The 491,042-nt window shown below is 46.4% G+C and overlaps 8 protein-coding genes across 19 annotated transcripts; 1 reads left to right on the top strand and 7 right to left on the bottom strand.

Annotated features, from left to right (window-relative positions):
- Window positions 1-22,691: 22,691 nt before the first annotated feature.
- Window positions 22,692-84,278, bottom strand: SNAP25 (synaptosome associated protein 25). 2 transcript variants are annotated; one of them, XM_064709834.1, is made up of 8 exons: window positions 83,975-84,278; window positions 51,417-51,551; window positions 50,746-50,787; window positions 42,559-42,607; window positions 34,542-34,659; window positions 30,422-30,547; window positions 28,201-28,345; window positions 22,692-24,014 (listed from the first exon to the last, which is right to left on the bottom strand). In XM_064709834.1, exons 2-8 carry the CDS (start codon window positions 51,486-51,488, stop codon window positions 23,946-23,948), a joined length of 621 nt encoding a protein of 206 aa, XP_064565904.1. In that variant the 5' UTR covers window positions 51,489-51,551; window positions 83,975-84,278; the 3' UTR covers window positions 22,692-23,945. The 2 variants fall into 2 exon arrangements, with proteins under 2 accessions (XP_064565904.1, XP_064565903.1); XM_064709833.1 differs by lacking the exon at window positions 34,542-34,659 and adding an exon at window positions 34,287-34,404 and having other exon boundaries at window positions 83,975-84,233.
- Window positions 84,279-89,512: 5,234 nt separating this feature from the next.
- On the top strand, window positions 89,513-298,919 carry PAK5 (p21 (RAC1) activated kinase 5). 4 transcript variants are annotated; one of them, XM_064709827.1, is made up of 11 exons: window positions 89,513-89,552; window positions 89,834-89,865; window positions 113,325-113,400; window positions 265,866-266,080; window positions 281,344-282,141; window positions 287,329-287,814; window positions 289,859-289,992; window positions 291,670-291,796; window positions 294,218-294,343; window positions 296,281-296,415; window positions 296,941-298,919. In XM_064709827.1, the coding sequence occupies exons 4-11, from the start codon at window positions 265,877-265,879 to the stop codon at window positions 297,094-297,096; spliced, it is 2,166 nt and encodes a 721-aa protein (XP_064565897.1). In that variant the 5' UTR covers window positions 89,513-89,552; window positions 89,834-89,865; window positions 113,325-113,400; window positions 265,866-265,876; the 3' UTR covers window positions 297,097-298,919. The 4 variants fall into 4 exon arrangements, with proteins under 4 accessions (XP_064565897.1, XP_064565898.1, XP_064565896.1 ...); XM_064709828.1 differs by lacking the exons at window positions 89,513-89,552; window positions 89,834-89,865 and adding an exon at window positions 93,856-93,993; XM_064709826.1 differs by lacking the exons at window positions 89,513-89,552; window positions 89,834-89,865; window positions 113,325-113,400 and adding an exon at window positions 147,804-147,857.
- LOC135445163 (tubulin tyrosine ligase 3-like) lies at window positions 125,470-130,539 on the bottom strand. The gene is made up of 11 exons (XM_064707199.1): window positions 130,530-130,539; window positions 129,066-129,412; window positions 128,601-128,954; window positions 128,330-128,458; window positions 128,137-128,251; window positions 127,933-128,040; window positions 127,533-127,698; window positions 127,313-127,461; window positions 126,995-127,241; window positions 126,481-126,913; window positions 125,470-126,408 (listed from the first exon to the last, which is right to left on the bottom strand). The coding sequence occupies exons 1-11, from the start codon at window positions 130,537-130,539 to the stop codon at window positions 125,470-125,472; spliced, it is 2,997 nt and encodes a 998-aa protein (XP_064563269.1).
- Window positions 130,798-146,734, bottom strand: ANKEF1 (ankyrin repeat and EF-hand domain containing 1). Its single transcript, XM_064709830.1, has 10 exons — window positions 146,539-146,734; window positions 141,491-141,877; window positions 140,856-141,055; window positions 139,779-139,928; window positions 139,190-139,313; window positions 137,569-138,364; window positions 134,806-135,032; window positions 133,420-133,595; window positions 132,097-132,234; window positions 130,798-131,053 (listed from the first exon to the last, which is right to left on the bottom strand). The coding sequence occupies exons 2-10, from the start codon at window positions 141,834-141,836 to the stop codon at window positions 130,928-130,930; spliced, it is 2,283 nt and encodes a 760-aa protein (XP_064565900.1). The 5' UTR covers window positions 141,837-141,877; window positions 146,539-146,734; the 3' UTR covers window positions 130,798-130,927.
- LOC135446190 (D-beta-hydroxybutyrate dehydrogenase, mitochondrial-like) lies at window positions 152,772-165,843 on the bottom strand. Its single transcript, XM_064709824.1, has 4 exons — window positions 165,506-165,843; window positions 159,110-159,262; window positions 156,270-156,400; window positions 152,772-153,773 (listed from the first exon to the last, which is right to left on the bottom strand). The coding sequence occupies exons 1-4, from the start codon at window positions 165,837-165,839 to the stop codon at window positions 153,426-153,428; spliced, it is 966 nt and encodes a 321-aa protein (XP_064565894.1). The 5' UTR covers window positions 165,840-165,843; the 3' UTR covers window positions 152,772-153,425.
- LOC135445060 (uncharacterized) lies at window positions 182,772-195,234 on the bottom strand. Its single transcript, XM_064707097.1, has 4 exons — window positions 194,763-195,234; window positions 185,213-185,338; window positions 184,112-184,218; window positions 182,772-183,095 (listed from the first exon to the last, which is right to left on the bottom strand). Exons 1-3 carry the CDS (start codon window positions 195,154-195,156, stop codon window positions 184,115-184,117), a joined length of 624 nt encoding a protein of 207 aa, XP_064563167.1. The 5' UTR covers window positions 195,157-195,234; the 3' UTR covers window positions 182,772-183,095; window positions 184,112-184,114.
- A 2,872-nt stretch (window positions 298,920-301,791) lies between the features above and the next one.
- Window positions 301,792-314,020, bottom strand: LAMP5 (lysosomal associated membrane protein family member 5). 2 transcript variants are annotated; one of them, XM_064709832.1, is made up of 7 exons: window positions 313,855-314,020; window positions 311,472-311,570; window positions 311,041-311,213; window positions 310,731-310,862; window positions 310,549-310,654; window positions 309,027-309,215; window positions 301,792-302,935 (listed from the first exon to the last, which is right to left on the bottom strand). In XM_064709832.1, exons 2-7 carry the CDS (start codon window positions 311,509-311,511, stop codon window positions 302,757-302,759), a joined length of 819 nt encoding a protein of 272 aa, XP_064565902.1. In that variant the 5' UTR covers window positions 311,512-311,570; window positions 313,855-314,020; the 3' UTR covers window positions 301,792-302,756. The 2 variants fall into 2 exon arrangements, with proteins under 2 accessions (XP_064565902.1, XP_064565901.1); XM_064709831.1 differs by lacking the exon at window positions 313,855-314,020 and having other exon boundaries at window positions 311,472-311,821.
- A 1,377-nt stretch (window positions 314,021-315,397) lies between these two features.
- PLCB4 (phospholipase C beta 4) lies at window positions 315,398-486,891 on the bottom strand. Of its 7 annotated transcripts, XM_064709817.1 has the most exons (40): window positions 486,745-486,891; window positions 467,148-467,207; window positions 422,681-422,748; window positions 391,291-391,391; window positions 389,085-389,165; window positions 388,725-388,784; window positions 387,310-387,453; window positions 379,715-379,794; window positions 379,118-379,171; window positions 374,222-374,303; window positions 373,422-373,522; window positions 372,750-372,807; window positions 368,004-368,112; window positions 366,383-366,593; window positions 365,691-365,784; window positions 364,992-365,071; window positions 364,469-364,553; window positions 362,485-362,575; window positions 361,246-361,341; window positions 360,098-360,195; window positions 358,373-358,408; window positions 355,705-355,846; window positions 354,965-355,049; window positions 354,374-354,498; window positions 352,426-352,477; window positions 350,069-350,171; window positions 348,303-348,467; window positions 345,461-345,665; window positions 341,742-341,830; window positions 341,201-341,351; window positions 338,455-338,504; window positions 338,269-338,334; window positions 337,809-337,924; window positions 333,919-333,994; window positions 328,324-328,499; window positions 323,704-323,805; window positions 322,562-322,619; window positions 322,013-322,099; window positions 319,950-319,986; window positions 315,398-317,202 (listed from the first exon to the last, which is right to left on the bottom strand). In XM_064709817.1, the coding sequence occupies exons 4-40, from the start codon at window positions 391,372-391,374 to the stop codon at window positions 317,114-317,116; spliced, it is 3,618 nt and encodes a 1,205-aa protein (XP_064565887.1). In that variant the 5' UTR covers window positions 391,375-391,391; window positions 422,681-422,748; window positions 467,148-467,207; window positions 486,745-486,891; the 3' UTR covers window positions 315,398-317,113. The 7 variants fall into 7 exon arrangements, with proteins under 7 accessions (XP_064565887.1, XP_064565888.1, XP_064565892.1 ...); XM_064709818.1 differs by lacking the exon at window positions 422,681-422,748; XM_064709822.1 differs by lacking the exon at window positions 319,950-319,986 and having other exon boundaries at window positions 486,745-486,890.
- Window positions 486,892-491,042: the final 4,151 nt, after the last annotated feature.

The raw sequence follows: 491,042 nt of genomic DNA, 5'->3' as shown, positions 1-491,042 counted from the left end.
AAAACCTCCCCTGCTACTGGCCCTAAAGACACTAGACTAGAAAGCAAGATTATTTCTGTATCATAGGTTACTTCTAGTTGCCTAAAACTATGTCTTGTGGGCATAAAGTCATCCAGAGCTACATCTGTCTGAATCTAGTGCCTGCAGAGAAAGGAAGGTAGTTGTTTTTACATCAGAGGAAGAAAAGAAAAGAAAATTATTATATTAAAATGCATTTTAGGGGGAAAAGGAATGGTTGTACCTCTGCAAAAATGCAGAGATGAGTTTCCATTTTGCTGACAGACATTTTGCTTGAAGTTTGGGGTAGTGAAAAGTGCTGCAGATAGTTATCTTTGTAACAGGTTAATATGAAATGTCTCTTGAATGTGCATACCACATACAATACAAGGATGACTTGCAATATTGGGAAACGGGGATTTATTTGCCATGATGCTTTGGTCATACCTAGCATTGCTGCAGGGTGCCAGGCAGGTGATATTAAAGGACTCAAAATAAAATACTTATCTATATTTACAGCTTCAGGTAGAGAATATTTGCCAGCCTAAGTGTGACTGTGTGTAGTGACTGGCAAAGCCAGCAGTAATTGTAAGGCACGAAATCAATTCCATAGCTGTAACAAATACAGTTTAAAAAACAGCCATGAAACACAGAGCAGAGTGGATTTGGAGCCACAGGCCAAGAGATTATTTCTCTATAGGGTGGAAAGAAAACACTCAATTTTATCATAATTGTGTAGTAAGGCTCCCTGAATAGAGAATTAGATTGATGTTTTCAGGTAGAAAAAGCATAGAGTTGTTTGGCAAGGCCATCCTGGTCATAACTGTGTGTGTAGTGGGAAGAATACCTGGACAAAAAATCAGTTTATTGAATATGTAAGTTTGAACTTCATTGGGTAAAGATGGGCAAACTCTGTTCCACATGCTTGTGATCATTAATCAATGATTGCACTTGTGGTCATCAATGTTTAATCATGAATTTAACCAATTCCTAGCCAGACATGCTCTCACTAGTTGTCACAGGAGCGAAAGACTGTCCCTGCCTGGTGCTCTGGCTATCAGGGAAGTTCCAGCTGAATGGATGTTTATCTCTGTTAGGGACAAGTCACTTAGCTGAGAACTTGTGCCATAATGGAACAGCCAGGAGCTGAAATGCTGTGCCTCAGCCTGTCCCTGGCAGAATGCTCGGGGACACGTTGGTAATGAGCAGAGCTGACGAGATTCCCTCAGCAGCAGGTTCTGGCGTGGTGAGTGTGAAGGTCTGCGGGGTTTGGGGGTTGTCAGGGCGAGGCAGGCCGTGCTCTGCCTGCCCAGCTTGGATGGAGAGCCTGGGGATGCTGCAGGGAAGCGCCTGCCTCGCAGAGAGCCCCAGGCAGATGGTGGGAGTGGGATCTGCTGCCTTCCCAGAGACTGCACAAGCACTCCCTGGTTTCTTTTGGCCCTGCACAGTGTGCCAGGATGTTGTTGTCATAGTGCTGAGTACTCAGCATATCTTGAAGGAGCTGGAGTTGATGAAATTCTGTCCTTTCCAAACAATAGTGTGCTTGTTTTTATTGTGATTGTTTGTGTTAAGCTTTTTTTTTGCCTCCTTTTCTTGAAATGGTGGGATTACAGTGACTTGTCAGGTAAGAAAGCATAAGAATCTGATTTTTATTCAAATTTTTAAAAAATGGAATATTCAAAATTTGGGCCAGATCCTAGAAATGTCTGTTTCTTTTTGGTTCTGGGATATGAAAAGGTGTCATTTTCCCATCACCATGTTGAAAATTTGGTCTGTTTCTTGACACTGTTTGAATACAGGAAGAACTAAGTCAGATACAGACCAAAAGGACCATTTTCTCTGCCCTCAAAAGATCCAAGTGATGATGAGACACAAGGTAAGCACACTCTCAGCTGAGATACAATTATCTTCATTCTCCACAGTGGCCTTTTAAGTGCTGAGGGAAGAACAGCAAGAACTCTCCTGGACAGCTCTTTTAGCTTCTGGCAATCAGCAATTTAGGGACTTCTGGGTCAGGCTGCATCTGGATTGTCAGTTTTAATGGGCACTCATAGGGTGATTTCTCAGTAATGCGTAAATGTGGGTGTCTTTAGGTTTGTCTTTATTTGAAGGAACTAAACTCTGGCTAAGAAGAAAAGAAGAGGACAAAACAGTGCTGAACTGAGATTTCAGATCATGGAGGAGCATGTCTAGGGCTGAGCATTTTTGTGTGAGTTTTAAGAGCAGTACCTAAAAGCCATGGTGAAGTACTGATGTGGCAAGATGAGATCCAAAAGTGTATATAAGGACTGTCTGTGAGCCCCTGGGTCACGCTTCAGTGGCAGAGTTTCAGTCTCTGTTTTTGTCAGAACAGTATGAGATCATGGAGGTCACTTTTGTCTGTGTTGGGGACAGAGCAGAGGGCTGAGCTGGAGAGCCAGAGAGATTTATTGCATGAAAGCAGGGAAAGAAAGATTAGCCTGTCCTGTTCTTGAGTTCTCTAGGTGTCGGTGTTTTGCCCGCCCAGGCTCAATGCCATCTCTTCAGAGCCCCCAGCATCAGATGGTAAGTCATAATACAAATTATTTAAGAATAAAAAAGAGATTTAGAGTTGAAGTTACCCAGGGCACTTACTTTGTAGTGGATGTGCTCCAGACTGGGGTTATTCTGCAATAGCAAGTATTTAAAGTGATTTATGTTCCTGATGTGTAGATGGTCCCATTGCTCTGAATGAACCAATGCAGTGAGTTACAAGCATGCCGTGTTGCATGGTACAAGCAGGCAAAACCCAGATTAAAAAATACAACTGCCAAGCATGGTGTAGGCTGGACAAATGACCTGTGGTGGAGTAGTGAGCTCTGTGCCAGGAGCAGCCTTGAGTCGTTCTTAATGGGAGTGCCAGTGGTAAGAGACCACAAGCTGAACCTGAGCCTTTTGAGAGGAAGAAATACATGTTTATTTCTGGGTTTTATTAAAAAAAAGGAAACAAAAATAATTCTTCAGTCAGAACTGTCTGCATATAAAAGAAGAGGGGCCCAGTGAGGCTCACTTAGGTAATCCCTACAACACAGCAAGGGTAGGGAGATGTGGCTTGCCATTGGGTTAGAAAAGGAAGCCTAATTTAGGATGCTGTAGGTCACAGCTTAGGTAGGAGGAGGTGGTATTTGATCTTTTGTCTCTTGAGTCCTAAACTCACATCGTGCCTACAGAGGGCCTGAATTTTTCTACTTTACATCCACGTCCTTATGAATTAAAGAGTGTGTGTTTGATCTGGGCGTTTGGGATTTGGCAGCTTTATATCATAGCTCTCCCATACCTGTGTGTGAAGTGAATACTGAAGTCCACGCTGCATTAAAGGTTGAAACCTTTGAGATGCCCTTGATATCGAGGATGAGAGATTCCATTCTTCTAGACTTAGCTTCTTTCGTGAATTGTTAGACTGGGGAAACCATTAGAGAGAAAATCTGTGCTTTTTGCTGAATTTATGCCTGGAGAAACTATGCAAATCAAAGAAAAGATTTGCTGCTCTGCTTTTCTTCCCTCTGCTATTTGTATCCTTTAACACTTCTGTCAACTGCAGATGGGCAATAAGTGAAGGACAGAGAAAGTGGCAGGTGTTCAATCCTTCCAAAGCCTATCTGGTTTTAGTAGAATAAATTTTTTAAAAAACTGAAAAATTTGGTTGTTATGATAAAGCTAATTCATCAATTACTCCACCTTGCTGCAATGCTGTCGTGGGACTACAGGCAGACTGCTGTGGCAAGGCAAGCACCTCAGTTCCAATCCTTCAGTTTAATTTGCACAAAGTGCTTGTAAAATTTGGAATGTTGGTAGAGTTGGGTTGCAAATGTACGTTTTACATTTCTCGTGGTACTGCACATACCTGTTTCCAGAGCAGCTTGGGCCTTAGTAGTGTTTCTCCCTTGATCCCAATGCACCAGTGAAACACTTCAGTATTGCTTATATTGGTAATATTAAATGTACAGAACACGGCTGTTGAACTTGGGTTCTCTAAATATTTTAGTTCTGGCTGGTGGGTGGGAATAGTGAGACCAAAGAGGTCAGCACCCCAGTGCTCTGGCCTGTCCCTGTGCTTTCATTGCTGAGCTCCAACAGTTTAACCCACAGCCCTTTAATGCACTGAAACAATACTGAGCAATGAACTGGGGGTTTAAGTAGCTCATTTGTAGATGTTTCAGTCCATTGTGTAGTGGGTGTGGGTCAGCTGTTCAACAGATGTCTTTGAGCCATTTTCCATGCCAGCAGTCAGCCTCTCCTCCGTCTTTCTAGTTATCCTCTTTGGAATAAACAATTCTGTTCTCAGGGAGCTTTTTTGCTTTGCTGGTTTGTTTTGGCCAAGGACTGTTTTTGGAAAAGAAGAGCCAGAGCAGTATAAAGTTGGTTTTAAGCAAACCATAATGACACTGTAATATTTTGCACTAATATTCAGCTGTTGGCTGTCTGTGTGGCACACAGTGCTCCAGGGAAGATCTAGCCTGGATAAACAAAGGGAGGTAAAGCTGGAGAGCTTGTCTTACTGAAAGCTGTTTATTTGGAGCTCTATTTATAACTGTTTTCTTTAATAAATACCTCTGTTTAGGAGGTACTGTTATGCCATATGTTTCAACAAATCTCATCTCAAGCAAGTCCTGATGGATGAAAAACATATTATGAAATGTCTAGCCTGTTGGGTTTTTTGCTGGAAAAGGTAAAAGTAATATATGAAGTCATGCACAGTGTATCCAGATGTTTTTCTGAGATGTACCCAAAAAGCATGGATTTCTGATGATTTTAAAAGCAGAGAAGATAGAAATACACTTCATTGGTCTGTCCAGTATGAATGCAAATAGCAATTTCCATAATGACAGTGCAGAATTAGTTCCATCTTTTTTTCCTGAGGTCAGGTGAATCTACTGCTTTTGGATGGCAGGTGCTATTTCTTTCACTCAAAGTTTTGTATCGAGGACAGGTTGGATGGGACTCTGAGCATCCTGGTTTAGTGGAAGATGCCTGTACCCGTGGCAGGGGAGGTGGAATCAGATGGTCTTTGAGGTCCCTTCCAACCCAAACCATTCTGTGAGTGTTCAATGCTTCTATCATATGCAGGACAATAATCCAGCCTTGGAGCAGTGCCATATAACATGCAGCATCCGACTACTCCTGGCTCAAGCAAATCACAAAATAGAATCAGGTTGGAGAGGGCTTAAAGCTCATCTGCTTCTGAGCCCCTTGCTATGGGCAGGCAGGGATGCCACCCACTCTATCAGGTTGCTCAAGAACCCCTTCCAACTCGGTCTGGAATGTTTTCAGGGGTGGGGTACATCCACAACTTTTTCTAGGCAGCCTGTTCCAGTGTCTCACCACCCTCACAGTAAAGGATTTCTTCCTAACATCTAATCTAAACCTATTCTCTGTCATTTGGAAGCTATTCCTCCTTGTCCTATCACTCCATGTCCTTGTCAAAAGTCCCTCTCCAGCTCTCTTGTAGTTGCCCTACAGGTACTGAAATGCCACTGTAAGGTCTGCTTGGAGCCTTCTCCAGTCTGGACAGCAACCCTCCTCATGTAACCCATTGTTTGTTCTCTGTGTTAAAATGTGTGTTTCCATAATTCCTCGCTTCGGCAGGTGCTTGTTACCGCGTTTCAACACTTCTGTATTTGCAGGCTGATCACAAAGGCAGTAGCTGGTCCTGGACTCTAAGTCATCTATAATGAGTCATTTTGACCTCCTGTATTTCACAGGTAAAGTGACTGTGACTTTACAGCCAAAGGGACACAATCTCCAGAAGGCTCCAGCCATTATCTTGGTAAAAGAAACAGCAGCATTCAGATATCTGCACTCCTCACAGCCTGGTTCAAAGCAAAAACCACCAGTCATCTCTGACAGTCATCCTGTGGTAGGCTTGTGGTTTTCTAACTGCTTCACACCCACTCACAGCTCCCTGGTGCTGTGACTCAGCTGCAGGAATGCTTCTGTGCCTGGCCTAGAGCTACACGTGTCACTGTGCTGTTGTCAATCCACATCCAGGCAGCGCTCTTGCTTCTGGCAGATTTTGGTTCCTTGGTGTGCCCTCTGAGCAGGGGCAGCGGGGAAGCTCTGCACAGACTCCTGCTCATCCTGAGCCTTCTGTGAAAGGGAAGGTGCTGGCTCTTTTGTCCTTGCTGATCTTCCTGTGTGCTCCAGCCTCTCTGCTGCCTGACAGCCTGTCTCTGCTGATTTTTCTCAGTTCCCTTGTGCCTAACAGAGCCAGAAACACATCGTTTCCTCTGGTAAAAAAATAAGCGCTGTGACTCCCCAGTTTCTTGCATGTTTTCTCTGTGTGCACTTCTCCTCTGCCAGTGGCGCTGCAGTGTCTTATCACTGCAGCTGATCCTGTGCTTGAGTGTCTTTGGTGTTTTTTATATCAGTGTATTGTGTCAGCAGAACTTCATTGGAAAAAGAAGAAAAGTGTCTTTATATTTTTCCTGGATAGTTTGTTCCATCAACTTTGTTAATTGAATGTGGGAATCTTGAGGACAGAATTGACAAAAGTCAACTATTCAATATGCTCTCAGAATTGAATGCTATAGTCAATAAACTGCTTGGTAAAAGAAAAAATTCTGGGGGAATATATATTTTGTTGCTGAAGTGTTCTTGTAATAAAAACATTGAAGTTTTGCACAGAGAAAAACATAAAGTAAAACAAAATAGCAAAGTCCTTTTTGTTGCTGCTGTTTTAGTAGCACAGAGCAAATGAATGTTTAACATGAAAGACAATATAGATAAGATTAAAGTAATCATTAACTAAACCACTTCACTGCAGGAACTTGATTGGATCCATTTGAGACTACTGCATTGTGATATCTGCCTCTTCAGCCTGTGGGCCTGGTTAAAATACAGTGGAGCACTACTCCATCACCCAAGGATATGAAGAAAGTAGGATTACTGCAGGGGTTTTGAGGAAAAGATCTGGTGCTCTGTAATTTGAGTGTTTAGACAGTTTGAGTGGGCTCATTAAATTAAAGGTTGCTTAATAAGAAAGAGCACTAAGTGGCTGCCTAAAATTACTATATAGCAGTTACAAGATTTTTAAAGAATATATTCTACAGGTGTATTTGAAGGTAATGGAAAGTTTTGGTATAATTCTGTTTAAAATTCAGGTAAGAAACTTGTGGAGAACAGAACTGTATGGAGCCAGAAGGAATATCAGATATTGCAGGACACAGAATTGCTTTTACCTTTCACAGGACTCCATAACGTGCTTGGTTTCAATGAGTTGATCAAGAGAGTTCCAGGCTTAGCCAGCCAAAACAAGGATGGGTTTGTTTGCTGGATACCAAAATAACTTCTGCTATTGACTTTTGTTGCATTATTCTATCTTAAAGTATTAAATATTTTAATACAGATATGATATAGATGCAGGGGGAATTCTCTGTTCAGACTGCTGTGCACAAAGACACAAAATTCCTTGGCTTGCATCCTCAGGAATACAAAAACATATGGGCAATCACAGAACAAATTACCAGGATTTCTGGCCCAAATTACCAGGATTTGCTGGAGAAATGAGTGTTGAGCATTCTTCAGTCTTTTATTTCTTCAAGTGGTTGCCAATGTTGCCTCTGCTTCCTATCCAGATTAATCCAACCTTTTGAAGTAAAATTTTCAAAAATGCTCCTTGTCAGTGATCTTCTGAATTTAGACATATTTTAAAATGCTGCCATTTCTTCTCTAAAATAACTAAGATGTTTTTTGTCTGTATTTTGGGACTTTGATAGTTCCCTTTTTGAACCCAAATCAGTGCCTTCCTTTTTTTCTCTCCTTACATTGCTCTGACCTCGTGAAAGACATCCAGAAGTACAGAAAGCCTGACCACATTCTTAGAGCTCTCTGAAGATCTGATTCTCTTCATCCCAGTAGTAGCTTGACTATTATTAGCTGTACTGATCTTTGTGCCTTGATGTTTTTGGGGAGCTGCTTCAAGTGGTGTTTGGTCTCTCTGCATTCTCAGATGCATTGTTGTTCCTAGGAAGGCCTCTGAACCACTGTAGTGGCAAACACAGCAGAAAGGTCCCAGAGAAATCGGATTAAAAGGGCAGTAGTGTGCAGGCAGCTTTGTTTAATGCACAGCAACATCTCTTTGGCTGTGATTGTAGAGCATGAACCACCAGAAGGCTGCTGAACATTGGACTGCTCTGAGAGTTCGGACAAAAGATGAACCCTGAGTCTCTGAGATCTGTGTCAGAAAACTGGAAAATCTGTGACTTTGGCTGACATACTTCTCTATTCTTTAAGAAAATTCCATTTTGGAATCAAACCACAACAAAAAATCATAGCTGCGGTACTCTGGTAAAATATAAAAAAAGAAAGCCTGATTGCTTAAATGATAGAAATTAATAGTAAAGGTCAAACTCAACATCAAAGAAGTAACAAGTGAATTAATTTTGATTCTTTCTTCTCAGTTAGGAGAGGTGCCTCCTTTTCAGTTGGACTGCTTTACTTTACCTGTGTTTCATCTTGCCCTGTCAGTCTTCACAACATCAGCCAAATGTGTTCTGGGAAGTTGTCCACTGCACTGACCTTCCTAATTGTTTGTTTTATTTTGCTTTCATATATGTGCTTGTATAAAAATGTACATAAATGTTGTTTGTGGGTTTTGGGGGTTTTTTTGCATGGACCTCTAGTCAAGAGAAGCAGTGGTCAGGAAATGTTAATCTTTGGTTGAGTACAAATCATGTCTACAGCAGAGAATCAAATTTGTTAATGTACTCAAAAATGTGATGTTTTTGACATATTTGGATCATAAGTAAGGTCTTCCTTTACTTGTGTGCTTGTGCAGCTAATAGAATTATAGAAAGGATATTGTATGTGCAACAGACTAAATGCAGGCATTGCACAGCAAGAAACCTGTCCCAAATTCCTGTTTTTCAGATAATCTCTAACCTTAGTTGCTAAAATACACATATATTCATGCCTATTTCCTGATCTTGAGTGTCCTCTGGGTTATTAGAGTGTACATAAAGAGCCACACAGTTGCATCTTTTGATGGCAGTTTTATTGTATATCTTTCTAGTGTATTCCTTATAAACCACGGTGCAAGTTTCCATTTTTTTTGCCTAGAAAGTCTGGAGTACTCATCTACTGCAGTGTTAATTAAGCAGGTGCAATGATTTAACTTGGCAGATGCACAGAATTTAAGATTTCTGTTTTGAGGCAATAGAAATAGGCATACCTATACTCCTACAAAAAATTCCATGAGCTTGGCTTCTTCCTGCAGTTACAAACACATGGAGTCCCAGTTTTCAGTTTAAAAAGAAAAAAAAACAAACAAACAAGTGCACTGATTGCAATGCAGAGAAGCTTGAAAATATGAATCTGACAGTTTCCAAGCAGGCAAAAAACTGTAACTATAAAACCAGTGGTTTGGTCTACCCTGTTATGAAGTGGGTGCACTGGAGTGGCATTAAAGGTCTGGCATGACTATGATTAGTTTTAAAGCTGTTAGACTCGTGTGTGCTGGGGGACTCAAGTGGGGAAATCACAATGAGTTTTGTCCTAATGAGGCATAAGAAGCGCATCTTCTCTCCCCCCGACATGTGAAGTGAGACCCAGCCCTGCTGTGGCTATTTGTGCTCCAGCTGCTCTGGGGTTTTCAATTATTTTTTACTTTTTTCCACTTCACACTTTCCAACCTCGCCATGTCCTCTGCAGCTTGAGGAATTGGACAAACTGCTTTCTTCTCCCCGTGGGCAGTGAGTCCAGTTCTTCCTGGAAGTGTGAGCCATAGAAAGCCCGAGGAGCAGGCTGTTCTCCTCCACTGTGGTGCTACATAAATAAGAACCGGGCTCCTGAGACCTCTGCCGTGTCTGCAGTGAGGGGACAGCTGACTGACTCGCAGCCAGAGCGGGAACTGGATCGTGTAGGGGGGTGGCTGAGGGCCCTGCTGCTCTGGCGGGGATGGCACATGCCATTGGTACCCTGATGCTGTCAGACAAGGTCTCTGGGTTGGTTAGGGCCTCAGCAATAACAGACACGCAGTCTTTCACGTTTTCTTCTGCACATGAGGAGGTTAAAAACAGAACGAGGAAGGAAAAGAGCCAGATCTCAGTAGCTATCCACTGTTAATCCTTGCTGCTTTTCCACATCATCTCTGTGGGAGAGAGCAAAACACAGGTACTCAAATCTGCATTGGGTTTTATGTCTCCTTTTTCTTTTGAGGGAGAAGTTGCTGGCTGTTGAAGGCAAAAATGGGTCATGTAGCTGCTGCATCTTAAAAATAAAATCTTTGGCACACTTCCCTGCCTGCAACATAGTGCACTGAATTTCAATGAAAATCACCCAAATATGCAGAGCTCAAAGGCAGCTCTGAATTCTGCAATAGAAAATGCTGCAGCGCACATTTCCAGGCAGCTTCCGTGCCATTTGATTTGCTTGTTCATAAATCTTTTCTCAATCAAAGTACTATTATTTTTTGCAGACAAATATCTAGGTTCTGAACTAAGCAGCGTTCATAATACTATTTCCTATTCCATGCTCATATAGGAGATGCTGGGTTCTTTGAAAATATAAAATACATTTTTCTGAAAACTGTCTATTTGAAAGGCAAAAACCAAATCCAAAACCTGTGGTTTAGAAGGAGCAGAAAATCTTTGTTGTCACAATTTATTGATACAGGCAGCTGTGAAGTCTTTGTCTTGCTCAGACTGCTGAACAATTTCCTTTGGATTTTTTTTTCTTTTTTTGCAGTGCTAGTGTCGAAATTGTCAAAGATGTGTGGTAGCAATATAGTATTATTGGATTACTGCTGTTAACCAGGAGGCTGTTAAGCAGCTGCTGTGTTGATGCTGGCATTCTTTTCCATGCTAGTTGGAAGCATTAGTTCATTACTGCCACATTACACTTCTAACATAGCACGGTGCAAAGTAGTGGGTATAAACTCACTGCAAAGCTTGTGTGATCATGTCTAAACCATCAGCTGGACTGGGATGAAATCTCCAGAGCTTCTCTTGGATATCTGTATTAACACGAAGGGCAATGGAGCAAAGAAAACATTTGTTTAAATTCTATATTCTTCTGAACAGCCTCAGGTTTTTTGGGCTGTTTTCCCTTCACAAACTGATCTTATCCAGAAGATGTGCAGTAGCAGTAAATTGTATAATCCCAAATAATAGAATGTGTGCACATGGCTGGCAGTGGAGGCCCTGGACCTCTTCTAGTGACTGAATGTAAGTGCTGAAAGGGCAGGTAAAAGTTGAATTCTGGTGTGATCAGTAAGTGAATTTCGTAGCGGAGGGAGCATATCCTTTCACAGGGAGGAATCTCTCCAGAAAGGCTAAAACTGTTTCAGTACCGTCCCCTGAAGCCCTGCCACTTGTGTGTGGCAAACACACAGCAAGTTCCACTTCCCCTGGCACTGGATAGTGCAGGAGCCTCACAGAAGAGGGGGATGGAGGTGGATGTGTGTCTGCTTTCCTCTGACAGTCCATTAACACATGATCAGTTCTGTGCCCTAGCCTAGACCTAGGCAGGGGCAGGCCTAAAGTGTAAAGCTTTACAAGAACTGGTAGCTGTGCTTTGGCAGGATCATTTATGAGATTGCTCAGGAATTAACATCTTGGTAGTGGTCAGCAACTGGGGAGGTCCCTGTGACCAGTCCATCTATCAAAACTGGCAGTAGAAGGAAAAAGGTCTTCTCTGAATGCTCAAATCACAAAGTTTTACCTGTCTGCACAGAGTATCCATCTGTGTTTGCCATTTTACCAAGTCACTGCAGACAAATTATTATATTGTGTATTTTTACATCAATTAGCACTTGCTCGTGAGAAATTTGCCTGTGGAAAGAAGTGTCTGATATCACTGGGCTGTGGGTCATCTTTTTCAAAATTAGCATTTTCATGTGTATTATCTAAAGGGGATGTTGACCACATTTCAATCTAAATTAATCTCATTTATATTTGTTTAGAAAATGTTAGATGTCCTACCTTTCCTTCTTCCCAGTGGTTAATTTTCCCATATTTATCCTTGCTGGCTTGTGACTGTCTCTGCGCTAGTTGTTTAATTGGCAGCTGGGTTCATTTAAGTTGATAGAAAACTGAACTCTGAGGGGAAGCATGTTATCAAAATGCAGAGGCTAATCCTATTAGGTGAAAGCAATTTTATTTAAATGGAAAATGATTAGACTGTATCTTCAGTATCTCTTCAGGAGTGGCTATAGCTGATTGCTGTTCCTGGAGGCTCCTATGGTGTTTTCTGAGTTGTGTGACTGTGAATGGAGAGGCAGAGGAAAAATGGGTTCCCCTAATTGTAAGTGGGGAACCCAGTCTTGCTTCCCATGCTGTAATCACTGTGTTATGTTATTTTAAATACCACTGCAAAAGCAGTAGAACACAATGCACATTAGGAAATATATGAAATCCCCAGTTTTTTGTCCTTCCCGAACTGAATCCACTCTGTTTTATTCCTGGCTGTGCCTGCAGCTGAAGTCATGTGGCCGTACATCTGCTGTACACTGACAGGCCCATTTTACATAATTCATTATGTGCAGCCACAATGCCCGCTGCTAATCCAGGCTAATCCAGCACTTTCCTGAAGAGCTGCATTACCAAGTGTTTCTTCAGCCTTTGCAGCTCAGCCCTGGACAGCTCTGGGTGTGCTGGACGCAGCCTGGAGCTCGCAGGAGGTCAGGCTGGGGAGTGCAGAGCCACCAGAGCCCATCACTCCCTGGTGTCTGCTGGGAGCCCTGGGCATGCTCCCGGTCCCTCTGTCAGGGCAGGCTGCAGCAGCTGCAGCACCAGGAGCTGATGTGCCCAGACAGGCAGAGCCCCTGCTCTGCACCGGTGCCTTCTAGGACAAATCCTGACGAGCCCGTGTCTGGGGGAGCGCAGGCTGAGGTGCCTGCTGCGTCCCTGTGTCGCTGCACAGCCAAATCTAAGGCCTAGCCAGAGCTCCCACTGGTTTCCTGATTGCAGACACTCCTGCAAATTGGAAATGCATAGTTTAAGGGTGGGGGAATTTTTGTTTGCTTTTTGAGGTTTCCTCATACCTGTGCTGTCAGGAGATGCCTCCTGGTGCTCTCCTGAGAGGCAATGCACACCTAACACCTGCTCCTGAAGCTGAGGGCTCAGCTGTACTCCAGCAGTAACTATTGAATTTCCAGCTGCAGCTTCAGAGACTCTTCTTTCACTGTTACAGACAGGTCTGAGCACCTCTTCCTTGAAAATTACAGACTTGAATGTGTTTTCTCTCCTAATTTACCCAAGGCCTTATTCCTGACTGAATTTTTCTTTTCTTCCTGTCCCTACTTTCCTGATATAGATTACATCCTGGCCCTGCCTGACAAAAAAAAAAAAAAAAAAAAAAGGAAAAAAATACTTGTAATTTTTCTATTTTGGCAAGTACAGATTTTCAGATGTTTTAGGTCTCAATTTTGTCTTGAGCCTGCTCTGATGGAGATGGCAGTGCTGTGAGGGCAGTGAGGCACTGGAACATTTTGCCCTGTGAGGCTGTGGATGCCCTGTCCCTGGAAGTATTGAAGGCTGCATGGGGCTCTCAGCACCTTGGAAGGTGTCCCTGCCCATGGCAGAGAAGTTGGAATGAGATGATTTTCAGGCCTCTTCCAACCAAACCAATCTGTGATCTTATGTCTCCAGAGTCAAGAGAACACAGCCTGGCTTAAAGCCATGCCATGCCATGCCATGGATAAGGATGTGCAGAAGCGATCCCTGCCCTACACTCTCTGCTGTCAGGAGCAGCTCCAGGTCCATTCAGGGCATTTTGGAATAGGATTTGGCTCAGAGCCATACAGATCTCCAGAAGGTGTTCCTTGTCCAGGCACCAAAGTTCCATGGAGCAAAACTAGATGGAGTATGCCTCAGTGATTTCTCAGTGTAGCTGTTAGTTACCCTTACGTCCATCTGGTTGTGATGTGCTGCAGCACGTGGGGCTCAACATCAGGAGCACACTGGCAGCCAGAGAGTCTGGGCAGCATTCAAACACTTTCTGCCACTTAAAATACACCAATTTTACTGGGGACGCTTGAGACGGGGAGGAATATTTTTCCCTCTTCTGAAGTATTTGTTCAAAGAGCAGCAACAACAAACAACCCAAGCCACAAGCCGTGGAATCATGACTTCATCTCCTCGGCTCTCTCCACGCTGTGCTGGGCAGAGGAGCAGTGGAGGCATTTGCAGATGCACAAATACACTTTTGGGACTTCTCCCTGCGGGAAACCATCACTTCACAGAGGAATGATTTAAACAGCTGTAGTTTGTCTTGACAGCATATTTTCTTTACTCTGAGCTGCAAAACAACCTCTTTACCAAAGTTACTCTCAGCTGTGCAAATCAGATTCTGCAGTATGTGCCTTTGCAGGTGTTGCCTGTTTCTTGAAGGAGATGGAGATTATTAAAAAAAAATGGAGGGATGCTGTGAAGAAAAAAAAAAATTTTCTGCCCAAAATTCCAAGATTTGAATTTAAAAAAAAATAATTCACCTAGAAACTGAGATAGAATTTACAGGGGCAAAAACTCCACAATAGTATTTGATCCAGAAACGCTGCTTTTTTGTTGCATAGAAGTTGCTGTGCAGGCCTTTTTGATGCATATACTGGATTTGGGGATTTGTTGGGCTCCTGGTTTTGTAAGGAGTTTGGTTGATATTGGTGATTTTTTGCTCGGTTGGTTGCTTGCTTTTATTCCCCATTCCTTCACCATCACTGCATTCCCACACTCTTTCCCCCCTTTTCTTCCTAAGGATAAATTGGTTTTTTATCCCACAGTACTTCCTATTACTTATGACTGCACCAACACAGCGTTAAATCCCCTGTCAACACTGGAATTCAGCTCAGACAAAAGAACGAGAACCAGGGCTGGTACTTTCAAGTTTTGAAATTACTTGACTTTGTTTCAGGCTTGTCTAAATAAACTATTGGGTTTGGGTTTTGTTTGTTTTAATAGAACAATGAAAATTCTTCATGGGGAAATACTTCCTTCAAGAAGAAAAATAGCTTGAAGGAATTAATTCCTTTAATGTAAAAACAGATTTAATGTTGCTGGTCATCCAAGTAAGTAGAAAGAGACTTTATGGAAAGTACCACCCCTGGCAGGGGCATAGAAATATCTATGAGGATACCAAGGATATTCTGTAAGAGATGGGCCAAACTCAAAGGCTATACCAAACCCAAGAGATGGAGTTCTTGTGCCGTCACTTCAGTATTCAATTCAGGCTGAAGTTCTGCCAGAAACTTCCAGAACAGATGGACAGGGCTAGGGTTAGAGAGCTGTCCCTTCCTCACCTGGCCTTCTGCCTTTTATTTTTTGCCTTGCCTCAATCATTACCCTTCTCAAGTTTGTGTAACTCACTGGCAGCAAGTCACTGTCCTTGCGTATCCCTCAACCTCTTGTACATGTCCACCATATTTAATTCTTGTAACCTGCGTGATGCGCTGCCTTTGTGTGCTTTGGGAATCACAACTTCATAAAAAGCTGATTGTATCACAGTGTTATACAACACTCTGAGTAGATTCCTAATCCTAGAGAGTTTTCCCAGGACAGTGACAGTCATTCAGAATTTTTCTTTGTGTGGACCTTCACCTTCTTTGCTTTTCAGATTAATTTTGCTCTTACCTGGACACTGCGTTGACTGAAGTAATGTGTCCTAGTTACTGGACTGAGTAATCCAATTTCTACTTCAAAATTGGAATTTCAGATTAATATCGAAACTGCCTAGTTTGCTGTGCTGGCTGAGTTTTGAATACTTGCCCAGCACAGTCCCTGTGAGAAGACTCGGGAAGCAGAGAACAAATATTCTGTTTAGCCCTCTGTCACAATTTCACACAATCCATTAAATGTCTCTTATTATCACCATCATCTTACACTTTGTGTACATGAGAAAGATTTTCTGTATTTCAAAGTACCTATGGAAATAATTTTTTAGTTTTGTTCAGGTGCTTCCTACTCCTCATGGTATTCACAGCTTCAGGAGTTTCTCTTAGGCAAGACGTGCAGAACTGAGCATTTCCAGGAAGTGCTTTACAGGGACCAGTAAGAGGCAGAGTGCACTTCAAATATTTTACAGTGGCTGAAATCCCACTCATCATTTCTCAGGTTTTCCTTACTGTTTTATCAGACTGGAACTCCAGATGACTAACAACAAGCTTGCTTGTTTTGGACAGTAAAATAAGGGATGAAAATCAAAGGTGGTACACAGCAATGATATAGTGTTATATATGTCACTCCTTCAATAATGAGCTCAATTCTCAGCAGCCATTCTCACTTCTAAAGCTCTGCAGAAACACTGTGTGTGTGTATGTGTGTGTGTTTGACCATAAATAGCAGGTGGATTTTTTTTGGCGTAGGATGGCTTGTATCACTGCAAAGTCTCGAGGCAGCCATGAAAAAAGAACTGTGTTCACTCAGGCTTCTGCCCTGTCAACACGTTCGCCAGCCAGACTCAACTCAGATGAACCTTTATGGTTAAGAGATGGCTGAAAGAAGATATTCCTATGCACTCCAGTTTGTCCCTCTGACGCAGGCACACTGACTCATGGGCAGACTCACCCACACTCAGTTCTTTGGCCAGGCTGCACCTTTGCCCCTTCCTGCTCGGGCTGAAGCCCCTGGGGCAGCAACGGGTTGTACGTGCCTGTAGCGGGGGGGGGCTGGCCCCACGAGCAGCCCGGGGGCACCGCTGGGACACAGGCACCGCTGGGACACAGGCCCCGCTGGGACACAGCACCGCTGGGACACAGCACCGCTGGGACACAGGCACCGCTGGGACACAGACACCGCTGGGACACAGGCCCCGCTGGGACATAGGCACCGCTGGGACACAGCATCGCTGGGACACAGCACCGCTGGGACACAGCACCGCTGGGAGACAGCACCGCTGGGACACAGGCCCCGCTGGGACACAGCACCGCTGGGACACAGACACCGCTGGGACACAGGCACTGCTGTGCAGAGCATTTGATGGGCAGGGAGAACATCTGGCTGGCACCTTTTGCGTAACAAGTCAGGCCCTTCCCTGCAATAAACTGCTACTGACTGAAGTTGAATTAAGGCTTTTTAGTTCTCCTGTTTCTCTTTAAGCAGGAATATTTTAAAGGAAATTAGAAGCAAATATTTTGAATCGGTTACTGAGATACTTTGGTAGAGTTTTCTCCCTCCCCCAGTTTGCTTTTCTTGGTTTATGTTTTACTATTGAGCGTAATCAGAAGTAATTAGAGAGTTATGTCATAATACAGTAATCTGCAATCTGTAGATTTCCAACTCAGTATCAAGTGAGACCCTGATCTTACTCAAGTCTTTACCCACTAAAGTAGCTGTCTGTGACCTTCTAGCGGGCAGTGTCCCTGTCCATGGCAGGGGAACAGAATTAGATGATATTTAAGGCCCCTTCCAACCCAAGCATACTATGATTCCGTGTTTACTGGTCTCTGCTATGCAGTCCCTGCTGTTTGCTCCCTGTGCCTTTAAACGAGGTCACTGCAGAGCAGAAGGATGTCACAGGGCTGTGCCTTGTGTTCCCTCTGCATCCTCACAGCCACAGCAGCCACTCCGCTTTGCACTGTGGGTTTTACTGTGTCCATTTTCGGCTTGGATTGCTCCTCCTCTGCACCCCCCTCTGGCCCCAGCCCCTTCCTCTTCTCCAGCTGTCTGACTCAGCAGTGCTTCTGGTGGGTGTTTAGGGCTTTAAAACTGAATTATGCATCAGTTGGAGGGCAAATAGACTTTCTTTTTAACCTCAAGGCTGAGAGAGTCAATGAATATGGGTTGACTTCTGAGGGCAAGGCTGTAGGGATTGCCTGAAAAAATAAGTAGTTCATTAAATTTTATGTTCCTGATTAATTTCTCCTCATATTCTAATTTTGTCCAAGATACAGAAATGTGAGGTGGGCACTGAAAATATGGCTTAAGATAAAGGCTTAAGGCTATATGTCAGAATTATAGCTTCTGTTTCTTCAAAATTAACTTATCAGCATGTATTTTCATGGAGTTTATAAATTCACTCTAAAGCAACCCAGGCTTTTGGGGTCCTCTCATCAGCTGGATTTATTATTGCTGATGTGGTGAAGTCTGGAAATCCAGTACAAGTTAGAACAGGTAATGTTTCCTACAAGCATTTTGCTCAAGTTTGTGTCCAGTTGGTTTTGATGCTCAAAGATCCCTTTAGCACAGTGAGATTTGTGCATGGTCATGCTTTGGAAGCCATATCAACCCCTCATGAAAGTGGAAATGAATTGGTTTGTTCCTTTTTAATGAGATTTTGATCAGAATTTGGATGGAGGACCTACTGTGTTGTAAGTAGAACTTACAGTTCCTGTATTTAAGGTAGCATTTAGCAAATTAATTTAGGACTGCCTATAGCAAAGTTTACTAAATAATTTCTGATATAGTGGGGGTTTTTAATATCAACTTGAGGTGTTCTGGATTTAGCTGAAATAAACTGGATAGTTATCCTAGGTGGAAGTGAGGGAAATCTACTTCCTCTACCTGCTTTAAAAAAAACCAGATTTTAAGTGCTTCAGTAAAGTAAAAAAAAAAAAAAGGCAAAACCCAAAACCAACCAACCAAAAAAAAAAACAACCCCTAAAGAAAACAAACAAACAAATCAACCAAACCTGTAGTCTTTGTAGCTTTAACAAATGAAATTTGTGGAAGAAGGGCAAGTGAACTGTGTTGCCTCTGTTAGGAAAGATTCTCCAGCTGTCTCAAGGAGAAGCACTCAGTACTTGTGCTGGGGACCAGAGATGTGAAATTTAGCCGCTGAAGGGGCTCTCATTTCTTGCCCTTCTGTGAAATATCTTCCCAGTGCTTGCCTGTCTGTACTCAGATATCCAACATCTTTGTTTACATCAGCGTGTGGAAACTTTTTAGACATTTTTGGACAGACTAGCTAAAAAGTTCCCCTGGCAGCACTCATTTTCTGGCTTCTGGGACTGTCAGGGCTGAGCCAAGGCTGCCTCACAGGTGTCCTCCAGTGTGACACTGGCGTGGTGTTCAGCTGTGGAGTGAAAAGCCAGGGCTGTTTGTTTCTCTGGAGCTTCTCCTGCTGAGATCATGGAGGAGAGAGCCTGAAAGCCCGGGGGTAAAAAACATGAAAGCAGAGGGATGAGGGGTGAGCAGAATGAGGGACAACAGTGGATTCAGCAGGTGGATTCAGCACCAGAAGAACAGGAAGGGAACAAGCAGCTGGGTGGGAGCTGGGGGAGCAGGAGGGGCTGGGCAGAGCCAAGAGAAGCCAAGGAGAAGAACAGAGGTGTGGGGAGCACTGGAGCAGGAGCGGTGGGGAGGGAGCTGTGGTTGGGAAGCATGGAGCAAAGGCAGTGCAAGGCCGGGAGCCAGCCACGGACCACTGCCCACAGCACTGCTTTGGCAAAGCAGGGAGGGAGCCCTGATCCCACAGCCACCCCTTCCCCCAGTCAGCCAGGAGCTGGGAAGCACACCAGGAGAAGCAGCCCCCTCCATCTGCTACCCACTGCTTGACCAAATTGGTTACCCATTATGAGCAGAATTAGCATGGGCAGCAGTGAACTTGGAATAGATCCCAACTGTGTGGGGAACAGCATGGTCCCACATAATGGTTTATTTTGAATTCCCTCACCACCATCTTGTGGGGTTTGGTTTGATTTTTTTGGGTTTTTTTTATGTTTTCTTTTTTCAAAGGGGGAGAGGGTATTTTGTATTTGTGAAATAACATTCAAAACTGTTTGGTATTTTAGAACACAAACATAATCTCTCTTAATACTGTTACAGAGGGATCCAACACTGGCAAAGTAAATGATATGGGACCTGCCCCCGACCCCATCCAACCAGCCCAACGCCCTAACGTCTCAGCAGGGTTTCTCTCCTCTGTCTGCATTTTCTTGTAGCTGTTTGCAGTTTTAAAAATACTCTGGGTTCCTCTAACTTCCAAATAAAATGGCTCAACAGACAGCAGTCACATCCTACACACCTACGCCCACAGGCGCACACAGCAGCCGTGCAGATCTTTAAGCTGTCTCTAACACACATAATTTTCCTTATTACCAAGTACTCATCTTTTCCCTTTCCAATGTCTTTAAAATAAAAAAGTCATATGTGCACATGTACACAGGAGAAGGAAGAAGGAGGGGGAGGAAAGTGTGTGGAATAGTTTATCTGTGTTCAGATCCCTTAAATAAAAGTCTTTGGTGATCTCTGCACATCCAGGTCCAGATCCACAGCCTGTGGAGGTTAGCAGCTAGTGTTGGCAAACAGAATATTTTGGAGAATAATTATCATCTCTATTTCTAGATTAAAAGTATATCTATAATAAGTGTGTCACATGGCACAGGCATCTCTCTCAGGGAGTGTTTTACATTTGCTGTGCTAACTCTGGCATATTTAGTTTTCTTCAGAAATGAAGGATGTATTTTGTCCATGTAAGCTAATATAATTTACATTTCCTGAAAACAAATTAAAATCAAACAATATTGATTTTAGTTATAGTTTTTTTAAATATATAGTACATCACCAAAATTTCAAGAATAATAGTTATTTTTCACTTTACCTTTGCATCAAATCCATTCATTTTTCATAACGTGCTCTGTCAAACCACAAGATGCTGAGTATTATCCATAGTTTCTTTTCTTGCATTGATGTCGCTTCATAAAGCTGTAACACTCTTGAGTTCGAAAGCTCTGCATTTGTGCTAGGGCTGGGGATCATTAACATCCTAAAAGCTTTAAGGTTTCTTAGAGGCGACTCACTTTGATTTTTACTTACCTTTTAAAATTTTCTTTCTCCCTGCTGAAATCAGGTCAGATATTTGATGAAGGTAATTTTTTTCTTTTTTTATGAGTTATTACACTACTTATGAATTTTTTTCTGTTGTTTTTATATTGCCATTTCTCACCTAGGCTAGGAAAGGAGGAGAATGATGAAGTGAAAGAAGTTCTTACGTACAGATTTTTAGAGCTCAACAGACATTGTCTTTTCGTTCAGCTTATCCATCTGAGTGGTTTATTCAGCTATGCCACTTGAGACTATTAAGTGCCCTTTTCCCTATGACCACCTCAAAACAACACCAACATGAGGATCTTGCCATTCTAGAAACCATTGGTGAAATGACATTTAAAGTCTAGAAATAAGAGATAGTTTATCAAGCTTTATGCCTTTCGATATGGCCATTTTATCCGAGGAGAGTTGTGATTCCAGCCCCTTGTCGTGTCCCTTTCCTCAAGCAGGAACCTCTGCCCTGTGCTTGTTCAGCCTCAGCGAGAGGCTGCAGTGCATCAGGGACCCAGGGGCCAACCAGAGGGAGAAAGGGGACAAAAAGGGAAATGCCACATTCCAGGCAGTGGAATTAAAACATCTGGGGTTTCCCTCCTGTTGAGTCAGCTTCTGCACCAGGGGTTTGGGGTGCACAAAACTCAGCAAACAAAAGCAGATTGTTGTAGTCACAAGCTACATGAGATCGAGCCTTTCCTTGCATTCTTTAAAGAATAATTAATCCTAGAAGAGTCAATTTCCAAAAATATCAGAGAAATTCAATAAGCATATTTACTGAAGTAATTTTCAGCCAGCTCATAGAAGACCCTGCATGCAGTGGAGGAGATTACAAAGACAGCTGCAATGAAACATTTCAACGTTTCTGTCCTTTATGCTTCCCATTTGGCAAAACGTTCCAGTAGTTTGGGTTTTGATCTTTGTTCCATGTGAAAACAGATGTCAAAACATGTTCCTTCACAGCAACAATTATATTTTTGATCAGCTTTAATGGCTTTTGGAAGTATGAGTCTCTTCCGATAGGGTACATTCTTGTCAAATACAAAAAATAATACCTCCATTTACATCTTCATTACTTTTTTATCTATTTCTCACCCTTTGCAAATATCCTTGTATTTGCATGTTCCCATTGTGAGGCATTTTCCTATATGATTATTGCCCTCCCCCAGTAGGCTTTGACATTGCAGAATGATTGTGCTGTCACAAATACTGGAATGCTTCAACAGACAGGATTAGAAATGGTCAGCAGATTAAAAGTGTTTGCTTGAAGTTTATTCTTTGGTTTGAAGTAGTGGAGGAAAATATTTGCATAAATGAATTTTTAATAGATACCAAAAATAAAATCTGCTAAAGAAAATGTAGCTTGTCTGAATTATCATGCAATTTTAATTCTGCAAGCATTTATGTTCTTTGTGTATTTTGACTTACGGCCATGTGAGATACATGAGTGAACTGTCACTCATGCAGAATTAATTCTAATTTGTCCATATAGGGGAAAAAACCCTGGGAAAATATGATAACGCTTTTCATTGGCAGCAAACCCTAGTTGTTGTTAGTCATTTGAGAAAATTATTGTTAACAGACTATCCAAATTCTGTAGGACAAAGCCTTCCTTGAAAAGAGGTGTATTAGCACATGACTAAATCCACTACAGGAATGGATTTTATCTACTAAGGAACTGTATCCTTCTGTACCATCACATTTATGTCATTTTTTTCTTTCCCTTGAACATGAGAAAAATATTTTGATTCAGTGTTTGGAAATCCAAGCCAGGTTATTTAAAATAACAGTCACTTGGAATGTACCAAGTGTAATTTTTAATGTAGTTACTTTTCTATGGTTTTTAAACCAAAATTTTTAGTTTCCCATGAAACACAATACAAAAGCAGCTTGTAAAGAGTCTTTAGACTTTGCACTTCCTCTCCCAGGCGATTTGCAAATAAGAAGTTGTCACTGACACGTAGGGCAACAAATGGATAAAGCAAGCATGGATTCTGAGATCTATAATTTTTAATAATCTTTAAACTAGCTACAAAATGTCAATCACTTCACAAACTGACAGGAGACATAAGGAATTTTCATATTACATGCTGTAAATTATATTTATCTCACAGTTTATCTAGAGTTCATTCATTTAGGTTTTTTAATTACTTTTAATTGTCAGCTACTAAACATCTCAGCGATTTGGTGTGCATAGCTCTAGGTAAGCAACAGAGAACTGTACTGATAACAAACCACATGGGGATAGCGACTAGTAAGAGAGAGCCTTATAAAAATTACATTTCTTTGCACCATTTCATATGGTAGTTGTTTCCTCCAAAAGATAGTCTTCAAAAGCAGCAGACAAACCCAATATATTACACTTATTTCTTTTTGTCTTTGACATATTTTCAGCCATGCTTTTATTTTGCTGGCAATGGCTAAATGGTGAGTGCCAAATCCCTCTTTTTTTTCATAATTAAAAAAATGATCATGATTAATAACTATATATATATATATCAACAAGAAAAAGTGGCACAACTGCAAACTTGCTGGTATAACATAGTCCCAAAAGAGTCCGAATACTGAGCATGCTTTTGTTGTCATTGTTGGTGTGCTACTGCCATGGGAAAATTCTTGTTTAAGTAGGAGTCTAAAAGTCTATTTATTCCTCATGCATAACTGCATAAATCACATCACTTTTTAGTGCAATGCTTGTTATAGTAATATAATTTCACATTGTCTAATCATGAAATCATAACAACAGATAATGGCAATGAAGAACTGAAGACAGCAGGTTTAAGTGCTTAAACGTCATGATACCCAAAGACAGGAGCATGGCAGTAGCTCTGTGGAATGTCACAGTTTTACAAGAACAATACTGTATATTTAAAGGTTAACAGCACGTTTAGCATTCCAACAGTGTTGTCATTCAGCAAACATCATTAAAAAAAGAGAAAAATGAGAAGGAAAAAAAAAGGAAAGGAATCCAAAACAGAAACAAGGAAAGGAAAGGAAGAACCCCAAAAAACATCATAGTGAGCTATAGCCATCAAATCAGCACTATGTACAACCTTTGGAAAGAAAGATATCTAGAAAAAAATAATTACAAGTATCATTTTTGGAAAGCTGACAAACTACACAGGACAACATTTACAATGGGGCTGATATGTGCATGTGTGCAAACCTAGTAGATAAATACCATGATAAAAGCATGAAGGTGCTGCCCTGCTGGACAGCATTAAAAGGAAATGCACTTCTCTGCATTTAACCGCTGCCCAGCATCTTTGTTGCACGCTGGTTGGCTTCATCAATCCTGGTTTTGTTGGAATCAGCCTGGGGAAACACAGAGGAAAGAGAGGGATGAGTAAAGGGGAGAAAGAGAGTATGAGAGAAAAAAAGAGTACCGGGAAGAATGACAGTGCTTTGTGGGTAGTTCCATGATTTTGGCTAGGTCACAGAAAAATGAAACTTGAAAATACTGGAGAACTGCTCTTTATAGTGGTATGAGGGACCCAAAAGAAGATTACAGATTTTCTGGTTTTACTTCATGTAGCCTTCAAACAGAGCTTTCTGTTTGTGGTCAGCTGCACTGAACTCCTGTAAATGCTGTGCCAGATCTGTAGCTGGTGCTGTCGATAGCACTGGTGGTACTGATGGTAATGGATGACAGCATGAGGACTGGTGGTGTGCATCTGCATTTTGCTGGGGAAAACTTTCAGAGCCCTCTGAGATTCAGTGGACCCAGACTGTGGTCTAACTTAAATCATCAGGTATTAGCCAAAATTAAAATTTTGGTCGGTGTAGAGACTCCCGGAGCAGAGAAGCTGGATTATCTGATGTAGGGAATGCTGGTAAAGATAAGTTTCTTTGAAAAGATCAGCCTGGATATCTTTGCTCTGCATGTGAAAGGAGGGGAATAGGTGAGAGGAATGCCAGCACTCCAAAGTTCACCAATGTGGTTGCAAGAGAGAGTAGCCTCTTTCATTGGGCAGCAGCATAAACAGTTGAGAAAAGGCAGGGATTCTACTGTGATTTGGAGCAATCAAACTGCAATTTAGTCCAGCATAGACTGAGCCATTACCTGCACTGTTTTCCCTGGGGTAACACCTGCCATGATTATAAAATGCCATTAATAAAATGGCAGCACCTGGGAGGTTGGGGAGTTCTCTCTGAGTGGGAAGACACTTGGGCCATGACTTTCTGTAGCTCTGCAGAAGTTCATTTTGGAGACTAAAGACACTGTTTTAGCTGAGAAAAACTGGCAAAACTCCACTCAACCCCATGTTGCCATGCCGACTTTTTTCTGGCAGAGGGACTAGATAGAAAATGGTTTCAATTTTTAAAACCAGACCTGTGGGAAAGGTGAGAATTGTGTTGCTGCTTTAAAAGCATAGGCTCCCATAGCAAACGCTTTCTGTGGTTTGATGGCTGCATTTTGTTAGTTTTGATGATTGTTCCCACATCTCTGGGGTGTGTCCAAATTGTACAGATTTATTTTAAATCTTCAATTTACAACGACAGAATGGTGAAGCAACTTTCCCACATGCATTTAAGAATCCTTTAAGAATATTTATGCTCATGTGCAATAAATCTTTCTGAAATGTCTTGACTTTTCTCAGTAATTGTTTTGGAAAATGCTATGTGTATTCTTAGTGCAGTAGCACGTGCCAGCTCCTCAACAAGCATAAATCAGCAAAACTACTCATTACAAGCCACACTCCTTTATTTTAGCCATGAGTTTGACCTTGTCTACCACAGCACAATTCTGCATGCTTTAGCCAAAAGGCCACCTAAAAAGTTAATGGGTTTGGAAGCAGTTGCCTTTGTCACGAAATGAGTGAATATTCATTGAACAGTGATGAAACATCGTGCTCCTGTGTCTGGTGGATGATGTTGCATTGGAGGCAGTGGGATTCTTTGTGCTGACCTTCCCACTTAGGTCAAGACAGAGTGATTTGAGACCCCTCTACTTTCCTCCCAGCCTCCTATTTATGGTAGATTTTAGGGGAAAGCCCTTTTGGTGATGGTGCTATTTGACCTACTCATCACACTGTCATTTTGGGTTTTGTCCCTTTCTCTCAGATCTGAGGAAAGGATAAAGAAAGCCTTTTATTCATTGCTGTCCTGGTTACTGTGGATAGATCAGATTACATGGCTGCATTATGAGGTTGCTCTGGTTTGGGTGCATGCATCCAGTATAACATAAATCCTTTAGGAGCATTTATGATGCATCCCAGGGTACTTTGGCTTAGCTTTGTGATGCACCCCAACTTTGCAAACTGTGCCAGCCAAGGGCACAGTTATGATCTTTCTAATGATCATAACTGACCCAAAGCACAGTGCTCCAGCTGGTCAGGAAAACAACCCTGGCATTGCTGTGAGGGGGATGAGGGTCTGTTGCCATATTTCATTGCAGACTGGGTGTGTATGCAACTGAGGTTTCACCGTTATCCAGCTAACCATTATTTCTGTCTTTTATAGAGGGTTTTACTAACACATTGTGTTCCTTTTTCTAGTACCTCATTACTGTATGTCCTTACTCTGAGAATTTTGGCTTATTTTTCACTAAGACTGAATATTGTCTTATTTTTGTGCTGCTCTCATGATGACTCCTCTGTGTACGATGCAAATCCATCTTTCACTAATGTGTCACTGTTCCTTAGCCAAGGGCCCTGGGTGATTTTATGAATGCATTAGCTGCCAATGTTATTTTGCCATTCCTGTACAAAATGCCAAAGTCTGTGAGAAGACCACAAAGCTGTGGAAGGCTGGTCCTTCAGCTCACTGCTCTCAGCATGCACTGTTAGAGGTTTGGCCCATGTGCTTTATGTGCACAGAGGGCCTGGTCAATGTTTTCAAAATTCAGATGTTTGCAAGCATGAGCTGGTAGGAGAACAGTAACTTGTTGGGCTTGCTGTATTTTGGGATAGGATCCTGCAGGCACGGGTAGAATGCCACTGATTTCCAAACACAGGGCACATCTTCTGCCACTGTGACATGAGCAGGGGAGGGGGGAACACAATAGTGCACGTCCTCATTGCTTTGAGAAAATAATGTATGTCATAGGCTTCCTAGTTAAAGTACTTATGGTGTAGGCTGTATAAACTCCCTGTCCCTCCTCAAAGTATAGAGTGATGTGCTGCTTTCTAGTTCTTTGCATATGAATAGCAGCAGTAAATCCTTTCCTCGATGACCCTCCTTTTCACAGAAATATGAAATGGTGCATAATGGCATCCCAGTAATACTGTGCATTTTCCAGCACAGTCAAACACATGCAGATTTATAAAGCAAGACTTTTGACCAACGCCAAGCCACGAGGAGGCTGCCTCTCTGTCAGAGATGATCTTCCCAGCCTTCAGACAATGTATACTTCACCCAGTTCTCTCTGGAATCTGCCTCCAGTAAGGAAAGCTCTTGGAGTGAATCCCTCAGTGCAGTATTTCCCTTAATTTTTATTACTAGGCTCTGATACAGTTAACTGACACAAAAAACAGGCATGGGCATTCTGCTTGTTTGAGGAGGCGTGCATGTGTAAGAAGGCTCAAGAGCACCAGCTCTACCACTTGAGGTCAGAATTAACTCTAAGCACCACATGTATGTCCTTGGGTTAGCTCCTCAGGTTGTGTAAATCTCAACGGAAGCGGAGCATTGTGTTGGTTTTACACCAGATGAAGATCTAGCCTCTTATGTCACTTCAGCCTGCCTGTGCCTGGAGCTCTGCCAGTACCAATGCAGATGGCCTGCAGATCTTGGGATCTCAGGATGGCAGTGAGCTCCCAGCCAGGCTTGGAGGGGGCCGCTCTCTGCTTCAGAAATCTGCAGTGCAGGTCTGGCACTGGAACAGTGCTCCCTGCCTTTTTACATGGTGATTCTGCAGAGCTAATGCTGAGCTTTTGTATTCTACTGGGGCTGTGTGGGGCCCAATTATGTATAAATATATATATGTGTATATATATGTGTATATATATATATACACACACACCCTCCTCCAAGAGAGCCGGTAGATCTCTGCCCTAATGTTGTTATTAGCAGCACAACAAAACTGGCTGCACTGCTACTATATGGCAAACATTTGGGATTTTGTTAAATCCCCATCCTTCTTTGAGGACTGGTCCTCCAAGCAGGTGATTAATCCTGAGCTGCTCATGGAGTTTCCGAGGAAGGAAAAGCCCAGGAGGATTTAAAACTTTCCAGGAAGAAGTGCAAGGGTAGTCAGATCCAAACCCCAAGGTTCAGCATAGCTCAGGGCACTTGTCCTTTTTCAGAGCTATTGAAGAAGGAGCCTTGATGTCTGCTAACGGGTCCCCTTGCAGCTGTGGGGCAAACTCAACAGCAAGGGTTCAACCCAGCCTGCACTGGAAATGCAAATTCACAGCAGTGTGCTCTGCTTTGGCCCAAGGATTTGGAGGGAGAAGAGAGGAGCTATTACTATCCCTTGTCCTTTCCAGGCCCATTTCTCCCCTTGGAGAAGGGAAAACAGAGCCCCTCTTGGGGTCCTCACAGAAAAGGCAGCTCTTACCTTCTCCATGATCCTGTCAATCTGGCGGTTCTGTGTGTCGATCTCGTTGCCCATGTCCAAGGCCATGTGACGTAAGTTGCCAATGATGCCGCTGACCTGCTCCAGGTTCTCATCCATTTCATTTTCCCGGGCATCATTTGTTACCCTGGGGAAAAAAACCCAATTCTTTAAAGCACAGACAGGAGACTCCCCCTAAAATCAGGATTCACCCAAAACCTCCACTGCATTCTCCATCGCTTGTCACCTGAGGAGCAGGCTGCTGTGCTCAGCTTTGAACAAAATAGATTCATGAGCAGATAACCAGAAAAATGTTACATGCTTATTTTTTGGGTATTGGGCTCAGTTGTCTGGGTTATCAGTGCTCTGTTTATACTGCTCGTGTCTCCTGTGGGTAGGGTGTTGCTGTCTCAGCTTGCCTGTACCACATGCTGCACCCCTCTGCAGTGATCATTCTTCCCAAAAAATGAAAGGGTGCTCCATTCACATTGTGTGTGGTTAGCATTCATGGGAGGTGCTGGTAGGTGATGGAATTACAGCGATAGCAGCTCCCCTCCTTGGGCTGCAGAGAGCTAATGAGCACTGTCCAGTCCTTGTATGCTTGGGGTCACAGAGATAGCGGGGAAGAGGTGCTTCAGCTGTGAAAATCCTGACCTAGCATCCTATTTCATTAACTGCATTTCTGGTGAAAGACAGAAGCAGCTTCTTTCAGATTTACTGGCTTTAGTAAAGATCATTTATCTCTCATTCTTAGCACCATCTTGTGCAGTTGCTTTTTGGAAGGAAAAGTTTGTGCCTGAGCCAAGGCCCAGTTCAGCTCTCCAGTGACTGAAGAGGCAGGTGGTGACTGATGCTGGGAAAAGCAAGGTCCATGGGTGCTGCTCAGAAAATTCCTACTTTGAGCCTCTTATGCAGTTTGTGTTCATGTAGGTGCCCAAAGGGTGCTCCAGGCTATTTGCAGAACAATCATGGTGCGGCATAACTTCCTTCACTGCTATTTATTATCATGCCCCAGCCTTCATTTTGGTGAAGCTGCCATCCAGAAATTTAAAAAAAAAGTGAATGGCAGACCCATCAAACTTAAATGGCAACCCATCCCACGCTCCAGATTGCATGACAGCATTGTTTCTATCACACTGATTTCCCTTTATCACAGCAGCCAAAGAAATAAGTGGATAATAGTTTTTGGAAAGATAATTACTTATTAAACTAGTGTCCTTAATCTTCAGAGATCAAAGCTTTGCCTACTGGTATGCTGATAGCATTGTCTGCTAAATACATACCCCATAAGCTCTGTAATCAGTAGGTACTTTGTGCTGGATCCCTGTGGGGCTGCCTTTAATGTAGCTGTGTGCATCAAACTGGCTTTGATTTGAGAGCTCAAGGATTCCCACTCTGTTCCTCCATAGCTGTGGCCTCCCAGCAGCTGAGGAATGGGACATCATTCCCCATGCAGTGAGGTTTTGAGGACACTCATGAGCAGGGAAGGGTGCACCTCTAGTTTAAAGGGCTCTTCAGGTTCTGAGCTTGGCTCGGTGCTTTGGCAGGAAGCCTGAGGCATTTTTGTTGTTGAAAAGAAAGGGAGGGCTGCTGGATGCTTTGGTACATCTTCTGGCAAGGATGGATAATGGGCAATACATGCCTTGAGACATAATGGCAATAAACTAGTATTTATCTGACACTTCATTTCTGAGGCATTTGACAAGTGTCATTAGTGAGACCTGTGATAAGGCCCCCAGGACAAGTGTTCACACAGGGAGCTGGAGTGCTGAGGACAATGCTGGCTAGCCATGGCTGTCTGCACCCTCACAGTGCTGCTGTGAAATAAATAAACAGACTTCATTTCTAGTTTATTATTACCCAAATCTGGGTGGTCTCAAAAAGAAAGGTTTGGGCTTATGTTTTCAAGCATCTTCTGGACCAAGCATGAGGACAAAGACCCTTCCTTCCAGGATTTCCAGCAAGGTCACCATCCTTTGCACTAGAGCTCAGGTGACCCTCAGTCCCAGGAGAAGTCCCTGGATGCAGTAAACCTTTAGGACGTGCCTTAGTCACCATCAACTTGAAACTGAGCACCACTTGGTGGAAAACCCTGGCTCCATCCCATTACCCAGCACCTCTGAAGGAGTTAATGAGCACCACAGAGCTCATCACCATATGGAAGCAATCTAAATATATCAGTGACAAGGAGAGCAGAGAGAAAACAGTGGATAAAAAGGCTCACCTGCGGATAAAGCCACCACTGATGGCCATCTGCTCCCGTTCATCTACGACACGTGCAGGCTGGCTGGCTACAACACCATCCTGATTATTGCCCCAGGCCTTTTTGTAAGCATCGCTTGATTTAAGCCTATGCGAGAAAGATGATGAGTAACAAAGCTCCAAGTGCACAGGGACAAACGCAAAACTCTTTACCTCTCCAAGCTAAAAGCTGAATCAAGCACATGAGTTTTCAGATAGAGGGCCATTGTTTGTATACCGATATATCATAACCCTGAATAAAAGGAGGGGGTGGGTTTTTTGCTTATTTTTTACTTTACTGCCACAACAGTGATGGTCAGAGGTTTAGTTTCCAATAGGGTGAATTGCAGTTGTCAGGTCTACAACATTGCACACAGGATTTTGGATGTTGACTTAGTTTCCAGAATGAAGGAAAATTAAAAAAAACAAAAGAAAAAAAGAAAAAAAAAAGGAAAAAGAAGAGAAGAAATACAGATAAGTAGAAAACATTGTTTCATTTCAGTGACACATATGTTTTGACATCAAACACAGAGGACGTACTGGCAGACAGACATAAAAACAGAACTGCCAAGTATAGTGTGTACATCACATCACAGCAACACACCCTCTTAGAGAAAAACAGATTTGGCTATAATTTAACTTTTTACTATGCAGAATATTTGGCTTCTGATGATATTTTTTCAATATGTTTGTGGCATAATAGGCATTAAAAGCCACTGACCTTTCCCAAGGTGATTTGGGGATGATTTTATCATAGGGTTCATTAGATTTTTCAAATAATATATCGGTACTTGAAAATAGTAATCATACATCGACAGTTGATGTACAAACCTTTGTCCACAGAGACAAAAAGTAAAATAGGCAGAAGTGAAATGAGTGCAGGAGAAAATAAAAGATACAAGCAATCTAGCATCAGAAAGGGAAATTTTTCTACGTTTTTCTTCATGCACCAGCTACAGGCATGAATAAGAAGTAAAGCATTCTCACTAAGCACAATTGCCCCAATAGTTCATCATACCCTCAATGCATCAGCAGTAACAGCCTTCACAATAAGCAAGACACAGGCAAAAAAGGATCATCACTTCCTTCAGGAGTTTTAAACCACAGGACTTCAAAAATGGCCTGGCAACTTGTTATATTTGTATTTTGTGGCAGTTACATTAACCTGCAGAGAGCCATTTTTGACTGAGCTGCCGTGGATAGAAAATTGAAATTCAGGCACCCCTAGAGTGGAAAATTGGCATGTGCAGCCTATTTAGGGCTGCTGTCATTGGGGTCAGCAGACAAGATTGAGCATTTAACAGGGGAATGTAAGGATTTGGGGTCCACAGGTATATGTTTGTGATTTTATTCTGGAAATGGGTCTGTTTCCAACAAAACCACTGGGAGCTGCAAATCTCTGTGGCTTCCCTGTTCCCTGGTCAGCCCCAATCAGTTCTATAAACAGCCCTGTGGCTTGGATTTTGGGGAAGGAACTGAACGTGCTTCTGGGAGATTTGGGAGAGGACATGACAAACCCATCTCTGGTGTCGTGTTCTCTCCATGCCCCCCAAAGCAGCTCAGTTTTAAATGAGTCTGAAGATGTGTTGTATGATCCAATATAGAATTAAAATATAGATTAAAAGAGGATCTTTCCTACTCATCTGTTCTGTTGCTTATTTCCTATTAAAGTTTGTGAAGACTTAAAAATATGATGGTTGGCTTGTTTCATTTTAGTTCTCTGAAACTATACTTCAGCTTTGGCATTTCTAAAATGCCTGAAAGTAATTATCTTGCTGCAGGTACATTTACAGGGTTTTGCCTGTTCTTTGGACCTATGCAACTTTGTCAGTGAGACAGTTTCTGTGTTTGAGGTAAATGACTTTATACACCCAGAATCTGATCTCTTGTGGACTTCCAATTAAAGTCAACAGGTGGAGCTTGGATCTGCTCATGATAATAGGAGTTGTCCTTTTGAATGCAACCTGGTAAAAGTTCCATGCTGTGGGCATTTTCGATCTCCTTAGAATGTAGGATCAAGCTTTACATATTTTTAAGGCTCAGAGAACTGTACTTTCACTGTATATCAGGGTAGAGTTACATGTGAAGTGGATAATCATTTTATAAATATATGCCATTAATCTCCTGCCAGCCACAAGAGCTTTAGGGGATCATGGTCGTTCTGATGCCCAGAACTGTATGGATTTCTCTCTCTCCCACACTCCACTCCTCAGAACATCACCTTATCTGTACCAGGGGGGTCCTGGCTGAGTGACTCAGGGAACAGTCTCTAAAAGCACTCTTCATCCATCCTCTGAGCATTGGTTAGCAATGCTGCTCTCTGAAATATAACTCCAGACTGATAGGGTCAGAATGGCTTGGAGAGGGGAAGAGGCCCCTTCACAAATTCATGTCCCCTCCATCTCCTGTGGAATCATTCTGTTCTTGCAGCATGACGCTGCAGCCATAGTGAAGTGCCAAATGTTTTAGTGCCACGTGCCAGGTGCTAATCCCACTGCTGTCACATGTCTGGCTGTCAGTTCTGAGCTTTTACAGCTCCTACAGTGTGGGAGATGTGAAGTTTCTGCTGCAGCTCTTGTGCACCAGCTCCTCTGGTGCAGGACAGCAAGGGCTACGGCCTGCCAGAGCTCACAGTGCTTGCAGAAGGGGTGTAAGCAGCCCTTCCCATTCCTCCTGCCCCCTCTCCCATTGCACAGCAAGGCTATAATCATTCTGGGCAAAATGTTTACCTCAAAAAAGTGTTCAGGGCTTGGTACACAGAAGTAAAATACCTGAGGCAGTATCTGCATTGTGTCCCAAGGGAATTAACTTCAAAATAAATGTGACTGATAAGGCAAAACCCTAGCCCTGCTCTTCTGATTTTTGGCAAATACCCCATGAACTCTATGACAGCTCTCTTTCTTTTTGGTCTTGATAACTGGGGAAGGATCAGGCTTTGGCTGTGAACAAATTTCACGTAGAAAGGGAATTAATTACTACAGCAACACTTCTCTCTGCTTTGTCTCCTGCATGATATGTGGCCAACCATTTAGGAATGTTTCACTGCAACCTAGTTTCATGCCTACTCACTGCATGCTGGATTTGCCATTCCTCAAGGACTTTGGGTTGGTCCCCAGTTTCCTACACCCACATAACCGCACATCACATTTTCATTTGGCATTTAAAACAAGCTTGGCATTACTTGGAGGACGGTTTCGTTCAAGTGTGATGGCATGCAAGCAAATTCAATGCATTTCAACATTTCTGCTTAGTGTACGTGCTACCCAAATGAAAGAAATTTGGCTTGTTGAGGTTTTGTCAATTTTTTTGCCTGTGGCAGGATGAAAACCATTTCAAGTTGGGTTCCAATCATGAAACGTCACATCTCTTTCAAGATCTCATCAAGGACTATTTCTGCTGAACAACAAAAAAAGCTCTGATTTTCATCCACAATTTGGAACAATGTTTAGTAAAACGTCTTCTGCATTTTTTCAGCTCCTTTGTTTATGAAACTTGTTTGTGAAAATATGTTTCAAAATTTAGAGTGTCCAGGAATAAGGTAGCCCCAAGTGTTTTTGTCCGCTGGAAAATGGACTCAGTACCACTCAGTACACTTTGTGTAAAATGTTGAAACTTTTACCATTAAAAGGTGTCAACAGTGAAGCTTTCACTGCAGTATGCCTGATTTTAATGCATCTACAGTAATTCCCAGTCAGTTGTCTATGCTATGAAATGAATGCATTTGTACCAGAATCGTTCTTTCTGCATGCCACATGCTCATCCTGTCCATGTGCCTAGCAAGGATGAGCTTCACAAGGCCTTTGGGATCAGCCTTAAGTGCTCAAAGAGATGAGGCAGGCAGCACCTACTTGTTACATGGACAGACACAAAGACCACAGAATTTTCCTAGGTCCGTCAAATTCTTTTCTGCTTCTTTCATGTCCTTATTGATTTGGTCCATTCCCTCTTCGATGCGTTCCAGTTGTTCTGATTAAACACAAGTATTTTATCCCCACAGAATGAAGCAGATGGAAAAGGACAAAGAAAAAAAAGACAAAAACTTCAGACATTCACTGTGACAAAAAACTGGACACCACATAGCAGAGCCGGTACCCAGTACCTACTTGTTACAAGGACATATGAAAAGGCCACAGCATTTCCCTAAATCTTTTAAATTTTTCTCGGCCTCCTTCATGTCTTGGTTGATATGGTTCATGCCTTCTTCAACACGATCGAGTTGTTCTGGTCAGGACAAAGGGATGACAGTGTGGAATGAATTGTATTTTTGTTTGTTTGATTTTGTCTTCAACAGAACATGAAAAATGACCATGTAGAACTGAGTTAATAATGACATTACAATGCATTAATCTGAGCTGATGCATTGCTGAAAGGATGTATGCTGCATTGGATGCTGAAGATTTTTTTTTATTAGTATGGGAAGAGTAAAACAAAGGAGAAATTTATTTGAAATATATTAATATAAACAAGATGTAATGATGTAGAAAGGAAGGGTTATAAAGTTCAAGGTCCAGAAACATAATACAATACATTAACTTACTAAGACACAGTGACATCCAGGAGAAAGAAAGATAGTGTTATTATTTTGCATTATGTATGTTAATATTAGAGAAAAGAAGTCCTTCCATGGAAAACGCTTCTGTTACTTACGCTTACAAGTGCCTCAGAATTAGGTGGGTTTGGGCAGCACAGCTGCTGTGGTAGTGAGTGAGAGAGCTGGTAGTTAGTGGGAGTGGTAAATGGAGCAAGCTGTTAGGGCTTGTGTCCAGGTACCCTTTGTTCCAGAGGCCAAGGAAACAGACCTGTCACTTTCACTGGTGCTAGATATTGATCTCTAGCCTGAGTGTGGCCTCAGGGCTGGTTTTCTTCCCCGTGTGGGTGCTGCAAATCAGGAGTAACCTCAGTGAGCAGGAACAACTGAAACCACTCTGGGATGCTCTCTGCGAGAGGGTCACCGGCTGTGGTGCTCCTTGTCTCTGGCCGCAAGGGACCTTATGGAAACAGGCATTGGGTGAACAGTCATGTCTTCAGTGGGGTCACTTCTGCTTTGCTCCAGGACAAGTTAAGAAGCACCAGGCCCAAAACCCAGCCAAATATAGACCCTAACTCTCTGCTGGCATTAAAACAAAATTTGGCATATTTCCACCTAAGGCTGATGGGTTTTCTTAGTGACTTGGTTTTCTAAGTAACTTGGTCTTAATGTGTTAATTTTTTTCACTTTTAAAGCTGGGAAAAATGTCCTAGAAGAACGGAATGCCATGACATAAAAGTATAGGAACAGGATTCTCCACTGAGGTAAACAGATATGGATCCAATTGGATCGAGTGTCTTGTGTGGAGTCTGCAGTAGGGACAGCATTTTACATGGGATTTACATTTTACACCATTTGTTCCCAAAGGATAGATTCAGATACTACCCAGAATCAAAAAGGTACTTGGAATGGCATTTCAATCCATTAAAAATTGTAACTGTACCTAACAAGGAAAAGTAAAGCAGTCCCAGTAAAATACAAACACGTCCCTAGTCCCCATATGGAATAGAAAAACACTGAATTAGACTGTAGAGGAAGGAACTAAGAGCACTGGTTATAGAAGGAATTTAATGTCATCCCTGATGTTAACTGAGTCCTCTCCAGAAAAATAAAAGAGGAAGAAAATTTTAGAAGAAAAATCATATGCATATTGATGTCAGTAAAAAGGTCCTCTTAACTTCATTGAGAACATAAAGATTCCTAATTTCTTACTCGGGTTTTTAATAACAATTGAGGTTTAGCTTTTCAAAGCTTTCTGGGGGGTTTAGATGACCATTTCCCATTAAAATTAATTTTATTTAATTAATTTTAATAGGAAACAGGGACCTTAGTCCTCGAGGGGCTAGAAAATCCTAGGCTAAATTATTCAAGCTTGAATAGTTCAAGTATTGAACTTGTACTCTTTGTTTAATTCTTGCATGACACTGGACTTTGAGAAGGAGAGGTGCCATGTCAGTATAGTGAGATTCATCTGCCTTTCTGCTGTCAGTTCTTATTCTCCTCAGCTGGATGGGCCTCTCTCCTGGTCCCATGGGAGTTATTGTTCCCAAATCCAAGGATATATTTAGAGGATCAGAGTCACTTGGCAGTGCCCTCTAAAGGGGCACACACTGTGTAAGAAAGGATTGGGAAACAGAGAAGGAAACCTGAGAGAGGGGCTGTACAAGATCAGCCAGGTAAACTGCTGAGCTGAGCCAGAAAAGCAAGGTTGGATTGTCTCAATGCACGTGTAATGCAGGCTTCAGCAGAAGCTTTGGTTGGTGTCTGTAGGCACAGATTGTCACTCTCATCAGAAATGTGAGTCTGTGGCAGAAGGGGACAGCCCTCCCTGTGCTCCTGCTCCGGGGCTGGGCAATGCTTGCTCTGGCTCTGGGGAGCAGCTGTGGCACTGTGAGCTGCCTTTGGTGCTGCTTCATGCAGCGGGATGGGATTTGCTGCACTTCTGTCTCAGGCTCCCAGCTCCTGCTTCCGAGTGCTGCAGAGCCCCTTGGCAGCTAAGGAACGGCTGGACCCACATGTGCATTTTGACTCTGGGGAACATGGCAGGCATTTGATCTTTCTTCCACTGATTTTCCTGCTAGTGCTTCTCTAACCTGGTCTGTCCAGTAGCAAAAGCCGGGTTCACCCTGCATGGGTCAGTCCTAGATCTGGTGCCACTGGTAGCTCTCAGTGGAAGCAATTCTCCTTGCCCAGATGCACATTCTCTAAATCCATGTATGTAACAGGTCCTTTTGAACTGTCTTTACCTGTTCTCTGTTCTGCCTCAATAAATGAGTGCTTATTGAACAGTATATTTGACATAACTCGAAGACTTCCGTTTTAACAGTCCTCATTAGAAGCTTGTCTTTATTTATCCTACCTCAGAATTTGTGTTTGATGCCTGGACTATTGCTGAATAGGAAAGGGAGCCACAACTCATTTATCTTCCATTAAAGGAAACCTCATCAGTATAAAAAAACCCCATGTCATATTTGCAGCCCAGAAGTCTAGACAGCTGGCTGCTAAAACCTAAAACCACTTGCTAGTTGTTAACGTCGTGGGCTGGATTGTTAACTGGTTTGAGTCAGCATAGTTATGCTGGCTTTGTGGTGCCATGCCAATTTATACCTGTCAAAGATCTGATCCCACAAGCAAGGAATTAGATTCATGAGTCTAACCACAATTATTGAGGCATAAATATTATAGTGGAATTAACTTAATGGGGTCACTCTGGATTTGTTTTGGTATAACTGCTATTAAACTGTGGCCCAGAATGAATCACTGCCGGTAGGAAATCAGAAGGCAATCGAGAGGTTAATTTAATGTCTGTTTCCATAGATCTTCCCTATTCCAATGTTCTGTGCTGTATTAAAGGTTTTAGGGAAGACAGTTTGTTGGCATACATTGCCATGAACCTACGCAAATTCACGCCTACAAGAGATAATGTCTTTTGTCTTCCATTTAGAGAAGCCCTTCAAGGTCAGAGTTTGAACATCTTTTGACAGTTTGTTGCAATATTATTTGAATAAGCTACACCTATATGTTTATGTATGATATATGATATATACCTAAGAGAAGTGATGTTGTCTGGAAGCAGAATACACATCAGAGGTATATTTCATTGTGATTTCCTTCATTTTTTTTCCCCTCTGGAAAATGCTGCAACTCTTTTTGTATCTTGATGTCCGAGAATATCACTTTCATTTCAAGGTAGTGACCATAAATCTTCTTCCAGATCTCACAGCAAACAAATGGCCTATCTTAAGGCACAAACAAATAGATTTTTACCTGTATCATTATACTTGTGAATTACTTCTGTAAGGTAACTGGGGGAACACAAGCTAGTCCTGTTAGTTTTATCATAGCATTGTGACCATTTGCCAGTGGGTCTTTGCCAGGATCTCCTGTACCATCCTGGCAATTCCCCATCCTGTGACTGATCTAGGGAAGTGTCTGGGGCAGGGAAGCTGTAGCAAGGGCATCTCTCAGCTGCTCCTGTGGTGTCTTGAGCAAAAAAAGCTGCAAAAGCATCTTACAGGGCATTGGTAGCAAGACCAGCACAGAGCAAGTGTGGTGTTGCTTCACTTTTGCATCCTCATCTATCATTTCTAATAAATATTCCTTTGCTGATGTCCAGGATCTGGGGCCTGTGCTTGAATGTCAGCTAATGCCTGTGGAGGCTGGAACTTGCCCCTTTGTCTGGAGTATTGTGCAGCAAGCAATTTCCCCCAAGGCCAATTTTAATAAGAAAAAAAGGAAGACAACACAAAGGATATCTTAAGAACACATGGCAATCATAATTGCATACAAGAGGGTTTAATTTGAGACTCAGCAGATTAACTATTTCCAATGCTAGGCCATCATTCCATTTTCCATGAAGGAGAATCATACTGGAGTGTGGCCTGTGGGACAGCCTTTTCAGAGATCTGAGCTCTGACCTAGCTGTGCTCTGGAAGGCACTGCTGGGCACAGGCACCCGTGGAACAAAGCTGGAGGGGAGAGCTGCGAGCCCACGTGGAGCTCTGCTAAAAATAACAGGAGACAAAGGCACAACCTGCTTTGTGGGGCTTCATCTGTCTTCTGTTCTGTGCTACGATTTCAGCATAATTAATACCATCTTCCCTGGGAAAACTGCAGTAGCCGTTAGCCCCTTTTATTTTGCTAATTAGCCATAACATACACAACTGCCAAACCCACAGCTCCTGCAAAAGCAGTGGAGGTCAGCTCTCATGTGTGCCAGTGCTTTTGTTTGTGGGACTGCCCAGTTATTTCCAAGTTTTATCTCCTTTATAAGCTTGATCTGGAGTAAGATCTGATAGGTAGATTAATCTGCTCCCCATGTTCCCCAGCAATGCTGTTTGTGCATTCATGGTGCAAGGAGAAAATTCCAATTGCATTGACATTTTCTTTGTCTCTTATCAAAGTTGTGGCTATTCCTCTGTCTTGTCTTGGATGAAAAATTACTGCGCTGCTGCTGTTGTTATTGGAAGAGTTTTCCCCCTGCACCTCATTTGGAATACAAGAACAAAATTTTCTGTAATAAACTGCATGAGGACATCACCACACAAAAAATGTCTTTGAAGGTTCAAATCATTAACCCTGCTATGATGTCCAGTGATGGGAGTTTCCTATGGATGAACAGAGTTACCAGCCTGGAACCTTTTCTGTGTTAACACTTCAGGTTTACCTTCATATCTTCACTTTGTACTATTACTTTCATTTCTACTGTTTGCTTTTACCCAAAATACATCCAGATATTAACATTTTTCTAAGTTAGCATGTTTTAAAGAGGCAGAGGAATTGCCATTGCTCAATAATCCTTTGCAGCATTTATTTTTCCATGTAAAATACAAGTATTTTAGTTTAAAGGGTTATATATATATTTATATTTATATGATTAATTAAGGGAGCTTTACTCAAGGCCAGATTAAAAAATGTAAGCATTATGGATGCACATGGTCTGGGAATGACTTTCTTAGTGATGGGAAAAAACCCAGCAAGGAAAATCTAAACTCCTGGCTCCTTCCTGTGGGCTCCCCAGGGGAAGAGCTGTGTTCAGCTGGTTTGGGTGACAATACCCGACCCAAAAAATGGTAACTTGGTGTTGCAGAGGGGCTACTCAGGTCCCCATTCTTCAGAGGACACTGGAAGAGCCTCTGGCTTTCATGGGAGTGCATCCTCTGTAACCTGCTGTGCAGCCAGCTGTGCTAAACCTTTGGGCAAGAGCAGCTATCCAGGCTGGCTTTGTTGTACAAATACCTGGCATTGGGAAATTACCTTGGCTTACTGCCTTTATGATCCCGGACACTTCTGCTCACTGATACCAGAAAATCAGTTCTGCTTTGCACCATTTGGGTTGAATTGGCTCAGAAAGGTTTTTCCATGTAAGGTCTGTTTAACTTCAAAACAAGCAATTTTGTAAGGAAACCTAGAAATAGAGCTTCCAGCAAGTGCAGAGATTAGATCTTCTGCCTGCCGCCCACTGGAAAGATCAATGTCATGTTTTCTGTATATATAACACCTAATAATCTTAAGTGACTTGTGCAGTCAGCTGCAAAGAGATCACATGGCAGTGTTAGCAAATGATTTCCTTAATCTGATAATCTGCTGAGACATGCGTGAGCTGCACACATTGCACTAATTACAGAGGGTTCAAAGTCATCATTAGTGTATTTTGCCCAGTAGTGCAAGTCCTTTATCACTAAAATGAAATAAAAAAAAATTAGCAATTATTACACCTACATATGGTTAAATGGAGAAAATTAAACATTTAGCATAGTACAAGGTTACAATATTTTCAGGGTTGGTAACATTATTTGGCTGTTTTCCTTGAGAAACCCACACTGTATAGTCATAAGCTAAATTTAGTGAACCACTTAAGGCATGACCATAACCAATTTAAAGAGGCTTCAAGACCTTCTGAGTCTTTGCTGGAGGTATTGACTAGCTGCATCTGTGATTGTACAACAAGCATTGCAGGTTTCACTCTCAATAAGGGTTTAATACTGAGCTCCCTGGACTCCAGGGAGATGAGTGTGTCCAGTCTCAGCTCCTTAGCTCTCTCACATTGTCCTTCCTGTCATGGCTACAGAGTGAATCACTCAGAAAACTTCTGAATACAGGGCTTTATCAATAGTAGAATTCCAAAATAATAATTAAAAACCCAACAAAATTCAGCATTAAAATAAAAAATAACTCCCTAGCAGTCTGTGGAAATAGAGCAGTTAGGGAACAGAAACATACATAGGAGCCACTAAAGTTTCTGGTACTCTGCCTGTGAATTACATTGCAAGACACACCTGGGTATTAACATACTTTCTTTGACAATATTTGTGATTTATTACAACCGTATAATCCACTGCTGAAACAAAACACATTATTTAGACAGGTGCCATATCTGTTTCAACATAAGTAATTTCTGATTTTCTGTATTTGGTGATAGTTTTTCTACTGCCATTATTTTTTGAAGACAACTATATGTTCTCTGTGATATTTTTCTTGTCAAGACAAATCGATGTGACAAAATTTGGTTAAATTTTTTTTCCCTAAATGAGGCATATGGAGGGAGAGCAATGAGATGTACATAGAAAAAAGCAAATAGAAGAAAAGACTTTCCATTTAGGTCCTGTTATTACTTTTCATTCATTATAATGTCAGAGAGGAGGGACATTAAAACTGGAAAGGTCCTGTTGTGCCCTGCAGTCCATTTCCCAAGAATTCCATACCCTGGCTTATTATCATTGTCCAGGTTTGATGAGTAACGCAGCATTGCCTCTGCAGAAGACATTTCCTAATAATAATTGTGTGTCCTGCCCCATAGTAAATAATAACAAGGGCCTTTGGGGGGCTGGTCTGATAGAGAGTAGCAGAAATTTCTGCTCTCTTGATTTATTGAAGACACCATTTTCCTGGGGCTGTGGGTCTACGGCAAATGAAGACTTATTAGTTTGATTGAGAGGGAGAGAAGGCTACCTTTTCTTTGTAATATTATGAAGGGAAAAAATGTAATTTCCTGGAATGTATTGAATATATCAGGCTCTGTCTTTGTCATTGTCATCCACAGACAGGTAGTGTAAGTCTGAACCTCCAATATGGACAATTGTAATGAGCTGATTGTGGAATACCTTTTAAGGTTTAAATTCTGTTATTCTCACTGCCTCACTACTGTACAAAATGTAACTGAATCTTACACAAACTAAACCCATTTACCTTCTCTTGGGATGCATTTGTTGCATGTCTTTCACTTGTGATTTAAGTGGGAAAATTACTTAGCACCTGCATAAATAATGCTGGATTTTACACCTACAGAGGCAAATCTTCTTGTCATGTAGCTGGATCTTGACCCAAAGCTTGCTGAAATCAAATGGTGATTTGGTTGAGTTGAGCCTGCAGCTCTCTTTGACATTAATGGAAAGCAGATGAAAAGAAGTACAGACTTTTAGGCAGCTGTTGTACATTTTTCTCTGCTGGAGAACAAAGCTAAAGGCAAAGAGGTTTTGGGGTTCTCATGCACAACCACACGTATTTTCTGTCCCTTGTTTCCAGGGTTGCACACAGTCAGTACAGCACTTTAGAAAGGGTTATACTTCCTTACTGAAGCAATCTGAACTTACCTCCTTGCTCATCCAACATAACCAAAGTCCTGATACCAGCATCTTTACTCTACATCCCAATAGTGGTAGCAAGGTAAGGAGAGAGAGGGGGAGAAGAGAGAGAGAGAGAAAGAGAGATCAGTGAGGGAACACTCAGTCCTTGGTATGGGACATAGGAAGACACAAGAAAAACAGTGAAAGGAATGACAAAGGGCTGATGGCACAGTCCAAAGGCTTTATGTGCCTGGACACTGTGTGAGGAGCTAGGTACTCTCCATTGTACCATCAGTCCTTCTGGATTCACTGGGATACCGAACTTCTGCAAAAAGCACAAAGCCATGGACCTTGAGATTAAAACAAGCACTTTACACAAGAGTAATCTCTAAAAAGAGAAGGCTCATCTCCAAGTCCAGGGAAGCAGGAGAGGGGAGGATGGGGGTGTTGATATTGTAGGTGGATGTGAATCTCACAGGAGAAATTCCCAGGGAAAACAGGTATGACACAAACGTTTGGGAAGGTGGCACAGTGGTTTGTGCACAGCTCTTGCTGCTGACAGAAGTCAGAAAGCTTACCTACTTAGGAAATCCAGTTTAAAGCAGGCTAATATTTAATAGGATTAAGCCATATTTTTTGGCTCAGTGATCTAATAGATATGGGTTTGAGCCAAGTTTTAATTCAGTCAACAGACACCTTTAGCATTAATGGACTTTGAATTGAGCTTGAAGGTAGGATTTTCAAAACACCTACACACTGAATCTGCCTCTGCTCCCGGAGCTTAGTGGGAATCTTACACTGCCTTTGCTGGATACAGGGCTGGAGCAAAGCTGAGCCAGGGGTAGGGCACCTCTCACAAGTATAATTTTTATTATGTGTTATCATCACTCTGGGATGTGATCAGGTGTCTCTGGTTCCTGGGTGCTGTGGTGCTCAGCTAAACCACACATCAAATTATCTCCTTTTTAATTACAAAGGGGAAACCAGCTCCATTATGCTTGGAGCAGTGATAACATCTGTGAATAATTAATGGCTTGAATGATCTCCTGACTGTTGCATGTCAATAACAGATGAAGTAAGTCCTCTGTGGCCTGACAGCTTGACAGCAGAGCTACCTGGACATGTGCAGCAGTAATTTACTTGTTGCCATGAACAGAAAGTGATCCATGCTCCTGTGAAACAGATAAAGGTGGTGGTGGTGTCGATTTTGCAGAGGGCAGGGAGATGCCCATGGTTGCACAGCTACATCAGGAACAGAAAACTAAACTCCTGACTGACCCTCTTGCTTTTCACCACTCCTGGAGGCAAGTCAAGGACCTCATGTTATCCTTCCTGCCAGCTGCCCTTCTCACTGCCCATCAGTTTTTGTGGGTGCAGTGAAGTGTCTGTGGCCATGAGCTGCCCTGCCCACGCTCACAGGGCCCTCCCAGGCTCCCACAGCCCACGCTGGCTCAGCCACAAGCCCAGCCCTGCCACACTCAGGGCTGTTTGCTTGGGCACCTGGTGCTGCCCTGCTGTGCTTCCAGAGGATCTGCTCGGCTCAAGAGGGACACGAGGTACCTCTGGCTGTGCCCTTCTCTGCCTCTCCCTGCACCCCCATTCATGTCTGCAATGTCTACATCACTGCAGAAACTGGAAAAGCATCAGATGTGTGCAGGCTGGTTTGCTGTCTCTTTGTAAAAAGTCCCTGTGTGAGTTGCCAGATGTCCAGAGAAGCCTCCTTCTTCCCCCAGGTCTGCTGCAGCCTGCTGCCCTTGGGTCAGCCATCTACCAGGAGCCCACTGCTGCTCTCTCTCCCTTCAAGTTCACTGTATTTACTTGAATCCCAGCCAGCCTTCATTTTTGCAGCCTTTTGAAACTTAGGGTGCGAGGCTTATCTTAGGTTTGCCAGTTTAGAATAAAGAAACCACCTTTAATGAGCTAATGTTTTCTGTGGGGCACTAAGCACCCTGTGTCTGCTAAGCACTGCCTGTACAATAGTTTTTATCGGATCTTTTTATACTCTTGGTAACCAGGGAATTCCCCCCTCCCCTCCCCCCCCCCAGATTTGTATGTATTTTAACAAACATGGAAACTCATGCAAACACTAGAAGGCTGCTTGGGTCCTGAGTCACCTTGTGTTTCAGTAAATAGGGTGCAGTCTGACATGAGACCTTTCCAAATACTAAGCTCCAAAAATTTTTGCTGAATCAAACATAGTTGGGCTAAGAAATATTTACTGCTCTTCAACCCTCTGACCTTATTTTCCTGCTGTGTTTAACATCTAAGCAAACCACCTTTACAGAGCTAAGATGTCCAGTGATCTGAACAAAACATGTGCTGGGAGATGAGCTCAGGAACTAGACCCTATGGTTTATATTTCACATCAAATCCTTACACAGAGCAAAAGAGGTGAAATTTTCTGTTCTTTACCCAATCATCAGCGCCATTTAATTTTATCAGGCAACATTGTATCTCTTCCAAACAGCCTGCCACAGCATTAACACAAATGTGAAAATATTAAAGGGTGTGCAATGAATAAACTTGTCTGCATCTGTGGTCTAATCCAAAGCATATTGAAGCTAATAAAGAGGTGGTGACTGAAAAGGATGAGATGTGATTCAGACATCAAGTGACAATCTCCTTCTGTTCCAAATTTCTATTAAGCATTAATTTACAGCTTTTCCCCAAAAAGAATTAAATGTGTAAAATCAATCAAAAAATAAATCATGTTTGTGCATTTAAAATAGGCCCAGACTTTTCTAAAAGCTCAGTATTTCCATTATGGCTAATATCTTAGACAACAGAAACCCAAACTTCTCTGTAAGACAGAACTATTCCAAAAATGTGTTCATCATCCAGATGTCTGAGCAGGAGAGAAGCACTCTGTGTCTGATCCCCAGGGACAACAGACTGAGGCATCTCTGGAAAGTACAAGACCTCAGTTAAAGAAATCTAGGGGAAGAAATGTGTCCCACAAGAGTGTTCAGGGGGCAAACACAGGCACGTGAGTCTCAGTGGAGCAGGTGCCACCTGAGCTGGCTGTGGGGACAGTGTGTGACAGGAGGTGATGAAAGCTCTACTGTCAAGTGCCAGTCCAGAAGGACAGGTTTCACAGCCTCTGCCTCTGAGTCCTTGGTACAGACTCACATCACCATGGCCCAGTGACTGTGCTTGGCTCTGGCTGCTCCTGAGGGTTCAGGAAGGATTCCCACACACATCCAGTGCTCCCCAATATCAGTGATGCCCTGTGTGGGAAGCCATGAATTCATAGAACTAGTGGGGTCCATCATGTTATGAAATCGTGTGCTCAATTCCCACCTTGCCCGGGATTAGAGTGTTTCTTCCCTCCTGTGCAGTGGAGGAATCTCTTCAGACCCTCCAGTCCTTGTAGAGGCAATCCTGTATTATTTTAGCAAAACAAGGGTTCTCAGAAAAGTGAAATGCTTAGGGTAGGTCAGGCCAGAGAGATGAGAAATGCATCTTTCACAGGACCCTAGAAAGTTCATAGAGCACACGCCATTTTCATCCAGCTCTTTAATCTGTAGCACCCATCTCTTTTGAGAACAACTTCTGACTCTCCTTGTCTTCTCATTGCACTTGAGAGGAGAATTTGGACTGCTGGATTTTGCCATGGCGCAGCCAAACTCTCACATTCTTGTCCTTTATAAGAAAATGGCACAGCAAGAATTGCTAATGTTGAGGCATTAAACTGGCAGCCCTGGATTTCCTCTGTTTATCCATAATGCAGGTATTCTGCAGATGGTAAAATATATAATATATAAAATAATTTTGCGCATGAGATAACCCTTCAGGGCAGGAGGTCAACACTTCTGACTTAAAAATGTATCACATTAGGTGAAACAGACTCCGTACATTTCAGGAAAGTTTACGTCCTTCAATCTTTCAGCCAGGCTCTAATGCTTGAATAAAAGCAAATGAACAAGCAGTACTGGTTTGGATTCTGCATCATTTATATGAAGCACATGCCCAGGTTCTCCATTTGGTCACTGGCAGAGCTATTAATCAAAGAACCAGAATATATGATTTTAAATCTTTGGGCTTAATACAACTCATAGATACTTTAGTCTGTCAGTGCTACAGTGAAGCCTGGTTAACAGCATTACTGGGAACCCTTTTGGAGGCTTTAATAGACATTATTCTTAGTCTTCTGTAACAGCTTTTTAAAAAATTTTGGTTGCTTTTGCTTTGGGTTTTTTGTTTGTTTGTTTGTTTGTTTGGGATTTTTTGTTAGGGTTTCACTGAAAGCATGTCAGCAACAAAACGTTCACTAAAATTTGCCCAGCACTTTGGAGGGGAATTGCATTGCTGTATCATTTCTTGTTATTGCTGCTACAGAACCTAATTTCCCAAGATGGAAATAAAAGTGAGAAGACAATTGGACTGACTTCTCAAAGGGCTCATCAGTCCCTCCAGAAACACAGTGTGTTGGGTCCTATCCTACCAAAGGCAGCTACTCAAATTTTGGTTTAGCCTGAGTGAAGATTTTCCTAATGCTGTAAGGGGATGCTGTATCAGATAGAGAATCCAAACTCTGGAAATCACTTTCCCTGCATTTCAGGAGGTATCCTGAAAGACAAATATACACTCTCAGTTATGTGAAGAACACATAAACTTCCACTTCGATGAAGAATTTTGCTTTAATCCAGAATTAGAGTTTGTTTTGAATAAATTAATACAGACAATTATGTACCAGGACAGGCTGACATTGCTAGCAGTTCCCACAGACACTAAAGAGAACTGTCAACACCCTAAAGACAAAAATGTGGTCAAAGAAACATTTTTTAGTCATCCGTAGCAATGAATTTGCTCAGCTCCTGCTCCAGGTTCCCTGTCACGCTGTTAACGCTCCGATGTCTCCCTGATTAAAGAGGCACACGCTGCTGCTCTGCCTGGTAAGGCACATCCCAGCCCACGTGAATCTGCTATCCCCCTGGCTAGCACACACCAAGGGGGCCAATCCTGCACTGGAGGAAGAGAGGCCAGAATTGTGGATCACATTCCCTCATGCCAGATATGTGCAATTACACTGGTTAAAACACTTTTCTCAGGAGAATGCTTCCACTAGTTCAGTACTTCCAATAGGTTTAATGATATCAAAGGTAAATTTCAAATCAGCTTTGACAAGGTTTGGGCCAAACTCTAAATTAATAGAGCACTTTTTCTTCTGTTTTTTTCAGACTAAGAGGCATTTGGCTGGGATAATAAATGTCAGGGCACCCTCACAGCTGGTAAATTGGCATTCTGTGTGTTCAGTATCCTGCATAGGGCAGCACCAGTAATCAAACATTTATAGCTCAGCATTTCACCTTCGATACTTCACTCTCATCTCACATGAGAGAAGACAGTGCTGTCTGGATTTAAATGTACAAAACAGCCCTTTTGTCTGTACAATCCTAAGTGCTTTCTTCTGAGCTTTTACCACTACTGATCTCATTATTTTTTCCTTGCTGCTTCATAGCTATAAAACATCCTTTTTTCCCCTATAGTACCACAACTGATTTTCCTTAAAGGCCATGATAGTGGCACTGGGAGATGGGAGCAAAATTCCAGCTTTTCTCCCTGCATGTGATATTCTGCATTGCATAATGTTGCCTCAGAGAAAAAAAAAGCTTGAACACAAAAAAGAAGGTCAGCTACAAACTCTATTTAGTCTCACTTGTTCTGCCTCACTTCATTTTTATTTTATGTTTTGGCCCAAACATTGCAGAGCATCATCACAAAATACAGGTATTGATAGCACTGAGTGGCTCAAAAGAGCGCTGGTCAGTGCAGATTAGCTGCACTGCCTGGACACAATGGGCACCATGGAGCAAACTGGGCTTTGGAATCTGCTATTCCAGTACGGAGCTGCCTTGGGGCAAAGCTGGGGCTGCTTTTGTAACACTTCTTGACTCCCTTCTTGTGCCAGAACTGGAAAAATCAGCTTCTTGCAAAGCTGGCTTATAAAACCAAGAAACAATGACATCCTTGATTTTCCTTGCCCATGTTCCCTGAGAACAGCATCGGGGCTTAGTCTCCAAACTCTGAATTGTCTTCTGGGGCAAGCAGGGCCTGTCCTCTGGGGACATGTCCCCAGGCTATGACCTGCAATTAGGTCTTAGATGGCTATGGGGCTTCCTTGGATGGACAGCACTCTCCTGGCTCAAGGATGGAGTCCAGTCAGTCTGTTTAATCCATACAAATGTACACAGTAATAATGCTTAAACATGGAGGCATCCTTTTCCTAAGAAAGGAAGAACAGATCTGCTGTGTCAAGACAACAGAGTGAAAAGAATTCTTTCTATTATTTTCTATCTCTGTCTACTAGACAGGTTCTGCTAAGTGAGGAAGCCTAATTGGATTTTGGAGGATTATTAAATCAGAGCAGTGCAAGTTCAATTTCAAATACTCTCGCCATTTGTCTTTTCGGTATAAAATCTCTCACTCCCTAAATGCTGCATTTTTTTAAAAAGCACCTAGGAAAAGAGACTGGAGTAATCAACCAGCTGTTTAGTCCTCAGAAGAATTTTAAAGGTCTCCTGTAGTCACATTAGTGAAAATAATATTCAGCTCATTTTAGAAGAACTCCCTTGACTACTCAGTGCTAGTTTTAGCAGCCTCTCTATTTGGGCAGGAAGATATTGTGGCATCTGAAAAAACGCCAGGTCCAGAGACACCGAGCTCTTCCAAAGAGTGCTATAAATTCATTGGTAAATTCAGCAGTCCCAGTTCTCCTCCCACTTTGCCATTTGCTGTGATTTAGTACTGAAATTCCAGTGGCATTCACAATATGCTGGTTCAATATGTTAGGAAGACTCAGGCAGCGCACAGGCCACACAGATATGGCTCAGGAGAGGCAGGGCTGATATTTACTGATGGCTTGGCCCCGAGCAAATCACTTCCCTTTCCTGCGCCTCTCCTTCCCACTCATCATCTGCCTTGTCTATTTAGATCCCAGGCGTTTTGGGGCAGCAGGCTCTCCTGCCTTGTGCTGTGGGGGTACTCATATGAGCCTCTCTTCCTTGCTGTTGAGTAGATTTCAGCAGGAGCTGCATCCAGCACAGAGCTGACGTCAGTGGTGGTTAGGAATGGCATGTCCAGGGAACTGAGCAGCAAAAAGGGACAGATTGCTCGTGAGACAAGAGAGTGTTTTGGCTGCAAGGGGCCCTGATCTAGAGTGTTTGTGGAGGAGAAGCGATGCTGACTATGCTCAGTGACCCATCTGTCTGTCTGTACATGGAAATTTAATTTTGTCTCCACTGGACTCCATTGATCTTCACAGTGGTGATTGATTTCAAGGCCATAAAGCCTACGGCTGGGGTTGTTCTTGTTCCTGAACCAGACCTGATGTAATTTTCTTCCCGTGTCTCTGCTGGAGACTCCTCTGGTTGTCAGGAGTACTGGGACTGTCAGTGCTGATGACCCTGATTAAAAATGTCACCAGCTCCAGCACCAGGGCTTGCATGGTGCCTGAAAATAATATGTCCTGTCAGGCAGCAGCAAAGTTTTCCATCACCTGATAGCTGAACACTCTAAACTAAACTGAGTTGAGATTTCCCAACTTCTCAACCCCTTTATTGTGGAGAAGGTGAAATACGGCCTGATTGAATTGTTTTTTTCCCTCCAGGCAGGTATTCGCTGTGAAGACCAAGCCACGATCCCCTTCCTTAGCACCATGGGAAATCAGAGAACTCCAAAGTGGTCAATCTAGGACATCTCATGAGCCTTGAAATCCTGATAAATATTTCAGAGATACACAAAGAAATAGCATTTAAATGCTGTGCTGACAAATGTTCTATAAATAGCTGCAAGTGTTTATGGAGAGGGAAGTATTTAAAGCAGACTGGGAAAATGGATCAAGGACCCTTCTCACCTTCCCCTCTTGCAGTGTTATGCCAAGGACGTGAGAGTGGTCCTGGCACAAGGCTCCCAGAGCTCTGCAGCAAACTCAGCCACTTGTCCCTGACTCCAGGTCACCTTCAGAGGCTGTTTCCTTCATTTATTTCCAGAATCCTCTCTCAATGCAGCCTCAGGTATGACCAAACCAGTGCCTTGGAAACCAGGGAACAATGTCTTGCACAGCCCTAGTGAGGGGTAGGGATGAGCAGGCACAGTGGCACGTAAAGCCATGGCCAGGCCCCAGCAATGCGAATTTAAACAAAGCCACTTCCAGTGTCAGGCTCTCCATCACTTCTGCTCGCAACGGAAGTGAAATGAAACGCAAGTCCTTACCTCTTCAACAAGCTGCAGCATTCGGCGGGTGCTCTCAAGGGACTGAAAAAAAATAGGAAAAAACACTGAGATTTGGCAAGTTACACTTTCCAGTGCTAATGTGCAGGCTCGTGCTGACAGGATGTTTTCCCTGCACTCTTTCCCTCCCCTCCAAATCAGGGCATCAGCTGGGCACTGGTGATCTCTCCATCTCCAGCTCTGTGGACAGCTAATGTAGCACACCTCGAGGCAGCTGCAGTCTCCCCTTGTTTCCCCTTGCTCACACACTGTGGCGGTGCTGCTCGGAACTACAGGTGTTCCACTTTAAAAATAACGTCTGTGGTTTTCAGCTATGACTCTTCAGAAACCTAATTGGTGATTTCTAACATTTAATAGGTTTGACAAATCGAAGGAATCCTCAGAAAATATTAAATTGCTGCCTTTTGCTCTGAGGACAGTCAAATTGATGCACAATCTAATACCTAAACCAAACTCATGATCAATAAATTCCCTAATCTGGACTGAGCACAACATTAAATTTTACCCCAGCTCATTTCATTTCCAATTCCGCTTTCAGTGCAAAGCTGATGGAAAAGAGCTCTAGAAATCCTTTGTGGGATGGGCTCCTATTTCTGGCTGTGTGTTTCACACCAAGCCCAGCCCCAGGTTCCCGGTTTAGCTACTGGTCTCACTTCATCAGCGAGCTGGTCGGCACGCCGCTGCATCTCTTCCAACTCATTGCGCATATCCGCGTCTTCCGCCATTTTAGCTGTGGGGGTGTTTGGGGACGCTGCGGATCAGGATTTGCACTCAGCTGCTTTGTGAGCCTGGAAGACAGCGAAAGGAAGAGAAACAGTGCAGTTAGGAGCCATGCTTAAACATCAGTCCCACAAAAGCACTTTTATTACATCCCTGTCCTCACCCAAAATCTCATTTGGCATAGCAATTCCTATGTAAAGAGCAAATCCTTCCTTTTGTCTTAGCCTTTCAAATGCAATTCATACAGAAGCTGGACACTCAGGAGATGCTATCTGCTGCCAGAAACAATCTTTAAACCCATTCATTCTTCTTTAGAATTGAAAGGCTTAATGTGAAGAAGGTCAAGGTCAAGCCTCTGCCCCTCACGTCCTATGTTTCAGCTGCATTGCTTGGAGGGCTGGATGCTCAGCTAACACATTTGTAATTAAAGTAAAGACTATGAAACTTTGCGTATTTTCATTGGCTAATGACTTATCCACCATGCTATAGCTCAGACTATGAAATAATATTTACAGCTAGACTGGGAGACGTCTACATTGGAGAACCCTTCATTTTGGGGGAAGTGACAGTAGGACCTAACTGGTATTTTCAACTTCTCCACAAAGTGGGTCAGATTCTGATTTTCGTTATCCCTCTTGATACAGAGGGACACCCCTGAGCTGGTCCTAACCAGAGGTCAGGACGCAGCCCATTAATCCTCAATTTGGTAGAGTTTCTTTTTTGTTACAAATTCAAGCTAGCTCTGATTAGTGAGCATGACTTGATTAAGAAAGGCGGGCCCTCCTACCATCTGTCAGGTCTTTATAACAACAACACTGGCTTATTTCTTTGCTTGATTCAAGCATGGCACATTGCAAATTACTGCTCACTGAATGTTAGATTTGTTCATTGCAGGAAAACCTAATTGCAGGTGCAGAGGAGGTGGGGAAGTTGTGGGAGACTGCAAGTAAACAGCCATAAAGCAGATGCCAACATGCTCAATTACAGAAAGAGGACAAAAGCAGCCCCTTTCAGCAAAGCTGCTCTAAAGAAGGCAGGATCCCGGGGGCTGTTTTCTGTCCTGTCTTTGCGATAAGTGCAGCCTTTATTAAACAAGATAAGTCAGGGCAGAGCTTGGCTCTAAAATTTTAGCAATAACAACTCTGTTAAAATAGAAGTTGCTACATATTGGAGATTAAACCATCCCTCTCTTTGATGGTGCTCTCCATAAGGACATCAGGAGTATGAGCAGGTATAGCTGGGCAGCAGGGATATTTCCTGGATCACACCCTGTTCGCTTAGAAAGATGTAAGGAAAGCAGATAGCTCCTTGCATTTCCTCTGCAGCTTCAGCAACAGATCTGCTGTTTTTCTTATCTGAGAGGGAATATGTGACCTTCATGCCTTCACATTAGCTGTGCCCTCACTCATGGTTGCTTTTCCTCTTTGAAGCTACAGCAGGAAGAAATCCATCTTGAGGAGTCAGCCCTGCAGCTATTGGCACGATATTCTACTTTCATCACTGCGCACATTGCCACATCCTTGTCAGAGGGAGGCTGGCATTTTGTGATGGGTCACACCATGTGTAGGAGCCTAAATGTCTGTTGCAGAAGGAGGCCACCTGGTCCTGCCAGCTGCATGGTCACAGCAGTGTGAAGGACCAAGCTTAGGCAACTCATCTGCAAGCCCAGCTGTGCAAGGGCAGAGCTTAATTTCATGGCTAATACTCAGGCTGGTATCGGACACTTCAAGGATGCTCACAAAGAGCAGGAAATGAGCTTTACAAAAGCATGGTGCACTTGGATATTTAGGAGGAAAAGATAAACCGGGAACTGGTCTCTCCTGAAGGGCATGTGAAGGTGTGGGGATACTCTCAAGGCCACCCCAACCTTCCCACTCCGCAGCTGTGCTGGTGGTGCCCTTCACAGCACTCAGCTCCAGTGAAACACTGCTCCTGGCCAGCAAATGGAGCATGCTCAGCCAGGATAAAAAGAAGTTATTTTGGTAAAGAGCCATGCTCCAAACTCCTGTCCCACTTGGCTGGCTCTAGCACTGGTCACTGCTTCACAAATTGTGGTTTTTCCCCAGACTGAGGCATAACCCAGAGCAGAAATATTTCTGGCATAGCCTCTCTACCAGAATACCAAGACTGAGTCTGTGGATCTAGTTTTTGAGCATCTGGTTAAAATATTCTCCTCTGCCTGGACCCCTGGCTACACTTGTGCTGGCAGAGGAGTAGCACTGAGCTGGAGCCTAAATCGGGACAATTTGTTTAGGGCTTTGGGACTGATCTAACTGGTAAATACGTATAGATGTTGATGGGCAGGAAAGTGGTTCTGCTCTGTGTCTCTTGGTATCATCTCACTAGCTGTAAAGTGGGAGGTGATGCATCAGTGAGAGGGTGGGATGCTAGCAGGGAATTTGGTTCATTTTCTAAGCATATCCAGTGTGAGCTGAATAATTACAGACCTGTAAGTGAGTGGAGGTGACATGAGGGCTTCTACTGACAACAGCAATTTATTTATTGACTGTTGGTCAGTCTCTGCAGATAAAAAAAAATCACAGCAAATTCCATTCTCTGGTAGATTCTAGCCTGACTTTTGATGTTTTCCTTACAATTTTTTTTCTTTTTTTTTGATCGTGAGCCCGTGGTGGTGCTGGGTGGTGCAAAATTAAAAGGAAACAAATGTGGAGAGACTTTTACAGAAGCACAGAATGGTTTGGGTTGGAAAGGTCCTTAAAGATCATTTCATACTGGCCCCCTGCCATGGACAGGGACACCTTTCACTAGACCAGGTTGCTCAGAGCTCCATCCAACCAGGCCTTGAACACTTCCAGGGATGGGGCATCCACAACTTCTCTGGACAACCTGTTCCAGTGACTCACCATCCTCAGAGTCAAGAATTTCTTCCTAACGTTTAATCTAAACCTACTACCTGTCAGTTTGAAGCCACTGTCCCTTGTCCTGTCACTCCATGCTCTTGTGGGGTTGTTTTAGGTACCCTTCTTGGTTTGTTAGAGCCATCAGTTGGCATCTTAGTGACAGACGTGTCTTATTTTGCATCAAGCTAAAAAAAGTGTCAGAGCTTGTAAGCAGAGAGATGTTGCGCAGCAAGTGATCAAACTTGACAGGCTTATTGAGATTGTTTGGTGTTTGTAAAGCACTTAGCACAGATTGAGAAATAGCAAAAAGCATTCTTCCAGACAAGTCATTTTACATCAAGTTTTAGTCATAAACAGAAGTGCCCCGCAGCTGTGCTGATTCAACTTTATTTAATAGAGAACCGTGCCCAAGAATCAATAAGGTTACTGATTTGCACACAGTGTGATAAACTACATATATTTTGTATATATGTATACATATATACAAAATATATGTAGTTTATCACACTGTGTGCAAATCAGTAAGGGAATGAGTTTAAATTTTTTTTCAGATTTTGCAATTTGTAATGTGGAATAGGACAGATTAGAGATAGGAGTTTCCTTGAAAACTCCTGTTTAGGCTGAAATGCCATTCCAGTGTCATGAATTTCCAACAACAAACCCTGTTATCAATAAAAATCCTGGTGAAAGAAGAATTATGTTTTAAAGGGAATTATTGCTCTGAGGTACAAAGTAACAGCTCTCCATCTATAGTGTTTCTTAGGCACACCTATAAAAAGCTGTTATTTAAAACTCCTGATGTTTTAAAACATTGAAAATTGACAATTGCAGGAATGGTCAAGGAAAGTTAAGCCATGATGAATTTGCTCTTACTGATACTAGACAGACTTTCAAAAGCATAAGTTCTGGCTCAGGCCCACTGAAACCTGCACTTCTTTAAGTAGAACAGAAACAGGCCTAAGATAATATCAAGAACTTAGGGTAATAAATTCCTTGCAGAATTTATTTTTGTTACTAGTTGATATTTTCCATTCTGTTCTCATTGAAGTTAATTTGAACCAAGTGTCAAAATCCTACAATTATCTTAGGAATCTCTAATATAACTGGAATAAACCCCCCAAAGTGTACTCAGTACTTTTAACTTAAACTACATTTTATTTTATCTACGGTCCCTGCAGAGATGACTAATCAGAAAACCAAAGTAAGGATGTAATATGTTAAGCTCTTTCAATCTAAAAATTTGATTTAAAAAAAAAAAGGTTGCTACAGAAGTTACAGACCCTACATTCACTCAATTTGTGTTTGTACTTTTGGTAATGCTTATACAAATTCAGCCTCAAAATTTAACGTGGACCTTGGTTTTTCCATTTCGGAAAAGGAAGTCCTCTGGGTTCACACACAAACATCCCCGGTGCTCTTTGAAAAGGAGAAAAAAGCCCAAACCCTGCTACAAAATACGGTGTACAGCATGTTCCAGGCTGCGCTCTGTGTCTCCTACACAATGCAAGCAACTGCAGGCACTTGGGTCATTTACATCCAACTCCCTGCAGACAGTCTCGTCCCTTACGCCAGGGCTCATACACAAGCACCACAGACAATGTTAGAGAGAAATATAGACTACCTAATGGAAAGGCACTGCCTATTATGCTTTGAATTCTGCGTCTGCTATCTCAGTAGTGCCAAGATGCAGTAAAGGATCCCTCAGCAAGAACGTTATATAATCTGTATGGAGTAATACTGAAGGCTCAGAGAGACCTACGTCTGTCCCCAGAGGAAGAGAGATACAGCGACTGACCTTTGAAAGCAAATATTTGCTTCACAGTGATATAAACACTTCAATGCAATAAATGCAGGAAAATGAAAATGCTGTAATTTACTGGGGTGAAGGCAACACAGCAATAAAACGTTCTTTTTTTAAGCACTCTCTCTGTTATTAAAGGACACATCTACTCTTCCCATAGATATTTGTAGCCAGAAGATGACTGCATTGGCGTATTTTACTAAAAACGTCAGAATTGGGCAATCCCACTCCTTGCGCCTCTTTCTTGTAGGACTGAAAGCATTACCACAGTGTTGCAGTGTTTATAGAACCACAGAAAACCCGAGGAGAGACTTTGAATCAAGTGTCTCAGGATGGATGTAGGGCCATTTAAGGGTGGAATTTGGGTTGCTGCTACTGTCTGGCTGTTGGTAGAAGAAGAAACACTGTCAAAGGGGGAGACAAAGGGGGTCATCCTTGCTCCCCAGTGTTTCCCCTCATTTGGCTTCCCAAGTGCCATCCAAAGGGTGTTCAGCCTCTGTGGTGTCAGGCACAAGACAGCGTTGGGGATACTTAGGATCCTTCTGTCACAGGACACATCCTTTATCCTGCTGGCCCTCCTCGACAACTGGCACTGCCCAGGGAGCTCTCTACAGCTCCCCTGGCCAGCGCATTGGCCATGTCATCCACCACCTTCACAGGCCTTCCCTAAGGGGCTGCTGGCAGCTGGCTTATAGGAAATGCTCTGGCATTAACCCCAAAGCCCAGGAACGGCCTGATAACACCAGCAGGGAATGACAGGACATGAAAAGTGTGAACCTGCTGCAAAGGCATGCTTAGGAACCATTCCCTGTGTGTGTTACTGACACCAGCAGCTCCCCCTGAAGCTGTGCTGAGGATGGAGTGTTGGAAGGCAGATCCCCACAGAAAGCCAGGAAAGTCACGTGTGTGCTGCCCACAGCCGGTGTGACAGGCAACAGCTGGTGAGAAACTGAGGGGAGTTGGGAATGGAGTTTTTATAGGTTGTGGGCTCTCAACAACAGCCCTCACAAGCTCCAGCTTCTCTGACTTCTGTCATCTCCATCTTCTTTGACACAGAGCTTACCAAAATTAATACTGTCTGTAACTAAACATGCCCTGCTTTTGCTCTTACTTTATTTTAACTGATCTGAAAGCACTTGGAGAGGAAATGAGATAATTTTGTAATGAAAAATCCTATTTAAACATTTGACACTGTGGCATAAAATGTAAGAATGAAAAATTAGTCGGAATTTTAATTTAGATTTAATTTTTAAATAGATTTGAAAGAAAGTCTTGTAGGAAGTCTGTTGTTCAATTCTCCAGCACCTATTGCATGGGTCCAATTTGTTTGCAAGATTTTTAGCAAAGTTCTCATTTCCAAAGAAACAACTTTTAAACATTTGTGGTAGAGATTAAACCAAAAAGCTGGAGCACTGTTTCTGTAGGGTCTGTCAGCCTTTACCCAAGGCACAGACACCTCATCTTTCTCCTGCTGCAGTCTCACAGCATTTTGCTGCAAGCCTTTGGGCCCACTTCCACAGCCCAGGCTGACAGAGTATAGGGATAGTAACAAATTTCACTCCAAATTCTTGCTTGATATTCAGCAAAGAGTAATGCCTACCAATGAGGGCTTGTCAGACAGTGACTTAGGACAAGACAGGCACTGAGATGTTGCAAATATGAATTCAGGAGAGACAGGTAATTCCTAGTTTGTTCCTGTCTTCCTGCATCACCTTCGGCAATCATTTTACTCTCGGGGCTTGCTTGCCTTGCCTTGCCTGCAGGCAGATCCCTGGAGCTGTGGGAGTTGCTGCAGGTGTTGGGTTTCCTGCTGCTGGCTCCATCCATCAGCACCGTGCAGGCGTCCTGGATACCCTCTGATGGGACTGCTTCTCCAAGTCTAACAACTGAATCTGCCTCCCATCCCCACAACACAGATAAAACCCTTCTCTTCCTTCCTATCTTGCCCTTGTTTTGTCCTACTTGAATTGCAGGTGTTCCAGGGCATGGACCAGCGCCTTGCCTGGGCTCCAGGGCACCTGGGACTTTGGGATAAACGCTGGTCATTGTGCAGCCACAGTGGCACCCCTGCCAGCCCCCCCAGTCCGAGGCAGGTGGGTGCTGTCCTGTCAGCTGGCAGACAACACGGCTGCTCCACCAGGCTCCTCCAACACCCACCTGCTGCTCCACCAGCTCCCAGCCACAAAAACACAACACCGTGCGAGAGACAGCCATTTTGTAACAATGTCACCTCCGAGCAATAGAAACTTGACTTTCTATCCATTTTACTTCACTGCTAAAAGAAAACAAACTCTCGATGTGTTATCTCCTTGCAGTCATTTTTGCACCTATATACCCACACATTTTTCCTTTCTTTTTTTTTTTTTTTCTTTCCCACAGAAACAGCAAAACATCCAAGGCAAAAATGGTTCTTCTGTTAATCTGGCAGAGCAACCAGGCAGAGAGGGGCAGGGTGAAGAAAGAAACCTTCTTAGGGGGAGTGGGCACCACATCTACTGGCAGCACCTGAGCAGGGACCTGAACAGAACAGGCTGCTGTGAATCAAATTCCCTGTTATTGCAGCTCCCTGTCTCATGTAGCATCATTTATAATTTAACAAGCTATGTCCTATGAATCACTAAGCTTATTGTGTTCCCACCAATTCTAAGTCCACATCCTCACTTCTCCAGTACCTGGAAAACATTTTACTTCTAGAACAAATTGATGCCCAGCTAGGAAACAGCAGCTTGTTCCTGTGCTGATGCTGTCCTGTGGTTTAAATATTTTCTCTTCCCTGCTCTCTCCTTCTCTCTCTCTGAGGTACAGAAACAGGACTTGTAACATTTCCCAGAATTTCTTATGATGTGAAAGATAAGATCTGTTAGTCCTTTCCTGGTAAGGCAGACTGTTTGTCATCCTACCAGCTCTTGGTTTTGCCAGTTCCATTTGAATTAGTCTTCTCTGGGAAAGGGTGGCTGACATTTCACAGGGTATTTTAAATGAGGGTATGGGCTTTGCTGAAAGGGCTTAGTGCTTCCCTGTCTTTTCAGGAGATGCCTGCTCCAAAATATCCTACAACCTCACTTGCCATTGGCATAGCTGGATCTTGATGGCTCAGAACAAGAAATCCAGGTATTAGAAGAGAGGATTAAAGAAAACATCTTGACTTGTGAAAAGCTGTGTGCATTCTGAGGCCAGAATCTTGGAGAAAAAACTAAGGGCAGCTGCCTAGCTGCAGGATGAGATTTCTGACTGTGTCAGGATTTCCAGTAGAATTCAAACCCTAAATCCATTCAGGTCTTCAGAATATTCACTGGCCATCACTGCAGCAACAATGAGCAGTCAGCCTCTCTTCCATTTGATTCCAACCTGGCTTTCTTTATACTGCTCCTAAGCCACTAAATCTGATTAATGGCCAATTTTAGAAGCTAGTGGTGAAAGTCACGCCCCGTTTCAAGTTGGGGGAAGTGTCATCACTGCCATTAGTGGGGTCAGAATTGCAGGTGGAGCTACGAGCCAGTGACAGTGGTTTTGGGAGAGGCCAGCAGTGTGGGGGGCAGCTGTGAGTGTGCAAACACCAAACATAAGTGCTTGCCATCTTAAATACTTTTCTGCCATATTTTTCTGGGGCTCTAACTTGCTCCCTTCTGCTTCTCTGAGATGGAATAGAAATATAAAATGGAAGTATTGCAAAATATTTATTGAGGGATTCAAGGCACAGCAAGGGATAAGAAAGCTGCTATTTTCCTGGGGCATTCCCACCAGGCTCCATGAGGCCTGCTGCATTTGCTGTTCCTAGGTTTGTAGAAAGAAACTGCTCCCTCTGCACAGTCTTCTCAAGAGAGCCAGAGCTCCTGGTCCAGCCTCCACTCCATATACACATCCAAACCTCTTCCAGATCTCCTGGCTTATGTTAACCGTCACGCTCAGCATTCCAGACCATAATGAGCTGTGGGTGAAGAGCCTCCTTCTGTGCCTCCAAACCAAGAGGAGCAGCCCCAGTGGCAACAGAGAAAGGGAGCTGAGCTTCTGCAAGAGAGCATTAAGTAGCAGTTGTTCGCAAGACCTTGCTCCACATTGCCTCAACCTTTCCTACGTCTCTCTGCCTCTGCAAAGTCAGCTCAAAACGTCAGAAGAGTTCCACGCTCTTGTATTACACACAGATCAAATCAATGGCAGCTAATGCAAACCAGCAGAGCTCATCCTCAAATTTCTCATCATGATCCAAGAAGGCAGCCTGACAACTGAAGAAAGACATTTTTAGGCTACATGCACGATGAAAAGAAAACCCACAAATTGAAGAAGGATTTTTTTAGGCTAAATGGATGATAGAAAGGAAACTTGCAAACTGGAGAAAGAATTTTTTTAGGCTAAATGGATGATGAAAAAGAAACCCACAAACTGCAAAAAGGTATTTTTAGGCTAAATGGATGATAGAAAGGAAACCCACGAGTATTACAGTAAGAAAAGGGAGCACACTTGCATTGGCCTGTCACAAAGCAGAGCTAATTTCTGCCACAGTCTTTGTAAGTCTGCAAGTCAGGAGAAAATTTTGTGGTAACTTTATTGAATTTGAAAGAGATTTTTTTAAAAGTTAATTGAAAATAATAATGAATAACTTCACAGCTAAAACAGATGTGAAGTTCTTCATTTGTATGTTAGAAATTGGTGCTATCCCATCTTCGCTAGTGCTGATACTCCTAGGACTGGATGAAACAAGCTGTGAGTTTAAGTAGCACATTTACAGGCTTAGTGTGGAATGGCTGCTGATTGTGACAGAAAGGGAAAATGTGGAAAAGATTGGCAGTGACACAGTTAACCTCGTCAGCTTTGATTTCAAAGTGATAGACAGGAATAAGGTGTTCCCCCGATGGTTTGTTTGTTACGGGCTGTCAGCACACTCAGCTGGCATTTCACTTCTTTCTGCATGGTTTGCAGTTTGCAAGATTTCTCTGCAGCCCAGGACTTACACCTACCCCTGCCCCTGAGCTGTGTAACACCAGTAAGAGCCTTCAACAGAAATGAAAAAAATTCAATTAATGTAGCTCTTGCGAAAAATAAACATTTTAATAGGCGAGCAAAATACACTGTGATCGTGAGGGCATCAGGAATGTAAATAGACAACATTTCCCCTCTTGACATGTATTCGTGGTAAACAAAGCTATTCATTATGTTTATAATACTCATCCTTCCATTTCTGCCTGGTGGTAAAAGCATTTCAAGCAGTGGGCTGATATATTTTTAGCAGAAATCTTCTTTAACTAAGTCGTCAGAGTCAAATCAGCAGCTGACAAAATATAAGCATTATGAAACTGGGCTGATGATGTTATTTGTAGAATTGGATTTTTAACGGAAGGATGATTTTTTTTCAGCTATGAGGGACAGCAAAAAAAGATATTTAAGAAATTATCTCATTGTGTTTGAGATTCTTGGTTACCACTGATTATTCATGTTCTGTCTACCCAGCCTTCTGCTTGTTCTATCATACCACATCTGAAGCAGGTAGCAAGAAGGAAGGGAACTTCCCAGCCCGGGCTGTTTTCCTTGTGCATGCAGCCATCTGTGGTGAGGGCACTGCCACGTCAAGATGCAGCACCATCAGAAAGTAGCAAAGGCACAAGAGGTTGCAGGCCTGAGTCAAAGCCCATCACCTCAGGGAACTGCTCTCCAAATGCGTCTCCTTCACCTCCCCACTATGGCCAGTGGGTTTTCTCTGGGGCAAAGGAGCTTTAAAAATGAACAAGCAAAACAAAAAGCAAAAGACTGACCTTTCTGAGGGTGCCCTGAGTATCCCCCAAGGATGTCTCGTGCTTTGCCATGGTCTTGGCTCAGGGCTCACTTTCTGCCACTTCCTACCCCTGGCTCCTCTCTCCTCTACTTTGCGTCATGGTCTCTGCTAGGAACTTAAACTATGGATGCAGGATTTAAAGCTGAAGGAGAGTTCATGAACTTTGAAAAGCTTACTTCCTTTCAAAAAAAGAAATAGCTACAGCCATGTTATAAAAAGAAAGGACCCTATTTAGTTTGTAACTACCCTCCTGCTCTGTTTGTACACAGGTGACACACAGATAGACGTGTGAGTACATAAAATGCAGCAGGCACAATTTAAGGACACAGCAGAGTATCTTTTTGTAAAGGAAGTTTATGTAACAAAAAGGGTTGGGTACCCAATTTTAAACCACTAAACCTTTTACAAGTTTAAATTTTGTTATTTCACGGCTCTTTTACAGAACCACTATACAGCTCATCTCCCTGAAGGGAAGCTGGATCCTTGACCAGTTCAGACCCATTCCCAAAATTCTGCAGTGCTGCAAATGCTGTTCAGAGAAGGGAGAAGATCTGGCTGCTTCCTTCACTGGGCCCAACTGGAAGATTAATTGGGAAAGTCCTTGGGTCATATCCACCATTCTCTACTGGTGGATACTTGTATCAAAACCAATAAATTGGCAACACCCCGGTAAGGTGGACACAGTGGATGCTTACAATGCACTTAGAGTTGTACAAGGCAGATATTGAAAGCATCGACATTTGGGGGCTGAGTAACAAGCTATATTAGCCACAGGAATGCATAATAGCAGCCCACAGGTATGCAAAACTTATTCACCTGTTTTCAAAGGCCACTGCTGCTTTCTGATTCACACCTACAACTAATTCCTGGCTGCTAGTCATTTTCCAGGAATCAGCAATACAAATTCGAAGAAGGCTGATTAGAAACCTCTCTTTTTTCAGAAGTCCATTTCAGCCTTCACAGGATGATGAGAAAAACCCCAGCGCACTCCTCATGGAAGATTACCCAGACTTGCAGGCGAGGATTTAGCTCTACTAATAAAAGAGCACAACTTCTACTCTTTTTTTTTCTTTCTCCTTTCTTTTTTTATTGACCAATCAATTCAACAACAGGCTTGATAGTGCCTCAAGGGCATCGCTTTCAGCCACGTGATCAGCAGATTAACGGAGAGGCTGCAAAATCCTTTCCGCTCAAACTGTTTTAACAGAGGATCAAAATCTTTCTCTCTGCATGGGGATTTTTATTTAGCCAGTTCTTTTTATTGAGTTTGCACATGTTTGTGAAGGAATTAAGGCCTGCAAGGGCATGCAAGATGGTCTGGTTTGGCTGCTAGCCTTTTCCTTTCAGTTTGTGTTTGGGAGTAGAAATTTTTTTGGTTCCTTAAGGGAATGTTGTCCCTTCCCTGGCCCTACACTTGCATCATTAACCCTCATCAACCCACAGATGCTGGCCCCAAAAGGAAGGAATTGAAAACATTTTGAAAGAGCCTCCCTTGTCCTTGCTGCAGTTCTTGTTCTCACTAAGGGGGATGGATATGTTGAAACAGGCTGAGATACTATCTGCAGGGGAAAGATTTGGGAAATTCAGGAGCTGGGTAAGTCCTGTGGGGTCACATGAGATTTATAGAGCTCTGCTGAACAATAAAACAGGAGATTAAATTTGATCACGAAAATAAAATAAACAACAATTAACTGTTTCTTAACTCAGCAGTCCGGCTCCTGGGAAGCAGCTGTTTGCACCATAGAGGTACATAGGGGCTCCTGCTGAATTCCTTAACATTCAGTGCCCAGATTCCTGAGCTACAAAGGTACAACTACTGCTGGTGGCAAGAGGGTGCATTCAGTGCTGTAGACATGAGGAAAACCGAATACAAAATACTCTGAAACAGAGCAGAAAACCAGGCTGCCTTATGTCCCTCTAAGACATAATGCACACTAGAGCTGCAGAGATGGAGGATCAAATGTGAAGGTCCTCACATAACATGGCCGAGAGTTTTTTGTGGCTCTAGCACAAAACCAGCCCCCTCACTCAGCTGCTGGATGATGAACCACAGCAGTGAGCTGGGACAAGAACAATTCACATACTAACAACAAAACCAGCAAGAATAAACTCAGCAAAAAAAAAAAAATAATAGCTGACATTTGACAGCAACCACAGTCTGGTCACAAACAAGTCACAGAATTCAGCACATAGAGGATTTTCCCAGAAGTGTGCCTGGATATTCCCACACTTCTGCTGTCAATATCCTACAGCTCCAGATTTCAAGCAGAGTGTGTGCACACAGCTGAGGGCAGAGGGATTTTGCCTCACTGCCTGGCAATGAAAGCTTTTATTTATCCAATTTTATTTGGATTTTAGTCCCTAAACCTTTTTCTGCCTTTGCTGGGACCCACATGAGGTGACTCTGGGTCTTTAAGACCAGAGACTTTATACAAAGCCGTGCCAAAATGAAGAAATAAATGATTACTTGCAGTGGATGAATAGTGACAGTCAATCTGATTCTTCTAAATATTTAAACAGTGCTTGGTTTGCATCAGAAAAACAGGATTTGCCTTCCAATCTCCCCACCTTCATAAGACTCTCATTTATTTAGATGCATCTGCATTCATTCACGTGAGCATCAGTCCAGAGTTTCTGGGTGTCACTGCTTTGCCAGCCCTCTGTAGGAGAGCCCAGCTTGGCCCGAGAGCCTTCAGCAGTGCTGCCCCCAGAGCATGGAGGGGACAGCTCACCCGGGCTGGGAGAGAGGCAGCACGGCTCACAGAGCTGTGACAAGGGCAGGAGTGAGGCAAGGACACGGGGCACAGCGTGTGGTGGCACCGAGCTGGCCCTGCACAGCCCGTGCACAGTGGAAATGTGTGAGCAGGAGGGACATCTTCCCCAAAGGTGTGTTCAGCAGCCCTAGGTGCCTTCTGGAGGTGTCCCACTGGGAGTTAGGGCTGGGATGCTCTGGAGCTTGTGAGTTCAGGCACCAGAAAATGCTCTGGCCCACAAGGTGTTTCTACATTCCTAAGTGGCCAAGCAGCCAGCGTTCAAGGGGAGGTGTCTCAAGTGCATGCTGCCCCCAAGGGCTTTGCTGCAGCTGTTCAGTAAATGTGTCTCTCCTCTGAGACCCACCAGTAGAGAGCCATCTTTTCAGGTTTGGGTAGAAGAGCTCTGGTCTTTCAGTATCAGCCAAATTCCCTTGATTTTTTCAGCTGATTTTAGTTTTGGAAAGCTTTCCCATCACTTCTACCCCTCCTGAAAATGTATGAGGGTTTTTAGAAATGGAAACATTTTGAAGACAAGAACAATACTTGCTAATGAAGTCATTTGTAAGTAAAATAAGTTCCAATCAAGAATATTGACGTGCTATACTATATATTTATAAATACTACTCCTGTAAGTAAAGACAGCAGGATAGGGCATGAACTTCATTTGAATGTAATCCAATTTAAATCTAAAGCAATCATTGTTTACTTGCGTATTTTATGTAATTTAAATTCCTGAAAAACCCATGGTTCTTTATTCTTGACCTAACAATAATGTGGGAACAATTCCCTGTCTAAAACAGAAATGGTTTTCTGTAAGCAACATTGCCCATTTCAGATATTTCAGACTGAACTGCTTTCACCATGCTGAAAATATTTTTCAATAAGTGAATAAAGGGAGGGAGATGATGCCTTCCTTCCTGAAGCCCCAGTAGCACATACAGCAGAAAATCGGTGTGGTGTAAGAGATCTTGGAGTGCAGCTGCTGCCTTCACACTTCACCCAAGGGTAGATTGGAAGCCACAGATTTAAATGAAGTTACTCTTGTAAGCTTTGAAAATTCATCTAATGAGCAGTTCTCAAGGACATAGAGTCTGGACCCATCTGGTAGACTAAAACCCCTTGTTCAAGCAAATAAAAAACCCCACCCATTGTTGAGGGAAAGGGGGAATATTTATGTCACATCAGTTAATGGCTAAAGAAAGCTTTGTGACTCTACTTGAGCTCCTGTGAGCTGGGGGCTCTGTGGCTGACAGCCCAGCTGCTGTCCAGCAGCAGAGTGCATGGGGCAGACAGCACATCTGCGGCCGCAGCCCCGGGCTCGCTGCTCTCCTGCTGAAACACCAGTGCTGGACTGAAAGGGCTGCGCCTCCAGCCGACCTTCAGCTGGAGAGAACAGGGCCAAGAGATTTATTTAAGGAGCCTCTGGGGGAACATGGTCTATTTTTAAAGAAAAAGAATCCATTTTGTGGGTTTATTACACTTTGGGCCTGGGTGGCTGCCAGAGAGAAGGGAGCGCTCCCCTCCTCAGAGGGATGCTGTGAGCCCTGATGTTTTCTGCCCGTCCTCACTGGGTTCCTGTGCTCCAGCAGCAGTGGGATGCCTTGCCCCCAATCCCCCATAAATCCTCCTTTCCCAGGGTGCCTCCTCCTTGCAACACCCCGGTTCCTGCAGAGCACAGGGCACTGCAGTGTTTGCGGCGAGCCCTGCTGGGGCTCCCTGCCAGGCTGCCATGGGATTTGAGGCTGCTGCTGCGTGTGCAGCTGCTGCAGTGTGTGCAGCCTTGTGCAGCGTGTGCAGCCTTGTGCAGCTGCTGCAGCGTGTGCAGCCTTGTGCAGCGTGTGCAGCCTTGTGCAGCGTGTGCAGCCTTGTGCAGCATGTGCAGCATGTGCAGCCTTGTGCAGTGTGTGCAGCCTTGTGCAGCGTGTGCAGCTGCTGCAGCATCCGGCGTCGAGCCCCGCCGAACCAGGGGGCAGCTTCAGGACGAGGGAGAAATGCAGTTTTTGGCGAGGCTCCGTGCTCTGCCCTGCGTTTGTGCAAGCCCAGGTGAAGGGATGCACCATGACAAGCTGACAGATTATCTATTTCCATCCCTTTGCCCTGGGTTCCCCATTCCAGCCCATGAGGCTGCCTTGAATCCAGGTTAAGTAATTCAGGAGAGCAGAGTCACAAAAAAGACTAATTAATTCCCCAGGTTTCATTAGACATTAAGGGTAATCACTGTCTGAAACTTCAGACAGGCCCTGGATGAACATGAACCATCATCAGTGCCCAGCAGACAGCTGCCAGCAGTCTGGGAAGCAAATTTAGCTCCCATCCGAATTTCAGGAACCCCAAAATACAGATCCTGATTTAAAACTTTGTCCTGGCATATGGAAATAACTGTAGCTGTAGCTGAAACTGACAAATTAATGGGAAATTAATTTTAGATTAATTCTGTATTTAAGGAAGAAAACCACCAGCTTGTGAGGGAGGGCTCTGAATGCCTCTTTTTCTCCACTGCTGAAAAGCAGTGAAGTGCCTTGGGCTGGGGGAGCTAAACTAGTGCTGAGTTCATTGAGGGAAGGATTTAAAATCTGTCTTTTCTGAGGACTTGCCCTAAGAGCCTGGAACAGGTCACTCTCTTTAATGAACCATAAAAATCCTTCTTCTTGTCAGGCAAAGGTGAGGAAGAAAACTCCTGCACAGATTTTCTCAGGGGCATTAATCTCTCTTCTACTGAAGCAATGGAATATTCCTTATTAAACCAGGGCAAGCGAAGTTTAACTTATAAGGCGAATTTCAAAGTAGCTCATATTGACTAAGTTGTCTGATTGCAGATATTTATTTGTAATGAAAAATCAATATTTATTCATATTTAAGAATCGTTCTCTGAAAGCAGAGCTTTCCCCTGCTGGTCAATATCAAGTAGAAGAAATCTCTCTGCTACTGAAACATGGCACTTCCTCTTCTACATCCCAAAATGAGTCCACTCTGTGCAGGCTGTTTCCATAATAACCTGTGCCATCTTCTTCTGAGGAATGTGAGATGGAAAACAATAGACTAACCCATGAATCTTGTTACGAGTTGATGAATGTCAGGAGTGATCGTCCACTGGGAAATTTCTCCCAGTAGTTTTATGTGTCTGAGCCACGTTAGTGAAACTTTTCATGACACAGGGATCCTAGTTCTTTGGCAAGCCTTGCTGCTTCAACCTCCTGTGACTTGAAAAATGAACAAGAATTTAAAAATCTACCCCAAAGCTTAATGAGGCTATTTTATTTCCAGGACATTTCAATAGGCCTTAAGCTGAGCACTAATACAAGCTCACAAATAATACAGGCTGCACAAATGCAACATTTTATGGCACAGACATGGAAAATGGAATAGAACCCACATATCTTCACCTCGTTGTGTCTCAGCGCAACAATAAAATTCATCTGCAGCTCATTCCTAGAATTAATAAACACGTTAAACTGCAGCGCTGGGAGCGTTAGGTCAGGAGCAAATTAATGTCATGGAGGCAGTGAAGCCTGACTAGGTGAGGCAAGTGCCATGTTTGGGCTGCTGAGAAGGCTCCTTCCTTCCTCCCTTCCACTGCTGATTAACTCCTGCCCGTGCTTAGCAGAGCAGCAATGTGCCTGTCCGGCTCCTGAGATTGTCAGCAGAGCCCTTAGGGCTCACTTAGTTACCAAACTCAAAAAACCCAAACCCAGGGTGTGTGCTTATCCCCATTTAAGCAGAGAAATGATGAGTTGTTAGGTGCTCTCCCTCCCCTTGCCTTCCCAGCACTGGGACTTGCCTGCTCCTCAGGACACGGAGGCCATAACCACTGAGGAGCATGGGGAGCCCCACACTGAAGGTATGTGGGCAGAGCACCACAGGTTCATGGCACCAGCAACTGCTCACAGAGAGCCAGGAATGAGAGTGGACACCTGCCCTCTGCCCCTCAGAGGTCATCCACCCCCAGGGTCAGGGCAGCCCCTAAACATGACCAAATCAAGTTACACAGAAGGCAGTCACAGAATGTGACCTTCCATGTGTCCCCAAAGTCACGTCCCAGCAAGTGCCTTGGCCATCTTCCCAGGATCACAGGTAGCCTCAGGCCCCTGGTGGCCCCATCCAAGGCCACTAGGGAACAGCAGCTCCTATCAGCATGTTTTCCTTTAGGACTCTCCAAGGCCCACAGGCAGAAGAGGCACAGAGTGTGGGCAAAGCCAGGGAAAGGAGAATTGTGCTCAGCTTTTCCCGCTGTTCTGGAGGGCAATTTTGTAGAGCCTGAGACTTGAGAAGGTGCCAGAGGGTGCCACAAGGGATCCATCACAAGTGTATGCCGTGGTAAAAACACAGAATTCGGTAGGACAACAGTGCTAAAATATTATTTCTCTAGCCATTTGTTGATTTAAAAGAGATTCTTCTTTCTGACCCATGGCACAGCACCTGCTATTCCAAACAATATAAGTTTCAAGGCCATGTATTTTGCTCAATGCTATTTCCAGAAGAGACAGGAACCTGCATCACCCACTGCCAGCCACAGCTTCCATATTGTCCCAGACATCTGATGCAACATCTCCAGAAATGGCTGGGCCATGAGAAGCCCAAACTGCTCTTCATCTGCTTCATCTTATCCAATTTCCCATTTCCATTACATTTCTGTCACCAAAGTTATGAGGCTGGGAAGGCTTTTTTACCATCTTCAAAGCACAAACAAAAAAACTTAGTCCCCTTCTCTCCCCAGTTCCGATTGTATGTCAGTATTTCTTGGCTCTGAAGTCTATAATCAGTGGAAGTGTGTTAGGGGGTTTGGGACTAAACAATAGAACAAATGTCATTCATCAGCAGAGACTCTTTGGCAGGAGTTGAACGAGGCTCGTGCCAGACAGAGACTGACACAAGTAAGCAAAGAAACAGTAAAAAGTTTCCCATTTCATTGGAAATATGAAATATGCTGATTTTATAAACTAATCAAATAGCTATCAAAATGCTTACTAAGAAGATTAAAACTCTTCATTTCTTACGTAAATGGAAGCTTTGCAGAAAATGAAAAAAAGAAGTACGTATTTATTTCTAAAAATTACTGTCATCTTTTTCAAAGCTTGGACAGAAATGATTCCTTTTCTTTCCTCCAGCAAATCAAAGTTCTGTTTTCACTGCCTGGGGATCTGACTACCTTGTCACACATTCTGCACACACACTTAGTCAGCCATCTACTAAATCAGAGGCAATAGGTTGTGTTACTTCTGGAGGGAAGGACTGTTCTCTCAGGGGTTGGAATAGGTACAAAATGCAAAACATTTCTAATCTAAAATACTAAATTTCCCCCCATATTTTGCATTTTGAAAAATGTCACATTTTACCATAGAATTGAAATGTCCTCATGTGAGAAATACTAATTAGTTTAAGCAGTAATGAAAGCATTTATCCAGAGTGAGGTGCTAGAATTCTGAAACAAATTCATTTCAACAGCATTGATTAAACAGTATTTCCATATTCTTTGCTGGCCTGATTTATTAAACAAACAATCTCTCAGTGACCCCTATGTCACAACTAGACCAGGACATCATTCAACAGGACACTGCAACACAGTAGGTGAATAAACTTTACTGGTATGTTAGTGAAAAACCTAATTAATAACAAACAGTAGTATTTGTGTTTACCAGAATAAATATTTACATGTTTGCATATGCAAAATTGGCAATATTGGCTTTCACAGTGACAACAAATATTCGCAGCTCTTTTTGTCAATGTATCTTTTTTTATTGATTACTAAAACCTCACCCTTTAGCAACCAACTGGCTTCCTCAGTTCATTATTAACCTTCATAAAGTTAATTCTTCACATGGCTTTACAACGTGCTTCCCATGAAAATGGCACTTGTCCTTTGCTTTTTTACGGGTTCTAGGCAGAAAACTTCAAGAAAAGTCAGAGATGTTTGCAGTAATGGCCAACTAAGCTGTCATCTGACCTAGAAATGGAACTTCTTGAATCACAAGCACAAGCGAGCGGTTTAATTTCCTATGACATCTGCAGTTACATCTGGACATTTCCCTTTAGTCCATCTGGATCTGGCAGTCCTGCAGTGTGCATCATTTGCCCAAAGAATGCCAGATTGCTGCTGACCCTCACAAGTCCACATGCATTTGTCTTCCAAGAGAGACAGGTCTTGGCAGTTCTGTTAAAAATTTTTAAATAATCACACATCTCTATCTCAACTCAAAATAATCCACTCCTGTTCTGAGATGGATCCCCTGCACCTTGTTTGTTGTGTCCCATCTCCCACAGAGTGACCATGAGTTTGTGAAAATGAGGCTGTCATCCAGAACAAAACCTTTTTATACCTCACTGTTCAAAGCCAGTTTCATGTCTTTTCCCCACACTCCAACATATGGTAGCACAGAAAAGGATTTTCTGAAATTCAGGTTGAACGTTCTTGTTCCAGCATTCCCAGGAAGTTGCTTAGAGTTTTCCACGTGTAATACTGTATTAGCCTTCCTGCAGTAACTATTTGTTCCTCTGTGTTACTTGTGGCAGGCCTGAACAGCCTGTCATCTTCCTTTAGGATGACTTTCAACAACGCTAAAGCATCTAGGAGGAACATTTTAATCCAGACAAGCTAAATCACTGTCCTAGATATTTTTCTTTGCTCGGTGTGATTCTCTGAGGGCTGCATCTCTTGTGACTGTTGCTGTGACAGTTGCTATTTCTGCAGAGGTGAATGTGATAGCTCAGCTGGGGAAATGGGATCAGCATACATCCAGCTGCAATTCTGCATTTTAATAGCCTCAAAACAAAGTTATTTCACATGTCTCTCTTGAGATTTCTGTGACAGATCTTGTGGATAAAGTTACAGGAAAAAATGCTTGCCAAAATAGCATTTTTTGAAATACTTAATTAGGAATATTCAGAGAGAGCAAATTCTGAATTTGAAGCACAAGCTTTTCACTGTTCCCACACCTTCTCACACCTGCAGCGCTTGGACACTCAGTAAGGGGGCAGGAAGCCCTTGGGACAACATGGAAGGAATGCAGTACAGGTTGAGCCTCAAGGTGTGCAGTGAGCTGTCTGAAGATCCAGAGATTTTTTTTCTGAAGAAAGACTCATCAAATAATTTCAGATGAAGAGGAAGCCAAGGAAATCAAAATTCGTGCTGAGCATTTCCAGAGCACAGAAAATGATGGGGATTTCACTATATAATTAGTTTTCTGCAAATTGCTCTCTGATTTCTTCAGGTGCGTCATCCCTCGGGCGTACCTCAGCCACGTGATGGCTGAGGTGCTGATGAGCCACTTTGCTCAGCCCTGCCTCTGTGCTGGACTGAAAGAACAGATGCAGCAGAGGTGAGTCAGCTCTGCTCTGCAGTGCTGGAGAGAGAACCTGACCACGTTCTGCTGGAGACAGGTGGTGACTCATAACAAAATAGCGCTTATGCTCAACTGATTCAGGGCTTGATGGAATACAACACACCCCTGCCTTGTACAAAGCACGGTGTGTTGGTGTGTGTGTAACTTTCTGCAGTGTCTCAGGCAGAATTCACTCACTGCTGGCTCTGAGATTCAGGGAGGGCTGCTGCTGTTGGTTTCTATGCAGTGTAAAGGAGCACAGCTGCAGCCCTGTTTCCTTGGGGGTGTAAAGAATGGTGTCCAAGGCTTGCTGAGCCTCTGTTGTGCACTGTGTGCTCCAGTTGCACACTGCACTTCCATGGAAAGGAGGAGCAGCTCCACAGCTTGTCCTCTGTATAATGCAGCTGTGTGTTATTGAAGAGTTTGAGCTCCAGATGTTTGCTTTGTGAACAGGCTCCTTTGTTACTGTGTCCAGAGATAGTTAAAAAGGGCCTAATTATGGCCAAACAGATCTTCCTCTTCCACTGAAATGTTTTGAGAAGTGCCTGTGTTAAAGAGCTGCTCTCTTAGTGTAAGAACTGCCCTTCTTTCAGTAACAACACCCTTAAACCTGGAGTATTCCTGACAAAACTCCCCATTGCTCTGGCAGTTAGTGCTGTCCCAGCTCAACAGCCTGTGATGGGTCAGCCCTGATTATGCCAAGTGCTCACCAAAGCCATAACTCAACAGGACAGGGAAGAGAAAATACAACAAAAGCCTTGTGGGTCAAGATAAGGACAGGGAGGTGATGCACCAATTTCTGTCATAGGCAAAACAAACCCAGCTTGGGAAAAGTTACTGAATTTATTACCAATCAAATCAGAGTATGACAGTGAGAAATAAACCCAAATCTTAGAACACCTTCCCCCCACCCCTCCCTCCTTCCTCAGCTCAACTTTAGTTCCAATTTGCTACCTTCTCCCTCCAGCAGGGAATGGGGACTGCAGTCAGTTCATCACACATTGCCTCTGCTGCTCCTTCCTCCTCAGAGGAGAATCCTCACACTCTTCCTGTGCTCCAGCCTGGGATTCCTTCCATGGGCGACAGTCCTCCATGAAATTCTGCAACTGGGTCCTTCCCATGGACTGTGTTTCTTCCTGATCTACTCCAGCATGGTCCCCTTCCCCAGGGTGCAGTCCTTCAGGAACAGGCTGCTCCAGCCTGGGGCCATTCCATGGCTGTGATCCTTCAGGAACAGGCTGCTCCAGCCTGGGGCCATTGATCCTTCAGAAACAGGCTGCTCCAGCCTGGGGCCATTCCATGGCTGTGATCCTTCAGGACAGGCTGCTCCAGCCTGGGGCCATTCCATGGCTGTGATCCTTCAGGAACAGGCTGCTCCAGCCTGGGGCCATTCCATGGATGTGATCCTTCAGGAACAGGCTGCTCCAGCCTGGGGCCATTGATCCTTCAGGAACAGGCTGCTCCAGCCTGGGGCCATTGATCCTTCAGGAACAGGCTGCTCCAGCCTGGGGCCATTCCATGGCTGTGATCCTTCAGGAACAGGCTGCTCCAGCATGAGTTCCCCACAGGATCAGAAGTCCTGCCAACAAACGTGCTCCAGTGTGGGATCCTCTCTCCCTGGGTCCACAGGTCCTGCCAGGAGCCTGCTCCAGTGCGAGCTTCCCATGAGGTCACAGCCTGTAAGGGCATCCCCCTGCTCTGGCATGGGTCTCCTCCATGGGCTGCAGGTGGATCTCTGCTGCCCTGGGAACCTCCATGGGCTGTACGGTCTGCACCACAGGCTGTGGGGGAATGTCTGTTCCAGCACCTGGAGCACCTCCTCCCCCTCCTTCACTGGCCTTGGTGTCTGCAGAGCTGTTCCTCCTACATTTCCTCACTCTCCCTCTGGCTGCAGTCACTCCTGCGCAGGCTGTCCCCCCTGTTGAATCTGTTATCCCAGAGGCACTGCCGCCATCGCTCACAGGCCCAGCCTTGGCCAGCAGCGGGTCCAGCTTGGAGCCAGCTGGCACCGGCTCCACTGAACCCAGGGGAAGGTTCTGGCACTTTCTCACTGAATTTGCCCCTTGTATCCCCCCCCAAACCTCGCCACACAATCCCAGCTCACAGCCACATTTCTGTGATTGCTCTGGTGAGCTCCCTGTCTGTGTGCCAGCTCAGGAGACCAGGCCCCACCATACTCCATGGCAGCTTGTCCTACTGGACAGCTTGTCCCGGGCAAAGCAGTACAATCCTCACCAGGAGACAGGATCTCCAAAATGGCCGTGACTGTTCCCTTCTCCCCCTGGCTGCAGCCCATAAAACCACTCCTCTGAGCACCTGCTTACAAGCACAGGCAGGAGGTTCACAAATCCCAGCTTGCAGTGGCATCTCCTCCCTTCTGAGGATCCCTTCCTTACAGTCTACCACTTCCATTCCCTCACATGTCTTCAGCTGGGAGGCAGCAACTTAACCCCCCATCTGGTGCTATTAATTTGCACTGATGACTTCATGTCTCTTCTGAAACAGGCTTCTATTTCTAACACACTTGAAAAGAGGGTCTTTTTTAGAATTTCTAGCAAGAGGAAAATGTCTGGTCTCTGCTTTGTGATATCACAAACGCTGCTTTGCTTTTCTTTTCAATATAAGTGCTGCAGAGCAAGTGCACATCTCCAGCACCGCAGTGAGTGGGTAGCAGTTGTTATCCTTCTGATCTGCTGTTTGTCTCTGAAACACCAACTACAGGAGACACTGCTCACAAATCCTATCATCCTGCTGCCCGTGTGTGCTATAAAACTGACACTAGGAGTAAGGATGCACCTCTCCACTTGCTCTGCATTGTGAAATGCAAAGATGGAACACGAGGTTGTGGCTGCTAAAGGGAGTGAGACTGTTTTATAACCTAACGCTTCAGGACACCTTTAAAATGACTCTATCAAAAACTTGAGGATTGACATTTACTTTTTAAGTCTAGGTAATTGTTAATGGTGTGCTCGTAGGGAAAGAACAGCAAGAAAGAGAATTAAACAAAAAGCCCATCTTGTACTTTCTCTTATTTGAGTCTGCTGGCCTTTGTGTTTTGTTGTTTTGGTTTTTTTTTTCGCATTTGTGTTTGTGCTTTATTGGGGTATTTTTCATTCCCCTAGTTATTCATTCTGGATTTTGTCCTCTTGTCCTATTCTTCATCCATATTGGTACAGTGGATCATTTTTTGGTTTAGATAAAGCAACTCTTCTAAGCCCAGGAACTGGCCTACTGTGTTTGACAATACTGGAGAGCGTGGTTAAATTTTGAAAGGTCTCTGACTTCCCTGCTGCAGGAAGGTGGTTGTTTTGAGAAACATATTCTGACTGCAGGCATGAATGGAAGAACTCTGTCTGGAGAACAGCTGAGTGTACACCACATTTCTTGGAAATGTCACTGCAAAAACAGAATACTAAAAGAAGGTAAAGAAACGGAAATCTTTAAACGGTGTTGGAGTCTCATTTTGTGCTTGAACATCTAATTTCCAGCATCATGGTGTCTGTCCTGGCCTTTGGAGCAGTGTTTTATCTCTTCACCTGCCAGTCTGAGGATTCTTTTAAAAGTTTTGTGAATAAAGTTCTAGGTGCAAGTAAAGGCTTTCTGCAGGCAAGGAAAGGACAGAAATATGGGATCCTTACTGGGAAAGAATGGAGCTCTTAAGAATTTGAACTCTAAAGAGGAAAGCAAGTTCCTTTATGTTACTCCATAAAGGAGTAGGGGTAACCATTGGAAAATCCCAGTATAGCAGCAGCAGAGCTGTTCATCAATCTAAATAGCAGTTTAATGACATTGCAGATAAATGCTTGCATCCACAATAAAGAATTTATTGGATTTCACTGTTCAATTAAAAAACATATATTGTCACATTCTTCACTGTGGGCAATTTCTGAAAGCAAAGCTGGAATATTGTACTGCTGGAGAAGCAGTTAAGACAGAGAAACGCTGCAGCCTGTGGGAGATTCTGTTTTATAAGGGGTTCAGTTCACTGATGGGTAACTTCTTCTGGCCTCTTACTCAATGACCCAGTCAAAGGAGAGGGAAGCGCTGGGGTCCTTGTAGCTGAGACAGAGTGAGCTCTTCATCTCCACCTGCGCTGTGTTCCTGTCTTCCTGCTCTTTCCCTGTAATCCCTCTGTGATCTGGGTTGCCCATTGCCTGTAAAGCCTTGTCTGTCCATACCAAGCCCCTGTCCTAAATGGGGCTGAAAAGGGTCTTTCTCTGCATCTCCTTCTCTTGAGAGGGTGGTTTCCCTCAGGTCATTTGGGGAACATGATGAGAGCAGACAGCTGAGGCTGCAGAAGTTGAGGTAGGACTTGGAGTTTGGGGAGGAGACCCCAAACTCCAAGAAAAATAAAAGACAGCGCAGCTATTGAGGCCTCCAGAGGATGAGACCTGCTGCTCGGCTCTTCTGTCACATGCTACCCTCTATCAGCCTGCTTAATACTCTAACCTTAAGTGCCCTGGGCATTAATCTGGAAATTGGGGACCTTTTGTGTGACGTTGGCAGCTCTCTCGCGTTCTTATTTGTCAACCTGTTAGAGTCACACACCTGTTCTTGTTTACCAGGCTTAGAAAATGATCCTCACAGCCTGCAAGTTGCTTCAGGAGCAGCTATTTTATACTATTTAAAACAGTTAATTAAGAAAAAGGGAACAAGACAACACAATGCTTTAAAAATGCCTTGCTAATATTGAAAATCTAAAGCCTGCAGATGGCCCTGCCGCATTACAAAGGCAGTCTAGAGCATTTTCAATTATACTTAGTGCATTCCTGGCGCCTCGAGGGGTTTTTCTCTTGACGTGCTCATCTCTAAAATAAACTAAACTGACAGCAAAGAACCATCCAAGCCTTTTTTTCCCTCCTCTCTTTTCTTCTGTTAAATAAGCAAACCTCGTAGGAACATCAGACTTGAGGAGACTCGCTGCCTCATCAAGTCCAGTCTCTTGTGACCACCACCAGCCACACCACACAATCCGTTTCTGCACTCATCCAGCACCATCTCAAACTCCTCTGCTGCTCTTGGCCTTTCTGCCTCTTGCCTCTGCCTTGGTACAATGAAAGACCTACATTTTCAGGAATTGCGAATTGCGTATCCCAAGAACAGGATTTTAATGGCAGAAAAGCGGCAGGAAATCCTTCAGTAAGCTCTGCAACCAGTACCTGTCTCCATAGAGCTGTGCAAATAAAACAAGCACTTCCCTGGGGAGAACTGCTTGTTGGAAGCTGCAGTGAATTCCAGTTTAATTGGGTTTGCATACCTTGGTTTGTTTCTTGAGGGCTTTTCACATCCTTGAGTGTCACTTAGGTGAATGCTCTCTGGAAAAGCAAATGTTTGGCTGAAATACTCAATTATTCACAGAACATAGCTGGGCTGCATGTTCAGCTGTCGTGTTACTGGTTTGGAATCGGTGCTGCTGAAGGGAGAGGGCTCAGTCCCTCTCTCCCCTGCAGCTCAGTGCAGCTCTGGAGGAACACAGGGCTCTGGCAAAGTCCTGGTCTTGTGTAATGCACGAGCAAACGCATCAGTGTTTCATCGTGTTTCATCCACCTTCTGCTCTGAGAGCGTGTTCTTCTCTCGCTATTGTCAATGCAACAGCAATAGTCGGGATTTACATGGCATCTTCCAGCCAAGCCCTTTACTAACCTGAAGGGAACAATCATGGGTAACACCCTGTCAAATTCTAGGTAAATGACAACCATCTTTGTTGGGAGAATGTTGCATTTAGAATTTAGGTCACCACCCTCAGGCAGTGGAAACTGCTATACCCTAATATTAATAAAAATATCTTTTCAAAGGTAAGGGGTACTTGTCTGATATCTGAAGCTAAGGGATGTAAATTAGAAGTTGTTTTAATCTCAGCTTTTTCTTCTATGAATGGAGGCAGGAGGCAATTCAGGCACTTGGCAAAGGTAACGTTTATTTAACGTGTGATACTTGCACCTGAATCTAGATATCCTACGTGCAGTCCTGGAGTTTTAATCCCCAACCCCCACAGCTGAAGTTCAGATGTTACTGAATATCTCCAGTCCAATTAATTGTCAGCACCTTCCTGCTGCTTTCTGCCCAACAAACAGAGAACAGGAATTGCTCCCTCACCGTGGCACTCGCTGCCAGGGGCACAGGCAGCCCTGAGCCTGCCCAGGCACCCTGTGCCCAGGGGGTGCACAGGGTGCCTGGCTGGTGCACAGGGTGCAGGCAGCAGCAACAGCAGTGCTGGGCTGCACCAAGCAGCAGCTCCCTGATGCCTGCAGAATGCAAGCTTGGCTAAATCCCTGCGAGGTAAATGCTGAGGAGCCTGAGGATGTGAATGGGACCAGACTGAACAAGAAATACTAGCTCAGGGAGGAGAAAGAGAACTTTAATTTCCATCTCAAGCATAGTGAAGCTAATTTTAGTACCTTTTATTTTAAAAAATGCTTAAATATGCATGGGAGACTTCTGTTCCTGTTTAAAAAAAGAATCAGTGAATGGTAACACTATTTTGACAGATGAGCTCTTTTGAAGAAGTATACTTTTGTTTCATGAAGTTTTTTAGAGTAGCTGGAGGAAATATATTTACCTCTGTAAGACAGATCAAGGAACAGGCATCTGCACAGTTCCACTGGGAGCTATAATTTCCAGGAGTGGGAAAAGGAACCAAAGGAGAGGTTGCCAAATCTTCCAAATAACTGTTTTATACAAAAGGAAAAATACAATTACTACTACTTCTATGACTGTGTTGCAATTCAGGAACAGAATTCCTCTCCTTTGGGTGGAGGGTAAATATAACAAATAAATACAGCATGATGAACACTGAGCTGGGAAATGATCAGTTTTAGTTTTCAATCTAAACTCCTAGTCTCTTTGACAGACAAGTGACAGTGAAAGTATTTGGAGATTTACTGGGATTTTCAGCAAGGGAATGCTATGAGAAAATGTGGGAGATGGAAGAGATCAATGCAGAATTACGAATGTGCCCTACCAAGGACTCTGCAGTGTCTTGGATGTGCAACTCCCTGATAGTTTGTAGGTTTTGAGGAAGAAATAGCAAATCTTGCATTAATTTCACAAATCACCTACATGAGGCATCCTTTTGTATTGTCTAGGATACAAATTTTAGTCATGAGCACTGCCATAGTCTATGATAACTCTCATTTTGCTCATGGATTCTACCTGTAAATGCTGGCACAAAAACTTGGTCATAACAAAAGCACAAGGAAAACTATAATTATAGTGAAAACATATAAGAACAGTTCCTCTTGTTCAGTTTTGGACACTTGTACAGGGAGACTTGGCTTTGCCTCTGTTCTTTCATATTGCAACTCTATGAATACAATGTCTCAGCCATTAAGAATATTGCCTTTTAAAAACTTGAGGAAGAAGCCTAATTTTCCTGTGCACTTAGTGGAATGCAGGAAAATTTCACCCTACTCCCCAGCCTGAAAGAAAAATTAATGGCTACAGCTAGGAATTTCTGACCTTTTTCTGCACACAACTGTGCCTTTAGGAAAAACTCAGCTGTGTCCTGGGTTTTACACCACATTCAAGTTCTGCTGGTGTTATGTACCAGCAGAGTGCAGCAGAACCCAGCCTGAAAGAGAGGCGTAACAGGCAGGATTCCTGCTCTGCTGCTCATCCCTGCTCCCTGGCAGCCCTGCTGAGGCAGCCTGGCCGGCAGGGTCTGCAACACTGACAGCAGGCTGGGAAAAAACAGGGATGGGCTTTGGGAGGGCAGCATCTCAAATGAGCTCTTTCTTTACAAGAGCTGCTCCAAATAGACCCGTTTCTCACTTAAAACACAAACAAGGAGTCCCAGCTTGAAAGATTATCGGCCTGTAGAGTAGCACAGCACTCAGTTGTGCCACTTCACACCCATTGACAATGGGGCCAAATAATAAGTTACACCCCATTCAAAAGGTGAAACAGAGCACTGTTAGCTCTAAAGGAAAATTAAAAAATCTCCTAAATAGCTAGACAGAGCACAGATTGGTCAGCACTAACATTCAGCTCTAAAAGGCCAGGAACAGCCATGATTAATTACTTAGTGTTTCCCTCTTCTCCTCCCTGTGCCTATAGTAGAATTCAACTTTCTCCAGTGAGAGAAACCATGTCTCTTATTATTTAAAAAAAAAAGAAAAGAAGAAAAAAAATGAAAAGGTTATAACACAATATTACATTCTCTTTAGAATCACTAGAGCTAGTATATTTCAGAGGGAATATGTACACAGAATTTGTTTCCCTTTGAAAAATCCAAACTGCTAAATATTCTTCTATAAGTCCCGCAGAATGATGTAGGAAAGTATTTTCCTTGATTCCAACTGACTTTGGATTAGACCTGCTGGAATAATCAAAATCAGAAGGTGACACTCATCACCCTTCACATCAGGGTCCTAATGCTCCTGATGTGTTTCTTTCATCCTGGTGATCTTTAGCAGGAATTAAAAGAGGATTGTAGGTGAGTACGAGGTGATGAGCAAATAGCAAGTGAACAAGATGAAAGATTCAAGAGCAAAGCTAAATTTCCTCCTAAAATAGCAGGGCAAGTGGTTCAGACACTTCCTCAAGGCCACTCAGATCCACTTTTGGGTCTTGCAGTGTCAGCCTTGGGGCTATTACAAAGCAAGAATGAACAATTTTGAACCTGTGCAGTTGACTTGTCTTTGTGCTTGGTGGAAAGTCCTAGAAAATGTAGTGGGATGTGGGACAGCATATTGAAAATCATGATCAGATAAGAGGCAGATTTTGCTGGTGGGTGTTTGTGTGTGTCTGAGCATTTGTGGAGGGAGTAACATAGCGGTGACAGACAAGAACTAGGAATATAACTTGTGTGTTTTGGAGAAAGTGCTTGTTGCAATACAGTGCAGGAAACTGAATCTGCAAGGTCAGTAGGCAAGAAAGCCAGAGTGTATTGTAACTAATGAAAAACAGACCGTTGGAGGTTCAGAAAGAAAAAGCTAAAAAATAAACTATTCTGCGACAACTTACAGCCTTGACAAACTATATCCAGCATTCCCAGGAGTAGATAGACAAGCCCTATGCCTGCTCCAAAGCCCAGCTTCCTAGAGGTAATCACGATTTGCCTGAGAAGTGCATCCTGCAGCAGCTCTCCAGCAACACATTATTCTTGTCTGCCTTAGACTCTAAAGCTCTGAAATGCTTGAGCAAGGCTGTTGTTACAGATTGCCTGGCACTGGCCCAGCCCAAAGGTGGCTGCACTGGTAGCAGGGCATGGAACTCCATAGACAGAAAAATGCACTCTGCCCAGTGAATGCTGCAAAGTCGGCCTGCATCTGTTGTGGTGTTACCCAGCCTAGAACCTGGAAATCTCTGAAATGAGTGCGTGTGTGCATATAAATATGTACAGATGAAAGTGCCCTCCTTATGTTATAAAACATTATGACAGAGATTTGGGGGGAAAAAATGCAAGAGAAAGAGTAACTGTGTGACAACAAGCCAAGGTAAAGGGAAAACAGTTTCTGTTCTTCGTTCCTGAGAGAAGAAATCATTAGCAAACTGAGCCCTACACCATGCCATACACTTTCTATTTTTCCCTGAGGGCTGCTACAAACGCAGCAGCTGTAGCCCTGTGACACACAGACGTACAAATCGCTGAAGTTGTTCCCACTGACAGGAAAAGTGTTTTGTTTCGTTACCTCGTGCAGTTAAAGCAGTGCAAGCACTAGGCAGAGACCGTGCTTTATTTGCCTCAACACTTTCATCTTGCCATTTGTTGCCATACCTAAAGCATAGGGAGAAAAATGAAAAGCTTTCCCTTGACCTGAAAAGCATCTCCCACCTCCAGTGCAATAAATCTGGGAAGTGGAGCTGCATCTCATTAGATGTATTTTGAGGGTTCACACTGCCTGGATTCTGCTGTTCTTTCTTTCACTGCCCCCATGAATTCAATGGACACACAGCCTGGTCCCGAGAGCTCTTGGAAATGCCACTCTCATTTTCTAGTTAGCTGTGGAAACAAAGTTAAGCTGCATTTATTTGGGGGTTGCTATCTAGCTACATTTGGTACTGTAACGTGCTGAATTTCTGCAACTCCTCTTGACTTCAGAGGCAGCCTCAAGCTTTTGCTTTTGTCAATCAGGCCTGCCTGCATCTTTGGTTTGGTCACTTCTGTTATCCTTTTGGCACCCATCCTAGGAGCCAAACTCTTCAGCAGTCACCTCCTGGCTGACCTGCTCTGCGCGAGTTGCAGCAATGGAAAACCACTGCTGCTTCTTCCTGGACTGGCTTCTTTGCAGGGATGTGCAGGTGGCTGGGGGCCCAGGAGAGAGCCCCTTCCCCAGCCATTCCCACCGGAGCACTCATCTCCCAGATGGCTCCATCCCTCCCCTTGCCGCCCGCAGGGAGGCTGCCCCACACCATCCTCGTGCTGATCAGTGGGGGAGCTGCTCCATGCCCAGAGCTAGGACCAGGAGGGGGTGTGGGACAGGCATGTCCTTGCAGATGCTGCGGCCGGGGCTGGAAGCAAACGGGTCTGGGTCCAGGGGCTGCTCTGCCACCCCCGGGCAGTGCCGCAGGCCAGCCCCCCATTTCCCCCCTGGCCCCCGTTCTTCAGCTGGGAACGAAACCAGCAATTATTCAGGCCAAGCACGTAAATCTGGCAGATCCCGCGGCTCCGGTTTGACGCAGCTACGCAGCGCAGTGTCTGGACACGCAGCCCAATCCCCCTTTCTCCCCTTGTTTATTCGCCCCGCAGGAAAAAAACCCAGCGAAGTTACCAACTTGGGACCGCAACGAGGCGTTCGGGCGGCTGGGGTGCCGGGGAGCGGACAGGACGGGCGGAGGGAGCGCCGGCGGCGCCGGGGGAGCCGGGGCCAGCAGCCGTGACGGGGCAGCCCGCGTTACATAAGGCGGCGGCTCCGCACCGCTCCGCAGCGCGGGGCCGGCGGGGGGCGGCGCGGGCCCGTGTCCCCGTGTCACGGCGCAGCGGCGCCCGCGGGCTCGGAGCGCGGCTGCGGGAACCCCGGGGGGCTGCCCGTGCTCCCTGCGGACAGCGCCCGGCGCGGGGGGACCCGCGGGCTGGGCGTTATGTAACCCCCGCTTCCCTGCACAGACACCGCTCAGGGAGAGAGGCCCAAATGCCGAGCGCCGATTAATTGCAGCAACTGATGTTATTTGCTTTTTGCTGTTGTTGTTGCTTGCTTGCTTTTTGTTTTTAAAATTTTATTTCTCTCTCTTGTCGCTCAGAGCTACAGAGCCATAACTGCGCTTGCCCGCGGTCCTGTCCTGGAATGAGGGAGCACCGCCGCTCGCCAGTCGGGAATCGCTTCCCAGTCCCGTGTCCGGGGGGGCAGCCCCGGGGCGGGGGGCGCGGAGCCGCAGGGCTCTGCAGCACGGCCGCCTCCGCTGCCGCGGCGCTGAACATGCACAGACACACAGACACAGACAGCTCGAACTCCCCAGTCCCGGCGCGGGCCCTGCGCTGTCCGCGGTGCTGAGCACACACACGGACACACAGACACACGTCCCTTCATCGTCTCGCTCGGGCCCGGCGCTGTCCGCCGTGCTGAGCACACACTCGGACACACGGTCAGACACACGGACACGGGCGCACGTCCCCTCCCGGCGCCGCTCGGGCCCCGCTGTCCGCGGTGCTGATGCTCCGCCGCAGCCCGGCGCGCTGCGGGCGCTGCAGTGCCCGGGGCGGCACAGCCCGGGCCGGCCCAGCAGCGCAGAGCGCCGCACACGCTTCTCCCCGCTCGGAGCCGGGAATGGCGCTGCTTCCCCTTCTCCTCCGACACTGCCTTCCCCGCCGGCCTCCTGCCGCCCGCACGGCCGAGAGGCACAGCCCGGCTGCCTCCCTGGCTCCAGCCGGCCATGAGGCTGGCGGCGAAATCACCCCCTTCTCCCTGCCTTTCTCTGTGCCCGCAGCAGCCAGAGGCTGGAGACAAAAAGCCGAACGGGTCCCACTTTAAATATGTGCTATTTCTCCATTTCATTACCGGCAATACGGCCCCCTCCCCCGCTGAGCCGGTGCCCGCGATGTGTGCCACCTTTACCTGGGCTGGCGGAGCGCGGCTCGGCGGGGTCGGTGGCTCGGTGCCGCAGCTGGATGGGAGGCAAGGACAGGAGGCTGCTGACCTCCGCGGGTCTCCTTCTTCAATGGATCGGGAGCCGTGCCCTCATCAAAGATGGCCGTCCGCTCCTACGTCAGCAGCTTTTAATAGCCCTCCCCGGCGGGGGGAGCGGGAGGGGGCAGAGCGGGCCGGGCGGGTTTGAGTCATCGCCGCCGCACCGCTCCCGCAGCCGGCCCGCCGCCTCCCGCCGCCGCCTCCCCGCGGCCGGGGTCGGGGCAGGGGGCTGGGGGCGGCTGCGGCCCGACCGCCCGGCCAGGGGGCAGGGACCCTCCCGCAGCAGCGATTTCCTCCGCCAAAGGGGTGGTCCGAAGAGGGTATCCCTCTGAAGTCCCCGGTACTCCATATATGGCCAATCTACGTGGGCTTCTATTTTTGTGTGAATTCTTCCTTCTCTCCCCTCTTTTTATTTCTCAGAACATCCTGCCAGGGGTCTGGGTATGTTAATCTGTTTATTCTCCCTCTCCTCCCTCCCCTCTCCCACGTCGGAGCAGCCAAACATGAGGAAATCCGTGGTTAAGGACATGTGTTGTAACTGATCATCTGAGGGACAGGTTCAAAAATGAGAGACAGAAATCAAAACCAAAGCCTGGACAAGTACATGAACACACACAGCACAGTGAACACATCCCACTGCTGCTGAGGAAGGAAACGGTAACTCAGTTCAAGGAAAGTGCCTGGCTTATTTATCATTAATTAATTAAAATATTCATTCCGACCGTACCTAATTTGGAGCACATGGAGTTGTCTCCAGCGTGATTTCTAATGGGGAAGAAATCCTTTCATTTCATACAAAACTATGTATGTTTGTAAAATTTATCTCTTAATGGGGATCTTAATGAACATTGGGGATTGCAGTCGAAGTGCGATGCTCTCTTTCGTAACCTCAGTCATCCTTTCCCTCTCACCCCACAAGCCTTGGCTTTCATTCATGGAACCATCCAGACCAGGAGATGATGCCTCCCTGTTCCCTGTCTGAGTCTCTCCCGCGAGCAGTGAGCGAGCTCTGGCTGGGTTAACTCTGACACCGTGCGTGCAGGCTTTTCTGAACAGCCTGCGGATGGCGGAGTCAAAACATCAGTTCCACACGAGGGTGGTTCCATCCTCATCCTCCCTTCTTGCCCCCCCCTCCCCCTTGCCAAGGGGAAGAAGACCGGAAGAGAGGGAAGGCTCTGCAGCTGTATTTTGGAGCGCGCTCATCCCGTGTTATGGTTGTATGGGCGTGGGGGAGGGACGGGACGGGAGGGGAGGGAGGCGCGGGGGAGAAGGAGAGAGAATTGCGGGTGATTCCTCCTCCTCTGCTCCGTAGTTCCCCACAGAAAAACGTGACTGTAGATCGTGCTTTGTGAGTCTCACCCTCTTCCTACGAAAATATGTCCTTCAGTCTCTTTTGAAAGGAAGCAGTCAAAAGTTTGCTAAATATACGAGAAGGAATTCTCAGTCGAGAGGGGCTTCCTGCTGCATTAGAGTATCTAATGAGCTGTGCACACGGAAACCGCAGGGAAGGAGAGAACCTGTCATGTTCCCGGGCTGTAAACACAGCCTGAGATTAACACTGCGCAGACACCCCCTCCAGGTGAGGGCTCCGGAGCAGCAGCCTGGCTGGGAAACGCATTTAGCGTCAGGAGCGGCGGTTTGGGCAAACAAAGCTCCGCAGGCCGGCTCCCGCAGGGGTTACCGTGCACAGCACCCGCGTCAGGTGAGCACTGCGGATGGCCAGAGGAGTCCCAGAGCGAGCCCTGCTCTGGAATCCAGGCTGCCCAACTTCCCGGCACACACGGAAAGTTAAAAAGGAATTCTCAGCCAGACAGCTCGGCTGATAGGTGCTCCAGAAACAAGGATGATTTTCAAGACAGCAGTACTAGTACTTATTAATAATTCATATTAACGGTAGATAAGGGAAGGAAAAGAGAGATTATAAACTGTTGTTTTGGCTAAGCCACCAGCACTGCAAAATGCTGGCTGGGTTTGGATTCAGCCCAATAATGCCTCGGAGAAGAATTTCAGTCCATTGGATACCAGCAGGGATGAATTTGGCTCTGTGCATCAAAAGCCAGGGACGAAAATGCAGTGAAGGCAAAAGAAAATGCAGCATAACTTGGGGAAAGAGATTTAAGGAATGGAAAAAGGAAGAGAAAGCAGAGAGGGAGTGGGAGGAGGATAAGAGGTAGTTTTCCAGTGAGAAAGCTGGGTTCAATTTAAGATTCATTTTCCAGCTCTGCTGCAGCAGAAATCACGGAGCTTAATAAAAAAACAAAGGGCAGAATCATTAAATAGATCACAAACATTGCCCAATAAGCTTAGAAGAAGCAGCCACCTTTCGTTCTGGAAACGAGGGAGGAAGGGATGGAGCCTGTGCTGTTCAGGAATGTGGCTGCCTCTATCCTGGGAGATGCAGAGGGGGGCAGGCTTTTGCACCGCAGCGCCGGGATTTCTGTCGCAATAAGTGCACTAAGCAATTCCAACTGATTCTTTAGCATCTTCTAAGGATAATTTGAAAAAAAAACAAAAAGAAAAAGCACATGGGGAGTTCATTGACTCTATCCGGTACTATTTGAGCAGTCGTTTCACACTGTGTACAGGGGATATGTGAGAAGAGAAGCCTATAAATGAAGTAGGAGGAGAGAGAAAACCGGAATTTGGTCTAAGAATGATTCAGCTCCTTCTTAATTATTCAGGCAACTATTCAGCAGGCTTAACAAGCAGTACCTGTGGGCACAGCCCATGAATAGTGAGGCAGGAGCATGCTCTCCTGCATGACAGCAGCAGGATGTGTGCTCCACATTACCGGCCAGGAGCCGGAGAAGGGCAGGACAGGCAGAGCCTGCAGCAGGTTAAGGGGGGAAAGAAGAGCCCCTGTTTGTCCATGGTTTGAGAGCTGTGGGCAGTGGGATCTTCCTGGCAGCTCACGGCACCACCTCCAGCCTCCAACTCACACCCCTGCATGCTGCAAAGCTGGGCTGTGGGGCAGCCAAGTGAGGGGAACACCAAAATGCTGACAGTGCCCACCAGATCCTGCATGTTATTTCCCGGGCTCTCTTAGAGGCAGTTGTAACACAGAGACTGCTTTGATTCTCTCCACCTTCCTCAGACGTTTCTTTTTTTTCCTTTCTCAGCAGAGAGGAAAATATTTATCCAAATGCTGCTCATCCTGGCCTCAAGTAAGTGGCTGGGAAAGAAACTGAACTAAGCATAGAGCAAACAAGAGAGGGAAAATGTACCTGCTTTGGCATTGAACGTTTCCAGCCTCTCCAATTTCTGCCTGCTCCCAGGCTGAGGTGCTGAGGCATACCCCAGTCTGATATCTGCAATAAGAACAGTCTGAGGATGGAGCCCTTTATGCAGAGCTCCTAATTGCCTTCTGTCATTCACTGCTCTTTATGTAACTCTGAATTTTGACCATCAACAGCACTTGCATCTCTGTGCCCCAGGCTGCTTCTGATTAAATTTGAGGGAATGGCTGGGCCTAATTTTCCCCTGCATGCTCAGGATCTCTAGATACACAGTTAGGCTGGGGGCTTTTTTAAGGAGCTGTCTGTGATCAGGTGCTCCAGTTTGGGCCAAGCCAAGATTTCTCTGAGGCTTATGCTCAAAAATAGAGAGATTTAAAATACAATTGTAACATAAACCCTTGGAGATGAGTCCCCACCGATTTCCTGATCACGCTTTTAGATGTGCTGAGCCAGATCCCCAAAGTTCCTGATTCCTGACTAGTTGTTTAAAGAGCAACCAGGACTTAAATATTTGGTGAGTCTGGGTTCCACTGCTGCCCCCCAGCTCCCCCTGCCTTGGCTGGGCCCTTCTCTCAGCTGTGCTATAACTGTGTCATTCCTGCAATGCCCAACTTCAGCATCTATTATCCTCTAGGCAAAACATAGTCACAGCTCTGAGGGTTGTCATCTGCTCTGGAGGTAGGACTGGTGTGAGGCCTCCAGAAACCTTGCCAAAGCTCAGCCCAGCTCAGCTTTCATGAGAGGAAAGCTCTGCCCAAGAAAGTCACAAAGGTATTGGACACAGAGGAAGGAGGACCACAGCCATTTAATCTATATTATACAGAGGAAAGAAGACATAGAAACAGCTTTCTCTGTGTTCCTATGACACAGACAGCAGATAAGGATTAAACTCCAATTTTTAATTTAAAACAATCCTGATTTAGTAAAATAAACTATAATTGGATTTTAATTCTCCTTCTGTGCATGTGACCTGAATTTGGGAACCATTTCAAAAACCTGCCTGAAAGCTAAATTAACAAAGGACAGAGGTCCCACAAAGCAGGGCACAGGCTTAACTGAGAGATATGAACTGCTGAGTGGTACTGCAGTCCCCTGTTTCTTTGGCCAACTTTTCTGTGAGCACAAAAACACAGCAGCAGACGCTGTATATTAGCACACAACGTCATTTACTTGCACTTCCCCATATGATTTTAGCCATATACGCTGACAACTAATCTTTAGGTGAGTGCAAATTAAAGTCCTGGTTTAATCCACACTTTTAACGGGGTTATGCTTTTGGGGGCTATTGCTTGTTTACAGGAAACACAGGCTATTTAAAACTGGGACTTTTGGAACTGAGAAGCGCAATTCTCTTTGTGTGCAGGCTTTGAAACCAGCAGAGCTGTGATGAGTTCAACAAGCTGAATTGTGAGTTTTAATAATCCACCCGGAGATGAGGGTATGGCTGGTCCTTCCTTTATGGTCATAATTGCCAACTGCACAAAGCATGTGCTTGTTGCACTCTTTATTGAATCATTTTTGAATGCTGTGAAGTGGTGCACGAGTACTAACTTCATTCCACTTGTGCCTGATTACATTGAGTGAGGTAAATGGGATTTAAGAAGGGAAATAGAAACCTCACTAATCTTGAAGGAAAATACAAAAATGTACAGCAAGCCAGAAGGCCCCCTTTCCCGCCAGCTACTGATTTCTGTCCATAGGACAGACAGCCCTGAGAGGCGCTGCAGAGGTGTTGGTTCAGGGCCACCAGCTGGTGGTGAAAGCCACAGCACTGAGGCTCTCCTGAAGATGTGGCCCTCAGCAGAGTGAGGGCTAGAGCTGCCTGCCAGACCGTGCCAGCAGGGTGACTCCTCCGGCTGTGGCACACGTCCTGCCACCTCTGGGCTCCTTCACAAGGAGAAACACTGCCCACTCCCCTGGCACGGACAAGGAGAAACACTGCCCACTCCCCTGGCATGGACAAGAGAAACACTGCCCACTCCCTAGCATGGACAAGAGAAACACTGCCCACTCCACTCCCTGGCATCCTGCTGTGTCTCCCAGCCCCACCTGAGGCAGCCTCAGCTATAATGCAAACCACCTGAGCTCCTTTTACCTGAATTGTTTGCACCTGGCCCTGATTTGCTCAGTCCCAACCAGGAGTGGCTGAGGCTCCACCCCTCCCTTGCACAGGTAAAAGGGCTGGGCAGAGGCTGCTGCTCTTTTGGTAGGAAACTTCCCTGGCACAAACTTTAACCCGGAGGAATGAGTCTGTAGCTGCAACAGGAGATGTAAGCACCAAGTTTTTCCCCTCCCTTGCTGTTTCCTCTCCTTAGAGTGCGTGGGAAGGTGTTGACTGTTAGTAGGTCTAGTTCCTGCTCTTCCTGTAAACTGGGTCATCACAATTTACCCTCCTACCTGCTGTAAGGATATGGGGTTTTTTCCTTCTCTACCCTTTGATATTATCCTTCTGCAACTCTCCCTCTCCTCCTTCTTTCCCTTCCCCCTGTTTCCTTCTCACTCTAAACAGAAGGAAAGTGGGTCACTTCATAATTGCTCTTCTCTATTTCAGAGAAACCCAGAGGCACAAAATGGAACAAACAGGTGAGTGTCACTAATTCAGGGGAGCTTTAAAGATATTTTCCTTTTAGATTCTCCTGGGCTTGCTTCACCTGCTCCTTTCCCTTTGCTTTCAAACTCCTGAGGTAACAACCAGTCCTACTGCCTGGTTGTGTAGGTAAAATTCAGGTTGAGACTAGGTGGCTTGGGATGCTGAAAGTAAGCACATTGAGCTTTTTGCTCTCCCTTTTATATGTTTCTTTACTTCAATGGAATAAAAAAAATCATGAAGGGGAAAAATTGTACTTAAATATGCCAAGGAGGGAGTGATTCAGTGTTGATGCAATACTTTGCAATAATCTTGGGCATCCATAGGAGTGATTCAGAAAAAAGAAAGGCTTTCTCACTCACTAAGTCTTTATCTGTGAGCTGCCTGCCGCATAACAGGATCTCAGATCATCCTGAGTCAGACAAAACAAGAGAGGTGCAGTCCAGTCAAGCATACAGGTTTTTATTAATGTAGGTGCAGTCCCAGGGACTCCTTTGCCCCCAGGGCCTGGTTTTGTCAGGGCCATTATCTGCTGCTTTCAGTGAAACACTTCATGTGGAGTGGGATCCTTCTCTGAGGAGAGAGCTGCAGTCTGCTCCCAGACTCCAGAGTTAGGACGCTCAGCAGCTGAGGCCTTTTATGGACAGGCACAACGTTTTGTCTTTGGTTTGGTTTGAGCTGCAGTGTTCACAGGTCCTAGGGCTGCACTGCTCACCCTCAGCTCTTACACAACATAGTTGATTAACATGGAGCATGTCAGACTAGCAGGCTTGCTGCTCCTTACAGAGCCCATGAGTGTTACTGTCCCTCACAAGGTTGCTGTTGTAGGGTTTCACTTTGGAATTTTGGGTGATACCTTTTGCTCCAATTTTCACTGTGCTGAGCAAGAGTCTGTTCTCTCACCTTGGCAAATTCTCCTGTTATTTGCTGTGCAGAGTGGAGGAAGAGACCAAGCTCTAGAAGAAGGGCGGAGATCTGGGTTTTTCTCCTAGCCTGGTTATTGAACAGCTGTCCTATTCTGGAAAAAGCCACTTCCATCTTGAATCTTGGTGTTTTGGGCTGAGCTACAAGAGCATCAGCCCCTCTATGAGCACTGTCTGGCACAGTCCTTGGTTTTTCAAAGAACATGCTGCTCTTTCCCTGTTGAAACTGGGGTTGAATGTGTCTCTGCCTCTCTTCCTGTTGCTTCTTCCTCCCTGTTAAGGATGTAAATATTTCCGCCTTCCCATATTGCTTGCTGTACATCTGTCCAGTGGGACTTGGTGCTGCCTCTGCAGTTTACCTCTCCAAAGAGAACCTGCAAAGCCAAGGGGCACCTGCCCAGAGAGGAGGTTTCTGTTTGTAGGTAAAGGGAAGGCAGGAGCTTGCTGATGTTTTTGGAGACTCATTTCTGTCACTAAGGGCTCTGGGGAAAGCCTGAGGTGTCTGTTTAATCTCTGCCCAGAAAGGGACTACATCACACAGGGAACCCACTGCAGGGGAAGAGGCAAGTGCTCCTCTGGGCTGTGGTGCCAGCTTTGTCACAGGATGTGCATCTGGAATAATTCAGGTGACTCAAAGGAGGCCAGGTCTCTTCTATGCAACCGGACTGAGCTTTATGATAGACCAGACAAACATGTAGCTTAAGGTGTTAACCCTTTCTGCTCCTCAGATTCCATATACATTGCAGCAGGTTCAAAATTGCTCCTGGCCGTGTTCCTCAGCCTTGTTTGAGGCAAAAAGGAGTCTAACGCACCTTGGCCTAATAGGAATACTCTCTGTGATGATTTATGGGTCAATGTCTTCATGTATCTCTGAAATGGGAGTAAAAACTGCCCTGCTAACTTCCTGAGAGTTATTTCAATTTCCCTTCCTAGTGTTCTGCAGGTAATCTATATCTTTTTAAGTTGATAAACTTGCTGAAAATTATGAATGAGGGAAACAAATCTGTCAAGAACTCCCCAGCTTCTGACTACTGAGTGTTGTTTTTTCTTCCTTAACTTACAAATGTTCATACAAATATTTTGAGAAACCAGTGCTGGTCTGAAGAAAAGTCTACTTCTCTCAGCCTAATTCTTGCCCTTGGTGTTTTTAAGCTGCTTTAAGGCGTGTTCTTTGACCTGCCTGCATATTTCTAAAATATGTGCAATTATGGCCTTCTCTTGAGTAATTAGTGAGCCTTGTTCTCTCATGAGGTATGTGCATAATATGAAGCTGAATAATGAATGTCAGTTTACTGCTGAATGCCCACTTTGGATGCAAGTACCCAGCACTGGAGTGTGACAGCCCCTGAGCACCTGCAGGGCTGTGAAGCCTGCTCCTGGTGTGCCAGGGGCTGCTGTGGGTCAGGCCTGGCTGTGCTGCCATGCTGAGGAGCTGCTTTCATGTTACCTGATCCAGGTGTGCTCTTGCAGTGTAGGAAGGTGGGAGGGAAGGACTGGAGAATGTGGAGACCCCATCCAAAATTTCCTGTGGGTTTTAACACAGGTCTGCAGGCAGCTTTGGGCTGAGGGATGATGTGCATTCCTGTTGAATCACTTATAAATAGTTCCCTAGAGATTCTCCCTTGTGCAGCAGAAATCCTCATTATTTGAAGAGTGTCTGAGCAACCCACCCACCAGTCAGACTGCAGCTCGTACTCTTGCCAAAAAAAGAGACCCTTTATTCAGAGGAGTCCCTCAGAGGCAGCCCAGAGCACAGCTGAGCACCCCCAGGTGAGGGTGAAGCCCCGCCGGGACCTCTGTTAGAGCCATTACAGCCCTCAGCAGGCTCAGCTGCCTCTGCAGATCTGTCAGTGCCCACAGCAGTGCTTCCTTTCTTCCTGTGGTTCTCAGAGCAGCCCTGTGGCATTTCGGTCTCTGACTTGTCAGAAATGCCTTTGAAAGATGTCCAGAGACTTGGTCTTACCCATGATCTGCCAGCACCTTGGCAAGGTGAAGGGATGGAGTTAAAGGATGATTAGAGAAATAATAATCTATTGTAATTGTTTATTATCGTGTTATTTTAGTGTGGCTGCTGCAGCTGAAACAATGTCATGTTCCTCATGGCCAGGATGATCCAGATAACAGGGAGATGAAAATAGTCCTTTGCCTCTGGCATTGTTTTTGCTGTTATGGTCTCAAGGGATGCTGGGGCTGGCTCTGCTGGGAGCTGGGCTCTTGGCTTGGCTGAGCAGAGGAGCTGGGGGCTCCTGGTGTCCTTCTGTGCAGGCAGTGTGAGGGAAATGGAGATGGTGTCCCCTCTGTGGTAGCTTCTGTCCCACCCAGCCTGGGCTCATGGTTTGCTATTTGACTCCCCAGGGAAGTGGGCACTGCACCAAGGCTGCCAGAGATCAAGGAGCATCTGGACTGTGGGGAGCCAGGAGCTGGGCTTTGGTCTTTGGGGGGTCCCTCCTAGCCCAGAACACCCTGTGGTTCTGTGATTTGGTTTGAATGTCCCTGTGCTCCTGTGAGTCACCTGGCACCTGATGGCTCACTGGGTGATGCTCTCTGTGTCAGCACTGGAGCCTCTCTGCACAAGGAGCCCTTTGGCTGATCTGACTCTCTGCACAAAAAGCCCACAATTGATCATGCTAAGGCAGAAATAGCTTTGTGCTGGAGCCAAGGTCCCTTCAAGATAGGAGTCCTTCCTCTGGGTGATTTTAGCAGCACTGAGCTTGTTGACAACCTCAGTACTTGAATTCGCTGGGAGTCCAGCCCCAAATACACGGTGCTCAAGGAAATTAAAAATAATCCCTTTGGAGCACATATTTGCTTTCTAGCTTTCAGCTACTTGAAAGCTGTGCTTCCAGCACTTACACCTCCAGCCACAGCTGGTAGAAAATGGACCAAAGATTGTTGCAGCACAGAGCTTGGCAGAGAAGGAGCTGCCCTGCTGGTGTCGGGGGAGTTGGATCATATGCTGCCTCCTAAGCTTTGGAGGCTCCTCCCAGGAATTTTCCATTTTTTCCCTGCTCCCCACACATGTGCCTCTGCCAGGAGCCAGAATGTGGCCCTGCATGGATAGGGCAGCATTGCTGTGCCCTCTTGTGTTGCTGCAGGGGCTATCCAGAACTTCCAGCTGTTACTGCTGTATTACATAGATGATCACTCATAACACAGCCTTATGCACACTGAAAGCTGGAGAAACTTCTGGGTGTGATAAAGGTACTGGAACTTTTCTCTTTCAATTGATCTGCTTGGTGACATTGTTTGGTTTTGCTGGGGGGAGGGCCAAGGCTCTGCACAATTTGTTGCTTTTTCCTTCCCCCATAACACAGATGATAACAGGCTGAAGGGGGGGAGCAGCCTGCATGAATTAATAGCTGGCATGACATTTCCTTGTGGAAATGTAGCTTACCTGTGGGAAGAGTCAGTCCTGGCTCTGTTTTCCTCCTGCATGTGGAGCTTGGGATGCTGCCATCCTGTGCACAAGTCCCACTGCTTATTTGGCAATAAGCAAGTGAGGCCTTGCCTGATACTGGGTATGAATCCACAGCAGGGAGGAATTCTCCCACACACTGCCAGGGAACAGATTTATTGCCACATATCCACACACGGTGCCGAATGCACCTAAGTCTCTTTTAATGTTCTATTTTAATTGCCTGTCTCAGCCAGCTGAGGATAAATCAGTCTGAAATTCACAGTGAGCATTTGGGGGTAGGGATCGAATGAGATTTTATTGATATTATTGCAAAAGGTCTTTTCTATCTTTTCTGGGTAAATGAATTCTGTTCTTTTGGTTGTATTAAAGCTCTCTCAGAGGCAATGTGCCAGCATCCCTCTCTGCACACTGAGCAGTCACCGTGCAGGCTGCTGCATCCCCAGGCAGCACAGTACTGCGTGCTGGCTGAGCCCTCAGCTCCACCTGCCTGCGCTGGGAATCAGGCTGCAGGGAGGGACTTGTGCTTCAAGCCTCTTGCTTGCTCTTTGCTTTTGGGGTTTTTTCCTTTAAACCCATTCTGTAGAGCTAAACTGCAGTTTTGCAGTGCTTGTGGGACAGCATCTGAGCAGTAACAAAAACCATGGTGTGGAACAGTTCTCCCTCTCTTTCAATGCAGGAGCAGTTGGCAGGCCGTAATCTGAATCTTAGCATTACAGTTCAGCTACAGAGTTTTATAACTTCCTTTCTTAAAAACATTCTGTCGAAATAATTTTTTTTCCTGGTATAGAGCCTTTTCCAAGAAGGGCTTTTGAGAGCGTTGTGTGCATCATAGCTTGAATATAACCCTGTCAATTATAAATTAACCTGACAGTAGTGCCTAAAGCAAGGCTAATCCCATCTTCTCTAGTGCTATATAACGTATATAATGATGAAGATACTCATGCCTCAATGAGTTTGTGGTCTAAAATAGGCAAGACTGGCAAAAGGCAGTAGAAAATAGCCATTTCTAATCTCTGCTTTCAGTAATTTTTCCCTGCATGCTGACAACTCCAAGATTGTGCAAGGTAATGGTTATGATTAATCCAAGACACCTGGGAGGTATTTAAATTTAAACTGATATGCTTCAGATCATAATTCAGACCCTGTCTGAGGAAGAAATTATTGATTTTGATCTTGATTTTTTTTTCTTTTTTGCTTGAGACAATCTTGTGGCTGCCTAACTGGGGAGATGATGGGGAGATAAAGCAGTGTGTGTCTCCTCATTGCAGACCCTGCTTGGCACCTGGGGCAGGGCTGCCACCACTGTGGCGTGGGTGGGTGTCCTGAGAGGGGCACCCATGGCAGGACAGTGCCTTGCAGGCACCAGGCAGGACCTGGGCAGGACCCTTGGGCCAGTGAGCATCAGCAGCTTAATGCAGCTGAGGGAAAAGAAGGGAGGACAACATCCAAGCCAGGCAGGATTGTTTGTAGGAAAAGCCCATGCTAACAAAGGCATGAGCTTCATTCACAGTTCTCAAAGCAATCTGCAAGAACCTGGTTTGGCAGGACAAACTGTGATTCACTTATGTAACTTTTTTTCCCCTAATCTTAGAATATTTGTCATTGTTAGGTGTGGCAATGAGCCTGTTTAGGTGCTGAGGAGTCAAACAATGTAAATGGACCCCTGAATTCTCAGGGGTTCCTGAGAGCAGCAAAGTACAAGCTGTTCCTGAAGGCTCCCTTCCTGGGGCAGTGAACAGGTCAGGCTCCAAACTGCCTCCATTCTCTGTGGAAACTGCAGGGCAATGGGAGCAAGGAGGTAAGGAGGGTCCAGTTCTGCTGCAATCAGCTTTGCAGGTGAATCTCCCCACATGTGGGTTACCTTTTGCCATCTGAGAAATTGTGATTAGATTTCTCTCTTGAGATCTTAAGCCATCGTTTCTATCATTCTGCATCTTGGCTGGAAGATTAAATACCTGATCATTGTGTGCAGTTGAAATTCAGAGCTCTGGTTTGGGGAATCCACCTGTGTACTGCAAAGTTTCCAATTTTGTTCTCTCAGGACTCCTGGTTATGATTCACTGGACACAGCAATTATTTTGTCTTTAATTTTTAAAAAGTTTGAGCTGGGATCTTAGTTCAATTTCTATTTTGTGCAGCAAAAGATGAGAGCTCTTGACATACCCCAAGATACTAAGAAATGTAAAAACGGTGGAGAACAGAAGTGTATCATAGAAAGTGAAATGTGAAAATTTTGGGTGGAGATGTGGCAGTATCCTACTGTCTTTCTGAGTAGGAAACTGGATGTTCACATCAGGTTGTTTTTCTACAGGAAAATCCTGAGGTCTGGGAGAGAGCAGGCAAAGCAGGAACATGCTCAGTTTTGTCTGCATAGCTTTCATTAGAAGTCAGGCAAAAAAAAAAAGGCATCTTGATATTGTGGGATCCTCAGATCTATAGAAAAACCAGCAAAGATGCATTCATGGAGGGGAGGAGTTTGGGGGAAGGGGTGTACTTGGGTTTTACTCCTCAAAGGTACAGCCAGGGATGGGTCAGAACAAATGGCTTGGCTTGATTATACAGTGGCACATTAAAAACCAGGTAGAAATCACTGCTTTGTTCTCTAGAGGAATGCAGTAACTCATGAGGGGACTTGTTTTCCATCTGGACTCACTACTTTTTTTATGGCAACCTGAGATTAAGGCCTCACCTTCCACCAGTCTAATGAACCTTTGAGACAGAAAAATCAGTGAGGAGAGGAATTCTCTGAGCTGCCTTATCAGAGAGCACAGGGCCAGGGACTGTCCTGCTTGGGCAGAAGTTGCCATTTCCTCCTTGAAAAGGAGAATTTGTACGGCAATGGTCTCATCTTGCCTAGCAGGGGGCTGGAGAGGTTCAAAGGATGTGCTTGTGCCGAGTTATTATGGCAGTTCCTCTCCTGTGAGACACAGTGTGGTTAAAAGGCAAAACATTGCATACTCTGCTACTTGTGGGTACTGCTGTTGTCTTTGTGTGTCATTTCCATGCAGGCTTTGAAGCCTGGTGCTTGCCAGGGCCCGTGGCACATGTCCTGCAGAGCTCCAGGGAAACGTGTGCAATGCAGCAGTGGTGGTTATGGGAGCACAGGTTGCTTGGTGGCAGCTTTGCTGCTTTCAGGTGGTGTGTTTTGCTCTTCCACGAGTCAGCTGGGAATATTATATTGAATATACCTTGAAGCCTGCCTCAGGGGGCTGACTGAGACATGAGACACAGGGGTGCTCTAATGAGAAATGATATAAACACCAGATAATGGGATAAAAATCCCAGGTGGAGGTGAGCTAAAAATTGTAACTTGCCCCATTATCTTCACTCCCAAGGCATGATTTATTTGATGGAAGAAGTCCAAGTGTGTTATATTTGCCATTCTTGGAGCACATGAGCCAAGACTGATTTGTTGACTTGTGTTAAGGGAAGGGACTGAGTTCAGCATAACTGGTGCTGTAGCAGCATGGCCTCACCAGCAGCAAAGCTTAGGGCAGAAGAAATAGGATTGTGTGTGCAACAGGGCCCTGCTGTCCCCATGCTTTTCAGAAAAACAAGTTCTTTTCAGAAGCCTAGTGAAAATAAATAGTGAAAGGGGTACTGAGATCAAGAAAAAATAATCTGTCCTGGCATTTCATCTAGGGATACTTGAAATATTGCAAGAATCTGGAATGCACTGGGGAAACGAGCCTGAAATGACAGGGCTCTGCAGGAGCTCTTCTGAGAGCTGGAGGAAGACACAGAGTTAAAAATAAAACAAAGCAAGGGAAGATGCTGCAGTAACTTAGCCCACTCTGTATTGCTTTTGTATAGGTGTGGGGGAGAAGGCATGCAGCAGCTGGCTGCTCCAGAAAACCTGTTTTTATTAAGTCAAGTTTCCAAAGCCAATCCAGTCAATATGGGGTGTAAAACCCTTAAGATCTCTTCTCCTGATGGTGGAGCCTGTATTTTTCATCCTTCCCTTCCCTTGCACCTCCTGCCACAACAGGAAGCAACCCAAGTGACTCTTCCTCCAGCATTGCTTTTCTAGGGACCTCCATGGTTCCCAGGGTACACAACATGGGAGAAACTAATTAGAGATCTGACCCTGAATGAATTCTTAATTGCAGTTTCCAACCCAGTGTGAAGGGGACTGATCTTATTATTGGCAGTTACTAACTGGTATTGGCACAGAATCACTCTTGAGTGCACTCTCTGGGGAAAATCCATCACAACAGCACCTATTTGTGTGCCTTCTGTTCTTGGCAGTTTTCTGTTGGCTCATGTTTGTCTCTGAGGCGCTCTTGGTGTACCCAGCAGAGGTGTCTGTGTTCCCTGGGGTCCAGCAGAGCAGCTCACATGGATTGCTCCAGTTGCAGAGCCCCTGGTCTGAGCAAACCCATTGCTTTGCTCCCTTTCAGGGCAAGAGAAGCTCTTTATTCCTTCAGGTGGTGTTAAGGCACAGAGTACTGGTGAGGGGTGGGATACAGACAGACTGCCTAGGAAAAGAATGAGCACCTTCCTGAGGGAGGGATGGTGCTGTTGGCTTCTTTGTCATTGCAGCCCTCTTGCTGAAGCACATCTTGGCCTCTAGGCCAGACCAAATCAGTCTGGAGAGCCAGCAGAGTGACAGTATCAATGTTTGACACCTGTCTCCTTCAGAGGACAGGAGTGATAAATCTGCAGCTTCATCTGGGTCTGAGGCATGGTGGGCCAGTGAGGCTGAGCTTTCCAACCATCTTGGAGCCTTAAATCTCTGGGACATTCCTGGCTCTGGGTTGGTAGAGGGTCTCACAATGGTGGTCTGTGTATGTGACTGCTGTCTCCTGAAGTTACCCGCATCCTGAGGAGCTGACTCTCCTGCAGGGAGCAGAGTGCCAAAGGCTGCTCTCATAGTAAATTCCTCAAGTGCCTACAGGGTGCTTTAGCAAAAGCAGCCTCATGCTGCTCCAAGTGATGGTTTGGGTGAAGCTCAGCAGTGCCCTACTGCTCACCTGGGCACAGGGAAAAGGGGAGTGTGGCAGGTGAGAGCACCTGTCTACAGCTGCCCTTAATAAAGAGTCTCCCTCTTGCCTTTTTAGTAGTGTTTGTCCTGTTCAGGGGGTGGCAGTGGATTTAGCAGTATTTTCCCTTCTTTTGCACTCTTACTTATCTCTGCCCATGTGTTGGAGCAGCTGTCCTGTAGGGTGGTGAGAAAGTTTGCAGGTAAATATTGATTATCTCTTTGTAGTAATTCAGCAGACAGCACTTTGCTTTTCACCTGCATTGTGTCCCTTCTCTCAAGTGGAGTAGTTCCTGAGGAGTATCCTTAGGAGAGAAATCCTTTCATATGTGAACAGAGCAGGCCTTTAAAATAGGTACAGAATCCCTGATAAAGGATCCCCAGAGCCCCAACCATTCTGCTGCCTTCATTAGTGCCTAAAAATCAGGGATGTTGTGTGGGGGAAAGAAATGAGGTGGGAGGCAGCTGATGAGAGGAGCAATGTACCCTGCTAACAAAACTCATCTGAACAGATACATCCAGCACCTCTGTGCCTCCTTTCACCTGCCTCATTCTGAGCAACCACATTAAGAAGGAAAAAAATATTTAAAGCTCTGCTAACCAGAGCCCCATGGGGAAACAAGATAACTATCAGCAGAGCTGGTGCTGCCATGGGTGCGAAGCGCCCACAGCAGCAGGATCAGCACATCCCTGCCTGGTGCAGCTTCCAGTGCTCCTCTGAACTCTCCTTCGATCCAGAGCTCTGTTCAGCAGTGGGCTTGGCTCATTCTGCTCTCCTGGTGCTGAGGGGCAGGTGTGTGCAGCTGAGGGGACCAAGAGCTCACCTTAGACCCCATGCATTGGGAGATGCTCCCTGTCCTTAGCGATTTCCTGATCCTCTCCACATGCAGCCCTTTCTCAGGAAGGAGCTGATCCTGTGGGACACTGAGGGCCACCAGGGCACTGACGTGCCAGGGTGTTTTTAGGCCAGGCCACTGCAGCCTCAGCCCTCTCCTTCCCCTTCCACCCTGTCAAAGTCAAGGCTGCTTTTCCTGCAGCACTGCCCTTCTGGCAGCCGTGGGTCTCTACTGCTTGCCATAACCTCAGTCTATCATCTGAGGATGCAGCAGTTAAATAACAGTCTGAGCTTCTGCAAAACAACTGTGGCAGTCCCTCAGGCCACCGAGGTTGCTGTTCCTCCCCCAGAGCCCCAGGGAGCAGAGGCAGTGACTGTGGGAAGGCTTCTGAGGACAGCAGGATAAAAGCAGCTCACACAGGGGCCAGCAGGCTCCAGCTGGGCTAAAACTGCCCCATCCTGCAGAAAATGCCAGCAGGGGCATGCATTTCTCCTGGCCCTTCCTGGTTTGCAAATTCATCCCGCTTGTGACAGAAAGGGGCATGAGGAGAAGAGCAGGGATCCCTTTCTGACTGAAAATCAGGCAAGATAGGGATAATCTTTTAACCTAAAACTCAGACTATTTCTAATAGTAGTGTTTTTTCCTCACCAGGATTCCTGCATCAGTCAGTTCTGTGCTGCTTTCAGAAGACATCTGCCTGGTGCTTGGGATGGAAGTTGCACTCTTTGCTCTCTGGGGATGGCTTCCCCTGGCTGGAGTATTGGTTCCTGCCTTCCCTAAGGGCCGCCTTTGCCTGCTGCTTGTTTTCCTCCCTGAATGCCTGTTCCCAAGGGAAAGTGCTGCTTTAGGGTCATGCTCCACTCCTGCTGAGCCCTGGTGAGGGCTGTCAGAGCCCTTCCCAAGATGGTGATGAGGACTGCAGGCAGTGCTCACCTGGGCTGTGCTTTGGGGCCCCCAGGAGCAGCAAAGCTCGTCTGTAAACTCCAGCACAACACGGGCTGTATGCTGAGGTAATCAGCATCCTTGATCTTCTCCTCTGAGACCCAGCAGTTAGCTTATTTGCACTCTGTTGTGGCAAAAATACAAAGAAAACAAATATGAAAGATTATTTAATGAACTCTGGAAATGAATAATGAATACATCATTTTAAGTGGTTCTTCAGGCTGCTACAGAGTGTTATCCTGAGATGTGAGAGCAGGAATCTTGGCTGATGCAGACAAGGACAGTCATTTGGTTCCTGAATGAGCAGCTCACAGGATGAATGGGACAGTTAATTGTTTCTTGAAGCAAACTTCCCAGACATCAGTGTGGCTAAGGAGGAGACTTGGCAGTGTGCTGAGCCTTAATTTTTAAACAGTGTGAAAGATGGGCTTGACTTACCTTTGCTTTGAGTTGGTGCAATGCCACTGACTTCAGTGGAGAATTTGTAGCCCTCACATTTCATCTGCCTGGCTATTTGTTGGCACAGCAATGAGAAATGAAACACCAAGCAAGGTTTTCCAGCAAGACTAGAATTTTCTGGAAGATCCCATGCTGACAGAAATGTAGAATATATGTCTGACTTAAATCGATTTGTTACATGTCTTGTGTTAAACACTTTCTTTGCTGTGATAGCCTGGTTTAGTCAGATCTGAAAACAAAGAAAGGTGTTTGAAACCTTCATCTATTGGGAGACTGGCTCACATTCCAAATAAGTTATACAACATTCTTTCCTAGACTGAAAACATTCAGGTTGGTCCTCAATTATTGCTTATAATTCCAAAGGGTTCTGGGACAGCTGTACATTCTGGGCTTTGTGTCCCTTGGAGTCCTTGGTGGATAGACTCATGATAGTGAAAACATTTTAGGGATGGATGACTCAAGAAGTTTCCTTTTTAGAGTCTCTTTAAAATAACTTCATTTGAATGAGAAAATCAGAAGGATTCTTTAAAAAAGCAAATGTGTATTTCAGTATGGTGTGAGTGTATGGATAAAAAAAGCCAATTTAAGAATTAACAATCCAGGAAAATTATTAGCAAAGGCTCTTCCCCATCTGCCCTCCATGGAACAGGCATTGCTCACATGGTGTGGGAGTAGGACCTCATGCAGGGCTCCCTGCCAAGCTCCCTGCGAGCCACATGTTAGCAGCAAGGGAGTGGCAAGTAAGCCCTTTGCTGAAGTATGATTGAGGTGAAGAAAGTTTAACTTTTATTTTCATGCTGGAGAGACTATTACAAACCACTCATCTCCTTGGTGTGCCACGTGGTGGGTTTTGTTGTGTGTGAGACACAGATGTGGTCCATAACCTTCCTTTCACATCAAAGGTTGGACCTTGCCTCAAGGTCAATTGTTAATTCTCAAGGTTAATTCTCTCTTCTCTTACAATTTGTTTTCCCCAGCCTAAAATTAAGGGTTACATTTGTGTATTGTTGCATGTAAAGACAGAAATTTGACTTTTAAAACATGGCAGACATCTCTTTGAAACTGGGAGCTAGATCCCTAAATATCTTTGGAAATCTGGAGCTGTGCACCAGATGGAGAATCAGCACTTAAAGAGTAATTTCATGAAGGAAGTGGAGTGAAATTATTTCCTTTAGCAAATAGTTTCACAGCATGAAGAAAGAAAGCAGAGCCAGCATCTTGCACAGGGAGATTATGCTTATTCTCCCCTTCTTCATGCCTCTTTCCTAGGGTTTTGGGGGCTTTTTGGTTTGGTTTTTTTTTTCCTCCTATGGATGCATCCAGGCCACATCATGGCACAATGCAATGTGCCAAAAGTAGGTATTGGTTACTCTCTAATTGGCACCAGTTGCAGGTCAGAGTGAGCACTTTGTGTCTCATGAAAGGCTGAACCCTTTTTATGTCCTGAAGTGATTTGAGAGTAGATATAAATGTCACAGACACACTGAACAAGAATTACTGGCCTGCAGAATTAATCCAAGATAATGTCAGAGGCTCTCTGAGGCAGGCTGACAATGTGGTGTGTGAGCCTTATGTAACTGGGTACATGTACCTGAGGTCATGTGCAAATGTAGGGGCTGCAACTGGGCTCTACACCCCAGGAAATGGGCAGGAAAATCCCATGTCAGAGTATCAAACACTGGCAGTGTCCCTGGTGGGGAAAAGCCAGTCCCTGGTCATCTCTGAAGACAACAGTGACCCTGCAGATTGTCAGGAATTAGTCCTGATCCAGACAGTCTAGGAGAGATCCCCAAAGTTTCCTTATCCTGGATACTGGGGACATGTGAGGTGTGCAAGCAAGATTTTTGCAGTGTCTGGGAGGAAAATGAAAATTTCTAGACAGGTGGAGCTCATCAGTTTGCAGAAAAACAGCTTCTGCTTAGAGATCAAACAACTGCCATATGGTGCTGTTTTTTCCTATAGCACAAACATATTTAGCTGTGCCAGGAGAAGTCTGGGGAACTGATTGTCAGTGGCCACACAGGATATGGCTAAACTTGGATCAAAACACTTCCAAAGCATGGAGCAGCTCTGGAGAAAGGAGCTGAATGGCAGCTGGGGGAGGCAGTGATGCAGTGGGTCACTTAGGGAAAGAGGGACTGCTCAGTTTCACCTCAGTTTTATTGTATGGAAACCTGGCTGGCTGCTGCAAAGATACGGTGTAAAACAAAGTGAAAAATTCTAAAACCCTTTATATGACTAGACTCCAAACTCTGAATCAACATTATTTCAGTTAAAAAAAAAATCTCACCAAACAAATAATTGCATGTTACTGCTTTCATTCTTGGCTATAAGATAAAATCTCATTAGTAGCTGCAATAATAGCACATCTAGGAGCAAAATTTGGCTTAAAATGCTTTCACTTTCACAACACCCACTTTTCATTTGAATGCTCAAAGTTGCTGCAAAACATTTTTGAAAATTAGCTATTAGCTACACACTGTAGTAATTTTTCTGGTGACAGCCATTGCACAGAACATCTACACTGCAATGAACTTTTTGCAGTACCTTAAATTTGCCTTATTATTGTCTATCAAGTGTTGTTATTGCTAAACTTGTTCCAGTGCTGACTCAGTTGATGAGCATAATTTTACCATGTAGGCAGCCCTAATTCGTGATGATCTGGGGCTTCACATAGCATCTAGAACCTTCCTCAAAAGCCATTTTGCAAGTGACTAAGACATTCATGAAAGACCTTAGAGCTGGAGGTTTGTGCTACAAATGCAAAGCAGCATTTATTATTTGGGCTTTACAAATGCAGTTTTAATTTTACCTTAATCAATACTTCATTAAAGTGGGTCATGTAGGAACTGTTTGTTTCTCTGGTCTCCCAAGCAGCTTTCTGTGTCACATTAGGAAAGAAAAAAATGGCATTCAAGACAGCCTGAAAAATATTTTTCTTTTCCTTGGCCTTCCCTTCCCCCTTGCAGGCTTTCTGCTCCAGTGGCTTGTGTTGTAGTCACACTATGCTTGGAGTGACTTGAGAGCATCCCTAATGCTGCATGCCCAGCACTGGAGGCAAATAAACTATTTGTGTGCAGCAATCTGTAAGCTGCACCTCAAGAACAATTTCCTTGTCTGCTGACTGACACCCAGGAAGGCTTAGGGAGGTTTGAGCAGGAGGGCAGTGGCAGAAGTAGGAAAGTTTCCTTGTCTTCCCCGGTGCAATGTATGCAAAGCAGCTGCAGGAGGGGTCAGTGGCAGTGGGATTCCCTGCCCATTGGCACGGTGGGTGCTGCTGCAGCCCCTGCCTTTGGCTGTGTGCCCCAGGGGCTGCAAGGGCAGCAGGGACTGCTTTTTCCTTTGCTTTCATTTCTGGGAGTTTTCTGTAACTCTTTGGATTTTAAGCTGAGTTTGTTGAATTCTTCTGTTCTTTCCCTCCCACTCCAGTATTTCACAGGAGGGGTTTTTTGCCCCCTGCCTTTTGTTAGACGACAAATTGCCCCTGCACCATTAGAGCTGTGGTTTGCTGTGCTCCTTGTACAAGATGGTTTCAGAGAGTGGAGGATTAGCTCAGACCTCTTGACTACTCTCCCCATACACCACTTCTGAGGCTTCAAGGCTCACTTGCTTTTTAGCAAATCAGAGTTGACACTGGCTGACTTCAATGCTGGTGGAAGTTTCCCTGCTGAATGGGGCTTGTGGATGGGCTCTTGGCAAGGGCTCCTGACTGCAGCTGCTAAAGCCTTATCTCTCTCTGTAAGGAGGTGCCAGAGTTGCCTCCAGTGGGTCCCTGGGGGCTCTTGCTGCAGTACCAAAAGCTTGTTTCATTGCAGGGAGGGGGCAAAGGCTGCAGAAGGCCAGTTCAGCGCACTGAGCTTACAGCTGGCTTGGCTGGGGGAATTGATGCCAGCGGTGTAATGTGTGAGCTGTAACCAGAGGTCTGGTGTCCCAGGCACCTCCAGTGAATGTGTGAGAATGGCACTACTATTACTGAGAATAAACTTACCCTGCATCCTATAAAATCCAGCAAAATGCTCTCAGATCTTATAAACACTCCAGTTCCACTGCTGACTGCTGCTTCTTGGGGCTGGCTTGAACTGCAGCCTAGGGAGGAGCCAAGAGGTGCAGGAGAGCCACTCTCCCAGAGTGCTCTGGCCTGGGGTGGAATTAACCTCTTTGTTCAGTGCAGAGGAAAAAAAATTCAAAGCAGGCCGGGGTTGACCTACATTTGATCCTTGCAATGTGCAAGTTCTGCTTCCTGCACTTTTTCTTGTGGTGACCTTTTGTTCCTAGGAGGTAAGAACTGCTTTGAGGCATTGCTGTATGTTTTGTACAGCAAAACTTTCCTTCCAACAGGAAAGGATAATTTGAAGATCACTATTTCTGTTACAGGAAATCCCAAAGTCAAATTAAAAAAAGGAAACGTGTTCTTGTGAAGTCTTCAAATATCATAGGATTGAATCTCTCTTTAGATTCTGACATTCTGGATGGGATGATTGCCACTGATCTCTCATATGCGCCGTGTGCTTTGGAAGGGGATGTTTTGCCAAAGTCTCTCGTCACCAAACCTCAGTGAGTGGGGAACAGAAATGTGGTCTGAGCCAGCAGGGTGAGGGCAGGGCCAGGGGGCGGGGTTTCCAAACTGACAGCTGAGGGAAGGATGGGCATTTTCATCTGCTTGTGGGAGAGGGGAGGGGGAAGGCACTGCTTGCTCAGAGGACAAGAGGTGATCCAGAGCAGCATGTGGCAGTCCAGGGCACAGCTGTGCCTGTGCTTTGCCCTGCTCCCTCCTGTCTGTTCCTGGGGGAACGAAGGCAGGGGTGAGGAAGGATGTGAGGAAAGCTGTGTGGAGCTGAGCAAGGCTTTGGGCCTTGAACAAAATATCTGCAGTTACAGAACTGGGACCCGAGCCTTAAAGGAACTGGGAGAGCCCCTCACAGGGCCCAAGTGATGGATGGCTCCCTTGCAGCCTCCTCACCTCTCCTCAGTGACCACTACCTCCCACTGCTTTGAGCCTTTGGCTGATGGAAATAAGAGCCTGGAAAGACTCTCCAAGGGGAGCACAGGCACCTGCCTGAGGCCAAGGCCTCTCCCAGCATCACTGCAGCACTGGTGGTGCTGTGTTAGGTTTACTCCAAGAGATGCTCAGTGCCTCTTCCATGGCCCACACAGGAGGAGGCACTGGCAGACTTTAAGGGATACTGGGATTTTTCAATGATGTTTTCACCAGACAGTGGCAAGGTGCTCACCTCCTGGGAGCCATCAATGAAGAAGGGCATTGGTGCTGCTGCCTCATTACGTATCAGTGTGTGTTTTGTTCTCTTTCTCCTGAGGAAGGGGCTGGAGAACGTGCATGTGAGGGTGGACAGGAGTGGCCCTTGCCAGCAGCCTCCGTGCTGCAAGGACAGTCCCCAGTGGCACAGAGTGCATGCCCTGCCTGCTGCATCATGCTGTGGGCAGACCTGACTTGTCCCAGCTGACACAGGGAAGACAAACACCATGTGCAGAGCCCAGGGTGTCTGCAGGCAGCCACATCTCCACAAGGCCCCATCTGTAGCAGGGCTCAGCCACAAAACCTGCCCTATTTTGCCCTGCTGGCTCCTGACAAGGCAGATGCTATCCGGTCACAAGTCATTGCAGGAGGGCACTTGGTGCCTTTGGGCTGGTTTGTCAGCCAGCACCTTCTCCCTTGTGTGCAGCTAGCCAGGTGAACTCAGCTGAGCAGTGCTGAATGCCTGGGGGCAGAGAGCAGCCTGACCTTAGCAGTGCATTCAGTGTCCCGTTCATCTGAAGGATGCTGAGGTTATGGAGGTTGGAGATGGAAAACAGTGTTTGCTAGAGCAGAACTTCAGCTCCTGCCTTGTTACCCCTCCTGCACATTGAAGTGAAGCTGTGACCAAGACCAGAGTGCAACTGGTCAGCTCCAGGTTTTGTTACAATGTTGAGTTCAGGTTATTTGTGCAGTCTCGCTTCTGCTGCATCCCAGCTTCTGAGAGCTGAACTGCTTCATGTCTTCTGTGTGCCGCTTTAAGAAAAAGAGAGAACTAGAAATCCATCTGTCCTGTTTTGTGGCATTGCATTTAAGAGCCACACAGGGCTGACACCTTTAGATTAGCTTTACTTTGCTTTGTGGACTAGTAGAGCAGTGAACTGTCAGGCCCTTACATGGCGGCCCTGTTTAGTTTTCCCTTCTCTCCATCATGCCTTGTGCTGTGCAAGATCCAGCTTTGCTTGGATCCTGCACAGTGCCCTTCCTGCGTCCAACTCCTGCTCACTTGTGAGCAGTCAGCACAATCTATTTGCTGTGGAATATAACCTGTCAGCAGATTTTTCTCCTTCCTCATGGAAAGGCTGAATCCAACACAGCGCTGCCACTGTACTCTGCATTATAAACTCTTCCAAGCAGGGATTTGCACTTTCAAAGCATCTTCCTCTGTCCCTCTCTAGTAGCCAGCACACAAGCAGAGATTTATGAATTTCCATCACCAAACAGTTTTGCAGAGCAGTTGGGCTTGCTGTCAAATGCTGTGGCTGTCCGTTGATGCTAATCATCCAGTGTGGAATATCAAGTGATGGCTCCAAAGGAACAGCAAGTCAGAGCCTCTGTTGGTATCAGCCCCTGCAATGCCTCTGAAGGCAGCACATCTCCAGCACTTCACACCGCACATGGTGTGTGCCAGCCTTTATCTGGCATCTCCAGCTCTAATAGGAACATACGCTTGGCTAAATTAAGAAGGAATATTTTTGTGCTTTAGTGTAAGCATACTAACAATTCCAGTTTATTTTAAGGATGTGTCTTAAAAGCATTAAGAGTGGCATAAAATAATAATATATGTGATTTACCACTGTGGAGACTGTCAAGTGTTGTCATGCTACTGGCGCTGTATTTAATACCCGGGCCGCCAAGAGGCATCGCTAATAGAATTTGCATTAATATACACAGCTTCTTTAAAAATTAATTACCCAAAGTAGAGCATCATGTACTGAGACTCTCAAACAGGAGAGAAACATTGAAGCAGCACTGAAATAAGCAGTCTCAGAGCTCCTTGGGAAGCCAAGGGCAGCTGGAAACATTGCCCCAGCCCTTCTCTCCTGCCCAGCACATCACGATGGGGATGCAGACACAAACTGACAGCAGGAAGCATTGCCATGGAAAATTCTGAAGGAAATCATAGATTTGGACTGGGCCCGGAGGCTGCTGTGCTGCTGCTGAAGGCGGCTGCTGTTGCAGCTGCAGAGAAATACAAGGAACCTGTTAAGTCAGGAAAAGGAAATGTGATCTTTCCCAATGTCTCCCCAGAGGCAGGGAGGTGCCAGCGCCCCACAACACGTGGGTCACACATTTGTATACTGGGGGGGGGGGGGTTGCATGGGTCAGAATGCCTGGCAGCACCAGTGAGGAAATGTCTGAGAACATTCATCAGCCCCTCTATTTTCCTTTTCTTCCATCAGCCTGCAAATGCAATGGCACATTGGGATGCTGCTCACTTGACTGTAATAAATTAGCAGCAGCCATTCAGTCTCCAGCCCCTCCAGTTTCTTCACGTGCTGGAAATGGCTAGAGATGAATTTTTGCTGCTCTACATGGAGGAGAAAAAACAAATGTTACCGGTCACATGTATTGATAGCTTTAGTCAGAAGCTGAACAAAGTTAATGGTATTTGTGAAAACACTTGGGTAGCTGTGTCCTTCTCCTCTTTTGTACTTTGGCTTTGCTGGGTTGTAAGTCTGAGCTCTGGTGTGGCCACAGGAGATCTGACCTCATTTCCCATGGACATCCTTTATATCAGCTGAGCGAGGGGCAGCAGGCCCAGGAATGCAGGTTGTGCCTGAGCCAGGCAGAGTTTCTTTCTCTCCAGTGAGCTTTTCACATTGCTGAGCTCTTTACAGCTTTTCTGCCAGGAATGTCCCACAAGTGCAGGTACTTTCCTTCGCTACTACCTGTAAGTGAATGCTCTGTCTCCAGCTCAGTTAAAATTATGAATGATTTCCAGCCTTCTCCTGTACTGTCCCTGGAAGGTAATTGTGAACTCTGGCCCTGCTCCCTGAGTGCAGGCAGTGCCATTGTTTCCATTGCAGTCCCAAGCCTCACTGGCCAATTTCAGGGCTCCTTACTCAGCAGTGGAAGCTCTCTCTGGGCTGGAATTTGCAAAGTGGCTGGGAGCAGCTACAAAACGTCCAATGCAGCTATTCCCTGTTATACTCATGGCAGAGCAAGGGAAATGAATGACTTTAGTGGCAGCCAGGCTGCTGTAGGTGAGTTATTGGATGTTAAATGATTTTCAAGCAGTGCAGCAGTGCTGCTTTTGCTGCAGCTTCTGTCCCCTCAGCATCTCCATCTGCCCGAGGCACGTGTTCAGTCTGGGCAAGGGAGATCAGGTGCAGAGGCTGCTGCAAGTTGGTGGTCAGGCTAAAATACAACTGAAGACCTTAAAGGGGCAGCTTTCAAGACAAATTCTTCAGTTTCTCTGAATCCTGGTCAGTACTTGTAGGCTCCTTGTCTCTTTATGGATGGAGAGGAAGGCCAGGTATAGTCTCTAAGAGCTGTTTTTGATTTAAAGGAGGATGTTACAGTGAGAACTGAGGTGCTTCATGAGTGCCTGTTTTTTTGATTCATCATTTCAGAGCAGTGTTTGGTGGTCTGGGTTACCTTCCCTCTCCAATCCCCAGGAAATCATGTTATTAATGACAAATGCTCAGGCTGCTGCTGGTGTCTGAGGGTTCACTGCACAGAGCAGGCTCAGGGGACAGGAATATCCCCACGGGATGGCTGAGGGGGTGGTTGGCAATGAGAAAGAGCCTACGCTTCATTCTGCAGCAAAATGAGACACAAATCAAATGCTTCCACTCCAAACAGGGAAACTCACGGGGCCCCTTTGCTGACCAGGGGTGCTGAGGGGCAGAAGGGGAAGGCAGAGCTGGGGGTGGGGGGGTGTCTTTGTCAAGGGATCCGTTGCTTTCCACTCAATGTAGGATGAACTGGGACATGATGAGAAGCCATCAAAAATGAGGGATATTGGACATGGGTTGAGCTGGACTCCAGCTCTCAAAGACAGGCTGAAGGCTCTGGAGTGGGTCCAAGGAGTGAGATGGGTCAAGAAGCTCTAAATCTAGGAAGTCATTGTTTGCACAACAGAATGAAAATGGGTATTTTCCCTTTCTTTCCCTGCCCACGCTGGTGGGAATTCCATTCTGGTGACTGCCCTGAGGGCCTCCCCCTGCCGTGCTGCTTCACCAGCACCCTGCAGCCAGCACTCCCGGGCAAAAGAGGATGGAGAAGGGCTTGCTCTCTGCTCCAGCACTGGGAACTGCGGATACAAACAGAGTCTGAGGCTGCTGCTCCCAGATGTTGGTGAGAGAAGTCCCCAGGTTCAGACTGTCCTGAGCTTCTTCCAAGGCTGAAATCCAGAAGTGCAGGATACAGTGCTGGGAACAGCAGGCAATCCCTGCCCTAGAGGCAGATGGAGCTGTCGAGATGTGCAGACAGGATTCTGGAGGTCTGCAGTGAATCAGGCAGCTGAAAACATTCAGCTATGCTGTGAGGGTGAAAGAGACTGCTGAGGCACTGGGGAGGCAGGGTGCTGTCTGTGTCAGAGGGAGCTGTCTGTGTCTCAGGACAGGCTGCACAGCCTCAGCTGCTCCCGGGAGCCACCGGGACGAGCTGTGCCTTGGGAAGGGCTCTGCGTGCCGAGCACAATTCCATGACAGCAGGGAGGGGATTTGTCTTGTTGTGCCTTGCTGCCTTGGATTTCCCCAGAAACAAAGTGAATCCCACAGGCATTTCCTCCTGACGTTTGGTTATTTGAAGAGATTCAGGAACTGTGTATTGAGGAGAAGGTTCCTGGGCAAGGCAGCTTCTGCTTCCTGGTGCTGCATCCTGAGACTGAGTCAGGAGCACCCTGGGAAAAACTGATCTGGTGCTCAGTGCTGCAGCTCCATGGTAGCCCACAGGGGTTTAAACCATCACAGGGTCTGGAGCAACAGCAAAGCAGGGTAGCAGAAGACTGGGGATGTAGCTAGAGAGGACAAAATTGTTGTTTTCCCCAGTTACTAGCAGCATCATTTCAGCCTCAGATTATTCCTGCTTCCAGCTCCAATGCTCAGCCAAAGTGTGGGACAGACCTGGCTTACTGACAGCCAGGAAGTGTGAATGCACACCAGCCATCCCCCTGTTTCTGGAGCAAAGCTGATGTTCCCAAGGAAGTCCCTGTTCTGGGGTGGTGAGGCCCCGTGCCTCAGGGCTGTTCCAGTATGTCAGGGATTTGGCAGCAGGAGAATGGTGGGCTTGATGGAGCAGGGGTGCACCCCCAAATTGTAACCTGGTCCTGTTTTGTTAAGGACAAAATGGTGGTTGAGTACTTTTTTTTAATATATTAATGTTAAGATGGAATTTGAGTATTTTTATTTTTATCCTTCTCTATTATTTTCCCCTCCAGCTCCTACTACTGCTCTGCTGCTCCTCAGCCAGGCAGCCGGGGGGCTGTGTGACCCTGGCTGTCCCAAGCCCTCCTGTCCTCAGGACATGGCTCTGCAGCTGGGACTAAATCCACGTGCTAGCCAAAACCCCAGCAACACTTTCCTTTGAATCAGTGTCTCTGAGGGAGCCTTCTCCAATATAACTTTGGAACTGTAAATGCTAGAGATATTTACCTTCTCTTTCAGGGCAGGGAGAGCGTTGGTCTTCCAGCGCAATATTTAATTCCTTGGCTGGGCTTAGCCTTTCTGGGCTCTGGGTTGTCAGCCAGGGGGGCAGGGGAGCTGTGCTGGGTTTCTGCTCGTTCCCACCGAGGTGTGTGAGGTATCACCCTCACGAGCAGATGGCTTTGGAGGAGTCTGTCTCCAAGGAGCTTTGCTGGCTCTGCATGTGGCAGAAGTCACAGTGCGGAAATCTTAGCAGCAGCATCACCCTGCAGATGTTATCCTCACTCACCACAGCTTCCTCCCTCCAGAAAGGCCTCTCTGGTTGCTGCTTGTAGCCTAGCATAGAAAGGGTCACCATGACAAGTGGGTCTCATGAGCACAGAGTTTGAATTGACATGCATTGACCCAGAAGCTCTTGTGGCTGCTTCAAGGGTGATGCTCCACAGCTCTCGTGCTCCCAGGCAGCCAGGGATTGTCCCAGCTGAGGGCAGGGCCACAGGAAAGGCATCTCTAGGTCTCTCATGGTCTTTTAAAAATGATCATCAATATGTTTCCATTTTCAATGCCAACACATTTTCAGAGGTTACTAAACAACACCTGGATCTCTGAAATTTGAATACAGTTTTTTATCTGAACCCAGGCATCTCTACATACTCTCCCCTTTCCTAGTTTACCATTAGAAATGTAGAATGCTTGGAGCACAAACTACAAACACCCCCAGGTTTTTAATTGTGGTTGAAAAGGCTATTTGCCTGTTTTGAAGGGTTAGTTTTCATTATTATTTGGAGCTGATTGCCTAAAGCAAAGCACAAAGTTTAGGTTTGGCCTGCCCACAGAACATTGTCACACTGATCCTTGATCAGCCTGGCATCCACAGGCTGGGTCACCCGTGCCTGTGACCTTCCCTGCCCTGTGTGGCGATGGAAGGTGGGTGAGGACACACTGCAGCGGATGATGGAGGCATTCAGGGACACTGCCAGCTTTCTCATCCTCTCCTGCTCCCGGGAAATATCTCCTGAAGCCAAAGGCTGCAGGAAGAAGGGCTCCGGGCGAGGCTGGGTGCTGCAGACACCACCCCAGGTGATTTACCTGCTCCTGCAGGCAGCCCCTGGCAGTGCCAGCAGTGAGTCAGGTTTCCTGCTCCTTAAATTTAGACTCGTCAGCCCTCACCTCTCCCTGCAGCTTTGTGAAGCACTTTGGCATCCAAGGTAGTTACAAAACAATGTCAAAGGTGTTAAAACGATTACCATTAAAATACTTCTCTTTTCTGCAGGAATGCCTTGGAATGCCACAGAGCTTTGGAAACTAGAAGAGTGTCTCTTGTGGACTTGGAGAAGTCTGCTAAAATGGTAGGATTTTCTTTCATTTTCAAATCATTATTGTAGGCAGCTAGGAAAAAGCCAATTCTGTATTCTACGTGATGAGATATTGATCTAACTTCTAATTCCCTCTAACCTGATTAAGGCCTTAAGAATTTCAACTATTGAAAAATACTAATTTTTTTCATGTAAATATCTTAGGCTACACTAGGGATGTTAAGCTTAAGTCTTTCCCTGAGAAATTCAAATAGCTCAGCCCGTGGGGATCATTCAACCCTACCAAAGGCTTTAACATATGTTTGTATGTAAATATAGTTTACATATATATTAAGCTTTTACATGTATATGTAAATGTAGATGATGTATGTGGTAGTTTGCAGCCAATCTCCAGAAGGGATTTTCTTGGTACTTTTTCAAGGTATGTAGTTGGGCAAACAGAGCCTGATCTAAGCCAGGCAGTGTGGAGATGTGTGTTATCCTTGGGATCACACCTTCAAAGGGAGGTGGAACTGGGGCATACAGGGGGTGGCTACAGAGGTGCACCTTCCCCTGTGGTACCATTCACTTCACTGCGCGTGCTGGAGAGGGTGTCAGTGCAGGAGGGTGGAAATCCAGGGCTCTGGAAAATGCTCATGGCACATATCCTTCCACTGCAAGGGAGGGTTGCAATTTCCAGCTAAAACTGCTGTGCTCTCATGGCTTGCCAAGTCCTTGAGTGTGGTTTGCCACACTCTGCCACCCACCCCAGCCTGGCACCTGCACCACGCTGGCCACAGGGGTGACTGGAGCTCCCACAGCTGAGCGTCCTTCTCCCCTCGTGCTGGGCACAAAGTAGGGACAGATCTTGGCAACTGCAGCAAGTGAGAGCAGGAGGGGCCAAACCTAACCAGCATGAATGGAGCTGGTCTGGTCCTGCAGATCACAGAGCTTTGGGAGCCACCCCCCCCTACTTAGGTGGGAGGCTTGAGCTTCCTTGGAAGCAGGAAGCCATGATCGTTCCACTGTGTGCTGGTGCTCTGGCCTTGGAGCATTGTGCTCCCTCGTGTCTGCAGAGCATGGTCAAAGCCAGGCTGGGAAAGAAGAGCTGTGGGTCTCCGTGGCTGTAGCACCTCACACCAGCAGTGATGGCTGGCTTTGCTGCTCCCTGTGCTTTGTGGAGCTGTGAGGATCAGAGCTCCTGAACTCCCCAGGAAAATGTTGTATGTGGTGTTTGGCTTTTCAGAAATACAGCCTGGTGGCAATTGCCAAACCTGCTTCCTCCTGTGTGCCAGCAGCCCCTGCTAACAGTGTGCAGGTTGGTGTTGACACACGCTCCAGGCACGTCCTGCTGCTCTGACCTGCAGCTGGGAACCCCACACACAGAGTGGGCTACACCAGTCAATCACACATCTGGATTATTTAAAGGGTTGGAACTGCAGCGTGCTCTCAGCTGCCTCACAGTGGCATTTGCATTTTGGCAGCACAAGTGCAGATTCTAATCCTGCCAACAAGAAATCTTTGTGGGTGCCCTGGCTGCATTCAGCAGTACAAGTTTCCTCGAGGCATTCCTGGTTGCAACAGTGAGATAATAAGTGATTGCTTTTTGAAAGTCACAAGGTTCTGGCTGACTTGTCTTTTCCCATGGAAAAATATTAGGATATATGATCTGGGTATGTGGTTGTAGCAATGGAGAAGCTCTTGACAGAAATAGAGAATCCTCCTGAGGACTTTTGCTCTCTGGCAGCTGAAAACTTATCTGCTGAGCTCCCTTTTGGGTAACTGAAGGAGACTCTGTGAGCAATGGGAATTCAAAACCCTGCCCAAGGACTGTGCTGAGCTCTTCATCTAGTGCAGGAATATTGCCTGTTTTAGTGAAGGAGGGCCAAAAAAGAAGGTAACTGTGGGGAGGAGGAGGCAGATGCAAGAGGGAGAAGCACACGGAGCTGGAAGTGATGTACAAAGTGATGTGGCAACACCACTTAGAGCAGAGGAGAAAACCAGCATGGTGCCTGTTTGGGAAGGGGCAGGCTTGGAGAGATGCAGAAAAGAGGTGAAACAAGGCAGGCCACACAGATTTCAGTTGATATGAGGCAGAGGGCATGAGGGATAAAGCAAAGCCAAAAGAAGGATGACAGCAGGTAGCAGAAACTGAGAGACTGTTTTCCAGCAAAAATGACAGCAGGGGAGAGGCCACTGTGCTTTTGCCATCCGGCTATACTAGAAATTCAGAGAGATGCTCATGGATACAATTTAACAGCCTTTTGGCTGACCTGAAATCTCCAGATTATTCATAGGCATCTTGAAATGCTGGGGCTGAGGTGCGGCAGGTTGGTTTTGTTAAAACACTCTCGCTCCTTGTACTGTCTTCACATCTGTGATATCTATGAGTAAAAATAATTCAGCACAAATGTAGTTTGTGTCTGTCTTTAAGAAATCAAAGTTGTTGTGATGCCCGGGGCTGTGACAGAGAGCGTTAGAGAGACACAGGCAGAAAGCTGCTGCCGTAGGGAGGCAAAAGGATCTGGAGTTAAATAAAGCAAGCAGCTCCAGCATCCCAGCTGCCCCAGCCCCTCTCCAGCGGGCCGGCGGGCAATGAGCGTGTGCTCCGACAGCCCTGTGATAGATTAATTAGCGCAGCACTAACGAGGAGCGCTGCCGGCGCGGTCCCAAGGCCAGCCTGTGAGAGCGGTCCGGCCGGGCTGGCTCGCACCGGGCTCCGGACGCTGCCGCAGTCCGGGCTGGGAGCTCCATCTCCCCTGGACAGACGGGCGGCCGGGAAGGGCTCCCCGAGCCCAGCTGTGAGCCAGCCCCAGCAGCGCTGAGCTCCCGGGAGCATTCCTGCAGCAGCAGCACACTGCTTTGAAAACCTGGGCAATAAACGTGAGGGAAAATGGATGCTCATTGTCAGCTTGTCTAGCTGAACTTTGGCCACACTGGGCGCTAGCCAGGAGACAGAAAATGCCTCCTGCTGGGTTATTAAAGAGGACCTTTAATTACCTCATTAAGGACTGGCCATTGTCTCCAAGTAAATGAAAATCCAAATCTGTCAGTGCAGCTCAGTGATGATTGTTTGCATCCTGAACAGCAAAGGGCCCAGAGGTGCTGTAGAGAGGCTCCAATGGCCACAAACTCTCCTTGTGGCATTTTCATGTCTCCTGTCTGCAGACACTGTCTGTCCAGTGTGGCTTTTTGAATGGGATTTGGAGTAAAACAAAAGTGTTTGAGTGAAAACCTGGTTTTTGGGTCTAGAACGGAGTACTGACCTCCTGCTTGGGTTTTGATTTGGGTTTCAAAGCAGTGGTAGGGTAGGATGATCTGTTTGGGGATGGCTTGCTGTTTCTGCTAGGATTAGGAAATGGAAAATCCTGCAGCATTGCCTCCCAACATACTGGGTTTAATTCAAATATGGGGGACCAGGGAGGCAAAGCACAGGCTTTGGGTTTGTGCTGTTTCATAGTGAACCACAAACTGGCAGCTTAGCTACTTGAAGGGAGACTTGCTTTTGTGACTGTGGCCAAATGACAACTGCATAAACAAAGCAGAAGTGCTGCTGAATGTTTTGATGTTGACGTGGGCTTCCTGAGACCTTTCCCTTCAGTGACTCAGGCCCTTGGTCCCTCGTGTGCTCAGACACATCCACACACAAAGGATGATCAGGCAGCCTGTTTCTGACACATTGGCTTGCTTTTTAATTTTTTTAATTATTAGTTGTTAATCCCACTGAGCCAAATGGTATAAATTTTACTGAAGGAGAAAATTGCTTGTTGCTATTCAAATACTGCAGCCTAGGACAGTCTTGGAGGGAGAAGGTACATTTACCTGCTATTAACCCACCTCCTCAGCTACACTCCAACACCACGGCCTGGACAAAGCACCTCTCTTTGCTCTGCAGCACAGTTATTTAAAATGACTCATTATGGATCAAAATAGGCATCAGCTCAGAGCAACCCTCCACTGCATAACCCATCACTTCCCTGGGACTGCAGAGCAGGACAGCACAGGGCAGCAGAGCTCACAAGGGCTGTTGAACTGGCCACAAGCCATAGAAGCAGCTATGAGGAGTAACCTACTTTAGGATCTACATTCACTGTTTACTTTTCACAGGGCTTATCAGAGAAAGCTGTTTCACCCTCTTAAGCATCACATGAGTTAAACACGACACTGGTGGTTGTGGTTTATGCTAGTTGCAAGCACCCCGTCCAAGGGGGTGACACAACAAGAAAGAAACAAGGTGATATCCCAGCTGTAATTTGGCCAGCAAATCCCCTGTGACCACAGCTCTCTGAGCAGCTGCGGGTGCCAGGATCCTCCTGCACAGCCACCACGGCCAGGAGGTACCGCAGGGCCGGTGTGAGTTCACCGGTAATGGCGGCAGGAGCCACCGAGTCTGTGAGGCAAAATCAATGGAGCAGGATCTAAAAGCTGTGCTCAATAACTCCTCAATAATCGTAAATCTCGTTACCAACAGCTCTCACGCTGCTTTACGGGGGAAAGGATGCCCTCTCTTTGCAGAGGCGGCAGTTCAAGCATGGAGGAAGGGAGCGCTCGTTCCTAGAGATGCAGCAGAGAAGCAGGGGCTGCGTTTCTGGGTCGGTGTGTTATCCACAGGGCTGCATTGCCTCCCTACCGTGGCCGAGTGAAGTGCCATAGGAAGAGCCTGCTGGCAGCTTGCAGCTCTCTGGCAGGGGCTGTAGGGAAGCATTTCCCTCTGGGCCCTGCGGAGCACTGAGCCGTGGCGATTGTCCAGGAGGATGCTGAGAGGCAGCCGAGGAGCAGGCTTGAAGCAGAGCTGTCTCTTCAGCCAGGAGCCTGCCTAATGGGGATTTCTCTCCTCTCAGCTGGTCTCAGCACATGCAGCAGAGGCAGAGCAGCCTGTGTGTGGTTTAAAAATCTGTTTTGCAGCAGGTGATGGGAACAGCGGAGCTCGGGAGAAAATGAAGCCTGTTGGAATATGCAGCAGTCTGGGTCCATCCCTGCTCACTTGCCACAGCGTTTTTTATCTCCATGAGAAAGGCAGCTTTGGTCTTAAATTATTTGGAAATTGCATCTGGCAGGGATCAGAGAATATCCTCCCCTGGGTTTTTCCCCAGAGCTGTGCACAGGTCTGGGCAAGACCCTCTGAGTGGTAGCCCTTCCCTGAGTTGGTGATGAAAAATTGATGCCTGATCTAAAGGTGGGGTTGTAAGCAGCAATGGATGGGGCAGGGCTAAGTTTCTCAGAATGGCTCCTGATTCACAGAGAAATTCAAGTGTCTTTAACCCTCATCCTAATTTGTTTTGTTTTGTTTTGTTTGTTTGTTTTAAATTTATACTGAAGTCTGTAAATTGATTAAACCAGTATTTACCTGACGTGAGGTAATAAGGATGAATTAGCTTCTCAGTGAATTCCCCGTGGTGTTATTAGACAAGAAATCCTTCACGGAGTGACTTAAAGAGTGTGTGTTGGGGACAAAGAAGAATCAAACCAGCTGTGCTAAGCTGGGGTTTTAATGAGGCTGAGAGTGAGATTTTGCTGCAAAGGACCTAGGCTTTGGTTCCTCGGGAGAGCTCTCCTCTGCCTCGGCCGCGCATCAGCAGAGGGCAGCAGAGATCGGCAAAAAAACTGCAGCGAAAGCCCTGCTGCAGTGCCAGGGACGGGGAGAAACCCCTCCTGGGAGGGATGGAGAGCAGCCTGCGGGGCTGGGTGCGTGTGCCCCGCTCCTGTCAGTGATGGAGAGCAGCCTGCGGGGCTGGCGCGTGTCCCCGCCAGCTGGGCACCGCCGGGCTCGGCCCTGCACCGCTGCTGCCCTTGGAGGAACGCAAACAGAGCTCTGTCCTCTGGCTGTGCTGCGCACCAGGCCTTGTCTCCTGCCAGCTGCTCCCACGGGGAAAATGTAGTGGACAAATAATCGCAAGGAAGGCGAAACGCAGCTCAGATTGACAGCGGTGCCCCAAGTGCTGCTCCGGGCTGGTAAGAAAATAGAGCGTGCAAAATGCTGGGTCCCTCTTGCTCAGCCGAGGCAAAAGCCTTGTGGGGGGATCTTTGCCCTGACAGTGACTTTTATTCATGGCATGTGGGCAAACCACCCCTGTGCCATCACCACCACCGCGCCCCAGCCCCAGGAGCAGACCCCAAACATGGGTGATGTCCTCACAAAGTAATTCAGCTCTATGGATGGGGGAACCTCCCCTAAACAGGACTGGTAGGGATCCAATTTTTTGTGGTATTGCATTTATTAGTATTAAATAGCTATTTAACTTGATGTGATTAGAAGCTCCAGTGGAAGGAAGGCACCAACATCTACCTTCCTTTGAAGTGAACCCCTCACTGAAGCAGAGCTGCCTGCTGAGGACTTGCAGGTAGATACTTGGCATATCTTTGAGGGATTAAATAGCCTAAAATATCCACCAGGCTGCTGACTGCTTTGGCACTGTGTCTTGCCTGTTTGGATGTGACTTTCAATTGAGCCTTTCACTTGTGCTGTAATTTTTTTTGGCTTAGTTTATTGCTTCCAGGCAAATTTCTGAATGTTGTCAGGACCCTGCGAAGAGAACCCAGCGAAACAGTACCGATGTCTCAGCTGCTGTAGTGTAAGCCTTTTGGAATTAGACGGCATTTTTTTACTACTAAAGCAAGGAGAATGGTCTTTTTGCATTGCTGTGCCATGATGGTGTTTGCCAGGGTGCCATCCTTCCTTCCCCTCCTTCCACACTCTTAGGAGGCCCTGGCAGTGCTCCTGATCAAAGCATGAAGGAGAAGCAGGAGATGAGGTGTGGTACTGAAGCTTGACCTGCCTAGTTGTTGTTTGTTATTCTAGTGCCCCTTTAACACAAGATTCGGGAGCTCCATACCTGAACTGGAGATAGGACCTCTTTACCACAGCTTCTTGCTGCAGCTGAGTTTGAGACTCAAAATGTCAGTGGCTGAGGATAAACCAAAGATAGGGTTGTGCAGTCTCTTAGGTGTGCTGTACATGGCACCAAGCCAGGCCCCAAGGCAGAGTGTGAGATAAACAAACTGGGTGGTGTGGGAGGTTGAATGGTATTTAGGACATCTCAGAAAACTCTTCTGAAGGTTCAGGCAGGATTTTAAATTTAGGGGTCTAGCAAGGATCTTGCTTTACCCTGCTCCCAGCACATGTGCAATGGCACCCCCAAGGCTCCCCAGTTAGCAGAGGACCAAAGCAAAAAGAGCTCCTCAGTGGGGATTTGCACCAAACCCATTCTTGTGTCACCGTTTGGAGAGATGCAGCCTCTCCTGAGCTCCTCAGTGGGGATTTGCACCAAACCCATTCTTGTGTCACCGTGTGGAGAGATGGAGCCTCTCCTGAGCTCCTCAGTGGGGATTTGCACCAAACCCACCCTCTCATGTCACCGTTTGGAGAGATGCAGCCTCTCCTGAGCTCCTGAGACTGCTGCCAGCACTCCCTGTAAACAGGCAGTAGTTTACATTCAGCCTTGCAGCTGAATGTTTGGTGCTGATGGGTCAGACTGGTCACGAGCAATTTTTTGTCTTCCCTGACTGGATAAGCATGCAAACAGAGTCAAGGAAACAGAACTGCCCAAAGCCCACAGATTTGCTGTTATTCATTCTAGTGAAAACTATTGATGCTAAGTCTCAAAAGTCTGTTAGAACAGAGATATTAAGCATTAAAGGATTTGGTTTTGGTTTTTTGTTTGTTTCTTTTTGAGGTTGTTTTTTGTTTGTTTGTTTGTTTTTAATTTACAAGCCTATCCTGAGCCTGACAGAAAATGGTCAGTTTAAAAGTTTTGATTACAAACCCCATGAAAAATTTATTTAAAATGACCATATTTCAGCAGTTTTCAGATCCTGCTGTGACTGCTGAAGGGTCACATAAGAATTGGTTTTTGCAAGCAGAGCAACACACATGTCTGAAACTCATTTTCACCGAATATTTTTACATTCAGGTAAAGTTTCCTCCCACACTGAAAGCACACTGCTCAAGCCTGGCCCAGCAAACTCATTTACAAAAAGATGTAAATCAGCGTTTCAAATGGGGATGGTGCCTGTCAGCACACACAGGTTTGACTGTCAGAGGTGGATATTCCTTGTTTACCAATAAATTCAAATCTCTTTCCCCAGGAAAGCTTTAAAGCTTTCAGAGGCACACGGTGACAGGAGCAAGCACTGAATGCTCAGGCTGGGAGGGGATGCCCAGCTGGGTACACCCTCACCTGGCTGGGACAGGGTGAGTGGTGGCGACAGGCCGAGAGCTCCAGCAAGCTCAGAGGGAGTGCTGCCAGGAGGCACCAGCCGCTGTCAAGGGGGGCTAAAAGGCAAAGGGCATGAAAGTCATGATGAAATGATTCTTTAGCTATTTCTTTTAAGTAATGGCTAGATTTGATTTCTTTTTTTCCTCCATAGAAGATGCCAGCTCACTCTGGCCCATCAGATAACAATTGCTGACAGGCATCCAGAATTAATAGGCAATCTGAAGCTACTTCTGGCTCTTGTGAATGTTTCTGTTGGTCCTGTGTAATGGCTGCACAGCTCAACAGCCATTCCCTGTAATGTGCCAGGCTTCTTCTGGCATCCTTAGTCAGCAGCTAGGAGCTGCATTGCACAAAACTAGCAGATTCCTGTTTATAGACTGTTGTCTGTGTTTCTACAGCTCCCCTGCCTTTGGGGGTCCCTGGCTCTGTTTCCCCTGTAAGCAGCACGCCACAGGCTGTAGCAGCTCCAGAGTGTTGGATTTCCCTGCAATCCCTGTGCCACAGGAGAGCTGTTGGGCTGTACAGGCACTGCTGCTCGTAGGAGAGGATTTATTCACCCCGTCCTTCTGCAACACCACACACAGCAAACACTCTGCCACTTTTTATTTCCCCCCCTGCCTTCTTCCAGGAGGTCCCCATGGCCTATAATGCCAACACACCATGATTTAGCCTTGCCCCAGTCAAGTTCATTTTGGGAGCAGGAAGTGAAGCCCTTATTTAGGGATGAGGGAATGCTCCTTCCTCCAGCCCATTTAAGTCAATACAATTCCTCTTACTGAGAGTCTTCCCCAATTTGATATTATAAATGAGGTGCTCCTTGGAGCTATGGCAAGAGATTTGTGGCAGTAGTAATGCTAAATTTAATTTCCTGGGATTCAGTCTCAAACAATTGATAAAGCTGGGTTATTCAGGAGCCATTCAAAAGTCCTAAGCTGTAAATGTATTTATTAGCTCCACTGTGCTTACAGCAGCCCGGGAATTCCACTTTGTGGAATTTCTGTTTTCCACTAGCGTATGAGCACAGATTACTGGGACTAGAACAATATTTGTGTTGCAAATTGCCTTCCAGAAAAACTCAAATGAATGGTAAATGTGTTGAAAATAGGGAGGAAAAAGTAGGTTCTTGTATTTCAGTCATAAATACATACTTGATAAAATATATGATAAAATTGGGGACAATGCATGTACTGATGTAGGATGCCTGTAAGATTAATGTGAGGACAGAGGTGAGAGGGATTTTTATCGCATAAATGTTATTTTGTGCCCTTCACTGAAACTGTTGTGGTACCAAAGCAATAACATGATGTCCTGTTTGCTAGCACGAGGTGACTGTGCTCACATCTTCCTCCTTGAACAGCCATGGCAGAGGCAGGCTGGGGAAACTCCAGGGAGGCTTGGGGAGCCTTGGGAACGAGGAGCTGCACAAAGGGACTCACTGTGCATGTTTGTGCTTGGGTAGGTGTGTGAGGGCTGCCTGGTGGGGCAGGGATGGAACAGGCAAGCGGGTGTGCAGGAATCCAGCAGGACATGAAGCACTCCCAGGCAGCAAGAGCAGCCAGCCCGAGGTGCTTCTGTTAGATTGAAACAATCCTTGGAGGCTTCACAAGTGCTTGAACCTCAAAGGCAAATCACAAAGTGTAGCTGAAGTTACATGACAGCTTGCCTGTGAACCAGCACCAGCATTCAACTCCTCTGGCCTTAGGTTGTGTACATGTGCAGAGTTCATCTTTTCTTTCCTTTGTTGTTGCTGCTCTCTGTCTGCTTAACTCTTCTGCACTGGTTTCCCCCTTTGATTTATTTTTTGCTTGTGTCACCCATCTCAAGAGACTGAGTCACAGCAGTAATCTGTTTGAACTCCTACCTGCAAATTTCCTCGTTCTCAGTACATTTTCTGGCACACAACTGATTCAGCTTCCCAGAAGGATCTGTCACTTGGGAGAGCAGAGCTTTCCTCTCTATTACATTACCAAGGTCTCTCTCTGTCTGACTACCCCTTGGCCCCCTTTAAAACCATCCACCAAATGATCACTCAGCCTTTCCATAACCACTCCATTGGCAGTTTCCTTCCCTCTCTCACAGCTTACTTCCAGCTCTGTGTTCAACACCCTTATTTCTGCTGATGTCATTTATGTTCTGGAGCTTCACCCTTTGACTCTCCTTGTGACACCTGCTCTCGCATCCCTAAAACCTTCCTGTGCTGCTGTCACTGCTTCATGGAAGAGACTCTCCTACTGCACTTCTGATGCACAAGGGGAGTCTAAATAAATACATCCTCACTGCCACCCTTGAGGACAGTCTTGAAAGATTCATCCTGACTCAGCCAAGCCCCTCTGTTTGCTCCACTTCTGCCTCTGGGCCACTGGCATCTGAATGAATTGATCAGTCATGCAAAAACGTTTTCTGACTGAGTGGTAGATATCTAAATGCCAGTTAAGTCAGCTCTTCTCCTTTCTTTGTGTGGAGAAACATGTGAAGAAGACTGGGAGAGTCTGCAGCCCGTTCTGGCTGGGATGAGAAGGCACGAGGATGATGCCAGTCAGGATTTCCTGGGGGAACAGAGGATGGTCCCCCCTCAGTACTTGCCCTGCCAATCAGCTTTTTCAGGGGCTAGTCGCCAACATGGGTACATGATCCAAACTGATGCAGGAGATGGCCCCTGCTGCTTGCCAGGTTTGATTTTCCCCTTGCATCCAGCTTCTCTTCCACTTGTTCCCAGTGGCCCTGATGACTGCAGCCAGCAGAAAATGGTCTGTGTGGGCCTCAACGCAGCAGGAGTTCCCCAGTGAGGAAGAACTCTCTTGCAGAGAGGAGGCCTGAGGAGCTGCCTCTAACAGCAGAGTGGCTGGCTCTCCCAGCTCCAGTCTCCACGTCAGAACTCTGCCAGAAGCACCAGCCTTTTTCTGCAGCTGATGTACCATGCACTGGTCACTTCTGCCCAGCCCTGAGCAGGGCAGGAGGGGCCCAGCCATCCTTGGGGACAGCAGCAGGCACAGGGCACAAGCACTGGGGAGCCACGGGATCCTGTGTGCTCTCTGCCAGCACAGGAGCTGCTCTGGCAGTGCCAGTTCCAGCTGTCAGGAGGAACTCACTCCACACACTGGAACAGGTCCCCAGAGACGCTAAGGAACGTCCCTCCCTGGAGACACTCAAGAACTGCCTGGACACCATCCTGCGCCGTGTGCTCTGGGATCACCTGCTGGAGCAGGGAGGTGGCACCAGATGACCCACTGTGGTCCCTTCCAGCCCCAGCCATTCTGGGATTCTGTAACAAGGTGGGCTACCTCGTCACAAAAGGAATCTGCAGGAGCTGGTGCTGCCCAGGGCCCCCTGCACTCCCCCCCACCACCTCCTTTCCTGTACACCTGAGCAGCCCCAGGAGGCCACAGGGGACCCCTGAGGACACCTGACTTCCCTTTGCCAGCCCTTTAATCCCCACGGGACTCCTCCTGCCATGCCCCGGGCGTGTCAGGGGGCACCAGCCCTGCCAGCACTCTGTGCCTGGCCACTTCCCAGGGCTGCAGCAGCGTCACTGCTGCCACAGCCCTGCCTGGCAGGGGCCACCTCAGGCAGGTCTCCCTGCCTCCTGTGCCTGTAGCCAGCAGAGGAGCTGCCCTGGCAGCCCCAGGTCCTGCCTGCAGCATCATCCCCAGCTGTGTCACATCTCCCACACACAGAAGGTCCCAGCCGGGCTCCTTTTCACGAAAGTCTATTAAAGCAGGCATGCAGGTTGAGGTGGCTACCGCAGCACAGCCCTGGGCTCCTGTTCCCGCTGGGTGCTGCTGTGTTAGCCACCCAGGACGGGCAGGGTGCTGTCACCTCGCGGGGTGTCTCTGTGTCCCAGGTCCCCTGCATGCCCTGGGGAGCTGCCGTTCTCCTGTTCCCGGCAGGGGCTGGGCTCCCGGTGCTGTCACAGTGCCGGCAGGCGCGCCGGCCTGGCAGGAAGCCCTACGGGCGTCGGTGCACAGCCCGGGGGCCGCCAGGGTCTGCTGGGCGCTGCCGGGGGCTGTGGCACGGGGCCCCGCACCGGGGGACGGCCACTGATCGGGGGCAGAGCTCTGTGGGGCCGGGTAGCCTGGGGCTGCCCACCCGGCTGACTGAGCCGGGGCAATCCCTGGCGCCCCGGGGGTCGCCTGGGCCTCCGGGGCGCTTCCTGGCGCGGTGACAACCTGTCCCGGGGACAGCTATTGGTCGGGGGCTGAGCTTCCTGGGGGCGCGCTAACTGAGCCTCAGCATCCTCGGCTTGCCCAGCCACGTGGAGGAGCTCCTGGTTCTTGGCAGAACCGCCCGGAGGTAGCCAGGGGCTCCTGGTCGCTCCCCGGGGCGGTGGCACAGGCCCCCTGTGCAGAGGACAGCTGCTGGCGGTCGGCTGCAAAGATGTCTGGGCTTGAGCTTCCTGGGGCTGCCCGACCACCACGTGAAGGAGCCACGGCAACTCCTGGTCTCCAGCAGAGTAGCCTGGGGGTTGCTGGGGGCTCCTGGTGGCTCCCTGGCTTGGTGGTCCTGGCACTCTATCCATGGAACAGCTACTCCTCAGGGGCTGAGCCTCCCCGGACTCCCCATCGAGGTGAAGGAGCCATGGCAGCTCCTGGCTCCCAGCAGAGCCGTGTGGGGCCCGTGGCAGTGCTGGAGGGTCAGATTTGGGCAGGCAGCAGCTGCCCTGCAGCACCATAGGAGGCAGCTTTTCCCGTGACGCCCTCGACCTGTGCACCTTGGCGGCTCTGTTCCCTGAGGGTGCAGACCTGGGGAGCCTGTCCTGGGATCGATGCTTCGCCGACTGGGGCTTCTTCAGGGAACAGCCCGTGACCATCAGCCTCAGCCCTGCAGTCAGACACGAGGACACGGCTGCCTGCAGGGGGACACAAGGGGCAGTGGGGGCTCAGGGTGCCTGGGGGGTGGCTGTCCCCGGTCCCCAGCCTACCTCCTTGTAGAGGAGCTCAAAGGCACCGATGGAGCAGGTGGGGTTGTCCTTGCGGTCGAGCACGAGGCGCAGCGTGTCCCGCTGGACGTTGGCGCACAGCTGGCGTGTCACCGCCGAGGAGGGGCTCATGGTGGGGCAGGAGTTGATCTCCAGCAGCCAGGGCTGGAGGTCCTCCCCGATGAGGAAGTCGGCCCCGAAGAGCTCAAAGCTGCCCTTGCGGGAGCCCACCTGGTCCCGGGCGCAGCGCAGGGCGTTCAGGATCGCCGCCTTCATGCCGGGCACCATCACCCGCTGCCAAGCGTTCGCCCGCCCCAGCCACGCCAGGTGGGCCTGGAACTGCTTGTTGGACCAGATCTTGTCGGGGGGCACGCGGGGGTCCGGCTGCCACGTTTTGTACCGCTTCTGGATGGAGACGTTGCAGAGGTGCCTGGCGCTGGGGCAGGGAGAGCGGGGCTGGGTCAGGGGGTGCTGGGGGGCTGGGCGGTGCCAGCTGGGGCTCGGGGGGGACACTCACGGCTCCAGGTGGCACAGGGAGAAGGGCCGGGAGCAGAAGCGCAGGTAGCAGTCTCGGTAGAACCAGACGGTCAGCGGCTTCCAGTCAGTCACCACGAACCACTGCCGGATGTCGAATTTGGTGTTGAAGATGGTGAGCGGCCGCTCCACGTACTTCTGCACCACCCACTCGCACACGCCCGCCGGGGTGCCCACGCAGCTCTGCGCCAGCTCCAGCACCTCCTCCAGCCGCGTCGCGCACACGATGCCTGGGCAACACAGGGACGGTGGCACCCCTTCTCGGCGGGGTGTGTGTGCCCCACGCCTCCCCCAGCCTTACCCCTGCCGCGGGATTTGGCGCTGGGCTTGACGATCCACACGTTGAGGCTGCCCTCTATGCCGAACTGTGGCAGCTTCTCCTCCAGGCGCTGCAGCAGCTCCTGGCACCGCTCCCGCTGCTCCATGTCCAGCTCCAGCCTGGCCCCCTCGCTGTGGGGGACACGGGGGGTCAGCGGCGGCCCCATCACTGTCCCCCCTGCCCCGTCCCGCTCAGCACCCACTGTGCCACACGGTAGTATTCCGGCAGGAAGCGGTCCCAGTCGATGCATGTCCGGCAGGGCGACGGGGTGCTCCTGTCGATGTCGTGGTGCCCCAGAACTCCCAGGTGCTGCTCACAGACCTCCAGGGCCTCCTCCAGCAGCTCGGGATACAGGGGCGAGCACGGCCCTGCTGCGGACAGCATGGGGTGAGATTCATGACTCCTACGCCAGCCTTGGGGCCGAACCACTGAGCCTTCCTGTGGGACGGATGCCTTTGGAGCTAGGGCAGGGGATGGAGCAAGGGACCCCAAGCCACAGACATGAGCAGATGCTCAGCCTCCAAGCTCAGCCCTCAGACACGCCCTGAACTCCCCGTTTCATCCCTCGCCTCCACCCCGCTCAGCCAGCTCCATGCACTCACCCGGCACCTCGTCGGGTTTTGAGGGCTGCTCTGTCCCCACCGGCCTGTCCCCGACCTTTTCCAGGGCCAATTTGAGAAGGCTGCGAGCTGCTGTCAGGCAAAAATCATCTGCAAGAGGGAAGCATCATCCCTAGCCAGTCCTGCACAGGACAAGGGAAGACTGGAGCATGAGGGGTGACAGGAGGGCAGCAGCCTCAGGCTCACCAATGAAGGCTTCCTTCTCGTCCTTGAACCCCAGCCGGTAGCACCGGGGGAAAAAGGTGTTGAAGTCGACTTGCTCGAACCAGGACAAGTTTTGCAGGCTTTGGCACAGCCCCTCCTGTTTGGAGAAGCTGGTCATTTCGTTCTGGACACCCGCACCCCTCGTGTGCCCTCCCTGAGGCCCCCGTGCTCCCACCTTGGTGCAAAGCGCGGCCAGCCGGGGATAGCGGTTCACCACCTCAATCCTCGCCAGCAGCTCCCGGTCAACGCTGCTCAGGCGAATGGTCCAGAGGAAGTTTGGCACCTGGTCCTGCACCAGGAAGGACTGCGGGAGAGAGCGGGCTGGGGTGAGCCAGGGAGCCCCCATCCTGCCCCAGCCCTGAGCCCCAGGCTGAGCCCTGCCTCTGAGGGTCCCAGGATGACGGGGGGAGCTGTGGCAGAGCTCAGCCCTAGCCCTCTTAGCTAACCATGAGGTCATGGATGTCTTCAGAGTCCTCACTGCACTGCTCCTTATCTTCGTTCTCGTCTTCATCTTCCCTTTCCCCCTCGTTCTCCTTATCGTGTGCTGTGCACCACGGGTGCTGCAGGGGCTCTGCGGTGCCCAGGGAAGGCTGTGCCCCGCTGGGCGGGTTCAGCACTGCCTCCCCCGGCTCATCACCGCCACCGCTTGCCCCCCTGTCCGGCTGCTGTTTGCTTTGGTCGGCAGGCTGCTGCTTCAGCTGCTTGTGATTGAGGGGCAGCTTCCTCTCCACCCAGCCCCGGGCACGCAGCAGCCGGCGGATGACGGGGTAGGGGCCGTGCACGGTGAAGATCTTCTTCTCCTGCGGGACAGCAGCCAGCTCAGCCTGCGCTCCGAGCCGGCTCTGCTGAGCCACAGGGGCACAAATGCCAGCATGTGCCATCTCGGGGCACTGTGGAACCGAACCCCTCACCTTAATGGCCTTCTCCACACGCAGCCTGGCCTTCCTGAGCCGCTCCGACTCAGCCGCGTACTGCTGGCCATCGTGGTAGCCGATGGTGGCAGCTGCCACCTGCCCTGTGAGGACAGCCCCGCCTGAGCCCGCTGTCCCCGTGTCCCCAGCCCCATGGGGTGGGCAGGGAGCGGGGGAACATGCTGACCTGTCTGCCTCTGCCTCACCACATCTGGGGATCCTGCCATGGCATTTCTGGACGTGCCAAGCCTTCTGCCAGCATCCCAGCTGCACTCCAGAGCCTCGGGACGCTGCGCTGTTCCCTTGTCCTTGGCCTGCTGGGCCAGGGGCAGCTGGGGTGTCAGCTGCTCAGGTACTGCCCCTGGCTGAGGGGCTGTGTGCCTGCAGGGCTGCTCTGTCACGCTGTCCCAGGCCAGCCTGATGGCGAGGGGAGCTGTGGGTGGCTCTGCCTCCTCCAGGCCAAGCAGGTTGTCCTATTCCCCCATCCCTTAGAGACTGCAGTGGGTGTCCTGCACAGGACACAGCTTCCTTATTCCATAGCCACCGTGATGCCACAATGCAGGGTGCTCAAAGCAGCCTCAATACACAGGTCCTGGTTCTCCCCTCTTTGTGAGGGACTTTAACCACCCTGACAGCTGGAGAGGTGACGCAGCAAAGTACAGACAGTCCAGGAGGTTCCTGGAAAGCTTTGATGATCCCTTCCTGACACAGGTAGTGAGGATCCCACTAGGAATGGTGTGCTGCTTGACCTTGCACTAAGAACCAGGAAAAGCCTCGTTGGACATGTGAAGGCTGTGAACTGTCCTAGGTAACATCCATGACAGAGCTCTGCCAGAAACACAGTTTTACCTTACAGTATAATTTCTGACTGCTGCTTGATTTTATTTTGATGGCTGCTGTTCAGCAAATTGCCCCTTTGCTTCTCCTTCTTTCAGAGATGCAGTTTCATTTACAATTGTTCACGGGCTCCTTGCCCACACTGCCTTCTATGACTTAACTGAAGCTCTACTATTTTTATTGTTTACAATCATCTGCAGCCAGCAGCAGTTTTATGCTGGCAGATAAAAATCACACACTGGTCACTCAGTGTTGTTTCACTGTGATTGCCCCCGAGGGATGTGTTACCAAGAACCTCAGTTAACTGGCTGCAGAGGTGGGTCACAATGTTAAACTGGCATCACAGACAGGCCCCTTGGCTCAGGTGCAGACCTGCTGGAACGTTTTTCTCCAGGAGAATGGAGAAAAATGGATTACAGATTATTATAGATTATCATCCTTTCAAGAAACCAGAAGGAAAACAAGATGCGCCTGTTAGGGTGGAAGCAGCTTCAGGTCTCACACGCACTTTAGAAAATGAATGGGAGAACATGATCAGGAAGCACATGAGGCACTGTGATAGTTCTGGCTGTAAACTCTCTGTGGCCTCTACAGACAACTCAGAACATTGCTGTCTTAGCTAATTACTGAATGCCATCTTCATATCTTCATATCTACATATCTAGAGTAGAAGGGGAATGTATCTTCCAGGAAGAAGTTTTGAGTTGGGGTGAAGAAAGCCTTAGAAAGCCACACCTTTGCAAAAGATGTGTGTCTCACAACAGTGGCTATTCCATGAAGTATACTGAGCCAGCTCCAAGACTTGGAATCACATGAGGATAAATCTTTTTCCAGACTAAGCCCTCAACAAAAGATTGTGTGTTAGCAACATAATCTATGGAAGAAAAACTTGATATGATTTTCTTTTATGGTAGCTGAGATTTATTTACTGAGCACTGCACGATTCCTTCCTTGCACAGGAGTAGCCTTTTACATCTTTGTCTCCTCAAAACACGTGCTGAAGCAGCTTTTTCCAGATGCTGTGCTTATTTCTCAAATTTTCTATTGAAGAGGGTTGTAAAATCTGCCATGTGACCACAAAGAGCAGCGCGTTCACTGAGCAATACTCGCTGTTCTGCAAGCTGCATTGCTGTGGCATCAGGGCTCCATATCTACAAAATAAAGGTTTGTGTAGTTAATGTGGATGGGCCTTTTGCAACAGAGGCACTAAGCAGATACTGAAAGAGAGGCATGTTCTAGCACTCCTTTCCACTGTGAGACATAGAAAAGAAGCAGTGTGGCCAGCCAGCAGAAGAGAGGTCAACAACGCGTGTGTGTACAAACAGAGCATTCTCTTGTTGTCACTTCCAATCTGTATCATGCCATGGACTCCGATTACAGATAATGTGGGAAAGAAGATCTTAAGGTAATTATTTAAAATTACTGACTCGGGCTCATGATCCTCAGAGTGGAAAATAGTAATTAGTTGTAGAGTCATCAGCTATGTAGCCTCAGTCCTTTGAGAGCATTGTAGAAACTAGGATAAATCAGGGTTAGGGAAATGATAAACAAACTCCAAACACAATTGCTCAGCCAGCAGTGACGTTCTTTTCCTTTTCAAGGAGGGAAAAAAAATACAAAAATTACCTCACTGTGATTATGTTGTTCTGTTTCTCAGTTATTTCTAAGCGTGTATGACAAGACCTGGACAGAAAAGTTGTATTTCCACTATTCCAACTCTAGGCAGCAAATATTTAGTGTGCTGTGATCCATCTAGTTAAGTAACTGTCACTGCCAAAAGTCATCATGTGATAACTAATCAACAGGGCAAGTTAGAAGTTGGCGCCCATGCTATGCAAATAGACTCCTATCTTTTAAAAGCAAGAGTATAAAAATACGTGTCATAAATGTAGTTTCATTTTTATTTTAAAGTGTGGTTCACTTTAATCCAATTTAAAAATCCGATAAGAGATTTTGATATATAAAACAAATATTTGATTTCCACAAATATATGTCATATATATATATATATTTGTGTCATTATAAATTATACATCCACAAACTCATTAATTTACTCTTGCTTGGTGGCAACCTCTCTACGTTGTGTCACATCATCTCTAAGCTAGATGAATGCTTGGATTGTTCTGGGCTTTGATCTCAGCATGAGATCTAAAGTCACCATGGAACTGCACCCCTGTTTTGCTGCTGTACGTACTTTCCTGGGTCTGAAGGAGATGTCATTTTTGTCTTCTCTCGGTGCCAAGGATTGCCAATAAGCAGAACTGTCCTTACGGGAACTCTTTGGCTTTTCAGGAACAGCTTCTTCCTCAGGTGGCGGAGATCCATCTGGAGACTGAAGGGGAAGAAGGTACCAATTTTACCAATACATCATGTTCACAAGCAAGGCATGCATCCTGCATCTTCTGATGCTCTGCTACAATGCTTACTGGGAGGGTATTTTCCTAAATCTCTTAAGAACCTGTTTCTGTCAAAGCTGATTTTTTAAAATCAAAAATTGCAAGGGCCACCCTTTCGAAAGGTAAAAGGCACCTCTCTTCCTTGGGCACTAAAACATTAACTGCTCTTTGTGACTCCCAAGACAGTCACCTTGTACCACAGGTGATCCCATCCTTTTCCAAGTGAGGAATGAACAGGCACCTAAGGTTGCCTTCCTCCTGCCTCTGAAAGTCCTGTGCTGTCCCTGACATTCAAAACCTTTGTGGAAGGGGATGCCAGCATTTAGCTACTGAGACACATTTACTGCACTGTCCAGGGCAGCTGAAGGACACCTCCAGCCACACAGATACAATTTCAGCTTCTCCCTAAATAGCAAGCTGGATGTGACTAAAAGTGCCACTGGTGAATCAGGAAGGTCTCATCCACAGGAGGAGAATCCAGATGCGGGCACGGAGGCTGGTGTCAGCTTGGGAATAGGGCAATGCTGAGCTGCTCAAGACTCCCAGAGGGTGCAGGAAAAGCATGAAGAAATAAAAGAGGCAAACATCAGTGTGGGATTTGAGAAACAAGACTTAGGTAAATAGTGGAAGAGGAAAGATATGGCATAAAATGGAAAATAGGAAGTTAGCAAGCCTGGTATTGTCTCAGCGAGTTCAACTAGGAGAATAAAAAACCTTTTAACCAGTTTGAAGGGTATTGCCCTTATCTTGTGAAAAAAGAGGTTCTCCCTTTAAGAAATTATGGTTACCAGTTGTTCAGTGTTTACCACAACAGAGCTGGATGAGCACATCCTTCAGGAGGAGGGAAAAAGAAAAGGAAATTTTTGTCTATGTCCGTTAGTGATACAGGACATCATTCTGATGTGTCTGTGGAAGACATGAAATTTGTCTAATTAGCAAGACGCATTTCAACCAATGAACAAGTTCTAATGCTCATAAGAACAGTATGAGCATCTGAAAATCCTCACTTTAACAAAGCTGTCCAAGTTACAGTGTTAGAGAGGAATGGGTAGCAAAGAATGAATGAAAGCAACTCCCTGCTAACTATTAGCAAATCAATCCTTTGTTACCATCTCTCATACCTCTGTTTTCACAGATTTCGGTGGCTCTGGTGGTTTTGGCTTCCCACCTTTGCTTTGCTTTGCTTGCTTTGCTTCTTCTTTTTCTCGTTCTTCTGCCAAAAATTTCAGTTGATTTTCAAGCAGTTCAATTATTGCAGCATCTTCAAATATTTCAGCAAGATCAAGAGCACTCCTTCCTGTATTTAAAAAAAAAAAATCTGTGTAAACCATGAAAATTAACTTTGGCACTGGTTTTTTGCAGCTGGACAATCAACTGAATTTAATATGGCCAGTATTTTATTACCCATCCCATATGCCAGCAGCGTGCCTGACATTGGTGTGAGGACCAGTGGTCATCAGCACTGCTTGCAGAAATAAGACCTGGCAGACACCAGCCCTAAAACTCATTTTACAGGAATATTGCAGGAATTCTTATCTTGCTTGCTTTGCTCTTAATGTTCTGCCATTTGCAGCTTAATACACTGGTCCACAGGTTGTCATTTTGATCTCTGAGAGCTGAGAGCATTTAGCACTAGGAGATGGTCTGCATTCCTGACCTTGTGCTGTGCTGGCAATCTCCTTCTCCCTCTGCTTGCTCTGTGGCTGGCAAGGGAAAGCCCCCTGATGGAAATGAACAGCTTCAGTGCTTAATGAAGGAAAAAATCTGTCCTGGTTCTTATGAGACTCTGGCTGTAAAGTATCTGTGAGACTGAACTGCTGTGTGAATCACAACTCCACATGATATAAGGAATAGGAATACACATCCCTTCTACAAGCAGGGTTTCACCACTAGGCATTTTGGCAAAGAAAGTCTCATTGTGTAGCAATGCTGCTTCCTATGTTAGAGCAAGAGCTTGAAAGATGATGCATGTGAACTTTTCAATTACTCTGGAGACAGAGGAAATAACTCTGAAGGAGGGATCTGCTGTGAGGAGGTAACTCTTCAGTATCAGCTCAGATTTGGTTTTCTGTTAAATATTTTTTTTCTCAGGAGTTATATCTGCATGTAGAGCAGCAAGGAAGTCTTTTAACCAGCGCTGCCTGTGCCTCAAAATAAATCACTTAAATGAGTGGCAGACTATGCTCTGAGCCACAGCTGAAATCCAATTTTCCCTCAAATAATAATAACTAGATAGAATGTTTTCATTAAAGCCACTTATAACTCTGTATGTATCTTGTGAGGAGTAACAGTCTCCTGAATTGAGTAATTATTCATGTTATTTCATTTTCTAGATATGCAAAGCCCAAGAAAGCCTTTTTTCAATAATTATTCCAGACTGGAGAAAACTAACTGAACCTATTCCTTCATCCTAATCCTGACAGCAACCCTAAACACAGAACAGTTCTCCCAGTGTTCCAGGTGTTTTAAATAGAGAATCCGCCTGTTTTGGAGACATTGCTATTTACCATTGCTGTTTAAAGCCTCGACGTCAGCACCTGCAGTGATTAAGAAATAGACCATGTCCAGCCTGCAGGCCTCAACGGCTCTCATCAGCGGGGTGGCCTCGCCTATGGACGGGGCATTGACGGCTGCTCCAGCCTTCACCAGCAGCTCCACGATGTCCAGGTGTCCGTTGTAGCAGGCATGGTGCAGAGGGGTCCACCGGAAGTTGTCTGTTGCATTCACATCAGCCCTGCACAGGGTAGGAGTGGCTGTGGCAGCTGGAGCTGTTGGGTGCCTGCAGGAACAGCCCCAGCTCCCCGGGCAATCAGCTGGAACTGCCCGCTGCAGTGGCATATTCAGTGTAAAGAGCTATTTTCATGTGGCTATTCTGAACCTGTTTCAGTCCCTGAACTTGGCATGGAATAGTAATTGTAAGTGTGCCTGGGTGCTGCTCATGTCTCCCCCTAAGCCATCAGTGTCCTTCACATGGAGCTTTTCATGGGTACAGCAAAAAGCACAGGCATTCAAACACCTTAGTCCTGTAAAAGGCTGCTTGTGCTCCAGCTTTACCGAGAATGGCAGAAAGCAGATTCAGGAACTCAAAAAGTTCCCTTCTGGGCCAAGAACAAGTGCTACAGGACATGTGGCAACACTGCAGAGCTTGCCTGCACGAGAGGGAAATGTTCACCTGTCCTTTTGGTGTTGCTGCCCTCTGCCTGCTCCATTCCTCTGCACTGGCTCCTCCCTTTGACAAACGAGTTACACAAGGTCTGCCTTGGGAGTCTGAGCACTGAAAAGCCATTCAGCTACTGTGCTGCTGGGCTAGGACCTGCTTCTGCTCCCAAATGAAACCTGGGATGCTCTGCAGAAATCAAGGGCTAGTTCACGGGAGGTCCCTGGATGAAACTGGGAGGAAAAGCATTACCAGCCCTAGAGGTCCTGAAGGGAGTTAGGGACACTGCCCCACTTACTTGGTGGACAAAAAGCTGCTGTCTTCCCAAAAAAAGAAGGAGGAAGGAAGAAAGAAGAAAAATTGTGAAGGAAGCTGCTTCCAGGGATAGCTGTTTGCTCTTCAGGTCAGATGATTGTCTAAATAAAAGCACAGATTCATCTGTTCTTCTTCCCTTGTTTAAATTTTTAATCTTTTTCAGAATTCTATCTTTGATGAGATCTTAGCACAGTAAATTCCCTGACCTACCACTATTATCTCTCTTATCTTTCAGTCACTAAGTGTTATGGTTTATTTGTAGGCAGTTTCCATTTGTTTAAATTCTCATTAAAATGAACTTCGGTTATTTCACTTTCTCTCTCAACGCAACCTCTTTGCCTGCACTCAGACTCTGTCTGCCCCTGAACCCTTTTTCCTAACTTCATCCTATCAAAAAGAAACCAGTCAGTGGGAACAGGGACAATGCAGCACTGATTTAAAAATTCCTTGGCATTTTCTGCCCATCAAGCACAGAATTTCCCATCAGACCAAATTTCATTTATTTCTAATTCTTTCTGAAGGAAGATAGAAAGTAGATACCACCAATTTAATTTTAAACATAATAAATGTTAACCATTTAGCTGGATAAATGTTTTGTTTTGTATTCAATATGGATTTGTGGTTCTGTACTGAAAAGGTTATATTATAAAAGGTATTTGAATGCCTGTGCTAAACTGCAAGCCCATGCTGCTGAGAGATGCAAACCTAAATGCTACTGATAACTTTCCATTTTCATTTCTGTCTATTGAAAAAAATCTCAAAACTGGTACTATTTATTCAAGCTAAGTTACTGTGTTTCTAGGTCTTATTGTTAAATAGGATGTGACTCCAGTGGTGTCTGCTGAGGCTTGGGAAAAGGAGTAGAGATTAATCTGGTGGATTAATTTGGTAGCTCCTACACCTTTATCTTCAGAAAACCTGAATATACACATTACTCAATTTTCCATATGCTCTAGGAATGTCAGTGTAATTACCAGCGTGTGGAAAGATCCATTTGCTGTTAGTCTTTGCAGGAACCAGAGCAATGACTACAGCCCCTTTCCCTGATATATTAATATTAACATGAATTCTATCTATGCATAGTAGAGAGAGAACAGAGTTAACGTAAATATCTTTGGAGAATGTTCATTTAAGCAATTATGTGAAGGACTGTAGGACCACAGCAGTGTGACAATAAGAGATTATGCTATTACACAAGTATGACTGAATCTTTTTGAAATTGCTTTCATTTTTAAGGTGTCATTGAGATTTTTCACAAGTGTGTCTGCAGGCTACAGAATTGCTGAAGCACTTCTAAAATGAGGAGCAGGCTAATTAGTAGCAGGGGCTTCTGATGTAAATCCTGCTGCTTCAGCCTGCCTCAGCTGCAGAGGAAAGTGGAGATTTAAACCAAGCATATGGAACAGGAAAGTCCAGGATTACCTCAATGATTTCAGTCAAGTCCTTCAAGTCAGATTTCCCCAAAATCATTTCCCAGTTTTGAGAGTTTGCTTGTGAGGATGTACTACTCGATGCACTACTACTTGGGTATGAACCCCTGCTGCTGACCAAATATCAACAGCCCAGACACCAAAAATTGCAGTCCTGGGGACAAACTTGGCTCTTGGTTGTTTTCATTTCCATGCTACTAAAATATGAAAAATAATAAACTTACCCCTGTGACTTGAGATCTTAGGGAAGTAACTTAAATGTTATGTAAGCAAAAAACAAACCGTAGCCTTTTGCATCCAAATATTCAGTGGACATTTATGCTTTTGAAAGCCTTCCCAAAATAGCAATTAAATTGAAATTATCTTACCCCTTTTCCAGAAGAAACTCCACAAGAACTATGTTGCCACTTGCACATGCAACCATCAAAGGTGTTTTGTAATATATATCTTTCATGTCTACTGGCACGCCCTGGTCGAAGGCTCTCTGCAGAGACACAAAGTCTCCTTCTCTGACCAGGTAGTTGATATCCATGAGGGTTTTACTGGGCTCCTCCATGTACCAGGCACGGTCATCGAACACGGGGTGGGCGGCGTGGAGGGCGCGTTTCAATCGCTGCTCCTCGGGGATGGTGGGGACAGCCTCCACCATGCAGGTAGGGAGGCCATCTTCCCTGAGGGGGCGTTCACTCTGGGGCACCACGCACACTGGCACAGGGAGGCCTTTCTTGCCTCTCCTTCTCGGTGGCTTCTTCTTCTTCTTTGGTTTGGGCCCAAAGGATGAGAGCAGAAAATTTTTCTGCAAGTATCTTGAGCCTTTAAAAAAATCATCCAGGCTGATCTTGTCAGAAGATACTTCATGCTTTCTAGCAAGAATTTCTATTTGTTCCTGATCCACGGTGCCCCAGTGCTTCCGAATGACTGCCATGAAATCCCTTTTGGATACTATCCCCTCGTCTTCCTCATCAATCTCAAACTCCTTGCGGATGGCTTCCTCGTGCTGCAGGGACCAGTCGTACACCTTCAGGTACCAGTCAAGGGTCTTATCTGGCTTCCTTGCGGCTTTTTCAGCTTTGCGCAGCACTGTTACTGCTGCTTTGAACCCACCGCCCTTGGCAACATCCCTTGCGGTCAGCTTTAACAAGTTGGTCCATGTAGGATCACAGCCTAGAAATATGGACACAGTATGGCTAATAATGCAGTGGAATTCCTACTTTTGTAATATAAGAAACTTGTAATACACAGGCAAGTCGTGGCGACGGCCTACAATTTTATATAAATAGCAGTGGTAGGTGGAACCACATCACTGATCCCAGGCTGGAAGGTCAGCCACATGTCCATTTTTTTTTTCCAAAGGGAGAAGCATTGAGCAGCCTGTATTTATTTATCCACCCATGAATATGTATAAAGAGAAGTTCAGTGGAAACTTTAAATTTTTACTTGAAGTGGTGAGCAAGGTTAAGAAGCAAACTAAGATTAAGGTGTCATTTATTTCTATATCCCAACATTACCATTTGGCAATGGATCACAAGAACAGGATGTGGGATTTTGCATGGTGCTCTTGGATCAAAGCTTGAAGTGCAATGATCATCTGATCAAGTCAGGAAAGGATCACAGCTGCTTCAAGGCATGTTTCGATACCCATGGGTATGAAGTTTTCCTCATGACTGCACAGAGATTTTTTTTTAAATGATCATCAAATCAAAAATGTATTTTCTATTGGAACTTTCAATACAATACATCTAAACCAACTAAACCCAGAACCACCTAATTCTGTCCAACACTAAGTTATACAACCTCCTGATGTTTCTGCTGCTTTCTTTGAGAACTGTTTTCTCATCCACATGAGGTATGAGCCTCTGTTAGGCCCTTCTGAATAAGATTTCCGCCACAGGATACCCAAATCCTTCAGAGATACCCAAATGAAATCTGTCCTTTAGCATAGAAATAGAATACAGATAATAGTTGTGAAGTAATTTAGTTTTCATGTACCTCTTTGTCCTATATACCTGCAGCAGTCTGTAAATCCTCCCTCTGCAGCATAATGAAGTGGTGTGTTACCACTCATAGCAACCAGTTTCAAGTCTGCACCATAACCTGAAATAATCGCCAGAATCTAGAAAAACAAACAGAGTCCCACCAAAAATCTTGTCTGTTCTTAACATGTGAAAATGTAAGATTGATTTACAAATAAATGCAATATATGACATTCCCATTCTAATAATGAAGTTCTCTCCCATGTCCAGCTGGTCAATGCACATATAACAATAATGTTTTCTATAGCATTATGCTTATTTAACTGATGAAACAGAAACCTTGTGTAATTGTAGACACCAAGGACAATCTTCTTGCCAGCTCACTGTGAACCCCTGTCTGGCCTATCACTGCTGGAATCCCTCTGATGCTTACAAAGAATCTGCTTTTGATTACTGATCATTATGCTTTGATCAGCTGAGATAACGGACTCAAACAAACCCCAACAAAAGCACACTCCAAAAACCCAAAGCAAAGCCCTGTAACAACAAAAGTCCCAGCCAGGTTTGGCTTTGCAGCAGTGCTTTCACAGCACAAATGTGATTACCTCAAGGAAGCCTCCTTTGGCCGCGAAGTGCGCAGCGCTGTGTCTGTCGAAGTCGAAGAGGTTCACGTTGGCTCCCCGCTGCAGCAGAGCCAGCACCACGTCTGCCGCGCCCTCGCGAGCCGCCTCCATCACCGCCGTGCGCCCCGTGGCCTGCGGCAGCACAGAGCGCTCGCACTGGGAGCCCCCAAAACACAGCCTCACAGGGACTGCAGGGCAGCCTTCAGAGCCTGCTCATACCAGGGCTGCCAGCAGAGAGCAGGCAGATGCCAGCAACTCAAGTACATTGAAGGCTTGAGTCCCTTCAATAATGCCCAATCAAGTGCTTAGTTAAGGAATCCTGCATTCTGTGGGTATCTTCTCATGTATATTTACAACTTCTAACTCAAAATACCACCTCAGATTACAAAAGCAGGAGCATGAGGAGCTATGGCTGGGGAAGACAAATCAACCAGTGAATTTCACTATGGTTCTGTGAAGAAAAGTTCACTCGATTACATTAATATTGTCTTTTCCTAGATAATAATGGATGTTTGCTTTGGATAACTCCAAGGGAAAGCCTGAGCTTCTTGATTTATCAACAGCACAGAGCTTCAGTCTTTCTGGTCTTTGTTAAATTAGGGAGCAAACAAATAAATGATTAGGATATACAAAAGAGAAGAAAGTTTCTCATGCCTTTTTCCTGCCTTGATTGCTCATCAGATTTTCCCTACCTTTTAGCGAATATTCACTAAAATAAGTTACCTTTTAATGAATACTATTTCAACTCTGAAAATCTAAGGACACATCAAGGCATATACAAATCAGCAGTGCTCCACTGAAGTACAGTGAACTGCAGCTCCTAACAGCTGATCCAGTTAACATGAAAGTTTGGGGAAATATTTGCACTCCAAACCTACAAAAATCAAAAAAAAATATTTAAATCCGTCTCCTCCAAAAAGGGTGGTACAGAAGAGGGGAAGAGGTATGGCCACATAGTTAAGCAATTTTCACTGCTTTATTATTTTAATGTGAGGATTTAAGGTCATGTACTCTGCTCTATACTCCTGTATCTGTTCTTAGTTACACAAAGGCTCATACCGGGTCTCTTGCATGGGGATCTGCTCCTTTCTCCAAGAAAATGAGGCACATATCTTTAACCTCATGAGCATTCTCACAGGCTTCTAGAAGCAGAGACCTCCCAGTCGTGGTACAGCTGTTGACATCTGCACCATAATCCAAGGCAATCTCCAGGCAGTGGGTATGGCGAACTGTAGGTACAAGGCAGTAAAACAAAACACCTGCAAAGGAAACCAGTGGGGGTTAGGGTGGAAAAGGAAATTACCAGAAGGGTTGTGAGGCTGTGAGCTTCACAGCTGACCAGTCTGCAACAGAGACCCCTTCACTGAGGGTGAAGCCATGCAAGAAAAGATTTCTACTTCAGAGACTTTACCTGAGGAGAAAGCCAGAGCTCAGTATGTCACAGGCCATGGGAGGAATGTGAGTCTCAATTATAAGTTACCTCTCAGCTCTCTGCTGGGGAGACATGATTTAAAGGCCTCGAATCTTCAGGAGGAATTATTTTCATTTTCATCAAAGCTGTAATGGCCAACAGCTTCTGTTGGGCTGTAAGGATAACCCTCAAGCACAGCTCCTCTCCACAGACAGACACATCACATGTAATAAGTGTGCCACAGAGTTAAGGGATTGCATTATGGTACCTCCTTCTCACTCACCTTTCCCTTCATTATCCCCAGCAGTCATGTCTGCTTTAGCTGTTGCTAGTAGTTCCAGAATGGCCTCAAAGCCCTGCTCAGCTGCCTTCATGGCTGGCGTGCACCCCATGTTGTCGTGGACGTTGGGGCTCGCTCCGTGCTCCAGCAGGAAGCGGCACATCTCAATGTCGTTCTTCATGGTGGCCACGTGCAAGGCACTGTATCCTTCCTTGGGCTCTGTGTAATTAATCAGATCTGGGAACCCCTTCTGGATCAGGTTTTCTATTTGCTTCTTGTCTTTCTCGTGAACACACTGTAGAAGTTTGTAGATCTGTAAGTTTAGAAGCCTCTTATCTACTGGTAGCATCCCAGGATAGGGACGATTTTCTTTTTTCAAGGAAATACTTTCTGCATGGACAAAAAAGAAAACATGTAATCTCACAGAGGACATTATAATGACCTGCCAGTACAATCAGGAATCAGACCATGTTCACAGCATGAAAATATCCACTTTACCTGGACAAAACATTAGGTTTTAACTAATTTATCTTTTACTGTGGGCAGCACATAGAGAGGCTATATAAACCCAAGTAGTACCTTACAAAATTTTTCTTTCTAGTCATCCAACTATTCTGAAGAGGTCTCATTCAAGGAGAAAATTAAGTTAAGAAGCTGTAGGCTAACTGCTCTCCATTCAAGGAACTGTTATAATCTACAATTACTTGGAAGCCTAAGGGGAGGCTGTTCATCTGTTGTTTTCAATGGGGGGAAAAAGTCACAAGACACTGTGTCCTCTTCACTTCCTGAAACATAAAATTGATACTAAAATTTTTATTAACATCACCTCACCAGAGGTGGGTTTTTTTCCTGGTAGCTGATGCATGAACTTCCTGCTAGGTTATGCAGATAAAAGAGTAAGTCAAATTTCTCTGCTGCAAAACCCTTGGAGGAAAAAAAATACAGACTGCAGGGCACTGGTCTGGGAAAAGGTTCTTCCATGTCCTGCATCACAAGCTTCTTGAAAAAAATTCAGTGCAGGAGTTTGCACTTGCCTCAATTCTGGATGTTTTCCAGTTTTTTTCTTTTAGGTTTTTTAGCCTCTTTTAGCTAGTCTCAGCTCTCATGGCTGGAGGGAAGGGTCAGGAAGGGTCAGACATTGTAGGGACCATTTCTGAAGCTTTCCTAAGTGGACAGGAGGCTTCCTAGCAGCTTCAGCAAACCTTTGGTCAGCCCGTCCTCCAGAACTCTTACAGGACATGCAACACAAAAATGTGAAGGAATACTTGGGATTTGGTTTGTTTGGGTTTCTTACTAATTGCAATGTAGTCTGTAAATGGGACCACTCAGCATCTGCCTGGCTACTCTGGGTGCTTTGTGGATGTCTGTGACAAGGGGAGATTGCAGAAGATGCAGAAAGATGCACGATTCCAACAGGCAGGACCTCCCATTCTGGGGAGGAAGCCTGAGGGAAAACTGCAGGAAAAAAAGAAAAAGTTGACTGAAGGTGAATCATGTTGGGAATGGTCAGAGAGGTAATTTTTGTACCATAGGTACAACTTGCCAGTTGTAGTTTCTGTAGCTATTGCCTCTCATTTCTTTGGAAGTTCTGTGTCCAGCCTGGTTTTGGAACAGAGATTGGGTCAACTGCTGGCAGATTTCTGAGCACTGTGCCTCTTGTTTTCCCTGCCAGACAAGGCCCTCAGCTCCCTCCCTGAGCACCCCACTGTGCTGGGTGAAGGTGCTGTTATTAGAAGCTGCTCCCTTGCAGAAGTGTTTAAGTGGGTACTAAAATGCAAAGATTTTCTCTCTGCAATGAAACCTGCTCTGAATAGATCAGCTGCTCTCAGATGTTCTCCATTTAAACATGGAATTACTTAAATCCTTTTCTGTTTAGGTCTCACATAACCCTCATTCTGATCATAAACAGGTATGTCCTTACATCAAACAATTAAATCTTCAGGTAGCAATAACTTAAATCTGTCACCTGTGGCTTGTTCATTCTCATCCCTACCATGTTGTTCTTCCTGTGACATTTTGTCCAGTGAGAGGGAAAAAATGCAGAGATTTTTATCCTGCTGACGGGAATTACACCTATAGCAACCTTGTAGTCCTGAAGCTCAGAGCTGAGAAATAAGGGTACTTCAGAGTAATGCCCTGCGAGAAGTGATCACTGGAGTCCCCACAGAGCCTGCCTTTTAGAGCCTGAAGAAATTTCTGAGCAAATCCTCAATACAGGAAGTTTTTTTTCTGGCTACTGAGCACAGGGAAAAGTTGTGATGCAAACTCTGCAGGGGCTGTGAGGAGGAGCAGCAGGAATGTTCTGCAGGGAAGGCTCTTACAGTACTTACACCACTGAAATTCAGCAAAAGAAAGATACTTAGATGGAACTGACAAGCTTAAATGTTCTTTTATGCTTTTGTTCCACTTCCCACCATCCTGCAGCAGTAAGGAACTTGGGTTTACTTCCATAAAACTTTCTTCCCACTGTTATTCATGATTTGCAACTGGATTTTTTTCCAGAACTTATTTTGGATGAAAACTTGCTTTTTCTTCCTTTCTTTCTCCCCCTGAAGCAGCAAACACTGAAGTGACATTCTCCTTGGACATAGGTTAGTAATGCCACAGAACATGAGCAGAAGTGCACTTGGTAAAAACCTGTTAGTAACTAATCTTTGATGAACAAATGTGAACAAATGGGTATAACATTCAATACGTATGGATTTGGATTTATTTCATGGATTATCTTGGAGATTCCTTGAGATACTTGCTCCCTATAACCTCTGCCCCATGCTGGACATGAGACTGATGGCACACCTTACACTTACTGCACACTTTCATTTTTGCTCACAGTGGAATGCACAATTGAGTACCATTTTAGTTCAGATCAGATTTTTTCTGGTGCTTTTGAGCTGCTTATCACAGTATTCTTTTAATATTTCACATGCAGCAATAAAATTATTTCCATGAGCAGAAGTGAAATTATTTTTATCGCAATAGTCAAGCCTGTTATCACAATTCAGCCACCACTGAGTCCTTACCCAGTTTAAAGTCTTTGCTTCAAAGCATTAAGAACCAACAATTTACATGAAAACAACCATAACATTTTAACTGTTACAGTTAATATTTCTTTGCAGCATTTTTTGAAAGTGACTTGATCAAGTTTTATTAGAAGCTTCTAAAGTAGCAGCATCAAAGAAACACAGGTGGGATAAGAAATTCTACCCAGGGTCATGTAAAGTTATAAACAAGGGAAAAAAGCTTCTAAAATGAAAACTGCAACATCTTTTCAATTTTCATTGTAAATGAGTAAATTGACTAGTGGTAAATACTAATAAATTTACTAGAAGTAAATGCTACCAACGCTGTGTATTTCATATATTTTTTTATCACTTCACCTATAATAGGTGGTTTAATGGAAAATGAGGGATTGTTATTGTGGCTTTGAGACAGCTGGCCTCCCTCATGAAGCTGTAACCACAAACCCCAAGCCTGTAGTGTTTGCTTAGCAGCAATTTTATCTGCGGACAAACATCAACAGACTCGCTACCTTCATTCTGCCAGCTTGTGTCATTGTTCTGATGGAGAGCATGAACTCATTTCAAATCCAGATTAATCCTTTTCTCAGTACACCTGGCATTAAGAAAATAATTTTAGTTGGATTCCTGTTTTCCCACAAAGCTTTCCAAGCTGTGATGGAGGTAAATTGATAGAGAGGGAACTTCTGGTGGCCACTGATCTCATTCCCTGTCTCCCAGTCAAAGCCTGCTGCCTGACTGCTGCTGGAAGCACTTGTGACTCTGCCTTAAAATCTTGCACAAGTTTTGTCAGTTTCAACATTTCCAGTTGAAAACATCCCTTTAATTATCTCTATTCACAAACCAGTAAACAAAATTTTCATGTGTTTTATCTTTAGTGGGAGAAAATAGCTGAGCGCTTTCTAAATTTAATCCCTTTGCATGCTGGGCACAGAGATAAGCACGAGCCCTATATGTCAGTATAAAAGGAACCAATATGGTAACAGTGCCATGCTATATTTACAGCTTTACGTGAATAATTGCACTGGATTTTTAGCTGTGACTAAGGCTTAATAGGAGTGATGCAGCAAAATCTTCCCAAAACCGAATTCCAGTTTATGAATAGCCTATAGTGCTGTGGTTTTTCGGTGTTAATTCTCCAATGGTGCCTTGCTTTGGGCTGAGGCATGGCTGAGCACAGTGATGGGCACTTAGGTTTGAACTGAGCAGGTTTCAATGTCGTGTGGAGATCTCAGCCCAGATCCAGTCCTGAGTGCTGTAAAGGCAGTTCCCAGGTTATGGCTGGGCTGGATCAAAAGGTGTGCATCCTTTTGTCTTCAGCATGCTTTGCAACTTCCAGTCACCCCAGTATCCATTGAAACTGGGGTGTAATGGAGCCCTGACTGCCCGCACCTGGATGGATCCCTGATTGCCTGCTCCTGGCAATCAGCTTAACGAGCAACACCTGCGGGACAGGGGCTGGGGGGTGGCTCCTCAGCCAGGAGTGCCGCTGGCCCCCAGGGAAGCTTCTGGAAGGCTGTGGAGCCGGGGAGTGGCTCCTCAGCCAGGAGCCCAGCCGTGCTCCAGGGAAGCTTCTGGAAGGCTGTGGAGTCGGGGGTGAGGTGCTGCTGCGCTCAGGAACAAGGTGAGCAGCAGCGGTTGGTTTATTTTCCCTGGACTGCGACTCAGAGGAGCGGGCGGCCTGTAGAGGAGACTGGCTTTAAGGGGAGTTAAAGTGCAGCTCCAGGGAAGCTGCTGGAAGGGGAGGATGCTGGAGAGCCGGTGATGACCCAAACGGTGTTCCCTGCCAAGGACGCGCCGCTCTGGCCGTGCGGACACCCCAACGGAGGTAAATGCCAGCGGCGAGAGGTGCAGGCCGTGAGGGGGGCGATGCACAGCGCGCCCGTGTCCGGCGAGGCTGCGCCCAACCCTCACAGCGCGCCCGCTCTGCCCCGGCCCTCCGCAGCGCCGGGAGCCGCCGGCTCGGCCCCGCCGCCCTCTCGCCTCCATGCCCAGCGGCGGCGACAGCGACCCTCGGCAGCCCGGGGCACTCACCTGAGGGGGAGGGCGCTGAGGGCTCGGGGGTCGCCGCCGAACCCTCGCCCGCCTCAGCGGCAGCATCCGGACCCTCGCCCGCCTTAGCGGCTGCAGCCGGATCCTCGGCGGCCGCTGCCGGTCCCTCAGCGGCAGCAGCCGGACCCTCGCCCGCCTTAGCGGCTGCAGCCGGACCCTCGGCGGTCGCTGCCGGTCCCTCAGCAGCAGCATCCGGACCCTCGCCCGCCTCAGCGGCAGCATCCGAACCCTCGCCCGCCTTAGCGGCCGCTGCCGGACCCTCGGCGGCCGCTGCCGGACCCTCGCCTTCCTCAGCGGCCGCCGCCGGACCCTCGGTGGCCTCAGCCGGACCCTCGCCCGCCTCAGCGGCCGCCGCCGGACTCTCAGCGGCCGCAGCCGGACCCTCGCCTTCCTCAGCGGCCGCAGCCGGACCGTCGCCCGCTTCAGCGGCCGCCATCGCCGTTGTGGCCGTCTCCTTGGCAACGGCGTCGGGCGGTTGAGAGCCGTGAGGCGGTACCGGATCCCCGCGGTGCCGCCGCGTCCTCTCGGTGCCCTCGGTGCCACAGGATCCCCTCGGTGCCACCGGATCCCCTCAGGGCCCCCGGCTCCCCTCAGCTCGGTGAGGAGCAGCGCCCCGCCGGGGGTGAGGCGGGCGCTCGGGAAGGACTTGGGTGTTGCGGGCTCTCTCTCCTTGAAGCTGGCTTACTCGCCAAGCCTCCTTTTCCTCCCCCGTGGGAAGAAGCAACGCTGTGCGGTTGTTCCGCCTCCAGACTTTTCTGGAGTTGCCAGAAAATGGAGTGGTGAGGTGCGCGTGTCCCCTAACGGCCCGGCCATTCCCATAGGGTCTGTGTAGCACGATAATGGAAATGGGATCGTTCACAGTCAGTTGGACAGAAAAACCTGTATTAACAGGAGAAAAATGCCAATGAATGGGGAAAAACCCTCAGAGCTTGTCAAGTGAAGTCTAAGTCATTGTAAAAGGCAGCAGCAGTAACCCTGGGACTGCCCGAGCTCTGTATCTCCTTTCCGTTCACTTCTTTTAGTGCCGAATTCCCAAATGCCACAGCCCAGCCCTCAGTGCTCCTGCCAGGCCCGGTAGTCATGTATGTATGGGATAACTGCAGCAACGCTGCCTGTCTTGTTCCTGGCCAAGCCTGGCAGCTGAATTGTTTGCAAATCACCTCTAGCATTAGGAAATAAATAAATAAAAAAAAAGAATTGTTTTTTGATGTGAAATTTCTTCTGCCAGGAAAGTGGTGACACAGCTGGATGCATGTCCAACAGCATGGAAAGGCGTTTGACGAAAGCCATGGGACTGTGTGGTGAGTCACAACAAGAGAAAACATTGTTTTAGCATAAAGTTTCATTATTTACCCTGCAATGAGTGCCATTCGTACAGCAGCTATTTGGTGTTAGCGCTCTGTGGTGTGAATTGGCTGGACTGGTAGTGATGCACTGTTGTGCCTTGGTGTATTGCTTTCCTTTTTGGAAAATATAGCATAGCAAAAACATAGGCCCTTCTCTTTCTCCTTGGCTGCACTAAATGGTTGATGCAGACATGGCACAGTAGAAGATGTTTCCCAGCCTGTTCTTTGTTAGATTTTTGCTGTTGTTGTTGCCGCAAATAAGTAGGCACATGCCTTGGCTAAAGGCCTGGGGTAAATTCTCCTTTTTCACTTTGTTGAGCAGCACACATTAAATTCCCATTAGAAAAGTGAGCACATGTATTTTGAAATTTAGTTCAATGTGGAAGTAACTGAATATCCTGTCTGAAACATCTGCATGCCTTTTCTCTGGAAGTTGTGGAAACACCATAACCAGACTATAACCACTCTGGGCACTTGGTATTCCACCCCAAATGTGAATGTGCATGTAACTGCATGTGTATATGTTTAGATTCTTATGCTTGATTTATTTTCTCATGGTGATCAGCTTTCCATGAGCATTTTGAGAGTGATAATGAGGATTCGGGATGCAAGAAGCAGCTCAGCATCATATTGGATGGTTCAAAGCAATGTGGTTTCAAGAGCAGAGGTGTTGCTCTCGAGTTAGGGTACTGCAACGTCTCCAAAATAAATAGGATTAAAATTCTCAGAGAAATTCAGAGTATTCCCTGCCTATAGAGATAAATAAAGCTCACCAGAGAAAATTGTTCCAAGGTCTGAAGCCTCAAGTTGCTGGGCCCTTTCTGGCTGAGAGAGCTCAGTTTTGGAGGAGTGGTGAGCCACTGCAGGAGTGCCAGTGGGATGGTGCTGGTAGGAAGTGACTGCAGTAAGGCAGTGGTAACTGGCTGCCCCGAGGAGGAAAGGTGTGAGGTGCCCCGGAGCTCCCAGAGGCAAAGGTGGGACACACAGCACAGCCCGAAGTGGGCCCCGTGTCCCCGTGCCCTGGCAGGGCCCCAGGTGCGCCGCCGCCGGGCGCCCACGGGAGGGCAGCGCTGCCGCAGCTCCGTGCGCCGCGAGTGAGGGCGGCCTTGGGGCTGCTCTGTCCTGGGTGCTGAAAGCAGCTCCCGTCCCGCCGGGACATCCCTCACAGCCAGCGGGGAGCTCCGCTGCCTTCGTGGTGCCCTGCACGAATGCAATCTGTGGAGCCCACGGCTCAGAGGTTTGGCCCACTGTGTCTGACAATGAGATCGCTGCTAAATCATGTCCAAATCAAGATTATTCCAAAGAACGTTCATTACTGACATTTATTACTGTTTCCCCCTTGTTTTATGTACTCTTAAGCATTAACCTCAATTGTTCCTGCAACATACATTCTTCCCCGTGATAGGTAAAGTCCCCATTACTGACATGCTCACTTTGCAGCTCCAAAATCATCTAATTGCACATGAAAATGTTTCACTGCTGAACGAGTGCTTCCAAATATTCAAAATACAAAGGCTGTGAAGTTTTGTTTGGTGCTAGCAGAAGGTGCCAGGCTGAGAGCACTGCTCAGTCCCTCCTGGAACATGTGGGACCATCCTCTGCCCTCCTCTGTTCCGCTGGCTGTCTCTGCGTGGTGCTGGGTTTCCTCTGTGGGTGCCAAAGCTGTCCCACAGCTGACCTCTGGAGGGAGGCTGTGCACCACAGGGGCTGCATGGCCCTGGAGTCCTGATGGCATCGGGGGAGCTGCGCTGGTGACAGCCTGGCTTCAGCTGCAAGGTGTGCTTGAGGATTGCCTGGCTTGTGCTTAAGCCTTTGCACTGGGGAAGTCATTATCACTGCTATTCATCTCTCTGGATTCTGATGCTACTGCAAAAAATCTGCTATGTGGTGCATTCCACCCAAAATCTCCTCATTCAGACCTGCCAGCTTGGGAGAATGACACAAATGTACACATTTGGCTAATTCTGAAGGTCCTCTTGGGAGCTGTGGTGGGGGCATTGCTCCAGCGGTGCCTTCTCAGAGAAGGGAAGTGGTCTGCTCCCTGAGACAGCCTTTGTGTCTCACAGCAGCACAGCCTCCTCAGGACTGTGCTGGCAGGTACCACCCGGCTCCTCCTCCTGAATTTCCTGGCATCTGCTCTGTTTCTGGTTTTGATGCTGCTGTATGAAGCTGTTGGTGTCACTCACAACAATGTACAGCTTATAAACTGGCTTAGGTTTTGCACTCTTCTTTATACTCTTTCTATAAGTGCTTTGTCAAAACCAACACTGACTCTTTCTACCAATTAATATGTACTCTTAGGAATAGGCCTTTTCATCAAGGAGAAAATCCATGAAATAACTGTTAGGTCCTTGATACTGTGTCCTTGGAGAAGAGACTTGGGAGGAAAGCTGAGTCTCTTTTGGTGTGGTTGTTTTCTAGGGAAAAAAATCCCAAATTGTCAGCAAGGCTTATCAAGACAAATAGTGACAAAAGCTGATGTGTTTTGCCAAGAAGTTCTCTGTTGAATGCAGCTCAGATCAATGCTACATAGAGAAACAGTCTCAGGAAAGGGTCTGCAGCAGGTTAACTGGGTTTTTGGAGAGGGGTGTTTCAGGTATGAGAGTAATGTCAATATAAGTTTGGTTGTGGGGTTTGGGGGGGGGTTTGTTTGGTTTTTTCTTTTATCTTTGTCCTAAATTTTTCCTAAAACTGTTTAATTTTTGGATGTCGTTAGTACAGATTTCTTGTACGCCCCTGCACTTCAACTTGACTTGAGGTAAAGGTGATTTCAGAGTTACTGAGGAAGAGGGCGGCGCTCCTCAGCCGGGGATGTGGCTCAGTAAGAAGGTTTGGAGGGGCAGTCCAGCAGCTCTGCGCTCCCAGCACGTGCTCCCCAGGGTGACTCTGGGATCCCCAGAGGCAGGGGAGCCCCAGGGCAGGGCGGGAGTTCACTGCAGAGCTGGCAGCTCTGGGAGTCCTCAGAGTTCAGCACTGGCTTGGTTAGCGAGGTTTGTTCACTAAAACCTTCAGTTACTGATCCTGCAGCTTCTGTACCCTGTGGCACTTGGGGAGGAGGGAATGCCGTGCCCCTTCCATCACCACTTCCTATGAGGGTCTCTTTGCTGCTCAGCCCAGGCATTCTGAAATTATTTCTGCTACTTATCTTCATGTTTACTTGTCTAACACTGTGGCTTGGAACACATAGAACTCAGTGGGAGGATTCCAGATGACTTCAGTGGGATGTTGTGTTAATAACAAACTCTGACTCTCTTTATTAGTTCTTTATCTGCAGATCATAATGCTAAATTATGGAAGGAATAAAGATGATAATTTTGTGGCTGGTTTTCAGTTAGCTTCCAAGCCGGTGGTTAGGTGGCAATGAAAATACAAACTGCCTTATTTGTCCCATGGGCTCTCACCCTGTCACTGTATCCTGTTTAAAATCCTATGCACTGCAAGTTCTCAGTTTTCAAGGTGAGGGAATAAATGTTCTGGAGTCTTTCTCGTCTTATGTTACATGAGGCTATTGAAATATTGATCACATGCTTCACCCCATACGCAGCAAATAAAGAACTTCCAGTTGGAAGCTATTTAGTGTCTGTGAGGCAGATCTGATGGTGCTGGCTCTCAGCAACTTAGTGCAGTAGCTTTTAGAAATGCCAACAGAAGGGAGACAGTGTAACGGGGCAGAGATCAGCACTTGTACCCTGGGCCTGATGGAGAAACCTCCGGGCTTCAGAGCTGCTCACGGAGGCTAGTGCTGCTTACTGCGAGGGAGGGAGGGCAGTCTGCACAAAGAACAGCTGAGGGCACGAAAGCAGTGCTCCAAAGCAGTGCAGGGCTGCTGAAATCCCTGAGGTCACGCAGGGGGAACTCCTAGACAAGAAATTGATTGGTTCAGTTGGAATAAGCCTCATTCCTGTTCCCTTGCTTGGCCTTGCTCAGTTGTGGTTAAATGAGGAGAGGGATGATAATCATCTGATTATCCTGCTATTGACAGTCTGGGGAACAGTTGGGAGCCCAGGCTTGTCCTCTTGCCAATGCCAGCTCCAGGGATGGGTTCAGCATTTGGAAAGAGAAATAGAATAGATTGTTCCACAATCTCTGACAGGTGCAGTGGCTGTTCCACTGCTGAGTGTACCAGGAGAGAGCCTGGAATTGTCACTCAGTTTTCTGATTCACACTGCCCAAATTACCAACCAGGAGAGAGCATAAACTTTCTCAGCAATTAATTAAATATGTTAGGAAAGATTTCCCAGGTACAGGGTGAAATTTGTGCCTCAGATGAGAAAGTTAACTGTGTCAACTTAGAGCTTAGATTTGATAAGAGAGACCTGGCATGGGGAAAGCTAATGCTCAGTTAATGCTGCTGCCCTGGATAGATCACTGCCACCACAGTTTATCCCAGCTCTTCTGGGTTCTTTTGGTCCCAGAGTTCTTGCATTTTGTGCCATACCATAACCAAGTCAAATTTAGAGCTGTATGTGTAAACCAGCAATCTTTGTCATGACAATCAGTACAAGAGTGTAAATGGAGCCACTGTGATCAATTACTCTCACAGACAATGTTACTAATGCTTCCCTCTCCTGTTAGCAGGTATTCTTGTCTTCAGACCTTATTCCTTGCACTAGCAGCCAAACCCGAGTCTGTTCTTTCTGAGCTCCAAGCACACTGATATGGCTCCTTGGTGTTCAGCTCTCTCACTACACTTCAGGTCAACACATTGATTAACCCAGACATTAAAGGATAGAGATTATTTAGGATTAAATACTCGTTTATAAATGGAATATGTAACTTGTTTTCTGAAGTCTGTGATGTGTCTGCTTTGTAAGATTTATCCAGAACACCTGAAAAAGGATTGAACTGCAGTTAGCCAGGACAGTGTTTTCATATTACAACTTTATTGTTCATAGAATCACAGAATGGTTTGGGTTGGAAGGGACCTTAGAGGTCATAAAATTCCAGCCCCCCTATTGTGGGCAGGAACACCTTTCACTAAACCAGACTGCTCAGAGCTTCAAGACTTCCTAACTTGCTACAGCCATTTAACTCCATTCAAAGTATTTGAGGTCCAGTGCTCATTTCTATGACTTTTCCATTAACCTCTTCCTATCACCCTGAATATATGGCTACTCAGGTTACTACAAGCAAGGGCTTTTGCTCTCTGCTGTAATGACTTCAGGTGTACAGCTGCGCTGTGGATGCACTCCATTTTGTCTGCATCATGGCTGTAACACAATAACCTGCTATTGCTTTAGAAAATGATGCATTAAATTTTCCAGGCAATAACTAAAGTGGCTTATGTGGATGGGATTTTTCCACAGGGAAGAGATAAAGTTACTTAAACAAATGCTTTAATTTTACACAGGTCCTGTATGTTTTTCTGTAGCAGTCAGTGACAGTTCTGACTAGGGAGACTCCCCAGAGTTTGTACTGGTTAATCGGAGTCACTGTACTGACACACGGGAGCATTCAGTCCAGCTCTGCCTTTTACATTTGATAAACTGCCTCACCTGAGTCAGGGAGCAGCACCACTGCAGGCTATGCAAGCTTTACCTTGCTCAGAGCATAAGACAGAACAGAATCCATCACAGCAGTCGGGAACAAAGCACACACCAACACCAGGGCCTTCTCCTTCAGCTTCGCCACCATGTACCGTGCCTTGGGCGCAGGAGATGTTAGAGCATCCACCATGGCGTCGACCACCTCATTGCCATTAGTGCTTCCCTCACTAAGGATGCTGTTGAAAAAGTTAGCCCGCTCTTGAACGTACTCCTTGTTGTAAACAGCCTTTTCCTCTTCGCTCAGCTCACTCCAGATCTCTTCGGCACTGAGCGGTGGCTGAATTTTTGTAGAGCGTGCATAATTTCCTGGCTGGATAATAGAGACCTGAGAGCGAGATGTAAAACTTACCAAGGTGCAATCAGTCACTGTGAATTCAATTAAATACTATAGTCAGTAACACAGACCAAAAGCTCTCCATAGACAGCCAGAAAATGCTGCTTTGTTGAAATTTTAACCCTGGAAACTTGACTGAAATCAAATGTATTCCTGTAAAATATTTAAGATTGCAGAGGTGCTTTATTCTGACTTCCTCATTTTGCTCTGATGTTAATTTTTTGTTTTGACTACTCAGCACACTCTCACAGAATGCAATAGAGCATCTTTGATTGCTGTACAATGCTTAACTGTATAAATGTTTTGACAATACTGAGACAAAGCATTTCAGTGTGACTTTGATGTCTCCAAAGTGGAATACTTTGGATTTTTCACTCAGTGGAGAACCTTGCCATTGATGATTTTTGACCCAATTTGGGACAAAAGGAGGTATCAAAGAAAATTATCAGGTGCTGGGGAAAGAAGTGCTGTTTTCCCCAAGAAGGTGTAATTAAAAGTAAACTAGGTAATGTCAGCAAAGAGCAGGGGAACAAAAGGTCCTGCTCTGCCTCTCGCTGAAGCCATGAGATTTCTGTAGATTTGTGCACATAGATTTAAATGAAAAGCACACAAGTCCTTTGCTCCTCCAAATTTTCTTTGTGTATTGCTGCTGTTCTTCTCCTTCTGAGTATTCCAGGGAGTTTTGGAGCGGGCTGAGCACTCACAGCACACATGCCGTTCTCAGTTAGCAGCAGCCTTGTTCAAACTATTTGTAGATATGCAACATTAAAAGCTCCGTGGCATTTGACTGACCTGATTTCTAAAGGCTGCAACACAAGGTGGGGAAAACCCATGCTGAGCTGTGTCAGAGACTTGGGGATCTGACAGGCATTCTCTGGGAGGTCTGTGGTGATGTAAAACCCTGACATCTCCACTCAGCCACCAGCCCAGCTGTATCAGCCCCTGCCCACTGGCCTGCAGGTGATGGATTCCCTGCTCTCAGGAGGACTGGGCTGCAGGTCCTGTGCACAGGGAGGAGGAAGGGATGCAGACAAACCCCAGCAGAGGCACGGTGTGCACAGCTGGAACAGCTTGGTGCTGCCTCAAGCACGTTTGTCACACAGCATCCTCGGGAGCCCTCCCTTCTGGTGCTGTTTAGAAGTGTGCTTGGTATCAGCTAAATAGTCAACTTCCCACATTTATTGTTAACAAAGGGGGTTTGGAAGCTTCCTTTTTTGGAGTTGGCTTGGAGGGAAGGAGAGATAGCTTGGTTTTTGCCCTTTCCACACTTTCTGTGGCCTTTCTACTGGCAGGCATCCACTTTGTTTCCTGTAGGCTGTCAGCTTGCCTGGGCAGAGTTCAGTGGGACAGAGCCACAGCTCCATCTGCTCCTTGCACCTCTGTGCAGCTTTCTCCTGAAAGGACAGACAGGACAACAGAGCACAGCAAAAAGGGACTGTGTGTTTTGTAGGCTCTGCACAGGGCAGGTTCTCAGGCAAGTGCCAGCCAGCATCTTCCATTCAGTTAGAAACAGAAAAACACCTCTCAAAGATACTCCAGAAATGCTGGTCAGCCTGGCTCACTCACTTATGTGCTGGGACTACTGCAGAGGTGGAACAGGAAAAGTCCCAAAACAACCAGAGTAGCTAACCTGTTAAACTAAGCCCTTCCATGCATTTGAGATTATCCTCGGCTAATCAGCAGAAATCCTTATCATGCTGTGTGGTATTAGGATGTGTAAAGTCATTTGTATTTTACAGCCCTCATATTTATCTGACAGGGGTAGCTAATAGATGCATAGCTGTAATATTTTCCAACACAAAGCATATGAACAATGCTGTAAGTCTGTGTACATAAACAGTACCCCAATGCAGACCTGGCAGGGAAGACTTTGAGTGTTTGAGAAAAGTGTTTCAGCGGTAGAGTGACTCCAAGCAAAAAGCCCAGTGAAGCTACTTAGGGATCTAAGCTTCAGGTTTGACTATTAGAGTTGCTTAGGGCACTAAGAGCACTCTTAGAGCCTCTTAGGTTAAGAGAATAAAACATAACTGCTCTGCACAATGCTGCCTCTTGCAGCATAGCTGTTCTCTCAAGAAGCAAGGAGTTGGTGTTGTAAGGGGAGAGAAGGAACCCCCCAGGCAAGTGACAAGTTCTGGCTGCACAGCACTCGGTGTCTGGCTCTTTGCAGCCACCCAGGGAACATCTGAGTTCCTCACTGCTGTGGGAGCTGGGCAGGCCTGTGTCAGGAACCTTCTCCACTGCAGAGATGTGGAAGTTTCAGTGCTGACACACAGACTGTTACCCAGCAGCTTCTCAGAACCAAAAACATCCCCCAGGACTGCTGTTCCCAGTGATTTCCAGCTGACTGATTAGCCACAGAGAAACCACCTCTTTCCAAAAGGAAGCTGCACTCATGAATGCAGTTCTGAGCTTTTATCTTTTTTACTTTGTTTCACATAACTCTTTACATCACTTACCTGGTTTCCAGGTTCTTGTTACATCACTTACCTGGACACCAAACTTCTTCATTTCCAGTCTTAAAGCATCACAAAATTTTTCAATAGCTGCCTTGGTCATAGAATAAATGCCATTTCCCAGAGTAAAATAGGCAATGATGCTGGACATGAAAACAATACGTCCTGGAGAGAAAACAGTGCAAATAACAAAACTTCACTCTCAGTCTTCAGCATGGAATTGATTTGCCTCAGTCTCTCATGCTGAGAATGTGGTGTTTAGCAGGAGACTGTTTTCCTGCACACTGTGCCACAACTGGGCAGTGTCAGTGTGCAGTCCCAGCACAGACGGGCATTCAGCTCTGCTGAGCAGGAAACTTCTCACAAAAATCTTCCACCTAGTGACAGATGTTGGACTAGACAAGTGTAACACATTCCCAGTGTGCTGCTTATTCCTTCTGAGCCTGAGAGGGGATGGAAAAGATGGAAACAAAGCAGTGCTCTAAAGACTGAAAAATAGTAATGAGACTGTGCTAGAAAGAAAAGGACTGCAGAGGAGAGGGGAGGTGATTTTCCCTGAGGTGCATTATATGGTTACTAATATCATTTTTTTCTGTGCTAATAATGTGTCTGCACTGAGGCCAGGTTCTGTTACTGTGCATATAAATTCCAGTGTACAGTGATAAGCTGTACAGTGATAAGCTTTACCAAGGAAATGTGATTTGCCAAATATGTGCAGGTTTACAATACCTCACAATGATTTCCCTGATCTGTGCTGCTTTCCCTCCTTTCTTACTCCTGCTGAGTGCAGGCATGCCATAAATAGCAGAGATTCCTCATGTGGGGCACTGGACTGTGGTTCATTTCCATTGTTTCCTTGTGAACTTCTGTCACACAGTCCTACGTGGGGTAAGGAATGGCTGGGTGTGGATACACAAACACCAGGGGTGAGAAAGGTGCTGTTGTCACTGACAGTGCAGAGAACACAGCTGCACCCCTGCTGCTGCCACAGATGCAGATCACAGCTGGGCCCCAGATCTCACCAAATGGAACAGGCCTGGGGGATATCAAAGGGTGTCACGGCAATGCAGTGAAACCTGTCATTCTGAATTAGGTTCCCTGCCTTCCTATACAGCATCCCAAATAAAGCTTATCTACAGTAAGAGGAATCTAACCACCAGCTTGCTGATCAAGATGCTCTATCAGCTGGCCTGGCCAGCTGGAAAAGATATGGGGAAATGTTGCCCCTCTCAGCGTAGAATGTTTAAGTCCTAGGCTGGAGGGCACGACCTCCCTTTACAGGTATGAGTACTTGTATGAGTAATTTTGAGTTGTTTCTTGGAATAGGTGCACATCCATGGCAGTAAGCAATGGGTGGGATGACCTCTGCCTCCTTTGTCCAGTAGCTGAGTGGATGGGGCTCACACCCAGGATGTGGGACACTTTGTTTAACTTCTCTTTGAAGTGCCTAAGGGAACTGAAACTCAGGTTCCCCAGGATTATGCTCCAATGTCTGTAGGTCAAGCTTTTCATGTGGAGAGGTCACTTCCTGCCCCCAAACACATAAGCTTTAGCTGTCCTGGCTGTTCCTGCAAGGAAAGCAACAGCAAATCCAGGATTCTTCCTAGAGTGCCTTGGCCTCCTCTCCTACATAGATGGTACTTGAGAATGGAGTGCAGGAGTTAACCATGGAAACACTGGCAGCCCTGGCAGATACAGAATGCTCCTTTGAGCCAAGGTGTGTGTGCAGCCCTCCAGACCCAAACCTTCTGAAGGCTTATGCATGTGCTTAATATTGCATGCACTGTTGGTCCCCTTTGCTTCAAAGTAACCTGTGCAGTTCACGGACTCAGAGAGTGCCTCTGGTGGATCAGCATCACAGAGTTCCAGCAGTAAGTAGGACATGACAGGGAAAAGAGATGTCTCCCTGTGTAATGGGCCACATAACACACTCACTGGGTACACACAATAGCACATTCTCCTACAAAAACACATCCAGCCTGCAGTATTTAAAGGTTTCTTTCTTCTTCTGTCAGAACATCATCTACCAAAGGCAGCCAAGCAGAAAGAAGCAGAATAGCCCAAAAAAGGGATGTTTTTATCTCACCAGCAGTTTGTGTAGCAGTGACACCTGGGGTTTCCAGGTGAAACCTGCCCCTTCCTGTGCTTGGTGCTGCACTCAGAGCACAAATCCTCACCCTAAAGAGCCAGAACAGACAAGGAAGAGGGGATCTTCCTCCCCAAACACAGATGGAGACAGGGAGGGGACAAATGCAAAGCACCCAAGGCATGCTGCCATGCTGCAGAGGGCTATTAAACATTTCCTTCTCCGAAAGAAGGATAAAGCCCACATGTAGGGAGGTTCATGCAAATACATTTATCCCACATGCACCTCTACATACTTGAAGTTTCCTGCCCAAGGTCACAGAGGCTCCGCAGAGCTGGAACTGGAAGCTGGGTGTCTCTAGTTCACCTCTGTAGGGTCATTCCTCCTCTCCTAATTGCCAAACAATAAAATTGTAAAGCCTAAATAATAAAATTAGGCAGCTTATGTAACTTTGTGTTTTCTGATGGCCAGTGTTTAAAAAGCCTTGCCTGGGCTTAATGATCTATGGTAAACATTCTTCCTCTTTTTTGAGTCAAACACTGAGAGAAATCCTGATTTATAAATACTTTTTTCCTATGTACTGCAAAGACAAAATCTTTAAAGATCTTTTTTCCCTTTATGGCTTTACCCTCTTTTCAGGATCAAGTTGCTCTTTCAGGCCACACAGAAGGAGGCTGTCATTTCAGTTCAATGAAAGACAATTAAAGTCTCTTTTATAGATGTTACATTACCCTGATTATAGTAAGCTAATTATTCTACAACTCTAAATAACAGTGGATTAGCATTACCCTTGTATTTCCTTAGAAGGGGAAGAAATGCCAGGGTTGTCCTGATGCTCCCAAGGAGATTCACATCTGCAAATTTTTCATATGTCTCCATAGGCAGCCAGCCTGTCTCACCAAATGTTGATATTCCTGCATTGTTGACAAGGCCCCAGAAACCTGTGGAAGAGAAATGACTCAGCAAACACCTTTAACTGCAAAGCAGCCTGTTAGATAACAAAGCATCACCACTGATTCAGAGCCTTGAGAGGAACTGTATGGTTGTGTAACATCCTTGTCTTTTCCACTTCAAAGGGCAGGCATGGTTTGTTTAGTGAAGGAATGCCACTGTGCCCATCATCTGGGCTAAATGGAATCACAGAATAGTTTGGGTTGGAAAAGCCCTTAAAGACCATCCAGTTCTACCCCTCTCCCATGGTCAGGGACACCTTTCCTATAAGTCTCAGTGATATTTAATAATTGCTCCCTCTACAGTTGTCTTAAGATATTTATGATTAACATGATCTGGGAGACTACATCTTACTGCCAATGTGGTGTACCATGATATTTTAATTACTTTAATCCCACTGTGTGCTATGAGCAGCTTTGTGAAAATTATATTAAGCAGTCTAAAGGCTAAGGGGTACTATTTTCAAAGTGCCTGACTAATTTAAGAGCCCAAGTCTTGCATCTTCTTCCAAGATTTGAGCTCTCATTTCTTCTGAAATCAGCCACAATCAGGTACATGGCTGCAACACTGGGTAAAGCAATCAAGCAGGGTCAGTGGCAGGGTCAGTATATTTAAAATTTTGTAGTTTTGAACGACATTTTTGCCCATGTAATGACAGGTTTTGGTGCTAAGGAGAGAGATGTCAGTGCTAACAAGCAGAAAGGTACTGGCAGTGAGGCTTGTTGTGCTCGAGCTCGGTGACAGGGAGCTGGAGTCCTTCAGCCCAAAGGCACAGCAGCACTGACAGTGCTGACAGTGCTCACATGGAATGCAGTGCTGCAGCAGGGAGCACTCCCAGTGCTAACAGTGCTCACATGGAATGCAGTGCTGCAGCAGGGAGCACTCCCAGCGCTGACAGTGCTCACATGGAATGCAGTGCTGGGGCAGGGAGCACTCCCAGCACTGACAGTGCTGACAGTGCTCACATGGAATGCAGTGCTGCAGCAGGGAGCACTCCCAGCGCTAACAGTGCTCACATGGAATGCAGTGCTGCAGCAGGGAGCACTCCAGCACAGTGCACTGGAATCAGTGCTGCAGGGGCCTCCAGCTAACATGCTCACATGGAATGCAGTGCTGGGGCAGGGAGCACTCCCAGCGCTAACAGTGCTCACATGGAATGCAGTGCTGCAGCAGGGAGCACTCCCAGCGCTGACAGTGCTCACATGGAATGCAGTGTTGCAGCAGGCAGCACTGGCAGGAGCAGCTCACTTCCCGCCCCAGTGCTGCTGGAGCCATGCTGGCTGGTGCCTGCCTGCACAGCCCCCAGCTGTGGATGGCCAGCAGAGCAGGAGTGACACAGTGCTTCTGGAAACACCTCTGTTCCTGTCCTCAGCCCTCACTGACAGCATCTCCAGGGTGACCAGGGCAGCCTGCCTGGCACTGGAACAGCTGCAATCACAGCTTCTTCTGCCAGCCTTGACAATTTTGCTCATGCATTTCTTTTAAGGAATCCTTGTAGGTGTCCAGGGCAAATAATTGTTATGTCATGCCTCCTACAGGACGTCCAAGCCTGGGTTTCTGGGGAGGCAGAGCAGGTTTTAGCACCTCTCTTCCTCTGGACACATGACTTTGGGGCAGGGGTGATGCTGACCCAGCTGCAGCCTCCTGTACCTGTGGCAGCAGAGTTATTCTCAGGGGAAGTATGATCACTTTAGTCGAGGCACTGCAGAAACCTTTGGGCTGAATCCCTTTCTTTCTGATCTCCTCTGACAATACTACTGCAATAATTTCACAGTATCTTGAAATACCCATTTCTCATGGGTCCTTCCAGAGCCCCACCAAGAAGTGCCAGTATCAGATTTCATTCAGAACAGTAGCTAGAGATGAAACAGAAAATTTTTTAAATTAGTTTGTAAAGCAGACCTCTGTAAACTTTTCTAACATATATATATATATATATACTACTTGTAATACCTAATGAAATTGGTCTTTAAGCAGAGAAAGAAACTGATTTCTTTTAGTTAATGTCTCATTTGCAGGGTAAAACACTCAAAATTAGGAATTTAGCACCCAGAACTTGATAACTCTATCCTCTAAGGAGCATCAATCACAATTCAGCAGCCTGTCAGCCAGCGATCCTGGACCCCTGTTACAACTTTAGTTGCAGACAGACTGCTGCCCCAGTAATGCAGCAGCTTCCTCTGGACTCACTTCTTTTCCATGGCCTCAAGTGTTAGCAGACAGAGGAGAGGAAATGAGCTTGAAAACTGGCCATGGAATTGGGCATCCTAGGCCTCCTTCTTCCTCCTGCCACTGCCTCCTTTTCTGTGTCTTTCCATCGTTCTCTGGCTTTATTTCTCCATCTCAAAATGGAACCCAGCCCCATGGGACTTATCTCCCCATAAAATGCTTCCAGATCAATGGCTTAGAGAGCCCTCTGCAGAAGCTAATTATCAATTATATTTTTGTACTTGCACATGATCTGCTCTGCAGATGGGCTGAGTGACTGCACACCCCATCTGTTTCTGCTCAAAGCTGGAGGTTTCTGTACTCAGGGTTATTTTTATATAACCTAACTCCAACACAACCCAAACTAAAGCCCAACATCACTGCAAAAGCTGCTTCCTGATATTTTCAGCTTTACCTTTTCTAATTAAAGTAATTTTGCTTCTGCCACTGCACCCTGTGCAGCACAGCAAGAACACTTGTTCCACATACCCCTGATTTCATCAGGCCTTCAGAAATACAGCCATTAATCTTTAGACAATTGATTTTCTTCCACTTTCTCTAAACTGTGAAATTCAGAATTTAGCTTGCAAGGTTTAAGTTTTCTCTCCAGCTATTTGCCTCATGTGCTTCAAAGCCTCTGGGTGGCTGCTGGTGAGGCCAGCCTGTGTATTTCTGGGAGCTCACAAAGTAATGGCTCCTTCCTTCTGTGTAGTGGCCAAATCAAAAGCCATGAGGAGAAAAAATGGCCTGACTTAAACTAAAACACAAAAAGACACTTTTGACCTGGTCAGCTCAAAACATAACTTGCCCTCAAGCAAAACATATTGTTTCTTAGAATATTTTGGCATTCCCAAATGGGAAATGCTCTGATATTTTCCAGAATGTTTCCTGCCACTTTGTATAGTTGAATCAATTTACAAAATTCTACCCCAGCAGCAAACAGTTCATTATTCCCTCATGCTATTTTCTAAGAATATTTCCTGCTTTCTGAGAAACAACCTGCCCAGCTCTGTATTCAGAGTACTTGAATGTGCTTTGGTCTTTCTTTCCTGAAATGTTTGTGGTGAAAACTAATGCTATAAGTGTGCATTCAAAACATATTGTAAATCTGCTTAGCCAAATGCAGCTCGGGTAGCCCAAAAATCGAGATGGAAATCCCGAAGGACAAGGCACAAGAACTAAACAGCTGAAGGAGAGCGATGCTGCATTTCCTCAGTGTCCCTGCAGAGCCACATTTGGAAAAAGCAGGTGATGTTTGGTGTGTCAGACTGTCAAAACAGAGCTCAGTCCAAACACAGCTCATGAAGAGAGGTGTTAGACTGTGCTACAGCAGGCAGGGAAAAAATAAACTGGGAAGCAGGACTGGGTGTCACAGAGATTGTCACTGATCTCTGTGTTGGGAACATGGATCCTGACAACAAAGATTAAAACATACAGCCATAGAGCTAAGAATCACATCAGGAAACTGAACTTTAGTCAAGCTTTCGGAGAACAGTAGCTCTCACATAAGTTCTCCAGTAATTTCTGCTTCACAACATGGTGACCAAAAGGGACATATCCGAAATCCTTATTTAGGCCCAAAAGACATCTGATTTTTTTCCCAGAAACTCTTAAAATCCTCTTCCTATTTAAGTTAGTGCAGCTGCAGGTTTGCAAAACATTTTGAAAATCAGGTTGTTTCTGTGTTGGTGCCAACACTCAGATAATACCTGAATTCTACCACACTCCGTCAATTCCAACAGGTATTCTTGGGATCACTGATCTTTGGAGTTTCTCCTCTAAGCCTGAGCCCAAATGAAAATGACAGGCTCTCTCCTGATAGATTCAGACCAATACTAAAGGAAACTAAGCAGTGCAGGGTGCTAGCAGGCCAGATGAGATTCCTGAGTTATATTTACATCCATTCATGAGTCACCATCCTTTGCTTGGAATATTATGCTGAAATTCTCTTCACTGTAAGGATAATCTATTTCTATAGGAAGTCTGGGCTAAAATATTGTACCATGTGTGAATTCCATGAATACAAAATCATAATTATGTGTAAGAGAGTACTTAATAACCTCTGAGTAGGAAGTGGGACTAAAACTAATATCCCTCTGTTCCAGCTAGCTAATGTTACCCACTCTTAGCAGGCAAGAAAAGGAAGACACATTCTGATTTGAAACAGAAGAAAATCAGAAAAATTCTGAGGCTTGCTGTAGAGCCTAATAGAATTGCAAATCACCATGCTGTGAAGTCCTGGTCTATTTCTCATTGGCTTTGGATTTGTACTTTTGTATAACAGAGGGAGAGAAGGTAATGAGGAGCTTCGGCTAGTTATGGTTACAGCATATAGGAGGTGTAGGGAGAACTGTATTTTATTCCTCATACTCTGATTTTCTTCTGATATTCTACACATTTTTGTGTACATTTCAGAATGAATAGTCTACTTATATTAGAAAGTCTTTTAGTCTTTTGTAAGTCTACTTATCCTGGGCCCAGGAAAAAGGCAGATTAAGGGGATTTAAAAGAAAGCATATCTGCCAAAAAGCCCTACTTGTTTGAGATGCATAGTCCGTGGAAAGGATGATACTATAATCATAAAGAATCTATGAAATTATTTATTCTTTGCTGCCTTTGCAGAATACCCTCAAAATCCTGCAGCAGCAGAGCTGCCCAGCCATGAAAAAGGTTTTGTAAAATGTGGGTGCTTGCCCAGCCCTTTGTGGCTGGTGTGAGGGCCCGAGTGCCAGCCCAGGAACAGCGCTGTGCCCACGCTGTGAGCCTGGTGCATCCCTCACCAGCCGTGCTGAGAGTGTGCAGGGGCCTGAACTGCTCTGGGGGCACACGCACAGTGTGTGAGCATGGGTCAGTGCTGAGCCTGCACTCCAGGGTCTATATGGCAGTCCCAGCACAACCACTGCAGGACTGTATAAACTGTCGGAATTGCAGGATAAATTATGTGAAACCCAGAGTTCCAAGTGACCTGGTGCCCAGGGAGCCTTTAAGGGCTTTTGGGAAACATTTGTGTTTATCTGCAGGTTAAGGAAAGGCCTGAGAGGGGCAGGCTCTGCCTCTTAATAAGATAAGGTCAAGATCAACCATAAATACATGTGCTTAATGAGCAATGTCTAGGCTCTTTCTTCTTTCATATCTCATTCCATGCCCTTCCCAATGAGCTAATGAGCCAGGCAAGCAAAGGCTTTGCATTTCCTTATCTCTCTGCGTGCCCCATTCTCCACTTTTATTCCCTGTATGAGCAGGAAGTGTTTGTGATTTGGAGGGAATCTCACTTCTGAGCTTGAGGAAATCTGCTCTGCACCAAGTGTATCCCAGAATTACACTGGCTAATTCCCACCCTGCAGTCCCACTGGGAAAGGAGGTAACTGTGGCCCCATCTCACCTGTGCTGTGTCACATGTGCTGGAGGGATTTAGGTTGTCTGCAATTATTCTGGAGCTAAGTCTATCCATTCCCCTGGGTGCACACTCCCTGCAGGCTGTATAATTGACACATTTCCCTTGCAGTAACCTCTCCAGGGACTAGCTTGACAAACCCCAAGTGGTTCCAAGAAGCAGCTGCTATAGTATGGCACGGCAGCTGCCCTCGCTGCATTTCTTGTATGTATTTCCTCTTTGACAAGTCATGTTCAGAAACGCATCAGTCCCATGGCTCGGATGCCTGCACAGCTGTTCTGCGCTCTCTGCCGCTCGTGCTTTCGGGTACCCGCAGAGGGGCTCGGGCACGCCCCACTCGGGGAGTTCCTGTCCCGCTGGAAAGGTGAAGCTCCCCGAACAGCGCACCCGCTTTACAGTGCCGGCACCTTCGGAGAGGCCCCGCTCCGTGTGCGCACCGTAGGGTTTTGGATAAAATCCCGCCGTCCTCACCAATAGCGGTGGGTGCCCGCAGCCCATGAGCGGCGGCGCTCGCTACCCTCGCTGGGCTGTGCAGCCCAGCCGGCCCTCTCGGGCACCTCCCGCCCGCAGCCCCGGGGGAACCGAGGCGCCGGTGCCCGAGGAGCCGCTCCCCGCCCGCGGCCGGGCTCACCTCGCTCGGGCAGGTGGCTGAGCACCAGCTCCTTGGCGGCGCGCACGTCGCGGGCGCGGGTCACATCGAGCCGCAGGACGCGCAGCCGGCCCGCGCCGCCCGCCTCCCGCTGCAGCCGCCGCGCCCCGTCCCCGCCGGGGCACAGGCAGCCCGCGAACACGGTGAAGCCCAGGCGGTGCAGGCGCAGCGCCAGCAGGTGCCCGAAGCCGCTGTCACAGCCCGTGATGAGCACGGCCCGCCCGGCCGGCTCCAGCCGCGCCGCCCCGCGCCGCCACAGCCGCGCTAGCGCCAGCGGCAGCAGGAGCAGGAGCAGGAGAGGGGCCGCTGCCCACATGCCGCCCGCGCCGCCACCGCCCCGTGTCCGGCAGCCAGGGAGGAAGGCAAAGCCGCGGGCAGCAGCGCCGCCCCGCCCGCATCCCCGCCCCGCCCCGCGCCCCGGCCCGCCCGGCCCCTCCGGGCTCCGCGCTGCGGAAACCTGGGTTCGGCAAGGCTCTCTGCCCACCGGGGCCTCCCCAGGTCTAGATCCCGACAGAAAGCGCAGCCAGGGAGCTGCGCCGGCGAAAGGGAGCTGGGCTAGGCCGAGATCCAGCGGCATGGACAGTTCAGCTTCCCTGCTCAGCTGACTTTGCACCGTCCCGCCGCCGCACACTGGCCGCAGGGCACAAATGAGAGCGGCCATGAGTGTTTCTAGATCGGCCAGGTGGGGATTTCTAAAACAGCCGTATTATTATGTTATAGTTGCTGTATCTTACGTTATATATTACGTGCCACCGTTACATTGATGTGGGGTTTTTATGACTCAGGTCTATGGCTGTTGTTATCTCAGGGGTGCCTACATTAGCCCATGGTGAAGGAAAATGTCTGTTTCTTGTAGGCTAAAGTGACAGTTATACATGGCTGGAAAAAAAGATCCCCGAGAGCTACGATTACAGGACAAATGTGATTAGGCAGTGTTTTCTCTGCCCTTTCTTTTATCTGAGCAACTCTCCAGGCACCTATTGAAAGCAAAACTATGTCGTATCTGCCTCCTCTGAGTAAAATGAAATGACTGAAAGAACCAGATGCCTTTATTAATTGTGAGTTAAAGTTGGCTTGTGAAAAGTACAAAGGGGGCAGTCATTCATTGATATTTACACAGCAGCAGACAAAACAGCAGGTCTTAACATACACAGAGAAGGTTCCAGATATTTACTTAAACTACATCCCTGTGGCTCTCTATTCAGCCCTGTTTATACTTAGTGAACAACCTGTATCTGGTGGTGGCAGACGGGTTTCTGAACTGGTGTTGCCCTGCTGTCCAGGAGTGTTCAGAAATTGCATGGTCCCTACAATCCAGCTGGGTTTTGTGTTTGCTTGGGGACACCTTTGCGCTGACACAGAGTTTTTAATGACATCGGAAGGAGAAAGGGAATAATTATTGTTTCATCTGCTTTTTTGGGGCCCAAGGCATTCCTGTGTTTTTACTCTCATTGGCTGCACCTCTGCCTAGGTTTATTTCAGCTTTAAATTGTTCAGTACTCTCTTCTGCACTGCTGAGCTCTCCATAGGCATTGCATAATAGGACTCAAAGCCTCAAGTGGCTTGGGAAAGCTTTGCTGCTGGGAGACAAAGTAGGACATGGAATGGTAAACCCCAAAGAAGATACCCAGATACTTGTCCTCAGTAGGATTTATTTGATCATGTTCCATCACACTGGGAGATGCTGCCCCTTTTTAGCCTTCAAAAGATCACTCAGTCTTCTGGGACTACATGAGTCACAAAGTCTTGTCTTTATGTTCACAAAATAATTATGCAACCCTCAAAATCATGAGAGCTGGTAACAGCCTGTCCTCCAGCCAGCTTCCCTGTCTGGTTCCCTCTGGCATAAAAAGACAGGGAGTGATTTCCAAATTCTCCTCCTCCATACCTCCTACCTACCTCTCATCCACGTCTGCCAGCCTCTCCTCTCAGCTTTTGTGTCCTGTTAATAACATAAGGATCACAGGCAGTGACAAAGCCATTCTTTTGAAGACTAAAAGGTGACCCAACTAACCTCTGAATTTATGCTGTCTCTGCTCAAAAAAAAAAAAAAAAAAAAAGGTGTTAAAAAGGTGGTGCACAAATGTGACACACTTCCAGCTGAGCACAGAAGCAATATGTTGTCAGAGCAATGCAGTCATTTAGGCTGAAAGTTATGGATTACAGCTGTGTCCTTCACACTTAAAAACAACTTCATGACTATCTAGTCCAGGAAGTGAGGCCACTTAGGTCTCCAGTGCAGCACATTTGCAGTAAAATTTATTTCTTGGAATGATTTTCCTCTGGTTTATAGTATTATATTCTAACTCAAATATTTACACATATGTGTACACACACATACACATGCTCACATGGTAGTGTGTACTTTGAATTTATGACTGCTTTGTCTAGTTTCTGACATCTTTCCCATCTTTAGGACTTAATTTTAAAAATGAAGTTTTTATCTCAATCTGTTCTACCTCTTATGCAATTCCAGTTAGTTGTGGTTTACCTGTAACAAGTCTAAGTAAAGACTTGGATTCCAAGGAAGTAGATGAGGAAATGGAAGACACTTAGAGACTGATACTGATGGGGATCAGGACAGTTCTGCTCCCAGAATATGCCCAAGGACCTTCAACTCTTCCTAAGAGCATTCCTGGCAACAGCAACCTCTGAAGCTTTTCCATCAAAGCTTAAAGCTTTATTCTGTGTCGCTGTAAGTTTTACAGTGTGAAATAACAATTTGCTCTGGGAAGGCATCATAATATCTTTTTTTGTTAATGGGTTGCCATGTTGTCCCTACCCTAAAAACACAAACTGCTTTTCTCAAGGACTGTCAAGTTTGTGTAAAGGACCGGGATAAAGGAGAGCTGGGATGGACCTGTGCTTATTTTGCCCATTCTCTTGTTGCTGTTGCCTCAGCCCTGTGCCCCTGCTGGCAGCCTCAGTGCACGCTGGAGCCGTGTCAGCATTTGCCATCTGCCGTGCCCGGGGGTGCCCGCTCTCAGCAGTGGGTGGGAGCACTAAGGTCTCTGATGTCTTTCTTACAGGCCCAACTCTCCAGCATGCTGGGGAAGCCATTATTAGTTTTGCATTCTAAAGCAAAGATGAAACCCTCATGTCCTTTGAGGTAACTGCAGAGCCATCCCTGGTCTCACATGAATCCCTTTCGGTGCAGACACCACTTTGTCAAAGCTTCAGAAAAATGCTGAGAATGTGACAGAGTGCCTCCTAAAAGTTCCAAATAGCCCAGCAAACAATAAATACAGACTCTTCTTTTTAACATTCTGATGCTTTTGGAGCTTTCATGATTTTAGGGTGCAGGATCAGGATTTTGGCTGTAACTCACAATTCCCAACAAGTGTGACTTCTCTTTGCCATCCATTGTGTCTTGTCAGCTCAGTCCCTCCCCCAGACCATGTAGCAATCCTCTTGCTATTGTACAGTAAATAGCATAGCAGGCTGCTGGTGAAAATTACGCTTATCTGACCATATAACCCCACAGAATTAATCTTGGCCCACCCATCTGGAAGTTCAGCAAATTGAGCTCCTACTTCTAAGGCTAACACACATGTGACACTGCTTGCTGCAACCCTCCAAAAAGCTGACATTGAATTTGCTTCTGCAGGCAAGCATTTCAGGACTGGGAAAAGCTGCTTTCCAGGAAGAAAATCAGAATATGGGTTTTGGTGCAGTTGGACAGGCACCAACAGTGTGAACAGAAAGGCTTGCAGTTTTTAGAGCTGGTGAGCTGCACATCCTCCTTTGGGATGCTGTGTCGTGGTGTCAGAGGAAAGGAGCCCATGGGAGGCTGTCATTGCTTGCAATTAGACAGGAGCAGTTGCATGTGGGCTGTGCATGGGGAATATCCAGCCTTTGAGGACTCAGCAGGATGTCTGATTGTGTATGATGGGATGAGCTCTATTAAAATCTTGCTGCATATTTTTAAAAAGCCTGGACTCAGTTGACAAAACAGATTTAGGATGCCATGTGTATTGCTCAGTGTGTCAAAAAAAGGGAGACTGCTTCTATTTAAAAAGCAAGGCAGGAATATCTCTATCCATGAAACATTTTCAAATACTTGTCACTGCATACGGTGTCCAGACTATTCCAGAGATTAAGTTGTCCATTTGTCAGAAGTTATTTTAGTAAATCCCTAGGATTAAGTCCTTTTTGGCAGTACTGGTGTAGCAACAAAGCAAAAGAGAGAGAGATGGAAAGAAAATTCTAGGAAAATTCACCATCTTCTGTAACCTGAAGTGACTGATCCTTTTTCCACTGGAACACCCCTGGCCCGGGGACAGATGGTTCAGCTGGAGCGTCCTTCTGCAGGGGCGGCATGGAAAGTGTAAGACACCTTCTACTTTCAAACAACACAATCCAAAACAAACAGAAAATTAAACACTGTTGTATCTCATTTCTGACTTGAAAGACAAATGTGGGATGATTCCGACTTCCAAAGGCTGCTGCAAAATGATCCCAAGGGAGTAAAAATGCTTGGGCTGCTTCTCCACACAGACTAATACTCACTCCTGTCATGGAAGGATTACCTCAGCACAGCAACCTGAGAACTTCGTTTGGAGGTGGAGGATAAGGATGAGGGCAGATCAAGTCTCCTTTGTCATGGTTTGAGCCTGGCACAGAGCCAGTGCCCCCCATGAAAATGCCTCACCCTGGTGTCTGCTGTGAGATGTGACCAGGAATAAGCAAAACAGGCTCCAACTTAAACATAAAGAACACTTTATTACCTAAACTACAGGAAAATAGGGAAAGACTATAAGGAAAAGGAAAAAAAAATTGAAAACCTTACAAAAACTACTTTCCCCCCTCCCCACTACCTGACTTTCCCAATCCGATACATTCTCCCAAATCATCAACTGCCCAGCCTTGGCCCCACACTTTTGTATACTCAAACTACAGTTCATGAAGAGGAAAGGAGTCCTTCTTGTTCCATAGGCTTCCCCTGGAAACACACTGAAACCTCGTGTGCTTCCCTGTCACTTCGGCACCGCCCGGAAAAAGTCCTTTTGCCGCTTGTGACATCTTCCTTCCATGCCCAGTGCTCTCACCACTGACGCATGGCCAGAGCTGCTTTTAGGGTTGTCTTTCAAGGATGCCTTGTCTCACTCCAAAAAGGCACAGTCTCTGCTTTGGGACATCTGTCCCCCCCATATTTTTCCAACCCCCTGGGGCCGGGGGGTCCTCACGAAGAACCCTCCTGGTTTTGAGCCACTGCTTCCCCCTAAATGCAGTCTCTGTGTCACAGGAACAACTGAGTCCATGGCTACAAGAAAAGTCCAGCCAAAAGGCCACTCCAAATCATCTCTCCCCATTCAATCATCTCCACGTTCTTCGGGCCAGGTCCTTGTCTCATCTCATCTCTTATCTCCCTTCTTATTCAGCTTCGAGGAGGATTAGCATTTTTGCAAGGCCCCAATCATGAAAGAAAGGGTTAAAAGTTTTCAGTCTCTGTCTATCTCAGAATGCTGGTACTCCCACAGGTGCTGCTGCTCCGCCGGCCAGGCTGCACTCTTCCCTCCCCTTTCTCCTCCCGGGCTGGCTGCTATCACATTCAGACGCCGGCTCTCCTCTCTCTCCCTCCTGGGGGGGGGAATGGCTGCCCGATGTCTCTTGGGGCTCCGCCACCCTTCCATCCTTGAGAGCTTTCTCACCCCCATCTCTGTCCAGGCCCCGGGCCTACCGCATGGCTGCCCCTCCCCCGCCCAGCAGCAAGGATGGACAGGGGAGGGTGATCTGACCTCTTCGAAGCGACGTCCCAAGAGAGAGTGCCAAGGGCAGTGCCCTGCTTTTTAACCCCTGTGTATTCTCGGAGGTGTGTCCAAACCCCACTGGCTACACCAGGTGCCAGTCTCAAACCCAAAACCTTCATTGGTTTGACCACAGCTTCCCAGAATTCCCACTCCTTCCTGGTCAAACCACCACACCTTCCTGGTGACCAGATTTGGAAAGTGCTGAAATCCAAATGGTCTCCTCCAGCACATACTGTCACCTTAGGCACACAGTGCATATACAGATTCATCGGGTAAATGGTTTTGAACCTGAGGATTACTGAAAAACGGGCACAACATTATGAAATTAGGATCTATCTGAAGATGAAAAGTCCTTGCACTGTCAGATTGTTGGGAAATTCCAAAGGTGTCAGAGTAGATACAAAATCAGTTCAATGGTGATAAACTGATCCAGCATTAGAAAAGCAGATTTTAAAAGAAGTCTACACAGGCCTTAAATATCCCACTCCAGATCTGCCCAGATTTAGCTTTTGGTAATTTAGATTAAAGCTGTAAAGGAAGTGCCTGAAGAAGCAGAGGACATATTTACATTGATTTGACTGCAGATTCTCACTGTGCAAGAGATAGAAATGTGAAATCTGACTCATACAAGGAGCTCCTACGAGTGACATAGCCAGCAGGGGTGCAGCTTCTGAGTACAAAGTGTGCCAATCTTGCTGGTTCCGACTAACATCCCACCGTGGCACCTGCAGATTTGCCTGTCAGAGCTCTTATTTTCACGGAAAATCTGTCCCACTAACCACGTTAGAGGCTGAACAACTTTATCATCTCTGCACTTGTACCATTTTCCCAAGCCAGGGACCCGAAGGGTTGCGGTTTCCTTGGATCATCGGTGCAGAATATTGACAGTAACGAGCTCTTTGCGCTTGGGAGTTGGTATTTCCAGGAAAAATCCTGTGCCAGTGGCTGCCCACGAGGTGGCAGCCTGTGCGGGGAAACTGCAGGAGCAGAGCATGGTCCGGAACCCTTTCCCCTCCCCTGCCCTGCCCTGCGGGAATGGTCCGGAGCCCTTTCCCCTGCCCTGCCCTGCGCCCCGGGGGCAGCAGCACCCTCTGCAGCAGGTGTGGGGCTCGGGCATGTGCCAGCCTTCCCCGCACCGCAGCACCCACGGGCAGCCAGCGCCCAGACAGCCCGGAGACAGCAGCCAGGCTCACGGTCTGGGGGAACAGCGGCAGAGTTCATCCCTGCAAACGCGGTCTGCAGGGGCGTGCACTGAAAGACACCCGGCAGCCTGGTGGCCAAAAGCACTTGGTGCTGATGAGCAGCGAGAGAGCTCCGAGTGTGCAGTGCAGTAAGTGTACATGAGCACAGGAGGGTGCTGCTCCTTCTTTTAGCACAAGGCAGCGTCTCCCTTCCCTGCTCCGTGGTGCCGTCAGCTCACAGGCCTCAGCAGGGTGGTGTGTGTTCATCCTGGACAGAGCCCGTGGTGATAGAGCTGCTGAAGAGCCCAGATCGCTGCCTGTTTCTAGAGTAAAGCGACATTCACGTGAAGGACAGGTTGTGCTTTGAGGTGACGACCAGCACAGCCAGCAGGCTGCTGGAAAAGCAGCCAGGTCTGTCATCCTGCAGAATGCTGGCACAGGGCAAGGGGTGGGTGATGTTACTGCCGTCCCCCTCCAGCTAAGGGTGTAAACCAGAGGTGGTTGACATTCCTGCTGCCCTTGTGTGCAGCTGTTCAAGGACAGCCCAGAAGATGGCACATCATTTGCCAGTTGGTCCGGGATGGAGGAGCCAGGAGCCAGGACACCCATTTCTACTGGAAATTACTCTGCAATTTTGTAGAGTATCATTTGCCTATCCTTAGCAGTGTATCAGCTGGTGGTGAGGGCACGAGGATGGGTAGGGAAGTGCAGGAGAAGTGGTCTGAGAGAACAGATCAAATCAGAAACAAATGTGACAGAGAATGACAGAGAATATGGTTTCCTTATTTACAAGTCTGAGTTGCCCTGTGTGTAGGACAAGAATAATACCTGCAGACCCTGATGCCCCCTCAAAAAGAAAAGTAAGCGCCCAAAGGATGGAAATATGTGAAGGTTTGCATTGTTAAAAATAGAAGTAGACCTTTTAAAAATAGAAGTCAAAAGCCAACTCCATTTTAGAGTTGAGGGGTGCAGAGGAGCTGTACCATAGACAGCAGAGAGGCTTTGAATAGAAGAAACAGATACTGAAATTTGCTGCTGAGCTCACTGATGCAATCTGAGGGTGACTCAAGAGAGCAGCTAACACTCACCCACATGCCTCTGATCCCAAACCTCCCTTCCATTATGCAACAGGAGTTAATCAATAGGTCTGGTTTCTTCCTGGAAAGCCCACAGAAAAGAAGACTGGGCTTTTCTGACACAGTTCCACCTCCAGCTGCCAGAAGCACTGTCCAGCCTGCCATCTCTGAACTTCTGCATGGGGTTACCTCCTTGTCCCTGCGCTGGGACAGCACAGACAGGCAGATTCTGTGCTCACAGGGGGAGCGCATGGCTGGCATGGATCCTCTGTGAGGACAACAGGATGGAAATGTGACTGTTTAGTGCCCCCTCATACAGGCCTACTTTTAGCAGAACATACAGCACCCATATATCCTGTTTTCCTGTACACCTGAGCTGAGCAGTTTCCCTGGCTTGGGATTCTTGCCTCCCCTAACACTTGCCTCATGGTAAGAAATTGCAGCTGCACCACTGCAGCAATGTGGGGGCTCACTTTTCCAGCCCAGGCAGAGTGCAGATCACTTGGACTGGCACCTTCCCAAGCATAATGTTCTGAAATGTCACTCTGCTCCTGGGCGAAGCTTGGCTTCTTCCCAGCTTGTCTCCTCCTTTGGCTTGCAGCATCTGTGCATCTTGCCCTCATTTCTTGGCATGCAGATGCCTGAAGGTGTAGAAGACAGTGCTCTTGTTAATGCTGGAAAGTGAAAATAGATGTATTTTAAATCCTGAAGGGATCTTGCCAGGGTGCATCTTGCCATCGTGCAAATGCCCATGAATGACCCCCAAATGCAAGGGAGGTGCTTTGGAGCAGCACAGGGCACGTTCAAGGCCCCCTGACAGCACTCTAAACTGGGTCATTTTTAATGCTCCTCACAGGGGACTCAAAGCATAGCTTTAAGCCTCTACATTTGGAACTTTGGATTTAAGGTTTTAATGATAAAACTGCATGTGGGTCTTGGCCATTCCCACTTCCTTTTTGATTTTGGCAGATTTCCAAGGGTGCCAGACAGTCAGGGGCCTGGAATTGACTCAGATTCAGACAATGTGGCCAGAGCAGCCCAGCTCTGTGATGGTGCTCCCCCCTCAAAGCAGCTTCCTTTCCAGCAGAGCCCATGGTGTTGCTCTGGCAGTGGACAGGGATGGCCACAGCTGTGTTCCAGACTGCTGAGAATCAAAGCCATTCCTGGAGCACTGGGAACATTTGGAGGCTGAGTTCTTATCTGGGTTGCTAAAGAATATCCTGTTTCTGAAAGCCCTGTGTGACACAGGGGCTGGTAAATAATGAATGTCAGGGTGCACAGCTGAGTGTTGGCACACGAAAGGAGCTGTGCTCGGAGCACCAACCTCTCTGCCTGGCAGCAGCAGGACACAGTTTACTACATTTGCTCAGCTGTTTTGCTGGTTTTTTTCCTTTAAGTTGATAATAGCTTTTCCTTTTCTGTCATTAAATAGCTTCTGATAAGAATTCATTTTCCCAAGGGAAACAGGAAAGACTTGGAAATCTGTGAAGAAAATGAGTAAAAAAAGCCTACCTCTAATGGTAATTGTGTGTTCTACTTTCCAAAGCATTTCATTTCCCCTCCTGAATTGTGATTTGACATCCAGAGGAAAGGGGGTGGATTAAACCAGGCTCGAGTTTGGACAGCGCAGCCTCAGAGCCAACATTGGTCCCAGGTCCTGCGAGGTTTTAATCCCAGGGTGGAAGAAATCAAAATCAGTTCCTGTGGCCATGGCAGGAGGGAAGAGCAAATCCCTGACAAAGGTCAGCAGAGACCCACAGGCAGCTCATGGAGCTGGCCTTGTGCAGCCCTGTTCCGATTAAACGCTCAGGAGCGCTCAGCATTACAGCAGAGTTTTGGCAGCACTGGCACGGCCAAGCAGGGCTGCTCTGCCCTGTTCTCCTGTTCCCTCTCACAAGCCCTTTTCTTCCTGCCTCTGTTGGCTGGTTGTGATAAAGGTGGCCCTGTCCCTCAGCAGGCGCCTCACCGGCAGTGCCAAGGGATGATTCCATGGTTCCCTGAGCGGGCTGGGGCTCATAGCACACCCACAGCAACAAAGCAGCAGCAGCAGGGAGCTCAGTACCTGCTTCAGTATTCCCATTACAGGTGTATTTGAAGGTGCTACGCTTCTGAAGCCACAAGGCATTCTTAATGGTCATTAAGTTATTCGGGTCAAGGGCTTTCTTGTGCAAGGACATGGAGGAAAAACCCCAGCTTACTATTGCACAACAGGGTTTTTAAGATATGCTGATCTCAATTCCATTGTTATTTTGTTGTTCCATAAAATTGTGTGTTAGGAATAGATTTATACTGGGCCAGTTCCTTGGAGTCTCAGATTGCCAAATCCTTTTCTCTTTTTTTTTATTTTTACCTCCATAAACGAATTTCTATAAAAATGATCCATTTGTAAGCAACCAGTGTATTCGATAACATTTCTCTCTGTGGTACATTTATGCTAGAAATGCAGAAATGAGAAACTCTGAAATGGCAGCATAGTGAGAGAGCTGTCTCCATTTGATTTCTTTCTAGCCTGAATTTTCATAACAGTTGCATTTGGATTTCAGTTATACCCTACACTGGCTGATGAATATTAAACAAGGTCTACAGACATTTCTTGGGTTTGCTTTTACAGAGATATATTTTTTGATGGTGCCCTTCTTGGTGCCCTCTATCTCACTATTTTATTGTTCCCAGGTTGTTCTGAGAGGCAAGTGACAGTGTGAGACAGGAGGAGAATGATTACATTTTTCAGGGAAATTATACAGAGAAGAAAATCAATAGTTAGATGCTCCCTGGGACTGCCTAAAACTTCTTTGAAGAATAATTAGCTTGCAAGAGAGCTCTGGTAGCTGGAATTCCTCCCCAATTCTGTATGCATAAGATAAATTTAGTCTGGAATAAGCAGTGTGTTTGAGGTCTCTTTGCTGATCTGGGGAAATGATTCATGTGGAGAGAATGAAGAGATTAGATAGAAGAGGTGTGGGAGAAAACCTGACTGGCCACATCCATCCTGGCTCGGAAGCCAGGAGCAAGCAGCAGCAGAAATGGGAAAGCCCAGAGAGCAGAAGTGGTGGGAGCTGGGGCTCAGCACGGGTGGTGCTGCAGGTGGCTCTGTGACAACGATCCACTGGGCTGGCAGGGCTGAGGCATTACCGGGGGAGTCCAGCCCGCCCCTCAGCTCTAAGGGCTTCCTTTGCTAAGCAGCAGCAGAGCAGGGGCTGTGTTTAAGCAAACTGCCTTTAGGACAGCTTTCCTGAGCTTGGAGGGGACGATGGGGAGCAGCAGAGGGAGGAGTGTGGGTGAGTGTGTGTGCTCTTTCCTTCTATTGCCACAGGAGCTGTAATTGCTCTGTGGGTTTGAGCTGGGCTGGGCAGAGCTGGGGGGCAGATCAGTCTGGCTCTCCAGAGCTGTCAGTGCTCTGTCTTTCAGAAGCACAAAAACACCCTTGGAGTGCACAGAAAGCTGCTGCAAGAGGTGTCAATAGCAGTGCATGACAGACTAAGTGACATCTAATCAATTCATTATCTCCCTTAAAGGAAGGACTAATAAGGCTGAAGAATGTGCTGGAGGCATAATGTAGGAGGTATTATGGGAGATCTGAGAAAAATCTAACCAAACAAGAGAGTGGAGCAGCACAGTAGTAAAAGAAGTCACCACAGGGGATTGGAGAATGATCTCCTAGGATGAATGAAAAGTCAATGTTCAGTATTTATTGCTATTTCCATTTTTAAAGTCATAAGCCCTGTACGAAAATACATCTCTGTTTTGCTTGGGTTTGGTGTGTTGGGTTTTGTTTGTTTGGATTTTTTATATGTATCTATCTTTAGGAGTTAAACAAACATCCAAGCACATGTGTGGCAATAAGCATGTGATTCAACCCTTCTACAGCCACAGATGTCTCTCCCTCCTAATTAAATGTGTGCTAAAAAGGTCTGTTGGAGCAAAGCCCAGTAGTGCAGGTTTGAGCTGCAGGTCCAAAAGTGCTGCTAGCAAGCAGATCTAGAATTATAGACCTGTCAGCTTAACTGTGGTTCCTGGGAAAACACTGGAACAAATCACCAAACTATTGGAGAGCACCTAGAAGAAATTGAGGGGATGACTAACAGGCAGCATGATTTTTTTTTTTTTTTTTGAGGCTCATACTCAAAGGTTTGAGTTCTGAAGCTGCTTCACATGTGCCTTTATAATGATTACATGGCTGAAAATATATTAATGCAAAACTGGTTGGCAAATTGATAGGGATCTATCTTTTGTTTACACCTGTGGAATGGCTGAGGCAAGAGAGCATGCAATTTAAACTTGCAGTTGGCAACGCTTCGGAAAGGCTGTGAGCACAGTGGGCAGGTTACAATTCAGTGTGGTGCTTGCAAGTGGACAGGTGCTAAGAACCCCATCCAAATCAGCTTGCCATGCAGCTGGGACAGTGCTTTGTCCCTCTGCTGATACAGATTTGTGTGTTGCAATAAACTCTTCATGTAGGTTATTCTCTAGTTATGACAGGGTTGGGACCAACAGCTCCAGTGTAGTTGACTTATCAATGAGGATGAAAGCTGTTGATGGCTCACAAACTGACCATCAATAAACAACAGCATGCTGTTACAGAAGAGGCACATGAAGGGTGAGCAGGACTGCTCCCCTGTGGCCAGGGCAATAATGCAGCAAGCAGGAGCATTTGCTTTTGCCTAGGGTACTTCCAAGCTGAGCTGGACTGGGTTGAGTGGGAAAAGGAAGGCAGGAAGACTGATCCAAGGTCCAAAAGGCTTGATTTGCTAGGGAAGGTGGAGGGGTCTCATCCTCAGGAGAGGGAGGCTGAGGGCAAGACTGTTTCTCCCCAAAACGCTGTCAGGCAATAATTTGGTGTTCCTGGCCCTGGCAGTTAAGACAAGAATCTTTGGGATAAATTGCTTCCAGGGAAAATCAGGGCACTTTGGTTTTAGTAACTAATCTGGTACTAAGGGAGTGTGAAGGACTGGAGCAGATTTCCTGGGAGAGATCTGTAACTCCTTCAAAATAAGCTGGACCCGCTCTCAGGAATGGCCTATGCTTGTCCTCCCCCAGCCAGGCCAGTGGACTAAATACTCTCTGGAAATTCATTCTAGACCTCTGGTTCTTCTAGGGCTGATTTACACCCATCTACCAGCATGAATTGAGGTTGATTTAACCAAATCAGAGCCATAATCCCATCCCAATGGAAAGGGAACCTTGTCTTCTCAGGAATGCAGCTTTAGTTGCCCAAGGTTTTCATTCTGGGAGTATTGAATGCGTAAGTGTAACTCACTTGAGTAACAAGTATTAAGTGTGTGAGTGCAGAGAAGAACAGGGTAGGAGGATGCTTGCAGCTACAAGGAAATCGCAATATCTAACCTGAAACCCACTTGATAATTAGTGTGTGAAGTCCAAGTTGTTGATTTTGTTGCACTCTGCCTCAGCCCTCAGTGATGGTTTTGGAGGCTGAGAGAGAGCAGCAATGTAGAGCAGGTTTCTGACAGCTCTCCAAGCGGCAGAAGTAGTACTACAAATAGGGAATAACCAAGGTAGCTGGACTTTTTGCTTTGCTTCATAAACAAGCTGCCAAGAAAGTGTTTCACTGAATTCTTCTCATTAGGAGAACTGGCTAACTGGGGAGCAACCAATGTCTAATGGGCTTGATCTCAGTTGCCTAAACCTAAGCTCTCAAAAATGTTACGGTTTCTTTGACAGAAATGTTCAAGTTCACATGTTGTGGCATGATCAGTCAGCAGCGTTATCCATAGCCTGTCTGGCATACCAGTGGCTCCTGGAACCCTGGATTAGGGCTCCAGAGCCTGTGGCTTTCTCTTTTCTCCAGGTCATACTCTGTAATGCTCCTATCAGTTTCACTGCCCTGTCTGTGCAGGGAGATTTCTCACATGCACTGGAAAAGAGGCAGAGGAGTGGGAGCCCTCTTCTGGAAAAGGATTCAGCCCCAGCAGTGGGTATTTGAGGTTTTGGTCGGTGTTTGAGGTTTGACCTGCTGGCCCTAGCCAAGAGAGAGTTGTTACTCAGTGTCTCCTTGGAGCTTGTCAGTGGGGAATGGTATTTCAGGCTCTGCCTTGGGCTGGCCTGTGACACAGTGCAGTGCAAAGTGCATCCAAGTGGCACAGGGGAAACTTGTCAGTTGTTCCTTATTAAAAAAAATATTTAAAAGGCTAAATTAACTCACCTACCCATAAGACATGCTGCTTGCAGTTGTGGTTTTTCATGCTTCTCAGAGCTGATACAACAGCATTGCCCATAGTTATTTTTTGGTGGGTTTTTTTTTCATCCCTAGGGAATGGCAAAATAAATTAGACACATTATAGCAAACTAATCTTGTGACTTCACATTTCGGAGTTGCTGTGCTGTGGAAGTGCAATCCAGGCTCTCTGCACAGATGCTGCCTGTGGCAGTCACTGTTCCAGTGCTGTTTGCTCACAGATGAGCAGCTGTAAATGGGCCAGGTTCCCTCTCGTGAGGCTGTGGGGACAGGCATTGGGATGGAGGGGTGCCCCCCTCCAGCCTGGCACTGGGGAAAGCTGCTCCTCAGGGAAATCTGCCACTTGGAGAGATTATTTCCCCCTGCCTTGCACTTGTCAGTGTGGAGATTGTCTCAGCTTATTTCAAAGTCAGTTTTAAGCCTTTTAAATGAGCTTTACACTGATACACCAATAGGGTGTTTATATCTGCTTTTGGCACTATCTATTTAGAGAGATGAAAGCAAAAGTTAACACCAACTTTCTCTCTCCCTGCCTAAAATCAAGGTAAAGGATTGTGAGGAAGGCCTGTGGCTCCTTAGAGCACATGCTGTGTCCTGTGGTATGACAGTAGTGACATCCCATAACTGACATGGTGCCAATTGCAAATACAGCTTCCCTAGGGCAGAGCTCAGCACAGCCTGTGTGGCACCTCCATGGGGCTGGTGCTGTGCCAGCCTGGGACAGTTCAGCCTCATCCTGCTCTGCCTCTGCTTCCATGCCTTGTGCACCCCTGCAGCCCTCCCTGTGAACTCTCCAGCCAGGGGCTGCTGCGGGGGGCAGTGTGTGACAGGCACAGAGCCGGGTGTGTGTGATCTGCAGAGCCCTGGCAGTGCTGGGCTGGCTGCAGGGCAGAGGCACGTGGGGCTGCACCTGCACGTCTGGTGCAGAGCCTTGGGCACGGCACCGTGAGATTATCCTGCTCGCACTGGGCAATTCCCACCTGTCCTGGGACCTGTCCCACCCACACTCTGTGGCTGGGGTACCCAGCACAGCCAGGACACACCGGGCAGGGCTGAGTTTAGGCACAGGAAATCCCACTCCTGCCTCTTGTTGTTGTTGCCAAAGTGAGTGGTAGAGATTCAGGTGGTACTAACCATGGCTTAAGGGTGTTGAGCTAATTGTAGAGACACTTGAGCATGGCAAGCATGGCAGAGGGTTCTGTATATGTTTCTATTGATTAAACCATTAACAAGAATAGCAAATCCCATTACACTAATCATTATTTTCCTTCCCTTCCTTCTCCTCCCTCTTTGTCCTCCTCTGGATGCAATAAACACATGGAGGGAAATTTCTCACCTCAGGCTGTCTGAAACAGCTCCCAGTATCCAGTGTGGAGGTGGGCACTACCTGCTCAGGTTTCCGTGGAGCTGTTTCTGTGTCTGAGCCCTGCTCAGAAGAGGAAAGTCAGGACAAAGTGTCCTCACAAACAGAGAGAGAGTGCCACTAGGGGAGTGACAGTGCTGCAGAGGATTCAACCCAAGGGGATGCTCTCTTACTATACTTACAGGCATGCAGACATCTATAAAGGAATAGATTAGTAGATTAGTTCTTAACATAATTTAAAGTGGTAAAAGGATGTGTTCATGTAACCAGCTTCCCTCTGGTTCTCCATCACCACTAACATTTAGGCTCTGTTGGGAAATAATTTTACAGTGTTGCCCAGGAAAATCTGTTCTATTTCAAGTCCAATTCTGTGCTTTCTTAGAAAGGTGCAAAAAATGGAAGTGTTGCAGTTGAGACTGAGGCAAAAGGACAGATCTTGGGTGATCCATTGTTTCTGTTCTGAGTTGCAGGACACGGGATTTGGTGCTAAAGCTATTTTTCTTTTAGCAGACTTTTATGCCCAATTACATTTTCATTAAATGGATCAAAGTGATCTATTGAAAAACATGTTGGAATTGTTGGATTTTTTCCTGAAAGCATTTATTAAAGCTTGGAATACTTTCATGATTTTCTGAATCTCTAATTTTAATGGCTGTATGCTTGGGGAGATGTGTCTAAAAAGATGTTGCCAGAATCTTTTGGCCAGGTTTGTAGGCTTGAGAAGCCAGTTGCTTTCATGTTTGTGTTACACGTTAGTAATGAAACATTCAGCACCATTGAAGGAGTTCAAATCCCTCATTGCCACTCAAATTAAAAGCATCTGGGCACTCAGATCCCTTAGTCAGCTTCAGCAGTCTGTAACTTCGGTGTTAGTTTGATATCGCTAATTTGTGTTAAACACACTTTTCAGTGCAGTTATATTATGATTTATCTCATGGTGCTATTGCCTCACTGTGATAATTTATGCTTGCACACAGTGGTTCCCTGTATCCCAGGGGACTGGAAAGCTTTATAAACAGACATAGGCCATTCCCAAGTCCTCGGGCCAGCAAAGCTTCCACTGAGGCCTTCAGGAGCTTTGCTCACATAATGCCTCTGATTTCAGACCCTGAGTACTGCGGGGTGCACAAGCAGGCACCGTCCTTTGCTTGAAGGTCACGTTGGGAGAGAAGCAGGAGCCATGCAGCAGCCCACACATGTCCCCTGCCGTATTTTGGAGGAGAAAAATAATGGTTATCAGCTGAAATTGTGCAGGGTTATGTGCACAGAATGGGATTTTGCACTGAGCGAGTTGACAGCGCTGGCTCAGAGCAGGATTCTGACTAAAGGAAACATTTCCTGGGATGTTCTGCAGAATATATGGGTTTGGCATTATTCATGTAACTGGTTATTTGCCAAATGTGTGAAGACTAAAACCTCGAGCTTATAATTCAGGAATTTTCTGCTTTAGCATGTTCTCTCTCAGTGCTTTGATGTTACAGAATTAAAATGTTTGTTTCCAGAATGATTTGATATTAAGCTGGTTTAATGTCTTACAGGAGCTGTTTTGAAAGCTTTCCTTTTCCTCCCTGGATCCAGCTCCCTGGGAGGGTGACATCTCTTATCATCAGTCAGGCAGTTCTGAGTTGTGCCTTTAGATAATGAAAACCCAGCCCTAGCATTTTGCTTCCCAGCAGAGTTCTTCCTTTATTTCCTTTCACCCCCAGATGTTTTTTCCTCTGTGCATATCCCAGTGTGCACAGTACAGCACTGTAATGAACAACCCAAAATTTCAATGTCTTGGGGTTCTCTTCCTTACAGATTAGACTTGCAAGGGAGCTGCAGACCTGTGTCATGGTTCTGAAGGTGTTGTCTGTCTTCATCCACGGTTTTTTGTTGGCTTGCAATTGAAGTCACTGCTCATAATCCCCTGCTGCAAGGAGTTTGTCACTTGTGATCCCAGCTACGCTCCGTTTTCCATTGTGGTGTGGCAGTGCCAGTGTGCAGTGCCCAGCGGGTTGCCTTGCTGGCTGGAAGACAGCAGGAGGGTTTGAGCTCTTTGGGGCTGTTTGCTCATTTCCCTGGGCAGCGGGCACTGGTGACACAGGCTCAGCCAGCTCTGTGCCCCATGCAGCATCAGAGCCTGCCCTGTGGCCTCACCCAACACTCAGCAGGCCCAAGGTGCTGCTGAGAGTCAGGCACCTGCAGGAGTGCTACAGCAGAGCCAGGGACCCTCTCCCCTCTGGCCAGAAAAGATCACACTGCCCACTGGGGACGCTGGCAGGTCACATCATCAGCTGCCTGGCTTTTTATTTTCTGGTTTTAATTTGTTTTCTGTTTTCTCTCCTGTCCCAAAGCTTGGACCAGAGAATCACAGAGTGCTCTGGGCGAATCCTTTCAAGCAGGGATGTTGGGGACCATTTTGATTGCTCTTCCAGCCATGTGCTGGATGAAAGGGAATTCAAGGGCCTTTGGAGCCTGCAGCAGTGAGAATACAGGAGCTGGGGAGAGATGGTCCAGCAGTGAACAGATACAGGATATTTGGGGGTTGCCCTTTAAGGGTGACTATTGTGCATCTTAAAATCCAGCGAGGTGCTGGAGAGCAGTAAATGGTCTGCCTCAGTGCTGGAGGCTGAGCTGGCTGGTTTTGTGTCTGCTGCTGATGTGAGTGCACTGCTGTGCCCAGGGCTGGACTCCTCAGGGCCACACTGGGGCAGAGGGGCAGCATCCCTGGGGTGTCACCGTGCTGCACAGGCTGCCCCTGGGCTGTCCCCCAGCCCTCTGCCACCGCTGGGACCCTTCCCTGCAGTGTCCCTGGGGTGTCACTGTGCTGCACGGGCTGCCCCTGCCTGGGCTGTCCCCCAGCCCTCTGCCACGCTGGGACCCCTCCCTGCAGCGTCCCTGGGGTGTCACCGTGCTGCACGGGCTGCCCCCGGGCTGTCCCCCAGCCCTCTGCCACCGCTGGGACCCGTTCCCTGCCCCAGCAGAGGAGCAGGAGGTGCAGGTTACCTCTGGCAGGTAACTGAGCTGGGAGGTGCTGCCTCACCTGTCACTTTCTGGGCTTCAGCAGAGGCACAAGCAGCTGTGGGCTTCTCTTCAGGAGAGTCAGGACACAGGTCACTGGGTGACACAGGACTGAGATGCAGAGAGCTGCTAATAGAAAAATGACACTAACTCAATAGCTAAAGATAACATTAATGCATCAAAAAAAAGCTTTTTTAGCACAGCCTCTATGGGCTTTGGATTCCCAGTGACCACCCTGGAGGTACTTGGGTATTTCTTGATTGTTTACCTCATCTTTCTGGCACATATTCCACATCTTATCACTTGGGAAAGGAGGAGATGCCTACTTTTTCCTGCTATTTCATGAAGGAGTATTTAGCTGCCTGCTCTTGCAGTTTTATTTTTGTTACTGCTCTTTTACGGGGTGCAGGGACCCCTTTTACGGGGTCCATCCCTTGCCCAGGGCCAGAACCTGCCTGTGTTGTGGAGGCTTGTACAAGCCCAGGGAACACCTTTCCAGTGGTGGCAGCCTCACAGAAGAGGTTTCACACACAGCTAAAATTAAATATTATTGCTTTTCATTTATAACTGAATAAGTTACTACAAATGAATGTAACATAAATAAAGCCATGCTTTAATTAGAGTGTTATTTCTAATCAGGAAGTCTTCCTTCCTACAAACAACTGACAACACAGCTCTTCCAAGTGCATGCTAAAGGCAGCAGTATTTTCCACAGGAAGAGCAAACCAGAGGAGAATTTCTGCCATCTGATAACAGCCTGGTGCTGCCAGTTACTGAACTGCATTTTGCTGATGGGAGCCATGGGGTTTTATTTGCTGTGTCAGGAGGAGGGAACTCAGCTGGTCCCTGGGACAGTGGGAGCTCTGCAGAGCTGATTTTGGGCGTGTTGGCTCTGTCCTACCCAGGTAGTCTGTTTTAAAAGTCCAGTCTGAAAGAGCAGCACTTTTCCAGAATATTAGCTAAAACCTTTAAAGCCCCACTTTAAGCTGTGTGGTGAGAAGTGGGCACAAACAAGAGCTTTGTTTTGAAGTTGTGGGGAGAATACTGAGCCAGGAGCGCTGTGCTGGCTGCAGCGTTGCAAAGGCCGTGCCCTGCTGCAGTCGGGGCAGGGTGTGAGCTGTACCTGTGCGCAGCAGGCGGTTCCTGCGGGGCGCCCTGGGAGCGCTCCTGCCCTCGCAGGACGCTTGTGTGTCCGCAGCCCCCTCGTCCCAGATCAGGATGGACGGCTTCCTCATCTGCCCGTACATGCCTGCCAAGCGAAGCACAGAGCAGGCTGGGAGCTCGGCCAGCTCACCCAGAGCTTTCCCAGCACCCGGGCACGCTGCTCCAGAGACGCAGCAGCCACTGATGAAATCCTGCCGCCTGTAACTCACTCTCATTAGGAACCCGAGGGCAACGAGCTCAATAGCAGCAGTCCCTGCTGTGCAACACTGCCAGCATGAGCAACAGAGCTGGTTCACAGGTAGCCATTCTCCCTTTCTGTCCGCTGAAATGTGCTACTACATTTCAAATCTTTAGTTTTTACCACTTCCTTAAAGTTGTTTTTGCAAAAGCTTTGGCAGTGTTTCCATCAGTTATACAAAGAGGCTATTCAGAATAAACAAGAGAAAGCTGTGTTCTATGAACAACCTATTGCACTTCAGAAAGTTCAGCAGCCCACTGGGAAGTCAGATTATTTGCAGAAGGTCAAATCAATTTTATGATCAGACAAATGTTAGCAAATTGCTTTTCTTAGAAGCAAAGCAAGGGAAGTATTTTCCAAGAAATTTGCTTGAGGAAAAATCAAATTACACTTATTAGAAACCATCCCTGAATGAGACCTCTTCTCTTTAAGGCGCTTATTTCCTTTGTAATGCCAAGCTATTACATCCAAACATCACACGGGGGCATATTCAGGTATAAAAGTTTTTTACTCAGTAGAAAAAAAATGAATGAGAGCTGGGGCACTTCTGTCTGTGCCATAGTGAATATCTTGGATTTTTTTTCTGTTTGCTTGTGTAACTTCAAAACAGAAGCCAAGGGGCTCTGACCCATAGAAACGCAGTGTGTGCCTAGGAGCCATATTTCTGAGGAACCTGGTGGCTGCTCCAGTGCATCCATGGGACAGGGAAGGCTGGGCGCTGTGGTGACCTGCTGCTTGAGGAAGGGCACTGCCTTGGAGAGAGGCAGGACAAGGTGTGAAGGAAGGAAGGCGCCTCCCTAGGGCTGTAGCCAGAGCCCTGGCAAAGCTCAGGTGACGTTTGCCTGGCCAAGCACTGTCCTTGTCAGCGCTGGCCGGGCTGCCCCTCAGGAAGCAGAGCTGGGAGCAGCTCCCCTGCCCCCTGCTGCCGTGGCTGAGTGGCAGAGTCACTGCAGTGACCTGTTCTGCATCGTGTCCCCATGAGTGACGCACGCAGACGTGATCCGTGCCCTGGAGCTGGTGCCATGAATCAAAATCTGCTCAGGGCTCTGAAGAGAGGCATGCAGAGAGCAGAGGGACAGTGGGAGCGCTCCTCCTGTCACCTCTGCTGCTGGCATCCAGACATCTGGGGGCTGGCCTTCTCTGTGTTATTGTAGACCTTTTCTTTAATCATTTTAGATTGTAGTTTATTCTCCTATTTCTGCCTGTATTTTTATTTTCTGGACCTTATTTATATAACACTGCAGTCTGCTGCTCCTGAATGGATGGATAAGGACCTGGTCCCTCCCTTTGCAGTTTGATACCTGGTAAATTAGTTAATGCTGGGTGTATGGGTATGGGGAATGCTCGGGAGTTTTCCATTAGTGTGTTTATTCATTGGAAAATGTGCCCTTCATAATTTAAAACAGGATGGAAATTCAAATCTCTGATGAGGACTAAAAGCTTTCCTGATTTTGTGCAAGTCTTGGATAGCAACAAAAGAGAGAAAATGCATTTTTAGTATATTTAATATGAAACCACAAAGGTGGCCCCAGGGAAGGAAAGGAAGGTAAGAGATCTGAAAGGAATTTTAGCTTAAGATTGGTGACACCTCAGTTAATTTAATAATGGCCACTTAAAATGGGAGTGGGCAAAACAAGGCTGTAATGAAAGGCACCTGGACTCCTACAGGAAAAGTGCAGTTCAGATCCAGAACAGGATTAGAAAAATCAAAAACTTTCTGGGCTACTATATTTTGGCTCTGCTGTAAGGTTTAATTGGACTTCTGTGGTGTTTGTTAGGTGTCTACATTGAGGACCAGGCAGAATGGGATTTAAATGAGATCTGGAGGGAAAAGGGAATGAGAGAAGCAGCCAGGTGTTGTGCCAGACAGACACATACAGGTGTAAATGTCTGGATTAACCACTGGGAATGGTTCTGTGGTGAGAAATGTTTTTGTGGGAGGAAATAGGAATACTGTTCAATAACAATAGTTATTGAAAATAACTGTTTGTTGTGCCTCAGTCTGTTGGTTTAGAAAGTTACATCCAATCAGGAGTTAGAAATTAATGCTGCCTGGCAGTGTAATTCCTTATCAGACAGCTCATAGATTGCAAGCTATCTGACCAAACCAGAGGAGTGAATGCTTAAGAATAAATGTAGTTCTAGAGACCAGGAGAAGGCACCCAAGAATAGAAGGGAGGTAATCCTTTTTTAAATGTTTTTTTTTATGACATAGTCAGAACAAATTATTTGACTAATGATAATGAAGCATCAGGTCTAAAATGTTTTCACCACCTGCATTTAAAATTCAATAATGTGTAAAACATGTTGATTTTTAACCCTCTGGTGGCAGATGGTTGCCTGGCCTAAACTGATGCCACTTTTTGAAGTCAGTATTTCTAAGTCAGCCTACCAAGGGATGAAATTCAGCTCTGTGTTGGGGTAATTAAGAGCTTTAGTGCCATTGGCTGTACCTGGCAGGCTTTTCCCCTCAGGAAAGCAGAGGATCCGTGCAGTGCCAAAGCAAAGCTCCAGGGCTGAGCTGACCATGGACCTGGCCAAGTGCTCTGTCCTGCTGCAAGGAGAACTCCACACAAGAGTTTGTTCTGGTCCCTCTTTTCCTGCTGAAAATGCCACACAATCCTTCTGTGTTACCTTGGAGTTTGCAGCACAAGTGTTGGGAAAACAGTCTGTTAAATAGGCAATATGAACAGAGTAGATTTAAAATAAATCATCTACTCAGACGTTGTGTAACCACAAAGATAATTTATTTGTATTAGGGAAGTATTTAATTATCATATACAGAAGTGTTCCAATTATCATATACAGAAGTGTTCCATTTTTATGCACATTCAGTTTTACCGCATAATTCAAATTAAGTCTCTGAGCATATGTGTTAGAACTGTTCAGCAGGTTTCTGTCTCCAAACAGTGTAATATGGGAAAGCAGAGCTGCAGAAATATTTTCTCTCACTTGATTCCCTTTCCCTGTTAAAACTGACCTCTAGAAAGATTTTCTGAAGGACTGAGGTAAGGGGTAGAGTAAAAGCATCCAGGTGCACATGCACACTTTGGCAAACTGCATTTTTTGGAAAAGACACAGATTTGTAGAACTCTTTGGGCTTCAATCCTCGTATTTTTCAAAAACATTTTCTGATCAGAAGCTGCCCAGCTCTGGTTAATAAAAGACAGCATCTCTAAACTGCAAAGCTAATCTCTTGTCTGGGAAGTTCTTAAATTAGTGTAAAGGTTATGTTACACCTGTGATTATTTCCAATGGCTTCCAGAATCAGAGATTAGTTTAGCATCATGCACAAGTGATAAATAAATAGCTTCCCAGATACTTTGGGTTTATTTTCCTTTGCAGGGTCTCCAATCCTGCCACTGCAGTTGCATGAAAAGGAGTTGATCACTTGTTTAAAGAATGACATATCATAAATACAGATGTCTTTTTGGCAGTCTCTAAAAATACTCTTCAGTCTTGTGTGGTGTAATGATTGATGCAGTTTGGAAATCAAACTCTTGTCTTGTTGTAATCTTGTTGTAAGATGAACTTGTGGTTTAGGACTAAAATTCACATGAGCTAAGTGGGGGCAGTGTGAAGAGGATGCTGGTTTAGGATGCTAAAAATGGCTTCTGGCAGAATTTAAGAGCCAGTCTAACATAAGCATCCAACTGCCTGGGCTTTGTTTGGTTTCTTTTTGGGAAATGCTCCACTTCTGTTCCTGTCTGCAAACAGCAAATTTAGAAGAATGATAAAAAAGACCTTGGCAGTGTTTGGCTCTTTCACCTCCTCCTCTTTGCATCTCGTCCTCATGGCTGGTGTTAGTGGTGAGCATGGCAATGTGTTCTGAGTGCAGCCAGATAAACAACCCCCTTTGTAACGTAGGGCAGGCCAACAGGCACTTGTAGTTACTGCTTAAAGGTCTTGGTTTGCCAGCAGTGGTCCTCTGGCCACCCACAAGCAAAAAAGCAAAGCTTTGGGATGGAGGTTTTGAACCCAAATGGGCTCTGCCCACTGGCAGTGAGTGAGGGATGGGGATGAGGGGCAAGTGTTGCTGCAGCTTTCCTGGCTTGTGCAACCCTTTAATCAGGAGGGTCCATGTGCATGGCCTGGGTGCTCAGTGCTTGGTGGAAAACTTGTCTGTTGAAACAGGAGAATACAAAACCACTTTAAGGAAGTGGGAATTGCCTCCCATAAAGTGCCCAGAGTTACTGGATGCAGGGCTTCCTTTGGAAAAAGAAAAAGACACCTTGACTCTAGATGATGCACAGACTCCTATTTTTAAAAAGATGCTTTGAGTGGGGAACTCCCCTTCATCTTAAAATAACTCCTCCCAGCCTATAGAGGAAAACAGAATGAGGTCTGTTTTCTCTCTCTGGGCTGTTTCATAGCCCTGATGCTGTGGTATCAAAGTGCTTCTCTGGTTTTGATAAATCCCCAAGAAACAGGAAGGCAATATAATTGCAAGCCAGTTTTTCAAAAACTTCTGGATAACCCCCATTAAAGGCACAAAAGCATAGCTGCAAAAATTATTCATTTCATTCCTAAGTCCAAACGTGGTCATTTACAGCTTGGAAAATGGGCTGATTTGTCCAAGGTGGCCTGCAGTTGTTGTAGCTGAGTGAAGTTAAATAATGCAGTACTCTTTAAAATTGCATGAGTATATGATTTTGTTTGCTTTATTCATTCCTACTCCCTTGTAGTTTATTGCAGTCAATGATTATTGCATCTGTTCAATCCATCTCTGAGGCTGTGGGAACGGCCGCTCGTGCCACGCACTAAGCCAGGCTGTTCCACAAGAAAGCTGGGCTTTCTCTCTGCTCTGAGAGTAGGAATGGCTGGGTGGCCTTGCCTTTGTCCTAAGGAAAGCACAGCATGGACAGTGAGTAAGGGTTACCTTCCGATAAAATAACCTCATCAGCCACCCTGGCATCCTTAGGAAGAGAAGAGCTTCTACAGTGTGAACACCACACAAGGCAGCAGTTCCCATGTTTCTGTCTCCTGTCCAGGCTCGCAGTAGGGTCTTTCTTTGGGTCTGTGTCCCCAGAGAGCCATTCTGGATCAAACTGTGGCCAGCTAAAGTCTGGGAATGCTGAAGGAGAGGTGCAAGGCAAGGGGAAGTACCAGGAGAGCATCTACCACTGCTGCCTGCTGCACAGCAGAGGTGCGAAAGCAGCCTGGCCTCTGGGACAGGTGGAGACTGCCCGAGGAGCCAGGGGGCTGCAGGCACCCTGCAGCCACTGTGCCAGTGTGCCCCTGACCCTCCTCAGCAGGACTGGCTGTGCCAGTGTGTCCCTGAGCTGTGCCACCCTCCTCAGCAGGACCATCTGTGCCAGTGTGTCCGCTGTCCTTGCCCTACCTCCCAGGACACTGTGCCAGGTGTCCCTGACCCTCTCACCAGATCAGCTGTGCAGTGTGTCCCTGAGCTGTGCCACCCTCCTCAGCTGACCGGAGGGGCTGACCGGGCAGTGTGCAGCGTGTCCCTGACCCACCTCCACCAGGACCAGCTGTGCCAGCGTGTCCCTGACCCTCCTCACCAGGATCAGCTGTGCCAGTGTGTCCCTGAGCTGTGCCACCCTCCTCAGAAGGACCAGCTGTGGCAGCGTGTCCCTGAGCTGTGCCACCCTCCTGACCAGAGCCAGCTGCCCAGGCTGGCCTGCCTGCCCTGGCAGCCCTGCTCAGAGATTGCATCAGTGTCCCACGGCGCACAGAGGAAAGTAATGAGCTGCATTAACAGGGCTTAGCACACCTATTTAAACTGATCCCATGATAAGGTGATCTGCACTCACTCAGGGAGAGGTCATGAGAGCTGCTTTGCCAACAGCAACATGGAGATGGGGACAGATGGCCGAGGATGACAGTTCAATAACTCCCACTGGCCTGGCTGTCTGCACAGGCAGCTCTTTCCAGCCCTTTGGAGCCTGCAGAGCAAGGCTTGGAACATGCATTTGCTACTGGTCTGGAAACCATGGTGCAGTGTGGTGGTGAGAGTGTGTTTATTTAGGAATTAATGTTATTAATTTGCATCAGTTATTCCTCTGCTTGTGCAGAGGTTATTGTCCTTCCTGTTTGAGAGACAGGGACAGAGATGGAAGATGGTAAGCACCTAAGAACCCAGCAGTTGTCAGGTGTTATCTGAGGTCCAGGTACAAGACATGAAATCCTGACGCAGTGAAAACCAACAGAACTGCGTAAGCAGCTTCAGCATAGCAGAGATCTGAACAAACCAAGGAAGGCTGTGCAGTGTGAGGCATTGCTCACATCAAGGATCATCTCTCCTGTGGGAACCTGGGGAATTACAGAGGATGCCCCATCCCTGGAAGCGTCCAGGGCCAGGCTGGATGGGCTTTGAGCAGGCAGCTCTAGTGGAAGGTGTCCCTTGGCCCCTCCCAGTCAGCCAGCTGTGTGATGCTGTGCCCAGGCTGTGCTGGCTTAGCCCAGCCTGGGGCTGTTGTGTGTGAAGATGAACCCCGGGAGCTGTGACAGCAGGGGCTCCAGCAGGTAAAGGGGAGCCCTCTGCTTCTCTGAGCCCTGTGTGTCAGGTCAGGGTGCTGTCTCTGGGCTCTGCCCATCCCTGCTCCTTTCCTCCTTGCCCTGCCCCACCCTCGCTGCAGTCCCTCTCGAGGCTACTGAGGCACTGCCAGCGTTTCCAGGCACCTGCCCAGAGCAGCACAGCACAGCAGTTCCACCAGCAGCACATCACAGAGGGCTTGGACACCATGCCAGGGGCTCTTGCAATACCTGACACTGCAGGCTCAGCTGCTGCAGGTGAGCAATCAAACTCCTTCTCTCCTCTTCTTCCCTCTGTCTCTTTGACCTCTTGGTCACAGAGAAAGTTTGAATATCTGATCTAAAGGCACCAAAGGCTAAAAGCCAGAAGCACTAAAGGCTTTTTATGAACTGAGCTAAGCTATCACACAGCAAAGGAAGAATTTGGAAGGGGGCTGGCTTGCATTTCTCTGTGTCTTTGTTACATTCTCCTTAGGCCTGGTAGCATCTTATTAACTTGTACAGTCACTGCAAAATACAGGTGCTAGCCTGCCTGAAAATTTGAGTTGCTGGGCCTGTACTAGAATGAAAAGTAGATTATCTTAGCTATCATAACTATTTTAATTCTTGAAGCAACCATGGCTGGGGGATTCTGTCTTCACTGTGTTACCTTGAAAGGCATCTAAGATGAATTTTAAAAGATTTCATTATATAGAACAAGTATTTTTTTATTTACTATAGCAAAGATACAATGGTAAAAACCTCCTATAGGGACAAGTAATCAAAAAAAAAAAAGACCAAAACCCATAAAAAACTAGTAAAGGTTCCTTTCTTTAGGAACTAAAAATGGCACACACAAAGTGCATAAGAGAAGTTTCTAAATAGCGAAGATTGTGTAATGGTTCTGCCCTACAGCACTAACTCTTCTCCTGCCCTTGTCCAGATCCTGCTGACCAAACTGCATGTGGGGACCCACCAATGTAGGTTTTAGATTTGGTTTAAATTCTTTCATTATTATTGGTGGTGAGTGTTCATGTTCACCTAACCCATGCCAAAAATACCACGGTAAATTTTGCAAAATGAATATCAGCACTCACTCAAAACTGTAAACAAAGAAACCCAAGAAAACAGTGAGGTTTTCTTTCTCTTTTTATTTTTCTCTTATTTTTATTTTTCTTTTCCCTCCCAACTTACTGCTTTGATCTGCCATGCAATTGGGTCAGCACTTGGGAAATACATTTCAACATCCACATCTGTGATGTGAATATTATGCAGGAGATCCTAAATGTAAAACCTCACGGATCCTACGACAGATCCCCCTGTCAAAACAATGTGACACCAGCAAAAGCCTTTAACTAGCAGGGGGACCAAACTAGTCAAGAGCAAAAGAAGACAGGTATCACTGTGCTGGAGCCTCATTTCATTAGAACAGCACAGGCCCACAGAAATCACCAGCTCCCACAGATCATTACTGGTTAAGAAAGCCTCTGTTGTTCATTTCCAGAGCAGGATTATGCTGATGCTCAGCTTGGGGAGCTTCTAGGCCCTGTCCACACAAGAAGGTTTTAGCAGAGTAATTTTCCTGGGGTAAATGAGCCAAAATGCTCGTGCAGGCAGCTGAGCACTCGGTGTGGAGCCCGCTGCTGGCGTGCAGGGAGCCATCTGTGGAGCCTGCACGCAGGCAGTGAGCTGGGGGTGCGTCCTGGGCCATGCAGAGTTGCAGAGGCACTGCTGGTGCTGGGCTGCTGAGAGAAGGGCACTGCAGGGAGCTGTGTCCTGAGCAGCTGCAGGGGCTGCCAGGGGTCCCTACTGCCCCTCCAAGGGCGTCTGCAGTGCTGGAGCCTTCCTGGGCGTGCTCTGACCTCCAACATGTCCTTCCTCTGCAGGGCCTGGGAGCACAGAGACAGCTTTCAGTGCTGGGCAGCGGTACCAAGGCTCTTACTTGTCCTGGGGACACGGGGGTGCTCTCTGAGATGCCAGCAGGCTGCCCGGGGAGAGCCCAAGGGGAGCCTTGCAGAGACCGCAGAGAGAGAGCCAGGAGCAGAGGGATGGGGAAGGAGAGAGCTTTGCGGCTCCCAGGGCCCTTAGGTGGGCTTGCAGAGCAGGAGAGGGCTTGGCCTCTTCCCTTGTAACCCCGTAGCCCAGCAGTGCCCACAGCCGTGCCCTCAGCGGGACACCTGCCCCGTGCTGTCCCACGTGAGCTCTGCAGGCTGCCTTCACTCCTGTATTCCCACAGGAACAATGGCAGCGTGGCCCAGGGACTCTGTCCCAGCCTGCCACGCACAGGAACAATGGCAGCGTGGCTCAGGGACTCTGTCCCAGCCTGCCACATAAAGCTCTGACCTGACTCTTAGGAATCCCACAGCAGCCAGGAAGCCAAGAGGGAGCTCAGCTGGGTTCCTTTTTAATCCAGAAGAGGTTAAAGATCAGACACGTTCCTTCACCTGAGGTCACTGTCTAGGCTTTGCTCCCCATTGTTCGTTTCTGTGTTTTCTTCTCAGAGCAAGTCCAGACCTCTGTGCCTTGATAGGACCTTCTCCCCCTCCTTCCTTGGCCTACCTTGCCTTCCTTCAGGGACTGGGGTCTGCTGGGGCCTTTCACAGCCACCAAAGCAGGCTCTTTCCCCTGGAAAAAGCAAAATTTTTGTTTTGCACAACAAAATGCATTGCAGTTAGAGTGTTATTACCATTTGCTAAAGCATTCCTGCCTTCCTCATTTGCTGAACTACGACCTCACAATCCTGTGCATTTTAATTTCTACAGTAGGCACAACCCACAAGTTTGCCCTAGAGGTTGGTTACCTTTCAGGGATAAGTGGCTTTCTATGAAGGTTTTCACTGTCTTCTGATACTCATCTTCGGTCAGGTGCAGCTGGGCTACCTCCTTGTTGGATGGGCACTCTTGTGTCACTGTCCTCTCCTCCCGGGCAGGCCACTGAGCAGCAGACACCCCGAAGCCTGCTCTGTCCAGGTTCCTTGCAAACATCCTGCCGATGGAGCTGTTGGACACTAGGATGACGATGGCTCTCCCTTTGACGTCGGCGCTCCTCTCGGCGCTGCCGAAGGAGAAGACGATGGCGCAGCAGGTCAGCAACGCAATGGAGGCGCACGCGAAGGTGTAGAAGAGGCACGAGAGGGTCATGGCCAGCACCAGGTCTGTGGCCAGCATGAAGAAGTACTGCAGGAGGAGAATCATGGTGAGGAGGATTGGCTGCTGCCCGTGGCTCTGCAGGCAGCCCAGCGATCTGCCAGAAGCAGCACCACGCTGTTATAAAGGCAGGAGCCTTGCGAAACGTGCGGGGGCAAGGCACAGCCCTGGGGAGGGTGACTCATTCTCTGGGATGGAGCAACAATGGGCATTGCAAGCCACGTACACACGCTGCCAGGCCAGAGCAGTGCTGTTTGGCTTGGCTTGGCCGTGCACTTGGATGCTCTGCTGGCTGAAATGTGAGGATTGGTTTTGTAAGGCTCTTTCATCAAGTGTCATCTTTGGGGCCAGTGATGTATATAGGTTGTTTGGGAGCAGACAGTTTGAAGGGATTTCTTCAAGGAGTGTGTGCGTAGCACTGAGAAACCATGAAGCTGAAATATTCCCCCATATCTGCTCGGCACTCTGAGGCTCTTGAATTTGCCACTGTCCTACTGCTGTAACACAGGTGGTTTCGGTGAGTCTGGGCAGGGATCCAGGCGGGCACAGGAGCGGGAGCCCTGCCCTGCGTAAGCAGCTCCTGCTGTGCTGTTAAACAAACCACCCTGGGAGCCCTGTGCTGCTGGGCTGGGGACTGTGCCAGCCCAGGGGTCACTCACCTCAGAGACAGGAAACAGGCTGGGTGCTGCAGAAACAGCTTTTCCAAATGACAGCAGGGATTGAAGGGAGGGTTCTGCTGTTGCCCAGGCAGGCAGAGCAGTGCCATGGCAGGGGGCATAGTCACCTCTGACTGCAGGGCTCAGAGCAGGGCTCCTGCTGCAGCTGTAGCCTCTGCAGAACTGGGAGAGCCCAGCAAAGGTGAGTGCTGCATCACTGAGACTCAGCTGGCCTCCAGAAGAGAGTCAGGAGGGATGCCAGCTCTTCTTGTGCTTTCTCGCTGAGGCTGGAGGCCAGCCTTTCTGTCCCTTCTTGGTCATGGAGGAAGTGCTGCTGGTCACCACTCAACCCTTGGCATCAGAACCTGCTCTTTAAACACCGGTGTTTTTATTATTTCTTGTTGCTGTGGGCCCATGTGAAGGGCCCCCCTAAGAAGGTGTGGTTGTGTTGCAGGTGGGAGTTGTGTTCATTCCCTGTTGCAGCTGGAAAGGCTCTGGGAGCGTGGGACAGGCTGTCAGCACGACCCACACATGTTTTACTGGTCCTTCTCGCTCGTCCTCCGTGCAGATCCCATCTTGGGGATCAATGGGGTTGTGTGTCACAGCCATCCAGCTCCAGGTGCTTTTGGGGTGGTGTTGCTGTCAGCTGCACCCCAAACCCACTCTGTGCACCCCACCCAGCATGTGTACAAACATGCAGCTCATTCTTTGGAGTGGGGATGTAGCACCCAGTTTGCTTTCCAGTGGCTCAGCAGCACTGAGAGCAGCAGGGCTGTGTTTGAGGGGCTTATTTTACTCACCAAGAGCTTTTACAAATCTTTCAGCCCTTCTTGCTGGAAGCCTGGGGCAGGACATGGCCTGCAGAGACTCAGTGAGGGAAAAGGCAAACCTCCACTGCTTATTTAGCAGAAAGAGGCATCATTCCCATTCCTGGCCCAGGAGCCACGAGTGCAAATGCCTGTGCTCAGTGCTGACTGGGCTGGAGAGCACACGAGTCCCTCGCGCTGGTGAGGCAAACTGAGTGGCTGTGGGTGCCATGCCTGAGGGTGCCACTGGCCGTGGATCCCAGCCATGGAGGGATGCCAGCCATGGGGCAGCAGCAGGGGTGGCCCTGGCCCTGCTGTGTCTCACCTGTGAGCAGGGCAAGCTGCTGTCTGCGGGCTGATCAGGCCATACCTGCCAGGCTTGGTGGGCAGCCTGAGCCTCCTGCAATCTTGCAGTCCTGGCCAGAAAGGGTCCTTTTCGCTGCCAGAAAGGAAATGCTTAAGGCACTGCCTCTGCAAACAAGGAGTTTGCACACGCTGCTTGTTAAGTGTGCTGACGGAGCGTGAAAAGCTCCATGCTGCTCTAAACGCTGGAGACTAAAGGCCAGCCCAAAAGGCAGGAGAAGGGGAGTGGAGGCACTGGCCCCAGTCTTTCCTCGCTGGCCCCGGCTGTTTGGGCTTTTGCCTGTGGGTGAGCCCAGTTGGAAGCTTTATTTCCTCACCGTGCTCCCATGCTGATGCAGTTGGGGTAGTGTGTTTCTGTTTCACGGAAGGCCGACGTTTCACCTCAGATCCAGGGTCACTTTTCTAGGAAAACAAAAATCGTTGGCGCCCTTGGGCTTTTGGCTTAGGAAGAAAGGGATATTTTACAAAATTACCTTTCTCTAGTAAATGGCGTTTATCGTGAGTGCCGTGACGCCACCTGTTGGCCGCCAGAGGCGCTGCAGCAGCGCGGGCTGGCAAAGCTCCCCCCTCCTTGTTTGGGGGGCTCGCAGCCCTGGGGGACACCTCCCCTCATTCTGGGAAGTTAAAACATCCCTGGGGGACACCTCCCCTCGTTCTGGGGGCTCACAGCCCTGGGGGACCCCTCCTCTCATTCTGGGGGGCTCACAGCAGCTGCTTCCCCCCTCCCTGATCATCTTGAGTCAGTATTGTCACCCTTCTTCTAGGCTGACCCTTCTGCTCTTCCCCAGAAATCCTCTGGTTTTAAGGGGTGAACCACCAGCTACCCAGAAGCACTGAGAAAATTATTTTATTTATAAATTTTTTCCCCCAAGAAATTATTTCTTTCTTCAGTGATTCTTCTTAGTCAACAAATAAATATTAAAGTGAGAGGTGCTAGTGCAGGTCAAGAAAACACTTCAAAAGCAGTGATTTTTAATTTTTTTTTTTTTAATTTCTGTCTCCACTGCTGTAATATCTGGAGACAGTAAAGAGCTCAGGCTTGCCCTGGGTTTTGTATTACCATATTCACAAGCATAAATCTATTTTGCCAGCTGGTGACCCATGGGGCAGCAGTGACACATCAGCTGTCCCCACTCCTGTTTGTGGTTTGCACTGCAGTTCCCAGCCCAGCTCTTCCAAGGGTTTCCACTGAATCCTTTCCTGGCCAGCATTAACCCTTGTGCTGCTGGGCCATTTCAATGGAGTAGGTTGTTCTTTTCAAGCCTGCTCAAGAAATGGCTGATTCATGCTCCACTTGTGCATGGGGTTTGCTGTTTCTCATGCTGAGTGAGAAGCTGAGTGCATAGGTGTGCCCTGTGAGCTGGGTTATTGAGTGATCCCTTGGGTCTCCTGGGCCCCCCTCAGGAGCTGTCTGCCTGCTTTCAGCAGTGATTTGGGGCTTCCACTGGAGGTGTGAGCTGGAGATGTCATGGCAGGCCTGAGTCCCCCTGGTCACAGCTCTCTCCACAAATGGATGTGCTAAAGAGGCAGAAAAAACCCAAATCTCCTGTCTGTGAGAGGGAAAGGGAGACCTGTGCAGGGGAGCAGAGATTTGGGATGCCAGTGCTGCTGCAGCACTCCTCTGTTGGGCTGGGAATTGTGGTGGTGGGAGAACAAGCAGCTAGCTGCCTCTGCTTCTGGGCTTGGTCCTTCTTTAGGCACACAAACTGTGATCTATTGGAATTGCTACATCAGCCTCTATTTAGGCTTGCCAGAACTGCTGGCCACCAGAAAAGGGGACAGCACCTTTGTTGGAGGCTTGGTGCCAACACTGGCTTGACCACATGGTTCAAAATGCCTGTTACAGGGAGCTGTGCATTTTTAAATCTTGTCAGTGCTGTTAGGGCTGTGTATAATTAGAGCCTTACCTCAGACCTCTTTCAAGCAGGTCCTGAAGCTCTGTCCACTCTCTGTGTTCCTGGTGCTCCTAAAGGAGCAATACAAAGCAATGTTTTTCATAGAAACCCCATCCTTGGAGCCAAACCTCCAGGAGACTTGGAGGCTTTACAGGGGCACCACAGGGCTCTGAGGCACGGGCTGAGGATCCAGGTGTGAGCTTGGTGCAGTTGTCATTTGGCCTTCCATGGGCATTTTGAGTTTGTGAATGAAATTATTTCAGTAGTGTTTATGAATGCAATAATTTCAATAGTGTTAAATTTGATGTCGGTGGTACAATGGCTTCCCTGCACTCTGGGGTTATTCTGCAGAGGAAGGGGAGGTACAAATTGGTTTGTGATGGGGAGTGTGCTCAGGAGAGCTGAAGGCATTGCAGAGCTCGAGGGTGAGTGCAGTGAGAGCCTGCAGGGCTCTTGGGGGGTCAGCAGTTCTGCAGCCCTCCAGCAGCCTCTGGGGCTCCCAAAGCAGCTGCTGCTCCTTCCCTTCTGTTTGATTGCAATCCCAGCTCCACAGTGTTACGCTGCATGCAGGATCACCCAGTTCCCCACTGAATGGAAACTCTTGTTTAAAGCCACCGAGCGTTGTTTGGTTCCCAAGAGCAGAAACAGAGTTTAATTTTTGCTCTATTCTCTTTGTATTTGTTTTCCTTTCTCTCTTTTTCAGTAGCAACATGAAATGAGGTAAAATTAGACTTAAAAAGGGAAAAAAGTTGCAAGGGGGAGTGGGGGAGAATAAAGGTTGCTATTTTTTTTCACTTCCTTTCTTGAAAATTTTTATTATTAGAAAAGTTGAGAGGCTGATTTGTTTCCATTCAGTAAGTCTGGGGATTATATACATTGAGTAAGGAATATTGTATCTCTTGCAGACTTCCTGAGGTGAAATGAAAACAGTGACTAGCTAATACTTTTTTAATTTTCAGTTTGGTACCAGAAGCAGTAGTTGATGGCAAGTTCACTAATTACCTGGTAGCGTAGTCCTACCTGGCTCCTAGAAATAAAACTCCCTGTTGCTTATTAATGGATGCATCCAAATGTTCTGTGATGTTTGACACTACTTTACTATTCTGGTCATGAATCTAAAGAAGAAAACTCCCAGTTTTCTTTTTTTAAAATCTTTTATAAAGGGTGTTCCTTAGTGATTCAATAAAATACTGACCTATTTATGTATACTGTATATATCTCATTAGATGCTCTAGTACTCTTCCCATTTTTCTTTTCTGAAGGAAAATTTCCTTTCACTTGCAGCTTCTTGCTCACTGTTAAACATGGTGCTAATGAGTGGAGCAGGAGCACAGAGGAGAGAGTGCAAAAGGCAGCTGCTGTGAGAGGTGCAGGGTGTGGGCACAGCGTGGCACAGAGCTGCCCCACAGCAGTGCAGGGGGTGTGCCCAGAGCTGCCCCACAGCAGTGCAGGGAGTGCCCAGAGCTGCCCCACAGCAGTGCAGGGTGTGCACAGCGTGGCACAGAGCTGCCCCACAGCAGTGCAGGGTGTGTGCCCAGAGCTGCCCCACAGCAGTGCAGGGAGTGCCCAGAGCTGCCCCACAGCAGTGCAGGGGGTGGGCACAGAGCTGTCCCACAGCATGTAGGTGTGTGCCCAGAGCTGCCACAGCAGTGCAGGGTGGGCACAGAGCTGCCCACAGCAGTGCAGGGTGTGCCCAGAGCTGCCCCACAGCAGTGCAGGGTGTGTGCCCAGAGCTGCCCCACAGCAGTGCAGGGCGTGGGCACAGAGCTGCCCCACAGCAGTGCAGGGTGTGCACAGAGCTGCCCCACAGCAGTGCAGGGGGTGGGCACAGCCCTCGGGGCCTGGGAGCCCCTCCCTGGGAGAGGGGACACATCATGGCACAGGGTCAAACTTACATCCCACAGACACCTCTAAATTATTCCTGTCTTGGCTTGCAAGCAGTGACCTTTTCAGTTAAAATCTCTTTTTATGTCTTCCATAGAATCTCTTAGGGTTAAAGAAAGAGTTGTGATCTATAGAAATTTTTGAAACCTTCACAAATATTATCAGTCAGTTTGAGACCCTTGAGTTACAACAAAGTCCTGTGTTAATTAATTTGACTAATACATTGCCAGAAATAGAATCTTTTGTCTTCTCTCAGATTTTGGCAGCGAGTTTTGTAGCCACTGGGGACTTGCAGTAATGTTTTAATGGTATATATGCACATTCTTTGAATGTTTCTGTTCTGCATCTCAAATCCTTGAAAAGGTCAGCTATTCCTGAAGCACATTGCTTGCAGAAGCAGCTTCCTTTGGATGCTGGTGTTCTGCAAACCCAGCAGTACCTCCGGCCCTTCTTCCAGCCCGAGCCCTGGGCTGCGCTGTGCCGTCAGCACGCAGCCTGCAAGGGCAGCCCTGATGAGGCGTTGCTGAGGAGAGGGCCATGGGCTGAGCCTCAGTGCAGCCAGGGCTCAGTGTGCCCCCAGTGCTCTGGCCCCCCGCCCTGGTGTGCCCTGCGGCCTCCTCTGCAGCCCCCTGAAGGCTTGTAGCTCTGCCCTGTGTCTGAACTGCAGCCCTAGGCCAGCCCATGGGGCTCCTTACAGCTGTGAGAGCTCTTGTAGAGCCCAGCAGTGCATCTTGCCACAACTCTGGTCCTGCTTCTCATGGCCTTGTAAAACGAGTTGGGTTCACAGGAGGAGCCTTTGTGCACATCTGAGTTCAGTGTCCTTGTCAGAGCTGGTTTGGTTCTCAGGAGTTGTGTGATAACTCACTACAGGAGCAGTGCTGTGGGTCTTGGAAGCTCTCCATGTGTATGGACAGTGAAAATGCAGCTGGATACAGAGCTGGACATCCTGCTCTGGCTGACTGTGCTGACCAGGGGAGTTAGACTAGGGAAATGAGGTCCTTTCCAACCTCAGCTCTTCTGTACTTCCTTAGGAGTGTTCATGGCTATCAAGTACTGCCTGCAGGTGAGTGGGGAATAGTCCAGAGGGGGTCTAGTTGAGAAAAGGCAATAGTGCAGGGAAATGGGGTTTCCAGTGCTGTCTGTAAAGCACCTGCCCTGGGTGGGGGGTCAGCAGCTCCCTTTGGGAAGCCAGCACGGTTTCACCCACAGCCCTCCTGCCCTTCCTGGTGCCTCTCAGGTCTTTCCTTGGAGAACCTCGGGTCAGTGTCAGGGCATTGAGCTGGCACTGAACCTGGAAACTGAAGAACAGAGACCCCCAGTGGAGATTTGTCAGGTTTCACTGATAGGAGAACATGAAGGATTCCCTCCAGAGAACCAGGAGACTCAGCAGAGGTCTGGAGAGCAGCAGAAATGCACAGGCAGGAGGTCTGCCACATTTTTAGGGTGATCTTATGTACCTGGCCTGTCTGTCTTGTGTGGGAGACCTGAGTCCCTGCAATACACGTTCTCAAAGTTTTATGTTACCCTGTCAGCAATAACCAGTTTACAGAGTGGAACAAAATGCCAATATTTATAAGGAAAAAAAAGTACAAAATGATATGTTCATGATACATTCATTTAACAAAATCACAGATTATTCAATGGTCTCTAGGATGGATGAATGGAAAAATAAATATATAGATAAATTACAGAATAATCAATCAGAATGACTGTTGCCCATTTAGAAATGCCAGTGCTGCCTCCTGTCCCTGGGTCAGCCCCAGCTGATTAAGCACCCCATTCCTCATGTGAGAGATCCTGCATATCTCTGCTGCTGCCACACTGGGCCTTTAACTCCTGGCATCTCTCAGTTGTGGTTTATAAGACAAAATAAATCCTTTTCCCATCACAAACCCTGTATGAGTCAGTATTATCCTGCTTCTGCAGCTGAGAAAATTAGGTCAGACAGGAGGAATGACTTGATGGAAGCCACCAGGGAGCTCTGTGTTGCAGTGACAATTAGGGTGGAGGTGCCCTGGGATAATCAGTTGGGTGCTCATGTTTGCTGCATCCTTCCCATGCTGGAAAAAGCCACTGACATCACTTCTTCTTGTCCTTTGAACCTGCTGGGCGGTGACAAGAATGGCTTATGTCTTGGGTTAAGCACACCTTTGAGTACATTTCTTAGAACTGCCAAATAGTCCAACTTCCAAATTGCTTTCCTGCTCAACATTAATATTAATGCAGATTTTCTGACTTAAACACATGGGCTTTTCTTGAGTGTACAGATACCAAATTGACTTAAGCCAGAGAAGAAATCATATTTGGGAAACCCTGAAAATCTTTATTCAGAAGCTTGTTAAATGCAGAGCACAAGTATGAACTGCTAATTTTCAAAATGGACACACTCTGGCTTTTGGCTTCCCATTCTTCTTCCCCAGCACAGTGATGGATGTGCTCTCTGTGCTCACCATAGTCAGACTTTTCTTGAAGGTCAGAGGCTGAGGATTTGAAATTGGAGCCTGACTGCAATTAAATTGCTTTTGCCTGTCAATGCATTCTGTAGTTCTGTGTACCAGCATAGATCAGAAATACTCAGTGGTCTCTGTTAGAGGTTTGTCTCTGGAAAAGCAAAGGAAGCTCCCTGCAGGGAACTGAGCAGGTAAAACAAACACCCTGCTTTGGGTAAGCTGTTGCAGAGGAGTCTTCCCTACAAAATACCTTTTCAATAACATCAACCAGTTGCAAGTGTGTCAGGTGTCCTTTTCACCTGCAATGATCCAGTGTTTCACCTGAATTACCTTCATTTCTGGTCTCTCTTTCCGAAGCATTGCGGGCAAGCCCCAAAAGTGTGACTTTCAGAGGCCTGACAGCAATAGATTGGGTCTGGTGAAGGTGGTGTTTGTAAGGCTTTGGTTGTGGCTCCAATCCTCTTTCTCCCTACCCAAGGATGGTGTGTCAGTGTCCCTCTCCTCTGGGCTCTGGAGCCCTGCAGTGGCCAGCGAGTGCCCACAGCCAGCCTGGTGGCCCTGCAGAGGCATGGCTCCAGCTGCTCAGCCTCCCTCTCCTCCCGAGGGCATCTTTCTCCAAATGTACTTGCCTGGACTCAATCATTTCACTGGCAAAATCCTAATTGCTCCTGTATGGATGAACTGTAATCTTTCAGCAGTGTTTTTCCAAGCACTGATTTTTCTGGCCCTGCTCCCAGTCAGGCTTTGGTGCCTCCAGAGGGATTCAGCCAAGCTGCCTCCCTGAATCTGCAAGATACAGCTCATAGCCTCAGATAACAAACGCTTGTGTATTTTCATTTTGGTTTTGTACTTTCTGTCTAAAAACATATGCTCCACTGCCTCCTTCTTGCAGAGAGCCCAAATAATCCCCTCCTGCAAGCCCGTGTGCAGCTCCTGGCCAGCTGCAAAGCCCAGCTCTCTGTGGGCTGCTGTCAGGAACAAGGCCTCTCTATCTCCCTTCCTGTGCCTCCAGTCTTCCCCCGAGAGCAGGGGAGGTGTGCAGCAGAGCACAGGAGAGCCTTTGATCCCTCACTGCTCGCTGGGTCTATTCCCAGGAAAAGCTGAAGCCATGTCTGCCTGTGCCTCCCATTGCTGTAAGCATGCAGCAGCTCTCCTCAGCCCTTGGCATTCTGTGTTCTTCCTCCTCCTGAAGCGAGGCAGGAGTTGGCAGTGCTGCTGGGAAGTGCAGCACACACAGGCACAGAGGCACCCCTTCCATCTGGGCCCAAGGTTCATGGTGTTGTGCCACAACATGACGCTGATCACTGTAACCACAGAATCTGCCTCTGTGCCTCGTGATTCAGGCCTGAGCTGCTGCCCACAGCTGTGGTACAGCCCACGTGGGCACCTTCACACCCCTGGAACCTCACACAAGCTTTGTCTTCATGTGAGACTGTGCCATTCACAGGAGAATATAATGAAATAGATCTGTGCATCCTTTTTCTGCCCAGATGACCCGAGCTACCCCAGCAGTGCCTTTAGACAGGAGAGCTTGGGCACTGATGTCTTAGCTGGCTGGAGGATCAGATTGGAGGGTGTGTGGTGGAACATCACAGAAGATAGCAGACAGGATGTATCCCTCTGGTTCTGGATCCCTTTAGCTCTGCAGATTTGAGCTAGGTCAGTTAAAACACAGCTTGAAGCAGAAAGATGAAAGAGCTGCAATTAACATCATCAAGCCTGTATTTTCATATGAACAGCAAATGCAAATGTTAATGCAGACAAGCAAAGACCTCTGCCAACCTCTGTGTGTGCTGAAAATTTAGCAAGCACATCAATAAACTGTTTGTGGAGATACTCGTGAATATTTTTGTATTTTAGCCTTGTCATCAGCAACTTTTCAAGATAATTATGTTGTGTGAAATGATTACTAGAGAATGAAAGAGCAGGCTCCAGGGTAGTTTGTCTCTGTGGCTGTTCATTTCTCAGTGATATGAATGATGGTTTTAATCAACAGGTCTGTGTGATGGAATAAATTCCCCTGTCTCATCATTGCTCTGGGTGCGGGCTGTTTTCACCAATAACTGTGTTTTATAACCAGAAACAGCTCTTGCTGAATCCCAGCAAAGAAGAAGACATGTAGGCTGTACATGAGTGCAATTGTGCTTTATGGCTGCCATTTCTAAAGCTGCAAACTATCAGCATGCCCAGACCCCATCAGTGTTAATGAGGACAGAATAACCAAGCCCTTCATTGCCCTACCTGGAAAATCTATGTACACAGGGCTTAATTCAAAGTATGTACAACTCAGTGGGTAGGCTTCTTTTGAAATCAACAGATGTTAAACCCGGCCTACATCAAGGACTTCAGAGCAAGCATCAGCCACTTCACAGCCCAGCAAGGGGGTTTTGAGGCACCCCAGCTGAGTGGACACTGTGGGAATATCAGAGAGGACCGATACAGCTGGGCTGGGAGCACTGTATTTGTAAGCTAGTGGACCTTAGAGGGGCAGGGGAGGTGTTACTCGGCTGTCAGTGATATTAAGCTAAGATTCTTTGGCTGAGTTTGCCATTCATCTAAAGAAAACTGGTTGTAATTTGCTAACCTTTCAAATGTGTCCATCTGTAATTAAGAACAGCCCCTCCACCGAATAAAAGGATGACTCACATGCAGGTTAAAAATTGGAGCTGAGTATGTATGGTATTTATGTTGGCTTTTCAGCGCCTAATGCTCTAACTTTGGCATTTACTTGGGGTTTGTGTTCTGTTTTTACTTTTTTTCCTGGCAACTTGAGTCAATAGCTCTTAGGTAGAAACTAGAATGCAATTAAACATGCAAATAAGTGGACTTCAGGTGTATGAAATACTATCAAGTGTGTTGGATGCATAAGCAAACCCCAGGCTTATCAAACATGTTTTGCATCCAGAGCTGTGTTAGCAGGTAAGGGTGATGCTACCCACAGCCAGCAAATTGAAGAGGTTTATGGTCTCCATGTTCTGCTTTCACAACCAGCAGCTCTCTGCCTTGTCCCTCATTTCAGTTACTGGAAATAAGTGTCTTGTTTTCCAGCTCCAGATTTACTTGTTCATTCCAAGCTAAACCAGCAAAGTAAGGAGATGCTGTACCTGCTGCAGGTCCCTTGTACTTCACCAAGCTCCAGACCCAAAGGCTTATCAGATGCCCCTGTATCTTTTCCTCCTTGAGACAGGACTCTTAAAGGCTGGTTGTATAAAGGCAGAAGTCAGATACGTTGAGAAAAGGTTAATCATTCACAGTGGCACTGTGGTTAGTAGCCTGGGAATGGAGACTAAGGAAATTGATGTTGATTTTCTGGGGTGCTTTAAATGTTCTTGAAAACTTCCTCTCTGGCCTTCCTGAAACTTTCCTTTCTTGTTTACAGCATCCTAAGGATTTTCCAAGGATGAATTAAAATTCCAATTCTTTAGGAAGGTAAATCTAAGGAAACATATAGAAAAAGTTCTGGTGTTAAACTGTAAACTGTTCACCTGGGAAACAGAAAAGGAAATGGTGCTTTAGCATACAATGCATGCCTCACTGGATTTCACTAAATTGCCCTTGCTTTAGCACTGAGTCGCAGGAGAAATACAGCATTTCACAAAGCAGGTAGACTCAGGAAAACTGTAAATGATTTCTGGGATATTAAATTCACAGAGACTAAGATCTATTGCGCCAGTCTAATTATTTTGAAATACTGCGGGTAAATCAATGGACGTACACTTAACGTTTAATTATAGGGACCATCTATTACTTCCACTGTGTGGGCCAAGTCCTGCTCTCATTTGCAATTAATGAAATCTTCCTACAGGCAGCAATTCTGTGTGAAATGGGCAGCATTTCAGTACTCGTTTGATGATACACGTTGTGACAGAAGAAAAAGCCAGGAGCAGAACACGTGGCTCTTGCTTTCCCACCACTGGCCTAGAGGTGGCATTGCAAAGGTCTCCACAAAAGTCCGCTAAAGAAAAGTACAGCTTCCTTCTCAGTGGTTTTCCTGAAGGAAAGGACCTCTTGGGTCTATGCTGGGTCAGCTGAGCTTCTGCCGTCCAAAATCAATGCAGCATTTATGGCAAATGATGGCTTTTCTCTAATTCGCTCAGAATTTGTCACCTTACCTGCTCGCTGCCAGGCTTAGGCAGTGCTGGGAATGGGGGCTCCTGCTCCAGCTGAAAGCTGGGAGACAGGGAAAAGCGAGTGCCATTCCCGATTTGGGGGAAGTATATTGCCCTTGCTTTGTGTTCTCCATGGTGCCCGTCTAGAGATGATGATGGCAGACTTTAAATTGTGACTGATTCCGTTCAAGGCTTGGCACTGTCAGGGGTATTTGTGTGTTTCCAGGCAGAACGTTGCTGTAGCATTTGTTCCCAGCTTGTTTCTAGGTTTTTGTCTGTCTTCCTCGTGAAAAAGATCAGGTTTTGAGCTGGAAGCTCTCAAGAGCAGGGGTTGCTGGCTGTGCATTCTCTGTATGACTAGAAGAGAAAATGGGTTAATTTTATTTCACTGCTAAGACCTCCTGGCACAAGGTTCACCCTGTGCCGAAAATGTGATTCACAGAAGTATATTATCCATCCAAGTAACTCATTAAAGGGAGCAGGTATGACTTGGGATTATCCAAAGGCCCTACTGCCATCATCCCCGCTTTGCTACATGCTGATGTCAGAGCCACCTAAACTGCTGTCTCCGTCTGTCCTGTGGGTCTGTGCTGTGCTGGAGATGGCCTGCCCTGGGACTGCTCCTTGGGGATCGTGCCTCTCCATGGCCTGCCCTGGGACTGCTCCTTGGGGATCCTGCCTCTCCTTGCTCCATGGCCTCCAGGGCAGCTCCCAGCAGACCTGCCCTGCATCCCCCGGCACAGCGGCGCCCTTACAGGAAGGGAAGGCATCTCCCGTTGCCATGACAATGAGCCTGTCGGGATGAGCATTCCTTCCTGCGAGCAGGATTCGGGGCCTAGAGCAGTGCCGTGCCTCCCGAAGGTTATTGGTGCCAGCGTGGGCAGAGCCTGGGGGAATGGAGGGGCAGGGGGAGCTGCTGCTGCCGCCGCGGCCCCTTCCCCGCTCGGGCTGCGAGCGGTGCCGGGCGGTTCTGCCTCTTTGTTCCCCGGCACGGATCCAGCCCAGCCTCCCCTCCCCCAGCACAGCCCGCTAAGCTGGAGCACACCACGGCGGAAAGGGATTAGAAGGGAAAGCCATCCTTGCTGCAGCGAGGGAGAGAGAGCATAAATAAATCAGCGCCATGGAGGGTGCTGTGCCCCGGCTGGGCTCCCAGTCAGAGCCGAGCCCTCCTGTGCGCTCCGGAGCTGCCCGAGGGGCAGCGGCCAGAGCCGCCCCGGCTCGGACCGGCAGGGTCCGGCTGGGTCCGGCAGCGGCCAGAGCCGCCCCGGCTCGGTCCGGCAGGGCTGAGCCCGGCTGGCCTCGCTGGAGGGAGCTCCTGGGACGGCAGAGCGCCGTGTCAGCCCTGCCCCGGCAGAGCGCAGAGCCACGGACACGGGCTGGCCTTCAGGATGCTTTCAGTGGCTGGTGTTGGCACACGGGTTGTTTCTGTTTAGATCTATGAAGAGTTGTGTTTTCACTCTGTGTAAATTAGTCTTATGTAGGTTGTAAACAGCCTATATATGTCTTGAAAGTTTTTTAAGATTTTTACAAAATCTGACTTTCTTGGAGCCACGTGACTGGGAGCTGGAGGAATGGATTTTCAGGTTGATCAGGGATACAGCATTACACTGTGAATTATCCTTTCCCCCAAAATCTGTCCCATAAACCAGGGCTGGCACTGGCACAGTACAGGGTGGCAGGGGGACGTTCAGCCAGCCTTGACAACTCAAAATAGAGTGAAAAGTTGAGATAAGTGAGCACAGCCCTGTGGGTGAGCCAGAGTGGGAACTGGGACGTGCTCCTTGCTGTGGGTTGGGCTCAGTGTGGCTGGTGTCAGTGTCCACAGGTCACCTGGAAAAAACATCCCCAGAGAGAAAGGGCTTCTTGCAAGCATGGGTGGAAAAGCAGCTGGGCATGGGAGGACGGGGGGAGCACTGCAATTAAGCAAACCTGCTTGGTTTGTGCAGGCTTTGCAGCCTTGAAATGTGGGTTAAAACTGGTGAAAGGCACCCAGAGGTGAATGCTGAATAAGGACAATTGAGACCATATCTTCCCTGAGCTGGTTAAAGATTGACTGTGTTTTGGCACTTTCCCTCAGTTCTTGTTTTTATTTGCTCCAGCCACTGGGTGCTGAGCAGTGATCAGCACCCCAAAGGCTGCATCCTTTGTGGAGGGGCTGTCTCCAGAGCACCGGGGGCAGTGGGGCTGGGAGGGGCTTTCAGTGCCTGTACCAGGGAGGGAGACCCCAGGTAACACCCAAACAACACCAGAAAGGGGCAGTGAGAGGGGTTTGGGTTATGAGGTGTGATCTGTGACCAGAGCTGTGATGCTGAAGGGCTCTCAAGCACAGGCATTTGGGTGTGGTGTTCTGTACAGCCTCGCAATACAAAGAGTCAGGACCACACTCCCCAGAAAATGCTGGGTTTTTCCTGGTGGTGCTGTGCCTGCAGGAATGGATTAAGGGAGGATTCCCTCATTTGGGAAAGGGGGGGGTGGCTCCTTAATCCCCAAAGCCTGGATTTAAAGATCCTAGAGAGAGTAATCACAGACAGTGGATTAGCATCTGTTGGGGAGCCTGGCAGGAGAGGGCAACATGGCACTGCCAGCCCCAGGACTGGTCCTCACCCTTGTTTGCAGCTCTTTGCCCAGGCCCGTGTCTCAAACATGTTCACTTGGAAACACAAAGTTCACAGAAAGGAAGATGTCAAAAAGAGCATTTCCTCAAGTCATGGATGATTTCCTGCAAGTGAGAAGCGTGTAAAACAGGTCTGGGGCAGATGACAAATGATGGCAGGGATGTGGTGTGTTTGTTTGTTTTTGTAAGCACCTTTAAAATTGCTCTTGCAAGGCTTCTGCCATCACAAACTGAGCCAGCCTTCAGCCAGAAGAAGAGAAGGAGGAGATGCTTGTCAGTCAACAGAAACTAGCTGGTGTGGGGCCATCCTCATGCTGCCCAGAGGCGTGTTGGCCTCCAGCCATGGAAGAAAAGCCGTGGTTAGTGCCTTGTTTGTGTGGGGAAGCCTGCAAAACAGTTTGTGGCAGTACGGCCCTCATCTGTTACTTAGTGTGGCTCAGCTGTCAGGGAGCAGGACCATGCACTGCTTTTCTCTGAGAATGCCCAGCCCAGGCTTTTCAGCAAGGTCTGACTTATTTGCCATCCCAAACAAAACCTTAAAGCATGCAATTTCCATACAGATATAGCACAAGGGAAGTACTGAGCCTGGCTGAGGCATATTTCCCCTGGGAGATCTTGCAGGAGAAATGGACCATATTGGCTTTTCCAACTGGCCTCAGGTACTGCTGCAGCAGCACATGAGCTCAGCGGTGTGTGTTTGTCTGGCAGGAGGCAGTTGCCTCAAACACAGTGAGGATGTGCTCCCCAAGAGCTCCACCAATTCAAATTTAGAGCTGCAATATTTATTCAGACAGGATTTTGTGGCAGCAAACCTTGCATCCTTTTTGCATCCTCCGTAGTGAGGAGGAAGGCTGGAGCTCAGTGTGACGGTGCCCAGAGCATGGCCGTGCTGCCTGGCAGTGCCCAGGCTCAGCCAGGCAAGAGCCAGGAGCCGCCTGCGGCAGGGCAGCTGGAGCTGCGGTGCTGCTGCACGGGCCCTGCTTGGCTGCATTCCTGAGAGGTTCCCTTTGGGCCCTCCTGCTCACCTCCCTGCAAGTGCAGCCCTTCAGCCAGCCTGGCTTTCAGCGCAGTGTGACCATCTCCCTTCTCATTCCTGGCCCGGCTGAGGGTGCCTGTTCTCTCCTCTCCTGCCACTGCGCTGATGGAGAGGGGGCTTTTTGTTCTCCTGCCACCAGTGCCCAATGGGAGGCTCTGCTCTGCCCAGAAGAGGGCACAGCTACCCCTGGAGCATGGCAGAGGAACACCCAGGTACTGCTGGCAGAGGAAGCTCCATCAGTAGAGTTTTGTGCCTTTTTTCTTTCCCTCCTGGGCTATGTCTAATTGAATTTGGATAGTAGGGGTTTTGGTTAAGAGCCTGTGCCACTGCACTGGAATAACTGCTCCTATAATTTATCCTTTCAATTTAAATGTTGCCAAGGAGCTGTGCTAGCCCTCGCCTCTTACAGGGAGAAAATCCTTTCTGTTGTTGAAAATTGACTACGTGCAAGTCTCTGAGGAGCAGCACCAGTTTGTACCAGTCCCCAAACAGGAGCAGTGGTCTGAGTCTGGTCTGTAAATCAGGTCAGTGACATTAGCAAGGCAGGAACAGCAAACAGCCTGGTGCTGTTCTCCCGTCTGTGCTCGGAGGAGACCCAGAATGGCACCAGCACAAGGGCTGCAGGGAGAGAACAGGGTGTCTTGGCAAACCTGTGTGTATGTGATAGTCAAGAGAAGCTTTTGTTTTCAGCAGGGGGTTTTCCATGGAGCCATCATCCAGAGTGCTCAGAGACAATGCCCAAGAATAGCAGCTAATGGGGCAGGGTGGGAGAGAGAAGGTGAACAACTTTTTATTGCTACCATATGCTTTAAATCCCTTCAGCTCTCTTCCTATAGCCAAAGTTAGGATTTTTTTTTCCATTGGCAATTTTTATGCTGTTTCAAAAGAGCCAGATTAGCAAAGTGAAACCAAGGAAGTAACTGCCTGCCCACTCCTGGGATGCCTTCCTGCTCCTGCCTGCTCTCAACATCTCATCAACTCACCCTGCCAGCTTCAGGCACCTCCCTGGTTTCACCCTCGCGGTCAAATCAAAGATAGAGGAGTCCTCTGCTCAGAGCAGAGACCACCAAGATAAGCCCAGGAGTTGTTATTCCGATCTCAGTGCACACCCGGAGTGCTGGGGAGCATGTGCTGGAGGGAGGAGATGGATCCCAGCCTGTGGGGGAGAGGGCAGTGTCTGAACTGCTGCACTGGTGTGAGCATCCTGCAGGCCCCCTGCCCTGCCAGCAGAGCTGGAGCTGACTTTTCAGTCAGGGCACTACTGGGAATGGAGGGGGCAGACTTGGCAAAGCATGATCCTGTTTGCTCTGATCACTAAAGGTCACGAGGTGGCTCCGTCTGTCAGTGGGAGGAAATGAACTCTGGTATCTTCAGCAAACTAATTTCAGGCTTGTACTGATTCCCCTTTCAGTTTAATTTAATCATCTTTGGTGTCTGATTCTACAAACACGGCTTTGTACTGCTAAACCTTTGCTGCATATTAGCTGAGAGGCAGCTGGAATTTGAATTTGATTTGAGTATAGTGGGAAACCTTATATTTAGCACTTGGCAAATCTCTCGAATGCAAGAGCACATCAGTTTATAAATGCAGGTTGCTTTGATCAGTGCAATTTTGGAGGCTTAAGTATGAGAGAGAGAATATAGGCTGGGTACTGATACTCGTAAAGGAGGAATAGACAAGTATTCCACCGGGTGATTGGAATGACATTACAATATCAGCCTACCTGGAATTTGGTGCAAAGGATTGTTTGTAATAGAAAAACGCCTTGGGTTACAAAGTCCTTGCAATGCAGTCCTTTGTAGCCTGCAATGTCAGGGTCAGGTACAGAAACACTCAGGTGAGGGGGCTGAGGACAGCCAAGAATGGCCAGAGCTGGACCGACCCAGGGATGTGGTGCAGACCAGGAAATGAAGAGAAGCTGAAATAGCAGTGAGATAAATGCCTGCTTCCATCCCTCTTCTCTCTTGGACAAAACCCCTGCTGGCTTCTTTGCCATGCAGGATGCCAAACTAAGAGTCACTCTTGGCATTAAAGCACGTGTGGGATGCAGGGTTTTGCCATATGTTCCAACAAAAGCAAGTACTTTAGTTTGCAGTTTGGGGCTGGAGCTGGAGGCATTCCCAGTGATTGCCTCTTCCGAGAGCTCGTGTCCTTTGGAACCTGTCCCGTCTCAAAAGGAGCCACCTCTGAGCAATTCCCAGCAGCTGCCACAGGCACATGGACCCAGCTGAACATTCTGGGGTGCCCCCTGCACATCCTGGGGCTGCTCTTAGAGGGAGGAGTGCTTGGCACCTGCAGGGGGGCAGCAGGGGCTTTAGCAGCTGGGAGGCTCATCTGTGGGCTTATTGCTTCCCCAGAAAGACTTTGATTTTTAGAGGGAGGGTTCCCTTTGCATAGGAAAAGTGATTGCTTCCAGACCTTAGCAGTATGTGGTATTAAGGAGCTCAGGCTCTGCTCCCAGCAGTAACAGTGACTTTGCTCTTCAGAACAGGGCAGAACAGGGAATGGATCTTCAATGAAAATATTATCAATGGTGTTGTGGGCATGATAATGGAGCCTTCACCACCTCCCAGAAAGCAGTGAGATGAAGAGGTGACCTTTCCTATGGCTTCTGCCAGCTACTGGCTTCCAAGAAATACCCCATCGCTTTGATTTATTGACATGCAGTTAGTTTTCACAATCAGGCAGCACTGTGAGTTCAGATGTTCTGGAGCAGAAATGGAGATGGATTATCCCCACCTCCCGTGTGCTGTGAGGAAAGGAAAGGCTGATATTTTCAAAGCACTGCTGCGAGATGGTGCACTGGCACCTCAGCCCTGGGGGTTGCTCGTTCCCTGCTTTGGGCTCTGGCTGCCCTCCCTAGATGGGGCTCCTTGGGGAGCTTCCCCAGGAGATCTGCAGGGTTTGGTCTGTGCGAGTCCCAGCACGGCCCAGGGACCCAGCCTGGAGATGGAGCACCCAGGCCTTTCACAGGGCCGCGAGCTCACGTCCCACTGACAGAGCTCCTTCCAGCCTGGCATTCCGTCTGCTCCACAGCCCAGCACATCACCGTGGCCCAGTGAGCGCTGGGGATGCTGCAGCCATTGTTCTTATCATGCCGCAAGTTGGAGTTTTTGTGTTTTTCAGATTTTGGGCTGTTTTGGTGTGTAGTTCTGAGCTTCATATTAAGGGATGTAAGCTCTCTTCACAGAGCAGGGAGACAAAACGATTCCTTCTCTAGCTGGGGGCCAAGGAAAAATGAGGCAAATCTCAGGCCCAAGAGCACAAACACTGTGGGCTGGAGGGAGAAAAACAAGCAGGGTGGGACTTGATAACCTAAAGCTGTATTAAATAGTGTAGTTTCCTGTGGCCCTAACAGCAGGCACAGGAATGTTCCCAAAATATTCAGGAAGTTCTTTTCTCTCAGAATTGCAGGTCTGACTAAGATTATCAAAGATACAAAGCCGCTAAAGGGCACAGTAAGTGCTGGGGCATTTTGATTTCCACCGAACTTTTGGCTTGTTACCTATTGCAGAACTTCCCAGAAAGTATGAAATGTAACCTTGAGGTCAAACAAGAACTTTTTGGAGCAATGCTATTTTTACTTCTCTCTGTTTCATGTAGGCAAACACGTGCAGCACAGACCATCAGTCCTGATGAAGTGCCATTGTTTAATACTGGAAAAATGCACATTTGATCTAGTCTGCATTTCCTAAAACCTGTGTTATTGATTTGACAATATATTTTTCCTCAGACAAAAAAATTCTGCAGTTATTTATTCATTCTTGCCCCTTGGAGAGCTCGCTACCATCTGTTTTTCTTGGCTTTGCATTACCTTATTTTTTTCCACTTGTTCTTTTCCCACTGTGCACTACTGAAGGACTATACTATACATTATCTCATAGCCAAATTATGCAGGGTATTGTAAACATGTTGTAAACTTTGCCAGCTGCAAAGTCAAGGGCTCTGAGAGATCTTGCTCAGTACTGGAAATGATCTTTGAGGAAAGAAGGCAGCTTTTGGAAGCACATTTGCAGGGCAGTGTGACAGAAAGGTGTAATAGTGCTTTTGCAAAATGCTGGGGGGAGGAAAAGGAGCAAACCCCTTTGTTCATGGATCCCAAACCTTAGTGCAGAGGCTGAGAAGTCCCTGAAACAGGGACTGTGTCCCTGAACCTGAGACACAGCAGGACTCTGGCAGCTGGGACAGCCATCTGAGCCTGATACAGTCCCACTGCAGTCCTTTCAGGCAGGACAGGACAGGACAGGACAGGACAGGACAGAACAGGGCCATCTCAGCCATGTGAGCCTGATACAGTCCTACACTGCTGTCCTCTCAGGCAGGACAGGACAGAACAGGGCCATCTCAGCCATGTGAGCCTGACACAGTCCCACACTGCAGTCCTCTCAGGCAGGACAGGACCATGCTCAGGGCACATCGCAGCACTGAAGCTCCTGCATGGTCCCAGAGCTATCTCTGGAGTTGGAGCAGCCACGTCCTGGGAAGATGCAAACCACAGAGCATCTTGTGCTCTGCCTTGCATGGTTGGGCCCATTGCTGCCCTCAGAAGTAAGAGTTGAAGGGCAGGAATCACAGGTGTGTGAGGATAAGTCTGTGTAAATATCCCTAGTTATAGACCTTTGTGTATCTTTTGATCATTCAGCAATGAGAATGTTGGCAGTAACAATACCAGGCATAGCAGAAATCATGGCTCAAGAATATACAATCACTTTAAAACTCCCTTTATGAAATGTACCTGTTCTCTCAGTCTGTCCTCTGGTGACTGATGTCAGTTACAGTGAAGGTCATGCCTTCAGGCTTTCATGCCGTGGTACACTTCCCAAAAGGGCAGAGATCTCTGTGGGAGACACCGCTGGGGCCCAGGAGCGGGCAGTGCAGCAGGGAGGAGCAAGCAGCGCAGAAATGGAGGGGACTGTCACCCCTGCTGACAGAGAGACAGGCCATGGGGCTGCACCAATGCACCCCAGACTACTTGGAGAGGAGTCAAAAGCAATGTGGATAATAGGACCATGGGGAAGAGCCTGTTTCAGTGCATGTTGGACATGTAAAGTTCCTGTACAGGCTGGTGATGCTCACACAGCCCTCAGTGAAATGCAGGTGTCTCCATTCTCTATACATTCCTAGTGAATGCTGTTGGGCTTGGATTTACACTGACAGGGAAAGCAAAGGCACCTTATGTTTAGAGGAGACCTGAAGTGCAGTTATGAGAGTCACTGTTCTGCTCCCAGAGGAGTGGCCCTCAGAGAGCATTGTGGACAGAGGCCAGGGGCTGCACAGGAGCACAGGAGCTGGCTTGGCAAAGGCCCACCCTGCCCTGCATCCTTCACCCTCCTCCCGCTGCAGCAGCCCAGGACCTTGAAAGGCTGCTGCCACCAACACCAATAGCTGGACAGGGCGTTCGTCTGCATTGCTTGGGGAATTCAAACCTGTCTGTTTAATTATTCCAGCAATACTTCATCTTCCTCTCCAATGGTTAGCAAAAAGGATCACCAGTTCAGCTGTACTTACATAACGTGGCTGTGAATATCCTATGACTTATTGCCCTATCCCTGATCTTTTCACAGGGTTAGGAGCTTAGGGGTGAAGAATTGCTTGGCTGGTTAAGATGCATTTCTTTTTGCAAAGGATGGATGATGCTCTTCCAGCCCTGGAAGTATTCTTGTGAAAGTTATTTTTTCTCTACAATCTTTTATTACTATGATGGGCCTATGTTCATAGGCTTGCACTCTCATTAAGAGGCATAGATTTAAATAAGGGGCTTTAATCAACAATTTTCATCATGATTTAAATCAGCTAGCAGGAAACACAAAATTGATTATTTAAATTAATCTTGCTCTTCATTTGTAGTTTTAAATTATTTTCCTAAGGAACAACTGATACTTCCTCACCGGAGCCTGGTACTCTTTTTTCACTTGTGATCAGGATATGCTATTACCATATTTATTTAAGAATCTGCATATTAAGTCTAAAGTTACTTAACAATTTTCATTTATGTGACAAACCGATGACTGATGCCTCCACTCCGTGGCTTATTTTAATGTTCATGTTAAGGTGCACTGCAGAAAAAAGTAACATTCATTAGTTACTAATCACATACTAATCCTAAATATGATGGAGGGATGGGCAAGGGGAAGGACACAGGTATCAAAACTGATTCTGCATTTGAAATGGACATCTTGAACACAGGAAATATTATCTCTGACAGCAGGCTGGGGTGTTTCTAATCACCAAATTCTTATAAAGACTCATATGGGAGAAGGTGCAATCTCCTGTTCCCTTTTTGTTTTCAACCCCCAATGATTTTCTCAAATTGGAGTGAACTGAAAGGAAGAATGTCTTTTTGTGCATCCTGAAAAGAAATGGGTCTGTAGGAAATGGGCTTAGAGTCTCAAAAATCCCCTGCTCCACTTGGTTCAGCAAACACTTCAGACACTGCAGTGGCTTGACTTAATCTAAAACTTGTAGAGGTTAACTGCTATTTCTTTTAGTATTACAATGAAATTTAGGCCATAATGTTTAGTGCCACTGGTTCAGGTTTTAAATTAAAATTATCAAATTTTAAATGTATAACAATAAATACAAAAAAAAATAATCCTGCTCTCTGATTTTTCTGGGAAAGGGACATGTTGTATTTTTATCTGCCTTTAATTTGCATCAACTCTAGCTCAGGGCAGTTGCAATGACTCGAGGAGCCATATTTCTGATTCATACCATTGTGTGTAAGGTAAAAGCTTTGGGTATATCTGTTTTTTAGACTGAAGGTGTTAGATAGATAGTCACATTCATCCTTAGGGTAATTCAGCTGACTTCAGTGGAGGAACTAATGCCCAAGTTAGAGACGTGGTTTCTTGTTGGCTTCAGCCATGGAGACAGAGAGTCCAGGGCTCTCTGGGAATACAAGGATGGATTTTCCTGTGCTGGTGGATGATCAGCCTCCCTTCCGTGTGAGTCTCTGCAGGTTCCTGCTACTGAGGCTCTGTGCCAGACGTTCTCCCTGCACCCCTGGGCTGTGGAGGGGTTTCTGCTCCCTCCTTCCCTCCCTGTCACTCCTGGAGTGGTGCAGTGCCTCCCTCCTGGTGCTGCAGCTTGGCAGCCATCAGCCCATTCTGCCAATTCCTGACACAGTTTCCTCCAAGTCACGCTTGAGACTAAAGACAAAACAGCCAAGGCTTGGTTTCTGTTTGTTGCCCTGCCAGAAGCTGTGTGCAGCATGCCAAGATGTGACATGCAGCACCTTGCATTGCAGACACACACCACTCATGCTGACTCAGAGCAGGGAAACCCTCACCGCCTTGTCCCACCTTATTGCTGCTCTCATGCACCAGGAAAAGGCTTCAGCTTTGGGCTGAGGTTTAAAACCAAGGTGTGGGGAGTTTTCCCTTAAAGTTTTAGCCTGGCTTGGGGTTTTCTGGGGAGAGGTTGGGTGTTCAGAGTTTTTACCAGAGCCTGAATGTTCTTTGGTAGCTGCTGATTCCAAATGATGCTTCTGGCTGCAAAACCCACTGCAAAGAAATGGAAACCAGGAGCAACAGAGTCACTTCAACAATGGCACCCACTCAGGGTGACCCCAGCCAGCCTGTCTCTGAATTCCACATCTAGGAGGTGAAAATTATGGCCCAGGGTTTTGAATAACTTTATGCTGTATTTTGGGCTGTTTGTGCTGGTGTGTGGCCCAGGTCCCTCCCAGAAAGCAGAGTGGCCCCGCAGTGCCATGGGCAGGGGCAGAGGCTGGAGCAGGAGCTCGGCCATCCCAGCAAACAGTGACACCGCGTGCTGGGGAGAGCCAAGGGAGCTCCTTTTGTCTCAGCATTATGCAGAGCAGTGATGGAGCAGAACATGAAAACAGCAGAAGCAAGCACTGCTGTGATGGGTAATGGATGAGCACATTTCTGATGGATTTGTTGTTGTTGTTGTTATAGGGTCTTTCATATGTGCAAAACCCTGTTTGGGCCTTGGATGCCTTAGTGCTGTGAGAGCCTCAGCCTCGGCACATCCCTCTGCCTGGCCCAGCACATCCACCCCACACAGCTCCAATGCACCTTTGTCTTCAAGCTGTTCCTGTCGAGTCCTCTCTGCTCCTGCCACACAGAGCGCATGTTAATGCAAACAGGCATCAAAGAAACCAGAAATGATGTGCAATTCAACATCATTAACTATGAAATCACTCCTCTCCCATGCAGGGCTGTATCAATCAGGTCAGCTTTGGGTCTCTTCTTCCCAGGAAGCCTGTGCTGCAGGTGCCTCTGAAAAGCACTTTGCTGTTTGTGCTTAGTGTTTCCTGACAGGGAGGCTTGTGGTCATCCATGAGCACACACCATCATCTTCCTACTGATTTAGCATGTGGAAGGATGGGTACAAACCTTTATTAAAGGCAATCTTAATCTTTCTCATGGAACATTTCATAAAAATGTAGGCTTAGAGCAGCTTTCAGAGGCAGCCACAAATTGCCAGCAGTAATACACCAAAATTAGATGGGCTAGATGGGGTTTGTCTGTTGTCATCTTCTGATTGCTTCCTTCCATGACTTGCCTTAACCGGATTTGTCCCTTAGCACCTGCCCATTGTCTGGGGAGAGCTTACAGGTAACAAAACACACTGGCACGGTTGTTTTTATATTTAAAAAAATGTAATAACTGAGGTCCAAGTTCAAAAAGCAGTGGGTGGGTGAATGGCTGCAGAGTTGGGGTGCAGACGAATGGATGTGGGTAGGAGTGTGGATTGGTACATGGGCAGGTGCATGCATTGGTGGACGGGGCACTTGATTTGGCTGTGGATGAGTGCACAGGTGGGTGGCTGCATGCATGGATGCATTGGTTGGTGCATGACCGGGCGGGTGCAGGAATGGGTGTGTGGGTGCCCAGGTGCGTGAGTTGCTGCAGGAATACGTGGGTGATACATGGGTACATGCACGCACGGGCGGGCGCACAAGCTGGTGCCCACATGGCGGGGGCAGGCACGGCTGTTTGGGGGCAGGCGCCTCGGCTGGTGCAGGAGCGGGCGCTTGGGCGGGCAGGTGCACGGGGCGGTGCAGGGATGGGTGGGCGATGTACGAGCGCACGGTGCGTGCAGCGCTCGGTGCGCGCAGGGGTGCCGGGGCCGGTGCGGACGCGGTGTGCGCCCGTTGGGGCGGCCGGCGGACAGCCGGCCAGAGCCCCGTGCCGTGCCGTGCCGTGCCGCGCCGTGCCGGGCCGCGCCGCACAGGTGCGCAGCTGCCGCCGGCCGTAGCAGCGCGGCCCCGGCGCTCCGGGCGGGGCGGGGCTGCGGGCCCGCTGCGGGGGCGGCGCTGCGCCCGCCCGGCTCGGCTGGGCTCGGCTCGGCTCGGCTGGGCTGGCACGGGGGCGGTGGCGGCACCTGCGGCCGCGCCGTGCGGAGCCAGCGGAGCCGGGCCCGGATGTAGCCGGAACATGGCGCTGGGGGCGGCGTGACGGCGGCGGCCGAGGTAGGCAGGCGGGCAGGCGGGGAGAGAGGGCGGCGGGGCCGGGGCGCGGGCGGCGGCTGTCCCTGCCCGGGGGCCGCGGGAGCCGGGGGCCGCCCGGAGCCTGGATCCCGGCGCTGTGCGCTCCTGGCAGCGCCGCTGCCCGCAGACAAAGGCACGGCCCGGGCATCCCGGCCGCACCTGTGCGGAGCGGCACGGCCGCGGGCGTGCCAGGGCATCCCGGCTCCTCTCCGTGGATCGCCGTAGCTGCTGTTGCTTTTGATAGCTCGCCGGGGTTTCCTACAACAATGGCTTTTCTCTTCTTTTTTCTTTTTAAGCCATTTTGCTTTTTGACATTCCCCCCCCCAGAAGTTGCTCCCAACTTTCCGCGAATATGATGTGCTTTTGGGTTTCCCCCAGGGACAGGTGCCCAGAGAGCCGTGCAGACGCTCCTCGAGATGCTCCTACATGCGCCCCTATACCTCTACTCCCTCTTTTTTCTTTTTTTTTCTTTCATGTAAAGGGTTAGAAATGCCTGCAATCTACTCCGCTCTTCTTTCAGTGTGCGTGAGCCTCGGATCATCGCAGCTGAAGAAAATGAGCTGCATATGACTGCTGTGCTCGAATAACACTCCAGCCTCAGGCCAGGAGAGGTGGTTTTTTCATGGTATCGATCAGACCTTGAGAATTTTTTACCAACCCGCCAGCAGCACGCAGGCTGCCTTTCTTCCTCTTTGTTACATACCAGCCCTCTGCTAACAGAAAGAAACAATGGGATTTTTTCCCCCCCCAATTTATTCAGTGTTATATCTAATGGGCTGTCATTGCCAGTAAGGATACAATTCCCAAGAACTTGAGAGGGGCCAGCAGTGACACTCCTCTGCTAGTAGCCTTTCGCGTTCATTTTAGAATTTTTTATGTGCTTTAGCATTTCTGAAATGAAGGAAACGAGTTGGTATCTGTGTTGAGAACGATCTCTGGTCCCTGCTGCCCAGACAGCACCAAAGGAATCATTGCTGCGAGTGTGTTGCCTTTATTGTGCGGTGAAACTTGCGCTGCGCTGCTGGGGGTGCAGCAGGGAGCAGCCGTGCTGCCCTGCCCTGCCCGCTGCCGCGGCCGGCACTGGGGCTGTCTGCACGGAGCATCCCTGCTGCTGCTGCTGGGGACAGAGCTCTTGGCTCGCCGGCTGGCGGGGTGGCTCTGGCTGTGCAGAGCCACACGCAGGGTGTTGCAGAGGTACCGGTGGGTGTAGTGCCGCTCCTGGGGCTCCCTGGCCCTCTGCCCCCCCAGGAGCTGGGCGGGAAACTGGGGAATCTCCTCTGGTTCACGTTGAGCTTCACAAAATGGCCCTTTGCCTTGCTCTTTTTCCTGCCCGTGCGTTGCTGTTTCTGCTGTGTGTGGATTGCCCGTGGTGAGCAGCTGCTCTGCTGGGTTTCAGGTGGCAGTGAGGGACCTGGCTGCGTGGGGCAGGGCGCTGGTTTCAGAGCTGCCTGTGCCAGCTAAAGCTTTGGGAGTTACTCCTTGTGGTTCGCCTTACTGCCTATTGCTGTGGCTTAGTCACTTTTCTTTGGCTGTAGGTCATTTTAGGTTGATGAAAGGTCCTTGCTCAATGTGGAATTGTGTATTTATGCTAACAAATGTATTAATTGGAGATAAATTGAGTAAAAGCATTGTTCTAATCAAGGGAAAGACTCACATGTCTCGTGTTGAGAGTGCTGAAGTTAAACTTTTTCCTTTCTCCTGCTTCAAACATGGTTTGTATCCCAGTGAGACCATGATTTCTAGCTGAGATGAGTTTTCACCGATGATCTGAGTCCAGCCTGCCATAGTCCCACATCCCTGTTGAGCAGGAGCTCGGGGTGCTGTTGCTCACCTCTGTTTCACCCTCACTCTGAGGAAGCGAGAGCTCACGGGTCATGGTGTGTGTGTGTGTGTCCTCAGCTGGAGGGACTGCTGGGCCAGGCTTCGCTGGGCAGCCCAGGAGCCGTTCCACCCTGGCAGGCAGTGCCACTGAGGAGCCCTGGCAGGCCTGTTGTGGAGAGCCCTGGTAGGAGTCATCAGCAAATCCCCTGTGGAGCCAGACCTAGTCAGTCCCATCGCTCCTTTGATTCCCTTATTTCTTTGGCACCTCTCTTTGCCTCCCAGTGGCTTTTCTGTTTGTTTGGGGTTTTTTTCCTGGACATCTTCATCCATCATGAATAGTCACAGTAAGTCAGTGTTTGATTTTCAGTGAGTTCTCAGTATCCCAATGGCTGATTCTAAAATGGAAGCGTGTAACAAGCCAAGTTCCTGCAAAACATTTTACTTCCCCATTATTATTTGCCAGTGTAACAGATTTTGGCAACTCTTACTCTGGAAACTAATATTTGGGAAGTACAATGCAATGTAAGAGATTTGCTCCCCAGTGTCAGCTCCTGCTGTCAGTCAGCTGAGAAAAAACATCTCGTGGTAGTTAATCACAACTCTTAGTTTGGCTTTGCCTTGTCAGTGTCACTCCTGACCCCAGATTTGCTACTGACATAGGGGAGACAAACTGTTCTCGTTGGCATCAGCTGGGGCGTGCAGCTGGGGTTTAAAGCTGGCTTCTAGGAGAGCTCCAGCTCGTGCGGCGGGAGCCCAAGAGGTGATGCTGGCACAGATCTGTCAGGGGCACAGGTGGCAGCTGCTTCAGGGATGGATGGAAAAAAGAGCTGCAAAGACAGAGCAGAAGAGCACCTGCATCTCTGCTTCTCCTTTCTGATCACCCTCACATCTTACACCTAAATCCTCTTCCTGCTTTGAAGCTGCTCCAGTTAGGAATCTGAAGTGTTTGGCATCTACTTGTTCAAAAACATAAACTGGCTCTGGTTTTACCGGTTTACTCTGCAAAAGCTCCAAACATGAGTGTGGCATGTGCCGAAACTGCCACAGGTGTGTGTGGGTACAACAGCTGAGAAGGTTCAGAACCATAAATCCCAAACAAAACCTTTCTTTTAAATACCTGCTTGGGATATCCTGCTCCTGGCATTAGCATTGCTGACTCATGGTGCTGTTTGACTGTCCTGGAGGCGTTTTTGGGACTCTGTCTGCTTTGCTCCTTGCAGAAGTCAGAGCAGTTTGTTTGTTGCATCTGCTGCAGGGTTTGGCCAGGTTTCCCCACATTTGGTGAAAGCTGAGCAAAACCTCTGTTGTCAGGATGGAATGGTGTGTGATTGCAGCCAGGTGAAACCAGACAAGTGATGATGGATATTTCAGGTGGTTGATAGCCTCACACCTGTAGGGCCTACACTTTCTACCATCCTTCAGTTATACTCTTTATTTTTACCATTAATTTTAATCTCTTGAACGTACTTGTCTTGCTACTCTCAGTAGCAATTTGAAGCCAGAAATGTGTTTTAAACAACTGTTGGTAAAAAAAATGGGTGGCATGACCAACAGAGCCTTGGTTTTGATGGCACCTTCCCTTGTAGCTTATCCAGTGTCTGATACAGGTTTATGTGTTGCTCAGTAGGAGCTTCATAGTGTACCTTCCTTCTTTCTAGATACAAAGCTTGATATGTTTATGACAATTTCCCCCAACTACATTCAGCTGTGATGGGTGGTGAGGTGTGCCAGAGCACTCCGTGATGCACAGCTGCATTCACTTTATTATCAGGGAACAGGCTGAAAGGGGGAATGATCCAAAACCATTAACAGCTGTGAACAAAACCCCAGTTAGTTCTGCCCGTTCAAAAGGCAGCTCCCTTCAGAGCAAATTTCAGAGCACTTTAGCGGTGTTTAATGTTCAGGTAACTCTAATTAAGCCTTTATTGCATTAGGCCACAGAGATTCACTGGGGACTTGGCTGTTAGTGCCAAGCTAACGGGGTGCTTCAGCCTGCATGTCACCGAGCCCAGGAGGACTCAATGTTGCATTTGGGGGTCTGTCCCTGTGACAAAGAAAACAAAATATTTCCTCTGCAATTACATGTTAAATTTTGCTTGTTTTGTTTTTTTTCCTGGAGAGAAAACAGCTCGGGTCAGGACTGCGGCCAAGGCTTCTGGTCTAAGACCAGCCACAGTATTTGGTTCTCTCGTGTTTCAGCTGTGCCTGTTGAAATCCCTGGCATGAAATTCCAGCTTTAAACCAAGTTTTGTGCCTTAGAGTGTTCAAAGATATCCCTTTCTGAGCGCTGCCTGTGAGCGTGGCGATGTGAGAAGTGTGTGCTCCCATTGCGTCACGCAGAGCCAGCCACAACACACCAAGTCAGCTAGTTTGCATCTTTTCCAACTTTTTCTTTTCTGTGCCGTGTGAGAATGCTGCCACTTTTGGAAGGTGCATCTGGTGGAAGTGCAAAGCTAATAACTGTTTCAGATACAGAGCTTGAATATCTTTTGAAATCAAACCAGCAAAGCAGAAATACATGAATCAAGTTTAGCTCCTCAGGGCTGCCGTTTGCCATTTGCAAGCTTCCTTATCTCCTAAGCAAAGCTTTTATTTAAACATGAGCTGTAGATGCCAGTTAATATTCACAGGTCATGAGCCACCAAAGCTGGCTCCTGGAGGGGCTGTGAGGGCTGGGGGCAGCCCTGCTTTCCCCTGTGAGGTCAGGGCACGGGTGCACCCGCCCTGTCTGTGCATCTGGCGTGAGCATGGCCGGGCCGGGCGCCGTGGCTCGCTCCGAGGCACACAGTGATGCAGAGTGGAAGTGAAGCCCTGTCTCCCATCATTTTCCTTCTGGGCTCTCCTGCCTTGGCTCTGCTGCTGGAGGCTGCTGCCGGCAAAGGGCTCTGCCTGCAGCGGGGCACGCTGCCCCGGGGTCACAGGGCTGGGGCTCTGATTCTGCTGAACAAAGATGCTCTGCCAAAAATAGGTTAAGCCAAAGAACTTAGATGCCAAAAATAGCACGAGATATTTTTTCCGTTTTCTGACTGTCCTTTTTTTGACTGTTTTAGATTTATTGTTCCCTGCTGAAGACCGCTAAAGAAATAAAAGAGGTAGCGCAGCTGTAGGCAAGGGAATAGTGGAAATAGACATACACGGTCGCCTCTGATGGGGGAAAACTACATGTGTCAGCTATCCCTGTAGAAATACACAAAACTGGCAATGTAAACAAACGTGTGCTATGTCACTAAACCGCTCTCTTAGCAGAAATGTTGTTTTTTTAGAGGTTAAGGTACCCCACAAAGGGAAGGGTGGAGAGAATCCTAGTGACAAAGGGGAGGACAAAAGAAATGCCAGCAAACAGAAACTGGAATGAATAAATGCCACAGGAATGATCCTGGTGATAGCCCTATAAACCTTTTATTCCGACACGCTCTGCTGCGTGTGAATAATTCACTCGTCCCAAACTGGTGGCAGTAAAATGCACCCAGCACTTTTCATAGAGGCTGGGAAGGTTAGAGCTGTTAAAATGTAAGGCTTCTTTCTGGGGGTTGTCCATAGGAAGTTTTGTATGATGAAGTCAAACTCCAGCTGCCCCGCTGCCCAGGCTGGAGGCATGCTCAGAGGCTGAGCTGAAGGCTTGCACGGCAGCTATTTAAGGGGCTGAGCCTGGAGCTGGGAGCCAGGAGGCACCGTGGCTCTAATCCTGCCTCTGCTGCTCACTGAGCCACCTCCAAGAAGTTATTTAACCTCTGCGTGCCTCTGCTTGCCTCGGGGGAACAGCAGGGATTATGATAATTGCTTCTGAAAAGCACCTTAGGTGTTTAGTTTTATTTCTTTTTCCAAAGGTGCAGAACTCTCCAGTTCTGAGCTGGAGAAGCTTGATCCATCCCAGGAGGCTTTTCACAGGATTGTGAAAACAATTCTTAATGCCATATTGTTTGTTTGGGCCATGTAAATAAAGAAACTTAATAGATTTTTGATGCATTTTTTGTACACCACCCACAGAAGGGCTCTTAAGATACAACCAAAGGACATAGAAATGAGGTATAGTTCAAAAGGATTGTTACAGGACACTTCGTGAAATGCAGGTAAACTGGCAGAATGTTTAAATTGTTTCCTTTTCCAACCAAATCCTGCCAAGGCCACAGAAAGCTGGGTTTGCATGTATTAAACTTCTCTCACTTGGGTGTAAAGAGCCCAAAGGCAACAGATTTGTATCATTGCTCACTTGGATTTGGAGGGTATTTGGTTTTGTGTTTTACAGCAAAGGGTGATTTTCTAGGCTGAACAAGTAGGAAGGTTTCCCTGAGAGTGAGATGAGAACAAAGTAAATGTGCCCTGAGCTGTGCCTCTATCCCAGATTTTGAAGTGTGCTGGAAAGAATAATGGTACGTGAATTTGTCCCTGTTGCACGCGCTGAACTCCTCCTTCCCAAATAGCAGAACTTGTTCCTATTGAAGCTTTGTGTCACAGGGAAATGATAACCAAAGGGCAGAGAATTGCACGGCTGAGCTGCAGCTGAGAGCAGCGTGCTGCAGGAGCAGTGTGTGAGCATGGGGCTGTTAGTGGGGTGGCACTGTCCCTGTCCCGGGTGTGCACAGGAGCAGTGTGTGAGCATGGGGCTGTTAGTGGGGTGGCACTGTCCCTGTCACAGGGTGTGCACAGGAGCAGTGTGTGAGCATGGGGCTGTTAGTGGGGTGGCACTGTCCCTATCACGGTGTGCACAATGCTTGGGCAGCTGCATTGCCAGCGTTTATGGTGCTGTGTTATCAAAGTGCTCCTGTGCCCAGGCAGGGGCTGTAATCAGAGCCACTGGCTGCTAAGGAGCCCAGGAGATAAAAAGGTGCTCCTGTTTTTGTGCAGGAGATTGAAATGAAAGAGCCCAAAGCGGGCTCTGTGCTGCATCTTCCCAGCACCAGGGATGTGGGCCCTGTCAGCGTGTTTGGGGAAAGGCCTGACTGCCAAAACAGCTCAGTGCTGCTCCAGAAGTTGCAGGTGGTGATTGCCTTTTAAGTTCTGCTCTCTGTTGTGACGTTTTTAGGGCAGTAAATGAAGGATGGGAAGTAGAAACACAAACAAATGAGAACAATGCAGTGTGGGGATGTCTGTTCTCATCGTGTGGCTGGATGGAGACAGGGCTGTCCTGCCGGAGTCAGGGAGGGCTGGCAGCGAAGGAGAGGGGTAATTGCCAGTAGGTCCCCTGCCAAAACCAACTATTGATGACAGGGCTCAGTGTAAAGCAGATGGTGTAATCCATACCCTAAAGACTGCCTGGGGAAACACGTGCAAAACCATATGCCTGAGTGCCACGGAGGATTTACTCCGAGGGGTGAGGCAGGAGGAGCCTTCCCTTGGATGGAGATTGGGTCTGGAGAGCAGGGAAAGTGCTTTAGTGAGGCAGGGCTTCTATGAGGGACTCAGGCATGTCTCTCATTTTCTGCTATTAGAGATGCAGCACAGAAACTACTGAAATGCAGCATCCATCCCACATCAGTGCTTTCTGTACCCAGTCTCTTTGAGGACCAGCTCTTGGCCCTCCCACATTCACAGGGAGACCACGGAGGGCTTTTTCAAGTACTTAAGAAGTACAAGGCATGAGGTAAATAATTTAAACACTGGTTCAGAGCATTGCTAGCTGAAAAGTGACTCACAGTCTCTTCACAGGCTAACAATAAATGGATGGTTTTTCTTCTGTTTGGGGACAGGGGTATGGAATGTGTTGCCCATCAGCAGGGCTGCTTCCTTCCAAGAGTAATGTTTGCGTAATGAATCATGGAATGACCTGGATTGGAAGGACTTTAAAGATCATCTTGTTCCAGCTCCCCTGCTGTGGGCAGGAGCACCTTCCACTGTCCCAGCTTGCTCAGAGCCCTATCCGGCCTGGCCTTGAGCACCTCCAGGGATGGGGCATCCATAACTTCTCCTCAACACCCTCACAGGGAAGGATTTCTTCCTAAGCAGTTAATATAGACCTACTCAGTTTGAAGCCATTCCCCTCGTCCTCTCACTCCATGCCCTTGTAAACAGTCTCTTTTCATCTTTTTTATAGGCCCCCATCAGGTACTGGAAGGTCCAGTTAGGTCACCCTGGTGCCTTCTCTTCTCGTGAACTCAAGTCCAGGGCTTTTTTCCTCCCAGGAATACAGTCTGAATTTGTACCTCATCAGTGCAGTGGATCCCTGGCATTGTGTGTGTAATGGGAAAAACCTGGTACCTCTGTGGCTCACATTTATTATAAACTTCTGTTTGTAGAAGCATTTTGACTTCTTCCTCAGCATCTGGTAGGACTTGGTCTACGGTATGTTGTTACTGCATTTAATTTTTACACAACAACCTGATGCTGCTTCTGAAGAGAGATCTTCAGCTGAGGATTAAAGGGGGTTTGTGTGGTTTTGTTCCATAGCTTTTGCCATTTTTGTTCCTCTCCTGTTTACTTTGCTCTCGTATTGATCTGAGAGCATCTTGCTATTTTCCTGCAATTTCCAATTCTGTGTGAGGAAGAAAAATAGTCAACTGTCCTGATTTAGCTAGAAATTAAACTGCAACTATTTTTCCATGGAAAATTTCCTTAATAGGAAAATTGGTGATAATTGCTAACTAATGCTTTTTAAAGACTTTTTTTTAATGGCTGAGAGACTGTCAGGCTGTCAATCAAGACAGCTGTTGGATAATACTCCATTTTCCTGACAAGTTCCCTTTATTATATGAGGCATGTGTTTCGCTCTGTAAATCTGAGCTGCTCAGAATTTGCCCTTTAATATTTACTTTTCCTGTCCTTTCTCAGTATTGCTCAAGTAGTCCTCGGGTACCTATACAGCTTGGTCAAATGGATGTAATAATCTTTGAAGAAAGTAACTTGGAGGTGTGATTAGCTGTGTAGTATCATGGTATTCCTGAACCTTTTAACAGTCTCACCCTGTCATTCCATGAGGCACCCGCCTGTCCTTGCTGAAACCAGCTCTGAAAGGCAGTGCCTGCCTGTGTGATGAGACACTAAAGCCAGGCAAGTGTGAGACTCTGAGTTCCATGAATATTTGTGGCCCTTATAGGCCATTGCTCAAAACTTTTGCCTATAACACAGACACAGAGCATTTCATTTTCTCCTTATTTCTTTTGAAGTAGATTTGGAGAGAAAATGGGATGTTTTCTTGTGTCTCTCAGGTTCCAAAGGCCTGGGGTTTTCAGAGAAACTGTTAAAACAGGAGAGTTATAATCAATGCAGATGCTTGACCTGCTGAGAGTAGCATCTCTCCAAAGTATTGGCTGCTCTTTCATGGTTCTGCATTTAAAGCACTATGAAGCAAAATTAATCTCAACTCCAGTCACCACTGGCATTGCCTGTAAAGCACCTCAGATGTACAAAACTGGTTCAAAGCAGAGCAGTCAGCATTCCCAGACCATTGCCCCACCTCCAGCAGTATTTGCATGTTGGATACCATTGCCTTTCATGCACCAGGAGGTTCTGGAGGTAGCATCTGCAGCAGGCTTTGCTGCTCAGGCTGGGCCAGGCATGGCAAACTGCTCCAGCAGTGTTCCCGTGCTGCTGAGGGGAAATACAAGTGAAGGGACCAAGTACAGTATTGATTCTGGCGTAGATAACAGTAAAAATGGCCATGATGTCAGAGCAAAGCATTGCAGTCATTAGGGGAAATAATGAGAAAAATAAAATTATAGAAATAACCATCTCCCTTGGCCTGCAGATAAATCACAGCTTAGCCCTTGATCTCTCATCGCTCACTAGCCCGGAACATAAATCCAAGGGTTTATCATTAAGCCTAATGGGTTGTAAAATCTGGGCTATTTTGGAGGTAGTTGCAGAGATTTTCAGCCCAGGCAGAGAGCGGGCTCTAAGCCACCGGGCCTTGTGTAACTGGGTAAATAGCAAGCTTCAAGTAATGCTATAAAGCTATCAAATGTAATAACTAATGCAGCAGGGCAGCGTGGGGAGGGGAGCCTCGCTGGGGACAGGATGGCCATCCTGACAGAGCAGCCCTGGGGCAGGAACAGCTTTGGTAACCAGCTGAGGTCCTGTTGCTGTACTGGACACCAGGTCCGTGCATCTGCTTTAGTTCACATGCAGCACTTTTGTTTTCTGCTCATAGTTCTGCCCTCACCATGGGCCCAGGGGAGCCAGCAGCACAAACCGGAGACACAGGAGGCACCAACACCTCTCTTACTTTGTCATCACCAGTTAAATATTTATGACAGCGCTTCACAGCGTGCTGGTAAATGCATGCTAACATATTATGTAAGAGCAATAGCATTCTGGAAGGAGGAGACTTCACTAGTGTCCTTTGCTAGTAAATCTGTGCTGCCAGCTCACTGTGGTGAGGCCATGTAAAGGCCATGCCTTTTTCCCTAGTTATTTTAAGTGAAATGGGTGTTCTACTGCCCATGTGGAAATGGGCATTCAGCTTTTACTGGCATTTGTAATCACATATGTTTTAAAGTTGCTCTCCATCTCTTATTCAGGGGAGACTTTGGATCAGGTCAGGCTCCTGTAGAAGTTGATAGCTCTGAAAGTACAAGTGAGCAGCAGGTTTTGGTGTGTGATGGGGAGCACATCCCTCGGTGAGGGAGCTGGGGAGAGGGGATCTGGGCTGGCAGTCTTTCGGGTTAATTAAGAGTTCCAAGCAGCTTGTACTTTCCCTGAAGGGTTGCAGAGTATTGATTGCCATCAGTGCTGTACTGCTGCAGAGAAGGGGGTTCTTGGGCAATCATTTGCAAAGTCAGTTGTGCCCAGACTGACCTGAGTCAGATTGAAGTTTGGGATAGGTGGCATAGCTTCTGGGAGAATTTGCTGCGGAGTGCTGACTGTGAAAACAGAAAGCTGATGTAGATTTGACTGTGGGACAAGTGAGAGCGTAAGCCATCAAAGGAGAGCCTGTCTAGCTTAGCATAAATAGTCCAATTGATTTAAACAGAGGTGTGTACATTTGTGCCTTAATGAATGCAGGAGAGGTTCCCCCCACGCCTTTCCCTCCCAAAGGCAGCATCAGGAACCTGTGCTTAGATATGTTTCAGACTGCAGAAAACAAACTTAGGAGTTAGAGATGATTTGTACTTGGCACGAGCGCTGTTCTCTGTCGTGATGGCTTTCCTAGCAGCAGTGCATGTGTTTGGGAAGACATTTTGGGGATCTGTGCCAGTGAGAGCCAGCCTTGGAAGCAAACAGCGTGGGGATGGCTGAGGCAACAAGCCGCTAGCACGGAGGATGAGCCAGCATGTAGCAGCTCTGGGCAGGGTGGGCTGCAGGCACTGAGGGCCCTGCAGGCCTGGGCACATTCTCTGCACAGTCATGGAGAGATTAAATGTTCAGCAGGTACTGGATTATTTATCTGCTGCACACACGGGAGTGTTTACAAAAAACAAGTGCTCGATGATCGAGACTGTTATCTTAGCTTTCACCAAAGATGCTGAACGGATGCCAAGTGGGAAACTGAAACCTGCCAAAATCACAAAGTAGCACTAGAAGTTGCTGTCTTTTAATTTTGAGCCTTTGCATACACAGGCAGCCCTAATTATGTGTGCTGTTTGATACACATGGTTGAGCAGCAGTTGTTTGTGCATTGATTGTGTCTCAGTAGCTGCTGGTGCAGACTGGGAGTGCCTCAGCTGAGCCAGGCAGGAGTCCCCAGAAGCATGGACTGTTCTTACAGGAGGGGCTCCTCAATCTGTCAGCTCCCACTGTTAAGTCTTTGCCCAGTTTTGTGTTTCTGAAAGCCCTGTTGGAAGATGTGGTGAAGTTTTAGTTCTTTTGGTGCAGTTTGAGAAGCAGAAGCTGTGATAGAGCTTGGTACTTTGCTGGGAACACCCAGTGCATTATCTTGTAATTCTGTATTGACCCCAGTTCTCCAAACAATTTCCTTGAATTTCAGACCTCAGGAGACTGCTGGATTATGCCATGGGGGCCTGAAAATTCCCTTGTACATTTGAGAAGGGTGATGGGATGGGCACATCTTGGATGGTGTTGAGTTTGATCCATGGGATGGGCATTGATTCTGTGTCTGGCTGGGTATCAGTTCACTTCTGTAACGTACCTGGCAGTTCCAGAATTTCCTGAGTGTTGCTCTCTCCCTCTTACATTTCTCTCTTCTAATGTTTTTGAGTTTTGCAGCTTTATATAGGCTCCTTTTCCTCCCCCTCTCACCACTTGGTGCTTCTTCTCCTCCGCCCCAGTTACTAAAATCTCTCCCTGGTGCCTCACCATCGTCAGCAGAGCTCTTCATCTGCAGGCTGTGAGCAGAGCACGCTGGGGGAAGGAGAAATGATCTGGACCCCCCTTAAGTTTTGAAGTGGTTGGAAGGTGTTTGCTGATCAAAGGTGGCGTACAGGAGCCTCTTGTCTTTGCCTCCTCCACCCTTTGTGTGGCAGCTCTCTCCTGTTCTGGCTGGCAGGGCTGGCCCCTCGGGCTCTGCAGGGCCCTGCTAGAGCGAGAGGGGCTCTGCATTTCCAGATAAAAGCCCTTCTGAGTAGCCTGGTGTGTAACTCCCAGCTGCAGAGTTCCTGCAGTCAGGGTGGTAGGTGCTTTCCAGAAGATGGGAACCCCTTTGGCAGGGAGAGTGAGGAATTTTGGAAAGAGGGGTGAAACAGAGGGAGGACAAGTGCCCGATGACAATGCTCAACTGAATCAGCTGGTGAGAAAAAGCCATTTTGGTTGCTGCAGTCATCAAACCATGACTGTGAGAGTGTTGTGAGCAGCATTTACATGGAGAGAGCTTGTGTAGGTGGGTGAGGATCAGATGTGTCCCTGCCCTTGGAGGTTTGCAGCTGGACAAGGCCCTGAGCAGCCTGCCCTGTCCTGCTGCAGCCCCTGAGCACAGAGGCCCCCCAGCCAGGGGGAGCCTGACCCTGCTCTGTGTTTGAGAGAGGAGCAAAACGAACAGAAATGGTTGGGTCATCGCCAAGGGAAAGTATTAGGAGTGACATGGCGAATTTGTTTTAATTTAATCTGGACTTAATCACTGGTTTAGACTGTACTGGAGGCTTTCAGCTCTGGTAAGGGGTTGGTTGGATAAATGTATTTATTATCCTGCTATTCATTTTCCAGGGATGAACATACCAGGTACTTAAAAGCATGTAGCAAGGAAGAAACAAGAAAAAGCAGACAAATTAAGTGACTCCTGCCAGATTAATTATTCTGTTACATCTCAACTCATATTTTTAAACCTACAACTTTGAAAGGGAATGTTCAAAATTATCTTTGCAATGACCATCTTTCCATCTAATTTAAAGTCATTCAGCTTTACAAGAAGTAATTATGCTCCACACTAACAAATGAAAAGACATGGCAACATCAGAAAAACTGATTATTCAAGCGGTCTTTCTTACATAAAATAGCCAGCTAATCTCCCAGCTTCAGTCCTTGAGTGCTATTGCAAATACCCTCCTGAAAGAGAGCCTCATTCTTGGCACATTGGCAGTCTTCCTCTGTCCCTGATGGCTCCCTGTGTAGTCAGTCATGGTTTGGGGGTTAAGAAATCCTTCTCTTTTATTTCTGTATCTCTTCTTGCACCCTGTGCAATTTTTTTCCTTGTGACCAGTGAAAGCGAAGCTCAGGGAATGAAGTTTGTGTCCTGCTTAGAAAAATAAGGAAATCTCCAGACTTGCTGCTCTTGTGCTGCTCTGGCCATCACCCTTGAGACCTTCTGAGGCTGTGGAGGAATGTAAATGTTTTGTAAGTCATTAACTAGTGCACTTGAGGTGGTTATTATTAGCCTAACTCTACTTCTTATAGAAAAATAAAAGGAGAAGAAAAAGCCCTGCTTGCAGAAGAACTCCTAATAATAAGTTGCTGTTAAACACCTCAAGTCCTGATACCTGTGCCTTTCTCTTCTCAGAGTTCTCAGTCCACCTCACTGTCCACTCAAAGCCCTCTTTAGCCTTACTGACCCTTCTAGAAATTCAAAAATGCCTCTTCTGCAAGAAAGCATTTCTAATTCCTGATTGCTCTTAATGTTAAAAACATCTACAGAAAAAAAGTCAGTGAGTCATCAGTGTCCTGTGCTGCCTTCAGGAGGAGCATGATGCTGATGGGTGGCTTTTATTTTTCCTGCTGGTAGAAGCAGGAGGTGGAGGTTGGTGGTTTCTTCCATTCTGCTCCAGGATCCACCTGGGATAATAAATCTATTTATGCTTTCCAGCTTGCTTTTAGGTATTTTTTCTTGAAGTGAGTATCTGCATATTTGCGGCTGTCTTTGCGGCAAGTGGAGCGTCTTCAATACTTGCTCCTAATTCTGTTGGCCCTGAACTGGTTTCGCCAATGTCTGCAGTTCTGGGCTGTTGGTGAGATACTTTTGGGGGTGTGCAGGACCATCCTGTGCCCCTGTGCTGTATTCCCCCACCTGCACCCCTGTGTGCCATCTGTGCCCTGCTTGGGTGCGCCCTGCTCCGTCATGCTGCCCGATGGCACTGGGATCATCCATGTTTCATTCTCCTGGGAGCACCTGCCTGCTGTTACTGTCTGTGCAAGCATTACAGCCATGCACAGGCATCAGCCCCCTGGTCAATAGAGAAATTGCTGCTACAGCTCAACAAGCTGCAGCAAAGCCCCAGGGAGCCACAGCCGGAGCCTGGCCCTCGGCAGAGCTTCAGTGCATCTGAATCATCTGGCAATTGGCTGGTTTTGTTCCTTTCTATCTCATAACATTCCTTAATTTTATACTTTCATCTCAATTATTGCAGAACACAAGGTTGATGTTTACAGGGAACGATTCATGAGGCTTTCAAGACTTCTTTCCTGATCCCAAGTTACTGGAAGGATTGTTGTGTTTGCAAAGCCAACGCTGCTGTCCCTGCCTTGGGAGAGGCTTTGTGTTTCATGGACATTTTCAAGGCAGTTTTGTGTGAGCAGAGTCGCTTGCAGAGCCATCAGGATGAGTGCCCCGTGGCTGGGAGTGGCTGGGTTTTGGATCACGGCTGAGCTGGCACTGGCACTGGCGTGCCTGCCCTGCTGCCTGCAGTGGGGGTGACACTGCAGCTCACTGGGGCCATGCTGCTGCCATGAGCTCACTTCCCTCTCCAGCTCTCTTGTCTTTGGCAGCCAGCTCTGTCCTGCTCCCTGTTCTGGATGATCCAGGGTTGTTAATCCTTTCCCTAAAAAGTTGTGTGCTAGCTCTTCATCTGTAGCCAGTTATAGCAACAAGCTGCTTTTCAACATTCCTGATCATCACTGGGGTTTTGGGTGGTCTACTATTTATCCAAAAGTATATATCTGTTCAACCTTTATCTGCTATGCTATTTTCATATAAATGAAATATTTATAAATAATAACAAATAACATTTCTTTATTAAACACATTTTCCTGTGATCTTCAGTGGAATTTGCCAAGGACTGTCTCTTTTTATAAATCTTGCTAAATTCTTGTTCTTTGAAATTGCAGAATTTTGCGGCTTCCACCCTCAGAAGTAACACTGCCCTGAGATCTGCTATCTGATTTTCCTTCTTTCCTGCTCCTAGCACTTCCCTGTATTAATTTGCATTTTCCAAGACAGACGCTTGGCCCCGGTTTCCTTAGGGAATGCTGCCCTTCCTTGGCAAGGCTTGATCTGCTCCAGGAGGCTGCTTCAGTCCCGTTTGCTGTGAGTCCCTTTTCCCTTCACTCATCTGTGTCTGAGCATTTCAGAGGATGTTACTGTGGTGGGGGAGTGAGAAACAGAGAGAACAGCCCAAATCTCACATCAGCCCTAAATTGTGCTTGCAGGCTCCTCTCCCTCCTTACTCTGCTGCTGCCTGGGTGAACTGCAGCTACCGAGTCACTCCGTGGCATTTCCCAAATATGACGGATCCCCGGGGATGCACGAGACTGTCCCACATTAACATTGTGGTTTTCTGAGGCTCATCTATTCAAATATGTTTAAGCAAATGGAGTATTCATGATTCTAGATAAAATTAAGAGGGAGGAGGGAGTGGTTTCGCATTTTGAAAGCAAACATTTAAAACAGATGCAGCCTGCTGGGAAGGATCACATTGAATTGCATGACTTTTTGAAAGAAAAGAACATCCATTTGACTCAAGTCCTCAGTATGAAAGATTAGGAGTTAAGAGACATTTTTCGCCCACTTTGAAAGTAAATGTATTTTAAATTTAATTCTTTGGCGCAGCTGTTGCTTTCTCTCTCTGGAAAGTCTTCCTTTTGCTTTGAGCAATGTAAAGATGTGGGCTGGGTGCTAATCCAGTTTAAGATTCCAAACTTCCTTTCCACTCTTTGGAGATTTTCCCATCACCACCTTCTAGATAAATGTAGAACTGTCTTTTATTTTAACACGGGACTGGTTTAGGGAGATTTGTTGGAGATTCATCAACTCAGCACAAGGATAAGTATGAGTGTGAAGGTTTCATGCTATTTTGGAATAGATAAATCAATGTAAGACGGTATGAAATCAGCTGGTTTCTCTTTTCCCTCCAGTATAACTATGTAGTGCTGCCCACATTTAGGAAAATGACCCAGAAGAAGGCAGGAGCTGTGTGAGGGTGCTGTGGGGGCAGGCAGGAGCTGAGGCAGGCCTCTGCTCGTGGTGCTGCTCCTTGCTGCTGGCTGGGGTTCCTGCTGCAGTCCCACTCACCGGGGCTGCAGCACCGCCTGCCTGCACAGGGAGTGCCTCACTCTGAAGGGGCTGGGGAGTCAGGGCTGCCAGGGCTCTGGGCAGCCTGCTGTTTCCTGAGCTCTCTCACCCTAATGGACCGCAGGAGGAGTTGCTGAGGGCACACCACACCAAGGGCCCGCTCTGGGAGACCTAGCCTGAAGCAGCAGCAGGATTTTGCTGTCTCACTGCCCTTGCCCTGATCCAGGCTGCCCCAGGGACTTCCCTCTGCTGTCTCCAGGTAGAGCCTCCTCCTTTCCTGTTCCTCTTCTCCTGAAGAAAGGGAGTGTATTTTGTGGATTGAGCGTGCTGATCTAGAGCTCATTAATGCTGTTGTACCATTCTGAATACATCAGCTGTGCCCATAATACTCAGTCTGAAGCCATTATTCTCTAGAAGTGATCTTCCTATCTTCCTTTATTATTGTTAATATTATTATTAATTTTATACAGCCAGCACTGAGCACTTTTCCAATAGTAACTTGTATTTAGTGACTTATTAAGGTTTATCCAAGTCACAGATTCCCAGCGGATGTTCTGAGCTTGTTTCTTATTTAAAAACATCATCTAAATTCAAATCAGGAATTAACACAGTTCTGCAAATGACATTCACCCCTCTGCAGAAGGGCCAGCGTTAATCCTGTGTGCTGCAGCAGTGGTATTTCAAGCCTTGTTTGAGGGCTTTAGTGGCTTAAATCAGCCTTAGGCAAAGCACAGGCTCTGCAATAGTTAGACAGGACTAACTTTGGGCAGCCAGTTTAAATGTGTCAGAGGGGCTAGATCAGGACATGGGTTCCCTTCATGGCCAGGGAGGAGACACAATGCTCCACTAAACCTTCCTGCATCACTTGGTGCTGGAGTTAGTGCCTGCAGACACAACCTTCACTCAGCCCTGTTCCCAAAGCATTTGTCCTGCTGCTGGAATCCTGGTCTTTGCTGGGAGAGGGGCAAGGTCCCTGTTACAGGGCTCCAAGGGAACAACGGGGTGCTGGCAGAACCAGCAGGATCCTTCTTTAGGAGCACTTCCAGCTTCTGCTCAAATTTAGGTCAGGTTGGTCTGGTTCCTGTAGGGCTCTCAGGAAATCCCCACTGCAATACATGAATATATTTGCCTCCTCACTGTTGTCATCAGCAGTCCATGCTGTTTGAGTTCCCACCAAACCCGCTGTGCTGGGCCCGTGGGTGGGTTGGAGAGCTTCCATCCATCCCTCCTGTGCCTCTGTAGGGTACAGTCTGCCCTGGGCATGGGAATTGTGAAGTGGGGCTCTGAGTGCAGGAGGAATGTGATACACTCACTTCTCCAACGTCCTGCTGCTCAGAACAGCACAAACCCGAAGCAGATGTGTCATTAAATCATTTTGAATCATTGCAAACGGTGCAGGAGCTCAGTACAAGCATCCATAGCTTTAAGCCACCTCCGCAGAGCTTTGCATCCCTCATGAAATTTGGATGAACTACACTGGGTAAACTGTTCTGCTGTTACCTGATAGCCACCTACCTTCTAGAGCTGAGGCTTGCTGGGGGAAGATGGAAATAGATTTCAGTGCATCGTGAGAGCTCAGAGTGACTGATGGGATTTCTTGGTGCCATAAAGCTGCTGCCAGTGTAGGAGAAAGAACACCTCCCTTTAATTCAGAGACCAGGCAAAGGAAGCTGTCTTGGGCCTGAGATGGAAGTATATGATTATTTAATAATCATAAATGATTATTTATATATGGCAATAATGAGCAAGTGTTTTGCAAAATGAGCTCCTAAAGGGAGTCTCTAAACACAGGTGCTGGGGCTGAGCACAAAGTGTGGCCCTGCTGTTCCCAAGAAGGGCTCATAGGATCCCTGTTCCTTCACAGGTGGGGCAACCCTGCTGCCCAAATTACCAAGCAAAAGCTGTTCCAAGGCCGGGGGGAGGACAGAGCTCCGAGGGTTTCTTAACTCAAAACTGTCATTCCTGGTGCTCCACTGAGCCTCTCCAGCAAGGATACGTTCCCCTTTAATTGCTGGACTTGTGACAACAGCTTGACAGAAGAGCAGCCAAGCAATCTTGTTTTCCTTTGTTAGCTATTTTTATTTTACCTGGATCATTACTTATCAAAGAGCGCCGCTATCACTTGAAATAAACATGTTTAAACATTAATAAGTAGCTTAAGAGATGCTCTTTTTGATGCTGTCTGGGAAAACATCATCTGATTTCTGGAGAAGAAAAAATTCAGCGCAAATATTTTTTCCCTCGTGTGTTTTAATATCCCTCAGCAATTACTTTGCAAGTGGGAAAGCAAAGAAGGGAAATTGCTGCCATCAACTTGCTGCTCTTGACATTGCCTTGGCAAAAGCCTGACTGGGCCAACAGGGAGAGTGAGGAGAGGTTTGTGAGGGCACCTGGGTCTGCACACTCTTCTTTATTGTCTCTCATAACTTCAGCTGCACTGAAAGCCTCATGTAAAATCAGAACGTCATGGTGGCACTCATATCTCCAAATGGCTTGGAAAACTGGCTTGGAAAACTGGCTTTCAAAGGCAAGAATTCCTCCATTTCCCTGTGGCTGAGCAAGTGCCAGTACGTGGGTGCTGCTCCATGTCCACATGCTGGGTTGGTGGCTCCACAGCCAGCCAGGCCAGAAGGGACTGTGGAGTCCTGCTGGTGCTGCCCTGGGGTTCCTGAGCTGCTCCAGCACAGGGCACCCTGTCCTGCTGCTCCTCACTCACCCTGGGGTTCCTGAGCTGCTCCAGCACAGGGCACCCTGTCCTGCTGCTCCTCACTCACCCTGGGGTTCCTGAGCTGCTCCAGCACAGGGCACCCTGTCCTGCTGCTCCTCACCCTGGGGTTCCTGAGCTGTTCCCAGCACAGGGCACCCTGTCCTGCTGCTCCTCACCCTGGGGTTCCTGAGCTGCTCCAGCACAGGGCACCCTGTCCTGCTGCTCCTCACTCACCTGGGGTTCAGGCGCTCCGCACAGGGCACCTGTCCGTGCTCCTCACTGGGGTTCATGCTGCTCCAGCACAGGGCACCTGTCCTGTGCTCTCACCCTGGGGTTCCTGAGCTGCTCCAGCACAGGGCACCCTGTCCTGCTGCTCCTCACCCTGGGGTTCCTGAGCTGTTCCCAGCACAGGGCAGGCTGTGTCTGACTGCCCTTCCCTCTGCAGGAGGAGACCCAGCCTTCTTCCCATGACATCTCCCAGAATTCAGGCGTTTTCTGCTCTATTTCAGAGCTTGTTGCAGAGTTTAATGATTCATGCTGTAAAAATACTTTCCTTGTTGGCTTTTCCCTGTCTTCAGCTTCCAGCCAGTGATTTCTTTTCTTTGTTACTGCAGAGATAACAAAGCCTTTTTCTGGCTCTGTGTTTTCCTTTGTGAAGGGGTTTTATGCTATAATCAAGTTACCTCTCAGACAAGCTGAACAGATTGAGCTCCACATTTCTCATTAAAGGACATTTTTCTGCCATCAGTAATTTTTACTACATCCTATTCAGTTTTAACATTGTTATGCCAAGGCTGACCCCAACGCTGTTCCAGTGATGCCTCGAGAGGCTGGCCTGGAGCAGAGCAGCCAGAGCCAAGAGAATGAAGTAGGAATGTGTTAAATGCCTTGAAGGATGCACCCTGGGCAGCAGCAGGCATCAGCAGGATCCATTCCATGAGCTCTGATGTGTGGGGGTGAAGTGTCCTCCTGGCCTGCACGTGTTGCATTCCCAGTTTACATGGACGTGGCCCAGTGGAATATCCCCTGTCACACGGGGGGGCTGTGCTCTGCTCTCCTGGATAATTTTACAGAGGCATTTTGTTGCTGCCTGCCATGATCAGTTCTGTAGGTACCTCTACATTCCTTGTGGTGCCAAAGAAGTTCATGTTTTCTTTGCTTTTTTTTGCAATTAAAAGAGGAAAAGAGTTTGACGGTGCAGAGCTGTTCCGGGAGAAAGATGAGTTACGAACTTAATAAACACAGGTATTCCCTCGGCTTTCTTATTTGTTGGTTTTCTGGTTTGGCAGCTAAGCTAAAGTTCAATTAAGTGTTTCTAACCTTGCTGCAGGGAGAGCTGGGGAACCATTTGTTATTTTAAATCTCTTTACTTTTCAATTGTCAAATTCAATTAAGGGAGAATTTATGCTTTCATAGGAAAAGAGCAGCAGCTATAGAAAGCTCAAGGACCTGAGCTGTTCCGGGATCTGAGGAGGGATTTCCTGCTTTCAGCAGAGCCATCTTCAGAGCTTTTGGCAGTAACTTCAGAGCTGTGGCAAATAAGTATTTGCTTATCTTGACTTTTGGGGTGTTTAATGTGCGTATAATGTGCATGCTTTGCAGCCAAGCTGCAACCACAGAGGGCAGAGCTCAGCAACATTCACCCTGCACAAGGGCTCTGCGCCTGTTTGCAGAGAGTTTGTTTGCACAGGCTGCACCTTGCCCCAAAACTGCTGAAATCAAAAGTGATTTTTCCAGGGAGCCCAGACACATATGTAGGTCTTTTTTGGTAGGTTTTCTTTTAATTTCACTGCATCCCAGAAACATCACTTCTTTCCTTCAAAGTCTCACTTATTCTTATTTCCCTGGTTTGGGGAAGGGGGAAAGGGCTTATTGTGCATCAGAGGATGTCATATGTAAAGCCTGTGGGGTGCTTGGGTCCCGTGGGTGCTGTGGAAGTCTGAGGCTGTGCTCTCATGGGCTCTGCCAGCCAGTGGTGCAAAACCAAGCTGCAGTTCCTCTGAAGCCACCTCCTGACCAGGGGCTGGGGCATTTCTGTTGGGCTGCTGCATGTGCAGTGCCTGCAATTAGAGCAGGAGGCTGCTGGTGTGCAATACTGGTCTCAGGCTGCAGGATATTCTGCTGGATAAGCTGGTTAGCTTGCTTTGCCATTAACGTTGGGCTTTTCAGTAGTCTCAGAGCAGGTGCTCTTTCTTTTGCTGTCTTGTCCCCTCCCTCCCTTCAGTTAATGGTAAAAAGTATTTTTAAGTACTGTTTCACATAAATCTTGGAGGCTGAGTGACTTAGAAGCCAGCTGGGAAGCTGAATGTGTCATCTCTGGAGTAAAACATAGATTTAGGGAGTTTTCGTGGGTTTTTTTTCCCAGTGTTGCCATTTCTGGTGGGCCAGCAGATGGAACTGCCCACGAGGCTGTATTTATCCCTGCAAAGCCAGCTGCTGCAAAGTGCTGGGGCGAGGCTTGCTGTGACTCCTGTGCCTTGGAGAAGCTTGTTGTTATAATGAGAATAATGTCCCTCTGGTTGGCTTAGCAGCATTCTGCAAATCAGTATTTGTTCTTGAGCTTGTGTATAATTCCCACTTAGTTAATTTAGGCCAAAGCTGCAAGTCTGTGTTTGTTCTATGAAAAACAAAAAGGGATCAGAGCAATTTGGGAGGAAAACGTGATTTGTGAGATACCATCTGGTAAGATATCTGGTGGCATCCTAGAGATTAGAGGTGTTTTCCCAGTGGTGTGGATGTGATGCCATGCCCTGCATCCTCCACAAAAGCACCAGTGTGGTGACTACAATGAGTGACACTTGGCCTTTGGGCATTTGTCACTGATCCTGAGAGGCCTTGGAAAGGCAGCAGCCAGAAACGGGGCAAGAGCTGCTCGAGCTGAGGAGCAGCCAGAGCAGCGCTAAAGCTGTGTGCCATTCAGGGTAAGGCAATGCAGAGTAGTGGCACCGGTGGGCTCCCTGTGCAGGCAGGGGGAGACTGGGCTGATAGCAACCACCGGGTGTTTCTGGGGCCCAGGAAGGCGGCGGCAGCAGCAGCAGCAGCAGCAGCAGCAGCAGTGCTGGGTGCTGCGGGAAGCCCACGGCGCCCGTGGGAGCTGCCAGAGGCACAGCGGGCACTGGGGGTGGCTGCTGCACAGGGACTCTGCAAATCCTGTGGAAATGAATATTTAATAGGGGAGAAAAGGGATTATATGGATGTGTAAATGCTGGTTTTATCTCCTTGCTGCCCTGTAAATGGCTGCAAGCTATCAGCCCAGGAGGGCTGCAATAATTACGGCTTCACTGACTTGGCTGATAGAAAAATCCACTCCACTGGGGTGATCCTGTGCTTTCCTTAATGGGAGGCACTGGAAGGTTAGCCCCATTTTAAGGATGCACCTACAAGAAAAAGGGATTTGCTTGGAATCTAGCTGTCCCCAAAAATGGAAAATTCTGCAAATACTGCTTAGCTATCTCTTCCTTGGCAGCCTATGGACACAGCACTCCATGGGAGCAGTCACTTTTCCTGGCACCTCCCAGTATGGTTTGGTTTTGCCTTGGCTTGTTTTGGCTTTTTCCCCAGAGGAAAAGTCCAAAACAAACTTTTTGCAAAATTTGCATTGTTTCTGTCAGTATTTCATTATTTCTGTCAGTATTTAAAAAAAAGTTTCTGTTTCCATAGGAGTGCAAGGGAGACAGGTAGAATCCCAGGTAGAGTTGGAGCGCAACATTATTTGTGGATGTACAGATCCATCCTCAGTCTCCACTTGGGAGCTGACACTGGGGCTGGTAACATCTGAAATCTTCAGAAAATGCTTTTATGTCAACTTTCCCTGTGTTGTCTTGTTTCCTAGGGGCAATATGTAATTTGTTCACTAACAGACTCTCTTATTTAGACAAATTAGACCTTTTTAACACCATTTGTATTAACTGGTTTTGACTGCACTGTGTTAATTACAACAGGGATGGGGACATCATAATTGTAGAGAATTGTTCTCTAATTTGGGGAGAAAAGGCAATTCTCTGTCATCAGCTTCCAGTTTCTTTTCCCTGTGTTCAAAATGTGGTACTCAGACCTTTAGCATGATCTTGGGGTGCCTGTAATTATGTGAATAACTGGGTGGGAAGGAGTCCTAGCCCAGGACAGAAATAGCACCAGGGAGTGCAAACTTGCTTCTATAAGCAAAGTAAGAGCAGAAGGAGGAGGGAGATGAGATGCCAGTACAGCTGGGGACTGGGTAATGCCATCACATATTGCAGCTGTCCTCATCTTCCCAGTGGAAATTTGGAGGTTATTGCCTGTCCCAATTGTCCAGGGAAGCACTGAAGGCTTTGAGAAAGACCCACCCACATACCCAGATGCTTTGTGAACACTTCCACAGACCCTGTCACATCCCTGGGCAGCTTCTTCCAATGCCTGACCACTGTTCAAGGGAAAACGTTTTGTCTGATGTCTAATGTGAATAATCTCCCCTGGTGCAATTTAAGGCCATTTGTTCTCATCCTTTCTGTTCAGACGTGGCAGGAGAGGCTGGTCCCCACCTCACTGCAGCCTCTGCTCAGGTGGCTGTGGAGAGCAGTGGGTGTCCCTCAGAGCATCCTCCTCCCCAGACTGAACAAGCACAGTTCCCTGGACCCCCCCTCACAGCACACATTCTCCAGCCCCTTCTCCAGGGTTTCCTGTCTCTGCACTCACTCCAGCACCTCAGTGTCCCTTTTTGAATGAGGGCCCCAAAACTGAACAGGGCACTCAAAATGTGACCTGCCCGTAGTGAGTGCAGGGGTCAGTCACTCGCAGTGCTGCTGCCACGCTGTTCCTGGGAGAGGCCAGCATTGCTCTGGCTCTCCTGGCCACGAGGGCTCACCCCCAGCTGCCTGCCAGGCAGCACCCCCAGCTCCCCGTGTGCTGAGTGCCTCAAGCCGTTCCTCCCCAGCCCCTGGTGCCCCATGCGCTTGCTGTGACCCGGGGGGCACTGGGCCTTGCTGAACCGCACACACATGTCCTCAGCCTTTTGATCTGATTACACCTGCTTGGTTTTGAGTTGTGGAGATGCCCCCAGCCCAGCCTGACACCTTTCCCCACATCTTCAATGCTGTATTTGCCCTCTCGTGCAAGCTGCCTGCAGGCAGTGTGGTGCAGAGGGCTCGTGCACCCTGCTCAGACACAGGCAGTGATCCTGTCACCTGCCCTGCACCCATGGCTGGAACCATCTCACCAGACTGTATCATGGCACTTTAGAAAGTCAAATCTCTTTTTAGCCCCACTTGCTAAGGAGGCTTAAGTGCTCATGCTCTGTTTATATCCTCATCCCTCCCCTGGAGAACTTTTGAACCCGTGGGCCCAGATCAGCCAAATTTATCAGCTGAAGGTGTTGATGGTAGTGAGGCTGTGAGGGTTTTTTGGAGCTAGATAAAGTGGTGACACTGAAGGAAAGCACTTATGTGTCAGCTCTGGGCTGCTGAGGCAGGAATTCCACGGAGAGGCTTGCAGCACACAGCAGTGTGGGAATTGCTGGAGCTGCTGCTGCTGCTGCAGGGGTGCCTTGGCAGTGCTGGGGCTCACAGGGCTCCCCATTCCTATTTCTGTGGGGTTCAGCCACATGGGAGGTGGTTTGGCTGTAAATACCTGCTGTGCTGGAGGGGACCCCACAGCAAAGGGGCTTTTCTGCAGTGCTACAGCATTTGGCAGTAATGGGGAGGAACAAAGCAAGGCTTGCATTTTCATTTTTGTGCTCTAAAAAATTAAAATGGAGATCAGGGAGATCATGAGGGTCATGATATTTTGGCTTTTTTTATTTTAAGATCTGTGTCTTAAAACGAAGTGATGGGGATTCTCTGATTTTGGGGTTTCACAATGGCTTTGAACCCTTCTAACACGGGTGAAAATGTTGAATGAAGCCAAGCTACAGGGTGAGGCTCAGGAAAACTGATTAAAGCTGCATCCAATCATGCATGAGTGTCAGTCCATAGACATATGTGCAGTTACATGCATGTCCGGGTACATTTCTGTGTTTGTGGGCCGGTGGATGATGCACTGTGTGCCTCTGATGGCAAGGTGAGATGCAGTATTGGTAACTTCAATACTGAGAATGCAGCGATAAAAGAAGCCCCCGTGCAGTCCCATCGGGGGGCAGAGGAGCGCGTTTGACAGCCAAGCCAGCTCCTGTCACCGTGCGAGCCGTGAGCTCCGCAGGCTGTGCGGGGACATCCCCGGTGTCACCGGAGCCGAGCTCACAGCAAACAGCCCCGGTGCGCCCCTGGGCACGGAGCCCGTGCGAGCCGAGAGCTCCCAGCAGCAGCCCCGGGGAGATAACCCTTCCCGGGGGGATAACCTTTCCCGGGGAGATAACCCTTCCCGGGGGGATAACCCATCCCGGGGGGATAACCCTTCCCGGGGGGATAACCCTTCCCGGGGGGATAACCCATCCCGGGGGGATAACCCTTCCCGGGGAGATAACCCTTCCCGGGGAGCGGGGCATCACCGACAGGAGCCTCCGTGCCCCGCCATCGGGCATCCCTCGGGCCGCGCCCCACGGGGAACCGGAGCCGCCCGAGCCCGGAGCGGGTCTGACCTGCCCCGGATCGGGGAACGCAGCGGCGGAGCCTGGTGCAAACTGAACCCGGTGTGAACTGAACCCGGTATGAATTAAACCCGGTATGAACTGAACCCGCCCCGTCTCGGAGAACCGGGAGCGGCGCTGCCGGGACCGTCCCTTTGCCGGCCGGGCTCGCTTTGGGGAACGCACGGTTATTCAGGGGAGGAGGACGATGTGCTAAAGGTGCTGAGGGTGCTAAATCCATCCCTTCTCAGAAATGATTGCGTTTGAGACTGGAAGGTGGAACTGGAAATGGTTATTTGCTAAACTCAAATAGCTTTTCCTTTCCTTTTGTCTTAAATTTGAAGTTTATACCTATGTCCTATAGTTTCAGTGGGAATAAGTTCTGCTGGTTCAAGTCAGTGTTTCACACGACAAAGGTTGTTTGATGTCAGTGTGTAAGTGTAAAAGCACTGTAGAAAAGATGACAAATTAACCTTTTAAAAGCAAGACTACCACGTTTTGTTTCTAATTTCTAGGGCTGAATGGTTCTGAGCCTACTGTAAACAATACATTGTGGCAATTTAAATCACTGCTTTACTCAAGAAGAATTAGAATAAATACCCTAAAAGAAATGGCACCTAACATCAGCAAAAAGGCAGCAAGCAAAACTGTCCAGTGCCTCCATTCTTCTTCTCTATTCTTTTTTGCCTCTTGTCTCTTTTGGGGTCTTTGAGCTAAGAGTTGAGGTTCCCTACATGTGCCTCTGTGTTATGTTCCACCAGCCTCTTTGTGATGACCTCTCATTGCAGGAGTCACCAGGGATGCATTGCATGACTCCAGCAAAATCCTCGTCAGCAGTTTTGCCTTTTGTCGTGTGCACATCACATTGTATCCTTGGCTTCCAAAGCCTTCTCTTCCTTGCTGCAGGAATCTTGCTTTCAGCCTTCACTCTTCACTCTTCATGAAATTTCCAAAGTTAGATGTTTTTCTGCCAGGAAAGTCTTTGAAGCTTGAATTTCCAGGATCTTGCCTTCTCTGCTGTGCCCCTGGCAGCCTTTTGCTGAGGAGGGTGTGGGTCTTCAATACTGCATTTTCCTACTGGCACATATTCCAAACTTCAGTGCTTTAATAAGCATGTTACTGACTCTGGGACCTTTTAAACTGAAGTTCTCATTCTTCTCATGCCATTTCTTGTTTTTGCCCTATTAACTCTGATAGGTGATTACATTTAATTATATGAAGTTGAATTTGATTATTTAATGTTAATTAAACCACTCTGTGTTTCCATTCTTCAAATCTCTTGAGAAGGAATTACAATATTCCCTTTCTGGTGTAACCTACATTAGGAGCATTGGCTAGACTGTTTAAAGCTGAATAGGAGGGGTAGAGCTTATTGGTTTCTTCAGGGGAATGTTGGTAAGGCCTGATGTTCAGGTTTGAGGTGATGGAGACACTGGGCACTGCTTTGCCATGATAACAACTTCTAAGTAGAGCTAATTTCTCTTTTTTTTTTTTTCTTTTTTCCCTGTTTTTAAGAATGGCCTTCCAGCTTCAAGATTTCAGGAGTCTCTTTATATCTCGTTCGGATTCTCTGTGTGAGATCTTGTCCACAATGTGGTATAAATCACAGATTAGGTAGTATGGCCTGTCTGAACCAATATTTTAAAATTGCAGTCCTTATTTTAACCAGGGGCTTCAGAGCTGACTGTTACTAAATATCAACTTGAACGTATTTAATTGGGTACAAAATTTAATGTTAACCTGGATTTATTTTGAAAGGATTGAGCAGTTATGAGACTTAGATGTTCATCTGGGTTTTTTTATTTGATTTATGTATCTTCCTCTGTGGCATATTGTAGACAGTTCTTACGAGATATTTCAACTCTTTAATGTAATTACTTTAAGTGAATGCTCATACCACAGCTGTACATAGCACAAGCTATGTTTCTGGTACCACTTCTGGAGTTTATTCTGCTAAATGTTTCCCAGGGGGTTTCTCTAATACTTGCATAAAATTCACTACTTTTCAAACATTGCTGCCATAAATTCTCAGGCTAATGTATCCAGAGGAAACAAATAGGAAGATTAAGTAGAACATTTTGTAGCTGGACAGATATGACAGAGGCTGTCCCCTGAGCTGGTTCAGCCTGATTGTAAAGCTGTAGTAAGTCCCTGATTTGCCCCAATGGCAAAGGGCTGCCTCCTGTGCCATCCATGCCGCTGGATGGGTGCTGGCTCTGGGTGCCTGTGGGTGCTGTCTGACTGCCACGTGCAGCACAGCTCTGCTGCTCCCAGAGCACTGCTCCACAGCTGCGAAAATGGGAAAGCAATGGAAAATGCATCACTGGCTGCTTTGCCAGCGGAATAGGAAATGGTTTCTAGAGGCCATGAATTATAAACAAAGTCATTTTTAATATTAATTTTATTGATGCTTTATAAAGTGGCTCTAGCAGTGGCATTTTGAAAAGGTTCAAAATAGTGAGAACCTGCAGCAAAGGGCAGCTCCAGAAAAATGATTGCTTTTCCAGGAAAACCAATGGCAAAACAAGCAACTTCTTACCTCAGGGGAGAAAATCAGACCTTGGTCCTGCAGACTTTGCTGCTTGCTTTGCTCTGAGCACAGGAATGGCTTCATTAACCCTTGTGAGATCAAACAGCTGGAATAAAGTTATGCCTGTGTGTGTGTAGGATCAGGGCTTAACCCCCTCAGCATCAGACAGGATCTGTGCCTCCACAGACCTCTGGGCTTGTGATTTCCCATGGTGATGGTCTCATGGAGAGGGGAGGGGTCTCAGGGGTCTGCAGTCAAGGCCAGGTGCAGGGGTGGAGGGGACAAATCCCCTGACGCTGCAGCTGAGGGGGCTGTGGCACTCGGGGTGCCCTGCTCTGTTCCACGCCGGCAGGGCTGCCTGGGATGTGCAGCTCTGCCAGCAGCAGCACCTGCACTCTGGGCAGGAATGGCATCCCTTGGGCTCTCGGCCATCCAGCACATGGAATTCAGCCAAAGCCCCCCAAAGAGTTAAATCAGCATCATTCCTTCAGTGGAGTGTTTTAACAATTCTCTGCAATACCAGCACACAACCAAGTGAAAGCTGTTCTGGGCCAGATTTTGCAGTTACTTGAGCTTCAGTGATGTGTAAAGCACTGTGTTGACTCCAGATCTTTTCCCTGCCTGCACAAGTGGTGTTTTTACCATGTGTGCAGAGTTTTACCCTGTGTGTGGAAATACCATTGCTCATTGAATTTATTGTTGCTGATGGGACTGAATCATCTGCAGAACTCCCCAGGGCAGGATGCCAAGGAGCAATCCATGGGGCCTCATCCTGCGGGATCCAGAGGGCTCCTGACACCCAGCACAGGGTCAGTGGGGACGGGGATGGCTCTTGGGCTCCTGTTGGACTCTTTGGGGTCCACTGGATCTGGTCCTGCTGGAGATACCTCCTCTTTCTGCTGGCATTCATCATGTTCCTGGCTCTGGGGTCCTGAGCCACAAACCTGGGCAGGATGGAAGAGAAGGAAAGGCAGAGCTGAGCTGTGCTGGCCCAGGTCTGTGTGCACATCTCAGTGTTTGGAGGGGCACTGGGGACACTGACACTGCAGTGTTGGGAGGTGGTGCTGAGCAGAGTCCTAAAGGTGCTCTGTTAAATCCCTGTCTGCAGTGAGACCTTGCAAACATCTGGGCCTGCTTCTTCCACCCCAGCTGTTTTTCATGTTCTCCAAACAGTATTTTTGACAAATATGCCGTGTCCTTTTTGTTAAAAAGACATATTTCAGTTTTCATCTGACACATGGTTGTGTGTTTCTTTCGGTCTCTCTTCACATCTCTCCATAACTGTTTCTAATCATTCCTAGCAGAATGGTGAGTTCCCTTCTCAGCCTTTCCTTCATGAGCTCCCAGGGGCCTTTGTCACCAGTTTTTCTTCTTCACCAGCTCTGTGCTTGCTTGCAGGCACCCTCCTGCAAACCCCCTGATCACTGGGTATTTGCCACCATGGGCAAATTTCCTCTCCTGTGTTGAGAGGAATAATGTTTAGCAGCAAGTAAAGTGTTTGCTGGTGGAGAGCTACAGCACCTGCAACCCTCAGTTGTGTTTATGTTTGCAATTTCAGTGTCTTTGCCTTAACAACAGTAATTTAAACAGGTGCTGCTGACCGGAGGGCAGTTAGGGGCTGTTGGATTTTGCGTTTCCCTAATACTCACCCCCAGCTGTCGCTGAGCCCCGTTCTGCTGGTGTTTGTCAGCTGGGACTGAGCAGCTCCTTTGAAGGCAGAGGCAGCAGAGGGACGTGGCCCCAGCACAGCTCCCCAGCCTCGGGCCCGCAGAGGGCTGGGGCTTTTCCTTCTGCACAGATTCCTGCAGAGCTGCGCTTCCTCACAGCCTGATTCATGCCCTGGGACTGATGGAGCTGAACTAATGATTGTAGAAGAGCTGTGTGTTTTATTGCACAGGGACCAATTTTCCCAAGCCAGAGGGCAAATCCTCCCTTCTTTACCTGTGCTCTGGTTGTGCAGCTGCTGCACATCCTCTTTGATAGTCTGAGAGCTTCAGGTGAGGGGATTCAGGGGGCCAGAGGAGCCATTTCTCCTCCTTTGGAGCCCAGGAGTGCAGTGGTGTTGCTGTGCTTTGCTGCTGGCTGTGACCTCGCTGGGGGATGCACCGGGCATGAGGGGCCCTGCCCAGCAGAGCACAAGGGCAAGCAAATTGGAGGCATTTTGTTTTCTTGTACATTACTGGGTGTCTGGTCTCAAAGCTCATTACAGAAGGGAAGCTGAGCACTTTGCTCCATCTCCATGAGCTGCTTTGGTAGTCCAGGACCCACACAAGCACTGCCAGAGGTGACGAGTGACTGAGTTAAAAGCGTTGCCGGCTCCTCCTCTCTCCCAAGCATTCCCTAGCACTAGGCTGGCTCTGATGTTCCTGGGTGTGAGATCTGCTCCACAGGACCTTCACTGGTGCTGTCCAACCAGCCAGAGGAGACCTGAGCTCTGGCATCCTGGCACTCTGCAATGTGGAGATGCAGATTTCCATATCTGAACCAAGCCCATCGAGCCTGGAGCATTGCCAGCACCACAGAGTTGCTGTTTCCATGGAGGCAGCTGGGAAAGCAGATTTTTCCTGTTAAAGGAAGGCAGAGCATGGGGCAAAGCACATGTACTCCAATGTGGTGGAAGTTCTTTACCAGAAAGTGAACCCCTTTAATGGCTCCTGCATAAATGAGATGTTCCTGAGGCCGTGGATGGAGATGGGGTGTTACTGATCTCATCAAGTCTTGCTTCCATGAGAAGAGAGAGGGGGTTAAGAGCTGAGCCCAAAGGAGTTCTATGAATTTGTGAAGGGAGCTGATGGCTCTGTGTCTAATTAACTCAATTGTGAGTGATCAGGGTGCTGGGAGAAGCACAGAGGGCAGAGCCAGGAGAGCAGGCAGCAGCAGCTGCCACAGTAATTGTGCTACCTTCCTTCACTTCATGGCTGACAAGATCCTCCTCCCTGCCCTCCAGGAGCTGCTGGGCTGCCTTTCCTCTCCAGTACTGAATCAAGTCAAAGCTACTCCCTGATTGAACTGCTCCTCACCTGCCTCTCCTCCCTTGCTCAGGTCTCCATTGCATCTGTCCCCTCTGGCTCAGCCTCCCCTCCTCTAGGAGCCACTGACATGGACTTCTTGTGCTGCTCTTGTCTTCCCAGGGAAACCCAGCATGATCCCTGTGTTTGTGCCTCCTGTCCTGCCCTCACTGCTCCTGCACTTCCCACTTCCCTGGCAGGGACATGGCCGTGGTGCTTTGGCTGCGGGCGATGTCCCAGCACCCTGGGGCTCCTCGCTGCCCAGTGCAAGGAGCTGGGTGCTGGGGCAGCACTGATCATGCTCTAGGGCTGGCTCTGGAAGGGGTGCTGCAGCCTGCCCCTGCCCTGTGCCCCGTGCCCTGTGCCCCGTGTCCTGTGCCCTGTGCCCCGTGCCCCGTGTCCTGTGCCCCGTGCCCCGTGCCCCGTGCCCTGTGCCCTGTGTCCCGTGCCCTGTGCCCCATGTCCTGTGCCCCATGTCCTGTGCCCCGTGCCCCGTGTCCTGGCTCAGCAGGATGGCTGGTTGGACGTCAGAAGGGCTCTCACAAAGGGCAGGCACGCACAGAGCACATGCAGCACCGAGGAGGAGGAGGAGGAGGAGGAGGGAGGGAGGGAAGCAGATGGGCAGCACAGCGTGGCGCTTGCCTGGCCTTTGCTGCTTTGCTGTGGGAAGCTCAGAAAGGACTTGCAGTAGAAGTAAAGAGGGGAAAATGATTGAAACCCATCAATATTCACAAGAGCAGAAGAAACAAATGTATTGACCTAAATGACCAGTGGTGACTCAGAAGCTTGAGGGAAATATATGTAAATATGGGGAATGGAAATATATGGGAAATACATGTAAATAGTGCCATTAACAGCTTGAGGGCTGGGGGGAGAAGGGGCTGGGGGGCAGCTGCTGACTTCTGAAGGAAAATGCAAAATAATGGAAATGGTTTCTTTGAGGGTCCACTCTCTTCTGCCCTCTGTTCTTCCCCACAGAGACTCATTGCAAACGAGACTTGTAAGTTAAAACACTAACTTCTACCAAAACCAATCCAGGCACTGCTGCCTTCCTTGGAGGAGAGTGTTTCATAAAGCTAATTTGGAGAATAATTTGGTCTGAATCATCTCCATGTGATGCATCCATATGAAATGCAGACTGATTGCAATTTCTGCCTGTGTTTCTCCCAGCTAAAAGCAAGCTGACCTGCAGCTTTTTGTTTTGGTGCATCTATAGGAAAATTTTGCTTTGCTGGCCTATTGTAATTTTTTCCCTTATTCCAGATTTTTTAAAATAAACAGAAGGGATTAACTGGAGTGGAAGGCTTAATTGACCTCTTTCAAACAAATCTCCTCCCTAGAGAAGCTTGAATTAAACCCCCACTTTCATTCCTGCAATTTAACTGACTGGTGATATCTCATCTGTAAAACAATGTACTCTGATTAAGCCTTAATGTCTTAGACTTTCAAAAGCTGATTTTATAGAGATACAGAATGTGTAACACTTGTCCTAAAACCTGCCATGTTAATAATTTATTAATATTCTATTTTGGTTGTGTCTTTTACGTTTGTATTTGCTTTTTACTCTGTCCTTGCCACCATAGTTTATATAAATTTCTTCCCTAATCCTTGCAATGCCCAGGTTTGCCTCTGTACTGCCTTGCTATGTATTTATTGATTTCAGTTCATGATTACATCAAGGAAAATCCTTTTATCTGTCCCCACGAGGAGTTTCCTGTTGAGGACAGTTCTTATGTCCTGCATTATTGTGCAGCAAGCCTTGTGCGTCAGAGGAGAGTGGGATACGTTTGGTTTGATGAGCGAGGTGGCAGTGTGGGCAGGGACAGAGCTGGCAGTGGAGATGGGTTTGGGATGAAGAGTGGAAGGTTATTTTGCGTAAGGTAAGGAAGGGGTGGTGTGGAAGGACAGGCAGGAGCTGATGGAAGGAATCCTTTGGGAGCCAGCACCAGCTCAGCACAGGGAGAAGAGGCACAGCTGAACAGAGCCCAAGAGAAATGGAAGATATGGAAGGTCTGCAGGGAGCCCTGGCTCTGCTTGGGCCGGGGAAATGGAGAAGGAAGCTACTACTGAGTTCCCTTGGAGCTGTTCAGGTTGAAGCATGCCTTTAGCCAGGAGGAAAAAGCCCTGCAGTTCCTCCTCCCCGGCCACAATTGCCTTGCTCTGATTATTGCCAAGCGTGGAGGCATTGCCTCTGCACATGTGATGGATGCCAGCAGCACTGCAAACTGTCATGGGAGGGGGAAAAGAGAAAAAAGTCTTTCCCTATGTTTGCTGGAGCAGAGCTCAGTGGAGCATTTCAGATGCTCGTGCTCAGATTGTTGTCCTTCTCCTTTGCCTTTTCCTGTGCATTACAAAACTACCTATTAATAGGCTGGTAGGCGAGCAGTGATTTTGCATGTTAAGCAGTGTGATTGCCTCATCCCATTGGGATTGTGCTCTCTCAGAGTTGGACAGCTGAAAAATTCATATATTGCTAATTCAATTAGACTTTATTTACAAATATTGGCTCAGAGGGTTTCCAAGTCGGAAACTTTGATTTCTTTTCCTTTTCTGATGAGCATAAGCCTTGCTGGATTCAGACCAGAGAATGTGAGGCTCAGTCTTTTTCCAGCTTTACAAAATCTTGGCTTAGAAAATAATGATGAAGGGGAACTTTGGTTTCCATTGGGAATGGGAGATGGTGGCAGCAAAGGAGGGGGAGAGAAGTGGCATCTCCTCTGGTGGCTATTCCTGGGGTCAGAGCTCTCTCCTGAAGCCAGCTGCAGTTGCACCAGGACCCAAATGATGCTCCAGAAAGCCCAAGGCTGAGATGACCCAGCTCTGCAGTGGGGAAAAGAGAGATGAGCTTTGAATTTTGGGGAGGTATGAAACACACAGGTACCCAGCTGTGCTCTGGGTGTGATTTGGGATCCAGGTGCTCGGGAGTGAGATCTGCCCTCACCAGGCTGACAGTGCCACTTAGGACAGAGCTCTCAGAATTCTGAATTTCCTCTGAGATTTGAAACTCCTTTGCAGTAAGTCAAACCCTGTGAAAGAGGTGTCACACCACCCTAGTAAATATGCACGGGATTTTTCATTTCCCTGTAGATAGACAGCTGCAGATTTGGTATTCTGGAAACCAAATCCATATCCTGGATGAGCTGATGTTTGCAATGGTGCCATGGGCAGTTAAATGCCTGGTGGCTCCAGTGCAGATCAGCTTTTCCCTGCTAGGGAGGGAGAAGGAGCTCACATGGCCCTGGCACTGATGTATTCACATCACATCTCTTGTGGGGGTGAGCTGAGCCCTCAGCTTTTGGCATCCTGAGCTTGGTTACTTGCAAGGCCATGCCACAGGTAAGAAATACAGGGGGACAAGATGATGTTATTTCCATTTAAAACACTCAGCCTGAGTGATAGAAGGAGAAAGAATGGTTATAATAACACAGCTGATTGCTGTCAGAGTACTGAAAGGGAGTTTTATTGGAAAAGGCATTATACAGCCCACTGTGCTTTGCATAATCATTTTAAAAGCAGTTCAGGACATCTTCCTGCCTTCATCCTGGAGAAGGCAGGAATAATTCAGAGAGCCAGGGCTGTCAGTGTGGCTGAGCTCCAGGCTGGGCACAGTCACACCAGGCTGGGGGCACAGGGTGCAGGGGTGCCCAGACTGAGTTACAGGAGGAGAGCACAGAAGGATGCTCTGCTCATCCTCTTGTGGTGTCTCGGACAATTTGAGTCTTGTGCCTGTCCTAAAGTCACCTTTCTGAAACCTTCCTGTTGCCTCATGAGGCAAACAGTCACCCCAGATGCCCACCTGGAGCACACACAGTTTTCAGGTCAGCTGAAACAGAAAATTCCAGGGTATTTATTGAGTCTTGTGTCCAAAACTTGAGAAAATGGACATTTTTGAGGGGTTAACTAGATGTCTAATAGCATTTGAGTTTTGTGTGATTCCCTGCTTAAGTACATGAGGGAAACTGTGAGAATTAAATGAGAGATTTTGTAGGACAGCATATTTCATTAGAACAGAAACTATAATTTTTTTTTCTGCTAAGCAAATATTTCCTTTAGGACCCGAGCTCCTTCTGCACATGTAATTTCCCTGTCAGCCAGTGACTCTGCAGGTCCTTTTCCCCAAGTGCTGACTCTGGCCCTGTCACTTGACATACCCACACATGTTCCCTTAATGCATTTTTTGCAGTCACTTTCCTGGCTCATCTTTTGATTTCCCAGTTGTATCAGCAGCTTTGTTGGAGTCATTCCCTAACGAAGTGGGGAATGAATGAATTAATGACTCTCCCTGCCTCTGGAAACAGCAGTGAATGCAGCCAGAGTCAGCGTGCAGAGATGTCCTTCTCTGGTCATTATTGCCTTCTAATTGATGGTGAGTTTTTGATGCTGAGCCCTGAAGAAGGACCTGCAATCTCAGATGTAAATATGCTAAATTTAAACACAGACACATGTATTGAACTATAAACAGAGGGTTGGGGTCTGATGGGTCCCTGGCACCATTTCAGCAGGCAGGATGGGAGCCTGGGGGCTCTGTGAGCCACTGATTGCTGAGATGGTGGCCAAGTTCTCCACTCTGCATGGCCTCAGCCTCTCCCCTCCATGGTAAATGAGATGTATCAGGGAGTGCTTGGGCAGGATGGAGGATGGAGGATGCTGCCTCCTTCTGTCCCAGGCTCCTTGTCAGGATGGTGCTTTCCCAGCCAGAGCCTCCAGAGCTCTGTGAGATCACTCAGTGCAGGCTGGGAGGGATGGTGCCCTGCTGTTCCACAGAAGTGTTTCTTCTAGGAGACAAGTGGCTTTTTAACTTAATTGTCTGCAAGTTTGGGAGCTGCATCAGCTCATCCACAGTCACATGGCAGCGTCTCCTGGTGCTTCCAGAGCAGGATTGCTGGGAGTCATCCTAGCTGCTCACTTACCTGGCAAAACATTTCCCTTGTTGGTTTTCTTCTGAGAGGCTGGAAGGGTCCTTTTGGACCATTTCAGAGGGAACCTCTTGTGCTGGAGAGGGCCTGGAGAGGATGGATGGGCCCAGAAAAATGCAGTGATTCACGTATGTGCATCCTTGCTCAGAAGGAAGGGGTGGGAGCTGCCTCCTGCAGCAGCACCACTCTTGGAGGGTGGCACTGGTGGCATCTGAGATGCTGTAACCTCTCCGGCTGCTCAAAACCTTCTGCAGTCTAAAACTATTTCAATTGTTGGTATTGAAAAGGTGGGAAGCAATAAAAACCTACAGTGGCATTCTTCTCGCTGGATTTGCACTGAAATAAAAACATGTGGGTTCTTCCATTCAGTTCACTGTAGGTTTTGTTTGCTTCTCTGTGTCTGGTGTGAAAACTTTGCTATCAGCTTCAGAGAGAAGGCATGAAGGGAAGGGCAGACCCAGCATTTCCAAACTGCTGTCTGCAGGTGGCACAACACAAACTCTGCAAGGCTCGGCTGCTTGGCTCTGAGGTAAAATCAGTGTTGAGGAATTCCTCAGATGCAATTATTGATCACTGGGGATTATCCAGGGGGAGGAGGACTGAGCTTCATAAACATTCCATGTTCTGTGTAAAGAGCTTATGGTAACCTTTCTGAAGAAGGCAATAAACAGTGAGCTCTGGAAACCCTTCAAGGGATCAGTTCTCATTTCTAATGTGGAAACAGAGTATGGCCTGACAGCAGCTCAATAGGTAATAGGATAAGAGTTGACTTTCAGACCAGCTTTCCAGCACAATGCAGAGTGGAACAAAAAAAAAAAAAAAAAAAAAGAAAGACAAGGAAATATGTAAAGAATAAAAATTTAAGGTAAACTCTCCACATTTGTGATGTATTGTAGACTGTGGAAATATTTTCCCTTCAGTTACAGCAATGCAGAGTAAAACCAGATAGAAGGGTAGGGAACCTGCAGTGATAACAACAGGCATGATTTCCATCCTGCAGGCACTCACTGTGGATACATTTATCTACAGATCTGTTTGTTTGCATTTTAAAGGGCTTTTGACATACCAAATAAAACTGACTTTGCACCATTTCTTGGCCAACACAGGTCAGATCCTGTGTTTCATCCTAAAGATATTCTTATGAGAGGCTTGCCATTAATGCTGAATGAATAATGAAGCATCTGTTGCTGTTGATCATCCATTGGAAAGCAACCTTTTCTACCAATGTTTTGGTAATAGAGCAGTTCCTCAGAGCCAGCACAGCCTGTACTGCTTTAGAAGTAAAATAAGGAATGCAGTGAATGATTTTGTAGGAAAATGAAGTGAATGCAAACAGCAGTGAGGAGCTGTGGCAGGAGGTGAAATCCAGAGCCCCAGTGTCACTGCCTTGCTCCAGTGGTGTGTGGTGCTGTCACAGGCATTGTCCCCTCCTGTCCCATCTCACCTGTCCCTGTGTCCCCTCTGGGGCTGTAAAATCATCTCTGTTCATGGATGCATCCAGCTCTGGATCCAACAGCACAAGGTCAGCTGGTTTCTAAACCTAGAGACCATTTTGCCTCCTTTTTTTCCAAGCAAAAGCTGTCTTCTTCTTTTGATAGATACAGAATTTCATATCCTTGCACTCCTTCTCCTGCAGTTACCCCAGTCTAGGAATGTCCATATTTACTGATGCTGAGGATTACAGTTTCACTGTCCTTGTTCTTATATTTCCTGCAGGTTTGTGTCAGCCGTCTGCTCACTCTTCTCTGCTCATATATCATCCCTTTCATTCTTGACAGTATTTCCTTCACTGAGTACTTTTTTCTAACTGAAAACATACAAATAGAGTACCTGCATCCTTTAATATAGAACAGTGTAGAACTGTCTTAAAATAGTGCTATTATCAGCTCAGAAAAAATAATTTACAGCTGAAATTCCAGCAGTAACTTGAGACTCAGGGTGCCTTGTATAATGGGTGCCTTATTTAATCCCCTCTCCCTGTGGATGTCCAGCATTTCTACAAAGTTAATACCATTAATTATCTCAAGCTGAGCACCCAGAGGACTGTTTGCTTCTGCAAATCTGAATATTTTCACTTGCTAGGGATAGAAGTTGTTTGAGTTACCTCCAGGGGTTTGGGGGCTGAGGGGGGGTTTCCTCTTTAATCTGCCCAGAGCTGTTGCAGACTAATTCCCTGCACAAACGCTGTCTCCACGTTGCTATTTATGTGTGCATGTGTATGAGATAATAGAGAGTGACTGACTACAATATATGCATTTAAGCTACTCAGCTGAAAATTACTGAGCATTAAAATCCCCTGGGAATCACAAGAGTGCTAAATTAGGAGAGCACATGTCAGTCAGTGTGTGGAAATGAGTCTCCTACAAGAGTAGCTTTCAGTGAGAAGAATGAGCATTGTTCCCTGGAGTGCATCAATCCCAGTTTGGCCACTCTGTACCAGCTTTTGCTATTTCTCTGCAAGCATACATGGGCTTTTGTTATTATTTTTCCCTGGCTTTTGTTCCACTGTGCATTTGTATTAGCTGTGTCTCATGGGCCCGCTATCAAGGGACACACTGCTGTGCTGTGCCAAATGAAGGCATTTCCAGCCATAAACAAGGTATTGTGGATTGAAAAGAGCCACGGACAGTGACAGGTCCTGGACTCTTTGTAATTGTTTAAATGTGCTTTATTGTACTGAGCAGTGACATAGAAACTCTGAGAAACTGGCTGGTTTGACCTGAGGCAGAAACGAGCAGAATGCTGCAGGGTAAATGAGGGGCTTTGGCAAAGAGGCGTTTCTGTTGGTCTGGTCCATCAGTACATCTCTTTCCATGATTGAGGCATGTATTTTAATAGTGCTTAAACAACTTAGAGGTCTGTCCCATCTCCAAAAAATACCAGACATCTTGAAAATCCATGATAGAATGTTGAATCCTATTGATCACCAAGCTTTTAATTCTGAAACTCACAGGGCATGCACTGAAAATGATACTTCTGTACTTTCATTGGACTGAAAGAATAGTCTGGAAAAACGATAGGGTCACAGTGGTTAATTTCTGTCAGTACATTATTTGTGTGCAGAGCAGCTTAGCAGAATGGCAAAAGACTCCAAATGGGAGCTGACTTGGTTTGTTCAGGATGTGTAGGTCCTTTTGTTGCTGCCAGAGGGGCAGTGTGTAAAATCATCATTAGCAGAGTGTGTGGGAACACCTTCCAGGGTGTTACTGTATTGTTCCCGAACCGAGATGCTCAAATGATAATGAGGAGCAGAGGGATGAGCAGGGATCACGGGAGATGGGGTCCCTCATTAGGCAGGTGAACCAACCTAGCATTCACCTGCACATTGTCCATTCCTGTGGCAAAACAGAAAAACCTTGTGTCTGAGGGAGTAATGAGCTCTGCCTCTCGCAGCACCTTCATAAATAAATACCAGGCATGACCACAGGCCCACCTGCCTCTGCCTTGAGGTGCTCCCTGCTTCTGGGGTGAATCCCATTTGTTTCCATCCTCTCCATCCAGAGTGACACTCTGGGAGATAGAAAGTTTTTAGGAATATTAAATGTGGAAAGTCAAACAGGATTTCTCCTTTTGTCACAGTAGTGAGTCAAACCTGACCTGAAACCAGTGTGGTTTATAAGAGTCTTTCCATGAACTTTATTGTCTTCTTATTCAGTTCACTCTGCTTTTCCAGGTGTAGCTTCTGGTTTTATCTCCTGAAAAATAGGGTAGTGCTCTCTGTATTTTCAGTTGAAAGTAGAGATAATTTTTTCTTAAAAACTTAAGCCTGCAGTCAAGGGCATGCTTTATTTTTTGCAAAAGAAGCTCGTGCTCTGGTTGCAGCCAGCAGCAGAGGGTCCCTACCAGGAAGCTCAGAACCATCCTTAGACAGAAAGGAAACACAAAGCTATTGTTCCTTATTAAAGAAAAAAAAAAAACCAAAGATTTTTCCTCATTTTTAACAGTTTTGTTAAATATAGTAAATACATGAAATGTACATTAGGTGTATAGATGCCCAGACATGTGCTGGTCTCCTTGCCCTTGCCTGAGGAGCAGGAGCTCTCAGCAGTGTGAGCAGAGGAGAGGCAGCATCGTTTCCACCTCTCACTCCCTCTCAGACACCTCTCAGGATTGTGCTGCCTTCAGCCCAGCCCACACCCTGCCTCTCTCCTGGAGATGGAGATTCAGCCCTGGCTCTGCAGGCTGCCTTGACGCGGTAATTTAATTTGTGCCTCTCAATTCATGCTCCCTCATTGAGGATCATGGGGAAAGGTTACAATTAATCTGAGTGGGGAACAGAGCCACCAGAGCTAATGATGTGTTACTGCTCTGGAGGGGAATAATTGGGGTCCTTGTGGCACAGAAAACTATTATTAGTAAGTAAAAAGTATCAAAAGAAAGCAACCTGCACCCATCTCTCCATGCACAATTTTGCAATCTGTGTGTCTGTCAGGTTTCCTAAAAATGAAGCCTTTTATTAATGCTCCTGCCTGTAAGCAGGTTTTTTGGCTGTGCCTTTGCACAGGACCTTTTCACAGCCCTGGCTGCTCCCCCCTTGGGGCTCACAGAGGATGCTCAGCATGCACAAAGGCAATATTTGTATGTTAATAACATGGCCATCCACGAGGGAAAAGGGCTCTGCTGCTGCTTGCTCAGCTGAGGAACCACAGGGAATCCCTGCAGAAAATACAGGCTCCCAGGCATAATGCCTAGTGCACTGGCTAATTGAAAATGAGCTAATTGCTGCTTTTGGAGGCAAACATGAGGCTGGGCTGGGCAGGCACAGCACAGAGCCCCTCCTGAGGGGGACTGTGCTGCAGGGCAATGAGGTGTGTGTAGGAAATCCCTGCAGGCTGCCAGGGCGCCCCAGGGTCACAGGGGGCACTCAGGGTTCCTGGGGCCAGTGGGACACAGAGCTTACACAGCTGCAGTGCAGAGTCATTGAAACTTCCATTGCAAAGTGAAAATTCCCATCTCACTTCATTATTCCAGGTACTCACTTGTGTTTTTATGTGTGGCAGAACATCACAGGCCTTTGCTCAGGGTTAGCTGGGGACATGGGGGATGGCAAGGGCTGTTGTCACTGCTTAAGGGATACCCTTGGAACACTGGCAGTTTTCAAGATTACAAGACATGAAAGGTATTTCCAACTTCTGTAGTCTTTTTTAAAAGAGCAGCTATTTGGAGGGGGAGCAAAAATTGGCTCTGACTTTTTTATTGGGAACAGAAAATGGGGCAGAGCTAAACAGAGTTCTCTCTTACTTTGTAGCTGACTGAGTTACTCTTAGGATATGATAAAAGGTGCAGAATACCATTAACTTTAGAATGAAGTAATTCTTTTTTTCATTTTATTCCTGCTGCCTTGGATCTAACTTGCTGCATTGCAAACATTTGTTCTTTGAGGGCAGTAACATAGATCTGGACTTTCAGCTTTTCAGCTCATCAGTCTTGGAGTGTGCTCTGCTCTCACATACAGGAGAGGGGCAGCTCCTGGAAACCCCAGGATGGGGCGGAATTCTGAACGTGAACAAACCTGTGAGCTGTGTGTGAGCTGGCAGGGTTCAGCCTGTTGTGGGAAATCCTGTGCTGAGCCCAGCCCACCCTGGCAGAGCCTGGATGGGCGCCCAGGGCAGCACTGCCCCCCTCCTGCTGCAGTGAGGGACTGGAGGGGGCTCCTGGCTGGGAACAGCCTTCAGCTGGGCCTGGGGGGCAGCACAGTGAGGGCAGGAGCTGGCACGGGATTTATTTATCATTTGGGGGTCCACATCTCACACCTTGCATGGGCATCATCTCAGGAAATGTCCTCAGTGGGGCTCTGCTCTGTGGGTGAGATGTGGAGCAGCCTGGGAGCCCCTGGCTCTGTGGTGCCAGTGAATTATGGCTGTGCACAGAGAGCAGGGCAGTGAGAGGAGCCAGTCTGGCGGTGCTGGTGGGCATGGAGTTGGGTTTGTTGGGCACCACTGCACTAAGGGCAGTGGCAGCGATGGCCCCTGAGCCCCCTCTGAGCCCCCGGTGCCCGCAGCAGCCCGTGGAGCTGTGGCACAGCTGCTCAGCAGGGCTGGCACTGCTCCTTCCTGGGCACAGACACAGTAAGGCAAGTGCTGCAGTTATGGAAGGCTTTGGGTAACAATGCCCAGAGCACGGCTCACACGTGTCTCCTGCTGTCCCTGATCTTCCCCATCCCTGGTGGTGCATCTGGGACCAGCCCTGCTGTGGGTGACCCAGGAGAGGTTCTGAGTGCTCATCAGGTGCTTCAGTAGTCTCATTTTGGGCAGTCACAAGCCTCATTGTGACCACCCAGTGCTGTGTTTTCCTCTGCTAAGTGTTCTGTCCCTGTTTTCCCGTCATGGCTGTGGTTCAGAAGCTCTGCCATCCCTAACTCTTGCCCCACTGCTGGGCTGAGGGCTGAGGAGCCCTGGGCATGGCAGCCTGGAGCAGAACAGGCTCAGCAGACTGCTTAGGTGTCCTGCTGTCCTGCTCCTGAGCTCACTGTCTGCTGCACAGAAGGGCTGCCTCCTGCAGGCCCACAGGTACAAACACACAATCCATGTGCTGCATCACTTCTGCACTGGGGTGAGGGAGAGGGGACAAACACAGAATCCATGTGCTGCATCACTTCTGCACTGGGGTGAGAGAGAGGGGACAAACACAGAATCCATGTGCTGCACCGGTTCTGCACTGGGGTGAGAGAGACGGGACAAACACAGAATCCATGTGCTGCATCACTTCTGCACTGGAGTGAGAGGGGACAAACACAGAATCCATGTGCTGCATCAGTTCAGCACTGGGGTGAGTGACAGGGGACAAACACAGAATCCATGTGCTGCATCAGTTCTGCACTGGGGTGAGAGAGAGGGGACAAACACAGAATCCATGTGCTGCATCAGTTCAGCACCACAGTGAGTGCAGGATTCCTGCAGAGCTGCCCCAGGGAAGCACTGCAGGGGTGGCTCCTGCTTCCCCCCAAAGCCAAGCCCAGTGCCATCAGCAGTGCCCCCTCAGTGTCACCTGGTGCCAGGTGCCACTGGAGCAGCCAGGCTGTCCCTTGGCAAGGAGAGCGCAGACATGCTGCCTGTGTCATGCCACCAAAATAGCACACATGGCAGGTACAGTGCCTCTCATTTCCTCTCCTCTGTGGGGTGGGCACGGGAGGAGCTGCACAGAGAGCTGGCACTTGCTGGGGGCCCTGGCACAGGCAGGGCCTGGTTGGAAGCTGTCAGGAGGAATTAAGTGCAGGGTGAGTGCTCTGCGTGGGGGTGGCTCAGGGGCAGCTCTCAGGGCTGTCCTGCTGCCTCCCTCCTCCCTGGGCCTCTCAGCAAGACTGCCCTCCTCTCTGGGGGTGTTTTCCCAAGTAATCCCATTAGGAAATCAGGGGTTCTTAGTAACTGTGAGAGGATTGCTGGTTTGTGTGAATGGGAGGGTGCCTGAATGAATGTCATACGTTTTGTGCTGTTGATATGAATTTCAGAAGTTTTCTGCCACACACACATTATCCAGCATCCTGGAAAGCTCTGTCATTCCTCTTCAAAGCACTTGGGTTATTCCTAAAATGGCTTCAGATGTCTTGGAGAGCATGGAGTCACTTACCAGAGATGTTTAGAACAGGCAGCACCGTTTCCATTCCTTAGGAGCAATGAGGGGAAATGAGGCTCCCTTGTGACTGCTGTGTATGTTACATTCTTTGAGGGGACTGTGCTCAGGGAGGCTGGCTTGGCTTTGCAGTGAAGTGGAGGAGACTTGCTGGCTGGTGAGTGGAAGTGCTGTTCATTTGCAAAAGCAGTGTGCACTGTGCCACTGATGGGCTTTTAGTTACCCAGTGGTGTTTGGAGCTCAGGAGGACTTGGAGCAGCTGCCTTGGATGCAAGTCCTGTGGGAAACGCTGGCATTGATCAGAGGAAAGAACACATGTCTAGAGCTGATGGTGTAAAATGTTCCTCCCATAGTGTCATGGATCCCTGTCCCTGGGGCACGTGGGATCGATGCAGGGCCATGGATCCGCACTGCTGCCCTGCTGGGGCACTGCCTGGCTGGGGCTGCTGCTGGCTGAGCTGGAAAGGGCTCACATGGGCAATCTCTGAGCAGAGAGCAGCACCCTGGCTTTGGAACTGTGGCTGTGGGTGCCACAAGGTACCCACGTGCACCAAAGGGAAACAAAACTATTGTGATGATGGGAAAGCAAAAAAGGCACATCTCAAAATGAATGTGTTACAATATAATCACTTTGATATGTGTCTTTTTGGAGGTTCTGGGAGAGGAAGGTGAAGAAGATACCCAAGTGGACAGAGCTGGAGAGAGACTGTCACAAGAGAGGAGACTTTGGGGATTTCAGAGTAGGGCAGAAAGCCAGAGAGAGGAGTGTGGAAGATCAGACCTGTGAAGAGAGGCCAAGTCGGCTCTGTCTAAAAGAAATACGCTCAAAGGAGACAATCACCCACAAACACACAGGGGGGACTTAGAAAGCAGCCAGCAATCAATTTTCAAATAATGGACTTGATCTTTAGATAAAGTAGTAAAAGGCAGTGAGGGTGGAATAAATGCCTGATTTATTGCTGCATCTTTCTTTAGCTGCAGCAGCAACACAACCGTATTTTCTTCTCCTTGCTTTCCCTCTCCATGTCCTGAACAAAGTCAGGGAAGCACCTGTAGAGCTGTGATAGAAGGGCAGCTGCCAGCCTCCTCACCCTGCTGCTGCTTCACACAGGTGCTGCTCGAATGCTGGGCCAGCCCTGCTGGAAATGCCCAGAGAGCAGGGTGGAGGAGAAAGCAGGCAGAGAGCTTTCCCAGCGCAGGACAGTGTGTCACTGACAGGCCACAGGGCCCCTGTGTGTTCCCTGGGAGCAGGAATTTATCCCTGCCTTGCACTCAGGTTTCTGGAGCCCTCCAGACAGTCAGCTCTGGACTTGCCTCAGTAGCACTGTGAGGCTGCTCTGCATTTCAGGGTGGGACCCTCCAGCCCAAGGGTTGCTGCAGCTGGGCAGGGGATGGGCTATCTCCTGTGCCAGGGGGTGGGCAAGTGCCTTTTCCCTGTCAGGGCTGCAGAGCTGTGCCTGCATTTGCTGCCCCTCGTCTCAGGGCACAGCTCACCCCTTACCCAGGGCCGTCCCTGGAGCAGGGCCATCCCTGCTGCTGGCCCTGCTCCCAGCCTGGAGCTCCCGTGGGCTGCAGCCTGCAGCACCACCGAGAGAGGAGCACAAAGGGGCACCTGGGGCTTGCTTTCCTGGGAATTCCCTTGTTTCATGAGGCATTCTGAACAGGTTCATTTGTTAAGATCTTCCCCCAGAAAGGAGGTCAGGGGAGCGCTTGCCTCGCACAGATCTCAGTGTGTGCAGGGAAGTTCATGGGGTAGCTGGCTAATGGCATCTACTGAAGTTCCCTGTGAAGCAGAGACAGTGGCTGAGGGATACAGCAGAGTGTAAACATGTGGCTCTTTTCCTTTCTGCAGATCTTTCCACCATGTTTGGGAAAAAGAAGAAGAGGCTGGAAATCTCCGGCCCCTCCAACTTCGAGCACCGGGTGCACACCGGCTTCGACCACCGGGAGCAGAAGTTCACGGGGCTGCCCCAGCAGTGGCACAGCCTGCTGGCAGACACGGCCAACAGGCCCAAGCCCATGGTGGATCCCTCATGCATCACCCCCATCCAGCTGGCTCCTATGAAGGTACTGCAGCCCTCAGCCTGTCTCTTACTGCCCTGATGCACCCTAAGGAAGCAGGGCCAGCACGAGTGGGCTCAGCATGGCACTGTCCAGGGGGCAGGCGTGGCTGGGAGGGAGCTGCAGATGCAAACATCTAGCAGCAAAAAGGAATTGTGTGTGTGTAGAAGTGGTGGGAGTGTCTCTGAAGAGCCTGAGTCACAGGCCTGGCAGGGCTGAGCCTTGGCACTGCCGGGCTGCAGAGGAAACAGCCCCAGGTCCCAGGGGAGGCCCCAATGCTGCTCCTCTGCAGCACACAGCTCCTTGGTAATTAATTCAGCAACAGGGCTTCAGGCAAAGGCAGGCTGGAGCCAGGGAGAGAGGGAAATGTACACCAAAGGAGGGAAATCAAATTGCCTGTTCAGCTGGGCAAGGAGCTCAGGGAGGGACTGACTGCGCCCACCAGTGGGGTGGGACATGCTGGGGATGGGACAGTGACACAGCCCAGGTCATGGCCTGGGGCTCAGGCTGCCCACCTGGGAGGAACACTTGGCTTAGGGGGTACAGCAGCCCTGGGCAGGGAGCCAGCAGGATTCCAGGCTCAGGATTCTGACTGATTGGCCCTGATTGTGCAGTGTCCCTGGGACTGCACATCCTGACATGCAGGTGAATCACACCTGTGAGATGCTGAGAGCATGGACCCTGCCAGCCATGCACCTTTCCCTGCCATGCAGCTGCAGAATCAATTTAGGATTTCATTTTCCTGAGGATTTTCCTGCAGCAAGGGAAAATCAGATAATCCTGAGAGCATGGACCCTGTAGTTACATTTGCTAAGTGCTCTTTGCTAAATTTGCATTCACTGCCTTCTCAGGAAGGGCACTCATCACCTGCTGATCAGGGCTGCTGGCTGCTGCTGCAGGACAATGGGGATAAAATCAAGCTCTTCTCTCTTTTTCTTTTTGCTGTAATAATATATCTTGCTGATAATGGTGACCCAGAATAATGAGGAAAAAGGTAGGTAATCTTCTTCCTGCTGCTGTAGGAGAGCAACTTTGTTCCACAGCCCTTCTTAACACCAGAAATATCTCTGGATGTTTTGAATGAATACATGAAGATGTTTTAAAATGGGGGGGAGAAAAAAGAAGTTTATTATCTTCCAGAAATACCCTCTCTTTCCTACAGTTCTGGAGCTATAAATCCCTATTGGTTCTTTCCAAGAAACTGTAAATTCTTGCTTTTCTGCCTGTGTGTCAGGCTCTGCATATGACTGATTAGAATGGGCCTCCATAACAGAGCTACAAAGCTTTAATAGCAGCTAAGAGGCATTGAATATCACCTGAGCATTGGCTTTTAACTCTATTGCAAGATACCAGCTTAATGTATATTTGTTAAGAGTTAGCATGCTTTGTTTTGATACAGCTTAACTTAGAAGCTGAGTTGCCATCACTTTAAAATTGAGAATATTTAATGGTTCAGCATAAACATTTAATTTAGAGAAATTTTTAATGTGTGCATTGCACCAGTACATTTAATGTCTGAAGGGTATTTGGCACTGAGGATTTCCTAGCTTCACTGAGAACTGTAGGTTTAAAATGCACTTGCAGTTCATGAAGATAGGAAGCAAAGGCTCTGAGATCTCAGTGCTGTTTAGAACTGCTCTCTGTTGCACACAGCAGCTGACAGCTCAGTTGGTGCAATGGTGTGGGGCAGAGAGGAGGCACAGCTGTGCCCTGAGCCGCAGAGCTGAGTCAGGCTGGGGCCTTTGGCCAGAGTTAGCCGTGCTGTGGTTTCAGTCCTGCAGCAGCTCTGGAACCCTGCTGCTGTGTGCTCCTGAGTTCCTTTGCCCTGCAATTCCTGCAGCACAGTCTGTGTGCTGTGAGGCAGGAGTGCTCCTGCCAGTGGTGTGCTGCTGGGTGGCTGAGGAGCAGCGCAGATCAGAGCCAGACTTGCACAGCCCGATCCTGCTGCTGGCACAGAGCTGGTGCTGGTCCCTGGGGCTTCACCGGAGCTGAGGCACAGCAAGGGAAAGGCTTTCCCTGCAGCTCTCTCAGTTAGGGCTGTTAGCTTGTCCGCCAGCCTGCAGAGCACATCTGAGGGTGCACAGTGTGTGCCTTGGGGTGAAACCAGCACATGATAAATACTGTCCCTGCTGCATCTCTCCCAGACATCCTGGGGGATGTCAGCCCTGCCTCTGTCTGAAAGGCTCCTGGAGCTCTGGCACATGTGTGGCAGCCTTTGAATGCCAGCCTGAGCTGCCTGTACAGAGTCATTCGTTTCAAAACCAGCCAGAGACAATAATGGGATTCCCCTTCTCAGTGTGGCTGCCCCAGATACCAGCAGAGCATTGTGTATTTCAGGTGCAAGCACAAGTACAGCACAGCAGAAAACTTCATGAAAAGTGGAACAGCAGTGATCTTGATAGGTTTGAGGGGTAGAGACAAGGAGGGGGTGAACAAAGGCTGATTTTCCACTGCAAACATCCCTGCATGAGAAATGTGAGCAGTCTGTGTCTGCCTGTGCTTCAGACAGGCTTCTCAAAGGCTGCCATGCTGTTGCCAGGCCTCTTGGTCCCCTTGCCTCAGTGCTCTGTAGTTACTCCATGTGTACTGGAGCTCCTGCTTTGCTGATTGTTCTCAGCACACAATATGCTTGCCTTATCTTTGCCTTTGTGCTGCACAGAAGCTCCACTCTGGTACCACCCTTGGATTTTTGGAAACTTCAGAATCAATAACTAAGCAAATGCATCTCCATTCCATCCAAAATACCAGGAAAACAGACATCAGAACCTTTATGCTGGGGATTTCTGCCAGGAGAGCTCATCATTGCCTGTGTAAAGATGCTCCATTAACACTCTTCAATGCCTGCTGCTGTCAGTGGGAGCAGGGAGGCACTGAAGACTTGTTAAAATCCCTTCCCATGTTTCCTGGTGCAGGGAACAACTGAGCATCCTCACTTCTGTCAAGTTACTGCAGGGAAAAATGCCATTTGTTCCTGAAGAAATACCATACTGGGGTTATCCTTTAGTTCTCTGTGCTGCTCCATGTGTCAGGCCTCCAGTGCTGTTTTTGTGGCTGCCTTGGGTAGTTTCAGCCATCCTCACATTCAGCAAGACCAGGGTTCCCAACCTGAGAGTGACAGTGCTGAGTTTGTCTTTGAGAAAGGAGGGAGGCAGCTCTCAGTGTTTGGCTGGCTAAACATGTAGGGACTTCCAGAAAACTGAATTCTGCCTGCTGGGACCTCCTCATGACCTTCTCCTTCCTCTGCAGTAAATCTGGAGTGGGGGACTGACCTGACATCCTCATATCTCACAGCTCTGCTCTGTAGGGTTTGTCTTGGAACTTTAGCTTTTCTCACTTTTGCCTCAATCCTTGACCCCAATCCTGGTGAGTCAGCTTTAATTTTTAAATCTTTTCAAAGTTTCTACTGGTGCATTTCAGCCTCTCTCCTGCAAAGAGAAAGAAAAATAAGAAAATGAGTAATTGCTTGTGGCCCTTCCAATAGCTCTGACATGAAAATCAAAGCTGTTGTTCACTCTGCATGAAGATAGAAGGAAAAAAGGCAATTACTTCTCTTCCCCATCCTGTTTGGCCTCTCACATTTTCCCAACACTGACATTCAAGCCTCGTTTAAGGTGCCATTTTTGTCCTACATTTACATGTCCTTGCTTAGATGGAGGATACTGAGCACAGTGGTGCTGAGTGGCCAGGGACCTCAGAGAGGAGATGAGTGAGGGTCCTTGTGTGGGCTCGAGCAGCCAGAAACATGCAGATTTCATTGGAAACCCCCCTGTGGAACTGCACAGGGGAAATGCCTGGCCAGGAGAAGGGGAATTTAGGAATACAGAGCTGTTCAGGGGCATGGCAGCAGATGGGCAACGCAGCATTGTCCTGACCTCTCTTCTCAGCCTCCCAAATTCTGATTTCTCCCTGGCAGCTCCTGCCAGGACAGGACCTGGAGGGCTGCTGACATCTCGTGGGCCTTCCCTGTAAGCACAGCCTGAAAATCCCTGGGCTGTTAATGCAGGTTCTGCATGGCAGCTCAGTGCTGCCTCAGCTGGGACGGCTGGGGGGCTGTCCCCAGCAGGGCTGAGCAGGGCAGCACCTCTGGTGCAGGAGCATCCTGTGACATGGAGAGCAGGGCAGGATCACAGCACCTCTGGGTGCAGGAGCATGCTGTGCCATGGAGAGCAGAGCAGGATCACAGCACCTCTGGGTGCAGGAACATGCTGTGCCATGGAGCAGGGCTGAGCAGGGCACGCAGCACCTCTGGTGCAGGAGCATGTTCTGGCACTGAGCATGGCTGAGCAGCAGGGCAGCAGCCAGGGGGACTGTGGATCTCAGCCTTTGGAAAGGAGAGGGCAGCATTTGGTGGCCAAAGCCCTTTAGCCTGGTCAGATTTTAATGCCAGCCCTGCTCTGGAGGCAGGAGTCCCTTCAAGCCACAGCTCTTCTCTGTTATCTCTATCTGCAAGTGGTTGTTGTCAGATTTGCAATGGCCTGTAAGACAGCCCCAGTTCCCATTTGTTTTGGTCACTGAACAGGAATGCATTTGCTGCTGTGTGCTCCTGGAAGGAAATGCTGCCACACATTTAAGTGGAAGCTTTTCTGCCAAAAGGATCATGCCTCACCTGTGAGAGCCATTTGTTTTACTGTGTCTGTAGGTGACAGTGCTGCTGCAGTTATCCCTGTTCCCCCAGATACAATGCAAATATGCCATCTAGTGTCCGTGGCTGACTCGCTGTGAGAAGAGCCCAGCTGACAGCTTTGTGTAATCTTGCAGGAATTTAATCACTATACAGATAGAAATGAGCCACAGTATCAATCAGTGCAAGTACACAGCTCAGAAGTTCTTAAGAATTTTATCACTGGGTTAATATGTTCTGTGTGTTCTACATCGTACAGAGGAAACTTTTGGGTTTATTTCTGATTGTCTGATTTCAGAAAATTATATGTTTTATGTAGGTCCTTTAGAACAACACTTTTGCTGCCTGTGAAGTTGATTTCAACAACAGAGTCAGTATTTAAAATTCATCTGGAAACTGCCCTCAATAGCAGGCTTTACATTGGGCAGGAGGCTGGACTGAGTGATTGCTGTAGCTCCCTTCCAGCTGATACAGTCCATCCCATCCCATCCCATCCCATCCCATCCCATCCCATCCCATCCCATCGGGAACACCTCTCCCTGGGATGCTTCAACTGATCCATTCTCAGTTCTTCCTTACAGTTTTGAGTTTCTGGCTCTCTGAACTGCAGAGTTCTTGATCAGCAGCTCTTTCATTTTCTCACAGTTGTCTTCCTTGCTGTTGAAACATTTCATCCAGCCTGGTTTGGACATTGTTTTTCTAGAGCCTCATTTGGAGAATGAAAACCAGCATCATTACCATTTCAGACTGACCCAAAACACAGGGTCAGTGTTTCAGTTCAGCTAATGTGCCAAAAAGTGAATTATTCACATCCCTTTCTTGGCCAAGATGTTGTCCTTGATGGCAGCCCCACGTTCAGGCAGGTACATTTGTCTGGACTGTGCACACCAGCACCAGGGTGTACAAGCAGGACCTGGCCATCCTAGAGAATCACTGAGGCTGCCAGTAAAAATCCTCTCCTGGCACACAGAGTAAATGCTGTAAGTGTGATACTAGTGTTGGAGGGATCTTGCAAGGGGAGCTTTGGTCCTGTTAGTGAAGCCCACGTGGGTGAGCAGAACTTTGCAGTTCACAAAGACTGAAAGTGAACTTGGAGCTCACAGTTTGCAGCTGCTGAAGCACAGCAGCCTCCTTTAGGGCTCAAACCCATGGTAACCTACAGGGCTGCACATGAAGGGCCAGACCCTGGTGCCAGCATTTCAGAAACTGAATCTGATCTCCTCTGGGAGTACCAGGCTGGGAATACTCTCCAGGTAGCACTCTATAACCTGAAACAAGCCAGGAATGAGATCCTGACCAAGGACACTCATAATCAGGTTCTGTTTTTAACCTGGAAGCTGGTCCCTGAAGACAAATCTATGGCACACTGTTCCAGTAACTCCTGGCTGGCTTGGCTGTCCTGGAAAATGAGCCACACTGCCGGCCTGGTGTGAGCCCTTGGAGTCCAGAACAGAAACCAGACAGGTCACAGTCCCACTGAACCATGCTCCATGGAATAGAAATCTTCATTGTCCCTCCAGTCCAAACCTTTCTGTGATTCCACAATTATAACCAAACAGCCACATTTATTCAATCCCAGCAGAGTTTGGTTCAACTGAGTCGCAGGATCAGAGGGGAAGAAACGTTGCCAAGCAGCTGACACGTGTGGAGCCAGAGCTGCAGGTATAAATGTGCTCCTTTCTCTCTCCTGCTCTGACATGATTAGATCTGGGCTTTGGTGGCTCTCTAGGAATTTGAACGCTTTGCTGAGTGTTCTTTCTTGTCTTCCCCTTCATGCAGGATCCAATTACACCAGACAAGTGCTGTGTATTACCAGGGAACAACACTGACTTACCTGCAGAGACTTTTAAATGCCTTTTCTGTTGTCTGTGGGATGAGCCATGTGTGTGTGCACCAGGAAAGAAAGGGCATTTCAAATACAGATCTTTGGAGAGAGAAAAGTGAATGAAAGGGAAGTATTTAGAGTGAGCATTTCTGCTTTTTAATTGCTGAGATCCCGCAGGCATTAGTAGTTATCTATCAGGAGCACACAGTTAAAAGGACAGCATAAGATTATGAATTTTACTGAATTTCACAGTTTTGTAGTCTGAGCAGAGCAGTAATTGGTATCTGTGTCCTAGTTTGTAGTTAATGGTTCTCACAGAGCATAGTGCATGTGAAGATCCTTATTGCTAAAGCTTACCCTTCCCTGAGAACAGCCCTTTCCAGGAGCATGGGATGGACAGGTGTAGAAATGTGCTTTAAACACAGGGGTTTGCATGAACCAGCCTGGGAAAGGCTCTGGAGCACGAGGGGAGGTCTGGCTGCCATGGCACAGCCCATGGGGGAAGCAGCCCCATTTCACCCTTCTGCTTCTCCCTGCCTGGGGAGCTGCCGGGCAGGGCAGGGCAGGGCAGGGGGATCAGCTCTATGCCAGGCAGGGCAGTCCCTGAGCTGGGCAGGGCAGGGGGATCAGCTCTGTGCCAGGCAGGGCAGTCACTGAGCCTGGCAGGGCAGGGGGGTCAGCTCTGTGCCAGACAGGGCAGTCCCTGAGCGTGGCAGCTCCGATCCGTGCCCAGCCCTGCGTGCACTTGGGGGCGACACAGCCCAGCAAATGCGACACATGGAGCTCAGCCTGAAGGGCAGGAGCAGTTCCTTGTGCGCCTGAGGTCCCTGTGCTGGGCTGGCCCCACCTCTGCTGCTCTGAATCTCCTGCCTCACCTGCTTCCCATCAAGGTGTTTGATTTGCACTTCTCCTTTAAACAGGGAAGAGTTCAAATGTCAGCTGAGGAAGCTCCTCGTGTCTTCTGTCTCACCTGCCTTGTAAATTTGACCTAAGCGTCAGATTTCTGCACAGGAGCACTTTTTGCTTCATGACCATGTTTGCAGATGAAAACCACTCTGTGGGAGTCAGTCCTGCTTCCCTAGGACATTCCTGTGGCTGCATTTCCCATTTGATAGTGTCCTTGAAAAGGAAAAGTATTTCTTTGGAAGAATGAATGCTGCAGTTTTCAATGCAGATGAAATTGGTTTGTGCATTTATTTTGCTAATACAAATTCCTGGATTCCCTGAAATCAAGGAGTGAGCTTTCAGGACAGGATGAAGGAGTCCAAAGCAGTCAGAGACATCAGTCAGATTAAAAAGAGCTCCTTGCACGTGTGTGGCCAGGAATGCACAATTTTAGTGTGCTAGGAAGATCCTGGAAACTTTCTGGCTGTTTAAGGCCGTGGGATTGAGGCATGTTTTGGCACATTGCTGGTGCAGGATGGTTTCACCTTGGCAGTGCCCTTCCTGGCACCTGGGCAGAGCTCTGCACACACCAGCCTGCCCTTCCTTGGGGTGCCAATCCCAAATTCACAGGGCTGGCATTGCAGGGACTGTCCCAGCCCTGAGCAGGGCCCGTGGGCAGTGAGCCCCATCCAGCTGCACGGCTGGGGCTGGGGCACCCTGCACTCTGCAGCCTCTGCCTGATGGTTTATGGGGTGGGACAGTCACTGACAGCCCTCTGCCACGGCCATGTATGGGTGGGAGAGTCAGGGACAGCCCTCTGCTATGACTGGCAGAAGCGTTTCTTGTGGCCCTGCACGCCCAGAAACAGAACTGTGGACTTTGTCTTCAAGCACCTGCTGTATATGAAACTTCCTTTGCTGTGGCAATACAGTTCTAATTGTTTGTTCTAAATTAACAGACTGTCAGAATCCTCATTTTAATTAAAAGCAGGAGATAACCCTGACCACAGTGGAGTGACCCAAGAGCCTCTGCCCTCCTGAGCAAGTGCCCCTCTGTCAGAGCTGCCCGATGAAGGCAATTACTTCCTGAGTGTAAAATGTTATCACACTGGAATTAAATATTTCAGAGAGCTCAATCAGACTGCAGCCAGAAAAGTCTTTCACTGAGGGAGAAAAGCAGGGGGATCATTAATTGGGTTAATGCTCCATCAACCTTGCGTTTGTTAATGGGCATGTTGAGGGCAGAGGGGAGCCCCAGCCAGGGAAACTCCATCCTGGCTGCAGGGAGGGTTTGTGAATGCAGGCTGTGCCTGTGCTCAGCTCCTCTCTGGGGCTGCTGGGGCAGAGCAGGCTGCATTCCCCTGTGCAGTGCCCTGCGCCATGGGGCACATGTGGGGTTTCACACCACCCTCCCTCAGCAGGGCTGCTGTCCCCGTGGGAACCCCATCACCCCCACTAGGGTTGGTGATGCTGGTGATGTGGCTGCAGAGAGCTCCATCCTCTGGGATAGCCCCAGGCCCCTGCAGGCTCCCCTTGCTGTCCCAGCTCCCTGCGGTGTCCCTGGGCATGTGTTGTCCTGTGACAGGGACAATGCCAGGGCTGAAGGAGGCACCAGGATTGCCAGCAGCCCTTGCTTCACCTCCTGTGTCCTGTGCCCTCTGTGCGCTGCTGTGTGGAACCATTGCCACCAGCCTCATGGAAATGCAGCAGTCCACAGAGGGCAGTTAAAATTCCTGTGATTAGTGTGTTTGAGTTATTTAATTTTGTGGGACATTTTTCTTTTCCATCTCTGGATAAAAGACAACTTTGAAGGGTCCTAAGTGCTATGAAACAGAAATTGTTTGGTTTGAGATTTCTCCACTCCTGTCCCTGAAGTTATTGAACCCTTTAGTAACACTGATCAGTACTACAGACACCTTCTGTATCACTGAATCAGTAAAACAGACACTTCCTCTTTCAGATTAAAACTTTTAAGTCACATTTCACTCATTTGCTGTGTGTCTGAGAGATTTGTGTGTGTATATGACATATAAAATTGCACAGATCAGATACATTTCACGTAGGCCCAGAATAATTATTTTAAACTTCTAAAATTCTCTAATAGCATTTCAAATTACATATAACAAGCATTTTTGTGTATTTAATAAAAAAATAAGGAAAAGTTACTAGAATGTAGATATTTCAGTGGTATTTAAACTAAACCCTGTGTTAAAGTTGCTGTATTTTAAGATGTCAAAGGAATTACCAGGGAATGTGATTCTAATGAAATGTTGCTCTTGTTGTTATGGAAACCAACTTTTAAACTGCTGTGCAGGGTGGAAATTAGACAGTGCTGTTTTGGTGAGCCCTTTTTTATAGCTTTCCATTATTTTGCTTTTGAAGAATTTAACCAGCTGGCAGTGGTGCTGTTGAGCATGTCAGGCTGCTCTCAGGCTGTGCCCTGGTTTGCAGGCTGGGATTCAGAGCCAGCTCAGGTGATGGCCCGTCCCAGACCTGGCACATCCTGCACACCCATGGCTCTGTCTGGGGAACTCTGCCCTCCTAAGGCTGGTTTGGCTGGGTTTTGCCTGGGTTTGCGTTTCTCTGGCTCCTGTTTGGGAGCTGTCCCAAGCAGGGATTTATGGATCTCCTGGAAAGGGATCAGAGCAGTTCAGGAGGAGGGATCATGGCTCACCTGCTGGGACACTCCATGGCAGGGACAGGTGACACCATCTCGTGCTCCTGCTTTTGGGCAGGTGGCCTGTGGGGTGAACTGCATGCTTGGTCCAGGGAACAGGGGCCCAAAATCCTGGCCCAACCCCACTGCAGTCTGCAGAGAGCCTTGGAGCTGAGGGATACCAAACTGACTGCTGTTTTCTAATACTGTGCTTATGGGGAGATGAGAATTTATAGCATTGAGAAGGAATTCATAAGAGAAATGATATAAACTCCAAGGCCTCCAGGTGTACAGCAGGCTCAAAATTACAGCTTCAGGAAGGGATGCTCTGACACAGCTTCCTGTCTGGTGTGTAGTCCTTGAGACTGCCTCTGAGTAAGGGCTGCTTCTGTAGGCAGCTGTAGATCATGACTGGGGCAGCTCCCACAGGGCACTGCTGGAGGGTGCAGTGATGAACTGCCTCCTGTCCCACCCTGTAACTGATGGCTTACTGCCCAAAAGGCTTCTTTGCAGGCTAATCTGAGTGCCACAAGTGCCCTGAACTTCCCACTGAGGGCAAGGAGGGATGGAGGTGTAGAATTCTTTCTCAGTCCTTTTGATGCAGCTTGCCCATTCAGGTGTAATTAAGGATTCACTGGGATGTGGAAGGATTGGGAGGATAATTCTGACACTGTCCCTTGGGAAAGCAGCTCAGAGGTTGGAATTTGTCCCCCAGTGAATATTGAATGGAGGAAAGCCTGAAGTGCCTCTTGACACCTTGGCTGCAGCTGTGAAACTGTGTTACTCACAGGGAAAGCTGGAGTTTGCCTTCTTACTGATGACAGGGAGCAGTTTTTCTCTCCACATGCTGCTCATATTTGTTTACACTGGGAATAAATGTGGTGTCATGAACAGCTTCAAATACTTTGAGATGTCTTGCAACACAAGAAAATAAATTGCCAATACTTCCATCATTTAGAATTATTCTGACCATCTGTGCTTTATGCACCTTTCTTAAGAACAAAAAATATTATTTTCAGCATGGGCTGTGCTTTTAGTTTATGTGTAAAGCAGATAAAGAGAGAAGCTAGCTAGAGGCAAAATCAGAGTTTAGACTGGCTGTTCATAAGGGCGACCTTCTCTTAAAATTCCCTTTTTTTCACCCTGCACATCACAGAGATTTAGAGCCCTCATTGACTGCAGAAAACACAGCTCCAGGAGGACAAAGGATGATATATTCTCAACGAGTGTGTAAAGTATAGTAGTTCTAAAGACAATAAATGCAAGGTCGCATTAGGGCACAACAGTTAATTACCCACTTCATTACTGTCAAGGTTAATACAGTATTTGAGCACAGGAGCTGTTTCTCATCTGCTGCTGGAAGCAAGGCAGGACAGCCTCAGCGGCAGGCAGATCCATTACAGCTTATCAGGGCAGCACAGGCGCTGCAGAGCCCCATGAAGGATGGCTGCTGTCACCAGGGAGCCATGGGACACACGGGGAGCTGGGCCCGGCCCCAGCCTGGGCACTGCACCCACAGGGGAGCTGGGCCCAGCCCCAAACACGGGCACTGCACCCACAGGGACACACGGGGAGCTGGGCCCGGCCCAGGGCACGGGCACTTCACCCACGGGGACACACAGGGAGCTGGGCCCGGCCCCAAACACGGGCACTGCACCCACGGGGACACACGTGTCGGATCTCAAGATCTCAGTCCTGAGATGCTGAGCCTCCGAGACCACCTTGGGGGGCTCGGGAGTCCTGGAATGTTGCCAGAAGTGCCTGGTAGCTGGACTTTAACCCTACACAGGAGACGACAAGGATGAGGGCTTCACCGGGTGAATGGTGAAGGGATTAGCTAATTAGAGGGTGAGACACAGGGTTTAGGATTTATGTACAGGGGGGTTTAGAGGAGTAAGATGGAGGAATTGGGGTGTGTCCTGTCCTTCTTCTTCTTCCTCTTCTCCTCCATCTTCTTTGGCCACGGTGGCATTTTTGGATTGGTTATTACTGAGAGTACACCGAGTTAGAAGAATAGATGGTATTGGGGAAAAATGATAAATATTGTACACGTAACAATGGGTATAAAGATACGTGGCTGCCCGGGAGGGCAGACAGTGTGCTCATGGCTGACTGCTGAGCAGATCTCTGTTCGGCTGAAAGAACATCTTTTAGATAAACAATTAATAAACATAAAAACCGAAAGAAGAACTGAAGCCTCTTCTCGTCCTTCGATACGCGGGCTGCCCCAAGGCCACCCCGGGCCTTTCCAGGCCCCTCAAACAGCCGAGATAACCGGACACACACGGGGAGCTGGGCCCGGCCCAGGGCACGGGCACTGCACCCACAGGGACACACAGGGAGCTGGGCCTGGCCCCAGGCACGGGCACTGCACCCACAGGGACACACAGGGAGCTGGGCCTGGCCCCAGGCACGGGCACTACACCCACAGGGACACACAGGGAGCTGGGCCTGGCCCAGGGCACTGCACCCACAGGGGATCAGACCTGCAGCACTTCAGAATTGTGTAGAAACATTTAAAGTTCTATTCAGATAGCAAATGCCTTGACAATACAGAGCATTTCACATGGTCTTGATGAAACACTTCCCAAATTTTCTTCTCCATGGACACTACAGTTCTTTTGATAAGAATGGTGCTGGATATTTCCTTGGAGAAGATCAAGCTGGTGTAGGCTGTCTGCTTGAGCCTGGAAGCATTTCACCAAGTCTGGCCTTCCATATAAGGGAAATGCAAAATTTAAAAACAAGCCAAAGCAAGTAGAAATATTATTGTTTATGCTATTAGAAATAATTAGGTATCATAATCTATAATAATTGTTATTCATAGTAACAAAGCACTGACTATTCAGAAAGTGTGCCTCTGGAACGGGTAAGTTTTATCCTCCCTTTGTGCTGGCCACTTTCATTTTCTTATGGAAAATAATCTGAAGCCAATAGGAATTGCAGCCATCACACTTGCAAGTCACTGTTAGCCAGTGATCATCCTTAAAATGCCGGGATAAAAGAGATGGGGTTTAGTTCTTAATCCCCTTCACTTCACCAGTCAGGAGGAGACAACTCTGAGGTCCCAGAGCTGTCCAGGACAGCTTCACCAGGCTGAGGCTTCAGTGGCAAATGCTTCTTTTTCTTTTGAAACCAGAATTTCCTATAAGATCATTTTACTATTAGTGCTATTTTAAAATCCCCATAGTGGAAAAGGTTCCTCCCACACATGCACCTGTCTGCAGAAAATCCCCAAACCGCAGGGATTTGTCACCAGTGAATTCTCCAACATAAACACTCAGCTGCATTTTCTGAACCTTCCTTGTGAGGGTGTGTGACAATGCAGACAGAGCAGAGCGTGCCTGGAGGGGCAGGGGGGCAGCTCCCCTTCCCTTGGCACAGCCAGGGGAGCTCTGCTTTGTGCAGCTTCCCTGGAGGTGTGAAATGGGCACTTCCCTCCTCGGCAGGCCTTGCACAGCCGGGCGTTTCAATCTTGTTTTCAATTATAAGCATTTCATTGTCGAATGTTGCTGCTTTATTATGTGATAATTAAATAGGAATGATCGTGCAGCCATCCTGCCTAAGAGGCTGGAGCAGAATTAAAGCAATCCCTCTCATCCTGCTGAATGGCTTTGGAGGTGAAAGGAGTGATCTATTTGCTGTCTCTTATTTTTGCTGTCCTATTGTTTCAGTACCACTGGCTTCAAAATAGCAAACTAGGCAAGTAATTATGGACATAAATCAGAGCAGGAGGCAGCGTGAGGTCAGCACTGCTTTGCTTTTCACCTGCCTTTTCTCAGCTGCCTCTTGCTGGGAGACAAAGCAGTGCGTTCCTGTTAATTTTGTGCTCTTACTAGTGATTGAATGCTTTTTTAGACAAAGTTTGAATCCCTGAGTGCTGTCAAGCAGGAGTTGAGCAGTCTCAGTATGCTTGGAACAAGTGCAGCTTGACCAGGCTGGCTCTGGAATGCTATGGTTGGTGTCCAGTGTCCCACATTCAGCATCTGCCCTGCCTGCTTGGTTCCTGATACACCACAGTCCATGTGCAACACTTCCAGAGCGGGGACTCTCCTTGGGGTCACCACGGTGACTCTGTTGAAAAGCTCACTGAGTTAAGTAAGATGCAGCCAGAGATACTTAGCTGTAGTGAGAGTCCTATGTATTGAATAAGTGGGTCCTAGCTATTCTAAACGAGTTACAGCTGCTGCCCAACTAAGGACTTCGCAGCTGCAGCTCATTTAGAATAGCTAGGACCCACTTATTCAATACATAGGACTCTCACTACACTTAGCCAAAGTACATCAACAAAGCAAACGTGTTTTCAGTGCAGCCTGGCTGATTTATGGCCCTGGGCACCAATCTGTACATCTTATTCCTGTTGGGTGTTTGTAAACGTGCAGTGGTGCTCAACAGCAGTGCCAGGTGAGAAATGGATGCAGGCACATGTTACAGCCCTCAGGTGGAACTGGCTAAAAAATGAAATATTTCCTGAAGGACAGCTGTAACCACACACTGCTCACCTCCCATCCCAGCAGGAGCAGCAGTGCTCTGGGCATAAAGGAGTGGGGTGGGGTCTGTGGGAGGCTTGGCAATAGTGGGACACAGACTGTGCCAGCACTTGGCATCCCTGACATGGGTGTCCCAGAGCCATGGTTGTGCACCGTGGCCTGCTGGATGCTGTGTGTTACAAGGAGATGGAGTTAAGTGTTTTTCCCTCTTTCCCAAGTGTATTTTACACTAAGTTAACTAAGAGGCAGTCCTCAGTGGGATTCTGCTACTCAGGAACATACTGTTTTGTAAAAAAAGAAAAAGCCAGGAAAATTCAGTGCCTGATTAACTGTATGCTACTTTTCATTCCAGCAGTTTGCTAAAGTAGCACATGGAAGTGACCACTGAATGATTCTCATTTAGCTTATTCATGCCCTGAAAATCCGACTCAGCCCACCAGTGTGGCTTGATGCAGACAACTGAATAAGAACAAATGGAAAATAAGTAGTGAGTTTGGATGTCTCTATTGTTGGCTGCTGAACACCCACCTCTGAAATTGGGCTTTTTGAGTGTCTTGGGGTTGCATGCCAAATCCCAGCTTGTGATCTGCACTGTATTTAAACATTTTTTCATGTCCTACTGGAATTATTTATTGAAGGTTTTTTTAAAGCAATGAGATATGTGACGAAGAGCATAAGACCTTGCTGTGGGTAGTCCTGGGTGAATACAGACTTCTTTCCTTTTTGGTGGTTTTTTTTTGGTGAAATACTGAACAAAACCCAGTGTTTAACCAAAGCCATTTTGTATTGGCAGACCATTGTTCGGGGGAACAAGCCTCGAAAGGACACTTCGATCAACGGGCTGCTGGAGGAGTTTGACAACATCTCGGTGACCCGCTCCAACTCGCTGCGGAAGGAGAGCCCTCCCCGGCACCACCAGGGCAGTGCCAACCATGTGCCCCGGCCCCGCGAGGAGAATGGCTTCATCGTGTGCTCGCAGTACTCGAGCGAGTCGGACAGCACGGCCGAGAGCGCCGGGGAGCGGCTGCGGGACCGGGCCCTGTGCGGGGACGAGTGGGACCGCTACTGCCAGGGCAGCCTGGCTGCCCGGCACAACGGGCACCTGCTCAAGGTCACGGCCCGCGACTTCTACTACTCAGAGGTGGCCCCCCTGCAGCCAGAGCTGTCCCGGTTCCTCCCGGATTACCAGGCTCACCTGGAGAGCAAGCCCAAGGCGCTGGAGTACGGCGGCCTGAGGCTGGAGTACCAGCGCGTGCCCAGCGGCTCCTCCCTGGACTACCGAGATTCTTTCCCCTACGCCCCGTCCCGGGCCTCGCTGCAGAGTGAGGGCCCCAGGGACCGGCTGGACTACGGGGACCCTGACTGGGGACACGGCCTCGCCAAGGAGGACATGGACAAGAGGCCCAAGTCCTCGTACGTGGACCCCGCGAGCCCCCAGCCGGCCATGAGGCAGAGATCCAGGTCGGGCTCGGGCCTGCAGGAGCCGGCCATGCCCTACGCGGGCAGCGCCTTCAAAGCTCACCAGCAGGGACATCCCTACAGCTCGTACACCTACCCCCGGCTGTCCGAGAGCGCAGCGGGAGTGCCCAAGGTAACCCAGGGCTGCACAGGGCCAGGGCAGCAGTGAGGGCAAGGAGCCATGCGTGGGCACACCGTGCCAGTGGGGGCTGGGAACGGCCCCCAGCGCTCTGGGGCTGCTCCTTGGCAGCCGTGCAAACCCACCCACTGCACTGGGGTGTATGGAAATGGATGGCAGGGACAGTGGGTTTGAGGTACTCATTGAAAGGCAGCTTTGGAGTGCCCATCTTCTGGGGATATTATTTGAAATTCCCAGTAAGTGCAAGCTCTTCAGCGGTTTTTTGTAGCTTCAGGAGTTCCTGCGCCTGAGCAGATCTATAGCAGGAGGTAAGATGCTGGTCTGGTTTGTGTATCAGATACTTCTGTGTTTGAATTGTTACTGTGCAAGGCTGAAACCTCCATGCTTCGGTATTTGTACCGTATTTATGCCATCTTTATATTACAAGGTTTATGAGCTCTTCACTGCTCATGAGAGTAGGGGCTTACTCCCTTCTGCATTGTTTCTAAGCATTGAAATGAAGTCAAAGCAGCTGATCTCACCCAAGACATTTTAGATGTAGTTTTAAAAAAGGGTTTCTGTGCAAGGAAGTGTTTCAGCCATGGTATCTAGAGGCAGCTCCTCTCCACAGATCTGTCCCTGCTCTGCCACATGAGGAGTGTTACCTGCACAAGCTCTCCAGCCCTGCTTGCAGCAGGGTGCTGTGACCACTTGTTCAGTTCAGAGTGCTTTTCTCACACCTCTAGTCACATAACCATGATGGCCTTCTTAGCATCTAATGCTGTGCAAGAGGTGCCTTTTCAGTGTAGTTTGCTCTGAACATCTCTGAGTTCCCCTAGCAACGGGCACTGTGATGATCATTTTTCCAAGCCTGGGGTTGCTGTGACTTTTCCCGTGCTGAGGTGTGTGACTGTCAGTGGTGAGGTGTGTTCTTCTCTCTGATGATAGCTGGCCAGTGCATTTGCTTATGGTGTGTCCTGCTGCAGTGCCAGTCTGCAGATCCCTGATGTCCCTGGCTTGGAGATGTGCCAGCCTTGTGCCTCCTCAGGTCTGGCTGCAGTGCCCGTGGGCAGGGGTGAGCAATGCACTTTTTGTCCCTCTTTGCACTGGAGCACAGAGCCAGGCCTTGGAGCTTGGATAAACCCTGGGGGGAGCAGAAAAGTCACCAGGTCTCTTTAGGTGCCTTTCCAAAGCTCAGGGTGTGGTGGGAGGAGTGTGTGTGGTGGTCACACCAGTGAGGCATTCAGTGTGGATTCTGGAAGCTGGGAGGAAAATCTGGGCTGGGTTAGCTGCCATTTCCTTTACTTAGCGCAGTCATTTTGTTAGAGTTTAGAAAAGAGGAGGGCAAATCCAGTAATGCAGAGACCCTGTACCAGCTGCTTCTGCCAGTTTTACACCAGTCAATAGGGCAGAAGACACAGGTGTTTATTGGACTTGGAAAAATATCCCATTAAAATGCAGTAACAACTTTTATTTTAAAAAATATATGCCTCTATGCAAGATTCATTGTGAGCTGTTCCTCTCTTCAGGGCATCAAAAGCACTCCTACAACCATGGTGTATTGAAACTTGATGATTCACTGGTAAATGCAGCAGTTCAATTCCCAAAGCTGTCCACAGCTCCTGCAGGTGAATAGGAGTTTCTTGTCTTGGATGATTGCTGAAGAATCTTCTTTTCAAGGAGGCATTAGTAAATAATGGTTCATCAAATGGGCTTACTAAATGAGAGTCAGATCTCAAATCAGATATTTTACAAATGAGATTGGGTTTAAAGTATAATTAAAAGGGGTGAAAAAGTGAGTGAAAAGGTCTGCAGGCACAAATGTGGGGCCTCAAAGTGCCTTTAACAAGGTTGTTAATTTTGGCTGTAAATGTGAAGAGCAGATTTACTTCAGCATTATTTGCAGGTCAGAGATGTCAGAGCAGTCAATGTGTGCCTGTTTCATCATCAGGGGTTTCAGAGTTGTCACATCCGAGGACTTGCCCTGCCCTGGGCTTGGCCGCTGCTGTGCAGGGGAGCCATGGAGGTGCAGGAAGCCCAGGCTCAGATTTGCCTCTCTGAGCCACCCCTGTGTCACCACGTGCTCTCCTGTCCTGCAGGCTGACTCCAGGACATGGAGCTGCAGAGTCTGCTGTGCCACCCTCCCCACACAGAGCTGCTGTCCCACCTCAGTCTTGGCTCACCATATCGAGTTCATCGTTGGCTGCTGTTTTGCCACTCTGTTCTGCATGGGCTTTTTACCCTCCTCTTCATCACAGGCAGCCCTCCTAACTTCTGCCACCAAGCCCTATTACTTCAAAGCTCCTTTCCCTGTCATTTTGCAGGAGCAGCTCTCTGGGAGCCTCTCCTGTCCCTCTTTCCAGGGCCCATGATGTCTGCTCCCCCTTTGCTGCTGTAGTGCAGCAGAGGTGTCTCACCACGGTCCCCTTCTGTAGCACAGGCACATTTCCAGCCTGGCAAAGGCAGGGCCAAGCCTTCACTGCCAGAAACCCCCTCCTTTCTCCTGTGTTCCCCTCCCAGCCAGCAGCTGTGTGTGAGTGCTGCCTGCCACCTCTGTGAGTGGCACAGAGTCCTGGGGCTCTCCCCAGTGAGGCAGCAGAGCCAGACCTTTGCCTTTGTGGTCTCAGTGTGGGTTACAGACCATCCCTTGTGCACCTGCCACCTGGCAGACTGTGCAGATGTGGGGGATGCCACTGTGCCATGGTGAATGTCGTGCCAGAGCTTCGGCTGCTCCTTTGACCTCATCTGGAGTGAGTGCAGGACTGCTTTCTTCTTTCCTTTGTAGCATTTAAAGGATCTCCATTCAGTAGGGGCTGCATTCAGCAGCAGAGGTGGAATTATTGGTGGAGTAAAAGTGTGTTCATTTTGCTGTGGTATGGAGCACTGCATCAGGACAGCCTCGGAGGAGAGCTTCAGTGTCTTGTAGCATTTCTTGGGATTCAGGAAGTGGGTTTACATTGTGCAGCAATGCTAACCTCAGAAAGGCTCTGAGAACTCTCAGCAAGCACACTGAACCCCTGAATGTTCATTCTAAAATTTTACTGCAGAATATTCTTTGGCCAGTGTGTTAAGCCTGGGGCATACTCAGAAATACCAGACATGGGTGAAGCCTCAAATAATTCATTGGCCTGGATTTATCCAGCTTGAATTTCTAGACAGGTTTTCCCCATCTCAGTGGTTATAAAGAAAATGGTGTATTTACAGCCAAAGCAATAAATTATTTGTCCCTACATACACAGATATATAGGACAGGGTTAGATTGAGTTCCCCTCCCTCCACCAAACCATCTGAGCACTTCTCCACGTTAATTAGTTTGGCAGATGTAATGTCCTTCATGAAATTCATGTGTCTGACTCCCTTCTGTTTGATGGCTGTCCCTGCCTGCTGGAGTAAGGGAAATGATGGCTGTAAATGGTGGCTGTAATGCTGTGGGTTTCTGCCTCAGCACCCCAGCACGCTGGGAGGGGACTGCACAGCCCTGCTGCTGCTGCTGGGCGCTCCTGATGGAGGGTGGGGGGCTCTCAGCCCTGCAGGAGGGACACTCCAGCTCTTCCCAGGGCAGCCTCTGAGCAGCCCCTCTGCAGGGACATTCCCTTTCCTTGCTAAAGCTGTGCTGGGGAGCCTCTGAGCAGCCTCTGAGCAGCCCCTCTGCAGGGACATTCCCCCTTATCCCACTAAAGCTGTGCTGGGCAGCCTCTGAGCAGCCCCTCTGCAGGGACATTCCCCCTTTCCCCAGAGCCCTGGTGGAGTGAAGGAAGGCCCAGCAGCCCTGGTGGCTCACAGAGAGGTGGGAAAGGCCAGCAGAGAATTGCTCTGGAGGCACCTCCAGCCCCAGGCTCCTCCTCACGGTGCAGAGCCCACGCTGATAAATTGATGCTGCGGCAGATTTTTTTTTCTTCTTTTTTTTTCCTTTTTTTTTTTGCAGTCTTAGCATAAAATGGTCAAATGATGTTCCACCGCAGAATTCAATTTCACAGTTCAGTTGGGTCCTTGATTACACTGCCAAATTCAGATTAATGTGCATTTAACTAACATGGATCAGGGACTCCTGGCTGGCAGCCAGCAGTAATAGTAGCAACCGTGAGCTGTGTAGAGTTTGCTGCTCTGTCCATCCCTGTGCACTGCCACTGAAATTGATTGATTAAATGAACTCATTGCCATAATTATTTGTAATTGTGCTACATGATGAGCCTGTGTCAAACCGCCCCCCTGCCCTGAGATGCTCCACACATCAGCAGGAGTCACATATTGTAAATGTGAAGATGTTCTTTTACAGAGGAAAAAAATATCCTTTTTGGGTGGGTTTTTTTGTTCTACATCTTTTGGGGGGGTTTTAGTTTGGATGGAAGCAAGCAAACCATTGTGTTTGTAAATGTGGAGTATTCATTAGCCTTCAATGTAAGAAGTTTAGAGAAGCTTGGAAAATACAAAAAATAGAAAGGAACCTACAAATGAACCAGGCTTCCCATTGGGATAATTTCCTTTGCGATTTTCTCTGATTTCAGATGAAAATTAGCAGTTTTGTGACACTGCAGTTAAGTAGTGTGTCGCTGTGGAAAATGATTTAAGAAATGGTGAATTGAATTAGGCTCCTCATCAGACTCACGTAAGCAGTCCCTCAGACAACAGCTGGCAGCATGGCAAGACAGGAGATGACAGGGATTTTAGGGTGCTACCACCTCCACAGGAAGGGGTTGGGTTATCCCTGAATTGCTGCAGAAAAACATAAGGCTAACAGCTGAGAATCAAAATGCAGGTACTGGTAAGACACAGATCGGAATTTGCTGGAGGGCGAGTGTTATGGATGTGACAGGGATGGAATCTTGGAGGAAATGGCCCAGAGAGCCGGCAGGGCACTGCAGATGCAGAGCAGACACACTTTTGTAAGCGTAGATCCCTTCCAATGCAGGCCATTCTGTGATTCAGCAAAGGCTCTGGAGTGCCCAAACAGGTGCCTGGACAGAGGAACGGACCTGGGATGCAGAGGAGATGTCCTGAGTGTGCTGAGGGCACTGCAGCCCCGCGGTGTGGAAATCCCTGCCCGGCCTGGGGCAGCAGTGCTGTGCTGAGCAGAGGGGGTGCAATGGGGGAGCTCTGCTGGGCCCTCCAGGGGGCTGAGATGGACGGAGGGGCAGGGCAGGGCAGGCAGGGAGGAAGGAGCTGTTCCCAGCCTCACTCTGTGTCTGTGTGTGTGTGTTGCAGGTGGACTATGAGCGAGCGCAGCTGGTGGTCAGCCCCCCGCTCTGTGGCTCGGACACGTACCCGCGGGGCCCAGCCAAGCTACCTCAGAGCCAGGGCAAGGGCAGCTACCCCGGCGGCGGCGGCAGCTACCAGTACCCCGTGCTGTACCACAAGGCTCCCCACGTGCCGCAGCCCGGCTCCCCGTTCGTGTCCCCGGGCTCGTACCCCAGCTCGCCCAGCCTGGCGCCCGGCGCGTACCCCCCGCCCAGCTGGGGCTCGTGCTCGGAGCAAGCGCCCTCCAGGGTGTCCCACGAGCAGTTCCGCGCCGCCCTGCAGCTGGTGGTGAGCCCCGGGGACCCCCGCGAGTACCTGGACAGCTTCCTCAAGATCGGCGAGGGCTCCACGGGCATCGTGTGCATCGCCACCGAGCGCCACTCGGGCAAGCAGGTGGCCGTCAAGAAGATGGACCTCAGGAAGCAGCAGAGGAGGGAGCTGCTCTTCAATGAGGTACGGGGGCTTGGGGGGTGCCTCGGGGGCTTTGGGTTCAACAGGAGATGTGGGCCACATGCCACCATCGGGAGCCACATTCATACCTTGGCAAACGAGGGGAGGAGTCCCACACACGGCTGTGCTTGAATGTCTATTGTGTAGCCATTCCAGTTTCAGCTCAGCCACTTCTCCTCCAGCTTGAAACCTCTGGTGCTGTCCCAGGAAACAGCTGAGAGATGTGTCAGCTGGTGCATGCAGTGTGTCAGCTGCTCAGACGTGGCCCTGCTGCCTTTTCTGTCTGTCTGCTGGCACAGCTGATTATTCCAGGAGGGAGGATCCAAGCTAACCAGGCTACTCCAGAGTGTGTGTGCTGTATTTCTGGCATACACGTGCTTTGTTTCCTCCCTCCTTCCTCTCCTCACCATCAGCACTCCCTGTGCTGTGTTGATGGTACTAAGCTAAGAGATGTGTCCTTTTCCATGGAATTATCTGAGTTAATTCCCACATCTCCTCTCCTGAGTGCTTGCAGCCAGCTCAGAGCCCACAGGTCTTTTACCTGTGTATGTTATTTTAAATTTCAGAGCACTGGTTTTCATTTGCCATTTTTTCACCCAGTTTATTTGGGGCTTGACAGTACCTTCTGCAACTTACAGAGTTTCTCCTTTTTTAACTTCTTACTCCCTTAAAGCATCTGGTGGGGTGTGTTCACTGCTCCCTTTTTGAGATCACTTGTAAATATCTGATCAATACCAAAACCACTCCCAAGGAAGCCTCCTGTGAGAATGAACCTTTTAATTCTATGTTTTGTTTCCTGTACACTGTGTGTCTTCCCTCAGCACGACAGATTGGATTCTTTAAAACCTTTGAAAACATCACATTTTTTAATTGCAATATTAAACAGCAAACTTCAACCAGTTCTTCTTTACACAGTGCAGGACTGTGCTGGTTATTTGGGCTTGGCTTTGCCTCCCTGGAGGCTGGGCTGGCTCTAACTGAGCATCTCTCGAGCAGTGACAGCCTGAGGCAGGTCCTGCATGCTGTGCAGCACCAAGCTGCTTCCCTGCCACGCTCCAGTCACTCGTGTCATCTGAAAATCTCCTGCAGCAGGGAGGAGTCCCAGTGTCTTTGGAGGAGTCCCTGTGTCTGTCTGTGATGGAGTCCCTGTGTCTGTGATGGAGTCCCTCTGTCTGTGGTGGAGTCCCTGTGTCTGTCTGTGATGGAGTCCCTGTGTCTGTGATGCTGTTTTGGAGTCCCTGTGTCTGTGGTGGAGTCCCTGTGTCTGTCTGTGGTGGAGTCCCTGTGTCTGTGATGGAGTCCCTGTGTCTGTCTGTGGTGGAGTCCCTGTGTCTGTGATGGAGTCCCTGTGTCTGTCTGTGATGGAGCCTTGCCTGGCTGTGCTCTCTCTCTCATGCTTACCACTGTGACCCCCTCAGTCCCCCGAGGTCATGGGCACTGTCCTGGCTGGGCTGCCCTCACTGTGTGTTGAACAAAACCTTTTACCAAAGTTCTCTGATTTTTCTTAAGCTGCCAGTGAAGTTTTTTGTTGTTTGATCTCTTGAGAATTTCTTGTTGGTATTTCTCCCGTGTCTCTAACTCAGAGTACACAAAAAGCAGTAGTAAGCCTTCTAAAAGTCTCTTTGAGTGAGTTTTCTGGGCCCTTACTCCAGCAATCTGTTGAAAATCTGTGCAAAGTACCATTTACTACGTGATAAAAATGACTTTGATGTGTTGAGGGATTGATCAGGTCAAAAAAATAATCTGTTGTACTGAAAGCAATTGGCAATAAAAAACCAATTAAATAAACAGGTCTGTTCCTGCAGGCTGAAATAAAACAATTATCTACTGTTTATACTCTAACAGCCAGAGATTCTTTTTCCCCCTGATGCATTTACAAGGACCGATATTTTTATATAAATATTCTGATGTTGTTTATGTGCTGGCGTAAGGATGAGGAGGATGCGATTCGTCGCAGATCCTTCCCTCAGCACCGGTGACAAAGAAGGTGACACCAAGTGCCGCTGGAGGCCATGGCACTGGCAGCTGTCCCTTTGTGCCCCTGCAGGTGGTGATCATGAGGGATTACCACCACGAGAACGTGGTGGACATGTACAACAGTTACCTGGTGGGCGACGAGCTCTGGGTGGTGATGGAGTTCCTGGAGGGCGGCGCCCTGACCGACATCGTCACTCACACCAGGTGGGCTGGGCCGGGCACGGGGAGCAGCCTGCACAGAACACACACACAGGCACTTAGAGAACACAGATCCGTGCAGTTTGTATGGACCAGAACCGAGCCCGTTGGCACACACATCGGGAACCAGAGGTGCCGCCGAACTCCTGGGAGAGCAGCATTTGCTGAACTAAAGGGAAGGAAACACCTGGGAGGGCCTGCTGGGGATCTGCTGACACTTTGGGAAGAGGTTTAGCACCAACACAGCTCTTATCCATTACTTCCCAGAATGGAAAAAAAAAAAGTTCTTTTCCCTTCTCCCTGTTTGGTGATCTGTATTTTTGGGTTTGCTGTCATAAACACTTCTGCTCTAAGGGTGATTTCTCCTCACAAAAGTTATCTGCAAACCCAGCCCAAAACATAAGGGGAAAAGTATTTTTGTGTCAGAATATTTTGTGCTTATGGTGAAGCACATTCCCATATTTCAGTTAATATCCCACCTTTAAAGTAGGAAATTAGCCAGCACAAGAGCTGCAGTGTATGGAACTGCTCTGCCTCTGCTGAGGGCAGACATTAGATTTTACAGCCCTCTTTACATCTGCTCTTTGCTCATCTGCTTCTGATGAGATGGATAAAACGAGACAGGGAAGAGGGACTCTTTATTTAATTTCTTCTTTCTAATTTTCTTTCTTAATGAAAGAAAATTAGAATTTCCACACCAAACCAGTGGGAGAATATTTAGGGGAGCAAGAACAAAAGCAAGGAATTATAAATGAGAAAATTTGTGTTCTCCCAGTTAAATGGTGCTCTTAGGTCTTACCAAGAGTTATAACACAGGTGTTTTACTTTTGAGTGTTACCTTAGCTTATGTGCTGAAATAAATCACAGTATGGCAAGTATTTGCCAAACTGTTAAAAGCTCTATCTTAAACATTTCTGACAGAAGTTTGACAGCAAACAGATGCTCCCAGGACACCACTTCTTAAGAGCTGTCATCTATTTTTAACTCAAAACAGTCTTTTCTTAATGTGCTGGGTGGTTTTTTTTTTTTACATTGCATGACCTTCCTTCAAAGATCCTGCTAAAATACTGCAAATGGCAGAAATTAAAGCAGAAATCTCCACAGGTGTTCTTCTGCTCATGTAAAAGAGATGCTGGGGACATTGGGGATGGGACAGTGGCACAGGGTGCCCAGCCCATCCCTGGCATTGCACTGTAGCTGAGAGAATGACCCCACAATGGGTTTTTCAGCTGTGCACAGAAATGAGGACTCTTGTTTGTTTTTCTTCTGAAATACCCAGAATATTTTTATAGGAAGGCATGAAAGTGCTCTCAATGAGCTACAACCCAGGGCCTGATGTTTTGCCTACACAATTAAGGGTGGTTCTCCTCATATTTATTTATTTATTCCACACCTGTTCCCATCCCAGTAGCGAAGCCTGCTTGGCAAGCAGCGAGCTTACTGTAAATAAGGCATTTCTGTGATTTCCCAGAGGGAAATTTCTGTGCTTTCCCAGAGACCCCAGCACGTGGCACGCTCGGCTTTAGGCGCTAACGCAGAGCTCGCTGCAGGGCCGCTCCCCAGCCTCGGCTCCCAGAAGCAGGAGCAGGAGCGGCCCCGGAGGCGCTGCAGGCAGATCGGTGATGGAGGCAGTGCCGCTCCCCTCCCCAGGCTGAGCTGTGTGTGTGTGTGCCGCCCTTGCAGGATGAACGAGGAGCAGATCGCCACGGTGTGCGTGTCCGTGCTGCGCGCCCTGTCCTACCTGCACCACCAGGGCGTCATCCACCGCGACATCAAGAGCGACTCCATCCTGCTCACCAGCGACGGCAGGGTGAGCCCGGGCTGAGGGACAGCAAGGGCACCGCGGGGTGGGAGTGACACAGGGAACCTGGGCACGGCGGGGGACACGCAGGGAACCTGCTAGGGCCTGTGAATAACTCGTGGGAGAAGCTGCATCCAAGGAACACGGACCTGGCCTCACTGGTGATTGGCATCTGTGCTGCAGGCAGAGCCCGTGGGGAGGAACTGGAGCCTCAGAGGCAGTGGCAGAGGAAGCTGGGCAGTAAGGGTGATGAGCAGTGATGGGACACCTCTGTTTGGACTGCACCACTCCTACCCTGATGCCTTCCAAAACCACTTCCTTTGTACCACACTTAGTTATCATTTACTCAGCAGTTTCTGTACATGTGCTCTGCTTCCCCAGACTGGCTGGGAGGCCAGCATCAATCTATGCAAATAGGAAATAATCTGCATTACTGCTGAAACCCTCCCCAGATGGTAAGAGTAGCTTTCACACTTCCAAGACGCCTGATGAAAGCTGTCCCACACTTCCATGTGTGTTACTTGCTGTGCCTTTGTGTAGTTAGTGAGCAGGGGGAGAAGGGCACAGAATGCTGCACAAGGCTTGCTCACTAAACAAAATGTGGTTTACACACAGAAAAATTAGGGTTGCTCCACTGGCCTTACACACCTGTCTAAGGCAAGACCTGAGGGTTGGACTGAGCCCAAGAGCTTTGGTTTGGCAGCAGATCCAGACCTTCCCCTTCCCCAGGTAAAGCTCTTGGCTTCCAGGCTTGCTCTGAGTCCGTAGCCAAAGGCTGGCCTGTCCAATTTGATGCCCACTCACCAAGGGAGAGGGATTTTCTTCCTGCAGCAGCCACAGGCTGCTCCTCTTAATCCTGTCAAGGAAAGCCAATCCCACGTGTGTAGGAGTTGTTCAGTTGTAATTTCAGTTCATGTTGCTGGAATAACATCTGATCTGGGCTCAGGATCTGCATACAGTGCCTCATTATACTCATTACTCCAGTCCTCATTATCTGCATTGCAGATTTCTTCATGGCTGTGTTGTGCAATTATCTTTTTTTAGAAAATCCTCGTCTTTTATGTACTCCAATGAGCAATAGATATGCAAAACCTCTTGTGCTCCTACAAAAGAAGATTGGGCTTTGCTTCCAAAATATGCATTATTTCCTCCATTCTTCGTCCTGTAAACTGAGAAATACATTTAGCGTGGAGCACTTGGCTATTATTGGCTTTGTTTTAGAAATACCAACAATCGTTTCGTAATTCCGTTAAAAATAATATCCATAACTTTAAAAAAAAAAGTAATGTCTGTGCTGAATCCAAGAGTGAGTGCTGACAATAAGCCCACACAGTGCAGGGATTTATGCAGCTTCCCACTCCAGCTGTCCTGGGGCTGTTTGGGCTCTCTCTGTATCCCCAGACACGGAGTACTTGGTGGGATACACAGCCTGGGGACCTGGGGCGTGGGTCACCATTGGACTGGGCAGGGATGGAGAGTAGGAAAATGTCCAGGAACATCCCTTGGAAAGCTTCCAGGCCTCCAAGTAAGTCCTTGGAGAGGTAAAAAAAAAAATATTTTAGCCTTAAGGATCAAGCTGTTTCTGGAAGGGGTGATGCCACCAACCCTCAGAGCAGCTTGTTGTGGAACTTTCACCTTGGCATTATACAGCGACAGAGAGGGGGAGGTGATAATTTTCCATAATTTTTGTTGTTAAAAAAAAGCAGTCATAAAAGTGTGAGGCAGGCACATGATGCAGCAGGAGCTGCTCTCGGGAGTGCTCGTGTATCCCATAATTTCTATTTCAGGTCACTGCCACAGCTGCTCAAGGACAGCAGTGATTCCTGAGCTGCCAGCAAAGGGACCAGGCTCACTCTTGGGCAAGGAGTGCTGTACCCGCCCTGCCTCCTCCAGCTCTGCGCTCCTGCTGCCCAGGGAGGGCAGGTCCTGGGCCTGGCAGACCCCTGGAAGCGTTTTATTTTCTATGGGTGATAAAAAGGAGCGGGGTGAATGCCACTTGTTCCCCACATTTTCTGGCAAGCCCAGAGATTGTACAAACTGGTGCAAACAACAGAAGGGGTGGGTGTCACTTGGAATATGTGTATTACTGAATATTGCATATATATAACTACAAGCATGGGGGTTCTGTTTGGAATAGTTTGTTTTCCTTTTATTTGTAAGTGTTATAAGCCATGTATCATCTCGCCATCCTTTGCTGGTGGAGAGGCAATGGGCTGTGACAGATGACATCAGGAATGAGCACCAGTGGCACCCTCCTCCATCTCCCCTTCACTCCAATGTGCTGTGTGCTCCCGAGGCTGAGCTCCCATCCCAGCCCTCCTCCAGAGCCGGGCTGCTGTCCTGCCCAGGAAAGCACTGCAGCTGCACCCCTGTGCCTGGCAGGGCTTTGTCCTCTTACTTACGAGGGGCTTTTTCTTCTTCTTTCCACAGATAAAATTGTCTGACTTCGGCTTCTGTGCTCAAGTGTCAAAGGAGGTCCCCAGGAGAAAGTCCCTGGTTGGGACACCCTATTGGATGGCACCAGAGGTGATATCCCGCCTGCCCTACGGCACTGAGGTGAGCACAGGACACTGCAGAGGGGCTGTGCCAGCTCCCTGTGGCACTGGGGTGGGCACAGGACACTGCAGAGGGCATTCCCAGCTCCCCATGGCACTGAGGTGGGCACAGGACCCTGCAGAGGGCATTCCCAGCTCCCTGTGGCACTGAGGTGAGCACAGGACACTGCAGAGGGGGTTCCCAGTAGGGGACATCCCAGGTGAGCACAGCAGGCACTGCAGGAGGGTATCCCTGCCCCTGGAGCTGTCAGAGCTGTGCAGGTCAGGAACATTTGCACAGCTGTGCTAAACAGCAGTGATTCAGTCTGCCCCAGAGTGCAGCTCCGTGCCTGGTTTGGAAGTGTTTCCCCAGGATGCAGTTATTCAATAAGAACTCCATTTAGCACTCCCAGCAGCGCAATGCTTTACACATTTTGCCCTGGGGTGCTCAGGGAAGGGAGCTGCCCTCATGTGCACACTGTGGAAGGCCCCGTGCTGCTGTTTGACAGCGAGCCTGCAGGCTGGAGCTGCACTCGCGGGCGTGCCCTGCTGCCCGTGCCAAAGCAGCGGGCTCCTCACACACCCCCTGCCCGGCCCGGGGGCACCAGTGTGTGCCAGGGCCGCTCTGCTCTCACCCTGCCCTTGCCCCTCCGGAGGAGAGCCAGTGGAGTGCCCGGGGCCAGCTGGGAGGGCTGCACTGCCACCCTCTGTGGTAGGACTGCTCTCCTGCCATGGGCTCCTTCCCTGCCGTCACTGCTGCCATCAGCTGGGACACGGGCGTGGGAAAAGCCCCTCTGTGGGAGCTGTTTCAGGCACTGCCAGATGTTCTGGGAGAGGCAAGGCACGCGTTTCACTGGAAGCCTTCAGAGGAGCCCAGCAAGGCGGGGTGTGCAGTGCCACAGCCCGTGCGGGCAGCTGCGAGTCACAGAGGGGACCGGTGACAGTGACACAGCCACGCTGCGGGGACAGGGCTGCCTCTGTGCCTCTGCCTGGGGACACAGCTGCTGCAGAGCCAGCACACGGGATGGTCACACACAGCCTCGCTGCACGTACCTGCACTGAACACACCTAAAAGTACTGATGTACCCAGGGAAGAGAGTGAGCTGAGCTGGAGCTGCTCCATCCTCACACTGCTCTGGCACGGCACAGCAAGAGCACCCTGCAGGCACTGCTCTCCACCCAGGATCTGTGCTGTTGGAGAAGACATTCCAGAGATAATAGCATCAACTATTATTAGCCCATTAATAGCTTAGGGGGATTATAAAGTGGCTGAACTTAGGGCTGCATTAAGTTTCCCCACCAGAAGGGAAAGGGAAAAAAAAAGGATTTAAGCTAGAGGATAGTGTTGGCAAAAGAGCAAAAGCAGAATGAACTGGCCATGGCAATATTTGGACTGGCAAATGACAGGAATTACAGTCATCAGAGGATTCTGGAGCAGCTCTGCAGCAGGCCAGGACTAAGAATAAAAAAAAGGTTTTTTTGAGCTAGAGCTGAATCACTTTCCAGAGGTGTTACATAATGTGCTACCTGTGCTGGCTGTAAACAAGGCTGGCTGTAGTGAGTGCTTGCATTTGCCTCGGGCTCTGGAATGGAGTTCCCACAGTCCTTAAGCTGCAGGGGAACAGAGTAAGTGATTCCAGAGCAGTGAAGCGTACCCTGCTCTCCAGCAGCTGCAGGCCAGCCTGGGGGGCGCCCAGTGGGTGCAGGTCAGTGCAGCTGGAATGCAGGGCAGCAGGACACAGCCTCTCCCAGGGTGCAGCTTCCAGTGAGCAGCACCCGAGGCAGCTGCAGAGCCTGGCTTGTGAGCCCCTGCCGGTCTGGGCTGTCAGGCCCTCACTGCTAGAGGGAAAGCCGTGGCTGGCTGGTAAAAACGAAACATGGATGGTGCCGGTGCTGGCTGGGCAGGCAGCAGGAGCCAGTGCAGTGCCGGCAGTGCCCCTGAGCCCTGGGCTGTTGCAGGTGGACATCTGGTCCCTGGGCATCATGGTGATGGAGATGATCGACGGGGAGCCGCCGTACTTCAACGAGCCGCCGCTGCAGGCCATGCGCCGCATCCGGGACAACCTCCCGCCCCGCGTCAAGGACACACACAAGGTCAGCCTTCCCCGGCCCTGGCAGGGGCCCTGCAGGCACACCCTGCGTGTCCAAACCCTTACTGTCACCTCCAAGGGCCACTGGGGCAGTGGTGCCACACATGGCTCCAGGGGGGGAAGAGAGGCCGAAGCCATCGGTCATGGCCTTGTTTGTGCCTGACCCTGGCACTGCTTTTGCAGCCAGAGATGGCAAAGGGAGCTGGGCACAGCCCCAAGCTCCCTGTGCTTCCCAGCCTGCCGGAGGACCAGAGCAGCCCAGCTCACTGCCCTGCTGCAGTTGGGTTGGTACACCCATGTGAGGCACCAAAGCCTTTGGGCCCCTCCCAGTTAGGGGGTATTTCCATCAGCCCTCAGCCTGCCTTAATGGTGTTCTGTACCCCAGGGACACCCGAACACTCCAACCACCAGCACCGGCCCACAGCCCTTCTGCTGAGCACAGTGTCCCTTTTGTCCCCCAGAAAGCAGCGCGCCCAGAGCAGCACAGCTGCAGGGGGCGTTCGGCACCCCATGCCCGTGTGTGTTTCAGGTCTCGGCGGTGCTGCGGGGCTTCCTGGATTCCATGCTGGTGCGGGAGCCCTCGCAACGAGCCACGGCGCAGGAGCTGCTCCGCCACCCCTTCCTGAAGCTGGCCGGGCCCCCCTCGTGCATCGTGCCCCTCATGAGGCAGCACAGGCACCGCTGAAGGGCTGCTGGCGAGGGGCAGAGCCCGGCTCGTGGCGTGCGGGATCGCAGGCAGGGAGGAGCAGCAGCAGAGCCTTGAGGAGGAAGGCAGCCCTGAGGAAACGCTGCCGTGTGTACAGAGAGCCCCGGGGCAGGCAGTGCTCCCTGCTCCGCTGTGCCAGGGACAGGAGCAGGCCGGGCACACCCAATGCCAGCCTGGGCGAGGCAGCACGGAGCCAAACAGCTGAGCTTCACCGCGGGCTGAGGCACTTCTGGCTCAGAAGAACACTTTTCTGGCAAACAAAGCACTTTTTATCTCGGCCAGAGCAGCGCAATGTATTTTGCAAGAAGTTTGTAATTTTCTGTACAGTACGTTTTGATAACTTGCAGTACTTTGTCATGTACCTGTTGTGTTAGTTAAGTAATGAGTGTAACTTAGAGAATTTGAGAAGATGAAGTTTCCTACTTTTTTAAACCCTTTTGAAAACAGGAGAAAAAAACAAAAAACAAAAAAAAAAAAAAAGAAACCACAGCCACCTTTATGAAGTTGTAAGGTTTTGCAGAGTTGCCATGGGGTGAGCAGGGGCTGATCCTGCCCTGCCTTGGGGCACTGGGTGGCAGAGGCGGCCCAGGGCCCTCCCGGGCTGGCCGAGCCCTCTCTGGCCGTGCCACCACCACGCCTGCTCTGCCACCGCAGCGGCCTCCAGGACTGCTGTCACACTCTGGCAGGGGACAGGAGAGCAGCAGCTCCTCCTGCCAGCCCACAGGGATCCCCAGAGCCCAGGCAGAGCCCTGGGATGGGATGGCTTGGGATGAGCTGCCAGCGTTTGCCAGAGAGGAGGAGTCGTGCTGCTGTCTAGACCTTTCTGAATGTTGATGCAACAGTTGACTACTGCGGTACAATTTTGTGTTATTTGTTGGATGACTTTGCATGTTAACTGTAGGCCTAAATAGATTTGCCTTTAAAATTTTTAGAAGTGCTTCATAATTATTTCGATGAGAAAATAATTTTATTTATTAATGATGAGTTGTTTTTAATTCTGTATAATACAAAAGCCATGTTTTTCAAGTTTGTTTTTTTTCTTACTGACCTCATTTTATGGTATCTTTAAGAACCACAAGGCCAACTTTGTGAAAACACAGTTTCTTTCTTTTTATGAAATTTCATAGTTAATAAATTAATTGTTATTTATTGTAGTAAATTATAACCAAACATCTAAACCTGGCAGGAGCTGTTGCTTAAAGATCTTCCTCTGGGAGAAAAGAGTTGCCAATAGTAAAGAAGCTCCTTTAGTTCTGCCCTTAAAGAATATTTGGAGGGAGAGAAGCAATTTAAAAATAAAAAAGGAAGAAGGAGCTAAGGATGACCTGGAACATGGAAGAGCTGTTCTTACATCAGTGTCTTACCCCAGTGCTCTCTCCCTAGCCCTGTTTGCACATTTGAAGAAGACGCTGAAGAAAACGTTCGGCTCCCAGAGCCCACCCAGCAGGGAGCACCCCCAGCCTCCCAGGGCTCTCTTTTGTAGTCTTGACAACTCAGGAAACCAGGCTGCACCAGTCCAGGCAACGGCACAACTTAGCACTAGCTACAGAATTACCTTTTGTAACCATCTTTGGATAAAAAGGGGGTTGGTGGGAGTTTTTTCTTCAATATTCAGCACATTTTAGGCTGTACAAGTGAAGAATTTTCTGCAACTTTCTTATCATTAGATACTTTAAGCAGTGTTCATCGAGTTTACTGAGAGTTTTGTTAATTTCAAAGGGGTTTTTTGTGAACACCAGCTACTGGTGAAACAAATGCACATGCAAGTTCAATAAATTCATTAATAAACACTTCAAGTTTCAGTGTGGTTTGTTTTTTCCCCCATGCCTTTTTTCTATTTTATAGATTTGATTCAGTCTCACAGTACTGGACCGAGGAGATAACAAAGGAAAAAAAGTGTTCTTATAATATCTATTATTCTTTTATACATATATATATATTATTCTTATAATATGTATATGATAATATATATAACAAAGAAAAGTGTTCTTATACTATATATAAACACACAAGATACACATGTGTGTGATACACATTCATATATATAATAGTGATTTATAGAGCTGCCCTAAGTGATTTCTAGGTGTCAGTGCATTCCCAGCTCCGTTTCTCTATCCCCTAAATAATCCCTGATTACACAGCCCCAGTTTTAGCTCCCAGCCCTTGGTCTCTCACACCTACAGTTGTTCCCAGTTTCCCCAGCAGCACCAGTCAGCTGATGAATCCACAATGTTATTTGCTACCTTCCATTCTTACAGGTGAGGATTTCTGTTACTTTTGGTTTCTGCATCAGTAAATACTTCCAAATACACTGAAAAATGTAATGCCATCACCTAAAAACAAACAAACAAGGATGTGAGGAGCATCCATTCACTCAGAAGCTGAGGCTGATACTCCAGTGAAATGATTGCCACCTGTCACTGGGTAATGGTGGCTGTTTCTGAGCTCACGCTTCCAAAACTACTCCCAAATACTCCTCACCCTGGGAGCACAGGCCAGGACATTTCCTGGCTATGTCAGCCCCCTCCCCAGCAATAGAGCAATAATTTATAATTAAAGTTCTAATCACAAGTACTCTGTAAGTCATTAGCAGCTGCTTTAGTAAGTGCCTAATTATTACAGGTCCTTGCAGAGCTCAGGAGGGTGATAAGGTGTATTTATCCACCTTCTGCTGCTGTGTTCATAAACATCTAGAAAGCAAAGCTTTCCATTTGCAGCTCACCCATAAAAAGCCATCAATAAATGAAAGCTAAATACTAAATTAAATCACAACAAAGTGCTGCCATCCTGAAGATGCTGCTGCAGTTTGACAGGCAGGAGGGCAGTTGGACATAATCTCTCTCATAAATAATTTTTTATGAATAGGCTTGAAAAGCTTAAAGCAATGGAGAATTCAGATCAATTTTAGTAAATGTGAACAAAAGGATGGGGAGAACGAAAAGATTTTAAAAGGTTTTCATCCAAGAGCTTAAATAACAGCTTAAATTTTTTTCAACCAAGATGCATCAGTCTGGGACACAAACTGTCCCTGACATTAAATTATTGTTTCTTTTTCCTTTCTTCCCCAAAAAGCAAAGCCATATTTTCTGTCAGTTCAGAAAATCAAGAAATTAATGATTGCATTCCAGTGTTCTCAATAGCTTACAGACACACTCACCCCCTGAAGGGGAAGGCAGGTGCTTCCTAAGGGAAGCCCTCATGTGCCAGGAGAAGCAGCAGGAGCCCTTCAGGCAGGCGCAGGAGCAGCTTCAGCCTTTGGGGCAGTGTCCCCATCCAGTGGCCGCTGCCACCCCCGCAGGGCTCTGGGCCAGGCCCTGTGAGTCCCTGCCAGGGTCAGTGCAGGATGCACTAAGGGCAGCTCACAGAGGCCACACAACCAGCCTTTGCCCAGCTCACATCCACACGGATGTTTGGGAGCAGCTCCCTGCTCAGCAGGCAAGGGACTGGCACCAGCACAGCTGCAGCTGGCCAGGGCACAGCTGCCCCAGAGCAGCCTGGGCACGGTGTCCCCAGCCACTGCCTCTGCTGCAGGCGCACTGAGCAGCCCAGGCAGCTCCACGAAGTGCCCCTTCCCAGGGAGGAAGGCAGCCGGGGGGGCTGCCCTCGGAGTGACTGGGAGGGCTCCAGGGGGGCATTCTCCCATCTCTCCCACAGCCCCTGGCCAGAACGGCCTCTCCAGGAGACACATGGCAGTGGGGGGCTATGTGCAGCTCGGCTGTTGGCTTCCTTTTCGTGTTTGATTGTTCTTTGGGAGGTCAGAGTGGCAGATGTGCCAGGCTGATGGGAGCCGGCTGGGAGAGCCTGTCTGGCCCCAGGGCAGACAAGGGTGAGGCAGGACAAAGCTCCTCTCTATTAAGGATGAACCTTCAATCCTTTTATTCACCCTCCTGCTACCTCTGGCTTTTTCTAACTGCCTCTAAAAGAACCTTTTCTTTTCTTTTTTAATTACCAGCTTCTTGTAGGCAGTGGCACTTGGTCAGTCTAAAGCTCACCCAGGACCCTTTCAGTGCAGTTCTGAAGGAAAAGGGCAAAGCCACTATCATTGTTAGTGCCATAATTTTGCTTTTTGCATCCAAATGAGAAAACAGCTGAGCATAACACAGAAATGAGACCAGGAATGAGGCAGGACTAAAGGAAGGCTTATGCTGCATCCACCTTCATCAAAAACACCATACATTTTGGAGGAGACTACAGCATTAAAGAACAGTTAAGTTTCTTCTCTTACCTTTTCCCAACATTGAAATTACTATTTTTGATTGAGTTTTAAGCTGAAAGAAAACAATCAGGCCTTTGAATTATATCAGTTTAAGAACAAGGTAGTGTTTTCCACACCCTAAATTGACACAAGGCCTGGCCTAACTCCTGCTGAGGTAACACTAGAGCCAAGGGGAGTCAGAGGGCTCAGTGGGAATTGGACTGTACCAGAATAAAACACATCATTGCCCACACAACACAATGGAAAAACAACCAAAAGATAGAAGAAAATTAGGGACAACCAACAAATCAGAGAACACTGAACCACCATGGTGTCCTCACCAAGCCATTTGCAGCACAACCACTGCTCGAATAAATCCTACATGTGCCATCCACTCAGATTTGTGTTCTGGTTCCATTGGTACTGTGGAGTGAGCACACAGCATTACATCATTTCAAATTAAGAAGGCAAATCAAGCATTATGTATGTACATGTTTTAATTCATTTTAAAAATCGTCTACATTTAAGGATAGATTTCAAGGGTTCCCTTATACTTTTTCTGTTACATTAGATTATACCTGAATAATCTGCATAGTGACTTTAACATTACTGTTTTCTTTTTCTCTTTTTTTTTTTGTTTTGTTGTGAAAGTTATCAGTTGCAGGTAGCAATGTAACATCTCAACCACAATCACAATACGTGCAGGATGCCCAGCCAGAAGCATTTCTCAGTTGACTTGCAGTAGCACGGCACTTTATAATTTGTGTATCAATACTGTTTTTTCTTTTTTTTTTCCTAAGTTGACTTCAAATGTGGCTCAAGAAGCAAAAACAAACTTTCTTCACCCAGTCTCAGGTGTGGGGTCAGCTCCACAGCTGTGATCTGCTCCGCTGGAGTTACTGACCCTGAATTTATTATTTTTTTTTTCCCAAAGCACACCTGCATTTGCCTCCATGCTTTCCTTAACATGAGTGCAAACTTGGGGATGTGGTTTGAGTCCCATCACCAGAGGGCCTGATTGAGCCCTGTGCAATGGCTGTGTCTCCCAGCCCTGCTTCCTGCATGGACAGGAACGTGGAGGGCTGAATGCTCCAAAGGTGACGCAGGGGGGGGTAAGAATCTCTGGGGATGGGGAAAAGGGAAAAAGTAAATAAAACCAGAAAGCTAGTTGTGCTCCCAGTGTGAAACTCTGACATGTGAAGTATTTCTGTTTCCAGATGATCAGCCCAGCTGCTTGAAGAAGGTATTCAAACCACCTAGGGACACTGACTGTCCTTCCAGAGGCTGTGCTAAAGCCAAGCCTTAGCCTGGGTGTCTCCATGAAACGCCCAGGATGAGGTGCTGTGAATACCATCCCTTGCCCCCCAGAACCTTTCCTCACCCACAGGAAAAAGTGCTTTTGCTTTTTCTACCTGATCAGTGCCCGCGTGTCTCGGTGCTGCTCCTAGCCCATGTGTTTGTACTGAGACCTGTCCCGAGGGATCTGCACCTGGCTGGCTGTCAGCTTGTGGTGGATGTGGTAGATGCCCAGGGTGACCACGATCACCAGCCCCAGGATCAGCCCCAGGATCAGGGGCAGCGTTTCCTCCAGCTGCTCCCGCTGGTCCACCGGGCACTTGTGCTCTGCAGGGAAGGAACAGGGAAAGGGACATGGCTGAGACTGCAGGGCAAGGAACAGGAGAAAGAGGGAAAAGGGGACATGGCTGAGACTCTGCAGGGCAAGGAACAGGGGAAAGGGACATGGCTGAGACTGCAGGGAAGGAACAGGGAACAGGGGGAAGAGGGATGTGGCTGAGACGCTGTGAGCTGTGGCTCCCCAGTCACGGCTCCATGCAGGATGGAGTGGCTGCAGCTGCCTGCAGAGCCCTGGGGAGAAAATCAATTGCCTTGGAGCAAAGTGGAATCACTCAATGCAGGGAGAGGTACATCTATCAAAGCAGCCCACGCATTGGAAAAACACTGCCATGCCCATAAGCCCAGCCCTCCCTGCCACACATGGATGCCTTGTTGGGAATGGGGCAGCCAAAGCCTGAGGTTCCTGAGTGCCCCAAGAGCTGCTTTGTTTATCCAGGCAGAGAGTCTGGAGAGGCCTCAGCATCAGGAAGGCTTTAATTGTGCACCAGACTCACCCTGCACATCACCCAGAGATTGCCCCTCTACCTGCAGGCTGGCAGAGTGGAACAGCACCACTGGCCCTCTGTGTGAGCTCCCCAGGGACACAGAACCAGCCCTGGCAGAGCACAGACGTGTGTGTGTGTCTGCATCAAACAGCACCCCAGCACCCCACACTGTCCACCAAATACAGCAAAGGAGCAGCAGAAGCAACATGAGCCCTGCCAGTGCTTGTCTGTGGCTGATGAGTCTCTGCCACAGCCTAATAAGCCACTAGAAAATAGAGATACAATTGGAAAATACTTTTCTGTTGAGCTTGGGAAGGCCACTAAGGTCAGGAACATGGTACACTGGTAATCCTGGCTCAGCTCCCTTACACTTCCAGAGTCTACTGCAGGCCAGGGTGACAGGACCAGGGTGCACATCTTTCCCCACAGGATTGTTGCTTCTCTGTGCTGACGGACAGGCAGGGCCCATGCTGCTGAGATGGGGCTGCCAGGCTAAAAAGGAGAAAAATGCCAGTTCTGGGGGGGGGAGAAAAGGGTACGTGATACAGGAAGGGCAATTCTCTGTCTTCATTGTATTAGAAATGTGCTGGAAACAATGACAACTTTAAAGGGGAAAAAAAAGGGAAAATAGAAAAGCTGTGTGTTAGATGAACAAATACAAAGGGCACCACAATTTCCCTCCTTGCTTAAGACTGTCCAGATGGGTTCCCCGGGCAGCTGATTGCAGAGCTCTGCAATAACCACGAGGAGCAAATGCTCCACAAATCTAACAGCATGTGGCAAAGAGCAGGAGAAACCCAGAGAGCCCCGGGCCCAGGCAGGAGGTGACAGCAGGGACCCATCTCCAGCGGTGCTGGCACCTCCAGGAGCTCCACCACGTCCTGGAGTGCAGCCTCCTGCCAGCAACGGCATCAGAAAACATTTCAAGCTGCAAACGAGGTAAAACAAAAAAGCAAAAGCGGAATGTTGTCTAACACACAAGAATGTCCTTTTCAGTTCCAGTTGCTCACTGTTTCACCAGAGGAGTGATTAATCACCAGGACTGTGGCACAGGCGACTCAGCAATTGCTGCAATGCAGGGGTTTTGTTTGTTTGTAGTGAGGAGAATGGGGGGAGAAACGCTGATGGTTCCTTAGCTCCCAGAATTGGTTTCTAGTGCTCTGTGGAATCGTTCCCAGTTCAGGAGGCCAAGGCCTGAGCAGCTCCCAGGGACACAAGGCCGGGCTGAGCTGACTGCAGGAAAAGCTGCTCAGGGGCAGTGCTGTGGGGCCAGGGCTGCTGTGAGCCCACTCCCCACAGGTTCAGAGCAGCACCATTCCCGTGGAAGGACCAGCTCCAGGGACTCCTGTGCCCCCCCATGGCTGCAGACGGCCGTGCCGAGCTGCCAATCAGCACCACAGCACTCCGGCTGGACCCTGGCTCTGCTGGGGAAGGGGCTCAGCTGAAACCACGAGACGATGGAAAGGAGCTGCTGGAAACCCAGCTGAGAGGATGCCCCGTGCTCAAACACACGCCAGCTTTTCCTTGCACCTTTCCCCAAACAGGAACGCTCCAGGAGAACAGGCTGGATGTGGGGGCTGCAGCCAGTGGAGAAAGCAAAGCTAAAAGCACCAGTGCAGAAAGCAGACCCAGCTCTAAAGCCCCCACTTGTAACATTTGAATTCCATCAAATTTTGCCAGGGCACAAAACACGCCAGAGGACGTGGCCAGAGATCCATGGGCCATAGAAAGCCAGGCTGTGTTTAGGGGTCTGTGTCACGACTCAAACAGGTGTCAGCTCCTGCAAGCAACCAAGGAAGAGAGTTCTTTGTCCTGACACTATTTTTAAGAGGATTAAAATAAAATAAAAAAGAAAGCCAACAGGAAGGGGAAAGGAAAAAAAAAACAAGCAGCAAGCAAAGCTGTCAGTGACCAGCAGCACATCCCCAAACCCAGCTGCATCCACAATGTCCTACTCACACCTGCTCCTCACCAGAAACATCCATTTTCTCCTTTTGGAGCAGACCACCAAAGCCTGGGCTCTTTGGAGACTGCAGGGGGAGTGGGGGGACACAGTATGGAGGCACTGGGAAGTGCAAAGCACAAACACATCTGCAGCAGAAGTGAGGCTCTCTGGGTGCTGACTGTTAGGAGACTGAATTCTCTATTTTAACATTAATTTCATATTAATGCACATAATTTTATGACAAATAAAAATACTTGCACACTTATAAAAGGGCACTTTAACATTTATAGAGCATTTTTCACCCCAAGATATCAAAGCAAATCACTGAGGTCCACAACACAGCAGGGAGGCAGGCAGCAGGTACCATTCCTGCTCCATCAGCACAGGAACAGGCAAAGGGGAACAGGAGGATAGAAGGGTTTGGACAAATTTGGATGTTCAACCCCCTCAAATATGGGTAGGTTGGTGCTTGACAAACAGAGAACCACTGCACTGGGAACAGCTACGATTTCAGATTAATGACCCTTGCAGGAAAACAGCCCTTTCTGTCAAATTTTACCCCAGGTCCCAGGCCCTCAGCATTTCCCAGTTCCTGGGGTTACCCTCGGTGCAGGGAAGCAAGCAGGTCCCTGGCAATAAGAGGAAGCCGGGGCGGTGCTGGGAGCTGTGCTGCACCCCGAGCAGCCGGGTCACCCCTGTGGCCGGGCGGTGCCACCCCCGCTCCCCGCACACAACACCCACCCAGAGGGACACGAAGGAGGTGCTGAGGTGCGTTCCTCCTCTCCTTTGTGCTGCGCCTCCTCCCAGGCTCACGTACTGCCACGGTTTCTATGGTGAGCGCTCGCCCAGCTCCAGCAGGGGCTGTGAAACCACCCAAGAGCCCATTTGCCCCTCCAGAATCCTCCCGCAGAGCGCACACGGCAAACAGCCCGGCCGGAGGCGCAGCGCCCTCCCGCCCGAGCATCGGCGCAGGGATCGGCCCAAGGGGGAAACCAGCCCAGCTGTGTCCGCATGACAAGGGATTGGCATTTTGAGATGGGAGCTTGTAAGTAAACACTTAAAAATTAAACAAAGAAGGACCAGGTGCTTTTTAAAAAGTGGCTGCATACCTTGGAGCAAAGGACCCTTGAGAAAATGTGGCGCTGAAGTGGGAGGCTGCAGCTCCCTCTGAGCCACCCCAGGACCCCAGTCCCTGTTTATCAGCTGTTGTATCCCTTTGAATTACTATTTTGCATCATATTGCTTTATATTCGAATTTTTAGACATAAAATCAAAAGAGCTGACACTTTCTCTGGGGTTCTTCCATCAGTTTAAATCTTTTTGCGCCCTCTTGATCCAGCTCTCATTTTACTCATCTTCTAAGCTGAAAAATGTACACACATTTTCCCCTATTGTAAAAAAATAAATTAGCAAAGTCTGATTGAAAAAAATTTCTGCTGCTTCTCTATTGAAAAATAAAAATTTAAATAAATAAATAAATGTGGACTTGTGAAGGTTGGAAGCAGTATCTCAAAAAAAAAAATACTCTAGCACATGAATTTAAGCATTCAAAAAAACCAAAGACAATCCAGTCATTCCCTACAAGCTGTTTAACCTATCCCTGCCAGGACAGTGTCAGGACTAATGAAGAATCCTTTTCCCCATTTCTTTGTGGAAAACGGGCCTGACCCTCCTGCGCCTTAGTGATTCTTCCGCTCTAGCAGGTCTCTTTCTCTCCTCCAAAATATTTTAAAATGTTCTGTAGCTTGTTCATAATTAATAGGAATTTTACCTAATGGGAAATTAATGAAGCAAAAAGGGGAAGGCTAATTACTGTAATTTGAGATTGGCAGTGGTTCTCAGACCCCACAAAGGATGCTGCTGTGCCATGCGTGTGCCGAGGCTGGAGGGAACGCGGCGCTGGGAGAGCAGCAGTGCCCTGGATGGAGCTCCATTGATAAATCACCTCCCAGCCCCTCTGACCACCCCTCCAGGTGCTCTCTGCTGCTCAGCTTCCAGTGGAATTCAACAAAAAGGAGTGTAATTCAATAATGAGAGCAACAACTACAGAAAACCCCATTGAGCCTGACAAAGAGAGAAGCCATGCTGTCCTCCAGAGGAGGAATCCTCTCCATGTGTTTAAAGACTGCTAAAGAAACATCATGTCTTTGTGTACTGGAAAAAAGAAAAGCCCACCAAACTACAGCAACAAAAGAGAAAACAAAATAGAAACAAATTTGCTGCCTGACAGGAATGAGCATATCATGAAAACAGCAGGTAGATTCCTCTGGCAGTGAGCCCCAGGTTTGGTTGTTTTAACTGGGAGCTCTAGGACTTCACGGGTTTGGTATCACAGAGACACAGCCTTGCATATTTGAAACACGCTGCTCTCAGCCCCCCAGGTCTGCCCAGCCCAACCCTGAGTGCAGGAATCCTGGACCCACAGGAGGAAAAAGAGGGTAAAGCTACGCCAACAAAAAAAATTACAGCAAACTATCAAGTTCTACTTTTTTCTCCCTGTAAATCTATGAAAAATGTGGTACTACTTTGATACAAAAACACCCTGCCCACGGATAAAGCCTACTCAGTATTACACTGGCCTTGCTGTGAGTAATTCAGGCAGGCAGAGCTCTGCCAGCACATGCAGCAGCACCAATTTACAACGTCGGTGAGAGGATTGGAGTCGTGAGTGCAAGCACTCGGCTCTGCAGTCACTGCTGGGCTTCCATTGTGCTCCAAAACATTTCCCACATGCAAAATAATAAAGCTCCACGGTTTTAATGCTAGGCTTGAATACCACCATTTGCTAACTCATTATTAAAAGAGTTGGCCATTACACGTTTTGTTTGCACCTGGTTACAATAACGGGCTTAACTGATTTTAGTGCTAAGGCAGCCCTGTGAAATGGGACTGGTCTGCCCTAATCCAGGAATGGCTACACTGCCTCATTCAGCCTGATGGGAAAGCCAAGGGGGAGCACCATGGGCTTCTTGGGATAAAGGAACCTGAGACTGCAGGAACCCTGTCCCATGGCAGCACTGCTGCAGGCTCCAGTGCATCCCTTTGATACAAAGAGCACGTTGTAACTCAGGTTTTCTTTTCTCCACCATGATGTTGAGGAACCCCAGAAGCAGAATGGCATTCCGTGTGTTTGGTGCTCCAGGAGCCTCACTGAGGTCCATGTTTCGCTTCCTTGCCCCTCACAATGGGCATTAATCAAACTGGAGCCAGGAACGTGCACCCCCAGCAAACCCTGCCACTGCAGCCCCTAGCTTCCCCAGCGTGCAGCAGCCCTAAGGAGCCCCTGGGGCTGTGCTGAAGCATTTTTGTGCTGCAGAGGAGACACCTCAGCTTGGCAGGGCTCCCCAGGGATGCTGCACTGGGGCTTGCTGGCAATCTGACTCTATGAGTACTTACAGAAGACAACGTACATACAACGATGGCCCATGTTTTGGCAGCGGGGCTGAATTTGTAAAGCCTTTTGGGGGACCACAGAGGTAAGGAATGGGTTGGAGGGAGTGCAGGGAGCACTGGGAACAGGCTGCAGTGAGGGGAAGGTGGCCCTGCAAAAGGTGGGACCCAAATTCCTTCAGTAGATTGCAACGTCCCCAAAGGCCGTGGCACCATCAGCACCTCGGGGATGCGGGACGTGCCTCTGCCTGCTCCTTACCTTCACTGAAGACAAAATCCGCGGGGATATCGAAGGGCTGGAGCCTCACTTCCGACAGCAGGAGCTGCACGGACTTCTGGTGGTCGCTGGAGACGAGCGAGATGGTCTGCTGCGCCTGGCACTCGTAGGACCGCCCGGCAGGGGTCACCAGGGCCGAGAGCCGGTGCGAGCTGGCCGTGTGCTTCCCGGCTGCCCAGGGGACACACGGGTCAGACCCGGCCCCGAGGGGAACAGAGGCAACGAACCGAACGGGCGGGACGCGGCCGGGGCGCAATGCGGCAGCAGCGCCTGCTCCTCCCGGGATGGGAGCCGGCTTTTGGGGGACACCCCGCACAGCCAGGGCAGCTCCCACAGCGGGATGGGCTCCCGCAAGCGGAACACGGCTCCAGCACACGGAGCTGCCCCACAAAGCGCAGAGCTGGCCCTGCTGCCGCCAGCTCCGCTCCTGCCGCAGCGCCTGGAGTCCCTGCCGTGACATGGTGCCCGCTCACAGACACTCGGGGTGCAGCCCGGCCTGGGGCTGTGCTCCCCACATTTGGGGAACACCCATTTCTGAGGCTGCACTTGGGCTCTGAATCCAGGCGGGACGGGGCAGTGCCATCGGGGACCACCCTGCAGAGCAAGACAGGCCACAGAGCCCTTCCTGAAAACAACGGGGCCGTTTCACCCAAATATAAATTAGAGAAAATATTTCCCTATCACACCGAGCTTGTTTTGCAAGCAAAGGCCGGCTGCGGCTGAGCCAGGTGGGATGAGGGGTATCTTCCACCTCCCGCTTTCTGCAGCCCTTTGTTCCCCTCGGCAGCACAAAAAGGCAATCAGGGCTTCACACGGGCAGGGGCTGATGCGGCACGGCCGGCTCCGTGCTCTGGGGACTCAAACAGTGGGAACGCAGCCCCAAAACCAGCATGTCTTATGGCAACAACTCTAAACGCCCTATTCGCTGGAGTTGGAAAATTGCGGAGAGAACTATTTGCAAGTGACAATATTTCATTTTCCAATTCAAGAGAACACATTTCTGAGCCGAAATGAAACAAAAACAAAATGAAAACCAAAAGAATGGAAATCCAGTGAGAAAAAAGGAGGCTGCTGGGTGCGGAGGTGTGTGGGGGTACGATACTAATGTCATTCTCAGGTATCTCGGGGAACTGCTGCTTTCCCACGTATTCAACCATCATCAGGTTTAACCTCAGAAACAATCTCCCCACAGGAAAGGAGACAAGCTTTTCCAGCCCAGGTGTCTCCCTGTCCCACCCCTCGGGCCCTGGGTCCCACAGGACAGCGCAGCAAACGGGCAGAGCTGGGCTCTCCCTCCTCCGCCAACCGCGGTGACTAAAAACAAGGGAAAAAAAACAGCGGAGAAAGAAAATATTAAACATGCGGTTTAAAGGCGGCAGCAGGTCCCGGCTTTGTCGGGAGGCTTTGGGGTTTTCTTTTTCCCTAAGCTCCATTGAGGAGCAGCCCGCTGAGCGCTCCCCGCGCCCGCCGGGATCTCCCTTAACCCCCGAGCCCGGGCGCTTACGGCTGACGGCATCCTTGAAGTAGGTGCGCTCGGAGGTGTCGTACGTGAACTGGATCCGGCTGAGCTTCCAGGACGCCTCGGGGCCCCGGGACGTGTTGTGCCCCTCCTGCCGAGACAGACAGGGCCGATGAGGAGCCCGCGGAGCCGCCGCGCCCCCGGCCCGGCTCCCGGCGTGCCCGTACCTTGAGGAAGGAGAGTTTGAGGGTGTACGCTTGGTCCAGCCACGAGAGCTCCAGCTCCGACTCGTTCGTGCCGCACTTGCCCTTCATCTCGGCGCCCCGGGACAGCGGGATATCGGCTTGCTCCGTGATCAGCTGCAAAAGGGAGCGGGGCTCAGCGGGGCGACCCCCGAGTCCCCCCACCCCTGCCCCGGCTGAAAATCCTCGGAGGGAATAAAGGACTTTCCGAAAGTAGCGGCAGCTGTGGGAGCGTGTGTGTGCCCCCTGCCATCCCCGGTCCTGCTGGAGCCCCGGACCCCCGGGCCCCACTCACATCCACATAATTGCTGGCCCACACGTCGTAGGGGACGATGAACTTGGCGGCGAATTCGGCCATGAGACACGTCGTCCGGTTTTCCCGCACCACGAAGATGTCCTTCTCGGGGTTAGGGGAGAGCCCGGAGAGGTTTTCAACTTCTTGCTCGGCGGCCAGGCGAGCCGCGGCGTCTGCGGGCACAGCGGGGCTGAGCGCCGGCAGCCCGAGCCTCTGCCGCTCACCCCAACACCCCCCGCCACCCCCAGCCCGCTGGAGCGAGCTACTCTATCGCGACGGGGTGCTCCTGTCGCGACTGAGCAGGTGGAGGCGATGTGGCAGCCGGCGGCGGTGATGCGAGACCGGTGCCGTGTCAGCGCCGGTCCGTCAGTGCCAGCGGCTGCCTGGTCGCGACAGGGCTCCGTGTCGCGACTCGCCACCCAGGTACTCACGCAAGATGAAAAGCAGACCCGGGAGAAGCCCCCCGGCCATTCTCCCTGCTCGGTCCCGGCGTGGCCGCGGCTGCTGCAGCTGCTCCTCCGAAAGGTCCGCTCCGGAGAAAAGAAAAAAAAAAATACTAAAAATAAAAAGGAGAGGGGAAAAAAGCCGCACACCTCCTTCCTCAGGAGCCGCACCGGCTGCAAAAGCACTCTGCTGCGGAGTGGCGGGGAGGAGGGACGGGGAAAGTGTGTGGGTGTGCGGGGAGGAGGAGGAGGAGGGGAGATGCCGGCGGAGCTGATGGAGCGCCCACGCCGAGGGACGGGGCGTACGCAGCCGGGCGGGGAGGAGGGAGGAAGGGATTCCCCCCCTCCGGCGCCGGGCCCCGCGGAGGGGCTGCCGGGGATCCCCGCGGAGCTCGGGCCGAACGAGGCGCGCCTGGAGCGGAGCGGGCTCACCCCGAGCGCTGTCCCGGCAGGGCCGGCGCTGGCAGCGGGCCCGGGACCCCTCGCCCCGCGGTCCCTGCCGGAGAAGCCGGCGGGGTGGAGGAGGGGACACCTATTCCTGTGCCGGCTGCTCACACAGCGTCACTAATTTCGGTGAAGGCGAACAGCTGCTCCGCGTGTTCATTTAGGAAGAAACGTGCGGTTATTTTTGTGCGGCAAGGTCGGAAGCAAACGCGCATCCTTCTGTGAGCGGCCATGGGCACACCTGAGCTCTAAGATGTCCCAAACCACAAGGCGCACCGTAACATAAAACCCAACAGTCCGAGAAGGTGCTTTAAAACAGGAACAACACGGCCCGCGCGGGTGTTTTGTGGGCACAGGCAGGAGGCGCGCCTCGGAGGTGGGACAGGGCGAGCCGAGCCGGGGCACTCAGGCTTTGTCCCTGGCCGGCTCCAAGGTGCGGCACAGCGAGGGAGAGGGGCTGCGGGGCGGGGAGAGAGCTCTGGGGGCTGCCCGCCCCCTGTCCTGCCGGCTCCGGGCCCTCAGCCCCGAGCCGAAGAGCGCCTTCCCTCCCTCGCTGCCAGCCGGGCCAGAGCAGCGCCAGCCCCGGCAGCGCGGGCGATCCCAGCCCGGCTGCGCTGCCTCTCCGTGCGGGGAACTGCGGCCGGCCCCCGTGCTGCTCCCTTGCTCCGCTGATGCCACACTGAAATATTTCTGCCCCCTCGCACAGGGACCTTTTCTTTGGAGCTTTAACGCGCTGCCACTCTCGCCCCGGTACCAGGAGCAGATCCAAATATTTACAACTTACAGCGACACCAGTCCCAGGAGCAGCGGGGATGAAGGGCCCTACCTGAAGATGGTTTTTCGGTAAAAAGCCAAAGGGACAGCAGCGATCCGGAGCGATAGCATTATTGGATTCACTACCAACCCACATTTCTAGTTCAGGAAAAGGCATCTGGAGAAAACCGTCCAAGACACTGCCATCCAAGGTGAGTTTTGATTGTGGGCAGCTGCCCTTTCTCTGCCAGGGCACACACTTGCAGAGAGGAGCTTTCTTGCTGGGAAATGGCTTTTTTTAAAAATAAAAACTGATACTAAAGGAACTTTTTTTTTATACTATAGTGTTGAAATTTCCTTTCTGTACATATTAAATATATTCTGACCATTTCCTCTCTCTCTCTCCTGCTTCATGATAAAAAGCCATTCCTGCACACCCCCAAATACAGTCAGACCTGTGTCAGTTGTGGCACAAGATTAACCTATGGATAATTATTTCAGGGGACTATATAGGAAAAAAATTTAATCTTGTAGAAAATAGAACCTTTGACTGTAACAGGCTGTACTTCTGTGATGATTTTAGTGCCTAGCTTCCTCAGGTCCTACACTGATGAGCTGTAATGTTTGACTGCCCTTTATTTCCTTCTCTTCTCCACTATTTAATTTCCAGCCTTTTTGAAGTTCCTAGGTAGATTTTAAGGCCCAAAATACATGATTCTGAGCAGCTTCCCCTGCATCCAGCCTGTGCAGGAGGGTCCAGGGAACAGCTGGGAGAGAGCAGCTGTGCTGGATGCAGAGGCAAGGCTGCCCCCCAGCCCAGAACTGTGCTCCCCCAGCTGCACAACACAACAAAGCCTTCAGCTCCAGGGACAATTGCCACTTCCAGCCTGAAGAGCAGCCTTCATCCTGCTCTCCGTGGCAATAAAAGGGAAAGGCCTAAGACTTCCCAGCACTGAGAAACCCCCAAAACACAGAGCAGGAAGGTCTCATCCCAGCGAGCCAGTGCAGCAGCAGCCACCCTGAAATGCTGTGAGCAGGGGCAGTTCATGGTCCCAGAGCAGGCCCCCTGAAACCACCCTGCCACCTGCCCTTACCCCCGGCTCTGGAGGACGGGGTGTCTCTGAAGGCTGAATCCCCCTTGCTGCCCCCAAATACCAGACAGAACAGCTCTTACCAGCCTGCTGGAAGGGAGCACACAGCACAGGGACAGCCAGGCTGCAGCGCTGGGACCACTACTGCCACAGCCAGCAGGAACAGGGCTTTAGGTCCAATCAGCGTTTACCACTTGCAGCTGGTTTCACAGGCAGCACCTGAGGGTGATTTGGGGTGGTTTCTTAACTGCATGCAGGTGGTACAGGGGGCTACATAGGCCCCCACCTGAAAGCAATCAGGTTAACGACAACCCCCAGATTCCTGCAGGTGAAAGAATAGCAGGCTGCCTAGGTGTCATGACCATCCCCAGCAGAGCTGAGCTGAATTTATCTGAAGCGATTCGGAGAGGGAAAATCTGCCACTACCCTCCATGAAATTTCACTGAAGTGGAATCTATCACCCCGGCAGGGAATGACATTTTAAACTGCTTTAACTCAGTATCAATGTTCAAATTGATTAGCCTATTTCATCTCAATGGAAATTTTCACCTCATTACATTAGCGGCCAAACTTCAAATAATTTTTGAATCAAATACTGCTTAAACAGTATTTCAAAACACTTAGCTGACAAAATTCATCACTTAATTTCAAATTACTGCCTGCATTTTATGCTAAATTGTCAGTGGATGAAATAGGTCTCAGTGTGGGGAGCTGAGGCTGCAGCTGAGGTCTCCTGCTCGGCAGTTCCACAGAAGCCCATTTTCCTGTCTGCATTGATGGATGGCTCGCTGCTGGCTGAGCAGGGAGCACAGTCTCAGACAGGGGCTCTGGACAGTATTTTCTGTCCTTCCAAAACCTGTGTTTTCGAGGGGACGGGATGCTCACCAAGGAATTAAATAGGCAGGTTTGATCTTCTCAGGGACATGCCCTCCATTCCCAGTGGCTTCTTTAGCAGGGCTTTCCAGCCAGGCTCTACATGAGCTTAAGATGCTTCACCAGCCAGTCCTCTCCATACCTGGTCTGTCATTTGCTCCTCCTTACAGGCTAAAACCACTGCAGTAGGCAACAGTGTACAATTCCAGCTCACGGCACTGTCTCCACCAGCTGTGTTTTAGAGAACATTTTTAATTAATGAAAAATCATCATAAAAATCCTGTCCAGCATGCTCTGAAAACACTTCTGCTTTGAGCTCCAGCCAGAACTTAAGCCAGGCTTAGAGAGTGGCTCTCAGTACTCAACTTGTCTTTTAAAACATTATAAAGGACCAGGAGCTACCTTCCCAGGCTGTGGCACCAGAATGGGAATTCTGAATACTCATCCCAAGTCTGCTCAAACCCTGCTTTAAACACCTAAAGATTCACTGACCTCTGTCTCAGTTGCTGCTACACTGCACTCGGGTTGCTGCATTTCCAGGTTATGCTGCTGCACTCCACTGGGGCAGTTCTCTAGTGCTGCACAATGCTCTATCACTTATATGAAATTAAAAAAAAAAGACTCCTTTGACTAAATAAGCTGTGATAGAAATATATTTACACTATGCACATTTTTACAGGAAATACAACTTGCTAAAAATCTGCAGTTAATAACACCACCACCCTGCAATTCACTGCAGTCAAAACTAAAGGATTTGCATTTTTAAGGTTTTTATTAGAGAAGTTGAAAGTTTCATCTCAGGACTGACAATAACATAATTATCTCTCTTCATTTATTTTGTTTATAGGAATATGTAGAATTTGTTTGTACAAGCATATACAACAAAGTAATTGGTGCTTAGTACATTGAAATCAGAAATCTGATTTGTTCTAAACTACCAGTTTTCCATGCAGTCATCTTTGAATTGGCAGCATGGACAATTTCCAAGCCGAATGCTTACATGCATTGTTTTGCAATATAACTACAGCAAGCTCTGGAAACATGCAAATTAACACATTAGCAAATCGTTTTTATATCTAATGGACATAAAAAGGTTATTCCTGATATGAAATTCTGAAAATCTGCATAAATACTTCTGTGTAAAATTAAATTAGTTATGTACTTCTCTTTTACTACAAGTATCAAGAATGCCCACGTAATTAATATACACACATATATATAGAGACCTTGTAATGCTAAAAGTCTTTGTAATTAATCAAACAATATTCTGTGCCATACATTTACTCATTATTTACCAGCTAGTAGCATGACTGTGGTCATATAGTAGGCATGACAGCCTTAGTAGCATTTGTATCACATGCAAACATACTCTTAGCATTTCTGTTGACTAATTTTATCACGTAGCAACATGTATGTGATTTTCTACAATGTTGTGTTTCCCAAGTGTATAAATACTTTTTACATTTTCACAGTTACAAACTTTTTTGCCAAAAGCCATTTGAACAATTTTTTAAGTTACAATGAACTGTAGTATCCGGGATCTGCAACAACAGGATCAAAATGCAATTTCTATACAAGCAATGTGGGATGTAAACTTTTCTTAAAGTGCCTAATACGTAATTCCTTAGAGCACTGATCAGTTTTGGCACGAATACACTGTATTTCCCTCAGGTTATCCGCTGCAGTGACTTCTACAGGATACTGGCTCCCCTCAGAATTGCTAGAGTTGATATGGCACTTGTGAATGACATCGTTAGGCTGCAGAAATACCCTGTCAAGTTACTGCTGCAGCCCATGAATTTGGCCGATGACTTTGTACATGCTGTACTTTTGAACATACTCAGTTACCTTTCCACTGCCTGCTGCCTGAAAAAAACCCATTTAAATATCATTTCAAATCAAACTCAACTCCTTACTGTCCTAATTATTCCTTGGCATAAGGTCCCGTTCAGTGGGCTCAGGGAACATCAGTGTGGAGCACCTGACAAGGTGTGGCCTGGCGGGGTCTGGCAGCGCGGGGCTTCTGCACAGCACAGCACAAAAGAGAACACAAATGGGAAATTACACCACTCGAGCTACAGCTTTGCTGCCATCTGAGATGATGTTAAAGGTATCTCCCGGGTTTTGAGGCTCTGATCCTGGGATTCTGATGCAGGCAAGGTGCCTGGTGAGATACAGAAAGGAAAACAGGATGGGGTTTAAAAAGCTCTCTTCATCTTCGGGTCAGGGTTTTTCTGAACAAAGGAAATTCTTATGGAAACCCCACGAAGGAAATTCAGTGCCCAGTGTTAAAAAAGAAACAATGCAAACCTTAAGACTTGGTGGTCCGTAGCTACCCTTGCCATATTAAGAACAAAAACCCAAAACAAACCCCTGCCAAAAACGTAACAAACCAAAAGCCCACTCTTCAACCTCAGCAATGTTATTCTGAATTTTGCTCTCATTTTAAGGATGCTGTGCTCTCCAACTTCAATTTGCTTGTTGAGGCTTTAAACCACTGTTGCTGGCCTGCGATCCATCTCTGCTTCCAGCTTCACCATCTGCTGCATCTCCTTTGCCTGCAATCCAAAATAACCCATGAAGTGTTGCATTAGACCTTTTGCTCCCAATGAAGCACGTTTCACATGAGTGTGTGAGTGAAACACAGGCAAAGCACACTGAAGAGATATATAACATTATTTTTACACCCCTTGTCCCCCCACCCCAAGTCACTGTTTTCAAAATTGGATGTAATACTTATATCTACAAATTCTTAGGAAATATTTTTTATTCTATTCTAGGAGTTATGGATTGACTTTCTAAAGAAGTGTGTGATAAAATGCAGAAGCCCAGTTTTGGGGAAGAAGTCAGGCAGATGACAATTTTTTTTCCAGATAGGAAATATCCAGGAATGCATTCTTACTGCTGTTGTGAGAGTACTGCAATGTGTTAACGCCTGAAATTCATCCATGATCTGGACTTGTTTCTTTCATAAAGACAAGGAAAGACAAAAACCCATCAGTGTAACATCTCTCTTGCTGTAGGCAAGAATTTTAAGTAGTATTTTTTTTAAATAGTGTATTTAAAAAAAATAGTATATTTTTTAAAAATCATTTTTTTCTCTGACCTGGAGATCCTTATGATTAGAGGGGATGTTTTTCACCTCAGGATTAGAGCATTGCTATGTGCTCCATGGGATTACACACCCTGAATCCACCTGAAACTGTATCCAAATGCATCATGCAAAATCCAGCAATGAATACATGGCAGACCTCAGGATAAACTCTGCCTGCCTCGGGCTCTGCAGGCAGAGGTAAAGCTCTGTGTGTAAATGGTGACTGGCCTGGGAATCCCCTCTCAGAGGGCACTTTTTCAACTCCCTTCCTCTCTCTCTCAGATGCACACAGAGCCACATTCTCTCCTCCTGTTATCGTGTTTTGGTTTAAAACTCTGCAGTTTCAAGGAACCGAGAGTCAGCTTCTCCATTTTCCCTGGGGCTTCTCAATCTGGGAAGTTATTTAAATCCATACCCCAAGGACCCTGAATAAACTGACCCTAATCCATCTATACAATTAAACTCATGAGCATTAGGACAAGTTTTAGGAAGAGACAGGCCAAGCACTATTTTCTTTGGTGTAATTGCTGTATTATCCATCCTGCAGGGAAAAATGCTTAGAGGACTTGATTTATTTAAACTATATTGCCCCAGAAGTTGTAGAAGTTGCTTAGACAGGGAACTTTGCTATACAGGCTGCTACTTAAGGAGTCACCTATTCTGGATGTGCAAATACACATTTGCATAGGTGAAAATGGGCAGATGTAGGTCTAGAGTAATGAGGGTGCACTTCTATTCCTTTTCGAGGTAAATGTGGATTTATGCAGATGTGACATACCTGCCTTCTTGAAAAATCTAGCCCTGCACTTGCTTAATCATCCTTATCATCTTCTTGGGGAAAAAAGTAATTATGATAACAGCAAAGCAACCATCATAAATATGATTAAAAATTAATTGACATTCTCCATTTAAATGACTTAAAAAGCTTGAAAGTAATGAAGAAATAATTTTAACATGAAAACATGGAAACATAACAAATGAATCAATATGGACAACCTCTTCTGAAATGTTGGCTGGATTTTGCCTGTGTGGGAGATGAAACATCCAAACAGAACAAAACCCAGTGGTTTTTTCTCCGTGACTCACACATTTCACGTTTCAGGCTTGTGACTTGACTACAGGCACACAGTGTCCTATAAATATTCTGTGTCCCAGTGTACTGTCTGTGGAATTCTTTTAGAGAACCTGGCTTCAAAGACCACATTAGCATCTAGCAGAGGAGCAGGATCTCGTTTGTGCTGCTCAGAGGCTGGATCAGAGAGTGCATTCTGATGGGAACACATCAACCCAACAGGACAAGGCTCTAGAATCTACAGTGGATCCATGGAGTCAGGGACAGCCAAGGGACTCTGCTTTCAGGGTGCTCTCTACTGAGATCTCACAACAGCTAGGAAACACATACAGTAAAAAATATATATATATTTTTTTCCCTAGCCTAATGAGAGTTTTTTCATTATTATGTGTCCATAAATGAATGTTGTTACAGTGGGTGCTGTCGGTAGTGCAAGATGTTATCAGTTCAAGGAAGTGATTCAGACCAGGCAGTGCTGCACAAGGGGATGTTCCAGCCCACTGCAGCTCCTTCCCTTGGAAACACAGGGGTTAACAGGGATTTCTTGGAGTAACGATTATTTAGGAAGCCACAGCAGCACAGCCATATCGTAAAGTGTAATTGCCAGAGCTCGCAACATGTTGGAATTTGAAGTGAATTTTAAAGTGCTCTTCCACAGACACTAGGAAGCTATTTCCAGCCATCTATTCTATATTTGGCTATTCCTAGAGTGGAATTACTTATTTTATTACCATACTGAGATATGTGGATACCCTTTGTCTGACTATCAGCATTAGCAGTTAATCATATGTGTGCTAACACTAAAATACTTTCCTTAGATCAACAGACACTCGCACAGACACAATTTAGAACTCTAAGCAGATCTTCCAGTAACAGCAGCTAATGCACAAGTTAATCTCTAAATATTTCCTCTGTGCATCACCGTTCATATTCATCTGCATTTCAGATGCTAAAGCCCAAATACTGCTAATGTTGTGTCAGGCTCAAATATCTGTGTGCAAACAAGATTAGCACTGCGCTCACTGTGTCAATGGCACTTCCCAATGGTTGCATTTACAAGGAGGGCTCCAATGATAATGATTTAATTTAGAAGGAAAGCACACTGAAATAATAGTTTGCTTATTATACGTCCATCCTACCTTGTGTTTGAGACACTGCATGACAGGATTTCAAAAGCTGTTTGTACAAAAATAAAAATGTCAAAATCGAGTAATACAACAAGAAGCAAATTAAATGAATGAAAACTGAAGTGAGATTGAAAAATTAATGCAAGAAAACATACATAAAACAAAACAAATTTAAATTTACAACATTTTGTACTGAAGGCTGTTTCCACCCATAATTCTACTTTTCTCCATTGTATATTTGTATGAAAATTTTCTTGCCTTGTTCGATCAGGAAAAAAAAGTGTTTCAAAATCCACATTAAACAAACACCCCCAGGATCCAACTAACTTCCATACATCAGTGTCTATAACAGTGATACCAGAGCCAGCTGGGGAGTGCACTGGTGCACTTTTGGGGCTACAAGGAAATGGTCCAAACAGCACATATGGAAAGATATGCCCTGATGGATCAAATTAGAGTGAGTTAAAAAGCTGTTAAGGACAACCCCTGTGGTGGAGGCCCCCACAAGCCCACACAGGAGTGATAACCAGCACACAGAGGAGCTTATTCCATTTAATAACTGATGATTTATCTGACTTAAATGGCAAATGAGCAAGCTCACGAAGGCTGCTGCCACCCCTCAGCTGCAGAGCTGTAAGCCCAGGTGAGGATGTCTCTAACTGCTCCAAGAGGTGACCCTTCAGTGACTCACACTGATCCCAGCTCCCTCACACAGAACATGGTTATCACATTATGGCCAAAAGCACAATCAGAATCATTCTCTCCTCACCTTATGTATCTTAAAAAATTGATCCAAAGCTCTCTGAAGCCAATGGAAAGAAAGAACTGATAACACCATAGCTCTGGATCAAGCCCATCATTTTTTGGGCAGCTATCACAGTGACACTACACATCTGCCATGACCCAAACTCCTCCCCCAGGTGCTGCCTCCCTGCCTTTAGATGCTGCTCAGGAGCAGACTGACAGCCAGATCCATTCGTGCTGGATGCTGGAGATGGCACCTACAGCAGCCCTGTGAGGGAGCAGGCTGGGATGGTGGCTGTCACCCAGCAGGAGGCGCAGTGACCAGCAGAGCCCTGCCGGCTGGGGCTCGGTGCTGGCAGCCACCTGAGATCTCAGAGTGCTGTTCCCCCTGCAAGTTACCAGGCTGCAGCTTTGGGGCTCTCTCCTGACACTGGAAATACCTGATTTGCCTGTTCTATTCCCTTCCCTATCTCTCTGCAAGATGGCTTTAATTTGTACCATGGTGTCTTCCAGAGAGTTCAAGTTCTGAACATTTACCAAATAAGAAGTGAGTACATAGTACCCTTAACAGTAGTGAGTATTAAACGCTCCCCTTCTCTCCCACCTCACTGAACTGCTGGGTATATTCCCCTTGCAGTTTACATTTTTAAGTGCAGTACTGCAAGTCCATGCAATTATTCCAGCTCCTCTGGCTCAACCTTTCAGCAGGGGAACTGCTCAGAACGTAGCATTGCTTCCACCAGAAATAAGATTAGAATTTCCCTTTCCTTGCCAAGTAATTTTTCAATTAAAAAAAAAAGAGCTTATAAACTAGCAGAAAATAATAAGGTATTTTAATTAGGAAAGGGTGTACTAGTACAGATAAAACTCCCCATGCTACTGTACATCTCTAGAATTCAGTCCAAACTCACTGTCTCTCACAGTTCAGAGACTCTCTGGGCACGTTCCTCCTCTGATTTTTCAATCAGTACTAGAAATGTAAGTTCCAAAATGAAGTAAACCGAGTTGCTTGAGTTACTTCTGGGGAGTAATTAAAATGGATATGCTGGGTCCTTAATGACTGTCATATCTGGCTAAGGAGTATCAGTGTGGCTGAACAGCTGAAAGGGCACTCTGGCTGAGCAGCTCAGCTCCCACAGGCTCAGCTGAAACAAACCTGCTGCCGCACCATCATTTCAGTCACCTCTTCATTCTGACTCCCAAAGTAGGCAGTGACCAGGAAAAAGTGCCCAGTTTAGTAAGGACTTACATTCAGAGGGATTCTACTCAGCCTGACTCTGGTTACTGTTTTCTCTAGCTTGCTTTTCTCCTAAGCCTTTAAAACAAGGTACCTGCTCATTCTGCTTCTCCAAGACTTCTAAGTGCTCAAGTTGAACTTTTTTCAGCTGATCCATTTCCTTTGACTGCTTCATTGCCAGCTGTGATTGAGAGAAAATAATGGGAGGGAGAACATAACACATTATTAACAAGTAAAATAAAAGCCTGCTTGAAAGAGACACACATGCATGCTGTCTTGTCCCATTTAGGTGGCATAAAACATCACAGAAGGCCTACTGTATCACCCAAACTTAATAAAAGCTTAATATTATTATATTATTAATTAATAGATAGAATTAATAGATACATATTATACATATTGCACATAATACACAGACTTGGCAAACACACAGGAATGACCAGTAATTCTGTTAATCCAAAATAGCTTTGTCTTGTATAGATGTCAGATCTTTTATTCTACTAGTATGTGCAACAAAGCAAAGACAAGAATCTACCAGAGCTGGATTCTCAACACAGAATGAGAATCTTTTTCATTCTCTCAACAGAGGAATGAAAAAGAACATCCAGAAGCAGTGCCCAGTGACTTTCAAGGTTATAGTTACCCTTTTTCTCTCTTCCAGGAACTTTTTTGTGTTGCTGCTGTTCAGTTCTCTGACTCGCCTGAAAAAAATGAAAATGTTCTCCATGAAGAACATTGGAAAAAAATAAACCCAAAAGCTGCAAGAGAGAATCACAAACTCTTCAGGTGTATTTTATTTTCTGATTATCTGTACCAGGTGGGACTAATGGCAAATTGTACACTCCTCTGGTTCAGAACTTTACACTTAAGAGATTTCCAAGTATATTGGCAGTATGATTGAAGGCTTGACTGCTGTGAACGAAGTTTGCTTCTTCCTTACTCAAGAGTGGTGGTCCAAACTTAAAAAAAAAATAAAAAATGTTTAATTAATTAATTAATTTGTGCATCCCTTGCTGCAGTCTGTTGTCAGTTTTGGTTTAAAAAAAGTGCTATGTGTCTTAAGAGTGGAAATGGAAAAAAATAATTTAGTGATCATAAGTGAAGTTACACTTATCAATACTGCAAGCTTCTTAAAGCTGCTATTTATGCAAAAATATAAATATGCTATTAATAGTTACATAAAATAACTCAAGCATCTCTGCCTAGGATTTCTGCCACGACAGAGAACAAAAATAGTTCAAACAGTTGATTCAGCCCACAAAGCAGAACTGCTTTCAGATCTGGGAGCAGATTTCCCTGGGAGTCATTAGTGAGGTCTGACACAACAAAGCAAACGGTTACCGAGGGCTCTGACAGCTCCTCCTGCTCATGAGCTGGGGTGTGCAGCACTCAGGGGACCTGGCTCAGGCTGTGGCACCAAAATAGCCCAGTGCCAGGGAGGGATGCAAAAAAGGAAAGAAAGAGCCAGATGGCAAGGCCAGAGTGAAGGGGAAACCCCAGAGGCTTGTAAGACATCATTGTGTAGCTTCTGCTTTTACTCCCTTCTCACCTCACTGAAAAGGAAAAAAAAATACAATGCTCTTGAATTACTGAGAATTGGAATTATTAAAAGAATAAACACGAGAAAAATCACCATTTTTTCCTAGAAGGGTCATCTAAAATTTTATCCCGCACAATCTTTTGACCTTCATTTCCATCCATAAAAGCATGGTTTTAATGGAATAATCCACGGCTTCCCCTGTCAGCCTCTAGCAGCATTCTTCCCTTGTCAGAAGGGACACTCACCTCTCCCTCTCAGCTTTGTTTTTGATGGATTTGTCTTGGCTGATGGCTTTGCTGTTCTCCATGGATATTTTGGCCTGGTTGGCACGCATCTCCTTGCTTTCCCTGGGCAAAGCAAACACACTCATTAATGCCTGAGGTGCAACCTTGTGAGGCTGGGTTACTCTACACTGGGGTTACTTTTCCCTTGAAGTATTAAGGAAGAGGAAGGAACAAACAACACTAAAATTCCCTTTGGGTAGAACTTACACAGTTTGAGCAGGAAACCAGAAATCTCCATTTATTCCAGAGAACATAGTTTGAAAGATGAGTTCAAAGCATTTTCACACTTTGAATATTGTAAAAGGGTACAGAATACTCTCTTTTCTCCCTATTATATGAGCTGTCCTAGTACAAGCTACTACAAAAAATGCAATTTGTCTTTTACAACTGCCTAAAAATGTACTAATCCTGCACTCAGAAGGTAACAGCAGCATCAACAGTAATAATGTTTGCTATTTGTGGTTGAGCTGACACTCTTAAACCTTCTACTTTGGGCCTGTGGGCCTGAAAAGAGGGGTTTAGGCCATGGGCAGGCTTGTGTTTGGTTTCTCCTACTGACTCAGTGAACCTTTCAGCCTTTCCTGTGAAAAAAAAATTTAAAAAATTTTTATTAAAGAACTGTGGTGCCTTTTTTTTTTCTTTTCCCTCCAAGAGTTCATAAAGTTGAGCATTTCCTGGATACAGATTTACAAGCAGTGGTATCACAGCAAAAATTAGTCTGGGTTCTAAAAAAATGATGTGTTGAAAACATATTTCACTCCAACAATCCTGTCTTCAAATGAAAGCTTTTATTTTCCTCACTGAAATGGAAGTGATTTTCAAACACACTGTCTTAAGAGGAGTGCTGAAATAATTTCTTTTGATTACTGTGCTGAAGGATATGAAAAAAGTCAGTGTAGGTGTTCAAAGTGACTTAGCCTGTTTGCATCAGATACAAGTTGAGAGTGGAATAAGTTAAGAGGATTAGAGGACTACTGTGCATCACTGATGATTTAGAAATGAGGCATTGGCCGTGGAGGTGGCTGACAGGGCCAACACATCACGCTGTCTCCAGCAAAAACACTCTCCTCCCACAGGCAGTGGTGATTCCTGCAACTGGAAGAAGTGGATAAGCCACGATGGTAAAGAAAAGAAAAAGAAAAAAGGATTCTGAAAAATGCGGCACTGCAAGATTTAGCTGCTGATTCCCTACTGAGTCATAGTGACTGCACCTCTGAAATTTATACAAACATGTCTTTTGAAGGGATACTTAACTTTCAGCATGACAGTCTATCCTTGGAATTTATATATATACTTAGATGACACCAAAGTGCATTAACATGTCATTTTCTGACACCAGTATTGTTTGAATAAATAGAAATCTCTTCTTCTAATAAAAAAAACCACCACACAATTTCTCTCTCTCTCTCAGGTTATTTTCTCTGGAGTACATAATGCTTGTGAGTACCAGCCTCATGTCCCCAGTTGCAGACCTGCTGCAGGATCCCCACCTCCAGACCAGCCAAGGGAACTCAGGCTGGGGAGGCAGGGGCTCAGCAGCACCCCTGCAGCTCAATATGCTTCAGGTTTTGAGCAGTATCTGCTGCCTTCTGCTTCGTTTTTAAATGAGCCCAAAGCACAGAGAGAAATTGCTTTTTGTGCTGCCAGGGAGGGAAGGCACCTTTCCTTCAGCAGGCATCATTTGAGATTATCGATCTCTGCTACAGCCCTGTGGCCTCTGCTGTGCTCTCCAGCTGATGAGGCAGCTCAGAGAGAGGGAAGTGGTGAGCACAGCCTGCTGAGAGCCTGCTCTGCCCCCACGCTGCCCTCACAGATCCCCCTGCTCCTGCCGACAGACCTGGACTGGCTCCTGGCCTCTACAGACAAGGACATGTCCTCCTACACACAATATATTACATGAAAAAGTTCACAAATCGTCAAGTGATGCCTCTTTGGGGCATTATTATTCACATTTCAATATTTCACAGTCCAAATTCTTCTGAAATATTCATAGATTCAGACACAGTCTTAAATTTGTTTTTAACAGCAAAGTCCCCTGCCTGCACATAATTCCCAAATAAGCGGAAACATACTAAATTGCAATGAATAAAGCAGAAAGAATATTGAAGGTTGTTGCTCCTGGGACAGCTGAACAAAGAGGCTTCTTGATATTTATATGGATGCAAATTATCAGATCTGGTTCTTAGTGCCTTTAAACACAGAGCAATACATGGACTGAACACAAATATTTCTAATAAGAAAGCAAAATCCAGGCTAAGAATATAAGAATCATATACAAGAAATAATAGAGGGATGCTTAAACAACATACAGATACAGAAATTCTAAACCCAAAGATTAAACAATGAGAAAAAAGCTTTTTTAAAAATCAAAGTTTTGCCTTAGTGTATATACACTGGTAGGCTGAAATAATAGTTTCTACCAAAGTTAAGAGAACATGGAATTATGTATGGAAAAGAAAACAAAAAAAATTACTTTTACAGGCCGTATATTAGTCAATAATCTTCCAAGCATTCTGATGACTTTTAAACAGGATGGAAAAAAAGACTCAAGGAAAAAAGAAAGTGATGTGATTTCCTGGGCTGATGCCACCAAACATGACTTAGAGGTACAGAACCAAGGGCTGCACCTTCCTCTAGCTAATAGTTTTTGAATGATGAATTTGTATAATAATTTAACAGTTTGTGGACTTGCTATTTGACTGGGTATGTTTTGCAGGACAGCTTGAAGAGATGGGCTAGCACAGAGATTAACATAAAGATGAGCTCAGTACAAGCCTTTTGCTGGGACAATTCTCTGCTGGATGAGAAGCTTGCAGCTCCCAGCATGTGTTCTCTCTGATGCAGAGACATGCTGCTTTTTGCTCAGGAATTTAAAAAATCATTCCAATTCCTTCTTCAAATGTGATTTGTTTCATTTCTTTTCCCCCCATGATTTTTATGTGAAAGGTGCTGAAGACAATTACATACAAATCTACATATGAATATATATACTTTGTGTATACACCTATTTCATGTCCATACACTTTTAGGCTGCTTTGGATAAGAGAACACAGAATAAAAAATGATTCCTCTACTTACCATGATTTTTAGCACTGTGTGCATTTATTTGATTTCAAATGTGCATTTATTTGATTTCAAATAGGCAGGATGGTTAATTACAAAAGCATTAGCGTCATGTAGTGTCCTCTGTGTGATTATAGCAAGATATTGTATGAAGATAACACATCAATCTAATGTAGCTTATCCTGCAGCCCCTTTTTACCTCACTTCTCATGGATCTTTCTTACAGCCAGCAGCGCTATAAACACGAGTCCCCAGCTGACAGCAACTCCCAAGAATATTTCTGTATTTTCTACTTCTCGGTTTCCAGCCTCCAAATTGAAGTTCCTGGGTAAAGTCAGTGCAAACTACAAATGCTTCATCATCCCTGCTGCCTTTAAGGAGGTTCAGATTATCTAAATCAGCTAAGAAGCCCATTCCTACATCTACCTGTTGGAGGTTAGAATTTTCCTTTTTTTTTCCTTCTCTCAGGGAATTTTGTCCCATTTGTTGCTAAGAGACGATAATGACCGGGTACCTCAGAGAAACAAAATAAATGGCCAAGGTGGGGGAAGGATGCAGATGTACTCTCCTAGCTGAGGGGCTTTCTTCTGGAGGGCAGAGGTAATGGGAAATTTTGGCTGGGGGTGAGGCTGGGTTCGCTCCTCTGGCTGGTAGGATCGAAGGGGAGATGCTGCGGTTGCTGTGAGGAGAATCTGCCACCACTGCGGGGTTCTGCCTGCTATGATATTCTCCTACCATGAGCGAGGCTCTGCTCCTCAGAGCAGCTCTTGCACTGGGACCTTACTGACGCCCAACCTCACTGGAAGGGACCCTCACCATCTCAGGGGAACACCCGGGGCCCCGCGTCCCTTGCCTCTCTGAGGGAGCCGCTCTGAGGGAGCCATGTTTGGGAGCCAGGCCGCACCGTTCCTCTGTCCCTGCTCCGGGGCTTTTCTCTGCCCTGTAACTGCACACCTCAGCTTCTGCTGCATCTCCTGTGTCCCTCTGGGCCTGCTGGCCCTGCCCTCCCAGCCCCGCTCCAGTTCCCCTCAGCGCCGTCGCTGCCCGGCCCGGCCGCCATCGCCGCGTGAGGGAGACGCGGCCGAGCCACGGCGCCCCCTGCTGGAGCAGAGTCAGCGCCCCCGCCCGGCCGGCAGCCAGCAGCGCCCCTGGTGGCCGCGCCCAGAACTTCAGCGCGGGGAGAGCGGCCGGGGCCGGGCTCTGCTCTGTCTGTCTGTCTGTCACACACAGTAAAGAACTGCTGCTCCTGTTCCCAGAGCTCTGTCTGACAGCCCCGTGATTTCAGAGTTATAATAATTTGGCGGGAAGGGGGGTCACATTTTCCATTCCGAGACGTTTCCACCTTCCCTGGCAGACACGTCTTTCACCAGGACACTACCTAAACCTTGCATGGCTGCTTCTTCCACTTCTACCCTGCATTCACCCAGTGCCTTTGGAGCTGTCAATGCAAACACTAAAGCATTATACAGAGCAGACCCAAACCAAGCGCTCGTTATGAGGCAGCGCTGCCCTGCTCACCTGTCATGGGAGAATTTCAGCTGCTGGGTTTGCTGTTCGTGAGCGTTAATGAGCAGTTTCTTCAGCAGTTCGCACTGCTGGTTCAAGTGCAAGTCGCGGATTTCCTGCTCCTCGGCGCTGTGCGTGTTGATCATCTCGGACCACTCCTTGGTGTGCTGAGCCACGATCTCTTTGACCTGCAGGGAGGTAACACCAGCCCTGTTAGAGGCTCCAGAGAGAGCAACTCCTCCTGCTGCTGAAGGTGATGCACAGACAAGCATAAAACGGGTTCTAAAGAACACAGCTAAATTGTGAAAAATGAAGTTGCACAAATGAAGTTGCTTCACAGATAGCAAAGCCACTGAGGGCACTGCTGGGTGGGTATAAAAACGCTGTAAACCAAACCCTACTATTAAGACGTTATTACCTAAAGTGCCCTGAATAGAGTGGCTGAATAAGTAGGCTCTTCACTGTATTACCATTGTTTTAAAACCTTCTCTAACATCAAGCGAATAATAAAACAGCTTCACGCTTTTGTTGCCAAGAAAAATTTATATATTGAAAGTACTGAACTTAACAATGGAAAAACGTAGCGAGCAGGATTTCTCTGAGGGCCTAAAGATAGCCTTTGATTTTGTGGAGACAGTTTCACAAACACAGAGCATTTACAGAGAAATCCTGTATTTAGTACAACCTGAATCTGAAGATGGGCTACCTATCTTTGTTTAACAGTCATTAAGTCAGCAGGGAATCTGACAAGTATTCTTCTCTTGCTTATCTCCCAAGCCTCACAAGAATAATGAGATTAAAGTTTTGGAATGTTCCCAAGAGACAGTATTAAGAAGCCTAAATCACCAGAATTGTTATTATAATATCTCGCGCTCATTGATTTCAAAAAGAAGCTAATAGAAAGATATGTTTTAATAACCTTTAATGATTATCTTTAGGTATTTTGACACACTATCCTACTTCTCCATAAATGGTATACAAAATGTGCCTCCCAATAAATCCACCTTCAGGTAATCATTTCAACTACAACCAATAACATCTGGGTCATCTTTCATGAAAGGAAACTCGATCCCTTTTAACAAAAATTGCCACCATTTTCCTTAGAAAGTGAGAGAATGGCGAGAAAATGAAAGTGAGAGAATTATGCAAACCCTAGCTAAATATCTTAGCTGAGGTTTGCATAATGAAGAACAGATTGTCTTGCACAGGGTGGTGAAGGTGAAAAAAGTGGAGATTTTATCAGCCCCAGTCTCCATTCTGCCCTGGAGAGGCTCCTCTGAAGGGCCTCTCACCTAAAGCTCGTGTTGCCCAATAAAGAAGGGATCTAACGAAATAAAGAAGTGAGTAATTCTGGAAAGAGCAGGGTGACTCCTACTACCTGAAAGCCAGATTTACACTTAACTATTAAAGCTAAATGGCGGTCTCATACCGAAACAGGTACAAGCAGCTGATGGAGAGCAACCTGGAGTTTTCTGCAGAAAACAACAAAACCTTTTGAGGCACAAGTTGGTATGACTACCACAAGCCCAATTGATCAGGGTGCTTAAGAGTCAGTGTGCCTGCAGCAAAATGAGCCATGCTTCTTTTTGTGCCTGTGGGGAAGTGCACAACTAAGCCCAGAGCCTGTCAGCCATGAAATGATATGAAGGATGTGGTGCAGTTTGTGGGAGTAGTGTTTTCAATAAGGTGCTCATCAGCACTGCCTTCAGAGCCTGAAAAACATGAGGATTCAGTTTTTAAATGAGTACGAATAAATGCTTGGATTGTGAAGGAAGAAAAATGAACTTTTCAGAGGGGTTTTTCAGAGGTTGAGGGGCAGACACTCCAGCTCACCCACAGCACCACCTAAGGCACTTCAGTTTGGGCCAAGCTCAGCCCACGCTCCTGGTACTGCTGATGGGAAAATGTGGGCAGCTCCAAAGCAGGATTTATCACTCTCACACTCTGGAAATGCCCCTCTCACATCCCCAGGGCCTCGAGCACCAAGACACTCGAGTTAGGTTGTATCAATCTCCTCTCAACAGGGACCTCATCTGGCTCACCAAACCCCAGGGCGACTAGGATGGACTCAGGAGGGCTAAAAGGCATGGCTGAAGGGTTCAGCAAAACACATTCCTGATTTATTTTCAATACAGAGTTTCCAGATGGAATCAGCTCCATCCACAATTTGAATTCAAAATGGTGCAGATACATCAGCCCAAAATGCTGGGTGTAATTTGTGCCCTCAGAAAACTCCCACAGTCACAGAAATTGTCAGTACTTCCACAAGACAAGTGCTGTTATGTGGCCCAGGCAGCAGGAGGCTGAGTGTTCACCACCACCACAGGCATTCGGTAAACAAACAAGAGTTTGCTTTTATTGAAGGCCTCCTTACACTGTAGAGAAAATGCAAAATGAACTTTGCACAAAAAGAGAAGCATGACAATAAACTAAAATAAATAAATTGTGAAATAAATAGTGACAGGCATGGTGGAAGTGAGTATTTTGTGACTTAATTGTAGAGAGCTTCCAAAGCCAGAACAAACACAGAGGAACAAAGACTCAAGGGCTCATTGCAAATGAATAATGAGATAATTGCTTTTAAATGGTGAATGTTGTAACCCCCAGAGGAGCCTGAAGGCAGGAATTCTGAATCTCAGGTACACTGATACCCCAGGATCATATCATATCTCATAGAATTATTGAATCCAGTTCCCAAAGACAAACCCTGCAAAGTGACAGTGAGGAATACTTAGATAAAGTATTTAATCTAAGAAGGAGGAAATAATCAGAAGAACACCCTGCCTGTGTTCATGGACAGATGTGCTGTGATGTGCTGCTAATTCCAGAAGCAGCAGGCAGTCTAAGAAGCAGGTACACCTCCTTGTAAAACAAACTTTCCTGTGAAGCTTGAAATGTGAAACTTTATTTTATTCCATCTCCACCAAGGCAGAAGTCTCATTTCAGGTACAGCAAGATATAACCTGTGAGAAGGATGCAAGGGATGTGCCAAACACCAGTTATAAGACTTTAAATATCCAATTTGACTCAGATTCCAAAGAATTTAAAACTCATGGCCATTAAATCATCTGAAATCCAGTTCTGCTGCAGATCTGTGATACACTTCAAAGTTCAGCTGCGGTAAATTCAGAGAGCATCCCTGCTTTTCTTCAATTTATTAGCAGCATAGCTGAAACAACTATTTAATTTTTACTGGGCTGTGCTCTTGTCCTACTTTCTGCTATTAAGGCAGTGTTGCTTGTGCTAAAGGATAGGAAAAACAACCATTAGCTTCCTTCTCTCCTTCCTGTTCTGCAGCCTGGGTTTGTGAGCCTGTCCTTTCATCTGTTCCTACACCGGGCCTATGAGACTAATTAAAGTCCTGATAAGGAACCTTCCTCTGCACAGCATAAATGCAAAAAGTTTGTTTAGTCACTAAGTTCAAGCAGCAATGATCTTTGAAGTAATCTTTCCTTTTTTCCTTTTCATCCTCTGCCCTCTTGATATCGGGACCTACTTTGCTAATGCAGGCGGGTAATTTGCATTTGCTAGGTTAATTGTGTGGGAAGTACACGCTGGGACATTCAGATTTCATTTCAATATTTTATGTCAAACTCGGGCTGGATGTTTGCTCATGACAGGAGGAGCTTTGGAGATGAAAAGGTCTCTTTGGTGCTCAAGGTGTCTGCAGGCACAGAGCTGTACTGGAGGACATGAGCTGTAATTAAAGATGAATTATGTTCGAATCTGACATATCAAAATTAGTGGGCCAAATGCTGAGAAATGCTGAACAACTGTTAATTAATCAAACTCCCAGTATATCAGTGTAATGCATTCAGCATCTCAGAATTTAATCTAATTTAATTGCACCTACCTTCATCTAAGATAAGAGTTAATTTCCCTATGGTCTTGAGCACTGTTTGCCAACCTGTTGCTTGCAAACTTTGAATGATCTCCAGGAATAATTCAAGGGGCCACATATAGCAGGTGAAACAAAAGAGGTTGGTGAATAATCTGGAGAGTTTTGATGGAACTACAGTGAGCAGGACATTGAAAATCATTACAGGAATCCTCAGAGGGGGATGACTTGCAGAGGAGTTCTTTGGGAATTATCCAATAATCAGAAGCTTGAAATTTCAAGTCTTATATTGAAGTCTTACATTTCAAATCTTACATTTAAGTCTCCTTTCAAAATGTCATCCTAAAACCTGACATGGGAGTGGACAAAAAAATCAATCTTTTTTTTCCAGGTATGGATTAAATTAAAGGGAACCATTTTGAAAGCAGGATTTTGAAAGGAACAGGGCTCAGAAACTGAATATATTTGTGGAAAGGGAGAACATGAGTCACATTTATTGGATTTGGAAGATTAATGAACATTTGGATGTTCCTTGTGTACAAATGTCACCTAACTCCAGACTATGAGTGATTCAGGTGAGAGAGAGATTAGAGCAAATAGATTTCTGCGTAATGTAATTTCAAATGAGTTTTGGAACTTATGTCTGGATGATTGGGAGCCAGTGCTCCTCAGAGCAGAGTTTGTTTCAATATGAGAGGAATTAAATTTTTTGTTTTTTGACTTAACTTAAAATTTGCTTTTATTTAAGGAAAGCTTCTGGACTTTTCATAGGGGAAGAAGATAGAGAGATAAGAGAATACTTTAGGTTTTGTTCCTGGGGGGTTTGCCACATCTACAGCTGAGAGGGCAGCAAGAAAGCAAGCCTTGTTTAGAAAATGAGGATCTTCTCTCCATGAAATAATAAAACCAGAGATTAAAGTTCAAAGAAGGCCGGATAAAAATTAGCTTACTCTATCCCCAAAGATGTGACAGTGTTTGTGTGTATTTTCTGTTCCTGCCTGGTTCTTTTCACAGGCTCCAGCCTGTACTGGGGGCAGCCTCCAGCACTGCCCTCCCTGCAGCTGATGTGTCCATAGGTGAGCTCCTGGTGTCCCTGCCACCTCCAGCCCGGCCAGCTTGCACAGCTGTCCTGGAGAAGCCTGCCCAAGGGACAGGGAGCCAGTGCACGCAGCAGGGGACACAAGGACAGGAAACAGCTCTGGGCAGCTCCAGGGCAGCCAGGAGCTCAGAACAGCTCGTCCAAAGCAGCTGAGGCTGAGTCCCAGGGCACTGCTACCCCCAGGACCCTGGGCAAAACAAAGCAACCAAGCCATGGGAAAGAAACAAAACAACACTAGAAACAGGAAGGCATTTGGTTCAAGAGCAGCTTGGGCTCCTCATTCCCTAAGAAACTGACTACCAAGGCAAGGCAACAATGATGGAAAATGAAATAGAAACCTCTTTATGTATGTATTTTGGGAATGTGTTTAGCATCCAAATTCCATATAACACATATTCTCTTTGCTTAACTAGAGCTGACACAAATGACCAGTTTCACTGCACAAGGCATGAATATGGTCCTTTCTTCAAAATTTCAAAACAGCAGGAAATTGATGTTGCTTTAAAAAAAATTTTAAGAAACACTTTTAGACACTCAATTACTCCCATTCTTTTCAACGTGTTATTATTGCTGAAAATTATTCATATGCTTCCAAGAAAATTAACTACCACTTGGGCCTCAAAATCTCTCTTCCAGAAGTTGCATGTGTTAAAATTGGCTGTTTGCTTACCTTAGATTTGTGATCTGAAGTTAGTGTCTGAATTTTAATTTCCGTTTCTTTCTTCAATTCAACGCAATTACTTCCTCTAAAAAAAAAAGAAAGAAAAATTGCAAATGTGTGCCACAAGTTAAACATCTCCCCATTCAGTCAGCACTTACTAATTAAAATGTTAATCAAAGTTGAAGTGCTGCACCATATTGGAATGAAATTATTTCTTCTAGCAATCCATTCACAACTTACAAAATATTGTTGGATTAATGATCAGTCAATTCAAACACCACATGATTAATTCTAGATTGGCCCAGCAATTATTCTGTTGCTGAGGATGTGTCAGGCATCTCCATTTATGACACTTGGATCCTTGTCCAGGCTTATAATGCCTTGCCAAGAGAAACCAGTTTCTGCCTGCAAACTTACAGGCCTATCCTTGCCACGATTTTAGACTCTGTTTGAAAAGTAATTTGCTTACTTGTATTTAGTTTGAGGCAGACAAAAGTATGCAATCTCAATAATTACCTCCCAGGGTGATGGGGTGCATTAAATTCGGACACCTACAGAAGGTGTGGGTGTCCCTCTGTGAGAATAAGTGAATGCAAAGGAGGGGCTGGAATTATTACTGGAATAAAACAGTATTTGAGAGAAGTCTGTTTGGACACCACTGTAACACTTCTGAGTTGGATCACCCTCTGCTGCCAAGTGATGCAGCTCTGTGTCTGGACAGGGACATGCTCATTTATCAGCTGCAGCTGGCCCTGGAATGATGGTCACTGCTGACTGCAGCCACATTAATCCATGTTTGTTCCAGAAAAGGAGATTTATGAAACTCTTAACAAGTTTAAATCCTATTTTCATTTCAAAGTATGGCTAAACTTATGGAAATTCACAGAAAATGTCATCATCACACAGTACCAGGAAAGCCCTGACTGAAAATAGTGTGTCTTGTTTTCCCAAGGGCCAGCAGTCATTTACTTTCTACCCAGAGCAAAGGAAATTTTGTAGATTTACAAAATTTAACACTGATTTGACACTCTGGAAGCAATCTAAAGTCATAAAGAGAGGCTCTGGCCACTGGTACCTGTGCCTGAAAAGCCCAGCAGCTGAAAGGGAAATGTCTCTGATAACACTGGGATCAGGTGTGGCTGCCATGGAATATGTGGCTTGGTGATCAGTATGAAGACACTGATTCTGAGGTGTGAATCACACATACTTCATCCCAAAACGGCCTCTTTAGTTGCATCACTGGACTCCTCAGAGTCCCAGCCATCCAACCCACCAGCTGATCCTGCCTCTGGAAACAGCTTTCACCCTGTGCCAAGGCAGCTCCCAGCCCGTCTGGGGCCTGGGATACTGGATGGGACTGATGGGATTGTCCCCAGCTGGGGTGGCACAGCCCATGGCTGAACCAGAGTCACAGCTGGGGACAAACAGCCAGGGCCAGCCCAATGCAGGGTCACCTCCCAACCTTACACACCCCTGGATTTCTGGGCAGTCCCATCAACCAGAAGGATCTTTATGTGCCCTGACTCCAGTTCAGAGTGGGAACACAACCATACCTATTCCCATATGCCCCTCTGGGATTTGTAAGCATTTCAAGTGCATGACAGAAATAGCACAGGGAGCAAAATCCTGTCCATCTGTCAGTGAATTAGCATGTGATTAAAAAACCCTGCTTTGCTGAACAATATGCAGTTGGCATTTGTCACACCATGTGGCAGAAATGGACCACAAAAAAGTGCACAACAAGATCAGAGGAGAAATCTGTCTTTACACCTATCAAAGGCCTTTTTATCAGGAAATAATCTGACAATTTCAATATGAATGCCTTGAAAACATGTTCTACAAGTTCTCTTACAACTTTTATTCCTTGCAAATGCTCCAGAATGATAGCCAAGGAAATGGAGCATGTCCTGTACCCACTGAACCCAGGACTCTGGATTCATCAGATCCTTTAGGTTCAATGAAATTTCTAAGTGTCAGCCAATGCATTCACTTTTAAGCATGTCCTTTAGTACTCTGCACAGCTGGGCTGGGCATAAGTACCTTGCAGGATGGGCTTTCAGGGCTCACCCTGGAGGAAACCCTTCATATTCTGCTGTGGCATTAAGAAGTGTTTCACAGCAAGTCTGCCTGTACTGATTCTGATCTGGCTGCTAATCAGATGCACACAGCTAGTCTTGTAAAACTGAAAGAGCCATCAGGAGACTGGGAGCTCTGGAGCCCATGGAAGCATGGAACTGGGGTAAAGAACAGGGCTTTGCACTGAGGCTGCTTCTGGAGTGGTCATTTCCAGTTTTATTTTTAACTCCTAATATGGAACTAGCATAAAGGCTTTGGTGTCCATGCATTATAAAAGTAAGCAAAGATGCTGCAGGTAGCCAATGAAGTGACCTCAAACTGTGAATCAAACTGTGGACTGCTCTGATACTTGTCCCCTTTTGGGGTGATCTGGAGAGCACTGTTATCCAGGATTTCCCCATATTAATTGCACAGACATAGCCTTTTCCACCTTGAACTTCCTGGCACGCGTTCCTTGCTGTTTCGTCTGGACAGGCAGAGGCACTGGTTCCTGCCCAGGCCAACAGGAACACTGAGATTCTTAAATACCAGAGCTCAGGGAAACCTTTCTGCCCCACAATAATCCTGGTGCAAGGCCCAGAGCTCACTTCTCTGCCACTGTAGGAAGTAACCTGACTGTAACTAAAAATCCAGCTGTATCAGTAACCTTCTGCTGTGTTATAGTCAATGAAATTGAATCAAAGCCACATTAAATTAATCAATCAATCCTGCAGCTGGCCCCTCTCTGCTTGGAGAAGTAGTGATTTTCTGGAAGAAACTCCATAGATTGTAAGTATTTGTGTGCTTACAGCTCTCCTGTCTTGAACAAAAAAAGTACAGCAGGAACTGTGAACTTTCAGTAATTGAGTGAGGAGAATTCTCCTTACCTTGTTTACTTCTGACAGTCCTGCTTCAGTTCCTTTGGCAGTTTACAGCATGTGCACTCAGAACCCCTCCACCATTCCAAGTGATTTATAGAAAAAGCATTCTTGGAGGAATCCAGTGCCAAACAGAGATCTATGTTCAGTATTCAGTGAGTAAGCTGCTGCCAGCTGCTGTTGCCAGATGACAACAATATGAAATTAGGAGCAACTGTTGGCATAGCTGGGTTTGGAACTCCAGTAATTCCTGCTGTCTCAATGAAACTCCAGTGACACAGGGAAAGGTGGAGAGCAGAAACTGCTGCCAGGTGAGCAGCAAGGCAGCAGCAGGTCCTGCCCCTGAGCTCCAATTTGGAATCAGACATTCTATTAAAGTCATCAGCATCTTCCAGAACCTTTCTGGGACAAACAGGAGACTCACACAGATAATATCCCATCAGCCTGTGCAAGTCAAAACAACTCCACCCCAGTCAAAGGAGTAAGATTCATCTATCCCAGCTGAGGATCTGTAAGTTTTTTGTCAAAAAGAAACTTCAACTCAACAGCACAGCAGGAGTCTACTATTTTCAAACTGTCAGGATTTAAAAGCCAGCTTTTCCCCTAAAATCCAAACATTGCCACTTTCTGGTCACTAGAGCTGTTGAGGACCCGAGTCTGCTCTCACTGAACACAACAGTGACATTGCCTGGAGAGTGCAGTGAGACCACACTAGAAAGCAGAAACAAAATTAGAGGCAAACCCTTTGCTTTTACTTTTAAAATTCTGACAGCAGAAGACTGGAGAAAGGCAGAGTGAGCCAAGCATTTATGAACCATTCCTAGAGCTCATTCTCAGGCTGAAGTATGATGCTGCATTAAGCTGCAATGCCCTTTTGTATTGAACATTTTATTCCAGACCACAGTAGCATAAGAGATCAAATCTATTTTAAGTCTAAAGAAAAAACAATTAAAAAAAATACCTTACCCCTTCTTCTTGATTGCCTTCTCCAGCATTTTCTCATATGACACCTTTTCTTTGTCATACTGGGCCACTATTTTGTCAATCTGTGTGCAGTGCAGCTTCTGCATGGCACTGTGCTCCTGGAAAACAGCAGGGCCCCATCATTAGGTCACTGAGTATCTGATGGGCAATCTCCTTAGAGCCTAGGGAACATCAGGGTACAAATGCTCCCTTCTGACAATGAGGGGGAGCCCTGAGTGCTTGCATGGCCACACAAGGTGCACCCAGCCTCAGGCACACACACCAAGGGCTGCCCAAGGGAAGGTGGGCTCCCTGCAGCACATTTCAGGCCATTTAAACACACCTGCCTTTCCTGGGAATCCAGCTACCACCCCTTAGTCTTCCCCTGTAATTTAATTAGGAACTGCCTGTGCTAGTGAGCAACTGTCTAAAATGAGGCTCAGAGAACTCTAACTGATCATACCTTGGCATGCTTCTTCTTTAAGGCATTCAGCTCCTTCTGCTGTTTCTTTAAATGCTTTATATAAGCCTGAAAAGAGAGAAGCTGGATCAATTCTTCTGTGGCCACACTGACTTTAGCCAGGTAAAATCCTGGCTACTTAAAACAAAAATTAGGAGCACCTCCTGAGAAGCTTGTGTCAAATCTTACCTTCATTTGCTTTAAATCTTCTATCTTCACTTGAGGAATAAGGTCTATACCTGGGAAGGTATTGATACAGTTTATCTAAAACTTCATACATACTGGTATATCTCACATGCAAAATTTGAGTTTTACCCCAGCTACCTACATTGAACTTAACAGTTAATTAATTAATGTTTTTTGCCACATGAAAAAAATAATCACAGGTTAATGAGAAAATTATTGATCAAGATCTAGCTAAAATACAGTCATTTGCTTTTCCCATGCACTCTTCAATCAATTGCCTTGTGGAAAAAGAATTGAATCAATGAGTGTATTTTAATCTCTTATGGCTCTGGACTGAAGTGCCAAAACACAGCAATCTAAGAATTGAAAAAAGGTCATTTTTGCAAACACAGCAAACCATTTATGAATATTAAAACACCTTCAGAATTTTGGTCCCTAGCTGGAGATTGCTCTGGCACCACTTCTTGCAGTGGGGAGTTTCTTGGGTAGGGTTATACATGACTACAAAACTGGGGTGGGACTAAGTGTGCTTCTCCTCGGGTTAAAACACAGGAGGGAAAATCACCTTGCACCCTCTGTGGTAACAGAAACAAAATCTGCATGTTGCTTAACAGCAGGCTAAGGGAAAAGGAGCAGAAGGGTGCTCCAAGACTAAAGGAGAGTTACAAAATGAAGGAGAAACAAAAACCAGAAGAAGTGAAAATTCTGATGAAACTTCAGTCCCACAAGACTAACAGTACTATGTAGAATGAAAATGAAATGAATGAAAATGTTTGGTCACTTTAACTGCAATGCAAACAAAACCTGATCTCATTTAATGTTTATGTTTTAATAAATGCTTTGTGACATATTAAGGGTTTTTTAAAAACTACTAAGCACATCCTACATGTAAGTGTTAATAAAAATGTCAATACAATGCCATGAGAGTTGTAATTTTCAGGTTTCCCTGAGGTTTCCCACAGAAATGTTGGTCTGTGTATAAATACCCTGTAAACATATTTAGTTAACTGCTCTTAATAATGTCTATGGACTGCAAGATTTCCCTTGCCTTGAGAAGGACTTTTTGGCTTTAAGGTGAATTTAACTGGAAAATGCTCAGACACTGTAAAAGGAAAAAAAAAAAGAGGAGGGGAGGAGAGGTAGGCAATCTCCTTAGGGAATATGAATATTTTCTTTTCTTAGGAGCACAAGACTCTGCTCAAGTATATGGTATCAACCTTAGTCTAGGTAAATGGGACAGGAGCAGATGCAGGCACAGATAGAGGCTGAAGTTTTCAAAAACACGAGTGATTTGACTCTTACTGAAAATCTGGGACCAAAAAACCCCCACATTCTTGTGCATTTCAAAGCCTTCCCCATTTTGCTGCTCAAGTAATTTTTAACAGCAAGATGAGCTGTGTATTTTAACAGTGCTAGAATTATTCATATCCTAGTAAATCAGAGAGACAATAAACACAAAATAAGCATCATTACATGGGACACAGAAATGAGCAGCTCTATTTTAACATGCAAGAATAGGGATGAAAACTGCAGTCAGGAGAGAGTGTTAGGCACTGAGACCTCAGGCCTGCATCAGGCTGCTGGGGTTCTAAGCAGGCTTCCTCAGGGTTTTATTTTAAAGCATTTGCTGCATAGAACCACTACACACAACATTTCCTCAGCTGTCCAGGCTCCGTGGCCAGCAGGAATCTGCTGCCACCCCAGCAAATTTCATGCTTGATTAATGCATGCTAAAGCCAACACTTGTGCAAATGGCCATGGCACATGAAATGAAAACCCCTCACTGCATGGAGGGACCCGGGGCTCATACCAGAGAACAACTTCTGAAGGAGCTCAGGTGCCAGAGACAACTGAGGCTTTGATTCACTGCCAGTGACTCCAGGGAAACGGCACTTGGGCTCTCAGCAGATCCCTTCCCCAGAGTGTGCCCAGCCATGGTGGCTTGAATTTGAGCCCAAGAGCCCTCTGTGCTCCTCCTCCCTCCTGGCAATCCCTTGGGCCAGGCTGGATGAGGGACAGAGCCACATCCTAATTCCTGTGGCCCACTCACAGAAATATTTACTGTCTTTCATTCAGCTGTACAAATTTGCTTTCTCGCTTAATCTTCATTACCTGTGATGATATGGGAGAAACAAATAATCCCATCTGAGTGTATAAAATGACTTTGTAGAGTGAATGGTGAAGAGTTAGGAAAAAATACTTACTCACTTGTAAAGGAGCACATCTAATTATTTTTTTTTTCCAATAAACATGCCATTTCCATAACCACTATTCAGAAAAAAACCACACTGTGAAAACATTTCTAATTGTTGGGAAATCTCTACAGATTCCAGTGAATTCTAAATACCTTTAATTACTTAACTCTGCAACCCTGCCAAGGGATTTGTGAGGGGAGAAAAAAAGCAGAAGAGTTTCTGCGGACTATGCCAGATAATAGTCACTCCTGTTGGCACTGCTCCAGGAATCCTTACTAGTAAACTGTTCCCAGAGCCATGCAGGTTATGTGTACAATACACAGATAAAATAAACCCCTAGCTGCTTACCAGAGGCTGCAGCTACACCAAGAGGGGACTCTGAAATAAAGCTGCCTTGCCTTTACACAGGCATTTCAGCAACACACTGAGTGCATTTGCAGTGAGCCAGAGACACCTCCCAAGGGCAGGACGCTAGGAAGGAGTGCAAGCCCAGAATGAAAGCTGACTGTGAGTGCTGCTCTGTGCCCCCACAGGGCACAGCAGGACCTGGGTACCTTTCTTGGCGTCGGTGCCAGAGCCCAGGCCTGCGGTGGTGCTGGGCCGGAGCTCAGAGCTGCTCTGAGGAGTCACAGTGGCTTTGGGATTGTTGGCCTTGCCCTTCCTGTCGTTCTTGGAAGTGTCATTTGGTACATCAGCTATGTCACTCTGAAAGAAACACCAGAACACAGGGATTGTTCTTTTGCCTGCAGTGTAAAAAGCTGGGAACGTTTCTGAGTGGCTCACTTTAAACATAACGAAATTGCAACATATTTTCAAACAACACTACAGAAAAGCATTTGTAACCTATTCCAAATAGCTACTTACTAAAATACAACTTGGTCCCCATTTATTAAAATCTGCCCCCCTAAAGGAGGTATTAATGTGATCCATGAAAAGGCAGTCAGTATTTCAATAAATGATATAATGCAGACAAAGTAGCTTATATTTGAAAATGAGAAGTGATCAGGTGCATTGATTGGAGAAGGACCAGTTCACTTTAAATAAAGAGCACAGCATGGACAGAAGTGGGTTGTGTTTTTCATTGATTCTACTTACAGTTTCAATGCCCATAGCTCTCATTTGGTCTGCTCTTTTTTCTGTGATTGACAAAAATTTCTTTGGATCTGATAAAGCATCCACAATATCTGTAAGAAAAAAAAAAAAATCAACTTTTTATGAGCTTTGGAGGCATCTGGAAATGAGTATTTTACAAGAGCTTTACTCCATCCCTGGTATTATGAGACATGGCTTGCACCAGGAGCCCAGCTTTCTGCAGTGAATTTGGCAGGGCTGGAAGTGCTTATTCCCAGAGCACCTGCAACATGGAACAGCTCTTAATGCACCAAGGTGTGGTTTTAGTCCAGATCCTTATTTAGGAGAACCCAGTGACTCTGTCAGACTGCTCTAACTTCCTCCCAGTTCCTGACTGTAGAATCTGGGACCAGGATGGGATCTCCTGGCCACAAAGCACTAACTTTGTCCCTTGGCTGAGGGTGCTGACTGACTGCAGGGAATTGCAGAAAATGCCTCTGTATTTCCTAGCTAAAGAGCAGTTTCAGGTGGATTGAAGCAATCAGGTAAATCTATTCTCAGCAGCCTTTGTGATATTCCATGACAGGCTGTGAATGGCTTTTCTGGGCATGACCAGCATTGAATCCTGCACATGACACAGCACCAATAGTGGTACCACAGCCCTGGGTACCACACAGATCACTGAATTTGTTTTCCAGTGCAGTGACAAATGTGCAAGCACAGCTTCACAGCATGACAAAGTCCCAGCAATTTTTTACATGCACATCAAATAATCTCTCCCTGTGCTTAACTCCAACAGTCAAAAAAAAGAGAAAATATCCAACCCATCAAGAGGCTTGGGAAGAAACTTGTTGTTCAAAGTAGGGGCTGGGCTGTATCATCTCCCTCCCAACCTGAGCTGTTCTGTGGAATGCTCCTCTGAAGCCACAGCTGACAGGCCTCCCATTCCCACAGAAGTTTAATTAAGCCCTCAGCACTACCCTTGAGATCTGTTTGTCTACACGAACAGGTCATCTCCAGTAACTGCTGTGACCCACTGATGTCTCCTGAAACTCATTTCTCACACACAGAAGCCACGTAGGATTTATTTTTAGCCATGGCAATGGCTCGTGGATGAGCACTGAGCACGTCTCCTCTCCCTAAGCCATCAGGGATGTCCTCCTGTCCTTGGCAGCGCAGACCCAGGGCCGCTGGAAACGTCCCAGTTTCACTGGAAGCTGATGGCAGGAGCTGCCAGGTGAGGATGCCACGGTGTCTGGAGAGCAGCACCCCTGTGTGCTGTGCCAGGAACCAGCCCAGCACAGCCCAGGCTCAGCCCTGCTGGGGAGCTGACCCTCCCTGTGCCCTGCTCCTGTCCCCAGTCCCAGGGAGGTGAGCTGGGGTGGGAGCTGCAATCAAACCCACAGCTCTGACAGTCACTGCACACCATGAACCTGACAGCCAGGCTTACTCACTGCACAGCTCCAGAATAGAAATGTGTACAATGCTGCTCCATTTGCATCAGTTTGTGCCATTATTGTGGTTTTACTGGGAACAGAGGCGCTGATGCAAATAAACCACAAGAAATTGCAAAGCTATAAAATAAAAAGAGGAAAGCACATCTTTGAAAGCCTACAATGCATCACCTTTTCTAGTTATTATTCAGGGCGCATTTTAAATCTTACTCATACAGGTTAAAAAGACAAAAAGGAAAGAAGAAAGAAAGTAGGCAGCTACTGACTTGAGCTCTACCTTCCTACAGGTTTGCTGAAACAACCCCGGAGATCCTAGTGATGGCTCATAAAACAATGAGCAGCTCCCTGCAGAAGATAAGTAATTAAACCCCCATGCCAGCAGAACACTGATGACTGATTGCAGCTGGGTGTCAGAAGGGACTGCCAGGTGTTCAGCGTGCTGCTGCTCTGTACCAAGGAGGGAAGCACAGGAGGCACATGCAGCCTGGCTGGGAGGGAGAGCAGAGCCAGAGCTGAGCTCACTGAGCTCCTGCTCATGCACAGGCTGCTTCTGCCAAGCTGACAGCAAACCACAGCCACCAGCCCTCCCTTCCAGCAGCACTGTACTGCACCAACACTCTTACTGAGGGTAGCAGTGCTTTCCCATCTCTACCAAATAAACCACTCACGACACTGCTGACACTGCAGCACACAATGTGCAAACTCTAAACTGGTGCTGAAATTCTCTTTGGAAAACAAGTCTTTCCCTTCTGCAAGTGCACAATGCACTTTAAAAAAATAATTAAACAAATATTTTCTCCTAGTGGTTCCAGCATACTCAGTAGCTCAAGCCACATGGAACTCAGTGCTAAGTTTAAATTCTGTCCTTAGGAAAAGTCTGGTGCCATAGAACATCAATCCCAAATCAGAAGCACGTCCTTAGCTGAGAAAATATTTCAACTGAGTCATTTGCTGCCAAAAGCCTCAGTTCAGGTAAGAATTAAAGGGCACACTTAAACATGTCTCTTAGACTGATGGGTCAATTACCCTTGAGAATCTCAAGTTTGGGCAGAAGCTCACACTTCTCTGGAGACAAAGTCCCTGCAGTTAAATACTGGGGATGAAATGTGTTGCCAATGGCATGGTGGTGCTCCAGGGCCCCTGGCACACCTCCAGCTGACTTGCAGAAACCAGGATTCCACATGTGAACAACACAGATGCTCCTGTAACACCTTTTTTCCATGAAATGTTGTTACTGAAGTCTCAGCCTGTTAATTTTTTAAAGCCTGGATAAGCAGTAGCAAACACAGACTTGAAGACAGGTTAGGTCAACCTTCCCTTCCTCCAGTTTCTGCTGTGGGAATCACTCAGAGAAGTGCAGCTATTCTTTGCATGGCTGCAGGTTTGAAACAGGTTTTGTGAAGAGAAAAACACTGGTTTGATCAATATATTTCATCAGCAACCCCTGAGGTAATTGCTGCCGAGTCAGAGCTCCAGCATTCTGTGCAACTCCTACTTTTCAGTTTGAAATGGTTCATGCATTGTCCAGTGCACAAGCAAATTTCATCGGGGTGCAGAACCCTTTCTGGCAGGGGGAACTCAGGCATTACACAGGTTTTAGTGGTGCAATGATTACTCTCAGCTCTGTGCTCCCACACACACGTGGCCATTGGCCACTGCTCAGTGTGAGTGACCACAGCTCTGTCAACCTCATCATGGAAATGCTCACATGAAATTAACTTTCCTGAGAGCCCAAACACAATTAAACTACACTAAAGACATGTAAAATCAGGATAGAAAAATGCAGAGAGGTTCTGGATGCTGAATTATTTCACTGGCCTTTTACAAAAATATGCCAGTATTCCCAAGAATATAGAATTGGTTTTGTTTGAAAGAAACTATGCTTCTGCATGTATTTTTTAATACTTATAGACCAATCAATATAGATAAAGTACATCCGAACCAGATGTATGTATAGATATTTATGTCAGACAATATGCAATAAAATAAGACTCTAAATTGTCAACAGAGAAAAATCAAATTGGGCTAAGTAGTAGTAGCTTATTTTCCACATTATTTTCTCGTTTTAGTACACTAATGCTTTTATCATCAACAGAGGCAGGCACTTGGTCAGAAAGCAGATCTGTCCCCTCAACATGCAGAGATCCCAAGGAGTTACAGAAAGGTAGGAATGCTGAACCTCCCCACCCTGCAGCACTGCACGTGTGCTCTGGCTGGCACAGGGAGCACTTCAGGGCTTGCACAGCAGCACTCCAGAGCCACAGCACAGCGAGCCAAGGCTGCTCTCACCTCCAAAGCCATCAGGCACGTAGGTTTTGAGCACAATGTTGCAGAACACGGTGGGAAGGGAGAGGGGCTTGTTGCCCTCGTTGCGCAGGGAGATGTGTCTGTAACCTGCCTGCAGCCCGTCCAGAGGCAGGATCCTCTGCCCAATCAGCTTGTTGTTGTCATCATACACGGCTATCCTCAGCACAGCAAGGTCAGGCAGGATAACCTGGAAAGCCACAGAGCACAGACACGTCATGGCACTGACAGAGCAGCTCCTCCCCGCCTCCCGTGCGTGAACTCAGGCGAGAAACTGCCAGCACTGCAAGAGCCCAGGCTTCAAAATGAAATCTTCCTAGAAAAGCTTTTTTCGCCCTAAATAACGGGTACATTTCAGGCTATGTAAGTTCTGCAACTCACAGTTACACCAGCTAAATACTCTGTGTGTTTATTTCTCATTACTGGAGACTGGTGGCAGTGATAAGAAGGCAGGTAAATATTGCATGGGAAATGACAGATCCAGCAGCAACCAAAGGGCAGGCAGCACTGGATCAGGAGGAATTATGACAGAGAGATGGGATTTGGGATGCATCCAAAAGGGCAAGGAGAGTGCAAGCACAGGCTGCTGGGGATGTGTGAGCTGCTGCAGGCTGTGCTGCACTCAGCACATGGCTCAGGGCATGCACGGGAGCAGGGATGCTCAGCCTCCTGCCCCTGCCCAGCTGGGCTGACAGGACAGGGACAGGGGACAGGCACAGGGAACAGAGACCCCCTGCCCTCCCTGCAGCACAGGGGCTGTCTCTGGGCGTGCAGCACTGAGGAGCAGGCACACAGCAGAGTGCAGCTCCTCTGCCAGCCCACCCTATCCCAACCACACATTGGGACAGATTTCCCCCCTTCCCTGCCTGGGGCTACTCCCCAGCACTGTGGGACACAGGGGAAGAGCTCAGGGAGCTGTGCCTGCCTGCTCCCTCACACCTTCTCAGCCTTGGGGGCACAAACAAAGGCTGCTCTTGGTCTCTGAACCATGGCAGCAGCTCATGCATATCCTGCTCTGCTCAGCTACAGCTCAGCCCTCCCAGCACAGGCCACCAGCAGCACTGCTCGCTCCTCCCCTCACACAACAGAGGGACAACACAGAACCCAGGTCAGAGAGACTGAAACCTTATCTTAACTAAAATAAATATGAGAAAACGTGACAGGAGAACAATCAAACACAGTACCTGAGAACAACTGTGTGGGGTTAAGCATCAGCCTGAGGATAACCCTGCAACCCGAGCAGGGCAGGTGAGATCTCTCCCCTACAGGGCACAGATCAGCACATCTTTCATTACATGATGCTCTTTGACACGGATTTGCCACGATGGGGACTGAGTTTATTGTTCCCTCTGCATTAATTTGTTCTGTGGTATCCTGCTAGGACTCGCACCCTCTCATGATGTTTTAGCACAGTGCACCCCGTGCCATCAGCACCTCCAGCCAGAGGAATCCTTCCTGCTGTGCTCCTGCCACTCACCCGCTGGATCTCTGGTGGGTGCTGATTACACTGCTAGCTATGATAAGGGCCTGAGGTGGAGAAAAATAATCTCTTGGCTGACCTACGAGTTCAAGAGAGCCTGTGACCATGGGATTGCTCACTGGAGAGCAGTAATGAGAAATACTGGCCTCAGTCTCTGTGCCCATGTCCCAGCACACGGGCTGCACTGGAATTTCTGGCCCTTTTGATGTAAGAAATCAGACAGCAGCAGCTGCTGGTCACACGGCCAGCAAGTCATGGGCAGCACATTGCTTGTGCATCAGCATCTTCCCTGTGCTCCTCACACAGAGAAAAGCACCTGGAGTCACATTCCTTCCACAATATGAGCTCAGAAAAAACTCTTGCATCACCTCAATTTCTCTCAAAAACTGGCTATGCTGTTAGGAAAGCAGATTAAGTGTGTAATATATCCAAGTGTGAAGAGCTATCACCATTCAGCAAAAAGTCTGACATTTGGACTACAAGTCTGAACTTTGGAATAAAAGAGCAACAATTCTGCATGACAACAAAACAGGTGTAAGCAAAACAGATGTTATCCAAGACAGCACTGTAACACATGTAGTCTGGATGAAACTCCAGGCAACAGAAGAAAAATAAAATAAATATATATATATGTGTATCATATATATATAAGGACTGAGAGATAAAAACTGAACACGGACAAATGGTCTCTCTCTTTAAATCCCCCATGCCAAGAAAAAAAGGGTTGTTTTTTCTTTCAGTATTGGAAAAAAATAAAAAAATAAAGAAGGTACATGATGCACATGGACCACTGAAGGAGGGAGCTGGCAACACGCCTGAGGAACACAGCACCCTTCCAACTTTTCCATGTAATGACATTGACCTTAGCTTTGGATGCAGCATCTCACCTGCCCTCTGGGCTGAAGGAACAGTGCAAGATAGCAGCCACTGCCAGGGCAGGGAAGAAGGAATCTCCAGGGAATGATGGTGTCCGCCAGCGGGGCTCACTCTGAGCAGACTGCATACCTTGAACACAGGCATGGTCACAGAGGAGGTGCCTACCTCCAAGTGGGAGGAGGAAGCAAAGGGGAGGAAAAAGCCAAATGGAAACAAAAACAACAAAAAAATCATGTGATAGCTACAGAGGTTATCCGTTAGAAAAATAAAACCAAAGCAGAACCAAAAAGAAAGCAGAACCAAAACAAGGCAAAACCAAGCAGGCTCCTGAAAGCTGCCCCCAGCTTTCCATGTTCACAGCAGCACCCGGGGCCCTAGAAGCCTGGCCGTGGAGCAGCACTCGTCGGGGTGAGCAGGGAGGGCTGGCTCAGGGGGCAGGCACAGCAGGGCCCTGCACAGATGCCACCCTACCTTCCTGAAGACAAAGGACTCCTCGTTGTACACGGGGTTCAGGCCGTTGTTCATCACCATGCGCGTGCGGAACTCCTTGCGGATGGTGTCCGTGGGCAGCCCGTACATGTCCACCTCCACGTAGGTGCCGATCTTCTTGTCTGACAGGAACTGCCCAGAGATCACCTGCAACACAGCAGCACAGAGAGAACGGCACTGCAGGGCAGGCATGTGGGAGATGGAGGTCATTTCTCACTGGCATCGCCCTGAGAGATGCTTTACAGCTGACACATGTGCTTAGTTCCTCGTGTGCAAAGGGTGCATTTCAAACTGCACCTCCTTGGAAAAGCTCCTGTGGTCAGGCATGGAAATACTACTTCACCTGAAATGGTACTGCCAGCAGTGCCTCACAGATGCATCCACTGTATGAAAACACTGAATGGAACAACCAGAGCTGGCACTGCTATTCCACAACTTCTAACACTCTGCTCAGAAGCACTTTTTAATATGATACATCTTGAGCACAAGAAGTAAAAGGAAACTCTTGCTCTGTTTTCACTGATGTGAAGGTCTGAAGGTAATCACGTGTCACTCTGACTCCATATTATGTGTTTGGAAAGTGCAGGATGCTTCAAAAGTGAAAAACCAAAGCCCCACACAATTCCTCAGTATTGTTAGAGATATGCAGGTTTGTTGCCATTTCACCCCAAGTCAAGATTAATCTAGCCACAGCAAGTGATTACTCCAGGGAAAATTTTTATTTCACCAAGATGATCTGTTATTTAAAAATACAGATAATGTTTTCACTACTACAATCAAGGAGGCAAGAAAAAGACTGAAACATGATTTCACAGAACTAAGCTCATTCCAGATCCTGCTGTTTGCATGACCTAACATCCTTCTGGGGAACACTCTGGATAACAGATCTGAAAAGTTTTGTGGTTGAGAGTATCATTGCTGGCTTTTGCTCCATTCAACTCCTTAATTACAAAATTTGCATGGAATTTTACACTAGTTTTAGTCACAAAAGAAAGGTAACTGTCAAAATGCATGACCTAGGAACCATCTGATCCCACTTCCTTCTTGGAGGGGCTGTGCTTTGATTACCATTTAAGAAACACAACATCAATTAAACATGCTTATTCTACTAGAGGTGCAAATGGAGCTCAGTTCAACATCTGGGATGCATGAGGAATGCTTGGCCAGCGAGGGTGTGAAACTGAAATGCAGCCCATGGAAAATGCTAAATGAAAGCTGAAGCCTTTTGCTCACCAAGCAGGTTTTACAATTGTCAGCCTCCTCCCAGAACTGGTCACCTGACCGTGCTGTGGAACTGCAGCAGGAGCTTTATGGACTTGGTTACTCACAGACAGCTCCAGAGTAAGGGCCTGCCCCACACCAACCATTTTCTGCATTCATTCTGAAGATATCCTGTCCCTGTGTGCCCAGACTCCTCCCTGCTCTGTGGGGACAAGTGATGCTGTGCAATTTCACATTGTGCATGGGAAGGAACTTCATTCCTTTATGTGTTTGTGTGGGCTCATGGATTTCAAAAAGACCATTGTGTCAGAACACCACCATGAACAATAACACATCATTTCCAATTCTATCATACTCCACTCAGATCAAGGAAACAAAGGCATCTTAGCCAGCAATATTAAAAAAGAAAAAAAAATAACCAATGTGCTGAAATCTGCCCAGTCCAAGCACATTGAGTGCATATATGCAATTTCTGGTGATTCTAAGTGTGCTTTTGGGTGTGCTGGCAGCTGTCTGTGCTGCCTTACCTGCACAGAGCACGTTGCAGCAATAACACCATCCACAGGAGTTTCGGAGAACGGGTCGAACGTCCGGTCTGGTCGCCGCATGAAATCTGGCTTTAGTAGGTACCTTATGGCAAGGGGAAAAAGAGAAAATTGTCCTTGATTGGAAATTAAAATGGTATTAAATACCTATGAAATGGATGTTCTGCCCTTACACAATGAGCTCGCCTAAGCAGTGTAAAATACAGACTCATTCCAGCCGCAAGTGTGAGGAAGTAAAGGAAAGTATTACAGTTGTCTGGAACATAGGTAAACACTAATTTTAATTTTGAATAACCAACTACAGAGAGATTAAATCAATCTGTGATTTTAAGATAAAAATAAATGTAATATAATCAAGGACATTTCAAAACAACTGAACAATACAGTTAAAAAATACAGGGAGTCACCATGTAATAAAACACAGATGCTCTCATTTGTTTTAATTCTTTAACACTTGGGAAAAGCACAGAGGGATTTTTCAATGTTATTTTTCCAGATGAAGCAGCTCCTTGTGGTTCAAGACTTGTACACTAAATTTCAGCTTGAAGCTGATTTTTTTCATTGTGGTTGTGAAACCTTGGGGGAAACAACTGATAATGTCAGTGCTGACAGATTGTTAATTATAGCAGCATGAAAGGTACCACCACAATAACACTCACAATGCCTCCCTGAGGACCTCACAGTGCATCACCATATCAATGAAGCCAATTTGTGCTCTGGTGCACCAAAACCCAAGGATTCTGCCACCAAAATGAAACAGCAGTTGATCACTGCAGAAAGGCTGCACATTACAGACATTCCCTTCCACTGATGGAAGAAAATGTGCAACTGGAAAAATCTTGCTAATTCTGCAACCCTGACAGACAAAGCCGCTTGAAGATGAATTTTTACCCACCCTTAGCCTCTAGTGAATCACTGATACACAATATGATAAAGGCCTAGACAGAATTCAGGGATTAAAAAATGCTAGAAAAATTCCAGTGGAAAGAATGTCAGTGCTTTCATCCATTTCTTAATAACACTGCTTCTGTTTGGAAGCAATATTACTCTTTTTTCTTCCATTAAAAATATTTTTCTTCCATTAGAAAAGTGATTTCTTAATATTTGGTTAATTTAAGGCAGGTTGGGGCAGAAGGCAACTAACTCTCCTTAGCCTCTGTTTTCAGCCTGCTGCAATAAGAAATGCTGAAATGACCTTGTTTGATCAGCATGAAAGGTGCAAATCAGAAAAGAGGAGTACAGGCAGAAGGAAATGCTCAGTTTTTCATTTCCCTTGTGACTGAAACACCACCACATTTACACTGCATATCAAAACATTACCATGCATTACCACTACATTATTATCAAAGCACTGATGGAAGAACCCAGGAATTTAGTTGGTAACTTTGCCTGTCCTTCAGAGAATTTGGCAAAAGTAAGCAGGTACTCTTTTACTAAGCTGGTGGGTCCAAGAAGAAAGGAACCAAACTCTGCCATAAGAAAGCTTTGGTTTTCTTCTGTTCTTGTTGTTTTGATTGAAATTACAGCGAGTGCACTTTGTCAAAGCCAAGAGCCTCTCCTGGAGCGCTCACAGCTGCCATGAAGGCATGGCATGGCCAAGCACTCTGTGCCATCCCCCAAATGAACAATTGGACCAAGCTCCATCCGCCAGACTTTCTTTCTGAGTAAGATCAGCAGCAGTAAAAGAGCAGCTCCTTCCCAGGAAGAGTTTCCAGACTCTGATGTGTTTCTGGACTGTCATTTCCTGTGATTCATTAAACCTCTCCTTTTCTCCTGCTGCTAATGACCAGTCTATCCTATTAAGGTCTATCAACATTTGAGAAAAATCTATCAGCATCCCCTGAACATCCTTTGTCATACAAAAATCATGAGCAAGAACTTAGATGAAACACTTCAGGATTCTCTGTGAAATCTGTGCTCCAATTAAGAGTGCACAGATTAGAAATATGTTCCCTATGAATTCAGATTCCACTTGTCCAAGTAAATTTGGCAATTCTGTGAACTGCGCAATGAATCTCCACTCTGAGGCACATCTTCAAAGAAAGGCTGAGAACAGAAGGTGGAGATGGATTTGAATAACTGTGCACAGCATTCATGATCTTCATAATATGAACACAATGCCTCTTGGATCTCATTTGAAAACTGGGCATAATTAAAAGCATCTTCATTAGAATACCTCCTTATGGGGGAGAATGCTCCCTGAACTCTGCTGATTTCTACTCCTCACCTAGCATCCCATTCTCCTTTTGTAACACATAATTAATAGTGACAAAATCTTATTAAAACCTTAGTAAAGGACCCTGATGCACAGTGCCAACAGTTTAAATCACATCACTCACCCGCACGATCCATTGTACTCAAACTTCCCTTGATTCAACTGCATTGCTAGATCTGCCAAGAGAGAGAATCTACTCACTTTCCTGCTGAATAATGCAGATCATGCACTAGATCAGAAAATAAGACTGGTTTTCCCGAATAATAAGTTTAAATTAAAATTTAATGCATATAAAACCCACATTTAAGAAATAATAGGAAGAAACAGGAAAACTTCATATTTTTTCACAGGAGTAACAGCTTTACCAAGCACGCTGAAGTCCATGCTGGGCTTAGGAAACAGTATTTCCCTGAATTCAAACACACTTGGCAAGCAGGGAAGTAACAACTGTGGACATGCCAAGTGTCTGGGATGGGATTTCCAGCATCTAACCTTTGGTATCTACAGTGCAGATTGGCATCCACATTTCTGCAGATCACTGTGAATAACAGAGGGAAGCAGGAGCTTTAACAGTGCAAATAGCCTCAAAATAACAGATAGACTAGAGGAGACATCCTTGAGAAATGCACTCCATCACAATGACAGCTCTGATGAAGCTGCCTGCAGCCTGATGTCTCAAAGCAGGTGAGGTGCATGTCCCACTGGTTTTCTGTGGACCTAGCTGAATAAAATACCACACCAAGAAAGCACAAAGATCACAGCAGCACTGCCTACTTTCAACATTTGCAAGCATGTGAGTTTTAGTGAGTGCACTGTTACAGCACTGGTAGGGGAAGATCATGAACATGTAACAATCTCCCTCTATCCAACCCTCTCCAGAACTTTGTAAAAATGAAATGTTTTCCTGCAGCTTTCTACTTACATGAGAATACAATCTCCTGCTTTAGCAACAAAACAGGTATTTCTCCTGCCCAACTGACTGTACCTTCAAAGGGAGCAAAACCTGCTCTGTTATACAAAATACAAGACTGTCTTATGCCCATACCAGTTATTACTGGAGTTACTGGGCAGCTGTAACTTTTATTTCCACAATCATCTTGACAGCACAGCTGGATCACAGGGGAGGAACACAGGAAAGCTGCTCACTTCCACTCACACAGCTACTACTCTTAATGTGCAATTTAAAGGGGCTGGGAATGACATGCAGTGGGCAGAGGCAGTGCTGGGAGCAGAGTGAGGTTTGTATTTCTGCTCCAGCCTCTCTGGCATGCCCACTGGAGTGCTCTACAAGCAGCAGATTCCAGTGCATCCCCTCTCCTGCCTCCTCAGCTGGTGAGCCTGGGGCACAGCTTGGCAGGACAGAACTCAGGGGATGACCAAGAGGAGTGTCTGCTGTACCAAAGACACTGTTCAGGGAGGGGCAAATGAGCACAAAAGCACTGCCACAGCCAGAAAAGGCAATGGGAAATGGGTCTGTTATATATCTGACTGAAGACATTCCTAGATGAATTAAAAAACCCAATGGAAACAACAGACAGCCTGCCCTGCTGTACTCACACCTTCACTGAACAGGAACATACATCTCCTCTCAGATCACCCTGTGGAGAGGCATTTCCATTCCCTGGCATCATTCTCTCAGCTGGGATCTCAGACCTGAGCACATGACTGCTGACACCTCCCAACAACTGGTCTAGAAATGCATTTGTCACACAGTCATTACTTTTCACCATCTTAATCAGCACACTCCATCCTTGCTTTGCAGACATGCACCCAGCTGTGCCAGAGCTGTGTTTTGTGAAAGCACTGATTTCCCTGTAATTAACACTTTTTATTAATAAAAGCCATTTCAGTGGGAAGATGCTGCACTCCATTATTTTTCCATAAAAGGACTGAATTTTCCTTCTGTGCATGGCTGTTTTTATTGCTCTTGTCTCACGCTCCCGTGCTCCCACCCCGCTGCATTATTCAGCCATATGTCTGCTTCCTGCAGAAATGCCAGCAGCAAATCCACAGCATCTGGCTGACAGCCACTGCCCAGGCCATTCTTTAGGAGGGAGGGTCACTCTGCCTACCTGGGGTCTGATAGTTCAGTGAGACCATCTGGCAGCCAGCGTTCCAGAAAATCTGCGGCATGTAATTACTGGAGTCCACACGGCCCCCCTTGGGGTAAATCCGACTCATCTGCCGCTTGTTGTAGCTGGGGAATCCATCAAGGAAATCAAACAAACGCCACACAGGTGCAGAGGCATGGCCTGCAACCTCCAGCATCGCAACACCATTTCAAACACTCCTCTTCTGTTACTCTGTTTCTCCTTCCTGAGGCACTTCCCCTTTCCCTCTGTAGACATGCAGCACTAAATGCACAAAGGTGCACTGCTTTGTTTTAGCACTGGCAGGAAGGTGGGATGAGGAGGTGAAAGGATACTTCACAAACTCAGTGGCATGAGTGTTCAAATCTCACTATCAAAGGATACCTCACAAACTCATTGGCATGAGTCTCCAAATCTCACTATCAAATCTCACTATCAAATCTCACTATTTCTCCTTGCATGAAGTAGGAGAAATGCCCCCTTTCCCTTTGTAGACTAAACACTAACTGCAGAAAGGTGCACTGGTTTGTTTTACAACTGCTAGGAAGGTGGGATGAGGAGGTGAAAGGATACTTCACAAACTCAATGGCATGAGTCTTCAAATAGCCCAGCCCGACAGACTCGTTGAAGGAGGACATGTTATGGTGAATATTACGTTCTAGAAAGAAAAGACAAGACATTTTAAAACACCTCTGTAATGATGAATCACATTCAAAATCATGCACTATAACAGCAGGACACAGCAGTTTTTGGTCTCTTTCCCCATTATCTATTACTCATAGAATCAAATTATAGTGATAAGAAATTTCATAGAATCAAATTACAGTGATGAGAAATTTCACAGTATTTCTGACTCGCTGCTCTGTTTCTCTCCTTGGGAAATCAACAACATTTTCCTTTTTTGTTTAGGACAACATTGTTATTCAGAGCCTGCACTGTGTGGTAGATAAGGCAAACCAACATGATAAATTGTCTAGTGAGCAGTATCAGCTCACTGCTGCCCACAGTGACAGCTGTGCTCACCTAACTGCAGAGAGAGATGAACTAAAAAAAGCATTTCAGTTGGGAAGGCCCACGGAATAGAACCAACCTCAACAGCTTCTATTCTCCCAGTAACTGAGTGACTCCGTGTGGATGACTAATGGAATTACATGCTAACTTCACATCCAAGGAAACAGGTCTACAAACATACTGATGATGGTCATTAAACTACTAAAGTCTTATGCCCTTATTTCTAAATTCAGGAAATGTAGAGATTAAAAAACTACCTAGGTTAAGCAAATACTTGTATTTCATTCAACCTTTTATGTTACCTTCTGCTACATCGAAACCTTGAAATTTTACAGGCTGAGCATAGTTGACCATTGTTGATAAATATGGATGTATATTGGTTGTGGCACCTACATATTTGTAAGATGCCATCCACGCTTGTTCATCTTCCACAGTTACTAAACCCTGGAAACACATTAAAAAGAACAATCACAATTCTGTCTGCAAACACTGCTGCTGGGTTTTTCAAAGGTGGGACAAAATTACAGCCAAATCTGCAGAAGGTTAAAGACAGTGCAAATTAATACAGGAAAAGTGGAAGTTTAGTGTCACAAGTTAAAATTTATTTCCTTGCTGATATAAGACTGTCAATGTTATAGGATGCATGCAAGAGGGCTGATGATAGAAAAGCTCCTAAGCAGTGGGTAAATATTACATGAAGTTAGTAGGGTAACACTGAGATAAAAGATAAATATTCCAATAGCCTGAACAATGCTGGGAGGTAATGATCCATCTTTGTCAAATAAATTCCAAAACCTGTGATCTAATATGCATTTTCTGATAGAAACTGTGTGTACTTGGCACTCAGTAGAACTTCCTCACCATCAAAAGACAAATGGGTTCCACTATTAATCTTTCCTAACAGAAGCAAACAAAAATGTAGGAACCACAGCCTTCACTGGACAAACAGGTGTCCCAAGACAAGAGACACGGTACCAAGTTCCTATTCTTACCCACTTCAACTGATAAAATCCTGAATCCATCACCTATATAAATATGCACTTTATTTGTAACTGAACTTAGAGTTTCCTACAAGTATCTCATCTGCTAGAAACCCACATCAGGAGGCATTTCTTAATTGGCTCTCCCTGTCCAGTATTTGCCTTTCCCTAAACCAGTTTGAAACACATTCTTTTCACTGAAATTAAAAAGGAAAAATTCTGTCAAGCTGAACAATCTCTGCAAATTCATCATGTTTTTCCCACACATGCATCTTTGGTTGTTCTCCTAGAAAAAAATCTGCCTGTAGGCTGGCAGTGACCTTCTGCTGGGAAGTACAGTGTATTCAGACACGCAGCCTGCAGCTCAGTGTTTGGCAGAAGCTCTCCCCATCCCTGACTCAGGAAATACAGAAGAGGAAGCTGGCCCAGGCCCTTTCTGGGCTTGGAGGAAATGCAGCTCACAGACCCTGCACTGCTGCAGCTCTTTCACTCCCTGAGGGGGCAGAGCAAAGGGAAAGTGAGCCCACTTACCAGAGTGATGGACCTCTGCCTGCCAGGCGGGGCAGGCACATCCCAAGAACGAAACCCATGTGAACTGGAACCACTTATGCCTTGCTGTGAGATGATTATAGTCAAAGGAACACAATTTTGTGGCTGCACAGAGTGACTGAGCTAGCAGAATGAGTCCAGGTACACATTGTTGTATGTGCATTTTGGACTGAATTACACTTCCAGCAGCCCATGAAATCAAACTGACAACACATTTTAATGCTGATCACCAGGGCTCAACCCAACTGCTTTTCAGAAATGTGCACACTGAGGTTTCACAGATGTGATCCCAAGATATGCCCACTGCACATCCCTGTGTTAGGAGAAAACAGGCTTTCTCCTTCGTTACTAGGTCAATAGCTGGTTATAGAGCTTAGGTCAAATTCAGGCCAGATTTACCCACTGAAACCAGTTCTTTTCAGTGTCTTAACTTCTGAAAGGCCATGAACTCAGGCAGAACTGAGCACCCACCTCCTAAAACCCAGGGGGCTCTTAAAGTGCCTGCTTTGACTGCTCAGAACAGCGAATCTCATTGAACTGCCTTGATCCATCCACACCTCCAGGCAAAGGAGCCCCAGGCAAAAGGGAGCCCGAGGGCTGTGGTGCCTCAGTTCCAGGCAATGGCACCCTGCAGGTGCAGCCCTGTGACTGCATCACTGACACTGCCTCAAAGACAAGGTACCAGACATTGGTGCTATCTTACTCCCTTGCAGACCCCTGATTTTTACAGTAGGGCTATACTCTGCACTGTTTGCAACTTTAAAACTGTGAGTTAAGAAAGAGGCAAGGAAGGAATGTTTCCTAAAGTCTGCAGAAACAAAGGAATGCACAGGAGCCTTGTAGGGGATAGAGAAGACAAGGGAGAAAGTTGATCTCCATGTCATTTACACCTCCCCACCCCTCAAGAAAAGGAGCAGAACTCACTTAGAAAACAACACAGACTGAAACAAAGTGTGGTTATGAACAGGAGCAGCTTGGATGAGAGAAGAGGAGGAGGAGGAGAGAAGTGGAAAGAGGTGGGAAGAGTCTTACAGAAGGGATTCCTGGGAGAAGATAAATGCAGAAGTCCCAAGGGAAAGCAAAAGGAAGAAAGAGAGAGGAAAACAAAGTGCAGTCAGGGTAAGGGCAGAGGGCAGAATCGAGCAGGGATGACAGATCTCAGCACCACTCAGAGAACAGGTTTCCCAGTGCATGAGATCAGCTACTCCTAGGCAGGCAAAGGTCATGCACTCCTGTCTGTCCCCAGGTTTCTGACAGCCCTGACCCCAGTGTAAAAGCACAGCAGAAGAAACCCTAGAGGACCAAAGGAGGTAGAGTCACTGTCAAAAATAGGTGTGGTGAAAACTGAGCATAAAATTGTTAAACCACGGAGAATGCATGGTGAGTAATATGCAGGTTATATATAAAGCAATAAAATAAACTACATTACATCCTGTGTCACCTTTTTATTGTTTTCTTGCTCAGAATCTTCAACAGCCTGAGGGAAAGAAAATATATATACATTACCCAAAGAAAAAGCAATAGGAAACACTCACAGTAAGGAGGAAAAAATCCTCAAAAAGTGAATGCATTTAGCAAAATGTAAACCCTTTTCCACCTTCCTGCAAGGCTCATCTGTTCCATACACTTTCAAAAATTTGTATCTGCTCCAAATTTGGGTACACAAGATCTGAAACTCAGCCATGGGAACAGGATGAAGGATGGCAGACAGTTAAACCAGAGCTATCGCTAGATGCTGGCACAGGAAGCTTCAGAGAAGAATGAAAGAATAACACACCCAGATCAAGATACCACAATAAAGATCATCTGATCTGCATGTGCAAACTGCCAGGCTCTGAAAACTGAGGGTAATGAGTGCTGTAAACTGTGCTTGACATGTCCACAGTGGAGAAGGCCTGTCCCAGGATGTTATGTGCAATGCAGCAGTCTGGGGCCTGCCTTCAATTAAAAGCTACTGAGAATCTCAGGTAAATACTGTCTGGCACTGAGTGTGCATTCCTGCAGAGTAAAGATCAAGGCACTGATCAGCAGAGGAGCAGAGAAGTTACCCAAGGACACGTGCTGAGGATGAGTGACTAGTCTGGAAACAAACAAAAATCCTCAAAATAGTAACAACAACAACTACAAAAAACCCCCATCCAACCAAAACAGCCCAAAACATTCAGGGAGTCAAGGAGCAGTGACTCAGGAAATGCAAAGAAGTGCAATGACACTGCAGTGGGAGGATCCACAAGAGCTGAGGAAGCCAAGTTGATGACAGAAGATACCCAGAGGCAGGTCTGACGGCTCTGGCGCTGCTGCACACACACTGCTGCTTTCCACTCCTACACTTCTGTCTGCAGAAACATCCAAAGTAAGGCAAGAAGGAGGGAAGAAGTGGCCAGAACACTGGAGAGGCAGAGGAACATGATCTGCTAAGGTACCTCAGCCCTCACAGGAGGGCTGTGCTCTGCAGCCAGCAGCACTAATGCTGCCAGTGCCAGAGCAGCTTACTCTGAATTCCAGCTCTGGATCTAGTTACCATCAATAACATCCAAGTGACTGATAGCTGCAATGGTCAGGTGTGAGTACAATACAGAGAACCTTTTCCTGTCTGCCAGCCTGACAGAGCCCCCTCTGCCACACCTCCCTGGGAATTACTGCCCTGTTCTGCCTCCACGCTGCAGGAGGAAGAGAGAACCCACCCTAAGGGTTAACCATGGAACATGATACAGGAGAACCCTGCAGTGAACACACCGAGTGCAGCCCTGCCAAAGTACTGCTGAGCAAGGAATTGTTCACCTCTGTTGTTCCTCAGCAAGGAATCATGTTCCACCTCTTACTGGGATTCTGCACCTGAGGTGCAAAGTGAAACACACAGACTGGAGCAGGGAGCTGTTTGCTGCCTTTAACTGGGATTTCTGATTAAATCCTCCACTGAATACTGCTCCCTACCCACTGATTCTGTTTCCTCAGTGAGTGCATATCCCACCTGAGCAAGGGAAGAGTGGTTCTGGCTACAAAGCTGTGTGTTCTCATGAACCTGAAGGTGAGGGGCACCTAGTGAAGATCTCAGGTTGGAGTCTTGTGACAAGTGCTCTGATGTCTCCACAAAGCAGAGTGCCTTTTGCAACAGCCCCCATACAAAGTTTTCATAACAATATATATATGAAAGAAGCAATCCCACCTTTTTGACACTGATGGCAACAGCTTCTTTTTGACTGTAATCATCTACAAGGTCACTTCCAAACTTGTACTCAGGATGAGCTTCCTCCTCCTGGTCAGCTGCACAGAAAACAAAAAGGATCAGTGCAAAACCACAGCAGCTGCTGTTTTCTTTGCAAGGCATGAAACAAATGGCAGCTGAATTCACAGGTCTGAGTGCGGCATTTCTTAAAAACAGGAGTAAAATCCAGAGTATTAGATTTGTAAGAGTTAGTTAACTGTTTCCAAGTGCAGTAAATTACAGTTAAGGCCTCAGATGGTTCATAAGAGAAATTTTATTTGCTGTATTTTTGAAGTAATCAGTATTTTGCTCAGGTGTAAAAACAAAAGCCATTAGCCTTGGGAAATAACAAGAACTGATGACAGAGTTCTTTAAATAAAGACCTAAGAAGATGCCAGTGGCCAGGGTTGAGAGCATTGTCAGGCTCCTTGTGTGCCCCTCTACAGGGAATTGTTCTCATCTGCTTTTAGGGTGATTTCCATTAGAACCTACAGTACTGAAAGCTAAAAACTAAAGGGGAAAGAAAAAGTCAAATAAATGAGGAGCAGGTGGAGGCTAAAGGTGGGACATTCACTGTGACACAGGGCACAGGCCATGGGCTCAGACACTGGCAGGTGGGGTGTGATTTACACCTTCTGAAGGTGCACATTTAAACACACAGGGTGGATCACACCCTGAATACATGGATTCTTCTCTGCTGGCCACATCACTGGCTTAGAGCTGCACATTTACACTGAGGGTAACTGAGGTTTGGCAAGAAAAATCCTTCCCCTCATTTCATCCTTATACAGTATAATGCAGTAATCCCCTCTGATGCTGACCCAAGTGCTAAACACAGTGACAATATGTGTTCTCAAAGCAAAGATCACAACTTCTTAGCCTCTGCCTCTCAGAATGAAAGTCTGATTTGGTTGGTGCTCTAACACAGCTTCTGACCAGTGAATGAAGGTGAAATTGTCAGGTTGCCAGGCTGGGGTCTGCACAGATGGCCCTGCACTGAGCCCAGAGCTGCTGCTGCTGCTGCCACAGAGCACGGGCACGAGGGAAGGGAGCACCCAGCCCAGGGATCTGCCACAGGCCTCCAGGAAATTCCTCCAGGAAATCCTCACCACTTTCTATTTCCTCTTCATTATCATCCTCCAGGATATTTACAGGAGCAGCAGTTTCCCCAGCCTCCATCATCTTCTTCAGAGCATCAAGCTGTTCTGTTAATATGAAAAATAAAATTAAATTAGTCGTGATATGAACAGTCTGTAGCACAAAGAAATACAAGAGAACCATCACAAATGATTCCCTGTTCCTCAGATCATTCTGTTTAATGACTCCTCTGGCTTTGCAGTTGGTAATAAAATTTTACAGAGTAAGTAACACCAATAAACACAGATTGCTGTTAGATCTGAAAAGTGGCCAGCAGTAAGGGCTGTGCCCGAAGCTCACTGAAATGAAGGGAAATACTTCACAGGAGCACAAAATCAGGTTGGGAAAGGCCTCTGAGGCTGCATCCAAGCTGTGCCTGAAGCACCAGCTCTGTCAGGCAGAGTGGCTGAGTGCCACAGCAGCCTTTCCTTAACCTCCGGCAGGGACAGGGACTCCCCACTTCTCTGGGCAGCCCACCCCAATGTCTAACCACCCTGCTGGGAAGAAATTCCCTGTCACTAAATACAATTTGCTTGACAATCCAGGAAATTCCTCTAAATTCCCATAGACTACAAAGGTCTCTGGAGCAAGCACATTGCTCCCTCACAGGATAAACAGGCAGCTGCCCCTTCAGGGTTTGATCCCTGCACATGGGTTTCCAGCTGTGCTCCCATGGGCATTCAGTCACACAGGAGGGGCACAGCCAGCTATGCCTGCAGCCAGTGCAATGCCTGGGGGTTTCTCTTGGGATGGAGAAGGAGCAGGGTTTATCATTGCAGCCACACTGGGAACTAATACAGCAACATTATTGTTACTGGAAGAAGATAAACATCACAACTGGCAACAACAGCAAGAGGAGCAATTTGAAATTCCATTTCACTTCATGCTTATCCTGGAAGAACACAGCAATGCAAACAGACTGCTGTTGGCAGAGCTGACAGGAGATTCTATCTGCCTCATATTTCAGCTCAAGCAGCAGTGTGATAAAAGACCCAGGATTACATTTCTGGGGCTGGCTGTGCTGTGCAGCATGCTGATAGCAAGGCCTAGACTGGCACTCACACGAAACACAAGGGCAAACCAAATGTTATTTACGTGTAGTTCCTGTTCTCCCAGCACTGAAGTACAAACAATCTGGAAACTTTGGTAACAAAGCCTGTTTGCAGTGATCTGGACTTTTGTTTATTTAGTATTTGACAAACGTTACTTACTCTTTTCTACTTCAGGTTTCAGCCTTTTATTCTTTATGAGAATCTTTCTTTTGAGGTCATTGGGAGATGGCAGGGCTTTACCTTGTTCAAGCTGTAAAACAATTCAAAGAAAGTGCTCAGTAATAACGACACCCTTTGGCCTCCCTTTTCCTGTCTGGGCCTGGATTTTAGGGCAGGAACACCGAGGGGCAGTGAAGGAGCAGTGGCACCTCAGGCACACCCAGCAGGCTGTGTGACTGCAGCTCACAGCCTGCTCCCCTCCACCCCTGTGCTGGGGGAAGCCGTGCTCGGCTGAAGGGGCTGGAGAAGCCAGCACTCAGCTCTCCAGCCTGTGCTGGGGGAAGCTGTGCTCAGCTGAAGGGGCTGGAGAAGCCAGCATTCAGCTCTCCAGCCTGTGCTGGGGGAAGCTGTGCTCAGCTGAAGGGGCTGGAGAAGCCAGCATTCAGCTCTCCAGCCTGTGCTGGGGGAAGCTGTGCTCAGCTGAAGGGGCTGGAGAAGCCAGCACTCAGCTCTCCAGCCTGGGCCAGCCCCAGCTGCACTGCTCTGAACGTTTTCCCACCTCTCCTGCCTGGCAGAGGGTGTGGCTGTGACCTGCACTCCTCTCAGAGGAATTCCTGCTTTCCCTCCCTCCCTGGCTCAGCCTGTTATCATCTGATCTCTAAATAAATCACCTACTCTGGTCCCCTGGAGCTGCAGAACCCACCTGGAGACTGGAAATGGACTGGCACTGGGGCATGGAAAACTACCAGTCCTCAGCTGGGTAATGGGGACTGATTTTGCCAGCAGTGTCACAAATTCAGTACTTCTTGAAGGCAAAGGGGACATACACATACACACACAAGGAAGTAGTAATAAAAGTTCCAGTTTGGGGAAGGAGAAAAAATACTATTCAGAAAAGAGGAAAAGTATGAAATCCTCTGATTTAAGCCCCATCACATCACTGAGGCTAAGAAACAGAGATCTGGGTAAGCTGATTAGCACCCTCCCCACCTCAAGCTTGCTAGGAATGTTACCCTGGGAGCTGCTGGTATAGTCATAGGATATTCTGAGTTGGAAGGAACCCACAAAGATCATTGAGCCCAACTCTCCAGTGAATGGCCCATACAGAGGTTGAACCCACAACCTGGCATTCTTATCACCATAACAGGCTGGGGTTTCCAGAGAAGCCTAAATGGTACAGGAGCAGAAGGTGTTTCCATGAATAGTGACAATTCTTAGAAGAACTATTGAGACACTCTGATCCCTTAATCCAAATCTGAGCTAGAGAGAAGCAGCACGAATTGAAACCAAATAGAAAACCACCATATCAACCCAGCCCCAGGGGAATGGGTGGAAACCTCCTCGAGGGAGGGCAAGGGTCCTGGCCAGCAACCAGGCAGGCTGGGTGAGCACACCCGCTCCTGCCAGCGCTGGGGCTGGAACTGCACTGGGTGTGGGACTGCACTGCATGTGTCCCTCCTCTAGGTGTGGAACCCCACGGGATGTGTCACTCCTCCCGGTGTGGAACTCCCCTAGATGTATAATGTAACCCCACTAGATGTGCAGTGTAACTCCACTAGAGGTCAGTGCTGCAGAGCCCATCTCTGCCGGGCTGCATTCCCACGCACGGCCACACTTGGATGCCCCTCGGGACAAACATTCGCTTTTACTCCAAACCAAATGTGCTCCAGCCAAGTGCCACATCTCCCCTAGCCTGCCTCCCTCAGGCCCTGGCCAGGTTCTCAGCTGCAAGCTTTTGCCAAGAGCTGCTCCTGCCACCTCTGCAGCGTTTGTGAGCAGCTGGGACTGAACCCACCCACAGGAGGGGAGGACACAACACAGAGGGCTCAGCTTTGTTAAACACCCCCAGGGATGGTGACCCCACCACCTCCCCAGGCAGCCATTCCAGTGAAAAATTTTTCCTAAAAATATTTTAGGATGAAAAATCATCTCTTTTAAATAAAACTAATACAAAAAATAGAGAGACTAGCACAATATAACATACTGGATGTGTTTCTAGAGGCTGCTTCAACAGGAGATCTCCAAAAAGGTCTTCACAGTATTTTGACATCTTGTACTGTTGATATTTGCTGGAAAAGATTATGCCAGGTAATTTTTAAATGTAAAAGCGAAATCACTATCCCTCAGCACAAAAGAATGATGCTAAGTAATAGAGACATCCCAAATTATATACTGCCCACTTTGTTTCAACTGAGAAGTATTACTTCACTGTAATTATACTGCCAATAAAAGTCTATTATTTCACATAGATGAATTTAACAAGACTAAAAAAGTAGAATAACTGAATCTCACACAGCTAATGGAACATCCAAATACATTTCACAGCTTTATCACAGATAAAAATACTGCCACTATTAAACTACATAAAGATTGATGAGTATATTAAGTGACATTCAGTGTCCCTGCATACCCCCCACGGTTTTCAAGTATCATATCATAGTATTTTAAACTATATCATCTCTCTCAGACAGTGCACAATTTAAAAATTAACAGTGGGCACTACATACCTGCAGTGATTTTCAAATGAAAGAATGACAGGGTACTCTGATGTTACAAATGCTGTTTCCTTAATGGCTTGAATTACATCCTGCAAAAAAGCAGCAACAGGATACAAGTCAGAATGGATCAAATTAAACAGATAATCAAAGGGATTTTTTATTATCCACCCCACCCTGAGAAACACAGGGATGTCTTAAATGTGCAAATGGAGAGAGAGGCAGAAACCCCTGTGTTCTGATGCCCCCACAGGCTCCCTGCCCCTGCAGCAGGATGGCACTGCCACCCACAGCCATCAGTGGGCAACTCCCACTCCCACAGGAACTCCTGCCCCTCCAGGCCCTTTCCACAGTGAGGAACTCCTCAGGCAACAAAGGTATTTGCTCTGGGGTGCAAAGGGCCCCACTGCTGCCCCTCCAGGCCCTTTCCACAGTGAGGAACTCCTCAGACAACAAAGGTATTTGCTCTGGGGTGCAAAGGGCCCCAGGGTGTGAGGGAGTGGGGCAGGAGCAGCCAGCCTGCTCCCTGCAGGCTCTGTGGGAAGGCAGAGGGAGCCCAGGGTGGGTGGTGCAGGTCAGGAAAGAGCCCCAGAGCCTGGGCCAGAAGCCCTGCCCCATCAGTGCATCCCACAGGAGCAGCAGCCCAGGGAGGAGGGGAGGCTGTCTTGCCTGGCCTCCCCTGGGCTTTGCTGCCAGCTGCAGAGGTGTTACCTTGAAAAGGATGTCTGTGCACATTGCTTTCCCATGGGTTATTATGGGCTCCTGGTCTTCACCTTTGCCATCCCAACAGTCCAGCTCTACACACCTGAGGATCCAAGGAAAATAAACACGGTGTTTTATTCCAGGTGAGCTACCTGGGACATGTTTTAGCAGTGATGGTCAGAACAGTAAGCTGCAAATCAGTTTTGGGCATTGCACAACTCTTTCTAAGCTGTACATGTGTTATTTCTGCAACTCTGGATATACCACCATAAATATGGCATGTGTGAGTCAGTACATTCTCATCTGGACAATAATGTCTTTAGCACTGAGCCACTCTTCTTATTCTATTAAGTCAATTAGTAGAAATTAAGCAGGAAATAATAAACTTCCTGATTCTCATTAACATATAAACTTTGTCACTATAAAGCAGAGAGCCCTCTGAAATTCTCCAGCTGTCATTCTGAGATCAAACTTCTGCTAACTTTCTCACAAACTCTCCTTATACCAATTTCTACATTCCTCTGCCTGGAGGAATGCTTTTGTGAGAAAAATAAGATTCTTAAACAAACACAAGTTTTCATTTGCCACACCAACACATTTACACATTCAATTGTACAAGATAGCAACACAAAGGTACATTACACAGTATTTTTAGTTTAAAGCATTAGATTCACAAATATGGATTATGTCCTGCTTCCAACCTGCATCCAGCCAAAAGCACTTGTCTGTACATCTCCACTGAAGACTTGCCCCCAAACTGCCTGCCTGTTAGATAGGTATTGTGGGAGGAGCTGATGAAGTAGTGAGCCAGAGGATGGTCCATCTCCTGGTACAGCTCCAAGCGGTCCAGGAACACGGGGGCATTCTCATCTGACATCAGGTACCTGCAGAAGCCATCACTGGAGATGACACCTGCAGGGACAGGGAGCCATGGTGAGTCACTGCCAGCAGCACAGGGTGCACAGCACCCAGACCCCCTCCCAGAGCACGGATCCAGCCCAGAACCTGCTAGTGACACCGGTTCCTGCAAGCAAGGAGCTCTCCCCTTCCCCTGCTCCAGGCTGCAAAATGTGCCATTATGTTCCAGATTTACACAGGTTCCTGCAAGCATTCAGCTCTCCTGGTCATCTGCTCCAGGCTGCAAAATGTGCCATTATGTTCCAGATTTACACAGCTTCCTGCAAGCATTCAGCTCTCCCCTTCCCGTGCTCAAGGCTGCCCAGCACGTGGTGCCAAATGTGCCATTATGTCCCAAATTAAAACCAGGTGCCCACCAGCTCCACTCCTGAGTCCAGCACTCAGCAGCAGCAGGGCCAAGGCACAGAAGGAGGTGCAAACAGGCAGTGACATCTCCTCAGAACAGTCCAACAGTTCTGATCTCTGGGAGTTCTGCAGTCATGGAGCAGGTTCTGTGCCCCTTCCCGCCCCCTCTCACAGCCAGCCCTGTGCCACATCACTGTCACCCAGCTCCCCACTGACACACAGGGACATGCACCTGAGAAACTCTGCAGAGCTTCATTCACAAAATCTACAATACCCTCATTAGGGAAATCTGCATTTACTGTTTGAAATACATGTTCATACCTTTGTAAATGAAATCAGAAACCTACAATGAACATGGCACATACAGGAATTCAGAATACAGAATTCATAACACCTCTCTTATCTGTCTGCTGGTCTATGCCTATAATAAAGTATAAAAAAATATAAATGAAGGGGTAATTTTTAATGAAACCAAATTAGGAATAATTAGTATGGCAATATCAGTTTTAAAGAGGCTAAGAGTCTGAAAAATGAAAATGATCTGTGATAGGGAAGAAGGGATTACTCACAAAGAGCTGCTGCAGGGAATGGTTACCTGGCACTAATTTTGGCATTGCTCTCTCTGAAGTAGTTTATGAACATTCAGCTATTGTTAAGGCAAGGTTGCAGCAGTCCTATTTTTATTTTCTTTAAGCCTATTTTTCTCTTACACAGAGAAGTGGAGTGATCCCAGTTTCCATTCTACTTCTAACTTTCTGAAAAAAACCCTAATGGAGCTTAAATGTTCTGTGCTTCGTGTCAGCCAGGGGTGAGCTGCTCCAGAACGTTTTACCCAAGTGCTCTCAGCTGATCCTGAGTATGAAGAAAAGGGGGCAAAAACCAATCTGATTTTGAAGGGGAGGTGTTTTTCCAGCAGAGCAGTGTCCTGGCCCAGCACCCTCCACAAGTGCTTGTCCCCACACCACAGGCACGGCAAACTCCCTTTGAAAGCCTGAATGCTTCAGAACAAACTCCCCAAATGCCCACACCCAGTGAACTCTGAACTCCCTCCCCCTTTACCTTTCCTCTTCAAGTCTTCATCTGGCTCGTATGTCTCAATTATCTGCATTGCTCTTTTCGTGTCATAGAAGGGAAACAAAATTTCATTGAGCCGAGGATCTCGCTGATGCTGAGGTGAGAAAACAAGAGAATTCAGCAAAACAAGACAGTGCATGGCTACCACACAGAGCATTTCATTACTGCAGATGAGAAAGAAAGAAGTGGACATGTAACAAAAAAGAAAAAAAAAGCAGCCCTATAATTCACAGATTGCTCAACAGCAACTTCAGCATTAGGTAGAAAATGAATTTATCTTTCATAAGAAACCTAGGCAGTTTGATCACATAAATAGTTCTTAAAAAGAAAAATTGAATGCAATCATGTAACTGGTCTTACTCTTGCTTATTCATGAAAATAATGACTGCACATGGAATCTGTGCAAATGAGATGGTGAAAACAAATAGCTGAATGTTCCTTTGTAAATTCTCTCTCTCTTCTTTTTTTTTGCAAATACTTGACTGGTGGCACTGTAATCACCTCTGCAAAAATGCAAGTCTTACACAATAGCTACAGCTAAAGCAAAAAGGTAAAATAAAGTATACTGTAAATACAGAATTAGAAATTTGAGTTTAGAAATGTGCAAGTACTGGATGATTATTTGTGAATCGTGGAAACATCATGTTTTAACTATTCAAAAACCAGCACAGGTTCTTGGAGTAAATATGCACACGAATTTCACAGTATCATCTCTTAATTCACAATACTTTACAATATTAGGATTTCATAATATATGTCATGTTTAAGTACAATTTAGCAGTGATTTCTAATAGACTAAAAAAAATCAGAATTTGTATGTTTTCACTTTGCAGTGTGCTATGTAACTTTGGTTTTTGCTCCATGCTGGATTAGAGCTGCACACTGTGTGCCTGATTCTACATTAAAAGAAAATGAAAACCAGAATTAACAGAACAGTGGCATGTAAGCAGATGCAACAAAACAAAGAAATAAATATGACTGTGAAAACACACTAGTCCCCCAGAAGGTGCACAGTTTCCAAGCTTTAGTTTCAGCAGAATCCAGAGATGTAAGAGGCCACCCCCATACTGGCAGTCAATAATGTGCAGTGACAGGATGGTGTTGACATGGCTTACACAGCACTATCAGCATTTGCTGTAATTCCTTATGTAGAAAGTTTTTAAAGATTTTTCTTTTACCATAAGAAAGGTAATATCAAATCCAATTTCTTTTCTTACAACCAATCCATTGGTGCATGTTCTTAATTAACTCCAAGAAATTACAACCAATGCCAAATCAATCATGCAGTTAGGGAGGGATGTTTCAGGGGATGCCACTGGCAGTCTGCAGCGCCTAAACACAGCAGGGTTATCCAGAGGGGCTGTAGGGATGCTCAGGAACACTCACACAAACACCACAGGCTGTGGGGATGCTCAGGAACACTCACACAAACACCACAGGCTGTGGGGATGCCCAGTACACTCACACAAACACCACAGGCTGTGGGGATGCTTAGGAACACTCACACAAACACCACAGGCTGTGGGGATGCTCAGGAACACTCACACAAACACCTCAGGCTGTGGGGATGCTCAGGAACACTCACACAAACACCACAGAGAGCAGATGGAAGCAGGACACACCAATACCACAACATGGCATGCAACAGCTCCAGGGTGACAAATGACAAGGCTTTACACCCCACTGACAATACAGCACCTCAGAAAATGGCCAGAAACAGTGGGGAAGGCTCTGTACTCAAGAAAACGGCTCTTCCCCTCTCACTTGCTTCTACAGTTAGTAATGAGCAAACAGAAGAAAATAAATGGGGTAAAGCAAACGTCTCCTCTTGAGAAAAAGTCCCAGAGTTATCAGAAGGAGCTGAGAGCAAAATATTCTTCCAATAGCAGTGATCACTGCTCATCATTGATCCTCCAGTGGAACAGAAGGGTATCCTTATGTTCACTTTGTTTAAAAAACAGAGTTGGCAGCAGATAAAGATCTACTTTAAAAAGCAATAATGTCCTCTAGTGCTTCATTGGGAAATATTCTGCACCCCAAACCTTGGTGGCACAGGGAGCCTGTGTTTTGTTTTCACCAAAAGTTGAAGGGTGAAATTTCATCTCAGAAGATAACCCAGCCCAGGGCTGATTGTGCATGTGCAGCAAGGCTGTGTTTGGTTGTTCTGGTTACCCTGGGCACCCCTACTCCAGGCACTCCCAGGCAGGTGAGGGTGAGCTGACTGAAAACAGGGGAAAGGGTGCCCAGAGGGTTTGCAGAGAGAGCAAAGCTCACCCAGCCTGTCCCAGCACCTGGGAGTGGGCACAGCCTGAGACACACAGCACTGCAAAGGCGCTCAAAGCAGTTCTGCCTGAAAGCAGCACTGCCCTGGGCTGGAGAGAAGGGCCTTCTGGGGAGATGGACAGCTGGGGGATGCAAAGAGGGACTGGGAAGGGGGGAGGAAGCCAGGAATTGGGAATAGAAAAGGATCTCTCCATACCTCCCTCCCAAAAGAATGGATGAGCATTGGTCAGACTACTGAAAATATTAAAATTCCATTTAAACTGTTACTTGCCTTGTTATTTTTATTGCTGTAAATGAACTGCAGAAGCAAATCTCAGTGGTAGTGATTTCAGTCCCTTTTCTACTATATTTCCTTTTTTTTTTCCTCCCTCTATATATGACTTTATAAACAGGAGATCTATACAAAATACTCAGTACATAACAGCAATTAAGTTTCTAAAAACTTCCCAGAAGCTTTAATGCTGAAGCACAATTAAATCATCTGTCAGCCAGCAGCATTTAAAAGTCACACAGAGGCAGGAGTTTGGAAAAACTCCAGGAAAGCTGCTCACTCTCCTCTCATCCCCAGTAACACACCCTCGTGCTCTCAAAAACCCATAACACTTACAGCTTCTGCAGCATGCCTTGGAGGTTACTTGAAAATAATTTAAGCTAAAGAGTCTCATGAAGAGCTGCTGTGCCAAGTGACTCCCCTCTCCTATGTAATGGCAATAACCTTTTGATATTGCCAGCATCAGACACCACTGCTAATTGCAGGGCTGGCCAGCAGCCAAGGGACAGAAATGATCCCTGCAGGAGGCACATCCTGGGTCCTTTTGTGCCTTTCAAATTATGGCCAAAACTTTAAACTCTGCTGGGAGGCCAAAAGACCTCCAACACAGACCAAAGGCACTACTTTTAGTCACCAGAATAAATGTCCTCCCCTAGAAAAAACACTGGAGTAATTCATCCCAGCTCTGGTCCTGATCCAAAGGGGCCCACCACAGGATTTCCAACTGCAAAATGCATTTTGTCAATATGGATGCAGTCAACAAGATGCATTTCTTTCCAATATTACCTATACACTTCCCCAATACTACCTATATTTGCCTATATACACAGAATTGAGAGCACAGCAACTCAATCTTAATTTTTCAATCAGTTACTGGAGGTAGGGGGCTCTTACAAATGCTGGCAGCTTTTCTTCACAAGTTTGGGCTTCAAGGAACTACACTTTAAATGAAAACAATTAGAGATCGATTTTAAAATGAAGATAAAACAGTAATTTACCTGACAATGAAGAGTGACACTAAAAAATCCAAAGTTGGATGTCTCACAGCAGTAAGATTAAGCCTTGCCAATAGATAGGAACTGAGGCCCCAAATATGTAACCCCAATTATGTAATCAAGCTGCTATCCTTCTCTCTCTCTCTTTTCTTTTTGAATACCCTTTCTACAAGTAATTCAGATGAATTTGAATACCCTTTCTACAAGTAATTCAGGTTTAGTGAAGCGTAAGGTACATGTTCTATGCTGAAAAATAAAATTATATTCTAAATTTGATATATAGGCAACTTACAGCTTCGATCTTCAGACTGAAGTATCCAATAAACAAACATGTATACATACAAACATATATAAAACGGAACTATAACTAGTGAAACAATTTTAGATGGAGAGATTTTTTTTTGGTAATGCACCTAAAAATGTCACATAGTGAGGCTGGCAGCTTCCCATGTTGAGGATGACAATAACCTGCTGGTACAACACCTACTGGGATGTGTTTGCTTTCCATGGGTGTGCTCTTGTCAAATCCACATACTGCATTTATTGCTGGAATTGCAAATGAGGCAGTTTTCTATAACTTACTGTGCTTTAGGAACAGAAAAGAGCCAAGCCCACACTGTTTATTGAACTACTTCACACACTCATGATGCTTTTAAGAAATACTAAATACTTCTGCCAACAACTGCATTCTGGAAATACAGCAATAAAAATATTTCCTCCTATTCTGCACACATGGTATTTTAAAAATCATATACAAACTCTTAAAATATCCTCTTAGCTCTTAGTTGTGTAACAGATTGAAATACTGCTGCTGAGGAGGACGAAATCCCTGTTTATAAACACCTAGTTCAGTTTTTCTACTCTTCTAGAAGAACTAGTAGATGGATTTAGCTGTGGCTACAGGTGAAATAACTGCAATGCAATTCTGGGTGTATTCAGTGTAATGCCAGCACAAACAGCACAAACCACACAGGACTCACAGCAGCACACAGGCAGGCACAGGGAAGCAGCAGGGGCAGCTGCAGGGCCGGGGCGCAGAGAGCAGGGCAGCACAGGGGCCCTGGAGGTGCCCCGGGGGCATCAGCAGCTCAGAAGCACACAGGGGCACGGGCATGCAATGGGGAGCTGGAGCAAGCCACTGCAGACACACTGGGGTGGGAGTTAATGTATGAAAAAGCTTACTTCATTTAGAAAGCTCACTAATTGGTCTACCGTTAAATAATCAGTTTTGTCTCCATTGCTGAAAAGGAATTTATTAGAGAATGTGAGTTATTGTACACGATGCTACAGTAGGTATGATTTACATGTTGACATTGCTGACACTTAAAAACCACCTGCTATTTTCTACCTGAATGTAGCTGCATATTCTCAACATGAACAGGCACAGAAAACATGCTAACTGTCTATCAGTACCTCCCACAACATATCTGCCTATCCCTGAACAACACCACATCATAAAACAACATGTAAGTCCTCCAGCTGAGAACAAATTTAGTGAAGAAATTTTTCAAACTTCAAATTTCTTACTTAATTTAATTAGTTCACATACTGTGTTAATTACCTAAAGGAGCAAGTTAAAATTACAGTAGTTAGTAAAGCCAATGCAAAAAAAAAAGTTCCAGGTGCCTCCTTTAACTCATGTAAAAGTTGCTCTGAAATACAGAGTGAACTTTTACATTAACAGTCTGAGAAGGGAGGAAGGGGTAAAACACAGACTGGAGCTTGTTCTAAAGTATTGCTGATGCTACTAGGACTCAAGGGTAGATAAATTTTACAGTGTTCTGTCGCTATTAGTTATGGACTAAAAATACACAAAATGTCTCTAAAGCAAGATTATATGAAATTTGAACTTACATCTTCTTAAAGAGGTCCTCTATGTCAGTTCGGGGACATATCTTTTGGGTAAGCTCATAAAATTTCTCATAAGTAAAAGCTGCAGGCTCAATTTCATCATTCTGCAATGAAATACAAAGGTACATTTACCCAGACAAGAGAGCTTATGTGCTCTTTTCCCAAGAGAATACCTTATATCAGAAAAAAGCAACTGAGAAATGGTTTAGCTCCTTCCCAAGTTCAAATTTACTCAATTTCTTTTGTACTCAAAGTAATTCTGAGTTCATTTTTATTGTAGATTCGTTAGATGTGCTTGTATTCTACCCTCAGTAACTGCTAACAATAATTCTACATAAACAGAGAGCTGGAAAACAACCTGTTTCTCTTCTGAAGCTTAAAAAAAACCAAAAACCAACCCAAACCCAAAACGTTCAAGCCATCCCCTATCTGGGCTCCCACTGCAAGTGGGACAGAGCTGGAGAGCAGCTCTGCAGAGGAGGGGAGCCAAGGGCAGGAGGAGTCCCAGAAACTCAACAAAACAATCTATTACACGCATATTTTGTGCTCATATACTTAGCATAAATGAACAAAAGGTGGTTTGCGACAGCAAAGAAGGGAAGCCTCCTCTAGGAGGTTTAAGGACCTCTGTGTCATACAGATTTAATTACATTTTGGCTCTAGTAAACAACCTCCAGCGATTAGCAAGTCACACGCAATAGGCACGCTTTTTGTGATGCAAATGGCTTCGATTACAGCTACAAATGTGAATGAGTCATTCCCTTATTAGTACACAAAAGCACTTATTCACAGCCACTAAGTACCTTTCCGCTGGGAAGCCCCAATTCCTTCAGTGCCTGAAAGATCACTTTTTCCGTTTTACCTGATGCAAAGGTTCTGGTTATGCTAAAACAAAAAACAGTGGAGAGAAAAAAAGAAACAGAGAAATGTCAGTCTTTTTTAAACAATCATCTCTCACTGCCAGCACTTTCCTCTGGCTCCGGCTGATGAATGGAAGCAGCTCCAAGCAGGAGTGCAGTGGGAGGATGCTCTGAGCTGGAGGGAGCAGCCCTGCTCTGCCTGCGAGCCATCGGAAATACAGAGAATAATGAACTGCAAACAGAACAAAAGAGGGGCTTTTCCCCCCGGGCACTGGGGCACAGAGCCCTGCAAAGCACTCTTGTGTTTGCTCTTTTCAGCTGGTACAAGTGACTGCTCACACAGCAGCACATTCTGCAAGGGAGGAGATTCCCTGGGTCATTCCCGGCTGGGTGCCTTCCCTTCCATGCCAGGCATTAAAGTGTATTTGTGCTGCCTTCCCTTCCATGCCAGGCACTGCACTGAGGCTGTGCTGCCTTCCCTTCCATGCCAGGCACTCCACTGCCCCATCAGGCACTGAACTGAGGCTGTGCTGCCTTCCCTTCCATGCCAGGCACTGAACTGAGGCTGTGCTGCCTTCCCTTCCATGCCAGGCACTGCACTGAGGCTGTGCTGCCTTCCCTTCCATGCCAGGCACTGAACTGAGGCTGTGCTGCCTTCCCTTCCATCTCAGGCACTGAACTGAGGCTGTGCTGCCTTCCCTTCCATGCCAGGCACAGCACTGGGGCTGTGCTGCCTTCCCTTCCATGCCAGGCATTAAAGTGCATTTGTGCTGCCTTCCCTTCCATGCCAGGCATTAAAGTGCATTTGTGCTGCCTTCCCTTCCATGCCAGGCACTGAACTGTGCCACACAAGGCAGAGGGGGCTGCTCCCAAAGGCAGCTTCCCTCCTCCTCCCTTTGCAAGCAGCTGCTGCTACCAGATCCCAAGCACAGGCAAATCCCAATCCCTGCTGCAGTGCTCCCTGAGCTCCCAGCCATGGAAAATAGCACCAAATTCCCTGTCCCGCCATGCTGCACAGAGACCCTCCCAGCTGCCCCTGGAACACTCCCACCAAGCTGATGAGCACCCTGCTCCTCCCCAAAGCTTCACCATGCGTGACTGGTTTCACTTGCAATGAGATCAGTCCCACAGAAATGCAGCTATTTGCTGTGGTGAACAGGAGAGTGCCTATTTCTGATTCCATTTGAGAAGAGGCAGAATCATCCCTGGCCCTGGAAGGGGGATCCAAACCTCACAGCTCCCCTGCCTTCTGTCTGGGGCTCGAGCTGCAATGCTGTGACCCACAACCCCTGACTGTGGTGTCCTCACCTGCAGAGAGAGCCCTTCGTTCTCCAAGGCATCCAAGATGTGTCCTAACAAAAGCTGAACACTGCAAACACTCAGGGGCTGCTGGTAAGAACGTGTTGCTCTTTATCACCAAGTGAGACAAACATTTGCTGAGACTTTTAGTCAATCTCATGCATAATAAATAATTTCACTTGGCAAGAGACGTGAAACAAATTGTGGCTGCTATTTGTTGCCATAGCAATTCCTGGTTGTTTTATTCTCCAAAACACTCTAAACTGCCTATGTAAATATTTTCATACTAATAAAATTAAGATCAGGAAGTGAAAATATCTAAATGATAAAAAAATATTTTAACAAAACTTAGCCATGTTTTTCTTCTTACTGGATCCTTACAACAGTTGATTTCTATGTCCCTATTTAGGCATCTAAGTTAGCTGTTTAATTTTCCAAAGCTGATAAGTACCAAGATATTTTCACTAAAATATAGACTGAGTTTAACTTTAGGCACTTGTTTCTTAAAAAAATCCTCAGGCAACTATTTTTCCTGCAAATTCTAAACCACAGAGTAATGTTAGCTCTACAATTTACAACCTATTTCCAGCCCTGTAAATTTCTATGTCCTTTATAATGAATTGGACTCCAATAATAAATGTCCTGTAAAACATGTAATATTGGTGTAAGTAATTAATCAGATGTGTGCCAAGATTCCATGGCTGCCGGGAACTTACTTTTGATGCCAAATGTATTTTTTTATTTCTCAAAAGCTGACAGCAAGCACAGCAGTAATTTGTAATGACAGCAGCAGTGCAGAGACGATTGCATGAATCAGAAAAGACTGTAAAAATACAGCGTGACACACGTGCATTTTGCCAAGGCTATTGCAAATTAAACTGCTTTTCCTTCTATCAGAAGAGACTCCATCCCAGCAGATTTACATTCATCTGGACACCCACAGGTGTTTACTCCTCATGTTCCACCTGCACTGCTTTGGGGCTCCTGCTAACATGCCAGTGCACTTCCTCATAAATACTGAAAACCCTTCCCACCTCTGGAACTGAGGGGTTTGACTCTGCTGTGCTTGCTGATGGATCAAATGACTTGTTACTTCTGACCTTCAGCACTTTCCAACCATGACCTCAAAAACCAAGCCAGCCCAACCAGTGAAAATCAATCTTCTACCATGGCTGCCCTGAACTGATCAGCTGGGCCTGACCTGCATGCACTGCACAGGAAATTATCTGACTCTGATTTCCAACCAACACTGAACCATTGCAACAGATTTCTTCCAGACACTCTGGAGTAATTGATATGAAACACACATAAAAATCCTCTACTTTCAAATTAACTCAGGCAAACTACTGAAAAACAGATTTAAGGTTCATTTGTCATAGTTTGGCCCTTTCTTTTATTACTATGTATTTTCATAGTTAGAACCCTTCTCAATGTAGTGATACAAAGGGATAAGCACAGTCTGAGCAAAGCTAATTTCTAACCAGGCTCTAGATGAGCAGGTGCAACTCACTCACACAGAAAATATTTTCTACCAGCAGAAAGTTGAAGAAACCAAGAAGATTTTTTTTCTTTACAAACGCTGACCTGTTTGCTCATCTGTTACAGCAGTGTTAAAATCTGAACCTACAAAACATCTTACAAATGCCCTGCCTTTGCAAGAGCTGTAAATAGAATTCTAGATTCAGACTGCTAAAATTTATCAAAGCCCAAAAGGCAAAGCTGCTGCTCTCCCAAGGTTTTCACACTGCTCACTGCCAGGGTTCCCTCTCTCCCAAACACAGCACATCAATAGCAGCAGACCTACACCCAGAATACATTAAAACCCAAAAGTGCCTTGAGAAAATCTTTGTGCCTTTGCAACTCCCAGCTGCACAGCCAAGGAGTCAGGAATATTTATGGCATTACCACCAACAGCCTGAGGAGTGTCACCTCCTCAAGGCTCCTCACTCCCTGTGGGAAATGTGAGAGATGCAAAATTTGTTTCAGACTTGGGAGGAAATGTAAGGAGCTCTGATTCTGCAGGTGAGGGGTTTTTTCTCTTTGTGTTTTAGTGCACCTCTGTGTAAAAATGAAATACAGGTGTAAGTCCCAAAAATGTGCCACATTTCACCCAGACCAAGATAGCCCATTCCTTGGAGCACCCAGATGCAAAGGAGATTCAGCTCCAAGGAACAGCAGATCCCTTACAAATTTATAAGCAACCTTCTTTACAATAAATTAACTGCTAGGGACTGATCTGTGTTAACCTGTAAGTAGTGCAAATTCAAATGCAAAGATTGAATACACTGGACCCAGTGAACTGGATTTTCAAGCAACCGACAGCCTGCATACACAAATCAGGATGCTGGAGCCCAACAGAGACAATTTATGCCTCACTAAATGTGATGTAAAATATTTAAAGGCAGGAACAGTTTCAGACAAGCTAGCACACTATAAATTGCTGCTGTGGAATAGGATCTGTGTTCAAGCACAGGGATAAAGCTGCAAAGCCCTGGAAATAGATTTGTCCCTGTGGAACTGCTCCCTCCTGGTTCCCCTCCAGCTGATGATATTCCCCACGGGACTCCTGCACAGGAGGTGCCTGGAGGCAGCTGAGGCTGAGGAGTAAGCAGGGAGCTGGCCCTGTGAGAGCTGGGAGCTGCACACACTGAGCAGCTGGGACACCGGCAAGGTGTCCCGGAGCCACGCAGCTAAGGAACCTGCAAAGCAGCATGGCAGGCCCTCTGCCTTCCTGCAGATACAAAATCCTCTTTTCCTCCCTTGGGAAAAAAATGTGAGGGGCCTATCTTACCAAGTCCTCCCTCTTGCTTGCTTTTCCTCTCTATGAAAACCCAGCGTGCCCCAAAACTCTGCCTGGCATGTCCTTTGTGAAGAGAAGAGCAGCTCAGTGCATGGGCAAGGATGAGTCCTAGAGCAGCAGGGAGGGCACTACTGCCCACCAGAGAGAACTGAAAACCTGTCACCTGTAACAGCCAACAGCTGAGCAGGAGCAAAGATGCTGTCCTGGCCTTGCTGTTCCCAACAACTATCACCCAACAGCTCATTTACCATGTGCACAAACCCAAACATTATCCTGGGGGGCCTTTAAAAGCAGGAGCATTTTTGGCAGATGCATCTATGTCTCTTTTACAAGGAACTGCAGTTTAAAAGTACCTTTTTGTCCTCCACTTAACTGGCCTGCAAGCTTTTATGGTTCTTTTTTAAAAGTACTTTATCAAGTTTTACAACTGAAAAACCCATCCCAGGGTTTGAGCAATGTCAGGAGAAATCTGATGCTCTTAGCTCTAAGTGACTTTGAAAACTATTAGAAGAACTCATATCTTCACTACAATGGACTGCAAAAAAATAGAAATTACTAGGCTGGTAAGAAGTCCTGCCTGCCTTACCAAGGAGGGCAGATAAGAATATCTAGTTCTGTACTTACTATTGCATATATATTAGTAATAACATTAATATTATGTTCCAGTATTAAGCCACAGAATTTTATTAAAATTATAGAACTCGGAAGTGAAAAACCCTAGAGCTCCCCAAGGTGCTTACCTCCGAACTGGAATTTTCCCATTTGTGTTTGTTAGAAAGGCCAGCTTCATCCAGCTGAAATTAGGAATGAAATATTTTTAAAACACTGTTTATTAAAACTGGGGTCTAGATGTTATGTTTAATTTGTTGCCATGTCTGCTAAATAGTACAAACAAATAATTGTTCTGCAATAAAAACATTTTTCTGTAACCTTTTAATGCTTGAGGCAGGGCAGTTCTTTAACTGCAAAAGCAAAAAGCAGCCCAAAAAAATCACTACAGCAATTAACACCAGTGTGAAGATGAGAAAGTCTCATGGGGCTTAGCTTGCATATGCATCAAAGAGAAAACAAGCCAGCCAATAATTAAAACATACACTACCATAAATCAAATGAACAGTTATAAATTCTCCTGTAATTTCTCCTGGGCAGGTGCCAGATATAGCCTTGAGACATCTTTAGTCTCAACAGACAAACTCCTAACTCATTTAATACCATTTTCTTTCTGACACTGTTTTGTAAATGTCAAACTACAAAAAGTAATTTTTTTTCCAATTCCAACAAGGAAAACACAAGGACAGAAAAATAAAGGAGAAGGGAGAGGAAAGAAAGCAACTTACTGTTTCTTGAGACACGTCATTGGACTGACATTGTTAGCTCTGAAGTTATGTATGATGGATCCAAGCCCTTCTACCCATTGCTGAAAAACACCAAAACACCAAATCAGCAACACTGAAGAGGGGAGAAGTAGGGAAGTTTGGCTTGGGGGAAGGCTCCTCCTTGAAGCCATGGGTAATGTAAATAACCTGTGCAGGTCACAGCCCATACCATGGAAAAGCCCGGCCTATTTTATCCATTTTACCCATCACTGCTCATCCCCCACTAGGCACAGGGACTGTGCTTCCCATTCCTCCAAATGCTACATGTGGGACTAGCAGTGCCAATAAATCAGTGTACTGCCAGCCAAGGCAAGTGATCCCTCACTGATTTATTGGGGCCTCCATTTATGCCCTGTATGAACCTGTACTGGCCTCCCTGTGGTGCCAGGGGCGGCACCAGCCCTTGCTGAGCTGATATTTATTTGTGCCCTGTATGAACCTGTATTGGCCTCCCTGTGGTGCCAGGGGCAGCACCAGCTCCTGCTGAGCTGATATTTATTTGTGCCCTGTATGAACCTGTACTGCCCTCCCTTTGGTGCCAGGGGCAGCACCAGCCCTTGCTGAGCTGATATTTATTTGTGCTGAGGCCTCCATTTATGCCCTGTATGAACCTGTATTGGCCTCCCTTTTGGTGCCAGGGGCAGTACCAGCCCCTGCTGAGCACCATCACCCAGTGTGTGAGGACATATTTCACTGGTCCAGCTTAGGAAAGGAGTGAAATAGAATATCAATAAGCAGGAGGAGGCATAACAACTGCTCTCACACCCTGTTACATATTCAAGCCCTGCTTGCTTTCATCCTTCAAATGCACAGCAATGCAAATAATCCCTGGGATGACTTGCAGCCAACAGCAGCATTACAGCACTCACTGCTGTAATTCCTCTTTCAGGGATCTACTTTCCTGCTGTAGCCTGCACCCCAAGCTTGCAGAGCTGCAGCTTAAGGCTTAGGCCCTGACATGAACCCCCACTGATTTCAGCAAGAATCCTGGCAGGAAAAAGCCATGGCAAGATTCAAAAATGGCAGTGCTACAAGCCAAGTTCCATCTCAATTATGCCATTGTAACACTAGGATTACTCAACTGATAATTTACACTGGTGGAATGGAGATGGGATTCAGTCCTCTGCTAAACATTAACCTTGGGAACAAAGGAGCTTTTTGCCTCTGGCCAAATGCTGTGCATGCAGCCTGAGCTGACTTGGGCCGCATCCAGACATGACACTCATAGATGCAGATGAGTGGATTGTGCTTTTCATGAATGAGTGCTGTACATCTGCAAGACAGATGAAAAAAATCCTGATTTATACTGGAGGAGCACTAGCCTCTTTGGGAAAGGGTATATTGTAAACTGCAGGCAGCAAATCCCTGGGTTGAAACAAGGTCTGAGGTGTCAATTCAACACACTTCAGGAGACCTCTGCACTCATGAAATATTAAATCTGTTTTCCTTTAGGAAAAGTAGTCACTTATTAAGATGCATGTTAATACTTAAGTGTTCTTTTTTAAGTTACCTTTTAAATAAGTACTGCATTAAATATTAATTTAAAGAGATCAAGTGTGTGTCTGAGAATCATTTGAAAAACAGAACCATCACTTGTGGGAAAAGGCAGCATTTGGGGTTTTCTTAGGTGTGTTTTTGGGCTTGGAAACAACCCCCCAGTCAGAGTCTGCCCTCCCATCTCCCTTTTCCCAGCTGCATGAGTCCATGATTGCAGTCATAGGCTGCAGGGACTGCCTAGGAAGATAAAGACAGCAAGGTTCATGGGGCAAGATAATATCATTTTATCTTTATATTAGAACTGACATAACTAGAAACCACTGACAGATTCAGGAAACACTGATGTTTTCCTACAAATGTTCCCTCGCCTCAGATGATAAAGGAATGGGGCTTGTGATAATTTCAGGGTAATTGTCTGAACAAATCTTACACAGAACTCAATTTCCTAGAACTGCTGAAATTCAACTGTTGCAGCTGCCTGTGTTTGGGGTTTGTGGTTTGTTTGGGTTCAGGTTTTCCTGGTTTGTTTTGGGTTTGGGGGATTTTTTGTTTGGTTGGGTGTTTGCTTTTGTTGTTGTTTAAACCAATTAAATGTAACATTGCTGCTGCATTAACACTGTTACAGCTACACAACCATTGGTCCTTGTGTGATCTGCATTGGTCTGCAGCCCTACAGAACTCCTCAGCCCTCCAACACTGACCCAACCACACAGTGGCATACTCACTGCAAACAGAAAACCCCTGCAAAAATTCAATTACACCAAATGCACGTTGGGAATAAGCTGCAGGCTTTCTGCCATTTGTTTCTGCCAGAAAACCACCCCTGGTGCAGTGCTGCCCTTATCAGCAATTCATTTGGAGCTAACACCACAGACCCGTTCTGATTTGAAGGCAATGGATTGAGACTACACCAGATACAACAAAAACTAACATTTAAAAGCAAGGCTGGCCAGCACTCAGCTCTGCAGTTACCTCTGCTCATCTAGAAGAGCTGCCAAGAAGGAACACTGCTAGAGAAAAACACGAGTGAAGAGAGAAATCAATACACTAAGCACTTCCCAAGTGATTTTTCGTAGGAGTTGTCGTGATGGCTCCCACTTTAGAGGTCTCCCTAACCTTCTCTCAGTGTTAATGCCCTTCCCTGACAGAGATGCCAAGGCAGGAACTGCACTCCCTTGGAGCAGAACAGCACAAAGCTCCAGCCCAGCCCTGCTGAGGTGCAAAAGCACCACACTGCGGGGGCAGCAGGCGAGGGAGGGAGCTCCGAGCATCTCCACGGTGTGTGAGGTGCCCTGGGCAGCGGCAGCAGCTCCAGAGCCCCTCCTGCCCATCTGCTCCAGCTGACAGCACCTCTGGCTGCCTGCCCTGCCTCTGGGCACGGCAGCTCCTGCAGTGGCACAGCACGCCCTGCCCACGGCCACCAGCTGCCCCTCAGCAACAGGAACACAAAGGAAAACCAAACTCAACAACACAGCCAGCACCGGCAGAGTTTTTGTCCCTCTGAGGCAGAACGGTCTCAATTAATACTGCCTTCACACTAGCTCCTAGGGTACTGTGATCAGTGCACAGATACTCACAAAATTCAATATCCAGCTGGCACTATATTGCTTTCCTGACAACAAACCATTCCCAGGTTTAATGCACACTGTCTGATGACCTTGCAGGAGGCATGAAAGAGGGGCTCAGGTTTATCCAGCTAAGACGCAGACAAATACAGCAGCAGCCTTGCTTGTATTCTGTGACAGCACCCTTTAATTTACAGATGAAGCTGAAAGACCTGTACATCTACATAAGGAACAGGGATACAGATCCTCAGTTCTCTTCTGTCATCCTCAGCATTTTCAAGTCACTGCCTGTGCAAAGGATGAAAATTCTGTAAAAAGTGGAATTCTGAAATGAGGTACCATTTAGGAATCAATTATTGGTACCATTTAGGTACCAATAGGAAGCACCTCGTTCTTAGAAAAAAATATGTCTTTGATAGAAATCAGGGTACATTGGATTCTTACTGATGCTAGTGCTGAATATTTTCCAATTTTCAAAATATGGTTCAGTACCCTTAATCTGTTGAGATATACACAAATATTATTCCAGATTCATAGAGGGATCTGGACCCTGATATCTAATCCTAGAGAATGAAGAGCCATGAAAAGAAACAAAACCAAACAGCAGTACATCTTAAGCTCAGACCCCCTTAGGCTGAAACAAAAGGCCAAAATCTACACTGCAGGCTGGAACAAACACTGTGTTGTTTTTCTCTGACAAGATCAAACACTGTCAAACATCTCCAGAAGAAGAAGGGGCAAGAAAAATCAATCACAGAAGCACTCTCTTAGCTTTTGCTGTCAGCCTGAAATGCTTCTGAGGCTCTTAGTGACCCTGTGTTAGTGAGGTTCACCGATGGAACACAGGCACAACTGGCAGGGGGCACAAATAAATTTGGCCTTTCAGCTCTATTTTAGCCATCAACCTTTCACTTGGGCAGGGTTAAAAAGGACAAGAATTATGAAAGGTTAAAAAGCACCATAGTCTGCAGCTCATGACATTGCAGACAAGGCCATGCATGGCTTATTGACCCATGGGGTCAGTACTGCCAGACCTCTCCAGATTTTGCCTTCCCCTTTCCAGGGTTGCACTCCACCTACTGCAGGCATCAGGAAAGGCAGGGAGGCACTGCCCTCTGAATTTGGGGTTCAGGTCTGGGACTGGCTGCCAAGGGCTCCACAGCCCGAGGGCGCAGGAAGCCACAGAGAATTGTTCCCACCTGTGCCCAGGACACAGTGGGCTGGCAGGAGTCCCTGGCACTGCCCTCAGCCAGCAGATGTCCCCATTCCCTCAATGCAAACACCTCACAACTGCTCTCTGCTCAAGGAAAATCCCCCAGCAGCCCCAGCAAGGAACCTGAGGGGTGCCAGTGCCAAACCTGCCCCTGCCCTGCCCCACCGCAGCACTGACTGTAGCAGGACATGGCTGTGGAAACACTGCACACAGATAAAAGGGAACCTTGTGACCTTCAGCTATTCCAACAGCAAAGCTGGGGCTCACCTGAGGCTCACAGTCTGTACTGGAGCTGCCCAGTGTGCCCACACTGCTGCCACTCAGTGCATTGCCAGCGTGGGTGAGCAAAGACAACAACAAGTCCAGATTTTGGGTGGCTGAAGTACAAGAGCTTTACTGGACTAATGGCAGCCCATGTGCCAAGGGCTGAGGCCTCACCCCAGCACTGGACCACTTCTGCCCCAAGGAAATTCATCCCCAAATTCTCACTGGCCTTTTCAACTGTCCTAGACTGAGGAAAACCAATTACTGGGGCAACTATCCAATTACTGGGCCACACAAAGTCCATCTGGGAAGTAAAAAAGAAAAATACACACATATGCTCTCATCTCTAATATATGTGTGTGCATGTGTGTGTGTTAATTTTAGCTCAGGATAATTTATACAACCTGATTAAATCAGGATTCCAAACATCAGGTTTTAAATTCCACCTTTTACAGTCACTCTCTACTACCACAGTGGAGCTGTTTCAGGAGTGGACCATGACAGCTGCTTGCAATCAGAGACACAGTACACCCAATTCTGTGGCTGTTTTAAGAGTGGAAATGAAAACCAATTTCTCAGCTGAAAACACCAATAAAATTTAAGTAGATAGAATGTAAACAGCAGAGCTGGAGCTTGGAGACAAGTGCAGAGATAATAAACACTCTCTTGTTGCTGGAGTAGCTGTACTTGGGGCACAGCAGTGCCCTGGGCAGCCCTGCTGAGCACCAGGGACACAGGTGAGGACAGGTGACAAGAGCCAGCCTGGGATGGGCCTGGAGGGAGGGTCCAGCCCTGCCCACAGCAGGCACCAGCCCACTGCCACAGCTGGGGCACCCCAGGGACTGTCCCCCTGTGCCACCCTGTGCCAGGGACCTGCAGAACCTGCTTCCCAGTGTGCCACCCCTTGCACCAACAGGATCTTCCACCAACTCCCTTTGTTGCAGCTAGCCAGTCCCATTCCAATCCAGCCTTCAGTGGGTAACAATGCTTCTTTTCCCATTGCAAATTATCACCTGCAGAGGCCGTTCTGGGCAGAGAGGGTCTGAGCTTTAGTGCTTGGATCTGCCACGCAGTTCCCTCATTTAAAGTATCCCAACCAGGTACAGACCAAGGCTCTGTTCCTCACAGCAATGGGGGACAGCAGAAAGCACAGGTTTCTTGCACACATTTACAACCCTCACACATATCTGGGCAGCTCAAGCTTCAGTCATTGCCCCTTCCCCTCCAAACTCTTGCCTCTGTCATTTCACAGGAGGGGCTCTGAGCTGGATTAATTTGAGCTCTATTTTAAGCTGCAGTTAGCAGCTGCACAGATACCCAAAGCCATGCAAAGGCTGGCTCTTCTGCAGGGGATTTACTGTGTCCCACAAGGAAGATGTTCTCTCCTGAACACCACAGGAAGAATGAAGCAGGAGCACTTCTATGTGCAGAAAACTCCAGAAAATTCCATTTCAGCACAGAAGTGCAGTAGCAAGCTGTGGTATTTACCATATACCAAAGGTCAACACAGCACAGGCCAGATTCCCCAGTGAAGGCAACTTAGAGAGCTCTGCATTGATTTTCTGGCTTGATCTGCCTTCTGCTGTCCCTCATGCCTCACACATCTCCTATCAGATGAGGTGGATCATCACTGCTGACAGCCCTGGGCGTGTATTTTGGCGGGAAGGCTCCCAGATGCAGGGCTCTGGGTTCCATGGGTCTCAGAGCCTGCCCACTGCAGCATGACACACCAATTCTGCAAGGCTGGGCTGCTAATGAGCACCAGAGCTTCTCCACAGCATAATTAGCTCATCTCTTGTGACAGCCTCTGTAATGGGCCAGCATTCTCACAAACCAATTAGTCTAATACAGGTTATTGAGATCTAAGGTGGCTGAGAAACTTAACTGCAGCTGCCCTCAGAATGAATCAGAGATGCTGCTGGGTGGAGTGTGAAAGTGAATGCTGCCAGCATCTCCTATGCTTTGCTTCTTTTTTCAAATGCTTTCAAAACATAACTCTGACACGTTATTTCCCTTGAAGTCTGCTGAAAATACACACAGTAAAATCAATTTAGTGCACCCATGTAAGTTATACAAGTGTTTCTCCTATAAAGGAGTTTGCTCAGCATTGCCAGTGCTTCCAAAGGTATGGATCCAAAGCAATGAACAATAAACCAGGTTGGCAAGGGATTTAGTGAAGCTGCATTCAGCAAACAGTTTTAAAGGAGGGGATTTACCAGGTGTGTGATACTGATCACTATTTAATATTTATCTTACAGGCAGAACAGATTATAATCCTAAATACCCTAAATGCACGCAGACAGAGAAGAAAAGCAAAGAGTGTGTATTTTAAATGCCCATGGATGCCTGGATCTCAGCTAGCAGTGTTCTGTCAGCACTCTGAGCAGCTTTCTCAGAGCAGCTCACAGCTGAGGGCCAGGGCAGGTGGAGGCCAGGACTCTCAGCAGAGCTGCAGGCTGCAGCCCTCAGGAAGGATGAGGTGTCAAACTGCACCACTGCTTCCTGAGAGCTGCTCCGTGCCAATGGGAAGCAGCAAAGAGCCTGGCCACACTGGGATGCCCTTAACTGCACGGTTTCCTTTCCTGCTTTTGTTTTTTCAAACAATACAAACCACACAACACAATTGGGTTATCAGAACTTTGAAGGGCTGAGCTCCACCCACCAGGAAAATGGCAGCAATTACATTCCCTTCAGCATCCCTGTCACAGAGCCAGCAGCACCAGCTTGTCTGCTGGGGCAGCCCCACACAGAGGCACTGACCAGCCCAGGGAATGCCCAGTGCTGTACACAGTGCTCTCAGTGTCTCTGATAATCCTCTGTGCATGCTCAGGCTGACAGAGTCACTGCTTCCCTCACCACATGCTCCACAGGGATGTTTGGTGCCCTCTGGAAGGGCAGGGCAGCAGACTCTAACCCAGGTATTTCAGTCAGCCACGCAGGCAGGCTTAGGAAAAACAACTGAGCACTGCTGATGAGCTCTTCTTTCACCTCCCACAAACAGTTTAATTGTGAAATACCTTGGCTATTTCTGTGGTTTCTGCTACCATGAAAGTGAAGCTGATGTTCACCAGGTCTGTGCCACTGCAAACACACACTATCCGTCCTTCCAGCTCGTTTTCTGATTTTCCAACAGCCTCGAGTGCAGTCAGTATTTTGGGATCCTGTGAGACACAATAAAGAACTTGTTACATTTGCAACACTTCTGCTATGCAAGGCACGATGGTAAAAATGCATTTTCACCTCCTTATACATTTACACCTTTAAACCTTTGCCAGTCATCTGAAATGAGTGCTTTCACTCAGAAACATTGTGTGCAAACCTGAGAAAACAACACATTCTGACAGTCAGGAACATGACTGCGAGAACTCATCTTTTCATCACGAAGAAGAACAATTAATCACTCCAAGGACTGAGACAGAGCATCAGCACTGATCTGGAAGTTAATTATTCCCATCTAGTTAAATCCTTATTTCCCGAAGTCACCATCTCTGTGACTTGGAGGTTCTTTAGTGACGTGTCACACGAGCTGCTGTCCCTGCTGCTGGGGGAGGTTCCATGGGCATGCTTTTGGAAAGGCAGAGCTGCAGGCTGCAGCTCACGGCTGGGGCAGTGAGCATGGGGAGCATGGGGCTGTCTGCATCACCACAGCTCCTGCTTTTGGAAAGGCAGAGCTGCAGGCTGCAGCTCACGGCTGGGGCTGTGAGCATGGGGCTCTGCATCACCACAGCTCTTGCCCCTTCTGTGGGGCAGAGATCTGGGCCTGCAGACTACCAGGAGGAATTATAAGAGAGTTACCTACATGAACACACTTTACATGTGAAAGTGGAAATGCAGGGCTCACAGCAGATCTCCTAAACTGAAGGGCTGCTGGAAGGAGAGGCACAGCCCCGTGCACAAAACCCTGTGTATTCCTTCTGAATACTCCTGAGTCTATTTCCAAAGGCTTGGGGCTCCAGGACTCCTAGCTAGTACTTCTGCACTTTAAAAAGGCAGGCTGTGAGCAGCTGCCCTCTCTGACCACCTAAATGCAGAAAGAGGGATGCAAACAAATCTTTCTACACTTTATCTTAACAGAGAGAGAAGATAAAATAAATTGAAACAGATTGGAACAAAATGAACATTTTTTTCTCAGATCCCTAAACAAGTGTCACAATAAACTGTTACAAGATAATTAAAATCTCCTGCTATGTGCTCTTAATGTCTGTTCAGCTCTCAGCGCATCCTGAACCCTGCAGTACCTCAGAAAAACCAGATGACTGATGCTGCCCACTGCAATCACAACAAATCACTGTAAAACTTCAAACGTGAGGCTATGACTGCAAAGTAAAAGCTGTGTTACTGGTATTACTTAAAGAAATGAAGGCAATCCTGCATTTCACCTTCAGCTGAAATACTGCTCATTTAAATGAAGCATGAAGTAAGGACAGAGTACCTTTGGTACAGCTCCAAAGCGAACACTGTTGATCAGGGAGCACTCCAACACCTGGCCCTCCTGAAAGGACAAAAAGGGTACAAGTTCAAAGGCTGCTGAGACACAATTCCACTGGGAGTTTCACCAAAAATAAACTGAGAATTTCATCGGCAAACTCTGTTAATAAAAACTAAGCAGTATATTTCCCTTCAGTATTGATTGATTCCCTCTTAAATTCTTCACTTCTGTCAATTCTAAAAACAATAAGATGAGGACTAGTTTTGTAAATAAACTAACGCAGTATTTTAAATTTTTTAAAAACAGAATACACATAAAATGCAATAACATATAATATACATTCCTGACATAATTGCAATATACCTTTCCTTCACTTTTCCAGCTCAGAAAAAATCCAAATTCATCCACTTGGAAGAGACAGTTGCTTTCAAAGACAAAAGATTCCTACAGAAAAGAAAATACAGACCACTATTTCAGTCAGTTTGCCAAATATAAATTATTTATCATTCAAAAATAAAGGATTGTTCTGTTTCTTCCCAAAGACCCTCCTGCAGAATTTGCTGTTCCCAAAAAAAAACAGAAACAAGGGAGGCAGGCCTTTAAAAAAGAGATCACTTTTAACAATTTGTCTTATTGTTTACACTTGAGACACTGAGACACAATTAATATTTTCCTACCTTATTGCAACTAAATGAAGATGTTTTATTTAATAGAAGTAGTGATTCTTACCTAATAAAAAAATCTTAATGAAACAGAACTTCAAGAAATGTATTGAAAATTAAATGCTTGAAGGTAAAAAAATATATAATTTGCCAATGCCACCCTCAGGATCCAATGGCCACATTTCCTTTCAAGGTGCAGAATTTGGGAAGCATTTTCTGTTGCACTGTGGCAGTGTACATGCTGTGAGTGCTCTGCAGCCAGAGTGAGTGACGAGCAGAGCTTGCAGGATATTGATTTGTACAAGAAATCAGGAAACAATGGCACTCCAGAGAGACTGGGCAAGGCAAAAAGTCAGATGAGCTGAATTTATAAAGAGATTTTCCCCACACACCTCCAGCCTCAATTAGAGCATCATAAATTAAGCTGAAACGCAGGAAAAGGGTGTGCAGAATCAACCACTTCAAGAAAAAAGCGATCCAGAACTTCCTGACTTCCTGAATTGAATAGTGAGGAGAATTTGTGGGAAGATCCTCTGTGAGGAAACAAAGCAGGCTGCCAGGTGTGCCCCAGAACCCTGGAGCAGGAGGGGCTCACAGCATGGACAGACAGGGCTCTGCTCCATGGGGGGAAGGCAGGAGCCCCTTCCTGGGGTTTGGGGGCAGCACACCCAGCTGAAGGAGCCTGAGCTGGGTGCCAGAGCTGGCTCCACGTGTGCCCAGGGCAGAACAGCACAGCTGTGCCTGGCACTGCCCTGCTAGCACATCCCAGCAGTGACATCCAGGTGCCAGCAGTGCCCCTGAACCCCACGTGTGCCCAGCACAGAACAGCACAGCTGTGCCTGGCACTGCCCTGCCAGTGGGGACATCCCAGCAGTGCCCCTGCACCCCACCCAGCCTGGAGCACCTGGAAGCCTGTTGCTGTAGCTGCCCACTCTGTTCCTTGGTGAAGGGTGAGAGAACAGCCACTCACTCACAGGCTGTGTCTGCAGCAGGGCTTGCTGAAGGAAAATAAAGCTTTTTTCTCCATCTCCACCACTATCTACTTCATTTATCTGGCCCCAAATCTGGAAACACAGGGTAAACCAACTATCCCTATCTTGGCAGGTCTGGTGATAAAAAATACCTTTTACTTACATTCCAAAGATAAGAAAATACTAATATCCCTGAAGGCACTTACCTTCAACTTACAGAGATCTCCTGTTCAAACAAGATTAAAAATAGACCCTGATACAATTATTCTTACCAGCATATCAATGCTGAGTATAGGGTAAACTTCTCAGCACTTTATTTCAGCTGCCTGTGTAAAATGTCCTGTTTTGCATTCCTTTAATAAAGGTGGATTAAAGCACGGCTGAAAGCAGGATCATAGTAATCATATTTCAGATAGAGTGCAGATTGATTTTCCAAAGTAGATAAAACCACTCCAGTTCTCAAATGATGCATTTGAACCAGAAAATGAATGTTCTGTGTTCTCTGACTTTCCCTTGTAATAGGCAGGTGCTCAGTTTATATATCCAAGAAAAAGCAATATTGTCCCTCCCTCCATTTGATAGATAATACAAAAAAATGGAAGGATTCACTTTGTTTAATAATGTGCTTTATGAATCTGCAAAGATGAGAGTTTTATACACATTACAGATATTTTGATCCAATTCTCCCTTTCTCTTCCTCTGGGCTTATGTCAAATCAGAGGGATTAAATATATTTTAAAGCTATTTCTTCTAAAAGCAAAAAAAAACTCTATGTAGCAATAAAGTCTGTTGGTATTGCCTCCCCACAGACATTTCTGAGGGTATTACCAGAAAAAATTAAAGTTTCTTTGTGTACAATGAAAGCAAAGCATGAAGTATTCTGGCACTTCTGCATATTTAAAAGAGAATAGCAAATGAAAAGCAACTGGGTCTTACCTCTTCGTATCTATCAAACACAGCTCCATCTTGCAGAAAAGAGGGAACTGGCTTCTGCCAGTTAAATTCATAAGGTTTTGCCATGATTATAGAAGAAAAACCTGAAATGGAATGGAAAAGCACAGTTCAATTACTGTCCTTCAAAAGGAGCATTTCAAAGGCCAAGCAGGAAAAAAAGTGACTTTTAGCTTTTCCTTTCATACAGAAGTACTAAAAAGTCACAGTGCATTTCCAAATTAGGAGCTTTCCTCCTAAGAGTAATTTTGTTTCATATCTTTAAAATGGAAAATACTTGTAAAATGTGTGTATGAACTTAATTATTTGAAAAACACTTTGCACTGCAACTTTTGAGTACAATGAGGCTGGGATTAACCTAGCTCTAGGTGACCAAATACTACAACCTGTAATGCAGACATGTGCTGCTTATTTTTCTGGTCATTGATACAGAAATCAAAAATACAGTTTGAAAGTTATGTACACGTGCCACCGTTAAGTGTTCATTTTCATTCAAAACAGGATGATATGAAATAATAGATCTCTATTCCCAAATCTTACAAAAAAGGACTAAATTATACTTAAACTATTAGTCTGTCCCTTTTTTCTCCCAATGAAGAGAAGCTTTGAAGAAAACAGATCATCTATATGCAATATCTTATCAAAAGCCTCCTTTTCTTTTAGCCAGTCCTGTGCAGACACACCTGCAGTGATAACCACTATTTTTATGGCATGGTAGCTGTTCCTCAATCTATTTAAATGTCTTCTATTATCAGAATGGTCTTCAAACACAACAGGTAGCTCCCGCAGCAATAACTGCTCCCATCCTTCTGGGAAAAGCTGACACATTCTGTGCTAAAACACCAGAAATGTAGTGGCACTTTTAAGGCTGTGAAGAGTATTCCCACACAGTCCCAAGCCTGTAAAAATGGCTTTTCCCCCTTTTATAGTGGTGCTGAACCCCACACAAACCCAATTGAGAAGTTCTGCAGGTGCTGTGTAAGGCAGATCCCAGTGCTCCCTCCAGAGTGGCACTCAGAACGCTGGCTGTGGGCAGTGCTTGAGCACACTCTGAGCTCTGAGAAACATTGCCCACCTCAGCAGCACACACAGCACCTGGGCAGCCCTGCATGCAGCCCCAGGGGCACAGCTGCTGCACAGAGTACCCCTCCCTCTGGGTACTCACACATCAGATGAGCCTGTTGCTTCATCACTGACACATTCATCAGGAGCTGCTCAGTTTGGGTTGCAATGTGCATTTCCCAACCCAGAGCTCCTCTCCTCCTTCTGGGTACTCACACATCAGATGAGCCTGTTACTCCATCGCTGACATACTCAACAGGAGCTCCCCAGTTTGGGCTGCACCGTGCATTTCCCAACCCAGAGCTGCTCTCCTCCCTCTGGGCACTCACACATCAGATGAGCCTGTTACTCCATCACTGACACATTCATCAGGAGCCCCCCAGCTGGGGCTGCCCCGTGCATTTCCCAGCCCTGCAGTCAGCCCGAGCCTCTGTGGATGCGGGTCTGGCCCAGGAGCAGTGAGGCAGCACCACCCCCTGTCCCAGAGCCAGAGCACAGCCCTCCGTGCCATTTGCATGGGCCGGGTGCAGGGCACAGAGCAGCTCAGCCACAGTCTGGACGCTCCAGCTCCTCGCTGTTCCCACCTCCCCGCTCCCTTCCCAGCTCTGCTCTCACAGGTCACTGCAGTTTACAGATGCACCGAGACAGATGAAGTGTGAGGGAGAGGCAGCAAGGAGCTGGAGGAACCGTAACAAACAACATTTTTAAGCCTTATGCTTTGCAGCTGTGCAGAAGGTGAAGAAAACTCTCTCTGCCTTTAGAAAAGCTCTTTTCAGCCTCTCACATTTCTTACACTCCTCTCACAAATCCATTTTTTTCTTAACCATGTTAGCTTTTAAAATACAAAATATTCCCTTGTCACTCTCTGGACCTCTGTTCATCTTCATCAATTTTTTAGCAGTTCAAAGAGAGTGAAAAACAACACCAATCCCAACCAGCAAACCCAAACAAAGACAACATTGCAGCATTCATATGGCTGCAAATGCATGCATGCATATATCCTCACTATGGTGAGAATGAAGAATTACCCTCTTTAGAGACATTAAATAACAACAAAATGTGTGAAGATTCAACTGGGAGACACAGAAGGTTAAGGAACTAAATTTAAAGACAGCAAAATTTTAAGTTGAAAACTTTTATACTGGCTTTAAAAACTGAAATCAAATTTTCTTACTGACTTAAGAGTTCTCAAAGTATAATATGAATACATACCATTCACAAAAGCAGAAAGAACACTCATAAAAATCCACCTCAGGACTCAGTTAATGACTACAAGGGAGAGGTGGGTGAAGAGCAGTAGTTAACAGCCTCCTGCAGTATCTCCCTTTCTCCCAGCTCTGGTTTGTGCCTGAAGCATGATTTGGATGACATGAAGCTCACCTGGAGCACCCAAAGAGCGAGGACACAAACTGAACCATATTCAGAAGAGCGTTAATTAACACAAAAGTCTCTCTCTTCTGTAAGCTTGGCTGTACTAAGCTAAATCTGGGGCGTGTGGGCTGTAAATCCTGGGTTTGTCATTCCCTGACCAAGAGAAGGACAAGGTGTGGCTGAACAGGAGGAGGAAAGGACTCTGTTAGTACAAAGGAGACAAATGTTTGTGGAAAGAGGTGATATTCTAAACTAACCCACAGGGCTGGCTAGCATGATGGATGGATACTCCTTGGGTCCCATAAACATCCTGTCAATGCTGAGACACTGCTGGCAAGGACAGCAGGGTTCCTCAGAGCTGGCCCCCCAGTTTCAAACACACAAACTCATCATTTCCGCACTTTGCTCAGCCCCAGGATCCGAACAGGACCTGGAGAGGTTTTTTTTAGTCATTATTATTTTTGCTCTGGAATGAAGCCCTGTTTGCCGAGTGGAGGTGAGGAGGCTCCACACTCTGTGCTTGCCATTTCAGCACTCAGCTCTTGGCATTACAGCCCCTAAACCTGCCCCAGTTACTGTCTGTTGGGTTTCAAGGGCAGCACTCACCCAGAACTGTGCTCAGTTTGGTAATCATGCCCAGGAATAGATGTTTTTCTTACAGATACAAGGAAGCAATTAAAAAACCCCAAAAACTGAATCTATTTCCCATTCCCAGTCACCCCAGGACATTCCCCCACCTCAAAATACATATAACCTTCAGCATCACTCCTCTTTGGTAAACAAGATTCTTTATTGGAAAGACAACCAGATCTAGATCAGCAGACTTCTCTAACTTTTGGGGTTTTTTATGGAGTTCAACCCAGTCCAGCAAGCTTCCCTGCAGAGCTATAGACTACAGTAAACATCCAGCTGTCCATGACCAAACAGGCAGTGAAGCGCTGAAATTCTTATAAAAATGCCCCTTTCATTTTTTAATGAGGCTTTGAAGCACTTTCATAGTCAAATAGTGTAAATATTTCTAGAAACTTGAAGAAAAGTCAGATCTTCATGTATTTACTCCTCAATGTCAAATTCATTTGGTCATAAAGGTACTGACATTGACATAAGCAAAATGCAGAGACAGGGAAATGAAAAAAAGAACTGTTTCTGACAAGGGGAATTCCTAGCACAAAACACAGGGCTCCAACATCGCCCCTCAGCTTCCTCAGTATTTTTCTTCTTATCCTAATGGTTCCTAGTTTGTCCACACCCAGAGCTTTCCCCAGCATTCCTATTCATTTGAAAACTCTCTTTTTTTGACGTAAGTGCTGACTGCCCATCCTTTTTGAGGGGGGTGCCTTCATGAGAAGCGAATGGTGCAGAAAGAGACATTGGTACTCTAAATGAACTTATTCTGGTCTATTTCCAACAGTGTAACAAAACTCTGTTCTGACTATTAGAAATACATTTAAATCAAGCCATTATGGAAAGCTTCTCAGATGATTCACTCAGGTCTAATTCCTCACAAACTTCTAAATTACAGACATTTGTAGGCCCAAAAAGGCAAATTATTTCTCTGCTCAGCAGCAATACAGAGCCACTGGAGCAGTTTCCCTTTTGAATTGATCACCAAAGTCATCAGGACTCATCACAGCCTGGCAGCAGCCCTTGTGAGCCACCATTGTGAACCAGCTTTATTAGCTTCACCTGCTGACCCAAATGAGCCTTCAGATAGATGTCACTTAAAATGCCTGGAAAAACAAAAATAACGCTGCAATTGCAACACCGAAGTGCTCAAAGAAAAGGTAACATGTTACTGATTTTCAAAACAACTCCTAAAGAAACAAGAGAACCTATACATACTCCTAGAAAAAGGTATGACTTCAATAGTGAGCTAAAATGCAGAACTATCAGAATTGGATGTTACTAAAAACTTAAGTGTTAAAAAATAATAAACCAGACATAGAAAACTGCAAACTTCATGGAATAAGTAAAGCTGTATTTAATGTCCTTTCCTTCTGGTGATAGGAAATTTGGTGTTCATATTCTCAGTTTTGTAACAGCAAAGGTGAGAGAAAAAGGGAAAGGCACAGATCTCCCCAAGGGATTATTTCAGGAGGGAAATGCTCATAATGCTGTGAATTGTACAGAGGATTTAGCAATCTGACTCATCAAAAGACAGTAAATGACAATTGATGTTCATTTACACATCTTATTCAGTATGCATCTAACAGCAACATTTTGCTTCAGATCTGTCAAGTGAACTTCCTTTCATGTAAGCATGTGATGAGGAACCACTCCCCAGAACCCTCTCTGCTTTGTCCTACTCCAATAACACCAACCATGCAAAATATTAGGCTGTCTAAAAATGTGAAGATGCTACATTTTTACCTTGAGTCATGCAGAAGCCTTAGAGGTGCTCAAGATTTATTTAGCATGATGTCAAGTGTCCCATTTCCTGGAAGCCATCTCATCCCCAGGTAGTAGTAGAGAGCAAATTGGGCTTTGATGGAAACAATGGTTTGTGTAATTGCTGCCAAGATCCTTTCTGAACTGCTATAGCATGTGATGGATGTATGCAGTGCGGCTGGATTTAACCAGCAGGCACTTCTATTAAGTTTAATTACTTCACTCTGTGGCTTTCAGTGGAAGGCAGTGTTAAAACAAAGGCTACCTCATGGAATAATAAAACAAACAAACAAACATGCAGCAATCGCAAAACACCACAAGTATTTCCGGATTTACTGAGGCCCAGAGTCTCTCTTCACGGTTTTGTAAACTCTGACACCTTGTATCACTACAGCAGAAAATTACAGCCTAAAGGAATGGGATTTGGCAGATTTGCCAAAAATTTTGTCAAATTTATTAAAAAACCAAGTTTTCAGCATGGTGATTGGGCAATGAATACCATACTTAATTTCTACTGTTGTTTAATCTGCTGCTGACAGGTGACACATTTTAAGTCCGTGAAGAGTGTTTCTCACTTTTAGGTACACCTGTGCAAAGTGTTTGTGCAAATTATTTGAATTCAAATCATGGGCAATTTTAACATTTAGAACTTCAATTTCTTTTTTTTAGCTTCATTCTTTGTGCTCTACAAGATCTCAAGCAGAAGTGGTTCCTGTACTTTAATGTGACAGGAAGACAAGAGTAAATGTTTGAAATTAAAATTCTAGAGAGAGTTCAGGTGGGAGTACAGATAAACACCAAACAACTGTAAGGGAGCATCACTCCAATTACAAATGCAGGAGTTCAGGAAGGGATCCAAGGACATAAAACAACTGCAAGATCCTAAGAGTGAATTATTAACCACAAATACCATGAAAACAAACTTCCAAACTGCATTAATATCAGCAGTCTTTCCTTTCTAAGTGCAAGGAAAGGTTTTGGAAAGAACACAATGTAGTACCTCAAACAAAACCAAAACAACTACAACTATCAGCTGCTCTGTGACCACATCCTGAGGACACAGTTGTCTGTTTCCAAACTCTGACACATGCTCGGACTTTGGATTAATAAAATGAAATTAAAGGTCAGGATCATATTTTTGTAATAACTTCTAAATCCCTGTGGGTTTGAAATAATCCCTGCTATGGTCAGGTACTTTAGTTCAAACCAAACTTTATTAAAGTCTGGACATGATTTATTAGGATCTTTTTCAAAATACACAGATATATTAAAAACTAATAAGCTGTGAGGAACATAGATGTTACTTTAAAATCTAAAATTAGGAAAGTGACATTATAATTTGCTGGTTTTCTGGATGATTTCTGAGAAAACAAGAGTGACCCACATTGCTGGCTTAAAATTTCAGACAAAGCTAAGGTGATCTCTGGCAATTGTTCCAGCAGTCTAGAGTGCATTAACATCAAAAAGCTGGATGCACTGTTTGACAGTTGGCAGTGTGTTAGACGTAGGTATTTGCTGGAAGTTTAAACTAATTACAAATTTCTTGGTACCCTGCATAGAGCTGAGGAGCTACAGTCACCATGGAAATGCACAGGGCATTTACACTTCTTAGATTGTCATTGTGCAGTTTAACCCATGGCATCAGTAAGATGTTGGTATCTATCTCAGAAGATGCAATGCTGCTCAGATTCCATCCCAACACCCTTCCCTTCCCTTATCTCAAAGGCAGGGGAATGCAGGCAGGGCATTATCAGCTGGCTGGAATGGAAATTACCCTTTCTGCATTGCTATAGCATGTGATGATGTTTTCTGCCAAGATTTCAAGTTCACATCACAGAAAATCTCCCAGTCTGTATGAGGAAAAGAAACTTCATGGGGCTCACAGCATGTGCTTCAACACTCAACTGCAAAGAGCAGCTCTGGGAATCACAATGACATCTAATGGATGGGGAAAAATAATAATAACTGCCTGGCCTAAACCCTGTTTAGAGGTTCACCTTTGTTTTTCTCACCCCTCAGCAGCCACTCTGGCTGTTGTATGCAAAGCCAGCACTCATCATCGATTGCTCAGGAAAAACAGAGCACCTTTGGGGCAGGAGGAGTCAAAGGATCCCGGCTGAGCTGGGGGTGAGCCACACGGCTCTGGATTCTGCATGGACACTTTGCCATTTCCCGTGTTCCTCTGCCTCCCTCTAAAGAATGAGGCTAGCAAGGCTTGTCTGAATTACAGCATTGGGGATGCTAAGTACTCCTTTCATCACCAGTAACACCCAGTGCTAACTCATTAACAAAGTGGGCATTTTGCTGAAGATGAGATTGCCCTGGTTCTAAACACAGGGTATCACAACTAGGCAGGGCTGGAAATAAACTGCTGCCCAACATTTGGAAATCCAGAAGCCCACTTTCCAGCAGGATAAATGCAGACAGCCATGTTGGAGATACACCAGGTTATCATTTATTTATGTCTTTAATTTTGTAGGGAAGCAAGAGCAAAAGCAAGTGGTTGAGAACCTTCAGTTATTATTCCTTCATTATGGTAGGTAGGTGGCAGAGTAAGCATTTCTTGTCAATTTGTTTCAACCACATTTCTTTTTAAATGGTCGTTGTACCACTGCCCAGAAGCTCTGAAAACAATAGGAAAGATTGTGCAGCAAATGCGGCCAAGGATAAATGAAAAATATCCCCAATCCTTTAGCTGGCAAGCTGATGGTTAACCAGAAGCAGAAAATGGGAATGCATAAAACATGGCATCACAGTCTGTTCAGTAATCCCTGCCTCAGAGCCCCTGCAATCTGCATATTCATTTCTGCTAATCAAATATTAAAGCAGCTCTCTTGACACGGTGCCCTGCTCCCGGTCACTGCCAGGCCAGGAGGTGACAGCTGCTCTCTGAACTGCAGGGAGCTGCCTGAGGCTGCTCAGGGCTTCATCTGATCAGCAGCCCACAGCGCCAGGCAGTCACTGCTGAGGCATTCAGCTGTTTATATGCCTCAGAATGCACCCAAACGTCACCCTGGACATGAATGTATGGCTTGTGCAGAAATGGGTAAAACCAGGCCTGTCAGATGGTGAAGAGCGGGGTGGGGGGTGCTCCAAGGCAGAACCTCTCCCAGTTTCTGCTGGATGCACTGGGCTCCGTCAGCTATTCATAACAGAGACATGAAATTTCTGAAGGAAAGCATCTCTGGTTTTGATTGCTCCAAGTGGATGATTTGACAGAGTATTCCTAAAGGGATAAAAATAAAAGTGTTGGTATGTAACCCATTAGTCCTGTACAGAGACAGAAAGGAGTGCTGGTTTGGCCTGCTGGCACCCACAGCCCTTGGAGCCTGCTCTGACAGCTCCTGAGAAACAGCAACATCCACAGCATGCTGAGGAACCCCATTTATCCAGACTTTTCTGGAGCAGCTGGTGACGCCAGAGTCAGGGGACTCCATTTCTCTGAATCCCTAACTTCAGGATGTCATTTCAGTGTCAAGCAGCAGGAAAATGGGAGCTGATCCCTCTCCGAGCTCCTCCTCATCATCATCCTCATCCCTGTTCTTTCTTGCCAGCTGCTGCTGTGACCCCGCTTGTGCTGAGGAGGAAGGGGACACACACAGCACAAGCAGAGGATAAAGCTCTGCCCCCACAGGTCCGTGGGGAACACTCCCACATGGGCAGGGAGAGGAGCAGCCCCTTCCCCTCCTCCCTGCAAAGGTGAGAGCACACGCTCCATGAGCACATTGCTGACCCCAGACAACCACCAGCGCACAGAGAAGTGAAATGGGTGGGGAAGAGCACCACAATTGGAAAGAGGAGGAAGGAACTAACACAGGAAAAGCCACAGGAAGCAGGGATGGGGTGTCTGGCACTGATGTGGGCTGGGGCAGCACGACAAAGTGACTGAGACAGCCACGCTTTCACCGTGCTAGAACAGAACCGTAGATGATTTCCACTTCAGCTTTCCCAAACTATTTGGGATAGTGCAGGCAAGGCTATTTTTAGAGATTATTCCAAGTATGAAGCTGGGTTTCTGCAACATGGCTGGAAAGGAAGGAACTGGGTGGAATATACACTAAGAAAGACCAAAAGAAAAACAAGGCTGGTGCCTGTGTGTGGGGTGGAAAAGAGAGAAGTGGTGGCAGGAACGCTGCCAGCATTCCAGGCAAGGGCAGGGGGGTCACTCACTGACCGGGCAGCTCAGGAGGGAGTTGGCAGGGATCCTGCAGGGCAGGAGAGCAGTATTGCCCCATGCTGCACACAGACCGACACAGCAATGGGGAACAGGCCTGGAAAGGTGAAAGAACTGATTCTAGATGTGAGGGTAGCGGCCAGAGAAGGAGCAGTCTGTTTTAGCCATCAAATGCAGTGAGAATCAACAGATATAACCAGTTACATCATAAACATTGTTAAAGGGACCCTCGCAGAGACAGAGAGAAAATGTTTTGCCATTTGCACGGGCTGGATGGACTGAAGTGCTCTCAAGGGGTGCTCAGCCACTCTGGCCTCCCACAGCTCAGTGACAAGTGGCACACAGGCTCAGCAAAGGCACAGCCCATCACAACACAGAGCAGCACCTCACCCAAAGCACAGAGATCCCGCAGAAACTGAAGGCAACATTTTTATGTGTCTAAAACCAGCTTTGTCTGCATCACCATTAAGCATTTCCAGCATAATAATTACCATTGCAAAGAATAAAAACTTGAGCCCAGCAGGCTTTTCCCATAAGAAAACTGGTCAGCTAGTTCAGACTGCTTTTTTTTTCCTGTCACATACCTATTAAATGCCTCAGACTGTTTAATGTGATAAAAATGTCTAGACTGGTTTTTGACTGAAAGCTGAAGGAAGAGTGTTCTTTGCCCTTGGCTAGCAAACCCCTTGTAAGCACAATAATGTGAACGCTGTCCTTCTGCAGCCCACACCTTCTGCATACATCCATAAATCCATTGCAGCAATCTTCAGAAATCTTGAGATGTGATAGACCAGCCCAGGGAAATGTCAAGCATATAGGTGCAATATAGTATATATGTAAATACAGTGTTACTTTGCAAGGAAAAATCTGCAGTTTATAATCAGAGTACAGGCATTGCTGAGGAGAAGATGACAGCACCTGTCACAAGCCAGTTAACAAAATCTTCCCAAAAAACCCAAAAATACTCTGGTGAAACTGATGAAGAGCAAACCAGTTGCTGAAGCAGGCAGCAGAGTTAAAGCAAGGAATCCCAATGGGCACATTAGGAAAAGCATTGCCACATGTGAGTCAGTGCATTCAGAGCTTTGTGGTCCCGAGCTGCCCTCAGCCTCCAGCAGCTGTTTATTTTTGTGTAACTAAACTTCTAACATAATTACAATCACTCTAAACTTAGATGCAAGCACAGAGTTTATACTAAAAATACCTCTGGCAGTGAAATTACCCAGCTCGAGTGGTGCTCACCCCCAGCCCTGTCTGTGTAGGGGCTCTGAGTGTGCACTGTGCAGTGGGTGTGCTCGAGGGACAGGTGCATCTGATTCCTGTCAGCAGGAGCATTCATGCTGGAACATCAGCTGCACACCATGGAAAAGCCTGAGGGGAAACTCTATCCCTGCACACCACTCCTCATGGCCAACTCCTGCAGGAAACAAAAGTTGCCAAAGGAATTCATGGATGTGACAGGAACATCACTCTGGCCTGGTCACAACTGAACTGTCAAACCACATATCAGAGCCTATTTCCACCTTCCTGTACCCAAAGCAGTCCTAGCATCCTGAGGCCCCTCCAAGGCCCCAATTAACTCTTGATCTTTGAGATCGGACCATAAAGCGCACTGCCAGTCACAGGAGCTGAAAAAGAAACAACAGAACACACCCTGCAGGAAAACAACTCGAGGCTTGGGAATATCTATGGGACGGTTGTTTCAAGGGAGGAAAATAGTTTTTCCACATCAAAAGACCAAGGGCAAAAGGATTTGTACAGTAGAGGTATGGACCCACCACTGAGCCAGAAACTGGTTCCCATTCTCCTTAAGATACCATTTCCCCTGAGCAAGTCAGAATATTCCCCTCTGTAAAAAGCAAGAATGTGTTTTTTTCAGCATTATCAGGGAAGGTGATTTTATTGGTTGTGGAGCACTTGGATACAACTCCACTATACAGTGGAGAACAGACCAAGCAACATCACTGGTCACTGTCTAAAATTAATCTTTTGTGAAATAACTAGGTGTGCAAATTGAAAGCTTGCACCAGGGAGGTTGCACATTGTGGGTTTGCTGTTTGCTTAAATATTAATATAGAGTTAAGATCATCAGTCTCTCCTTTTGTCAGCACATCCCCTGCAGGGTTGGTGCCTGTACAGTCCATGTCCATGTCAGAGGGTGCTTTGCACAGTCATGGCACGGCTGAATTGAATCCCTCCTTTGCTCCATTTGTTGTTGTCTCTGGCCATCTGAGTGAAATGGCACATGGAGGGAAAAGGGACCAGCCCAGGTGGTGTTTCTCTTGCCCTCCCCAGGAACACAGAGTGGTCTGCAGGTGCTTTGAGCAGAGCAGCTGGCAGCAGCCTCCTGAAGGCAGGCAACCAGGCTGTGCTTACTAACATACCAGCTTGTTGGCAAGGCTTCTTTGGATGGCAGATAAAGCGGCACAGGGAAGGGAGAGGCTGCTGCTTCTCCTGAAACAGAAGTGGCTGGCACAACACCAGAAATAACAGATTTCATAAATAAACTAACCAAGCTTTCCCTTCCTGAGAAACAGTATTTCTGCTTTCATGGGCTCGTTAAGGGTTAATGAATAATGCTGCTCACTGCTGTATGCAAACCAAGATCTGTGTGTGAGCAAGGGCTGGGCTGTAAGCTCACACTGAGTGCTCCTGGTGAACCAGGCAAAGGGCACGGCTCAGCTCAGGCAGCAGGCAGGCAGGGGACACCCGTGTCACAGTGCTGTGTCCCCAGGCTGGTGACACAGTGTGCTGGAGCCCACCCCGATATTGCAGCCAGAGGGTCCTGCCTGCAGGGACCCCACACAAACGCTCACAGCTCTGAGTCTGCCCGCTCGCAGTGCCAGCAGGGCTGAGCCCCTCGGAGCCCCCAGGGCCAGGAAGGGACAATGCAGCTCCAGTGACGGAGGAGAGCAGTGCTAACCCTGCTGCCAGCCCGAGTGCCCCATCCCAACCAGGGCACAGCCCGACACCGGTGCAAAGCTCTTGTGCTTTTGTTCTTTCCTGCTGCTTTTGTGCAGTGACCAGGTGACACAGCAGCCACAGCACCAAGGACATACGGGAGCACTCACAGGGCCAAGAGCAGTGAATTCCAAATTGCATCACACACACACTGATGGGAAAGACCACCAGCATTTTGAAAACTGGCTGACTTTGAGAATCATTTCTCTCACCTTTGATACTCTGCAGCCCATTTTGCCAGGACTCTTGGTCTGATCTCCCAATCCTAAAGCAAGTTTACCACCTCTTAAATTTTACAACGTACTGAAAACTTGGCTTTAAGACCTGATTACAAAGCCCTCCAGGAACTTGCTTAATATAACTTTAAAAAGCAAAGCCACAGCCAACAGGTACCCTAGCTGGTAAGCTGAAGCATTTTCAAGAGTCTATTTATTAATAAATCCCATGATTTATTAGGAAATTGAACACAAAGAAACAGCAGAACTTGTTTTTGAAGCTGTGGTTATACAACCACCTGATCTTGAAGTTCAGGATGGCAATACTTGAAAATCAGGTGGAACACAAAATCCTGCAGGTGCTGGATGTGATAAGAAGGGAAACCCTGCTTTTCCTTGGAAATCCAAATTCACACACAAGATAAGGAGGAATAAGTTACTCAGGCAAACCTCTCACTGCGGCAGAACTATCAGATCTAGGAAACAAAGGCTGCTCTTTTCAAGCTGTGTGAGGGACAGTACTCCATTACAATTAAAGAAATCAAACTTCCTTTTGCTTTCACACCCGGTCCTGACAGGCACAAGATAACATTATCTCTACCCAAACCTGCCTTTCTCAGCTGTGGCTGTGTTTTGGAGTAGAAGTACAAAACCAGGAAAGAAACCAGGTTGATACACTGAGATAAAAACCCCAAAGCTAACAGAAAGGCACAGAGTAGGTATGAACTCCAGCCATGCTCCCTGAACCCCTGTGACTGCCTGTGCCACAAACTGAACTTGAGCTCCCTCAGCAATCCCACCAGCAATAATACTCTGCAGAGTGGGTGGCTTTGCTCAGCAATCAAACCTGCAGCTGCACTCAAGGCATGCCCACACAGACCAGCCTTACCAGTGTACTCAATGTTTACAAAAATATTCTTTAAAAAACCCATGCGCTACATCTTTAAAGTTTCACTTAATGTTTTAAACAAGCAAAACCAAAATAAATGTATAAAAATTCAGCGCTCTCTGGGGTCCAGCTCCTCAGCCCCACACAGCTCCCTGTGCCACAGCCGGGGCTGCAGGGATCCTGGGAATGATGCTGTGCCGGGCAGCCACAGCTTCTGCTGCACCTGGGAGTGCTGCTCTGCAGTGCATCCACAGCCACCCAAACCAGGCTGGCTGAAAGCCCTCTGGTATCACAAAACAACCAGAGATGATCCTAGACTGCAGTGATACTCTCCAAAACTCTGCAGTAACATTGGTATTTCTTCAGAACAGCCTGCAGATACTGAAACCTTCATAAATCACTCTGTACAAGCAGTGTTGCTCTAATGCTGATTTTGTGTTGTGAAAATGAGTACCTGCTCCTCTGTAACATGGCAAGACACTGAAAACACAGCTCTCTAATAGATTTCTGTCTTCCAACTATGAGCCCCTCCAGGCAGGTGCACTGCAAGCTAAAATTACTACAGCCAAAGCATGGGTGAAATCCAAACCCTGGGTTTGTACTCCAGCCTTTAAAATTGGAAGTTTTCTTCAACAAATCCACTGTTTAAGGATTAAGTTGTGATTGAAACTCAGGAAACTGAAGCAAATTGAACCAGGAAAAATAGGCATTTTTCCCCACTGACTCCAACCTGTGCTCAGCTTACATACCCCTGCTCAGGAAGGGCCCAAGAGAACTCCACAAGCATTTGAAGAATTTGCAAACAGTGCTTCAAAGTAAACCCTCCCCTGGCCAGAGTCAAATGACCATGTCAAGAACACCTTGAATGGCACGTCAAACCTATTTTGTTCTCATTCTGCAAAAGACATAGGCAAACAATGATAAATGGTGGCAGTGAACACACAGATGACACAGAAGTGCTCTGCTGCCTTCAGGCAGGAGCCCAGGGCTTCTGCTGAGGGCTCTGGGAGAGGGAACTGGGCTGGTGGCACACCCGGGAGATGCAGAGGATGCAATGCCGGCGTTCTGCTGGCAGAGAATCAGCCAGTGTGACACACACGCTCATCACAATTTTCACAACTTGTTCTGCTGCTCCCAAAGCCCTTGGCAGCCCCTGGGTAAACAGCAATCTTTGCATCCATCTTCCACACAGAATCACAGAACCAACTGCATTAGAAAAGATCTCAGGGATTGCTGAGCCCAGTGTTTGACTGAACACCAGTGTGTCAACCAGAGCAGGGCACTGAGTGCCACATCCAGCCCTAATGGAACACCTCCAGGCACCTCAATTCAAAAAGATGACAGAAACTACAAACCCAGAGGACATACGCCAAAACTAAATTGAAGGGAAAATATTAGACAGCATTAATGACTTTAAAGACATTTTGTCCACTGAAATCTTACAATAAATGGTACAGGTTTACCTTTCCACAGAATGCTAATGCTATTGTTCATTAATATATGCTGACATGTAGTAATCAGCTTCTTGAAGTTAAAATTTTTGTAGACATCTGGAGGGACCAATGGTCTTGAATGAAAAGAGGACTATTTGATATTTTCACCCTAATTTCCAGCACATCATATATATTCAACTGCTCTTAAAAAAAAAAAAAAAAGGTACAAGGGGAAAATTCCTCTTTACATCTCTTTGGGATTAGAAAATCAAATTCTAGTACAGTCATGCACTTGGCTGTGCACAGCACTGTCCATCAGATGGTTGGAAAGCTCTCCAGAAAAACAGACCCCTCTCACAGACAAGGAAAAAGCTATGAATGACAGAAAACAGAGATGACCTAAGAGAATAATTGCATTCTCACTCTGCAGATGAGCAGCGGCACTCATTTTATATATCAAAGGGCAGTTTTCACCAGAACTTCTAATCTGACATGGCACAACAAGTCCCCTTGTGCTTTAACATCCTCACTGGGTGGGATGGCAGAGTTTGCTCAGCTGGATGGACACAACTCCTCCAAATCCAGGCCTGAGAGCTAGGGACATGCCACAGGAGCAGGGGGATATAATGATAATTATAATGCTAATATACATGCTCAGTGATGTGGCCAGAAACACCTGTGGGATTCAGCTAACTCACACACTTCTGTGAACTCCAGAGAATCATTTATATGTTTTAATCTTCAAATCCACTTGCAAATCCAGTCCAAATACGGTGTGAAGTCAAAGCACAGTTTGGTCCCTCCAAGTCTGGGGTCACAACTCCACCTGCACCTCCCAGCCCACTCCTCCAAACATCTCAAATGCTCACTAATCCTTTCCCTATGGATTTTCACTTGTTTGTAAGGGCAGCTTTCTGACAGTCATGGAGTCACAGCTGCCACAGTCCCTATCCAATGATTCCAGGGCAGCCTGGAAGCTCATTCCAAGTACAGCACGTGCATTCTTGCTTCTTGTCATCACAGGATTTATCCCAACCCACTATGAGAATTACCCCCACAGAAGCCTCTAACAGATTTCCATTACCACACAAGCTAATGATGAAATAAGCACCCTGCTTCTACTTCATTTTGGTGCTCCTCAATCAGAGCTGGCAACATTTCTAATAGTCATTGCTAACAGTAGAGCCAAAGTAAAATTCAGTACCTCATCGTGTAGGATCTGCCAGATTTTCAGCTCATTTTCAGGTTTTTTTGTTCTTATTCCATGCTTTAAATATGCTTGGATCCAAAGCCATTTTCCCTGAGGTACATTCCAAAATTCACAAACTAAATGCTGCAGAGGAATCTGCAATTTATAATAAGATTTAAACTTTGCTTAGTTTTGTAATTCCCTCTATTAAATCACTTTTATTAGATGCTCTTAATGTAAGTGCTTTACCAGAATGGTCATTTCTTGGAAAATATGACTTCAGCCACATTAAAGCCACCAAGACTCCTATTTGCAGTGATCTCTCAAGAGAAGGGAAACAATACAAATAGACTGGGCAGACTGAAAAGGACAGACTAAAATCAATGAGAAGATGCCATCAGGTCTAGTGGCACACCCAAGTGCTGTCAGCTGCACAAGATGTGACTGGTGCTGTGATGCCTGAGAGGCTGGCCTAGAACAAAATTGGGATTCATTTAAAGGCCTCAAGGGATACACCTTGGGCTGTCACACATTTCCACACTTCTCTAAGTTTTTTAAACCCATTTCCACATGGTGTTCAATTGTCCAATTCCAGCTCCAGGTTATGCAGTCCCATCCTCCTCAATTCCTTGCTGTTCACACTTTTTGGGCCTGAAGCTGCAAGTTCTTGGGCTGGAAAAGGATTGTGAAGAGAGCTTGCTAACGCTTTACATGAAAGTTCAGAGTTAGACATTAATGCAGTACAAAATCTGGAAAATATGAAAGCTAAAACGTAGGGCATCAGGTGAACTCCACTTAAGAATAAATACTGGCTTCACTTTAATCTGATTTTTTTCAGCTGTGCTCTATGTGCTTGGAAATACTAACAAGCACAGCTTTTGCTACTAGATAAGATCTTGCCTTTTGGGTAGCTCTACCTCAAATTATTTCTCTCCATAAAATGAGCAGGCTGTTCTAAACTCAATATTTAGTGACTAAAAGATCCAGAAGATTTAATCTTCCTATGTGCTGCCAATCTCATTCAAAATAACCTGTGCCTTAACAGCAGGTTTGAGATTTTGAATGTATGTGCACACACACATACAAACAGTTTATATATAGATATACATATATATGTAACAGATTTTTCAGTGCACAGAGACTGCTTTGAGATATCTCACTGTTAGCTAAACATATTTAAATTTTTTGCATGTTTATGCAAAGTTTAATTGCTTCTAAAGGATTCAAGGTTACAAGTCTTGTGCAGAGGGACACGGATGTTAGATTTAATAAATGATTGAAAGACTAAATCCCAATAAATCAGTAAGTGTTTGACTTCAGGCAGTTTTGATTTTTAATGTACAATAACTTCAACACTTTTTAGTAACTTAAATAGTGACAGTAGCTTCATGAAAGATGTTTATAAAAGGTCTGTGCATCTTTACAGATAAAAACCCCAAACAAACCAAAATCAACCTCAAAACACACAAACAAATCCTAAATACAAGACAACCACCAAAAAAACCAAAGCAAACATTAGGTCCTTGAACTGGAGGAGTCTTATAAAATAATGTACTCATAAAGTAATGTAATTATTCAGGCCCAGGAAGGGCCAAATCCATTCCACTCTGAGAGATGTGACAAATTTTCACCTTTATTGCTCCAGAGGAAACCAGCTCTGCAGGCAACCTATTCAAAGGCTTCACTGTTCTTTGCCCTGGAGAAGATTTTCCAACTCTCAAAGGTTTCCAAATTTCAAATTTCTCACCCCAAACAGCACAGCACATAGATTTTCCCTTTTCTCTTTGCAGAAACCTATTGAATATTTCAAAGCCATGATCAGTTTTCCAGTGATCGGTTCTGGAGACTGCAATGTGCCCAGCAGCTCCTCAGCTGCTGCAGAAGATGATTGCTGACAGACCAGGTGTGCAGGGTGCTCCTCCTGAGGGTCTGTGCCCAGCACTGGGTGCCCCAAACCCTGCCCAGCACTTTGTGACCATGATCAATTAGCAAGCACACCAACTCCAGTAACTGCCATTCCTTCAGAAGCCATGGAGAGCACAACAAAAAACCCCAGCCCAAAGCAGCAGCACACCAGGTATGACTGAGCTCTAGTGCTGGACTCGCATCAAACCCTGCAGCAATTTCTTGAAGAGCCCTACAGAAGCTGCCTTTAGGCTCTTTGAAAACTTAGCAGTAGACATTAATTTAAGATTTCTGGCAAGTTCAGTGGTTCAATGATTTTTTCTCCCCTGAAATACAAGCAGTAATTAAAAATACTGATTTCCAGTATGACCTATAATCAGGAGTTCAGATGTGCAGACTGGCATGTGTACAAAACGTGCATGATGTGAGAGATGAAACACCAGCCCATACTGAGCCAGTGGGCAGAAGGGGTCCTGAAAGTGCTCCTGAAAGCATCCCAATTTATGCCACTTGGCTGGGAGTACTCTGCTTAAAGAACAAGCCATTGAAAGTTTGAAAGAAATGTGGTAAATATTTTTGCTACATAGTTTCCAGTTTACACAACTCTGAAACAGTTCTCCTTTTTAAATATAGGATCTTTTGAAATTAATTATTACAAAAATAAGGATGCCCAGTAAATAGGAACACAAATCTTTAAGGGCTGCAAAATAAACTGGATTTTATCTCAGTGCCAGACTGATGCTTTTAGCTGCTTCAAATAGAAAACAAATGAGGGACCAAAGCACTTTTCTACACAATCCTTACTACCATGTTTAGGACACTGAAACAAATTATAGTACTAGCATGAGATTTACTACCTAAAATTTTCAATGCAGCTTCTTTTAATCCTGGATTTAAAAGATGCAGGGACTGAAGGAAGAATGAGAACAGCGTGAGCTTTCTGAGCCAGCTTCCCATGCTGTCCCGTCTGAGAAAAGAAGTGAGGAGCAGGGTCCAAGAGTAACATCAATGCTGTGATCTGCCACCACCTACAAAGGGTTAATGACCCTGGCTGCACTCAGCATCCATGCTGTGCCTTGCAAGAGGGCATCCTCTGGTACCTGGGAGGTGATGCTGGAGAAATAAAGCAAAGCGGAGTCTCCATCCGTCACTTTGCAAGGACACAGCAGCAGGAATCTCTGCTGAGCAGGAACACATACAACACAGTGACCTTCAACCTTCCAGTGCACATCTGTCGTCACGCACTACCCTGCCAGACTGCAGTGCACACCTTGCTTGTCAGCCACTGCACACACTGACACACCTGCGTGCAACTTGCTCTGTCATCCACCTGCACACACTGACCGAGCTGCAGTGCACACTCTGCTCTGTCATACTGCTGCTGACTGTGCCATTCCTTCATGCATCTGCAACACTGACCCTGGAGCTGCCAGTGCACACCTCTGCTCTGTCACTGCCATGAATACCTCATCACATTGTCGGAGCAATGCGACTATACTTTTTACTGACCACACAAGCATGCAGAGAGAATGAAATCCCTTTTCTCAGCTGGAAATTGGGATCTCTCCGGCCATTGGAACACTGCAGTAAGATGAGAGACAGGCAATCAACAACACATAATTAGCAGATCTACCACTTCCTCTGGATTGCCAAGGCTTGTATAAATAACGTGTAGACACTACTCCTCCTGTCTGAGGATTAAAACATGTTTTGTTTTTTAATGGTATCTACACAGCCAAGGAATGCAGCTACCATTAAAGGAACCTTCAGTGACATCAGCATGTTTCAATTAACAGAACTAGCTGGCTAATACCTGCCAGTACTTATGTCTATATTTAGATTTATTTGATAGTTGCAGTAAAATTAATGAGTGAACACATACTGAGAGTGTTTCCAGGATTTGGACCCAACTGCTGAGGAAAAACAGGACCTCGACTAAATTCCTTTTCCTGTTAGCTTCAATCTGGCCACATCCCAAAACTTTTTGGGATTTAAATAATTTACACTCAGCCAGTCAAAATGTTCCTGTACCCTCCACACAGACTCTTCCACAAGAATTTCAATGGGGAATTAAAATACACCACTCCTGCCTCTGACAGCAGCAAACATTTCAGAGTAAGCACAAGGCAAAGATGAAAATTACAGTGGGAGGCAATCACACTCATTTGCCAATGTAACCGAGAACTCTACAGTCCTTTTCTAAGTGTAATGAATTTGCAAATATTAAGATTCATGTGATCACTTCACCTCAGCTTAATTACTCTCCCAAGAGAATACCATATGCATAAGCAGCACCAGCTGTAATCCCTGATTCACAGTTTAAACACTTATGCAAGATCATCTTCTGCGAGAGAGCAGGAAAGCCCGCATTACAGACGGCAGAATTATAGGAAGCAGGGAAGGTGACAACTCGAGGTTTGCCAACCCTGGAATTACACTGAATGCTTTTAACTTGAACTCCTCCTGGAGCACAGCCAAGGATCTGGTATCAGGGGATGCTTTAGAGCAACATATTCCGCATGCAAAAGTGCCAAGAGAATATGTTAGGGAAATTAAATCGTTCTGTTCCACTCCTCAGCACTCATGGAAGCCCGGGCAGAGGCTGGTAATTAGCTCATTTACATGAGCTCTGTGCTGAAGAGTATTTAAAGGAATTCCAGCAGTACAGTGATGCAGGGGCAGGACAGCGTGGCCCGACTGCCATCCCTGTGGCTGGGGCAAGACATGCCACTTTTAGCTGCACGAGGACGGGCAGTGGGACGGCTGGAAATAGCTCCATCTCTGCAATCTGACAGTTCAATATGTAATTTCCTCACAAAGAGTCTCATCAGTGTCCCATTGAAGCGGACTGCAGAGCTGGATCAGGAGAGGCAAGGAATGCAGCCCTCAGTCCAACGGCCTGTAGGAAAGCAGGGATCACTCCTGGTTTATCCACTGGGACCAGCCCAGGCAGCAGGGCAGGCAAAGCTTTCAGTGCCACGGGGCAGCACCGGGGCTCGGGGGATGCTGAGAGGGCATTTCCTGCAACAGGTGGATGTTATCTATACAGGTTTTCAGATAGCACAGGTCAGGGCTTTATTTTGAAATAACCCTTCCACACGTGTATGGTGTTTTATCTTCCCAAACTCCAATTCTCCAGTTTTAAGCCATCCCATTCCAAGATTTGCCACTATAAAAACGTGGCAAGATTTGAGGCACAATGAACCATATTTAACAGGGATAACAAGTTAAACCTGCACATTCCTCTGCTTTACACCACTAATCATCTGCCCATGGCTCTGCAGTCACTATGGTACATTATCTCTCTATAATCTCATCAATTTTGTATAGGAAACATGCATTGGAGAATTAATGCCCTTTATGATGATACAGCTTCATATCCTGCTAATGAAACACCAACCCAAAAGCTGTTTTCAAAGCTCCACAAATATTACATCTAATCTACTATACAAACATCTATCTTGGAACCCTGACAACAAGGAACTAACTTTTAATGCTTTCATAACATTTGCAAGTTGGAAAAGAAAAAAAAAAAAAAGAAATGTTATGAGTCAACAGGATCCTCCTCTTTATGGAAATTAAATGCCAAAAGCAAATATGGAATTCCCTCATGTGGCCCTGTTGTTTTCTTCAGTTTTCCCATACAGTTTTAAAAAAAAAAAGCCTACATAGGGACTTTAAATAAATAAAAAAAAAACATGCACTGCAGACAGAAAAAAAGCTATATATTTCTACCAGCTTTTAAAGTTCCAGATTTTATGGATAAAGTTCACTTATAGTACAGCACCTTAGGTGAGACAAGCTTAATTACAAGTTATTAATCACCCAGTAACTAAATGAGAAGAGCTGAAAAGAAAAGCAGATAAGCTTTGGACACAGAGCCATGGTCTTAGGACTGACACAGAAATAGCAAAGTTGAAGCTAGAGATTTTTTTCCCCCTTGATCTTCTGATCTTTCTGACAACATTTGCAGCCACCCCCCACAGTCCCAGGGAAGAGAGAAGCAATTCTCCAGAGCATCAAAACCAGATGCACACAAGAATGTTCTGGCTTAGCTGCTGGGACTCCTCTGTGATTAACCAGCAATCCAACTCGTGGAAAACTAATTTCCAGTCATTATTATTAAGCAGCACGAGGTAAGGCAGCTCTTTTCTCCTCTTCTGCAGCTTTGTGTGCATAAGCCCCTGGTGCTCTCCCCCCAGACATCTCCCTCTCCAGAGACCTTTCTGTCTGCATATGGAGCACCTTCAAGGCCCTTAACATGGAGAGAATTATAGCAGTCACTTTTTTACTAACTTTGGGGGTTTTTCCCATGCAGAAGCAAATGTAAAGAAACAAAACCTAAAGTTTCCAGTTGGCTTACCACCTCTAAAATAGTTTTTCTTTAGTTTATTGGGGAGAGAAGTCCCTCTTGTTAATGTTATGGAGACTTATCTAACACTCTTTTGTCTCTAACGTGTGTTTCACAGAGGTGCGTCCAGCTTCCCAGTGGTTCCACAGACTGCCAGCTACACAAAAAGCTTCTGGATCACTTCCCTAAATTCCTCCCATGTCACAACCAGGACAATGTCCCTGCAGTGAAAAACTGAAGTGATGAGCCCCACACGGTGACACATCCACCAGCAGAAGTGTCAGCCTTCATTCCTAGTCCAGTTATTCCTTCCAGCCAAGATGTGACACAGCTACAGTCTCACGGCAAGTGGTCTGATTCTCCTTTGTAGTTTGTGCATCTCCCTTTCCATTCTGGGGGAAAGAGAAATCAGAGGCACCATCGCAGGGTTTGTTCAGTGTGACCTGGGCACAGGGTTCCCTCTCTTTTCTTCTCTCTCTGCCCAAGATCAGCTGCTCCCAACAGTGGTTGGTGCCTCCCACAAGTGAAGAGCCCACAGGTGGGCCTGTACCCACAAAAGGCTCTTTCATTCCCAAAACCACTGGCACAACGGGCAAAGAGAAGGGGTGACAGGTCAGCAGAAGATAAGGAGGTAGAAGCAGACATCTGACTGCTCTTTTTTCTACAGCAAAGTACGAAACCCCCCAGCAATATTAAGAAAGATGTTATGCACTGCTGCAAGCTCATGATTCTTATCTCTGTGTTTGTCAGGCCGTTACTTTCTATTTGGTTAAGTAAACTTTGTATTTGGTCAAGTAAACTCAGCATACCAAAACATTGCCAAACATGGTTAGAAAGTAACAGAACCCAGTCAAAAGGCATTGTTTGAAGGGAGAAATTTAGATGGATGGCAGGATACTTGCATACAACACATCAATCAATTATGCAACCATGTGCATGACTCAGTAGATGTGAAAGATTATTCTCCTGAAGGAATGTGCTTAAAAACATATGGAACAATAATATTTCTCACTAACTTCCCTCTACTCTCAGCTCTCTGTGTCCATTTAACAAACACAAAGGTACCACAGCACTGCTATGGACTGCAGAACACTTCATTAAGCCCTAATCTCTCCCAGGAAACAGCAAGAGCAGGATCACAGCCTGCAGTTGTTACACCCAGGCCTCACTTCCCACACTCAGTGACTCCTGCTATCCGTGTATGAAACTTGCTAACCTGCTATGCCCAGACCTGCAGAAACACTCTGTTGCTTCATAGGACATAATCCCATAACAAAGATTCCCCTTTTCTGAAACCAAGCAAAGCACAAGAGCTGCCACCCTCCAGGAGATCACCAAGCACTGAGAGCAGCATTACTGCAGGACAGTCACACAGGGGCAGGTCACTGGCACAGGGCTACATCTGCAAACTGGCCCAATATTAAGACTTCAAAAGAATTTCACTCCTTTTCAGGCTCATGATGAAGTGTGTGAACTTTCAAGTGCCCAGCACCCAGTGAGAACAAACAGTCCTGTTTGTATCACTTGTACAGCAATTGGCCATTTCTCTGAGGACATTATCAAAAGCTGTTCCAGCTTTGTTCTTTTCAACAGCCTTGCTGCCTAATGGCACCAAACATTTCCTGCAAAATAAAGATAGGCTTACTTAGCTTTTCAAAATAATCAATTTGCAGAACTGGGGCAGGGAACATGTGGGATGTATTAACTTGTCCTGATTTTCAGGAGGAGCTGTCAGTCCTTTATCAGAGTAGGCCATTCTCTTGCTGCAAAAGCTTTGCATTTCAGGAATTCAGAAACTGGCCTGGGGGAAAAAAGAACTCCTTTCCTGCTGAACTCAGACATGAAAGGATCCGAGCTCAGAGGTGCCTTGCTTTCTAAAAAAACCCCAAAGTTCTCTGAAATGTGAGTACATTCTGATAACTTGTGCAAGTCAGAAAAGCGAGTTTTCATAGTCTGGCATTCCCTCTATACAAAAGCTGTTTCTGTTACAATTACAGTTAAGAAACAAGAGCCAAGTTTGCTGACTGAAGCACAGTAGATGCTCCAGAAAAGGCTGCTTTCTGCTTAATCTCCTGACAAAGCCAGGGGATGCAGAGACTTGACATTGTTTACCATCATTACTCTTCTTCTGACTGTTCTTCAATAAACAAGAGCTCCTTTCTACAGGCAGCTGCTTCTACAGAGGCACCAAGAGCTTTAGTCCTAAAACTGAATTCAACTTATGCAGAAAAATCTTTAAACTTTTGCCCTCCATTTACCTTATTTTGAAAAAGTCTTTATTCCCTCACACTCTGCCAAATTCAAGTACTGCTTCTTGGCCTCTATTTTGGCAAACATCTTGTGAGGATCCCTTAAACAATGAATAGCAAAACCACAGTTGTGAACTAAAACACACACCAGGTAATAACAGGGAAGCAGCAGTGCTTGCAGAGCCTGCTTCCCAGTCAGGAATTGCTGCAAAGCTGTGGAATTTCAGTGGCATCCTGTTGTCATCTTACTGCAGGGGTGCCATGCTGTTGTCTCCTTATCACAAGAGTTCCATACCTGCTTGGTGTTCCTCATGAGCAGCTCCTCAGAGCACCACCTCTTTCTCCTTCACACAGCAGCCACCTGACTCCAGCTCCCTTCTCACCACCACCCCACTCATTTATAGCATCATCTTCTCACTGGTTACACCTGTGGCCTGTTAAAGTCAGGCCTGCTCCTAATCTCTGCTAATTGGCCCAGCTGCAACTCATTAGGGGTGAGATTACTTTCTGCACTACCTTTATTTTCTTATATTCTATCCTCCTACAGTATCCAGGCACCTTTGGGTCTCCTAACACTATTCCTAGCACTGCAACAGCCCTGTGCAAACACACAATGCCTTCATTATTAACACATCCAGGTCCTTGGGTAGCAATCTCTCTGCAGTGGAGTTTTAGTCTCTATAAAACTGCAAGTAATGGTAACAATTTTCAAACTCCTAAGGGCCAAAGTTTAGCTTTAAATTATGCCTCTGTTAACCTTCTGTATTTTCCTGCTTTGCCAGTTCCCCACTGTATTCCCCCTGCTGTCCTTTGTGGCAGCTCCTACATTTCAGAAAACTCAGCAGAGCTGTAACTTATTCCAGTTTTCATACTCATCCACTGCAAATACCCTCACAAGCAAACCTGGGCATCCCCCTTAAGGCAAGTGAGAGCAGACAGAAAATGCCAGGGTTGAATAAAGCAGCACAAGGAAGCCTACAACATGCAGGTGAGGACAGCAGCAGGAGCTGTAGCAGGCTGTGCACAAGCAGCCCTGAAACCATCCCTGACACCACACTGCAAGCACGGCTTCAGCTCACACTCAGCACAAATCACAGCAAACTGCAACCCATTGAGAAAACGGGGCTCTGCTGCTCTGTGAGTTTACAAAAATGCAAACTACAACATTACAGCCTTGTTTTCCAGCAATCTGCACTCAGATGTTGCTCCTGTGACATCATGAATCTCCATGGAAACCTCAGAATAACTGTTGGCCTGAAATAGGTTCTGTCATCCCAGATCAACTCAGAATTAGTCCAGCAGAAGATCCCGTATCTCGTTTTTTTGGCTGTACATTCTTACCAGCACAGCTGAAGAGTTACAATTCCTGCAGCCACTCTGAAATAGAGCTTTCATTCCTAACAATCAGAACATACATAAAGTGAACTATTTTTCCAGCTGAGGCTGAGATACAGAGATTCAAAGATTACCTAACTTCTAGAATAAGATATAGACTTGAAAAAAACCCCAAATGATGTGTCTATGTGGAATTTTACAAGATGATTAAAGCTAGGAGAGCAGGCTCCAAAAATTCCTCTAGATCTCTGCACAGCATTATCCCCTACAAGAAGGGAGCAGGGCAAAGCCAAGAGATTTTTCTGAAGGTATTGATTAAAATTTCCTTTTGAGAGAAAGTGTCTATTTTAAATGTCTGTTTCAAGTGGAGCACAACCAGATGGGTCATGTTGGGTTTTTCTTTCTCCTTCTCCACACCAGCAAGCCACTCTCTGTGATTATTGTCCCCAGCACGGGGTCAGCAAAGTTCCTCAGAGATGTTCCACCCAGCTAACAGGTCCTCTGCAAATGGGTTTTGAGCTGAGTTGAACTCAGAGAGTCACTAAATGTCAGGAAAGCTGTTTGCTTGGCAAGAAGCCCTGTGCACAAATTGGTTCTACAAGGAAAACATGCTGCCTGGCTGTCTACAAATGCAGAACATGTTATACAGACATATAAATAATCTGGCTTCTCGTAGACCAAAACTAAGGAAGTAACCTGGAAATAGGGAATTTGAGACTTGCACAGTTGTGTCACACTGCACTAAAACTGGCATTATTGAATACAATTTGCTCATTGCTATCAATTTCTAGAGCTAATTAGCAAATTGCTGTATAAATTTTTCTGAGATGCAAGAAATAAAGAGGCAAAAGAAAACAAGGGGGGGAATTAAAATAGTACATGAAGATTTGTACCTATTCATTTTCAACAGTATTGAAAAGAGTTGCCTCCACCTAGAGCTGCAAGAACTTAAGATATTTCCAGAAAAATAAAAGAAAAAAAAAAAGGAAAAAAAATCTTCAATTCCTCAGATCTGATCTTCCCAACTTTTAACTCTTGCGTGTCATTCCATGATCACAGTTTATTGTGGCAGAAACCTTCTTTTATTGCATATTTGTCCACTTTCAAAGCTAATAAAGTCCTGGGGCTCTCTGTATGGCTGGGTTATTTTAGCTACTGCTGTCCTATGGTAGAACAAATTTCTTAGCATGGGGTTGCTGACAGTCTCACCAGCTTCAGTAACACCGCTGATGGCAAATACCACCCAGGTACACTGTTGAGGCTGGGGTTTTTGTTTGATTGCATGTTTTATCTCAGCAGCATAGAGATGTGTGCTAGGCAGAACTGACTGAGTAATTATTGATACCATCTACACTGAATTTAAGAGTTCATTAGTTAATGAGTTAGCTGCTAAGTGAATCTCCAGAGGTCCACAGTGCAGAGAAGTCCCCATCAGCTCCTAGGGGGATACAAACACCTCCTGGACTGGCCCTTCAGGCAGTACCTGAGTATTCAAAGCCAACACTGATGTGGACCCTTCTCCAAGCAGCAGGCAGAATCAGCAAGGCAGCTGTGTGAGGTTAAGATTTCACCAAGGGGGCATGCTGGTTACTGAAGTCCTGGGAAAGAGGATTGATGACTGAACTCCAACCCATCTGAGCCCAAAGCCGTGCCAGCCCCACAAGCACGTGGCACAGCAGGCTCTCACTGTGGGGCACAAAGCACACTCCCTGTTCTGTGCCACTGCTCACTGCAGGGAGGGAGCCAGCAGGATGCCAACAGGCAGAGCCTGATCCATCAGGAGGGGGAGCAAATGCTTGCCATCTTTAGCTCCCCCTGCGAGCCCCTTGTAGCCCGGTGTGTGCTGTGCCTGCTCTCGCTGGCTGGATATGGAACAGCACCTGCAGTCTGGGTTACTGCCTCAAAAGGAGGGCAGGCAACAAACACTGCATTTTAACTCTTGGAGAAGCAGCCAAAGACTCTTCTAGCAATGGCAGCCACGAGGTGAGCCCAGGGGACCAGACCAAGCATGTAATTACACTGTTAGTTGTCAGAATATTCTTCTGCAGTTTGCTTCTCAGGAGCTTGGAGCCATAAGCAGCATTTTGGTGTTAAATGCTTTTCTTGGTGTGGTCTCACTGTATCTTCAACTATGTTAAATTCATAAGAGCAAGCTGTAAATAACAGGAAACCAAGCTGACAGATAGCTAATCTAATGTGCTAACCCTGACTAAAATTCCAGCCCTGGAAGCCAGGCAGGGGTGTCCAAGGAGAGACAGCAGGATTGCTGCCCACGCCTGTCTCTCTGCATTTCCTTCCAGGTCTCCACTTTTATGATGGCCTCAGAACTTTGGAATCACTGTGCAACATGAGAACACAAAACCTTCCAACCACACAAGAATGACTCAGTAAATTAGCTTAGAGCTAAAGCAATAAATTGCTGCTTGTGGGGGATTTTTCTCCCTAATTCTGAAAGTCTGGCTCACCTTCCTTTTCTCTGGCTCCTGCCTCTAGGAGTAAGTTATGAAGCCCTAATAGTCCTGCTGCTTGCATGAAGGGGAAATTGCTTGGTTCTTTCTCCCCAAAGAGGCTTTTATGAAACATTCAGACTTCACCAGCTCAGCAAACAGAATACAAAACACTGCCCGTAGCAGAGAACATCAAGGTATAAAATACTTGAAGAACAAAATGAAAAGGCAAGTAATTTCTTTTTTTAAAACTGATGTTAGGTTTCACAAAGGGGGTCCTCAAGTTTTTGTAGAAGACAGGATGTCCTGGTTGCTTCTGTTATTCATCTTCTCCACAATAAAGTGTCTCCTCTGGTCTTAGAACAATTAACTCTAACAAACAGAAGCAGCAGGGACAAAAAGCAAAGAAAGAAAGAAATCCACAAAAGACAGCTGAACTTCCAAGCATTTATGGAACAGACTGAGGACCAAAAGAGGCAACATCTGACAAAGGTGACATATTATCCTTGAGAGGCAAAAGCTCAGGCTGTACCAGCTGCCCGACGTTGCAAAGCAGCTCCCACTGAAGCAGCAGCAAGTATCAAAACAAGGAGTTTATTAATTGCTGTAAAGTCACGGTGTCATTTTGTTATACAAAAAGCACCAGACACAGCAGCAGCTGAAATGTTTTAAACAAAGCCCAAATTTTTTGAACTTGCTTATTAAATATGAACTCTCACTCTCAGTATTTCCAGTAAGTTCCTGTGCTGAACAGATCTCATCCACTGTGCAACCTTGTGCACATTAATTAAAATAACAAAGTTCTCTAATACCTGTTATTTCAAGGACCTCTGTTGACATCTTATCACAAAGCTCCCATGCCTTCTCGGTGATGTCTCATGGGCATCTCCTTGCAGCACTGACTCCTCCTTCCTCACAGCACAGCCACCAAACCACAGCCCTCCCCTCAGCCAGCTCACCCACTCTTTTGTAGCACTCTTCTTCTTCTTGGGCACAGCTGTGGCCTGCTAAGGGCAGGCCTGTTCCTGAGTTTGGGGGTTGGTACAGCTGCAACTCCTCAGCTGTGAGATTGCCTTCTGCACTAGTCTCCTACATTCTATCCCCCCACAACCTCAAGTACAGCTTTTACTTTCAGGACTGCTGTGAGAAAAGCTGGACTCTAAGAGAGGATCAAACAAGCCTCCAAGCTGTATATAAAATATGGGAAGTCAGCAAGGCCATCATAAGGTTTAATTACAGAAAGCAAATCACCTGATGAAGATGAGCCTTGATGGGTCACAGAACCTTGTTACAGGTCAAACAGTGAGCTCCAGTGCTGAAGTTTAGATTGGTTTAAAATTCATGTTTATCTATACTTCTTAAAGAGCACCTTAAAACTAAGTCCCAACACAAGCTAATAATTTTTGGCATTTTGAAGCTTCAATAACTGGAGACTCATTTTCTTTTAGGACACACACACACATAAGCATCCATGTGCACCAAACCACCACTGCAGCTCTGTAACACTGCAAATGCCTTCTGAACTCCAGGACAGCCTGGATGTTATTGCTCTGTCATAGCCAAATGCTTCATTGTCCACTTGGTTTCTGAGCAGCATGTATCCTCCTTGGCCTCATATGAATGCCAGAAATTACTTGTGTTGCTGTTTGTCAGTTGCCATGCTTTGTCAACTGTTTCACCCTTTGGGAATATGAAATCCACCCACAATTTCTCAGGTTTGCATTAGTTAAGTTCTGCCCAGCACTAGCTTTATTTTCAGGAAAACAGCAATATTTTTCAAGAATTCTAATCACTGGTTATAGCCAGTAACAAACAGATTCAGTTTAGGGATAGTCAGTGCCACTTGAATGACAAGCCAGGACAGAGGGGAAAGCCAAGACACAGCAATATCTGTATATATATCTGTATCTATATATATCTGGTATATCCATGGAGAATATGGAGCTGAGGATGTGAGATGAGACAGTGGGAGTGTTCTGGCCTGGAGCTAAACCCATTTGATAGATGAGCGAGGCAGTTCCAGGTAATCCCTGTACAAGGCAGTACTCCCTCCTCCCTGTCTATGTGAAGAATTTTCCGGATAGCACAGACTGCAGAGAAAAAGACTGGAACATTCTCAGCTGCCCTCTGAGACTCCCTGGGGTCATCCAGAGCCCTGGTGACACTGGCCCAGGAGATGACAGCTTTTAGGCAGACTGGCCACTAAGCAATGATTGCCACAGCTCATCACTGAACCTCACCCTCATTTCCCAGGAGAATTCAGCAGATTAGAAACCCACAAGGCACAGAGAGCCAGTAAGGAGCAAGACATCCAGAGCTGTACCTGGAGTTGTTTAGGGGAATAGTTCCTTTCCACTGGGCTTGAAAAATTGGATTTTCTGGATGAAAAACAAGTACTTTTAAGTGTGGGCCACTGACTCCAGTATTTGTTATCAACCTGAAGGCTTTGCAGCAGTTTCATCAGTTGCCAGTGTTGTGTGACACTTGTCCATGGCAACAGAGTTCAGAATTCAGTCATGAAGAAGTCTCCCATTTAGTGAGAACAAGGACTAGATGGAGCATTTTGCTGATCTTTTTGTTGGCCTGGCTTTGCCGTGACAATTCCTGAGGTTGGCATGGACCAAACCAGGGCTAGCCAAGTCCAAAGGCTTTGCTAAGGTGCACTTTGGGAAATCCTAGAGCTGCTGAGGCAGCCCTGCTGTACAGAAGCATTTCTAACTGCCTCTCCCCAGAGCTGCTCCTCATAAGCTGGTCATTGATACATCACCACCCCTGACTGTTCCTGACAAACTGAGCAGGCTCCAATTGTGGGAATAATACCCCATCTCCAAATTCCCCAAACACCAGTTTCCCAGCACAACAACCCGTGTTCCCCAAGCTTTCTCCTCAGTTATAAAGATGTTTCTTTTGAGTCCTGGCTGTCTTAAGCCACCGGATCAGGTAACAAAGACTTGAGTGGCACTCCCAGCTCCCTGACCTCCCCTCCAACACCAGCAAGTTGTTCCTGTCTACAACAGACAGGATACTCAGGCAGTGACTACACCACAGCACAAAAAATGTCTTTCCCTTTGTTCTGCAGGACAACACTGGCTCCTGATGAGGTTCACAGCCTCATTTCCACAGAAACGGTGCTAGGCTGACATTATAAAACACTGAAAGCCAATACTGCCGGGAAACACATGAGCCCTACAAACTACATACTGAAGTCTCTGATACTCCTAAAGGGTTTCAGCATACCAAGTACAGGACAATGAGTGATATCCCCATATATGTGTGTGTGCACAATTGGTCACAACAGTGGACTGGGAGTTCAAACTGATGCACTGAGAGAGGGACAGGCTCCATTAGCAGCACATTTGCAAATGGCACTCAGCTGTGATTTCTAGTTTAGGAGTGAGCAACTTACATAGGAGTTCTGTGCTGGGTGGACAATCAGGGGTCTAACTGGACTGCTGTGCTGGGAAACTCTTCCTTCTGTGAAGCAACAAAACAAGATGGTCAGTCTGAGACCTGGTGCTATCTGCTAGATCTCCCTATTGCAAAAACACCCCTCCCATGGCCCACAAAGTGCAGTACCCAGACAAACACTGCAGAACAGGATTTGGTTCTGCCACTGCTAAATCCTTCCTGGGAAATGTTCTGCACACAGAACGATGGGCTGTGGCTGGGAGTGCTGGAAGCTCTGGATGAAGCATCTCATTCCCCACTGCAGCACACCAGGACAGCTTTTAACATTCATAAAGCATCCTGAATGATTAATAATCATCACAAAGGAGCAGCTGAACAGTGCTGCCACATTTATCTCTTCCCAGAATAAATGCTAGCTGATTTTAATTGTGTTTCGTGTCTTCCTTAGACAAGCAACATAAACTTGGGAAGATTTCACTCCAGAATGAGTAACAGACAAGCTCCAGTAGCAACGGAGTGCTATCCCAGGAGTACAGCACGACAGCTACAAAGCACAAGGCTCATGATCCCCCTGCATCCATTCCCACCTGCCCTGGGGCCAGGTGCACCCTGCTGCAGCTCAGCTGTTTAGCAAGGGCATGTGGGTACCAGTGCCAGGCCATCCTGGCTGGCATTGTACCAAACACAGCCAAAGTCATTGCACACCCCAAAGAGCTCATGGGAACTGCTGCCAGAGATTCCACATCCCGAAGAGCTCATGGGAACTGCTTCCAGGGATACACTCTTAAACTGGGGCTCCTTGGAAGCACTGAGGAAACACTTCCTGCCCAAGAGCCTCAAAACTGGGCCTTGCTCACAGAAAAGGGACTTTACATGAGGCACTGAAGAAGGATAATGAGGCAGCTCATCGGGCAGCATCCTGTGCTGCAAGAGGCCACAAAAAGAGTATAAAGGTCTTGAGTGGAGAATGGGAAAAATGAACAACAAAGGGTTGTGCCCTGGACTGGTCAGGGGTGAGAGTGTGTTACTTATTAGCAAGAGAAACAGAGCAAGGGCAGCAGCAATCAGGGTAAAGAGCCCTGAAGTACAAAAGGAAAGCTGATGTTTGATGTACAAGGAGACAGGAGAGACAGAGGCTAAAACCCATGAAACTATTTCAGCTTGGTGAAGTAAGACTGCAATTAACAAGGCAAGTTTGCTACAGCCAGAAGAACATAACAATGAGATGTGTGCACAGATAAGAAGACTTTTCCAGCAGATGTTCCCCATCTGCCATGCAATCCCCTCACACAGCAGTCTTCAGCCTGCAACCCAAAGGGAGCTGAGTAACAAATAAAATTGTCACTCAGTGTCCTGGGGCTGCTCACAGCACCCACAGTAAATCACAGGCAAGCAGAAAGCAGCAGAGAAGTGTGGGGACAAACAAGGAGGACAAAGAAGGTACTGAAGTCCAAGAGTGCACAAAAGGTGAAATCAGCTGTTTGCTGTGTGTGAGTTTAGGAGAAAACTGGAGATTAAATAACACCAAGTGCACCAACAGTAGATGGAGCTGTGAGATAAGAGGAAAAAAATAACCTTTAAAGGGCTAATTAAAATAGCAATTGTGAACATGAAGGCATAAACCCTTTCTTCACCCCCCAGAGCCGAGTCTGGAGCAGTATGACAGCCATGCCATGGCAGCAGAAGGAGCTGCAGCACCTTGTCACTCTTCCCTGCCCTTAGCTAAGACAACACTGCCCACACTGGCACAGGTGGAATCCCTGCCAGCTTGCTGCCAGCCATCTGCCAAGCACCAGGCACAGGCAAACTCAAGCTGATCTAAATCTCATCAAGTGGTTGCTCCCATTCCCCACACTTTGCATTCTGCTTTACATTCTAACACCACCTGAATTTTTTTCACAGAAGCACTGACAGAAGTTGTAACCTGTTTTCTGGGTTATTTTTTTAAATGGAATTAGTTCTCAGAAGCCTGTTGATCTCTGGAAAGAACAAGCAATACTGTGAGAGAAGGGCTAAGGAACACTAGTGATGTCTAAAAAGACCTGCAAAGACAACTGGCATCACTCATTGCCATGAGGAACTCTGTAAATGGACTTCACCAACACAAGCCCCCCTCATATCCAGACTGCAAACAAAGCTGGACAACTCTGGTAACTCCAGGTGGAACTATGAATTTGACTTGAAACTTTTCTGTAAACAGGAAAAAACCCAGCCCTGGTCCTGCATTAGGCAGCATGCAGTGAGCCTGTCAAGCATCAGAACAGCTTCATCTGTCAGGGATCTAAGAACTGCTCTAGGACAGGCTTGGACACCTCATTCTTCTGGGAACATCCTCTGAAGAAGCAAGTTCAGCCTTTTCTGAAATTAAGGCACAAAAATGGAATAACTTCTAGCCTTGCTCACTGAAGTAAGATCCCAGTAACATTCCTGTGAGAACAAGCAACAAAAGGGACATTTTATATAAACTTTAATTCTTTCTTCCTCCCACAACTTCACAAGTCATCTCCAGTCACCTTTTTACAAGGAAAGAACTGGAACCTCCAATGCAATGCTGCAGATCTTTTTGGAGCAAGACCACACACATGATAAGTGACATTATCAGAGCTGTTTTTCAGAGACCTGGAAAAGAGCCTATGTCCAAAAGCTTAATGGCTGGTCTCAGCAGTCAGCCTGATAAAAGACACCATCTGCTTTTACCAGTCTTGCTGCTTAACTTAGGGGGAAAAGGGGAAAAAAAAAGAATATTTTGTATCTAAGCAGCTGATTGGCAACATTTACTAACAATTCACAAGAGGTGCCACTGAGGCCTAACCCCATCACATGGTGCTAACTGGAGTCCAGGGCCTCCTTAAGTTATCAAGTGGATGGTCAGGTGGGAATTCTGAGCATACTTACAGGATAATACATGGAAGTATATGATTAATTTTATCAACAATAACAGGCTGGAAGCCCAGGGTGAGTTTCAGATTGCAGCCACAGAAACGAGTGTACAGTCACACAGCTGGCCTGCTGCACATCAGGCAACCCATTTCTCTCAGTTTTGTGAAGCTCAGCTTTAAACCATGTTGTGCAATTTATAAATCACCACACTGAGACCTGCTGATTACACCATGCATGCAGGACAACTCATTTCCAGACACAGTGGAAACCACAGAATGGTTCTGGGGCCCTTCAGACTATTAAGATGTATGCTAATTAGTTGCTACTCGATAGTAAAGTATAGCTAAATGTAAACTACATCATGGAAGAGCTGTTGTCTATATCTAGCTGTATGTTATTTGTTATTTTAAACAATTTTACATATCACTTTGCCATTTAATACTTTGTAATTTAAAACAATTTTACATATTATCTTTCTCAAATCAGCATCACGGCAAAGCCACAAATGACACCAACAATCATGTTGGTGGCAGGGAAAAAACCAAAGTAGGGAAAAAGAGCCAAGCTACCAGTGGCAGCCAGTGCTTGCAGCGTGGCAGCTGAGCAGCAGAGGGGATGGGGCAGCACAGGAGCCATCCCCAGCCCCAGCTGAGTCTGCCCTGCTGGGCACAGAACAAACCCCTCTCACCGCTGCAGCACCAGGGACAACACTCACACATCTCTGCTCTGATTCTACCTGTCTGTGACCCAAAGCTGAAGGCAAGTTAAAAACCCACCGTGAGCAGAGGCAGAGCTGCCCCTGAGATGTCCTGATCCCTGCACTGTGCACTCAGTGACCTGGGCAGCAGAGGGACACAACCACAAAGGGCTCTGCACACGCAGCTGGCTCCTGCATGGCACTGCCACCTGCACGGCACTGCCAGGAAAAGGAGCCCCCAGGGAGGGGACAGCAAACATTTTCTGTTTGTTCTAAAAACTCAAACACTCAATTGCTCTAAGAGAACACAATAAAGGTATCATGGAGCAGGATTTAGATCTAGCAACTGCCAAAGCCAAGAATACAGAATCTCTCTGGTGCCCAGTGTGGGTAGTCAGCTGTACAGTATGCTAAAAGTTGAAATATTTTATTCTTGCTGTAGCAAAATAATATTTGTGACTGGAAGCTCTGCAGCAGCAATCCAGGCAGAGCAGTAATTTCTGCCTTAATACAAGGACTGCTGGACCATTTGGAAATAAATAAGAAGGCCAGCATTCACCTGGGGACACAGCAAACAGGGAGAGGGAAGAGCAGTACTGTGGTTCTTTTCTTGGAGAGTTGTCCTGGTAGTGCCTCTGGCCAAATCACATGGATCAATCTGTCCTAATTCTGGCAGCAGGAAGAACACATGTTCTTAGAGACATTCCTAAAAATCCCGCAGCAAAAAGAGCAGGGGAAGTGGGGGTTTGTCCATCCAAGAGCAAACACCTGCACGAGGGCCTTCAAACCATACACGTGGATCACACAAGGACTGCAGAAATTACACAGGGACTACAATTTAAGCTGACTATTGCAATTTCCCAGTGGCAAACACATTTTACAATGTCTTTATTTTCTTTTATTTTAACAGGGAAAAAAAAAAAACAACCAAAGCCTGCCTCTTTCCTTCTTTTTTCTTATGGGTTCAGTGATGAGGGTTAAGGTTTGGATTGACAAACAGAAACATGAGCACAGCTGAGGGAATAGCAAACTTAGAAAGCTACAAAAACTTTATACCCAGAGCAATACAGCAGGGACCTGCATCCTCACACTTCCGTTTCATGCAATTTGTCTTTGTCTTCACTGCTGCCTTATGTGTGCTTTAATTGCACCATGCTAACAAGCAGCTGACATTTGATGTGCTGGAATAAGGGATTAATGCTTTAAGGGATGTAAAGGCTGTGATTTCAAGCTGCTTTAGTAAGGAACATTACTGTCCACAGAGGGTTGTAAGGGAACCAGTAAAAGCCATGTCCAGATTGATGTGAGGGAGAGGGTATTCCAAATTTTGAGATGCTGTACCTCATAAGATTTTGATTGTGTTGAAATGACAGTTACACATCACTCCTCTTTCCCACAGCACTCAATCTTTGATATTATTTCCTCTGTTCAAGCTGGAATATTAAAGGAAGATTTTTAAACCCACAAAGCCATTTCACAAAGGAAAAAAATAAATCAATATATACTCATACCCCAGGCTGCAAAGACATGCAGAATGCTCTAACAGCAGCCTGTGGTTGCCACAGAAAACAAACAAAAACTTTTTGCAAAACCGGCTGTGGCAGGAACAGAGGGAAAACATAAGAAAAGCCTTTGGTCACAGCAGTGACGGGCCCATTCACCCTGGTGGCAGCCCCGGCTCCTTCCCCAGACCCCAGGAGGGATAAACCCTTCCCCTGCAATGGCTGCAGCAGCACAAGCAGCCCCAAGGGGGCTGAGCTGCCCCGTGCCCGCCTTCCCCGCGCCCAGGAGGTGCCAGCAGGGCGGTGCCAGCCCCTCCCCATGGCTGCCAAGGGAGCGGGCTCAGGGATGGCCCTCCCGGGTGCCGCACCCGCAAACCGGGAAAGGACAACACACAGGGACTGCCTGCACAGGGACCGGCCCGGAGCTCCCGGGTGGGGAACAAACACAGCCAACAGGAGCCAGGCTGCAGGCAGGGAAAATGGGGCGGGAACAGCACAGAGAAACTGAGTTATCCTTGGTGAGGGAGCAGCACAGTTCTGGGAACGATGGCAAAGAAAAAGTAACAAGGAGAAATACAGGGGTGATGATTGCAAAAACTTCCATCTTGTGTTCTTAAGCATTGAACCTGAAACCTGTCAATGGTGGCCCCAGCATGGCAATAGAATAATCAGTGACAAGTTTTTGCTGGGGACAGTTTGGCAGCATAAAAAGGCTGTGACAATATAGTCAAGGATGTCCTCACAATAATTAAATTTACATTAACTATCTGTTATTTCCTTTTTCTTCATAAAACTCTGATCAAAACAGATTTTCTCCTCCATATCTTTCCCACCACTGATATAAATGAAAAAAAAGAATAGAGTGACTCTCATTACAACGGATTTGAAGCATAATAAAGGATTCTGGAGGGTTCCATGTGTCCATTTTTGTCCTTTAAAACCACTTAAGTGATGATTTATTTAAGTCAATTTGACGTTTGTTGCTGGCCCGGTGCTGAAGGGTCAGCAGTGCCAGGAGAATCCACACTTGTGCATGTACAGGCACGTAGTGCTGTCCTATTTATACTTTTATTTTAATTCTGTTGGTCCAAAATGCATCTGCAGCCACACAGCACTCATGGAACTCACGAAACTTTCTGCTGTTTCCCATTTTAAAAAGCATTCCTGTTGGAGCTCATACATGATAGATGAGCTTTGAATATTTTCACATCATTTGAATGGTAATGGTTTCAGCACTGGAAACTTTTTATCCAGAGAAAAGTTCATGAACACACACAAATATTCATGATCTCACCATGGTCAAGTGATCCTGGTTAGAGCTGAATAAAAACATACAGACATGTAACACAGGACTGGAGTAAAGAAATTCTAATCTTAAAATATCAAGTTAAGCATTTCCAAAAGTAATGCCAAAATATTCCAAAACTATGATGACATGTTCAGTTTGATGTATTTAGAGATGTAGTCGATAATAACACTAAATAAACCAAGAGGAATAATGTATAAGGGAAATATTCAAACTTGCAGAGACAAGCACATACCTTCATCCAAGTGGTCGGACTATACGAGTAAACAGTTGAAATTTGGATTTCATTTAATAAGACAGTTTTGGCAAAGATTTTAATGCATCATCTAAATCTTCTAATCAATTTCAGTGTATAAATTAAGTCTCACTCAAATTTTATGCCAACCCATCAGGTTATTTGGTAATATGTCATATTTTGTAATATATCATTTTGTAATGATTTCTAATAAAACATCACATAAAACTTTATGGATAATTCTTTTTTACAGTGACTTTCTCTGAAGTTTTATATTAAACATTACCCAACATCATAATAATTTTTAAAAAGGGTAGATTGTCAACTATTTCTTACTAACTTACACTGGAAAATAAAAAATAAAAAGGGATCATTCCAGAGAATCCTGCATTGAAATTATGTTGTCAGTTCAGTGTGTTCTCAAAACAAAGCCTTACACAAGAATTTCACTGAGGACTTCTAGCAAGACCACTTGGAGGTTGTGAAAAGTTGCACCCCAATACAGAAATCTTGATCTTTTCATCTTGCACATATTGAATCCTGTGATTGTGCTCACTTCAGTGAGCTTGCCATGGAAAAACTGTAAGGAAGTTGTAAGGACAAACTGTGTACTTTTCAAAGTAAATTTGCTATCATTCTAATGAAAAAAATTCTCCACTTGAAAGAGCTCAACAGCAACAACTTGGGTTTTTATTTTACTTATAAAAATACAGGCAATAGTCTGCATGGGCACTTTATAGCCTCCTTGAAACCTAAATCTCCTAAAGCGATGAATAAATTCCTTCCACAGAAAGATGGGTCTCTTCAGACATTCCTAGAACTCCCCATGATCATTACTGACAGAGGGACTATTGCTGGGGATCTTATCACTTACTGCCACATATCAGCCCAGCCCAAAGCGCGCTGCAGTGCAGGCAGGTGGGGTGCCAGTGATTCCATCTGGCCTGCCCCGGGCCTGAGCACAGAGCTGTGGAGTGAGCTCAGGGAGAGCCCATGAGAGAATCCCCAATCCCCAGCTCTGCTGTGCTCCCAGAGCACCACAAAGCCAGTTGCATCAGTCTGCTGGTTCCAAGCCATCCAAATCTCTCTCTGATCTCCTATGTATGCCAAAAATGAGGAATACAGCACAAGAAAGCACTGAATTCACATTTGTCACTGTCTGCAACAGATGGATGGTGAGAGCTTAAACCACAGCTGAGCTGCAGAATCACAAGCAGCTTTTTAGGGCTGAGCTCTGAGCTTCTCGTGGCCATGCTGAACTGCCCAGCAGGAAACAGTCAATACTTGCTCACTCCCTGCTTTCCCCAGACTGCACAAGACTCCAGTGACAACTCGCATTCCTGCTTTTCCAGGCTAACATTTCTCCCAAGGACACCATTTTTTTGGAAGAATAGTCCTTATGCATCAGGCAACGAGTACAATTTTGAAATTGATGTGAATTCTATCACTAACTTAGGAAGAACTAGGATTTAATCCAAAGAATGCAACCATATGCTATTTAACATTATTGTAATGTAAACTGTGATGTGAAATACAGCCTGACTGCTAAAAGAACCAGAAAATTGTCTAGAAGCTTTCTGGTTCACCATATTTCCTAAATTTGTCTGCTATAAACTCCAGCTCAGTTTTTGTCAATTCCCTGCAAAAGACCATTTTTATTTAAAAAAACCCAAAAAATTAAAAGGCTTGAAAGTCTAGTAAGTTGTTTCACCATACAAAACCAGGAATATTCCTATGTATAAATTTTCCCCAGTAGCGCATCTGGCTGATGTCAGGTTATCAAAATTATTGACTTGATGAAGTCTGGAAATAGGAGTGACAGGAAATGATAGGAAGAATGGATTTTTGACACTTTAAAGACAGAGCTTGTTGGCTGAAAGCATCTGATCATGCCTATACTGACCCATCTGCAAAGAGGCAGCCAGCACAACTCTCCTTCCTATGCTGGGGAGAGGAAAGGTGCTTTGAAAGAGGAGAAAAGGGAATTGCCCGCAGGAGCAGACCTGAGAACCCCACAGCAGACATGCAGGGCCTCACCTAGGCAGCTGGGACTGCCAATGTGATTAGCTCAGAGCAGATTGAATCCAGAGCCTTCCCTGGCTGCACAGTGGAGCCTGTCTGGATTCACAGGCTCCATGGGATTGCCTTCCCTACAGCACACACACAAAAGTCATTCCCAGTGGAGATCCCTCACACAGGAACTCCCACTCTTACAGGGATACCTCTCCCCATTCACACAAATCTCTGCGGTTGGCTTCCAGGAAATTTTGAACAAAGAATTTTGAAGAGGGGATGCTTTACCAGATTCTGTCACAGCTACGTGCTTTGGATGTAAAGTTTCTGTTACTGGCATTTATTAAAAGGTTCTTCAACACCTCATAACCTTTCTGTAGGCATTTGAACCACTCTGCTCATTTTAAGAGCACTGTGAGCCACTGGAGCAAGCAGCCCAGGGAAGCTGTGGCTGCCCCATCCCTGGCAGGGTTTAAGACCAGGTTGGATTGAGCTCTGATCAAGCTGGTCTACTGAAATTCCAACCCTGTCCATGGCAGAGGGTTGGAATCTTTAAGGTCCCTTCCCACCCAGGCCACTCTATGATACATTTAACTCTAGAGGTTGAATTAAATATATATGTATATAATTTCATTACATTTGATAGCATTTCTGACAGTCTGTGCAGTTCTATGGCAATTTTTTTTTCAGCAGTGAAGAGTAAGAATTTACAGAAAACAAGCCTCCTAAATCCTTCAGTATTCCAATTTTCTACACTGTAACAGGCTGTGGCATAAGTCTGTGGCAAAGAAAGCCAACAAATGCTCTGCCAAAAAGTCAGAACCTGTTACATGCATAATCAATTAAAAAGATAATGCAAGCTATTATCTGACACATAAGACATCCTCCAAGTGCACTTCTGAATTAAAACAGTGCTTTATGTGAACCCCTGTGTGTTAGGCCAGTTTTGCCTCCATTTGTGTATGTGTGCCCATCTTACTTGCAGTGCTACAAAACAGAACTGGATAAACAAATGGTTCACAACTGATTAACACGACTCAACTGGTGAAGGGTTTATCTCATTTATGTTTCCAAAGGAAAATGTCTCACTCGTGCCCCAGCTGCATTAACCATAATTTACTATAAATCATGCAGGCAGCCTCTAAGTCAATGAACCCAGCTCATGATTTAATCCTTCTCCCTTAATTAGAAAGGCTGTTAATTCAGGAGGATATCACTGACTTAGAATCTGATGCATTTCAAATAAAACAGTAACAGTCCCATCATTATAGCTTCAATCTATCCAGCTGCTGGCTGATTTTTCTGATTTTTTTTTCCAATGTCTTGTGCTGTGCCTGCATGCTACTGCACGAGTGGAAGAAAATTCCACTGTCACTCCCATAAATGTTCTCCAGTTAAAAATAAATCAGACAAATAAATAACAAAAGTGACCAAGAGTGCAGCTTCACACAATGAAACTGCTCATAAAGGAGCTGATAGGTCCTAAGTGACTGAATGCAGATAGGAGACCTCAAAAATAATGTAAACCACTGTGAAGGTAAAAATCTGTATTCACTGGGAGTTTTCTTTTCTGCTGTCTTTCATTTTCAGCACACTAATGCTAGTCCAGGAGTGCTGGAAACAACCTTACAACCTTTGATATATCTCAGATATTCTGAAGGGTGCAAAAAGAGTCTGATAACAAGGAAAGTGTCATAGATGTTAAAATACTTCTTCAAAGAAGGTAAACATTCCTTTGCCACTTTCATTTCTCAAATATTCTAGTTTTTTCCACCTTGAGGCCTGACCTGCAGTGGAAGATTGATTTACTGTAGCTGTATCCGTTTTGCATCATTGAGATACAAAGAACATATCCTATTGTAGAGCAGATAAATCAATGCTTACTAAGATGGCTGCTTTCACCCTTGGGCTTGTACTGGTTCAATTGCATTAGCCAGTAAAATAAATAAACATGTTCCAATATTAACTGGCAAAATCAGAATCAACGCAAAATCAGAATCTCAGAATCAGGTGAGAGTTGACTCCTAACTATCAAACCCTACAGAAACTAAATTTGAAAGAATATTTCTAACCCAAACAAGCCTTGAGTTGCACAAATCCCTGTATTGAACCATTAATGGTATAAATTAGTGCCTGGCTAAGGTTTGCTGGTGTGTTCACTCAGTGTTGAGGCACTCCAAACCCAGCTCCGGTGGGATGGACACGATCACCCACAGAAGGGCAGGCTCTGATGGTGCTGCTCTCTCTCTCTGGGAAAGCAGCTCCTCCTGCTGAGGACACAGCTCTATCTGTACATGAATTCTATGAATTAGTGCCTGGCTAAGGTTTGCTGGTGTGCTCACTCAGTGTTGAGGCACTCCAAACCCAGCTCCTGTGGGATGGACACGATCACCCTCAGCAAGGGCAGGCTCTGACGGTGCTGCTGTCCCTCCCTCCCTGGGAAAGCAGCTCCTCCAGCTGAGGACACAGCTGTCCCTCCCCTGGGCTGCTGGGCACCACAGGGTCACAGAGCCCAAAGGCCTGTCCTGAGCAGAGAGGAAGGGAAGAAGAGGAACCCACTGCTCGTGGCCTCCCAGGCACAGCTCAGGCTGCAGCACCTCGGCCTGTCACCAAGAACTCCAGGGGTGCATCCACAGCCCTGCTCTGCCTGGGACTGAGCCCTGGACACAGAGGGCATTCCTCATCCTCCTGGCATGCTGCTGGCCCTGCCTGCCCACCTGGGAAACGACTGCAAGTACTGCCATTCTACCACACTAACCCTCTCTACATCTCTGCGCTCATTTTTAAGCAAGCCAGCAGTGCTTTAATCAGGCGCAGTCTCTGCATTTAAGACAGGCTAAGCCATGCCTAAAATCTGCAAGCAAAATGCTAAATTCAAGGCAGATAAAAAAGTGATAAATACTGCTATAAATCACAGCATAATGTGAATAAATACCTGTGACTGCATCCTCACAACATCATTGTGACACTGGATCATCACTGCCTGTTGCTCCTGAACGCCACCTAACCTAGAAACCAAATTATCCACTGCTGCCTCTGCAGTTGTTTCCATTTTGCTGATCCAAGGGAAAAAAAAATAGAAAACAGAAAACATCCAGCCAAAATATGACAAAGATAAGTTACTTGCCTTCTAATTTTGCCAAAATCTTCTAGGAAATGAAATCAGAATTCCCTGGCGCTGCATTGCGAGCGGAAATGCCACGCTCCGAGAGCACTAAATGAATGTTGCACTGCAGCTGAGCAGGACAATAAAAGCATTGTGACAAACGGCCTCAGTGCCCCACCACACTGACTCTTCTCCAGTTAGCCTTAAAAGCAGAGACAAGCCACAAGGAATAATAATATTAATTCTGCTTGACATACATTTCCTACCAGACAACAGACTACCGTGGAAGAATGCCTGGTGACAGATTTTATAGACAAACACAAACCAGCCCTGCCCAGCAGACCACCCAGATCACTGCACAGGATTCTACTGCTCCCTGGAAACACTTGCAGATCAGATCCATTCTGGAAGCAAAATTAATACGGTTTAAATTCTGGACAGTAAATAATCCTAATCCCAGTCATCACATAATGGGCCTAATCTATAGAATTTTGTTAGCCTAGGGCAGGAACTGGGCCTTGAGGTGCTGTTAAAGTAAGGACAGGCATGCACAAACACTCAGTGCTCATCCTTGTGCATTATGAGTGGGACTGCACCCAGCACTCTTGTTCCTTGCTCTGTTTTTGCTGTGAGCCCCCAGTACTGGCGGCAGGCCCCGGTACAGCACCACCACAGCTTCCATCCTGCAGGTCCAGTCACCCCTGTGTCTACCACAGAGATGGAGTAAGCAAAATGGCCTTAACTGTCACCAGCAGCTCCACCTCTCCCTCTGGCAGCAGCAGTACTCGAATATGCCAAATGTAGAAAAAGAAAATCCACAGGAAGCAGCAAAAAGTTGATTAATTTTTAACTTGTTGAGATTTCTTTTGTCTTCAAGAAACAGAAAATAATTTGAAAACAATGCTATATTTACAGCAGAAGTGGGAAACTATCTGCAAACAGAGTCTAATCAATTTTTTCTGCTTATGCGGATATATCCTGGAGCAATGCACACATTCCCAAATCTCAAGATCCCTAACACAATAAGGCATGAGAGCACTCAGAAGAATATCCCAGCACAAGAAAATAAACATTTCTGTTTACTGATCTTAAAATATCATATCCACAAATGATGCTTTTTAGGGATGGAAGGTAGGGAAAAGCTGCTTACAAAACATTTAGTTTTATATTTATGAGAATTAATTCTGTAAAGCTCAGCTGATAAGCTCCTGTTAATTATAATGCTTTCTGTGCACGCCTTTCATCTGAAGTTCTGGAAGCACATGGAAAATGGTAATTAGGCCTCAGAACACTACTGTGAGGAAGGCAAAGCCTCCTTGCACAGAGGACAAGGCACAGAGAGCTGAAGTGATCTGCTGGGGTCACCCAAGTGCCCTGGTGCTGAAAGGCAGTGGGCAGGGAGCAGCAGAGGGGTTCCCTCCCAGTCAGAGCTCAGCACCACCCCATTGCTCACTCCTGTCCCTGCACAGATCTGCACTCACATTGCACAGCATCACCCTGTCCCTGCACGGATCTGCACTCGCTTGCACAGCAGCCACCCCGTCCATGCACAGATCTGCACTCTCACAGTGCACAGCAGCCACCCTGTCCCTGCACAGATCTGCACTCTCACTGCACAGCAGCCACCCAGGCTCCAGAGCTGTCCCCATGGAAGGTGCCCTTCCAGCTGGGGGCAGTGCTGGGAGTTGCTCTTCTTCAAACCCAACTGCTCCACAGACACAACTGCTCCTTAAAGCCAAAGCAAACTCCGGCTGCCATAATTAAACGTCTGCCTGGAAGGCTGGAATATCATACAGTATCAAAGGTTTAGAATCTCATTTTCTGCCCTGCCTGATTACTTAAACCACCACTATAAAACTATCATGGATAAAATCTCACCTGAAACTGATTACATCTCTACTGATGTAATGGAAGAGTACAAGAACAATTGATTTACATTTTTCTGTGTATATTTATTTACCTCTACTGCAGCTTTGGGTTCTGCACTGGAGCATTTTGCTTGCCAACTTCCTGTAACTTACACCCAAAACTTCAATCTCCCTCTGCCAATTGCCTGCTTCAACAAATCATAAGCATCAAAATATGCTTTCATTTGCCTAAAATGAAGACAGCAATTCAATCTGAAAGGATTCATGATAGCTGCAGTCCAAAAGTGAGGTGAGATGATGACTAAGTTGCAAAAGAGAAGCTCTACCTCATAAAAAGCCACCAGAAATAAGGCCAAACATGACTGACTTTAAATTGCCAGCTAAAACATATTCAGCTTTCTACACAGACTTGTATTCATGTGTCTAACAGGACAGCAGATGAACACACCCTGTGCAATCACTGTGTGCCCAGCAGTAGAATCAGACCCACTCAGACACCCCAAAATCTCCCTTTTATAGGGGTGATGAGCACACACAGCACAAACCCCTTGCACAGCTGGGATGGAGCCTCTCCTGGAATGCTGATACTCACCAGGGATCCTGGCTGACAGCTCAGCCCTGGGCCGAGGGAGGGCTGAAAATCACCTTCCCACTGTCACTTTGTACTCAGCCAGCTTCAACCTTCACCTAAACCAAAACAAATGGGGAGCACCCCCTATCAGTGAGGCACTGCTACCGAAACCAGGCTACCCACGATACCCCTCACTCCTTAGGTGAGACAAGTTCAATTTCTGAGCAGGGAACACACCACTAAGAAATGATTCCACCTCCTGTCACATTTGGTCATAATTTCAGCTACTTCTTTAATCCCTCCTTGACAATACAAGATACATTTTTATTCATTTTAGGTATCATTCTGCTGCTCCACTCTAGTTATTAATTTGAAGCTCTTACATTTGGAGCCATCATTTACTGCTCAAACAGTACTTGGTGACATGCAGAGACTAAAGGGTTGTCAAACAGAATGCCACACAGTTTTTAAAAGTTAGCAAAGCATAAAAGCTTTAAGATTTAGAAAACCCAAACAACCAGCCTTGCAAATAGCGTTTGAAATGTGGGTGTAGTCAACACTACCAGAAAAAATGAAAAACAAACCTTGAATGAAAACAAACTTTTAATACAGGCCTTCAATAAATTAGATGTGCAGTGCTTCTATTGATAAAAGGTTGAAGCAGCCCCTTTGGTACGTAATAGAAGCTCAGTTAAAATGTTTCTCACATGGGCCCCATTGAGATGAAAACGCTGAGCAAAAAGCAAAGCCCTGGTTCCAAACTAAACTAAATAAAACCAAGGTCACCCCAGTACTTTCACAGACCAAGAAATCTGCAGTTGTGACACCACCATCCTACAACTACCATCCTACAGCTACAACAGAGACAGGACCACTGCCAGCCCCCCAAAATAAGCTGCATTCCAGATTATACTTCCCTTGAAATCAGTTAGGGATGTCTCAATTTACTGTTGTGCTCAGAGATAAGCACCACTGAAAAACAATCACAACTGAATATGTGAGTGTGTGCTGGCCCCAAAGGACACTGCAAATTGGAGGGAAAAAAGAATTCCAGTCTCAGCCCTCAGGCATGGGAACAGCTCTCATGAGACTATCTGGACACATAATTCAAAACTCACTCAGTGCTTGGAAAACATACAGAACACAAATTCCCTGAGCCCACTGGCACAGCCAGTCAGAGCCCCTTGTTTACAGCTATTCAGATTGCAAGGAAGCTGAAGATGGGCTGCATTAATTTTATATCATGTCTTTTAATTAAATCTTTCTGGCTACCCAGAACCCAATTTTGCCTTCATAAGATGAGGCTTTAGTAGAGGGCTGTAAATAGAACATGGATTCATTTCCATATAAAGAGATCCAAATATATTACCCTTTGCTAATGGGAAAAACCAGGAAGCCCCATGTTAACTAACAACTCATCTTTCATAAACTCAACACACACATTTTGGCAGAACAGGGTGTCAGTAAAAGCTGGAAAGCAACACCTTGAGAAGAACAACTGCTCCTGCTCTGTAACCATGGAAGAGTCCAAGGGAAAACTGAACTGGCAAAACAGAACCTGAGATAAGGGAACAGTTTGTAGGCCTGGGAGCTTTGTTGTTGTTTTTACAGGGGATTTCAAGCTTCACGGTTTCTCTTCATCACTGCAATAACAGGGTTTTGTCTCAGGTCTTCATTTCCAATTCAAGTTGTACATTGGACTTTTATCTCTCAAAGAGTTATGCACACCCTGGGTCATGTTAGACAGTGGCTTGTCTGTGCTCAGGTTACTCCTTCTGTCACATGCAAGTTATCACCATTCCTCATATACTGCTCATACTAATTTTCTTTAATAAGAATGAATTCTAGCAGTGAAGTACAAAAGCACAAAGATGCCATTGGCCTTAGAAGGCAAAATAGCAACAGATAATTCTATTCACCTTTCATAACATATTCAAGTTAACATTTAAACTAAAAAGCAAAAAGATTTAAATATACTCTTTTTTAAGAGCATTCTACACAACAAAAAAGGGAAGGCTGGTTTCATTTCCAGGCATTGCCTGTTAATGGTTTGAGAACTAATTACCTATTGTGAAATTCCAGCAACTACGTGACTCAATTGTTAAAATGATTGCATCACCATTCAGTAATCTGATTGTCTGTAGTGAGAACTGTTAGATATGTAATGGTCCTGAAAATATGGGACTCGTTTGACCAGGGACTAGGAAGCTTCCCAAAATCTCACCAATTACTTATGAGGGAAGAGCCAAGAATTAAGAAATTCTGACAAATCCCATGTCTCAACTTCTAAAGCCCAGGACATAGAAGAATTATAATTCTGGTGCCAAGCCATTTCAGCAGGAACACAAAAAAACCAATGCTTGGGGTTTATTATTGTATAGTATGAGGGGGAAAAAAAAAAAGTAATAATTTTTTTTAAGTAACAAATTTGTTTAACAGGCAATCAAGCAAAAGCCAGTCTCAGGTAAATTGAAATGTCTTGTGTGAGGAAATCAGTCCAAGCAGTTAACTCCTAAAGAGCATGAACTGTAGGAAAAGGAGTAGGGCTGAGCTGTAGTTGCACACATTCCTGGGTGAGGACTCTGCATCTTGTGTCTGTCTGCTTGGCACCTCAAACCCTGCATCCATCCATCCATCCATGTGAAAGGTTTTCTCCAGTCTACCACCACAGCTGTTTTCCAGTCCACCCTACTGAGACACTCTGCAAAAACGGATGTGCATAAAAGTAATACAAAATGCAATAAATTACACTAAACCAGAAACTACCAGCTTCACTAGTCCTCAGGTTGATTCCTACCAACCAAAGACAAATGCTTAGGGAAATCTGTCAAATGTTTTCCTTCCCAAAAAGAGCAAAACACAGAAGGTCCTACTGGCTTATCTCACTCAGTGGAATTCTCAGGAGTGATGCTATTTTGGTTTCATGGATGCACTAGACCAAGAGCTGTCAGCAAACTCAGTTAAGTTAGAAGTTTTACACAGAAGTATACTTTAATATACTTTAACCTACTGCTGACTACTTCAGAGATCTGGTTTTTAGGAAGGCTTTTAAAACAAGCACAAAGCCAAACAAGGATTTTGTCAATGAGTTTACTACACAGCACTTTGTTACTCAAAAAAAAAAAAAAAATCTTTCTTCCTTCCCCTGAGATGCTTTGACAGAGAGCAGATGATTTCATTCAGCGGGACTTGCAGAGAAATTCAATGAGGGCAGCATTCCAGATTGCCTTCCGGACGCAACATGACATCCTCATCACCTCCAGAGGAAACACGCCAGAGCTGAAATTCCTGCTGCAACATGTGCTCCCTCTGCACTTGGAACAGCCCCACAGCCCAAAGAGCCTCAGCTGCTGTGTGATACCACATGCCAAAACACAGATAAGGCCTTTGACATCATTCAACCTCCACAGGAGGAACTCTTTATACAACCACGAGCACAAGTTTTAAGTAGCAACATTTCTTACAATGACACTTGAATGCTCAAAGGTCTTTCCTGTCCCATCTTTCCCCACTGATGTCTCTGTGTGAGCAGCACAACACCCACTCCCACCCCACCCCTAATGGCCAAGCTAAGAAGAAAAGGTGCCATTAGAATCTTGTTCCAGTTCTTACAGGCAAAGCAGCAGCACAAAATACTGTGATCTGAAAGAAAAGGATGTGCTTACATTTTGAGTTAGTCTGGGCAGTACTAAAGAGGCAGAATTTGTAACCTAATCCCTCTTGGAGACTTACAACAAAGGCAGATCGATGAAATGCCCTGCTTTTTGTCAAGGATCATCTCATACAGCAAAGATCAAATGAGATGAAAAAGTTGCTTTACAGAACAAGTATCAGCAAATTTCAAAGCACTGCAAACACAAAGTGGATTAGAACATGGCCCTATAAAAAGGAGGTCTGGGGTTTAATCTCTGATCTGACAACGCCTGGCTACCCACCCTTGAACGATACACTTATCTTTGAGTTCCACCATCTGTAAAACAGGCGATGGTGCCATCTCATGGGACTGGTTTGAGCTTTAATTAATTACTGCTCACAAAGGACCTCAGCTTCCTCAGCTCTAAGGCACTATTACAACTCTCATCCATAACTCCTCTAACTCACAGCCCTTAGCAGGCAATCCCATTAAATACCAGACTGTGCCATATTTGTAAAACCCACGAGGGCACACAAACATACAAAAGGTTGTGCAAATTAACCAAATTATCTCAGGCTCTGTGACCAAGGAACCTCTGACTTGCCCACACAGGTAAAGTGTTCATATCTAAATGCTCCAGTAAATCTAACAGGAATATTCTTGTGTTAAGCACTGGACAAAATTTTAAGGAGCTTCCAATACTTCTGAAAAATCCCTTGCCTAAAAATAGATACAAGTGGAGGGCTCAAAATATTTTCACCTCTAGATAAGAGGGTAGCAGCAATAAAATAACAGAGAAGTCAGTTCTCTGCAGAAAGAGCAAGTGGTTGTATAAAAAGTGCTTCTCTTTGGGGATTGCCATCCTTCCCCTACAAAAAAAGCCTCTGGTGACAGATGGGAAGGAGGTGGGGCTGCCCCATATTACATCTAATCTTGATTTTCACATGAAAATCATACAGCCATTACTTATTCTGATTTAACAAAATAATGGCTTTATTTTGAGCTACTGCAATTATTGCATTTTACAATCTCATCTATATATTCCCTCCTGGATTATACCAATGTGGTCATGCAGCAGTGCACTAAAATCCTCAGTTCAGAATGCTCTATTTAATAAATTCTCCCAGTTCTGACAGTCTCTGAAGTTTCAGAAAACCAAATGACAAAGTTAGACAAAAAAACCCCGATATTATTATTCAGCATTGTATTTCAAGAGAAAGCAAAGTGCTTTGAGTTCAGCTTTTCTGTTATGAGCATAGTCTGCCTTCAACACAAAAATACAACTGAAAATGCTAGCAGTGATCATCAGCAATTCATTCCTTTCCATTTATAGTTAAATGCTGCACCCTCTCAATATGCAAATAACTGCTTTGCCACTACAAATCTCAAATACTAAAGGCTGAAAAATCAGTTAGGTTTTAAATTGCTTGCAAGAAACCAGTGAGATTTACCAAAATTATTGAGGATTCTTATTGATTTCACTTTGCTCACAGGAACGTGATGATTGACAGACACTGAGACAAAGCTTCTTGCTGAGAAGCAAAGTTTTCATCCACTCTTGTCAGAGGAGCAAGAGAAAATGCTGTGTCCACAGCAGGCTGTGGGTGTAGGCATGGAGAGACCACGAACACCTGTACCATGTTCTCATGGGGGGCAGGAAAATGCTGTGTCCACAGCAGGCTGTGCGTGCAGGCATGGAGAGACCATGAACACCTGTACCGTGTTCTCATGGAGGTCAGGAAAATGCTGTGTCCATGGCAGGCTGTGCATGCAGGCATGGAGAGACCACAAACACCTGTACCATGTTCTCATGGGGGGCAGGAAAATGCTGTGTCCACAGCAGGCTGTGGGTGTAGGCATGGAGAGACCATGAACACCTGTACCATGTTCTCATGGGGGTCAGGAGGCTGTGGGAGCATCAGCAAATCACCTGTACCTGGGGGTTACTGCAGCCATTCCCCATGGAGTGATGAACAAGCAGCACGGTCAGACAGCAGGGCTTGCACAGGTTCAATGCTAACGTGGGAAAACAAATCAGAGTTTATCAGCTAATGAACAGGCTGGCCCACTCCTCCTCTCCAGCTGGGTGTTACATCTGGAGAAGGGGCCAATTAGGCGGGTAAACAGTGAGGTGGTTGGGCTCAGCAGTTCCCAGAAAAGAGCAAGGGTCCTTCCTGGCAGCAAACAGGAGCAGAGCACGAGCCAGCAGCGTGCTCTGGCAGGACCCAGCACAGCAGCCTGGCTCAGCTGAAGGGCAGGGCAGGGTTTGCCTCCTCTGCTTAGGGTTGTTGGGCCACACCTGGGCCAGCACTCAGAGAGGTGGGAGCAGAGCAGCAAGCTCAGGACAATCCCTGAGCCTGGCAGGGACGGCAGCGCTGTCCCTGGGGAGCAGGGCTCCTCTGCCTTCACAAAGGGGGCTGGGGGGACACCCACAGCAGCTCCAGCAGCACCCACAGGGGTGTCAGAGGACATGGACCAGGCTCCTCACAGGGAGCACGGGGCCAGGAGGAGCTGAAAACACACAGCCCTCAGTTCTCTGTTCCCGTGGAGTGTGGCGCTCCAAAAACAAGGGATGAAGCTGAGCAAGCTGCAGGAGGGCAAGGAGGATGGGATGGAGACCATGGAAGATGGGCTGTGCATCCCAAAAACAGAGCTGCACTCAAGGAGCGGAGCAGAGCACACTGCTCCCACCAGCTGAGGCTGAAAGGCTCCAGCAGAGCCACCACAATGAGCTGGCAGCTGCCTGCAGAGCAGCAGGATGGAGGGAAAAGAAAGCTTCCTTCAGTATCAGCACTGTGGGAGAGGCTCAACACTCGTGCCATCTTCTATTTATGACAGTTTTATATAATAAAAAGAAGGTATTCATTTTTGAGACTTAAAATAAAATTTAATCTGCAAAGGTCAATAAGCAGTGCCTGATTACAAACTCTATAAAGGCCAAAGAGACTATTGTGTCATTGCTGAGACTCGGTTCTCGTTCTGTAACCTTTAGAATGACTTTCTGTTCAATCTGAGTAATCACGACCTTTCTCATCAGAAAGCTGAGATCAAACTCTTAATCCATTAGGAACATGACAGAGACCTCCCTCCCCTGCATTGTTACAGTGTTTATGTAGGCCATAGATGAGTGAATAGTCTCAGGTGATAGTCTAATGTTTGAAGATAAAGACCAAATGGATATTTTTGCAGACACTGTCATTGGGGAGCAAAGCTGCGTTAGTATGGTTTGTAGTTAAACTTTTATCTGCTTGTCTGGAAAAAAACAAATCAAATAGAGACTTGTCCAGCTATTCTAGAATGAAAAGAAATATCTACTATTCCCATTTGTTAATTATATAAGCCACAAGGTGTTAACTTATATAAGGTTGAACAAAATTCAGTAACAGATCATCCACTGCATCACCTCAATAGAAGTAATTTTTTTAGCACACTTGACAATTTCAAGAGCAACTACTTGAACTAGAACAATAACACAAGGGAAAATTGATTCTGTGTAAATCCTGGACAACAGCACGTGTGGTAACTGTAGAAATGCAGAACTACAAATGCCCTTAGCCCCACAGAGAAGCTGAGAGGTGGAAGAGGACTGGACTGCAGCTGGCAGGTCCCCCCAGCTGAGTTTTCCGGCTGGCCACTGATGAATGCAGTGTCACAGCTCCTGAGGACGCGTCACCGCCTCCTGCGCGATTTGTGTGAGCCAAGGCAGATGAATCATTCCCCCAAAACGCCGCCTGCTCTCCCGGGACTGCACAGGCACAACAACAGCTTCAACAGATGCCTTGTTTTAGGCAGCCAAAGCCAGGCAAGATAAACCCTACCTGTGGAGCTACACAGCAATATCTCTAAAACTGCATCTTCACTTCTCTGGGCACATAAACATTGCCATTTGTGTGCCCGTTCTTATGGGTGGCAACTTCATTTCTGCTCAACTCATGCACCAACCAACTTCTGCTTGTATCACACCTTCTGCAAACATTTTCTCTCTCACAGCTCCTGATGGTTTTTAGGGTTCCTTTGGGTTTTAAAATTGTGGAAATCTTGTTCAGAATTTACTCCTTCAACTGAAAGGATTCTTAAAAACATCTCGAAACATCCACGGCGTTGTAAGCTTACTTACAAAATGAAAAACTTCAGCATCCAAAAAAGAAATGTGAGCTTTTCTTTATGCATGTTAATTAATTTGTTTTAGCAAAGTTTCACCTCATTTCCCCAATGTAATAAATTATAAAAATCATTAAAAAGACTGCATTTTACTGGAAGGCAAATACAATACAAAATACAATCAGTGCAGCAGTGAGTACTTGAGAATGTCACTAATCATAAAAAGCTTAGTATCAGTCACAGCTCTTTTCTAAGTAGTACAAAAATGTGGGGAGAGAAACACAGAAGGCTCAGGAGAATGGAGGATTAGGGCTTTCCTTAACCTCTTATGATTATGTTCCCCTAATGTACTGTTCTTCAATTCAACCAAGAGCAGGGATGACAAGACAACTTCTAAAGGCAAATGAAAATAAAACCAGCAAACAGTGTTAGGTCTTGAATTACTGCAGAATCACCATGAAAGTTAACTACAGAAATTAACTCGTGTGGAACATTTTATGACTAGAAGTGATCAGAACATTGGCAGCTGTTTTTACCCAGTGAATACCAGGAAAATGTAATTATACGAGAGCACAGCTAGAATAAATATCTCCCCTCAGAAGTAGAAAAAGGGAGAAGAACAGATGCATGTTTGGCGAAAACTAGAAATTCTGCTGAAGTGTAGGGCATCTGATGATTTGGGCTAACATTTTTTTGCCTTAAGGGGAGGGAGAAAAGTACAGACTTTACAGAATATATTCCTTAATAAGCAAATACTTAAAATATTGTTATTGTTTTAAACCAAGAAGGCTGTAATTTTGCATTGCATTAACCAATGTGAACGTGACTTGGCCCTAGAAAGGCTGTTAAGCAGTTTGGGTGTAAGAAGTGACCTGCTTGGGTATTGCAGCAGCCTGGTGCAAGCACCCAAGGGCTTGCAACAATACCAGATGTAAATAAGAGAACAATTCATTGCTCTCAAGCTACTCCCTGCCTGGCCACACAGCATCTCCTCAAGCATTCCTGCCATGAAGCATGTACAGAACAGCTGAAGCAACCTTCCCTGTCCCTGGGCTGGGGCTCTCCAGGAAAGTATTTCAAAAATGCCTTTTTCTGTCCCACCGCACAGCTGCTGTCCTGACACCAAGGGCAGCTGCATGAACCAAAGGCAGATCTGCCTGGGCTTTGCACAGAGCTTCCTCCTCATGAGCAGGCACAAAAATACATCCCATGTGTCAGAGTGCATGGGCAGCACCTGCCAAAGGCTGGTCTCCTTAGGTGTGTTAGTAATCATGCCAAATCAGCCCCTTTTCTTTATACAAACAAAAGGCTGAGTTCAGAACTGAGAAATTCAGTTTTTCACCTCTGTTTTAGGGGAGCTGTCAGGAACTACTGACTTGAGCAGTTATTCTAATTTTGCAGCAGACACTCTAATCTAGACTCGAGATGCAGCTGATTTCTCTAAAAGAAAGGCACTGATTGAAGGAACAGAACAAGATGGCTTTGTTTACTGTGCTCTGCCCAACTTCAGCTCTCCTGGAGCCTCCCTCTCATGCAGGGCAACACAAAGGTCAAACAAGGTACGTTCTGCAGTCCTCAGTCGCCTCCTCAGCAGTGCCTGAGCCGAGTTCATCACTGAGAGGGAACAGCTGAGTGACCTGGGCCCCAGAACAAACACTCCTGCCTCTGGAAAAGCCTTTTGCCAGGAGCTGGGGGAGCTTCTCACCAAAGGCCGTGCCAGCTCTTCCTCCTCTGCAATGGCAATGACCACTCGACGACTGCAATTGCAGTTCACATCTCTATTTGTTACTGATATAAACTATGGGATATCAGTTTATCACTGAATTTCCACCTTCACGCATGGTCATCTTACTGCAGGGTTCCATGCTGTTATCTCCTTATCACAAGAGTTCTGTACCTGCTTGGTGTTCCTCATGAGCAGCTCCTCAGAGCACTGCCTCTTTCTCCTTCACACAGCAGCCACCTGACTCCAGTTCCCTTCTCACCACCACCCCACTCATTTATAGCATCTTCTTCTCATCGGTTACACCTGTGGCCTGTTAAAGTCAGGCCTGCTCCTAATCTCTGCTAATTGGCCCAGCTGCAACTCATTAGGGGTGAGATTACTTTCTGCACTACCTTTGTTTTCTTATATTCTATCCCCCCACATTCAAGTAGCATAAAACATTTTTAAAACATAAGGCAGAATTTAAATTCTAAAGATCAGAGTTTAAAAAACAAAAGCAAAACCAAACCATCTCTTCACAGCAGGAAAGGGAGGGGTAAAAAAAGCAATCCATCATATTCTGTACTTTATATTAAACAGCAAAGTACACAGACTCACTGGAGTAAAGGTGAGAGAAGATGGAAGCTGCAGTAGTACTTTTAAAAAGTATAACTTAAAAGCTTTTTCAGAGCAATTCTACTTTATAATTTATCTCATAGTTAAAAGAACAGATGAAAATTGCTGCATTCTCCTTCATTTCCCAAATGTTCCTCATTGACTAACAGAAGGTTTATCTCTATTTTCATAAGCACAGGCTCCTTAACAAAGCTCAAAAGTGAGACTGACAACAGTTTTCCACACAGTGAGCTTATTAAATTCTGATTCAGCAAAGGCAAACACAGGAATAAATTCAGGAAAGCTGTTATTCACACTGCTATTAATGAAAACAGTCCCACAAATAACACTGCTTGACATTTAACAAATCAAATCCTCTCCCTGTAAAATCATCCATTGAACAAAACACATTTAAAGGCCTATTTTAAAACCTCTGAGGGGAATGAAATACTTTAGGTTTTGATGTTAGCGAGATTAATTAGTATTTATTTATTTAAAAAACAATGAACTACTGTGAACTCTAATCTGGGAAAAGCGACGCTTCTCCCAAAGAGCTGAAAACTAAACATTCATCAACTTGAGTTGAAGTAACTCCACTATTGAAGAAATGTGTAGAGAAAGATCTTTTTGTCCTCTTTTCCTACAGCCTACAAATAAGGAAAGTGTAGGAATATGGCTGGGCAAGCTTGAACAATGCCCTAATAAATATTCATAGAGCATTTGTGCTGCAGTACAGAGTTCCCAAGGAGTGAAACTACACAGCTGCACATACCTGTCACAAACCTTGACATCTGTTCTCTTCTAAACCCTAAATTGACAGTACAGGTGTTTATAGTGCACATTGCTACATTTAACAAATCAAAAAGATAATCACTTATTAGCATGCTATCAGAAAGGCTCTTTTTTATTCAGAAAGTATGAAAAGAGCTGATGTATCCAACAGAAACATCTTAGTACAAAGAAATCTGAAGAAAATTTTAGTAAAGAAAACAAATAAATATAATGTTAAACTTATGTGGTTGTCCAATAAATCTTAAGTATGTCTTAAAGATGTGCATTTTCATTTTTATAAAAGTTTATATGTTTAAAATTAGCAATTTTTCTCCATAAATCTACTGCTAATTCTATTATTTGAGTCCTTCATTGAGCTGAGCAGCATAAGACAGCATCTAAAGCAGTCACTATTCATACTTATAAAAGACAATTTTTCCATGAATCGCCTCTGCTGAGTTCCCAAACTAAAACAAAACTGTACCTCATTAATGCTGGCAAACTGCCATGCCCTCTCAACTTTCCAAAATTTAAACTACTAATATAGAAACAAACAAACACACAAAGTTACACACAAGAAACTAAAATTATCTTCAGTTTTACAGTAAAAAATGCTACAGGTCACGACCAAAAAACTGTCCTTTAAAGCCTGCACTATAATTGACTGGAAGAGTGAAAAATCAAAACTGTTCCTTGGATAAAGCTGTGTGGTACCAGGAACAAGAGTTTTAATCCTCAAAACAGCCTCCTGTGCTGGAATATGCTGCTCCCTCCCATACCCATTTTCTTCTCTTTCTCTAGGTTCCAGCTATGCTCATTAAAAAGAAAAACCACTCACAGATCATTACAGATGTACGTGCAGAACGGACAGACTTACCAGCTCCTTGCACTGAGCTACTTCCCACCCCTCCCAAACCAGCTTCTGGCACCTGGGGAAACCCACCTTCAAAAATAAAACTTCTCACATTTCCCTCAGCTAAGAATCTCTACTGCACCCTTTTGTTTTCCATTTGCTACCAGAAAGCTATCCCCAAACTCGATTCAGTTCATCTGCTTTCCCAATTCCACACCCCAACAGAACAGGAAGGGCAAGAACACAAAGAAATAGGACACAAACTGCACCACACTAAGACAGCAGGAGACTGTATTTTTAGGAGCCAATTTAATTAACCTCACCCCCCTCAATAACTGGAGACAAAGGAGGAATTTTCTTACATTTCGATAAAGTGTAAAAGCAATGTTATTTTCATTATGACTTTTCACTAAGCCGTACGTGACACAGACAAAACATCAGAAACAAGAACATTACCAATCTGAAAACAAGTGACAAAACAGATCCAAGAAACTTCTTTTCACTGTGCTCTCCCTATTCCTCCCTCAGCAATTCACAGAATTTTACTATTTCGATTTTCTATGTTTTTAAAACATACTCCTCCCTGCGAGGACTGGGTAACCTTTACACGGATGTCAGCACAAGTGAAACGGGAGCACGCCTGGCTGACTGCTCAAGAGAAAAAGTGGAGCTGTAATTTACAGAGCACTGTCTAATGCACAAAGCAAACTGGGCAAAGACAGAAAAATACCACTGTTTATTTTGTGGTTGCCTTCTGATAAACATAAAGGGCAAGGCTGAAAGCTGCCAGTTGGAAGGTGGCTTACAGGGTGTTAAATGTTGCTGAGGAGAAACAGAAGGCTTCACCAGTTTGCTCTGAAACACAGCTGGCTCCCTAGGTGTTGCAGAAGCTGAGGAAAGCCATGGCCAGGTCGTGTCGAATCGCACCACATGCTGTGACCAGGACACTTCTCCCAAGTGACGTGGCAGTTACTGAAAAACCAAAGTGTTGTGTAGAGAAAAGCCAACCGCAGCAAGTTTTCCCTCCTGCCTAACAAGCAATGTGCCATGGAAACAAACCTGCCCAGCGTCCTCCTGCAGCGCAGCCTCAGCCTGGGACAGGCACATCCTCCCAGTGCCCACCTGGGCTCAGCAGCTCCTCAAGGGGGAGAGAGGCCCCTCAGCCCCTGAGCATGGAGAACTCCAGCTTGAAGCTATTCAAAATAAACACTGGAATTGTTGCATTACATTCTCCTCAGGCTACTTTCACTCTAAAATGGAACAGCTACTTATTTTCTGTTTGGATATTTTGGTGGGTTTTTCTTTTTTGTTCCCTCCTGCCTAAAGACTGGGTTTTCCTGTATTCCAGAAGGGTGCATGCACACAGCCATATGCAAGTCCCCATGTGCAATTTTTATTTTAGTTAAGTTTTAATAATTTCATGTTATAAATATTTTTGCATCTGTTATTTACAGTTATATATTCTATATACCCACAGGGATGGCTGCTGTTTGCAGGTAATATATACACAGAGATGATACAGGCAGATACAACAAAATGTTCTGTATATTTTTCCTTCTCCCTCGTAGAAGGAAGCATTTGTAATTCATCTGGGCAGCATACTACTTATCCAACTCAAGGCAGTGGAGCAGGAAATCAAACTGAGGTGGGAGTTATTTACTTTTTAGATCCTTTTTTTTCAATGTACAGCAGGAGTTTCATAGTTGAGGTTTTTCTGAGAGAGTGACATTAGGGATAAAATAAAAATTGTAGCAACATATAGTCTGGAACATTTTGCTGGCTTTGGTATTTTATTGGTATAAGTACTGCAGACACTTGAGTGTGTCATGCAAGAGCTGGCATTTTTGCTTGTATCCACAAGCACAAAGGAGAATGTCAGTCCAACAGATGCATTTACTTAAAAATAAGTAAATGCCAAGAACACAAGGCTTCTCTCTCACTGACTGCCTTTACCGTGCACACTGGGTTAATGTGGAGCACATTTGGGTGGTTCGAGATTTTACCTTTCTTAAGCCATAAGCAAAGAAATAGCATGAGAAAGGATTTTTAGACAAAGCCCTAGTGACTGCAGCACAGCAGTCAGGTAGGAAGCAGCAAGGAGAGCTGAGCCAATGAGCCAAAGTTTTACCAGACCTCCACCCTTCCCTAGGCAGAGCTGGGTGATACACACTGCAATTAACTGAAAGAATATTTGTATTTATATTCTGAAATTTAAAAAAACATTGAAAAGGAGAAAAGAGGAAAAAAGATTGAGTTCTAAAATGGTTCAGCTTCATTTCCTCTACCAATTTTACGTTTCTTTTTGCCACTTCCTGGTTGCCTTTTTACCCCTTCACAAAATAAAACCAGATCCAGCTATTACAGCACAGCTGTGGAAAATATTCCACTGCCAGTGAGATGAAGAGCCTCCCTGAGTTCATTCTGCAGGTTTGCCTCTGGCACATGGCATGGTCTGGCTGCCTGGGAGGCTCAGGCTCTCCTGCTGACACAATAACCTGACATTTCACTGCACTTTACTCCCCTTGATCCCAAGATACACCATTTGCCTGTATTCATCTTTGAAAATAAGGCCTGAATAATAAATTCCTGAAAATTATGTTCGAATTACAGCTGATGTGCAATCAGCTCCTTGGAGGTACGTTGGGGTAAATAACCCCTGGTCTTTTTCCTGCCCCAACACACAGGTGTTTGACAGAGCTGCCATCACCCCTCGCCTTCATCTCCTCCCTGCCTTGCCCCTGGAGCCCCCTCCCTTTGCCTGGGGGCAGCTCCTGACTCCTGGCTGCTGTTTCCCAGTGAGCCCAGCTCTGAGCGGCCGTTCCTCTGGAAGGGAGCCTGCCAGGCCCAGCTGCTGCAGGCTAATGGCACAGGGCTAGAGCCCTGCCCATTTCTGGGACTTGTGCTTGTGTCTCAGCGCAAGGCAGGCTCTCCTTTCTCTAAAAGGAACCATCAGCTGTGTCACAACCTCTGCAAAGCCAGATCCCTTCATCTTTGCTGGCAGGAATACAGCTGCAGCAGCAGGAAAAGGGAAGAAAAATGTCTTTTCCCAAGGAAAGTGACTTTTCTGTATCACACCACTGAGGCTGCTTTCCCCAGGGCAAAGAGTGAAGCACAGACTTTGGACTGCAGTGTAAAATGGAACAGGGCTCTTTCCAGACACAGAAAGCTCCTTCCTGCCCGAGGTGACAGCAGCCTCTGCACCAGGAGCCAAGTGGGAATGGTGCCCTCCCAGCAGTGTCACACTCAGAATCATGTCACTGATAACAATGTGACACACAACACAAAATCGAGGGGTTTAACAGTCCCATATACAGTCTGAGCTCCCACCATTTATGTAATTTTGTAACAAAATGAATGAAAAATGTTTTCATGGACAGCTCAATACCTTGGGTGCTCATGCACGTACTCACAAATTCAGGCACACAGAGTTTCACTCTCTCCTACATTGTACTACAATACCCATGGAAAATGCAACACTACCAAGATAAGAAAAAAATCCATCTTTTACTAAGCATCTAGACTAAGACTACCCTAAATTGTCTTGTATTAAAACAATTACTCAAGTCATTCAACCACCCTGCTCAGTGTTAGGTTTTGACATATCACAGCTCTCATTTGACAGCAAATCAAGTGCAAGCTACTACTTTTCCCTGAAGATGTGTTGCTCAAGAGGGGATTTTATTCTGTAGTCTGTAAGTGCCCTAGAATTGATATGTATATGTTAATGGAACAGTATATAAAGTCACCTCAAAGGCAATTGGTTTAAAATTGTAAACCCCTACAGATGGGATGTAGGGTGACAAGTTAATTTAAAATTAGATATACTGCACACCTGATAATTGAGAGAAGTGGGAGGAGGGAGAAGAAGGTTACTGCTCTATATTTGAAAGGTGAATCCCTCCTTCACGAGAAGATGAGGAAGGCAATCCAGAACCACACCGCAAGGACTTCCAGAGAGCTGCACAGGCTGGGAAGGGGTGTTTTAGTGCTTATTATTATTGCAGACTATACCTACCTATGGCAATTATCATTTGTGGGATGAAATATAATACCAAAGGGAAGCAAGAGAGATTCAGTTTTCAGACACAAAGCACTACTTTTAGGAACAGCAGCTAGAACAGAGACAATGAGCAGAAAACACAGCGACAGTAGCTTCCTGTTTTAATAACAGTTCTAATTGCTGCCATTCAGTTATTCAGAGCCAGCTCCACGTTCCGCCTGTGCCAGGAACACTGGAGGGACTCTGAAGGTAAGAGCTGCCATCCTGCCCTTGGAAGTGCTCTGTCTTAAAAATGACTTTCACTTGTGCGTGAAATCCCTCATAAACACAATGTGAGCACCATGCAAGTGAGGATATAAACCAAGCAAACCAAACCTGGTAGGGTAAAGCAGCATGCACCAGTGGGCCCCATTCCCAGCTCCTGAGGCTCCAGCATTTTGCCTGCTGATTTACAGGACACCTGACATGAGAAGTGCAACTGCAGGTGAGCACACACACACATTCTGAGAAAGCAATTATGCAAACTGGACAGAACATCTCTAGGGATGTTTCGTGACTGAAAGCAAAGCAGAAACAGCAGTTCATCTCAATTCTAAAAACAGAGTAACAAAAATACAATAAAAACTATACATGCAGCTCACAGAAAACAACAAGCAGCTCTGACTCAGCACAGCTGAAAAAATCTAAATCAAATCTCTTTACTGCCCTTTCCCCCCTTTTACAGAAAAGTCAGCCTAAAAGCACAAGGATGTAAAAATGCTCTAGTTTGGCAAAATAAGTCACATTCCATAAAAGACCTATTATTAGCTTTGTCACTGTTCTATTTGTCTTCAATGTCTTTTCTAATAAAACCTAGAAGAATGAAGGGCAATATAACTATTTCTAAACCTCTATGTAAACAAAAAAGGAATGTGCCTGTTTATTTTCTAGCACAGAACTACACACACCACATCAATGATAAATGATTTAGGGAGCAGGCTGTGCTCATGCTGACCTTACCTGCCACGGACTGAGAATTTTCCATCCACACCAAACAGGGAACAGCTCACATGACACAAAGTTGATTTTTATAGAATCAGACAAATTTACATTTCTTTCTAAATGAAAAGTGTACAACAAACCTTATGGCCAGTCTCCAAGAGGCTTTTGTTTTCTCCTGTATTATAAGGGAGATTTTTTAAGTGCTGCCAAATGAAGCTCTTAAGAAATCATACCTTGGAACTAGTGAAGTACTGTGGAAAGCATCAGCCACTGAGTCACACTCCCTTTATGCAACAACTGACCAGCACAGCTCCTTCTGTTAGATAAGCCTGCACTACTCATTTTCTTCCAATATTAGCCAAAGACTATTTGAATTAAAACTTTCCAGCTTTTGCTCTTTGGTTACTAAATACCCTTCAGCTTCACATTATCCAAGGAGCCTCTGGAAACAGCACATCCTGTTCTTTGACGCTGCTGTAGGAGAAAGGGGAAACTGAGGGAAGGGAGAGATGTTTGCATCTGTCAGCAAAGAAAGAACGAGCAAAGGAAATGGTGGGAACACCACGATAACCCCCAGGGCTCTTATCCACACACAAAACTCAGATGCACATCTGAAATGCTGTGGACTTGAGGGAAAAACAGATCATGGGTCACAAACACATTTATACATATATATATACACACAACACCACATGACATTTTTCTGGCTCTGATCTACATAAAGAGTCTTTGCAGAGCAGCATTCACTCCTTCCATCAAGAAGGATGCAGGAGTTCCATTTTCAGCCCTTCCTCACCTGTCATACTCACACATACATGGGCCTACTGCGAGACAGGAGCTGGACTTGAGACAGCCCACACAGAGATTCCAAGCTCACCATTTTAGGCTTGATGTGTCCAGGTCTGAGTTATTTTTAAGAAACATTAATCATTAGCAGTAAAAAAAAAAAAAATTTAAAAAGATATTTCCTTCCTCTGCACAAAATGGTACATGCCATGGTTAGATTTTACATCGTAACCACTTGTATGTTGAGTATCAGCACAAAAATCAAAATAAGAGATATAAGGTACATGGGTTTCCCTTTCACACCCTCTAGCTGGCATGGCAAATGCTGTTTCTTTGCTACTTTTCTGGGTGTGGAACATCTCTTTTTGTGTCTCCAGAAACAAAACACAGTCAGACATGGTGCTTTGGAGTTTTGAAGGAGCTCTGTGTTTTGCTGACCTTTAATTTAGTTCTGAACACTGTTGTGGTCCAACACATCTACCCCAGTGACTCCAAAAGATGTTTATCTACACACTGCTCTACCCTGCTATTCAGCAATTCTGCAGGAGTGCTTTAACTCACTGTCCCCTGGGAGTGGCCTGTAACATCTCCCATCATTCCAGAAGCAAATGGATGCAGCATGGAAAGCACCTCACTGCACAGGGCTGAGCAGCACAGCAAGAGAGAAGCAGCCACGTGTGATGGAAGGCACATTACCCATGACAAGGCCAGCAACTACTTCCAGCAGCATCAGTCCAGGGGTAACCTAGAATTAGCTCTTCATTAGTTTGAACTTCTGCAGCCAGTAGGCACAGCTGGTGAAATCCTGGCACCCCAAAGCAGGAGAGCAATGCTCCCATTCATGTTAAGGGCGATCAGGAATTTCATCTGTTCTCACAGTAGCAAATAAATACGTTGTTCACTTTTGTACCCCCTGCTAAAAGCAGAATAGGGTAAAACAGAAGTGAGCACATGATTTGCTTGGTTCAAGGGAGTGTAGAAATTCGAACCTGCTTAGCTTTGTTAGAGTTCATTAGAGAAGCCACAGGGAGGAATTTCTCTTTGTCCTTCCTGCACATGCATGGAAAGGGACAAAAATCTCCTCTGCCACCTAACAGGAGGACCTAAACCAGCTTCCTCAATTACTGGTGTTTTCTGTTACAGGGCAAATTAAGGGTTCTCTTAAACAAAAGCAGACTATAAATATTTCTTCTCATACAAGCCAAACAGAGAACAGCTCTGCAACCACGCTAATTCAAGGTAAGCTCCTGTGATACATTTCTTTAGATTTTTCAAGAAATGGAAATGTTAATTTGGCATATTAGAGTCACACAAACCCCCAACCCATTACCACAGTCCTCTGCTCCATCACACTTTTTCTTTTCATGCTTGTTTGCTGATTGACAAACAAAACTTTCCCACTTTTTGAAATTACTGAGTACAACTGGAGTGGGAATGGCAACACTTGCCTGGTTAAAGAACTAAGTGCTTGCTGAGAAGAAAAGCACTGCTGTGATTGACCAGCATCACTCTTCTGATGCTCTGCTTTCCTACATCAGTGCAGGATATGAACATGAGACACCTGAGCACCAAAACAAAGCATTTCAACCCCAACCTGCCACAGGAGCTGCAAGACTTTGTGAAAAGACCTGATCCTATCAACAGTTGCCAACTAAGTTAATAAATTGAAGCGACCCATGGGAAAGAAAGGTCAAAATAAAAACAAGGAAAAAAAACCTCCACAAAAGCACCACAATACAAATTTATACAGCTGTTTTCTTAGAGCCTGTTCATGCAGCTAGAAAAACTGGTCCCAATGATGTTAGCAGGCTATACAGCAAACTCATGATCTTTATATTTTACATCAGGGGAAACTCAACTGATATAAAATGTTATTAGCGCCTGTGAAGTGTCCTGGCTGAAAAGCTGTCCAGGGATTAGAATAATTAAAAACTATTCAGGCTCTGCCCCTTAAATCTGATTCTACTCCAATAAAACAAATTCAATTTTTTTCTTTCAACTCTGAGAAGGATTTGGCCTTAAATTACAATACTCTGATAGCTAAATTTACAGAATTAGCAATACCCTGAAAATGTAAAACCGCAGAGAGAAAAGAGAGCTCATAAAAAATAAACCTTATGGGATTGTCAATTAAGATATTTTAGCTTCCCAACTTAAAATAAATGGAAAATATGCCATATGAACCTCTGTAGATGTTCAATCATTTTATTTTTATTATATTGAGACCCATAATTGTACCTGGAAGGAAGGAAAAACTGGATCACTTTGTCCCCATTGGTCTAAAAGTACAAGTACCATCAGGAGACATACCTGACTCTCTGACAGAGTGATGAGACCTCCATTAGCAAAGCTTCGGATGGAAGAAAAAAAATTAGGACAGTCAGAAAAATTTCAGAGGATTTAATTGTTCACACGGCTATGGAATAAAATCTACACCATTTTGAACATTTAATGAAACCATAGTCAAGCAAGGAGTGCAGTGCACACCTAATCAAATATAAATACTGCCACGTACTTCACTACATATGCTGAATAAAATTAGTTTTGGACTCTAATTTCACCTTCTTTTGTGTGCCCCACACTCAAAACTTAGGATTTGCTCTGGAAAATGTGTTTTGGACTGTGCCATGCAATCTGTAGTAGGCTATGAAAAACAGAATCCTTCATGGAATCACATGTGTATGAGCTTCACTAGGTAGCTCTAACAAATTTGCCTTTATCCCTTCCTCACAGCATTTGCATAGAAATAATCTTCTAGGTAAAAGCAGCTTGACTGGAGTTAATGATGTCCCCTCACTGACCTGAGGTGTTTAAGCTGAAGAGGAATAATTTGTCTGTGGAGAGAACTTGAGTATTAAAAACCAGCCAAGACCAAGAGTCTTTGCACTTAGCATCAGGCACTTATCACAACTGACAATGGAAAAATAAAGAAATGCCAAAACAGAAAAAAACGTTCCCAGGAGGACAAAAGCAAGGCTGAAGTTTAAAGTCTACCAGCAGCCTGCTCCCATCCTTCTCTTTATTTACACGTGTGGCCAACCGCACCAGAACACAGAAATGTTTGTGCAGGAAAGGCCTTGCTAGCAGTGCTGCTTGAAGAATTGTCCTAAAGGAACATTTCTCTAAGAGACATGTTTTGAAGGCAGTCTTGCTACAGCCCTGATCTCTGCGAGCAGCAAAACAACACCTCCAGTGAAGCAGAAGCAGCAGCTCTCCCAGCGCAGCCCATCAAATCAGGGTAAGCAAATTTCCAACAGCCTCCTGTTTCAGTGCCAGACTTGTCAATATTCCCCATTTACAGCTCCTCTAAAAGGAGCAATAAACCATCTGCATCTCTGGTTAAGTAAAGCTTACAGAAACACAGGAAAAGGGACAGGAGTTTCAAGTAAAGAATGCAGGGAAAAATGTTTCTCCACTTAAAACCGCCGTGAGATGAATGAATCTGAGCTATTTATTTTTCTATCTGAGCTTTTCTATTTTCCCAAAGTATCTCACAAACCCCACGTACCTGGCACAGCCAGACCTCGGAGCGGAGCTGACACAGTGCAGCTAACGTTTTGTTTACCAGAGACATTTATAATTCAATTTGCAGACATTTGCAAATGTTAGCTCTCAGACTGCTCTCCTGATGGGTTCTTTACCAGCTCAGGAGATGCCCAGGAACGGGGCAGGATCAGGATAATCACCCTCAGGAGCAAACCTTTCCATCTAGCCTTTCAGTAATGTTTCAGCCTCAAAATGACAAACAGAAAAAGCCATTTCAAGCAACACGGGCTCTGGCTCTAAGGAAATCTCGCTGGTGGGTATTTTCTTTTCACAAAAAAAACCCAGTATCCAATAATTTCTAACTAATTCTATCCTGAAGATTTGTTGTGACATTTGGAAAACCTCTGGATGCTTTAGTTACTCCAGTCTTTGGTGTTGAGTACAGATGTGCAATACCCCTTAAAGGAAACTACAGATTTTCTTTTTATTTTTGGCAAGTGAAAAGCAAAATTAAAATTTAGTTTGCAGTAAAACTTTCATTTTGAAGAGGTCTTTAAATAACTTTCAATACTTCATACCAAGTTATTAATTTAAATTACTTCAGCAATCTAGCAAGAGAATCAGTCAATTAGACTTTGTCAAATTCCAACTAAAACTTACAGCTAACTCCAAATGTCAAAACATGCTACATACCGTGCCACCATGGGATCATTAAAAAAAAAAGGTAATGACTTCAGTGTGAAGAGGAACAAAATGTTTTTCAAAAGAATTCTTAATAAAAACCCCAACAAATCCTAACTCAAATCCACCAGGATCTTCAAGCAACTAAGAGAGTTCAGGTACAAACTTCCAAAGCTAGAGAAAAGGAGGATTACTTTTTTCACCTTTCTATAAAGTGTCAAAATGTAATATTAATTCTTCCTGTTCTCAGAAAATCTAAAGAGGACTACCAAGCTATTAAACCTTCTAGTGGATCATTTGTGGTATGAGTTATTAGCATAATTGGGGGCACACTTTATTCTGACCTTTGCAAAACTTTCATTTCCCAAATGTGATAGATACAAAGTGCTTTTATAATACCAATAATGATTATTTCCTATGGGAAACTGCCAATTATAAGTCGGTGAAAAATGCTATATCAAATGTACATTGAGAAAATGAACACACCTACCAACAGTCAGACTAATTAAAGCCATTCTTCAAATATTAATAAAGCTTTCCCCTTCCATGAAATACAACCTGTACATTTCAGTCCAGCTCTATCCTTGTCAGATCATTCTTTCAACAATAACAGATGTTTGATTAGTGGTAAATACAGCATTTCTGCTGTATTTCTTTCCCTGGCAGTAAACCAACACATGTGGGAAGCTGTTTTAACATTTAACCACTTGACTCGAATTCACATTGTTTATATCAAGTCACATCAAGTGCTAACAAAAACACTCAAGATAAGGAAACAAACCTCATGTTCTGGACACAGTTCTTAAAGGAAAAAAAAAGGCAGAGGAAAGAGAAGCAGTAAAGTGTCAGAGCTTGGGTTTGGGTTTATGATATTGACTGCAGCACCTGCTGCTGCAGCCGCAGGTACTACAGGCAGTGTCTTCAGTGGCATCATCTCCTGCTCCCGTGTCACCTCCGCCAGCTCCTGCCAGGAAAAGAAGGGACAGGGAAAGCACAGCCAAGCCAAAGCTGCTGAACACACTTACTGGGCAGAGGACAGGACAACTGCCATACCACCAATATACCATCACTTTCACAGCAAATTAACACAGAGAAGAGGAGTATTAATAATGAAAAAAACTGACTCCACATTATATGTGACAATAGAAGAGCCTACATGCTGATACATCAGTGATGAGCAAAGGAAAGCCTCTGATTTCCTTCAAAATATGCACCTGGAAACAGCCTCAAACTGCTTAACATTTTAAGAGTAAGCTTCCCAGTTCGCCAACTGTGTTTAAACACAACAAGAAAAAAAGATCCTGTAGAATCCAGGCAACAAATTGTTCCATTAAGACATGGGCCGAAAGTAAAATAATTTTAAACCACAGAAGTTTATTTTTTGGATTTTTCAGAATATCTAGCTAGCTGCTTACTACATCCTTGACACAAAAGCAGACCATCTGCAGAGAAAAAAGGAATCCTACTGCTTTTCAGGCAGACAGACCCAAAAGACTTGCAGACAGACTTGTATGGCCAAATGTTCACAACCAGGAGCTGGACACCTCATTATATCAGACAGTCACATGTGTGTAACTGAGGTCATTTACAAAAACACCAAGCACAAACAGTCAAAGTCCTCCAAGTGTACAAAAATGTACAAATGGCCAAGAAAGGAGCAGCTGCAGATCCTGAAAAAGCAGTTCATACATCAGCACAAGAAATACCTGCAGCATCTACAGCTGCCCCAGAGATGTCCTCCCATTTGCTAACTGCAAATGATTGCATTTCTGATCGAGTTCTCAGTCTGGTATCGATCACAGAGCAAAAAGTGCAGCTATGAAATCCAAGTAGATTTGCTTGCTACTTTTCATTCCAATGTTTACCACGTCTCATTAGTTTTGAGGGGAAGAAACAACAGCTAAAATATAAATAACTGAAAAGTGGCATATGTGTTGTTAAGCAATAGACGGCATTCCCTGTTTGTCTGTCTCTACCCTTTGGGTACAGAAAATAACTAGACAGCAGTCTCATCACTCCACATACTGTACCTTTCAAAACTTGGCACAGCACCTCTTACATACTGTGTTTCAGCTCAAACAGCTCAATACGTGCCTCAGAGACCTGGCAGCAGTTCTTTGGGGAGTTATTTCCTACTTTTCTGGCTTAGGCAACCTGTCGAGCGTGGAAAATTTACACTTAGTAGATCCCAAATATGTACACAGAGAAAGAAGAAATCATAATAACCACGATTATAAATGAAGTTTTGAATGTCAATTCAATTTGCCACAGGTATTTCCATTGCCTCCAAGAAATGATTCTGATGTGGAACAAACAGCACGTGCCACCTTCTCAGCCTGCAGTTGCTACAGGTACTGTGATCAAAAGGGATTCGTTTGGGTAAGCAGCTGCAGTGGGCAGACTCCGTAACACACACACACACATTCCCTGCTCTCCACTGCAATACTCCTTTTAAGAGCAAAATTACAACTGATAAGATACGAACAGTAGAACAAAAGCAAGCTCTGGGAAAGCCAGACAATACTGAGAAGTTTTGTCTTTGATTAGCATCTCTTTACAGATTTTTTTTTTTTACATTCAACCAAATACTGCTCCTCTATATTGTTGCCATGCTGTTGTCTCCTTATCACAAGAGTTCCATACCTGCTTGGTGTTTCTCGTGGACAGCTCCTCAGAGCACTGCCTCTTTCTCCTTCACACAGCAGCCACCTGACTCCAGTTCCCTTCTCACCACCACCCCACTCTTTATAGCACTCATCATTGGTTACACCTGTGGCCTGTTAAAGTCAGGCCTGCTCCTAATCTCTGCTAATTGGCCCAGCTGCAACTCATTAGGGGTGAGATTACTTTCTGCACTACCTTTGTTTTCTTATATTCTATCCCCCTACAGAGATCACAAAAGCAGTCAGAGCAAACTTCCCTCTGAAATTTTCCATAATTTTATGGTTTAAAGTATTGGAAGAAAAGTATTTAAAGTACTGGAAGAAAAGAAAAATCCTTTAAAAATACAATGCACTTTTTGGCAATAATTTAGTAATTTTCCTTTTTGGCTTTGCCAGAAAACAGTAAGGGTTAAAGATGAATGCACTATTCATGTGGCAGGAGGAGACATCAGTTTAAAAGAGAGCATCCAACAGGCCAGTAATCTTGCTGTATCAATAGTAGGTCTTGGCAGATAGTTTCAACAGGACAAGAGAGTCAGAAATGAATAAAACATTTTGTCCAAACTCAGCTGTGCACGACCTCTTTCTTTCTTTCCCACCATGTAGGTATTTCCTGTATCTGACAGTTTTATGATGACATTTCCCACTTTTGCTACCTTGCTGCCTTTATCTCACAGCTCTCCCCATACTTTCCAGATCATCCTGCTAATTCTTTCACTCTCCATTTCTCACATAATTGGCCTCAGGTGAAGCCAGTGGCAGAAATCCCACGAATGTGTCCGCAGGTGTTTCCCTTGGGAACATGGGATGTCACTCAGGTCTCTGCCCTCCAGCTCTGGCACCGAGTCATGCCAGCTTTGAGCAGGCTGAGAAAACACAAAAGGGAAGAGTTTGCTCCCTCCACTCCCTCCATTTCACACACTCCTCTGGATAACTGCAGCAGACTCTTGTGCTCTGGTTTGCCCCTGGATCCAACAGTGCACTAAGGAAACACCCAGAAAACAGAAAAGGGGGAGAGGGGAAGCCATGAAGAGCCCCAGTATGTCTTAGAGAGCTGAACCTGCACGGAACAAAATGGTTTGCAAGGACCTCACTTCCTCCAGGCTTTACTGAGGCCAAACAGTACACGGTGCCACTTTGTGTCTCTTGGTTTCTGACCTGCCCTTCCCATACTCCGCACTTTTGGATTCAAAATCAGGACTTCACTCATTTTAAAAGAAGAAGGTTTAACTTCAGGCATTGATGAAATAGAAATTTTCAATAAAACAACGCTATGACTTAGTTCTTTATATAATCTTTTCAAAAAACAGCAAATAGTCTTTCCTTCCTGGGGAATGGCAGATAAATCTTCCGGGACAGTTTTACAAGGCAGTCACTTAGAGAAATATACAGACAAAGAAAACAACCTTTCTTAGCCTAAGACAACTCTTATCATAAACAACTAAAATTTACAGGAGCCAAGATTTGTTTTCTCCCTTTTTGTGCATTAGAATGTCTGATGATTCAGGTTTCAGACAGACCTACCACAGACCAGTTTGAGGCAGCAGTCTGGTAAACTTTGGAATCCTCTCCAGAAGTCCACCAGTCACTCATTCTTTCACCATTAACTTTTGCTCTGGCAGAAAAAATGAAAACTGACTCAGATTAAAAAAAAAAAAATCCCAGAATTATGGAATAGTTTTGGTTGGAAAGACCCTTTCAATGCCATCTAGTCCTGCAATGAGCAGAGACATCTTCAAATAGATCAGGTTGCTCAGAGTCCAACCCAGCCTAACCCTGAATGTTTCCAGGGATGGGGCACCCCCAATCCAAGTGGGAAACCTGTTCCAGTGTTTTCACCATCCTCACTGTAAAAAACTTCTTCCTTAAATATACCCAGTTTCAATTCAAAGCCATTTGTCCTGTCACAAGACCCTACTAAAAAGTTTGTCTTCATCTTTAAGACCTTCTTAAATATTGAAAGGTGGCAGTAGCCTGGAGCCTTCTCTCCTCCAGCTCAGAAATGACCTTTTAGAATGTTATGTATCAGGTGGGCCTTTTGGCCAGCTCAGCCCCTGATTCACTCTCACACTGGCTTTTGGTGTGAACAAGCATTCAGGGACAAGAAATTAGTCTCCTGTCTCACTCCCAGCCTCTATTTTCTTTATCACAAGTGTCAGTTTAAATGTACAGGAAACTACAGAGACCCTGACAACCGAGACAGTCACGCTGCCATAAATTATCAGTATGCTTTTGTTATCACTTGCTGTGAGCTCCCAGAGCTCTGCCTCCTCTCCAAACCACAATCTTGCTCAGACTGAGACCTTTGCCACTACATAGGTTTTCTGTTCCTTCCACGCTCACCTCTCTCACACAGGTGTCTGCACAATGCTGGATTTTGCTGTAATTAAACAGAACAGTCTCCCAAAGGAAAGCACAAAGACAACAACATGATCACAAGCAGCAGGGAATATTTGGAAAACAATACTTCATCTGGATGCAGTAAGCTTCATTTATTTTTCTTTTGCCTCTCTATTTTGGTTTTATACTGTTGACTCCAAGTTTTAATGACCAAAGATATTTTAAGCATTCCTGACCTAGAAATGTGCTAAGAATAAGAGAACTTTATAATAAAGAAAACATTGGCCATCTGAAGGGAAACTCAGAGTATACCCCACCTCAGTGAGCTAGGCATGTTGTTTATGAGCAGCAGATAAGTTTTCAGGCCTACAAGGACTCAATTTCCAGAAAACAGAGATAACATGGGAGAAGAATCAGATAGGCTGTAGGATTCAATGGACCTGATTAAGAGAACAGTTGGGGGATTCATGGCATGGATTATTTTGACAATAGCAATCTGAGCAAATGGCCTCTAACAAGAAGGGCAGCTTTCCTTTATTCTCTCCCCTATAAAGCGTCACTTCCATTTGGGACCAGTTACCATGCCCCTTAAAAGGAGCAGGCAGCAAATAGTTTGGGACTAAAACTCCTCCTAAAGTATGCTCAGTAGGTGTGAGAGTTCCACGCTGGCACAAGAGAACAAGTGCAGGATGTTTCTGTGATTGCAGCAGGCAGATTACACAGAGGGAACTCCATCAATGTGTGGCCAAGGAATGCTGCAGCTCCCCAACTCAGAGATACAGTGACACACAAGTACCCACAGGGGCACAGGTAATTTAATCAAAAGTGCACATGCCAAATATTCAGGCTCTGTCCTTCACATGAAAGGTCTGCAATTCTGTAAATAAACCACAGGGATCTTATTTCACCTCCATAAAAATCAACTGTGAAGTGTTCATGAATAAAATCAATGAGCTAACTGCGAGGAACTGTTTTAATTATTATTCCAATCAGGAATGCCTAGAGAATATCATGGCGAGTTTCACACTACAAACTTGAACAGGAATGCAGCCCTCTCTCCTTTCCAGTGTTGGAAAGCACCTTTCATTTAAAGGATTTTCTTTGGATAGTTTTCTCTTCAGCTCAATCTCTTTCAGACTAGGAGAGGGGTCAAAGTTCCTGCAGCTCCTGATTATTCAATAACATGACTAATGCTCTCCTAAGGGGAACATGATTACAGGTAAATGATGTGTTATGATAAAGGCACCATCTCCCATTTGCACAGGCCTGTCCTCCCACCCACCACTATGTAAACACAATAAACCTTTAAGGATGCACTGCCTGACCTCATCTCCTGAAGAAATACTGCCTGGAATCACACTGTAATGAAACACAGGATAGCACAGAATGGCCCCATTTAATCTTTAACAATATGATATTTTAACAGGTTTCTACCCAGACAACCTCTCCCAGGCATCCTCAGTGCAACCAATATTAACTGCAGCATGCTGTTCACAGACCCTAAAACTGGCTGTACAAATTGTGACTGCCTGGGGCTACTTTTGTTTTGTTATGGAGCCAAGTTCTCCTCATATTTATTTGATGCAAAAAGTTGGAAGCTTTGAAATCTGCGGTTCCTTTTTTCACTAAGTTTTAGAGGTCTTTGACTTTCAGGATGGTGTGTAAAGCCTATGGCACGTCCTTCTTCACGTTGTGTTGAAATGGTTAAAAAGAGGATCCAGTGGAAAACGAAAAGCATCACCTCTAACTTCCTTCACTAACTAAGCCCCCAAAGGGGCTTTTCCCTGTGATATTTACTCTGAGTTTGAAAGCATCAAATGTGACACTCCAGGTAAACTTATTCATTTACTATTCCTTTATCACTTTTAACAAATGAACCATCAGTCCTGCCATTAATGGGAATTCATTCCAAGTCTCTTACTAGTAAGGTTTCTACTGCTGCACCTGGATAAGAAGTCAGCCCTCTCTGTATTTTCAGAACATTGCTCTACAAAGATATTTACAGAAGTTTCTACTTTCCAAGAAAGCTATTTCTGGCCAATGTAGGCTTATTTTTTTCTTTTTCAATTATTTTAAACTGTACTTGTGCCCACAGAAGAATTATTTTTATCAGTTACAAATAAACAAACCAACTGTGACAGAACACCAGGTCACAGTGCAGCAGATTCCCAACTGCTTGTGGCACAGACTACATGGATAAACCAACAATCCAGGAGAGAAAAACAAGGAAACAAGTCTGCCAAGGTAGGATAGGTAGAGCACTGCCTACAACCTTTGTACCATTACTTCTAATTCTACAATTCTAGATAAACACCACAACCACATCCTTTGGTGTCAATGACTTGTTCTGCAATGAAATTTTCCTGTTGTGGTCTTACTGCAGGGGTGCCATGCTGTTATCTCCTTATCACAAAAGTCTCATACCTTCTTGGTGTTCCTCATGAGCAGCTCCTCAGAGCACTGCCTCTTTCTCCTTCACACAGCAGCCACCTGACTCCAGTTCCCTTCTCACCACCACCCCACTCATTTATAGCATCTTCTTCTCACTGGTTACACCTGTGGCCTGGTAAAGTCAGGCCTGCTCCTAATCTCTGCTAATTGGCCCAGCTGCAACTCATCAGGGGTGAGATTACTTTCTGCACTACCTTTATTTTCTTATATTCTATCCCCCTACATTTTCCTACTAAAGATCCCTTTAGAGCAGATCCATCAGCAACTGGAATTCTCATCTGAGATTTCTCACGTGATTTAATTTCAGACAACATTGAAGAATTCTCATATGAATTTAGGTGTGCTTTTAGAAGACCAATAAAAAGCAAATGCATCTAATCATTATCACTTCAAAACTTTCATGCACAAAGCCTGTGCCCTGCTCTGCACCTGTGCAGTACAACAGGAATCAAAGAACTCATCTAAGCTGAGCTTGAGGTCTCAGTCAGGATTAGCCAGAAACTAACATTTGTCACAACTTTCTGAGCCTGCTCAAGGCCTGGACTGCTAAAGCAATTGGAATTCTGTGCCAGCTTGGTGCTTCTGGAGGAAAAGTGGTTTTCAGACAGCAGAAGCCAAGACAGTACAAATCCTCTATGCCAATGGGATGGGGAAAACTTTACTCAGACTAGGAAGGGAACACAAATTGGCATGCAAGTGACCCATCCCCGAGTACCAAAAGAAAGTAAAAACCTTGCTCTCCACAAACACAAGGTGAGAAGGACCTGCTGGAACACAGAGACTCCAGAACCTAAACTGACTTTGCAGCTGTTTAGGAACGGTTATCACTGGAGTTTATTGGGCCTGAGAGGGAGCACACCAAAGAACAATTTCTACTCATCCAAACTCTCCAGGATGTTAGACTCCAAAAAGATAAGGCCTCTGAGAACTGTGAATACCCTCATCTGCCTGTGTCTGGTCAACCTCACACATACACACTTCCTTAATGTCAGGATATCTGGTTTCAGGAGAGCACAGCACCCTCTGAATTTGCAGCTATGATCTAAATTCTAATAACTTCTCTCCTCTCATGAACCCCAACCGCTGCTTTTTCAGAACACATTTTTCATTCTACTGACATGGACAGTGCAGCATTGCAATGGTAAACTGTATTTTAAACAGGAAGTAGATAATCTAGTACAAAACAGAATTAAAATACTAAAAGAACAGAAAATGCATACCTTTTGAAAATCAGAAACTGTTCCATAGAAATTCACATTGTAGAAAATGTCTTCCTTTCCCTTAAAAGGAAAAAAAAAAGCCTTAATTGTGCATATTCATATTTAATTACCTAATAAAATCCCAGTAAACTACTACAAGACCTTCTTTTTCCTCCAGAAATAACTTCTCCTTATGGATCAGAATATTTACACAGTAGCAAACAAATACTGAGTGCTCAGTGAGTTTTTGTTTGAAGTTCATTTTATTTTGAAATTCCTGTTATTGAAGCAGAAGCATCATAGCTGCAGGTGACAGGAACACATGGCACCCATTCTTCCAAGCATTTAAAACTAGAAAGCAACACAGTGGAGACTAAGGATGGAGCAGTGTGTCAGGAGCAGGGAAAAGAAAGTATTTTATTTTGAGACATACAATCAGGTCTCTCTATCATCCCAGCTTTGGGTAAAAAGTAATTTATGCCATTGTTATTAGTGCTAGAATGCATTTCCTGCATTGCTTTTGCCAACGCTCTGGAAGGATGGAAGCATCCACTTCTGTTTTCCCCATCTTTGGAGGGGAAGGAGCAGCACAGGGACACCAACTCCTGTACCTCGGAGCAGTACAAGTGGGCAGGGAGCTTTGGTGCTGCTCCTTTGCACCCCTCGCTTTTCCAAATGCACAAACCCAATGATTTCCATCTGTAAGACCTAAGTGTGAGACCTTAAATTGGACATGAGCACAACAGCCCTCCAGCAAGCAAAGCAGCAGGTTTACACAAACAGGAACGAAAATGACCAAAGAGTGCTCAAAAACAAAATCAAATCCAAATTCACATTTGAAATCCATGTTTTCTCGGAGACAATATTTTATTAAAAGAAAGCAAGTGTCTTCAGCATTATTGAAAATAACATGAAATTGACTGCTGCTTTTTCAAATGAATTTCTATCAAGAGCTCCTACACATTAGATCAGAAGCTCTATTTTTCTCTCTTCCATCAAGCTAAATCTTTCTTCTTTTATAGAAAAAATAAATTGAAGCCTAAAGTTGAGAACATCTCAATATCCACTAGGTGCATACACAGAATTAAATTTGACCTGATACTCTTCAGTTTTATGAGGTTTAAGTTTTATGAGAAGAAGAAAAAACCCTCAATATTAGAAACAGATTGCAGAAAACAAGAGTCTCAGCCAAGGGAAGCCAGAGCATGTTGTGGCTCTAGCATTTGCTTTGAGAACTCATGGCACATAAAACACCCTGAGTATGGGACCAGAGGGACTGAGAACCACAGCAATCACAATTACAGCAATGAGGGCAGTTAAAGAGAACAGTTTCCTCCTCTGTTGAATCCTCTAAAAGTTGCCAAAAACGTCCATTAAAAGAAGTTGCTTGAAATCATAAATAGCAATGCTGAGAGGATGGTGGCTACATACTTTGTTCTCATTAAATATTGACAGCATTCTCTTCTAGTAAGAGACTACACAGTGATTTCAAGTCTTTTTTAAATTATTTTTTTAAATGCCTCAAACTGTCTCATTTTGCTGGTGCACTTTCAGCCTGATCTCAGCAGCTCCTAATTACATGACAAGATATCTCTGGGTCTCCAGGACTTCACAGCTTCACACAAAAGCATCCTTACACTTACTCCTGGGTCAACTAGAGCCAGCTTCGTGCTAAAATAACCTCCCTGTCCAAAACAGGCCTGTGCTGGGAAACAAAGACATGACAAGATAATTTTCAAGCATACAAACTGCGATGTTAGTGTGCAGCAGGAGATACAGCCCAGCCCTTTGTGTTCCCCTGCAGTCAGATTTCAGCAGGGTTACATCAGTGTGGGACCCAGCCAGCTCCACTGGAACCAGGAGCATCCCAGCAGCCCTAATGCACATTCCAGAAACACAACCTGCTTCCCACTGCTGGTAATCAGCCACAGCTTTCTGGGCAGAACTGCCACTGGGCCCTGAAATTTCTCATGTTCCATGAAAACACACGAGTACAATCTCATAAATTTAATGAACAAAATCAGTTTCCTTTTAGCTATGCAAATACCAAAAATCTCTCTCTGTCTTTCCACCAGTTAAGTATTTCTTCAGAAGCTTGTTTGTGTCCAAAATCTCCAGTGGCCCTTTCAGCGAGCCTGTAAATTCTTTGAGGGAAGCCCTCAGAGCCAGAGTGCAGCCTCAGTCCCTGAAACACTGAGCAGCTTGTAATTCACAGCAACAGGACAACTGATGGAGGAATGGAATGGACAGTGGTTGCAGCCTCAGCTCTGCCCTCCCTTCCACAGCTGGGTTAAAGGCTAAAATACAAAACCCCACAATTTTCATTTTTCTCATGTTCTAAAGAAAAAGAAAAAAATTAATTTTAATGAATAAGCCTTAAGTACCTTGATGCCTGTTTTTTTTTTGTTTTGTTTTGGTTTTTTTTTTGGTTTTTTTTTTTTTTGTTTTTTTTTTTTTTTTTTTTTTTGTTTTTTGGTTTTTTTTTTTTTTTGCAAAAGAGCTTTAATTTGATGTTCCTCACAACACCAGGGCAGGTGTAGAGGAATCAAATTCTGATGTGGCCAGTGTTCATTCTGGCCACAACACACATTTCTTCACTGGTCTTCAGTAAAGCACAACGTGTTTCTTCACTTGTCACCTGGCCTTTCCTGTCACCTTAAATACACCCCACGGTTTCCTCTCTCTTCACAACCTAACCCCCTTATAAGCTCCAAGGAAAAGACTTATTTTTGCAAAAGACCCAGCTGAATCATAATGACCCTTCAAAAGGATGGGCAACCTTTGCCAAGACTCTGGGCTTGTCAACAGAATTTTTTTCTTTTATTTCTAGTTTCAAGCGGAAAACAAGTTTTCATCCAAAGGGATCCATCATTCAAGGTTCTTTTCCACCTGTCACTCTGAAATGCTCAGAGAAAATGACCTGGCAAATACACACTTCTGCAAGACCTTCCCATTGATGGACACTTGGATACAGATAATCACCTCCTTGAGTTACCCAGAGTATAACTTTAGAATTCCAATAAGGACCTTTTGCCTCATTCTAATTAAAAGCAAAGTACAAGCACCCAATTTAGAAAAGACCATTAGAGACTTAATTTAAACATGACAATTTTAGTCTGTCAATATACTGAAATGATCATTACCTACCAAACCTTCTCTCATTCTGTGCCGGAAAGGAGCTTTGACCATAGCTCATTAGTTAATTTTAGACACACAACTGTTACCATTTTTCAGACATGAATTGCCTGTATATCCCTAATCTGGATGCACAGCTCTGAAAAGGTCATTTCTTTGTTTGTATTTTTTTTCAGAATCCAGGAGTAAGGCAAAAAACAAAGCAAAAGAAGAGGCAAACACAGAAGGCAGGAGGACAATGTGAAGAATTGCCTGTCACCCTCACACCTGGGGCAGGAGAGCCCAGTGAGGGATGGGGTGTCAGCTCCTGCCTCCCCGGGCCAGGCTGCTCCCAGGGCCTCGCCGCACGTCCCTCACTCTCCTGCGAGGCTGCTGAGAAAGCCCAGCTCCTTCCCGGCGTGGAGCCTTGCCAGGGACATCAGGCTGTTGCTGCTGACATGCTCCACACACCATTCGGTGGCTTCCTGCTCGAGGCATTACATAATCTGAGCCTCTGGCATATCTTTCTGGAACATTTCGTGTGCTCGCCCACAGGATCAGCAGCATCTTCAGCTCCCACAGCTCTGCACCTCCCTGCACTGATTCTGACCTGGAGGGCACTGACTGCAGGCACAGATGGCTGTTGATCCCCACTAAACACAAACCTGACAGTATGACTCCAAAAAGGACAAAAGAAGCAGGTAACCAACAGTTAAACACAATTAATGGTCACAGGAATACCACGATGGGAATCACTTTCAGAAACCACAGAATTCTATCAAGGGCTGCTGCATTCAGCTTCACTAAGGCAGAAACTTATTAACCAAAGGGAGCACAGAGCCTCCTACCAGAGCCACACACACCCCACCCCATCAGCCCTAGCTCTGCCTCCAGCCATGAAATCCTGACTCAGGAGAGCTCCTGACTCGGGGTCAATGTGCATATAGCTAACCCGAAAGGTGCAATCACTCCTTGATGTTTGCTGAGCAAGACTCAGGGCACTGCCCTCCTGAAACAGGCAGACTCTTTTCACACAGATGTCAAGTACTTGGAGCCCAGAGATTCCATTTCATGAAAAGCTGTCAATTGATAATAAAGTACACCCTCCCAAATGATGTGTAGATAATAGAATCTTTTAGACCTTTTTCTACAGAGTAGGAGTTATATGATAAACTCCACATAACTTAAGCCAAGCAATAAACAACAGCAGCATTTGTGCAATACAGAACAGTTATTACAAACTCTAATCAGAATGCAAATGTAACAGCACCAAAATACACAATCTGCAATTTGACTCAGAGAATTTCAGGGTGTCTTGGATGTGATTATATACTATCCTACAACTCCTGGAGGGAATTTTACCTATGGCTAAAGGAAGTTTTTTGGTTAGTTTGGTTTTTTTTTCCCTGGTGGAATTCTCAATTTTTAGTCACCTCTAGTAATTCTCTGGAACCAAAATCATCATGCTGCAGTTTAAAAGGTTTTCAATCTATGAAATTACTCATTACTGATGAAAGCATTAACAATCCAAGACTTCATTTACAGCATTACAAAGAATCCAGGTCAATTATGGGTAAATGCTTTTACTCAGCTTGGGCCAACAAAATTAATTATTATCATAAAAACCTGCACTCCAACCAAGAGTAAAGTTTAAAGGTGTCCCACCACATTCAAAGAGGACAGAAAGGAAGGAACAGGCCTGGACTCCAACATGAAAGTGAGCAGCTAATGCAGGCCCTGGGGAACGTGCAGCAGGTGACAGGATGGGAAGAGGATGGATACTCCTTTCAGGCCAGCACTTTGTATCACCAAGATAAAATCTGATATCTCCAGGGAAAGCTCGGCACCATCACATAAATCCTGCTGCAGCCTAATAGTTCTGTTTGGGATGCACTCTGTGTTCCAGAAACTGGGAGCCTGCTCCTTGCCAGCCTGGCTCTGAAATGTAGGCCAGCAGCTCGAACGTTGCGTGTGGTGATCTACACGTTTTTATCCCAATCCTCCAGCACAGCAAGAGAAAGGGATTAAGCAGCATTATTTTTTCCCCTGAATATTTACTGAGATAATTACATCCCATACTATAATACAAGATTATTTTGCACAGTACAAAATAACATGGAACAGGCCTGTTGTTTTATGGAAACCTCTTGGTCCCATCACTCTTGATCACTTTGGGCTCGTTCCTCCAGGAAAGTTTAACAGCAAACTCTTCCAAATGTATCAAATAGATGCACTCAGCTTCTTCATATAGTCCCATTTTTAGCAATCATATTTTTAAAATTATTTCACAAAATGTTATTAATGACTTAAGCCATCTGTGTTTCTAGAGAACGCTCCCTTCCATCCTTTCTTTCCTTCCTACTGGGTTGCACAGTAAAGACTTTTTTATTTACAACCACTTTTATGCCAGCAGATGTTTTACCACACAAAACTGCTTTGCTGCAAAGTTCAAGAAGAAAGTGGTGGGAAGAAGTTTACATAAGCAGACATCATCAACAAAAGCAGGAGAGCCTGGCAAACCACAGGCCGCAGTCATTTAATTCACACAAATCTCTCTTCCCCTTTCTCACTCTGCTTTCCAATTTGATTTAATTCCATAGGAGGATCTGACTGGCAGTCACTCCATAATGCATTGCAAGGTTTAAATGCCAGCAGCTTTCCTTGTCTTGACAAAATGTACAGAGCAGAAATTTAATTACAACTGGTTCAAATGCACTTTTGTTTTGCTTCTACCCACCTGGAACACGGAGGCCGTTTAAAGTAAACATGTTTAGTCACTGGATAATATGAAGTATAAAGGAAAAGTTACACTGTAATAAACAGAGATACATTTGAAAACAATTTTGATTTCTTATCGCTGAACCTGGCTGCAACCAGCTAGCTGCAAGTGGCATGACTGTGATGGAAATGGCGTGGTATTGCAGTGCAAGAAAGTAAACATCTTCTCCCAGACAGCAGCACAGCAGTTGAAATCCACCCAAGAAAACCATTTGCATTATCAGTGTGCATTATTCTGCCCTAACGTTTTGACACTGAGTTTAAACATTAAGCTGGGAGTACAATGCCTCTTTTTGAAACTAATGCAATTTCTTGGGGCAAAATCTGATATGGCCAGCCAGATTTCCTGAGTGCTAGTTTCTCCTAAGGAAAAAAAAAAAAAAAAAAAAAAGAAAAGGGAAAAAAAGAGACATCGGTTTAATTTTGATTTGTCCAGTAAACAGATCAAAGCATTGCAGCTCTGCAGAGGAGGTTTACAAAGCCTCCTTGTGCAAACATCCTGGGCCTGATGCTGCCAGCTGCACTGAAGCAAATCTCATCTGATGGCAGCCAGTGCTGGTTTGTGCTACATTGTCCAATGCAAAAATTTACACTTTAAAGGGAAGTCAAAATCTTTGAAGTTCCACTTGATCAAAAATTATTAAAACATGCAGCTTGAATTTTTAGACTGATCTTAAACACATGTAGCTGGAAATGTTTCACACTTCTATTCTGTTTCTTATATACCAAAAACTGTATTCAGCTCTAGGCTCCTCCTATTCCAGTGCAATAAATTCTTTGGGTGAAGGAGCATTTTTAACAAATATGTACAACGCCTAAAAGAGAGATTCCAGAACCATTATTAGATCACTGAGAACTGCAAGACTGCGAAGTGTAAATAATTTTTAGCATAGCTGAAACATCTTTCTAGATCTGTGCTTTGTAAGATTGTAATTTCTGCCCAGCCCCTTCTATTTCTTTTCTCATCCAACTGAGCAGTTGAGCTTGTTCAGGGTTTGCTGCTTGCTGCCTTTCACAGAACAAAAGAAAGAGGGAGGAAACCGAAATGACACAACCCATATAAATTAGTTTTAAAATGTTCAGTGGTAGGCCTGATGTCTGCAGCTACTTTGATTCTTTGCAGAAGAAATTTTCTTTCTATACATCTATATGGTTGTCACTTGAGTGTCCCTTTAAGCCAGCTTTGCTGACTCAGACTATGCCCATACCATTTTTATTGCCAAAGCAATAAAAAAAAGGTGTTCCTGAGTTATGTTCTAACTTAAAAGATTTACACAGGGAATCCTCAACCTCAGAAACAACACCAAGAAGAACATTGTAATTTCTGCTGCAAGACTGCTGTCAACATCCATATGCAAAAAGCCTGCTTGATAAATATCCTATAACAGACTGTGCTTCTAAACCTGCAACTCTGCTCTTTCTGGGCTACAAATCAAAACTGGATCTGTTGCATAACAAAGGCATTAAAGATAATGGCCTCTAGGACTGCGTGGCACATGAGTGTGAGCAGTGTAGCAATGCCCTGCTCCATACATTACCCGGCACCCCGGGGAGCTGGGCTGGCAGAGCATGGCCATGTCCCTGATTGCTACAGTTTGATTTCCAAGTCAAGGTCAAGAAGCAATTTACCAGGATCCCTGTTGCTAACACACATGGGCTGCAAGCTTTGGAGAAGTCATCTTGCCACGTTAAAAAAGGTCTCAACAATTGGAACGTAAAGAGATGAAATAGTCTGTAAGCTGCTTAGGTACTTCAGCACGTTGGACTGAACAGCATGGATTGCCAATTCTTTTTAACCTGCATATATCAGCTCTGTATATATATTCTAATTAAAAACACTATATTGCAGTGTATTCCCTCATCTGAGGTATCAGCAAATGGGCACCAAGCAGGTTACATAAAAAATAACAAAGAATGCATTGGAATAAATGCCATAAAATAAATAATGCAAGGATCGTCCCTGCCCCAGAAACCTTGCAATTTAGGCCATGAACAAAGAATCCTTAAGGGATCATACCAAACCTACCTCACATTCCTCAGCTGACATTTACATTGTGCTGTACTTCTTCGGTTCATACTTTCAGGACTGGAACTATGCACTTGTTCTGATGTGCACTGCTGAAATCTGCTCTGGATCTCGTGGTTCACAAGACAGTGAGCCTTCTTGTCAGGCATTATCATGACATTTAAGATAGATATTGAAAAATACCTAATCAGAACACTGTGGGTGAGGGGTGTGTCGTACTGTATTTAACCCAAGTCTTCCTTTAGAACAAAGAATTTTAATTTTTAAAGTGTGACCAGCTATGCCCATACCCAAAAGACAGGGGGACAGGGTGGTGGAATTACCAAAACAATACCAAGCAACAAGCAGCTTTCTGTCTGGGCCCCTCTCCTCCTGTGTCACAAAGGGTTACCTGTCCTAACCCAGGAGTATCACTGTTCCTCCTACAGGATCAAAAGTGTCCTCACTGCCACTCCTTGCTGGCTGAAATTGAGCTAAAAACTCGTTTGAAATTGTATCAGTCTCAACGTGGCCATCTAAAATTCCACCAGTACCTCTCAATCCTTAAAAAGGGAATGCTTTTGACATCTGATGCTACAAATGAGAAGGCTTGAGCCCGCTTTGTGGATGTAGGCTTTGCTTTGGAAGGATAAACGGAGCCCCATCAGATGTGCAGACCATGGGGAACAAATAAAGGTCTGAAATTAAGGTTTCTAATTAACTATTTCAGCTGCAAAAATTACAGACTGATGTAATCAATCTCCAGCTCTGCAGGGCTGGGTTTGTGCACTTGCAGTGTGCTGTACTCAGGTCAGGTTTTTCCTCATACATGGTAAATCCCCCTGCCAAGTCCTGACACTATTTGGATTCTCGTTACCTTTCTTTTGTTAGGTCAAATTTCATTATTAAGAAAAAGAAGAAAACAAAACCACACACTGCCAAACAATAAAAGAGAAGCTATTATCTATCAGACAGAATAGCTTTTTTCCCATTATTTTCCCTTTGAAAGGGGAAAGGAATGAAGCACTGAGTGGACAAACACCATTTTGGCCTATGAATCATCCCTGATAAAACTGCAGATGCACAAACCCAGTCACAACAGTATCACAGTAAGAGAGATCAGATAAATTTCCATAACCATCCAAAAGGCCCCTGAGATGAGGCAGGATGATTTTGAATTGAATTTTGAGATGCAAGACTCAAATGGACTCAGGTTACTTGCTTGCAACACCCACGCTCTGTCAATACACAGTGCTGAAAAGGAATAGTCAAATCTTGTTAAAATTATATCTCAGCCATTAAGAGAAGTGCTAATTACCAGCTGGACTGAAGATCACTGAGATAAGCAAAATATTCCCTGCCACAGCCTTTTAGACAACATTTGTTAATTTCTAAAATCCAAGATGTGATGATAGCAGGGAGAGATGGAAGGAAGGGAAGGATTAAATAAACCTTCCTTTAAATGATTTAAAATTAACTGAGAAGCATTATCTTTTCATCAACTCCTACAAAAAGAAAGGCAGCCAGAAATTTATTTGTGCAATTAATGTGATATTCATGTATACAGAAGCACTTTTAATTGAAACTATAAGTTGGCTTTTCAGTAACTGAAGGATTTCAGGTAATGGTTTATGAAATCAAGAAACAACACCAGAAAAGTGGTTATATTTTAAATCACCAGTCACTTTTTAAGGAAGAGATGTAGCTCACCTGAAAAATACCATAAGTCTACAATTTTGAAGTGTTTACATATATAGTTTTATAGCTCCTACAAAGAAAAGCAAAAAACAAACACAAACCCGACACCTTACTTTGCTAATTACTTTCACTAATGCTTTGAAGAAATGCTTGCACAGATCTTTCAAATGAAGCAGGTGAAGCAGCACAAGTTTTGGTGCCAATTTCAGATTGTTCATGAAGGCGTTCATGAGCATTGCAGTGCTGCTGAAGGCTCAGGCTACTCTTTCAGGTGTATCCCTTTCCTGAGGGAGCACAGGTCCCTGGCAGGGGCTGTAAGCAAGTGAGGGTCAGCCTGTTCTCCCAGGAAAGCAGGAGCAGGAATAAATGCCATAATTTATTGGCATTTATTCTCAGGCTGCTCCAGGGGAGGCTCAGGGTGGTCAGAGAGGGGTGGGCTCACCGTCCCTGCAGCTGCTCAGGGAAAGCCTGGACATGGCACTCAGTGCCAAGGTGACGTTCGATCATAGACTGGATTCAATGATTTCAGAGGCCTTTTCCAACCTAATTCATTCTGTGAAAATTAAATAATTCAAAAACTAAACCCCAAAACAGACTAGGGAAAAAAATACCCTGTAGTATTATTGTCTTCTGTAAAGAAAACAATTGCACTTAAAAGCAAGAATGAAAATACCCAGCAAACATCCTGACACTAAACTACAGTGGGATGGAGCCAATTCCTTAAAACCAAATAATGTAACTCTTAACACAGCAATGCAATTTCCTCTGCCATTTCCACCTGTGAGGATCAAAAACTGTTTTCCAGCTTTCAAAAGCTGCAAAGTATCGCCACATTGCTCAGCACCTGACTCATGGAAAACCACTCACGGAATCAGTCATTTGATGATTCAAAATTACCTGAAAAACTACCTGGATGTTTTTCCACATAATTTCAGATCAGTTCAATTGATGTTTTTAACATGTCACATATCTGAGAGCTGCACTTAGATCTTTGTTTTCACAATATTATTATTCACTGGTTCTGCTGTGGGGAGGGGAGGTGGTTATTCCAGATTAAAGTGAGCAGTGTCTTTTCAAGGGTAAATTAAAAACTAAAGCAGGATGAGATCAGGGAAGATTACCAGGCACTGTTTATAAACTGAGCATAACTAAATCAAAGGTATATAAATCAGAGCACGCATTTCTTGGCAGATTGATTTGGTTTTGAAAACTGAAGTGCCACAGACTTCATTTAAAAAAAATCCCCAGCAATAAAGATCACTTTTTTTTCAGAAGTAACGGATTTCATGCCAATTCACAGCTACTCCTGTAAAGTATTGCTTTCACCTCGTGTGTTTTAAAATACAAGAAGCATTTACAAAATAAATACATGTGTTTGTATAGCAAAGAATTACTGCAAACATATACTTTTGATTTCCTCACATCTGGAAATGCAGTTAGGTAACATGAGGCTTTAGCTCATCACAGGAAAGCTGTAAGAAACTAACATACAGGAATCCACACAAAACAAACAAACAAAAAATCATTTCAAATAAGAACAATGTTCTTTAAGTTAAAAAAAAAAAAAAAGGAAAAACAAACTCCAAAAAAAAATGTCCCCCAAAACCCCAAATCAATCACCTGGTAGACTGTCACCATAGCCGAAATCCAACATAACATCTTTTTTCTCAGACTGCAATCCAAAGATGCAGCAGAGAATATGAAGTTGTTTTGCATGATTCAGACTACCAGATAAAGGTATAAGCAAGCTGTGATTCTTCTATCCATACAGGGACCACAACTCCACAGTACAAACTTCACTAGTAAGAAATCTTCCACAAGAACTCAACCAGACCAGCAGAGCTGGAGATTTATCCCTTCCACACCCAGCAAATGGGAACATGGCATAGGAACAACACCCAGCATTTCTCCACAGCAATGCTCACCCAGCTCTCTAGAGAGGTAAAGGCAACATGCAGAGGACTGATGCTGCTGTTGGCCTTTCCTGTCCCTCCGAGGCTCTGTGCACCTTCACTCTGGGCTGCATCCAGACAGCTCTGTGACCACCAAGGCAGCTGGGCTCACAGAGTGCCTCTGGGGGTGCTCTCCGAGTGCCTCTGGGGTTCTGTTCTCTCCGAGTGCCTCTGGGGGTTCTGTGCTCTCCCAGCGCCTCTGGGGTTCTCTCTCCCAAGCACACAACCCCACAACAGCATCCCTGCAGCTTACAGAGCCCACCAGCACCACACCAACTCATTAACTCTCCCAGTTAAGTACCACATGCTTCCTCCAAGGTGTCATTCTTCATTCATTCCACAGGGAAGAGATGGGATTACTCCCATGAAAGCAGTGCAAATAGTTCTGTTACCTGATGCAAAGACTAATTTAAGACATTTTCTTGTATCAAGTCACACAGATGAAACAGCACACCAACTATTCTTACATGGCTCTTCTAGTTAAGCTCATGCTCTCATTAGGATATCTCAAAGGAGACCATTTTAACAACATCTCTTTACCAGCCTTAGCACACATACCAATTCCAGCACTTTCTCAGTTTGTAAAGAAAAACAAACAAAAAATTAAAAGCAGGCAGAGCCAAACATACACAATACTTTAGGATGCATCCAAGTAGACAGGAGCCTGCTTGAGAAAAGCAAAACTATACCAGTGACGTGTGAATGCAGGAAAGCAGGAACCTGTACAACTAAAAAAAACTTTGCCCAGCTCGTCCTCACCTGGGCCAAGGTCTTCTCAGAAGTTATTTCTCCTCCCAGCCACCTGGTACAGTCTCAGGTCATCAAAAAGCCACTCTGTATTTCACAGCCAAAACCGAGGGCATCAGCAAAAAGAACAGCCAGACTCTGCTACACGCTGCCAGATCTGAAGGGCTTGGCAAAAAGGAAATGAGTCTCCGTATCGGTTCAGCCGCAGCAGGGATGGCAGGACCTTCCCCCGGCACACGCAGAGGCACACGGGCGCTGCTGTTGCCAGAGCGAGCAGAGGAGGCCGAGGGTCCCCGAGCCCCCCGAGCCGGGGGAAGGCGGCACCCCGAGCCCGGCCGAGGCTCCCGCCCGGGCTGCCCTATTTGAGCCCTCCGTTGTTCTCCAGGGCACAGCGCTCCCCGCCCCAAGCCCCCACCTTCCCTCCAGCGCGGGGATTCTCCAATCAAAGCAGATAAGCGCATCATGTGAGGGATGGCAGGCACGCTGGGGGGAATTTCCGAGAGCTCCTGCAGCATCCACGGCCACAGGAGATCTCCCGGGTGAGAAGCACGGGGCCAAGCAGGGGTGCCAAAGTGCCCGCGTTACCTGCAGCTCACGGCTCCTGGGGCAGACTGCAGCACCTCATCTGCAATCTGCTCCGATACACCTGCAACCACATTCCATCTTCCCCTGTCATTTACTGGGTGACCACTGTTCCTAAGCGTATTCTGTAGGGAAGCAGTACACAAATAACACAGGCTGAAAGACCAGAAAGCAATAATTACTCCGTCTCTTCTCTGCTGATGTCAGACACGCAGTACAGCTCTCCAAATCCACCAGAGCACCCAATTAATCTGCGCTAATCCTCAAGAACTATATCTGAAAAACAAGTAGTAAAATCAAATCATCCAACAGCCTCTGCCTTGCCTTGCAGTCACCACAACACCATGCTACCCAACCTCTCCTTTAACACATCTGAGCTTCCTTCTCATCTCTGCAAACAAACCTACAGAGAATTTATCAGCCTCTCTCCCTGCCTTCTTCAGAAACACTTTTCTTTCCATGATCACAGTCCTTCATAGAAAAAATTACACCAATTTCTGTTGGGTTCAACAGATCACATTAGCCTTGCCAAAGAAACCACTCCATGGCTCAATTTCCTACTTGCCAATAAGGCATTCATATCCCATTTCAACACACACTTGACCGAGAAGAATTCTGTAGGAATTATCCTACTTTGCGTATTTCAAAACAAACAGGCTCTCAGTGCAGCTATCAAACCGTTTCTTCCCTGTGTGGCAGCAGTGGCAGCAGCAGTGAGATGGCAGAGATGGAGTCAAGCCCCTGGATCCAGCACACAGCCTCAGCTCAGAGGAGAGCACAGAGCATCTGTATGTGCAACAAGTACAGCACATGCAGCAACATCCACAGTGCACATCCCCAGAAAAGAAAACCAAAGGGCAAATGTGGAAGACATGGCAATTTTAGGCATGGGAAATAAATATGTTCAAGGAGTATAAAAATGGGAGCAGAAAAACTCGCAGAGTTTTGGAATGGTCTACAAGATCAAGGAGTTAAAAAATGCCACTTTGCTATGAGAAGTTATTTCATCTGACTTCATTCAAGACCACAGCTTACATCTCAGAGAACTCCCTTATTACTTGTTATTTTCCACATCATCAGTGTTCACAGGATCATGGACACTCGAGATCACTGGAATCCAAGAGATGCTCCTTATTAACCTTCCAAGTCCTTCTTCTCTTTTGCTCCCTTTATTAGTCACTGAACTCCTGGATGATTACTTCCAGTCTGCACGAACGTGCGTGCTCAGGCTGAATGGAGAAATTGTTAGAAAGGGAAATTTATCTGTAACTTCACGAATAAAGAGCCTGCCCTTTAATATCTTTTTCATACCCATTTCCTCCTTACTAAAGTGCACCCAAAATTCTGTAGCTGAATATATATCCCCTCTTGGCTGGCATAGTGCTAGACCAACTGCAGACATAAATTACTTCTATGTAACTATTTGATAGTTCGATAACATTTGTAAATTTTTTTTCTTCATAATTTCAGATGGTGCTGCACATAAAAACAACAGAATACAAACACCAAGACTAGATTAAGACTTTTCAAGTAAAGGGTCTATTGGTACAACATCTGAGAAGGAATAATGTAGACGGTTTAATTTGAACAGTCCCTTTTCAATCCAGCCTCTGCAATGTTACACACCTGCTCAAGGTCTTCTAGGCTGCAAGGCTGGCTCACAAAGGAAGTTTCAATTTGAGAGCCCCAAAGTCAACTGAACAGAACCGGTTTCTGCAGAAGGGAGAGGGCAAAGGCACTTTGTAACTTCAGCACCACCAATTTCACCAGTCTGCAAACAGCCCTTACAATGGAGCACATTCCAAACTGGCTGTCTCACCTCATTTGCCGAAGCTCCCAGTTACTGTTCCTGGGGAAGGAACAGGCTCTTACTCTGAGGGAAGATCAAACCAGGGACTCTCAGCTCTCCTGGAGCAGGGCCTCATGGTGGTACAATTATAATCCCATATAAAATAGGAAGCAAGGCCCTAATTTTGGATGTACAACAGCTGCCAACCAACTTCTTAAGCTGCACTTTGGTCCCTGGCTATTGCATACAGAAAGGTGAGAGACCCACTGTGAGCAATTAGGAACACCTATGGGGTATAGAATAGATTTTTTACCAGGCAGCTTGGAGCAATTGCATAAAGTCAGATTATGGATTCACCTGCAAGGTGGTCATGAAATAGAGGACAAGGGATGCTCAGTGCTGTACCCATGGTCTGTCTGTCCCATGACCAGCTATGATCCACAGGTGGGACAGGATCACGATGGAGCTTAACAACGCTGACTGGCAATGGAAAAGAACAGGAAACCACAAAGAGATCCAAGTGACAGCCCCATCTGCCACAGAAACCTACATGGTGCAAAAGGCAAGAGGCCTTAACAGCTGGATCCCTTGTATTTCTCCCTTTTCAGGAGCAGATACACCACATTAACCTAACCTTTCAGTGACCCACATGGCTCCCCAGGAACAGGCTCTCTCCCACAGGAAAACTGACTAGTGCTTCTAAGAACTCTAAAGGTGAAATGAAACATTTTAATTGCTTACAAACACCATTTATCCAAGAGTAATAACAAGGGAAACAGCTTGCTATGATTTCATATTAGGCTAGGAGGCTCTTCAGAGGAGAGGAAGATGAAGGTTTTGTCTCATTCTTCTCCAAAACTCAAGATTCTTTTGCTGTTGCACAGGTGCAACTTTAACAAGTACTTCTTTCAGTGACTGACATGTAGAACGACTTGTAAGGCAAACTGACCACAGCACCTCACTACCTGGCACAAGCTGACGTTGGTCCTCACAAGGAGGGGATGCAAGTGTTGATTTCCCTCCAAGATCCCTGCAGGGAAGACATGTGCAGCCCATACCCAGAAGTCTGCTGGAGAGGAGCCTCTAGAGCCACAGCTGAGCTGCACCATCTATTTCTGACTCACAGAGGCCGCTTGGGAGCGTCTTGCCCTGAACGCTGCAGATTCCCAGCATCAGCACCCCACAGGCAGGGACAGAAAGGCTGCTCTGATGCTGCTCCCCATCTTGTGGCACCCTATTCCAGGCACTCTGATACTTCAGCATGTCCTTCTGGAACAAGGACCTCACTACTAGGCTAATGAATTAATTCCAGAATGGCTGGGAACCTGTCCTCTTCCACAGTTTCACAAGCCCCTTGAGCCATATTTACTAAACTTCCAGAAAACACTACCACCATAGGAGGGGTGAGGACCAGCAAGGTAGATTTTAATAGTTTGGTGTTCACAGGGCAAGATACAAGCAAAGCAGGATGGCTAATGCCAAAGCACAGTACCTTTGGTATTTATACCACTGATATCCCATGTATTCTAACCCTCTACAGGTCAGCTCTTTGGAACACAAAGTCCAAAACTCACATTCTTTTTCTGCAGAGGCAAGAGGACCACAAAACCTGCTCCCAGAGAGTCCTGCTGAATAAAACTCATCTGAGCCTTTGATGTGTGCACATAGGTGATTCTGATGTGGTGCTACGCATGAATCTTTCATAAGAATAAGATGTCCTAAATAGTATAAGCAAAAAACTTTTGAGGGCTGGATCATAAACACCTCCACTGTGTGCAACTTCTCCAGACATCAAAGAGTCTTCCCTGAACCAGAAGCATTACATATCTGGCAAAATTAGTAAATGTGCTCAAGCCATCAATTTTGCAATTTTTGAAGTAGCACAATGCATCTATTTATTAGAGAATGGAACTAAGCCCAGGCTGCTGATTAGCCATCCCACAAATAATGCTTATGCAACCCTTCGTAATGATTTCCACTAACAACCAACCGGAGATTTTATGACTTGGAAAATTTCACTTCTAAACCAATTTACAACACTTCCCAAAATCTAATGGGACAGATGATTGAAAGTGTAGAGGAAAGCAGCCTTCTCCGAAATCAATGAGGTACAATTTTCGTAAGTAGTCTCTCTCAGGTAAGATGCCTGCATTGAGTTTTGGTTCTCATTTCTAAAATTCTCATAAGTACTCCTCTTTCCTTTCCTCCCTTTCCTCTAGAAAAGGGATTAATTCAATTTTAAGGAAAATAATAAACCAGCAGTTTCAGACTTCAGTCTCTGGCATATTACGAAGAGGAAGGAATAGCAATTGAGCTGTTAAAACCACCAGGGAAAGCAAACCACCAAACAATTCAAAAAGCCCACAGAAATGACAAGATAAAAAATGAAACAGAAATACAAACCAAGCCATCTTGGTAAGCACAAAACTTATATCGCTACAAGCTTTCAACACAGTATACCTAAGCCTGGTGAAAATGAAGCCATCAGTTCCTCCACAGCTGTAAGAAATACTTGACAGACTTCCAGCACAGCCCCAAGTTCACCATCACAGCCAGCTATTACTGGAACAAATGCCCAAAGTCTGCAGCAGAAGTCAGCAGCGTATGTCAAGCCCAAGCAACTCGCCGTTGTTTTTGAAAAGGTGAAAACAACACAATATTTTGTGTGAAACACAACAGAGAAGTATTTCCTCTGTCAGTAAGGGAAATTCAAATGACTTCTCTTTCCTGCCCCTTTTGGTCTTCCCCTTCAAGAGGAAGAGAGTCTCTTCCCTGCATTCTAAGAAAAAGCAGAGAGTGTAGGTTATGCATAAATTCATGACAGAAAGCACTATTTTAGAACAAAGCTCCTGTGCGTGGGTGCACGTCTTTAAAATAAAAGGCATTGTTACTCTCCCAAGTGCATATCCACAGCCAGCAATCAAGTCAGATCCTCACATTTTATTTTGACAGCCACGCAGTCATATTTTCACCAGGGGTTTGACTTTCCCATCAATACCTGGTTTTTAGCAATATCATCAAGAGATGAATCAAAACTGACACATGAAGGCACACCGGTATTAATGGCTGTGGAAAGGAATTCTCATCCTAGAGATCTGTAATTTAACTGCTTCATTAAGGTACCAGTTGCAGGGAGGAATAAATCTGAACTCATATTCAGGAGCTGTCTCTGCACAATTCAAAACTGCTTGGCTGCATATAACAGTAATTACTTTGCAGTTCATGACACTATTGGGTACCCCTGATCTGGTGAAAGCCTGCAAGTACTGTGGCCATGACACTTCCAGAGGCTGGAAGGAACTGACCCGAAGTGAGAAGCAGTATCAGCTTGCTAGCACTGCTCAGTAAACTCCAGAACACGGCCCTGAACACAAACGTGCTATGGAAGAACCTGCTCCATCCCCTCACAGGATCCAAAATGAGACCTTTTCCCCGGGACACTCCTCAACACCAATTATTAAACTGAAAATTCCATGGTGCAACAGCAGGCAAAGTTTGAGAAACAGAAACATTATTTATGTATTAACAGAGAATGATGTATGATGTACACTTTACTGAAGATTTATACTGTGCAAGACTTTGTGTCAAATCCACCCTTCCCACAGATGCATCCCCATGGACACTTTAACATTATATAAACTCCCCCTGAGATAATGATTATTCTATAACTTTCTAAAATCATCCCCCTTTGGGAAAGTATTACTTAACAAACACACATTAAATACCTCACAAGCGCATTAGATCCCTGGGTTTCTACTACATGCTAGCATAAAGGAATATTTGTACTTTATTTTGAGATAATAAAAAAAAAAAAAAAGAAGACCAGGCTGGATAACTGTAACTGCAAAGGATAAACAGGATTAAGTAACAGGTGTCTGACTGCACATAATTCAAAGTCGTGCAAGGAATACAGTGCACAGCCTTGGAATGGCTATGGAATGGAAATGGAAACATTTTGCACCTTGCTTTGAAAATCACCAGTATGCAATTTACAAATGTCTTGTAAATTCCAACCACACAGACAGAGGCAACAGGAGCACTTGTACCCCCAGAGACCTTTGGATATATACAAAAGAAAACAAACAATCTTCAAAGGTAAGCCTGCGAAGGGGGGAAAAATAGGGGGGAAGAAGGGAAACAAAAAGGGAAAAAAAGAAGGAAAAAAAAACCCACTGCAAGAAAGTTATACTTAACTACACAGAAACATTTGTCACACCGCCCAGCACTGACAAAATCCGGATACACTCAGAAACTACAGCAGCGAGGATGAGGGGAGGACTCCAGCGGCCGGGCGCACACGCAGAGGGACCCACGGAGGGACCCACACGGATCCACGGAGGGACCCGCACACGGAGGGACCCGCACACGGACACGGGTGAAACTGACACACGGACACGGGTGAAAGTGACACACGGACACCGGTGAAACTGACACACGGACACATGCGTGTGTACACAGCCCTGCATGCGTGTCGCACACAGGCGTGCATGGCACGCAGACACACCTATGTGACACACACCCACGTACCACAGCCCCACACGGGTATGAGGGACCCACACGGCGGCAGACCCCCGCAGATGACAGCCCCACAGGTTCGTGGCAGCCCCACACGGGGGTGAGGCACTCACACGGCGACAGTCCCTCGCGGGTGACAGCCCCACAGGTTCATGGCAGCCTCACAGGTCCGTGGCAGCCCCACACGGGGGTGAGGGACTCACACGGCGACAGTCCCTCGCAGGTGACAGCCCCACAGGTTCATGGCAGCCCCACAGGTCCGTGGCAGCCCCACACGCTCGCGCCGGCCCCACGCGGCCGGGGGAGCCCAAGGTTACGGCCCGGCGCGGGGGGGGCCCGGGCAGCGCCGCTCCCCGCCAAGGGCGCGAAGCCGCGGACAGAGCCGCGGCCGCCCCCCGTCCCCCCCGCCTCAATGGTGGCCGCTCCAGCCGCCCGTACCTCAAGCGCCGAGGCTGCTTCCTCCTCCTCCTCTTCCTCCTCCTCACGCCGTGCCAGTGTCTGTGTGTGTCTGTGTGTGTGTGCGACCCGCCCGCCCCACAGCGGCGGCGGCTCCTCCTTCCCTTCCCTTCCCCTCCCTCCTCCCCCGCCGCCGCGCCCGCCTCAACCCCCGCAGCGCCCAGAGACGCGGCAGGGACGGGGGAAACCCCAGGGCGGCTGCCGCCTGCGCTGGCCGGGCCGGGCCGGGCCGCCGCCGGCTCCCCCCGCCACCGCCGCGCAGGCTGCGGGCAGCGCATGGCAAGTGGGCGGCGGGGCCGCGGGCGCGGAGCTCCGCCCGCACGGCTCCCCCGGGCGCGGAGGCTCCGCGGCCCCGGCCGTCAGCCGCAGGTACCGCACGGTGCCCCCGAGGATGCCGCGCCGGCGCGGATCGGAAAGGGCGAGGAGGAAATCCCCCTTCCCCGTGTGCTCCCGCCAGGCCTGCTGCTCCCCACGCTGCCAAGGGGAGAAAGGCGATGGTGCGGAGGCCGCTGGAGGGGGTTCCCACAGTCCTGCAGTTTTCGTCTCAGAATTACAGTTGGACTCCTTGAGGTTTATTGGAGTGAGCCTTGGAGGAGCTCAGCTCTGGAGCGGGGGATTCCCTCTTCCCACATCCCCTGGCCAGCCCTTTCCCAGCTCATGACTGTCCACAAACCACTGCCGTGGGCTGCCCTGGTGCCCTCCCTGTGCTCCCCTCTTTCTGTCACCGTGTGCCCGGTCTCACCTTTCCCCGTCTCCTCATGATTTCAGAGAAATGCTTTCCCCCGCGTCAAGGAAAAAAAAGCAAACGTGAAACGCCCACAAAACCAAACAAATTGCCGAGCTTGACAGGCAGGGCAGGTTCCCATCCCTGCTCACCTGCAGCCCGACTTTGGATTTTATTAGTGAGCTGTGGAACGTGTGGGACCGCTCCGAGGGGACACCGGCACCGAGAGCGGGTGTGGGGAGAGACAGCAAGCTACAGGTGAGAAGTTATCCAGCGTGAGCTGAGGAAGCAGTGCAGGAAAACCTGGAATAGTTCTGCTAGTCACAGAAAGGGCGTTGCACTGCCATGAACTACTCGAGCCAGTAACGCGGTAGCCAAGATCTCAGGCTATATTATCCTGTAACATACACTGCACAAATCCAAGCTTGGAATGAGAGGCCCCATCCCGACACCACTGCTAGGATGTGATTAAAAAAAACAAAAACAAAAAAATATATATGTATATTCTGCCTTCCACAGCTGCCTATCAAAGAAGCAAGCAGAGGGGGACTGGGAGCAGCAGCAGGGATGACAGGCCAGGTTCCAGGGCCAGCCTGCCAGCAGAGCAGGGCTGCGCTCTCAGGGGCTCCTGTGGCCCAGGCAGGTGCTGCCTTGAGCAGATGTTTGTGTTTGCTGAGTAGGCTCAGTCAGAAATCCCTCATGGGCTCGGGGGCAGAGGCAGCGCTGCAGAAATCCCCCAAGGGCACAGGGCTGCAGGCAGGGCCGGGGTGGGCGTAGCACGCCAAAGGAGGTGCAGGAAGGAAATAGCAAAGGAACCTGGATGAGAAGCACGTGAGCTGGACCAAGGCCAGTGCTGCTGGCAGGGCTAAGGGGATCTAGTTAACAGGATATGGGAGCAGCAATTACAGCCATTAAAGATGGACGGTATCTGCTTGAATGTCACATGGAAGGGCTTAGGGAAGAGGGGTTTTTGTTTGTGGTTCCAAAGCATTTGTTTCTGAATGAATGGGAGATGGATGCATTTATGTGTACACAAATGAAGTGCTCCGTGTCCTTTTCATTGCTTTCTTTTCCTTTGGTTTGTTTTTTTTTTCTTTTTGCCATTGGGCTGTATGTAAATTAAGTAAGTTATTATGTAAGTAGTAACAAAAAAGTGTTTTAATTCCAGTGAGACATAATCAGTTGCTCGCTAGAAAACAGCATTGGATTCTCCTTAGGAATCCCTGTGTGGATTGTCTTCAGCTCTCTAGAGCTGGCAGAGTCTGTAAGCACAGCCATTGTTATTCTGGTCCATACCTCTATCTGGCTTTTCCCATGATTTCTTATCTCCTTTTCCCCAAAAATGGCTTCTACGTGACTATAAGTCATGGCTGCCTGCCTGTGCAGGGAGATTTTATTCCAGGGTAAAACTAGGCCTATTATCTTCATTATTGCTGTTCTTAAAACAGCTTTAGCAAAATGTAGGGACCTGAAACACTTGGGTAACTGCATGAGATGCAGGCAAGCAGTGGCATCTCAGAATTAGTGGAGGTATAGTTTCTTTAGAAAAAGCTGCTCTTTGTCCTTCCCCTTCCGCTGTCACTCCCTGACCTGGCTTGTTCCCTGAAAGAAGGGCAGTCAGCAAAGGAACCCGTGTCAGGAACTGGTCTGTGAGGAAACCGAGGCACTGACAATGTCGAGGGTTCTTCACAATAAAAGGTGTTTCAAGTCATAAAAAGTCAGGTCAAACAAAGGGTCTGAACTCCCCACACAGTTGCACGTGGCTGGGCCAGGCCCTCATATCAAGATAAATTCCCACTTCTCGGAATTTTGTTGTGATACAGCTCTGTTTACACAATTGGACTTGTAAACACAACAGCTGATGACAACAGTTTCATCTTTGTTTGTGTCCTGATTCCCTCCTGGCTTCAGCAGCCAGTGTGACTTGGCTTCTTAGGGATAAGTAAGGAGTGAATCCCAGAACCTCCGAATTCCCAGCTAGTTCTTAGGCTGACTTGCTGTGGACAACACAGAGCTGTCCTGTTTAATTTTCTCCCAACAGGACAACATTGGGTATTACAGCTTTAGGAGCAGCAAATATAAACATATGCAAATGCTAAAGATTTTACCCTCATGACTTACCAGAAAGATTTAGGGAAAGATGAACTGTGCCAGCAATTCCTATATCGCAGGAAACACAGCAGAACAACCCTAACCACTGCAGCAATCACCTGAAACCCAGTGCATTTAAAATGGTTGCCCCATAAAGGTAGAGAGCCACCTCACCTGATTACAGTTAGCAAAAAACTAGAGCTGCCTTCACAGGAACCCACTCGAGCTGCAGCATATTCAGAGTGAAAAAGAATTTTCCAAAGACATTGGTATTTTGGTGTTATTTCCAGTGTTATTCCTTCTCTGATACAAGGGTGCAGGACATTTCATAATCACAGCCCCACTAGGTCTTAGAATATCCACCCAAAGGAATTTATTCTCAGTGGTTTATTTTTGGGCTGTATAAAGCAAAATTTTCCTTGGCCTTCAGCATATCCAGGCAATAGGCATAGAAACATGGTGCGTGCTGGAGTCTAATCTGCAAAATTCAGAGAGAGTGGTTCTGTGCCATTGGCTCCCAGCCAATCTCTGACAGATCCATGTCGATCTAACCTGTGTGTGCTCCTCACCGATTTATGCCACCTCTTGGTGAGGCCATTGATTATTTTCCTTCTCAACACGGATGTTCTGCTGACTCCGTTGACACTGCGCGCTGGGGGAAGGTTCACGCGCACAATTAATCGCCATTAGCGGTGTGGTTTATTAACCTGGGCTGCACGCAGCCGCTCCGGTGCATGTCCTGCACGGGTTTCCATCCCCAGTGTCCCTGGGGAGAGCCGGGCTGCTGTCCTGCTGCCACAGGGCTCTCTGCTGTGCGATCATCGGCCGCTAATGGTGCTGCGGGAAAACACATCGCCCACAATCGATAGCACAGCAGCCGCTTAGGGCACGCGTTTTTCAGCCCTGAGCATCTGCAATGCAAAAAGGCTGAGCCAATGGTCACTCCAGGGCCACGCTGCAGGCTGAAGAAGACAGACACTTAATTTAAGGTCTTCCAAAAAAAAGAGCTGAGGTGAATAATTTTGATTAAAAGTACTTTTGATTTTTTTCATGACTGTTTTTGTGAACACTGCTGGGCCATTTTGTTGCAGCTTGAGGCAGACAGCAAGCTTGGAATATTTTAGTCTGGTAGTTAAAATTTTGGCAAAATACTGGAAGTCTTGGCAGTTCTAAATGTAGATGTCTCTACCAGCTCTCCCTTGCAAAATGTTCATCTACACAAATATTTTGGTTAGGCAGGACGCAGCAAAATGAAAGAGACTTCAGTCTTGAAACTGTCCTTTTCCCAGGTACAAAGCCCTTTTGCTCAAGATTAACTTTCCACACCTGTAAATACCATCCTGTTCCAGATCTTCATGGTCCCAATCATTTGAATCAGCTGTGATCCCTTTGTTTTGTGCACCCATGTCCCATCAAATGCTTTGATTTAGGAAAAGCTGAGGTTACTTTACTGAAAGCTGAAGCA

Source organism: Zonotrichia leucophrys, chromosome 3 (genome assembly GCF_028769735.1).
Source record: "Zonotrichia leucophrys gambelii isolate GWCS_2022_RI chromosome 3, RI_Zleu_2.0, whole genome shotgun sequence".
Lineage (NCBI taxonomy): Eukaryota > Metazoa > Chordata > Aves > Passeriformes > Passerellidae > Zonotrichia > Zonotrichia leucophrys.
The sequence above is the reverse complement of the archived record's forward strand: the minus strand, read 5'-3'. Positions and strand labels throughout refer to the sequence as shown.

Coding starts and splice junctions, on each gene's coding strand:
- LAMP5 (XM_064709832.1), bottom strand. CDS start 311,511: ATGGCCGGGGGGCTTCTCCCGGGTCTGCTTTTCATCTTGC. Junction 309,216..310,548: donor CTTCAAGGATGCCGTCAGCC/GTAAGCGCCCGG, acceptor TCCCCTGGGCAG/CCGGGAAGCACACGGCCAGC. Junction 302,936..309,026: donor GGATTTTGTCTTCAGTGAAG/GTAAGGAGCAGG, acceptor CCTTCCCTGCAG/AGCACAAGTGCCCGGTGGAC.
- LOC135445163 (XM_064707199.1), bottom strand. Junction 127,462..127,532: donor GAATACTACCGTGTGGCACA/GTGGGTGCTGAG, acceptor TGTCCCCCACAG/CGAGGGGGCCAGGCTGGAGC. Junction 127,242..127,312: donor CGCCAAATCCCGCGGCAGGG/GTAAGGCTGGGG, acceptor TGTGTTGCCCAG/GCATCGTGTGCGCGACGCGG.
- LOC135446190 (XM_064709824.1), bottom strand. CDS start 165,839: ATGTGGGCAGCGGCCCCTCTCCTGCTCCTGCTCCTGCTGCCGCTGGCG. Junction 159,263..165,505: donor CAGCCACCTGCCCGAGCGAG/GTGAGCCCGGCC, acceptor TCTCTTCCACAG/GTTTCTGGGGCCTTGTCAAC. Junction 156,401..159,109: donor CCTTCTAAGGAAATACAAGG/GTAATGCTAATC, acceptor TTTTCTCTCCAG/GACGTATTGTTTTCATGTCC.
- PLCB4 (XM_064709817.1), bottom strand. CDS start 391,374: ATGGCAAAACCTTATGAATTTAACTGGCAGAAGCCAGTTCCCTCTTTT. Junction 379,795..387,309: donor AAACCACAGAAATAGCCAAG/GTATTTCACAAT, acceptor GGTGTTTTTCAG/CAATGGGTAGAAGGGCTTGG. Junction 348,468..350,068: donor CTGCAACGTGCTCTGTGCAG/GTAAGGCAGCAC, acceptor GCTGTGTTGCAG/GTGATCTCTGGGCAGTTCCT.
- LOC135445060 (XM_064707097.1), bottom strand. CDS start 195,156: ATGATTCTCCTCCTGCAGTACTTCTTCATGCTGGCCACAGACCTGGTG. Junction 185,339..194,762: donor AAGCCACTTATCCCTGAAAG/GTAACCAACCTC, acceptor TTCGCTTGGCAG/GCATGTACGGGCAGATGAGG. Junction 184,219..185,212: donor GAACCGCCTGCTGCGCACAG/GTACAGCTCACA, acceptor TTTTTCTATTAG/CAGCTCTCTGCATCTCAGTC.
- PAK5 (XM_064709826.1), top strand. CDS start 147,809: ATGTCCAACAGCATGGAAAGGCGTTTGACGAAAGCCATGGGACTGTGT. Junction 282,142..287,328: donor GCGCAGCGGGAGTGCCCAAG/GTAACCCAGGGC, acceptor TGTGTGTTGCAG/GTGGACTATGAGCGAGCGCA. Junction 287,815..289,858: donor GGGAGCTGCTCTTCAATGAG/GTACGGGGGCTT, acceptor GTGCCCCTGCAG/GTGGTGATCATGAGGGATTA.
- SNAP25 (XM_064709834.1), bottom strand. CDS start 51,488: ATGGCGGAAGACGCGGATATGCGCAATGAGTTGGAAGAGATGCAGCGG. Junction 42,608..50,745: donor TGCTGCAGCTTGTTGAAGAG/GTAAGGACTTGC, acceptor ATTGGGATGTAG/AGTAAAGATGCTGGTATCAG. Junction 28,346..30,421: donor AGTGGTGGCTTTATCCGCAG/GTGAGCCTTTTT, acceptor TTTTTTCCCCAG/GGTAACAAATGATGCCCGGG.
- ANKEF1 (XM_064709830.1), bottom strand. CDS start 141,836: ATGCTACCAGTAGATAAGAGGCTTCTAAACTTACAGATCTACAAACTT. Junction 141,056..141,490: donor TGGGGATAATGAAGGGAAAG/GTGAGTGAGAAG, acceptor TTTCCTTTGCAG/GTGTTTTGTTTTACTGCCTT. Junction 132,235..133,419: donor CGAAATCTGTGAAAACAGAG/GTATGAGAGATG, acceptor CTTCCCCTTCAG/TCTCCAGATGGATCTCCGCC.